This window comes from Lygodium microphyllum, chromosome 24, assembly GCF_053477565.2.
Source record: "Lygodium microphyllum isolate KBCC chromosome 24, Lygodium_microphyllum_v1.1.10, whole genome shotgun sequence".
In the NCBI taxonomy this organism is placed as follows: Eukaryota; Viridiplantae; Streptophyta; class Polypodiopsida; order Schizaeales; family Lygodiaceae; genus Lygodium; species Lygodium microphyllum.
Window position 1 is genome coordinate 65,314,109 of NC_141158.1, and position 576,716 is coordinate 65,890,824.

Sequence of the window (576,716 nt, forward strand, 5' to 3'; positions counted from 1 at the left end):
TTAGTCCTAAGTACTGATGTCGTTCGTGGCTGGGCTAGGCCTGCTTGCTCAATGGCGATTCAGTCCTAAGTACTGATGTCATTCTTGGCTGGGCTAGGCCCGCTTGCTCAAGGTCTATGGCTCCTACGTGTTCCAACCAAGCGCAATCACATTTCACGCGCATGACTCCTCACTCTACCCTAAAGGTCTGCCTTTTCTGCGGCTTGGAGTCTGCTCGTATCTGCTCAATTTCTTGTCCTTCAGTGTCGTATTCTACGGTATCTAATTCACCCTCACTCTCATCACTGAAGGATTGGCAGTCTTCGTATTTGTCGCTAGAATCTTTGTCATCTGACTACTCGTCGTCTCCTAAGGTTTGGTATGTCTTGTGTCGTTGGCCATGAACTAGGGCCCAGTTATACATGAGGTTTAAATCATACACCCTGGTCCATTGCCACCTGGATTCCTCTAAGAGATCCTAGAGTGGTTTGAAGTTTGCAGCTGGATTGCTAGCTGGCTTGTCCATTAGGTATTCCAGTATCCCTTGGAGTTCCCTTTTGTTGGATGGTACTTGGAAGGTGGCCGGCTTAGGCTTCCCATGGGGGCTTCTTACCATCATGCAGACTAGTATAGAGAGTGCTTCGTTAGACTTGCTGATCGTTTTGATGGCTTGCTCATATGCCTCATGATCTGAGAATGGCAGGTCGATTGTAGCGAGAACGTGCATCCAATCCCGCTCATCCTCTAGGCATGGGATATACTTGGTCAAGGGCCCATAAGACTTCTTGACCTGAGTGTTACCCTTGAGCATAGCAGAGATGGCGTCTAGGTCGACTGGTGAGGTCTTCCAAGTATCCATCTCTATCATTACGGCATTCGTTCTATTGCCAAGGAAGATCAAGCCGTTACCCCAATCTTCGATGACTCTAGCATTGCGCATCCAGGTTCAGACTAATAGGATATCGTAGTCCACTCCCTTCATGACTATAAAGTCAACAGAGAACTGGACACCTGCAATCTTCACTAGCCAATTCTTCAGTACCCCGAATGGCTTCACTCTCATACCGTTTGCTAACGTGACATTGAACCTAGCAGTTTTGACAGGCAGGTTTCCCCAAGTCTGAAGCACTGTGTGGCTAAGCACACTAACCCCAGCTCCCGTGTCTATGATTCCCTTTCTTGTTGTGTCGCCTAGGGCTAGGACAGGTAAGACTGCATACATCTCAGAGCCTTCCCAAAAGGCATTGACGTGTAAGGATCTAGGCACGGAGTGCAGCGTCAAACTTGGTAATTGCATTTCTGCATCATGGTCTTGAGGGTCTTCCGTGACCTGCTCTTGTGAGCCTTCGACCCACTGCTTAAGATCTTGCCATAGGATGCTGCCTAAGCAGATCTCCCAGGCTAAGTGTTATAGGGGTAGTCACTAGCGTGGTCAGGAGATCGTTGGATACTCATCCTTCCCTTAACCTAGATTGTCCAGGTCAATGGCCGTTGACTGATCTGCGGCTCTATCGCATCAAGGTTTGGTCTTAGCGGCACTGCTTGTGGCGCGGTTGCTTCTACCGACTTAGGTTTGAGGTGGTGGTATTGGTATGCTTACGCTGGAGAGATCATCGATCTCGTCCTCTATGATGGGCTCAGTGTCTTTGAGATGCTCTTGGGCCTCCTTCACCCATTCCTTCACCTTTTCTATGGCCTCTAACTGTCGCTTTGGATGCGGGTATTCCCCTACCTTAGCGCTTCCCTTTTTGACCGCGTCTTAGGGGCGGAAGTCTCTGTCTCTGCATCTGAAACCTTCTTTCCAACAGGCAAAGTCGTAGCACTCTCGGGTTTTAGTGCAACTTTAGCTTCCGATCTCTTCTTTTTCCGCCTGCGGCTTTTCTTCCCTATCGAGGTTGCATCAAGATTGCTAGGTCCTGGGAGAGAGATGCTGGCCTACTTTGTTTGGGCTCGGGTCATGACCCGCAATGGGATAGGTGTGGCCTCCCCATTGAGGTTTTTGACACCAAACAACCCCAATGGGACAGATGGCACGTTGGCTGAGAGGATGGCTTTCGCTTTGGGCAATCTATGAAAAGATGGGTGATTCCGCACTCTGCGCACCTTTGGTCAGCCTTGTCTCTGTTTTGCTGCTCTCTTTCAGGGCAGTGTGATGAGACATGGCCGGGGTGATCGCAAGTCCAACAGGTGATTGGATCCTGCGTCTGCCCTCCTAGGCCCCTACCTCATCCCCTTCGTAACGCCATCACCGACACGGGTCGATAATCCATGAGGACCGCGTTGCCCTCGTCATCATGAGAGACGTAAGGGTATATGTAGGTCTCTTTCTTATTTGGCTCCTCCGCGTAGTGGACTGGAGCGTTGCTCGGTGGATGGGTCATGTAAGGACCAGACAGTCTAGGAATGCCTGTAGGGTTTATGTCCATTCTAGGGACGACTGGTTTCATATCATTAGGCGCGGAAAGAGCCAATGGGGCTCCCCTTCCGAAGAATGGCTGCAGCCTGCTCGCTAGGTAAGGCTGGCCGTAGGGTTGCGAATACGAAAGTCTTCTGGGTAATCTGCATTGTGCGATGTCATGGCCAAACCTACCACAATTAGCACAAGGTCTTGACCTAGGGTCTTGACACTCAGCCGGTAAGTGGTTTCCACCACAGTATATGCATTGGATGTGCGGGCGCGTTGGTCGTCTCAACATGTCTTGCAACTTGTCTAACTCCATCTTGACATCAGCCAAGCCTTGGTCTGTTGTCTCGATGGCCTTCCCCTTATCTTGGGATGATGGGATTGATCGCTCACTAGAGGCTGACGTTCTCTCTGAGCTTCGTGAGTTGGTCTCCTCTAGATTCGAGCACCTAGAGCTCCGCTCTTTCAGCTGATCATCGACTCTGATGGCTTCCTCAAACACTCTAGCTACCGTGTCTCGCTACAAGCTTGAATTTCCTGCCAAAGCCTTATATAACTCCTCGTCTCGAATTCCGCTGATGAATACAGTCAAAACTCCTCTTTCAGTCGGTCGCTCGCCCAGAGGGATTCTCTTGAGGAGACTCCTCACATGGGTCACGTAGTCGCGGATGTCCTCCTTCTCTTTCTGCCTGACATTCATCAAGCGTACTAGCAGGTTATCAGAGTATCCGGGCTCGGCGAATCTCTTGATGAAGAGATCCTTGAGGTCATTGAAGTTGGCTCACTCCACAGCATCTAGGCTCGTGTACCACGTCCTACCCTTGCCACCTAGGCAAAGCCTAAACACTTGCGAGCGTTGAGTTAGGTCATTGAGGCCGTTGGCTTTGCAGACTTGCTCAAACTGCTCAACAAAGCTGTATGGGTCATCATGGGGTTGGTACTTGTCGAGTTTCTTGGCAACGATCGGTATATTGGACTGGCTCTTTGAGCCTTGGTTCGCCCCTAGTCCTGCGAGCAGCGACATTACTAGTGCGGTGGCACTCTGCTCTACTGTTGTATTATCAAGCAGCCGTTTCATGAGAAGCTTGCTCAATGTCAAGTCTCCCTCTAGTGCTCTCTCATGGTCCGTTCGGTTTCGGTGAGCTAAGTTCAGCACTCGCTGCACCTCATGCAGCTCCATGCTTTGCCTTTGGCTCCTAGCCTGCTGATCCCTACTATACTCGGCTATGCCCTGCAATGCTTTGCGGGCTAGCCTTCTCTTCTCTTCTAGATCTGCAATGATTGTGTCTACTGTCCTGCCGTGGTGCTCATATCGAGCATGCGTGTCGTAACTGCTCACCAGCTGCTGCTAAATAGCATCTGGGAATATGTTCAAATCGAGCTCCTCATTAGACCGATGGTCTGAGCTCTCTTCCGTCATGGTCGAGTTCTCGCGCTCCACTAAGCTGTCAATCAGGTTGAATAGACTTGACAGATCCACGTCATTGGCGCTCCTTGCTTGGTCCTACTCTGCGCTTTGATGGTTTGTCTATGTCTTGGTTCTCTCCTGATGGTGGGTTCCTTGAGTGGTTTTATCTGAGTGAGTTCCTTGACTTATTGAATACAGTCCTCAATTTATGATCACTCGGTGTGTGTCATTTCTCGTGCACTTGTGGTCAATCAAGCTTTCAGCTTTCTTATGTATACTTCAAGTGTGGAATTCAATGTAAGTGCGGCAATCAATCTCTATATGCTTATGCCCTCTTGTCTCGTCTCGGACCTGATAAGCTTCGTTGCTCAAGTCCTGGCCGTTCTAGCGGATTCTAAAGGTCTGCGCTGCTTCTTGCTGTTCACTCGGGGGTCAATCACAGGTCCTACAATTGGATTTCTGTTCTCAATGCGTCAGGTCACTGGGGAGTGCTATAGCACTGTCCCCCTGTCCCTTGGTCATGACTCCTACGTCGGGAACTGCCTCCAAGGCATTCGCTATGTTGTCCTGGAGCGGGTTGCACTTCCAGTCGGTCCTCGCGGGGGTCAATTTTTTATGTTTTCTTTTTTCTGCCTAAGGGTGTGTCCAATTCTCATAATCGGACGTCCGATTTACTAGTGGTCAGATTCTCAGAATCGGACCAGGTGGGTCCGATTTTGATCTGTCCAATTTTTAGCTGTCCGATTCTCAGAATCGGACAAGGGTCAAGTGTCCGATTTTCAAAAATCGGACAAGTGGTCCGATCGGACTAGGTGGGTGGTCCGATTGCTGACGTGTCCTAATCCGTGGGTCCGATTATACGAATTGGACAGGGGTGGGTCCGATTGCCTCGATCGGACAAGGTGTCTAATTGGACAAGTGGTTCGATTTTCTATGGTCCGATTTCCTAAATCGGACGGGTTGGTCCGAGTGGTCCGATCGGACGGTTGTCCGAGCTTCCGATTCTTAGAATCGGACGGCCGATTCTGGGAATCGGACACTGGATTGAGTGTCCGATTCCGCAGACCCGAACGCACTTTCGAGCATGAAATCGTAAAAAATCTTAAGGTATTGATTATTACAAGCTACAAGATTCAACAGGAATGATGCTGGAGTGATGGGAAAGAGATCTATATACCTGGGGATTGCCGATAGCAACGTAACTCCTCGCACTGATCAATCTAAATGGGTCACCCAAGCTCTCTCTCTCTCTCTCTCACTCTCAACTAGTTGCAAATGAGGATTTCCTTGCCCTCCCAGAGCTTATACCCCTGCTGGACATTACACGGATGCCACCGATCACTCTCCTTGCGATTCCTACACATTCAAATGAGCATTTCCTCCATTTTCCACTTGTTTTCCCCGATTTTCTCCATGTTTTACAACAGCAAACCCTATGCCTTCCGGGTGCGATTTCCTAATGTTAGCCTACTCTAAACGCAACAAGAATTGAAAGCAAAAAAATAAACTAATTTCTCTCTGTTTTCCAATCATCAAACAACCAAAATATCCCAAAATCCCAAAATACTTACTTGTTTTGAAGATAAAAAACACCTAAACTTCCTATCTATCTCAAGCTCCGTTTCGGGGATGAATCCCCTACTTCGATGCTCGATATGAGGCGCGCAAGTGCTCAAGCTTGAATCTGTTGGTCCCAGTAAATGGAACCCAAATGTGGGAGCTTTCGCTCAGCCACCAAGACCCACGGACTGCTTATTGCTTCAAGTGTTTCAAGTGAGCTCTAATGGCTGTCTCTCACCTAGCCGACGCGCCGTTGATCCTACGACTGTAGTGAGCTTACCTTGATGCTTGTTTGAGTACCCTCCTCTCTCTTGCACACCGGTAGCTCCATGATTCTCGATGCTAGCTCAAGCATCCTCAATCCTCCTCCATCTCCAAGCTCCATCTTCCATAGCCATGCGCGCAAGATAAGAGAAGAGAAGAAGAGAAGAGGAGATGGTGAAGAGCTTCACCCTCTTGATCCCTCACTCCCACACACTCACTCCCTCACACTCTCACACTCCCTCTCTCAAGAGCACACGCAAGCAAGAAGGAGAGAAGAAGAGAGGAAGAAGAAGACTCCTTTTGCCTCACACCCAAAGAATGAGCTTCTCATTCACTTTTCAACTTTATATACAAAACCCTAAATCCCTTTTGGGTGGTCATCCCCTTTTTCCCTTTTTTACATGGCCGAGGCCCTTTTTCCCATTTCCTACCATTCTAATTTATCCTATTCCCAACTAATGCGTACAATTTGCACAAGAGTGAGCTTGGCGCTCTTTTACAAGGATTCGGGAGCACTTCCACATTTAATGGTGCGCCTTTTACTCTTTTGTTGTCTCGAGGCGACACTGAGACTTTCTGAGGGTTGTGCCCGAACATTTAAAATTTTCAGGGTTTGGTTACCGGTCAAGGCGCATTTTTCTGCTTTTATCCTGCGCCTTTTTTGCTATTTTCTTTTTTCCATTTTCCCACTCCTTTGCTCCATTTTCCCACTCCTCTGTGCTACGGTAAACACGGTAAACACTTAGGTCTCCCAAGGGTATAGTGGGCATGCCATCGGTCGCGCCTATCATCTTGATGGCTTGCTCATGTGCTTCTTGGTCCGAGAACGATAGGTCGATTGTAGCAAGGACATGCATCCAATATCGCTCGTCTTCTGGATATGGGATATACTTGGTCAAGGGCCCATAAGACTTCTTGACCTGACTGTCGCCCTTGAGCATCGAGGAGATGGCATCCAAGTTGACTGGTGAGGTTTTCCAAGTGTCCATCTCCACCCTCACAGCTTCCATCCTGTTGCCTAAGAATATCAAGCCGTTACCCCAATCTTCAATAACTCTGGCATTGCACATCCAGGGCTAGCCTAACAGGACATTGTAGTCCACCCCCTTCATGACTATAAAGTCAACTGAGAACTGGACACCTGTTATTTTTACTGGCCAATTTTTGAAGTACCCTGAATGGCCTCATCCTCATGCCATTTGCTAATGTGATGTTAAACTGAGCGGTCTCAACACGTGGGTTTCCCTAGGTTTGCAGTACCGTATGGCTTAGCACACTAACCCCGACTCCCGTGTCTATGATCCCATTTCTTGTTGTGTCTCCTAAGGCTAGGACTGGTAACACAGCATGCATCTCGATGCCTTCCCAGAAAGCGTTAATGTGCAAGGATTTTGGCACAGAGTCTAGCATTAGACTCAGTATTTGTGTTTCTGTGTCCTGACCCTGCAGATCCGACGCCTGTTCTCGTGACTCCTGGACCCACTGCTTGAGGTTTTTCCATAGGGTGGGGTGTTGCTTAAGCAGGTCTCCTAGGCTTAACGTCACTGGGGTGGTCACTAGCATGGTGAGGAGGCTGTCGATTGCTCATCCCTCTCCTGTGCCGAATTGTCCTGGACAATGGCCGTGACTAATTTGTGGGCCTTCAGCATCAAGGCTTGCCCTAAGGGGTGTTGTCTGGGGTGCAGTTTCCCTTCCTGACTTTGGTTGAGGGGGTGAGTTTGTCGTGGTTATGCTGATGAGATCCTCGCTCCCGTCCTCTAAGATGGGCTCAGCGTCTCTTAAGTGCACTTCTACCTCTTTTACCCAATCCCTCACCTTCTCTATGGCCTCAAGTTGGCTCTTCGGATGCGGGTACTCCCCTACCTTAGCACTCCCCTTTTCGACCGTCTTGGGGGCCGAAGTTTTCGTCTCTGCATCCTCAACTTTCTTTTCAATAGGTAGAGTTGTAGCACTCTCAGCTTTCAATGCGATCTTAGCCTGTGGCCTCCTCTTCCTTCGCCTGCGGCTCTTTTTTCCCGTCGAGGTTGCATCGAGGTTGCTAGGCCCTGGTAGTGATATGCCGGCCTACTTTGTCTGGGCATGGGTCATGACCCGCAATGGGATAGGTGTGGCCTCCCCATCAAGGTTCTCGATGCCAAACACCCCCAAAGGGACAGATGGTACTTCGGTTGAATTTGTACAAGGTTTCCGCTTTGGGAAATTGACAAAGAGATGGGTGATTCCATACTCTACACACCTTAGGTCAGCTTTGTCTCTGTTCTGTTGCTCCCTCTCAAGGCAATGCAATGAGACATGGCCTGGGTGTCCACAGGTCCAATAGATTATTGGATCCTGCGTCTGCCCCCCTAGGCCTCTACATCGTCCTCTTCCTAACGCCATCACTGGTACTGGTCGATAGTCCATGAGGACGGCGTTACCCTCTTCATTGTGAGAGACATAAGGGTATAAATAAGTCTCTTCCTCATTTGGCTCTTCCACATAGTGGACTGGAGCGTCACTCGTTGGTGGATGGGTCACATAGGGACCGGGCGGCCTAGGTATACTTGTAGGGTTTATGTCCAACTTGGGGACAGTCGGCTTCATGTTGTTAGGCACAGGGAGGGCCAATGGGGCTCCCCTTCCAAAAAGTGGTTGTGGTCTATTTGCTAGGTAAGGCTGACCGTATGGTTGGGAGTACGGAAATCTCCTGGGAAATTTGCAGTGCATAGCGTCATGATCGAACCTGCTGTAGTTAGCGCAAGGTCTCAACCGAGGGTCTTGACACTCGGCTGGCAAATGATTTCCACCACAGTACACACATTGGATGTGTGGTCGCGTTGGTCATCTCCACAGGTCTTGCAGCTTGACTATCTCCATCTTGACATCAGCCAAGTCATGGTTCATCTCGGTGGCCTTCCCTTTATCTTGGGATGATGGTGCGGGTCGCTCACCAGAGGTTGGTGCTCTTTTCAAACCTCGTGAGCTGGTTTCTTCTGAATTGGAGTTCCTGGAGCTCCTCTCTTTCAGTTGGTCGTCAACTCTGATAGCGTCCTCAAAAACCCTAGCTAGCGTGTCTCGTTGCAAGCTCAAGTTGGTTGCCAAAGCCTTATACAGTTCCTCGTTTTGAATTCCACTGATGAACACAGTTAAAACTGCTCTTTCAGTCGGTCATTCACCTGTAGGGATTCTCTTGAAGAGGCTCCTTACGTGGGTTGTGTAATCGCAAATGTCCTCCTTCTCTTTCTGCTTGACATTCATCAATCGCACCAGCAGATTGTCGGAGTATCCAGGCTCGGCAAATCTCTTAATGAAGAGATCCTTGAGGTTATTGAAGTTTTTCCACTCTGCAGCGTCTAAACTTGTATACTAGGTCATGCCCTTGTCACCTAAGCAGAGTTCGAATGCTTGAGAATGCTGAGTCAGGTCACTGAGGCCGTTGGCTTCACAAACTTGCTCGAACTGCTCTACAAAGCTATATGGGTCATCATGGGGTTGGTACTTGTCGAGCTGCTTTGCGACTATTGGGATTTTAGACTCACTCTTAGAGACTTGGGTTGCTCCTAACCCTGCCAGCAGTGAGGTTGCTAACGTTGCAGCACTTTGCTCTGCTGCGGTGTTGTGTAACAATCGCTTCATAAGAAGTTCGCTCAGTATTAAGTCTCCTTCTAGGGCTCTCTCGTGATCCGTTTGGTTTCTATCGGCTAAGTTTAGCACTCGCTGTACCTCACGCAACTCCATGCTTTGCCTTTGGCTCCTGACCTACTGGTCTCTATTGTACGCGGCTATGCCTTGCAATGCCTTATGGGCTAGCTTCCTCTCTTCTTCCAAGTCTGCGATGATAGCCTCTGCTGTCCGACCACGGTGCTCATATCGGGTGTGCGCATCGTAGCTACTGACCAATTCCGGAATAGCCTCTGGGAAGATGCCCAAGTCGAGTTCCTCGTTAGACTTGAGGTCCGAGCTTTCCTATGCTATAGTCGAGTTCTCGTGCTTCACCAAGCTATCAATCGGATTGAGTGGGTTTTTCAAATCCCCTTCGTTTGCGCCGCTTGCTTGGTCCTACTTTGCATGTTGATGGTTTGTCTCCGTCCGTGGGTTCTCTCCTATTCGTGGGTTCCTTGAGTGGCTTATCTCAGTGAGTTCCTTGACTTATTAAATGCAGTTCTCAAGTTATCTCCACTCCGTGTGTGTGTTCTTTCTGGTGCATGTGTGTTCAACCAAGCTTTCAGTTTTTCTTAAGTGCCCTTCAAGTGTGGAAATTCAAGTGAGTGCGACAAACAGCCTCTAAGCTTCTCATGCACCCTTGGTCCTAATAGGCTTGGTAGATCGATTCTTTGGCAGTCTAGGAGGGATTTAGGGCCTCTCGGCTACATTGCCTTGCCGTTTCTTTTGGGCTCGATCAAGGTTTTATGGCTCGGCGGGTTACCTCTAGGTCTCTAGGTTTCTAGGTATCGCAACAGCCCACTCAAACTGTTAAGCGGCCATGCCTTACAATTTTGTCTACTCGGTGCGCCAGAATCAAGCTTTAAACGTCAGGAAGGCTTACGAGAGGTTGCGCCGCTGAGCTCCAGTTGGGTCAAGTCAAATCTCTGAGACTGAGTTGGGGTACACACTCGGCCCAATTGGTTTGAATTGCAGGGGCTGAGAGAGTGACTCGGACAGGCCGAATCTTGCATGTCCGAGTGCAAAAAGTTTTTTCATAGGTCGAGGTCCGAGTGGAGTAACTCGGACGGACCGAGCCAGATGTTGGGCCAAGGGTCGAGTATTGTGTCTTGGGCCGAGTGGACACTCGAGCTGAGTGGGCTTTGGGCCGAGTGTTAGTTTGGTCAAAGGGCCGAGTCGAGTAACTCGAATGGGAACCGAGTAACTCGAACGGGCCGAATCAAGTATCGGGTCCAAGGGCCAAGTAGGGTTTTCGGCTCGAGGTCCGAGTGGGCGGGTCCGAGGGCCAGTTTGGGACTCGGCCTAACAAGGGCCATTTGGAAGGGCCGAACGCGGTGCGACGAATGCCGTGCAATGACGATTTCGATCAAATCTCCCTAGTCAGGCAATCATCCCCTGCATAAACTTCCAGATCCTGGCTAAGGCACCAAGGGAAGTGATTGGTATACCTGGGGTGAGCGGTAGGCTCTTCGACGACGTGATCAAATCAAATCTTTGTAGGCTCTCTCTCTCTCTCTCTTTCTCTCTTTCTCACTGCAATGGTTGCAAATGAGCTCTCCCTTGGCCTCATGGCCCTTAAACCCCTTCCCGGGCAGGGCTTTGACACTCTCCCTTGGCCTCCTAGCCCTTAAAACCCTTCCCGGGCAGGGCTTTGACACTCTCAATCATTCACTTGCTGACATTAAGCATCCCAAGCTAGCTTTTTGACATTTTTTGCATGTTTTATGCCATGTTTTGCCCTGTTTGCAATAGTAAACCCTACCCTTTCCCGGTTCGATTTCCTAATGCTATCCTACACTAAATGCAACAAGAATCAAAAGCAACAAACTGACATGTTTTCTCCCTATTTTCCAATCATCAAACAAAAAAACTAACCCAAAATACTTACTTGTTTCGAAGATCAAAATACCCAACCTTCCTACCTACCTCAAGCTCCGTTTCGAGGGAGAATCCCTTACTTCGATGCTTGATATGGGGTGCGCAAGCGCTCAAGCTTGAATCCATTGGTCCCGGCAACAACGGAACCAAAATGTGGGAGCTTTTGCTCAACCGCCAAGACCCACAGACCGCTTATTGTTTCAAGAATTCCAAGCGAGCTCTAATGGCTACCTCTCACATAGCCGATGCGCCCTCAATCCTACGAGTGTAGTGAGATTACCTTGATGCCGATTTGAGTTGCCTCCTCTCTTCTGCACTCCGGTAGCTCCACGATCCTAGATGCTAGCTCAAGCATGCTCAAGCCTCCTTCTCCAAGCTCCAACCGCCATAGTCGTGCGCACAAAAGAAGGAAAGAGAAGAGAAGATGGTGAAGAGCTTCACCCCCTTGATCCCTCACTTCCACTCACTCCCTCCCTCACTCTCACAATCACTCCCTCTCTCAAGAGCACACACAAGCAAGGAGAGGAGAAGAAGAGAAGAAGAGAAGAGCTCTTGTTGGGCACACACCAAAGAATGAGCTTCCATTCACTTTTTGAACTTTATATATACAAACCCTAAAACCCCATGGGCACCCATCCTTTTTTACATGACCGGACATTGTGGCAAGGTCCCTTTTTCTAATTCCCTCTTTTTGCTTCATGCCCTAGGCCTATATTCGACTATTCTTTTACAGGTGGCACAAGAGGGAGCCTAGCGCTCGTTTACAAGAGTTTTTGGAGTTTTTGAGGCACCTTTTATTTAAAACTACGCTTTTGGCCCTGGCTTAGCTTTGGAGCCCGCCTGCGTGTCCTTGCTCCTTTTCCTTCTTCTTTCTGCTTTTTCATTCGTCCTTCCGCCTTCTCGGCTTGGGGTTAACATTGATGACCTTGGCCCTTTATCAAAAATAATTTGTGGCTCCTTTTTCTTCTCTTTTTCCTTCACTTGTGATCAGATCCATTTGGTAATTCGGGTAATAATTTTGTTAATAGAGGTCTAGTTTTATTATTTCTCTTACCTCTAAATTTCCTTCTCTAACATTTGAAAATCTATCTTGTGATTTGAGTGGTAGGTTTATCAATAGAGGACAGATTTTGGTTGCCAAACTTGTTCATAACATGCCATAACTCATGGTGTTTGTATGAATGCCTTATTTCATGCTAACATAAGTTATTATTCAATGTATTATAGGTGCCCATGTCATAATAATCCTCTTTAAAATCATTCCCTTGGATGTCTCAAACCTTAGGTTCCCTAAAGTTTTTGATTTGCTATTGTATATCCTCATTATCTTTGTTTTTACCCATGTTCCCTATCATTTTAGAGTATTCTCCTACAATACCTACAATCACTAAATCTACTATAACTTTTGCTAAAGAGCTATGATTTATAGATGTTTTAATCCAAATAGAAGCTTACTTTTCCATCTTTGAATAGAGCACTTAACACTAAAAACTTAAATAGGAAAAAAAGAGTCACAACAGCTCAAAGTTGTTTGATTGAAACTATCTAGGACCTGCCTTTATTTGAGTGACCTTATGGGAGATCTCTAAGTCCAAATTTAGCCTTATTTAACCTTATAGGTTTATTTTTTGAATTGAGTAGACACTATAGGATATTGAGGCACCTATGTATGACTTGTGGGAAGCAATATATGCATTGTGCCACTTACAGTTGGTCTTGAAAGTACCCCAAAATGATCCCTAATGCACTGGTTTACTGCAGCAACCTAGAATAAACCTATATTAAGCTTGGAATAACCTATAGTACCTATAAATGGTTGAAAATTAAGCCCAATATATACTCAAGTGCCCTATTACCCTTGCAAGAACTTGTATGATGCTTTTAATTGGTTGAATAGACTTGTAATCAATCTAGAATCTCTATAGACTGATTAAGAAATGCCATGTTTTTGTGCCCTTGAGCTGAAATAGTCAAATCTTCAATAGTAGCTCCACTCGTAGTACCTATGTGAGGGATGACACAATGGGAGGGGCACCCTACATGGGCTCTAAATCATCAGAGGTGGGCAAAGTCACCCTTGGGTGGCTGGTTGCACTCCTTCAGGATCTTAGATAGTGAGGGAGGGTCACCTCTCTTTTGTCTCACTATCCCCCCCATCGTCAACCTTTCTCCTCAGTGGGAATCTCAACATAGCACTGGAATTCTACTCTAATAAAGTGGAATAATGTGTATTGCTTGAAAGAACCATTCAACTCATTCCACGATATGCATTAGAATAGAATTGGAATCCACAAAATGAGTAGGAAGAGGGTTTTACCATGCAATGACTCACTGTTTGACTTACCCTTTACAATGGATTGTTATTTATTTTTTCCATAGATCTACAATAATAAGCAAGAAATTGGATTATATTCTTGGATTAGAGTAATGAATCCAAGTAATAATTTACTCTTGAACAAAGAGATTTAATGTAATGCCACTATTCTAAGCAAGACTTGCAATTCACTAGTTTAATTAAGAGAGTAATGCAATCACTGAATGGGCTGATTCAACCAATGAAGGACTGAAATTTAATGGGAAATTTTCAAATTTTTAATCTCTCTAACAAGTGGATGAAGCTTAGAAAAAGGGTGAATATAAGAGACCAAGAATTGATGAGAAGTGCCTCTTTTATAAGATTGAATGCTTCCGATGCTTGATGGTGGCTCCCAATGATGATCAATGTTGCTAAAATAATCTTCAATCCTTGCTCCTTGGAGCTTGAAGCCTTGAATCCATTTTCCCCAAATCTTTACTCCATGCAATCTCTTATGGTTGAATGTTGACAAATCTTGCTCAACATCTTCAATTTCTCTCAAGGATGAGTCTCCGCAGGCTAAAACGATGGATAATCTTCGAGAAATTTGAGAGAAACTAAAGCCTTAACTCAAGCTTTCATGGCTACCATGGACTACACTGTTAGGGTTTCAAGAGAGTGGAAGAATAAGCAAAGAGCACAAATCTTGATGATTTCTTGATGATTCAGCTTGCTAATGACTAGAGCAATCAGAAGACCCACACAACAAGAGAAGTGAGATATTTGAGCAATAATCAGCTCAAAAATTGTGATGCAATTTTCGGGACTATTTTCCTTGTCTAAGACAACAAGCAAACCTCCACAATGGTAATGAACTTGAAGCATATCAAGTGGACCAATCGATTCTTTGGTTAAATGAAGCATGAATGCTAGGATTTGAGAGAAGTAAAGAGATCTTCGTTGAAGACTCCATGAAACCTACAAGAGAGCTTGAGGTAAGGGAAAAGAGAACCCTCAATTTGAAAAATAGTCATGACTTATTGCTTCTCTAACCCCAATTAGCCAACTTTCTCCAAAATGCTCTTCAAAATAGTTGAAAATTAGTTGATAACCTATCATTTTAGCCACAGTGTTGCCAAATTTTCTCCAAATCTCTTGTCAAAGGTCCAAGATAGTCCCTAATTCAAGTAGAAAGACTACAAGTACTACCATGTGGCTCTTCTACTTGCTACATGAGATTTAATAGTGGAAAATAGAAAAAGTATATATGGAAATTGAGAAAATAAAATGGATCAAGAGGCTATGCAAAAAAGAGAGGAAAATATTACAAAGGACAGGGAAAGACTAGTCGAGAAGAGAGAAAGACTTGAAGCAAAGAGAGAGAAAAGCCATGGAAGCTAAGAGAAAGAAGTAAATAAAGATACTTTTGTATTAATTTTAATGGTGAAAAATTAAGATCTCTTATGCTTTATATACCATCCACTGTAGCTGGTATTTTTCCATATTATTATTCCTAGTCTCTTATAGTGGTAGTCTTATTATGCATAGGACATATGTTATTAGAATTGGGAGATGGATATAACACTAGGTGAGTCAAAATACCCTAGGTACATCCCCACTCCTGAGACCCAATCTATGTTTTGATTGTAGTCCAATTAATATGTGAGTGCATATGCTTACATAGCTAATGCATAGATATAAGATGGATTCTTTGGTGGATCCTTTTTCACCTTGCTATTGCAAGTTCCTTCCTTAACACTCAGGTGGGTGAATAGAATTGTAAGGAAAGAAATGTGCAAGTGGATTAGGGAGTCATGTCAAACACTAAGCAATTGTTAACCCTAACAAGAGAAACACTATTGAAGGTGAGTTGAAGTGGAAGAAAGAAGGATTGGAGACTAAAGAGTACTAGAGTAAAAATTATTCAGACCATGATCATTGAGTCCAATGTGTTAATCTAGGCATTGTTGAGATTTAGGAAATTACACCTAGTGTAGCCTCTTTGTATGGTGCAGTTTGGGTAAAGGATATGCAGGCTATCCAAAATCCCATAAGCACAAAGTAGAAAAGTGGACATATCCTGGAGCTATAAAGTAGTGTACTTTCCTTTCATTTTGAATGAAATATGATGGTACTTTTGTTCTTTTAGTCAAGTGTCTCACAGTCATTGTCCAACCACACAAGACTGTGCTTATGAGTTGTAGCATCCCCCCCGTGCATTAGAACCCCCCCTTTTTAAATTTAAAAAAAAAATAACTCAATTTTTTTTTCTCTCTCTCTCCCCGTCGACAGCATGTCGGGGAGAGAGAGAGAGAGAGGGAGTAAAAGAGGGAGAGGGGGCATGCACCCCTAGGTGTGTGGTGGCGGCCGTTAAACGGCCATCTCCCCCCTCATAAATCACCCCTTCCACACTATTTAAGGGGAGCCCACCCCCCCTATGGTCTAGGAGCAACGCCGCCCCCCCTTCGCCTAACAACAGTGCCACCCCCCTCCGCTTGACAGCACCCCCTGCCCCGCCTGAAATCACCACCTCCTCCTCATCATCATCATCATCTTCGTCTTCCTCCCCATCCTCAGCTTGATGACATCAGGGTCCCTTTGTCAAAAAATAGGAAATAAAAGAAAAAAAAATCTTCCAAGAAGCTTCCACAAAAAAAAGCTTCCTAGGGAGTGTTTCACTCGCGCAGACCGCGGAAGGGCACAACTCACTTGCGAAGGGAGTTCTCTTATGGGAAGGAAGGACTGCCAGTTTTCTAAGAATTTCAGCACACCCCCCCCAACCTTCCCGACTTATTCCCAAGTCCCGATTGCAATGGACCCCAAGCACCACACAAGAGGATCACATGCAGAACTAAGAGGAGCACATGTAGGAGTCGTCACCCAAAGCGCAAGAGTCGATAATACCCCTCCTGTGGATGTTCAGGTTCCATCAAATTCACCCTTTTTCATTTCTGCATGATATGGGTGCATTAAGTTAATTGCATTATTAGAACACTTTGTTTTTAAAAAGATCATAGGAATGTTTGGAAAGGTCTTAAATTGAATGACAAGGTACTTATAATTCTCACACCATCATGATGAAAGGTTGTTGCATTTTTGAGTTTACGGTTCAGGTGTTAAAAGATGCACTTATGCAATAATGTCCTAGTTGCATCGCGCACATAGGTTAAATATATATTGCGATGCTCATGTGAATTGGAAGGTTTGCATTGGGTAACTTACGTTGGCAAGAATGAGTTACGTTGTACACAATGCATTTGTTCAATAAAAAAATCCCTCGTGACGACTGTAAATAGGTTGATTCATAGAAGGATGAATAGGTAATTGCTATGGAGAGGAACAAAAGGGTTATATTTTCGCATAAGCAATTGCATTCTATTTCGCGTGACTTACATGGGAAAGGAAAAGATTATGTTTGTATTTTAATATCATTGTAACTGTACATAGCATAACCTGCACGCATAAGCAACTCGCATGCATAAGTAAATGTATGAAAAGGAAAAGGGTTATATTTCATTTGATGAAAAGCATATAATACACATGAAATGACAGTCACATTCAATATGAAAGATAGGTTAAGTTAAGTTAAAATGTTGCTTAGTATTGCGCTTGCAGAGTTAATCCAACATTCTCGTACTTAGATGTTCTATGTTGCGAGTATGTTGAGTGTTGAAATGACCTATTTTTTGGCTGATTTTTGTTGTTTTTGAGAGCTGAATGGTTGATTTTATGACATTATTGATTGGTTTGGAAGTGGTTTGAGAGTGTTTTGGATAGGTTGTAATGGTTTTATTAAGCTCATGATGTTTATTAGTAGAGATGTGAAGTTCTGTTGATGTTCTGATATGTTCTGTTTAGTCCTGATAGCTTCTGTTGAGCTTCTGTTTTGTTCTGTTTTCTCTCTGTATGGAAGGATGGAGTATTGATTGATAGGGTTTGAGATTGTTTGAAAGCTTATTGAGTGATTTTTGATGGTTTGGAATGGTTTTGGTATGAGTTATGTGGTTCTGATGCTTTCTGTTGACCTTCTGTAACTCTCTGTGGAGCTTCTGTGAGCCTCTGTAGACCTTCTGTATGCCTCTGTATGTGTTCTGTTGGATGAGAGTGTAGCTTGGAAAAGTTTTCTAGCCTTGGAAAGAGGTGAATACAAGTGAAAAAGAGCTAAAAGAAGTCAAAGAAGTAGCTGCTGAAGACTCAAGTAAAGATTGGAGTGAAGTGACAGTGGTGAGCTATGAAAAGACACTGTAGTGGCTCTGGTGCCTCTTCATATCAGACATACCTCTTGGGAGGTGCATCCAAGACCTAAGAAGGATCATTGAGGGTTATTATGAGATTATTGTAGTGAGGATATGATGTACTATTGATGGAGAGAGAGAGAGAGAGCTAGAGATAGTCAAATCTATGAAAATAGTGTAACTGTATGTGAGAGATTGAGAGAGAGAACTATGAAGACATTGAAGATGAATAATATGTGATTGATTTCCATTCAAAGATGGTGTATTCCTTTGTGTTCTTTGTTCTATTGATGGATTTTGTGAAGATGTTGGAGAATATGGTTGATTCTATCAAATCCGTGGGAGAAATCTATTATGATGTTGCGTGAAGAATTGTTGTTTTCTTTGTTTTGATGATCAAAAGAATGAAATAAAAGCTTGTTGATGTTACAAGATAGATTTTCTTGCAAGATAATTCCCTTTTCCTTGGTGTTCCTCTTGGGGCTCCATGTTTTTGGTGCGCAGCCGGGGAAACTTGCCATCAACAAGCACCAGAAGAGGCTAAAAATGAAGGAAATGGCATTGCCAAGAAGAGGAGAATTCAATGGATGTTTGTAAAGTTCCTTCTTCCACTAAAGAGTTAGAATTTTCTCATAATCAAAGCCACTTTCCACAAGAAGTTCATCCCACAATGGCGGAAACATATCACTATCATGATGCATGCTCTATGTGGTGGATAGTTTCCTCTTCCTGTTGAAGCAACAGAAACTTGCATCTTGGTGGCAAACTGTTTGGGAACAAACTGAAGAGCAAAAACAGAGAGAATGACCATCCATGGAAGATTTGGCGTTCATTGAGAAGTTTCCATACATCATCAAGTGGGAAATAGTCAAGAAGCTTCAGGAGTCGTGGTCTGTGGAGGTTCACAAAAATAAGAAGGAACAAAGCTGGGACTTGTTCGTAGACGCTCAACAGCAAGATACATGGGATGCTTGCTGTTCTGATAATCTTCTGTTTGTTCAATTAGCAACCCACTGGAAGTTGGTAGACAGAGTGTTCTTTACAACATACACTGTTGAAACCATCAGAAGCTGGCATTACTATGATGATGGCACCACCTGTTGAGATATCGAGCTCCACTCGTGATACGCCAGGGTGACCGTTGTGTATTTATGTCACCGACTTGTCAGTTGCAGATGCGGTTGGTACACCGCCCATGAATAATAGCTACATGATAGCTATCCTTATCTACTCTAGTTCGTGGCTCAGTTAGTATGCCACCTTAGTTAGTTGAGTTTGGTTTGAGACTCATATATAGGGTTCTTCTATTTCTTTGTAAGAGAGTTCTTTTGGCTTACACAACTAAGAAGAGGAAAACAGTTTTCAGCCTCCACCCTTGTGTGTATTCCCCCATTGTGCAAGCAAGAAAGCTACAAGTGAGACTCCTTCCTTCTCTTCCACAATCGTGACATGGTATCAGAGCCTTATTCGTGGTAAGGAGCTCAAGAAAGCAAGCCAAGCTCGCGGTGTTCTGGTAAGAGGAGCAGTGTTGCTTTCATTTTCTGTTTTGGGAGCAGATCTCTGTAGGTAGCACAGCCGGAAATTGCAAGAGTGCATTGTCTCAAGTTGAGACGCCCTTCGCGGTGAAGCAAGAGAGCAATATATATTGCGGGAGAAGGCTTTAGCCCTCGCCGACCTTGTTTTTTTGATTTGAGGCCATTTCGGGGCCTGTTTTGGAGGCGGAAGTTTTCTGCACGCACTCAGGAAAAGGCTCAGTTTTATGCTGTGCAGCCACTGTTCTACAGGTAGGTGAAAAGTTACTGTAGAAATTGCATCGTATGCTTGTGCACAAAGACATTGGGAGTTTCAGAATCATCCTTGGTTCCTGTTTATGCAAAATCGTCACTAGGAAGTGACTGTGTGGTCAAATACCACTTTCTCCAGTTTTGCACATTTGCGCTTGTGAGGGTGAAGCTGTGTTTTTTGCAGTGACAGAATTTTTTGCAGTATTCTGTAATGGCGTCTGATTCTCTTTCACAGATTGTCACTGAAAAGCTTGACAAGAACAACTTCCAGGCATGGAAGTTTAGAATGACGAATTTTCTTATGGGAAAAGGATATTGGGATATTTGTTGCAGGAAATGAAGAAGAACCAGTTCTTCCTGATGTTCCCAATCAACAGCAAATGCAGGCATTCAAAGCATGGCATGAGAGAGCCAGAAAAGTTATGTACTGGCTGTCTATCAGCATTTCAGACTCTATGATTGTGCATATTCAGGATGCAAGTACGCCAAAGGAGGCATGGGATACTCTGTCAAAGATGTATAGCACAAATACGCAAGCCAGGAAAATGCAGCTTAAGCAAGAGTTGCACAATGTGCAAAGAGAAAATATGAGCATCAATGACTACCACATGAAGGTGAATAAGATTGCAGATGCACTTGCTTCCATTGGGTCGCCAGTGGAAGATGATGATTTAGTTTCTGTGACCTTGAATGGTCTAGGAAAGGATTATGCACAGTTTCGGACATCCATTTCAGTTCGTGAAAGATTTCCTGATTTTGAGGAGTTGATTGCTCTTCTAATTTCTGAGGAGCAGAGAAATGGTGGTGCATCTTCTTCAGGAGGAACTTCAAAAGAAGCTGTCTTCTACTCAAATGCTGGAAGAAGTAGAGGCAGAGGTAGAGGAGGCCGTGGTAGAAATCAGAATATGCAGCAAACTCAAGAAAACCAGTCCTATGGAGGAGGACGTGGTAACTCTAGAGGCAGGGGGAGCCAAAGAGGTCGTGGTGGATGGCAAAGAGGTCAAAATGCAAATAGTAATGTTGAATGCTACTACTGTGGTAAAATGGGTCATATGGCTAAAGACTGCTATAAAAAGCAGAATGACATTATGAATGGAAAACTGCAACAAGGGAATTATGCATCTTCTAGTAGACAGGGTGATGATAGAAATGAGCATTTGTTCATGGTGCAGCACATGAACAATTCTGTGACAAGTGTAGAAGAAAGCAATGATGTATGGTATGTTGACTCAGGTGCATCAAACCACATGACAGGTCATGCAGAATGGATGGAGGATGCAAGGAAAATGGAAAAACCAGGATTTGTGGAGACTGGTGATGATACTGCACATCCTATTGTGCAGATTGGAAAAATTCCTTTGTCTATGCAGGATGGGAAAAAGAAATACCTGTCAGATGTATTTCATGTCCCGAATATCACCAAGAATCTGGTTTCTGTTGGTCAAATGGTTGAACAGGGCTTGCAGGTCAGATTTAATCCTCATGGATGCTTTGTTGAGGATATGAAAAATAAAGGTCGCTTGATAGCAAAAGGAAAGAAGAAGGGCAGAATGTTTACGTTGGATGCAGACATGTCTGAATTGAGTGCAGCAATGTTTGCACATGGGACCGGTGTAGTTGCAGATATTGATATCTGGCATAAACGCATTGGTCATGTTAATGTACAGCGACTTAAATCAATGCAAGCCCAAAATATTATTGCAGGATTGCCCAAATTCAAGGTTGCAGAAATGCATAAGATATGTGAAGCCTGTCAATTTGGAAAACAGGCAAGGAAACCATTTCCTAGACATGTTCAAGAGAGTGAGAAGCCATTGGAATTAATCCACTCTGATGTGTGGACTACTAAAGCTGCATCTCTTGGAGGCTGTCATTATTTTGTTACTTTTATTGATGACTATAGCAGAAAAGTTTGGGTGTATTTTATGAAAAAGAAAAGTGAAGTTTTTGGGCATTTCAAAACTTTTAAAGCTATGGTTGAAAAAGAAACATGCCTGCAAATAAAATGCCTAAGGTCAGATGGAGGGGGAGAGTACCTCTCAAATGAGTTTGCAAGGTTCTTGCAGGAGCATGGCATAAAGCAGCAATATTCATGCAGTCATACCCCACAGCAAAATGGAATTGCAGAAAGAAAAAACAGACATATTGGAGAGGTGTCTCGTGCCATGCTCAATGAAAAAGACCTGCCAGATTTTTATTGGGCTGAAGCAGTTGCTACAGCAGTCTACATAATGAACAGGACTCCCACTGCAGCAATACATGGAATGACTCCAGAGGAGAGGTATACTGGTAGGAAACCAGACATTTCTTATTTGAAAATTTTTGGTTGCATTGCCTATGTACATGTGCCAGATGAGTTGAGATCCAAGTTGGATCCAAAAGCTGAGAAGTGCATCTTTATTGGTTACTCTCTGCAGCAAAAAGGGTATAGATGCTATAACCCTTCTACTCGTAAGTTTACAGTGAGCAGAGATGTTGTTTTTGATGAGATGAGTAGCTGGTATAAACTAGTAAATGTGATTGATGATGTAGATGCACAAAATGGTAATGCTGCACAGAATTCACAACAGCAGTCACAAAATATTAGTGGACCTGGAGCGTCCTCTAGCAGTGGTTCACATTCTTCGCCATGGACAGGCAGATTGAGATCAGGAGAATCTTCTCAAAGTAATGCAGATAGTGGTATGCAGGTATCACGAAAAGGAAAAGAGAAGGTTGATCAGCCCATGTTTGATGTGAATGCAGGTCACTCTTATGTGGATGGTGAATCCAGTGGCTCAGAACAGAGCATTGATGATGAGTTGGGTATTCCTTCTATTGTTACACCTGGAGTAAGGAAGACCAGGGATGTTTTGAGAGCACCTGGGAGTGAACCCACTTTGCGCAGGTCTACCAGAGTTAGGTATCCTGTGGATAGGCTGAAATATGATGGATTTACAGCCATTCACTATGCATATATGGTCAAGGTGATACAGGAACCAGAACCCACTTCTTTTGAGCAAGCCATGGGAAAAGAAAAATGGGAGAAAGCCATGGATGAAGAAATGGATGCCTTGGAAGCAAATGCTACATGGGTATTGGTACCTTTGCCTAAAGGTAAGAATGCAATTGGCTGTAAGTGGGTTTATAAGGTGAAGCACAATGCAGATGGTTCTGTGAACAGATACAAGGCAAGATTAGTAGTCAAGGGGTATGCACAAACATATGGCATTGACTATGAAGAAACATTCAGTCCGGTTGCAAGGATGGCAACCGTAAGAGCAGTCATTGCTATGGCTGCATCAAAGGGATGGTCTTTACATCAGATGGATGTAAAGAATGCCTTCTTGCATGGTGATTTGCAAGAAGAGGTATATATGGAGCAGCCACCAGGTTATGTGCATGCTGTTCATCCTGAGTTTGTTTGCAGGTTGAAGAAAGCCTTGTATGGCTTGAAGCAAGCACCTAGAGCATGGTCTGACAAGATAGGACAGTATCTTGTCACTATTGGCTTTCAGATTTCCAAGGCAGATTTCTCACTTTATGTGAGAAAAACAGAGAAAGGTATTATGCTACTTGTAATTTATGTTGATGATTTGATTATGACAGGTGACAGTGATGAAGATATCCTTCGTGTGAAAATGCTATTGAAGCAGAAGTTTGAGATGAAGGATTTGGGAGAGCTGCGTTATTTCTTGGGCATTGAGGTGATTAGATCACCAAGTGGGATACAGCTCTTGCAGAGGCAATATGGATTGGACATGCTGTCCAAATATGGGATGACAGGCTGTAAGCCTATTTCAGTTCCTTTGGAGCAGAATGTGAAGCTGAGCACAGATGCAGGTGAGCTTCTGGAAGACCCTACTATGTACAGACGCATAGTAGGAAGTTTGATTTATATGACTATTACCAGGCCAGATTTGAGTTATGCTATTGGATTGGTAAGTCAGTTTATGCAGGCTCCAAGGAAATCGCATTTGGATGCGGCTAGACGCATACTCAGGTATGTGAAGTCCACATTGCAGTATGGACTATTTTATGAGACTGGGGTTCAGATATAGTTGCATGGATACACTAATGCTGATTGGGCTGGTAGCATTTCTGATAGACGATCTACCAGTGGATATGTGTTCTCTTTTGGGAGTGCTGCAGTCACTTGGAGCAGCAAGAAACAGCCTACAGTTGCCTTGTCGAGTACAGAGGCTGAGTACAGGGGTGCAGCAATGGCTGCATGTGAGGTAGCTTGGTTGGATAAGCTACTTTATGATATGCATCAGTTTACAGATGGGCTAGTTGTCATTTATTGTGACAACATGAGTAGTATACACTTGGCAAATAACCCAGTCTATCATGCTAGAACAAAGCACATTGAGGTGCATTATCACTATGTGCGAGAGAGGGTTTTACTAGGTCTTATTGATCTAGTTTATGTCAGCACAGAGGATCAAGTAGCTGACATATTCACGAAGGCATTGGGCGCAGAGAAGCTGCGCAAGTTCAGAGACATGCTTGGTGTGCAGGAATTGGGATTGAGCTCGAGGGGGAGTGTTGAGATATCGAGCTCCACTCGTGATACGCCAGGGTGACCGTTGTGTATTTATGTCACCGACTTGTCAGTTGCAGATGCGGTTGGTACACCGCCCATGAATAATAGCTACATGATAGCTATCCTTATCTACTCTAGTTCGTGGCTCAGTTAGTATGCCATCTTAGTTAGTTGAGTTTGGTTTGAGACTCATATATAGGGTTCTTCTATTTCTTTGTAAGAGAGTTCTTTTGGCTTACATAACTAAGAAGAGGAAAACTGTTTTCAGCCTCCACCCTTGTGTGTATTCCCCCATTGTGCAAGCAAGAAAGCTACAAGTGAGACTCCTTCCTTCTCTTCCACAATCGTGACACCACCACAATGCTTAGACGTATGCATTTTGACACCTTTAGAACCGAATACCTTCCTCTGTGTAGTGGCATGAAAGCAGAATTCAGAGACGTTGAAAAGGAAGAAGTAGAAGAAATGTTGGCAAGAGATTCGTCTAGAGACTGAAGCCTTCTGTTATCCCTCTATGGAGCACTAACAACAGAGTGGAGCCAATCCCCTGATGAATGACGCAATAAAGAGGCAAGCATTAGAACGAATCCAGAGGTACGTGAGAAGAGAGAAAGCAAAAATCAAAGCCGAGAACGAGCTCGCAGGAGAAGCCGCCTTTGACGCCCTTGTGGAACTCTTTACAGAAGTCCCAATGGCACATCAAGCCCTTCCTCCTCCTGCTGGAGGTCCACTTCCAAGCCAGGTCCGTCCTAGAAATATTGATTAGGCCAGCGAATGTAGTCCCATTGCCAATTTTTAAGGGAGAGTACAATGAAGACCCCGATCTTCATGTAGCAGAGTTTATGGTAGCATGTGTGGCTAACAATACCAGAACCCCTGAGCATTGGTTAGCAATATTCCCCGCCACTTTCAATGGTGCAACATTTTAGTGGTATGAGAGACAAGCAGTAGGAACTTTTGGCACATGGGACGACCTGAAGTTAGCCTTCCTCACTAAATTCAGGCGTGAAGGTTTTGAAGAGCGGATGCGAGAGGAATTTATGAATTTTAGTCAGTCCTCTGGAGAAAGAGTAGAAGCTTATGTCTCACGAATGGAATCCATCCTGAAGAGATGGACTAACCATAATCTAGATGATGGCATTCAGAAGGGAGTGTTTCTCAAAGGATTACAACCAGAAGTCCGTAAGTTCGTGGAGCTGCAAAGACCAGCCACATTCCAAGCTGCAACAGAAGGTGCAAGACCATACGATGAAGCGGAAGCTATATTGGCGATGAATCCAGGAAGAGGAGTCTTGCCTCCTCTGATGCAAGGAATGATGTACCCACCAAATACAGTCCTAGGGACAGTCCCCTACCCCTACCAACAGATGCCCCCAGTATCACAGTACAGTGCACAAAATCCACAGTGGCCACAATCAATGCCTCAAATGATGGTTCAACCACAATAACAATGGTCCCAACCAATTTTCCCAATGCCAAATCAGCAGCAACAGTGGAACCCTACCAACTGGAGCCAACAGCCAATAGTTCAAACAGGAGCTCTGAATCAGAATCAGAACAGAGACCCCTCTGCACCAGCCCAACCTGTTTATGCAGTGATTACAGAGACTCCTCAAAACCCTACTGCCAGTACCTCAGGAGGAGAAAGCTTGAAGGATTATTTATCCAACTTGCAAATATCAAAAAGGAGTTGATGGATGTGATTACAGAGCAGCTACAGACACTGAAAGTGAATACCGCTAGCATATCCAACGTTGCAGGAGCAGGAAGAGATGTGATGCGGTCAAATACTTGGTGTGGTAAGTGTCATCAAGCAGGCCATTTAGCCACTGAATGTACACGAAAGCCAACAGTCCCTGGAGCTTTCTGTTCCTACTGTTTGCGGAAGAACCATACAGAGGATATTTGCTCTCTGAAGGAGATGTATGATAGGAGAAGGAAGGAAGAATACGCAAGATTCAACTTGTTGGAATCCAAAATGACAACACAGGATATTGGACCCAAGCCTAGAGAGTTTGGTCCTAATTTCGGTCCAAGGAGGTTTCCCTCTCAAAGTTACAGAGGAAGACAGTCTGGCGGTGGTCAGAGATCAGAAGTGGAGTGTTACAAATGCAGAGAAAAGGGACACATTTCACCAAATTGTCCAAATCCCAGAAGGTCAGTGGATTACAAGCCCTTATGCAGTCGATGCAAAGGAGAATGCCACACTGCAAAAGACTGTCCAAGCCCAGCCCCAGTGAAAAATAGTGCTACTGATAATCCGACCAAGGCCCAAGAGCCTACCTCTAATTTAGTGGAATTGGAAGTTGTTGCCATTACGCGTGCAAAGAAAAAGGAACCACCTATCCAGAAAGAAAATAATCCTCCTGCCAAAATAGTAAAGTTCAATCTTTCAACAGAAGAACAGAACATAACAGAGCCTGACAGTACCGTATAGAGCACCACAGTGCCACAGAGAGTCACAGAGACAATTCCAAAGAAAGGACTAGAGGTCCGGGAGATAGAAGAGGAGGAAGTGCCACAAGTGGCAGAAGAAGTCCCCATGATGCCCCTGTTGGAAGAAAAAAGGAAAATGAAAATGGGTGTTGCCCCATTCCCTAACCGGTTAGAGAAGCCAGTGGATCCTATTAAGGAATACGATCTGGTCAGAGATCTAGATACCTTTAAACCAAACCTCACATTCCGACAATTATTGATGTTGTCTCCCAGTTGCCGAAAAAGGTTCAAAAGTATACTGACAAGAAGATGTGGCTTAAGGATTGCTCCCTCAACAGCAACAAAGTCCAACAAAGCTCTAAAGCCTGTAAAAGAAGTGGACGTAGCTAACACCTTCCTAGATCCGGGTACCCCAGAGACTGGCGTGTGGATAGAAGGCTGTTTTATTGCAAATGCACTGATTGATGGTGGCTCATCAGTGAACATTATGACGGATGTGACAATGAAGGATCTAGGTCTACAAGATGTGCAACCCACCCAATGGCTCATCAGACTGGCGGATCAGAGTAGAATCAAGCCTTTGGGCCTTCTTCCGTATGTAAAGACAACAGTGGCTGGAAAAGATTATTGGCTAACCTATCTGGTGGTGAAGCCAAACTCTTATGGTACATCCTACCCCCTATTACTGGGCAGACCATAGCTTTTTGAAGCCAGAGCAAGGACGGATTGGTTCAAAGGAACCTTGACCTTGGGAAGAGGACCCAATAAAGTGGTGCTGAAGCTATATGGTGCTCAAAAAGGACATGGATCCACCTCCTTGGAATTATCTTCTGACTCCCCCAATGAGGCTACAGATGGAACATCAGCAGAAGAAGATGCTGTCAAACAGATCCTTCCCAAGAAAATAGAGGCACGTACCTTAACAGTGGATACTGTAAGCCAACTCCCAAAAGATGCAAAGTCCCTGTCAATGGGTGAATACTTCCTGCCTAAACCAGGAACGATTTCCAAAATCACTTCTGACAGTGAGATAGAAGCATGGATGTACTGTCTCCCTGTTACATGGCTATAGCAGAGCCAGAGACAGAGGCAGAAGATGAAACAGAGAACCTGTTCTTCTCTTACAGAGCTCCTACAGAGACAGTGACAGAGACAAATATAGAGACAGAGTCTAAAGAGGACGGAGACGATACGGAAGAAGAAGGTTATGAAAGCGAGATGGAAGAACCTATCCCACCCGAAGAGGATATATATGAAGAAGAAGTTCCAAAAGCATCAGAAGCAGACGAGCTCATGCTGTGGGATAGAATGGTGATGGTACCATTTGGTCTAGTAAATGGATCTTCTCATATGCAAAATCTTTATAAGAAATGGATTAAGACGAACAAGCCGTCTTTCAGCAGTGGCTCTTGCCGTCCTCAACCATCCTTGCCAAAGAAAGATGATGATGATGCACCGTGTAAACAAGCACTAGCAGTCCCACAAGCCCAATAGAAATTAGAGGGTCCCTGTTATGTGACATTCTTGGACGCGTCATCAGAAGATGAGTCTTCAAGCCAAGAGGTAACTAATCTTGAAACCAAACCCAAAACGACTCTAATCCCATTTCAACATCTCAAGGAGCAACTTGAGTCTCCACCAAGAGAAGAAGGCAGTCAAAGTGGAACATCAGAAGAGGACACCACCCCCTTTAAGGAGTCGGATCTATATCCAGAAGCAGTCCGTGGGACCTTCATCCGTGAAGTAGAAGGTGAAAGGCAGTTAACTTTTGTGGATGTAGATGGCACTGAACGCCACTTGAAGGTGGGTAGTAGCCTACCAGAAGAGGAGTTTTCAACCTTGTACAACTTGTTGAAAGAAAATTTGGACGTGTTTGCATGGTCCTACAAAGACCTAAAGGGGATTGATTCCACAATATATCAGCATCATATCGACTTGGAGCCTGATGCCAAGCTAGTACGGCAACGACAGAGGCGAATGAACCCGAATTATTCCACATTGGTGAAAGCAGAGCTGTTGAAGCTTCTGGAAGCCGAATTTAGCTATCCAGTGGCAAATAGTGAATGGGTCTCACCCATCGTAGTAGTACCCAAGAAGAATGGCAAATTGCGAATCTGTGTGGATTTTCGCAAGTTGAATTCCAAGACGAAGAAGGATCACTTTCCTATCCCTTTCACAGACCAGCTGTTGGACACAGTGGCAGGACATGAGCTTTATTCCCTTCTGGATGGATTCAATGGATATAACCAAGTGCAGATAGAAGAAGAAGATCAGTCCAAAATAACCTTCACCACAGAATGGGGGACCTACGCTTATCGAGTGATGCCGTTTGGACTCTGCAATGCCCCTGCTACTTTCCAGCAAGTGATGATGGCGACATTCCAAAATTATCTACACGAATTTATTGAGGTATATTTGGATGACTTCTGTGTCTATAGTTTGATTCGAGAACACTGGGGACATGTGGAACAATGCTTTGACCGATGCCGGGAGTATGGGATTTCCCTCAACCCCGACAAATGCATCTTTGGGGTCTCTTCTGGAGTTTTGCTGGGCCACATTGTCTCTGCACAAGGGATATCAACAGACCCTGCAAAGATCGAAAAGATTGCAGCTCTGACAGCACCCACCAACCTCAAACAGTTGAGGGGATTCCTAGGCCATGTGGGTTACTACAGAAGGTTCATAGCCCATTTTGCAACAAAGGCAACCTCCTTGCACAAGCTTCTGAGGAAAGATGCAGAGTTTATTTGGACGAAAGAATGTGACAAAGCCTTCAACACTCTGAAGCAGTGTCTGATTGAGGCACCCATTCTGCAACCTCCTGATTGGACGAAGGAGTTTCATGTACACACTGATGCATTAGTTGAAGGGCTAGGTGCTATCCTATGTCAAAAGGGCCCCTCGAAATTAGATCAATCGATCTATTATGCAAGCCGAAAAGTCACTGATAGAGAGCGGAACTACACAGTGACAGAGCTAGAGTGCTTGGCAATGGTGTTTGCCCTAGAGAAGTTTCGCCACTACCTATTGTCTACCCACTTTAAATTTTATGTAGATCATGAGGCCCTGTCCTTCCTGACGAACAAAGCAGATGTGAAAGGACGAATGATGAGATGGCTCCTTCTATTCCAGGAGTTTGACTTTGAGGTAATTACCAAACCTGGTCGTTCCCATGTTCTGGCTGATCATCTGTCACGTATCCCACAGACTACAGACGAGGAGCAGGATGATCCAGACCTCCCTGATGCTTCCCTATTCCTGGTAGAAACTGTAACCCCTTGGTATGCAGACATTGCCAATCTGCTGGCAACCCAACAGTACCCTCCTGGCATTTCTAGTCGGGAAAGGAATAAGCTCATGTTAGAATCAGCCCCCTACACCCTATTAGGCTATGCACTATACAAGAAAGGCAAAGATAAAGTGCTTAGAAGATGTGTTGCATGAGATGAGATTGGGATTGTTCTGAAGGCTTGCCATGATGAGCCGTGTGGAGGCCACTTTGTAGGAGAAGCTACAGCCAGGAAAGCTCGGTACTGGTGGTGGCTGACCCTCCATAAGGATGCCTATGATTACTGCAAGCGATGTGATGCCTATCAGAGAATGGGGAAACCTACCAAGATCAGTGCCATGTCACTGCAACCTATCCTTCCTTTGAAGCCATTCGAGAAGTGGGGCATCGACTTCGTTGGCCCAATCGATCCACCCACTAGAAGGAAACAGAACAGATACATCTTGGTATGTACGGATTATGTCACAAAGTGGTGTGAAGCTAAAGCCCTAAAGCGGGACGATGGTAACAGCGTGGCCCTGTTCATGTACGAGAATATCATCACCATTTTGGTAGTCCCCTAGAGCTGAGGCCCTCTGGGCGTACAGAACCTCCCATAAAGCAGCCACACGACAGACACCCTTCCAGCTGGTATATGGTACAGAAGCTATTTTCCTTGTTGAACTGGAATTACCCTCTTTGAGAGTGGCTATCAAAGAGCGTTTGGGGGACGATGATTCACTGCAACGCCGTCTCCTGCACTTGGAATGTTTGGACGAAACTCGCAGGATGGCTCTACAGTGCATGGAAGCCACGCAAGCTCGACGTAAGGCTTACCATGACAGCTTCATCAAGCACAAGGAGTTCAAAGAAGGTGATTTGGTCCTAGCCTATAATTCACGATTTGGCAAGTTTCCTGGCAAGCTCCAATAGCGGTGGATGGGCCCATATAAGGTACTTGCTGTCAACCCTAATGGCTCTGTTCAAGTGCAGACCGTTGATGCCTCTGATGATCCCTTCCTGATCAATGGATATCGCCTGAAGAAGTACTTCCCTCCTTGGGGATCTTGACAATCACGGTCACCTGATCCTTTCCCCCATTGGCGTGGCACTGTAACTCTTATGATGCTACTTCTGATAGCCGTTCTTCAGCCACTCCTGATGAGGTGGACACAACCCTCTGTCCCCTCAGCCCCACCTCCCACCCCTGATCTCTTATCCTCTATTTTCCACCAGCGGCAGTGGCGAGGATGGTTCTGACACATGGTATTTCTACCATTCTCCTTGTTACTTGAAAGAAAAAAAAAGAGATATACATATCGGTCATGGGAGAAAAGGACTTCGGTCCCTGTCATGCCGACCTATTCTTTGAGAAAAGGTGGAGACACCCTCGGGAATAGAAGGAAAAAAAACAACAACAAAACACGAAAAAAAAAGGAAAAATAAAAAGAAAATTTTAAAAAAAGGTTATGGGAGAAAAGGAAGAAATTCCCTGTTATAGCAGGCCTCGTTCCAAGAAAAGGTGGTCAACACCCTTGGGCGAGAAGCTGGCTATAGAAAAGGTGGCAACACCTAGCAGTCCAGAAAGTGGATTCATCAATTGACATCCCCAGGATCCAGTTCCGAAGCTAACTCCCTTGGTACGCTATGTCCTGTGCCTTTCTGCAGAGCATTTGACAGTCCTCTAGCAGACGCCATGTTCCTATCTAACCCCACGTTCGACCTGATGGCTACCTCCCTGGGTACGCCTCTTCAACAACTGACGACGCGATCTTCATCGACAAACAATCGAGTGACGCGAGCTTTCATCCTAACCGGATGGGGAAGTGAGTATGGTTGCCCTCTGTAACTATCAACAGAGAGCGAGACAGAGGGTGGGGCGAGTGACCAGTCCTTCCCTTTCAAATCAAATGAGAGGTACGCTGTGTGAATGGAGTGTTGCACGCACGAGACGGGCCTCTCAATGCACAAAGCACGATCTGTTTTTGTGCACTGCACTATAAGATTCCCTGGCCTTCCTTCTCGCACCGTATGCTGGCACAGGGCGGGATGCACAATTGCACCATCAAATGCGCACAAGGCATACAACCTATGCACAAGTGACCGTGAGGATTACATCAATGGGTTTCAGGAAAGGGTTGCCCTTTTGTATCTATCAACAGAGCGTGAGACAGAGGGTGGGCTGAGTGTGACTGGAGTTTCTTCAATCAATTACCGAGAGGTGAGGATAGAGGGACGTTACGACACTTGGAGTCAGGTACGTTCCCGTTTCCCTATGCACCCACGGGGTGGGTCTCTACCGTCATCACAGGACACGCCACCTATTCTGTACACTGCACTGTAAGGCTCCCTTGCCTTCCTCCTTGCACCTATGCCAGACGGGTTGGACGCACTGATGCACCATCAACTGTGCACCCTGGCATACTCCCTTTGCACCATCCCCCTTTTCAATTCCTAAACTGGGGTGTGATACATGGGTTTTTATCTTGCTTTCCTCGAGTGATATTAGTCATGGGGCGAGTGACTGCTCTTCATTCCATATGAGTGATTGTGCGTTGAGTGCAACATTCCTCATCATCGACGAATTTTCTGCGGTTCCTTCAACTAGCTACCTCCCTGGGTGCTGCCGTGTGGTCCCTGCCTCGAAGGACGTGTGCTGGAGCGAACCTTGGTACCTCCTGCAGCAGCCGGCAACGACAGTGGACGTGCCATCGACAGCCAGCCTTGATTCTCGACAACATGGGCCAAGTTTTTCTAACCCTACACTTTGTGTTGTCAGTGACAATCATGTTTTAAGTGTGGGGACGTTAGTTGTTGGTCTGTTGAGTGGTCCTAGGTCCCTGTTGCTCGGTTAACCCTGTCCGTTAAGGTCTTAAGTGTGGGGATGCGTCCCTGCGCGTCTACATTGCATACCCCTCTGTATATGCCTCAGCCTGCTAATGCCTCTATGCCATGACTTTCTTTTACCCTGATGGGGTCCCTTCCCCACCTACCCGTTCATTTTTCACCCACCCTCGGGGCTGTTCCCTTGCAGTTTTCCTTCATTCCCTGCTTTTGTTGTCGTGCCATGTGCACGTACCCTACGATCACCGAAATCCACATCCAACCTTATAGCCATGTTTGTCCCTTTGAACTGTCCAATTTTCCTCTTTACCTACCCCTATTCCGATGCACGGTTTTTGAGTTATTAATTTTTGACGGATTTTGCGTAAGTTGGTCAGTTTTCCATGTGAACTGTCTTTATTATTTCAGAACCGTGATCTGACATCATAGCCCTGACAACCACTTTCTCTCTACCATTTTTCCTTTTTACTCTGTGTCATTCCGATGCACGGTTGGTCCAATATTAATTTTTGCGGTCTTTCGGGACTTTTTCGTGCGTCTTTTTGATATTTTTCCATGTGAACTTGCCCTGTTTGCATCGGAATTCCAATTTGATTTGACAGTCTTGTCCAACGCGCCTTTCCCCACCTTTTTCCTTTTTTCTCCACCCTCTTTCGACTTTTGGATTTTTAATTATTAAATTTTAAATGTGTTTTCGGGTGTATTTTTGGTGTTTTTTGCATGTGAACCCCTCCTAATTCTACGGAAACTGTGTTCTAATATGACAACCCTATGCCACCCCTTCCTGCGGACATTTTTCCTTTTTACTGCATGTCCTTCTGGCAAACGGTTGGTCCAATATTAATTTTCGATTCTATTTTCGAGTCTGTTTTTTGGGTTTCTCCCATGTGAATGCGTCTTATCTCAGTCGGAACTATGTTTTGACGTGATAGGATTGTAACGTACGTCTTTTTGCACATTTTTCCTTCTTCATGCACCTCATTCCGATGCATGGATCTTTCGATATTAATTTTCGTTTGCGTTTTTTGACACGTTTTTTGCATGTGAATGCCCTTTACCCCCCCGGAACCCCCGTTGCACGTTTCCTTTGTCTTCCCCGTGCCGTCCTGCACAATTTTTGTTTTTACGACATTTCGTTTCGATGTCCAGATTGTGAGATATTAATTTTTCCTTGTTTTTAAGTGTTTCGCGCGACTCGTCCCGCGCATGAACGCGCATGTTTTCGATTTTACGCGTTTCCACATGCCCCCTCGCGTCTGCGTGCCCCGTACCGACATCCCGACGCCATTTCGATCCCGTCACGGTAAATTTTTTTACCCCGCCCTGCGCACGCGCGCGGGACGGGGGCACGCCTTTCTTTTATTTTAATTAATTTATTTATTTTTTAAAAATTACTTAATTAACTTTTTTTCTCCATCCCTGCCCCCCACGGGCACCCTCCCCTCTCCCAACCACCCCCTTTTCTCTCTCCCCGACACCCTCCTCCCCAGCCACCTTTCCCCCCATTCTCCTACTTCTCCCTCCCTCCATTCTCCCTTCTTCTCCCTCCCTCCTCCCTCCCACCACCACTCTCTCCCTCCTCTTCTCCTCCCTCCCTCCTTCCCCCCGCCCTGGACGCTGACGCCATTCGCCGCCCGCCACCTGCTGGGGTCGCCTTTCGCCCGCCACGCTTGCTCCCTGGTCGCCTGCCGTTTGCCTGCCCCTGTCGGGCCTCCGCCCCTCAGCCACACCACCCCCACCAGTCCTACCCACCCCACCACCCCCCACAAAGCCCCCATTCCCCCCTCAATCCCCATCCACCCCACACGCCCCCATTTCCCCCACCACTCCCAACCCCCAACCACCCACACCCCCCCCCTTTTTGGCCCCCCATTCACACCTTCCCCCATTCCCACCCCAGCACACACATTTCTCCCCCTCCAAGCCCCCGTTCCCATACCCATTCCCCCATCCTCACAATCCCCCCCATAAGCCCCCCTTCACACCCACCTACACCCCTCCCCTTCCTAAGCCCTTTTCCCACCCAACCCCCCAACGCGCAAACCCCATCACCATCATTGACTAAACCACAAGCACAACCATTCCCCCTTCTCGGTCCCCTATCCCACGAACGGGTGTGTGCGCGCGGAGTTGTTCGTGCGTGTTTGTGATCGCGGGTTCGTGCGCGCTTAGCGGCCGTTCACGTGTGGGGACGTGCGTTAGCTTGTCCGTGCGGTGGTGTGCACCAGCCAGCTGTTCACACGCAGTTGACACGCAATCCATTCCTGGGTATATATTCCCGAATTTTTAATTTCCAAACCCGAAAAAATCCTAAAAATACATTTAAAAAATTCAAAAATTCATTAAAAATCAATTAAAATCCAAAAAATTTACAGAAAATTCTTAAAAAATTTCCCAATATTTATGCAATCAATTGAAATATTTTTCCAAACTGAAAATCTCAGAAAAAACTTTCAGAAAATTTTAAAAGAAAAAATTCTTTTAAAAATACATACAAAATGGGTAAAAATTCATTAAAATGGGTAAAAATACCAATTTAATTGCAAAAAAATTCCTGAAATTTCTATCAACTTCTTCTCTTATTTTTGGAATATTTCCTAAGTTGAAAATGCTGTGCCAATTTATTCCATTATTATTTTATGGCAAAAATGCTTCATTAAATGCTTAAATTCATGAAAAATCCTTTGTAATTCCAAACACAAGCTGAAAAATCTAGAAAGATCCAGATACCTCGGTCACACGTGGTGGATTGATGCTGAAAATCTTCAACATTTTTATATGTGTTTCATTGTCAAAATTTTGCCACAAAGATCAACGAAAACACGGAAAAAAACATTACAACAAACAAAAACACATAAAAACCAAAATACACAATCAACAATACACAACATTTTTTAAAAAAAAACAACAACAACATATAAGCCATCAGTCATCCAAACAAATTCATATACACTAATCTTGCTATGTCGTGTGTCCAATTATTTTCAGTCCGTGGTTTTTCTTTTTGGATTGCTGACCTACATTTGGGGATTGAGACGTTCGCATTCATTGCATACACATACACCCACTTTTAGGTATTTTTCCTTTTATATATATATATATATATATTTTGCTACCCCAAAATTCACGCTTAATTTTTAACATGAATCCTAAACAACACCATGGCACGCGCACTCGCGCCAAACACACCTTTTTCTAATTAAAATCAACCTGCCATTTACTTAGCACGCGCTACGTGCGCTTCAGAGGCACCTTAATATTTTTAATAAAAATGACCCAGCCGTCACAAGAGCACGCGCTGGCAAAAAAGCGCTCCACATCACCTTAATTTTTAATAAATGAATTTGCATTTAGAGACCTCAGTCTGGTATCGAAGTCCAGGATTCGGATTAAAGCACCGTTTCAACTTAATAATTTGTAATTAAAATTTTAAGAAGAAACCGCCGTTTTCTTGTTAAGGTTTAACACTTAATTAAAAATTCACCCATTTCTTAATAATTCATAAAATGAACCCTTCATTAAAATAATTTCCCCCTCATTGCACTTATTTCCCCTTTTTAATGAACTCGCTTCGTGGGATGGGCGCGTACAAATCTATTAGTTGCCACTGATGGTCAAGTTATGGTCCAATCTTGATGTCCGTTTTTTTTTGTAGTCTAATTTGTCCATGTGTTACGATTACGGGTATGGTGTGTAGTTTTTTTTCTTTATTGCCTAATACGGGGATTTGGGTGTTTGCATGTTCCATCACATGAAGCTTTCGGTCACATATGTGTAGAGGTCATGTCGAATTTTTTCTAGGCTGTGGTTTGCTTGGGGATAGTTGGTCGAGTCACGTTTTATCACCTTGGTTGATATCTTATCCTTGGTTTTCGTCTGTTGTTTTGCAAGCATTCTCTTTGTTTGTCTGTGTTTGTGGTGTGTGTGTGTAACCATTCGAATGGCGCCCTCTCGTACTCCTCCCCCGATCCAGTATGTTCCTTTGGCTTTATATGATTATTCTTTGTTACTGGATTCGAACGTTGTCGCTAAAGCGGGCTTGTCCAAGTTCGTGAGCCTTTCTTTCCCACTGGTTCCCGATGATCCTACCATTTTTGACGAGTTTTTAACCTCTTACAGTAAGAGGTCTGGTCCAGTCCGTGGCACTACTGTTTTTCTGACACCGAAGAGTCTAGGCAAGGCTCTTGGTCTGCCGTATCATGGGGAGTCTATCCCTGCTGCCAGAAAGTTGTTCGCCAATGACGATATTTTGAAGCTGTTGCAGAAGCAGACTCAAGATGTTCTTGATCTGAAGAAGGTCATTACCACGTCAGGAGTCAGTGTCTCCATGATTTCCAATCCCTTATGGAAATAGCTATGCCAATTCCTCCAGGACAGGTTCATGCCTGCAAAATCCCCATCTCATTATCTTTCCAAGGAGTTGTTTACAGCTTCACGAATGATTTTGAAAGACATAACTATTGATTGGAGTACCTACCTCCTCTTCAAGATGGATCACCACTTTATCCGAGCTACTCGAGGAAATGTGACTAATGTTACATTTGGGTCCTTCCTTTATGTCTTCTTGCTACGTGCTGCCCCTGCAAAGGAAGTTCCTTTACCTCCAATTGATCCTCCAGAAGTTCCTCCTCTGCCTCATAATGAAGATGATGATGTGATAATTGAGGATGATGATTCTCCTCCTCCCCTTGTCATTTAGAGAAAACGCCTCAAGAGGGTGCCTGAGTCAGTGCCTATTCCTCCTCCTCCAGTTCCAGTGACAGTTCCTGCCCAGTCTTGCAGCACTTTGCCTGCATTCCTTCAGACGCCAAATCTTTTCAAAGCCCATAGAGACGGGATGCTCGAACTTACTATTCCTTTTGTTCACCGCCTGGTAATAGGAGATGCTATTCCATTCCTGTGCAAGGATATCCAGAGTTCTATTGAACTTTCGATGACTGCCTGTATCCAGCAATTATATTCTTCATTTTATGATGAAGTTTAACAGTCTAAGGAGGAACTGAATAAGACCAATATTGAGATAGCCTCTGCTCAGGAGAAATTCTCTGACCTTTGTACGCAAATGGAGCAGCAGAGTAAGCTCATGGATACTCAGAAAGCTGAAATCTCTAAGTTGAAAGCTGAGTTGGCAGAAGCTAGGTCTCAAGTGGTTGCTGTAACAGAGGAGAGGGATAAGTTACAGAAGGAGAGTCAAGAGATGAAGGAGGTGATAGCTGCCCAAGCAGAGAAGTTTAAATCCACCACAGCTATCTTAGACCAGAGCAATGCTCAAATCTAGCAACTCAAAGATCAGTTGGCTCAGTATCAGTCTAATACACAGTCCTATGCAACTAGTTTCTCTTTTATCCCCTGCAGACTTGGCAGCTCTTCAGAGACAGGCTACATTATGTCCCTTATTTCAGGCCAAGGTGGAAAGATTGCAATCTCGCATGGATTTATTATGGTCTTCTTTTGAGCAGTATCAAGAATATGTTCCACCAGATCATTCTTTTTTGGTCCATTATCAACAATAGAAGTTGGCCTTCTATATAAAACTTTCCACGATGGATTTACCTATTCCAGAGGATGGATGGAGTGGGGCTTGGTCATCGGATTTGCTGATAGAAGTAGTGAGGATGGTTTTTGAAGACTCTGTTACTCCAGATACGATGCTTCTATCCTATATGTATTTGAGGGGTGATTTACTGATTCCAGATGATGAAGATGTGGCTTGGTATGTTGGAGATGTGGTATTGCAAGCTTCTTTGTATGTCTGACATTTGGAGTTGAGGATTGATGAGATGTTCTAGGGATATTCTTCAAAGGTGGCTGAGTGTCCTGAGTTTTCATGGCACACTATGGTTGATGCTGTCATTTTGAATCACCGTCAGGTCAAAGCTTCAGCTCATTCCCAGAACATTAACCAACTGAGGGTGGATCTTTTAGCCTATCTCTCCAACCAACCCCCATTTGATACTTCTTTCTTTGAAGCCTATCATCGTAGATCAGCTTTAGGTCCGTCCTTACCATGCCTAACTCATTATCAACAAATGGCCCATAGGTATGATGCTTATATTTCCCTTTTTCAATCTAACCCAAAGGTCATTTTACCCCTTCTTTTCCAACCTCAAGGATCTCCTCAAATTCCTATATTTACCCATTGTTCTTTTATTGAAGATCGAGTTTTCCTACCCCACCTTCCTCCTCTTTGTTAAAGATGCGGGATCTAGAGCATGACACAGGCGATAGCTATGGAGGATGGAAGATAAAGACACAACTCATGTTGACATGACAATGTAGAGAACTGTTACACAACTGAATTAGGTTTCAAGATTGAGACTTAAACTCATAAACACAATCTTGTGTATGGAAAACAATGACATAGACACTTGACATAAGAGACAAGTACTATTGCATTATCATCATATGAAAGTGATAGTTCAAGTACATCATTATATAGAGTTCTTTGGTAGCACTTAACATCCACTGTGCATATGGGATTTTGTCTCTCTTCCTAGAATGGACTGCATCTTCCTAGTCTAGCTGTCCTATACAAAGGGACTAGAGTAGGTGTGATTGCAAGTATCTCCACACCCCTCCTCAATCACAACCAAAAGTACAAAGTGTGTAGAGGCTTCAGTAAAAGCAACACATGCAAAGTGTGGGCACACCATAAACATGGCAAAACACTAGAGGTTGTCACAGAAAAGGCTAAGTGTGGGTACCACAAACATGATGGGCATCCAGAGGCTGTAACATGGGCTTTACAAAGTGTAGAGAGGCTGTAGTACAATGATAACTGAGGAGTTTTACAAGTTTATGTTTGAGACATTAGGACTAGGAAACACAAAACTAAAAAAGTCAATGTTTGAGACATTAGGACTAGGAAACACAAAACTAAAAAAGTCTATCTGAATAGAAGGACTGATGAGGTTTGTCCTTCTCCTGGTGGTCTTCTTCTTCTTCTTCCTTTGCTCATTTTCTTCTTCTTCTTGGACTGCAACTAGATATGCCTTTTGGGACCTCTTTCTTGCGTGGCAGAACTTCTTGGTGTGTCCGGTCCTTTTGCAGAAGTCATAAAAGAGCTGATCCTTCTTGCCTTTGTACCTGTTGCCAACATATAATGCATGCTCATCATCTCTAGAGGTACTTGGTTCTTCCTTAGTTTTTAGCTTCTTTTCCTCTTCTAACAGTGATGCCTGGATATCAACAAGTTCAGGATTTGGCATGTTGATTAAGGTTGTTGATACATTATTATATTTTGGAGGAAAACTCTTAAGTAGAACACCAATGCAAACATATTCTTCCATTTTAATGTTGATTCCTACAAGTTGGGTTAGAAGTCCTTCCATGTAATTTAGATGTGTGGCAAGTGATGTGCTGGACTTCATTTCAAGCCTGAAAAACTCAATCAGGAGACCATATTTTGATGATTTAGACTGTGCACCGAACAAGGTGTCAAGTCTCTTCCATGTATCTTGTGAGGTCTCACAGTTATCCACATGGTGGATATAGCTGTCGTCTAGCTCCAGTTTGATAATGGTCTGGGCTCTATCATCATTCTTTTGCCAAGTAGTTGCAAGGTCCGCATCCTGAGGTTTCTTCTCTTTGCCATTTGTGATGGCCCAGAGACCCTTCTTCATCAAGATGAGCTTGATGCGGGTTTGCCAGGTGTAAAACCCAACTCCCTTGAACCGAGTTGTCGGTGAGTCTTTTCCCATGCTGGAGAGCTGGAGCAGCAGCAAATCCGTTCCAAGATTCTCAAATTTTACAAGTGAAAGAGCAGATTACAATGTGTCAAGAGACACAAGTAATGGTAGTGTGAAAACACACTATGTTCGACTTGATATTAAGCTTGAATCTTCCTGTTCGGGTCTTTGATCCTTTGTCGATCTTTTCTGGGTCCTTCCCCTCCTTGATTTGATGCTAGGACAATAGATCTGAGTAACAAATGCTTCGATTGATTGATAAGAAGCAAGAGCTTGAAGTGGAGAAGCTTGAACTAAAGTGGCTATGGTGGCTTCGTCTTTAATTCTTCCAAATGTTCAAGATCTCCTCTCCTTAATGATTTGATGGGAAGGTTGATCTAGGAGTAAAATTTTTAAGAGCCCTCTTAGCTGGAGTTGGCCCACTATATCCTCTACTAAAGCCCCATAAAAACCCCTTTAATGGCTGCCCCTATGCCAAGCTACAGCAGGTCATTTAGGCAGCTGCGAAAAACTGTGCCAGTTTGGGGAGATCTGCAATGGCGAGCCGTACGACGCACAATGTTGATGTTTTTCGTGCTCAGCAGTTGCATCTAGGAATGTAGAGGATATTCTTAGAAGAAAGTGTGAGGAGATAAGGACTGTAGAGGAAGATATGGAGGCTCCAAGTACTGCAGGTCTAGTTTGGCTATGGCAGACACAGGGCAGAGATTGAGAAAATTATTAATGCTGGGCTCCAGGTGTGTAATGCTTAGGTGTGAGGTGCCAGGGAGGAGCTCTGGAAGTAGAGGAACATTTTCCCAGAAGGAATTGCAGTGAGATATGACTTGTGGAGAGAGATCCAAGAGCTTGAAGCAGGCACAGTGCACGCTGGCTATGGCTGCCAGGAAGGTCAAGTAGAGATGAAGGTGAGAAATGGAACCATGAGTTGGTCTTGAGTTGACTTGAGGTTAAGATGAGCTGAGAGAGAGTAGAGGAGAGCTAAGCCATGCTCAGCTGAGCTCTGATACCATGTTAAAGATGCATGATCTAGAGCATGACATAGGCGGTAGCTATGGAGGATGGAAGATAAAGACACAACTCATGTTGACATAACAATGTAGAGAATTGTTACACAAGTGAAATAGGTTTCAAGATTGAGACTTGAACTCATAAACACAATCTTGTGTATGGACAACAATGACACAGACACTTGACATAAGAGACAAGTACTATTGCATTATCATAATATGAAAGTGATAGTTCAAGTACATCATTATATAGAGTTCTTTGGTAGCACTTAACATCCACTATGCATATGGGATTTTGTCTCTCTTCCTAGAATGGACTGCATCTTCCTAGCCTAGCTGTCCTATACAAAGGGACTAGAGTAGGTGTGATTGCAAGTATCTCAACACTCTTTGTTGCCTCCCTCTTCGCCTCCTCCTCCTCCTCCCTCGTCGCCATCTCCCCCCCGGGCCACTGTTCTCCTTGCCCCTCCCGTGGGTGCCATCTTTGACCCCCCCCTAAATTTGACCCACCCCCCCTACATTTGACCCCACCCCCTAATTTGACCCCTCCCCCCCCTTCTAAACGCCTGTTCTTGTACCCCTTCTAAGCCCCCCTTCTAAACCCCTGTTCCTGTATCCCTTCTAAGCCCCCCTTCCTACCCCCTTCCTATGCCCCTAAGCCCCCCGAACCCTCGATCTCCCCCAGTTGCCCCATAGCCCCCGTTCCCACCCTGCTCCATTTACGGGCCCTACACGCGAACCACAAGGTCATCATGTGCGGGCGCAATGGTGTGCTCATGTATTCGTGAGCTGCCAATGAGCGTTCACGCGCAAGGGCGCACGTCCGGACTTGTTTGTGCGGTGGTGCGTGCCGTCCGAGCACACACAACTGTTCACACGCAACCCGGGTACTTATTTTTAATTTCAAAACCCGATTAAAAACTCGAGAAAACACCTAAAATCTTAAAAATTCCTTTTAAAAACATAAAATTTAATTAAAAATAAAAAATAGTTGAAAAATCCTTTACCAAATTGGAAAATTTTCTAGTTTATTTTCCTAGTTGAAATGCAAGAAAATCAATTGCAAAAAAATACAAATATTAAAAATCCTTCAAAATCCATTGAAAATGGAACAAAATTCATTAAAAATCAATAAAAATAAAAAATAATTTAAAAAAATTTAAAAATTTCACCAACTCATTTGAATATTTCTAGAATGTTCCATATGGTGAAAATGCTTTGCCAAATGGTCCAACTATTATTTTGAGGTAAAAATGCTAAATTCAATACCTAAATTCATAGAAAAATTATTTTCAATTCTGAAAATAAGCTGAAAAATACTGGTTAAATCCAAAAACATTGTTGAAACTTGATGGTCTAGTTTTCACTCATGGTGGACTGCTAAAACCTCACCATAAAAATTTACAACATATTCATGTGTCTCATTTATCTCATTTTAATCATATTTAAAAACAAACAAACATCGGATATCACTTTTAAAATGTTTTTTTAAAAGAATAACCTAACAACACAATCAACAAAAACAAAACAAAATAAATCATGCACACCAAACAAATATACTTCCACTAACCTTGCCTTGATGTGTCACATCACTTTCAGTTCGTGGTTTTTTTCCTTTTTGGACTGTTGACTTGCATCTTGGGATTGAGATGTGTGCATTCCATTTCATTGCATACACACATACCCACTTCCATGTACTTTTATTTTTTCCTTGCTATTTTTTCTTTTTCGCTATCCCAAAATTTACGATTAATTATTAAAATGAATCCTAAACATCACCATGGCACACGCGCTCGCGCCAAACACACATTTTTCTAATAAAATAAATCCGTCGTTCACTTAGCACACGCTTCGTGCGCTACAGAAACATCTAAGTTTAATAAAAATAAACCCATCGTCATAAATGCGCGCACTACACAAAAAGCGCTAAACATACACTTAATTTTTAATCAATGAATATGCATTTAGAGATCTGAGTTTGGGTATCGAAGTCCGAGATTTGTTAAAAGCACCATTTCACATTAATAAATTGTAACTAACAATTTAAAAATGATCTGCTATTTTCTTATTAAGGTTTACAACCTAATAAAATTTCAACTATTGTTAATAATTTATTAAAACAAACCCTTCACTAAAATCATTCTCTAGTGCATTTTTTTCCCTTTTCAATAAATACGCTTCGTAGGATGGGCACGTACAGTCTTTCAAGTTGTCATTGCTTACCGAAGTTCTGGTTATGTCTTGAGAGGGTTATGTCCTGAGAGGGTTATTGAGGTATTATGGTTTGATTGTACGATGCGATTATGGGTGCGGTCTGTAGTTTTCTTTTCTGCCTGATACTGGGTCTCGTGTGCATGTTTGTTGCATAGCATGAACCTTTCGATCGCATATGTGTAGAGGTCATGCCGAATTTTTTCTAGGATGTGTATTGTTTGGAGTGGTCAGTCGATTAGTCATGTATGTGTGTGCTTAAAGAAATGCGTTAAGCACGATAACTTTCATGGAAAGGAAGCACTTATGCATGTTCTAATTCACCTAGCCTAGTTAAAATGCATTTGTGGGAAAATTGCCTACTCGAATGATTTACTAAAATTAATGCATGTCATGCAATTGGTTTATTTGCATTTCCAATGTTAGGAATGTAAATTACCTATCCATTTTACGAGCTTAGTAGCTTGTTGCCTTGTCATGCATTTCAAAGTGACAAGCCTAAAATTCATATTGCCTAGCATTAAAAAGATGAAAATTGTTAAGTGCATCTTTGTTTGGCCATGAAAGAACAAGCGTATCTTGTTATGACTCGCATGGAAAGAATTGTTAACATCTGTTGCATAGGATGGAAATGGGACCATAAACTTGTATGATGCATGCAAAGTTGTTTGCTGAAGGGATTAAAGGTTGCATGTCACATGAACTTCATTAACCATATCTAGAAAAGGGTTGCATGCTACATATTCATCATGTGGAAAATTCATTTCATCAAGAGTTGCATTTAGAAAAGATTGCGTGGCTTATCAAAGCATGAAATTCTAATGCTTAGACAAAGGGGTTGTAGGAATAGTTCCTTGATGTAAATCCCCGTAGGTTTCATACAAGTTATTCTCCAAATTATCATGTGTAATGACTTTAGAAAGAAAAGTTAGGGTTATTGCAAACCTTTTGGTGCGTAAAAGTAATGAATTGCATTTTTACATGTATTGTGACGTCTTGAAACTATTTACATCTTTAGAACAAGTTTAGCATCTCTAGGAAAGGATCGTCCTTGTTGCAAGACAAGTAGATCAATTTTACCTAAACCACTTGTAATATTATAACCGTTAGGGATTCGTATAGACATAACTAGTCGATACAATAAACACCTCAAGTACTAGCTAGGGCTTGGCATGTTATAAGTGCAGCCTAGTATCGTACTTGGATGCCAAGTCAAAACCCTCAAACCCAAAGGTCCTACCCACATTCACGGAATGTTTGGGTCAATTGGACGCCCATGCAAACAACGATCTAGGGTTCTACCCTAAGGATCGATCCACCTAATGCTAAAACTCAGATTGAGTTTGAAAACCCTAGGACTGAACGTTGTCGGCCTAGTACAATTAGGGTTGGGTTGGATAAGAAGACACCCTAAACCCTGCATCTTGTCTAAACAAAATTCCTTGACCAGGAAACGTCGTTCAATGGGTGAAATGATCCCACGAGTTAGATGCAACACTTGTGCAACAAGTTGCAACAACGCATGGCCTTGTAGTTTAATCACAAGATAGATTTGCCATTCCTTGGAATGAGGTTGGCAGGTTCTAGCGCAAGTCTAACTTGCAAGAGGATGAGTAGACATCCTGTTACATCACCTTTCTTGGGTTGACTTACCAGGTTAAGGGAAGTTATGTTTTGCCTAGTAAGAAAATGATCAAATAAGTTAAGAGTGACGTGGTCGCCACGATTCAATGTCTTAACTTAAGAAACCTAAGGTGTTGGTTAATTTGGGTTGACAGGGTATGACCCTAACCCAAGGACAAAAGGGTAAACAAACAGACCCTTGGGGATCTTGCCAAGTCACAATTGATCCCGGATCGAATGCTGGATGCATTTGGAGGAAAGGATTCACTCCTTAGCAATTGGCCAAATAAAATGACCACTGGATTGATTTTGTTTGTAACAGTTTAGGAGCAGTGTTTGCATTGTTTGCTCAAGGAACTAAATATGGAAAGATAATTAATGCTTCAGGTTGAAGGCTTGAGGGGAGAGGCAGTATCAGTTACCTCCGACTGTCTGCCTGACCCTAACTAAGGAGGTTGTTAGCCGCACTGGGAATGTGGACCGAACCCACCACGAGAGGTCTCTCCATTGGGCGCTACTTGGAGCAGGAGGACTCTTGGGTTCCAGGGGGGCTCTGGCCGGAAATCCCTTGCCTTCCGGGTCCTACACAAGAGACCAACGTGACTCGGGATTGGATCTTGAGGCCCGCATACTAGTCTACAGGCGGAATCTTGGATTAGTAATCCCTGTGGATTGCTGGATAGCCTTTGGGTGGATTATGGATTATATGGATGTATTCCAAAGATAAATAAGATCAATTGATTTAAAGGAACTTGTTTGAAATTGTTTTTCTATGTCAAGTGCTAAGATTACGTGAAGGAACCAATGACTAACTAGCTAATTAAGGGAACTGTTTTTGCATGTCCAACTAAATGTGGTAGGTAATTAGACAACTAAAGCAACCTTGAGGAAAGTGCGGTGGATGTGGTCATGGGTCCGTCCTACGGTTGGGTGGTCGCGGTTGGCCGAGAACTTTTCTCAAATGAAATGGATAGTGGGAACTTTTCTCAAACGAAATGGACAGCAATGAACTTTTCTCGAAGGGAATGAACAGCATGAAATGCTGACCTAGAGTTTAGGTTACTAGAATCCCGATTTATGCTATTTTAGGGGAACAGAATGGGACTATGCCTTATGGGCAGAGAGGTCAAGCTTTGCATCCCTCTCGTTTCCCATTCTCCTTGAACCAAGTGCAGCATGAATCCTCTTTGACCCTGACATTTCTGCGTAAAGTAGTTCGGGGTCGACGCTAGCTGCCATTCTAGGAATTTGACCATTAGGGAAACCCTGATTCAGGTTGATCCTAAGTGGGAATGGCCGGATTACTTCCGCTACGTGGCAGACTCAAAAAGACCTAGATCGCAAACCCCGTAACATTCCATGGGAGTGCCGGGTGGAGCTTTCTATACTCTCTTCCTGATGGGCTGCTAAGACGTGTCCTGCAACAAGTGAACAAGTGGACACATTACAATTGGTATCAGAGCCAACCAACGAAGGATCTATCTTTATAAGAAAACTTAATAAGGTGAAGTAAAGCAAATGTTACTGTAAAGAACATTTTCTTACTTATCAATGCTGACTTGCAGAGTTGGGAAGCATGGAACATATTCTTGGTGTTCCAAGTCATGTTTATGTCCGCGATGCATGCTTCAGATTATCGATGAAGGCTCGATATGATAAATATCCTAGACCGCATCTACAATCCATCATCCTTGTACATGGAACGGAGATGGATGGGTGTTTTAGGGATCTATTACATAGCTGCCCACCGACTTGCGTACCTTCGAATTAACTTGAAGAGAATCAAGTGGATGGAGGACATAAAGATCGTGAAGTTGTTCGTCTTTGTTGAGGCTCACACAAATGCGACCCTACATGTCGGAGGTCGAAAGAGTCAAGAAGAATGCGTATGTGTACAAGGAAGTGATTCGAGTAATCCCTGTCGACAGGATCAAGGTGTTGGGATGCTACGAGAAGAATGGGTACGAAAGGAAAGGATACCCTAATCTTCCAATGACTTATCGATTCCTAAAGATCCATGACCCAAATCCATACTATTACCCAGTTCCCATAGCTGAATGTAACACAACCTTATTCTCCCCGAATTAATGTATCACCTTGTTCCATCTCCCCAAGAATGATTGTATTCAAAAGGGCTATGCCCATATGAATGGAATAAGACTTTTTTTAATCAACGATTGACTTGACTATGAGTATTGATAAAGAAGTTAAGTGATTTGGTCACTTGGCTAAAAGCTGAAGTGGACATGTAATGTAATGTGGAATTCGACTTCGATTAGATTCAGGATCATGTCATTCGGGCTGATAAATACACCTGCCACCTTCAATAGGTTAATGCAAGATATCTTTAGGCCATTTCTTGATGACTTCGTACTCGTCTTCTTCAACGATACCTTACTCTACTCCAAACAGGAAGAATATCATGAACCCCAGCTTCACATTGTCCTTGAGACGATGAGGGCACACAAGCTTTATGCCAAGATGAAGAAGTGTGCATTCTTCAAATGTCAGATTGAATATCTGGGATTCATCGTGTCAGCGGAAGGAATCTCAGTGGATCCGGCCAAAGTCAGAGATGTTCTGGAATGGCCAATACCAACAACTGTCAAGGAAATACGTAGTTTTCTTGGATTGACAGGATGGTACAGGGTCTTTATCAAAAACTATGCTTTGATTGCAGCACCTTTGATGGATCTACTGAAGAAGTAAACATCAATTGTATGGTCAACTGCTAAACAATCTAGCGTTGATAGACTAAAGCAAAATTTGGTATCAGCACCTATCCTAAAACTTTCAGTCCTCAGTAAGGAGTTCGAAGTAGTAACTGATGCTAGCACACTTGCCTTAGGGTGTGTGCTTATGCAAGAAGGTCATCCTATAGCATACTCTTCACGAAAGCTGAAGAGCCATGAGAGGAATTATGCTACCCACGATTTGGAGTTGTTAGCTATCATCCATGCTCTCAAGCTTTGGAGACACTACTTACTAGGTAACAAGTTTACCCTAGTGACGGATCATAAAAGTCTCAAGTGGATCTTTACCCAGAACGAGCTCAACATGAGGCTACATTGATGGATTGAAGTGTTGGAGGATTATGATTTTGAAATCAAATACCGGCCTGGAAAGGAGAATGTAGTTGCTGATGCACTTAGTCGCAAGGCATCCCTTAATTCTCTAATCTTGCAAGATCCATCAATAGCTAGATCTCTAGCCACAAAGGTATCTATGCCAAACAACCCAATACTTGAGCTAGCTAGAGAAGAAGCATGCCATGATCTAACCTATCAAAAGTTGCTAAGGGAGATCCCTATCAAGGATCAAGACCCGAAGCTACAGTCTAAGTATCAAGAATTCTCTATCAATAGTGGACTTGTCTACTATAGAGAACGAGATTATGTATACCAGCAAGCCAGTCACTCAAGCAAAAGATACTTTGGGAAGCTCATGATTCCCCTTTTTAGGACATCTTGGCTATGCCAAGACCCTCAATGCAGTCAGAAAGAGTTACTATTGGGAGAGGCTTGAAGGTGACGTTCTCAAATATGTCACTGAGTGTTTTTCTTGTCAACATATTAAGGCCGAACATGTCAAAATGCCAGGAAGGTTGCAACCACTTGACATTCCCCAAATCAAATGGGAATTCATCAGTATGGACTTTGTTGTTGGCCTACCCCAAATTCAAGGGGGATACAACTCCATTATGGTTGTGGTTGATATGCTCACTAAGGTTGCACACCTTATTCCTGTTAAGACAAACTATAAAGCCTCAGACATTGCAAGGTTTTCATCAAGGAGATATTCAAACTGCATGGGTTGCCTAGAAGAATCATTAGTGATCGTGATTCTCTCTTCACATCACACTTCTGGAGAGCTATCTTCGAAGCCATTAGGACTCAACTCTGTTTTAGTAGAGCTTACCATCCCCAAACCGATGGTCAAACGAAGCGAGTCAACCAAGTCATTGAGGATATGCTAAGGGCACACTGCTGCCGTGAACCAAAAAGGTGGATTCAGTACTTGCCACTGGTTGAGTTTTCCTACAATGCTTCTTATCAACAAAGCATTCAGATGACCCCTTTTCAAGCATTGTATGGGCACGACTGTCGAAGTCCTTTAAACTTCTCAGATCCAACCCTAAGAGTTGAATCTTCAAGGAAGATGCTAGAAGATATGGATGACCAAATGAAGTCAATAAGATAGGACATCCAAGCTGCCAAGGATAGACAGAAAGCATATGCGGATTTGAAACGTCTAGATAGTGCCTTCGCTGAAGGAGACATAATCTTCATTTGCATACACCCAGAGAAGAGTTCCCTATCCTTAGGAGAATGCAAGAAGCTAATTCCAAGGTATTGTGGACCCTACAAGATCCTCAACTGCCTAGGACCCAATGCTTATAGACTGCAACTCCCGGAGAACCTAAGGGTTCATAATGTATTCCACATCAGTCTACTGAAGAAGTACGTACCTAATCCTAGCCATATACTTGATGATCAACAAGTTGTTATGCCTAGCCAAGGAGTCCTTGAGCTATGGCCTAAAAGGATCTTAGATGTTAGGGAGAGACAATTGAGATCCAGAACCTTGAGAGAATGTCTCATCCAATGGAAAGGTTATCCCGAGAAGGATGCCACTTGGATGGATGAAAGTACTCTCAACCAACAATATCCCCAATTCTTCTCGAGATGAGGACATCTCGATTCCTCTAAGGGGGAGAGAATGTAATATTTCCACTCAGAATATTTAAGAGCTTGGGTCACCGCACACCCACGCAAAAGGCCGTGCAAAGTCATCTCCCGCGTTGACTAAATATTGGCAGCTAAATCCTTATCCTGCATGTGCAACAATGAGGCCATCCGCATTGTGCAAGTGAGGCCAGGGTTTTAGACCCCAAAGCTGTGGAAGAAAACCCTTTTTGAAGGGGGCAATTGGGATAATGATGAAATTTAGGCAATTTTTTTATTACTAATTATCCCTTCCCCCAGCCGATGCATGGCTGGAGGAGAGGGAGTATGGGAAGAGTAAGTAGGTGTGTAGGGAGCTTGTAGAGGTGGAGTGCATGGGGAGAAGGGAGGAGCATGAGAACTCCACGTGTGTGGAGTCTCTCTCCCCCCCTTAGCCTACATAACCTCCCCCTTAGGCATTGGGGGGAGGCACGATCAGAAAGAGAGGACGTAAAGGACATGCTGCTGCCCGTTGCCTATCCACCTGCCGGCGTGCTGCCTAGGACTACCGCCTGCCTCTCAAAATCGCCGCCCTACCACGCCCAGTCCACCGTGCCACTGCCATACCACCGCCGCCATATCTCCATCAATCTCCCCCTGTCGTCGTTAATTTCCTCCCCTCAATCATTACCTTTTTCCCCACATGGTTCTAGGAGACAGAACCTCTTTAGAAGCTTCTTAGAAGGTTCTCAAGAAAAGGCCCTTAAGCCTTGTGCACGCGGTCCTTACCCAGGTCTTAAAAAACCCACACCTTGTAAAGGGTAATCTTGCATAAGGAAGAAGCGAACAGTTTTTGAGGCTGTTTACCAAGCTCAGAGAGGATTCGTAGATCGCATAAGGGCGAAGGCAACCCGGAGTCCATAATCACACTACGATGGCCCCCAAGAAGATGTAAGGCATGCTCGCTTCCCCAAACATACATGTGGACATCCCCACAAGCCCACAAGCCCAAGTTCTACGATTTTAATTCCATGTAAAAGAAATGTGTTAAGCACGATAACTTTCATGAAAAGGAAGCACTTATGCATGTTCTAATTCACCTAGCCTAGTTAAAATGCATTTGGGGGAAAATTGCCTACTCGAACGATTTACCAAAATTAATGCATGTCACGCAATTGGTTTATTTGCATTTCCAATGTTATGAATGTAAATTACCTATCCATTTTACGAGCTTAGTAGCTTGTTGCCTTGCCAGGCATTTCAAAGTGACAAGCCTAAAACGCATATTGCCTAGCGTTAAAAAGATGAAAATTGTTAAGTGCATCTTTGTTTGGCCGTGAAAGAACAAGTGTATCTTTCTATGACTCACATGGAAAGAATTGTTAACGTCCGTTGCATAGGATGGAAATGGGACCATAAACTTGCACGATGTATGAAAAGTTGCTTGCCAAATGGATTAAAGGTTGCATGTCACATGAACTTCATTAACCATATCTAGAAAAGGGTTGCATGCTACATATTTGTCATGCGGAAAATTCATTTCATCAAGAGTTGCATTTAGAAAAGATTGCGTGGCTTATGAAAGCATGAAATTCTAATGCTTAGACAAAAGGGTTGTAGGCATAGTTCCTTGATGTAAATCCCCGTAGGTTTCATACAAGTTATTCTCCAAATTATCAGGCATAATGACTTTAGCAAGAAAATTTAGGGTTATTGCAAACCTTTTGGTGCATAAAAGTAATGAATCGCATGTTTACATATATTGTGACGTCTTGAAACTATTTACATCTTTAGAACAAGTTTAGCATCTCTAGGAAAGGATCGTCCTTGTCGCAAGACAAGTAGATCAATTTTACCTAAACCACTTGTAACATTATAACCGTTAGGAATTCATACAGGCATAACTAGTCGATACGATAAACACCTCAAGTACTAGCTAGGGCTTGGCACGTTAGAAGTGCAGCCTAGTATCGTACTTGGATGCCAAGTCAAAACCCTCAAACCCAAAGGTCCTACCCACATTCACAGAATGTTTGGGTCAATTGGATGCCCATGCAAACAATGATCTAGGGTTCTATCCTAAGGATTGATCGACCTAATGCTAAAACTCGGATTGAGTTTGGAAACACTAGGACCGAACATTGTCGGCCTAGTACATTTAGGGTTGGGTTGGGTAAAAAGACACCCTAAACCCTGCATCTTGCCTAAACAAAATTCCTTGACCAGGAAACGCCGTTCAATGGGTAAAATGATCCCATGAGTTAGGTGCGACACTTATGCAACAAGTTGCAACATCACATGGCCTTGTGGTTTAATCACAAGATAGATTTTCCATTCCTTGGAATGAGGTTGGTAGGTTCTAGCGCAAGTCTAACTTGCAAGAGGATGAGTAGACATCCTGTTACGTCACCTTTATTGGGCCGACTTGCCAAGTTAAGGGAAGTTATTTTTTGCCTAGTAAGAAAAGGATCAAACAAGTTAAGAGTGACGTGGTCGCCAGGATTCAATGTCTTAACTTAAGAAACCTAAGGTGTTGGTTAATTTGGGTTGACAGGGTATGACCCTAACCCAAGGACAAAAGGGTAAACAAACAAACCCTTGGGGATCTTGCCAAGTCGCAATTGATCCTGGATCAAATGTTGGATGCATTTGGAGGAAAGGATTCACTCCTTAGCAGTTGGCCAAATAAAACAACCACTGGATTGATTGTGTTTGTAACAGTTTAGGAGCGTTGTTTGCATTGTTTGCTCAAGGAACTAAAGATGGAAAGATAATTAATGCTTCAGGTTGAAGGCCTGAAGGGAGAGGTAGCACCAGTTACCCCCGATTGTCTACATGACCCTAACCAAGGGGGTTGTTATCTGCGCCGGGAACGTGGACGGAACCCGCCGCGAGAGGTCTCTCCATTGGGCGCTACTTGGAGCAGGAGGATGCTTGGGTGCCACGGGGGCTTTGGTGGTAAATCCCTTGCCTTCCGGGCCCTGTACAAGAGGCCAACGTGACTTGGGATTTGATCTCGAGGCCCACATACTAGTCTACGAGCAGAATCTTGGATTAGTAATCCCTGTGGATTGCTGGATAGCCTTTGGGTGGATTATGGATTATATGGATGTATTCCAAAGATAAATAAGATCAATTGATGTAAAGGAACTTGTTTGAAACTGTTTTTCTATGTCAAGTGCTAAGATTACGTGAAGGAACGAGTGACTAATTGGCTAATTAAGGAAGCTACTTTTGCATGTCCAACTAAATGTGGTAGGTAACTAGACAACTAAAGCAACATTGAGGAAAGTGCGGTGGTTGTGGCCATGGGTCCCCATCCTACGGTTGGGTGGTCCCGGTTGGCCGAGAACTTTTCTCAAACGAAATGGACAGTGGGAACTTTTCTCAAGCGAAATGGACAGCAAGGAACTTTTCTCGAAGGGAATGAATAGCAAGAAATGCTAACCTAGAGTTTAGGTAACTAGAATCCCGATTTATGTTGTTTTAGGGGAACGGAATGGGACTACGCCTTATGGGCAGAGAGGTCGAGCTTTGCATCCCTTTCGTTTCCCATTCTCCTTGAACCAAGTGCAGCATGAATCCGCTTCGACCTTGATGTTTCTGTGTTCGTTTGGGGGTCGACACTAGCTACCATTCTAGGAATTTGACCATTAGGGAAACCCTGATTCAGGTCGATCCCAAGTGGGAACGGCCAGATTACTTCTGCTACATGGCAAAATCGGAAAGACCTAGATCGCAAACCCCGTAACATTCCATGGGAGTGTTGGGCGGAGCTTTTTAGACTCTCTTCCCGATGGGCTACTAAGACATGTCCTGCAAGTGAACAGGTGGACACGTTACAAAACATGAGAGCACGGGTGAATAAGGCTTAAGGAGGCCTTTAATGGAAGCTTCCAAAAAGAAGCTTCTAAGATTTTGAGATAGAAAACGACATGGAGAGAGAAGACGAGGATGATTTGGGAGAGGACGATGATGAGGATGGTGATGATGATATTGTTGATGATGGGGGTGGTGAGGCGGCAGCAGGCCAGGTGGCGGCAGCGGGCGGCGTGAAGGCGGGGTGGCCTGGGGCAGCACGACGTCTTCTTCTCCCTCCTGCAGCAGTACAGATCCACGACCTCTCTTCCCTCTTGTGGAGGGGGGTCATATATAATAAAGGGGGGGGAATAGCCACCCACGTGGCTTAGGTTGCATGCCTCCTCCCTCCCCCATGCTCTCCACCACTCAAGGTCCTCTCACACTCCCTCTCCCCGCCATGCATTAGCTGGGGGGAAGGGGGTTATTATAAAAAAAATTGTCAAAATTTAACCATTATCCCCTTTTTTCCCCCTTGAAAGGGGTGTTCTCGTGGGAGCTACGGGTCTTCAAGCCATGACTCTTGTGCACCATGTGGGCTAGAGATCGTTGATGCATGCTGAGTAAGCACTTAGCCAAGGGTCTTTTGTTGCGGGTAGATTATTTTAAACTGCTTTTTGCGCGGGGTGTGCAGGATCTAGGGATGATTAATATTTCATTGCGGAAATATTACATTCTCTCCTTAGAGAAATCGAGATGTCCTCATCTCGAGAAGAACTGGGGGTATTGCTGGTTGAGAGTACTTTCATACATCCAAGTGGCATCCTCTTCGGGATAATCTTTCCACTGGACGAGGTATTCTCTCAAGGTTCTAGATCTCAAATGCCCCTCCCTAACATCTAAGATCCTATCAGGCCGTAGCTGAAGGACTCCTTGACTAGGCATTACAACTTGTTGATAATCAAGCATGTGACTAGGGTTAGGCACATATTTCTTCAATAGACTGATATGGAATACATTATGAACTTTTAGGTTCTCAGGGAGTTGTAGTCAGTAAGCATTAGGCCCTAGGCACTTGAGAATCTTGTAGGGTCCACAATACCTTGGATTTAGCTTTTTACATTCCACCAAGGATAGGGAACTCTTCTTTGGACGTACGCGAATGAAGACCATATCACCTTCAACGAAAGATCTGTCTTGACATTTTAAGTCCGCGTAAGCCTTCTGTCTGTCCTTGGCGACTTGGATGTCATGTCTTATTGACTTGATTTGGTCATCCATGTCTTCCAACATCTGCTTTGAGGCTTCAACCCTCAGGGTTGGATCCAAAAAGTTTAAAGGACTACGACAATCGTGCCCATACAATGCTTGGAAAGGGGTCATCTGAATGCTTTGTTGGTAGGAAGCATTGTAGGCAAACTCAACCAGTGGCAAATATTGAATCCACTTTTTGGGTTCACAATAACAATGTGCCCTTAGCATATCCTCAATAACTTGGTTGACTCGCTCCGTTTGACCATCGGTTTGGGGATGGTAAGCTGTACTAAAACAGAGTTGAGTCCCAATGGCCTCGAAGATAGCCCTCCAGAAGTGTGATGTGAAGAGAGAGTCACAATCACTAATGATTCTTCTGGGCAACCCATGCAGTTTGAATATTTCCTTGATGAATAACCTTGCAATGTCTGAGGCTTTATAGTTTGTCTTAACAGGAATAAGATGTGCAACCTTGGTGAGTATATCCACCACAACCATAATGGATTTGTATCCTCCCTGAACTTGGGGTAGGCCAACAACAAAATCCATACTAATGAATTCCCATTTCATTTGGGGAATTTCAAGTGGTTGCAACTTCCTTGGCATTTTGACATGTTTGGCCTTAATGCGTTGACAAGACAAACATTCCATGACATATTTGAGAACGTCACCTTTAAGCTTCTCCCAATAATAGCTCCTTTTGACCGCATTGAGGGTCTTGGCATAGCCAGAATGTCGTGAGAAAGGGGAGTCATGGGGTTCCCAAAGTATCTTCTGCTTGAGTGACTGACTTGCCGGTATACATAATCTCGTTCTATAGTAGACAAGTCCACTCTTGATAGAGAATTCTTGATACTTTGGTTGTATCTTTGGGTCTTGATCTTTGATAGGAATCTCCCTTAGCAATTTCTGGTAAGTTGGATCATGGCATGCCTCTTCTCTAGCTAGCTCAAGAATTGGGTTGTTTGGCATGGATACCTTTGTGGCTAGATATCTGGCCGTTGATGGATCTTGCAAAATCAAAGAATTCAAAAATGCCTTGCGAGTGAGTGCATCGGCAACTACCTTCTCCTTTCTAGGCCAGTATTTGATTTCAAAATCATATTCTTCCAACACTTCAATCCATCGACGTTGCCTCATATTGAGCTCATTCTGGGTAAAAATCCATTTGAGACTTTTATGATCCGTCACTAGGGTAAACTTGTTACCCAGCAAGTAATGTCTCCAAATTTTGAGAACATGGATGACAGCTAATATCTCCAGATCGTGGGTAGCATAGTTCCTTTCATCGCTCTTCAGTTTCTTCAAAGAGTATGCTACAAGACGACCTTCTTGCATAAGCACACATCCTAAGGCAAGTGCGCTAGCATCGGTTATCACTTCAAACTCCTTACTAAGGTCCAAAAGTTTCAGGATCGGTGCTGATACCAAGCTTTGCTTTAGTTTGTCAAAGCTGGACTGTTCAGCAGCAGCAGATGACCATACAATTGATACTTGCATCTTTAGTAGATCAATCAGAGGTGCTGCTATCAAGGCATAGTTTTTTATAAATACCCTGTACCATCCTGTCAATCCAAGAAAACTGTGTATTTCTTTGATAGTTGTTGGTGTTGCCACTCTAGAACGTCTCTGACCTTGGCCGGATCTACTGAAATTCCTTCCGCTGATACAATGAATCCTAGATATTCAATCTGTCGCTTGAAAAATGCACACTTCTTCTTCTTGGCATAAAGCTTGTGTGCCCTCATTGTCTCAAGGACGATGCGAAGCTGGGGTTCATGATCTTCTTCCTGCTTGGAGTAGACTAGGGTATTGTCAAAGAAGATGAGTACAAAGTCATCAAGATAGGGCCTAAAGATATCCTGCATTAACCTGTTGAAGGTAGCAGGAGCATTTGTCAGTCCGAATGACATGACCAGGAACTCAAGGTGTCCATACCTTGTGCTGAATGTCGTCTTTGGGATATCTTCTTCCTTGATCCTTATCTGATAATATCTAGACCTAATATCAATCTTAGAGAAGATATTCGCACCTTGAAGATGGTCAAGAAGTTCATCTATTCTTGGAATGGGGTATTTGTTCTTAATGGTTAATTGATTCAACCCTCTGTAGTCAATGCATAGCCGAAGTGTTCCATCTTTCTTCTTCTGGAACATCACTGGAGCTCCCCATGGTAAATTGCTAGGATGGATGTAGCCTTGGTCTAACAGTTGCTTGAGTTGCTCCTTCAGCTCAATCGCTTCCGGGATGGACATCCTATATGGTCTCTTTGCGATTGGTGCAGGTCCTGGCGCTAGCTTGATTTCGTGATCGACTTCCTTTGAGGAGGAAGTTTTGTCAGCTCTTCAAGAAATACGTTTATGTACTCCTTTAACCATGAAGGTTCTTCTCTAGACTCCTGATTCTGATCTAGCTTATTTAGCTTAATCAAATAGACAGGTAGCCCCTTTTTAACTCCTTTTATTATCTGAGATGCTTTGGCTAGTTGAATTTTCGGCTTCCCAACCTCTCCTTGAGTTGTGAAAGGAAACTTGGCCCTTTCCATAGTGAATGTGGGCATCATTAGGTTTAAGCCAATCTATTCCGAGAAAACGCTCATGGATACCTAGGTTCATAACCCTGAATTTGACCGAAGTCAACTTTCCTCCCAGTAGGAATTTCACCTTAGTAGTTTACTTGGTACAAGTGACCTCACGACCATTTGCTAATTCCACAAGTAAGGTAGGTGCATCTTTTGTGGCTATTCCTAATCTTCTTGCACAAACTGGTGAAATGAAAGAATGTGTGCTGCCACAATCAATCAAGGTTTTGAAGCTTTTACCTTGATAATCCGATGGTGTTTGAATCACCGAGAATTGGTGATTCGGGCCTTTCTTGTGAAGAGCGGCATGAACCGTTGCCCTCTCAATGTCTGCTTCCATGGATGGGTCTTCTTCATCACACAGCTCCTTGTTGGCAACACTAGAGGTTCTCCCTCTGGCCATGATGGTGGTTCCTTGTTCCTTGGGATGGCCCTTGATGTTGTCCTCCGCTAAGCTTGGGACACTGCCTTTTAAAATGATCGGGCTCGTTGCAATGGAAGCAACGGAGATTGCGGCCATTACCTTGGGTAGGAACGAAATTATTGAGAGTGTTGGTCCTAGCTTTCTTCATTTGTCCCTGACTTTGTCCCTGCGTTCTCTTGGCTTGGAACCTATACACTCCCTTGTTCTGATCCTTGTATGACCAAGTCCTATTATTCCTCGGCTTGGTCTGCACCTCCTGTATTATCGGTGCAGCTCGAATGAGTGCATCCTGTAGATCTGTTGGGCGCATTGATTCTAGGCAGGTGTTTAGAGGTGGGTTTAATCCAGCACAAAACTTTGACACCTATTGTGTCATATCCATTTGTGGCGCGTACTTCAAAAGAGAGACGAACTTTGAATAGTATGCATCAAGGGATAGACCAAGCTGCTTCAGTTTGTAGAATTCGTTCATCTTCTGTGTGCGGTAGGCAGGTGGTAGATATCTCCCACGCACAACACTTTTAAGCTTTTCCCACGTAGCTGACCCTTCCGGTATCCCTTGGTCTCTGCACCATTGCTTCCACCAAAGTCTTGCTTTGCCGGTAAGCTTCAGTTTGGCGAGCATCGCTTGGTTAGCAGGTGCAGTACTTGCTGCTTCAAAATAATCCTCCATGGATTTGATCCAGATCTCAGAATCAGTTTGGACGGTCTTTCCCTTACCATAAAATTCTAGTGGCTTGATTTGTTTGAGAAGAAACTTCTTCTCCTGAATTACAGCCGTACTTGGCATAGGGGTCAGACAAGGAATCTGCACTTGAGGTTGCGCCTGAGCATTTAAAATTCTTTACGTTAAAAACTTGCTAAGCATTTCTCACATTACATTACATGCCCAGTTCAGCTTTTAGCCAAGTGACCTAATCACTTAACTCCGTTACCAACACTTACAGCCAAGACAGTCATTGAAAAAAAGTCTATTTCATTCATATGGGCATAGCCCTTCTGAGTACAATTATTCTTGGGAAGGTAGAGCAAGATGATACATTAATTCGGGGAGAATAAGATTATGTTACATTTAGCTACGAGAACTGAGTAATAATATGGATTGGGGTCATAGATTTTCAGGAATCGATAGGTCATAGGAAGCTTGGGATATCCTTCCCTTTGATACCCGTTCTTCTCATAACATCCCAACACCTTGATTCTGTCTCAGCGGGGATTATTCGAGTCACTTCCTCGTACACATACTTGTTCTGCTTGCCCTTTCGACTGCCGACATGTAGGGTTGCATTTGTGTGAGCTTCAACAAAGATGAACAGCTTCATGATCTTTAAGTCCTCCATCCATTTGATTCTCTTCAGGTTGGTCCGAAGGTACGCATGTCGGTGGGCAGCTATGTAATAAATTCCTGAATCACCCATCCATCTCTGTTCCACGTACAGGGGTGAAGGATTGTAGATACGGTCTAGGAAATTCATCATACCTAGCCTCCGTCGGCAATCCGAGGCATGCATTGTAGTCATAAACATAACCTGGAACACCAAGAATTTGTTCCATGCTTCGCGACTCTGCAGGCCAACATCCTTAAGTAAGTAAGAAAATGTTCTTAGCAGCAACATTTGCTCTACTTCTCCTCATTAAGTTTCCTTGAAAATATTAGATATCGTTGGTTCGCTTTAATACCAATTGTAACGTGTCCCCCTATCCACTTGTAGGACACGTCTTAGCAGCCCATCGGAAAGAGAGTCTACAAAGTGCCACCCGACACTCCCATGGAATGTCACGGGGTTTGCGATCTAGGTCTTTTCGAGTCTGCCACGAAGTGGAAGCATTCCGGCCATTCCCACTTAGGATCGACCTGAGTCAGGGTTCCCTAATGGTCAAGTTCTTCGGAAGTAACTAGCGCCGAGCCCCAGAGAACTACTTTACGCAAAAACATTAGGTCGAAGTGAATTTATACTGCACTTGGTTCAAGGAGAATGGAAAACGAGAGGGATGCAAAGCTCGATCTCTCTGCCCATAAGGCATAGTCCCATTCCGTTCCCCTAAAAAAGTATAAATCGAGACTTTAGCTCTATAGATTCTAGGCCATCGTTACCTTGCTGTCGATTCCTTTTGAGAAAAAGTCCCGGCCAACGGGGACCACCCTTTCGTAGGACAGACCCATGGTCACATCCACTGCACTTTCCTCAGGTTGCTTTAGTTATCTAATTACCTACCACATTTAGTTTGACAAGCAAAAATAGCTTCCTTAATTAGCCAATTATTCACTGGTTCCTTCATGTAACTTAGGCACTGACAAAGAAAAATAATGTCAAACAAGTTCCTTTTCAACAATTGATCTTATTTATTAGTCTTTGGAATACATCATATAATCTAGCCCGAAGGCTATTCCATAATCCACCCGAAGGCAATTCCATAATCCGCCTGAAGGCAATTCCATAATTCGCCCGAAGGCAATTCCAACAATCCTCAGGGATCGCTATTCCAAGTTTCCACCTGTAGACTAGTATGCGGGCCTCGAGATCCCATCTCGAGTCATGTCGACCTCTTGTGCAAGACCCCGAGGCAAGGGATATACGGCCAGAGCCCCCTAGCACCCAAGCGTCCTCCTACTCCAAATAGCACCCACGGAGAGACCTCTCGCGGGGCGGGTTCGGTCCATGTACCCGGTGCGGCTAACAACCCCCTTGGATAGGGTCAGGCAGACAGTTGGGGGTAACTGATGTTGCCTCTCCCTCCAGGCTTTCAACCTGAAGCATTAGTTATTTTCCAGCATTAGTTCCTTGAGCAAAGAAGTACAAACAATGCTCTTAAGTGTACAAACACGAGCATTCCAGTGGTCGTTTGTACGGCCAACTGCTAAGGTGTGAATCCTTCCTTCCGAATACATCCAATATTCGATCCGGGATCAATTGCGACTTGGCAAGATCCCAAGGTTTGTAAGCTGTGTTGCTAGTTTACCCTTTTTCCTTGGGTTAGGGTTTATGCCCTGTAAACCCAATTTATCAATACCTTAGATTTCCTTACATTAAGGTCAATAAACCCTGGACAATCCCCTTGTCCTCACTTGATTGGTCCATTGCTTGCTAGGCAATTCATAATTACCCTAACTTGGCAAATCAGCCTCAAAGAAGGGTGATGAAGCAGGATGACTACTCATCCTCTTGCAAATGTAACTTGTACTTAGAACCTGCCAAACTTGTTCTAAGGAGTAGCAATACCATTTTGTGATTTAGACACAAAACCATGCAACGTTGCAACTTGTTGCACGAGACAAGTGTCGCACCTAACTTGTGGGATTATTTCTCCCGACACATGGTATTCCTGGGCCAAGAATACTTTGGTCAAGATGTAGGGTTTGGGAGTCCTCATGACCCAATCCAAACCTTAACCTTGCTAGGTCGATAGTCGTTTTGGCCTAAGGGTTTCTAAATTCATATGGAAGTCTAGTATTTGGCTAGTATTTGGCAATTGATCCTTAGGGTAAGAACCCTTGATCATTCTTGCATGGGCGTTTAACTAACCCTAACATTCCATGAATGTGGGTAAGACCTTTGAGGTCGAGAATATTAAGTCGATTTCTCGAGTGCGATACTAGGCAGAATTTTATCGCGGCTTAACTCTACCTAGTGCATTGAAGTGATCATCATTTGAGTTACACCATTACAAGAGATTTACCTAATTGATCTAATTGTCTTGCGACAAGAGGTGATCTTTCCTTAGAGATACAAATACGTTTTCTAAAATATGTAAATAATTTGCAAGATATATGCGATGTATCATTTCATGCAAATTTGTGATCTCAAGACTATAAACCTTTCCCTTCAGTGCAACTAAAAGATTTCAATGATCATTTCTTTTCCCTCGCCCTAAACTATAATGGTGCAACGAAACCAAAGCTTTAATATTTTTAATGAAGATGCATTCAAACTTGACAAGAGATCTCCATGCATGAGCGAATGCCATAAGACCATTATTGATTTAATCTCTCGTTTTATTACTTAACCCGACCTAAAATGTAACCATCCTCGCATGAAATTTGCAAGTTCATAATTCCTTTCCATGCATTGCGATGATTTGGACATCATTCAACGGGCGTCTAAGATTATCCTCTATATGAATGACGACCATGAATTTTATTCATAAGTGCATCATGCGACATAAGCTCTATCCTTCTTAGCACGATATCATCTTCTAAGTTATGCATTATACGTTCAAGAAGATTGCAACTTGACCATGAAAGTGCAAACAATTTCAAATGCACGACATGCAGCTAAATCTTGTAAATCGGGCAAGGAAATAAATTTCCCAATGTATTTTAACTTGACTACGGGAATTAAAGACATGCTTAAATGCATTCTTTTCATGCGAGACTATTAAGGGAACCTGGGCATTAGGACTCGGAGTGTTGTCTATGCGTGAACTTGGGTTGGAAGCTCGCGTGTGTGCTCCTCTCGCCATTTTCTTGGGAGCCATTGACGAATTAAATCTTGTTTCAGCAACTTCCTCTTGGCTCTCTTTACGCGTTACGAAGCTCTTTCTGCCCAGGGTTCTCTTCTTCTCTGTAGGAATGGGCCTTACAGTCGCGGTTTTTGAAAAACCCAAGAGCACGGGTGAATAAGGCTTAAGGAGGCCTTTAATGGAAGCTTCCAAAAAGAAGCTTCTAAGCTTCTGAGACAAAAAATGACGTGGGGAGAGAAGAGGAGGATGATTTGGGAGAGGACGATGACGAGGATGGTGATGATGATGTTGTTGATGATGGGGGTGGTGAGGCGGAAATGGGCCAGGCGGTGGCAATGGGCGGCGTGAAGGCGGATGGCGCCGGCCTGGGGCACCACGACATCTTCTTCTCCCTCCTACAGCAGCACGGCTCCACGACCTCTCTTCCCTCTTGTGGAGGGGGGGTCATATAGAATAAAGGGGGGGGGGGGATAGCCACCCACGTGGCTTACTTGCATGCCTCCTCCCTCCCCCATGCTCTCCACCACTCAAGGTCCTCTCACACTCCCTCTCCCCGCCATGCATCGGCTGGGGGGAAGGGGGTTATTATAAAAAAATTTGTCAAAATTTAACCATTATCTCCTTTTATTCCCCCTGAAAGAGGTGTTCTCATGGGAGCTACGGGTCTTCAAGCCACGACTCTTGTGCACCATGTGGGCTAGAGTTCATTGATGCACGCGGAGTAAGCACTTAGCCAAGGGTCTTTTGTCGCAGCGAGATTATTTTAAACTACTTTTTGCACGGGGTGTGCAAGGTCTAGGGCCGATTAATATTTCATTGCAAAAATATTACAATTATCTTATCTATACATTGTGTGTATTGTATTTTATAAAAACGAAGAACTAAAAACTAGCAAAAAAATGTTTTGGCCTTCATCTATCTTCTTGTGTTCTTGATCGAGCTTCCTCTCTTGTATGTTTGGTGTGTGTTTAGCTTAGTAACTCAAGCAAGTCCCCCACCACATGATTTTGATAGTTTGGGCAAGGAATACAAGAAGTTTCAAACCTCCATCAATACAAGATACACCATCCCTAATTCTGCAAATCTAATATCCATATTGATATTAAAAGAGAAAAACTTGGATCCTATTGCATCTTCATCACAAAGCAAGAATAGTTTGAACACGTGCTTTACTCTAACACATTGCAAACTTTATATCAATATTGACATTAAAAGAGAAAATTTTGGATCTTATTGTATCTTCATCACAAAGCAAGAACAATTTAGAACATGGGTTTTACTTTAACACAAGTAGAGGTTGAGGCCATGGTGGTGGTCATTATGGGCAAAATCAAGGGTAGTCTCATGACTCAGAGGAGTAGTCACATATAGGTGGTAGAGACCATTCTTGAGGCAAGGGGAGCCATAGAGAATATGGTAGATAGAATACAAGGTATGATAATAGAGAATGCTATAATTGTGGTCAAAAAGGTCATATTTCATATGCCTATCCAAAAAAGAGAAGAGGTGGAAATAATAGAAATGGGAGAAGACATCATAACAATTATGCATCGACCAATAATCAAGTTTATAATGAGAATATGTTTGTTATGTAATACATGATGAATGTAGTAACTATAGATACATCAATGGTAATGACTAATGATGTATGGTATGCGGATTCAAGTACCTCTAACCATATGATATCTTATGAAGAATGATTTAAAGAAATGAAAAATCTTGAAATGACAAGTTTTGTTGAAATAGGTGACAATATAGTGCATCCTATTGCTCATCTTGGGAGGGTCCCATTGTCTATACAAGATGGAAAAGTTAAGCATTCGGTTGATGTGTTGCATGTGCCTAACATCACAAAGAACTTAGTTTCTATTGGACAAAAGGTGAAGTAGAGATTGTAAGTAAAGTTCAATCAAAATGCTTTCTCTATAGAAGATTTTAAAAATGGATGTGAATTTGTTGCAAAAAGCAAGCATGTAGGAAGGACGTTTACCTTAGATATAAATGTACTCGAGCTAAAGGTTGCTATATTTGTGCAAGGTACCAAATTTGTAATAGATATTGAAATTCAGCATAAACATATTGTCCATGTAAATGTCCAATGGTTCAAAAATATATAGTCATATGAAATTGTGGCAGGCTTGCTTGAGTTGAAAGTGGCTAATATGCAAAAAGTATGTGAAGCATGACAATTTAGTAAATAAGAAAGGCATGCATTACCTCATGATAGACATACAAGCAATCATTTACTTGACATTAACATTCATATGTATGGGTTGTACAAATATTCCATCAATGGCTAGATGTAGGTATTATGTAATCTTTATTTTGATATTCATACAAGGAAGGTATGGATGTGACACAATAGGACTTACTAGCAAGAAATCAGATTTGTCACATGTTAAGGTATTTGGATGCATTGCATATGTACATTTTCCTATGATGAGCTAAGAAAGAATTTAGATTCAAAAGCTAATAAGTGCATATTTGTGGGCTATTCCCTTGACCAAAAGGATTACATGTGTTATAATCCAATTACATGCAAGTTATAAGTGAGTAGAGATGTTATGTTTGATGAGATAAGTAGTTGGTATGGTACTGAAAAATAGGTCATTGGTAGATGATGCAAAAGAAAAGTTGATTGCAGAAATGTGGGTCCACACTCACACACATTGAGTGGGCCAAAAGAGTCCTCTTCTAGTAGGTCTATTGAGAGACCATGGAGTTGTAGGTTGTGTGTGAATAGTAAGTCTCCTACAAGTGCAAAAAATATATTACATAAGAGAAAAGAAAAAGTGGTTGAGTCACTTGGTGTGTGAAATGTTTATGCATGCTATTCATATGTAGATGGTGAGTCTAATGGGGATGAGTAGTTTGGTATTCTAGCTATTTGTATTCTTGGTATAAGGAAAACCAAGGTTGATACAAAAGGGTCACAAAATACTCCACAGATATAGAGGTCAACAAGAGTAAAGTATTCCGTAAATAATAATGTTGTTCGCTATTATGCATATATGATGAAGGTTATAAAATCAATTGAGCTCACTTGTTTTGAGAAATTTATTGGTCATGTGCATTGGAAGAAAGTCATGGATGAGAAAATAGATGTACTAGATGTAAATCACACTTGGGATTTTGTGCCACTACATGAGGGGAAGAAAGCTATTGACTAGAAGTGGTTTTACAAAGTAAACATAATGCAAAATATTGTAGTATGAGTAGATATAAGGAAATATTGGTTGCCAAAAGTTATGCACAAACTTATGGGATTGATTATGAGGAGACATTTTCTCCACTAGCAAAGATGGCAACTGTAAGAGTTATCATTGTAGCAACTATAAAGGTTGGGTTTTGCATCAAATGGATTTAAAGAATGCATTCTTGCATAGTGAGTTTCAAGAAGAAGTGTACATGGAGGAGCCATAGGATTATAAGAGTATGACTCACCCTCGTTACGTGTGTATGCTATACCAAGCATTATATGGGCTGAAACAAGCACCAAAAGTATGGCATGACAAGATATCACAGTATCATGTATTTATTGGTACCCATGTTGGAAATGCAAATCACTTGATTTATGGCCATCAGAGTGATAGGGGCATTGTTGTGATTACTATATATGTGGATGATTTGATTGTTGGGGGGTATAATGTGCAAGAGGTGGAGCATGTGAAGAGTCTTATTGAGCAGAAATTTGACATGAAATATTTGAAAGAGCTTAAGTGCTTTCTTAGCATTGAGGTGATTCAAACATATAAAGGGATATGGCTCTCACAAAGATAGTATTTCTTGGATACATTGATGAACTATGGTATGCATGATTGTAAGCCAATCTCAGTGCTATTGGATTAGAATGTAAAACTAAGTGCTAATGTGGGTGAGATATTGGAAGATCTCACAATGTGTAGGAAGATAGTGAAAAGTTTAATCTTCACTACTATTACCAAGTCAAATTGTAACTACACAATTGGCTTAGAGAGTCACTTTATGTAGGTGCCTTGTAAGCCTCATTTGGATAGTGCGAGATGTATCTTATGGTAGCTTAAGGCCACATTGGATTATGGTATCTTTTATGAGGTTGATTTGGTGGTGTATTTATTTAGTTATATTGATAAAGATTGGAAAGGCAGTCTATCTAATAGGAAGTCCACCAGTGGTGGCTATGTATTTTTCTTTGGGAGCGGGGCTATGACTTGGAGTAGTAAGAAACAATCCACTATTGCATTAGTGAGTATAGAAGTAGAGTATTGGGATGTTGCTATGGCAACATGTGAGGTATCTTGGAAGAAAAAGCTACTTGATTATTTGGGAATACATATAGATAGGAGAGTTATCACTTATTATGACAATATAAATAGTATATAGCTAGCTAGAAACCCAATGTTTCATACACACATGAAGCACATTGAGGTTCATTACCATTTCATTAGAGAGTAGGGTCCTGGCAAGTGACATAGATCTTATATATGTGATCATAAAGGATCAGGTTGCACGTATTTTTGCGAAGGCCCTAGGAGCAGAAAAGCTTTGATGTTTTCAAAGCTTACTAGGAGCATAGGTCATGGAGTTGAGCTTGAGGGGAAGTGTTGAGGTGTGAAGCTCAACACAAGTTGACACTCATGTACCTAGATGGCCCTTTTTGCATTCATCTTAGTGATGTGGTTGGTACCTGCATCGACATATCATTCCATTGATATTTTATAGAGCTAAACATCAATTCCATCTACTTGAGCTATGGGATATCTATCTAGTCAACTTTCTACTTAGTATGTTTACACCATGGACCACTTGTATATTATTCATGGTGTGCTCTCTCTTATTTCAGATAGACTCATATAGTGAAAAAGAAGAAGAAGAAGAAAGACTAAGGTTTTCAACTTCCTATCTTGTGTGCATTCTCTTTTTGTGTTTTGTGTCTTGCAAGAGCTCAAGCTCCCTCTCTCTCCCTCCATCTTTTTAGTCTGGAAGTTACAAAATGCTCATGTGCAAATCTAGTAAGGTACACAAACTTTGTAAACCTCATGACTTCACAAATAGGTTGTAGGTATTGGGTGTGGAAAATAGTATTTGGATGCTCTCAAACATTACAAGTGTTTCTAAGGTTATGCTTATGTAATGAGTATGGTACAGGTGACCGTTTATCTAAATTAGTAGGTTATTGATAAAAGCATATTTGTGATTTTTTGTTGCACTATCCAAGGGATTCAATTAAATTGTTAGTGACAAGCTTGAAAACATAATTTCCATGCTTGAAAGTTCAAATTGAATAATTTTCTTATGGATAAAGGTTATTGAGACTACATTGAAGGAGATAATATTGAGACTTTAGATTTACCAAAGGAAAATACCATGCTTGAGTAGGCAAGGCATTTAAGGAATAGAACCAAGGTACTCAAAAATTTATGTATTGGCTTTCCATGAGTGTTTCAAAAAATATAATTGGGCATATATGGGATGGAAACAATCATTTAGAAGCATGGAATAACCTAGTCAAATTTTATGATATAGATACCAATGCTAGAAAGTTATAGTTGAAGTCTGAGTTAAATAATGTTAAGCATATAAATCTATCCATTAAATGACTATGCATTAAATATTAATAGAATTTTTGAATCTCTTGGATCTATTAAAGTGTAGGTTGATGATGATGATATAGTGGCAACATGTTTGGATGGCTTGGCCAAAAAGTGCAAGTAGTTCCAAACCTCCATGAACACAAGAGACACTATCCTAATTTTATAGATCAAATATCTATATTGATATTAGAAGACAAAAACTTGGGCATTGTTGTATCTTTGTCACAAAGCAAGAATAGTTCAGAATAGGTGCTCTACTCTAATAGAAGTAGACATAGAGGTTGTAGTGGTAGATGCCACGACGATGAACTCCATATTAGATAATTTTGAAATTTTACAAGTCCCAATCTCAAATAAGTGATAAATATTTGACCACATGACTAAATATTAATCCATATTTGAAAGTTGAATTTGGAAAAAGGTAGCTTATATAGCATTTAGGGTAGACTCCACCTTTAAGTAAGACAACAAGATTTGACCATGTGGTCAAATAATATAGGTATTGGGGATTCCCAAAGTGCATGGAAATTTCCAATTTTCCTAATAAAGTGTTGATGGGGATGTTATGGACAAAATCAAGGGCAATCTCATGACTCACAAAAGTAGTAACATACAAGTGGTAGAGGCCAATCTCAAGGCAATGGGAGCCATGGAGGATGTGGCAAACAAAATACAAGTTATGATAATAGAGAATGCTATGATTGTGGATTTTGGAAATAGAAGTAAGCTAGTTGCAAAACGCAAGAATGTGGAAAGAATATTACTGTACCCAAGCTGAAGTCTACTATGTTTGCACAAGGTGTTGGATTTGTGGCTGATATTGACATTTGGCATAAGCATATTGGCCACATAAATGTGGAGTGATTAAAGACTATGAGATAGGCTTGTCTAAGTTTAAAGTTGGCTAATATAATAAAAAGTGTATAAAGCATGCTAACTTGGAAAAAAAAAAGGGTATTTATTTCCTCGTGACAAACATATAAGCATGAGTTTACTTGATGTTGTACATTTGGATATATGGGGTCCTACAAATACTACATCAATGGCTGGATGTAAATCTTATGTAACTTTCTTTTAGGATCATACAAGGTATGGGTGTACTTCATGAAGGAGAAAAGTGAGGTCTTCTCTCACTTTCAAGATTTTAAATATATTATTGAGAAACAAATAGGTACATAGATTAAGTATCTAAGATCAAATGGAGGGGGAGAGTATCTCTCCAATAAAGTCAGTAATTTTTTGAAATTGCATGAAGCTCATAGGTAATTTACATATAGGTACAATCCCAAATAGAATGACGTTGCTAAAAAAGAAAGAATAGGCACATAACAAAAATTGTATGAGCCTTGATGGCTAAAAAGAGCATGCATCATTATTATTGGATTGAAGTTGTCTCTACAGTTGTGTATATTATAAATAGGACCTCCACTATTGCAATGTATGATGTGACACCAAAGGAGAAATTTACTAGCAAGAAAGCAAATTTGTTACATGTTAAAGTATTTGGATGCATTGCATATATACATATTCCTGATGAGCTAAGAAAGAAGTCAGATCCGAAAGCTTAAAGATATGTATTTTTTGGCTATTATCTTCTTGAGAAAAAGGGTTACAGGTTGTATGATCTAGTTACTTGTAAGTTATAAGTAAGTAGAGATATTGTGTTTGATGAGATGAGAAATTGGTATGCTACTAAAAAATAGATTATTGCAAATGATGTAAAAGAAAATATAATTGCAAAAAATGTGGATCTACAGTCATAGACATTGAGTGGGCCAAAAGTGTCCTTTGCTAATAGGCCTAGTGAGAGACCATGGAGTGAAAGGTTGCATGCGATTAGCACTCTTACAAGTGCAAAATATGTATCATACTAGGGAAAAGAAAAGGAAGTTGATTCACTTGGTATGCTAGGTGTTTCTCTCACTATTCACAAGTAGATGGTTAGTTTGATGGCTTAGACTAGAGTATGGATGAGGAGTTTAGGGAGCTTACGCTCAACTTCCAAGACCCATGGACCACCTATTTTTTCAAGTGTTTCAAGCCGAGTGTTAATGGCTACCTCTCACCTAGCCATGCGCGCTCTTTCCAACACTTCGGTAGCACCACGATCCAAGTGCAAGATTCAAACAAGATCGATCCACAAGCTCCAAGATCCATGCTCCATTGTCGCATGCATGAGACAAGAGAAGAGAAGAGAATAAGAGAGGAGAAGATGGAGAGCTTCTCTACTATAGTCCCTCACCCTCACGCGCTCACTCCCTCACACTCTCTCTCAAGCAGAAGCACAATCAAGCCAAAGTAAGAAGAAGAAGAAGAAGAGGAGAGCTACTCTTGGCCACACACAAGAATGAGCTTCTCTATTCGTATTTTGGCTTTTATACATGCCCTAATCCCTTTTGGGTCCCCCACCTCTTTTTTTAATGATTTGCCATTTTAGCCTAGGTTCTATTTTCCTATTTCCTTCTATTTACATTGTGGCTTCACCCATGCCTGTCTACTCTTTTACAAATTGCACAAGAGGGAGCTTGGTGCTCTTTTACAAGGATTTAGGAGTGCCTTTGCATTTTAAAATGTGTCTCTTTCATTTTTGCACTCGCCTTAGATTTTTAATATGTCTTTGAGCTTTTGACCCTTTTCCCTTTTATTTGTGATGTCGAGTCACTTTTTTCCACTTTGCCTTATATTTTAAAAATTTTCTTTTCTTCCTTCTTTTTATTTTTTGCCTTTCTTGCATTGGGTTAACATTACCCCCTCCTAATCTAGTGCGAGTCCCGTGGCACTTGTGGGCTTTGTTGATGAGGGCTCGGGTGATTGAAGGGTTGTCATCGAGGTCAATGATGGGGCCTTGCGAGGATTGGACATGGAGAAGAAGCATATCAAATTGTCTGAGGTTGTGGAGGCTGAGAGTGGATTGAGTGGGTGATAGGGCCTCCGAGGTCAATGGGTTGTCGTGGTTGGTTGAATTCACGTGAAAAGGAAAAGAAGGTGCACTGCCTAGAGAGTGTGTCTACCTTGATATGTAGTGCATTGTGTGTCAGTGCCAGTGGGACTAGAAGTTGGGTCAAAACTGCAGGTAAAGCCTGGAGCGTTGTCCCACACTTGAGGACCCAATTCATATAAAGGGAGGTGTGGTGGGTGTAGCTTAGGGAGACATGTCTAATCATACGCAAGTGTGACCTCCCTAGGTGTGTCATGTCCCTTAATGAGCCTTAAGTATGAAGTGGGGGAACAAAATGGCTAGGGGGTTAGGCACGGAGCTGCCTATCCGGGCCATCAAATGCACATAACTTGAGAGCCCCTAGGTGCAGTGGATGTGGCACTCTGATGCTATAGTGGATTTTATTCATTCTTTCCCTTTTTCTTCATTTTCTCTTTTTTTTTTCCTTTTTCTTTTCTTTTCTTCTTCCCCTTTTTTATTTTTTTGATTTTTTTCATTTCCATTATTTTTCTTTTTCTTTTTAGTACAAGTAGGAGGAGACAAGCTAGATATCATCCTCATGCTCTTTAGGCGAAGGGAGACCAAAGCGGACTGGTCTAGGAAAGGGATATCCTCTCCCCATTTGGACATAATGAAGGACCAAAAATGTTTTAAGGAATGCATGGTTTAACATGTAGCCCTTCTGATTAATCCTTATATTGAGTGAGGTAGTACAAAGGAAAAGATGGTTACATTTTGAGAACCTACTATCACTCATATATTCTAAGAGACTCATGAAAAATGCGGGTAAGAGAGTGGCTCTTAACATTAGGGGGTCATGCACAACATCTGTCTATCCCTACATTGATGTCAAAATAGAGCGGTGGCAGGCACTCTTCTTATGGTATTGGTTCCTGTTTTAATGGGACTCACAAGAGACGGAGGTAATTATTGGTGATAAAGAAAGGTAGGGTTAGGGCATGCTATGAGCTCATTTAGAAAATGAGTGATGGAAGGCCGGAGGTCTTGAGCTCCAAAAATGAGGCACTCTTTAGGGCTAGAGGTGTTGACATTATAGATAAAAAACATGGCACCTTGGGTAAGCCATGTAGGTGGGGTCATCCCTTTCATACAGTAGCATATTGCAAAAAGCCATCCATGCCTCAATTTTTTTGTTCTTGATTCTTTGGTGCCATTTAGATTGGGCTTCATAGCCTCTCACCTTTCTAGGCTCTTTCGTGACCTTGTCTTCCTAGTACCACATAGGCTCTGTTCTCCATAATGTGGGTTTTCTTGCCCTCTCATCCAACCCCACCACTTTCCTAGCCTCTTCACAACTTGGATGGCTCCTTCAACCATTGGAGGGGGTAACACTTGATTTAGGGCAACAAGGTAGAGGAAGTAAAATTCAAATGGTGTGCCCTTCTTCTCCCACTACTCCCAATGGTTTAATTTCAATGCCCAATCGATTGGCAATTGTTCCTTGGTTTGTTGTATCTAGACCTTGGGCATATCTTGTGGCCTGTCATTAATTTTTCTCATTGTGAAGTTAGCCAGCTCTGCGTTTTCTTTTGGGCTTGATGATTATTTTTGCAGTGGTTGTATCTTCTTAGCCTTCGACTTCTATTGATGGAGGCAGGGGTGGGCTTTGTTCAACAAACTGATTTTTAGGGTCGTCTACAGCTCCAAATTTGGGTCTTCCTCAGTTGATGGTTCTACTTGGGTGGTCATGGTCAACTATTCCTATAGTTGTGGGCCTCCAACTCCCACAACTGGGCTAAGTCTTCTCTAGAGAGCCCTGCCTATACCAAAATCTGCCTTTGTGGCCCTAGGCTTGGGCTTGATTTGGTTTTGGGGGTGTGTTCTTGGAGCCTATATTTTATGGCACTTCTTGTGATTTCTAGCTTCTTCCTTAGGCCTTCTTGGTTGTCCTCATCTCTTCCCTAAGTTACATGAAGCACAATATTTTAAAAAGGCATGTTGTTGGACCTCTAACCCTGCCTCTACTACTTCGACCCTTTCCTCTACCATGATCCATCCACTTTTCACTAGAGCAAGACATTCGACCAGGTCTCTGACCCTTCCAATATTTCTCTCTTCCCAAGCTTCGGCCTTCTCCTCCATTTTTCCTTGATTGTTGCCTAGCTCTCTTGATAACATTGCCATCACTTCTTCTTGTCCTTCCTAGGTGTCAAGCATTTTTTCTTTGTCTTGTTTATGGCAAGCCAACTCTTTTTGTAGCCTTTCGTGTCTTGAGGAGTTAGTTCTCCAGCTTTAATAACTTTTTGGTTAACTCATACTTTTGGGCCTCAACCTCCTACAACTCCTTGAGCAGTAGCTCCTTTTTCCTTTTCTCCTTGCGGTATTGCGCATGAGCTTGAGTCTTCACTCTTTTCAGCTCCTCTATGAGCTCATCTCTACGATCACCTTCAGTTGTTCAAGGACCTCTTCCATGTCCTTTTGTCCCTGCATGAGGCTTGCAAAATTTGTTCTCAAGCTGGTTTCTTCATCTACCTTTTCCAACGGGAGCTTCTTGGCCTACCTTAATCGGAGTTCTTATGTGCCTTCTTCTTCTTTTCTTAGCTCCACCTCAATCTTTGCTTCTAACTCCTTCAAGTCGTTCAAATGCTTCTAACTCCTTCAAGTCGTTCAAATTCCTCTAATATATTGTCACTTATTTTGTCTCCTTGAGCTGATAAGCAATGAAATGCCTCTTTTTCAATCTTGAGCTCTACTATGGTGGCCTTTCTTTCATATTTCATCTTCTCCAATAGTCCTTGGAGCTCCTATACATATTCAACATACTGAGTTATTGGTGGCAAGGCTAGCGGCATGGATGCCATTGATGTTTCTACATTGGGTTGCTTGGGGTACTTCTTTGATTCAGCATCCCCTTGCAGCCAGCTTCTTTGTCCCTAACACAAGACCTCCACCACCAGGCACTAGGCCTAGTTTCTTTGAGCTTAGCAAGTAATGTTCCCATCTAACCACGTTGCTTTGGTCCACTTGGACTCTTAAGGTCTCTTGAGTGGCGATGAAAGGTGTGATAGTCAAGGTTGGAGATGGTGGGTGCAATGGGGCCTTTCCCTTGCCCACTAGGATGGGTTCTCGAGTCCTCTCTTCTGTGGCAATGCTTGATCCTAGTTCTTCTATTATGCTTTTCTCTGTTGGCTCTCAAGGGTGGGAGGCCTCCTCAATTGAAAACCTCGTGGCTAGGGCCACTTGCTCATCATCCTCTTGTTTCAACCTCTCCTCCTCCTCTAGCTACTTCTTCTTTATTTTCTCCTCTACTTTTCACGATTCTTCTTCAATATTCTTTAGTCACTCGTTCTCTCCCTTCTACTTCTTTGACTCTCCTAGCTACTTCCTCTTCCTTGTAGCTTGCTCAGCCTCTTCTCTTTGCACCCTTGCTACTCCCTCGTCGGTAGGTTTCCTGTGGAGAAGGAGACTAGAGTATGCACGTGTAGTGGTGCATGGGCTAGTGATTCATGGGCACGAGAGTGCTTTGGAGTCTCTTCCACTACTTCAGGCCTTTCTAAGTCTCCAATGGCCTCCTAAATAATTGCAATGAGCACACCTCCAAATCCTATGCTGCTGGATACCTTACCCAATGGTTTCTTCTATGCTTTCCTTGCTGTGGAAGCTATGACTCCCTACATACTAGTCTTGCATTTGTGGCTAGTGCCTTTGTTGATGCTTCAATGGTTTTCTACGCATAGCAATTCCAATTCACCTCGTCTAAGGACCAGGCTGCGAGGCTTTCCAACAATGGTACTCCAACCTGGCTCATCAAATCATTGTATCTTTGACTATAGAATAGAGCATGGATTACCTTTGCCTGCAGCCTAACCTTGCAGTCCAAGATGTCCGCTAGGCTGACTTTTTTGTTGGTGCGGACTAGGCCTTGTCCATTCCTAGCATGTTGTAGACGTCCCTTTTAGGCCGCCTCTCAATTTTGTTGACCAAGCCTAGCGCTCTGTCCACCAAGTCAGGACTCAGTTCAACTTTGACCCTACGTCTTTCTTCTCCTTATCTCATCATTATGGTGGCACGGTTCCTATTAGCATTAAAATTTCATAGAAATTCTGTACACTTATTGTAATCCATAGATTTTTGGACCTTCTCTACATAGTTGCTCAAATTGCATTAGTCGACAATCCGCTTCACAACCTGTTCTTCTATGACCATGTCTTCCATGTTCATGATGTTCCTAAACTTGAATTGGTTGAAGGCCCTTATTTTAGTTGTTAGGCCGTACTTTTCCTACTCTTCTTTTGTCAATGGAAGCTTGCTGCCTTTGTCTTGACCTACCATGTTGGATTCTTATCATGACATTACATCTCATCATCAGTTTTCTTGAGACAACGCTTTGCGACAAGATAAGTAGATAATGAATGCAAGCTATGAAAATGTGAAATTCTTAAGTCTAGAATGAAAAATTTTGCTTCAAGCAGTCCACACATTCCAACCAACATTCTTGAATCTTTTCTTGATCGTAAGTTGACCTTCATCCATCTTTTCAACTTTTAAAATTAGGTTGATATTTTAAGACATGTCTTCTTTTCCACCTTACCCTCTCCCCCCCAATAATGATGTAAATCCTTCCTAGGATTGGAGGATGTAAGTGTTAAGGGCAGTAAGTGCATGTTGCAGTGCTTCACTTTTGCATGAGCCAAGTGTAAAAGTGTGGGTTATATTCCAAATGAGCATGTAGGTCCATGTCATGAGGTCGAAAGCCTACATGGATAATGTAGGTCATGACATCAGTTAGGAAGTCACTAGAGTTGATCTTGCTAGCAATGTGTAGCTCTTCCTTGGTAAGGATTCAATCTGTCAATATTCTAAAGGAGGTAGGAGCTACATAAGTGGGGTCATACTTAGAGGTTTTGATGGCATACCTCTACTTGCAGCATTGGTCATAATTGGGTAGCCTTCTTGTTCCCATTGAACATGGAGAGCATACCATTTATGTAAAAAGGAAGAGTTAGTGATGGTGAGCTTTTTAAGTTCTTCTAGCTCTTGGCTTATGGTAGAGACATTGCTCTAAACTTGCTATAGGAGGTGATTAGCCTTCGTTTATGAGCTTGCTCTCGAGAAAAATCTCAGTGGTGATCATTTCCTTGGCTACCATGGGGACTTTAATGAACATGAATTCAAATTCTTCCCAAGTGCATGAATGTGTTCATACATTAATTTTGCTAAGGTGTTTGCCCCACTGTCTTCTTGTCAGCTTTCCCATAGGCCCATAGTGTTGCCATGAGCTTGTTATCCCAATCGCTATGCGAGGGATAGACCACTTTAGTCAGGGACATTCACTAGGATTTTGTTCATGGATTCCACTTGACTATTGGCTTGAGGATAGTAAGGTGATGATTTCCTATGGATGATCAGGAATGTACATAGCAAATGAGCAATCACCTCATTAATGAAGTACATGCCTTGGTCACTAGCTAGCTCAATGAGGCAGCCGAATCGTGGGATCACATGCTCCCAAAGGAACTTAGCTATAGTCCTGGCATCGTTCTTCCTTGTGGGTCCAACTTTCAGCCCATTTTGTGAGATAGTCAATGGCTACTATAATGCACTTGGCCTCAGAGTACTGTGCCACCCCAATAAAGTCGATTTCTCACTTTTCAAAGGGTTTTTGTGCTATGATTGGGATCAACTCCATCTTATCTTTATGAATAAGGACCTTGGTCCTTTGACACTTGTCACAGTGCTTTACAAATTTGGTAGCATCACAGAATAGAGTGGGCCACCACAGTTGAGATGCTAGCACCTTGCGGGCCGCCATGGTATCACTGTTGAAGTGTCCTTTAGCAATTCGAGCATGTGCTTCAGTCAACACATCATGCATTTCATGCTCTCACACACATCATCGCAATGAGCCATCCTGCCCCAATCTATAGAGCTGGCCACTAATTAAAATATAGGGTTGAATCTTAAGGATAAGGTACTTTAGCTTGGCATTTTTGATAAGTCTTGCAGGTAATCCATGCTCTAAGATCTGGACTATGTCATATGCCCAATATGGCATTAAGTCTGCCTTAAACAAGTCTTTTTTGCTGGACATGCTAAACAAGTGGGCATCGAGTAGGTCGTTTATAATCCTTGGTCCAGCGGCTTCTCCTGTGGGTATGTGGGATGACATGTGATCAGCCATGTAATGTTTCTTTCCCTTGCATACTACCACAGAGAAGTCAAACTCTAAAAGTAGAAGCAACCATCTAGCTATGCATCCTATAGCACAGGGTGGTTTGTTTACAAGATAAAGAAAAGCTTGATGGTCAAAGAAGGTGAAAGGCATAAACAAAAGATAATGCTAAAAATTCTTTACAACAAATACCATGGCTAGGCCTTTCCTCTGTATCATGAAGTAGTTCGTCTCTTTATCCATGAGGCTTTTGCTAGCAAAGCTCACTAGATAATCAAGATTTTGTTCACCAAGCTAGCACAAAATAGCTCCCACGGAAAACTTTGATGCATGAATATGGACATGGAATACTATGCTCCAATCCGGGGCTCGCAGAATAGGTGTGGTAAGGAGATCCTTTTTTAGTTCCTTATATGTGCATTGGCACTCTTCAGTCCACTCGAATACGATGAGCAACTAAAGTGGTCTAGCAATCAATGCATAGTTTGAAGTGTCGATAGTACCCTATGTGTCCCATGAGGCATTGAACTCCCTTATAATTCGTTGGTGGTGGCAAGCTAACAATAATCGTGATTTTGGAGAATTCAATGGCAATGCCCTTCTTGTTTAGGTAAGTTACTCATGAATATATGTTTGCATCACGTGGGTTCAAAATAAGCTATTTTTAAAATAGCATTTTTATTTTTTTACATACAAAAGGCTATAATATAATGGGGTTATTTACATATTGAATACAAAAGGGTCATGTTTTATTCAAAAAAATTTCACAGATAAGGATATTTATAAATAGGCCTTGAATGCACGTGATTTAGAGGATATAATATAGTAACTTCCCCGAGTCTTCTTAGATACCACTACCCTAGGATACATCCATGCTTTACCTAGAACTAGCACTTTAGGGGGTTTAAAGGGAGACTATAGAGTGTACACCATTTAAAGACTACGCGAAGCTTATCTAGGCGTACCACCCAACTAGAGTGTACGCATAGGCCATCACCAAATACCTCTAGTTCTCGCCTAATCATGTCCGTGAAGATGGTGCACATTAGATGCAAGAAGGTGGCATGTGCGTTAGTAAATCCAAATGGCATGACTATGTAGGCAAACACGCCCCACTCTGTGGCGAACGCCATATTTTGTCTATCGTTAGGGTGCACTTGAACTTGGTTATAGCCCGAGCAATCATCCAAGAAATTGTGGGTTTCTTTTTCCACTACTCTCTCAAGCATGTGCTCAGTTTAGGGAAATGGATAATTGTCTCTCTTAGTTGCAACATTGAATTTTTGGTAGTTTACACACAGTCAAATTTTTCCATTCTTCTTCAAGACAATCACGATGGATGATACCCAGTCCATGTGCTCAATCTCATAGATGAATCTGGCCCTCAATAGTTTATCAATCTCTTTCTTGACAATGTGAGCATGCTTTAGATTCATCGAGTAAGGTCATTGTTTTACTGGTGTTGCATCTGGGGTCATAGGAATGTTATGTGTTACAAATCTCGGATCGACTCCAAGCAAACATGTCTTTGTACTTGCGCAAGAGAGCAACGAGATCAACCTCCTCTTGCTTGGTCAGGTCATTGGCTACTAACAGGGATCGAGGCTTCTCCCCTTTCCCTACTAAATTGACTTCCTTGACTTTGGCAAGCCCTTCAGTTTGCTTGCATGTCCCTGTCTCTGTCTCTTCACTCCTAACAAAAGAGCAACAAGATCAACCTCCTCTTGCTCGGTCAGGTCATCAGCTACTACTAACACGGATAGAGGCTTCTCCCCTTCCCCTACTAAGTTGCCTTCCTTGACTTTGGTGGGCCCTTCATTTTGCTTGCCTGTCCCTGCCTCTTCACTCCCAACAAGATCACTACCCTATCTCCCTTCTTGAATTTAGTGAAGCACTTTGGTAGGGCATGGGGTTTCCTTTGTTGCTCGATTTTTTGCCCCTTTGGTCATTCTCTATTTTCCTCCTTCATCCATCTATTGTTGAGATGACAAGCTCAACACATGTGGACATTGATGATGGACCACCTAGTTAGATGGGTCCACACATCTACACTTAGCACATTGGTGGTCATTATGACTCTCACATGGCCACTGACTCATTACTTATCATATTGAGGTTATTACGCCTATTTAAAGCTAGCATAGTTATAGCACCAGTCGACTAGTGTAGTCGGTTATGCATTGTTTAACTTAGTAAGCCACTTTCCTTTATGTTGTATCTTATCTATACTTTGTATACATTGTAAAGTGTGTGGAAGAAGAAGAAAAAACCCAGCAAGAAAACGTTTTGGCCTCCATCTCTCTTCTTGTCTCTTGAGTGAGCTTCTCCTTATGCATTCTGTGTGTGTTCGGCATAGCATCTTGAGCAAGTCTCCCCACCAAGCGATTCTTGACATGGTATCAGAGCCGCGCCACTGAGAGAGGCTGATTTCGAAGGCTGAAGTGAAGGAGAAGAAGCAAGGTCCGAGCAAGCAAGCCATGGGTAAGAAGCTCTCCCATCCTTCCACTCTCTCTCTTGCATAGTGCCTATGGAGGTACCAGAAGTAGGGCAGAGCAAAAATCTCAGATTGCAGTGAGATTTGGTGTGCGCGAAGAGCACTATATATTCTGCAAATATGCCCTTTAGGGCTTTGCCGCAGTTATTTTGGGCATCTGAGGCCGTTTCAGGCCCCGTTTTAGAGCCGCAAGGTTGTGGACAGCAGTTCGAGATACCCTGCAATTTTAGTTGTGTCTACTGTATATAGGTGCACAGGTTACAAATTTTAGATCTGTAAGCTCAAAGATGTTTACCAGTGAATAAACACAAGGTTTATCTGCAAACTGGTTATTGCAGATTGTATGTATTGTTGAGCAGACAGTGAAAAAGGTTGTCTGGTGTATTGCTGTGTACTACAGGTCGAGGGTTGCAGAAGATTTGCTTGCTGTTTGGTATTAGTTTTGTGATCATGGCACAGAATAGTGGAAACCCCATCATTGAGAAGCTCGACAAGAACAACTACCCTTCATGGAAGTTCCGTGTCAGGAACTTCCTTATTGGAAAAGGCCTCTACGAGTTTGTTTCAGGTGAAGAAAAGGAGCCGAAGGTGAGTGATCCTCCAACTGTAGAAGAGACAAAGGCACGAAAGGAATGAAATGCAAAAGACAAAAAGGTAATGTATTGGCTGTCTGCAGTAATTGACAATAATATACTCGGACATATTAGAAATGTAGAGAATTCATATGCAGCTTGTACCATACTTGAAAGTATGTTTTCCATAAATACAAAGGCATGAAAGATTCAACTCAAGCAAGAGTTGAATACATTGAAGAAAGGGAAGATGTCTATCAATGAGTATGCACTGAAGATAAGGCGCATTGCAGATGCCTTGGCAGCGATTGATGCAATGCCCGATGATGATGATTTGGTGTCGTCTACCTTGGGTGGACTTAATAATGAAAAGGCTTGAAAGTCTTTTGTAACTTTCGTATATGTCAGAAAGCCATTCCAGATTTCGATGAGTTGGTCTCCCTTATGATCACTGAAAAGATCAACATGCAGAGTGAGACATCTGAAAGAAGTGGTGAACGGGTCCAAGCTTTCTACTCCAGTTCAGGAAGGGAACGTGGCAGGTTCTCTTCAAGAGGCCGTGGTACAGGACGTGGTAGTGACAACCAGCAAAATCGATTGAATCAGCAATTTGGCGATATGCAGGTTTTAGGAGGTCGTGGTAACTTTAGAGGCCGGGGGAGCTTTAGAGGAAGAGGTGGATGGCAAAACAGAGGTTCTAACAACTCTGGTATTGTGTGTCACTACTGTGGCAAAACAGGTCATATTGCAGCCCAATCTTATGCTAAGAAAGATGATATTTACAGTAGTAAAGTTGCAGCAAGGAAACTATGCATCGTCTTCACGATAGAATGAAGACAAAAACAAACGTCTGTTTGTTATGCAGCATATGCTGAATGCTGTTATAGGAAAGGGAACACATGATGATGTTTGGTATATTGATTCAGGTGCATCCAATCATATGACCAGCCATGCAGAATGGTTTGGAGAGATGCAGGATTTGCAAAATGCAAGTTATGTGCAGACAGGTGATGATTCATGCCACCCAATTTCACATATTGGAAAAGCTCCCTTGTCCTTGCCTGATGGTAAGACAAAGAGTCTTTCAGATGTATTACAAGTGCCATCTATTACAAAGAACTTGGTGTCAGTCGGCGGTCAAATGGTAGAGCAAGAGCTGCAAGTCAAATTTAATGCAAAGGGCTGCTTTGTAGTAGACTTCAATGACAAGTGCAGGTTGGTAGCAAAGGGAAGTAGAGTTGGATGTATGTTTACTGTGGATGTTGGAATTCCTACTATGAATGCTGCTATGCATGCTAAAGGAAAAGGTGTTGTGCAGATATTGAAATTTGGCACAAACGCATTGGATATGCAAATGTACAAAGGCTGAAATTAATGCAATCCAAAGGGTTGATGCCTACATTTAGAATTGCAGAATTTCATAAGGTATGTGAAGCATGTCAGTTTGGTAAGCAGGCAAGACAACCCTTAGGCTGTTCATACTGTTGTTTATATTATGAACAGAACTCTCACAGCTGCAGTTCATGGGATGACTCCTGAAGAATGCTTTACTGGCAAGAAGCCTGATGTATTGCACTTGAAGGTATTTGGCTATGTTGCATATGTTCATGTGCCAGATGAGCTACGGAAGAAGTTTGATCCAAAGGCAGAAAAATGTGTCTTTATTGGATACTCTTTAGAGTAGAAAGGGTATCGCTGTTATAACCCTGTCATATGTAAGTTCAGAGTGAGCAGGGATGTCATCTTTGATGAAATGAGCAGTTGGTATGCATCTAGTGGTGATGCATTGGATGATGATGATGATCATGACACTCATATGCAGGCTGAAAAGCAAGAATCACGGACTCTTAGTGGACCAGAGACATCATCTGGTAATCCATGGTCTGGGAGACTAAGGAGTAGCTCTACATCTTCAGGTGCATCTAGTAGCACTACATGTAAAGACAAAGGAAAGAATAAATTGTCAGATGGCATTGATGCAGTTCTTGATGGAGACTCCAGTAGCTCAGAGAGCTTAGATGATGAGCTTGGTATTCCTTCTGGCAGGACACCAGGTGTACAGACAGCTCATAATAATGTAAAGGCTCCATTGAGTGATCCGGTGGTACGCAAATCTAGCAGGGTCAAATACCCTATTAAAAGATTTGGTTTTGAAGGTTATGTAGCTCACCATTATGTTTATATGGTGAAACTAGTTGAGGATGTTGAGCCCACTTGTTTTGAGAATGCTATTGGTCATACTCATTGGGATGCAGCAATGGATGAGAAGATGGCTGCATTAGAGGCCAATAAGACTTGGGACCTAGTATCATTGCCGAAGGGCAAGAAAGCTATTGGATGTAAGTGGGTTTATAAGATTAAGCACAATGCATATGGTTCTATTAGTAGGTACAAAGCTAGGCTAGTTGCAAAAGGCTATGCCGAGACATATGGCATAGATTATGAAGAAACCTTCAGTCCAGTTGCTAGGATGGAAACTATCAGATGTGTGATTGCTTTGGCAGTAGCCAAAGGTTGGAGGTTGCAGCAAATGGATGTGAAGAATGCCTTCTTGCATGGTGATTTGCAAGAAGAAGTGTATATGGATCAGCCAACAGGTTATGAAGATTTAGAGCATCCCATGTATGTCTGCAGGTTGAAGAAGGCGCTCTATGGGCTCAAGCAAGCACCTAGAGCATGGTCTGACAAGATTAGAGAGTATCTTGTCAATATTGGCTTTTATGTTTCTGATGGTGATCACTCACTTTATGTGAGAAAGGGAGATGCAGGTTTCGTTATCATAGTCATCTATGTGGATGACTTGATTATTACAGGTGATAGTGATAATGGGATTGCTGAAGTCAAGGACTTTTTGAAGAAGAAGTTTGAGATGAAGGATTTAGGTGAGCTAAGGTACTTCCTTGGCATTGAGGTGATCAGATGTGATGATGGTATATGGCTGTCCCAAAGACAATATGGCTTGGATAAGTTGTCCAAGTATGGTATGACAGCATGCAAACCACTTTCAGTCCCATTGGAGCATAATGTAAAGTTGAGTGCTGATGTTGGGGATGAGATAGAAGACCCTACTATGTTCGGGAGGATAGTGGGGAGTTTGATCTACATGACCATTACAAGGCCAGTCTTGAGCTATGTTGTTGGTCTTGTGAGTCGTTTTATGCAAGTACGTAGAAAGCCACATTTGGATGCAGTCTGACGCATATTGAGATATGTGAAGTCCACATTACATTATGGACTTTTCTATGAGGCAGGTACAGATGTACAGGTGTTTGGATACACAGATGCAGATTGGGCTGGTAGTATGTTTGATAGAAGATCTACCAGCGGATACATGTTCTCTGTTGGTAGTGCAGTAGTTACTTGGAGCAGCAAAAAGCAACCTACAGTTGCTTTTTCGAGTACAGAGGCTGAGTATAGAGGTGCTGCTGTAGCAGCATGTGAGGTATTATGGCTACAAAAGTTATTGGTTGATTTAGATGTGTAGGTGGAAGGTTCAGTTGTCATTTATTGTGACAACATGAGCAGTATACAGTTGGCTAGGAAACCTGTGTTCCATGCCAGGACAAAACATATTGAGGTACACTACCAGTTTGTGAGAAAGAAGGTACTAGTAGGTGAGATTGACTTGGTGTATGTCAGCACAAAGGATCAGATAACTGACATCTTCACGAAGGCATTGGGTAGAGAGAAGCTTCAAAAGTTTCGAAGCTTACTTGGAGTTGCAGAGATGCAATTGAGCTTGAGAGGGAGTGTTGAGATGACAAGCTCAACACATGCGGACATTGATGATGGACCGCCTAGTTAGATGGATCCACATGTCTACACTTAGCACGTTGGTGGTCATTATGACTCTCACATGGCCACTGACTCATTACTTATTATATTCAAGTTGTTACACCTATTTACAGCTGGCATAGTTATAGTGCCAATCGACTAGTGTAGTCGGTTATGCATTGTTTGACTTAGTAGGCCACTTTCCTTTATGTTGTATCTTATCTATACTTTGTGTACATTGTAAAGTGTGTGGAAAAAGAAGAAAAAACTAGCAAGAAAACATTTTGGTCTCCATCTCTCTTCTTGTCTCTTGAGTGAGCTTCTCCTTGTGCATTCTGTGTGTATTCGGCATAGCATCTTGAGCAAGTCCCCCCACCAAGTGATTCTTGACATCTATGCCTTAGATGGTGGACTAGAAAGTCCCCCTTGGTGTGTCTGGTTTTAGGTGGTCTAGGTATCTTTAGCTCACTCCCAGATATTACTTCTGATTCTGAGTTAAACTTACAACCCTAGCTAGAGGAGGGGGTCTACCTTGGGTGGTTGCAGCTCTAAGGCTGATTCCATTCTGAAGAGAGGTGCAGCACTAGGCTGGACTTAGTGATCAAATTTGGGAATTTCCCATAAGTTTGGGACATGTGGTCAAATATTTGGATTTGTCATAACTTAAATAGTATAACTCCAAATTGAGCGCTCTATAGCTCAATAGATTCTATTTTTCAAGTGTTTTCCAATGATAGGTCACATCATATGGTTTTGAGAAACTTATGGGCATGCTATCCAGGAGCCACCTTTTTAGTATTCAGAAAATGGAAATTGGGAGGTTCCCAAACTCACTAATGTTGTGTTCTACTTGCTCATAGTCCATCACGTCTAAGTGATCCAACCAAGTGAGATCACATTCAATTATGAGAAGACTCCTCTTTCAATTCTAAAAGCGGTGGCTTAGTGTGGCTTGGATTCTAGTCTTATTTGTTTGATATGTTGGCCATCTATGTCATACTCTATAGTCTTGGCCTCTTCTTCGATTTCCTCATTCATGGAGAAGCAGTCCTCATACTCGTCATCCGAATCACTACATTTTGACTACTCATCGTTGTCTAGGTCTCTATTCTTAGTTCTTTTTTAAATTCATGATCAGTGCCCCATTGTACATAAGATTTAGGCCGTGCACCTTGGTCCATTTCCATTTTGGCTCATCCATGAGGTCTTAGAGTGGCTTGAGATTTAACTAGGCTCAATTGGAGCTGAAGTTGAGGATGATGATTTGGTAGCTACTACCCTCCATGGACTTGGACAGGAATATAAGCAATTTGATACTTCCATTTCAGTGCGTCAGGAGTAGCCTGACTTTGATGAACTTGTAGCACTTCTATTGCATGAAGAAGTGAAACTTGGACTCAATACAAGTTCTAGTGGGTCTAAAAACAGTAGGGACAGTGTCTTCTACTCCAAAGCTGAAGTTGAGGATGATGATTTGGTAGCTACTACCCTCCATGGACTTGGACAAGAATATAAGCAGTTTGATAATTCCATTTCAGTGCGTCAGGAGTAGCCTGACTTTGATTAACTTGTAGCACTTCTATTGCATGAAGAAGTGAAACTTGGACTCAATACAAGTTCTAGGGTCTAAAAACAGTAGGGACAGTGTCTTCTACTCCAATCAAAGGGGTAGAGGTGGAAGAGGAAGATCAAATTTTCGAGGAAGAGGTGCTAGAAATTCATATGCAGCCCGTGGTGGACAGCAAGCTATTGGATGGAAAAATAGGCAACCTCAAGCAAATAGAGGTGCCTCAAATGCACGTGGGAGAGGAGGTTATTCACCTAGAGGAAGAGGCACTTGGCAGCAGCCTCAAATGAGTCATGGACAGCAATCAAATGCAAATAAGGATTGCCATTATTGTGGCAAATACGGGCACATAGCTAAGGATTGCTACAAAAAGAAAAATTATCAGAGAGCAAGAGGGAAGCAACATGGTAATTATGCTTCTTCTAGTGGTATGCAGGAGGATGACTGGTTGTTTGGAATGCAACATGTGAAGAAAGGGTTGCCTGTACACGGCAAAGCAAATGATGTATGGTATATAGACTCAGGGGCATCTAACCACATGACTCTTCATGGAGAGTGGTTTGACACATTGGTAGAAGGTGCTTATGGATATGTTTGCACAGGGGATGATACGCAACATGACATTATGCATACAGGTACTGTTCCCTTGATGATGCATGGTGATAGGAAAAAGAGTCTCTATGATGTATTACATGTACCCTCCATAACCAAAAACTTGCTTTCTGTGGGACAAATGGCTGAACAAAATCTACAAGTTAGATTCAATAGAGATGGATGCTACATTGAAGACTATGGTCAAGGATGCAAACTCATTGCTAAAGGCAAAAGAAATGGCAGGATGTTTACATTGGATACAAAAATTCTAGCATTGAATGTTGTTATGTACTCACATGAAAATGCTACAATAAGGGACATTGAGATATGGCATAAAAGGATTGGACATGTAAATGTTCAAAAGATGAAGAATATGCAGCATAAGCAAGTTGTACTTGAACTTCCTGAGTTCAAGCATGCGGAATTGGGACATGTATGTCAGTCTTGTCAATTTGGAAAGCAATCAAGGATTCCATTTATGAGGCATGTAAGCACTACTACTAGACCATTACAGCTTGTACATTCTGATGTATGGGGACCCCCACATAATGCATCGCCTGGGGGACCATGTTACCATGTGTCATTCATAGATGACTATAGTAGATACACATGATTGTATCTGCTAAAGCACAAGAGTGATGTCATGGATGCTTTTCAGGATTTTAAGAGACATGTGGAGAAAGAATTGGCTTGCTACATCTCATGCTTGAGATCTGATAGTGGTGGAGAATATGTTTCTAAAGACTTTGATCACTTCTTGGCAGCTCATGGAATTAAAAGGCAATTGACATGCAAATACACACCACAACAAAATGGTGTGGCAGAGACGAAAAACAGGGTGATCATGGAATCGGCTAGAGCCATGTTGAATGAGCAAAGCCTACCAAATGCATATTGGGCAGAGACTGTAATGACTGCTGTGTATGTCATGAATCGTACACCAACAGTAGGTATACGTGAGGTGACTCCTTATGAGAGGCTTTATGGATAAAGCCAGACATCAGCCATCTTAAGGTTTTTGGATGCTTGGCATATGTACATGTTCCAGATGAAAAGAGGAAGAAGCTCGATCCAAAGGCAGAAAAGGCCATCTTTATTGGGTATGCACAAGATAGGAAAGCGTACAAATGCTATAATCCTTCTACTCATGAGACATTGGTCTCAAGAGATGTGGTATTTGATGAACTGAAATCATGGCACGAGAAGAAGATCACTTTGATGAATGATGATTATGGTTGTCAGGAGCCTTATGTACATGCAGGTACAAATGAAAGTGCAAAAATTTTTGGGCCTTCTAAAGATGCTACTACATCAGTTAGTCCTTGTACAGGTAGATTGAGGACTTCAGCATCTTTGTCCACTGACACGGGTATGTCAGTGAGGGGGAGAGATGTGGATAAAGGAAAAGGAAAACTTGATGATGTTACAGGGCCACTCACTTGTGGTTATGATTCACCTAGTACTGACAGCTTGGATAGTGAGTTTGGTATTCCATCAGTTGTGACTCCTGGTGTGAGACATAGATATATACCACCTCATGAGAGAGGAGATTCTCATATTGCACCTCAGTTGAGGAGATCAGAAAGATTCAAGAAGCATGTGGATAGGCTTACATATAGTGGCTACACAGTGAGGCGCTATGCATATATGGCAAAAGTCACTAGCTTCAAGGAACCCACAAAGTTTTTTGAAGTTATTTTGGATGATCATTGGTGTAAGGCAATGGATGAGGAATATTCAGCATTGGCTGAAAATGACACTTGGGATTTGGTTGATTTGCTTGAAGGAAAAATGGCTATTGGTTCCAAATGGGTATACAAAGTGAAATGCAAATAAGATGGCACATTGGAAAGGTACAAGGCAAGACTTGTGGCAAAAGAGTATGCACAACAATATGGTCTTGATTATGAGGAAACATTCAACCCTGTTGCTAAAATGGCAACCGTGAGGACAGCGATTGCTTTGGCAGCATTTAAAGGATGGAGTATGTATCAAATGGATGTGAAGAATGCTTTTCTCAATGGTGATTTGGTTGAGGAAGTATACGTGGATCAGCCCGAGGGCTGCCTGAGGGCTATGCACATCTAGATTTTCCTACATATGTGTGTAGATTGAAGAAAGCATTATATGGGCTGAAGCAAGCACCTAGAGCTTGGAATGCCAAGATAAGTGCATGCTTACAAAAACTTGGTTTTACTATGGGCAAGGCTGATCATAGCCTATTCACAAAGAAGACAAGAACTGGTTATGTGGTATTAGTCATCTATGTGGATGACTTGATCATTAAAGGTGATGATGTCACAGGAATTGGAGAGATCAAGGAAATGTTACATGCTGAATTTCAGGTCAAAGATTTGGGAGATCTGAAGTATTTCCTTGGGATTGAGGTTTTCTCTACACCTCATGGTACTTGGTTGTTGCAGAAGCAGTATGCACAGGATATGTTAACCAAGTATGGTATGTTGGATTGCAAAGCATTGAGCACTCCATTGGAACAAAATGTTAAGCTACTTGCAAGTGTTGAACATGAGATTGAGAATGTCACTATGTATAGATAAATGGTGGGTAGCCTGATTTACCTTACCATTACTAGACCGGATCTTAGCTATTCAGTTGGACTGATTAGTCAATTCATGCAGAAACCTATGAAGCCACACTTGGATGCAGTGAGGAGGATCTTGAGATATGTAAAGGCTACATCAAATTATGGTCTATTCTATGAGCATAGTAAGCCTTTGGAGCTTACAGGACATACAGATGCTGACTGGGCAGAAAGTACCTATGACAGGAGATCTACTAGTGGGTATGCATTTTCCCTTGGTAGTAGTATGGTCAGCTGGAGCAGTAAGAAGCAACCTACAGTTTCACTCTCTAGTATTGAGGCAGAGTATAGAGGTGTTGCACTAGTTGCATGTGAGGCAGCATGACTCATGAAGCTTCTTGATGATTTGGGCATGCAGGAAGTCAGGCCTGTCATACTCTATTTTGACAACATGAGTAGTGTGCTCCTAGCCAGTAATCTTTTCTATCATGCTAGGACTAAGCACATTGAGGTACACTATCACTTCATCAGGGAAAAAGTGATTGCAGGGCATTGATTTGGTCTATGTGAGGACAAAAGACCAAGTTGCAGATATCTTTACCAAGTCATTGGGTAAAGATAAGTTTGTGCATTTCAAAGAGTTACTTGGAGTGAAGTATCCTACTTGAGCTTGAGGGGGAGTGTTGAGACTCAAGCTCATTAGTCTTCTGTCAATTGTTTACCTTAGTGAATAAGGTTAAGTCACACTGACTTAACCATGATTAGATCTAGGTCAGTTGACCTTTGTATGTGTGTTGTACATGCAATTGACTTTAGTATGACTGTGTGTAAAATAGAAATGGATTACAGGGAGCATGACTGCTACCCTTGGAGCCTGTGCCTTTGTCTCCATCTCTTTCTCTCTGAACTGTAATAAGTATGCCAATGTGCACAATTGATAGTGCATCTGGGCGTTCCACCCATCAGGCATAGGTGTGAGGAGGAAGGCCAGGGAGCCTTGTGGTGCAGTGCACAGAACATGGTGACGTGTCCTGTGCTAATGATAGAGACTTGTCCCATATGTGCATAGGAAAACAGAAACGTACCTGACTCCAATTGTCATAATGTCCCTCAATCTCACCTCTCAGAATTGATTGAGGAGAAACACTAGTCACACTCAGCCCATCCTCTGTCTCACACTCTGCTGAAAGATACAGAGGGTAGCCCATTCCTGAAACCCATTGATGTAATCCTCACATTCACTTGTGCAGAGGTTATATGCCTTGTGCACATTTGATGGTGCAACAGTGTATCCCGCCCTATGCTGGCATACAGTGCAAGAAGGAATGCCAAGGAGTCTTATGGTGCAGTGCACATGAACAGATCACGCGTTCTGCATTAAGAGGCCCAACCCGTGTGTGCAACATTCCATTCAGACATCTCACCTCTCAATTGATTTGAAGGGAAAGACTAGTCACTCACCCCACCCTTTGTCTCACACTCTTTTGATAGATACAAAGGGCAGCCCATACTCACGTCCCCATCCTGTTAGGATGAAAGCTCGCATCACTCAAGGGTTCGTGATGAAGATTGCCTCGGCTATTGTTGTCACCAGAATGTTGAAGATGATGCGTACCCAGGGAGGTAGCTGACACATCTGGTACTTCAATGATTTGTATGGAAGGTCGTCTGTTAAGGAGGGCAGACAGACTAATATTGCAGAGATAGCACACCAAGGGAGGTGGCTTCAAATTGCTTGCGGAAAGGTTTTGCTAGTAAATCAGCTATCCTAAACTGTGGGGTGTTACCACCTTTTCCATATCAGCTTCTCACCCAAGGATGTTTCCACTTTTCTTGGAACAAGGCTTGCTATGATAGGGAATTTCTTTATTTTCTCCCATAACAGTTTTCTTTTCTCTTTTTTTTTTGTTTTTTTCTAGAAGGGATGTGGCAAAAACACCATTTGCCAAAACCATCCTCTCCACCACGGCTGATCTAAAATAGAGGATAAGAAATCAAGGGTAGGAGGTGGGTCGGAGGGGACAGAGGGTTGCATGCACCTCTTCAAGAGGAGTGGCAAAATAATGGCTATCAGAAGTAACATCAGAAGAATTACAGTGCCACGCCAATGGGGGAAAGGATGGGGTGACTGTGATTGTCAAGATCCCCAAGGAGAGAAGTACTTCTTCAGGCGATAGCCATTAAGAAGGGATCATCAGAGGCATCAACGGTCTGCACTTGAAAATAACCATTAGGGTTGACAGTAAGTATCTTGTATGGGCCCATCCACTGTTATTGAAGCTTACCAGGAAACTTGCCAAATCTCGAATCATAGGCCAAGACAAGATCACCTTCTTTGAACTCCTTGTGCTTGATGAAACTATCATGATAGGCCTTTCATCATGCTGTTGCAGTGCGTAGGTTTGAAGGTCACCACAGGGGTTTGGCAAGAGAAGAATGTATGGGGGTTCAAGAGCTTAGACTTTGGAGATAGTAGAGATAAGAGAAGGGTTGAAGCTTTCAAGCCAAGTTCTTGAAGATAAGAGACAGCAGGGTGTAGGTAGATTCAAGGAGAGGAGTAGATGGAAGAGAAGGGGTTCGAAGAGATTGAAGATGTAGAAGAATACTCCCAAAAAGAATTAGAAAATATAGAAGAATACTAATAACAGAGATGAAGCGTGTCAGTTTCTTTCAGCATTATGAGAAAATATAACTCTAATAGATTAAAACGTATACAAAATAATACCTTCCTCTATGTTGCTCAGATCGCCAATCTAATGCTTCCAATGGCTCCGAAAGGGGGGTTAAATACCAGGACACTTGCACAGAATCCTGCCAGATCACTCCTTCTTCATCTCCCACTTTCGGAGTGCTATTCACTGCCTAAAAACAGCAATCGCACTTCACGCGATTTTGCTAATCTCTTTTTTTTACATAAATCCTCTCAGATTGGCTAAAAGCTACATGCTTTCTTTTACATGTCCTCCTAATCTAGAAGTTATCTATAGTTTTATGGATTTTTACAAGAGATAATATTTAGAATATCAAAAATTGACTAAAAACTTGTCCAAAAAAATCTAATATTTTGAACCATGGACACTAATACTAATGTCTAAAGTGGCATTGTCTCTCTAAATCTAAAAGGAAGCCACACTCTAGATTTTTTTACAAGGTATGCGTGTAGCGGCACAACATTCATCCCCTCCTAACCTGCACATCCTCTGGCATGTGCCAAAGTCTTACGGATTTGCAGTGTCAGAAGAAGTATCTTCTGCCATGTCAATGTCTTCATCTTTTGCCTCTTCTTCTTCCTCTATGTCTTCATGCTCTTGAATTATATTCAAGTCTTCTAGCTCATATGTTGAACTTTCTCTTCGTTTGAAGAGCTTGATTCTTTTTCTAGCTATGGGTTTCTTCATGCTTGTTCCATCCAATTCAGCCAATGAATATTTGGCATCGTCATAACGACCTTTACTACATATGGGCCAAATCAAAATGCTTTACCATCTTCCTAGAAGCATTGTATTGATTGTCTAGGTTGCTGTCATAGACAAGCACCCAATCATTTTCTTGCATTGCTCTTTATCAAATCTTCTTTTGTTCTTTAGTCTTGCTGTCTTTAGCTTCTCAATAGCTGCTTGAATATCTTCAAGCCTTCTTTCTAGCTCCCATATGTGCAAAGTCATCAACTCTTCTCTACTGATGCCTTTCTTCCAAGGTAGAAGACTCCATGTGAGAATAGATTCTTCAATTGGCATAATTGGTTGTTATCCATGCATAAGTTTAGCTGGCATATAGCCAGTCACTGAACTGTGAGAGGTCTGGTCAACCCATAATGCAAAAGGTAGCATTTTAGGCCATTCTTTGATTTTTCCTCTACAAGACTTTGCTAGAGCTTTGAGAATAGGTTGATGACCTCTCTCACTCTTTCCATTGCCTTTAGGGTTGTAGGATGAAGTTAAAGCCAAATTAATACTCAATTGAGCAAATAAGTTGTGTCAACATCCAACTCTCCTCTATCTGCAAGTTACTTTACCCACACAACCATATCTACAAAACACTTCTTCAAGCAAAAAAAGACAAACAGCTTGAGTGGATTTGGTTGTTAAGGCTTTGCCTTCAACTTGATTGGTTAGATCCTCTCTTGCAAGAACTAAATACCACATATTCCATGTTCCTTTAGGCATGGTTACAAGATCAATAACCCATTTATAATGTATAGACAAAGGATAAGTTGGTTGTAACCCATCTCGATGCTTGACCATAGAATACATTTTACATACATAATAGGTTTCGACAAAATGTGCTATGTCCCGATACATGTTTTGCCACCAATATTTTTCTTTGACTTTACTAAAGGTTCCCCATATGCCTCTATGGCCAGCCCATAGGCTTTCATGAAATTCCTTCATTACCTGTTGTTGCAATCTTTTGTTACCTAAAACTCGAACAAGCACTCATTTCTTCTTCTTTGCATGCTTCCATAGATTTCCTTCTTTAAGAAAAAAGCCATAAGCTTTCCTCTTGATATGTTTGAACTCCTCATTAGTCCAAGTCTCCTTCTTCTTCATTGTGCTCAAATATTGGCCGCGATCTTTAGCCAATCTTCTTCAAGGAAATGAACTAGAACTTGAGCAATGCAATGAGCATGCTGGCTTTTAGTTGATCATCCTGTTGTTTTCAGCTTTGGACCAGTATATGCAGTAACTGAAAAGGTATTTTCAGAAGCCATGGAATGAAATTCAGCAAGTATAGATTCTTCAACTTCATCTTCTTCCATCAACTCTTCTTCATTGTCATATCTTGCATGTGATAGCATGTCAGCACTGGATTCGCCTTTCCTGCAATATGCTTTAATTCGGGGTTGAGTGACTTAATATATGCAATCCATCTTAGCATAGCAATGTCGGGTGTAGAGCAGTTGGCAATCATGCCCAAGAGTGGAAGACAATCAGTTTCTACCACTACGGAAGCACCTATAAAGTATTCATGATCACACTTTAATGCTATTACAACTCCCCACAATTTCCTTTTTACTTGTCCATACCTTCTTTGACGTTCATTGAGAACTTTTGCTCCAAAACGAATTGCATACCTGTTACCTTCAAGATCCTCTTGGCCAACAGCCCATCCTATCCCAATGGGACTTGTATCCACATTAAGGATGATGGGTTGACCATTTGAATAGTCAGCCCTTTTGAGAGTGGGGGCTGAAATTAATAGCTTCTTTAATTTACGCATAGTGAGAGTATGCTCTTTATTTCAAGAGAATCTTTGGCCTTTTCTTAATGATTGATAAAGATTTTCGACTACATGAGAAAAATGTGGTATCCATATGAGATAGAATACACATGCACCAAGAAATCTTCTCACCTCTGAAACATTTGTGCATTTTTCTTGCATTCTGCTGATGGCATCTATCTTGATTGGAGAAAGTTTGCATCCATAGGGGCCACATAGATGACCAACCACTAGGACTTCTTCTACTCCAAAAATCGACTTAGCTCCGGAAAGGGTAAGATGTACCTCTTCTAGCCTTGTCAAAATCCAGTCACAATCTTGAATATGGTTAACTACAAATGTCATGCAACCATCTTTGTCAAGCTCCTCATTCTTTTCATTGACTTCACATCCCTTGATAGGTACATCATCAAGAAATGGAAGAGTAAGTTGTGGAATAAAGTCCCTTAAGACTTTGTGCATGGCATTCATCATATGGGCTATGAAGTTTGTTGCACCTTGTGGTAGAGTGCACATGCGGACCAATCCAAGAGGTGTCTTCATTGTGGTAATGTCTCAGCTTTCTAATGAAAGTTGAAATTGGTCATATCTTGAATATAGGTCGCCCATAGAATAAATTGCTCTACCTGCAAAAGCTTCAGCCAACTCATCAACAATTGGACCCGAACCAACATTTTGGATTGTGACACGATTGATAGGCTGTAGATCTTGAATGAATCATAAAGATCCATTTTTCTTAGGCACAGTAAATCATCGGTTTGAGTAAGGTGCTGAAGAAGGTTCTAAAATCTTCATTCTGATCTTCTCATTTAGAAGTTCCAATAATTTGGGCAGATGTGCCCTTGGAACGGGAATGGGCTTGAGGTTCCAAGGAACATGTGGGACCGTAAAAATGACCATAGGAGCCACAATATTTGGATCCACATAGCCTATTTCACTTGGTTGAAATGCAAAAGCTTTTCCATGTTTCATTAGCATTCGCATAAAAGAGTGTTTTTCAACCACCGGCAAAAGGAAATAATTTTCACCTATTTTGAGCTCTTTTATACTTTCAAATGTGAACTTGTGACCAAAGTTGGAAGGATCACGAAGACTTGGCTGATTTGCTTACCTATCAGCGAGCCCTTCACTTTCAGAAGGCAATGGGACTGCCACAGGTTTGACTTTCTTGTCCACTATCTTGTATTTTGTCTCCACTTGTGCTTCAACCTTGTTGAGTAAACCATTGTCTTCCTGTTCAACAAATTCTTGAATTGTTTGATAAAAATCCAATGTACATACTTCTATGGAATGATTTTCTGCATGATTTTCTACATGAGCAGCTACATATATTTCAGTCAATGTGTCAGTAGTAATCAGTCCAAAAAAAATGCCCGAAATATCTTCATTTTCAGTCATCATATCATAAGTTTTCACTTGCCTTTTTACATGGCTGTACATACATATAAATTTGCTAAAGACACAATTTCTGTTGCATGAGGAGGTTCAATCTTTTTACATGATGCACTACCATAGCCTCCCTTTATAGTAGTGCAGCCCAAAAATCCTTGAATTCTCAGGCATTAGGAGGCACAGGATAATTACATAGTGGATCTCTGTTTCGATGATGGTTAACACACATAGTAAGAAATCGGACAGCTCGTTCATTATCCCTGCTTTGGATTCGAGCATAGGAAAAACCATCATCAAGAGTTTTTGTTTCCAAGCGAGCTTCAGAAATGTAAGGTTGCCCAAGAATGATAGGGTAACTACAAGAGTCTTGAACAAAAAAGTGAAAATTGTCTTTTATGTCTCCAATAGTTACCTACACATTAGGACATGCAACATATAACTCTCCAGAAGAGTTGTTTGTAGCTCTCATTCGCCAACTTGCATCAACATCTATGGGCCATCCACCACTTTCATAGAGACTCCTTACCATGACGTTTATCTCTGAGCCATGGTCTAAGAGTGCAATACATGGTGTTTCTCTTTCTCCAATTTTGATGACTATCTCCATTGTTGCTCTTGCCCAATGCGTACGGGAATAGTGACTACTTGGAATGAATCGAGCCTCTTCTTCCTCATGCATGTGTTGTAGACGGCCTTCTTTTTGAGAGGTGGGCTGCCCAATTGGTTTGGACCAGCCGACCATTACATTTTCAGCTTTCACTTCTTTAATTTTTGCATTCATGTTTTCTTTATCTTTAGCTTCAATTGCTACAATTAAATCTTTAACTGCTTCAAGTTGAATTCCTTGTGAAGTCAGCTTCTCTTCATCCTGCACAAAAACTCGAAGAAGAACTTGCAAAAAAGCATGCACTGTTTCTTCATCACCAACATATTGTCTTTTCCTTTTGATTACATTAATAATTACATAATGGAATTTACGTTTGGCAATTCCAAGAATTTTGCCTAAGGTAAATTCAATTTTGCTTCCTAGAATTCGTTCTTCTAGGACTCGTTTGAGATCGGTTGTTGCAGATTCTATGTCAGACTGCAATTTGTAGCCTGGCTGCTTGCCTTTCTTCTTTTCTTTGGTCTTCTTTGTTTGTGGTGCATCTTCTATATCTTGATCTGGGGTTATATTTTCAGAAAGCTTTGGTTGTTCAGGTGTTCTTCTAGTTACCCCTTTTGGAGGGCCAGAAGAGGAAGGCCCTGGTTCATCTTCTCTTCTTCTCTTTTCTTTAATCAAGACTTCTTTATGATTGACATCATCCAAATGTGCAAAGGCAGAAAAAGAATCTACCGGTTCTTTCCAACCATACCAAATCTTCTTTGGCTGCTTTACCACGTTCCATTTGATCTAGTGCCTGCATCCATACTTTAGATTGCAAATTAGCTTTATATGCATTCAAACTTGATTTAATTGGCTCAATTTGCAGCCCATAGGTAGCTGCATCAATTGCTACATAGGCATTCTTTACAGCTAAATCTTCTAATCTTTTCTTCATTCCACCATTGCCAAAATTTGGCTCCAGTGGAAGACCAGTTTTAGTCGCATGAATTTTTTCGTCTTTCCACAAGACGAGCTTCTGTGCTTCAGCCTCACGGAAGGTAGAACACTCCCTCTTGTCATGTTGTTGGCTGTCACACCAAATACAACACCTCTTAAAGCCTTCTCTCATGGGTCTTTGAGTTGATGCTCCTCCTCACTCTTCGACTTTGACATCCGGCTTCTCTACTTTGGAACTAATTTCTATAAGATTCAGATGAAGGTCACGCATGCTTTTAATAAGTTCATCCATTACATCATTTTTAGAAGGAACAGAAGAAGAAAGAGCTGGTTGATTAGTCAAAGGAATAGGGGATTTTGAAGGTGGAACAAGCTCCATCAATGGAGTTGTTGAAGTTGAAGTAGAGCCCAATCTTAGTCGCATCCGCTCTCTTCGAGCAATCATGTTAATTGCATCAGTAACATCTGTCCATGCAGTCTTGACTCCTGATTCGGAGGTAGCATCTTCTAGGCAATCAGCAAGCTTCTCTTGCAGAATGGGATGTGCAGCCTTAAGGAATAATTCAATCTTCTGACCTTCCATACTTTTTTGGTCTTCAGCATCAAGTTGTCCAAATTTACTTTCAAACTCATGGTATAGAGTTGTTGTTGGGTTTTTCAACCCATTCAGTGAAACTTTTCTTCATCATTAGTCCAGAGTCTTCTAAGAATAATTCTTCGTGTAGGACTTTTTTGAATGCATCCCAATCCACATCTTGTTGAAAAAGACCATGGATTCTTTCTTGAAGACCATGCTTGGCTAGTCTGGCAAAATAACGGTTCCATGCATGTTGTGGTACACCAAAGAAGAGCATTTTTTCAACATATAAGCGAATAAAAACAGAGACATTTTGACCATTTTTTTTAAATTCATGCCCAACTTCCTCTTGGGCCTTGATAGCTGTGGATTCAATCTTCTCTTCATTTTGCCTTTGTTGTTGTTGTTGTAACATTCGGATTTGTTGTTGCCGAGTCTGCTGCAGTATGCACACCAATTGTTGTAGAGTATCTCCTGAAGAATCCCCCATCTTGGAGTTCTCTTGCACCGACCTTCACGTTGGGTTCACCAATGTCGCAGTGTGTAGGGTTGAAGGTCACCATAGGGGTTTGGCAAGAGAAGAATGTATGGGGATTCAAAAGCTTAGACTTCGGAGATTGTAGAGATAAGAGAAGGGTTGAAGGTTTCAAGCCAAGTTCTTGAAGATAAGAGACAGCAGGGTGTAGGTAGATTCAAGGAAAGGAGTAGATGGAAGAGAAGGGGTTCGAAGAGATTGAAGATGTAGAAGAATACTCCCAAAAAAGAATTAGAAAATATAGAAGAATACTAACAGAGATGAAGCCTGTCAGTTTCTTTCAGCATTATGAGAAAATATAACTCTAATAGATAAAAACGTGTGCAAAATAATACCTTCCTCTATGTTTCTCAAATTGCCAATTTGATGCTTCCAATGGCTCCGAAAGGGGGGTTAAATACCAGGACACCTGGCCAGAATCTTGCCAAATCACTCCTTCTTCATCTCCCACTTTCGGAGTGCTGTCCACTACGTGAAAACAGCGATCGCTCGTCGCATGATTTCGCTAATCTCTTTTTTTACATAAAATCCTCTCAAATTGGTTGAAAGCTACATGCTTTCTTTTACATGTCCTCCTAATCTAGAAGTTATCTATAGTTTTATGGACTTTTACAAGAGATAATATCTAGAATATCAAAATTTGACTAAAAACTTGTCCAAAAAAATCTAATATTTTGAACCATGGACACTAATACTAATGTCTAAAGTGGTATTGGCTCTCTAAATCTAAAAGAAAGCCACACTCTAGATTTTTTTACACGGTGTGCGCATAGCGGCATGACAATGCTTGAGTGGTTTCCATGCACTGTAGGGCCATCCGCTGAATCTCATCTAAACATTCCAAGTGTAAGAGGTAGCATTGCAGTGACTCATCATCTCCCAAGCGCTCTTTAACTGCCACTCGCAAAGGGAAATTCCAATTCAATCAAAAAACAGCTTCTGTACCATACACCAATTGGAAAGGAGTTTGTCCTGTAACATTCTTATGGGAGGTTTTATATGCCCAGAGGGCCTCTGTAAGTGGATCGTCCCAATCACAACGATGTGCAACAATCGTTCTTATCAAGATCGAGCAGAGGATGCTGTTGATGACTTCAACTTGGCCATTGGCTTTGGGTTAGTAAGGAGTGGACTTGCCATGGCAGATCTTGTACAGTTCCATCAACTCTTCCATGATCTTGTTAAGGAAATTAGTACCTTTGCCACTTACCATCTTGAGGGGACTGCCAAAACGGGTGATAATATTCTTGTACATGAACAAGGCTACGCTGTTACCATCATCCGATTTAGAGCTTTAGCTTCATACCACTTTGTGACATAATCCGTACATACTAGGATGAATCTGTTCTTCTTCCGTCTGGTAGGCGGATCAATGGGACCCATGAAATCAGACCCCCACTTCTCGAATGGATTTAGGGGAAGAATAGGTTTCAGTGGCATGGCATTTGTTTTGGTGGGTTTCCCCATTCACTGACAAGTATCACATCTCTTGCAGTAGTCATATGCATCCTTGTGGAGGGTCGGCCACCACCAATATCCCACTAGCAGAGCCTTTCTAGCTATTGCTTCTCCTGCGAAGTGTCTACCACATGGTTCATCATGGCATGCTTTCAATACTATGCCGATTTCGTCTCTTGCAATGTATCTTCACAATACTTCATATTTGCCTCTCTTATACAATGCACCGTCTAGCAATGTGTAGGGGGCTAATTCTAATAGAAACTTCTTCTTCTCACAGCTTGAGATGCCAGGAGGATACTATTGAGTTGCCAGGAGGTTGGCTATGTCTGCATACCAAGGAGTAACTGTTTTGACTAGAAATAAGGAAGCATCAGGAAGATCTAGATCATCCTGTTCATCTTCTACAGTTTGAGGGATCCGTGATAGATGATCAGCTAGGACATGGGAACGGCTAGGCTTAGTGACCACTTCAAAATCGAACTCCTGGAATAAGAGCAACCATCTCTTTAGTCATCCTTTGACATTTGCGTTTCTCATCAAGAAGGATAGGGCTTCATGATCTACGTAGAACTTGAAAGGCATTGACAGTAGATAGTGTCAAAATTTCTCCAGTGCAAACACCATTGCTAAGCACTCAAGCTCTGTCACTGTGTAGTTTTGCTCTCGGTCGGTTACTTTTTAACTTGCATAATAGATTGGTTGATCTAATTTAGAGGGGCCCTTTTGATATAAGACAGCACCTAGCCCTTCAACTGATGCATCTGTGTGCACATTGAACTCCTTTGTCCAACCAGGAGGCTACAGGATGGGTGCTTTGATGAGGCACTATTTTAGGGTATTAAAGGCTTCTTCGCAATCATCAATCTAAAGGAAATCCGCATCTTTCCTTAGTAGCTTGTGCAGAGGGGCTGCCTTGGTTGCAAAATGTGCAATAAATCTTCTGTAGTAGTCCACATGGCCAAGAAATCCTCTCAGTTGCTTGAGGTTTGTTGGTGGTGTCAAGGCAGCAATCTTCTCAATCTTCACTAGGTCTGTTGCGATCCCTTGTGTAGAGACAAAATGGCCCAAAAGAACTCCTGATGAGACACCAAATACACATTTGTTGGGGTTGAGAGAAATCCCATACTCTCAGCATCTGTCAAAACACTGCTCTAGGTTTCCCCAATGCTCATAGATTAAGCTATAGACACAGAAGTCATCGAGATACACCTCAATGAAATCATGTAGATGATTCTAGAAGGCAGCCATCATTACTCATTGGAAGGTGGGAGGGGTATTACAGAGCCCAAACGGCATCACTCTATAGGCAAAGGTCCCCCATTCTGTGGTGAAGGTTGTTTTGGATTGGTCCTCTTCTACAATTTGGACTTGGTTATATCTGTTGAATCCATCCAAGAGAGAATAGAGCTCATGGCCTGCCACTATGTCCAACAGTTGGTCTGTGAAAGGGATAGGCAAATGATCCTTCTTTGTCTGCTTTGAGTTCAGCTTACGAAAGTCCACAAATATTCGAAGTTTCCCATTCTTCTTGGGTACTACCATAATGGGCGAAACCCATTCACTACTAGCCACAGGATAAATGAACTCAGCTTCAAGAAGCTTCAATAATTTAGCCTTTACCAAAGGTGAATAATTAGGATTCATACTCCTTTGTCTCTGCCTCACAAGTTTGGCATCAGGCTCTAGGTCAATGTGATATTAGCATACTGTGGGATCAATCCCCTTTAGATCTTTATATGACCAAGCAAACACATCTAAGTTCTCCTTTAGTAAGTCTCGCAAAACCACTAGTTCTTCTTCTAGAAGATTGAGACCCACTTTCACATGACATTCAGTACCGCCAGTATCCAAGAATGTCACTTGACTTTCACATTCCATTTCACGGATAAATGTCCCACGAATAGCTTTTGGATAGAGTTCTGACTCCTTCAAGGGAGTAGTGTCATCGTCTGATGTTCCACTAGAACCAGTGTCCTCCTTCTGAACAGATGACTCATTTGTCTATTGAGATTGCTGGAAGGGTACCAGAGCTTTGTTTTCTGTATGAGTGGTGATTTCTTTTGGTCTTAGGGATTCATCTTCAGAGGATGCATCTAGAAAGGTCACATAGCATGTACCTTCTATAAGCTGTGGCTCTGATGGCTCTAGCTTTTGTTGACAAGGGGCATCATTATCATCTTTTCTCCAGAATGAATGGTCAGGGCGATAGGAGCCACTGGAGAACTTAATTTTTATACCTTTGATCCATTGCTTATGCAAATTCTGCATACTTTATGGTCCATTGGTCAACCCAAATGGAACCATGGTCATTCCATCCAACACCCCAAGATCTTCGGCCTCTAAGGTCTCTGTAGGGACATCAAAAAGATTGTACGCTATCAAACGAACGTCTTTATCTGCACTTTCATAACTTGTTTCGTTTTCTTCCTCATCATTTTCATCCTCTTCCTCTAGAGGCTCCTTCTCTGCTTTTGTAGAGGCTCTATAGGAGAAGAACAGATCCTCTGCCTTTGCACCTGCTTCTGCTTCTGCTTTTGTCTCTGGCTCTGTCTTTGTGCGACTGCCATGTAACAGGGAGAACAGTACATCTATGCTTTTATCTCATTGTGAGAGGTGTTTTCAGAAATCAATTTGAGTTGAGGCAAGAGGTATTCTCCCATGGACAAAGACTTTGCTTCCTTCAGTAGTTGGCTTACAGTGTCCACTGTTAGGGATAGTGCCTCTGTTTTCATGGGAAAGATCTGTTTAAGAGCCTCTTCGTCTTCTGATGTACCATCTGCTACTTCATTGGAGGAGTTTGTTATGACTTCGATGGATGTGGATCCATTGCATTTTTGCGATCCATACAATTTCAACACCACTTTATGGGATCCTCTACCTAGGGTTAGGGTTCCTTTTAACCAATCCATCCTGGCTCTTGCTTCAAAAATCCAAGGTCTTCCCAAGAGCAGAGGGTATGATGTCCCATAAGAATTTGGTTTGACCACCAAATATGTCACCCAGTAGTCTCTTCCTGCAAGGGTTTTTTTAACGTATGGGAGGATGCCCAATGGTTTAATTCTGCTTTGGTCTGCCAATCTGATAAGCCACTATGTAGGTTGAATTCCTTGCAAACCTAGAACCTTCATTGTCACATCCATCATTATGTTTACTGATGAGCCTCCATCAATCAATGCATCTGAAATAAAGCATCCTTCTATCCATACACTATTCTCTGGGGTTCCAGGATCTAGGAAGGCGTTAGCCACATCTACTTCCTTCATAGGTTCCGAGGCTCTGTTGGACTTTGTTGTTGTTGGGGGAGCAATCCTTAGGCCACGTCTTCTTGTCAAGGTGCTTTTGAATCTTTTTTGGCAACTGGGAGATAGCATCAGCAACAACTGTTGGAATGTTAGGTTTGGTTTAAAGGTGTCTAGGTCTTTGACCAAGTCATAATCTTTGATAGGATCCAGAGGCTTCTCCAACCTACTAGGGAATGGGACTACACCCATTTTCATCTTTCCTTTTTCTTTTAGCAATGGCAACATTGGCACTTCCTCTATTTTTGGAGGTGCTTCTGTATCGTCTATCTCCTAGACCTTTAGTCTTGTTTTTAGGACTGTCTCTATGACTCTCTGTAGCACTACAGTGCTCTGTACTGCACTGTTCTATCCTGTACTGCTCTATCCCTCTGTTGGCAGGTTGAACTTCACAGTCTTGGTAGGGGGGTTGTTCTCTTTCTAGACAACTGGTTCCTTCTTCTTAGCACGTGTGATAGCGGCAACTTCCAACTCTACCAAATTGGAGGAAGGCTCTTGTGCCTTTTGCTAGCTATTAGTGGCATTGACCTTGATAGGGGCTAGAATTGGATAGTCCTTTGCAATGTGGCCTTCTCCTTTGCATCGGCTACATAAGGGCTTGTAATCCATAGATCTTCTAGGTCTTGGACAATTCGGGGAGATATGAACCGTTTCTCCACATTTGTAACATTCCACTTGTGATCTCTGACCACTACCAGACTGTCATCCTCTATAAATTTGAGAGGAAAACCTCCTTGGACCAAAATTAGGACCAAACTCCCTAGGCTTTGGTCCAATGTCCTGCGTTGTCATTTTAGATTCTAGTAAGTTGAATCTTACATTTTCATCTTTCTGTCTTTGTTCATGCATCTCTTTCAGAGAGCAGATATCCTTTGTTTGGTTCTTTCTCAAACAATATGAACATTCAAATTTCTTCAAAATGCTTCAATGTTAGTTATAGATGCTTGCCTTTGACCTTTGGAAGCTAAAAGGCATCAACAAGAAGCCAATTCTTCAAGAAATTGAAAGACTCTTCATGCTATCCACAAACTCCATAACTAGGGTTTCATGTAAGCTTCAAGAACTCAAATGTTAGTGAAGAAGAAGATGTTTAAGGCCAAGATCTTCAAGATAATGCTCCAAATAGTCCCTGTCATAATCCATAGTTCATATGCTTGATGCATAAGCTTCCATTTCAGAGGACAAGAGTCTGAAAATCTGTGCAAGTTGCACTGATTTCCAGCATGATTACGTGGCATGAAATCTCTCCAAAATGGTTGTCTACTGTAAGCCTTGGGCAAGGAGAATCAAATGAAGGATGCTTTGAAGCTTGGGAGAAGAGATAGGAGAATATTTCAGCCATGGAAGCTCAATGAAAGCTTTGGAAGAGAGAGAAAACCATGTCTCTTCAAAAATTAGTGAAACTTTTAGTCTCTTCCAACTCCCTGTAGCCCATTTTTGAACCAAGGACCTCCAAAATACCATGCCAAATGGTCACGACCTACTAAACTTGGGAGATCTCCACCATTTTTCCCTGGATCTTGATCAAATGCTTCAAAATAACCATGGTTTGCTGAAGAAGAACCTATTTAGTCACAGTTATGGTATAACCAAACCCTATAACTAATTCTTTAACTACAATTCCTTGTCTTTAATGTCTGAAACTAGATAGTACATGAAATTGACCTTGCTCATGGATCAAAGAAAAGCTCTAATACCAATGTAATAAGGCTAAATTCCACAGTAAGCTTTTAAACTGAAAATACAAGAAATAGACATAAAATGCTAGAAAGCCATAGCCAAGGTAGCTTGGCAAGAAATTGTATTACCAATATTGGTTGAGAATCAAATGATGAGAGGCTGCAGCAAGGTATGCACCCCAAGCTATGCTGGCCAAAAGTATTCACCCTCTTAGATGGTGGGAGGTTGAGACCTCAAACAAGATATGTTTATAAAATGACAAATAGATCCTACCCATGTTACATCTCCACCTTTTATACTTAACCTTAGCCTACTCTAAACTAAGGCGACTTATGCTTTATTACAAGAGCTCTAATACCAATGTAATAAATCTAAATTCCACAGTAAGATTTTAAACTAAAAATACAAGAAATAGACATAAAATTCCAAGAAGCCATAGCCAAGGTAGCTTGGCAAGAAATGGTATTACCAATATTGGTTGAGAATCAAATGATGAGAGGCTGCAGCAAGGTATGCACCCTAAGCTATGGTGGCTAAGAGTATTCACCCTCTTAGATGGTGGGAGGTTGAGACCTCAAACAATATATGTTTGTAAAATGGAAAAAAGACCATATATATGTTACATCTCCACCTTTTATACTTAACCTTAGCCTACTCTAAACTAAGATAACTTATGCTTTTTTACAACAGGAAGAGGAAATAGTCCACCACATAGAGCTTGCATCATGATGGTAATATGTTTCCACCATTGTGGGATGAAATTATTGTAGAAAGTGGATTTTGCAATAAGAATCTCCAACTCTTTAGTGGAAGAAGGAACTTTGCAAGCATCCATTGAATTTTCCTCTTCTTGGCAATGCCATTTCCTTCATTTTCAGCCTCTTCTGATGCTTGTTGATGGCAAGTTTCCCCAGCTGCGCACCAAAAACATGGAGCCCCAAGAGAGACCCAAGGAAAAGGGGATTCTACTACAAGAAAATATATCTTGTAACATCAACAAGATTTTATTTTATTCTTTTGATGATCAAAACAAGGAAAACAACAAATCTTGACACAACATCATAGTAGATATCTCCCACGAATTTGATAGAATCAACCATAATCTTCAACATCTTCACAAAATCTGTCTCATAACAAACAAGAACACAAAGGAATACACCACTTTTGAATCGAAATCAAATCACATAGTATTCATTTTCAATGTCTTCATAGTTCTTTCTCTATCTCTCATAGTAGATACATTGTTTTTATAGATTTGGCTATCTCTGGCTCTCTCTCTCTCTCTCTCTCTCTCTCTCTCTCTCTCTCTCTCTCTCTCTCTCTCTCTCTCTCTCTCTCTCTCTCTCTCTCTCTCTCTCACAATCAATCAATAGTACATCCTCTCCTCACTACAATACTCAAGAATGGCACTTAATAATCCTTCTTAGGTCGTGGATGCACCTCCCAAGAGGTATGGGAGGTATGAAAGGGCACCAGAGCCACTGCAATGTCTCTTCATAGCTCACTACTGTCACTATCACTCTAGTCTTCTCTTCAGTCTTCAATAGCTACTTCTTGCATTTGTTTTAGCTATTTTGAACTTAGATTCATCATTTTCAAAATTTAGAAAACTTTTCCAAAGTCACACATACATTCTACAGAAGATCTACAGAACAAAACAGAATAGGAATAGAGTAGAGACAAAAACTCTATAGAAGGTCTACAGAGGGTTATTGAAGGTCATCAGAGAACAGCAGATCCTCATAACTCATACTAAAACCATTCCAAACTATCAAAAACTATTCAATAAGATTTCAAAAGGCCTCAACCCACTACAAGATATAGGCCTTATACTAACGTTCAAAGCGACGAAAATGCAAATAACAAAATTTTCCCCCGCCGTCGCAAAAAGTGTCGTTATTGGCGACGCCATAGAACAATCAGTATTACCATCGCTATCAGCACCGCATTTGCGATGCTGATAGCGGCGCCAATATCGATGCTGATAGCGACAGTTTGCGACGCCTATAACGACGCTAATAGCAACGCGAGCAGTAAAATTTGAGACACTAATAGCAATGGTAACAGGGAAAAAAAAATTTGTGGCACTGCCCTGCCACATATAGCACTGCATGCTATATGAGAGCCATACAAAATAGTTTCTGCACTACTGTGTACAATGCCCTTGCAAATAAAAAAAATCTATACTAAAATCATAAAACTGATACATAATTGCATAAAAAACGATTGGTACAATCATGACAGGATATCATTAATACATAGAAAATGTTTACATAGATCAGGCGACTCAAAAATAAAGGTGTGTGAGCTCCTGGGATCCAAGGGCGAGCTACAAATCCTCGTCCCCCGAAAGCTCGTCCTGCTGCAAAGGAGCATCGAATGGACTCTGTAGAAAAAGAAACAACACATCAGTCCACCATACAATAATGCATTCAAATATCTCATGGTAACTACGGACAAGAAATATGAGTGACTTACAGGGCCGCCGCGTCTATACAATCGGTCGATCAATGCAGTGAGACCGTGCTTCTCTATATATCGAGTCTCAAAGCCAGTCGGATCGTGATTTGTAATGGAGTGCTGCAAAGAAAACAAAATGCTAACTGTTTGAAACATGATTATCAGTACAAAGAGTATTTTAAAAAAAATAAACAAGCAAAACAATAGAAAAACTTACAAAGTCCTCCAAATATATCCTGTGGCCGCCACTCCCAAGATGATGGACCACTCCAGCCTCGAGTCGTGCCCTCACCACCTCGCACTGCTGACTCCAACGTCTTGGAGAATCTGTAGCCTCCTCCCTCAGTCAGTGCTAGTCCTCTGCATCTAACCACTCGGGCTTTGCAGCCCCACTCTTGATTGCCTTGAGTGCGTCGGATCGTCTATGTGACATGTATGCACGCATACAATCCATCATCCAGCCCGTAGAGATTCTATCTACTGCGGCTGGCACAAGAAACTCCTCGTGCAAGGATGCTACTATGTAGTCCTTGCTCCCCTCCGGTATGCTCTTCCAATGATCCAAGACGTTGTGCCAAAAAACTTGTTGGCACAACTCTCTCATGCGAGCCATCACCCTCCTCCCCTCATCATTCATGATGATGGCTCCTGACCTACTATCGACTAGATATCTATAACCCCTTGGAGTCTGCCTAAGATGGGTCCTCTCCCATCTGCATCCACGCTCCTGGGCATATCCAGGAGACCCTTGTGCATCCAATGTACCGATGGGGGTAATATCTCTCGGAGTGGTATCCACAGGGGTGCCACCTGCTGCTGAAGGCTGCACAAAAGCCGGAGTAACTGGAGTAGACGTCCCCACAGGTGTGACAAATCCGTGAGGTGACGCAGCTCCAGCTGAACGATGAGACAGAGACACCGCGTCCACGTCTCCACAGCATCCATCTGAGCTTGAGGCACACTCCCTGGAAGGGCCACAAGAGCAAGGAGTCGCACCTGTATCCTGTGTTGACCGCGGGCTCACTGCCTCTGTATCTCTGCAGCATCCCCCTGATCCCGATGCACTCCCTTCCTCTGGCCAAGTCATGAGCGTCGAGCTCGTCTGCTCGAAGCCAAAGCATCCGATCGCGCTGAAACAGATCTAGCAGAGCACCTGACGAAGACCTATACAGCTCCTGGTCTTCCATCTCTCTGAATCTAGCGATCTGGTCTGGAGACATGCATGCGAAGATGCCCTGTAACTCCTCATCGCTCATCCCTCGACTCATCCTTAAAATGTCACCTGCACAGACAAAAAATGATGTTAGAATAATCAATTTAAATCATACAAAGCACAGTAATATAAATCATTAAAAAAAATTCTCACTTAAAATGCATATATTATGTACCCTTATAAGCAATTGGTCAACGAATTGAATAAGTGGATGCCCCAAGTATGAAGTATCCTATGGTCCCATGTTAATCTTCTGACACAACTCTGCATACACTGGAAGGTCGATAGACATGTCACCACAAAATAATGAGTCCACCTTGTTCTCAAAGAATTCTTGGACTCCTATATTTCCATCATTGTTAGCCGATGCTGGCTCCAAGCTTTCGACGACCTCCACCCCTTGCAATATCGACCCCTCTATTTGCATATTATCTTCATCTATGCTCAGAACATCGCTTTGATCATATACTCTCGCACTTCGGGGAGTTGAAGGTATAACATACCACCATCAAGATTGTCGGGGGTTTAGATAGAAGATTACCTGTTCACAAACACGTACAAGAGAGTTCAAAGTATTGTGACATAAACCATGTCATAATACAATTAGCAAGCAAATGAGTCCATGCACCTGTTCACAATTGGCTGGCAACACAAAGGTGTCGCGCAAATCCGTCCTTTTTTTAAAAAAAATCTATTTCGAGAAATCCAGATGGACCTCGTCGATTATTGCTCCAACTCCTCCAAGTACCACTTTGAACCACTGCACATCGAATAGTATCATGGAGAAGCTACAGTAATCCACCGTAACAATACTTTGCAAGTTTCCAAAATACTCCATCTCATCCACAACGGTGTTTGGATCCATTGCTCGTCGCCGGCTCTCTTGCTCGAACCTTGCCATGATACCACAGTGCATTGTGGGGCGCATTTTGTCAATACGCTCCATGCAAAAAATGCCATCCGTGCGACCACGATGCACTATATATTTTGTATTGTACATTGAAACACTCAAATTAGATGTCGCATAAAAAATTTAGATACGACAGATTCTAAACCCCTCATCACCTTTGGACTACATCCCCTCGAGAATTCCCACTCCTCCATTGAGACCTCTGTCCCTTTGCGAGATGCTGCGCTCAAAGCTCCATGCAACCATCGCGTTGATATAAACTGTGGCATCTCCTCCATGCCTTCGGAATATCGAATCGGTCGATGATGCGTACTACGTCGGAATTCAGCTCACGCTTCCTCTCGATCTTGCCTAGCGATCTGGTACTTGGCGAGCCACGTCTCCATAGAGGCATGGTGCAATATACAAAAGCGATTCACCTTCTCTTCCATTGAGGCATCCATTCTTTTTTCTATCCCATTTCCAACCACCACATCTCCAGTCAGTCTATCATCGTCCTTCAGTGACCATAGCATTTCATTGTCTGGTTCCACCGTTGGTAGCCATTGTGAAATATGCACTAGCGCCTCAGACACCAACCAACCTTCGGCCATGCTACCTTCTGGCCAAGCTCGTTATCGCACAAAGCCTTTCAGGGTTTTCATGAAGCGCTCCAAGAAGAATATCCATTGCGTATGGACAGGTCCAGCAATCTCCACTTCATCCACAAGATGCACAAGAAGGTGGATTTGTATCGTGAGCATGCTGGTGGGCAAGTATTTCTCAAAGAGATAGACCGTCTCCACTACTCCCCGCCTCGCGGATTCAATAGAGGACGTCTTAATCTCCTTTTGTGAGATCCATTGCACCAAAGTCGACAACCTGTAAATGGCCCCGTGTATTTCTAAAGTAAGGCATCCTGCGATCGCGATTGGTAGTACAAACTACCACAAATGAGAAGGCATTATGAATAATGGCTACATTCCAAATAGAAAAATGCCCACACTAATTACAATCCATTCGTAGTACAACCCTGACATATCTTATGCCAGTCATGGGATTTTAGCCCTGATAATTGGTCGTCTTTAGAAAATGCGGACCTGAGAGAACGCATCATACCCGTCGGAATGCAGATAGACTTGATTACTTGCTTCACAATGAGCTCTTCTTTAGTGAACAAAACCCAAGGAGCACGAGGAAACTTCACGCGACCATCAGCACTCGGTTGTGGCCAAAGAACCTCCATCTTACCTACATTCTTCAGATCCATTCGTGCCCCTATAGTGTCTCTCTTTCCTGTGATGTGGTCCCATAACAAGCTGCCCACATTCTTGAAAATATGCATGGGATCCAACAAGTGGTTGACCTGTAAGTGGGTCCAATATGGCAACTCGTAGAAAACTGAGAACCGCCACATTCCATTTGGATGTGATTCCATGTGGACCATTTTCAGCTCGTACCAGATTGCGGCGTTCATACGTGTTGGAGGTCGTCCAAGGAAACCTTCCCTGAGTTCATGATCCTCTGGCAAGAAATCAACGTGTCCTTGATATACCATCTTCTTCATGGTTCGTGACCTTCAGGAGTCTAGCTGTGGCCCACACAATGGACATGCATGATAACCTGAGGTAACCAGACTTGTTCCAACACCATGACCTAGTGAATACTTGGTTGAATGAGATAAAATATAGATATTACCAGCGAGAACGGAGGCCTTCTCACCTGAGCACTCTCCCAATCTCGGAAAGTCATGCATCGTCCACATGAGAATGGCTCGAATATTAGCTAACCGCTGACCATTGAGCCTGCTCATATCTTGCACGGTGACCCCCTCCTCCCACAAAATCTTAAGCTCATTGACTAATGGACGAAGATACACGTCCATATTTTTTACTTTGTAGTGGCCTCGGACGAGCAAGCTAAGGATGAGATGTCATTTCTTCGTAGAAAGCTATGGAGGAATATTGTAGTTGACAAGAACTATAGGCCACACACTGTAAGAAGTTAAGTGCAGACCGAATGGGTTCACGCCATCCATTGCAAGACTGAGCCGAAGATTCCTTGGCTCTCGGGCAAAGCCTGGGAAGGTTGAGTCAATGTGGCTCCATGCGCGTGAATCCATTGATATTCATTGAACTCCATCCGTGGACCTATTCTGCACATGCCACATTATCAAGCTCGCCATACCAAACATACGAAACATGTGGTTTATGCAGGGGATGAGCGGAAAGTGTCTGAGAACTTTTTGAGGGATGGTTTGCCCTTGCAAGTCCTATCAATACCTGTGAGCACCACACTTTGGACATGTCTCCATAGTCTCGTATTCTCCTCGAAACAGTATGCAATTGTTGATACATGCATGGATGTTATTGTAGTCCATGCCAAGCTTCCATAAAACGTGTCGTGCATCATCACGAGACTCAGGCATGGTATTTGCAGGTGGTAATATATGATATTTCAATAACCTGAAAAAAATCATAGAATACCTTGAAAAAGCACAAATGTTTGTAATAATAGTGCCGAAAAAAAATTCAATGAAGCGTATGTACAAGATACCTGAACAACTCGGTCACACTCGTATCGCTCCATCTGTATTTTTCTTGCACACTTAAGATTGCAAGCAGTGTCTTCAGCCGAGATACTCGGCACCCATCATATTATGGTATGGATGCTTCCTCTCTAAGCGGATCAGAAGTCTCGACATCCATGGGAATCAAAGCATCGATCATTGCCTCCATCTCAAGCTCCAAGATTGTAGGTAGGTCTAGAAGGTTGCCTGTCTCCTCTGGCATTGATGGTATAGATTGGCCTTGCAAGTGGTGGATTGGCTCCTGCACTCCATCCATCACATGTCCACGTACTCTTCTAATTGGCCACAAAGGGTGCATTCCCCCTTGGGACGAGACATCACCTCCCTGGATAGAAAATTTACCAGCGAGACCCAATCTTATTGTATATGGTATTCAATTAGCTTGCGAGTACAATGCATGATTGATATTAACTTCAAATTACTGTTTGCTGAAAATCCGTAATCGTCTGATCAATTATCTCAGATTGAAACTCACCAAATCGTCGTACGTATTCTATAGATAATCGATGTTTTCGTCTAATTGCCAACTTGCATTGAGAGCAAGGACATGGGACACACTAATTAAGATACATCTCGCGATCTTGAACAATAGGACCTTCTTCGTTTTCCATTTTGTCTACGTTACAACAAACAATTTGTTTTTGTTATCATTCTTTTCTTTTCTTAGATTGTTATCCTCTCCTTCCATCTCTCTCTTTTTCTATGACCTAGCATATAGTATCATAGAACACTAGTATTTAGTACCTAATACTTAGTACCTAACACATAATATTTCGCTTTCTCTCTTCCTCTCCCTCTCTCATTTCCTCTCCCTCTCTCACCCTCACCCTCTCTTTCTCTCTTTCCCTATTAGGTTTAATGATATTCCTCTTTTTATCTCTCCTCTCTCTCTCTCTCATTTTCTTTTCTCTCTCCTCTCTCTCTCTCATTCATTTTTCTCTCTCCTCTCCCTCTCTCATTTTCTCTCCCTCCCTCGCCCTCACCCTCTCTTTTTCTCTTTCCCTATTAGGTATAATGATATTTCTCTTTTTCTCTCTCCTCTCTCTCTCGTTTCCTTTTCTCTCTCTACTCTCCCTCTCATTCCTCTCCCTCCCTCTCTCTTTTTCTCTCTCCTCTCTCTCATTCCTCTCCCTCCCTTGCCCTCTCTCATTCCTTTTTCTCTCTCCTCTCCCTCTCTCATTTCCTTTTCTCTCTCCTCTCCCTCTCATTCCTCTCCCTCCCTCTCTCTTTTTCTCTATCCTCTCTCTCTCCTTCCTCTCCCTCCCTTGGCCTCTCTCATTCCTTTTTCTCTCTCCTCTCTCTCTCATTCCTTTTTCTCTCTCCTCTCCCTCTCTCATTTCCTTTCCCTCCCTCGCCCTCACCCTCTCTTTCTCTCTTTCTCTATTAGGTTTAATGGTTTTTCTCTCTTTTTCTCTCTCCTCTCCCTCTCTCATTTCCTCTCCCTCACCCTCTCTTTCTATCTCTCTTTCCCTATTAGGTTTAATGATTTTTCTCTCTCCTCTCTCTCTCTCATTTTTCTTCTCTCTTCTCTCCCTTCTCATTTACCTTTCTCTCCCTCTCTCATTTCCTATCCCTTCTTCACCCTGACCCTCTCTTTTTCTCTTTCTCTATTATTTTTAATAATTTTTTCTCTTTTTCTCTCTCCTCTCCCTCTCTCATTTTTTTCTCTTCCTCTCCCTCTCTCATTTCCTCTCCCTCCCTCACCCTCACCCTCACCCATACCCTCTCTTGCTCTATTTGCCTATTATGTTTAACATCTTATCTCTTTTTCTCTCTCCTCTCATTCTCTCTTTTTTTCTCTCTCCTCTCCCTCTCTCATTTCCTTTTGCTCTCTTCCTCCCCTTCTCTCATTTGTTCTCCCTCCCTCTCCCTCTCTCATTTTCCTATTATGTTTTTGTCTCTCCCCCCTCTCCCTCTCCCTCTCTCATTCTCTCTCCCTCTCCCTCTCCCTCTCCCTCTCTCATTTTCTCTCTCTTCCTTCCCCTCCCTCTCTCCCTCTCTTTAATTTCCCTCTCTTTCTCCCTCTCCCTCTCTCATTACATACAAATTATACAAAAAATAAATAAAAAAGAGAGAGAATACACTCTCCTTCTCTCATTCCCTCTCTCCCTCTCTCATTCCCTCTCTCTATTTCTCTCTTTCTCTCTCATTTCCTCCCCCTCCCTCTCCCATTTCCTCCCTCTCCCTCTCTTTAATTTCACTCTCTTTCTCCCTCTCCCTCTCCCTCATTTCTTCTCCCTCTCACATAATATACAAATTATACAAATATTAAATAAATAAGAGAGAGAATACACTCTCCCTCTCTCTCGTTCTCTCGATCATTTCATCCCCCTCCCTCTTCCATTTCCTCCCTCTCACTCTCCATTCCTCCCACTCTCCCTCCCTCCCCCATTTCCTCCCTCTCTCTCTCTTTCTCTCTCATTTCCTCTCCCTCTCTCAATATATATACACAAATTATAAAAGCAAAAGGGAGAGGGAGAGAGAGAGAATGCTTTCTCCCTCCCTCTCCCAGTCTCATTTCCTCCCCATCCCTCTCCCTCTCCCTCTCTTTCTCTTTCTCTCCCTCTCTCGTTTCCTCCCCCTCCCTCTCCCTCTCTTTCTCTTTCTCTTTCTCTCTCTCCCTTTCTCTCGTTCTCTCATTTCATCCCCCTCCCTCTTCCATTTCCTCCCTCTCCCTCCCTCTCCCTCTCCCTCCCTCCCTCCCCCTCCCTCTCCCTCTCCCTCTCTTTCTCTCTCATTTCCTCGCCCTCTCTCAATATATATACACAAATTATAAAAGCAAAAGGGAGAGGGAGAGAGAGAATGCACTCTCCCTCCCTCTCCCTCTCTCATTTCCTCCCTCTCCCTCTCCCTCTCCCTCTCCCTCTCTTTCTCTTTCTCTTTCACTCCCTCTCTCATTTCCTCCCCCTCCCTCTCCCTCTCTTTCTCTTTCTCTTTCTCTTTCTCTTTCTCTTTCTCTCCCTCTCTCTTTCTCTTTCTCTCCCTCCCTCTCCCTCTCCCTCTCCCTCTCTTTCTCTCTTATTTCCTCTCCTAAACAAGCAAAAGAGAAAGAGAATTAAACCCTAAACAAGAAAAAGAAGGAGAGAATGGACTCATGGATGAGATATGGCGAGGGTTTGGCGGCTCCTCTTCGCGATGAAGGCTCCTCCTCTCCTTCGCGAACGATGGTGGCGGCGGTGACGGCAAGCCTTATTCCTCTCCCTCTCTCACGACGGTCGCTCTCTCTCTCTCATTCTCCCTCTCAAAACGATCGACGAAAATGCGAGAAATGAACCCGCACTCGGTTTCGGCCTGTTTTTTCCCCCTGTGGGGCGTCGCTATTTGCATTGCAAATGCGACGCAGATAGCAATGCAAATAGCGATGCAAATAGCAACGCCGCTACCTGTGTCGCTACCTGTGTCGCTACCTGCCGTCGCTATAGGTTTAAATCCTTGTAGTGACCTTCATCAATCATCAATCCATGCTTCATACAAAAGAAAATCAGAACAAAACAGAAGGTATCAAAACCAATCATAACCTCAACAGAACCTACCAGAATATCACAGAGCTTCATATTTTCACTAAGAATCATCATGAGCTTCCAAAACGTAATCAATATCATCCAAAACACTCTCAAACACTTCCAAAAACAACCAAACATCACTCAAAGTCCATCCAAAATCAACCATTCACACCTCAAAAACAACAAAAATCAATCAGCCTTTTTCCACTCTCAACATGTAACCTCTACACACTACAACCTCTACACACTTAGTGAGGCCTTGTAATAGCCTCTAGCTTTGTATGGTTGGGGTTCTTTCCATGTCTACACTTAGCAAGGTTCTACTCATTACAGCCTCTATATACTCGGTGTCTTTCTTGGTTGTGATTGAGGAGGGGTGTTGAGAAATGTGCAATCACATCCACCATAGCCTCTTTGTAAGGAACCAACAAGGCAAAGAAACACATTGCAAATAAAGCCTTAGACTAGGTCATGTATGCATGATTTATTAAAACCACAATTGGTGAATACCACAGTCACTTTCCACCTTTCCTCACCTACCAATACCACCTATTATAATCCTATAAAAGGCACTCATCCCCACACTCATTTCATCAGTTATCATTCAGTTGTACTTGCATTATGATTGGATAATATCAATTGTTCTTCTTTGTCAATGCTTATGCCTCATTATGATTGTCTATTTTCTCATCAGTGATCCTCCTTAGCATTCATTCTCAATATTTTAACAAATACTATTCCAGGTCATTTCATTGTTCAACCTAAAGAAATTCAGTCAATTTTCATTGCTATAAATTTTCAAGCTTATTGCATGTATGAGCAGTTTTCAGGATAGTAGCAATTCCGTTGTCTGCCAATTTTAGGATAGCAAATGAACAATTTTCAGCAAGATAAAGATTTACAACAACATGCTGAAAGTCAAGAATTGCAGAAATCAGTCCATTTCATGTGGTTTTCATGAAGATTTACATGAGTTATGTCCTATGACTCAATATTCAACTGAGATGATTCAATGTCTTTCTTTTGAGTTGGAAAAGGAGAGGAATGTAGCTGAAATTGCAGCAGTTGAAGCTTTACCTGTCATTAATCGGCTTCAAGAAGAGAAAGCATGGCTTCAACAAGAGGTTTTTCATGTCAAGACTGCAATGGATTTGAAATTTTCTTGTTATTCTGAGGTCATTAATGCTCTTGGGGAAGTTGTTTTTCAAAAGGATAATGTAATTGATGATTTGCAAACTCGGTTGGCTTGTTCTCATATTCCAAATCAAGATATTATTCTTGAGAATCTATATGCACAAAGAATTGATATGGTAGATGAAGTAGATGGTGATATCGAAGAATTATTTCTTCAAGAAAATGTTTCAATGGTACAAGTGTTCAAAATAGATGTGACGAGCATCATTCAAGGATATCATGAATAGCCTATCAGTGCTGGGAATGCAGTTTTGGAACAGTAAACTATTCAATTTGCAGACTGAAATCTATCAAGACAACATTTAGGCAGTTATCCTGAAGATTAGGAGCAACCAAAATTTCAAGAGAGATTAAGGAATGAGGAGAATAAATTAAATTAGGACTCAAGAACATGTTATCTTGAAAATAAACTCAAAGGGATGCCCGAAAATCAACAAATTGGTCCGATTGCAGTTTATGACTATTCAGGATAGCATCCTGAAGACTTTTTGGCAAGGAAGGAGGAGTCTAAACTTCAGGAAAGTGCAAGGACTAAATTGGATAAATTATTTCAGAATTCTAGAGCTATGTATCCTAATCCTAAGCAACAGAAAAATTTCGAAAATCAAGATACTGAAGAATTTGAGCCTGTAGTGGACAATGAAGATGTGGATATCAAGTTGTTAATGTTTTAGTTCAGCCTAATATTTCGGAAGTTTTTAAGTATTCTAATCAATTTGGAAATGAAGCTGAAGCCAATAGAATTATGCAAGTACTTGCAATAGTGGATATCTATGCAGTTGATGTTTTGGCAGGAATAATCAATACTGTTCAGGATCAGCACTTTTTGAGAATAGCAATGATGATTCTTGATGAGTTGGACGACATTTCCAAAAGTATATTGCAGCTTTCTCTATCATGAAGTGTTTAAGCTTTTTACTTGCAAGATGATTTTTCAGGTTTGCTGGAATTTTCAAGTTTTTAGCATTTCAGGAGTATTTAGGTTTGGTGGTAATGTCAGAATTACAGTATGGATTGTAGCAACTTGAATCCTTGCAAACCAAATTCTTGCAACTTGAAATCTTACAACAACAATCTAATTTCCTACTGCAAGAAATGGTATGGAAATAGCCTAAAAAGCACGAGAAATGCAGCAAGAAGTACTGCAACAAGCTAAAAAACAACAAGTACATCACCGACCTGAAGATCAGGAGTTTTTGAAACTTGAAAATAGACTGGAAAGTCAGCATATACAAGTTTTATCAATTTGGATTGATGCAAAGTAATATTTTTCATGTGATATAGTGAGATTGAAGCTATGGATGAGTATGATGTAGATGCAGATGTCATTTTTTATTGTTTTTTTAATAGGTTTTCTTGGATTATCTTGCATATTTCTTTGGAGACACAGTTTCATGTTTGACATTTAAGTGGTATGGTATATTGCCATATATTTCTTATGATGCAGATGTTGGAGCGTCATTGGCATATTTCCTTATCAAAGTTTCTACTCTTTGCCATTGGAGTAGTGATTTATTGATTCAGTCGTGATTCTATATCTTTGTTCTCTATGATATAGTATGGATGTCATTGTACTTGATTGGTTTTCCAGTACTGGTGTGTTGCCTTGAAATGGTTGTAGGGTATTTCACTTTTCATTAAGGGATTAGTTACTAGTTTCACTTTACTGACACTTAGGGTTGGCTATGCAACTACAACAGAGAGCTTTGAGTATCCTAGAGGGGCTCTACTCACTATTGTTGAGATGACAAGCTTAACACTTGAGGACATTGATGATGGACCGCCTGGCTACATGAGTCCGCATGTCTACACTTAGCATGTTGGTGGTCATTATGGTACTTACATGGCCACTGACTCATCACTTATTATATTTAGTTTGTTACACCTACCTACAGCTGGCAAAGATATAGCACAAGTCGATTAGTGTAGTCGGTTATGCACGGTTTGACTTAGAAGGCCACTTTCCTTTATGTTGTATCTTATCTATACTTTATGTACATTGTATAGTGTGTGGAAGAAGAAGAAGAAACCAGCAAGAAAACGTTTTGGCCTCCATCTCTCTTCTTGTGTTCTTGAGTGAGCTTTCTCTTGTGTATACAATGTGTGTTTGGTATAGCACCTCAAGCAAGTTTCCCCACCACGTGATTCTTGACATGGTATCAGAGCTGCGCCATTGAGAGAGGCTGATTTTGAAGGCTGAAGTGAAGGAGAAGAAGCAAGGTTTGAGCAAGCAAGTAACAGGTAAGAAGCTCTCCCATTCTTTCACTCTCTCTCTTTGATAGTGCATGTGGAGGCATCGCAAGCAGGGTCGAGCAAAAATCTCAGATTGCTGTGAGATTTGGTGTGCAAGCAGATCACTGTATATTTTGCAAATTAGCCCTTTAGGGATGGCTTGTAGTGATTTTGGGCGTTTCAAGCCGTTTCAGGCCCCATTTTAGAGCCGCAAGGTTGCAAACAGCAGTTTCAAGGTACACTGTGATTTCAGCTATTTTGACCGAAAGTGGGTGCACAGGTTACATATTTTGAATTTGTAAAATTTTAGGTGTTTGTAGGAAGAAAACATAAGGTTTATCTGCAAACAGGTTGTAGATTACATGTACTATTGAGCAATCAGTGAAAAAGATTGCTTGATGTAGTGATGTGCACATGTTGTGAAAGATTGCAGAAGACTAGCTTGCTGTGTTGTATCCTTGTTTGTGATAATGGCAGAGAACAGTGAAAATCCCATTATTGAGAAGCTTGACAAGAACAACTATCCTTCATGGAAGTTTCGTGTGACGAACTTCCTCATTGGAAAGGGCCTTTATGAGTTTGTTTTAGGTGAAGAAAAGGAGCCAGAGCTGCCGACTGTAGATGAGTTAAAAGCATGAAAAGAGTGGAATGCAAAAGACAAAAAGGTAATGTATTGGCTATCTGCAGTCATTGATAATACTATGCTTGGACATATCAGGAATGCAAAAACTTCACATGTAGCTTGGACAATTTTTGAGAGTATGTTTTCAGTAAATACAAAGGCACAAAAGATTCAACTCAAGCAAGAGTTGAATGCCTTGAAGAAACGAAAAATGTATGTCAATGAGTATGTGTTGAAGGTGAGGAGCATTGTAGATGCTTTAGCAGCAATTGATGCAATGCCGGATGATGATGATTTGGTTTCATCCACTTTGAGTGGCCTTAACAATGAGAAGGCATGGAAATCATTTGTTACTTCAATATATGTACGGAAGCCAATTCCAGATTTTGATGAGTTGATCTCTCATGATTATTGAAGAGATCAATATGCAGGGTGATTCGTCTGAAAGAAATGGTGAACAGGTCCAAGAATTTTACTCGAGTTCAGGAAGGGGACGTGGTAGATCCTCTTCGAGAGGCCATGGTATGGGACATGCTGGCGATAACTAGCAAAACAGGTTCAATCAACAGTTTGGTTAAATGCAGGTTTCTGGAGGCAGAGGAAACTTTAGAGGCAGGGGAAGCTCTAGAGGAAGAGGTGGATGGCAGAATAGAGGTTCTGAAAATTCTGCTATTGTTTGCCATTATTGTGGAAAAATAGGCCATATTGCAGCCCATTGCTATGCAAAGAAGGATGATATTCGTAGTAGTACCAAACTGTCATGTTTCGCATACCTTATGAAATTTTGCAACTCTAAATATAGGCAAACCTGTAACCAACCCTTTGTACTGCATTAATTTCAGCCTTTGTACATTTGCATGTCCAATGTGTTTGTGCCAAATTTCAATATCTACAACAACAACTTTTCCTTTAGCATTCATAGTAGGAATTCCAGCATCCAGAGTAAACATACGTCCAACTCTACTTTCCTTTGCTACCAACTTGCACTTGTCATTGAAGTCTTCTACAAAGTAGCCCTTTGCATTAAATTTGACTTGCAGCCCTTGCTCCCGACTGACACCAAGTTCTTTGTAATAGATGGCACATGTAATACATCTGAAAGACTCTTTGTCTTACCATCATGCAAGGACAAGGGAACTTTTCCAATGTGTAAAATTGGATGGCATGAATCATCACTCGTCTGCACATGACCTACATTTTGCAAATCTTGCATCTCTCCAAACCATTCTGCATGGCTGGTCATATGATTAGATGCACCTGAATCAACATACCAAACATCATCATGTGTTCCCTTTCCTATAACAACATTCAATATATATTGCATAACAAACATACGTTCATTTTTGTCTTCATTCTATCATGAAGACGATGCATAGTTTCCTTGCTGCAACTTACCACTGCGAATATCATCTTTCTTAGCATAACATTGGGTTGCAATATGACCTATTTTGCCACAGTAGTGACACACAATACCAGAGTTTTTAGAACCTTTGTTCTGCCATCCACCTCTTCCTCTAAAGCTTCCCCTGCCTCTAAAGTTATCATGACCTCCTGAAACCTGCATATCGCCAAATTGTTGATTCAATCTATTTTGCTGGTTGTCACTACCACGTCCTGTACCACGGCCTCTTGAAGAGAACCTACCACGTCCCCTTCCTAAACTGGAGTAGAAAGCTTGGACCTATTCACCACTTCTTTCAGATGTCTCACTCTGCATGTTTTTCTCTTTAGTGATCATAAGGGAGACCAACTCATCGAAATCTGGAAATGGCTTCCTGACATATACAGAAGTTACAAAAGACTTCCAAGCCTTTTCATTATTAAGTCCACCCAAGGTAGACGACACCAAATCATCATCATCGGGCATTGTATCAATCGCTGCCAATGCATCTGCAATGCTCCTTACCTTCAGTGCATACTCATTGATAGACATCTTCCCTTTCTTCAATGTATTCAACTCTTGATTGAGTTGAATCTTTCGTGCCTTTGTATTTACGAAAAACATAATTTCAAGTATGGTCCAAGCTGCATATGAATTCTCTGCATTTCTAATATGTCCCAGCATATTATTGTCGATTACTACAGACAGCCAATATATGACCTTTTTTTCTTTTGCATTCCATTCCTTCCGTGCCTTTGTCTCTTCTATAGTTGGAGGATCACTCACCTCCAACCTCCTTTTCTTCACCTGAAACAAACTTGTAGAGGCCTTTTCCAATAAGGAAGTTCGTGACACGGAACTTCCATGAAGGGTAGTTGTTCTTGTCGAGCTTCTCAATGATGGGGCTTCCACTGTTCTCTGCCATTATCACAAAACTAATAACAAATAGCAAGCAAATCTTTTGCAACCCTTGACTTGTAGTGCACAACAATACACCAGATAGCCTTTTTCACTGTCTGCTCAATAATACATACAATCTGCAACCAGTTTGTAGATAAACCTTGTGTTTATTTGCTGGTAAACACATTTGAACTTACAGATCTGAAATCTGTAACCTGTGCATCCACTTTCGATCACTACAGCCGAAGTCACAATGTACCCTGAAACTGCTGTCCGCAACCTTGAGGCTCTAAAATGGGGCCTGAAACGAACTTGGATGGCAAAAATAGCAGCGGGAAAACCCTAAAGGTCCTATCTGTAGAATACACAACGCTCTTTGCGCACACCAAATCTCACTGCAATCTGAGATTTTTGCTCTGCCTTGCTTTCGGTGCCTCCACAAGCACTATCCAAGAGAAAGAGTGGAAGGATGGGAGAGCTTCTTATCCGTGGCTTGCTTGCTCGAACCTTGCTTCTTCTCCTTCACTTCAGCCTTTGAAATCAGCCTCTCTTAGTGGTACGGCTCTGATACCATGTCAAGAATCACGTGGTGGGGGGACTTGCTCAAGATGCTGCACCGAACACACACAGAATGCACAAGGAGAAGCTCACTCAAGAGATAAGAAGAGAGATGGAGGCCAAAACGTTTTCTTGCTGATTTCTTCTTCTTCTTCCACACTCTTTACAATGTACAAAAAATAAAGAATAAGATACAACATAAAGGAAAGTGGCCGCGCCAGCTGTAAATAGGTGTAACAACCTGAATATAATAAGTAATGAGTGAGTGGCCATGTGAGAGCCATAATGACCACTGACGTGCTAAGTGTAGACGTGTGGATCCATCTAACCAGGCGGTCCATCATCAATGTATGCATGTGTTGAGCTTGTCATCTCAACAATGTGCAAATGAGTGATGATTCATGCCACCCAATTTCACACATTGAAAAGGTTCCCTTGTCCTTGTATGATGGCCAGACAAAGAATCTGACTGATGTATTACATGTGCCATCAATTACAAAGAATCTAGTGTCTGTTGGCCAAATGGTAGAGCAAGGGTTGCAGGTTTGATTCAATGCAAAATGTTGTTTTGTAGAAGACTTTAATAATAAGTGCAGGTTGGTCGCAAAAGGAAGTAGAGTTGGCCGAATGTTCACTTTAGATGATGGAATTCCTGCAATGGATGCTGCTACATATATAAAGAAAAAGGAGTAGTTGCAGATATTGAAATATGGCATAAACGTATTGGACATGCAAATGTGCAAAGGCTGCAATTAATGTAGTCTAGAGGATTAGTTACAGGGTTGCCTTCTTTTAGAGTTTCAGAATTGCATAAAGTTTGTGAAGCATGCTGGTTTGGTAAGCAGGCAAGACAACCCTTCTCACATGATAGAGAAGTGAGTAGAAAAATACTTGATGTAGTGCATACAGATGTTTGGGGGCCTACACAGAATGTATCTCTTGGTGGCACCAAATACTTTGTCACATTTATTGATGATTGTTCAAGGAAGCTATGGATATACTTCATGAAGGAAAGGAGTGATGTGTCTGAGCACTTCAAATATTTTAAGGCAGCTATTGAAATAGAAACATGCTTAAAAGTGAAGTGCTTGAGATCAGATGGAGGGGGAGAGTACCTCTCTAATGAGTTCTATGGTTTCTTAAGAACTTGTGGGATAAAGAGGCAATTTACTTGCTGGTATACCCCACAGCAAAATGGTGTTGCAGAAAGAAAAAATGCATATTGCAGAAGTTGCACAGGCATTAATGGCTTAAAAGAGTATGCCCAAACATTTTTGGTCTGAGGCTATCCATACTGTTGTTTACATTATGAACAGAACTCCCACAGCTACAGTTCATGGGATGACTCCTGAAGAATGCTTTACTGGAAAGAAGCCTAATGTATCGCACTTGAAGGTATTTGGATGTATTGCATATGTTCATGTGCCAGATGAGCTACAGAAGAAGCTTGATCCAAAGGCTGAAAAATGTAATTTTATTGGATACTCTTTAGAGCAGAAAGGGTATCGCTGTTATAACCTTGTAGGTGAGTTTAGTGTGAGCAGGGATGTTATCTTTGATGAGATGGGCAGCTGGTATGCACCTACTGGTGATGTTTTGGATGATGATAATGATCATGATAGCTATGTGTAGAAAGATAAACAATAATCACGGAGTCTTAGTGGACTAGAAACATCATCTGGTACTACACCTATAGTGAGTCCTTGGTCTGGGAGACTAAGGAGTAGCCCCACATCTTTAGGTGGATCTATAAGTGTTGCAGGGAAAGACAAAGGAAAGAAGAAAGTGCTGGATGGAAATGATGCATCTACTAGCCATTTGGGATTTGATGGAGATTCTAGTGGTTCGGAGAGTTTGGATGATGAGCTTGGCATTCCTTCAATCAAGACACCAGGTGTACAGAGAGCTCATAGTAATGTAAAGGCTCCATTGAGTGATCCGGTGGTACACAGATCTAGCAGGGTCAGATACCCTGTTAAAAGATTTGGTTTTGAAGGCTATTCATCTCACCATTATGCTTATATGGTGAAACTAGTTGAGGATGTTGAGCCCACTTGTTTTGAGGATGATGTTGGTCATGCTCATTGGATGCAGCAATGGATGAGGAGATGGTTGCATTAGAAGCCAATAAGACTTGGAATTTGGTACCCTTACCTAAGAGTAAGAAAGCTATTGGCTGTAAATGGGTTTACAAAGTCAAGCATAATGTAGATGATTTAGTTAGCATGTATAAGGCTAGGCTGGTTGCAATAGGCTATGCTCAAACATATGGCATAGATTATGAAGAGACATTCAGTCCAGTTGCTAGGATGGTAACTGTTAGGTGTGTGATTGCCTTGGCAGCAGCCAAAGGTTAGATTTTGCAGCAGATGGATGTTAAGAATGTCTTCTTGCATGGTGAATTGCAAGAAGAAGTGTATATGGAGCAGCTAGCAGGTTATGAGGATTTAGAGCATCCCACATATGTGTGTAGGTTAAAGAAGGCGCTCTATGGGCTAAAGCAAGCATCTTGACAAGATTGGAGAGTATCTTGTCAATATTGGATTTGTATTTCTGATGCTGATCACTCACTTTATGTGAGAAAGGGTGATGCAAGTTTGGTCATCATAGTCATCTATGTGGATGACTTGATTATTACAGGTGACAGTGACAATGGGATTGCTAAAGTTAAGGACTTCTTGAAGAAGAAGTTTGAGATAAAAGATTTGGGTGAGCTGAGATACTTTCTTGGTATTGAGGTGATCAAATGTGATGATGGTATATGGCTATCCCAAAGGCAGTATGGCTTGGATATGTTATCCAAGTATGGTATGACAGCATGTAAGCCTCTTTCAGTACCATTGGAGAAAAATGTGAAGTTGAGTGCTGATGTTGGGGATGAGATAGAAGACCCTATTATGTTCAGGAGGATAGTAGGGAGTTTGATTTACATGACTATCACAAGGCCAAACTTGAGCTATGCTATTGGCCTTGTCAGTCAGTTTATGCAAATGCCTAGAAAGCCTCACTTGGATGCAGTTAGATGTATATTGAGGTACATGAAGTCCACTTTACATTACGGACTTTTTTATGAGGCAGGTAAGGATGTACAAGTCTTTGGATACATAGATGCAAATTGGGCTGGTAGCATGTCAGACAGAAGATCTACAAGTGGATTCATGTTTTCCCTTGGTAGTGCAGCAGTTACATGGAGCAACAAAAAGCAACCTACAGTTTCTTTATCGAGTTGTACAGAGGCTGAGTACAAAGGTGCTGCTATGGCAGCGTGTGAGATGGTATGGTTGCAAAAGTTATTAGGTGATTTGGACATGTAGGGAGATGGTCCAGTTGTCATTCATTGTGACAACATGAGCAGCATACAACTAGCTAGGAATCTAGTGTTCCATGCTAGGAAAAAACACATTGAGGTTTCCGAAGCTTACTTGGAGTTGCAGAGATAGAGTTGAGCTTGAGGGGGAGTGTTGAGATGGCAAGCTCAACACGTGCGGACATTGATGATGGACTGTCTGGCTAGATAAGTTTGCACATCTACACTTAGCATGTTGGTGGTCATTATGATACTCACATGGCCTCTGACTCATCATTTATTATATTTAGTTTGTTACACCTACCTATAGCTGGCAAAGATATAGCGCCAGTCAATTAGTGTAGTCGGTTATGCACGGTTTGACTTAGAAGGCCACTTTCCTTTATGCTGTATCTTATCTATACTTTGTGTACATTGTATAATGTGTGGAAGAAGAAGAAGAAACCAGCAAGAAAACGTTTTGGCCTCCATCTCTCTTCTTGTGTTCTTGAGTGAGCTTCCTCTTGTGTATACAGTGTGTGTTTGGCGCAGCACCTCAAGCAAGTCCCCCCACCACACGATTCTTGACAACTATTGCTCAATGTGGCTTGTCAAGGGGTGCAAGGCCTTTGTAAGGTATAACTATGTTCTTTGGGTTATTTTACATATCATTTAGTTGCATGCTTGTGGGTTCTAGTCATGACTATCCCAGTCATCCATCGGGATGTGCTAGGTGTTAGGGCTTGGATTTTATCATCTATTTAGTACTATTTCATACCTTAGTACTTGTATGCATTTAGATTTATGGGATTAGCATATGTAAAGTGACTTTATCTTTCATATGATGTTTCACCTGAAAGGTAGGTGCAGGTCAAAAAAAATAAGGAAGTTGTATTCCTTGAGATCCTGTATATCAAGAATGAGAGATTCTTCAGGGAAAGTGTGTATATGATTGCTGATTCTATCTATCTGTGTCTGTAGCTTGAATATTAATGTTGTCTACTTCAAGTTATTTCATCAGGAATGGTCATGATGGCAGTAAACTGTGTGATATCTTTCTGGACAACAATTCTGCATTTGTGAATATGATATGTGTTTCATGTCTCATTATGTTTCCTGAATATTTTATGCATATAATGGCTGTAAATTCGTTCAAGAAGTTTCCTACAGTATTAGGGTTATTTCAGCCATATCGGTGTGTCCTGTGTTTCTATGTTCTGGTCTTGAGAGGCCAAAACACGTCCAAATTCATATGCAAGTGGTATAAATTGTGCTTGTCATGGCCCAAGAGGGATACCAAATCATGACTAATGCGGAGCAAAGGTGCGCCATCAAGACTTCTGAGTACAACTTGACCTATGTAGCCCCCACCTCATTTAGAGCGTTGGCCATAACCAAGAATCACCATTAGATGACAATTTCGTGCTTCACCCATGCTTGGATAAGATTCTAATGGAGGAAGAATCCCACATTTCAAGTCAGCTCAACTTAGGTGACCTCTTGACTAATGTATTGACTTACATCATGCAAGTAGGCATTCATCCATGTTATGCAACTCTTGGATATAACCCCAAGTTTTACAACAAGTTTTTGAGAAAGTAAGGCACACCACGGATGTGTTGAATACCCATACACTTTGATTTACACAATCCTAGGAATGATTTTCATCCTTCCTAAGGGAAGGCGAGTAATGGATGAAATAGGAATTGAATTCTAAAAGAAAAGAGTAAATTTGTGGATTGGTTGGTATACGAATTCTTAACTTCTAGGTTTTTGTGGATTATATTCCTCGTTGTATAAGAGTTCTTATTTTCAAACACTAGTCTTTCTAGTTAGCTTACTTTCCACGCAAGAGATGCCCCTTAAAAAGAACTAATTGTGGGATGTTGTGTGGTGATGGGAACCTAAATGGCAAGATAGTAGGATAAAGCCAATAGGCTTCCATTCTCGGAGAAAGAGCATAGAAGATATGGACTAGCCATGGAAATCTAGGCATTCAACCAATTGAAATATTGCAGCATCCACAATCTCAAAGGAGTGGTGATGACAACCGAAGAGGCGATGGCACAGATTCTGGAACAACACAACCTTACTAAGTACCTCGAAAAGGTGGGACAAGATATATACCATAGTAAATGCATTGAATTCTTGAGGACCTTTGGCATCGAAAGGAACATTGGCACGATGATAGTTAGGCATGGCAAGACCTCTAGAAGTGTGGTGGTTCCCTTTAGTCCAAAAATTGTAGAGAAGGCACTGGGCTAGCAAAGAATCTGAAAAAGAGACCCAATAGGGATTTGTATGGAATGCTAGGGATAGTCAAAAGAAGGGTCTACACCAATGAGGGAATTAGCCTAGCCGATATCCCATATCCCACCATTCCATTACAAGCTAAAATGATCCATATACTTTTTTCAAGCTAGAAATACAATGCCCTTATGAGTAGAATCAGCCATATCCTTGTTGGAAAGCCTTACAGCCACCGCCCCTTTGGACGAGGTCAATTGGAACACCTACATCCAAAAAAAAATGCAAGCCTCGACAAAGGTACTAGCTGCAGCACCAAGGGTGGTAGGAGGAGAGTCCCCAACTACCATTTTAGAGTCTGAAAGGAAAAGACTTGCCTCCAAGGCCTCAACCATAGATTTTGAGTATTGATAGCCATTATCCAGGAAGTTCTAGAGGAGGAGGAGAAATAAGCGATAGAGGAAATATTAGAGCCATCATCAATTCACTAGGAGCCACCAATCCATGAGGAGCATCACTCTCCAACAAGACCGACCAACTCAATTTCAGGAGGAGATCGGGAGGGAGAAGAAACCCATAAAGAGCAGTAGGGACAACACATCAAAAATCACTAATGAAAATGAGAATGACCAACCACCTCAACTACAAGAAGCCTCAAGCGAGAGGACAGTTAGTGAGAAGCAAGGCTCAGAACTCTCGATCCAAGGGGGAAGAAGGAAGATTACTCTCAAAATCCCCATACAGAAGGCCCTCTCCACCATTGAGGAAAACAAAGAGCTGCAAAGGGTGGAGGAGGAGTCAAAGAGGCTAGATGAAGAGTACAAAAAGAGGCAAGAAGAGGAGAAAGAAAGGCTGAGAAGACAAGAAGAAGAGGTGATCTCCCTTATTATCATTCGAAGATCAATGGAGCAACCCTCCTAATCTCAAGAATTGGAAATGATGAGCCCAATATAAGGGAGGCTATGCCAAGCATGAGCATAGCAGCGAAGGAAGCTAGACCAAGACTAGTGGTGGAAGGCAAGGGAAAAGCCCCATTACAACCAATCCCACTAGTCTTGGCCACACCTAAAATCACCCCAACATAGGGTACTACAGAGGGGGTGGTCAATGAAAGCAATCTCATGGCCTGGGTGTAGTACCTAGCTAGCAAAGTGCAAGAAATTACGCCTGCACCTAGCGAAGGATCCCCTCTTGTTGCAAGAGCCAAGAGACTAGCACTAGCTGCTCTATTGACACAGAGTCACGACAAGGGCCAAAGGTACCCTACTTAGAAGTTTTAACCACTTCAATACCTTTGGCCATGCACCATAACAAAGATCAAGACAAATTGGTGAATGAATTTCAAAGCCAACTTCACAAGGCAACCCAAAGACAAAAAGGCCGCACTTGTAGAGCTCGAAAAATAAAAGGTTGTGTTCATAGACTACAAAAGGGAGCAAGCAAGTGTAATGACTATAATTAATAGGAAAATGATCTCATTAAAAGAGGCCTTGAAGGTAAGAGAGGTAGAGGAGAGTCTCAAGGAGTTGTATGATGAAGAGAGGGATACATGCATCTCCTTGGAAAATATGTGCCTTCAACTCCCGCAAAAATAAATGCTTAGAGTTGGAAATAAAAGAGATGAAGAGGAAAAAAGAACATGCTATGAAGAATCTACAAGAGGCAAGGAACCAATGGGATGAGGAGAACAAGAGGAAATTTATGGAGTTACACAACCAGTTGTAATCTATTCTCCAGGAACAAGACATACTTAAAGATCAAGTGAAAAGGAAAACCCATGAACAAGAGCAAATGCATACGTTGTGGTAGGAGCAAGAGCAGGTAATTGCCACTCTATCCCAGTACCAAAACCAAGGGTTGGAGTAGATGAAGGAGAAAGCAGAAGAATGGGTAGCCAAGAATGAAGATTGAATCAAAAACTTAGCTTACAAAGCTAGCCCATGCCAAGGGTGAGCGCCTCCTAGCAGAAAGCAAAGATGCAGATGTTGAGATAGGAATGCTGGAGCTACAATGTGCATTCTTAAAAACAATGTTGAATATCATGCACCCAAGACAAGAAGAGATAGTGGAGCAGCTCAAGAGAGAGCTAGAATTGACAAGGAGGGCTCTGCAGAACCGAACTCCATGACAAGGCTTAACAGCACAAGAACTCGCTCTACAGGGCTTGGGAAGCCAAAATGGAAAATGCAATCACTGCCATAGGAGCCATTAGAGCTGAGTCCAAGAAGAATGACCTGATTTCAAGCCGAACCATAAAGAGGAGGAACAAATGCAGGAATCAAGCCCCCCTATGAAACCATAAGTGCAAATAGAAAAGCAAGGGGAGGAAGCATGGCCACCCAAACAAATGGTGGAGGCAAGGCACAAGTATAGGGAGCAAGTGGAATGTGCCCGCAAAAATTTTCAATCTAGGGCATTGCAAGTCCCTCAAGTGGCCATCCCTCAAGATGAGGATTGTGATCCTATAACTGGGGCCTTAAACTTCTGGTGTGGGAGCAATGGGAGAACCGCAGCCCCTTCAAGTTCTCTTTCACCTTCCCTCACTCGTTGGACATAACTCTATCTCCTAGGGTGGTGGAGGATGTCATCAAAATTTCAATTAGTCTAGGAAGGAGATGGCTAGAGGAACAAAGGAGGCACCCCATAAGGTGACGGCAGGAACCTACAAACTATTCAGAAGATAAAATGGCAGAGGCAGAAGGTAAAGTGATATGAGGCACAACCAAGGTGGTGCATGAACATCTAGGACTCTAGCCTGGAGGCCTAGATCACTTATTGCAATACCCTGCCTTATGAGTGGGATGATCCTATCTACATGCCCTACCTAAGAAGATTTGGAGTTGATTTCAACCCAGAGGTGCATGCTAGATACGAATTTTGTTTGATCTATAATATAGACACCTCAATCCTTGAAGAGCTTGATTTTTACTAAAAGAGAACTCCGCCCATCTATAGAAAGTTTCCTGACGGACGTCTCCTCATGCCCTGACCCCACTTTCATCACCACATGCTATTACCTCTACTACCTATTGCGAGTACTATTAAAACAAAAACCTATTGCAGAGGAAGAGCGGCTCTACTGCCCCTCTTTTTTGACCTCAATGCTAGGATTGATAGTTGTGCAATGGTGCGCCTCATGATGAGAGCCACTCTCTTGCTAACATTTTTCATGAACCTCTTAAAGGACATGAGTGATAGTTGATTCACCAAGTGTAACCACCTGTTTTTGTCATCTACTCCACTCAATGTAATAACTAGCTTAAAGGGATATGTGCAAAGTAGGGCATTCCTCAACAAAGCCCTCAAGCCACCATGTATCTTGGCCCCTGCTTCGCAAGGGGATGCCTCTTAGCATATTCCCTTATTAAATTTATTCATTTAACGAAGAAGAATAAGAAGAAGAAGAAGAAAAAGAAGAAGAGAGAAGAAAGAGAAAAACAAAAATTAAAAAAAAGGATGAGGACAAGAAGGAAGGAAGTAGAAAGCAAATAAGCATAGCAAAGAAATCAACCATCTATGCTCTACAAGTGTCACAAGCACTACACCTAGGAACCACCCTAGCCCATGCCCCAGTTCACATACTTAGGGCATCTTAAAGGCATGACATACCTCGGGAGCCCCCACTCGCCTATGGTTAACCCGTCTCCCTAAGTCACACCCACAGCACCTCCCTTTGTACAAGAATTGGGTTCTCAAGTGTGGGACAACACCTCGGCCTTGTGCCTATGTTTAACCCAACTCCCAGTTCCACTACCACCAAACACCATGCACCGCATTGTGAGAGAGGCACACCCCTAGGTAGTGCACTCTCTTTTCTTTTCAAGTACATTTGGCAACTTGCAATCCACCACTAGCATCAGAGGCCCCCATCATCCACTCAATCCTTCCTTAGCATCCACACAACTCTCCATCCATTTTGATGTGTCTTTCCTCCATAGCCAACCTCCTGAAATCCCATCATCAATCCACAAGGAAAACTTTCAGTCACTTGAGTAATATTTTTGAGATGGATTATTTGTGTGCTTAGTTTTGGATCAAATGGACAATTCAATATACAATAATTGGAGTAGAGAGTGAGAGTGAGAGTAGACACACAAAGAAACATGCAAGAGTAACTTCACTAAAAGGAGCATGGATAATATTTTTGAGATGGATTATTTGTGTATTGTCTTGGATGAAATGAACAATATACAAGAACTGGAGTATAGAATGAGAGTGAGACACACAAAGAAACATGCAAGAGTAACTTCACTAAAATGAATCACAAGAATGAGAGTATAACGTAAAACCCTAATGTTATATGTTTACATAGGGAAAAAAATCCTTCAAAGCAAGAGCTATAGATAGGGTGTGTTTACACTAGAATGACATAGAGGAAAGTACAAGGTATATTTAGCAAATACCCCTCAAGGAAATGATGTGAATGAAATAAGGATGTCACAAATCAATCCCTCAATTGAAGTAAGCCTAAAGCTTTGTGAAAACCTTCAAAATTTTCTCTAGATAGAGCCTTGTTGCATATGTCTACTATGTTGCCTTACATTTGCACATAGACCAAATCAATCTCCCCTGCATGGAGTCTTTCTCTAATATAGTGATAATGCACCTCAATGTGCTTTGTTCATGCATGAAATAGTGGATTTCATGCAACTGTCAATGCAATCTGATTATCAATGTAGATACATGTAGCTAACACAAGTGCAATATGTAGGTTTGATAATTGAGCCAAATACCCTCAATAGTAGGTGTAAAAGCTACCTTTATTTAGCTTCACAACTCAATGTGGCCATTCTATGTTTTTTTCTTCCTAAGACAAAAGATGCAAGTATCACCAAGTAAGAAAAAATTTCTACTAGTGGACACTCTTGTGTCAAAGTGTCCTTGCTAAACACATGCAAGGAAGTAGAGGTGTTGCATGGCTATGGGTGCCATATGGAAATTGCAGCTTGTGCATAATGATGTATGTGGTCCTATGTGCACTTTCTTTTTTATTGGATGCATCTTAATTTGTTACTTTCATTGATGATTGCCTACATCACACTTCGAAGGCCAAGTCAAAGGTATTCTCATGATTTTAACATTTTTCTCTCATGGATGAAAACTCCAATGACTATAAATTAGTTACTCTCCACAATACTGATAGTTAGAGAAGGGGAGTATATGTCAAACCTTTGGCAAAAATTCATTTGCATGATTGCACAAATTATCCAACTATTGGCCCCAAACTTGTGTTTCATTCAGATCATTGATGGCATTATTTAGATCATTGCCAGAGATTTTTGAGCATGCAGTTGCTCAATCTCATGCACCATTGTAGAAAATTTAGCAACTACCTACATTAATTTTCCATCTAATTCTCCCTCCATTGAGGCATGATGATGAAGAGATCACAAAGACGATTACTATTTGGGAAGAAAAGATAGTGCATGGATTGCTATTGGATACCTTACTTTCCCCTCTTCCTAGATGTACTAGAGCAACTTCTTGTCAAGAATCATGGAACTTCATGGATTGTGCTTTATTGGCCATTGCTTATGGTGAAGAGCCTTTTTATGTTGAGGATGCTTTGGAGGACACACATTGGATGATGGATTCTATGAAATTAGAGTTGCATAGAATTGAAGATAACAATAGTTGGGAGTTATGTGACTTACTTGAAGGCAATCATGCCATTGGCACTATATCGGTCTTTAAGCTTAAACACCATGAATCATGGAAACAATAACACCGATACCTACAAAGGTATAAGGGTTATACTTAGAGACGATGCATTGATTAAGAGGATACCTTTGCATCCATGTCTTTGATGACAACCATATGTACAATCATTGCTCTGGCTATATATCAACTTGACATTAAGATTTTCTTCTTATAAGGTGACTTGAATGAGCAAGTCTATGTTAGCTAGCCACTAGGTTTTGTAAGGAGGGTATGGAAATAGAAGCTACCACTTGTGGAAAGCATTGTATGGGCTAAAGTAGGCACCATATGAATGGTATGAGAAGATTCATTCTTACTTGATTAGCCTATGTTTTCAAAACATCATGACTGAGAGCATCCCTTACATTAAATAGAAGGTATATGCTCTTCTCATTTTGATCTTGTATCTTGAAGTCATGCTCTTGACTTGGGGTGATAACTAGAAAATTTCACCATTTAAGGCTGATTTACAAAACAAGCATTTTCTATGTCAGATATTGGCAACTTGCACTACTATGTTGGTATCTAGTTTGATATTGTCAAGGGGGGATGTTGTTTTGAGGTAGTCCAAGTACATTGGATAGTTACTGTAGCATTTTTAGTTTGAGGATTGCAAACTTGTCTCTACTCCGTTGAGTCACTTCCATTTTTCACTTGAGGATCCATGTGACCCTTTTAACACTTCTCTTTATTAGTAGACTAATGTATTTATGTAATACATAGTGTGAACATTTAGTACGACATCTCCTAATTGAGAATATTTACACATAGCCCAAGTGCGACTTCACATACCTCAATATACATCTAACTGCATCCAAATGAGGCTTTCTAGGCATCTACATAAAATGACTAACAAGGCCAACATCGTAGCTCAAGTCTTGCCTTGTGATAGTCATGTAAATCAAACTCCCTACTATCCTCTTGAAAATATTAGGGTCTTCTATCTCATCCCCAACGTCAGCACTCAACTTCACATTTTGCTCCAATGGTACTGAAAGAGGCTTACATGCTCTCATACCATACTTGGATAACATATCCAAGCCATATTGCCTTTGGGATATCCATATACCATCATCACATCTAATCACATCAATACCAAGAACGTATCTCACCTCACCCAAATCCTTCATCTCAAACTTCTTCTTCAAGAAGTCCTTAACTTCAGTATTCCCATTGTCATTGTCACCTATAATAATCAAGTCATCCACATAAATGACTATGATGACCAAACCTATATCTCCCCTTATCACATAAAGTGAGTGATCAGCATCAAAAACACAAAATCCAATATTGAAAAGATACTCTCTGATCTTGTCAGACCATGCTCTAGGTGCTTACTTCAGCCCATAGAGTGCCTTCTTTGACCTGCATACATATGTGGGATGCTCTAAATCCTCATAACCTACTGGCTACTCCATGTACACTTCTTCTTGCAATTCACCATGCAAGAAGGCATTCTTAACATCCATTTGTTGCAAACTTCAACCTTTGGCTACTGCCAACGCAATCATGCATCTAATAGTTGCCATCCTAGCAATTGGACTTAATGACTCTTCATAATATATGCCATATGTTTGAGCATTGCCTTTTGCAACCAACCTAGCCTTATACCTCGTAACGAAACCTTCACCATATAAGCATAATGGTGAGTTGCATAACCTTCAAAACCAAATATTTTAACAGGGTATCTGACCCTGCTAGACTTGCAAACTGGATCACTCAATGGAGCCTTTACATTACTATGTGCTCTCTAGACACCTAGTGTCCTAATTCAAGGAATACCAAGCTTATCATTCAAACTCTCTGAACCACTAGAATCTCCATCAAATCCCAAATGACTAGTAGATGCATCATTACCATCTAGCACTTTCTTTTTTCATTTTTATTTGCCTACAACACTTATAGATCCACCTGAATATGTGGGGCTACTCCTTAGTCTCCCAAACCAAGGGATCACTATAGGTATAGTACCAAATGATGTTTCGGGTCCACTAAGACTCTATGATTCTTGATTTTCTTTTTGCACATAGCTATCATCATCATTATCATCATCTAATACATCACCAACAGGTGCATACCAACTACTGATCTCATAAAAAATAACATCCCTGCTCACTCTAAACTCACCTGTGACAAGGTTATAACAACAGTACTCTTTCTGCTCTAAAGAGTATCCAATAAAAATACATTTTTTAACCTTTGGATCAAGCTTCTTTCATAGCTCATCTGGCGCATGAACATATGCAACATAGCGTAATACCTTCAAGTGTGATACGTCGGGCTTCTTGCCAGTAAAGCATTCTTCGGGAGTCATCCCATGAACTGCAGCTGCGGGAGTCCTATTCATAATATAGACAACAGTATGGACAGCTTCAGACCAAAAATGTTTTGTCATATTCTTTTTAGCCATTAATGCTCGTGCAACTTCTGCAATATGCCTATTTTATCTTTCTGCAAACCCATTTTGTTGTGGGGTATACCTGCAAGTAAATTGTCTCTTTATCCCATGAGTCCTCAAGAAGCCACTAAACTCATTAGAGAGGTACTCTCTCCCTCTACAAGCACTTAACTTTCAAGGTTGTTTTTGTTTCAATAGCTGCCTTGAAAGATTTGAAGTGCTCAAATACATCACTCTTTTCCTTCATGAAATATACCCATAGCTTCCTTGAGGAGTAATCAATAAATGTGACAAAGTATTTATTGCCACCAAGAGATACATTCTGTGTAAGCCCCCAAATATCTGTATGCACAACATAAAGTATATTTTTTCTCACTTCTCTATCATGCGAGAAGGGTTGTCTCGCATGCTTACCAAAAACTCGCATGCTTCACAGACTTTATGAAATTCTGCAACTCTAAAAGAAGGCAACCTTGTAACTAATCCTCTAGACTGCATTAATTTTAGCCTTTGCACATTTGCATATCCAATACGTTTCTGCCATATTTCAATGTCTGCAAACTACTCATTTTCCTTTAGCATACATAACATCATCCATTGCAGGAATTCTAGCATCTAAAGTGAACATGCAATCAAACCTACTTTCCTTTGTGACCAACCTGCACTTATCATTAAAGTCTTCTACAAAATAACATTTTGCATTGAATCAAACTTGCAACCCTTGCTCTACCATCTGGCCAATAGACACTAGATTCTTTGTGATTGATGGCATATGTAATACATATGTCAGACTCTTTGTTTGGCCATCATGCAAGGACAAGGGAACCTTTTCAATGTGTAAAATTGGGTGGCATTGAGAGTGGATTTTTGAGCTCGGGATGTGCCTAAAATTTGCCAAAAAATCTGAAATTCAAAGGAAAAATATTCAACATCGAAGGCGACGGCTCCAGCTAGGACGAATTTAAGCACAAAGTGAAATACGACTTTGAAAAGGCGCCCGAGTGACACTTGTTGATTTTTGATAATTTTTCACACTGCCATGTGGGTTCTCAAGAGTTTCCAGGCAGTGCGAGATGTCAAGCCGGACGCCCGAGATTTTTTAGAGCTCGAATCAGAGCCAAGACGGGGAAATGGCCACAAAACGATCAAGATATGAAAAGGTGGACCAAAGTTTGGCCAAATTGGGCATGCCTTTTGGAGTTTGGACCCTCCCCCCCCAAAAAATTTTATACACCTCTTGATAAAAAAATGTGGAGAGAGAAGGAAGACATGGCGTGATAAAAAAACGGCGCATTTTTCGCTCTCTCTCCTCTCTCATCATGATTGTGGGCTGTGATGAGTACCCCATGGAACAGACATTGGGGCTGATCTTCTCCTTCTTGGCCGATCTTATCGCCGCCCTTCGCCCATAGAATGGTGGACTGAATGAAGAGAACTAGATCTAGTCTTTCTCTCTCCTCCCTCTCTCTCCCCTAAGGGGCTGTTCTTGTGTGCAAGAGGAAAATGAAGAATGGTGAAGGAAAGCTTGTTCGGTTGAGACCAGATTGCTTTCGGATTGATGTAGACATGAAGATTGCTGATTGTGAAGATGTTGGACATTTAATGAGGGCTGACTCGTAGTCCCATAGCAAAATTGAGATTCCAAGACATGAAGTCTAAGCGGTAATTCAATTTTTATGAAGAAAAAATGAGTTTTTATACTATTTGATTGATGAAACATTGTTCCCATGGGCTGATTATGCATCATGATGTTGTTTTCTATGAGTTTCAATAGTTTATGATCTAAAAATCAGAAAATCATAAGTGATATGACTGAAATTAATGTTATAAAACCTGTAAAACACATGTTTAAGGGGTAAAATGGAGTTTTTTGCAAAATAAATGGGAAATATGAGACATAATATCTACAAAACCCTAAAATTTTGCTATCAAAGAACCTACAGGCCACAACCCACAATCAATCTCAATTTCTAATCATTTTTTATTGAAGAAAATAGAGGAAAATTATCAAAAATTGTGGAAAATAGGTTTTAAATGGGAGAAAATTAGGAAACGATAAAAGAAAAATTCTAGAAAATTACATGTGTGTTTGTGCAATGTATAATGAAGGTAGAGCATGAGGTTAGCCTCGGTTTACCCTCGTTTCTATGTTTTCAACCATATTTATCGCTTTCTTTATAAAGAAATACACATAAAATCACTCTTTCACCTATCAACGAAAGCAAAACATTAAACGGTAGGGTGAGAGGGGAGGTTGAGCGTCAAAGTATGAATAAAAATCTGATTTATGTATTGCATCATGCCTATAGGATGTTGTTTTAAAATAAAGGGAAAGGCAGCATGAGCGTAAGGCTTGGTGTGTTTTCTCTTTGCAGTACATAAACGTTAGTATGGAAATCATGAAAAGATTGGTTTTGCACGATGCACAATGTTGATTTTCTTTTGTTTGTGCACTAAACCATTCACATTATGCACTATGCATAGTTCATGGTATCAACGGAAAAGCTCTTGGACTGCATAGCAATTGTTTTCTTAGGAATTTGACCCACGATTGAGAGTGTGAGGTTATGAATCTTCTCAAAGCAATGCAGATAGTGGTATGCAGGTATCACGAAAAGGAAAAGAGAAGGTTGATCAGCCCATGTTTGATGTGAATGCAGGTCACTCTTATGTGGATGGTGAATCCAGTGGCTCAGAACAGAGCATTGATGATGAGTTGGGTATTCCTTCTATTGTTACACCTGGAGTAAGGAAGACCAGGGATGTTTTGAGAGCACCTGGGAGTGAACCTACTTTGCGCAGGTCTACGAGAGCTAGGTATCCTGTGGATAGGCTGAAATATGATGGATTTACAGCCATTCACTATGCATATATGGTTAAAGTAATACAGGAACCAGAACCCACTTCTTTTGAGGAAGCCATGGGAAAAGAAAAATGGGAGAAAGCCATGGATGAAGAAATAGATACCTTGGAAGCAAATGCTACATGGGAATTGGTACCTTTGCCTAAAGGTAAAAATGCAATTGGCTGTAAGTGGGTTTATAAGGTGAAGCACAATGCAGATGGTTTTGTGAACAGATACAAGGCAAGATTAGTAGTCAAGGGGTATGCACAAACATATGGCATTGACTATGAAGAAACATTCAGTCCGGTTGCAAGGATGGCAACCGTAAGAGCAGTCATTGCTATGGCTGCATCAAAGGGATGGTCTTTACATCAGATGGATGTAAAGAATGCCTTCTTGCATGTTGATTTGCAAGAAGAGGTCTATATGGAGCAGCCACCAGGTTATGTGCATGCTGTTTATCCTGAGTTTGTTTGCAGGTTGAAGAAAGCCTTGTATGGCTTGAAGCAAGCACCTAGAGCATGGTCTGACAAGATAGGACAGTATCTTGTCACTATTGGCTTTCAGATTTCCAAGGCAGATTTCTCACTTTATGTGAGAAAAACAGAGAAAGGTATTATGCTACTTGTCATTTATGTTGATGATTTGATTATGACAGGTGACAGTGATGAAGATATCCTTCATGTGAAAATGCTATTGAAGCAGAAGTTTGAGATGAAGGATTTGGGAGAGCTGCGTTATTTCTTGGGCATTGAGGTGATTAGATCACCAAGTGGGATACAGCTCTTGCGGAGGCAGTATGGATTGGACATGCTGTCCAAATATGGGATGACAGACTGTAAGCCTATTTCAGTTCCTTTGGAGCAGAATGTGAAGCTGAGCACAAATACAGGTGAGCTTCTGGAAGACCCTACTATGTACAGACGCATAGTAGGAAGTTTGATTTATATGACTATTACCAGGCTAGATTTGAGCTATGTTGTTGGATTGGTAAGTCAGTTTATGCAGGCTCCAAGAAAACCGCATTTGGATGCGGCTAGACACATACTCAAGTATGTGAAGTCCACATTGCAGTATAGACTATTTTATGAGACTGGGGTTCAGATACATCTGCATGGATACACCGATGCTGATTGGGCTGGTAGTATTTCTGATAGACGATCTACCAGTGGATATGTGTTCCCTTTTGGGAGTGATGCAGTCACTTGGAGCAGCAAGAAACAGCCTACAGTTGCCTTGTCGAGCACAGAGGCCGAGTACAGGGGTGCAGCAATGGCTGCATGTGAGGTAGCTTGGTTGCATAAGCTACTTTATGATATGCATCAGCCTACAGATGGGCCAGTTGTCATTTATTGTGACAACATGAGTAGTATACACTTGGCAAATAACCCAGTCTATCATGCTAGAACAAAGCACATTGAGGTGCATGATCACTATGTGCGAGAGAGGGTTTTACTAGGTCTTATTGATCTAGTTTATGTCAGCACAGAGGATCAGGTAGTTGACATATTCACGAAGGCATTGGGCGCAGAGAAGCTGCGCAAGTTCAGAGACCTGCTTGGTGTGCAGGAATTGGGATTGAGCTCGAGGGGGAGTGTTGAGATATCGAGCTCCACTCGTGATACGCCAGGGTGACCGTTGTATATTTATGTCACCGACTTGTCAGTTGCAGATGCGGTTGGTACACCGCCCATGAATAATAGCTACATGACAACTATCCTTATCTACTCTAGTTCGTGGCTCAGTTAGTATGCCACCTTAGTTATTTGAGTTTGGTTTGAGACCCATATATAGGGTTCTTCTATTTCTTTGTATAAGAGTTCTTTTGGCTTACACAACTAAGAAGAGAAAAAACTGTTTTCAGCCTCCACCCTTGTGTGTATTCCCCCATTGTGCAAGCAAGAAAGCTACAAGTGAGACTCCTTCCTTCTCTCCCACAATCTTGACAAACATTGGGGCTGATCTTCTCCTTCTTGGCCGATCTTATCGCCGCCCTTCGCCTGTAGAATGGTGGACTGAATGAAGAGAACCAAATCTAGTCTTTCTCTCTCCTCCCTCTCTCTCCCCTAAGGGACTGTTCTTGTGTGCAAGAGGAAAATGAAGAATAGTGAAGGAAAGCTTGTCCGGTTGAGATCGGATTGCTTCCGAATCGATGTAGACATGAAGATTGCTGATTGTAAAGATGCTAGACATTGAATGAGGGCTGACCCGCAGTCCCGTAGCAAAACCAAGATCCCGAGACATGAAGCCTAAGCGGTAATTCAATTTTTATGAAGAAAAAATGAGTTTTTATGCTATTTGATTGATGAAACATTGTTCCCATGGGCTGATTATGCATCATGATGTTGTTTTCTATGAGTTTCAACAGTTTATGATCTAAAAATCAGAAAATCATAAGTGATATGGCTGAAATTAATGTTACAAAACCCGTAAAACACTCGTTTAAGGGGTAAAATGGGGTTTTTTGCAAAATAAATGGGAAATATGAGACATATTATCTACAAAACCCTGAAATTTTGCTGTCAAAGAACCTAAGGGCCACAGCCCACAATCAATCTCAATTTTTAGTCATTTTTTATTGAAGAAAATAGAGGAAAAATACCAAAAATGGTGGAAAATAGGTTTTAAATGGGAGAAATTAGGAAACGATAAAAAGAAAATTCTAGAAAATTACATGTGTGTTTATGCAATGTATAATGAAGGTAGAGCATGAGGTTAGCCTCGGTTTACCCTCGTTTCTATGTTTTCGTCCATGTTTATCGCTTTCTTTATAAAAAAATACACATAAAATCACTCTTTCACCTATCAACAAATGCAAAACATTAAACGGTAGGGTGAGAGGGAAGGTTGAGTGTCAAAGTATGAATAAAAATCTGATTTATGTGTTGCATCATGCTATAGGACGTTGTTTTAAAATAAAGGGAAAGGCAGCATGAGCGTAAAGCTCGGTGTCTTTTCTCTTTCCAGGACATAAATGTTAGTATGGAAATCATGAAAAGATTGGTTTTGCACGATGCACAATGCTGATTTTCTTTTGTTTGTGCACTAAACCATTCACATTATGCACTATGCATAGTTCATGGTATCAATGGAAAAGCTCTTGGACTGCATAACAATTGTTTTCTTAGGAATTTGACCCACGATTGAGAGTGTGAGGTTATCCCTTGCCGTAGGATAGAGGGTCAGTTTCCTAAGGGACTGTTAAGTGAGGAAACATGGTATATCTCCTGGAAATACGAGAAATATAAAAGAGAGGAGTTTGTGTTCGATTGTTCTATATGTTTAACAGTGCATCAAAGGGCTAATCCGTGCGATGTAGGAGAGTTGGAGTGGGGCCGCGGTGTTTCCACTGAGAGGTTGCCTCCATATGTGTGTGATCGTGGCATTGCCAATGTGTATGGGTTCTCCCTCTAAGGAGCTTATGGGAAGGGAAACGTTGGACTATAAACTATAAATGCATGAATTAGGCTTTAGGACAGTCTGTCCTTTAGCATTAGATTGACACTCCTGGTCCGTGAGGCTGTGAGGGTATGTTTGTCTGTTATGAGCATGAGGTCCAGCTAGTGCTATAGCCAGTGCCAACCCATTTCAGGTCTCATTAGGTATGAATCAACACCCATCTATCTACACATAACCTAGATTTTGTAAGTCTTGCATATCTCCAAACCATTCAACATGACTGATCATATGATTAGATGCACCTTAATCGACATACCATACATCATCATGCGCTCCCTTTCATGTAATTGCATTCATCATATGTTGCTGTAGAGGTGTGCTGAAGCTTTAACTGCCAAGACCCACGGACCGCTTATTGTTCAAGTGTTTCAAGTGAGCACTAATGGCTACCTCTCACATAGCTAATGTGCTATCCCTCTCTATGAGTGTAGTGAGCTTACCTTGATACCCGATTGAGTTGCTTCCTCCCTTGAGCACTCCAATAGCTCCATGATTCATAATGCAAGCTCAAGCATCCTCAAGCCTCTTCCTCTAAGCTCCATCCTCCATAGCCATACGCAAGACGAGACAGGAGAAGAGAAGAAGAAGAAGAGAGGAGATGGTGGAGAGCTTCACCTCCAAGATCCCTCACTCTCACATGCTCACTCCCTCACTCACTCATACTCCCTCCCTCAAGCACTCACAAGCAAGCAAGAGAAGAGAAGAAGAGAAGAAAAAGAGTCCACTTTGCCACACACCAAAGAATGAGCTCTCATTCACTTTCTGAACTTTATATACAAAACCCTAAATCCAATTTGGGCGGTCATCCCCTTATCCACTTTTTACATGGCCCTTGCATTGGATTTATGGACCTATGAGGCCCTTGCATTGGATATGATCCATGGTGTTGGAGGGATTTATGGACCCATTAGAGGGATTTATGGAATTGAAAGGCCCTTGAGTTTGGAATGAGCCCTGGTCTTGGAGGGATTTATGGACTTGAAAGGTCCTTGAGTTCGGAATGAGCCCTGGTCTTAGAGGGATCTATGACTTTGGAATTGAAGATAAAGTTGGATGAATCCCTGCATTGAGAGAGTCTGATGGGCGGATCTAGCTTTAAAATTGAATATGGTATTAGATGGATCTGTCGGCTGGCCCCTTGTGATTGTCTTCTCATGTTCCAAATGAGCTTCTTCATTCACTTTCATTGGGGTTGCCTCAGAGTGCCCATGCTTTGTTTCGCTTGCACATGGGGGCATTGCCACATAAGATAGGGAGTGCATTGCATGGATGATGGGGTCTAGGGAGCTGGTCATTGGGGCCTTTGTTTGTACCTAAAAAGAAAAGAAGGTGCACTACCTGGGGGTGTTCTCTATTGTCGTGTGGTGCATTGTTCTTAGGCTAGTGGGACTTGGGGTAAGCCTAGGCATTGTCCCTCACTTGAGGACTTAGTTTGTGCATAAGGGAGGTGCAATGCATGTAGCTTAGGGTGACTAGTCTAACCATAGGCGAGTGCTACCTCCCTAGGTGTGTCCTGCCCTTGATGTGCCCTAAGCGTGAAGTGGGGAGTCAAAATGAGGCTAGGGGGTTAGGGTCAGAGCTGACTGACCAAATCCACAAAACACACCTAACTTGAGAAGTGACTAGTAGCTCTGTGTAATTAGCGGTTTTTGTGTGGTGTGTCTTTCCACTTGTTATCCTTTTTTATTTTTGGAATAAATAGTTTCTTGACTTGGGTGGTGTAGTACAAGATAGGGGGTTTATTCTGTGGGTTCTTGAGCACGGGATGGGGAGGTAGGGGGTTTTAATGAATTACTAAGGAAGTACCTACTACTGAGCATGTACCCTTTTTGGCCTAGTCTAACATGGAGAGGGGTGGTGGACAAAAATGGATGGCTACAGTTGGTGAATTGGTTGTCGTTCATGTCCTCAAGGAGGGCCATGCAAAATGATGGGAGTAAAGATGACAACACCTAAAAACATGCCATTTATTGCAACAATTTTTTGGCAAAACTGTATACAATTGACACCTTATTACTAAATTTTTACATGAATTCAATGCAGATGCGGTGTTCGTTGTTGCTGTCTTTGGAGGCCGTGTCCTTGCAGTCTAGCCAAGAGATGTGGTACAAGGAAGTTCTTGTACGGGAGGAAGGTGGAGTTTTAGACAAAATTTGATAGGTTTACTTAGTGAATCTCAGCTATGACTATTTAAAATTTTCCTGTAGGGATTATTATCACTTAGAGGAGATAAGACCTTGTTATAAATTAGGAGTCTTCGGGAGAATTTTAGACTTGGCAAGGTCTTGACAAGTTGATAGGATATTCTTAGTATTAATCTAAGGGATGGAGGATTTCATTAGTTACGCTACCTTCTACCTCTTAATGATGAAATTCTTTATGGAAAATGCATAGCATTATGATTGTGATTATTGTCTGCAGTAATACTGTAGTGATGATCAAAGGGGTGATCATTAAATCATTGATGATTATTATGGGGATTTCTTTGGGGAGGTGTTGAATATCAGATTCAAGAGAATAGACTCTTGGCAAGGACGAAGTAATCCTAAGGGGACTGCTTTGCTACTAGGCAATTCCCTATGGAGGCCAACATGGGTGTTATCAAGGTAATATGAAAATCACCCATGTGCATCAAGGTAACCATTAGCAGCCTTTGACCATGTTGAATATGTCTTATAAGCTTTTTGTCAGGGCTTTGGCACTCAAAATTAAGTGATTACTAGCTTAAGTCATCCACTCCGAGCATTATGGCTTCATTTTCTTTATCAAAAGATAGAAAATGCCATTCCTAGCCTTGCAACAGCTATTGACTAAGCAGTGATTGGTGGACAGGACTACCTCTTAGTGGATGGATTTTGAAAAGGCATGTAATCATATTCCTTAGGATTTCATCTGCCTTTACCTCGAAGCAATGGTCCTTGGAAGGAAGTTGTCTAAGATGACTATGACACTCCTTTCAAATGTAGAAGTTAAGAGTATCCATTAATGGGGCGCTCTCCAAATCCTTTGAACTCAAAAGGTCTATGTTCCTCATAGTATAAGTCTTGTTGCGAAGACACAATTGACAGAAATTTTCGGCAGCTTTTGTGCTTGTGGATCCAAAGTGAGTCCATGCATGACATTCGATCACCTCTCCATGAACAAGTTCATGTTATGTTATTATGACTATGCTGCTCCCTTTATGTAAATCAAATCATACGATCGTGATTATTCCAAATTCTCAATTCTCATATGTTTTATAGGATTGTGATTTGAGACATATTAAACGTTTTTTTAAAAAAAAGGAAAAAAAAAACGGTTATGAAGGGGGAGAGCGTGAATGAATGATGGAGAGAGAGAGCACTCAGCACACCCGTTCCCTGCGCTTGCATCAAGTACGTCGTTACCAGCAGCATCAAGCCCCTTCAACACTCTCTCCGTATCTGTCTGGGCGCATCCATTTTGTTTCTACATACAGCAGCAGCAGGCGATGATACGTTCTTCTCCTCCTCCACTTGATTCAGTAATATCATCATCATCAGCAGCCGCCGCAATGACAACTTACAGCAGAGTTTCGTAATCTTTCATTCTTCCCTTCCGCACGCAAAACCCGTTCTTCTCTGGCAAAATGTTAAATAAAGGAAGCGCAACTTGTAGATTCCATGGCTGATACCTAACCGCGATCTCTGCGATGATGCGATCGAGTCAGAAACAACTTGCGTGCAACCTTTCGCATGTAAGTCTAAACATCCAAAAGCATGGAAAGATCCTGCCTTACAAATTATGGACACATACAACACGGTTTTGGATTGAAGGATCTAGAATAGGGAAAGTTTCCGGGTGAAGATCAGCCCATCCAAGATTCAGAATAAACCTTCAACAAACGTTTCTAAATATTACAACGCGATTAATCTCTGTAAGAATGTTGGATTATACAAAGACGCCGAGTGACCTTCCCAGCTTTGCTACAGAGGGAGAATGCCTCCCCAGATTAGCCTGAATGGCCTACAAAAATTATATCTAGGACAAGTACAAACAAAGCACATCGTTAGGGAGCCCAGGACAGCATTACAGACTCCATACACGACTCCGCTTGAGAGACTTGGCGTTGTGAGGCTCCATTGAGAACGTTAGGTTCCTGCCCAGGCATCTGCTGGTGAGACTGATATGGATGCTGCTGGTGCTGAGGGAGGTTAGAGCTCTGGCTCTGGCTGGAGCAGCGAGAGAAGTCGAACATACTGAGAGCGTGCGTCTCGTAACTGCAGAGGGCACCAGCGCCGGCACAGGCGAGGCCTGCAAAAGAGCCGAAGGCGGCCATGGAAATATGCGTGAGAGGAGGAGGAGGGGGGAGGAAGCCTTCAACACAGACAATGAGAGAGAGAGAGAGAGAGAGAGAGAGAGAGAGAAGTTTCTCTAAAACAAGATCACAATCAAGAAGAGGAGGAAAGAATGAATTGCTCCATCAATGCCTTCATCACACGACGCCATATCTCCCTATGAGAATTCGGAGTTTCCATATACTTATCTAATCTGAAGTGATAAGATCTCTCAAGAGACGAGGAATGTTGAGTTTGCGATGCACAATGGCTGGATAGTGGCTAGACAGAAAGAGGACACGGTCTCCAAGGACGTGACGACGACCTGCGGGTTTTACAAGTAAGTGTCTAATTGGTTTATCTAAACTAAATGATATGGCATGATAATTTCTTTAGTTTAATATTTTTAAAACATGTCTTTTAATATGTTTTCTTATGCTACATGGTTGTTTGTATTTATCTAAACTGGTTTTTATTTATTAAAAATCAAAAACAGTCGAAAACACTAAAAAAATGACTCAAAATTATCATAAATAAAATTTTATAAAATTACTGATTGAAAATTTATAAGTTCTGATATTTTTCTTATAAAGCTTATGAGTCAGGGAATTTACTGAATTTCTATTAAGATTTTTAAAGATGTTTTGTTATATTTAAAAATTAGAAAAGAGTTATATTTAGGAAAAGGCATAGTTTTCCTTTATGTAAAATGTGTTATTTATTGATATAAACTATGGATTCTTAGTGAAGTATTGGAAACAAAATCTTTGATTTGTTAGTGCATTTATGTTGTAAGGGTTAAAGTAAAGAAATAATGATTTAATAATATTTCACTTAAGAAATGCTCGTATAAAGATATGGTGTTTTGGGTTTGAAAGGAGAAATTATACACGGTGTGGACATTTATGAAACATGGGAAATTACAAATAAAAAGTTTGACAACACTTTATAATGATTTATAATGTTAGGTTGCAGTTATAAAATTTAGTTTAAATTAAAACCAAAATAAAATCAAACAAATTGATGATTGGATGGCATGGGAGAAAAGAAAAGCCTCAGCATCTATATTAAATTTTTACATGTTATTCATTTTAAAACCAACTTCTTAAATATATGGAGTGGAGGGCTACTAGGACTCATTGATAAATTAAAAGGGTGCTATGGGAATTTAAAATAAATTATGAATGTGAACCATAAGAGTATGGAAGAACTTGTTTTATTCTGGTTGATGTTTAATAATAGAAAAGAAGGAAAGGACGTTATATTTGCAAAATGAATTAAGTATTTAAAAACTAATAAGCAACGACGAAATTTATATACGGAGTGGGAAATGTCTACCAAGGGAGATTAAAATTTAGGGGTTTATGATATGTCAGAAAATTTGATTTGAATGTTTGTTTAAAATTAATTAAATAAAAAGAATTAATTTTAATTAGGTGGAGAGAAACATAAAAAGGAATTTTAAACGGAGATATACAAATAGATCTAAGAGATCTATATCCTTGAAACAACCCTTCCAAAGTCAAACATTAAAAACATTTCCTGGATAAACCGCCACTAGCATGGCAGGAGTACATTATGAGGAGCTGCCTCTGAGAGATGGGGAGAAACCATAGTTATCTTAGGTTTAGCAATTTAGTGCCTAGTATAATTTACTAAAGTTTAGAATCTTTGCAGTTGGACTACTACAAACAACGTTGTAGATTTTAGGGAAGGTTAAGTTGAGTCAAATTAAAACAATTAGTGAAATAATCACTTGTTTAGTGCAACAACTCTTAGGAGTTGGCTTGTTAACCTGGGTAAAAGTGGCTTGGTCTTTGGCCAGTCATTTTTTGGTGCGTTTGCCGGGAGACAAGTGCGCTTGAACGAGTGATAAATCTTCCGAGGGTATTTTAGATCCTAAGTGTTATTTATGAGTGAATACGCAGTCTCTTTTCTAAGGGACTATTTTCCTAATTTGCCCCAGGAGTGTCAAAGAAAAGTGCTAGACTGGGCGAGAGATACAGAGTTAGTAGAGGGAGGCACATATTTTGGGCCACAATTAACTGTGGACGTTGAACAATTATCCTCTTGGAGCTGGGGTTATAATGACTGTGCGCAAACTATAGTTATACTAGCGACACACTTTGGGTTAATAGACGCGGTAGAGATAAATACAATCAGTGTATCGTACCACTTTGATTGGTATCACCGCACAGCTTATCGGACGTTTAGAAGAGTAGTGTGGGATGATGTGTTGCCTTGGATACGTGTATCCAGAGGTTTAAGAATTGCTTTCGACACGAAAGACGTTAGAGAGGTTGCTGAAATTCTAGGTTTAATCCCCGAGCAAGAAGAAAAGTTACCTTTTGGGGAGATAGACCCAGAGCTGCCGACTATTTTGAACCTTCTAAGTGTGCATACAAGCGACAACCTAATTTTATAGCTTCAAATAGAACGAGTGTAATTTTGGAGTATGACAGTAACAGCTAGTTTTGTACTCGTGGATGAATTCAGAAGAGAGACGGAAGCAGTAAAACGAAGCTAGGGATCAGCGAGTTAGAGAACGAGCAGTGCGACAAGAGGCTTGGCTATTAGAAAGGCTAGAGAGGGTCAACGCATTGCTGAATTTGGGAGTAGACGATGTGTCTAACTCAACGGTAGAACCTCTTCAACCTAGCTTATCAACTGGTAGAACACCATTGAAAGAAAGTGAAGCAGCTTCATATCAATGGGATCAAGTTGTCTCCAGTACTAGCAGTGTCACTGGGGAAAGAGGTAGGAAAAATAGTGAAAATAGGGAGAGTGAAGCTCATGCTACAGTCGGGAGTATTGAACTGCTCTTTGACTGGGATTTAGAGTCAAATTTCGGATTGCGTCAATTATTTAAGGAACCTCAGGAACCTCAGGAACCTCCGTGGTTTGATACTATCAACGATTTAGGGTTAGGGCTACTATTTAGAGAAACAATGGCTCGCAACCCAGTTAGATTAGCTGATTTCACGCAATTCGGGGGATTATGGGACGAAGATCCCGATGCCCATTCGCAAAGATTTGAGGTGACTTGCGTCGCCAATGAGATAATAGATGACGACCAAAAGCTTCATATCTTCCCTGCAACATTAAAAGATGAAGCAGCAAAATGGTATGGGAATTTAGATGCTCAACATAAAGGGACCTATGATGCCTTATCAAGAGCTTTTCTAGAAAAATTTAGACGACAAGGTTTTCAAGATAGATTGGCTCTTCAATTGGATTATCTGTCCCAAGGAGCAACTGAAAGTGTTGAACATTATATTGAGCGCATGGAGACAATCATTCGTAAGATGAATCCTGCTCCTGACGATCCCACGCAAAAACGTAAGTTTATTGATGGACTTAATCCTGAAGTTCATCAGCATGTTAGTTTACAACGACCAGCTACGTTGGCAGATGCTAAAACACATGCTAGATGGTGGGAAGAAGTGCAGCTTAGTCAACAACGACGGAGAGATCTATTCAAAGAATCTCGGACAGAATATCCAAGCACTTCAGGTGGGGTACCTAAGAACGTGTCTTATGTGACCGTTCCTTTAAATCCCTTGGTAACCGCAAGCTCAAACATGTCAAGTGTACCCTTAAATCCGTACACTTCAATTCCAGCCTATATGATGCAGACAGGAATGCCTTCTATGCCGCAATCTCAATCTCCTCTGGATGAAGCAAAAGTAGCAGATATTATTGCGAAATCTCTAGGAAAATTAAAGGAGGAAATTATGACTGCAGTACAAGCACCTTTGAAGGAAATTTATTCGATAACGACACAAGGATCTAGTGCTCAACAATCGTCAGGAAATTCGACTTCAAACCCACCTCGATCTAATATCTGGTGTGGTAAGTGTCATGGTTACGGCCATGTGGCTACAGAGTGTCCGACACCTTCAAGGTTAATGCCCGATCATCCACCGTTTTGCTCTTTTTGCCATAAGACTGGTCATTTAGATACAAATTGTTGGCATAAATTAGGTCAAGAGCAACAACAAGCTCGTTCAATGCAAACGAATTACAATTACATGGATCGTAATAATAGGACTTATGAGATTGGACCACCCAATCAACCTTTTAGGCCACGAGGATTGCCCACCCAGGGTAGACCCCCAGTGCCTCAAAACAATTACAATAGTGATGGCAATCGAGGGAGAAATTCTCCTTTTAGAAGAAATAATGGAAATTTTCGTAATCCAATGGGACAAGGTGGTCAACAAAGACCTAGGGGACCAGTAATTTGTTATCGATGCCAACAAGAAGGTCACATAGCCACATATTGTCCAAATGCGCGTAAAAATCAAGACTATACTCCTCTTTGTAGGAGGTGCAGTGGTGAAGGACACTATGAAGAGAATTGTCCTAAGCGAGAGGATAATAAAATGACTGACAAAGGGAAACAAACCCCTAACGAACCTTCAACGTCTGCTGCAAATTTAGTTGAAGTAGACACAATAAGGAAAGATATTGGAGTTAAATCAAAATTTATACCTCGTAAGGTGGTGCGCAGATCGGACGCAGGTAGCTCACGTAGTGAATTCCCAAAGGTCCCCAAGAACAAAGCACTCTACTTTTTAGCACAAAGACCAATGTAAAAGCAAGCACGACATGAGACAAGAGACAAATTGGGTTGAATCTCCCCCATGCCTTGTGTGAGCGCTTCACAAAGCATGTATTTAATATATATTTTCAATCTTTTTGCTCAAAAATAGCCCAATTACAAAAATATGACAAGCTTTTAGCTTTTGAGTTTGCTTTCTACCAAAAATAGGAAAATAAAGCTAATGGACGGTGCCCAAAGAGTCTGGCACGCCCAATCTCAATGTCCAAATAAAAATAACATATCCAGGCGCATAAGCGCATACAAAATAATAATAAATAATCGATGTCTCTATAGACATAATAAAATATAGGCGTGGCGCCTATCAAAATATAGTCCAAAGGTCGAAAACCCGCTAGACTCCAATGCTTTCCTCTGCCACTGCTGCTATCTCTACACATCAACTGAAGCATTCACAATCGTTAGTAAAATAACACAATTAAACCGACAAAAGTGAATACCTAGCAGTCTTCAGCTACATAAATAAATCAACTGGTTAGAAATAAATCCTAACCTTAATTTATTACGAGTGCGCACTCTAAACTCATAAACGTTTATTAATTTAATATGCATTTTGCGGAATCACCCGCTATGGAATCACCCATGTACACACTAAATTAATGAAACGCCCGAAAAGGACAGGCGTCCCCATCAACTTCTCGCACAAAGAATCCTCTTTGCGTATGAGCCCCGGTCATCTAAGTTTACGGAATCCACCGTAAAACCTCACGGAATCCACCGTGGAATATGCCTCCTGGCATCATACCCCCGGGGTGGGATAGCAATTGACCTCAATTGCTATTAGCTCAATGTGGAGCTAACAGAGTGGGGAAAGCATTTAGGTCTCTAGCGTGCATCCATTGTGCTTCTTCTACAGGATGGTTCTTAAATTTTACTAGATATCTAGAATACCTTCGGCCAGTTCTAGTGGTCATGTAGTCAGTGTCTATAATGGCTTCTGGTTCAAGGATTTCAGTTTCTTCTTCTAGTAAAGGTGGGTTTTCATATACAGGGTGGATAGGTAATTGTCCTCTAAATGGTCTCAATAAACTAATATGAAATGTATTATGAATTTTCCAATGGGATGGCAGTTCTAACTTGAATGCATTGTCATTAATCTTATGAATGATTCTAAATGGTCCGTAGAATCTAGGGGCTAATTTAACAACTGGATGTCTATCTACACTTTGCAGTCTACGCTTTTCTATTCTAAGCCAAACATAATCATCAACTTTGAAATTCATGGCTTGTCTTTTCTTGTTGGCTTGTTTGGTATATGATTGTTGGGCTTTAGCAATCATATCCTTTACCTCATCAAAAATAGTGTTATGCATAACAGCAATATCATCGGCACTTTGTATTCTATTAGACAAAGATGCAACAGGTGTAGATAATCTATGTCCATAAATAACTTCAAAAGGTGCTTTCTTTGTAGATGTGTGCGGTGTATTATTGTAAGCAAACTGTAATAAATGTAAATGAGTATCCCATGTCTGAGGTTTAGAGATAGTGTATGCACGTAAAAGATCTAAAATAGTGCTATTTGTGGCTTCTGTTTGTCCATTTGTTTCTGGATGAAATGCAGATGAAAAATCAATCTTTGTGCCTAGATTTGAAAACAGTGTAATCCAGAAATTATTACAAAATCTAGAATCTCTATCTGAAATAATCACTTTCGGCAATCCATGGTTAGTAAAAACAGTTTTCAAAAATAACTGTGCTGCTTGTGATGCTGTTAAAGTTTTCTTACATGCAATGAAATATGCTTGCTTACTAAATCTATCTACAATTGTCCAAATCATGTCATGGTTAGATTTAGTATTTGGTAAGCCAGTAATGAAATCCATAGATATATGTTCCCAAGGTTTAGATGGAATAGATAAAGGCATTAATAACCCATACTGTTTACCATGATGTCTTTTTATTCTTTGACAAATCAAACATTCAGAAACAAAATTAGACACATCTGCATCCATATGCGACCAATAAAAATCTTCAGTTAACATGCGTAATGTAGAAATGATACCTCTATGACCTTGATATGGGGGACAATGAATTTCATTTAAAACAAAAGATCGGAATGGAATAGTAACACACAGTCTCTTTTCAAAGAACATGAATCCATCATTATATGACAATGAATCAACAGGAATGAAATTATTTTGAACTAATTTTTGCCAATCAGAATGAAAAGTAATATCCTGGTGATATGTGTCTTTCATAGCAATTAAAGAATCAAAAGATATGATAGAAATGTTATGAATTGCAGGTCTTCTACTCAATGCATCAGCAACTACATTTTCTTTTCCAGGTTGGTATTGAATGATAGGATGGAAACTTTGAATGAATGAAGCCCATTTGATATGACGGTCAGAAATTTGGGGTTGGCTAAGTAGATGTCTAATGCTTTACTGGTCGGTCTTTATCATGAATTCTGAACCCATTAAATAATGCTTCCATTGTTTCAATGCTTGAACAACTGCTAAGAGTTCCTTGTCATAAGTGGAATATTTGAGCTCAGAGGGTTTCAGGATGGTTGTCTTGCATTAGCACGGCTCCTATTCCTGATCCGCTAGCATCAGTCACAACTAAAAAGAATAGTCTGTTAAAGTCAGGCAATTGTAGGACAGGGGCATTGGTCAATGCACGTTTAAGTAAATCAAAGGATTTCTGCTGGTTTTCAGTCCATTGATAAACAATGCCTTTCTTAAGAAGTTTGGTCAGCGGTAAAGCAAGTAATGAGAAATTACGTACAAACTTCCTATAGAAACTAGCAAGACCAAGGAATGAGCGTAATTCATGTACATTTTTAGGAATAGGCCAATGCAATATTGCGTCAATTTTCTTAGGATCAACTTTTATTCCTTCTTTTGATACAATATGACCTAGATATTCTATTTCTGTCTTAAAGAATTCACTCTTGTCAGGATTTGTAAACAATTGATTTTCTTTCAGTAATTGAAAAACTAATGATAAATGCTCATAATGCTCTTTTTCACTTTGACTGAATACTAAAATATCATCAAAGAAAACAATCACACAATATTGATATTTTAGAAAAATACGATTCATCATTCTACTGAAAGTAGCAGGTGCATTAGTTAATCCGAATGGCATAACTAAGAATTCGTAATGGCCAAACTGTGTCCTGAATGCAGTCTTAAATATGTCGGATCTATCTAGCCTCACCTGATGATATCCAGATTTAAGGTCAATTTTACTAAATATAGAAGATCCTTGCAGTTTGTCCATAAGGTCATCAACTCTAGGTATAGGATACCTATTCTTTACAGTGATCTTGTTTAATGCTCGGTAGTCAATACACATCCGATAAGTATTATTCTTTTTTTTGACTAAGAGCACAGGTGCACCGAATGGAGAACTGCTAGGTCGAATTAAACCTCTATTTAGTAATTCTTCTACTTGAGTCTGAATTTCTTTTTGCTCTATTTGATTGTGCCTATATGGGGCTTTGCAAGGTGGTTGTGTGCCAGGTATTAGGTCAATCTTATGGTCTTCTGGACGTGATGGAGGTAAACCTGGTGGTAGGTCTTCTGCAAAACAATCCTTAAAATATGCAAGAAATTCCTTATGCCTAGGGTGCATATGAGTTTCTTTTGCGTGCAATTCATTCACCCAAATGAGATATGATTTAGTATTCTTGCGTAGTGCACGTTTTGCTTGAGTATGCGAAAGCAGTGGAAACATATGAGATGCATGCATACCAAATAATGTAATAGATTTTCCTTGAAAATTGATATTCATTGTGTGTGTGGAATAATCTATATTGGGATTATGTTGGTGTCTCCATGGCATTCCTAAAATAATGTCGCTAGATTGTAATGGGACAACTAAGAAATTTCTTCTTTCAATATATGGACCAATTTGAATTTCTAAATTTTGAACTTCTTGTGTGCCATTGTACCTAGTGCCTAAAAATGCAGCTTTTATGCGATAATGCGTAGGTACTGTATGCAATTTCAATTCCTTTACCAATTTTGCTGAAATAAAATCATGCGTACTACCGTCATCATGTAATAAAGTTCTTTCTTTTCCATGCACCATACATTTCATAGTCAACAATGAATGTAAAGTAGGCATACCTGGTAATGTGTCGGAAGTAGTAGTAGGATCATCTTCTTCTTCAGTGAAGTCCGACATATCCTCATGCTCGTCCTCGTCCATAGCTCCAAGGTAGTTGATATGTGCTGATGGCTTCTTTGAATGACAATTTGCTGCGAGATGGCCTGGCTGGTGACACTTGTAACATACAATGGGCTTGGCTTTGGTCACATTATTTGCAATGGCTGGGAGTCTAGGTATATTTGGATTTGCTTGTTGGATAGGCTTAGGATTTGGATTGACAGTGGATGGTAATGCAGGTGGTTTAGGCCAATTCTTGCGGAAAGATGGAGATGAAAAACGACCTGGATTAAACCTTCTGAAATTTGAATTGAATTGTTTAGATCCATAATTACCGTTTGCTTGGAATGACTGTGGTCGTCGATCTCTTCCACGTAACTTATCTTCAGTGTCGTGAGCTAAGGAGATAGCATCTTCAAGGGTAGCAGGCTTAAACATATTCACCTCAGCGTAGTAATGTCCAAGAAGTCCAGACATGTACTTCCGCTTATGTGTCGTCTCTGGTACATCTTCAAGCATGCGTAGCTGTAAGAGTGCATTCCAAAAACGCTCTGTATACTGTGGAATAGGCTCACGGTCGCGTTGTTGAAGTAAATCCCATTGCTTGATTGCCTTCTCATGAAATTGCGGTGGTAGAAAATTTTGCATAAACTTCTTCTTGAAATCTTCCCATGTAGCAGGACATTCTATGCTCTTGCGGACGACAGTCCACCAAAGTGATGCTCTATCTATCAGATGATTAATAACACACTTGATTTTATCTTTCTCAGGATAAGTTTCCTCATGGAAATAGTCATCAAACTGGCTAATGAATGATAAAACAGTCTTTCCTTCTCTTATGCCATTGAAAGTGCGAAACTTGAAACTTCGTTTACTTATCTTGGATTCCTTGCGAATGGTTTGTGCTTCAAGAGTGGCGTCGATGGTACGGTGTATCAAATCTTCAGCTTGAGGTTCTTCTTTATCAGTGGACGCTCCTTGTAGCTTTGTCAATTGCGCTTGCAAGGCTTGCCTAGCTCTTCGCTCTTCGTCCAATTGTAACATGATAAGATCCAGCTTTTGTTCCATGGTAGGCTCGGGTAGATCGTCTTCAGCCATAGGATCATCCATATGTGGGGAAGTCATCCTGTAAAACTCAACAAACCTTTCTCACTCAAAATCAGTTAGCGGGATGAGCGTAGCTCAAATTTGGGGTTACAAGGCTATGTATTTTGGGTATTTTCTTCTTCAATTTTCAGAAATTCTGAAATATTTCTGTCTCCGTTTGCTGAAAGTACTTCAACGAACTTGCAGATAGGTAGAACAGCTTGCTGCAAACAACTTTCCAGTTCTGAGTTTTTGCAAACGAACAAGTCTTCTAGGAGTTTCGAGCGTTAGTCAGTTCTGATTTAGTCTGACTTGCAGAGTTGCAGACTTATGTGACTTGCAGAGTTCCAGACTTGCAGAACTTATTCGACTTACGAGACTTGAAGAACTTGATCAGAAAATACTTGCAGAACTTGACTTCTGTGGTGTGACCTGGAGTTTATAGTTTGCAGAGGTGACTTGCCTTAGATGACTTAGGGGAGTAAGTAGCTTAGTGCTTCTCAGGAAGCGTCGTTTTTTTTAGGACAAGAGGATGTCCACGGCGGAATTCGCGGCCTTCAGAACAGCCCGCCGTCACGATTTGATTCGTTTTTTTTTTCTTTTTTTTTAAATAGACTTTAAGTCAATTAACTAAGCCTTTGAAACTTTGAGGTTTAAGCTTATTTAGCTATGGAAGATATGAGCTTATCTCTGATTGTCCACGACTTGATGAAGGAGTTGAAGAAGTGGTCCTCCGCCGACAGAGAGTGGTCCTTCGCGATCTGAGAGTGGAAACAGGGGTTCTTGATCGCCAGAAGTCTGCCTGTATCGACGGTTCGCGACGAGATTGACTGTAGAGGTCGTTTGTTCCTGGAGCTCCGCCTTCGCCCGAGATTGGTAGCGATTGGAAGCCCTTGATCTCTGCTCCGCTCTGATACCACTGGTGCGCAGATCGGACGCAGGTAGCTCACGTAGTGAATTCCCAAAGGTCCCCAAGAACAAAGCACTCTACTTTTTAGCACAAAGACCAATGTAAAAGCAAGCACGACATGAGACAAGAGACAAATTGGGTTGAATCTCCCCCATGCCTTGTGTGAACGCTTCACAAAGCATGTATTTAATATATATTTTCAATCTTTTTGCTCAAAAATAGCCCAATTACAAAAATATGACAAGCTTTTAGCTTTTGAGTTTGCTTTCTACCAAAAATAGGAAAATAAAGCTAATGGACGGTGCCCAAAGAGTCTGGCACGCCCAATCTCAATGTCCAAATAAAAATAACATATCCAGGCGCATAAGCGCATACAAAATAATAATAAATAATCGATGTCTCTATAGACATAATAAAATATAGGCGTGGCGCCTATCAAAATATAGTCCAAAGGTCGAAAACCCACTAGACTCCAATGCTTTCCTCTGCCACTGCTGCTATCTCTACACATCAACTGAAGCATTCACAATCGTTAGTAAAATAACACAATTAAACCGACAAAAGTGAATACCTAGCAGTCTTCAGCTACATAAATAAATCAACTGGTTAGAAATAAATCCTAACCTTAATTTATTACGAGTGCGCACTCTAAACTCATAAACGTTTATTAATTTAATATGCATTTTGCGGAATCACCCGCTATGGAATCACCCATGTACACACTAAATTAATGAAACGCCCGAAAAGGACAGGCGTCCCCATCAACTTCTCGCACAAAGAATCCTCTTTGCGTATGAGCCCCGGTCATCTAAGTTTACGGAATCCACCGTGGAATATGCCTCCTGGCATCATAAGGTGACCTTTAGAGCTGACCCTATGATTGGTGTTATTACTCGGGCACAAAAGCAACAACAGAAGGAGCAAGGTTTAGAGGAAGAGAGTCCACAATTAAACGGAGCAGTGAAGGATAAGTCTAAGGACATAGATCCTAATATAGAACTACCTGAATCGGATTCTCCGCAGCATTCCTCTGACCATCCATTATTACCTGTGCCTTTAGTAAATCCTAAGATTCAAGTGGGAGTAGCTCCTTTTCCCGAAAGATTGGTTCCTCCTAAGGAAAGGAGTAAAGATTATGTAGAATCCGTAAATAAGACCTATGATCTTTGGGCTGCATTAGAAGAAATATCATTGACTATTAACCTTCGGCAATTGCTAGAAATAGCGCCTGTTTGTCGGAAACAACTTTACCATAAATTAGTTCGGCGTCGAAGGAAGAGGAGTAAGATAAACGTTTCTAAAATCCGTGAAAATTCTTCCAAAGGAAAAACAACTAAGGATGTAAAAATAGTAGATTTATTTGTGGACCCAGGAGCTCCAGTTATAGATACTACTATTAATGGCCACTTGCTACATGAAGTGCAGTTAGATGGTGGCTCAGCAGTTAATTTGATGACAGAACAAGCTATGCAAGAATTAGGGTTGAAGGATCTAGAACCTACTCATATTGTTTTACGTGTGGCTGATCAAAGGAAAGTAACTCCTTTGGGGTTACTGCGAAATGTGAAATCTGTAGTAGCCGGATTAGAATTTCATGTGAACTATTTGATCGTTCGTTCGCAAACAAATATTTCATCATATTCTGTTCTGTTGGGAAGACCTTGGTTATACCAAGCAAGATGCATTCAGGACTGGTATAAAGGTTCAATTGTGATTGGTCCTCGAAATGATAGGGTTAAGATACAAGTTATTTCAAAAGGATTTTTGAAAGATTCAGGAGATGAGGCAGTTAGTGAAATGGATGAGAAATCCAACAGTGAGTTTTATGATTCAGAAATGGAGGGGACTGATCATGAAGGGCCTTATGCCTGGTTATTTAAAACACTACACCCAACAGGAGCAGAGAAAGTGGAGGTCAATATAGTACATCAGCCTCACAAGGTAGAACAGATGGGTATTGGTGAGTATGCTGTAGCGTTTTCATCTGACAATGATTCGGATAGCGATATTCCTCAGTGGTTATCTACATCCGAAGATACAACTCTCGACTGCTTAATGCTTTCAGCAGAAGAAGCAGAATATCTTGATGATTCGCTTGAAACATGTTTTCAATTATCTACGGATCAAGAAGGAAAAGATCAAGAAGATGTATTTTCTGCTTACAACAGGTCGGAAGTGATTTCTATGGATGAATTAGAGGAGGAAGAAATGCCTGAGTTAATGATATCTGATGTGGTTGACATTTCAATAACCTCTTCGGAAGGTATGGGAGAAGATGATGTTACTGATAATCATAATAGTATGCTTGAGAGTAGGATTTTAGAAGCTCTTCCTTATGGGGAAAATGCTTTACCCTTTGGATTTAGACAATTGCCAGATAGAGCTAAAAGGATTTATTACTACCAGTTAAAAGCGAAGGAAAGAGAAAGGAGAAGTAGGCATAGGTGCAAACCCTTACAAAGACCACTATCTCGTGAGGATGAGGATGATTCAGCTTCGGCTTTTAACAGGTTTTCACAGACTTCTTGTGAACATCATGGTAATTACGTTAGGATTATTAGAGAATTGGAAGAGGCATTGGAAGTAGAGCGTGAGGCAGCGTTGACTGCTGTAAATGAAGCAATGAAGAAGATTACTGAGTTGCAAAAGGAAAAGGCAGAGTTTCAATTTAGAGAAAGGCGATATCTAGATGAAATCTCGCTTTTAGAATTTTATTTAGAAGAAGAGAAATCTAAATTCAGTAGGGGTGAGTTACAGATGGACCAAGCGTTATCTATGGATACAAATTATTGGGAAGAACATGAAAACACTGATAGGTTTTTGGAAAAAAATAAATCTAAGAATACTTTTGAACCAGAGACTCAAGAGAAAAACCCTACAAATGTTCCCTGGTTGTGTCATTCTTTTAGGCGTTCGACCGGAATTGCGCAGAAGATTTATCGTTGTTCTAGGGGACCGATAATTGGTTATCAACGAGTCCAATCTGAACCTACTAAGGTTAAATTGCACAATATGCAAGTGGTGGTGTTGCCTCATCCAAAAGAAAGAGTAATGGATTTTACTATTTATGGGGATGGGCAAGAGCCACAACTTAGATGGTTTGAACCTGCAGCACCTAGGAATTTTGTGGAACTGAAACAAGTTATACATTATTTGGGCTGTCGAATTCAGGGCGAGGAGGATGAGAATCTACATTCATTGATTCTCAAGCTTAAAGATAATCAATGGTTTTGGAGTTTAGATGATCAGGAATGTCTAGAAAAGAATAACGACATTTTACGTCGATATCGCCGTAGGTTACATGCTCAATATCCATGTACTTCAGAGCAGATACCTAGCGTAATTGACTCTGTAAGAACCTCATTTACCATGAAATCTCGTAAAAATGTAAATGTCAATAATGGCGATTTAGATAAATACGGGAAGAGATATACTGAAAAATCCTTTCCTGAGTTAGTAAATGTCTATGGAGTAGAAGTTGATGGTGCTACGCAAGTTAATCTGGCTATTATTCCTTATAGGGCTTTACCTTTAGTAAATTCTGTGAATGTGGGAGAAGAAGCACTGGAATCAAGTACTAAGAATAACCTGCTTGAAAATGTATTGATGCAGTTATCCGAAGATGTGCCCACAATTAAGCCACGAAGAATAGACTCTCTATTTATTGAAGAGCCTGAAATTGAAGTAGTTAAGCTTAAAATGGCAGAAGGAAAATATTTAAATTTAGGAGACCAGTTGGAATCGCCATATCGTGAAAGATTCGAAGAAGTCTTACGATTGCATGTTGACGCTTTTGCTTGGTCGTATAGGGACCTTAAGGGTATCAAAGCTGAATTATGTCAGCATTTTGTTGATCTAGAACCAGGCACAAAACCTGTATGTCAACGTCAACGACGAACGAACCCTGTGTATGCAGAGTTAGTGAAAGCTGAAATTACTAAGCTTTTAGATGCTGGATTTATTTATCCTGTTGCATACAGTGAATGGGTATCTCCTATTGTGGTAGTACCCAAGAAGAATAGTAAGAAGATTCGCATTTGTGTCGATTATAGAAAGCTGAATAGCAAAACACGTAAAGATCATTTTCCTTTGCCATTTACTGATCAGGTACTTGATAAGGTTGCTGGTCATGAGCTGTATTCTTTCATGGATGGATTTAGCGGTTACAACCAAGTACTAATTCATCCTGAGGATCAATCTAAAACTACATTTACTACTGAATGGGGTACATTTGCTTATAGAGTAATGCCTTTTGGTTTGTGCAATGCACCCGCAACATTTCAGAGAGTTATGATTGCAGCTTATCAAGATTTTCTACGTCAATGGATGGAAGTTTTCTTAGATGACTTTTGTGTCTATGGTACGGCAAAAGAAATGCCTGAGCTACTGACGCAAGTATTTGAACGTAGTGATGAAGTAGGTATATCCTTGAATCCTGATAAATGTGTTTTTGGAGTACCAAAAGGAACCTTATTGGGGCATATCGTTTCTAAAGAAGGTATTGCCATGGATCCAGCTAAAATTATTAAGATTTCTGCACTTCCACCTCCAACAAATCTTAAGCAATTGCGTGGATTTTTAGGACATCTAAATTATTATCGGAGATTTATTTCCGATTTTGCAAAGGTGGCATCACCTTTGACAAATCTACTACGAAAGGATACTCCTTTTATTTGGGATAATGTTTGCCAGAAAGCATTTGAATTTCTTAAACATAAGTTAATTGAAGGACCAGTACTCGCACCCCCAGATTGGACAAAAGAATTCCATATTCATGCTGATGCATCTATGTATGCTGTAGGAGCTGTTCTGTGCCAAGCAGATGATAATAAGGTGGATCATCCAATTTATTATGCGAGTCGAAATTTAAGTGATGCAGAAAGGAATTATACCACCACTGAGAAAGAATGCCTATCAATGGTATTTGCGGTGGAGAAATTTCGTCATTATTTATTAGGGAATAAGTTTACTATATATGTTGATCATGAGGCGTTAAAGTATTTGCTTAATAAAGCAGAACTTTCAGGACGTGTGATTCGTTGGATGTTGTTATTCCAAGAGTTTGATTTTCAAATAGTTACTCGTCCTGGTAGAGCTCATGTGCTAGTAGATCATCTATCACGATTATTAACATCAGACAAAGAGGAAGGTGTGGAAGATGATTTGCCGGATGCATCACTTTTTACTGTGGAGACACAAGTTCCATGGTATGCTGATATTGCGAATTTTCTTAGTACTGCTCGATATCCACCTGGTGCTGATAAACGCAGGAAATGTCAGATATTAATGCAAGCACGCTCCTATGGACTATTAGGGGGTTACCTTTATAAATTTTTTCCACGCGAAGGTATCTATCGACGTTGTGTAAGGGAAGATGAAGTACCAGTGGTTCTTAAGGCATTGCATGATGAGCCGTGTGGTGGCCATTTTGCCGGTGAATTGACTGCAAGAAAAGTTCTATTAGCTGGTTATTGGTGGCCTACTCTATTTAAAGATACTTATTATTATTGTCGCAAATGCGATGTATGTCAAAGGACTGGTCGTCCTTCTAAGAGTTTTGCTACGCCTTTGACACCTATATTAGCATTAGCACCTTTTGAGAAATGGGGAATTGATTTTGTAGGCCCAATCGATCCGCCTACTAGATATCGATCGAATCGTTATATCTTAGTCTGTACTGACTATATTACAAAGTGGGTGGAAGCGAAAGCGCTTAAAACGGATAAAGCCATTGATGTAGCTAAGTTTATGTATGAGAATATTATTACACGTTTTGGTTGCCCACTGGAATTAGTAAGTGACCGAGGTTCCCATTTCTTGAATGGTCTTATTAGCGAGTTAATGGAAATCTATAAAATTAAACATCGCAAATCAACACCTTATTATCCCAGAGCTAACGGTCAGGTTGAAGTAACCAATCGCATTATATGTGGGATTTTAACTAAAACGGTTGCTTCCCACAGGCGAGATTGGGATGAACGTTTATATGAAGCGTTATGGGCCTATAGAACTACTTATAAGGTGACAGTGCAAAATACACCCTTCAATTTAGTTTATGGCACTAATGCTATATTCCCTATTGAGCAAGAGTTGCCCACTTTACGAGTAGCTCTATCATTACGACTAGGTGAGGTTGAATCTTTGAAACAACGGATTTTACAATTGGTAAAGTTGGATGAGGAAAGATTATTAGCCCTGCAAAGTCTAGAAGCAATGCAAAAACGTCGTAAAGCATGGCACGACCAGAATATTAAAGTACGGGAGTTTAAAGAAGGCGATTTAGTTTTACTTTATGACAGTCGTTATTATAAATTTCCTGGGAAGCTTAAAATTCGTTGGTTGGGACCTTTTAAGGTGATTAATGTTTATGATAATGGTTCTCTTGATGTGCAGGATATTAATGCTGAAAATGAGATATTTAGTGTTAATGGCCTGCACCTTAAACATTTTGTGACTTAGGCTAGCTAGGTATAGTTAGGTTAGTAGTTAAAATAATATTTTGTCTAATCCACTCTTGGATGTCTTTTCTTTCTTGGGGGGGTTTTTTAAATGGGATGCAGGTATGGCCTTTTTGTGGATGGATGCGCTTTACCCTCGTATTGATGCCGATAGTACTGATCCTGTTCATGCTGGACCTTACGATATTCCGCGTTTTCAGACGCATGACAGGTTTTTATATGCACCGAGAGGGGAGGCCTGTTGTGGTTCTTCCTTTGTGATTATTTTTTGTTTACAGTATCATCCACCTTTTGGTTGTAGGTCCTGTCAGCGGCATTTATTTGTGCGTACTCAGCTCTTGTGTTGGCAGTGTCGCACATACTTTCGACGCTATGGTACCACTGCCATGCAGGAAATGATTGGTTATACCTAACAGCGTCATGATTATAATAGTGTTTTTTCTCCTGAGCGCGGCGCTGGTCAGTCTAGGGTAGGTAGAGAGCAAGCAGAATTTGCGAGATATCGTTCCACTGTCTACCGCCTTACTCCATCTTACCATGATTTGCAGACTAGTGTTCCCTGCCCATGCTGGGATTATATTTGTTGGTACATGGATGCGACCGAGGGGCATTCCTTAGATGCTTTACCAGTGGCCCCTATGCCCTACTATGATGATGCAGCTTCGGCTTCGCTCCATGATGTGATGGAGGTTCTTAGCGATGCACCTGATAGCGGATCTGTGACTTCTGATATGTCTACGCTAGAGGCTATTCTTGAGCATCCTATAGATGATAGTTCAGTTAATAGGTTTGACTTAGATGGAGTTGATGATTTCGGATTAGGATTATTGTTTTCACTAGAAGATCTCAGAGGCTTTGAAGATTTTAGTCTAGATATTTTGTTTTCTTAGTCTTTTATGTTTTTCTTTTATTCTACATTTTGAAAAAACCCAAACAAACAAACAAAAATATATATCGTTTAAAAAAAACATACAATGCTTTGAGTTATTGATATCCTGTAGGTTTTCATGCACTTTAGTTTTATTTTCCACGTAGTTAGGTAGTTAGTTGCACGCACGGTCAGGATATTCCTTTCAGTGCTGGAGTTTGGGATATTTAAGTTAGTAAGAAGGACAGTTCTATATGTAAGAATGGTTATCAAGTGGAGAAATATACTGCTTCTTAAACAACCAAGCAGTGGGAGTGTTATGACAGTCTAGTTGATCGAGATTGTGACATGAGTATTTGATAATTCTTTGGTACATGAAGAAGTTTTATTATTTATCTAACCCTTTAACATTGTACTGGCTAGTGTATGTTTCATGTGCAGATTTGACTATGATTTTGCGTTACACTGTTGTATGTTTTTGATTGATTCTTGGAGTTGCAATATCCACGAACATACAAGGTTGTTTCATACCTAAACTTTTTATTTCATATTCATTTTGAAAAATACATGAATAAAAAAATTGATGGAATGGAATTAGAGATGTCGAAAAAGAAGAAAATAAAAGGAAAAAACACTTAAGTAAATTTCAGAGGAATTATAAATAGATATTTTAAACAAATATGAATGATATATATACATACAATTGTATATGAAGTCCACTCACAAGGAATGGGACTTAGCATTAGGGAGTGATTAAAAAGGGGTGACATGTGTGCATAACATAGTGAATTTCATTGTATGGGTGTCCGATTAGGAATCGTATAGAGTTTTCCCCTATCTTTTGGTCGCTTTTCTAGCGATAAGTGGGATAGCTGAATAACAAGGTTCTCTCCACGAAATTTTGACTAGGAGTAGCGTGGAAGAAAGATGCTGAGCTGGTGAGTATTCTTTGCTTATCATTTGCCTAGGCAAAGTGGCTAGTATTATGCGTTAGATTAGATTCCTCGAGCAAAGTTGTTGGGCTGAAATGTTTGACCGTTCAATTAAGTGATGTCTTCTTAGCTTCTTAGTTGATCCTTTTAAAAAAAATAACAACAAAACAATCCTTAAAATCCAATCCACATATTAAAAGTTCGGAAGAGTCTATATATTTATTCTTTTAAAGAAAGAAAGTAAGAAGAAGAAAAAAAGAAAGAAAAAAAACACCCTGAGACTGCAGGGTTTGAAAAAAAAAATCAACCAAAAGAAGATAACCATCGCCTCTGAGGTCCTGGTAGGCTGTAGGGATTTCCTTGACGGGTGCCCTGCGTCCGATGCCTTGTATCTCTTTGGGGTGGGACCTTTTGGGAAAGAGAATCAATGTATATACTCTTTTGACATCAAACAAAAAAAAAATTAAAAAAAATGCCAATTAAACATAAACTTAAAAGAAGAGCCTTGGACAATTAGAAGTTACGAACCATTGGCTGGTTGTTCTAATAGAACATGGAGGGTTAGCAGCTAAACCCTAGGAGTCCTATTTAGTGTTGTAGTATTAGTTTACCTTGTTTGGGTTCTTTGTTAAGTAACGACCTTATCAGTGATGCTATTTCAGAAGCAATATTTTTAGTAGGATAGTAGTGTGGCAATTTATTGCCTAGAGGGATTATTGTTGTTTAGCGGCTCTAGACAGTTTCCTAGTTGGTATATTCTATGCACTGGATGAAGCTCTGTTATGCATTTTAGTGGGGAGAGTGAGTAAGGGAGAATGTTAGTTTGCATAAGTTTTTATACAATTTACTTGGAATGTTTGTATGGTTTGTGTTTTAATATGACACAAATAAGTATTCTTTCTACTTTTCCAGTGTCTACTAGTTGTCCATGTGCGGTTTTGCAGATCTTGTAGTTGTGCTCGCGAGGACGCTTCGCAATTAAGTGGAGGAGAGTATATTTTTCTTTCAAAGTTGCGTAGCAGTGCTCGTGGTAGCAGCGTTCGTGATGCTGAATGTTCGTGATGTAGCTGTGCTCGCGAGGACGCTTCGCATTTAAGTGGGGGAGAATGACAACACCTAAAAACATGCCATTTATTGCAACAATTTTTTGGCAAAACTGTATACAATTGACACCTTATTACTAAATTTTTACATGAATTCAATGCAGATGCGGTGTTCGTTGTTGCTGTCTTTGGAGGCCGTGTCCTTGCAGTCTAGCCAAGAGATGTGGTACAAGGAAGTTCTTGTACGGGAGGAAGGTGGAGTTTTAGACAAAATTTGATAGGTTTACTTAGTGAATCTCAGCTATGACTATTTAAAATTTTCCTGTAGGGATTATTATCACTTAGAGGAGATAAGACCTTGTTATAAATTAGGAGTCTTCGGGGGAATTTTAGACTTGGCAAGGTCTTGACAAGTTGATAGGATATTCTTAGTATTAATCTAAGGGATGGAGGATTTCATTAGTTACGCTACCTTCTACCTCTTAATGATGAAATTCTTTATGGAAAATGCATAGCATTATGATTGTGATTATTGTCTGCAGTAATACTGTAGTGATGATCAAAGGGGTGATCATTAAATCATTGATGATTATTATGGGGATTTCTTTGGGGAGGTGTTGAATATCAGATTCAAGAGAATAGACTCTTGGCAAGGACGAAGTAATCCTAAGGGGACTGCTTTGCTACTAGGCAATTCCCTATGGAGGCCAACATGGGTGTTATCAAGGTAATATGAAAATCACCCATGTGCATCAAGGTAACCATTAGCAGCCTTTGACCATGTTGAATATGTCTTATAAGCTTTTTGTCAGGGCTTTGGCACTCAAAATTAAGTGATTACTAGCTTAAGTCATCCACTCCGAGCATTATGGCTTCATTTTCTTTATCAGAAGATAGAAAATGCCATTCCTAGCCTTGCAACAGCTATTGACTAAGCAGTGATTGGTGGACAGGACTACCTCTTAGTGGATGGATTTTGAAAAGGCATGTAATCATATTCCTTAGGATTTCATCTGCCTTTACCTCGAAGCAATGGTCCTTGGAAGGAAGTTGTCTAAGATGACTATGACACTCCTTTCAAATGTAGAAGTTAAGAGTATCCATTAATGGGGCGCTCTCCAAATCCTTTGAACTCAAAAGGTCTATGTTCCTCATAGTATAAGTCTTGTTGCGAAGACACAATTGACAGAAATTTTCGGCAGCTTTTGTGCTTGTGGATCCAAAGTGAGTCCATGCATGACATTCGATCACCTCTCCATGAACAAGTTCATGTTATGTTATTATGACTATGCTGCTCCCTTTATGTAAATCAAATCATACGATCGTGATTATTCCAAATTCTCAATTCTCATATGTTTTATAGGATTGTGATTTGAGACATATTAAACGTTTTTTAAAAAAAAAGGAAAAAAAAAACGGTTATGAAGGGGGAGAGCGTGAATGAATGATGGAGAGAGAGAGCACTCAGCACACCCGTTCCCTGCGCTTGCATCAAGTACGTCGTTACCAGCAGCATCAAGCCCCTTCAACACTCTCTCCGTATCTGTCTGGGCGCATCCATTTTGTTTCTACATACAGCAGCAGCAGGCGATGATACGTTCTTCTCCTCCTCCACTTGATTCAGTAATATCATCATCATCAGCAGCCGCCGCAATGACAACTTACAGCAGAGTTTCGTAATCTTTCATTCTTCCCTTCCGTACGCAAAACCCGTTCTTCTCTGGCAAAATGTTAAATAAAGGAAGCGCAACTTGTAGATTCCATGGCTGATACCTAACCGCGATCTCTGCGATGATGCGATCGAGTCAGAAACAACTTGCGTGCAACCTTTCGCATGTAAGTCTAAACATCCAAAAGCATGGAAAGATCCTGCCTTACAAATTATGGACACATACAACACGGTTTTGGATTGAAGGATCTGGAATAGGGAAAGTTTCCGGGTGAAGATCAGCCCATCCAAGATTCAGAATAAACCTTCAACAAACGTTTCTAAATATTACAACGCGATTAATCTCTGTAAGAATGTTGGATTATACAAAGACGCCGAGTGACCTTCCCAGCTTTGCTACAGAGGGAGAATGCCTCCCCAGATTAGCCTGAATGGCCTACAAAAATTATATCTAGGACAAGTACAAACAAAGCACATCGTTAGGGAGCCCAGGACAGCATTACAGACTCCATACACGACTCCGCTTGAGAGACTTGGCGTTGTGAGGCTCCATTGAGAACGTTAGGTTCCTGCCCAGGCATCTGCTGGTGAGACTGATATGGATGCTGCTGGTGCTGAGGGAGGTTAGAGCTCTGGCTCTGGCTGGAGCAGCGAGAGAAGTCGAACATACTGAGAGCGTGCGTCTCGTAACTGCAGAGGGCACCAGCGCCGGCACAGGCGAGGCCTGCAAAAGAGCCGAAGGCGGCCATGGAAATATGTGTGAGAGGAGGAGGAGGGGGGAGGAAGCCTTCAACACAGACAATGAGAGAGAGAGAGAGAGAGAGAGAGAGAAGTTTCTCTAAAACAAGATCACAATCAAGAAGAGGAGGAAAGAATGAATTGCTCCATCAATGCCTTCATCACACGACGCCATATCTCCCTATGAGAATTCGGAGTTTCCATATACTTATCTAATCTGAAGTGATAAGATCTCTCAAGAGACGAGGAATGTTGAGTTTGCGATGCACAATGGCTGGATAGTGGCTAGACAGAAAGAGGACACGGTCTCCAAGGACGTGACGACGACCTGCGGGTTTTACAAGTAAGTGTCTAATTGGTTTATCTAAACTAAATGATATGGCATGATAATTTCTTTAGTTTAATATTTTTAAAACATGTCTTTTAATATGTTTTCTTATGCTACATGGTTGTTTGTATTTATCTAAACTGGTTTTTATTTATTAAAAATCAAAAACAGTCGAAAACACTAAAAAAATGACTCAAAATTATCATAAATAAAATTTTATAAAATTACTGATTGAAAATTTATAAGTTCTGATATTTTTCTTATAAAGCTTATGAGTCAGGGAATTTACTGAATTTCTATTAAGATTTTTAAAGATGTTTTGTTATATTTAAAAATTAGAAAAGAGTTATATTTAGGAAAAGGCATAGTTTTCCTTTATGTAAAATGTGTTATTTATTGATATAAACTATGGATTCTTAGTGAAGTATTGGAAACAAAATCTTTGATTTGTTAGTGCATTTATGTTGTAAGGGTTAAAGTAAAGAAATAATGATTTAATAATATTTCACTTAAGAAATGCTCGTATAAAGATATGGTGTTTTGGGTTTGAAAGGAGAAATTATACACGGTGTGGACATTTATGAAACATGGGAAATTACAAATAAAAAGTTTGACAACACTTTATAATGATTTATAATGTTAGGTTGCAGTTATAAAATTTAGTTTAAATTAAAACCAAAATAAAATCAAACAAATTGATGATTGGATGGCATGGGAGAAAAGAAAAGCCTCAGCATCTATATTAAATTTTTACATGTTATTCATTTTAAAACCAACTTCTTAAATATATGGAGTGGAGGGCTACTAGGACTCATTGATAAATTAAAAGGGTGCTATGGGAATTTAAAATAAATTATGAATGTGAACCATAAGAGTATGGAAGAACTTGTTTTATTCTGGTTGATGTTTAATAATAGAAAAGAAGGAAAGGACGTTATATTTGCAAAATGAATTAAGTATTTAAAAACTAATAAGCAACGACGAAATTTATATACGGAGTGGGAAATGTCTACCAAGGGAGATTAAAATTTAGGGGTTTATGATATGTCAGAAAATTTGATTTGAATGTTTGTTTAAAATTAATTAAATAAAAAGAATTAATTTTAATTAGGTGGAGAGAAACATAAAAAGGAATTTTAAACGGAGATATACAAATAGATCTAAGAGATCTATATCCTTGAAACAACCCTTCCAAAGTCAAACATTAAAAACATTTCCTGGATAAACCGCCACTAGCATGGCAGGAGTACATTATGAGGAGCTGCCTCTGAGAGATGGGGAGAAACCATAGTTATCTTAGGTTTAGCAATTTAGTGCCTAGTATAATTTACTAAAGTTTAGAATCTTTGCAGTTGGACTACTACAAACAACATTGTAGATTTTAGGGAAGGTTAAGTTGAGTCAAATTAAAACAATTAGTGAAATAATCACTTGTTTAGTGCAACAACTCTTAGGAGTTGGCTTGTTAACCTGGGTAAAAGTGGCTTGGTTTTTGGCCAGTCAAAAGAGCACACAGCATTAGCTGAGTCATGGCACATCCATCTATTCTCACGTTAATGTCAAAAAAGAGAGGTAAGAGATGTTACTTTGCTGGTGTGGGGGGGTTTCCTGAGGAGAGTCCTAAGTAATCTAAAATAATTGCATGTTGTTACAAAGGTGGGGTCTGGGCAAGAGGAGAATTCCATCAGGAAATGGGCCATGGAGTCCCATAGATCTTGTTTCGAGAAAGTGAGTGCTTCCTCTAGTTTTGTGGCATTGATGTTGTAGATCTTCAGGAAGTTGTATCGGTTGTGGATGTCAGGGTCAAAATCTACTCCCACCCTCTGAGGATATGGTAGATAGGTCGGGTCATTTTGTTTGAAGGTTAAGGAGCCACAAAATGACATCCATGCATCCACATTGCTTTTCCAAACTCTTCTCCTCCACTTAGGTTGGGATTCATAGCCTTTCACTGTGTGGGGCACCTCCTCAACCTTGCTCTCCCAGTAATCCAGGGATTCTGTCCCCCAAGATATTGGATTTCTCTCTCTTTTAGCAATCCATCGGTCACCAAGCCACTTTCCCATGGCAATTACTTCCTTTACCACTTCGGTGGATAGCACTTTGCTCAAGGCCGCTAGGTATCAGAAGGTAAAATCGAAGGGTTTGCAATGATTTTCCGAGTGCTCCCAAACATATAGCTTCATATTCTAGTTCATGGGTGAGTAATCTCTTTTTATTGGGATGGGAGGCTGTGGAACTGTAGAAGGCTGTGCTTTCACCCTTTTGCATGCTTGATCTAGCATAATGGCTCTCTTCTTTTTCACTTCTGCCCTCCTATCTACTGTAGCATCCTATTCTTGATGGGGCTCTGGTCGTGGTGAGGAAGGTGGTGGGAGCCACTCCTTATCTCATTGTGCTTCTTCATGGCATGACCTTGCTCCTTCCTCTTGTGGTTGTTCTTTTTCAATGAACTCGAGTGCATCCACTTCCTACGAAGTTAGGCTTGCCAAGTGGAGATAGTGGCATTGTTCTTCCAAGGTTGGGCCTACTCCATGTTGTGGTGGCATTTGCAGTCGTGATTTCAGTGCTCTACGAGCCATTCCTATTTTCCTTTTGATGGCCTTGATGGATTCTCCCTCCTCTTCCTAGGTGACATCCATAAGAGTATCCAAGAAGGCACGTTTGCTGCATTTGGAAACTCACTTGGGCAGCCTCAGCTACTCTACTTTCAACAATTATTTTTTCCTTTTCTTTTTGAGTGAGACGATGTACCAAGGCTTCAATTCTTTCTTCATTGTGGATTTCCCACTCCTCTGTTTTCTCCATCATCTTCTCGGAGCTCTCCCCCTGCCTACATGTTAGGGATGTTATGATGGATTCCTGCTCTTTCTCCTTGTGGGAGAGCTTTTCCTTTTCCTTTTCCAAGTGTTGAATTTCTCTCTCTAGCCTTTTCTGCTCATCGATTTCCAGGAATACCCTGATTGAGATGTCTTTGACCTCTCGCTGATGCTCTTCTTGTTCCTATTTTCTTTCTTGTTCTTTCTCTACCAGGTCTTTCATGCCTGATTGGACTCTTTGTAGTTGAGCTTCCAAGTCCTGGTGTTGTAGTATTAAGGCCTTATATTCATGTTGTAGTCTCACATGTTCTTGGGCTTTGTCTTCAAGCTACTGCCTCCAGGTTTCCTTCTCATCCTCCTTAGGGATGAGAGTGGCCCCCTTCGCTTGCTAATCTCTTTTTGGTATGTGGTGACATGTTGAGTTTTTTATAGGTGGAAGGCCGCCACCACCACTACCTCTTTCTCGGCTTCCAACTCAGCCACCGCTATTCTTTTCTCCTCCTTGGCTTTCTCTACTTGAGAGAGAAGCTCCTTGACATATTCATCGTGCTCTACGGGTGGCCTCTCGGTTGCAAGGATGGAGGTTGTGGAGCCTGCCACCCTTCGTCTCTTTGGGTCCTGCCTCAACTCGGTGTTCGCTGCAACTGGTCTTTTGGTTCCTACCAAGAGGGTTCCTTCTATTTCTCCTTGGCCCACTTCTTTATTCATGAAGTAATCAAACCAAGCCATTAAGTTGTTGGCATCCACCTGGTTCATAGAGCTTGGAGTGGAGATGGCATTGGTGGTGAAGAGCATCTTGAGTGGGGGGTGGGGGTGATTGGGGTTTTGCCCTTGCTTTCTTCTATTGCAGGTGGTACAAAATCTGTCACATGGGTGCTTGGCCCGGCCCTTTGTCACGCTGATGGGGCTCAGGAGATCAGACTCGTCCTACCTGAACTGTTGCTCATGGACCTACGTATGGCAAGGGCCATGTCCTCCTCCTCTTTTTTTCTAAACTCCTCCTCCTCCTCTTCTTGCTTCCTCTTTCTTTCCTCCTCGGCCTTTTTGGACTCCATTCAAGCATTTTGTAGGTCCACTTTCTCTTTTTTCCTACTCTCCTCTTCCTCTTATTCTTGTGCAATTTTCTTCTTCCTCTTGTTGGCCTTTCTTTGACGACTAGTTTTCTCTTCTTGTTCCCTGCTTTCTTCTTCTTCACTCAGCGTCCTTTTGTTGGATTGTACCTCTTATTGTTGGTGAGGTGGCGATGTGTTCAGCATTTCATCCACTCCCTCTTTGATTTCCTCCTACCCTTGCCCCAAGGCTTGTCAAGAATCGCATGGTGGGGGGACTTTCTCAAGATACTGCACGCCGAACACACACATAATGCACAAGGAGAAGCTCACTCAAGAGACAAGAAGAGAGATGGAGGCCAAAACGTTTTCTTGCCGATTTCTTCTTCTTCTTCCACACACTTTACAATATACACAAAGTATAGATAAGATAGAACATAAAGGAAAGTGGCCTACTAAGTCAAACAATGCATAACCGACTACACTAGTCGACTGGCGCTATAAATATGCCAGCTGTAAATAGGTGTAACAACCTGAATATAATAAGTAATGATTCAGTGGCCATGTTTGAGTCATAATGACCCCACCGACGTACTAAGTGTAGACGTGTAGACCCATCTAACCAGGCGGTCCATCATCAATGTCCGCATGTGTTGAGCTTGTCATCTCAAAACTTCCCCTCAAGCTCAACTGCATCTCTGCGACTCCAAGTAAGCTTCAAAACTTTTGAAGCTTCCTTGTACCCAATGCCTTCGTGAAGATGTCAGCTATCCAATCCTGTGTGCTGACATACACCAAGTCAATCTCACCTGCTAGTACCTTCTCTCTCACAAAGTGGTAGTGTACCTCAATATGTTTTGTCCTGGCATGACACAGGGTTCCTAGCCAACTGTATACTGCTCATGTTGTCACAATAAATGACAACTGGACCTTCCACCTACACATCCAAATCAGCCATTAACTTTTGTAGCCATACTACCTCACATGCTGCAACAGCAGCACCTCTATACTTGGCCTCTGTACTCGACAAAGCAACTGTAGATTGCTTTTTGTTGCTCCAAGCAATTGTTGCACTACCAAGAGAGAACATGTATCCACTGGTAGATCTTCTATCAGACATACTACCAGCCCAATCTGCATCTGTGTGTCCAAACACCTGTACATCTGTACCTGCCTTATAGAAAAGTCCATAATGTAATGTGGACTTCACATATCTCAATATGCGTCTGACTGCATCTAAATGTGGCTTTCTAGGTACTTGCATAAACTGACTCACAAGACCAACAGCATAGCTCAAGTCTGGCCTTGTAATGGTCATGTAGGTCAAACTCCCCACTATCCTCCTGAACATAGTAGGGTCTTCTATCTCATCCCCAACATCAGCACTCAACTTTACATTCTACTCCAATGGGACTGAAAGTGGTTTGCATGCTGTCATACCATACTTGGACAACATATCCAAGCCATACTGTCTTTGGGACAGCCATATACCATCATCACATCTAATCACCTCAATGAGAAGGAAGTACCTTAGCTCACCTAAATCCTTCATCTCAAACTTCTTCTTCAAAAATCCTTGACTTCAGCAATCCCACTATCACTATCACATGTAATAATTATGTCATCCACATAGATGACTATGATGACCAAACCTGCATCTCCCTTTGTCACATAAAGTGAGTGATCAACATCAGAAACATAAAAGCCAATATTGACAAGATACTCTGTGATCTTGTCAGACCATGCTCTAGGTGCTTGCTTGAGCCCATAGAGCGCCTTTTTCAACCTGCACACATACATGGGATGCTCTAAATCTTCATAACCTGCTGGCTGATCCATATACACTTCTTCCTGCAAATCACCATGCAAGAAGGCATTCTTCACATCCATTTTCTATAACCTCCAACCTTTGGCTGCTGCCAAAGCAATCACACATCTGACAGTTGCCATCCTAGCAACTGGACTGAAGGTTTCATCATAATCTATGCCATATGTCTAGGCATAGCCTTTTGCAACCAGCCTAGCTTTGTACCTACTAATAGAACCATCTGCATTGTGCTTAATCTTATAAACCCACTTACATCCAATAGCTTTCTTGCCCTTCGGCAATGATACTAGTTCCCAAGTCTTATTGGCCTCTAATGCAGCCATCTCCTCATCCATTGCTGCATCCCAATGAGTATAACCAACAGCATCCTCAAAACAAGTGGGCTCAACATCCTCAACTAGTTTCACAATATAAGCATAATGGTGAGCTGCATAACCTTCAAAACCAAATCTTTTAACAGGGTATCTGACCCTGCTAGATCTGCGTACCACCGGATCACTCAATGGAGCCTTTACATTATTATGAGCTCTATGTACACCTGGTGTCTTGATAGAAGGAATACCAAGCTCATCATCTAAGCTCTTTGAGCCACTGGAGTCTCCATCAAGAACTGCATCAATGCCATATGACACCTTATTCTTTCCTTTGTCTTTACCTGTAGTGCTACTAGATGCACCTGAAGATGTAGAGGTACTCCTTAGTCTCCTAGACCAAGGACTACCAGATGATGTCTCTGGTCCACTAAGAGTCTGTGATTCTTGCTTTTCAGCCTGCACATGAGTGTCATGATCATCATCATCATCCAATGCATCACCACTAGATACATACCAACTGCTTATTTCATCAAAGATGACATCCCTGCTCACTCTGAACTTACATGTGATAGGGTTATAATAGCGATACCCTTTTTGCTCTAAAGAGTATCCAATAAAGACACACTTTTCAGCCTTTGGATCCAGTTTCTTCCGCAACTCATCTGGCACATGAACATACGCAATGCAGCCAAACACTTTCAAGTGTGAGACATCAGGCTTCTTACCTGTAAAACATTCTTCGGGGGTCATACCATGAACTGCAGCTGTGGGAGTTCTGTTCATAATATAAACAGCAGTATGAACAGCCTCAAACCAAAAATGCTTAGGCATATTCTTTTCAGCCATCAAGGCGCGTGCAACTTCTGCAATATGCCTATTTTTCCTTTCTACAACCCCATTTTGCTGTGGGGTATACCTGCATGTGAACTGTCTCTTTATCCCATGAGACCTCAGAAAATCATTGAACTCATTTGAGAGGTACTCTCCCCCTCCATCTGACCTCAAGCACTTTACTTTCAAGCTTGTTTCTCTTTCAACTGCAGCCTTGAAAGGTCTAAAGTGCTCAAACGCTTCTCTCTTTTCCTTCATAAAATATACCCACAGCTTTCTAGAACAATCATCAATGAATGTGACAAAGTATGAACTGCCTCCAAGAGATACATTTTGTGTAGGCCCCCAAATGTCTGTATGCACAACATCAAGGATATTTCTGCTTACATCTCTGTCATATGAAAAGGGTTGTCTTGCCTGCTTACCAAACTGACATGCTTCGCATACCTTATGAAATTCTGCAACTCTAAAAGTAGGCAAACCTGTATAACCAACCCTTTGGATTGCATTAATTTCAACCTTTGAACATTTGCATGTCCAATGCGTTTGTGCCAAATTTCAATGTCTGCAACAACGCCTTTTCCTTTAGCATACATAGCAGCATTCATAGTAGGAATTCCAGCATCCAGAGTAAACATACGTCCAACTCTACTTCCCTTTGCAACTAACCTGCACTTGTCATTGAAGTCTTCTACAAAGCAGCCCTTTGCATTAAATCTGACTTGCAGTCCTTGCTCTACCATCTGACCCACTGACACCAAGTTCTTTGTAATAGATGGCACATGTAATACATCTGAAAGAATCTTTGTCTTACCATCATGCAAGGACAAGGGAACTTTTCCAATGTGTGAAATTGGGTGGCATGAATCATCACCCGTCTGCACATAACCTGCATTTTGCAAATCCTGCATCTCTCCAAACCATTCTGCATGGCTGGTCATATGATTGGATACACCTGAATCAACATACCAAACATCATCATGTGTTCCCTCTCCTATAACAGCATTCAGCATATGTTGCATAACAAACAGACGTTCATTTTTGTCTTCATTCTGTCATGAAGACGATGCATAGTTCCTTGCTGCAACTTACCACTGCGGATATCATCTTTCTTAGCATAACATTGGGCTGCCATATGACCTGTTTTGCCACAGTAGTGACACACAATACTAGAGTTTTTAGAACCTCTGTTCTTCCATCCACCTCTTCCTCTAAAGCTCCCCCGCCTCTAAAGTTACCACGACCTCCTGAAACCTGCATATTGCCAAATTGCTGATTCAATCTGTTTTGCTGGTTATCACTACCACATCTTGTACCACGGCCTCTTGAAGAGAACCTACCACGTACCCTTCTTGAATTGGAGTAGAAAGCTTGGACCTGTTCACCACTTCTTTCAGATGTCTCACTCTGAATGTTGATCTCTTCAGTGATCATAAGGGAGACCAACTCATCGAAATCTGGAAATGGCTTTCTGACATATACGGAAGCTACAAAAGACTTCCAAGCCTTTTCATTGTTAAGTCCATCCAAGGTAGACGACACCAAATCATCATCATCGGGCATTGCATCAATCACTGCCAAGGCATCTGCAATGCTCCTTACCTTCAGTGCATACTCATTGATAGACATCTTCCCTTTCTTCAATGTATTCAACTCTTGCTTGAGTTGAATCTTTCGTGCCTTTGTATTTACGGAAAACATACTTTCAAGTATGTTCCAAGCTGCAAATGAATTCTCTGCATTTCTAATATGTCCCAGCATATTATTGTCAATTACTGCAGACAGCCAATACATGACCTTCTTATCTTTTTCATTCCATTCCTTCCGTGCCTTTGTCTCTTCTGCAGTTGGAGGATCACTCACCTCCGGCTCCTTTTCTTCACCTGAAATAAACTCATAGAGGCCTTTTCCAATAAGAAAGTTCGTGACACGGAACTTCCATGAAGGGTAGTTGTTCTTGTCGAGCTTCTCAATGATGGGGCTTCCACTTTTCTCTACCATTATCACAAAATTAATACCAAACAGCAAGCAAATCTTCTGCAACCCTCGACCTATAGTGCACAGCAATACACCAGACAGCCTTTTTCACTGTCTGTTCAACAATACATGCAATCTGAAACTAGTTTGCAGATAAACCTTGTGTTTACTCACTGATAAACACCTTTGAACTTATAGATCTGAAATTTGTAATCTGCGCACCCACTTTCGGTCAATACAATTGAAGTCATAGTGTACCCTGAAACTGCTGTCCGCAACCTTGCAGCTCTAAAACAGGGCCTGAAATGGCCTCAGATGCCCAAAATAACTGTGGGCAAGCACTAAAGGGCTTATTTGCAGAATACACAGCGCTCTTCACGCACACCAAATCTCATTGCAATCTGAGATTTTTGCTCTGCCCTGCTTCCAGTGCCTCCACAGGCACTATCCAAGAGAAAGAGTGGAAGGATGTGAGAGCTTCTTACCCGTGGCTTGCTTCCTCAAACCTTGCTTCTTCTCCTTCGCTTCAGCCTTCGAAATCAGCCTCTGTCAGTGGTGTGGCTCTGATACCATGTCAAGAATCGCGTGGTGGGGGGACTTGCTCAAGATGCTGTGCCGAACACATACAGAATGCACAAGGAGAAGCTCACTCAAGAGACAAGAAGAGAGATGGAGGCCAAAACGTTTTCTTGCTGATTTCTTCTTCTTCTTCCACACACTTTCCAATATACACAAAGTATAGATAAGATACAACATAAAGGAAAGTGACCTACTAAGTCAAACAATGCATAACCGACTACACTAGTCGACTGGCGCTATAACTATGCCAGTTGTAAATAGGTGTAACAACCTGAATATAATAAGTAATGAGTCAGTGGCCATGTTTGAGTCATAATGACTACCGACGTGCTAAGTGTAGACATGTGGACCCATCTAACCAGGTGGTCCATCATCAATGTCCGCATGTGTTGAGCTTGTCATCTCAACAAGGCTTCCCTGATCGCGGTGAGGACCCCACCGAATCCAATGTTTGCAACCTTTTATGATGAGGCTTTCCTTTTAGCTTTGGTGGTAGGGGATTCCCCCATGGTGGGCTGTCCTCCCATTGCCAGAGCTTTTGCCGAGGTCTCAATGGTCTTCCTCACAAAACCGTTGAGGTTCACCTCATCCAATGCCCTTGCTGCAATGCTCTCTAGCAAGGGGACATTGATGTGGCTCATGATGGTGTTGTATATTTGACTAGAGAACAATATGTGCACCATCTTAAATTTGAGTTGGGTTTCAGGGTCAAGAATATCAGCCAAGCTGATGGTGTCATTGTGTGGGCCCTTACCTTGTCCATTCCTAGCAATGCATAAATGTCTCTCTTTGGATTCCTCTCTACTTTTTTCACCAAGCCCAAGGCCTTTTCCACCAACTCTGGGGTCAACTCAATGTGCACCTGACAAATTTTCTCTCCCTCATGCATAGTTATTGTTCTGCGGGTCCTGTGGAAGGTTCTCAAAAATTCCACATAGCTTGAATGGCAACGTCTTTTAGGTTGCGGAACTTGAATGGTTGAAGGTGTGTGTCTCCACTGAAAGGCCATACTTTGCATGTTCCTTGTCTAAAAAGGGCAATTTGCTAGCCCTGCCATGATGGGTGCCTATAATGAAACCATATTCACCATTAGTGTTATTCAGAATAATCATACACAGATGGGAATGATTACATATTTGCTCTATTGACTTACGCGAGTGCAGGAACTGAATTTTCTTCCAATTAATCTATTGATTTCAAATTTTATTGGGCTTTCATTCACAAGTTGTTTTCCCCTATTAATGTGTGCCTTTCCTTTACTATTTTCTTTGTGTGTTTGGTTTGATTTATCTCACCCTGATTGTTGCCTTACTTTTGCCTTACCCGTTCCCTTTGGGATCCTTCCTAGGATTGGAAGCTAGAGGATTGAGGCTATTCTGCACATGGGTATAGTATTTTACTTTTTCATGAGCCAAGGATAAAAGTTTGGATTACATCCCATGTGAGCATACTGGTCCATGTCGAAATGTCAAATGCCGAGGTGGGTGATATAGGTAAGGACATCAAGCAAGAAGTCATCGGAGCCCATGCAGCTAGCGATGTGGAGTTCTTCCCCAGTGAGGATGCGATCTAAGTAAGGGTGTCCCTGAATATGTTCTTCCATGAGTTAGTCACGAATGTTCGTTAATACCCTATAAGAGGTTGGATCAACTATTAATCTCAATACGAGATGGCAGAAATATGAAGCAAAGAGAGAAAAAAGGACAAAAAAAGAGCAAAGGTGCAAGGGAGGCCCCTAAAGCTAAGCTGAGGTAAAAAGTGCAATTCTAAATGGAAGGCACCTCAAAAAACTCTAAAAGCTCTTGTAAAAGAGCATTTGGGCTCCCTCCTATGCCATTTGTAAAAGAATAGACGGGCGTAGGCTTAATGCATGAGGCAAGAAGAGGGAAATAGAAAAAGGACCTTGCCACAACAGCTGGTCATGTAAAAAGGGATGGATGCCCATGGGATTTCAAGGCTTGTATATAAAGTTCAAAAAGTGAATGGAAACCCATTCTTTGGTGTGTGGCTAAAAATAATCCTCTCTTCTTCTCTCCTTCTCTTCACCTTGCTTGTGTGTGTGCTCTTGAGAGAGGGAGTGTGAGAGTGTGAGGGAGTGAGTGTGTGGGAGTGAGGGATCAAGAGGGTGAAGCTCTTCACCATCTCCTCTTCTCTTCTTCTCTTCTCTTCTCTTCTCTCCCAAGCACGTGGCCATGGCAGATGGAGCTCAAGGGAGGAGGTGTAAGGATGCTTGAGCTAGCATCTAGGATCGTGGAGCTACTGGTGTGTGCAAGGGAGGAGGTGACTCATTTTGACATTAAGGTAAGCTCACTACACTCGTAGGTTTGAAGGTGCATTGGCTATGTGAGAGGTAGCCATTAGAGCTTGCTTGAAACGCTTAAACCAATAAGCGGTCTGTGGGTCTTGATGATAGAGAGCATGAGTACCCTCAACATTTTGGTTCAATTGTCAGGACCAACGGGTTAAAGCTTGAGCACTTGCATGCCTCATATCGAGCAATCGAAGTAAGGGATTTATCCCCAAAATGGATCTTAAGATAGATAGGAAGTTTGGGTTTTTTTATCTTTGATACAAGTAAGTATTTTGGTTATCTTGGTTGTTTGATGATTGAAAAAGAAGGGGAAATCAGATTGGAAAAGTGTAGGTTAGGATTAAGAAATCATATTGGAAAAGAGTAGGGTTTGCTGCTAAAACAGGGCAAAACAGGGCACAAATCCTAGTAAATGGAAAATAGAGTGGTTGAAATGATTAATGTTGGCAAGTGAGGGATTGGGGATAGCAAGACCTTGCCCGGGAAGGGGTTTAAGGGCTAGGAGACCATAGAAGAGCTCATTTTTCACCCGAGCATTGAGAGAGAGAGAGAGAGAACTTCCATTGGTGATCTAATTCAATCTTTCCATCGAGGAGTTCTTCGCACGTGTCAAGTATATCAAACTCTTCCTACTATATTCTTGTTGTGATCTGGAAGTTTGTGTGCATGGTGATTACTTGGATCACTAGATTTAGCGAAATTATCCTCCGCGCTACCATCATCGTGCGAGACTCAGCCCGTCTGAGTGGCTTGGTTCTGGGCCAAGTTCCAAAATCAGCCCTCGGCCCTCCTACATGTGGCCAATTTGGCCCGTCCGAATGGACAACTCAGCCAACACCCTTAATTTCAGCCCTTGCCCTTGCGCCTCGACCCACCATCCGAACATACCATTCAGCCTTGTATTTGTGCCCCTATTTTTCTATTTCAGCCTGTTATACAGCAACTGAAAACCCTACTGTTTTCCTTCTTTTTTCCTATCATAACCTTAACCTAATGCAACAAAAATCAAAACCAGAGATGGAGATGGATGGTCCTACTCTAATATTCAACAACAAATCAAAAACCTACTTGCTAAGAAGATCGAATACCTCTTCAAACTCCCTCGCTTCCTACCTATCTACCTCAAGCACCGGTTCAGGGAAAACCCTACTTCAATGCTCAATTCGAAGTGCCAAGCGCTCAAGGCTTGAATTCGTATGTCTCGGCAACAAAACCAAAATGTGGTAGCTTTCACTCAACCGCCAAGACCCTCGTTTCAAGCTGAGCACTAATGGTTACCTCTCACATAGCCGACGCGCCATCCATATCTACGGGTGTAGTGAGCTTACCTCCATGCCGATCGAGTTACCTCCTCCCTCGCGCACTCCGGTAGCTCCACGATCCAAGTGCAAGCTTCAAGCAAGCTCCACGCTCCAAGCTCCATCGCTGCGAGCAAGAGAAGAGAAGAGAAGAGAAGAGAAGAGAAGAGAAGAAGAGAGGAGAAGATGGAGAGCTTCTCCTCCCCAATCCCTCACCCTCACACACTCACTCCCTCACACTCTCACACTCCCTCTCTCAAGCACAAGCTCAAGCAAGCAAGAAGAAGAAGAAGAAGAAGAGGAGAGCCACTTTTGGCCACACACAAGAATGAGCTTCTCATTCACTTTTCAACTTTATATACAAAACCCTAAATCCCTTTTGGGCGGTCATCCCCTTATCCCCTTTTTTGCATGGCTGGCCGTGGCCTAGGCCCTTTTTCCCATTGTCCTTCTATCTTCCTAGCTTCCTTTCCACTACCCTTCTACATTTACAAATGGCACGGGTGAGAGCCCGCCGCTCCTTGAATTAAACCATGATGCGCTTGCGCTCTTTTACAAAAGTATTGACTTGCACTTTTCCTTGTGCGCCTTGTTCCCTTATTTAGGACTTTTCTGCGCTTCTTGTGTTTCTAGATTTTTCTTGGCGCGTGTTTGTCTTCCGTTTCACTTTGCCTTTGCCTTTGTCTTCTCCTTTAGCTTTTCCAAAATTTCCACCTTGTTCATCTGAGGGTTAACAAATATGTATTGAAAGAACCTAGAATCTTTGCACTACTCAAAAGCAATCTCCAGGCATTAGTTCTTCTGGAGCTCGTTCGTAGACCAAAAATGTGGATCTGAAAAATCAGCTCTTTCTCTGCTGCCCGGAACCCAAATCTGCAGTTTTCAGCCTGTTTACCACGATCGCGACACGCGCGATCTTGTCAATCTGTCTTTTTTATGAAAAATCTCCTAATTGGCTGAAAAAGAAACCTGCTTTTTGCATGCCATCCTAATCTAGAAGCTTTTTCTAACTTTTTCTTATTTTTACAATAAATAATATCAAAAATAGGTTAAAATTATCCAAAAATCTAGTATTTTCGGATAATCCATGCAACTCACACTAGTACTAATGGCTCAGATCACATTGACTCTCTAAATCAATAGAGAAGTCGAATAATGATGCATTCCATACTTTTTCACACTGTGTCCTCATAACATCACGACACTACCACTGCACACTACAGGTGGCAGGTGCCCGTCACAGTCACTTATTCTTTATTCTTTTAGTGACAGTTTGAATAAAGGAAGACCCGGCCACACATTGTGGTTGTTGGAGTTCCCACTTTTGAGTCTCTCTCTCTCTTAGCTCTTGCTCTCCATCCACCATAGCTCTCACCAGCAAGCTTCTTCCTCCTGGTTTTCACTTCCCTTTCAAAGTGCACACAAGTGCACTAGGGTGCAGGGTCTATTTGTTGATTTACTATGAGTGGTGGGATGGCAGATAGGCACTACAAGGAGGTGCCTCATTCCTTACTCCTTTTTCCCATCGGCCCTCCCTTGCAAACAGGGTGGAGACTTGGCCAAATAGAGAAAAGGAAGGAGGAATCTGATTGAGAGCCCAATTTGTCTCATGAGTGCCTAATATCATGTGTGGTCATGGTAGTGTGTGCCTAGAGTTTTCCAAGTCCACCTTGCAACAGAATATCCACGGCCGAACCCACTAGGAATGCCCTAAAATATGGGTTCCTAGGGCCAAGGTCTCCTAACAGCCTTCGAGCATCGGGTTTTGGACATCCTACTTGATGTAGAGATACCCAATCCGAAGCAAATCCATACCGCACTTGGTTCAAAGAGAATGGGAAACAAGAGAGATGCACCGCTCAACCTCTCTGCCCGTAGGGCATAGTCCCATTCCAGTCCCCTAAAACGGCATGAATTGGGTTCTAACTAAACAATACCTAAATTTGAACGGCGATAAATCCTTGTGAGAAGCCTCCCAGTTCTTTGGGACCACCCTGCCATAGAACGGACCTGTCGAAGATTCCGCCCATCCACTTTCGTTGATAGCTTTAGTTTTCTAATTAGGTCTTACCACATTTATGTGCGACATTTAAAATCAACTTCATTAATTAGGCCTTTTAGGGAACAGGGTTCATTCGCATAATTTACAACACATACATGAAAACAAAACAAGTAGTCCTTTTGACAAACAAGTTACTTAACTTATCTTCAAGTTAATCTTTGTCTATTGCCCATACAGGAGAATTATGTATCCCTTCTGTCCAACAGAAGTACCTAGTCCAAATCACATGGCACCATAATATCCATCCTTTGACTAGAATAGTATCTTCCAATGTCCTTGACGTTGGGCTCACGACAGTCTACAACTCCGTTCCGGACTCGGCAAGCCCAAGTGACCTAAGAGTGAGACACACTTTCCGTGGTTAGCCTTTTCACCACTCGACCTTTGGCCTGTGAATCGAATAGTGCCCTCTCACGGTAATCCACAGTGCGATCTTGGAGATGATCCACACGTGCAAATATCCTTCCTTAATTAACCAATTAAAAATCAAGCATAATCAAGGCAATCAGCCCTAATATCATCTTCTAAGAAAACATTTATTTATTCCCATGGTAACTTGTCATTACAAACCCCTACTATGCATTTGCCATCAATATAAGCCTTGGAATATTTATCCCAAATACAATGCAACAATTAGTTGATTGAAAGAAAAACATTTAGGGTGTTGTTCAATCAACCAACAAAACTAATTGTATTTTTCACAAACAATACAAGAATAGACGCGATAATAATTCCATCACATATTCGCTCTCCCCCTTGGGATCAAAGAGTGATTCTATGCAAATTTTACTTAATACTTTTATGCACAATTCCTAATGTTATTCTTTTTACGATTATGCTATTCATAACCCCTAACCGATTGCTCTATCAATGAATAAGCCATACACAACTAAGTGTAATTAACTTCCCTTAATACATGCACTTTGCAAACTCCACTTTCAAATATGTGAGAAAAGGCCTATCCCTTCCCATGACCTATTCTCGTACATCATAGTATGGAGCCTAATGTATCTCATATGAGAATCAAAGCAAGCATCTATCAATTTAGAAATACATTGCTTACGATCGGAACCGCAGTTGGATTGATAGTGATGCCTTTGCCCGAAGCTTTGTTGCTAGTTGTAGGATTTCCATCTGCACGCGACATTCTTCGCTTGGAGGCCATCGTTCGCAAGTAGACTCAAGAGATTAAGAAGGCGAAATAGATTCGAGATGGAAGAGTGTAAGAGAAGATGGTTAAGTCGAGGATTGAGATAGAGAGAATTGTGAAGCCTCTCAATGTAACTCTTCTCTCTTTCTCTCTCTCTCTCTCCCTCTCTCTCTCTCTCTCTTTCTCTCTCTCTGTCTCCTTCTCTCTCTCAAGCTCTCTCTCATAATCTCTTGGAGGGGTATCCTTCTTTCTACCTCTCTCTCGCAGCCTCTCAGGGTCTCCTTATGCTCACTTGTGCCCCCCCATGTCTCATATTTATAATGAATTAGAGAGGAGGGGATGAGACTGAGAACAAGAGTGTAGGGGCTCTTGGAAGAATCAATTATATGATGCTCAAATTATAAATCTGATGGTTGCATTGGCTCCAAAAGGGGGGTAAAACCCCAAAACACTTGCCAAGACACTTGGTTAGAAAGCTTTTAGATCACTCCTTTCTCTCCATGTTCGAAGTGCTGTCTATTGCTTGTAGACTGCGATCGCGGCATGCGTGATTTCGCCAATCACTTTTCTTTATTTTTTCTTTTTATAAAATCTCCAAAACTAATTAAAACATCACTTGTCTTTTTTTTTAAATGACATCTAGTTCTATCTTTTTAGGATAATATCTAAAATATACTTTTTTTTTCCCAAAAATCTAATATTTTTGGACCATCTAAACTATACACATTAATATTAGTGATTAATATGGCTCATAAGTCTCGTTCACGTTGTAACTTCCGTGAAAGGTGGCTACAGTCCTTGTCAATCCGAAAAAAATGTCGAATTACGACTCTCGGTTTATTTTTAAAATATATTTTTAATTAAATAAAAATGGTTAGCTATTAACGTTACTTAGTTTTTACCTCAGTTAGTAATCTTACTAACTTATTAATTGACTAACTAACTTTCTAACTAACCAACTAGCTTTTATTGCATGGAAATATTACAATGTCATGATAGGTCCCAATAGAAATTTTGAACAAAATCTAATGTAAATAGCTCATGATTGCTTAAGAACGAGCACCATTCTAACCTTTCATTCTTACAAATGCCAACAATATAGTTATGCAACTTAGTTGATAATATTGAAGTATATGCAAGAAGTTTCAAATTTGGCTCATCTATAATAAGCGGCCTTTGAAATGAGTTTTTAGTACAAGAGGCGCACTTGATAGTGAAATAAGAGCTTATGCTATTCCATAATAAAGCTTTGAGGTGTCATGGACCACTTGTTTCAGTTATAGATAATTGGATGGATAAGATTAGCCAACATAAACATTATATATACCAGATGTCACAGCAAGTATGATCAAGTATGGGGGCAAGGATAGAGATGGATGATCAATAAGATCCTTGATAATGTCATCTCACATGCAATAGATGTGGGTCATAATGTGACTCTTCTCAAAATGAGTCCTTTGTGATTGAAAAAAGATCTACATGTTTTGAAATTGACCTATTATGTGTAACACCTTACACACAAGGTAGTTGACCTATCCATTTAATGTTTAGGAAAGGCAACATTTTTAAATCACGGCTGTACCGATGCCATTGAAGAAGCTAGACTTTGTTTGTTTGAAACTTGAAGGGCTCATTGTAATTGTTGATAATTTCATAACATTCTATTGAGAGCTTTGAAGACTAGCTTGTTGAAGAAGGTAGACTTTGCTTCTTTGAAATTTGAAGGGTTCATTGTAAGTGTTGATAATTTCATAACTTTCTACTGAGAGCTTTGAAGATTAGCTTGTTGATTGTTAGCAATTAATTTGCAACGTACATGGAAAATTCCCCTGATTGAAATTGGAAAGTATTTTTGCGTTATTTTCTCATTTCATATGAGAAGCTTGCAAAGGTTCACAATCCAAGATTTGTTTTAACTAGATTGGAAAAAATGTTGTGAACAAAGATGCCAACCTTTTAAAGATTGCAAATTGGAAAGAGCATTACGATCCAACCTTATGTAAGGTAGCAATACTATGTAAGAACATCAGCTACGAGAACTGTCTGGTATACCTATGAGGCCTTTTGAAAATAATTGCAAAGAGCATGGATTTCAAGAATGTGCAGAAAGTCCAACACAGTGCTGTCATGTACATCCAACATGGAGGGGATGGGTTGCCAAAGGTATCATCCAACCTTTTGAAGGTTTGCAAAATTTGTGCAAGCACATCATCATCTATGAGACCTATCTATTAGGCCTAGTAGGTCTTTTTGAAGGCAATTGCGATTGAGTATGAAATTCAAGCCCCTACGAAAGTCCAAAACACAAATTGCTATCATGTACATCCAACTTGAGGAGGGGGTGGGCTGCTAGAAAGTTAAAAAACAGCCCAGGGACATGCCTTGTTTTGTAGTGGAGGTAGATACTAGGCTCCAGAGCAATACCAAGGGGGGAGGGGGAGGAGGTATAATACACATATATAAGAGGCTCAAGCAATAGGCCAAGGTGGGGGCATATAAAAGACTGGGGAGACTGTCAACCCACAAAACAATAGTTTCTTTTCACGTGCAATCTCGTGCTCTTTGTTTGGATCCAATCACCCCCACCATCTCCCAAAAAGCTTACCCTGAGGCAGCCCCCACCCATGATCTCTCTCTCTCTCTCTCTCTCTCTCTCTCTCCCTCCTACATATACATATAAAACTGTACCCGCCCATCCTTACCATGTTTTTCTTTTCTGATAGCTTTCCCGCAACGTGTTCACCCTCTGCTTAAACAAGTACATTTCCATCAGTCCCATTTTTCCTTTTCTTTTCTTTGCTTTTCTTTTTTCCCCTGACCAGTTTCCCTTGCTTTCAGTACTTCCGCCCGGCCAAATTTCAGGAAATTCTGATACATTTTTCTTTATATTTGCAGGTACTTCTGATGACCCAATAATCCTCATGAATCTGCTAAAGTTTTCCCTCATCTGCCAACGCTATTGACCCACCATAATTGATCGATATAATCCAGCTCTTCATTCTCTTAGTGGGTCTCTAAATTTATCAGGATTCTCAGGAATCACCTTCAAAATTCCCGACAATTATTGAGGAAAATTCCAGAATTATCAGCAATTTGAGGGTAATTCCTGAAAACAATTAGAAATTCACCCTCAAAACTGACATTGTTCAATCCTTCATTTTGTCAGTGGGTCTTTTGAATTGCTTACCAAAAGTTATCGGGATTTTCAGGAATTTTGGGAGCATTAAGTAAGCCAGCAGCATTCTGCACAGATAATTATTTTCTTCATTTCCTTACTGCCAACCAACTGGCCTCTAAAAAAATTTCTTACAGAAGTTGAGGAATTTTGTATGCAGGAAAGTGCCAATTATCTTGTTAAATCTACTGCGGGCTTACGGCAATCCTTGCCCAATAATAGCGACGATAACAGTCCTGATAGCAAAGGTTATATGTTATACCACCCATTATAGAACAGTTCTGAATCCTGATAGCAAGGGTTACATGCTATATTATCCCCTACCTAAGCTTAATTTGGTCAATCATCATGTTCCAAAGGAAATGTTTTAGAATGGATTCAAAGGATAAAGCAATCTTGATGATTGGCAACTACTATTGAGTATAAAGTAATCTGCATTGGCAACTAGCGAGTACAAACTAATCTGCTGAGAGGGAAAAGAGGCTGTGTTGGGAGCAGTATAATGCCAAAGAGGGGTGAGGAAATGTATCAATTAGTTACCCTTGATGATTGGCAAGTACTGATGGGTATTTTGTAATCTGGTTAGATGGGGGAGATAAAGTTTTTAGTGTTGACAGTTGGACTAATAGAGTTACAGAGAGGAGGGGGGAAAAGGTGGGTTGTTACCTGCTTTCCGTGCAGACTTTCCTATTATGTTTTTATGACCCATGAGCCATTCCCTGTCACAGGCCCTTTGGCTTTCAAGGCTTTCCACGTGAGCCCCTCTGCATAACAGGAATCTCCACCACTTTCTGTTTGTCTTAACACATCAGTTTACAGAACCATTTCTATTGTTTAATCACAGTTGTTAAGTTTGTTGCTCCCACTGCAAAAAAAGAAACTTGACAGATCCCCCAACTAACATATTGGTGACCCAATGTGGGGATTACAAACGGCCGCGCGGTAATGCTTTGGCTCGGATAGGCAGCCCGCCCGCCCACGAGTGTTGCTCATAGAAAGCATTTTTGGGAGCCAATTTAGCTCCTGAATCTGTAGGTTTAAACCATGGTCAAAATTAGGGGCGAATTTTAGCCCAATGGCTGTCTTTTTGGATGGCCAGGCTAATATTTTGAGCTTAAAAAGGTTTTAAAATAGCCCATATATACAAGAGAATTATATATTTTGACTCCCTACATTGCTTAAAAATAAGAGTCTTCCCATTTTCTAAACTCTTAACCTCTCCTCAACAAAGATTTCTCCGTCTATGTATACTCATGACATCATGGGGGTCCTTTATTTTTTACCCTGGTTTACACTAGTAGTTTGTTTTGTAACTGAAACTTTTTAGGTTTTCAAGCTCCCATTCAGAGTCTTTTCTGAAAATTTGCCATTCACCTAACATTAAGTGCCCACCAAAGTCCCATGTGTGCGTGGGTCAAGCCCGCCCGAGCGCATGTTGGTAGTTTTGATTTTTCTTAAAAAAATTCAAGGCAGATTCACTAATGAGAAAAGGATTGAGTGCTTTCCTTGAAGGAGGGTTATCTTTCACAACTTCAAAAATAACAGCAGGACATGATGTGAATACTTTACCCCTTCTTAAAGAATCTCACCACCCTTATCATGTGCATGCTATATTATCTAAGGCAAATCTTGTGCCTTTAAAAACACCTGCACAGGTTTTCCCATTCTTCCTTTATGCCCATGATTTGGGTTTGTAGCATAAATTGGCACTCAGCAATTCTTTGCATGTTTCCACCTTCAGATCACTCCTTCCACAAACACACACACACACACACACACACACAATCACATTCATTTTTTTGCTTATGTCCTACCATGCCTTCACCCTTGTTTGTGGGGGCCTTTCAATCCTTCATAACTCCTCTTCTTTTTCTTCCTCTTCCTCAGACTTCTTCTGTTCTTCAACCTTTTGCTAACAACCTCTGACATGCTCCTTACCTTGTTTCCCTAAAAGCTATGCTTCTCTTTACTGCTAGAGCAAACTTACATCACTCCAATGGTCATGCATAGTCATTCTACAGTAGGAACATCCTATAAGCTCCCATATCTATGCACCTGCTGCATGATTTTCTCCTCAATTTTGCTCCAGTCCCCCTGCTTTCTTGGCGTAATCACTGCTCTCTCTCTCTCTCTCTCTCTCTCTCTCTCTCTCTCTCTCTCTCTCATACACATTCATCGGCCCAACTCTTCCATGTCCTATTTTCCATCACTGACCATACTTTTCTTCATTAAGCCGTTTCCATTCAGGCTTTGGTCTATGCATCTCATCTACCCCTCTTGAATCCCATTAGTGCCCTCCCTCCAAAATTGCCATGCGTCTGATGTGACGACCTATATGTGAGATATAGCGAGCAGGTAAATGAAGTAGGGTCAGGAAGCAGGTGATCTTGCAAACCCCCAACAAAGCACAGGGAAGAGCAACCAGAAAGGATGCAAGAGGCCGTTACTTTTCCTACCTCTCCCTACCACAGGTATGGTCCTTCTCAGGCATGCTATACTGATTCCTCAAAAATGACCCATAATGGCTTGTCACAAGGATGCCATACTTCTACTGCCTTGAATGAGAGCACACTTGGTGATTTACCTCAAGCATGCTACCGTGATTTCGGAGAGAACAGACACTGCGGGGGCTTCTCCTCTCAAGCTTACTATAACAATGGCTGTAGTACTGACAACACACATAGCAGTGGTCTCTCCCACGCATGTTACACTCATTTCAATGAGGCATCACAAAGTGGGTACTCTCAAGTATGCTTTGCTGATGGCAGCACTGCTTCAACTCCTTTTGTGAGTGCACCATCAAGCCCAGGAAGGATGTTTGGTCCCCCAGGCTTTTATTTCAGCGCGCCCACCAGCCCAAATTGGGCACACAGAATGCAAATGCATGATGACAATGCCTACATGCGGAGAGACTATCCATCAGTCATACCTTTCTCATGGGAGGAGAAGCCAGGCACACCCAAGAGAAGCTATGATGGCAAAGGCAAAGATGACCCTAATTCCTTCCTGTGCAATTCAGACTTCGAGTTCAGCGCTCGGTTCTCGGAGCTCGACGACCCATCCATGTCCCCTACCCCTATGTCATCAGCCCATGAGCTCTTCTTCAATGGGCAAATCAGGCCTCTGCGGATACCCCCGCGCTTGGAGCCTGTGACAGCGAGGCATGGCACCCATGATGGGGCTTTTGGCTTTCAAGGAAGGGCATATGAATTGAACAGGGGTGTAATGCCCTGCAGCTCCTCTCTCTCTGCACCTCAGTCTCCGAGGTCAGCTCTCAACTGCGCGAGAGGGGCTCTAGCCTGCGGGGGGTTTTCTGATGTGTTTGACATCAACAGAGCCTCTCCTGCTCCATCTGTATCAGCACCGCAGTCTCCTCGATCTCCACTCAAGACAGAGCTGTCAATGAAGGATCCCAGTCCTTCAAATAAGAGCTTCAACCAGTCCTTAGATGGAGGCAGCAGCGGCAACACTGCGGGCTCGGCCGGACATAGGCGGGCGCGCTCGTTCTCTCCCCTGCGCATGTTCCAGCGGGAGGAGCGCATGCCCAAGTCTGCTCTGATGGAGGAGCCGGCGGTACTATCTCGGGATTCATCCATGGGGGAGAAGGAGCAAGGCAGCGAGGAGCAAAACTCTGCGCAGAAGGTTTTCCGGAAGTGGACATTGAAAGACCTCTTGCACCGAAGGAGCGGTGGAGAGAACAGATCCACCACCAGCAGGGCAAGCTCCAGGAGGTCCAGCACCTCCTCCATGGAGTCCTCATCAAGAGGAAGTGGGAGAAGTGAAGCTTCACAGTACTCTTCCTCTTTCATGGAACCAAACATGAAAGAAAATGGTGGAAAGACCAGCCATGGCAGCAGTAAGGGAAAGGCCTCCTCTATCAATAGGCCCCACAGAGTACCCTCCCAGAAGTCCAACAAGGGCTCTGTTTCGCCTCATGAGCTGCACTACATGATGCATAAAGCCCAAGCAGAAGAGCTCAGGAAAAAGACATTTCTTCCATACAGGCAAGGGCTTTTGGGATGCCTGGGATTCACTTCCAGGAGCTACAAAGCCGTGTCAACCATATCCAAGACCTTGCAGTCTGTTTCTGGATGAACTTGGCATACAAAGTAATGAGGCCATGCATCGGATCTTCTAGCCATGAAAGGTGATAAGATTGATAATTCATGCATGGGCTCACATGACTTGGACTTCCATGGCCTTTAGATAATTAGAACCCTTGGAAGCTTATGGTTTCAGTAAGCAAAGAATGCAAGGCTTGACATACAAAGTAATCCGGAACATGGTTTCTTCAATGAGCTCTAGAGCATAAAGCTGTCAATAGCTTTCTTATCATGTGATGCTCAATTTATTCTTTTGTGATTTGGAGGCAAGGAGCTTGCAAAGATAGATCAAGCTTGCTTAGCAATAACACCTTTACCAAATTACTCCATAAGGATGTGGTCATCTTTACAACCCTTGTATCTAGTTGGTTGACAATGGATGCTCATTTGTAATCTTGGGTCCTATTATATTATAACATCTTCCAATGGATCACATTCTATTGTGGCATACTAGCAAGGTTGTAGATTAGACATCGTAAAGGTAATGCAAGCACAAGATACTCTGCATTGAAATAAAGTAGAACATGATTAATGCATGGCTCAAAGCAATCATTAGGGTTCTCAATTTTCAATGCAAGACAAGATGTAGAATGTAATAACCACTTGTATTGTTGATAAGCCGAATATTGGCTATGATATGATGTGAATATAAAAGAATCTAAACCAATTTAAGCCTTATAGTTACTATATACATGATGTGAATATAGAAGTTTCTAGGCCCTTGTAGTGATTATGTAAATATACAAGATTCTAATCCCTTGAATGCCTTCATCTACACAAGTTTCTCTCTACCTCTTTAACACGTAGTGCTAGATAGAATATTGTCTTCTTATATATACAACACAACATGCCAACTTTATGACTGTTTGACTTGAGCTTGATGACATTGCAAAGCCAAATAGCAAATGCCAAAAGATCACCACACTCAAATGCTCGCTTGATTTTTCAAAGGCTTTCAAGCCACTTAATATTTACCTGTATGGCATCAATTCATGTTAAGGTTTCTAAAGAAAAGTTTCCCACCCTCTTTGGAACCAATCTTTCTTGCAATTTGTGTGGGCATTTCTATCTAGAAGTCATTGCATGGTTGATGGGAAATGTTTCAAGCCCTAACCATAAAGTTTTCCTAGTGCTATGGTAGTAATTATGATAACATTACATTTATATGAGAAGAGATTATGGAAAAAAGGTCATGTGAGACCTCCCTGCACTAGCACAATTAGAGAGGTGACATTGATAGTTGCTCAAACACCATTCCCAAGCAACACTATTTGAATCCATGGAATGCATGGACTTAGATTGTTAGGCATGAGATGTATGTGCCCTAGCATGGCTAGAGAGGTGACATTTGATAGTCACTCAAACACTCTTCCTAGCACTATCTAAATCCCATAGAGTACACGTACTTAGTTGGTTAGGCAGTCTTCAAGTCTATGTAGTGAAGCATGATGGCTTCAACCCATGAGGATGGTCGTGAAGTTTCTCTACCGTCACTTAACAACAATCTAGCACTTGTTCAAGAACAGTCACTACGTAATCAATCTAGATTAAGAGGATGGACATGAAGTTCCTTAATCTCTACAGTCATTTAACAACAATCTAGCACTTGATCAAGAAGAGTCACTACACAATCAATCTAAATCGAGAGAAAGCTAACAATGTACTTGGCTCAAAGAGTGTGAGATGATGGAGAGTTGAGTAGCAACCCCTTTGCCACAACTCACACTCTAGCCCACTAAAATAGTGTTAGTCAATTCCATGACAAAACCATAGATATCCAAATTGTTTAGCTCTATCCTAATACTTTGGCTAGGAAGCCACCAACTAAGCAAGTCCAACAAGCCATAAAGTGCCCTTGTCGAGGGGAGATGCTTATTCACCACTACCCACATACACACCCAATTAGCTAATTAGCCCTACCACACTATTTGCACATATTAAAACAAATTTCTTAATTAATCCTCTACAAAGGCTTCATTCATAAGAATCAAGGCATTGATACAAAGACAATGAAAAGTAGTCCTTTATAAAACAACCTTTAAAAACAATAGTGTTGATTGCACAATATTGTTCTCTTTAGGACAAATATCCATCAAATCAATATCCCAACCCTCTTAGGAGCTATAATCTAGTCCATCCTAGACTCACAATCCGATTTCTTTTTTGGACTCACAATCCAATCCTTTTTGTACTCACGTCCTCATCTAGAACTAGGTCTTCCAACATCTCCAAAAGTTGGGCCCACAGAGAATTCTATCCATCATAGGTCTAATGTCTAGAGCCTCTCTAATTCTCAAGATGCCATAGGAGTGAAACTTGCTCCATGATGGCCTTCACATCACTCAATCGTTGGCCAATGTATCAACTACTACCCTTTTGAGTCCATCACCTTACTAGTGATCTAGTGTGGGAGCCTGGAGGTGGTCCTTACCCATGAAACATCCCCTCATCTAGGCCAATCATCATAGACCTTAGAGCAAGCACAAATCCTTCCCTCAAATAGTCCTTATGATTCAACCACAAACAAAGAAATCAAGTTTGACTCATCTAGAAAAGCAATCCTTTCAAGAAAAGCCCAAAACAACTCTTTAAGGCATTACTTAATTGTCCATAAATAATAATCTATTCCTCATCCCATAAAGGAGAGTTCATATCATACCTATTAAATTCAATAGTTAGAGTATGTGCACAAGAGCTTTTATTTCACCTTTCTCATTGTTGCAACTAACAACAATAACTAAACTAAGGGCAAAACTAGTCCTCACCAAATGTCTAATTTATATTAAACAAACCATTATACAAGTGACTCACAAGCTTCTAAATATAACACAATTTTAGTTACAATGAATGAATACACTTTCTTTTAGTCATTCCTTTACTCTAACCCTTTAAATAGCTCTTGAATATTCCTAAGAGCATTTGTATACTCTAAGGTATATTTTTAAGTAATGCACATTTTCTAGAAGAGAATCAATGTCAAGGACTACTCATGAGCTATATAAGGTACTCATCTTGTGTGTTGAAGATCCCCTTAAGTTAGAGAAACCCAATTATTGTTGAGATGGCAAGTTCAACACGTGCAGACATTGATGATGGACCGCTTGGCTAGAAGGGGTCCGCACATCTACACTTAGCATGTTGGTGGTCATTATGACACTCACATGGCCACTGACTTATCACTTATTATATTTAGTTTGTTACACCTACCTACAACAGGCAAAGATATAGCACCAGTCGATTTGTGTAGTTTGTTATACACTGTTTGACTTAGTAGGTCACTTTCCTTTATGTTATATATTATCTATACTTTGTGTACATTGTATAATGTGTGGAAGAAAAAGAAGAAATTAGCAAGAAAACGTTTTGGCCTCCATCTCTCTTCTTGTGTTTTTAAGTGAGCTTCCTCTTGTGTATACAGTGTGTGTTTGGCGCAACAGCTCAAGCAAGTCCCCCCACCACATGATTCTTGACATGGTATCAGAGCAACGCCACTGAGAGAGGCTAATTTTGAAGGCTAAAGTGAAGACAAAGAACTAAGGTTCGAGCAAGCAAGCAACGGGTAAGAAGCTCTCCCATTTTCCACTCTTTCTCTTGGATAGTGCATGTGGAGGCACCAGAAGCAGGGTAGAGTAAAAATCTCACATTGCTGTGAGATTTGGTGTGCGAGCAGAGCATTGTGTATTCTATAGATAAGCACTTTAAGGCTTACCCAAAGTTTTTTTGGGCATATGAGGCTGTTTCAGGTCCCGTTTTAGAGCTGCAAGGGTACGAACAACAGTTTCAGGGTATATTGTGATTTCAATTGTATTGATTGAAAGTGGGTGTGTTAGAATATCAAGCTCCCATTACTCTTCAGTCACCCTATCTTTATGTGTGTGACCAACATTAACTAGATACGGTTGTACATGTGTGTGACATTCAATAAGTCGGTGTAGTCAGTGACTTAACCACAGTTAGTCTTGGTTAGTCGTACCTATGTGTGTAAGTCTCTTTCAGTTAGTATGATGGAAGAATAATTGAAGAAGAACAACAATGAGCTGAGACTCATCTTCTGCTCCACTCTGTCTCTCTCCCTGTCTTCCAACACGGTATCGGAGCTTGAATGCCCGAAGCCTGAAGGCTTGGCAGTCGCCATTTGACATCAAGACATCAGATATGAAGAAAACATCATCAAAGGAGACTGTGCCTGTAGCCCATTTTGTTGCATAAGCTATATCTTGCTATAGAAATGGTTTTTGGAGAAATAGCCCACGAATACTGACCATTTCAACGTGGTCTACAACTTTGCAAAAGAAAGTTTTTTCAAATTCCTCACACATTTTGAGATATTCAGCACATACCTGTGCAAACTGGTTGTTTACTATAGTAAAGAGCAGGTGATTCCAGGGCACTGGTGGCTTTCATCCTAACAATGTATATGCCCTTATTATCATGCATTTGAGCATGATATTGAAGTGTTAAATGCTTAGTTTTGGAGCTTATTTGCAGGTTGAAAACAGTGAACTGGTTGCTGTCCTGAATTTAGAAACAATATACATATAGGGTTGAAGTATCTATGATTCTTATTTTCTACTGACAAATGCTTAGATCATACCACTTGAGTGGTAGATGATTTTTGGGATATTGTGAGTGCTGAAAGTCCAAATTTTGGACTCATTTGTTGCTGGTTATACTAGGGTATTGACTGGTTATTGTCTATAGGAAAGATACCTATCATCTTCACTTGACATACATGAAATATATTATGATTGGTTGGACATGTATCAACTCTTGCATAGAGTGGCAACTGAATGAGATGTTTTGGGGCTGTTTTGAGGTCTGAATACTCTTGTTTTAATAGAGAAAATACTGCTGGTTATAGCAATGGGCTGGCTGTATTTGGTACTGCTACTTGCATACAATACAAACATTGATATTTGTATGGACATAGTTTGTTGTTGGGATGTTTTTCCACTACCATAGAATGTTTTGAACTGATTTGAGCTTGGTTTATGCTCAGTTGACTGTGTTTTTTCATTGTTGGATTATAGTTTACATCAAGCAGGTTGTTAGGAAAGCTGTCCTAAATTGCAGGAAATTGTCCTGAATAGCAGGAAACTAGTCCTAAACTGTAGGAAAAGGAGTCAGATACTTACGTGTTGTATACATCACTGAATACCTAAGGTGCAACTATGGCAAATGCTCAAGGCCCTAACAATATTACTCAAATTGTGGGAGAAAAGCTGGACAACAAAAATTTTGCTTTATGGAAGTTCCCTATGAAGAATTTTTTGGTTGGTAAAGGTTATTGGGACTTATATACAAGTGATGAGGCTGAACCTGAAATGCATAAAAGGAATCAGACAAATGTTCAAAAAAGGGCTCATAAGCTATGGACTGAGAGTGCATGCAAGGTGTTACATTGGTTTTCCTTATGTATATCAGATGCTAGATTACTGGATGCAATTCTCCAAAGGATGCATGGGACATACTCATGAAGAATTATGGAAATGTAACACATGCAAGAAAGATTCAGCTAAAGCAATAGTTCAATAACATGTCTAGGAATGGCACAAGCATTCAAGACTACATTGCAGAGATCAAGAACATAGTGGATCAGCTTGCCACCATTGGATCTTCAGTGTCTGAGGATGATATGATTGCAGTGACATTGAATGGACTTGGCAAAGAGTATAAAGCATTTGATACATCTATTTCTATGAGAGATGAATCCCCTGATTGGGATGAGCTAATTGCTTTGTTGCTGCATGAGGAAGTTAAGCTTAGTCTGAATACAGGTTCTAGTACGTCTCAAAGCAGAGACACTATTCTTTACTCTAGCCAGCGTGGTAGAGGCGGCAGAGGTCATGGCTCTTTCGAGGTTGAGGAGACACTCAAAACACTTATGGACAACATCAGCAGAATGCCTTGCATGGCATGAAAACACAGGGCCAGCGTGGATCTGGTGGTTTTAGAGACAGGGGAAGATCACCCCATGTTAGAGGTGGTGGATCTGGTTCATGGCAATCAAACGATCAGTCAAATAGAGATAACGACTGTCATTACTGTGGCAGATATGGACACATTGCAAATGATTGTTACAAGAAGCAGAGAGATATAAAGGAAAATGGCAAACAACATGGGCACTATGCATCTTCTAGCGGTGCTCATGATGAGTAAGTTGACAGTTATTTGCCATGCAACATGTGTCTAAGAATGCATCTAGGCAGAACAAAGATGAGAGATGGTACATTGATTCAGGGGCTTCAAATCATATGACACCCCATGGAGAATAGTTTGATGAGATAGTTGTAGGTTCACATAGTTATGTGTGTATTGGGGATGACACCCAACATGGCTTTCAGCACACAAGAATTGTTTCATTGTTGATGCCTGATGGCAAGAAAAAAACCCTGCATGATGTACTACATGTACCTACAATAACCAAGAATATTTTGTCAATTAGACAAATGGCAGAAAAAAATCTGCAGGTGAGATTTAATAGAGATGGATGCTTTGTTGAAGAATATGGTAATGGTTGCAAATTGATTGCTAGAGGCCGAAGAGATGGCATAATTTTTACTCTTGATGCGTCAATTCCAGAATTGAAAGTAGCCATTGATGGGACCTGAAATGGGCCGGCACTGGCTATAGCACTAGCCGGACCTCATGCTCATAACACACAAACACCCTCACGGCCTCGCGGACTAGGAGTGTCAATCTAATGCTAAAGGACAAACTGCCCTAAAGCTTAATTCATGCGTTTATAGTTTATAGTCCAGAGGGTAGGCAAGGGCCATTGTCAATTAGGTAGGTTGTGTACAGGCTTATGATCACATCATCAACATGGGGTGCAATTTTCGGCCATCTCCACGATTTGATGCATGCTTGATCCCCAAACTTTCATGTGACATTTAAATTTTGGGCACCCAAAGGTCACTTGCCCATTTTGCCCAAATTTTGTCCACCTCTTTGCATCTTGACCGTTTCCTTGGCCATTTCCCCATTCGGTGTCCAAATCGAGTGCTATAAATTTCTACGCGTCCAGCTTGACATCCCACATTGGCCAGCAACTCCTGACAACTTGCACGGCAGTCTGAAAAATTATCAAAAATCAACAAGTGTCGCTCGCGCGCCTTTTAAGAGTCGTATTTCACTTGGTTCTTAAAATCGTCCTAGCTGGAGCCGCCGCCTTCGACGTTGAATATTTTTCCCTTGATATTCGTAATTTTTAGCTATTTTTAAGCACTTCTCGGGGCGTCTTTTAAGAGTCGTATTTCACTTGGTGCTTAAAATCGTCCTAGCTGGAGCCGCCGCCTTTGACGTTGAATATTTTTCCCTTGATATTCGCAATTTTTAGCTATTTTTAAGCACTTCTCGGCATCAAAACTCCGCTCTCATTGGCGACCACGGGATAGGGCGGCTCAGCCCGTCGAATCCCACAATAGATCTGCACAAAACAACCAAAGGAAGCATCAAGCTGATACAAAATAGATACATACTAAACACATCACAACGCTCACTCTACCCCCTGACAAAACCAAGGCATGACATCCGCAAGGAGTAGGCCTATTATAATCCGATAGAAGGTCCGAAGCTAGTCACTAACCGACTGCTCCAACATGGCCAAAAACTAAAAAGAACTATCAAAGAGATCACCCTAAGTGGTGGTCCGAACTACCTACCTAACTAAGGACAACACAATCAGGAGCTCCTACTAGGCGAGGACTCCTATAGCCTAATCAAAAAGTATTTTCTTTCAGCACATTTCTTTAGGTTTTTATTTTTCCCACTCGGGTATGTAAAAAGGAGGGAGCTGAGCGTAGTGACCCAAGGAGAACAAGGCATCGGCCTCAGGACCTGTCTCGGTACCCAAGAACCTACCAAGCCCTCGCAAGGCGACACTGAATCCTTTTTTGCCCTCACTTTTATTTTCGCTCCAACCTTCCTCAATTTCTTCTTTTCTAGCAAGACGCCAACCCTGGGAAGACAAGGCATCGGCCCCGGGTCTGTCTCGTCCCCAGGAACCTACCAGGGCTTCACAAGGCGATGCTTAACTACTTATAAAATTTCATTTCTTTTCTTTTCTATTTTTATAGGGGTTAGAACCCCTTTTTACACACCTTTTGTATATATTTATTTTCTTTCAGATATTCAAGGTTTCTTTTCTCTTATCATCATTATTCTTTCTTCTTATGGCAGGCTTCTCTAACTGCCTCACAACTAACAAGAGTTCCTAGAATGGCTGCCTAGCAGGCTAGCAGAACAGGGTCACTAGGACTCTCGTCTAAAACAGGTCTTTCAATGCTTGGCAATGTCCTTACAGGAGGCAACGACTACTCAGACCTCCCTCAAACGTACTGAACCTAAACCTGGGACTTCATGCCTTGGACGCTGGTCCCCTACAAGAAAAGAAAACCCCCTTAACAAGTACACAAACACATATAGCATAAAAACCACAGTACTCATAAAGGAAAGATATCACCTGGATAGGGCCACGAGAAGCTCCCATGCAAAAAAAGGCTCCTTCCAAGCTCTTCTTCGAACCTGTCTAGTATAGAACTAAAACAAGAAACCATTAACCGCACCTGCACTAAACAGACAATTGGCCCTCTTGGCCTAACGAGATAAAGCTTTTCACTACGAAAACGGATCGGCCCTCTTGGCCTAATGAAATAAAACATTTAAAACCTCGCAAACTGGCCCTCTTGGCCTAATGAAATAAATCACTGCACTACAAAAACTGATCGGTCCTCTTGGGCTAACGAAATCGGGACGTAATATCCAAAGCAGCTAGCCTTCCTAGCTTAAAACTAGATAGGTCATTTTAGTCCATGTAATACTGATGTCCTTGGCATATACATCACACCCTAACAGAGTACCTAGGGTGCTGAGGATAGCATATCATAGGTCGACTAACCCCATGCTATTCATGCAAGTTAGGTAAAAGCTTGATCTTGTATTTTTTGATCTTAGGTTTTTTTTTTTTGTAGCGCTACAAGTCCAAGCCTTTCCACAAATAACTCATCAATAAGGTCGATCCCTTCTTGGGCACTATGAGCTGAATGAACGGCCTCAATGGGCTCGCATGTCCTACATTTATTATCATCTGAATAAACCGGTCGTTCAAGCGGATGAGTGGCTCCTTTGGGGGAGAAAGAATCATAGCTTTATACTCATTCGAACCTCCCCTATTTTGGTTTTCACACAAATCCATGCTACGACCCAAACTAGATAGAGCTTCAAGCCTAGGCACATCACATGGGTGTATCTCAAGGCAGTGTATATTGTCAGATGTATATCCAATCTTATCCTCTTGGGGGTTCGACAAAATATATCCAGATGGGATCCTTGGCCTTGCATCCGACACTCCTGCCACACTTTTGGAGATTTTGGGTCTCCAAACCCATCCCACATTTCCCTTAATATTGTTGCACTCCCTCAATTTGCTGCACTGGTCTAACGAACTCAATGCAATCTTATCCCTATGGCCAAATGGCCTCACATCCTTATGACCTTTGTGAAGCACAGGTGAACTTTTAGCATTTTTCATCCTCTTTACAAAAGATGCCTTTACTTGTTTACATCCATACTGCAAATTTTTCACCTTAAGAACCATGCTTTCACTGAAGGGAACAACATCCACCCGGAAGCATGTTTCCAACACCAAAGGTCTCTCAAGAGCCTTACTAGCAACAAAATTAGAACCACACACAGAATGCTTATCAACACTCATGGGCCCATTGATTCTATCCATGTTGCCATCACAACTACCTCTCGTGGAAGTGTTGCAAGCCCTAATGGGACTTACATGGCTTGGCACCTGTTCACTGAGAGGCATGTCATTACTACTCATAGGATGGCCATTTTCTGCTTTGAGATTTTGGCCACCAAGGTTCCCCTCATAGGCTGCATTGGTATCAACAAGTGAGCTGTCTCCTTGCAGAAATGATTGGAAGCTAGGATGCACTTATACTGAGCGGGGAAAACTCCAAAAGTTTTCCCAACATCTCTGAATATGCCCCTCATAATCAATGGCATGCAGTTTTGCTTCCCTTAATGACTTAGGATTCCGCAGTTCCACTTGGAATTGCGTATTAATCTCTAAGCCATTCAGAAAGAGCTCACATAGCACATCATCCGGTAGTGCATTGGCTCTTCTTGGCCAAAGCCTAAGAGTAGTATCAAAGCTCTAGCATACTCTTTAACAGAAAGATAAGACTCCTGTCTAAACTGCATAAGCTGCCCTAAAACCTGAATCATAGGGAGCTGCTTTTCATACTCATCTAGAAATCTATCACAAGTCTCCTCAAATGATCTGATCGACCCTCTTGGGAGGCTCCAGTACCATTTCCTTGCCTCTCCCTTTAGGGTACTTGGGAATACAAGCATCCGATGTATATAGTCAAACCCACTTGCAATGCAAGTTAGGTCATATTCTCTTAAATGAATCATCGGATCCTCATTTGGCAACCCATAAAACACTGGGAGATCCCTATAAAGAGGAGGACATTTAGTCCTCCCTTCTGGGATCAAGATTGGGTCATCAAAATCTTCGTATTCCTTTTGACCTAATACGAGTGTGTTAGGATTTTTAATCTCTTCCATTTCCACCTTTACTGGTGTGGAAGAGTCACTAATTCCATGAACTTCCCTTTCCGCCAACTCACAAAGTGGTTTAGGGAGTCCAACACTATGCAATAGGGAATCTACCCCATCATCTGCTAGTGGTGTTCTAGTAAGCCTATTCTCATCTGCCACCACTTTGCTAGAACTTAGGATAGGTCCTAATGAAGTCTTTCTTACTAACAATGGTTTCCCACACACATGGACATCATGCAATGCTTTATGGATCTTGGCAATCACACTACGGTACCCAACTGTGTCGGGCACTAGCATCGGATGTATCTTTAGATCATAATCATCATGTCCTCCTATGTGCATATTAACCATCATTGTCATAGTCTTTTCTATGACATTATCATCATGAATGATCATAGATGAATGTGTCATCTTAGCACTACTTTCACTTTCCCTTTTCTCCAATCTCCATGGGCTGTTAATCTTAGAGGTAGCTTCATGGGTGTTTTCCCATAGTGACCCAAACTCAAGCATGGTATCACTTTCAGGGCAAAGGGTAAAATAGTCAATCACCCGACGTGTCAAAGATCCCACTAGACTGTTCAATACAGACAAAGTATCCTTTGGGTGTTGGGGATTTCTTGGATTGACCGTCATACTGATGACCAAGGTTTTTATCAGACTAACTTGATATCCACCGCTTCAAGGCGGCTATCGACCAATAGAATAAAACTAACAGGTCCCTTATGAGACCAAGATTCGGAGACCGCCACTTATCGGTAGCTCCCGGCAGACGCACCACTGATGGGACCTGAAATGGGCCGGCACTGGCTATAGCACTAGCCGAACCTTATGCTCATAACACACAAACACCCTCACGACCTCGCGAACCAAGAGCTTCAATCTAATGCTAAAGGAAAACTGCCCTAAAGCTTAATTCATGCGTTTATATTTTATAGTCCAGAGGGTAGGCAAGGGCCATTGTCAATTAGGTAGGTTGTGTATAGGTTGATGATCACCATCATCAACATGGGGCGCAATTTTCGGGCGCAAACAGGCACCTCCATCTCCACGATTTGATACATGCTTGATCCCCAAACTTTCATGTGACATTTAAATTTTGGTCTCCCAAAGGTCATTTGCCCATTTTGCCCAAATTTTGTCCACCCCTTCGCATCTTGACTGTTTCCTTGGCCATTTCCCTGTCTGGTGTCCAAATTGAGTGCTGTAAATTTTTGCGCATCCGGCTTGACATCCCGCATTGGCCAACAACTCCTGAAAACCCGTAGGGTAGTCTGAAAAATTATCAAAAATCAACAAGTGTCGCTCGGGCGCCTTTTAAGAGTCGTATTTCACTTGGTGCTTAAAATCGTCCTAGCTGGAGCCGCCGCCTTCGATGTTGAATATTTTTTCCTTGATATTCGTAATTTTTAGCTATTTTTAAGCACTTCTCGGGGCACCTTTTAGGAGTCATATTTCACTTGGTGCTTAAAATCGTCCTAGCTGGAGCCGCCGCCTTCGACGTTGAATAATTTTCCCTTGATATTCGCAATTTTTAGCTATTTTTAAGCACTTCTCGGCATCAAAACTCCGCTCTCAGCCATGTTTGCACATGGTAAGATATGACATAAGCGGATTGACCATGTGAATGTACAAAAGTTGAAATCTATGCAACAGAAGGAGATTGTGCTTGGACTACCTAAGTTCAAGTATCATGACTTTGGACATGTATGTGATGCATGTCAATTTGGAAAGCAAACATGATTTCCATTTATGAGACATGTACAGAATAGCTCACGACCCTTGCAATTGGTACATTCAGATATATGGGGTTCGTCTCATAATGCTTCTTTTGGTGGTGCTCGTTACTATGTATCCTTCATTGATGATTTCAAGAGGTACACTTGGATTTACATATTGAAACATAAGGATGATGTGTTTGATGCATTCAAGGACTTTAAGAAGCATGCTGAAAATGAGTTGAGCTATAAAATTTCATGTCTTAGATCAGATGGAGGTGGAGAATATATCTCTAATTGCTTTAACAAGTTCCTTGCTAAATATGGGATCAGAAGACAGTTAACTTGCAGCTATACACCACATCAAAATGGTGTAGTACAAAGAAAAAATTGTAAAAATTACACGGCTCAGCGAACAGAATCTGAGAAAGAGATAGAGAGTACACAACAGATAAGAGGAGAATAAGTAAATTCTTTAGCTCCAAACAACTGATACAAAGATGGCTCTATCCACCCGTGCGCTTCCACTGTGTGAAGCTTACATGGCGATCTAGATAGAAGATAGGTGAAGAGCTTAAGGCTAGCTGGAACAACAACTCTGACTAGGTGAAAGATGAGTATCGATGGCTTTGAAGGGGTTTAGCTTTTATAGCCTGCAAAGGCCGTTAGGTTGGCTTGACAGACCTACCATATAAGCCTCCACTAGTCTGCCAGGGAATATTCCAAGGAATATTCCCTTTACCATCCCCCCGGACCCCAAAATAGGGGCCCCTTTTAACTCCCTTACCCCGCAACTCAATGCAATGCGCCTCGAGTTGCTACTAGCTTAACCACTCCATCTAACCCAAAGATTAGACCCACAACTGTCACCTTTTTGCCATCCGGTCACATAGACCTCATCTGATATACAAGTCAGGACTCAAACAATGTCCAACCAATGTCCGGGATCACGTTTGGCTTCTCCTCATAATGGGGGCCTTACAACTTTGAGCACCATGGATCATTGGTGGCACCTAATGAGGGTGGGGCATTGATCATATCTAACAAAAATAGGATACTGACTGAATTGGTAAGAGCTAGCTGAATGAGAAGATTTTTTCAAATGGTTATTGGGCTAAAGCAGTAGTGACTCCTGTCTATGTGCTGAAAAGAACTCCTACAGCAGGGATTCATGATGTAACTCCATATGAGAGGTTGTATGGTTATAAACCTGACATTTCACATTTGAAGGTATTTGGTAGCATTGCATATGTGCATGTTCCTGATGAAAAGAGGAAGAAATTGGATTCTAAAGTTGTCAAGAGTGTGTTCCTTGGTTATGCACAAGATTGGAAAGCTTACAAGTGTTATGTGCCATCTACACATGAGACATTGATTATCAGAGATGTTGTTTTTTATGAGCTGGCATCGTGGTATAGCAAGAATGCTTTCTTCAACGGTGATTTGGTTGAGGAAGTATATACGGATTAGCCTGAAGGCTATGTTACAGGCTAATTTACTGCCTGCGATTTACTCCCGGAAAAACTACTCTACCTGACATTTCTGAATCCAACTGACTTACTTTCTGACTGCACTGACTTCATATAACTTTCATACACACATTCCATCATTACAATACACCTTTACAGAACCATCTAACTTCATTTCAGCAATAAATAACATGAATACTGAAAACAGTTTACCACAGGGAAACAATATCTGACTCTGAACTGTTCTTCATAACTTCAGTTTTTGCTTAAAAACAGACACGCAGACATGATCTACACCCGCATATGCGCTCTGACTTGAACAGTTACATTCGGGGATTGATAACTCCTCACATCCCTTACTTATGACTATTCATTCCAAAAACTTACACCCCTTCATATCTGACTTACCCTAAGGCTTAACTTGACTTCTAAACTCCTAATACATAACTCTAAAGTGTGATGTCAACTCAGTCTTAACACTGGCACACCCGGTGGATACTATTTTCCCAAAATAGTGGACCTGAGCCCACAACATCCCTTGATCAGTTATCAACTAGAAAATACTGATTCAAGTAGTCAGGAATATTTCCTTGTAAAGTGCAGTGGTTGTCAGTTTGGAGTAGGATCATCATCATGTCCTCCCCCTTCTTGCTTTGATCTAACATCCTCTGTTTCTGAAGCTGGTTGCTCTTCCTCATCAGTCCTAGCAGAGACTGTTGCTGCTATGCATCCCACTTGAACTCCTTCTTCAATGGCAACATCCCTGACTGTGCCTAAAGGCACAATTGCCCAACATTGATTTATCACTCCTTCTGGGAACTCCTGATTTTTCTCGTGCAAAAATAGTTTTAACCTGAAACCATTCACAGGTTTCTTTAACAGTGTGCCTTGCAAATCCATCAACTGAAATGTCCCTTGTCCCAAATCCTTGTAAATTCTATATGGTCCAACATATCTGAGTTTCAGTTTCCCTGGATGCTTTCCCAACTTTGAGTTGTACATCAGGACCAAATTTCCTTCCTTAAATCGTTTCTTCTTCAAATACTGATTCACCCATGCAGCTCTCCTGTTTTGAATCACAGTTGCGACATAAGCACTCTGAAATCTGTCTTCTTCCAGAGACAGTAAGTGTTCCAATCTGTGTTTCAGAGAATCCTCCTGTGTTAGCCTGTGTTGTATTGCTATCCTCAAAGATGGTACAACAAACTCCATAGGCACTACAGCCTCAAGGCCATACACTAGTCTAAAGGGTGTGAGACCTATACTGACTTTGTAAGCTGTTCTGAATGCCCATAGTGCTGAATTCAACTTCAAGTCCCAATCCTTTCTGTTTTCTGAAACTGTTTTCTTCAAAATTTTAACCAACACCTTATTACTACTCTCAGCTAATCCATTTGCTTGTGGATGATATACAGAAGACATTTTGTGACTAATCATATGTGTTTCTGCAAGCACTTTGATAACTTTATTCAGGAAATGAACACCTTGATCAGATACAAGCTCAATAGGACAACCAAATCTGGTCATAATATTGTTGTAGACAAAAAAGGCTACACTCCTGGCTTTATTATCCTTCAAAGCAACTGCTTCTACCCACTTGGTACAATAATCAGTAGCCACTAGAATATATCTGTTTCCTGAATGTTCTGCTGCAGGTTTGAACGGACCCATAAAATCCATACCCCACTTCTCAAATGGCCCTAAAGGCAGCACTGGATTTTGAATCATCCTGTCCTGATTCCTGGGATATCCATCTCTCTGACACTGTTCACAGGTTTTTGCAAACAGGTATGAGTCCTTAATAACAGTTGGCCACCAAAGTCCACTCTGAAATATTTTCCTGCTTGTAATGTCCCCTGAATAGTGACCACCTGAAATTCCTGTATGAGCTTCAAACAAAACTGTCTTTTTCTGACTTTCAGGAACACACCTTCTAAGTATCTGATCAACTCCTTTCTTGTATAAATGTCCTCCAATAACTGAAAATGTTGCACTTCTGAGTGCCAACTTTCTTCTGTGATCACTGTTCATATTTTTAGGAAAAACTCCTTCAGTAAGATAGTTCAGCATTTGTCCATACCAGTCTGTTGACTGAGTTGGTTGAATCTGAAAAAGATCCGCATCAGGAAGATCATCTGCTATTCCTTCAGCTGGGTCTCCTGATTCCAGTCTGCTCAAGTAGTCAGCAATTATATGATCTTTACCAGGTCTGTGTATGATGCTGTAGTCAAATTCCTGCATCTGCAATATCCATCTGGCAATCCTTCCTGTTGGATTTGGTTTATTCACAAGATATACCAAAGCTTGATGATCAACATGTATGACAATAGGGTTTCCCAACAAATAGTGTCTGAATTTTTTCAGAGCAAAAATCACTCCCAAACACTCTCTTTCTGTAACTGAATAATTCCTTTCAGCTCCTGTCATTACTTTGCTTGCATAATAAACAGGCCTGAACCATCCTTTCTGCTTCTCTTGCATCAAAACTGCTCCCACAGCTACATCTGATGCATCTCCAAAAACATGGAAAGGTAAATTCCAGTCAGGTGGTTGCATTATAGGTGCCACCTGTAACATCTTCTTCAGTACCCTGAATGCTTTTTCCTGTTTTTCTGTCCATTCATACTTCACATCCTTCTTTGTGAGCTTAGTTAATGGAACACAAACATGGGATAGGTATTTCAAAAATTTGCTGTGCCATTTTATCTGACCAACAAATCTACTGAGTTCCTTCAGATTGACTGGTGCTTTAGCCTTCTGAATGGCTTGAACTTTTCTTGGATCCACCTGCATTCCATCTTCTGAAATAATATGGCCTAGTAAAATCCCTCTTCTTACTGCAAATGCACACTTGGCTGGATTCAGACTTAACCTAGCCATTCTGCATCTTTCAAAACAGAGTTTCAACTGAGTTAAATGATCATCTGTCTTCCCAAACACACTAAAATCATCCAAGAATACTCTCATAAATGTGGTAAGATATGGAGCAAAGACTTCCTGGACCCACTTTTGAAAAGTAGGTGGAGCATTCTTTAATCCAAACACCATGACAGTGCTCGCATATACTCCCCATTCTGTAATAAAGGCAGTTTTATCTCTGTCCTCCTCTGCCATCAGAATCTGATTATAACCACTGAACCCATCAAGGAAGCTGTACATTTGATGACCTGCAACTGCATCCAGCAATGTGTCTTGAAAAGGTAGGGGAAAAGGATCAGTGATAGTGGCTGCATTTAACTTTCTGTAATCTACACATATTCTTAATTTCCCATTCTTCTTTGGAACCACCACAATAGGTGATAGCCAAGTCACCTTCTCTACAGGATAGATGAAACCAACCTTAAGTAGTTTATCCAACTCCTCCTTAACAGCTCTAGCATAATTAGGATTCATCCTGTATCTTTGGGAAATGACAGGTACTGCATCCTTTTTGAGATTAATCCTGTGCATACAGAATTGTGGATCCACTCCCTTCATGTCAGTATAACTCCATGCAAATATGTCCTTAAATTCCTGTAACAGCTCCTCCAAATCTGACTTAAACTGTCCTGTCACATGAATACTGACTTTTACCATTTTGGGATTCTGTTCAGTCCCTAAATTCAGATCCTGAAGATCATCCTCTTGCACCCTAGCTGTTCTGGCCATCTGTTCTTCAAAGGCTTTTTCAGCTTGGATTATTTGCTGAATGTGCATTTTCTCCTCCCGTTCAGTCAGAATTTTGTTTACATCCTCTCCTTCTGGTACATCCTGTAATGCTTCCTCCTGTTGTAATAGATTACCAGAAAGTTTATTCTCCTTAAACTGCTGCACAATTTTAACCACATCAATATCAAAGACAGGAATCACTGACTCATTGGCTTTAAGAAAAGCATCTTCCTCATCATCATCTACTTCTTCTAACATATTCAGTCCCTGTGCATACAGTGCTCTAGCCTCTCTGGGTAGAGTTGCAGTAGGAACCATACTCAGGTGTACTTTCTTCTTTCCTCTTCTGAGTGTTATTTGAGCTGCCCCCCAATCCTGTCTAACCTTGGCCTGTTTTAACCATGGTCTTCCCAACAGAATAGGATATGGACTGTCTCCCTCATCCATTTTCAGGACTACAAAATTCACTGAAAAAGTGAGCCCTGCAACTGTAATCTGTTGATTCCTGAGAATTCCCATAGGTTGGATTCTTCTCTGATCAGCCATTTTTAACTGAAATGGAGCTTCCTCAAGATCCGGCAATTTCAGCTTAGTATACAGGAATTCAGGTAAAATATTTACCCCTGATCCTCCATCCAGAAGTGCTCCCTGTATATCCTGTTGCTGAAAAGTCACAGTAATCTTGGGAACTTTGTAATCCACATCTTCAGGTTCAATCTGACAAGCTTCAAGTTCAACTTGTTGAACTTCTTCACAGTAAAAGGTTCTCAATACCTGTCTTTTAAACTCAGGTACCAGACTGAGAATTTGATCCATTGTGACAGTGGTTGCCTTTAGCACTTCTTCTGTCATATCAGCTTCCTTCAATTCTTGCTGATGGATCTCCTCTTCTATACTGGGTAGTACAACAGGTAATGTTTGATGCATCTGTGTCCCCAACTTATCTGTCTTCTGACTTTTCTGAATTTCTTTCACACAACCCAATCTGACCTGTCTCTGTGTATCCCAAAACTTAGGATTCTTCATCTCCTTATGGGAAATAACTGGGTCAGCAACATATTGTGCACCTGATCTTGTAATCACCAAAACAGGAGCAACTTTGTCAGTAGTCACCTATTCCTGTAAACAGTTAGAACAGTCACATTGTACATGCATAGCATCCAGATCCTCATAATGAACATTATGGCTCACAACTCCATGAATCTCTTTAGCCTGTTCTACAATTACTACATTTGCCTGTGGAGGTCTATTTTGTTGCTGTTGCACTGGTGGCCTTTGATTGTTGTATCTGACAATGGGTATGCCTCTTTCCTCTCTGTGTTTACACCATAAAGGACAGTTTGGACCCTGTCTATGACCCACCTCTGCACAGTAAGTACAAGGATCAGTAGGTCCTTGTTGATTGGGTGGTACCCAATTATTTCTTCCTCCAAATCTATTTTGTTGGCCATCCCCTGCTCTGCTCCTGTCAGGTTGTACTGCATTAGCAGCAGGTACATTGGCTCTCTGTGTTTGTTGGTTGGGATTTGCCCTGTTATTAGGGTTGTACCAACAGTTAGCATCACTATGACCATGTTTCTAGCAAGTATTACAGTAGGGCTTTTCCTTCTTTGCTGAAGTGGAGATCCCCATACTTTTAAGAGTGGCAGAAATCTGTTTAGTCAGGTCTTGAACCTTCCTTTTGGATTTTCTGTGTTCTTTCCTGTCTCTAGAGTCCTTATTCCTGCTTTTCAGTTTGTGTTTCCTTTTCTTCTTCTTTGTTTTAGTTTTTCTTCCATCTTCATCTGAATCAGTATCCTCTGAATCTGAATCATATGCTTCTGACTCTGAATCTGTGTCAGAATCTGTATCTGTACCTGAATCTGAATCCTCCTTTGAGTCAGAGTCAGTATCATGTTTTTTCTTCCTGGATCTGGTAGAACCTAGTCTCTTCTCTGCTCTCCTTGCAGCTGCCACTAGTTCATTAAAGCCTCCAACACCTCCAGGTATTTCAGTACTTGCTACTGCTGTCCTTAAAGTTCCTCTGAGTCCATTGCAGAAATATTCCCCCAACATCTCATTGGTAGGTCTTTCTGCAGGTGCTAATCTCCCATTCAGATCTAGAAACTGTTGTGCATAATCTTCAACAAGAAGTCGCTTCTGTTTCATTGTTTTAAGCTGTTTCAAAATATCAGTTGGTGTCTTCCATTTTCTGAATCTAGACAGGAATGCTGTCTGTAATGCCACTGTGTCAGGAAAATGAGCTGCCCCATACTGAGTAAACCAATTCATGGCTTTTCCCTCCAATGTGGCAGCAAATTGCTGCTTTTTCACATCATCCCCATACACTCCTGCTAAGCCACTTGCCTCCCATTTAGTGCTGAACTGTGCTACATGGGCATCAGGATCCTCTTTTTTTGAGTGACCCTTGAAGTGAGCAAATCTGACTCTCAGGTCTGCTGGGTTAGGGGGTTGTGCCATTATGACTGGTGGTACTTTTGGTGCAGTCTTCTTCCTCCCTGACAATTTAGGTAATGGTTGGAATTTCAAACTCCTTTTAGACTGTCTTTGAAGTTGGGACCATGCCAAACTTCCTAGAAACCTGTTCCTGTTTCTCTGTTCTTCATCTGGTGTAAGTGGTGTAAATGAAATAGGTGCAACATCAGGGATACTCTGGCTTGGACCAACTTCTTCAGTTTGTATCTCCTGATCACTCAGATAGCCCAGATCCAAACTGTCTACCTGATTTCCACTGCTGGACCTGTAATGTCCCTTTCCTTTCTGTTCTAGTTTCTGCTTTTCCTCTTGCTCTAGCCTTGCCTGTAATCTTGTATAATACTTGCCAAAGCCTTCCCCTCTATACTTCTCTGCTGACATAAAACAGGGATTTCTCTGTCATTAGCCTGTCTTAGTGCTGTTCTCCTGTAATGCAGCAGTGACAATGATGACAAGTCAAACACAAGTTAGAAGTTCTCCCCCGTCTGTATCTGGATGATATGGAATTAAAGCCATATGCATGGTGGAACTGCCATTTCTCATTATTAACCCATATCCTCCTGATCTCTGCAGTTGTCCGACTTCTGGCTATTGGGCAAACCTTGCTCAACTGAAATTTCTAGACCCTATCCCTGACTAATCTGACCACGTCCACAGGTAAGTCAGGAAAATAATCAGTCAGGAAATTTTGGCCATACACCTCAAATTCCTCTTCTGGTATAGTCCAATTGTAAAATTCCCTGCAAAGAGATTGCGCGAAGGCTTCTTGCTCCTCTGCTTCTGTTGTCCAATGTTTAAAATCCTCCAACCAAGACAGTAGGACCTCTTCCATTCTGAAAGCAAGAATTAGACAATTCTGCCATTCGCATGCATAAGACCTGTGCCGTCTGAACAATTCGCAGGATCGCCAAGTGTTACAGGCTAATTTACTGCCTGCGATTTACTCCCTGAAAAACTACTCTACCTGACATTTCTGAATCCAACTGACTTACTTTCTGACTGCACTGACTTCATATAACTTTCATACACACATTCCATCATTACAGTACACCTTTACAGAACCATCTGACTTCATTTCAGCAATAAATAACATGAATACTGAAAACAATTTACCACAGGGAAACAATATCTGACTCTGAACTGTTCTTCATAACTTCAGTTTCTGCTTAAAAACAGACACGCAGACATGATCTACACCCGCATATGCGCTCTGACTTGAACAGTTACATTCGGGGATTGATAACTCCTCACATCCCTTACTTATGACTATTCATTCCAAAAACTTACACCCCTTCATATCTGACTTACCCTAATGCTTAACTTGACTTCTAAACTCCTAATACATAACTCTAAAGTGTGATGTCAACTCAGTCTTAACAGGCTATGTTCACCGGGGACTTTTCTACACATGTATGTAAGCTGAAAAAGGCTTTATATGGATTGAAACAAGCACCTAAAGCATGGAATGCTCAGATCAATAGTTGTTTAAAACAACATGGATTTAAATTGGGTGATGTAGATCACAGTCTGTTCACGAAGAAGACATATCATGGATATGTGTTTCTAATGGTTTATGTAGATGATCTTATCATCATTGGAGATGATGAAGAGGACATTGCTGAAATTAAATCATGTTTATAGGCTGAATTTAGAATTAAAGACCTTGGTGAGCTAACGTATTTTCTTGGGATTGAGGTAGTCTCTACACCTCAAGGTATATGGCTGGTACATAAGCAGTATGCTCATGACATGTTACAGAAGTATGGTATGGTTGAATGTAAGCCTATAGAGACACCTCTTGATTAGAATGTCAAGCTACAAATTGATGCTGGGAATGACATAGAGAATGTGGCCAAGTATCGACAGATGGTGGGCAACTTGATATACTTGACTATTACCCATCCTGACTTATGTTACACAGTGGGGCTGATTAGTCAGTTCATGCAAAAGCCTCTCAATGCAGTCAGGAGGATTATGAGATATGTAAAGGGTACTACAGATTATGGGTTGTTTTATGCATATGGAAAATCTATTGACTTGACAAGGTTTACTGATATTGATTGGGCTGGTTGTGCATATGATAGGAGGTCAACCAATGGTTATGCATTTGGATTGAGCAACAATATGATTATTTGGTAGAGTAAGAAACAACCTATAGTTGCATTGTCTAGTACAGAAGCTGAGTATAGAGGAGCTGCCTTAGCGGCTTGCGAAGCAGTTTGGTTGATGAAACAATTGAAAGACTTGGGAACACAGCTGGAAAGTAGAGTGAGATTGCATTGTGATAACCTCAATAGTGTTATGTTGGCTAGCAATCCTGTCTACCATGCTAGTTCCAAACATATTGAGGTTCACTACCATTTCATCAAAGAAATGGTTCTTACAGGGCAGATTAACTTGATTCATGTGAAGACTGAAGACCAGGTAGCAGATATATTTACCAAATCTCTTGGTAAAGAAAAGTTCATATACTTCAGACAGCTACTTGGAGTTTATCAGATGGTTTGAGCTTGAGGGGGAGTGTTAGAATATCAAGCTCCCATTACTCTTCAGTCAGTCTATCTTTATGTGTGTGTACACGTGTGTAACATTCAATAAGTTGGTGCAGTCAGTGACTTAACCATAGTTAGTCTTGGTTAGTCATACCTATGTGTGTAAGTCGCTTTCAGTTAGTATGATGGAAGTATAATGGAATAAGAAAAACAATGAGCTGAGACTTATCTTCCGCTCCACTCTGTCTCTCTCCCTCTCTTCCAACAGGGTGCATAGATTACAAATTTCGAATCTGTAATTTTTGAGGTGTTTTCCAAGAAGCAAACATAAGGTTTATCTGCAAAGAGGTTGCAGATTACATGTATTATTGAGCAATCAGTGAAAAAGGTTGCTTGGTGTATTGCTGTGCACTTGTTGTGAAAGGTTGTAGAAGACTAGCTTGCTATATTGTATCCTTTTTTTGTGATAATGGTAGAGAATAGTGGGAATCCCATTATTGAGAAGCTCGACAAGAACAACTACCCTTCATAGAAGTTCTGTGTGATGAACTTCCTCATCGGAAAGGGCCTTTATGAGTTTGTTTCAGGTGAAGAAAAGGAGCCAGAGCTAGGGTATCCTTTCGACTGCAGATTAATTAAAGGCATGGAAAGAATGTATTGCAAAAGACAAAAAGGTGATGTATTGGCTATTTGCAGAGTCATTGATAATACTATACTGGGACATATCAAGAATTTTTGAGAACATGTTTTTAGGAAATACAAAGGCACGAAAGATTCAACTCAAGCAAGAGCTGAATACCTTGAAGAAAGGAAAAATGCCTGTCAATGAGTATGTTTTGAAGGTGAGGAGCATTGCAGATGCTTTAACAGTGATTGATGCAATGCATGATGATGATGATTTGGTTTCATCCACTTTGAGTGGCCTTAATAATGAAAAGGCATGGAAATTATTTGTTACTTCAGTATATGTATGGAAGCCATTTCCAGATTTTGATGTATGGCCTCTCTCATGATTAATGAAGAGATCAATATGCAAAGTGACTCGTCCGAAAGAAATGGTGAACATATCCAAGTATTTTACTCAAGTTTAGGAAGGGGACATGGTAGATCCTCTTTGATAGGCTGTGGTATGGGGCATGCTAGCAATAATCAGCAAAACAAGCTCAATCAATAATTTGGTGAAATGGAGGTTTCAGGAGGCCAAGGAAACTTTAGAGACAAGGGGAGCTCTAGAGGAAGAGGTGGAATATGGTAGAATAGAGGTTCTAGGAATTCTGCTATTGTTTGCCATTATTGTGGCAAAATAGGTCATATTGCAGCCCATTGTTATGCTAAGAATGATTATATTCGCAATGGTAAATTGCAGCAAGAAAACTATGCATTGTCTTCATGATAGAATGAAGACAAAAATGAGCGTTTGTTTGTTATGCAGCTGTTAACGAACAAGGTGGATAAGTGGAAAATCCAAAAAATCTAAATCAAAAGGCAAGGACAAGGAAAAAGTGGAATGGAAGACAAAGCCGTGTCAAGAAAAAATTGAGAAACACAATAAGTGTGAAAAAACCCTAAAACAAGGAGAGAGGCGCACAAGAAAAAGCACAAGTCAATACTTTTGTAAAAGAGCACAACTTGCAAGGAGCACCATGATTTATATTAAGAGCGCTAGGCTCTCACCCGTGCAAATTGTAAAGGTAGATGGGTGATAGGTGAAGGAAGCTAGGAAGATAGGAGGACAATGGGAAAAAGAACCTAGGCCAGGGTTGGCCATGTAAAAAGGGGATAAGGAGATGACTGCCCAAAAGGGATTTAGGGTTTTGTATATAAAGTTCAAAAAGTGAAGGAGAGCTCATTCTTTGGTGTGTGGCAAAGTGGACTCTTCTTTTTCTTCTCATATTCTCTTCTCTTGCTTGCTTGTGAGTGCTTAAGGGAGGGAGTGTGAGTGAGTGAGGGAGTGAGTGTGTGAGAGTGAGGGATCTTGGAGGTGAAGCTCTCCACCATCTCCTCTATTATTATTCTTCTCTTCTCTTCTCTTGTTTGGCATATTGCTATGGAGGATGGAGCTTGGAGGAAGAGGCTTGAGGATGCTTGAGCTTGCATCACGAATCGTGGAGCTATAGCAGTGCTTGAGGGAGGAAGCAACTCAATTGGGCATCAATGTAAGCTCACTACACTCATAGAGAGGGATAGCATGTCGGCTATGTGAGAGGTAGGCATTAGTACTCACTTGAAACGCTTGAACAATAAGCAGTCCGTAGGTCTTGGCGGTTCACCTCTACATTTTGGTTCCATTGCCAGGACCAATGGATTCAAGATAGAGTACTTGCACGCTTCAAATCGAGCATCGAAGTAAGGGTTTCATCCTCGAACAATCGGAGCTTGAGATAGGTAGGAGGTTTTGGGTTTTAATCCATGCTACAATTAATTATTTTTGTTTTTTTATGATTGGTTGAGGAGGAGAATTCAATTCAATACCTTGCTTGATATGAAGGAGAAATTAGAGTGAGAAGCTTACAGTTTACTGCTGTAGAATAGTCCTGCACAGGGCAATAACAGGGAAAATGGGAAAAAGAGAGGGATCAGATGTCTTGGAGTCATAGGTGGAGTGATTGGGAGGGCTGAGGTGCTGACCAGCTAGGATTTAAGGTCCTAGGTGACCAGGGAAAACCTCATTTGCACTCCTGGTTTTGAGAGAGAGAGAGAGAGAGAGAGAGAGAGAGAGAGAGAGAGAGAGAGAGAGAGAGAGAGAGAGAGAGAGAGAGAGAGAGAGAGAGAGAGAGAGAGAGCGAGAGAGAGAGAGCTTGCAGGGCACAGGACTATGTCGAATTGATCCAGAGCTTTCGGTGAGATTTAGGTATACAATGCTTTTGGCCTACACTTCTCCTTGATTCCTGGAACTCTTGGTGGCTGTTAGCAACGTGTAAGGGAAGATTTTTTGCAAAAACATGATCGACACGTGCTTCGGCCGATGGAATCGGACGTCACCACTGTGTTCGATTCCCAAAATTGGACCTAGTGACTAGTCCGATTCCTAGAATCGTCGGACTCAAACAAGCCCATTTTGTCTGATTGACCCGTCTAATTGACACAATCGGACTCATCACTTCTAACTGATTTCAAGAATCAGACTAGAAGGAATCAGACCAACTCCAAATTGGACACACTACCCCGTCCGATCGGACGCTTGACTCATCCGATCGCCACAATCGAACCAACTCCAAATCGGACACACTACCCCATCCAATCGAACACTCGACTCGTTCAATCGCCACACTCACACCATAAAATCAAACCAAGCGGCCTGTATGATCGAACATATCTTCAAATAGGATCTAACCCTGCTGTCTGATTCTTACAATTAGAATATCCCAATTGGACCAACTCAGGCCATCTGATCAGACACACCTATCTAATTGTGACAATCGGATCCAACCCTATCCAATTCCTAGAATCAGACACTAGTAAATAGAACGTTCAATTCTCAAAATCGTACATTGGTAAATCGGACACAACTTGAAAAAGAAAATCTGGGAATTTGACAAAACCTTGACGAATGAGGAGAGTGGCATGTGCCGGAAGAACCCACCAAACACCTCACGGGTAGTTATAAACCTAGAAATTGTGGCCAAATAGTCTCGAATTGTGTCTGGTGCTATGGGCTGATTGCAAAACCCCAACTCGACCCTGAACGGGATAGCGCAACAAAAAACCCAAGAAGCCGGTGAGAACAGCTAGGAACCAAACATGCGACCCTATCAAGTCAACCCGTAGACTAGAGAGTCAGAGCTGCACACACTTTGTTTTCTCACTCACCCTGGTTTTCATCACTTGAAGCACGCTTGAAAAGAGCTAAAAGCCTGATTTTTGCATAGTGCACGGAAAGGAACACACACACGCACACGCACACACATCCACAGAGTCAGCGTAAGTTGAGAACTGGTTGCAATTAACAAGGAACTCACTCAGACATAAAACTTTGAAGGAACCCACCAGTAAGAGAAGACCAAAAGAGATAGAGGGGTGATCAAATCCCCAAAGATAGGCCCAAGTGAAGGAACCCACCAGTAAGAGAAGACCCAAAGAGATAGAGGGGTGATCAAATCCCCAAACTTAGGCCCAAGTGAAGAACATAGCCAAAAGCCGGGTGCAACAAGGATTGGCACTATTGTGGAAGTGGATCTACCTAGCCTTATCAACTTGATCAACAACTTGGAAGAGCAGGAAGCTTGGGACATGGAAGAGGGAAGCTTAGGCCATAGAAGCAATGAAGAGCTGAACCTAGGCAATTTTTCGAAGGTTGTCCAATAGTTAGTGCATAAATACGATGTTCAAACCTAATTAGAACACCACAGTAGACCTATAGAGGATGTCATAGCAGACCTTGAGGAAGAGAGGAAGCTGGCTCACAGGGCTTTGCAAGGCCTAGTTGCATACAACCAGGACTAGCAAATTAGGAGCTTGCGCCAGAGTTTGGAAATGCAAGAGATCTAGAGAGTGCTAGCCCTAGCAGGCAAAAATCGACCGGATGGTGAGAGAGCACTAGAGGGAGACCTCACACTAAGCGATCTTCTAATGAAGCGACTACTAGATAACATGGCAACAGAGCAAAGTGCGGCACCATTAGCAACATCATTGCTAGCAGGATTAGGGGTTAACTAAGGCTCTAAGAGCCAATCAAAAATCCCCATGGTGGCGAAGCAGCTGGACAACTACGAAGGAAACGACAATCTATATAGCTTTGTGGAACAGTTCAAGTAGGTCAGCGAGGCCAATGACCTTACCGACCTTGCTCGATGCTCCCAAGCTTTCAGACTGTGCTTAGGTGACAAAGGCCGGACTTGGTACAGGAGTTTGGATGTCGCAAAGCTTATCAATTTCAATAGCTTGAAAAATCTCTTCATTAAGATATTTTCCAAACCTGGGTACTATGACAACCTGCTAGTGTGACTCATGAATGTCAAGCAGAGAGAGAAAGAGGATATTCGAGATTATGTGACCCATGTGAGGAGCCTCTTTAAGATAAATCCCAATGGGCGAGAGACCAACTGAAAGAGCAGTGTCCATGGTATTCATCAACGGAATACAAAGTGAAGAGCTCTACAAAGCCTTGTTCGGCAACTCGAGCTTGCACCGAGACACACTAGCAAGGGTCTTTGAGGAAGCTATTAGAGTGGATGACCAGCTCAAGGAAAGGAGCTCCAAAGGATCAAATAAAAAAGAGTCCAGTACCAGGAGTTTCGAGAGGGCCTCAATGCCGAGTAAGAGAGCAAGCCCAAGCACGCATGACAAAGGGAAGGGCACTGGCTTGGGACAGGAACTAGGAGAGATTAGGACGGACATAACCAAACTACAGGAGATGATGAGATGACCAACGCAACCACATGTCCAATGCATGCGTTGTGGCGGGAACCACTTGCCAACTGAGTGCCAGGACTCTAGGTAACCACCTTGCATTATTTGTGGTAGGTTCGGCCATGATACCATGTGTTGTAAACTACCTCTGAGACTCCCGTACCCACAGCCTTACGGTCAAACCCTACCTTGAGAACAGGCCACCGAACTTTCTTGGAAGGGGAGCTTCACTGGCTCTCCCGACACCTAATGATGCTAGGCCATCCATTCTTAGGATGGAAATAAATCCTACCGGTATCCTTAGACTACATGGACCCTACGTGCCCCACCTAGCAAGTGATACTCCAATCCACTATGTGGATGAGCCTAGCAATGACGAGTCTTACATAAACACATACGTGTCCTATGATGAGGAAGGCAATGCAATCCTTATGGACTATCAACTAGTTCCTGTAATGGCATTAGGATAGGGGGAGAGGTAGAGGCCTAGGAGCACCAAGCCAAGAGCCAATTGTGTGCTTGGACTTGCGGTCACCTAGGACACATTTCTTCAGGCTGCCCCAAGAGGGAGCAAGCAAATAGAGATAAGGCGGACCTGAGATGTGCTGAGAGTGGAATTACTCATCTATTTGTCGATTTCCCTAGGAAAAGGCCATTTTCTGATTGGACAAACGAGCCATCAGTTCCATTGGGGTTGTTTGGCATCAAGACACTTGGTGGGGAGGCTAGGTCAATCCCATTGCATGTCATGACCCAAGCAGGCCGGCATATCATTGCCATAGCCTAGAAACCTTGATGCAACCTCAATTAGAAAGAAGAGTCAGAGACGAAGGAAGAAAAGACCAGATGCTAAGGTCACCCTCAAAATCAAAAGTTTCACAACATTACCTGTGGGGAGGAAAGTCATTGACGTAGAGGAAGAAATGTCAGCTCCATGACACGGTTGAAAAGAGAAGTGCTAACGTCACAGAATACCCCAACCAAAAGTGCCAACTTGAAGCCATCGAGAAGGTGAAAGAATGGGTGAAGGAGGCCTAGGAGCACCTAAAAGATGATGAGCCCATACTAGAAGATGAGATCAATGATCTCTCAAGCATGAGTGTGCCAATCTCTCTTCCACAATCGAACTCAAGGGAGGCGATGAGACCACAAGCAGAGCCACCTAGACAAAGGCTAAATGCTTCGCGCCAGCAAAAAAGTCAAGGCCATTGGCCAAGAACCACAGACTTAGGAGAGAGGCAAGTCACTAGCAACCTCCTCAATATATTGGTGACCACCCTTGTAACTCTAAGCTTAAGTGACTTGCTTAGGTAGCATCCAACTCTATGGCTAGAGCTGAAACAGTGGGTCAAAGACCCAAATGAGCCAATTACCATAGACTTGCCTGAGCACGATACAAAAACTCAAATACCGAGTTTAACATTGCACTCTATGCCTAAATCCTTGTATGTCAATGCTTTTTGAGAAGGCATGAAAATGCATGCAATCCTGCTAGTCCTAGCTCTGGGGGATGTCACAAGAAAGGGAATCATAGACACAGGGGCAGGAGTGAGTGTGCTAAGCCATGCAATACTCTAGATGTGGGGTAACCCACTGGTCGAGATTGCTAGGTTCAACATCACGTTGGCTAACGAAATGAAGGTGAAACTGTTTGGAGTGTTGAAAATTTGGCTAGTGAAGTTGAATCCAATTCTCGGTTGACTTCATAGTCATGAAGGGAGTGGACTATGACATCCTGCTAGGCCAACCGTGGATGCTGACCCTAAATGCACAATGCGAGAATCGTAGAAGATTGGGGCAACGGTGTTATCTTCTTAGAAAATCAAACATAGGATATAAGAGTAGAGATGGACACTTGGAAGACTACACAAGTCAACCTAGATGCCATCTCCACTATGCTGAAGGGTGACAGACAACAAACTAGGGGATCATATGGGGCCCTTACCAAGTATATCCTGTGCCATAAGGATGAGCGAAACTGGATGCATGTTCTTGCTACCATCGACCTACCGTTCTCATACAATGAGTATGAACAAGCCATCAAGGCAACTAGCAAGCTCAAGAAACACTTTCAGTGTAGTTTGCATGATGATCGAAAGCCTACGCAGAAGACCCAACCTTGTTGCATTCCAAATCCCAAACAATAGACAAGAGCTCTTAGAGATCTTAGGGTACTTGACCGATGAGTTGGGTGGAAATCCAGCAACAAATCTTAAGCCACTTCATGACCTCTGGGATGAGCTTGAATGGCAATGGTCCAAAGTGCAACCAAACAAAGTCAATTCTGACAATGAATATGAGGACTATTGTTCCTTTAGTGACGAGAGCGAAAGGGGAATCGATGTCCACGCACGAGTAGCCACTATCACTGAGATAGATGGCAAGGATGAGGAAGCAGTAGCACCAACTTACTTGAGCATGACGGTCACTGCTAAGCACACATCAAGGCATTGATTAATGAGGAAGTAGTAGCACCAGCTTTCTTGAGCATGATGGTCACTGCTAAGCACACATCAAGTAAGCAGTAGCGCCAGCTTACTTGAGCATGACGGTCACATGCACCATCAAGGCATTGATTAATGAGGGCACCAATTTTAATATATTAACCCATGACCATTGGGCCAGCAAGCCGCAGTTGCAGTCCACTAATGCTAAGCTTAGCCCTTATGGCGGCCAACCATATGCACTTTTGGGAAAGTGCAGGGTTGCAGTTTCTATCAAGTCAAAAAGAATGCCGATAATATTCTATGTGTTTCCCAACACTAAAGATGCAAGCACAAAGTCACTGTTAGGACGAACTTTTAAGAAGCAAGCTGGTTGCAATGTCGACTACCGATTGTAGCGCATCCACCTAGCCATGGGTAATTTCCGCATAGTTTCAACTTTTAGTAAGGATGATGTGACTCCTTCCAAGTCCACAAAGCCACTAGTAGAGAAACCCACCGTCAAGACTAAGAAGGGGGCTCGTGACTCATCACAACCTGCCAAGCCTCAATGCCCGCAACCCACTAAACCCAACGCTGAAGCCCATGAATCCCGGTTCAAATGGATACCTAAGTAGCAAGGACTGCCACCTAGGAATAGAAACCCACGGCCTCGTAAGGCTAATGGCCCACACTCGAAACCTAGGAGGCCAGGATGAGCCTATAAAAAAGAATGCACAATCAAGTAGCAATGGGTCCCCAGGACCTTATTGTAAGTGCAAGGCTACTACAAGGGCAATCCCTGGATTTGGTTACCTAAAGGAAAATCAAACCAAAATCATGCTCAAACACCACCCTTGAGCTTCGCCACATGAAGAAATGAGTTAGAGATACTCAGGCAATGAAAGAATCGGGCTGCCAAATCTGTGGAACCGCCAAAACCTAGCTCAACAATGCCTAAACCAATCTATCACCCACAAGCATAGTCTACTACAAACCAAACACCCAAATCTAGCGCTGATGATACCCTCAAATTTTTGATGCATCTACTAGCACGAAACTTGCAACTACAACCCAACCCATTGAGCTTAATGCCCAACTACAACCTAAGGAGCGAACCAAGCCGTGGCCAGTAACTACTCTCAAGTTCTGTCAAGCCTCAACCACTTACCGGGCTTAGACCCTCTTATGAGCGGTGTTCAATTCTAACCCTTCACTGACTTAGCTAAAAATACTGGGGATGACTTGGTTGCTTGCCTCCAACGCTTGGTCATTACTTTCATGACATTGGCTAAAAGCTATGATCGACTAGACTTAGGCCTCTTGGATGAACCTTTGGCAATGGGAATACGGACACTCCCTTATTCTTGGGAAGAATCGAAATTTGTGTTTGTCAAAGCTTATGAAGAAACTGTGGAGCTGATGGCCACCAAGGTCTCATGCGAAGAACAAGTGCAACAACAATGCCTCATCACTATATGTAGAGGGAGCTCACGCTCAACCGCCAAGACCCACATACCGCTTATTGCTTCAAGTGTTTCAAGTGAGCTCTAATGGCTACCTCTCGCATAACTAATGCGCCTTCAAACCTATGAGTGTAGTGAGCTTACCTCAATGCTGAAATGAGTTGCCTCCTCCCTTGCACACACCGGTAGCTCCACGATCCTAGATGCTAGGTCAAGCATCATCAAGCCTCCTCCCTCGAGGTCCACCCTCCATGGCCGCGTGCATGCGAGAGAAGAGAATTAGAGAAGAGGAGATGGTGAAGAGCTTCACCCTCTTGATCCCTCACTCCCGCACACTCATTCCCTCACACTCTCACACTCCCTCTCTCAAGAGCACACACACAAGCAAGGTGAAGAGAAGGAGAGAAGAAGAGAGGATTCTTGTTAGCCACACACCAAAGAATGAGCTTCCATTCACTTTTTGAACTTTATATACAAGCCCTGAAATCCCAAGGGCACCCATCCCTTTTTACATGACCGACCATTGTGGCAAGGTCCTTTTTCTATTTCCCTCTTCTTGCCTCATGCCTTAAACCTACACCCATCTATTCTTTTACAAATGGCACAGGAGGGAGCCTGGCGCTCTTTTACAAGAGTTTTTTGAGATGCCTTCGTATGTGAGCGCTTGAGTCGGGTTTGTCCTCCCTAGGCGGACTTAAAGCCCTTAGGCCATTGAGTCGGCTTTGTTGTTCTATGGACCGGCAAGTTGCTTCGGCCATGTCTTTCTTCTCCTGTCTCCTCAACTCCGCCTCCTTTTCCATAGCTCTTCTTTATCTCTCTTTCTCTATTTTCCTTGATTCTTTTGCCAACTTTTCAACTTCTTCCTTCTCCTTTTTTTTCCTCTCTGTCGCCTCTCTTAGGGATTCCCTTTTGGCTCTCTCTAGATCTTCTTTTTCCTTTTTCCTGCCCCCATTCTTTTTCTTCTTTTGAGCTGTCTTTCCAGTGGGCTTCTTTGTTTTTTTTCTTTCGGATTGAGCCTCCTGCTCCTCTGTCTCAGATTCTATCTTGTCGCTCGATGGCTCTTTCCCTTGGTGGGTTAGCGACCTATCTGGGGTCTCATCCACTCCTTTCTTTCCTTGTTGGGCTTCTTTTATAGCCTCCTGGATGATGGCCGCCATCACACTTCTATACCCGATGAAGGAGGCTTTCGAGGAAGGTTCCTTCCTGTATTTTCAGAGGTTGGGGATTCTCCACCTACCTGTTTGCTGCCCAGGGCTAGTGCTTTGGCTGCTTGGTCTATCGTCTTGCACATGTAGCCATTCCAGTCCACCTCATCCAGGGTGTTGGCTACCACATTCTCTAGCACAAGCACATTGATTTGGTGCATGAGGGAGTTATAGCGTTGGCTGGAGAAAAGTGAGTGCACCAACTTTGCCTACATGTGGATCTCAGCATCTGGGATATCCTATATGCTAATGTCGATGTTTGTCAAAACATAGTCCATCTTCATCTTTCGCATAGCATACACATCTCTCTTACATTTTTTCTCCACCTTAGGTTCTAGCCCCAATGCCTTCTCCACCAAGGCCTAGTTTAATGGCACCTGCACCTGTCGAGCATTGTCCTCTCTTCCCACAGTCACTGTTCTGTATTCTTGGTCGGGGTTGTATTTTCTCAGAAATTCCACACATTTCATGTAGTCAGGTTCCTATGCAAACTTCTCTAGGTACTTGGAGAGGTTACACTATTCCATTACTCTCCTTGCGGCTTGCTTCTTGGCTACCACCTTCTCAAAGTTGTGAATGTTGTAGAATTTTAGCTGATTATGAGCACGATTTTCTAAGATGATGCGGTTCTGCATTCTCTCCTCCTCCGTAAAAGGGAGTCAGTGAGTGTGATCTTGCTGCGATATCTTTCATTCCTATCATGAACCATCATTCCCATTAGTGCTTGCGAAAGAGTTATTTATTGAAAAGAAAGGCTTCGTGTTTGCTAAATGAAAACATTTAAGCTCCAACATAAACTTTCCTTTCAGACTTTTCCACCCTTTAATTCAACATTTTTGTGACATTTTTCCTCACTCGCAAATTAATGTGTTTTTTTTTTCCTACATTTAAATGTCGACTAAGATTTTCACAGCGGTGTGTTTTTCCTTACGTGTTTATGCATTTGGTTGATTTTGATTGGTTTCGATTTGACTCACCCACCTTACCTTATCCCCTCCCCTTCTGGATTTGGGGAGAATCCTTCCTAGGATTGAAAGTTAGTAGGCCCAGGGCTGTCAGCTTTTGGCTGAATGTTTACTTTCGCATGTGCCAATCATAGAAGTCTGGATTGTACTCCAACTGAGTGTCACGATCCAGATCGAAGGGTTGGCTACCTACGTGTGTGATGTAAGTAAGGACATTTGTCAGGACATCACTAGAGTCGATGTGACTAGCAATATGTAACTTTTCCTCTATAAGGAGGTGGTCAAGGTAAGGGTGTCCTTTGATGTGCTCTTCTAGGGGTCGATGACAAATGATTTTTGATACCGAGAATTGCTTAAAAATAACGAAAAATTACGAATATCAAGGAAAAAATAGACATCGTCAAAGGCGGCGGTGGCAATCAGTACGATTTTAAGCGGCAAGTCCCAAAAGCGCTAGTGCTAATTTTCATGGAAAATCAAATGATGGCGGATGGCCGAGCTAGAGTTTTCTTAGATGCAAAACGACGTCAGGAGTCCAACGCAAGTCTCAGATCTCAAATCCGAGGTCGTTTGATTCCCCATTTAATCCCTGCAAGGTTCGGGGTTGTGAAGCGGCTACTGGATCTAGAAGTCGAGAAGAGGTTGATGGGGCCCAACTTTGTAGATTTCGATGCCATAGAACCACCCATCCATATGAATCTCGAATCTGATGTCATTTGCCCCTCCAAAAGCGAAAAAACCACTTGCCGAATGTGTGAAAGCAAAAGTCATGAACTAGATAATTTGGTTTGACTTCGACTTTCCTTTCTGGAGTTGGATCTTACTATGGAACTTCCTGTTGTGCTTCTAATTGTGGAGGGCTTGGTTGTGGAACGTGTTCTTCTTCTTGTTGGCCCTCCTCAAAATCTAGCCCTCCTTCAGTAGGTGGCTCCTATTGCCTTCTCCTCTCACGGGCTCTAGTGATCTTTGTTCCTCGTTGTATCCTAGTAATTCTATTTCTTGACGTGTCAACCTTGCCCTTAGCAAGTATTCTATTTGCTCTTGCTAGCTTAGACTAGTTTTTGCTTCTTTGGTTTAGGCACACAAGCCATGTCTTATAGCTCTATGGGAAATCTCTAACCTCTTCTTCAAAATTTCCATGGCCTCCTACTCTTCTGGTTGTGAGAGCTTAAAAGAAGCTCATGAAATGAAACGTTGTTGGGGGCCGGGGGGGGGGGGGGGGGGGGGGGGAGGGGCGTTAGTTTTTGGCGACCCATTTTTTTCTCATTTTTTATCATTTTCTGATCGGTCTGAGGTAGGAGGAATCCTCTTGGCCTTGAGATGCTTCTATCCTTTGCCCTGCATCGCCATAAATGGATCAAGGAATGACGCACTGAGCAAAGAGATAAAAAACCAGTCTTTCTCTCTCCTGCTTAGAGGCAATTCATGTGCAAGAAATTAAGAAGAAGAGGGGCTGAAGAATGCTTGTCCCGACTGTGATCGGATTGCTCCAAGATGAAGAGGAGGCTGAGGAAAAAGGTTCAGCACTGAAGAATGGTTGCTGGTGGGTCTGTGGACTGCCTAGAATAATTATTAAAAAATCCGCAACACGCAAGACACGCGGTATGCTCCAATTTTATGAAGAAATTTGCTTGTTTTGTTGTTTCATGGTCCAAATGTTGTTCATATGCGATGAATTTTTTTAAAATCTTGTTTGCATCATGTTTGAGGGCTGCAACTACAAAAATGCAGAACGGGTGATGATTTAAAGCTGTTGTTAATTCTTTAAAACCTGCAAAATGTCATTTTTAATGGAAATTAGTGGTTTTTTTAATTTTGAGTTGGGAAAAAGGAGTGGAAATGGGATAAAATTAGAGAAAATATTAAGTTTTAGTCAAAATAATAAGCCAACACAAATAAATCAGAAAATACCTATTTTCCATGAATAATAAATAGAAAAAATAGCGAAAAATAGATAAAATCGGGGTTTTCGCGCTAAAAAAATATGAAAAAATAAGATTTATGTGCGTGAATGTTTGGCGAGGTTAAAGCATGAGGTAAAGCCTTAGTTTGTCCTCATCCTTTGTGTTATAGTACGTGTTTATTATTTTTTACATACAAAAATGACACAAAACAACCATTTACACCTATGCACCATAGCAACACCTAAACGGTGAGGGGGGGATGAAGTTTGTGTGACGATCTAATTGCTGAAAAGATACAAATTCTGATTTCCCTCTTTGTGCATAGAATTTAGGGATTATCCCATAATTAAATATAGGCAACTAGTAGCACGGAAGTTCCGGTGCTAGTCCCTAAAGCAGTGCAGCATGTAACGCTTAGTTAAAATTCATGAAAGGGTTGTTTTTTGCACCTCACATGGCTGGTTTTTTTAATCATAAAATGGTTGTGCACAATCTTCATACACCTTACATCAAGTATGCCACATGATATCTCCTGGAATGCATTGCAATTGATTGATAAACATTGACCAATGTTGAGAAGACAAGAAACCTAAGTCGTCGGTTAGACGAGCGCTTCCGTTGGGGAAAGTTTTGTGAGGCAAACCAAAATCTCCTGGAACGCTGAATTATGAAAGAGTGGAGCTTGTGCAAATGTTATATGTGTTAGCGACACATCTTGGGGCCAATCCCCGAGGTGTAGGAGAGTCGCAATGGAGCCGTGGCAATCAGCCGAGAGGTGCTTCCCTATGTGTGTATTACGAGGCATTATTCCGATATGTTATGGGATCTCCCTCTGAGGAGAAGGGAAGGTAAATGTTGGACTACATATTGGATTCAAACGCAAAATTCTCATAAGCATTTAGTGTAAAGTGAGTTTTAGACACTCCTGGCCCGCGAGGCCGTGTGGTGGGGTTGTCTGTCGTATGCATGAGGTTCGGCTAGTGCCATAGCCAATGCCGGCCCATTTTAGGTCCCATCAGTGGTGCATCTTCCAAGAGCCGTCAACAAGTGGTGGTTCTCAAATCGAGGGTTTTTAGGGACCAAATAGATGGTTTATGTCCTCTGACAAGGACCGTCAAGCCGAAATACAAAAAGCAGAACATGCTGAGAGGGCTAGATGGCGGTTGGAGATTATAAGACGCTATTCTCCTCAAAGGAGTAGCCCCTTATGCATACATGGCAGTGGTTCTAGTAACCTAGGTGTTACGAGTAGCTCTTCGAGTGCAAGTGGAAGTCTTGGTACTTTCCCATTTCCAGTTAATCAACCCACAAGAAGTGGGGATGTAGTGTTGCCTACACAAACTCCTGTTGTCAATCCGGTTGTAGCCATGGCACAACCTATCGCAATTCCAGCAGGTACACCGGATTTACTGGTGTTAGGAGCATCGTAGCCCATTTTCCATGGGTTAGCAGAAGAAGATGGAGAACTCCACATTAAGGAGTTTCAAACACTCATGTTCAACTATCGAATCCAAGATGAAGGACACCTAATGATGTTTTTCAACATGATGTTAAAAGGAAGAGTGGCAGTGTGGTATCATGGTCTAGAAGCCAGAACCATAACTAGCAATGCCCACGGCTTTCCGTAGGGAGTTTTCCCCTGAGAAGGATGGACAATATTGGTTCTGTGTTCTGAATGTAACACACCAAGAGCCAAATGAGAATGTCCAAGCATATGCCAAGAAACTAAAGCAAGTTCTTTGCAAACTTAATGCTTATATTCCTATTCCAGTAGCATAGTTGCAATATTTCCTACATGGATTGGATTTTAATATCCAGGTGCAACTGAGTAGTGTTGCTTTGGTCGATATTGACACTGCCATTACCCAAGCAGAAGGAGTAGAGTCACGCTTGCAAGCAGCTTATGCAGCAAGGATAAATTGGAATGGTAATAATTTGGCCTTGACCAATGGGAGTCAAGGGAACCCCATGTTAAATACGAGTGGCAGAGGGAGTATCATGTCTGTAACAAGCGGGATACACATCGACTAGGGTTTAGACACCCCGTCACACTGACCAGGGTATTCAAGGTGTAAGAGCTCCAGATTAGGGCAACCAGTTATTATCAAGATCACACTCTTCACCTTCATCTCTAGCTTCCATGGCTTCCTTCTCCTTTCTCTCCTCTTTCCTCTCTTTATCTCTCCTCTTCTAGTCTTCTTCCTTCTTCTTCTTGTTCTCTTTCTCTCTCCTCAGCTCTCTTTCTCTCTCCCCTCAGCTTCTTTCATTACAAGTGGTATCAGAGCTTCAGGCTTTGGTCCTTTTCCTCTTTCCCCTTTCTCCCTTTTCAAATCCCAAAAACCCTAGTTACTCAGCTTACAGGTACATGTACAGCAAGAAGGACTGCAGTTAACTCCAGCTTTTTGGAGCAAGCAGGAGCTATGGCTGGAGACTCAAACATATCTGGAGGTAAAATGGTTAACATAGCAGGTCGTCACTTCTTTTCATGAAAATTTTAAGGGTTTCAGGCCAAGTTTAGGGTCCCAGGAGTTAGAAGAGGGCAAAACCCCAGTTACTTTCTGCTCTAGCCCCTTTCTCTCTCCTCCCAGGCAAGCTGCCATAGCCACATAGCAGAGAGAACTCATCTTTTTCCCTGGAGCAACCATGAGAGGGCAAGATTGAAGCCATAGGATCCTTTCCCACTTGCCCCTGACCACAGTCCATACCCTTGACAAGGGTCACAGGCTAGAAGAGACCCCCCCAAGGAACAACCCGCAATTTGCGGCGCATTTTGCACTGTTGTTCCCTGCTCCTCTTGCCTCCCCCCTCTGTCGCAGCCCTCCTTCCCTGTTCCCCTCTTCCATTCCAGGCCCTAAATCCACACATTGATCTCCTCCTCCTTGACACTCTTGCTCCGGGGATTCAGCCACAAGGTGGACAGCAGTTGGACTATTTGGAACAGTTTGGGGCAGCCATGGATTCTTCAAGCTAAACCATCTCTGACCCTGAGAGCTCATACCCCACAAGTCCTTCAGCCCATGAATGATTTCTTTTGCCTAGATGAAGATATTGAACTCAGCATGCATGGAAGCTTTGCGGACAGCCATGAAAGCTTAACTTGAAGCTTCTCGTCCTTGAAGCTCAAGCTCGGGGATAAGCTTGGAAACTGTCTTCATTAGCAAAAGCACTCAAAGGCTGAAGCACTCTTCCACAAATGCCCAACCAACAACCGGACTTCATCAATGGAGCAAGCGGCATCATGACGATTCGAGCTTCAACGGTCATCACAAGCATTAAAGAGGTATGCCACTCTGATCTTAATCTCTCAATTTAGCCACTTGCTGAGCTTAATCCATTGTTGGAGAGATTCAAGATTACATACAAGCATCATATCTCTTCTCGGGATTTCATTGTAATGGCTGACATTAACCCCTACCTTGTCTTATGATCTTGGAAGAATATTAGCCATTGTAAAGTGGGTAAGTAGCAGCCAGTGGATTGCCAAGGTAACCCCTACCCCAACCCTCATCATTCCTTGCATCTCATGAAAAGGCCCAATGTCTCCTTTCCAATGCATCTCATGCTGATTGCTAATTAAAAATGTCTGCCATGTATACTCCGGTTGAGGAAAAAGGCCGATGCCAGGCAAGGTGGTAAGACAAAAGAGAGGCGACCCTCCCTTACCACTTAAGACCCTGAAGGGGTGCACAACCCCGGCCCGGGGGAAACTTTGCCCACCTCCCAGTGATTCGGAGCCCAATAATTTTTTGCAGGTGCATGTAATTCCATAATCCACACTTCCCTACCCCAATGATCCCTCTTGAATACCCCGCAATGATAATGGAACCCATGTATGCTACTTGAGGTACATGCAGTCTATGGAGATGTATGGCAGTGAATGTACTTATGCATGAATGGAAATGTTGATGGGTATGCAATGATGTTCATGATTATGTTCAGTATGCTCAAGATTCTATTGAGATGTCAGATCAGGCCCCTTGATCTATGCTCTATCCATGTTAGACATTGGCACTAAGGGATAGACAGTGAGTGTTTTTGGTCACAGTCTTGCAGGACTATCACAAAGATTCAATTGCAGACAATTTTGTCCTAAATCTAGGGGTAAACCCTATAGCTTATCTCAAAGAGGGATTTTTACCCTCCAGTTTGAATAAAAAATATCCCCAATTGGAGTTACGGTGTGAAAGTTATGCTCATTTTTGTGCACTAGGGTCACTGTGGACAGGTTGCAGACTGCTCCAGGATAGCCACTGTAAAACCCTTATACAAAATTCTGATCATTTTCTATCATATAGGATAATAGCTCATCTCTAAGAGGCCAGTGTCCTCTTTGACTTGAGCCCAAAACCTCAGCAATCGGAGTTTCCTACTAAGAGTTATGTCCTTTTTACTGACAGCAGGTCCTGTGGACTGCATCCAGATGGCTGGCCAGAAAGGCAAAAGCAAGGCCCAAGAGGAACTCTAGAGGGAGATTAGAGACTCCCAGACCTCCATGAATGAGGAACCAAGCTCAATGCAAGATTACCATGGTGATATACAGGAGGGCATGCCTGAAACAGACCCGTATACCCTTTTTAATCACACCCTCTGTCAACATGAGCTCCATCATATGGAACGCCACAATGATATGGTCACCAACCACCGCAAGATGATGTCTAAGTTTGATGAAGCAATCAAGCACATGGACATCTCAAACTCAAAGACCCAACAGACCTTGGAATAGCTCACTGCTCTTGTTGCTCAGTTAGCGATTGCTTCATCCCAAGAGAAGACCAATGACTCTAGACGCCCTCCACATCAGGAACTGTCGCATGGACCACAGGGTATACTTGGCACTAAGGGAATTTCCCCTTCTACTTATGAGATCAGGGAACCCTCTCACATGCATGATGAGCCCCTATTGAATTCCCCTGTCCACCATGCCGGCAACATTCACTTGAGGCCTTCCCCTATCTTGGGTCAAATTTCACCCGCTCTACTTAAGAGCCCCCATGCATCACATATGAATCAACCCCATCAATGACAATATGGTACAAAAGGCTAGCCTTGCAATCATGGACAACATGGCTATAATGGACAACATGGGCTAAGTGCACCACAAGGGATGTATGGATAGCAGGGCATGTATGGCCACCACGGGATGCATGGACAACAAGGATTTCATGGGCAGGATGGCCCCTATGATTTGTGTGACAAAGTCATTCTCACAAAGTATAATGGGCAATCTCCCTCACCATCTGACGTGGAAGAATGGACGTCCAAGTTGGAGTCCTACTTCAACATCTACCCCCACACTGATGAGTAGAAAATACTTTTTGCTTCTCTCCACTTGGAAGGTTTTACCCACACTTGGTGGCACTATATCAATTGGGAGAATCAACAGTTCATTGATTGGGAAGATTTCAAAATGCATATGGTCCAAGTTTTTGTGTTCCCTGTGGAAAAAGAACGGTTGGCAAGAAGATGGTACACTCTTGACCAACGTAACCTCACTATACGTGACTACACAATCAATTCATGAACTTGACCATGTATGTGGAAAGCATCAGTGAGACGATGCTAAACTACACAAGTACATCTATGGGTTGGAACCGAGTCTATCAGCAGAGCAGAGCTGATGTCATGGCCTAAAAACCCACTACACTATTTGATGCAATCGAATTGGCTAAAAGATATGCAAGAAAGTACAGTAAGAATGAGCATTTTCAGCAAGATGTTGGACCTCCCCGCATCCCTTCACGATCAGCCCCATACGAAGGTGGTTTTTGAGGCTCTTCTATGCCTAATAACAGTCCCAAAGTACCCACTTACCCCGCCTTCCATGATGAAAGGAAAATGGGCACTTTTGGGACAACATCGGGCTCTATGGCTGAAAATCGGTATGCTGAAAATAAACAGTCCACTGCATCACCTTTCCATGGATCCAGTAGTCAATGGTTCATCTCCCCAGATGATGGCCTATGCTTTAAATATGGAGATAAGTACACTGCTGATCATGCCTCCAAATGCCCCTACAAGTCAGCTAAGGTCAAAGTTCATAGCATGTATGTCATGGAAGATTGGCACAATGAGGAGGATGACCTAGCCATTGACCAGACTAAGCCCATAGAGGATGTTGATCATGAGCAGTTCTATGACTTGGAGGATGGGTTTCCCTTTGACCCAGGCTGTGCGCTCTCACAGATACTTGATTTAACATCCCACCCACCTCCCACTTCCCTTTGCTCGATCTCCTTGGATGCTTGGACATGTTCGCATAGCCCCAGTACCCTTCGCATTCAAGGCAGTATCAATGGGAAGCATGTTTTTATCCTTGTGGATAGCGGAAGCACACACAGTTTTGTCAATAAATCAGCCATTGATAGGTTGAAATGTATTCCTATGGCATTACACCACCCCTTGAAGGCCCAAGTAGCAAACAGAGAAGAAGAAATCAGCACGCATGTATATCCTGCAGTTCCCTTATGCTTGGCTAAAAATTATGTGGCATTGGTTGATCAGATTGCCCTCGATATGGGCCCCATTGATGTTGTCTTGGGCTGCGATTGGTTGAAACAATTGGCGAAAATTGTTGTGGACTTCTCTCAGCTTTACATGGAGTTTATGATGCATGGACAGCCTATCCACTTAGAGGGAGTTCGAGACCATGCTGATTTTAAGCTCATTACAGCAAAGAAACTCAAACGGGAGTTTAAGAAATGCTCACAGATCTTTGTTTTGCAATTAAATAAGGACAATTCTGATCAGCCCTCCATAGTATCATATGACTCTACCTTGCAAGCCTTATTTGAGGAATGCAATGACTTATTTCAGATGCCTACATCCCTCCCTCCCAAGAGACAAGTGGACCACCCACTTGACTTAGAGCCCCATTCCAAGCCAGTGAACAAACCCCCCTATAGACTCTCTAAGTGTGAGCATGAAGAGGTTGCAAAGAAAATCAAGAAGTTGCTAGAGATGGGTTTCATCGAACCGAGTTCTTCCCCTTATGCATCCCCTATTCTCTTAGTCAAAAAGAAAGATGCTCCTTCCGCATGTGTATTGACTATAGAGATTTGAACAAGATTACAGTGAAGAACCACTACCCCATCCCACGGATTGATGAATTGCTGGACGAGTTAATGTCAAGAATCACGTGGCGGGGGGAGTTGCTCAAGATGCTGCGCCGAACACACACAGAATGCACAAGGAGAAGCTCACTCAAGAGACAAGAAGAGAGATGGAGGCCAAAACGTTTTCTTGCTGATTTCTTCTTCTTCTTCCACACTTTTTACAATGTACACAAAGTATAGATAAGATACAACATAAAAGAAAAGTGGCCTACTAAGTCAAACAATGCATAACCGACTACACTAGTCGACTGGCTCTATAACTATGCCAGCTATAAATAGGTATAATAACCTGAATATAATAAGTAATGAGTCAATGGCCATGTGAGAGTCATAATGACCACTGACATGCTAAGTGTAGACGTGTGGACCCATCTAACCAGGCGGTCCATCATCAATGTCCGCATGTGTTGAGCTTGTCATCTCAACACTCCCCCTCAAGCTCGACTGCATCTTTGCAACTCCAAGTAAGCTTCGAAACTTTTGAAGCTTCTCTGTACCCAATGCCTTCATGAAGATGCTAGCTATCTGATCCTGTGTGCTAACATACACCAAGTCAATCTCACATGCTAGTACCTTCTCTCTCACAAAGTGATAGTGTACCTCAATATGTTTTGTCCTGGCATGGAACACAGGGTTCCTAGCCAACTGTATACTGCTCATGTTGTCACAATAAATGACAACTAGACCTTCCACCTGCACATTCAAATCCGCCAATAGCTTTTGCAGCCATACTACCTCACATGCTGCAACAGCAACACCTCTATACTCAGCCTCTGTACTCGACAAAGCAACTATAGATTGCTTTTTGCTGCTCCATGCAACTGTTGCACTACCAATAGAGAACATGTATCCGCTAGTAGATCTTCTATAAGACATACTACCAACCCAATCTGCATTTGTGTATCCAAACACCTATACATCTATACCTACCTCATAGAAAAGTCCATAATGTAATGTGGACTTCACATATCTCAATATGCGTATGACTTCATCCAAATGTGGCTTTCTAGGTACTTGCATAAACTGACTCACAAGACCAACAGCGTAGCTCAAGTCTGGCCTTGTAATGGTCATGTAGATCAAACTCCCCACTATCCTCCTGAACATAGTAGGGTCTTCTATCTCATCCCCAACATCAGCACTCAGCTTTACATTCTGCTCCAACGGGATTGAAAGTGGTTTGCATGCAGTCATACCATACTTGGACAACATATCCAAGCCATACTATCTTTGGGACAGCCATATACCATCATCACATCTGATCACCTCAATACCAAGGAAGTACCTTAGCTCACCTAAATCCTTCATCTCAAACTTCTTCTTCAAACAACCCTTGATTTCAGCAATCCCACTATCACTATCACCTGTAATAATCAAGTCATCCACATAGATGACTATGATGACCAAACCTGCATCTCCCTTTCTCACATAAAGTGAGTGATTAGCATCAGAAACATAAAAGCCAATATTGACAAGATACTCTCTGATCTTGTCAAACCATTCTCTAGGTGCTTGCTTGAGCCCATAGAGTGCCTTCTTCAACCCACACACATATGTGGGATGCTCTAAATCTTCATAACCTGTTGGCTGATCCATATACACTTCTTCCTGCAAATCACCATGCAAGAAGGCATTCTTTACATCCATTTGCTGCAACCTCCAACCTTTGGCTGCTGCCAAAGCAATCACACATCTGACAGTTGCCATCCTAGCAACTGGACTGAAGGTTTCATCATAATCTATGCCATATGTTTGGGCATAGCCTTTTGCAACCAGCCTAGCTTTGTACCTGCTAATAAAACCATCTGCATTGTGCTTAATCTCATAAACCCACTTACATCCAATAGCTTTCTTTCCCTTCGGCAATGATATTAGATCCCAAGTCTTATTGGCCTCTAATGCAGCCATCTCCTCATCCATTGCTGCATCCCAATGAGCATGACCAACAGCCTCCTCAAAACATGTGGGCTCAACATCCTCAACTAGTTCACCATATAAGCATAATGGTGAGCTGCATAACCTTCAAAACCAAATCTTTTAACAGGGTATCTCACCCTGCTAGACCTGTGTACCACTGGATTACTCAATGGAGTCTTTGCATTAACACGTGCTCTCTGCACACCTGGAGTCCTCATTGAAGGAATGCCAAGCTCATCATCCAAGATCTCTGAGCCACTGGAGTCTCCATTAAGAACTGCATCAATGCCTTCTGACACTTTATTCTTTCCTTTGTCTTTACCTGTAGTGCTACTAGATGCACCCGAAGATGTAGAGGTACTCCTTAGTCTCCTAGACCAAGGACTACGAGATGATGTCTCTGGTCCACTAAGAGTTTGTGATTCTTGCTTTTCAGCCTGTACATGAGTGTCATGATCATCATCATCATCCAATGCATCACCACTAGATGCATACCAATTGCTCATTTCATCAAAGATGACATCCCTGCTCACTCTGAACTTACATGTGACAGGATTGTAACAGCGATACCCTTTTTGCTCTAAAGAGTATTCAATAAAGACACACTTTTCAGCCTTTGGATCCAGTTTCTTCCGCAACTCATCTGGCACATGAACATACGCAATGTAGCCAAATACTTTCAAGTGTGAAACATCAGGCTTCTTACCTGTAAAACATTCTTCAGGGGTCATACCATGAACTGCAGCTATGGGAGTTCTGTTCATAATATAAACAGCAGTATGAACAGCCTCAGACCAAAAATGCTTAGGCATATTCTTTTCAGCCATCAAGGCACGTGCAACTTCTGCAATATGCATGTTTTTCCTTTCTACAACCCCATTTTGCTGTGGGGTATACCTGCATGTGAACTGTCTCTTTATCCCATGAGACCTCAGAAAATCACTGAACTCATTTGAGAGGTACTCTCCCCCTCCATCTGACCTCAAGCACTTTACTTTCAAGGATGTTTCTCTTTCAACTGCAGCCTTGAAAGTTCTAAAGTGCTCAAAAGCTTCACTCTTTTCCTTCATAAAATATACCCACAGCTTTCTAGAACAATCATCAATGAATGTGACAAAGTATGAACTACCTCCAAGAGATACATTTTGTGTAGGCCCCCAAATGTCTGTATGCACAACATCAAGGATATTTCTGCTTACATCTCTGTCATGTGAAAAGGGTTGTCTTGCTTGCTTACCAAACTGACATGCTTCACATACCTTCTGAAATTCTGCAATTCTAAATGTAGGCAAACCTGTAACCAACCCTTTGGATTGCATTAATTTCAGCCTCTGTACATTTGCATGTCCAATGCCTTTGTGCCAAATTTCAATGTCTGCAACAACACCTTTTCCTTTGGCATACATAGTAGCATTCATAGTAGGAATTCCAGCATCCAGAGTAAACATATGTCCAACTCTACTTCCCTTTGCTACCAGCCTGCACTTATCATTGAAGCCTTCTACAAAGCATCCCTTTGCATTAAATCTGACTTGCAGCCCTTGCTCTACCATTTGACCGACTGACACCAAGTTCTTTGTAATAGATGGCACATGTAATACATCTGAAAGACTCTTTGTCTTACCATCATGCAAGGACAAGGGAACTTTTCCAATGTGTGAAATTGGGTGGCATGAATCATCACCCGTCTACACATAACCTGCATTTTGCAAATCCTGCATCTCTCCAAACCATTCTGCATGGCTGGTCATATGATTGGATGCACCTGAATCAACATACCAAACATCTTCATGTGTTCCCTTTCTTGTAACAGCATTCAGCATATGCTGCATAACAAACAAATGTTCATTTTTGTCTTCATTTTGTCGTGAAGACGATGCATAGTTTCCTTGTTACAACTTACCACTCCGAATATCATCTTTCTTAGCATAACATTGGGATGCAATATGACCTGTTTTGCCACAGTAGTGACACACAATACCAGAATTGTTAGAGCCTCTATTTTTCCATCCACCTCTTCCTGGAAAGCTCCCCCTGCCTCTAAAGTTACCACGACCTCCTGAAACCTACATATCGCCAAATTGCTGATTCAATCTGTTTCGCTGGTTGTCACTACCACGTCCTGTACCACGGCCTCTTGAAGAGAACCTGCCACGTCCCCTTCCTGAACTGGAGTAGAAAGCCTGGACCTGTTCACCACTTCTTTCAGATGTCTCACTCTGCATGTTGATCTCTTCAGTGATCATAAGGGATACCAACTCATCGAAATTTGGAAATGGCTTTCTAACATATACGGAAGTTACAGAAGACTTCCAGGCCTTTTCATTGTTAAGTCCACCCAAGGTAGACGACACCAAATCATCATCATCGGGCATTGCATCAATCGCTGCCAATGCATCTGCAATGCTTCTTACCTTCAGTGCATACTCATTGATAGACATCTTCCCTTTCTTCAATGTATTCAACTCTTGCTTGAGTTGAATCTTTCGTGCCTTTGTATTTACAGAAAACTTACTTTCAAGTATGGTCCAAGTTGCATATGAATTCTCTGCATTTCTAATGTGTCCTAGCATATTATTGTCAATTAATGCAGACAACCAATACATTACCTTCTTGTCTTTTGCATTCCATTCCTTCCGTGCCTTTGTCTCTTATGCAGTTGGAGGATCACTCATCTCCGGCCCCTTTTCTTCACCTGAAACAAACTCGTAGAGGCCTTTTCCAATAAGGAAATTCGTGACACGGAACTTCCATGAAGGGTAGTTGTTCTTGTCGAGCTTCTCAATGATGGGGCTTCCACTGTTCTCTGCCATTATCACAAAACTAATACCAAACAACAAGCAAATCTTCTGCAACCCTCGACCTGTAGTGCACAGCAATACACCAGACAGCCTTTTTTACTGTCTGCTCAATAATACATGCAATCTGCAACCAGTTTGCAGATAAACCTTGTGTTTACTCACTGGTAAACACCTTTGAACTTATAGATCTGAAATCTATAACCTACGCACCCACTTTCGGTCAATACAATCGAAGTCACAGCGTATCCTGAAACTGTTGTCCGCAACCTTGCGGCTCTAAAACAGGCCCTGAAATGGCCTCTTCGCGCACACCAAATCTCACTGCAATCTGAGATTTTTGCTCTGCCCTGCTTCCGGTGCCTCCCCTGGCACTATCCAAGAGAAAGAGTGGAAGGATGGGAGAGCTTCTTACCCGTGGCTTTCTTGCTCGAACCTTGCTTCTTCACCTTTGCTTCAACCTTCGAAATCAACCTCTCTCAGTGGTGCGGCTCTGATACCATGTCAAGAATCGCGTGGTGGGGGGAGTTGCTCAAGATGCTATGCCGAACACACATAGAATGCACAAGGAGAAGCTCACTCAAGAGACAAGAAGAGAGATGGAGGCCAAAACGTTTTCTTGCTGATTTCTTCTTCTTCTTCCACACTTTTTACAATGTGCACAAAGTATAGGTAAGATACAACATAAAAGGAAAGTGGCCTACTAAGTCAAACAATGCATAACCGACTACACTAATCGACTGGCACTATAACTATGCCAGCTGTAAATAGGTGTAACAACCTGAATATAATAAGTAATGAGTCAGTGGCCATGTGAGAGTCATAATGACCACTGACGTGCTAAGTGTAGACGTGTGGACCCATCTAACTAGGCGGTCCATCATCAATGTCCGCATGTGTTGAGCTTGTCATCTCAACAGTTAAAAGGGGCATGCTTTTTCACTAAGATTCACTTGCGCTCTGGCTACCATCAGATTCGTATGCGGGCAGGAGATGAGGTCAAAACGGCCTTTCGGACTGATCGTGGACTTTACCATTTTCTGTTGGGGGTAAAGGCGCCTCCGCCGTGCCGCCCCGTGTATTACTACACTGACAGTACCCGCCACTGCACACTGCAGGTGGCGGGCGTCTGTCACGTCACTTTATTCTTTATTCTTTTAGTGACAGTTTGAATAAAGGAAGGCCCGGTCACACATTGTGACTGTTGGAGTTCCATTTCTTGTCTCTCTCTTTCTTGCTCTTGCTCTCTCGCCATAGCTCGCGTGCAAGCTTCGATCCTTCTCACCTTTCAACTGGTATCAGAGCTTGGCATTCTCTTGCTCGAGCTCGACTCGGTGCTTCCCGACCTTCGCATCGACTCACTTCACGCATTGGGTCTCCATCCCGGCAGCCATAGCCGACCTCTCGAGCTCCGGACTCTCCCCGGCTCCCCGAGCTCCATCCCGGCCTTCTTGAGCTTCATCAGGGCCTTGCCCTTGAGGTATTGCTTCAGCATTTGCAGGCATTTGAGTGTATTCTCAGTTTGAAACAGGGCAGGAACAAAGGACAGCCACTCTTCTTGAGCTCCATAGCTCATATCTTCCCTCCCCTTTGCATTGGGCCTTCATGGCTTGGTATGTGCCTACCTTGGGCCATCATTGAGCCCCCCCAACCATCATAACTCCACGTGATTGGTAGCAGCACTCCAGGCCTCAGCATGCTGAATATGGCACCAATTTTTCAGACTTTGACCTCCACGTTTTACAGCTGAATGCTTTGTTGCTCATGGAGCACTCATCATTGGCCTATTTGGAGGGCATTTGAGCCATTTTTGGATGCCATTTTGATGCTTTGGCTTGACATTGAGGTTGGGAGCCGATCATTCTCAGTTTTGAAACTGTCATTCACTGCATAACAGTGCTGGAAACAGGGCAGCACCCCTGACACTGACATTTGTTGCTTATGCCTCATTCCATTGGAGCTATTTGATGCCCGTATGCGGTCTACTTCCTACCCGGATGTATTGGGGATGTATGCATTTGCTTTGACCATGATTTTGGCTTGAATTCGGGGCTGAAATCTACTGTTTAGAACAGTAAATACATGCTGGAATAACAGTGGGCTGAAGGTACATTACATGCTTTGGCACTTACCTACCGATATAGGATGTATGCTTTGAGCTTTGGCATGATGTCTTTGACATTTGGGGACGACTTGGAGCGATTTTGGCTTGAATACAGGGCTGAAATCTATTGTTTAGAACAGTAAATACATGTTGGAATAACAGTGGGCTGAAGGTACTTTACATGCTTTGGCACTTACCTACCGATACCGGATGTATGCTTTGAGCTTTGGCATGATGTCTCTGACATTTGGGGACGACTTGGAGCATATGTATGAGATTATGGGATGCTTTTGAGCTTCGCATTAGCTCCGTCTTCACTGGCATTTGGACCGACTTGGCATGCTCTGGACCACCTATGCCTCATGTCTCTGCTTGACAGTTAGGCTTTTGCATTACATGCTTTGGTTCGGGACATATGCTATTTGGTTCGTGTATGCCATACCGACACCTTTGGATGTATTTGAGCATTCCCGGCTTACTTGATCACTGATCTTGGTTGCTATTTGGATGTCATTGAGTTGACCGAGAGCTTATTTGGGCTTATGTATTGCTTCATGGTTAATACGACCGGTGCTTCATGTATGTCATGCTCTCTTGGATGCGCTTGATGCATTGACAGGGTCACTTATCACTGGTGCTTTCTCTTGGGTTGTTTGAGCTTCTGAGCTCGCTTTGTACGCCTTTTGTGCCAGTGGGAGCATTCTACATGCTTGCTTGACCTTTGACAGTTGCATGCTATTGGAGCACTTACATGTATTTGGAGCAGTTTATGTCTTGAGCAGCTACATACGCATTTTGACTTTGGGATCATACTCCGATCTTTATGGATATGCATTGATGTACTCTTGGTTCACAGGATGCTTATGAGCTGAGTCTCATATTTGGATCTTTCTCTTTGAGTAGACACCTATTTGTGTCAGGTTTTGGCAGTTACAGGAACACTTTGCCTAGAGTGTCTGGGGGTGTGCCTTTCACTGGCAGATGTTAATTTGACATGCTTCGGTGTTGAGCTCATGTTCTTTTCACTGTCATTGGCCTTGTTTATGTCCGTTTCATGCCGGCTTTGGACCTAGCATTGTTTGCTTGACATTGGATCCTATTTTGGGACAGTTTGCTCTCTAGACTGCATACCTGCAATTTATTACAGCAAGCAGTTATTGGTGGACTGAGGTGTACTTTTCATGCTGAAATATCCTGATTTGGTGTACCGCACCTAGTACTAAGTGGGCAGCAACTTTTGGCACACTTTGCTCGCCCTTTGGACCCCATTTTGGTCATTTTTGGGCAGTTTTTGCAGTAAAACAGCAAGCAGTTTTGGACTGTTTGGGCATTTCTAGCCTGCATAATGGCATCATCTTCGTATGATAGTGCCATCTTTAACATTACAAAGTTGGATGGTACCAACTACTCTTATTGGAAGAGTCAAATTTGGCAGGTCTTGGTGCAGAAATCTCAGATTAAGCCACTTCGGTTGAGTGGGGAGCAGCCTGAAACTATGGACAATGACGACTGGCTTGAACTTGATGAGCTATGCAAGTCCACGATTGTATTGTCTCTCACTGAACAGGTACATTATAATGTATTTGAGGAAGCACAGAGTGCATGGGATCTATGGAATAAGATCAAGAATCTTTATGATAAGAAAAGTCCGGCGAGTCAGATGTACTGGTTGAAGCAGCTTATGGATCTGGCATGAAGGATAATGCGACTATGTCTGCTCACTTGAGCCAGTTCCATGCTATACTGAAGAACTTGACTTCGCAGGATATCACCTTTGGAGAGGAAGTAACTCCTCTTTTCTTGCTTGGGACTCTGAATGAGTCATGGGATGTATTCCGCACTGCTCTTTGTGCCTCTAGTGCTACTCTAAAATTGGCAGATGTTGAGAGTGCTCTTCTTCAGGAAGAGGTGAATCGCAAAAACTTGGATGCCTCTCGTGGTAGTCATGCTTTGACAGTTAGAGGCAGGAATGACAGGAATGATCGTGGTAATAACCGTGGCCGTGACTCGCAGAAGGGTCGGTCTAAATCTCGTGGCAAGTCGCGTAGCCGGCATACAAGGCTAGATTGGTAGCAAAGGGTTTTAAGCAAGAACATGGTGTGGACTTTGATGAGGTCTTCTCTCCTGTGGTTAAGATGACCACCCTGTGCTTAGTCTTGGCTTTGGTTGCACAGCTTGACTTAGATCTATATCAGATGGATGTCAAGACGGCTTTTCTACATGGGGACTTGCATGATGAGATCTATATGGATCAGCCTAAGGGCTTTGCAGAACCTGGCAGGGAGCACCTAGTGTGCAAGTTAAAGAAGAGCTTGTATGGCTTGAAGCAGGCACCTAGGGAATGGTATCATAAGTTTGATGCCTTTATGGAGTCACAGGGCTACAGCAGGAGTGCTATGGATCCGTGTCTTTACATGAAGAAAGCCCGTGATGGCAGTTTGCTTATCTTGGTACTCTATGTTGATGAGATGCTGGAGGGGCTGTCTCTTGGATGTCCAGGGTTCAGAAGTATACGACTTTGTCTACCACTGAGGCCGAGTATGGCTATGTGGCTAGGCCATCTAGTTGCTGACCTTGGGATTGATGCTATACCTACACTGCATTCGGATTCTATGAGTGCCATTCAGTTGGCTAAGAATCCAGTCTTCCATGTGAAGACAAAATACATTGAGGTGAGGTATCACTTCATATGTGGTGTTGTGGAGGACAAGTCTGTTGACCTTGTCAAGATCTCCACTGACGAGAATCCTGCAAATCTGCTCACGAAAAGCCTCACTACTGAGCGCTTTGCCTTCCTCAGGAGATTGATGGGCATTGGATGAGATGTTGCCTTTCCTCATCCCTTGTACCTATGTACATTTGTACTGTCTTTTCTTTTTTCTTTTCTCTCTCACTAGGGTAGATTCGCCTTTAAGTGGGAGGTTGTTGGGGGTAAAGGCGCCTCCGCCGTGCCGCCCTGTGTATTACTACACTGACAGTACCCGCCACTGCACACTGCAGGTGGCGGGCGCCCGTCACGTCACTTTATTCTTTATTCTTTTAGTGATAGTTTGAATAAAGGAAGGCCCGGTCACACATTGTGACTGTTGGAGTTCCATTTCTTGTCTCTCTCTTTCTTGCTCTTGCTCTCTCGCCATAGCTTGCATGCAAGCTTCGATCCTTCTCACCTTTCATTTTCTTATGATGCCTTTTGGGTTGACTAACGCCCTTGCCACCTTTCAAAGCCTCATGAACAAAATCCTACAGCCCTTTTTGTTCAAGTTCATGCTTGTTTTCTTTGATGACATCCTCATTTACAACAAGTCATCTATGGAGCACTTGACATATGTTCAAAGGGTGTTTGACATATTGAGAGAGCATCGACTCTTTCCTTAGGAGAGCAAATGTATATTCATGTAGACATCTGTGGAGTACTTGGGACACATTGTGAGCAAAAATGGTATACAGGCTGACCCCAAAAAAGGTGCAATGTGTTAAGGATTGGCCCACTCCTTCCACTACCACCTCCTTGCGTGGCTTCTTTGGTCTCTCTTCATTCTACAGACGCTTCATTAAGCACTATGCCACCATTGCAGCACCTTTGACTGATCGCTTGAAAAAAGAGTCATTCTTTTGGGATGCCATTGTAGATCATAGCTTCAAATAGTTAAAGGATGCGCTTACTTCAGCCCCCATCCTTGTTTTCCCTAACTTCTCTAAGCTCTTTACCATTTATTGCGATGCCAGTGGCTGTGGTATTGGTGTATTATTGTTGCAAGAGCATGGTGTGGTTGCATTTGAAAGCCGCAAGCTTGATGAGAAGGAGTTGCAAATGAATGCATACGACCAAGAGATGTTGGCCATACTCCATGCCATCAAGAAATGGCACCACTATTTGTATGGCAGCCGCTTCCAAGTGAAAAGCGATCACCGAGTCCTCCAATACTTCTTGACTCAGTCTACTTTGACTCCTAAGCAAAGGCGATGGGTGGCAACCTTACAGAACTATGACTTTGACATTTCACACATGCGGGGCAAGGATAATATTGTGGCTGATTCTCTCTCTCGAATGTGGGCATGTAGAGTGTCATCTATCTCAGAATTGTGGGTTGAAGAGCTCCAGGAGGCTTACTTGTTAGATGACCATTTCAGCCACATATTTTAGAAATTACAGCATGGGGTTATGCCTGAAAACTCCCAATATCAGCTCAAGCATGGCCTTATTTGGTCCCATGGCAAGATTGTCATCCCACATACTTTTCCCTTCATGCAAAAGATCATGGAAGAAATGCATTCTTGCCCCACTGCCGATCACTTGGGTGTTTTCAAAACATATGACAGGATTGCCAAGAGCTTTCATTGGAAAGGCTCATGGAGGGATGTCAAGGACTTTGTGACCAAATGTGTTCCATGCCAATAGAACAAGGATAGTACGCTCAAGCCCACTGGCCTCTTGCAGCCTCTCCCCATCCCTAACGGGAAATGGACTCACATCACAATGGACTTTATCACCGGCCTTCCTGTGACTAAGAAAGGATGGAACAGTATCTATGTGGTAGTTGATAGCCTCACCAAAGCTGCCCACTTTATCCCCACTAAGGTCCAATATACTGCCTCTGAGGTGGCCACTCAGTTCATGGAAAATGTCTTCAAGTTGCATGGCCTACCACAAGTCATAGTACATGATTGGGATGCAAAGTTTATGAGAAACTTCTGGCATGCACTTTTCACCTTCATGGGGACCAATCTTGCTCCATCCACTGCATACCACCCTCAGACTGATGGCCAAACTGAGAGAGTGAACAAATGGCTTGAGACATACTTGAGACACTTTTGCCATGATGTATAACACAGTTGGGATACGTGGCTTCACTTGGCTGAGTTTGCATATAATAACTCCACACACTCTAGCATTGGAGTTTTCCCTTTTGAGGCCTTATATGGGTATAAGGTTCCCTTTCCTATAGTCTTGTTTATTGATAAGATCAATCCTTAGAGTCAAGCTGAATTGGATCGCATGCAAGCTTTACTTCAACAATGCAAAATGAATCTACAGAAGGCCCAAACACACATGAAACTATATGATGATGAAAGACGCAGGAATTTGGAATTCCAAAAAGGGGAATTGGTCCTTTTGAAAGTGCCTAAGTCCCGCTACTCCACTCTCAAAGAAGGCAGTAGTAACAAGCTAGCCCACTGCTTCGATGGTCCATACCGCATCCTGAAGAGAGTTGGCGACTTGGCCTACCACTTGGAACTTTCCCCTACCACCAAAATCCATAATGTGTTTCATGTCAGCTGAAACCCTTTGTAGGCTCCTTAGTGGACTATGTGGAAGAACTTCCCCCCATAGATGAAGAGGGCATCACTCAATATGTTCCTGAAGCAATCATCGGGCAATGAGATAAGCACTTACGATCCCAATCCATCAAAGAATACCTCATAAAATGGCAAGGCCTACCCTTGGAAGAAGCCTCTTGGCTCCCAACAACCATCCTCGATGAATTTCCCTACCTCCGTGAACCCCAACGGCTGGAAGACTAGCCGGTCATGACCCAAATTACCCACTTCCCGCCCGCAGAGACTGCACACTGTAATAGAACCCTTTTTTACTTAATCAAATCCAATGCATGTGCATTCTACATAGCCTGAAAGTACTTGTCATAAGCTCCATTTCGACATATAGTATGCCCCATTTGGAGCTACCTATCAAAAGTTATGACCAGTTTACTTCAGCCGACCAATCCAGGACTGCATGCTATCCCTAATCTCTCCACACCTACTCTTCATTGTCAAAGGGCTCTGAGTAGTACTTGGCAACCCTCTCTTACCCATCACTCCCCTCTATTTCTCCTTGTTTTTGAGGGCCAAAACCTTTCGAGTGGGGATGGATTGCAACAAGCGGGATACACACAGACTAGGGTTTAAACACCCCGTCACACTAACCGGGGTATTTAAGGTGTAAGAGCCCCAGATTAGGGCAACCAGTTATTATCAAGATCACACTCTTCACCTTCATCTCTAGCTTCCATGGCTTTCTTCTCCTTTCTCTCCTCTTTCCTCTCTTTCTCTCTCCTCAGCTCTCTTTCTCTCTCCCCTTAGCTTCTTTCATTACAATGTCGAATTTGACTATGTTACCAGCTCCTCCTAGCATGACTATGCCTATGGCTAGTTAGGCGGCCTCGCTAAATAGTGTTGGAAACCAAACAATGAATCCTAATGTTGTCCCAGTTGGTCAGCAGCAGATTCCTAATCAAGTGGTTAGGCCCATGGGACAGCAGACTGACGATCGCGGCTATAAGTCAAGTGCTTCTAATGTCCTTGGTGAAGTTAAGGACATGATGAAGCACTACACCGATATGATCTCTGAATAGTATCGACAAATAGCTATGGATGTCAATTTTCTTAAGAAGCAACAGAATTTGATAGGGAGCCGACGCCCTGAAGAGGGTGTCCCTTAAAGATTCAGTTGTAAGTGTCTTGGGGGCCAACATTTCCTTAGGAATTACTCGAATGTCAAATGTGACATTTGTGGGAAGTCTGGCCACTTAGCTGCTACCTATTGGAGTAATATTAGTTCTCTCCAACAAGGGAGTAAACAACGAGGTCCAGTTAACCATCGTGCACAAGGGAATAATCTCCAGCAAGACGATGGACCAAGGCAAATACTGCAAAGAGGAAAGGCTATTGTAGAGGAGGTACCTCATGGCAGTGGAGTCAGCCTTATTGTGGCTATACGTGTCAATGATGCTGAAACTTCTAATCTACGAGCCGTAACAAGAGGTCAAAAGATTAAAGAGGGTGACAAAGGAATTGTCAAACCGGTCGAGGGAAGCCCTAAGCAAGATGCTGGGGAAAAAAAGGCACCAAAGCCGATGGAAAGACCAAAGGAGAGAATGGTTTGGTGCGAGAAGAGAACTTTGGCTAACTATCACGACTTTGATCTAGCAAGTTTCCTTTGCAAAGTCAAACTAGTCATGAATCTCTTGCAATTGATTAAACTTTCTCCAGGAGTATGCAATGAATTCAAGAAAATCCTGCTTATAGGGTATATAGTAGAACCTTTGGGCATAGCTAGAGTGGGGGAAGATTGGTTCGATCATGCTGAAAAGCATTACCCTAGGGTTCGAGCATATGTGGATGGAATATTAGTGGAGCACGCTATCGTGGAAACTGGATCCTCCATCAATATCATAAGTTTAGACTTGATGGAGAGGTTAGGTCTAGAGATCCAAAAAGACGGCTCCACACTTCTTAGGATGGCTGATGATAGTCTAAGACAACCAGAAGGTTGCATTACTAAGGTCCACGTTACAGTTTTGAGCATGGAATGCTATCTAGACTTTAGGATGATAAGGTTTGTAGGGCATCCTAGCTATCGAGTTTTTCTAGGCAGGCCATGGATTCTACGGACAGGCTGTCAAGTCGATATACCCGTTGGTCGAGTGATTCTAGGTTGAGGTGCCCATCGAGTAATAGTGGATGCTTACCCTGAGTCTTCTCAGAGTGAGAGAGCTCCACTATCCTCCACTGAACTAGAAATAGTAGATGATCCATCTGGTAGTGAGACGTCATCGAGTGATGGATCTAAGGAAGGGTCCACTACAGAGGATATTTATCAGATAACCTTGAATGAGCCGATAGAGCCTCATGATCGAATAAGAGACGCGGACGTTATTGAGCTAGATCTTGGTACGCTAAATGATTCGCGGCCAATTAAATTAGGATCCATGCTCAATTCGGAAGAAAGAGAGGATTATGTGTCCTTAATTTGAGAGTTTCGTGATATTTTTGCTTGGAGCTACAACGAACTTCGGGGTATTCCTCCCAGTCTAGCTGTGCATACTATTCCTGTAAAGGAAGGTACCCACCTTGTACGTCAGAAAGTAAGGCATATGCCTTTTGAATTAAGGGATAGCTTGTATGAGAAATTATAGAAGTTGCAGAAAGCGGGTTTGAACTTCCCTGTTCAGATACTGAATGGTGCTCACTAGTTGTGATCAGGAAGAAGAAGAATAATCAAATCCGTCTTTGTGTATACTTTAGAGATATGAATAAACAGGATGTTAAAGATTACTACCCATTGCCGTTTATTGACCAAATTTTGGATCAACTAGCGGGTAGGGAAATATATTCGTTCATGGACTGCTTTGCAAGGTATAACCAAATGGCGATCGCTAAGCAAGACAAGCTAAAAATGATGTTTATTACAGTCTTCGGTACCTTTGCGTACCATGTGATGGCATTTGGGTTGTGTAATGCACCTGGTTCATGGCAAAGAACAATGGACAAGACCTTTGGTGACATCTCCCTAGAGGAGCTGAAAGTATTCATTGATGATCTGGGGGCAGCCACCGTAAGGGATAGATAGTTGATCATTTTGCGGAAGTGTTTTGAGCGTTGCAAACAATTTTGCATAGCTCTTAACTCACGGAAGATCTTCGGAGTTCCTTATGGGCTCTTGTTATGCCATGTGGTTACTTCCATAGGGATTGCGAATGATCCTGAAGAGATCAAGGTCATAGTCGCCATGAGTCTGCCACGTACTCCAAAGGAAGTGCATAGCTTTCTGTCATCAGTAGGGTATTATCAGAGGTTTATCAATGCCTTGGCAGAAAGAACGTTGCCGCTGACAAACCTATTGTCCTTTAACTGTTAGTCTACATGGAGTGATGCTTGCAAAGTGTCTTTTGATGATGTGAAGCAGGAGCTTTGCCAAAGCACCTGTTTTAAAAGCACTAAAAAGGGGCGAAATGTTATATAAATTTTCAACAACAACCATGTATAGTATTAGCTGTTGTTTGGCCCAAATTTCGGAGGAAATGTGGTACCATCCGATAGCTTTTGCTAGTCGAAAGTTGGGCATATCAGAAATTAACTACACCTATATGGAGAAGTTGTGCCTTGCGATGGTATTTGCGACCAAAAAGTTCAGGCACTACATTCTTTATGAGAGGGTGGTTTTTTATACGAAGGCAGAAGGGCTTCGATTGTTATTGAATAAGTTACAACCGCCTAACCGTTTAGCAAAGTGGTTAATCACTTTGCAGGAATTTGATTATGAGATTAAGAGCAAGCCACCGAAGCTTCACGGCATTGTAGAGTGTCTTGTGGATTTCGGAGAGCCAAAAGAAGTCGTGGTTGAAGGAAGTGACATGGAGACTTTGTTCAAGATTGATACGACATCTATTCCCTCCTGGTATGTTTCTATAACACACCATCTTTCTACAAGAGAGACTGGAGCTACTTTATCAAAATCAAAGAAGAGGAAAATTAAACAGTAGGCATTGAAATTTTCCTTAATCCTTCAACCTTATGGTTGCCCCTCTTGCAACCATCTACTCAAGATTTAGATTTTATGCCCCTTTCTCCCAGTTTTCAGCTTGTTTTCAGTAGTAGAATACCCTTCTGTTTTCCCTGTTTCCTTGATCCTAATCCTACCCTAGTATAACAAAAATAAAAAACAATGTCTGAGGTTGATTTAATCAACAACAAACCAAAATACTTGTTCTGAAGATCAAACTACCTAAATCTCCTATCTATCTCAAGCACTAGTTCAGGCTGAAAACACTGGCTGGAAGAGTGTGAGGAACTAACCTCTGAGGTCATAGCAGGTTGGGATGGGGCAATAAGAGGCCCAGGGAACCAGGAGATGCCACATTTGACATCCTGCCCTCTGAGAAGAGAGTGAGATTGAGAGACAGGGAGAGAGAGAGAGAGAGAGAGAGAGAGCTACGGGGAGATCGTTGATGTACTGATCGATTCGAGCGCCACACTGTTTTAAGGTACGCCAGGCGTTTCCCTCTGTTGCTTTGTATCTAATTAGATGGCATGGCACGATTCAGTGAAGTAGACGTTAGCCTAGAGGCGTCATGTGCAACTCGCGGGCCGTCGACCGCGCAGTCGGACCAGTTCATTTGAGTTCCAGAATAGGATTGCCCTATCTCTGGAGTCGGACCGTCTGACTCCGAAAATCAGACCTCTCCAAAAACCGTCCGATTCTGAAAATCGGACCAGCCTTCCGATCCGAATCCCAGAATCGGACCAATCCCAGAATGGGACCACCTTTGCCTGTCGGATCAGACACTCGACCGTCCGATTTTGAAAATCGGACACTCAGACCTTGGAAATCGGACACAAGGAATTGGACCACTCAGAATCGGACACCTATCAAAATCAAATGTTCGATTCCAGAAATCAAACGTGACCAAAATCGGACCACTAGGCCGATCGGACCAACCAAAATTGGACATCCGATTCCGATAATTGGACTCCTGAAAATCGGACATCTGAGAATCGGACAGAAAACTGTCAAAATTGGACAGGCATCTAGAACACAAATTTTGACACATCTAAACCCCGAGATTGATCCCAAAGGCTATGTAGAGCTAAAGGCACATCACAGACCCATCACTGGGCTGAAATTTAGAGCAAGTAGTTCAAAATTTGGCTATAAATGGTCCTCCAAATTGTGTATGGCATTTGCCATAATGGCCCTGCGGGCCGGGGGGATTGCCCCCCCCACCCCCCCCTCAAATCCCCGCAAATGGGGCTCTGCCCCCTCCGCACCTCCCCCAAGTAGATTGGAGAGAAAATGCATGCCGTGACAGGTCCTCTAAATTGGACCCTAGTGTAGTAATGGCTCTACACGAGCATGGATTCTCACTCTCAAAAGAGCAACCAAAAGCCCATACCCGAACAAAGAGAAATAGAGACCCTAGAACATCAATGGGCCAATCTAGCCAACAAGGGCAAAAAGGCCACACTACAAAAACACATATGTGTTGCATTCGGACTGCATCTAGTCAAAGCGGAAAGCAACAACATCAAGCTACAACACTGAGAATGACTAGATGTGACAATCCTAACGATAGAGGCTCCTTGAATAGGACTGCACTGACGATCCAAGACATCAGTGGAGAATCCAGATGTGGTCGTGCAGTTGGGGACTCAAGGGCATTTGTCAGAAAGAAGGCTTAAATTTACAAGCCAAGACCCGGAAGACGAAGACATAGTACCACCTGCTTATCTTAGGGTCAAAATCATTGCGAAAAGAGAGCATACTATCGATGCTCTGATTGATGAAAACAAAGTCATTTTTCATAGAGCTAGAGTTTTAGAATAACAATTGCAGGACTGCCTAAGTGGTGTCGCAGTCCCTAATCTATGAGGAATGCATATTGGGAGTGCAATGGCTCATATAAGAATACAAAAAACTCAAGTGTGGGATGACACTTTAAGCTTGCTTGGAGTTCATGAAACCATCTCTCCCAAACCACTATGTCCGATGCACAAATTAAAGACCAGCACTCCCCCCTAGGAAGGGAATACATGAGAGGTTGTACTTTGCATGTAAAAATATTTGTGGAGACTCATGATGATTACTGCCTTCTACATCCATGATCAAATCTCCCATCCATCTACCATAGTTCCAACACCATCATCTATATCACCTACAGTGGGGATGTCATCATCTTCATTTGGAGTTCTTCATCAATAGGCCTATCATTCTTATCATATGGGATTCTTCATTAGCAGTATTCATTTTTTTCATCAAGACTGTTCCCAACATGGAATGTCTACCTTCGACTAAGTGCCATGGGCCTAACACTTTTCTTAGAGGGGGATAATGTTAATAGTTGTCTCTTGTGAGCACACCGCCAAGACCCACAGACTGCTTATTTCCGCCATTCACACTCTCTCATACACAAGGGTAGTTAGCTTATCTCATACGCAAGTGTAGAGAGTGTGAATGGCTACCTCTCACATAGCCATTCACATTCTCTCATACACAAGTGTAGTGAGGTTATCTTTGAATCCGATTGAGTTGCCTCCTCCCACGAATCCGCTAGTAGCTCCACAATCCAAGGTGCACTTTCAAGCAAGCTCCATCTCCAAGCTCCATAGCCACATGCATGAGAAAAGAGAAGAGAAAAAAGAGAAGATGAAGAGAGGAGGAGAATATATTCTCCACGGTCCCTCACTCTCTCATATACACACTCTCCCTCTCTCACACTTCCTCTCTCCCTCTCTCATACACAAGAATGAAGCAAGAAGCAAGAAACAAGAAGAGAGCAAGTTTGGCCACACACCAAGAATGAACTTTTTCATTCACTTTTAACTTTTATAGATGCCCTATCTCCTCCTTTGGTGGTCATCCCCTTTTTGGTCCATCCATCCACTCTTTTTCCTCTTCCTTCCTATTAGCATTGGCCTTAACCTTTACCTCTTATACTTTACAACTTGCACAAGAGAGAGCCTAACATTCTTTTACAAAATAAATTACAATGTGTCTGGTGCTCTTTTTCCAAAAATATTAAGTGCACTTATTCTTTGCATCTCCCTCTTACATTTAGAATTTTTTCCTACGCTTTGTGTCTTCAAATTTTCCTTAGTGTGCCTTTTTTCTCAGTCTTCATCTTGCCTTGGGACTATCTTTCGCTTCTAATTTTTTGGATTTTTCTTCTTGGCCTTCTAAGGGTTAACGTCACCCCTCTCCTAGCTGAGTGCTAATCCCATAACACTTGATGGTATGAGAACTGAAAATGTTGCGGGTTGGTGTGGAATGGTTCTTGGTGCTTTTGGAGAGATCAGTCATATTGGAGACACTCTGTGCAACATGTTTTAAGGTTGCTGATATCAAAGATAGATTGGTGGTTAAAGAAGGCCTCTATAGTTATTGGCTTGCCATGACGCTATACAATGTACCTAAAAAGAAGAAGATTGTACTTCCTAGAGGGGTGTATCTAACTTACCATGCAGTGCAATGTGCAAGTGATAGTGGAATTGGGAGATAGGTCTAAGCCTAAGGTGTTGTCCCACACTTAAGGACCTAGTTCATGTAAAGGGAGGTGTTGTGTGTGACTTAGGGAGATAGTGTAATATTCCACACGAAATATTAATGACCCTAGACCCTGCACACCCCGCGCAAGAGAAATTTCAACTGATCTCCCCCAACAAAAGACTTTGGGCTAAGTGCTCCCTCTACGTGCATCGATAAACACCAACCCCGCATCATGTGTAGAAAGCCATGGCTCGAAACCCGTAGCCCACGCGGGAACACCCCCTCAAGGGGAAAAAGGGATAAGGGATGATTTTTGCAAATTTTTTTATGGACAAACTCCCTTCCCTTCAGCCGTTGCATGGCAGAGAGAGGGAGTATGAGTTAAGTGGTGGAGAGGCATGAGGGAGGGGAGCATGCTGATTGCCACTTGTGTGGCTATCCCCCCCTTTCTACCCATAAGAACACCCCCTCCCCAAGATTGAGGGAGATAGAGGAGGACTGGACCGTGCTACTGCAGCCTGCCGTGGAGATTGTGCTACCCGCCACACTGCCACGCCGCCTGGGAGCCTGCCGCCATCGCCACGCTACTGCCGCCTCCACCTTCCCCATCATTATCAACATCATCATCAGCATCGTCATCATCATCTTCATCTCCCTAATCGTTGTCTTCATCCTCCCAATCATTTTCTCTCTCCATGTCATCTGCCTGACAGAAGCTAGGAAGCTTCTAATTTGGAGGCTTCCATAAGCCTTGTTCACCCGTGCCTTCCCCGGTTTTTAAAAACCGGTCTTGTAAGGCCCAATTTCTGCGCGGGGGAAGAAATATCAGCCTAGTAGGCAGTTTTGGAAACTGAAAAAAGGGCAAGGCGAGTTCGTGGAGTCCAAGTCCACTGCGCCAATGGCTCCTAAGCAAAAGGCAAGAGGAGCACACGCGGGAGCTTCCACCCCGAGTACGTGAGTGGACAACGCCCCAATTCCTAATGCCCAGGTTCCTAAAATTAATTCCGCATGAAAAGATGCACTAGGCATGTTTAATTCTTGTAGGCAAGTTTAAATACATTGGGAAATGTATTTACTCATTCGATCTACAAGTTAGTTGCATGTCGAGTATTTGCAATTGCTTGCATTTCCATGGTCAAGGGTAACTGCAAATTCTAATTGCATGATGCATAAGTAAAAAGACGGAATTGTGCAAAGGCATCTTTGTTGCATCGTGCATAGGAAAGGGCATATAACACATAATGCATAGTTGTGATTCACATATAAAATAATCGTAGACACCCATTAAATGATGCTTGAATAGTTGCAATGCATGGGAATGATTTATGTACTTTGCGAACTGCATGCGATGATAATTACATTCTAGGTTGGGTTAAGTGCTAAAGGAAGGATTAAGTCAATGATGGACTCATGGCATTCCCTCAAGCGTGGAGTCCTTTATCAAAGTTTGGATGCATCTTTGATAAAAATATTAAAGCTTTGACTTCGTTGCATCAACGTAGGGTTTATATGAGTTAGCTCTGAATGTCAAATCATTATAGTATAGGGCAAGGAAAAGAATGATCTCTAAGTTGCATAAAAGCAGAAGGTCTATGGTTTGAAGTTGCATACTCACATGGAATGATGCATCTCACCTATCTTCAAATTACTTACATCTTTTAGGGGAAACTACTTGCAAATTTAGAAGAATGTATTTGCATCCTTAAAAGAAAGATCATCTTAAATCATGGGTTGGTTGGATCAACTAAGTAATCCACATATAGTTGAGTAGCTTACATGAAAATCATAAAGGTACGATTAGATTGCATATGACGATCACCTCAAAGTGCTAGGTAGGGTTAACTTACGTTAAAATTCTGCCTAGTATTGCACTTAGGATGCCAACCTAATATTTTTGATCCCAAAGATCCTACCCACATTCTCGAAAATGTCACTTAGGATGCCTATCATTATCTATCAATTTGTGAAATAATAGTACACTTACCAGAGATCAACGTAATATGAATCTAGATCCAAGAAATTGTTTTGTATTGTAAATATGAGAGAGAGAGAGAGAGAGAGCGAGAGAGAGAGAGAGAGAGAGAGAGAGAGAGAGAGAACTATTTACAAGTAAAAAATGAACTATTTCTTGCGACACATGTCATAATCCAATGTAAAACAACTTCTATCAAACCTACAGTACTCGCAGAAATACTTTTGTATTGCAAATGAGAGAGAGAGAGAGAGAGAGAGAGAGAGAGAGAGAGAGAGAGAGAGAGAGAGAGAGAGAGAGAGAGAGAGAGAGAGAGAGAGAGAGAGAGAGAGAGAGTGTGTGTGTGTGTGTGTGTGAGTGAGTAAGCTATATATAGGTAAAGAGAGAATTGTTCATTGGAACACATGTCACAATCCAATAATGTAATATGCGTTCTATCGATTTGGAGTGCTTGCACAAATGTTTCTAGATTGCAAACATGAGAGAGAGAGAGAGAGAGAGAGAGAGAGAGAGAACTATTTGTTAAAACACCTTTCATAATATAATATAATACAGAATCTATCAATCCATAGTACTAGCACAAATTATTTTTGGGTTGCAAAAGAGAGAGAGAGAGGGAGGGAGGGAGGTAGTGGTGATGGTGAGATAGGTGACATAATGAGAGAGAGAGAGAGAGAGAGAGAGAGAGAGAGAGAGAGAGAGAGAGAGTGTGTGTGTGTGTGTGTGTATGAGTGAGTGAGTGAGTGAATGTGGTGGCAGAGGTAGTGATGGTGGTGGTGGTGGTGGTAGAGCTAGCGATGGTGGTGGTGGTGGTGGTGGTGGAAGTGGATACATCTAGAGCTCAAATAAGTGAACTATGTGGAATAAGAATAGAGGGGTTGCCAAAAAAAACTCGCTCAAAATCTCACTAAAAAAACTCGCTTCTTGCCCTTCCCCCTCAAATGGTTGATTAGCCACCTCTTGATCAAATGGTACTTCAACATGCACTCACTCTACTTGCACCAAAAATGCAAGTGTTGTACTACTCGTGATTAAGAGTATTTTGAGCTCTTGTAGCTCATCTCAAGCTTCTTTACGTTGGCCAGGAAAAGAGGACCTTTCAATCATCTTTAATCTCTCCCTTTTCAATCCTATTACTGAGCTAATCCAATTGATGGAAGAGGGATTAAAATGATTTATAATTCCAATCATTTTCTCAAATGCATTTCATAAATAATCCATAGAGCTACCTTAGTGATTAATCACTACTTGATCACTTTCATTCACTGAAATAATCACTCTCAATGCCTCTAATTCTCATCCATTTTGCCCTAACCTTGACATTGAATTGTTTGCCTCTTGTTTCATTGCCATGAATGAAAATTTTACCCAATGGTAAGTGAAATAAAAATTGTAAAGTAGTGAGTCACTGTTGTAGGTATTCCTTACCTATCCCCATTTCATTTTCATGCATATAATGAAATGGCAATCAAATTCCTTTCAATACATACATTTCATGCTGTCTTCTTAGCATAGCATTGAGCTGCCATGTCTATACCCATGAGGAAAAGTGGATATACCCATGAGAATTTTTTGTACTCAACCATTTTCAATACTTGATAGCTCATTTGAAAGGGAACATCCTAAGATTTAAACAGAGCCAAAAAGTTAGTCATTTGGATCACTAGGGCTCAAGATATTTGAGTTTTTCTTCTGTTGTACATCTAGGATAGGACGTCACCTATGGCTAAAAATAAAATAAAGGACCCCATTATGGATACCATTAGTGAAGGTTTAAGGGACTCTCATCTATATAAGAGTATGAAGCTTCACAAGAGGCTATTTACCATGAGAACCATGATAATGAGGAGCTAGAGATTAGTTCAACACATGTTGTAGTAAACAATCAAGTGAATGGGGTTGGCACTACTCATGTCTCTACTGATTCTAAAAATTTTCAACAACTCTCCAATGACATTAAGGACATGAAGTTGGGCATTGACAAGCTTATGGCTCTCTTGAGTGAGAGGATATTACCTACAACAATTCCAAATGCTCCAAGTCTTCCCATTATTGAAGAGCAATCAAAGACCACAACTCCCAAGGTTGTCGGGCATTATGAAGTCGGAGAGCCATCAAGAGCTTAGCCCTCTCATTTTTAGCCTCAGTTACAACCCCTTTATCAACCCAAGACCTACACTATCCCTCATGGGCAGTATTTGGAAGATAAGATTCATGCCCACTCAAGGCTTGATGATGACACATGGATGCCATCCTTTTTACAAGTCTTTTTATGGACATCCATCTACTATCCCTAAATCTGCACATGAAGAGAAAGCTGAAAAACAAAGGTCTTATCATGGTCAAGCAAGTGGAGGTAATAATTATCATGGGCAGCACCCTTACAATGGACATGGTCATGTAAATTCAGCTCCAAATTCTTTTGGACAGCAACATCAAGTCAACAATAATCATGTATATAATCAACCCTCTAAACAAGGCCCTCATTCAAACTAGTTTTGGCCTCATCAAATGAGTGGACGGCAACCACCAATGAATTCCACAACAAATATACACTCTCCAATGTACGGACATCAAGTCTATGGACACCCTCATGTTGTTGGCAACTCTTTCTTTCCGCCACAAGGACAATTTAATCAGCCAAATGGGTTTGCAAATATTCATGGATAGCAACAGCCATATGTTCATGGAACATGGAGTAACGATGTTCAAAGGAAAAATTCTTTTGGTCCAAACTTTTATGGACATCAACACAATAATGGCCAATCTCATCAATATGATCAAGAATGTAAGGAGAAAATAACCATTTCTAATTTCAAGGGTGAAAATCCATCCCCTACCGAATTAGAAGAATGGTTTAACAAGCTTGAGATGTATTTGTATCCTAGATTGGAGAATGCCAATGTAAATTTTTACAGCCCTACATTTGGAGGGATATGCGTACACTTGGTGGCAGTACATATCAAGGATTGGTAATGAGTTCTTGACATGGGATGCATTAAAGAGGGCAATGATTGAATTTTTCATGTCTCCTATTGAAAAAGAGAAGTTAGAGAAGAAGTGGTATGCTCTTGAGCAAAGGGGATTATTGGTTAGAGATTATTCTAATCGATTCCTTAACCTCTCCATGTATGTGGATGGAGTATTTGACAATGCCAAGCTGAATAAGTATATATTTGGGCTTGAATCTTCTCTATCTTCAAAAGTGGGAGCTATGAAACCATCCTCTTTAGAAGCTGCCATACAATTGGCTGAAAGGTATGGTAAAAGATACAAGAGTTTTCAGCAAAGAATAGGGCAACATTTTCAACCAAACCAGTCCACTAGAACAATTGTAAATTATGGGCAAACAAAGGCTGAATTTCAGCAAGCCAACAAATACCTACAGCAAGATTCCTACATTTCCTATTGTTTATGGATCAAAGTAGGTAGTAATTTTAGATTTAATGCTAAAAATAGATCAGATGAAAAGAGGACTAAAATAGGTGGCAAAAACTCAGCTCCTATGGTGCAAGGAAAGCATGTGTCTAATGACAAGCTGAAGGACATGTATGCGAAAGGTCTATGCTTCAAATGTGGGGAGAAATGGTCTCCTTATCACAAGACAAAATGCAAAGCCCAGAATGTCAAAGTGAGCATGATCTTTGAAGAGGAATTGGATGTTGAGGCAAACGAAAGCAATCTACTCAGGTTGAGTGCTTACCTACTCTTGGAGGAGACGCATGACCATGATGATGATTGTCATGAAGAATTTTATGACCTATGGATGGTTTTCCATTCAACCCAGGTGGTTACTACATGGATGATCCTTGGACAAATTTGGATTCATTGAAGTTTTGTTCTATCTCCCATGATGCATGGAACAGTTCCAAAGGGGACAATACATTACACCTTAAAGGCTACATTAATGGAAGAATTGCTCATATTCTTATCAACACCGGGACTGCACATAGCTTTGCTAATACACTGTCTCTTGATGGGTTGAAGTTGTACACTAAAGAAATGCATTCATCACTAAGAATTCAAGTGGCAGAGATGAAGGGTGGTAGGCTCCATAACCTCCATCTCGGCAACCAAGAGGCCACCCATAGAGCATGATGAATATGTCAAGGATCTTCTCTCTCAACTAGAGAAAGCCAAGGAGGAGAAAAGAATAGCGGTGGCCAAGTTGGAAGCCGAGAAAGAGGTGGTGGCGGTGGCGGCCTTCCACTTGGAAAAAACTCAATAGGTCACCACATACCAAAAAGAGATTAGCGAGCTAAGGGCCACCCTCAGCCCTAAGGAGGACGAGAAGAAAACCTGGAGGCAATAGCTTGAAGACAAAGCCCAAGAACATGTGACACTACAACACAAATATAAGGCCTTAATATTGCAACACCAGGACTTGGAAGCTCAACTACAAAGAGTCCAATCAGGCATGAAAGACTTGGAAGAGAAAGAAATAGAAAGGAAATAGGAACATGAAGAGCATTAGCGAGAGGTCAAAGACCTCTCAATCAGGGTATTCCTGGAAATCGATGATCAGGAAAGGCTAGAGAGAGACCAATGCAAAGGCCTTTCAGTTCCATCAATCCCTCCAACAGGTCCATAAATCCCTCGAGCACTAGAGATCATATCCAATGAAAGGGCCTTTCAATTCCATAAATCCCTCCAACAAGTCCATAAATCCCTCCAACACCCGAGCTCATTCCCAACTCAATGGCATTTCAGTTCCATAAATCCCTCCAACAGGTCCATAGATCCCTCCAACACCCAGGCTCATTCCCAACTCAAGGGCCTTTCAATTCCATAAATCCCTCCAACACACCTCTGAATACAGCTACCCCAGCAACACTGTCTGACTCACCACCCAACAAGTGCCATGGGACTCTGGCACTCAACCAAGAATGGGGTAATGTTAACCCTCAGACGAACAAGGTGGAAAAGTGGAAAATCTAAAAAGTCTAAAGCAAAAGACAAGGCCAAGGCAAAAGTGGAATGGAATACAAAGACACGTCAAGAAAAAATTGAGAAAAAAAAGAAGTGTGAAAAAGTCCTAAATCAAGGAGAGAGGCGCACAAGAAAAAGCGCAAGTCAATACTTTTGTAAAAGAAGAGCGCAAGGTGCACCATGTTTTATTTTAAAAGTGTTGGGCTCTCACCCCGTGCAAATTGTAAAGGTAGATGGGTGATAGGAAGGAAGCTATGAAGATAGGAGGACAACGAGAAAAGGGCCTAGGCCATGTAAAAAGGAGATAAGGGGATGACCACCCAAAAGGGATTTAGAGTTTTATATATAAAGTTCAAAAAGTGAATGAGATCTCATTCTTTGGTGTGTGGCAAGGTGGACTCTTCTTTTTCTTCTTCTTCTCTTCTTCTCTTCTCTTGCTTGCTTGTGAATTGCTTGAGGGAGGGAGTATGAGTGAGTGAGGAAGTGAGCATGTGAGAGTGAGGGATCTTGGAGGTGAAGCTCTCCACCATCTCCTCTCTTCTTCTTCTTCCCTTCTCTTGTCTCGTCTCACATGTGGCTATGGAGGATGGAGCTGAGAGCAGAGTTTTGAGCCTGGGATGTGCCTAAAATTTGCCAAAAAATCCAGAATTTAGGGGAAAAATATTTAATATCGAAGGCGGCGGCTGCAGCTAGGGTGATTTTAAGCACCAAGTGAAAGACGACTTTTAAAAGGCGCCCGAGCGACGCTTGTGGATTTTTGTGCGGAATGCCAGGAGCTGCTAGTCAGTGCGGGATGTCAAGCCGGACGCCTAGGATTTTTCAAAGCTCGAATCGGATGCAGGACGGGGAAAAGTCCACAAATGGGCCAAGATTTAAAAGGGTGGCCATAACTTGGTCCAAAGGGGGAATGCCCTTTGGAATTTTAACCCCCCCAAATTTTATGAAGCAAAATCATGGAGAGAGATGGAAGAAAGCATGATCAGAAAACGGTGCATTTTTTGCCATGATTCCTCATGAGGATGATATGGAGGCTGTGAAGACCCCATAGGACCGACAATGGGGCTGAACTTCTCTCTCTTTACTGGTTCTATCGCCGCCCTTCATGCGTGGAATGGCTATGTGGATGAAGAGAATAGATTCTAATCTTTCCCTCTCCTCCCTCTCTCTCTTCTCTATGGGCTGTTCATGTGTACCATCTTGATGAAGGAATCGGGGAAGGAGAATGAAGGAAACGGTGATGAAGATTGATGGAGATGCTGAAGACTGATGAGCAACATTGGATTGAGAGCAATGGAGGCTCCGTCTGCTGGTTATGAAATCATTCAAGGCGTCTTGGGTTACGTAAAAACACGGTATGACCATTTTTATGAAGAAAATGAAGGATTTTTTATAGTTTATGATGATAATTATGTTTTTATTGGATGAAAATTTGTGTGAGCACTGTTTGCATCATGATTAATTGTTGTGTATTAGAAAATTTTGGTTTTGCAATGATTTACATGCTTTATTTAATTCCCAAAAACCCAAAATGCGGTTTTTAAGTAGCAAAATGGTAGTTTTTCCGTTTCGGGTGGGTATAAGATGTTCCCATGGGGGGAATATGGAAGATAAATTGAATGATAGTATGTGAAGTGATTGGAATAAGAAAAACCAAAAGATAGTATATTTTATTGCTAAATAAATCAAGAAAATGGGAAAAATAAGTAAAAAATAGAAATACGGCTTGGAAAAATAAGAAAAAATATAAAGATTATTTGTGGATGTGTGGTAATGGCAAAGCATGAGGTTTGGCCTCAGTTTTCCCTATCTCTTTGTTAAATTTTGTGATTTATTGCTTTTTCTACATCAAAACATGCTAAAATGAACCTCTACACCTATGCAACGAAAGCAATACCTAAACGTAGGGGGTTGGGATGTTTGAATGGTGTGATTTGCGTGCTGATTGTTGTTGATTTTCTGATGCACATCATGTCATAGAGTTCGTGGCATGTGAATAAAGAGGATAGTAGTACGAGTGTTATCTCGATGCTATCCTTTTATCGTTGCAATGCGTTAGGGAATAAGCTTAAAATCCTGATTGTGCACAAGCACGTTGCTGATTTGAAAATGATGTTTGAGCACTTTAGAATCGTTCACCTTTGCATGTGCATGATGATCATGGTATCGAAATAAAAACCCTAGATGCATAACACCTGTTTTCAATGACAATGACCCACGCTTGAGTGTGGAAAGGCATCCTAAGCTGTAGGATAGACGTTCATTTCTTGGGGGATTAATTAGTAAGGAAGCATAGTATATCTCCTGGATTACTTGCAAAATAAAGAGTGGAGTTTGTTCATTTGTTCTATATGTTGAGCAGCGCATCAAGGGGCTAATCCCTGCGATGTAGGAGAGCTGCAGTGGGGCCACGGTGATTCCACTGAGAGGTTTCCTCCCATGTATGTGATTATCGTGGTATTTATTGCCAATATGTATGGATTCTCCCTCTGTGGAGTTTATAGAAAGAGAAATGTTGGACTATAAAACTATAAACGCATAGATTAAGCTTAAGGCCGGTTCGTCCTTTAGCGGCAGATAGACGCTCCTGGTCCGCGAGGCTGTGAGGGTGTGTTTGTCTATTATGAGCATGAGGTCCAGCTAGTGCATTAGCCATTGCTGGTCCATTTCAGGTCCCATCAGTGGTGCATCTGTCGGGAGCTGCCAACAAGTGGTGGTTCTCAAATCTAGGGGCTTTTAGGGACCAAAACGTTGGTTTATGTCCTCTAACAAGTACCGTCAAGCCGAAATACAAAAAGCAGAACGTGCTGAGAGGGCTAGACGGCGGTTGGAGATTGTAAGTCGCTATTCTCCTCACAGGAGTAGCTCGATACACAAAAGAGGCAGTGGTCTTAGTAACCCAACTGCTGCACATAGTCCTTTAGGTGCAGGAGAAAGTTTAAGTTCTTCCTGTCTTCCACCAAGTCAACCCACTTCAAGTGGGGGTGTAATCTCATCAATTCAAACTCCTATTGTCAATTCGATTGTCGTCATGGCACAACCCATTGCAATTCTTGCAGGACGCCGGATTTGCCAGCTTTAGGAGTGCCTTTGCCCATTTTTAATGGGTTAGCTGAAGAAGATGTGGAGTTTCACATTTGTAAATTCCAAAGACTAATATTTAATTACCGTATCCAAGATGAGGGACATCTTATGATGTTCTTTAACATGACATTAAAAGGAAGGGCTTCAGTATGGTATCATAGCATAGAAACTGAAACCATAACCACAATCGATCAATTTTATGCGGCTTTCCAAGGAGAATATGCCCCTGAAAGAGGTGGCCAATACTGGTTGCATGTGTTGAATATAACATGCCAAGACCCCCATGAGAATGTGAAAGCCTATGCCAATAAGCTTAAGGAAGTGTTTTGTAAGTTACAAACTTACATCCCTATTCCGCCGGTTTCCCAATTGCAATACTTCTTGCATGGATTGGATTTCAATATTCAGGTACAATTGAGTAGTGTGGCTTTGGCTGATATTGACACCACCATCACATGGGCAGAAGGAGTAGAAGCATGATTACAAGCGGCCTACTCCTCTTGAATAAATCTTAATGCGGGTTTAGTACCTGGAGGCAATTTACCATTGACAAATGGAAGTCAAGGGATGCCTATGAATAACCCTAATGGGAGAGGAAGTATGGTTCAAAATGTACCTTTGCTTCCTACTCCTCCCAGTGTGACTATGCCTATGGCTAGTTAGTTGGCTCCACCAAATGTTGGAGGCCAAGTTTTGAGCCCTCATGTTGTTCCTGTGAGTCAACAACCAATGCCCAATCAAATTGTTAGGCCAATGGAATGACGGATAGATGATCAAGGCTATGAGTTGAGTTCCTCTAATGTCCTTGGCGAAGTTAAGGATATGATGAAGCACTACACTAACATGATTTCTGAACAATATCGACAAATAGCTGTTGACATCAATTTCTTGAAGAAGCAGCAGAATCTGATAGGGAGTCGACACCCTGAAGAGGGTGGTCCCTCAAGATTCAGCTGTGAGTGACATGGTGGACAACATTCCCTAGAAACTATCCAAATGTTAAATGTGATATTTGTGGGAAGTTGGGCCACTTAGCCGCTACCTGTTGGAGTAAGATTAGTTCCCTCCAACAAGGGAGTAAACAGCCAAGTCCAGTTAATCATAGAGCGCAAGGTAATAACCTCTAGCAAAATGATGGACCAAGACAAATATTGCAAAGGGGAAAGACCACTATAGAAGAGTTGCCACAAGGCAATGGAGTCAGCCTTATTGAGGCTACACGCGTCAATGACGCTGAAACCTCTAACCTACGAGCCATGACAAGAGGCCAAAATACTAAAGAGGGTGGTAAAGATAATGCATAACCGGTCGAGGGAAACCCTAAGCAAGGGGATAAGGGGACGCAAGTCCTGAATCCTCGCATGGAAGGTGGACCTCTAAGGCCTGTTGACAAAAAAGTCGATCCTAAGAAGGATGAGGAAGTGCCAAGAAAGAAGGAAAGAGCTTAAAAAAATAGCAAGTTCTCTCTGCGAAGTCAAACCAGCTGTAGACCTCTTACAGTTGATTAAATTATCCCCAGGAGTACGCAAGGAATTCAAGAAGATCCTGCGTATTGGGTATATTGTAGAACCTTTGGATATAGCACGAGTAGGGGAAGATTGGTTTGACCATGCTGAAAAGAATTGCCCTAGGGTTCCAGCATACGTGGATGGAATATTAGTGGAGCATGCTATTGTAGACACTAGGTCCTCCGTCAATATCATGAGTTCAGAGTTGATGGAGAGGTTGGGTCTAGGCATCCAAAAAGATGGCTCCACCCTTCTTAGAACGGCTGATGATAGTCTAAGACAACCAGAAGGTTGCGTTACTAGAGTCCATGTTACAGTTGCAAGTGTAGAATGCTTCTTGGACTTTAGGGTGATAAGATTTACAGGACGTCCTAGCTATCGAGTCTTGCTAGGCAGGCCTTGGATCTTACGAATAGACTGTCAAGTCGATATACCCACCGATTGAGTGGTTCTAGGTAGAGGTGCTAATCGAGTAATAGTCGATGCTTACCCTGAGTCTCCTCAGAGTGAGAGAGCTTCTTTATCCTCTACTGAATTAGAAACAGCAGATGATCCATCTGGTAGTGAGACATCATCCAATGATGAATCTAAAGAGGCATCCACTACAGAGGATATTTATCAGATAACTCTAAATTAGCCAATAGAGCCACAAGATAGGATAAGAGATGCGGATGCGAATGATTCGTGGCCAATTAAATTAGGTTCCATGCTCAGTTCAATAGAAAGGGAGGACTATGTGTCCTTGATTCAAGAATTCCGCGACATCTTTCCTTGGAGTTATGACAAGCTGAGAGGCATTCCTCCCAGCCTGGCTATTCAGACTATTCCTGTAAAAGAAGGCAATCATCCTGTGCGTCAGAAAGTAAGGCATATGCCTTTTGAATTGAGGGACGGGCTACTTGAGGAGTTACAGAAGTTAAGAAAAGCTGGTTTAATCTTCCTTGTACAGCACACAGAATGGTGTTCACTAGTTGTCATCAGGAAGAAGAAAAACAACTAGATCCGACTATGTATAGATTTTAGAGAGCTGAATAAGCAGACGGTTAAGGATTACTACCCGTTGCCGTTTATTGACCAGATTTTGGATCAATTAGTGGGTAGGAAACTATATTCGTTTATGGATTGCTTTGCGGGTTATAACCAGATGGCAATTGCAGAAGAGGACAAGTTGAAAACAACTTTTATTTCTGTCTTTGGTACTTTTGCGTATCATGTGATGGCCTTTGGATTGTGCAATGCACCTGGATCATGGCAACGAGCAGCAGACAAGACCTTTGATGACATCTCCCCAGATGAGTTGAAAGTATTTATTGATGACCTAGGGGCAGCCATTGTAAGGGAAAGGATGTTGATTATTTTAAGAAAGTGCTTTGAGTGCTGCAGACAATTTTCTATCGCTCTTAACCCATGGAAGTGTGTTTTTGGAGTGCCTTATGGGCTATTGCTAGGCCATGTGGTCAGCTCAGTAGGGATTGCAACTGACCCTGAAAAGATTAAGGTCATAGTCGCTATGAGTCCACCACGCACTCCGAAAGAGGTACATAGCTTTCTGTTCATCGATAGGGTACTATCAGAGGTTTATAAATGCCTTGGCAGAAAGGACGTTGCCATTAATGAACTTATTATCCTTTAGTTGTCTATTTGTATGGAGCGACCCTTGTAAGATAGCTTTCGAGGATGTGAAACAGAAGCTAGTAAAAGCACCAGTTTTAAAAGCACCTAAAAGAGGTGAGGTATTTTACATATTTTCAGCAGCCACCATGCATAGTATCAGCTCTGCTGCTTGGCCCAAATCTAGGAGGAAAAGTGGTATCATCTGATAGCTTTTGCTAGTCGGAAATTGGGCATATCCGAAATTAATTACACCTACATGGAGAAGTTGTGCCTTGCGATGGTCTTTGCGACTAAAAAATTCAAGCACTACATCCTCTATGACAAGGTAATTTTCTATACGAAGGCGGAAGGGCTTAGATTGCTTATGAACAAGCTACAATCCCCAGATTGTCTAGCAAAGTGGTTAATCACTTTGCAGGAGTTCGATTATGAGATTAAGAGTAAGCCACTGAGGTTGCATGGGATTGTGGAATGCCTTGTGGATTTCGGGGAGTCGAAAGAGACTTTGGCTAAAGGAAGTGATATTGAAGAAATGTTTAAAATTGATACAACTTCTATCCCATCTTGATATGCTGCTATTACACATTATCTATCAACAGGAGAGACTAGAGCTGGTTTATCAAAATCAGAAAAGAGGAAAATCACACAATAAGCTTTAAAGTTTTCCTTGATCATAGGAACACTATATTGGCAGGGTGTTGATGATATCTATCACCGATGTGTGATGCCTGACGAGGTTCCTTTCATCTTGGAAGAGTGTCATGACTCTGTATGTGGAGGGCACTTCGCTAGACGGTTGATGGCACAGAAAGCTTTAAGAGCTGGATATTGGTGGCCATCCATCTTCCAAGATTCCTTTGAGTATGTTAAGAGATGTGATACCTGTCAAAGACATGACAGCAGAGAGAATAGGAAACACCCACTTATGCCTATTATGGCTATCCTTCCATTTGAGAAGTGGGGCATTGACTTTGTGGGTCCTATCACCCTGTCATCTACTACTCGGAAGAGGTACATTATAGTAGCAACTGATTATTTTACAAAATGATCAGAAGCGCGGGCGATGAGGCAGCACAATGCAAAAGAGACTGCAAGTTTTCTTTTAGAGTAGATTATCTGCCGTTTCGGTCCACCGAAGGAACTAGTGTCAGACCGTGGAACCCACTTTTTGAATAAAGTGATTAAAAGCTTGACTGAAGCTTGGAAAATCAAGCACAATAAAATGACCCCCTATAATTCGCAAGCCAACGGACAAGTCGAGAGTACTAATAAGCAGCTTGTGGGTATCTTGTCTAAAATAGTCTCTGAGAAGAAACGAGACTAGGACAGGAAGTTGTATGTGGTAGTATGGGCATACAATACAACGTTCAAGCGAGCTACCGGCCATACTCCATTTAAATTAGTTTATGGGGAAGAATGTGTGTTACCCCTCGAAATCGAGTTGCCAACCATACGGTTTGCAATTAACCACTCTCTAGGAGATGAGGATACACTCTTTGAACGTTTCATGACCATAGCCCACCTGGATGAACTGAAGTTGCAAAGCTTATTATACCAGGAGGTAGCTAAACGTCGGATGAAGCAATTGCACGACCTTAAAGCAAAGAAGTATACCTTTAAAAAAGGGCTATTAGTTCTGTACTACGATGCACGTAGGGAGCTGTTTCCAGGGAAACTGGAACTTAGATGGGATGGTCCCTACAAGATTGTCAGGATATGAAAAAATAGGTCTACGGCTCTACTAGCTGATCTGCAGGGAGTAGAATTTAAAAATAAGGTTAATCTTAATAAGATTAAACCTTATTATTTCTAAGTATGCTAATATACGAGAAATGCATTGCAGGTCCATGCTGGGCTGATTTGAGACCTCCAAAAGAGCTTAAATCTGGGCGGTTAATTCCTTATTTGGAGCACCCATATCTGGAGCAGAGATACCATCAGGGGAAAGTTATCTGGTGGAGAAAAGGATATAAAGTGATTGAGTAGGAAGACAGAACCTTTGTGTGGGAGATCAAAGTCTTCTGCCATCATTGCTTACGAATGTTGACAAGTATCCCTGTTGAGTTCAATGAAGAAGGTGGGATGGAGCCGTCAGTTCATCCTCTAAACATGTTAAATTTTGACTATCATAATTACGAATAGAGGAGTTCGTGATGGCAGGCTGTGTAAACCCATTGTGGATGTACACACTATATTTTGACGGAGCATCCAAGGGCCCTAATAAAAAGGGGAGTGTTGGAGTAGTAATCTGAGATCCCCGACATAGAGTTACGATGAAGTTAGCTGCTTATCTCGGGGTAGGATTCACTAACAATATGGTGGAGTATAAAGCCTTGATTATGGGACTGCATATTGCCAAAAAAGGTGGTATTTGGTGACTGTTAGTAAAAGGGGATTCCCAGTTGATCTTGAATCAGCTAGATGGGATATACACAGTGCGGAATCCCATTCTTTGTATGTATCATTGAACTGCGATGACCCTACTTGAGGAGTTTGAGAGAGTGTCTCTTCAGCTGATTCCATGTTATTGGAATCAGTTTGCGGATTCACTGGAAAATCTTGCTTATGAAGAAGTCATTTTCTTCAACTGTGGTCCTAGTTTGGATATTGCTATCAATAATGAGATGAGAGACAAGCAGTAGGAACTTTTGGCACATGGGACGAAGTTGGCCTTCCTCACAGATGTGAAGGTTTCGAAGAGCGGATGTGAGAGGAGTTCATGAACCTAAGTCAGTCCTCTGGAGAAAGAGTAGAATCTTATGTCTCGCGAATGGAATCCATCCTGAAGAGATGGACTAACCATCATTTGGACAAAGGAATCCAAAAAGGAGTGTTCCTTAGAGGCCTACAACTAGAAGTTCACAAGTTCATGGAATTGAGAAGACAAGTCAATCTGCAAGTTGCAGTGGAAGGTGCAAGATTGTATGATGAAGTTGAAGCAAGGTTGTCAATGGCTCCAGGAAGAGGAGTCTTACCTCCTCCCATGCCAGTGTTGAGATGACAAGCTCAACACATGCGGACATTGATGATGGACCGCCTGGTTAGATGGATCCACACATCTACACCTAGCACGTCAGTGGTCATTATGACTCTCACATGGCCACTGACTCATTACTTATTATATTCAAGTTGTTACACCTATATATAGCTGCCATAGTTATAGCGCCAGTCGACTAGTGTAGTCGGTTATGTATTGTTTGACTTAGTAAGCCACTTTCCTTTATGTTGTATCTTATCTATACTTTGTGTATATTGTAAAGGGTGTGGAAGAAGAAGAAGAAACCAGCAAGAAAACGTTTTGGCTTCCATCTCTCTTCTTGTCTCTTGAGTGAGCTTCTCCTTGTGCATTCTGTGCGTGTTCGACATAGCATCTTGAGCAAGTCTCCCCACCACGCAATTCTTGACATGGTTACAGAGCCGCGCCACTGAGAGAGGCTGATTTCGAAGGCTGAAGTGAAGGAGAAGAAGCAAGGTTCAAGCAAGCAAGCCACGGGTAAGAAGCTCTCCCATCCTTCCACTCTTTCTCTTGGATAGTGCCTGTGGAGGCACCGAAAGCAGAGCAGAGTAAAAATCTCAGATTGCAGTGAGATTTGGTGTACGCGAAGAGTGTTGTGTATTCTGCAAATTGGCCCTTTAGGACTTTCCCGTAGTTATTTTGGGCATCTGAGGCCGTTTCAGGCCCCGTTTTAGAGCCGCAAGGTTGCGAACAACAGTTTCAGGGTACACTGTGATTTCGGCTGTTTTGACCGAAAGTGGGTGCGCAGGTTACAGATTGCGAATCTATAATTCTTGAGGTGTTTGTAGGAAGAAAACATAAGGTTTATTTGCAAACAGGTTGCAGATTGCATGTATTGTTGGGCAGACAGTGAAAAAGGCTGTTTGCTGTATTGTTGTGCACTACAAGTCGAGGGTTGCAGAAGATTTGCTTGCTGTTTGGCATTAGTTTTGTGATAATGGCGGAGAACAGTGGAAGCCCCATCATTGAGAAGCTCGACAAGAATAACTACCCTTCATGGAAGTTCCGTGTCACGAACTTCCTTATTGGAAAAGGCCTCTACGAGTTTGTTTCAGGTAAAGAAAAGGAGCCGGAGGTGAGTGATCCTCCAACTGCAGAAGAGACAAAGGCATGGAATGAATGGAATGCAAAAGACAAGAAGGTCATGTATTGGCTGTCTGCAGTAATTGACAATAATATGCTAGGACATATTAGAAATGCAGAGAATTCATATGTAGCTTGGACCATACTTGAAAGTATGTTTCCGTAAATACAAAGACCTAAAAGATTTAACTCAAGCAAGAGTTGAATACATTGAAGAAAGGGAAGATGTCTATCAATGAGTATGCACTGAAGGTAAGGAGCATTGCAGATGCATTGGCAGCGATTGATGCAATGCCCGATGATGATGATTTGGTGTCGTCTACCTTGGGTGGACTTAACAATGAAAAGGCTTGGAAGTCTTTTGTAACTTTCGTGTATGTCAGAAAGCCATTTCCAGATTTCGATGAGTTGGTCTCTCTTATGATCACTGAAGAGATCAACATGCAGAGTGAGACATCTGAAAGAAGTGATGAACAGGTCCAAGCTTTCTACTCCAGTTCAGGAAGGGGACGTGGCAAGTTCTCTTCAAGAGGCCGTGGTATAGGACGTGGTAGTGACAACCAACAAAACAGATTGAATCAGCAATTTGGCGATATGCAGGTTTCAGGAGGTCGTGGTAACTTTAGAGGCAGGGGGAGCTTTAGAGGAAGAGGTGGATGGAAGAACAGAGGTTTTAACATTTCATGGATTGTGTGTTACTACTGTGGCAAAATAGGTCATATTGCAGCCCAATGTTATGCTAAGAAAGATGATATTGGTAGTGGTAAGTTGCAGCAAGGAAACTATACATCGTCTTCATGACAAAATAAAGACAAAAATGAATGTCTGTTTGTTATGTAGCATATGCTGAATGCTGTTATAAGAAAGGGAACACATGATGATGTTTGGTATGTTGATTTAGGTGCATCCAATCATATGACCAGCCATGCAGAATGGTTTGGAGAGATGCAGGACTTGCAAAATGCAGGTTATGTGCAGACGGGTGATGATTCATGCCACCCAATTTCCCACATTGGAAAAGTTCCCTTTTTCTTGCATGATGGTAAGACAAAGAGTCTTTCAGATGTATTACATGTGCCATCTATTACAAAGAACTTTGTGTCAGTCAGTCAAATGGTAGAGCAAGGGCTGCAAGTCAAATTTAATGCAAAGGGCTGCTTTGTAGAAGACTTCAATGACAAGTGTAGGTTGGTAGCAAAGGGAAGTAGAGTTGGACGTATATTTACTCTGGATGCTGGAATTCCTACTATGAATGCTGCTATGTATGCTAAAGAAAAAGGTGTTGTTGCAGATATTGAAATTTGGCACAAACGCATTGGACATGCGAATATACAAAGGCTAAAATTAATGAAGTTCAAAGGGTTGGTTACAGGTTTGCCTACATTTAGAGTTACAGAATTTCATAAGATATGTGAAGCATGTCAGTTTGGTAAGCAGGCAAGACAACCCTTTTCACATGAGAGAGATGTAAGTAGAAATATCCTTGATGTTGTGGATACAGACATTTGGGGGCCTACACAAAATGTATCTCTTGGAGGCAGTTCATACTTTGTCACATTCATTGATGATTGTTCTAGAAAGCTGTGGGTATATTTTATGAAGGAAAAGAGTGAAGTGTTTGAGCACTTTAGAACTTTCAAGGCTGCAGTTGAAAGAGAAATAGTCTTGAAAGTAAAGTGCTTGAGGTCAGATGGAGGGGGAGAGTACCTCTCGAATGAGTTCAGTGATTTTCTGAGGTCTCATGGGATAAAGAGAGAGTTCACATGCAGATATACCCCACAGCAAAATGGGATTGCAGAAAGGAAAAACATGCATATTGCAGAAGTTGCACGCGCCTTGATGGTTGAAAAGAATATGCCTAAGCATTTTTGGTCTGAGTCTGTTCATATTGCTGTTTATATTATGAACAAAACTCCCACAGCTGCAGTTCATGGGATGACTCCTGAAGAATGCTTTACTGGCAAGAAGCGTGATGTATCGCACTTGAATTTATTTGGCTGTGTTGCATACGTTCATGTGCCAGATGAGTACGGAAGAAGCTTGATCCAAAGGCAGAAAAATGTGTCTTTATTGGATACTCTTTAGAGCAGAAAGGATATCGCTATTATAACCCTGTCACATGTAAGTTCAGAGTGAGCAGGGATGTCATCTTTGATGAAATGAGCAGTTGGTATGCATCTAGTGGTGATGCATTGGATGATGATGATGATCATGACATTCATGTGCAGGCTGAAAAGCAAGAATCACTGACTCTTAGTGGACCAGAGACATCATCTGGTAGTCCATGGTCTGGGAGACTAAGGAGTATCTCTACATCTTCAGGTGCATCTAGTAGCACTATAGGTAAAGACAAACGAAAGAATAAAGTGTCAAATGGCATTGATGCAGTTCTTGATGGAGACTCCAGTGGCTCAAAGAGCTTAGATGATGAGCTTGGTATTCCTTGTGTCAGGACACCAGGTGTACAGAGAGCTCATAGTAATGTAAAGGCTACATTGAGTGACCCGGTGGTACGCAGATCTAGCAAGGTCAGATATCCTGTTAAAAGATTTGGTTTTGAAGGTTATGCAGCTCACCATTATGCTTATATGGTGATGTTGAGCCCACATGTTTTGAGGAGGCTGTTGGTCATGCTTATTGGGATGCAGCAATGGATGAGGAGATGGCTACATTAGAGGCCAATAAGACTTGGGATCTAGTATCATTGCCGAAGTGCAAGAAAGCTATGGGATGTAAGTGGGTTTATAAGATTAAGCACAATGCAGATGGTTCTATTAGTAGGTACAAAGCTAGGCTGGTTGCAAAAGGCTATGCCCAGACATATGGCATAGATTATGAAGAAACCTTTAGTCCAGTTGCTAGGATGGCAACTGTCAGATGTGTGATTTCTTTGGCAGCAGCCAAAGGTTAGAGGTTGCAGCAAATGGATGTGAAGAATGCCTTCTTGCATGGTGATTTGCAAGAAGAAGTGTATATGGATCAACTGGCAGGTTATGAAGATTTAGAGCATCCCACGTATGTGTGCAGGTTGAAGAAGGCACTCTATGGGCTCAAGCAAGCACCTAGAGCATGGTTTGATAAGATCCGAGAGTATCTTGTCAATATTGGCTTTTATGTTTCTGATGCTGATCACTCACTTTATGTGAGAAAGGGAGATGAGAGTTTGGTCATCATAGTCATCTATGTGGATGACTTGATTATTACGGTGATAGTGATAGTGGGATTGCTGAAGTCAAGGATTTTTTGAAGAAGAAGTTTGAGATGAAGGATTTAGGTGAGCTAAGGTACATCCTTGGCATTGAGGTGATCAGATGTGATGATGGTATATGGCTATCCCAAAGACAGTATGGCTTGGATATGCTGTCCAAGTATGGTATGACAGCATGCAAACCACTTTCAGTCCCGTTGGAGCAGAATGTAAAGTTGAGTGCTGATGTTGGGGATGAGATAGAAGACCCTACTATGTTCAAGAGGATAGTGGGGAGTTTGATCTACATGACCATTACAAGGCCAGACTTGAGCTACGTTGTTGGTCTTGTGAGTCAATTTATGCAAGTACCTAGAAAGCCACATTTGGATGCAGTCAGACGCATATTGAGATATGTGAAGTCCACATTACATTATGGACTTTTCTATGAGGCAGGTACAGATATACATGTGTTTGGATACATAGATGCAGATTGGGCTGGTAGTATGTCTGATAGAAGATCTACCAGCCGATACATGTTCTCTCTTGGTAGTGCAGCAGTTGCTTGGAGTAGCAAAAAGCAATCTACAGTTGCTTTGTCGAGTACCAAAGGCTGAGTATAGAGGTGCTGTTGTTGCAGCATGTGAGGTAGTATGGCTACAAAAGTTAATGGCTGATTTGGATGTGTAGGTGGAAGGTCCAATTGTCATTTATTGTGACAACATGAGCAGTATACAGTTGGCTAGGAACCCTGTGTTCCATGCCAGGACAAAACATATTGAGGTACACTACCACTTCGTGAGAGAGAAGGTACTAGCAGGTGAGATTGACTTGGTGTATGTCAGCACACAGGATCAAATAGTTGACATCTTCGCGAAGGCATTGGGTACAGAGAAGCTTCAAAAGTTTCGAAGCTTACTTGGAGTTACAGAGATGTAGTTGAGCTTGAGGGGGAGTGTTGAGATGACAAGCTCAACACATGCAGACATTGATGATGGACCGCCTGGTTAGATAGATCCACACGTCTACACTTAGCATATCGGTGGTCATTATGACTCTCACATGGCCACTAACTCATTACTTATTATATTCATGTTGTTACACCTATATACAGCTGGCATAGTTATAGTGCCAGTCGACTAGTGTAGTCGGTTATGCATTGTTTGACTTAGTAGGCCACTTTCCTTTATGTTGTATCTTATCTATACTTTGTGTACATTGTAAAGGGTGTGGAAGAAGAAAACGTTTTGGCCTCCATCTCTCTTCTTATCTCTTGAGTGAACTTCTCCTTGTGCATTCTGTGTGTGTTCGGCGCAGCATCTTGAGCAAGCCTCCCCACCACGCGATTCTTGACAGCCAGGAATGGTATACCCACCAAATGCAGTCCGAGGGACAGTTCCCTACCCCTATCCCCAGATGCAAATAGTGCCGCGGTATAATGCACCTAATCCACTATGGTCGCCATAGACGACAGTGCCTCAAATGATGGTTCAACCACAACAATAGTGGCCTCAAACAGTTCCTCCAATGGAAACTCAACAACAGTGGAATCCTACCAACTGGAATCAACAACCCCAAGTCTCAATAGGAGCTCTGAATCAGAACCAGATTAGAGGACCCTCTGGATCAACCCAACCAGTGTATGCAGTAATTACAGAAGCTTCCCTAAACCCTACTATAAGCACTTCAGGAGGTCAAATCTGAAGGACTACTTATCCAACTCAGTTGCAAGTATCAAGAAAGAGCTTCTGGATATGATTACAGGAGCAGCTACAGATGCTGAAGGTGAATACTGCTAATATATTCACTCTTGCAGGAGCTGGAAGAGATGTGATGCGTTCTAATACATGGTGCGAAAAGTGTCATCAAGCAGGACATTTAGCCACTGAATGTACTTGAAAACCAACCATTCCTAGAGCCTTCTGTTCCTACTATTTGCAGAAGAACCATATTACTGAGGATATTTGCTCTCTGAAAGAGATGCATGTACGAAGACAGAAGGATGAAAATACAAGATTTAACTTGCTGGAATCCAAAATGACAACACAGGATATTGGACCAAAGCCTAGGGAATTTGGTCCTAATTTTGATCTAAGGAGTTTTCCCTCTCAAAGTTATAGAGGGAACGACAGTCTGGTGGTGGTCAGAGATCAGAGATGGAATGTTACAGGTGTGAAGGCCATACTACAAAGGACTGTCCAAGTCCAGCCCCTGTAAAGGCCAATGGCATTGATAGCCAACAGAAGGTACAAGAGCCTGCCTCCAATTTGGTAGAGTTGGAAGTTTCCATTGTCGCGCACACTAAGAAGAAGGAACTAGTTGTTCAAAACAAAAATAACTCTCCTGCCAAGACCGTGAAGTTCAATCTGCCAATAGAGGGACAGAGCAGTACAAGACAGAACAGTGCAGTACAGAGCACTGTAGTGCCACAGAGAGTTACAGAGGCAGTCCCAGAAACAGAACCAGAGGCCCAAGAGATAGATGATATAGAAGCACTCTTAGAAACAGAGGAAGTGCCAATGCTACAATTATTAGAAGAAAAAGAAAAGATGAAAATGGATGTAGCCCTATTTCCCAGCCGGTTGGAGAAGCTTGTGGATCCTATCAAAGATTATGACTTGGTCAAGGACCTAGACACCTTTAAACCAAACCTAACATTCTGACAGTTACTGATATAGTCTCACAGCTGCTGAAAGAAATTCAAAAGTATCTTGATAAGAAGACGTGGACTAAGGATCACTCCTTCAACAGTGACCAAGACCAATAAGGCCCCGGAGCCTGTAAAGGAAGTAGATGTGGCTAACACCTTCCTAGATCCTGGAACCCCGAAGATTAGTGTGTGGATAGAAGGATGCTTTATTTCAGATGCATTGATTGATGGAGGCTCATCAGTAAACATAATGACAGATGTGACAATGAAGGACTTAGGGTTGCAAGGGATTCAACCTACACAGTGGCTTATCAAATTGGCAGACCAAAGCAGAATTAAACCATTGGGCATCCTCCCATACGTAAAAACAACCCTTGCAAGAAGAGACTATTGGTTGACATATCTGGTGGTCAAACCAAATTCTTATGGGATCTCATACCCTCTACTGTTGGAAAGACCTTGACTTTTTGAAGCGAGAGCTAGGACGGACTGGTTCAAAGGAACCCTGACCCTAGGTAGAGGACCCAACAAAGTGGTGTTAAAGCTATATGGATTGCAAAAAGGTAATGGATCCACCTCCATTGAAGTCATAACTGACTTCTCCAACAAGGTAATAGATGGTACATCAGGAGATGAAGAGGCTGTCAGACAGATTTTTCCTAAGAAAACAGAGGCACAATCCCTAACAGTGGGCATTGTAAGCCAACCGCCAAGGGAAGCAAAATCCTTGTCCATGGGAGAATACCTCCTACCTCAACTAGAATTAACTTCTGAAATCACCTCTGACAATGAAATAGAAGCATGGATGTACTGTTCTCCCTGTTACATGACAGTCACAGAGATAGAGCAGAGGCAGAACAGATACAGAGCAGTAACAGATACAAAGACAGAGTAGAGGCAGAATAGAGATAGAGCGAATACAGAGACAGTCACAGAGACAGTAACAGACACAGAGCCAGAGACAGGCAGAAGCAGAGTCAGAAGCTGTGACAGAAGTAGAAGAAGATGCAGAGGTAGAATATCTATTCTTCTCTTACAGAGCCTCTACAGAAGCAGAGATAGAGCCTCCAGAAGAAGAGGATGAAAATGATGAGGAAGAAAATGAAGCAGGTTATGAAAGTGCAGATAAAGAATTTCCTCTGATAGCGGATAATCTTGTTGATGTCCCTACAGAGACCTCAAAGGTCAAAGATCTCAGGGTGCTATATGGAATGACTATGGTTCCATTTGGGTTGGCCAATGGACCACAAAGTATGCAGAATCTGTATAAGCAATGGATGAAAAGCATAAAAATTAAGCTCACCAGTGGCTCCTGTCGCCCTAACCGTTCAGTCCAAAGAAAAGATGATGATGATGCCCCCTGCCAACACAAGCCAGAGCTATCAGAGCCACGGCCTCTAGAAGGTCCGTGCTATGTGACATTCCTAGACGCATCCTCAAAAGATGAATACCTAAGTCCAAAAGAAATTACCACTCACACAGAAGCAAACAAAGCTCTGATACCCTTCCAGTAATCTCAATAGACAAATGAGTCATTTGTTCAGAAGGACGACACTGGTTCTAGTGGAACATCAGACGAGGATACTACTCTCTTGAAAGAGTCAGACCTCTTTCCAAAAGCAATCCGTGGGACATTCATCCGCGAAGTGGAAGGTGAAAGACAAAGTGACGTTTTTGGATACTAACGGTACTGAACTTCACCTAAAAGTGGGTCTCAATCTTCCAGAAGAAGAACTAGTGGTCCTACGAGACCTACTCAAAGAGAACTTAAACATGTTTTCTTGGTCGTACAAAGACCTAAAGGGGATTGATCCCATAGTATGCTAGTATCATATGGACCTAGAGCCCGATGCCAAACCTATAAGGCAAAGACAAAGGCATATGAATCCTAATTACTTTGCTCTGGTGAAGGTTGAATTATTGAAACTTCTTGAAGCAGAGTTCATTTATCCCATGGCTAACAGTGAATGGGTTTCACCCATTATGGTTGTATCTAAGAAGAACGGGAAACTTTGAATATGTGTGGACTTTTGAAAGCTCAATTCAAAGACAAAGAAGGATCATTTCCCGATCCCTTTTATAGGCCAACTATTGGACACATTGGCAGGCCATGAACTGTATTCCCTCTTAGATGGATTCAATGGATATAACCAAGTCCAAATCCCAGAAGAGGACCAATCTAAAACAACCTTCACCATAGAATGGGGGACCTATGCCTATAGAGTGATGCCATTTTAGCTCTGTAATGCTCGTGCCACCTTCCAACGAGTAATGATGGCTGCCCTCCAGAATCATTTTCATGATTTCATTGAGGTGTATCTTGATGAATTTTGTGTCTATAGCTTAATCCGCAAGCATTCGGGACACCTAGAGCAATGTTTTGACAGATGTCGAGAGTATGGGATTCCTCGGGAGTTCTTTTGGATCATATTGTCTCTACACAAGGGATTGCAACAGACCCGACAAAGATTGAAAAGATTGCCGCCTTGATTATGCAAGCCAAAAGGTCACTGATAGGGAATGAAACTACACAGTGACAGAGCTTGAGTGCTTGGCAATGGTGTTTGCACTAGAAAAGTCTCGACACTATCTACTGTCAACACATTTCAAGTTCTACGTGGATCATGAAGCCCTCTCCTTCCTAATGAACAAAGCAGATATTAAAGGACGACTGATGAGATGGTTGCTCCTATTCCAGGAGTTTGACTTTGAAGTAGTCACTAAGCCTGGCCATTCCCATGTCCTAGCCGATCATCTATCACGGATCCCTCAAACTGCAGAAGAGGAACAAGATGATCCTGACCTTCCTGATGCTTCTTTGTTTTTATTTGAAACAGTTACTCCTTGGTATGTAGACATAGCCAACCTCTTGGCAACTCAACAGTATCCTCCTGGCATCTCAAGCCATGAGAAGAAAAAGCTTCTGTTAGAATCAACCCCCTACACCTTGCTAGGCGGTGCATTGTACAAGAGAGGCAAAGAAGAAGTGCTACGAAGATGTGTTGCAGGGGATGAAATCAGCATAGTATTGAAAGCATGCCATGACGAACCATGTGGTGGACACTTCGCAGGAGAAGTGACATCCAGGAAGGCTCTGTTAGCAGGATATTGGTGCCCGACCCTCCACAAGGATGCATATGACACTATTGTAAGAGATGTGATGCTTGTTTGCGAATGGGGAAGCCCACCAAAACAAGTGTCATGCCACTACAACCCATTCTTCCCCTAAAGCCATTCGAGAAGTGGGCGATTGATTTTGTGGATCTCATTGATCCACCTACGAGATGGAAGCAGAATAGATACATCCTAGTATGTACGGATTATATCACAAAGTGATGTGAAGCTAAAGCTCTGAAGCGGGATGATGGTAACAACATAGCCCTATTCATATACGAGAATATTATCACCCATTTTGGCAGTCCCCTCAAGCTGGTAAGTGACAAAGGTACTCATTTCCTTAACAAAATTATGGAGGAGCTGACGGAACTGTATAAGATCTGCCATCGCAAGTCCACTCCTTATTACCCCAGAGCAAATGGCCAAGTTGAAATCACCAATCGCATCCTTTGCTCGATTCTGACAAGAACGATTGCCGCACATCATCGCGACTGGGACGATCGACTTATAGAGGCCCTCTGGGCGTACAGAACCTCCCATAAGGTAGCTACATGATAGACCCCTTTCCAGTTAGTGTATGGTACAAAAGCCATCTTCTCTGTTGAGCTAGAATTGCCCTCTTTCTGAGCGGCAGTTAAAGAACGCTTGGGAGATGATGAGTCACTGCAACGTCATCTCTTGCACTTGGAATGCTTGGATGAGATACGACTAATGGCCCTACAGTGCATCGAAACCACTCAAGCACGATGCAAAGCCTATCATGACAGTTTCATCAAGCACAAGGAGTTCAAAGAAGGTGATCTTGTCCTGGCCTATGATTCAAGATTTGGCAAGTTTCCTGTCAAGCTTCAACAATGGTGGATGGGCCGGTACAAGGTACTTGCTGTCAATCCTAACGGCTCTATTCAGGTGTAGACTGTTGATGTCTCTGATGACCCCTTCCTGATCAATGGCTATCATCTGAAGAAGTACTTCCCTCCCTAGGGATATTGACAATCACAGTCAACCTACCCTTTCCTTTTTGGGCGTTGCACTGTCCTTCTCATCTGCTTCTGATAGCCCTTATGATTCTCCTCATGAGGTGGTCTCGTTCTGCTAACCCCTCACAAATACCTCTTCACCCGACATTGTTCTCTTCTCGTCCGATCCAACAACGGTGGCGAGGTTGGTCTTGACACATGGTATTTCTACCATTTTATTTCTTAACGAAAAAAAAACAAAAAGGAAAACAAAAAAAGAGGAAATAAAAAGAGAGAAAAAAAAAACAAACAAACTGTTATGGGAGAAAAGGAAGAAATTCCTTGTCATAATAGGCCTCGTTCCAAGAAAAGGTGGTAACACCCCGCAGTTCAGGATAGCTGACTCATCACCAGCATAACCTTTTCAGCAAGTAATTCGAAGCCATCTCCCTTGGTGCGTTGTCTCTGCAATATCAGACTGTCTGCCCTTCTTAATAGATGACCTTTCTTACAAATCATTGAAGTACCAGATTTGTAGGCTGCCTCCCTGGGTACGCCTCCTCTTCAAGATCCTGATGACAACAACAACCGTCATGATCTTCATCACCAACCCCTTGAGTGATGCGAGCTTTCATCTTAATAGGATGGGGATGTGAGTATGGGATTCCCTCTGTATCTATCAGAGCCTGAGACAGAGGGTGGGGTGAGTGACCAATCTTTTCCTTTAAATCAAATGAGAGGTGAGATGTGTGAATGGATTGTTGCATGCATGGGATGGGCCTCTCAATGCACAAAGCACGATCTGTTCATGTGCACTGCACCATAAGGATCCCTGGCCTTCCTTCTTGCACTGTATGCCAGCACAGGGCGGGATGCACAGTTGCACCATCAATTGTGCATAAGGCATACAACATCTGTGACGGTAAGGATTACATCAATGGGTTTCAGGAATGGGTTGCCCTCTGTATCTTTCAAAAGAGCGTGAGATAGAGGGTGGGCCAAGTGTGACTAGTGTTTCTTCAATCAATTATCGAGAGGTGAGGATTGAGGGATGTTACGACCATTGGAGTTAGGTACGTTTCTGTTCCCTATGCACCCACGGGGATGGGTCTCTGCCATCAGCACAGGACACATCACTCTGTTATGTACACTGCACTACAAGGCTCCCTGGCCTTCCTGCTTGCACCTATGCCAAACGGGGTTGGACGCACTGATGCACCATCAACTGTGCACCATGGCATACTCCCTCTGCACCATTCCCTTGTTGATTCCTAAACTGGGTGTGAGCTTTGGGTTTCATCATTATTCACTCGAGTGATGTTAGTAATGGGGCGAGTGTCTGTTCTTTCATTCCATTTGCGTGATCGTGAGTTGAGTGCAATATCCCTCATCATCGACGAATTTCTTGCGATTCCTTCACCCAGCTACCTCCTTGGGAGCTGCCGTGTTGTCCTTGCCATGAAGGACACGTGCTGTGAAGACATCTGGGTACAGCTGACAATGATACAAGACACAACCTCGATAGTCGACATTACTCCGTGGCAATTTGGGCCAAGTTTTTCTAACCCTACACCTTCCGTTTCTCAGTGACGGTTATGTCTTAAGTGTGGGGACATTCGTGGTTGATCTAATGTGTGGTACTAGGTCCTTCTTGTTCGGTTTACCCTTCTTGCTAAGGTTTTAAGTGTGGGGGCGCGTCCCTGCACGTCTATGATGCATACCCCCATGCATATACCTTGCTATGATCATGCATCTACGCCATGATTTCATTTTACCTTGATGGGATTCCTTCCCCACTCTTCCATTCTATTTCACCCTGTCCCCAAGGTTGTTCCTTGACCGTTTACCTTTATTTTTTATTTTTACGCTTTTTCATGCGAACACACCCTACGTTCACTGCAACTTACATCCAACCTTATAGCCGTGTTTGTCCCTTTGAATTGCCCATTTCTCCTTTTTACCAACCCCTGTTCTGACAGAAGGTTCTAAAGCTATTAATTTTTGAAGTAATTCCCTTAAATTGGATGGTTTCCCATGTGAATGCACCTTTATTACTTCGGAACCCTAATCTCATGTGCCAGTTCTGCCCTACCCATTCCTCCTAACATTTTTCCTTCTTCTCATGTGCCAAACCTGCCCTACCCATTCTTCCTGACATGTTTCCTTCTTACTCCGTGTCATTTCGATGCACGGTTCATCCGTTATTAATTTGTACAGGTTTTCGGGCCCTTTTCGTGTCTATTTTTTACATTTTTCCATGTGAACATGCCCTATTTTCACCGTTTCCAGTTTAACTTGATAGCTATGTTTTGCCAGCCTTTTTTCCACTTTTTCCTTTTTCCTCCTCCCTCTTTTGACTGCCGGATTTTTAGTTATTAATTTTTTCGAGTGTTTTCGGGTGTGATTTTTGCGTTTTTCCCATGTGAACCCCTCCTAATTTCCCCCAACTTGAGTTTCAATGCGCTCGCCCTATGAATCCCTTTCTTTTGGACATTTTTCCTTTTTACTGTCCTCTATTCCGGTGCATGGTTCTTCTCGTATTGATTTCCGAGTCCATTTTCGGGTCTATTTTTTGGGTTTTTCCCATGTGAACACATCCTATCTTGATCAAAACTATGTTTTTCCATGATAGGGTTGTTGGAAACCTTATTTTGCACAATTTTCCTTCTTTCCTCACTTCGTTCCGATGTGCGGATTTTCAGATATTAATACACGTATGTGTTTTCGAGTCTTTTTTTGTGTTTTTTCCATGTGAACATCCTGATTTTTCCCTGAACCCGGTGTCGCATGTTTCCATCATTTTCCTCTCATCTCCCGGCACCTTTTTGCTTTTTACGGATTTTCGATCCGACTTACGGTTTTCATTTTATTAAATATTCTTCTTTTTTACCATGTGACCGTGTTTCTTGTGTCGCGCGTGAATGCGCCTATTTTTGGTTTTACGCACCTCAAGAGGCCCCCGTGGCATCTGTGGTTCGTGCATCGCCGTCCCTGCCTCGTTTTCTCCCGTCATTGCAATTTTTTTTTAACTCCCACCCCGCGCATGCGCGCGGGACGGGGATGCATTTCTTTTGCACACCCATACCCAATTTATTTTAATTTATTTTAAAAAAACCAAAAATCAAACACATACAAACCAAACAACCCAAATTCAAAAAAAAAACACTAATAATAATAATAAATTAAAAACCAAAAACACACACACACACACAGAAAAAACAAAAGGCAAAGAAAAAAACAAAAATAAACAAATACCCCACCCACTTTATTTAAAAAAAAAACCAAAAATAATAATCCAATAACTTAAACAAAAAGAAACAAATAATAAAACACATAACCTTTTTCCCATTCAAACAAAAAAAAACCCAAACAATTAAATTAAATTAAAATACAAAAAACCAACGGTTAAACACAAACAAACAAATTAAATTATTTAAAAAAACCAATAAATTCAATTAAAGACCAAAAAACAAAAAAATAAAAATTAACAAAAATAATTAACAAAAAAAAACGGCTTACTTGCCTTTTCGTGTGACCCTCCCCTGCTCCTCATGCTCCTCGTCGCTGCCCTACCCTGCATCGTGACCTCCCCTCGCTCCTCCTCCATCTCCCTCTCCAGCTGCAACCTCCTTCTCCTCCTCTCCTCCTCGTCGCTAGCCCCACCCGTGCCACGTCGTCTCCCTCCTCGCTGCTCCAACCTCCCTCTCTTCCGTGTTGCCTCCAACCTCCCTCGCTCTCCTCCCCTCTCCTTCATCTCCGCCCGCCTCGCCATCCGCCTTCTCTTCCCCTCTCCTTCATCTCCGCCTGCCCGGCCATCTGCTGCCCTCTCTTCCCCCACCACCTCGCCGCCTCCTCCTCCTCTCCTCTTTTGCCGCGCCACCCCCATCCCACCACGCCTCCTTTTCTGGTTAGTTTTTACTAACCTTACTTCATTGCTTTAATAGACTAACCTTAATTGCTTTACCAAACTAACCTAACCTAATTGATTTAACCAACTAAACTAACTTAATTAACTTAATAAACTAACCTAACTTAATTAACTTCACAGACTAACCTAACCTAATCAACTTAACAGACTCAACTAACTTAATCAACTTCCTAGTCTCACCTAACTTACTCAACTTAGCAAACCCCACTAAACTAACCTAATTGACTACAGCCCCCATTTCTGCCCCTTCTCCCTTCTTCCTCCGTTGTTCCCATGTTGTGCGGCCGCTCTCGGCGTACGGGTGTGGTTAGCAGGCGTTCACGCACGAGGACACACTTCTGATTCGTCCGTGCGGTGGAGTGTTGCAGTCAGCCATTCACACGCAGTCATCCTCCATTGTTCACACGCAACGCGGGTATCGCCTTTTATTCTCAAACCCGAAAAATATATAAAAGTGCACAAAAATAAACATAAAACACCAAAAAACTTCAAAAATTCATTAACATTCATTTAAAAGTTAAATAAATTATTTAAAAATCATATTTATTTAAATATTACTGAAATAATTTGAAATATTTTTTTCAAGTGGAATTTCAAAAAAATAAATTGCAATTTTTTTTTGAAAATTCCTTCAAAAATACATGTAAAATGAGTAAAAATCATTAAAAATTGGTAAAAGTTCAGAAATATTTCCAAAAAAATTCCAAAAATTTTCACAAATCTCCTTTTCCATTTTGCCACTAATTTCTCAATTAGAAATGCTTCCATACATGGCTAAAGTATTATTTGAAGCCAAAATCCTAAATTTAATACTTCACTCTATGAAAATTCATTTTAAATTCCAAAAATCAGTTGAAAAATCATGGATAAATTCAAACACATTGTCAACACTTGTTGGATTGCCGAAATTCCACCCTTACACTTCACAACATGTTCATGTGTCCTATATCTCGTTTTAATCATTAAAAAAAACAAAAACAAAAAAGAGCAGAAAAGAAAAAAAAACACACACATCTAATATACACAATACAAACACACCTAAAATTCGAATATGAAAAAAAAACACAAATAAAAAAATAAAAAATAACAATAAAATAAAAATAAAACAAAAACACTAAGGTGCTTTATTTTTTCCAGTCAGTGGCGTTTGTTTTTTTTGACTGGATTCCTTGCATTTGGGGACTACTCGATGCACCTTCAGTCTATTGCATACACACCCCTACCATGTATTTATTTTTGAGCTTTATTCATTTTAATTATCCCTTAATCACAATTAATTGCTAAAATCAATTATATTCAAACACTTTTTCATGTGCACTCACGCAAAACACACAATTTTCTAATAATTTAAAATCAATCAGTTGTTCACTTTGCATGCGCTACATGCGCTTCAGATGCACCTTAATTTTTAATAAACATGAACTAGCTGTCACAAAAAAAGCACGCGTTGGCAAAAAAGCGCTCCACATCACCATTAATTTTTAATTAATGAATTTGCATTTAGAGACCCCAATCTAGATCGTAGTTCGGGTTTCGTTAAAGCACAGTTTCACCCTAATAAATTGTAATTAAAATTTTAAGAAAGAACTGTTGTTTTCTTATTAAGGTTTATAACTTAATAAAATGTCACCCATTGTTAATAATTTCTTAAAATGAACCCTTCATTAAAACTATTTTCCCTCGCTACACTTTTTTCCCTCACTACATTTTTTTTCCCTTTTTAATAAACACGCTTCGTGGGATGGGCGCGTAAAGTCCTCTAAGTTGAAATTGTTGGTCAAAGTTATGGTCAGGTCCTTATTAGATTTTTATGGTATTATGGTTTGCTTATGTGCTACGATTACGGGTGCGGTTTGAGGTTTTTCTTTTTTTTGCCTGATACAGGGTTTTGGGTGCTTGTTTGTTGCATCACATGAAGTTTTCGATCGCATATGTGTAGAGGTCATGCCGAATTTTTTCTAGGATGTGGGTTGTTTGGGGTGGTAAATTGGTTAGTTACGACTATGTGTGTGTCCTTCTTTTGATTGATTTCTTTTTTATAGCTATTTTGGTTGTTTTGCAGGCATTCTTTGTGATTGTCTGTGTTTGTGGTGTGTGTGTTTTCCATCTGAATATGGCGCCTCAAGCTCCTCCTCCAAATCCAGTATGTCCTGTTGATCAGTAGGGATTATTCTTCCCTACTAGCTTTTGAGCCTATCGCGAAAGCAGGACTTGCGACTTTCATGGCTACTTCATTCCCATTGATTCCAGATGATCCATCCATGTGTGATGAATTTCTTGCATCATACAACATGAATTCGGGCCTGGTTCATGGTGCTTCCATGGTGTTGACACCCCGAGGTTTAGGGAAGGCTTTGTCTCTTCCCTACAAAGGAGAGCCCTTTGTTACATCCAGACAATTATTCTCCAATGTTGAGATTTTCAAGCTATTACAGAAGCAGATCAAGGAGATTTTGGATGTCAAGAAAGTGATAAACACTTCAAGAGTATCTTTTTCCATGATCACTGATCCTCTTTGGAAGTTAATCTGCTAGTTCCTCCAAGACAGGTTTATGCCTGCCAAAACACCATCCCATTATTTGTCCAAAGAACTCTTCATAGCTTCCAAGATGGTGTTAAAAGGGATGGCTATTGATTGGAGTACTTACTTGCTTACAAAGATGGACTAACATTTTATCAAAGTAACTAGAGGAAATGTCACAAATGTCACTTATGGCTCCTACTTATATGCTTTCTTGACGTACTCAGGCCTTAAGAAGGGTGTGCTACCACCTCCTCCATCTGATCCAGTACCTCCCCCTCCACCTTCAGAAGAGTCAGAACCTATTGACATAGAGGATCTTGATTGGTCATTCAGCGGAAGCGCTTGAAGTGTGTGGCAAATAAAAATCCCTCAGTTCTTCCTTCAGTCACAATTCCCGCTACATCTGGTAGTGACCTCCCTACTTACCTCACATGTAACAATTTGTTCACGGCACATAGAGAGGGTTCTTTGAAAATATCAGTCCCTTCAGTGAACAGTTTAGTGTCAGGAGATGCTATTCCATTCCTTTGTAATGACATCCAGAGTTCGATTGAACTTTCAGTGTGACAGCTTGTGCTCAACAGCTGTATGCTTCTTTCTATGAAAAACTAATGCAATCCAAAGACCAGTTGCATAAGGAAACCTTAGAGTTAGCCTCTGCTAAAGACACACTTGCAGATCTTTTTAAGCAGATGGAGCAGTAGACCCAAATGATTGAGACCTAGAGAGAAGAAATATCTTATTTGAAGATTCAGTTAACAGAAGCTCAGTTCAGAGGTCACTAGAATCTCGGAGGAGAAAGAGAGAATGTCCAAAGAAGCTCAAGAGTTTCAGACTCTTTTAGATGCAAAACTGTCAGCCTCACAGACTGCTCATAATACAGTGGAATCACAAGCTTCCCAGATTAAGCAGTTGCAAGACCAACTGGCACAGTCATGGTTCGTTCCTCCAAGCCCCAATGTTCCTATTATTCCTTCTATCTCTAAGCAGGACTTGGTAGTTCTCCAGAGACAAGCCTTCTATATTTGATCACTTTCAGGAGCATGTTCCTCCAGACCATTCTTTCTTTGTCCACTATCAGTTGCAGAAGTTGGCCTTCTATATGAAGCTTTCAACGATGGATCTTCCTCTTCCAGAGGATGGTTGGAGTGGGGCTTGGTCTTCTGATTTGCTGACAGAAGTTGTCCATATGGTTTTTGAAGATTCTGTGATGACGGATACCATGTTGCTATCTTACATGTATCTACGAGGTGGTCTGTTGATTTCAGATGATGTAGATTTGGCTTGGTATGTGGGGGATGTGGTTTTACAAGCTATCTTGTATGTCAACTATTTGGAACGCGGATAGATGACATGTTCCAGTGTTATTCCTCAAAAGTGGCTACTTGCCCTGACAATTCATGGAATTTAATGATTGATTCTCTGGTCCTGAATCAATGTCAGAATACAGCTTCTACTTATGTGCAGAGCACTAACCAACTGAGGGTGGATCTCCTAGCTCATCTTTCCAAAAACCATCTATTTGATTCATCATTTTTTAATGCCTATCAGAGAAGATCTGTCCTAGTTTCCTCTGTTCCTACCCTATTGTACTATCAACAAATGGCTCATTGCTATGATACTTATCTTTGCCTTTATCAAACCAACTCAGCAATCTTACCTCTTCTTTTCTAACCTCAAGGTTTTCCTCAAATTCCTATATTTACCTATTGTTCTTTCATCAAAGATCGAGTTTTTTCCCCTTCTCCACCATGTCCTTCTCCATCTATCCATATACCTTCTACTTTTCGTATTTATCAATTGACACCTTTCCTAATTGATTCACTTAAATTTTCAGCCACTCCTTTATCTTATTCCTCCTTTTATGATTTTGCCTACCCATCTCGTCATCCTCTTTTACTTATTCCACTTCCATCTCCTGCCACTTCTATTTTCCAACCCCCTTAGTTGGTTAGTGAATACGATGGATTTGATCAGCAGATTCCAAGATGAAGAGGATGGAGCTTGACTGATTCTCTCATGAGACCACAGATAAACTGGCCAATAATTCCAGGGGACTAGATAACTGCTAGTCAAGCATACCAGAATTACATCCATTTTGCTCACCAATATTCACAATCCCTAGATCCTTCAGTGAGATTGATAGCTCATTTTGCTTGGTATCTAGTATACATGCATAGGCATTCCCATAATGATCAAAAGGAAATTCCAAAGCTTTGTATGAATATCAATGTGAACATTGATTTCCAACAGTTGGATGTCCTATATTTTCATGCCCTATGTCTACCTAACAGATACCTTGTTTTGCTAGAAAGGATGTGCTGCCTACAATTCTTTCAAAATCCTCCAAAGACATTTGTGGATGAGTCCTTCTCCATGGATTGTTTTTGAAACCACTAAGCCTTCAAAAGGAATCACCTTCATTGATTCCTTTGCGATGTATTTTGGATGATTTTTAATGATATATATATCTCTCTTTTTGGATGTGTCATTCAGATGGTTGTGTTAGTGTTTGTGTGTGTGTTGTAATAATTGTATGTGATGAGTTCGTGCTGATTGAGAATAATTTGTTCGAGTGCTCTTTTCAAACTAGATGGAAATCCTATGGTGAAAAGCTGAAGAAGAACCTCTTATATCCTTTACAAATTTGTTATGACTTTTTTATTGATTAATCAAATGTGTTAATGAATATAGAAGTTTTCCTTTAGAAGTATTTTTCTATCAGATATAGGTGATAAGTTGGGGTCGTGGTTTAGCGAGATTATTGAAGATCCTACAGAAGATAAAATTGAGCTCTTTAGTGAACTTATATTCTTCTTTTCATTAGGTCGTGAGGATGCTTCCTTTTTAAGTGTGGAGATATGTTGAGAGTGGAAAAAGACTAAATTTTTGATTGATTTTTGTTGTTTTTGAGGACTGAATGTTTGATTTTTGATGGATTTAGAGTGATGTATGGTTGTTAATGGAAGTTTTTGAGAGTATTTTGGATGATATTGATTATGTTTTGGAAGTTCATGATGACGTACAGATATGAAGCTTTGTGATGTTTTGATAGGTTCTGTTGAGGTTCTGATTGGTTCTGTATACCTTCTGGATAGCTTCTGTTTTGTTCTGATTTTCTTTTGTATGAAGCATGGATTGATGATTGATGAAGATTGAAATATTTTGGAAGCCTATTGAATAGTTTTTGATAGTTTGGAATGGTTTTGGTATGATTTATGAGGTTCTAATGACCTTCTGTAACCCTCTGTAAACCTTCTGTAGAGCCTCTGTCTCTGCTCTGTAACTATTCTGTTAGCTGTTCTGGTCCAGTACTGTACTGTTCTGTAGACCTTCTGTAAGTGTTCTGTAGAAAGCATGTGTGACTTTGGGAAAGTTTTTTAACTTTTGGAAAGGATGAATCTAAGTTTAAAAGAGCTAAAACAAATGGAAGAAGCAGTTGCTGAAGACTGAAGTGACAGTGATAGTGAGTTGTGAAGGGACACTGTAGTGGCTCTGGTGCCTCTTCACATCAGACATACCTCTTGGGAGGTGCATCCACGACCTAAGAATGATTATTGAGTGTTATTATGAGAGTATTGTAGTGAGGATATGATGTACTATTGATAGAGAGAGAGAGAGAGAGAGCCAAAGATAGTCAATTCTATCAAAACAGTGTAAATGGATATGAGAAGTTGAGAGAGAAAACTATGAAGACATTGAAGATGAATAATATGTGATTGATTTCCATTCAAAGATGGTGAATTCTTTTGTGTTCATTGTTATATTCAAGAATTCTATGAAGATGTTGAAGATTATGGTTGATTCTATCAAATTCGTGGGAGATATCTACTATGATGCTGCATGAAGAATTGTTGTTTTCTTTGTTTTGGTCATCAGGAGAATGAAATAAAAGCTTTTTGATGTTACAAGATAGATTTTCTTACAGTAGAATCCTCTTTTCCTTGGTGTTCCTCTTGGGGCTCCAATGTGGATGACTTGATTATTACAGGTGACAATGACAATGGGATTACTGAAGTTAAGGACTTATTGAAGAAGAAGTTTGAGATGAAGGATTTGGGTGAGGTGAGATACTTTCTTGGCATTGAGGTGATTAAATGTGATGATGGTATATGGATATCCCAAAGGCAATATGGCTTGGATATGTTATCCAAGTATGGTATGACATCATGTAATCCTCTTTCAGTACCATTGGAGCAAAATGTGAAGTTGAGTGTTGACATTGGGGATGAGATAGAAGACCCTACTATTTTCAGGAGGATAGTAGGGAGTTTGATTTACATGAATATCACAAGGCCAGACTTGAGCTATGATGTTGGCCTTATTAGTCAGTTTATGTAGATGCCTAGAAAGCCTCATATGGATGCAATTAGATGTATATTGAGATATGTGTAGTCCACTTTACATTATGGAATTTTTTATGAGACAAGTAAGGATGTACATGTCTTTGGATACACAGATGCAGATTGGGTTGGTAGCATGTCAGACATAAGATCTACTAGTGGATTCATGTTTTCCCTTGGCAGTGCAGCAATTACATGGAGCATCAAAAAGCAACCTATAGTTGCTTTATTGAGTACAGAGGCTAAGTATAAAGGTCCTGCTATGGCAGCATGTGAAGTGGTATGATTGCAAAAGTTATTAGGTGATTTGGATGTGCAAGGATATGGTCTAGTTGTCATTCATTGTGACAACATGAGCAGCATACAACTAGCTAGGAATCCAATGTTCCATGCTAGGACAAAACTCATCGAGGTGCACTACCACTTTGTGAGAGAGAAGGTACTCATAGGAGAGATTGTTTTGGTATATGTCAGCACACATGATCAGATAGGTGACATTTTCACAAAGGCATTGGGTGTAGATAAGCTTCGAAAGTTTCGAAGCTTACTTGGAGTTGCAGAGATAGAGTTGAGCTTGAGGGGAAGTGTTGAGTTGGCAAGCTTAACACGTGTGGACATTGATGATGGATCGCTTGGCTAGATGGGTCTGCACGTCGATAATTAGCACATTGGTGGTCAATATGATACTCACATGGCCATTGACTTATCACTTATTATATTTAGTTTGTTACGCCTACCTATAGCTGGCAAAGATATAGTGCCAACCGATTAGTGTAGTCTGTTATACACTGTTTGCCAGGTTCCTTTATGTTGTATCTTATCTATACTTTGTGTACATTGTATAGTGTGTGGAAGAAGAAGAAGAAATCTACAAGAAATTTTTTTTGCCTCCATCTCTCTTCTTGTGTTGTTGAGTGAGCTTTCTCTTGTCTATACAATGTGTGTTTGGTGCAACAACTTAAGCAAGTCTCCCCATCACACGATTCTTGACAATTATTCTAAAATAGAACTCATGAGCTATACAAGTTTCTCATCTTATGTGTTTAAGACACCCTTAACTTAGAGGAACCTAGGTATTCTAAATAGAACATTCTAATCACTTTGCTTTATCAATCATTCCCAAGTTCCTCTTTAGGAGACTTCCATTGGCCTTTGGTGGCTATTATTGCCACTAGAGCTAGAGTTTAGCTTTCCTTTTCTAACCCTCCAATAATTTCTTGATTTAAGGATTCTATCATAAGGTGTCTCACTACTAGAGGGTTCTAAAATAATCATTTTATCATAAATCCTCCAAGTAATTTCCCTTTCTATCTAAGTAACAATGTGGGTACATTAGATCCACTTCCCCTTGAAAAAATCAAGATATCCTCATCTTGAAAAAAACTAAGGGTGTTAATTTTGATGTATAGGTTTATTGCAATACACTTGCACATGTCCATTATACTACTACATAATATTAAGATACTTTCTATGAGCTCATGTATCTTGAAAAGTTATGTCATTTTGTTGGGGGTTAAAGGCACATGTGCCTACGTTGCCCTATATTTACTACACATACCCTGACTGCACATCTATACACTATAGGTGGTAAGCCTCATCACTGTCACTTTATTCTTTATTTTTTTCAATGACTATTGAATAAAGGAAGGCCGGCCACACATTGTGACTATTGGATTTCACACATGCAGTGTCTGTCTCTCTTGCTCTCTTGCTCCATCGACCATAGCTCTTACTTTGGTCTTGCTTACCTTGTGTACTTCCACTCAGGCTCTACCTTTCAATTGGCTCTTCTTCATTCTTTTCTTTAGTTGAGATTCAAAGCTTCAAGTTAAGATTTCATGGCAACCAATGTTTCTTTCTCCCAAGGTATACAGTGAGTCTTCCCTTCTCTTGGCTTATTCTAGCTTGCTCCTGCCTTATCAAGGAGCTTCCCAGGTCTTAGCTAAGCCTTTTTGAGTGCTTACTAAGCTGAGAAGCAACAATTCTATCCATTTTTAGTGGATACAAAGCATGCTACAAAAGCCATGGATAGCTACGACAGCTTGACAACACTTTCGCATTTGGCTATAAATTTTTCATATAATATCAGGTTCAGTTGTTCTATTGCTAAAAACAAAGAGTGCAACAAGAGCTGTAGGTTTAAGCACTCATATACTTGATTATGTGCAGTTTTGAGTTCTCTATTTTATACTACAAAAAAAGACTTCTGGTTTGGACAATCAGTATTTGATTGGTTAATGTTCTATTGATGCCTATGGGGAGTGCTTGCAATGCATGGATGATGCATTGATGCTTCAAGAAATCTATTGGACTAATTAGAGGTTGATTAGATTAGTCATTGAAGTATTTATTATTGTAATAACAGTTTGGGCAGTAAGCATACAATAGTGAACTTCATGCTTTGAATGCCTATTGTGTCTACGTGGTATTTCGTGTTGAGATATCGAGCTCCACTCGTGATATGCCAGGGTGACCGTTGTGTATTTATATCACCGACTTGTCAGTTGCAGACGCGGTTGGTACACCGCCCATGAATAATAGCTACATGATAGCTATCCTTATCTACTCTAGTACGTGGCTCAGTTAGTATGCCACCTTAGTTAGTTGAGTTTGGTTTGAGACCCATATATAGGGTTCTTCTATTTCTTTTGTACTTGAGTTCTTTTGGCTTACACAACTAAGAAGAGGAAAACTGTTTTCAGCCTCCACCCTTGTGTGTCTTCCCCCATTGTGCAAGCAAGAAAGCTACAAGTGAGACTCCTTCCTTCTCTCCCACAATCTTGACATGGTATCAGAGCCTTGTTCGTGGTAAGGAGCTCAAGAAAGCAAGCCAAGCTCGCGGTGTTCTGGTAAGAGGAGCAGCGTTGCTTTCATTTTCTGTTTTGGGAGCAGATCTCTGCAGGTAGCACAGCCGGAAAGTACAGGAGTGCATTGTCTCAGGTTGAGACGCCCTTCGCGGTGAAGCAAGAGGGCAGTATATGCTGCGGGGCCTGTTTTGGAGGCGGAAGTTTTCTGCACGCACTCAGGAAAAGGCCCAGTTTTATGCTTTGCAGCCACTGTTCTACAGGTCGGTGAATAGTTACTGTAAAAATTGCATTGTATGCTTGTGCGCAGAGACATTGGGAGTTAAGAATCATCCCTGTTGCCTGTTGATGCAAAATCGTCACTAGGAAGTGACTGTGTGGTCAAATACCACTTTCGCCAGTTTTGCAGATTTTCCCTTGTGAGGGTGAAGCTGTGGTTTTTGCAGTGACAGAATTTTTTGCAGTCTTCTGTAATGGCATCTGATTCTCTTTCACAGATTGTCACTGAAAAGCTTGACAAGAACAACTTCCAAGCATGGAAGTTTAGAATGACGAATTTCCTTATGGGAAAAGGATATTGGGAATTTGTTGCAGGAAATGAAGAAGAACCAGTTCTTCCTGATGTTCCCAATCAACAGCAAATGCAGGCATTTAAAGCATGGCATGAGAGAGCCAGGAAAGTTATGTATTGGCTGTCTATCAGCATCTCAGACTCTATGATTGTGCATATTCAGGATGCAAGTATGCCAAAGGAGGCATGCGATACTTTGTCAAAAATGTATAGCACAAATACGCAAGCCAGGAAAATGCAGCTCAAGCAAGAGTTGCACAATGTGCAAAGAGAAAATATGAGCATCAACGACTACCATATGAAGGTGAAGAAGATTGCAGATGCACTTGCTTCCATTGGGTCACCAGTGGAAGATGATGATTTAGTTTCTGTGACCTTGAATGGTTTAGGAAAGGATTATGCACAGTTTCGGACATCCATTTCAGTTCGTGAAAGATTTCTTGATTTTGAGGAGTTGATTGCTCTTCTAATTTCTGAGGAACAGAGAAATGGTGGTGCATCTTCTTCAGGAGGAACTTCAAAAGAAGCTGTCTTCTACTCAAATGCTGGAAGAGGTAGAGGCAGAGGTACAGGAGGCCGATTTGGAGGCCGTGGTAGAAATCAAAATATGCAGCAAACTCAAGAAAACCAGTCCTATGGAGGAGGACGTGGTAACTCTAGAGGCAGGGGGAGCCAAAGAGGTCGTGGTGGATGGCAAAGAGGCCAAAATGCAAACAGTAATGTTGAATGCTACTACTGCGGTAAAATGGGTCATATGGCTAAAGACTGCTATAAAAAGCAGAATGACATCATGAATGGAAAACTGCAACAAGGAAATTATGCATCTTCTAGTAGACAGGGTGATGACAGAAATGAGCATTTGTTCATGGTGTAGCACATGAACAATTCTGTGACAAGTGCAGAAGAAAGCAATGATGTATGGTATGTTGACTCAGGTGTATCAAACCACATGACAGGTCATGCAGAATGGATGGAGGATGCAAGAAAAATGGAAAAACCAGGATTTGTGGAGACTGGTGATGATACTGCACATCCTATTGTGCAGATTGGAAAAATTCCTTTGTCTATGCAGGATGGGAAAAAGAAATACCTGTCCGATGTATTTCATGTCCCAAATATCACCAAGAATCTGGTTTCTGTTGGTCAAATGGTTGAGCAGGGCTTGCAGGTCAGATTTAATCCTCATGGATGCTTTGTTGAGGATATGAAAAATAAAGGTCGCTTGATAGCAAAAGGAAAGAAGAAGGGCAGAATGTTTACATTGGATGCAGACATGTCTGAATTGAGTGCAGCAATGTTTGCACATGGGACCGGTGTAGTTGCAGATATTGATATCTGGCATAAACGCATTGGTCATGTTAATGTACAGTGACTTAAATCAATGCAGGCCCAAAATATTGTTGCAGGTTTGCCTAAATTCAAGGTTGCAGAAATGCATAAGGTATGTGAAGCCTGTCAGTTTGGAAAACAGGCAAGGAAACCATTTCCTAGACATGTTCAAGAGAGTAAGAAGCCATTGGAATTAATCCACTCTGATGTGTGGACAACTAAAGCTGCATCTCTTGGAGGCTGTCATTATTTTGTCAGTTTTATTGATGACTATAGCAGAAAAGTTTGGGTGTATTTTATGAAAAAGAAAAGTGAAGTTTTTGGGCATTTCAAAACTCTTAAAGCGATGGTTGAAAAAGAAACAGGCCTGCAGATAAAATGCCTAAGGTCAGATGGAGGGGGAGAGTACCTCTCAAATGAGTTTGCAAGGTTCCTGCAGGAGCATGGCATAAAGCAGCATATTCATGCAGTCATACTCCACAACAAAATGGAATTGCAGAAAGGAAAAACAGGCATATTGGAGAGGTATCTCGTGCCATGCTCAATGAAAAAGACCTGCTAGTTTTTTTTATTGGGCTGAAGCAGTTGCTACAGCAGTCTACATAATGAACAGGACTCCCACTGCAACAATACATGGAATGACTCCAGAGGAGAGGTATACTGGTAGGAAACCAGATATTTCTCATTTGAAAATTTTTGGTTGCATTGCCTATGTACATGTGCCAGATGAGTTGAGATCCAAGTTGGATCCAAAAGCTGAGAAGTGCATCTTTATTGGTTACTCTCTGCAGCAAAAAGGGTATAGATGTTATAACCCTTCTACTCGTAAGTTTATAGTGAGCAGAGATGTTGTCTTTGATGAGATGAGTAGTTGGTATAAACCAGTAAATGTGATTGATGATGTAGATGCACAAAATGGTAATGCTGCACAGAATTCACAGCAGCAGTCACAAAATATTAGTGGACCTGGAGCGTCCTCTAGCAGTGGTTCACATTCTTCGCCATGGACAGGCAGATTGAGATCAGGAGAATCTTCTCAAAGTAATGCAGATAGTGGTATGCAGGTATCACGAAAAGGAAAAGAGAAGGTTGATCAGCCCATGCTTGATATGAATACAGGTCACTCTTATGTGGATGGTGAATCCAATGGCTTAGAACAGAGCATTGATGATGAGTTGGGTATTCCTTCTATTGTTACACCTGGAGTAAGGAAGACCAGGGATGTTTTGAGAGCACCTGGGAGTGAACCCACTTTGCGCAGGTCTACCAGAGTTAGGTATCCTGTGGATAGGTTGAAATATGATGGATTTACAGCCATTCACTATGCATATATGGTCAAGGTGATACAGGAACCAGAACCCACTTCTTTTGAGCAAGCCATGGGAAAAGAAAAATGGGAGAAAGCCATGGATGAAGAAATGGATGCCTTGGAAGCAAACGCTACATGGGAATTGGTATCTTTGCCTAAAGGTAAGAATGCAATTGGCTGTAAATGGGTTTATAAGGTGAAGCACAATGCAGATGGTTCTGTGAACAGATACAAGGCAAGATTAGTAGTCAAGGGGTATGCACAAACATATGGCATTGACTATGAAGAAACATTTAGTCCGGTTGCAAGGATGGCAACCGTAAGAGCAGTCATTGCTATGGCTGCATCAAAGGGATGGTCTTTACATCAGACGGATGTAAAGAATGCCTTCTTGCATGGTGATTTGCAAGAAGAGGTCTATATGGAGAAGCCACCAGGTTATGTGCATGCTGTTCATCCTGAGTTTGTTTGCAGGTTGAAGAAAGGCTTGTATGGCTTGAAGCAAGCACCTAGAGCATGGTCTGACAAGATAGGACAGTATCTTGTCACTATTGGCTTTCAGATTTCCAAGGCAGATTTCTCACTTTATGTGAGAAAAACAGAGAAAGGTATTATGCTACTTGTCATTTATGTTGATGATTTGATTATGACAGGTGACAGTGATGAAGATATCCTTCATGTGAAAATGCTATTGAAGCAGAAGTTTGAGATGAAGAATTTGGGAGAGCTGCGTTATTTCTTGGGTATTGAGGTGATTAGATCCCCAAGTGGGATACAGCTCTTGCAGAGGCAGTATGGATTGGACATGCTGTCCAAATATGGGATGACAGGCTGTAAGCCTATTTCAGTTCCTTTAGAGCAGAATGTGAAGCTGAGCACAGATGCAGGTGAGCTTCTAGAAGACCCTACTATGTACAAACGCATAGTAGGAAGTTTGATTTATATGACTATTACCAGGCCAGATTTGAGCTATGCTGTTGGATTGGTAAGTCAGTTTATGTAGGTTCCAAGGAAACCACATTTGGATGCGGCTAGACGCTGTCTTCTACTCAAATGCTGGAAGAGGTAGAGGCAGAGGTACAGGAGGCCGATTTGGAGGCCGTGGTAGAAATCAAAATATGCAGCAAACTCAAGAAAACCAGTCCTATGGAGGAGGACGTGGTATTTCTAGAGGCAGGGGGAGCCAAAGAGGTCGTGGTGGATGGCAAAGAGGCCAAAATGCAAACAGTAATGTTGAATGCTACTACTGCGGTAAAATGGGTCATATGGCTAAAGACTGCTATAAAAAGCAGAATGACATCATGAATGGAAAACTGCAACAAGGAAATTATGCATCTTCTAGTAGACAAGGTGATGACAGAAATGAGCATTTGTTCATGGTGTAGCACATGAACAATTCTGTGACAAGTGCAGAAGAAAGCAATGATGTATGGTATGTTGACTCAGGTGCATCAAACCACATGACAGGTCATGCAGAATGGATGGAGGATGCAAGGAAAATGGAAAAACCAGGATTTGTGGAGACTGGTGATGATACTGCACATCCGATTGTGCAGATTGGAAAAATTCCTTTGTCTATGCAGGATGGGAAAAAGAAATACCTGTCCGATGTATTTCATGTCCCCAATATCACCAAGAATCTGGTTTTTGTTGGTCAAATGGTTGAGCAGGGCTTGCAGGTCAGATTTAATCCTCATGGATGCTTTGTTGAGGATATGAAAAATAAAGGTCGCTTGATAGCAAAAGGAAATAAGAAGGGCAGAATGTTTACATTGGATGCAGACATGCCTGAATTGAGTGCAGCAATGTTTGCACATGGGACCGGTGTAGTTGCAGATATTGATATCTGGCATAAACGCATTGGTCATGTTAATGTACAGCGACTTAAATCAATGCAGGCCCAAAACATTGTTGCAGGATTGCCTAAATTCAAGGTTGCAGAAATGCAAAAGGTATGTGAAGCCTGTCAGTTTGGAAAACAGGCAAGGAAACCATTTCCTAGACATGTTCAAGAGAGTAAGAAGCCATTGGAATTAATCCACTTTGATGTGTGGACTACTAAAGCTGCATCTCTTGGAGGCTGTCATTATTTTGTCAGTTTTATTGATGACTATAGCAGAAAAGTTTGGGTGTATTTTATGAAAAAGAAAAGTGAAGTTTTTGGGCATTTCAAAACTCTTAAAGCTATGGTTGAAAATGAAACAGGTCTGCAAATAAAATGCCTAAGGTCAGATGGAGGGGGAGAGTACCTCTCAAATGAGTTTGCAAGGTTCTTGCAGGAGCATGGCATAAAGCAGCAATATTCATGCAGTCATACCCCACAACAAAATGGAATTGCAGAAAGGAAAAACAGGCATATTGGAGAGGTATCTCGTGCCATGCTTAATGAAAAAGACCTGCCAGATTTTTATTGGGCTGAAGCAGTTGCTACAGTAGTCTACATAATGAACAGGACTCCCACTGCAGCAATACATGGAATGACTCCAGAGGAGAGGTATACTGGTAGGAAACCAGATATTTCTCATTTGAAAATTTTTGGTTGCATTGCCTATGTACATGTGCCAGATGAGCTGAGATCCAAGTTGGATCCAAAAGCTGAGAAGTGCATCTTTATTGGTTACTCTCTGCAGCAAAAAGGGTATAGATGCTATAACCCTTCTACTCGTAAGTTTATAGTGAGCAGAGATGTTGTTTTTGATGAGATGAGTAGCTGGTATAAACCAGTAAATGTGATTGATGATGTAGATACACAAAATGGTAATGCTGCACAGAATTCACAGCAGCAGTCACAAAATATTAGTGGACCTGGAGCGTCCTCTAGCAGTGGTTTACATTCTTCGCCATGGACAGGCAGATTGAGATCAGGAGAATCTTCTCAAAGTAATGCAGATAGTGGTATGCAGGTATCACGAAAAGGAAAAGAGAAGGTTGATCAGCCCATGTTTGATGTGAATGCAGGTCACTCTTATGTGGATGGTGAATCCAGTGGCTCAGAACAGAGCATTGATGATGAGTTGGGTATTCCCTCTATTGTTACACCTGGAGTAAGGAAGACCAGGGATGTTTTGAGAGCACCTGGGAGTGAACCCACTTTGCACAGGTCTACCAGAGTTAAGTATCCTGTGGATAGGCTGAAATATGATGGATTTACAGCCATTCACTATGCATATATGGTCAAGGTGATACAGGAACCAGAACCCACTTCTTTTGAGCAAGCCATGGGAAAAGAAAAATGGGAGAAAGCCATGGATGAAGAAATGGATGCCTTGGAAGCAAATGCTACATGGGAATTGGTACCTTTGCCTAAAGGTAAGAATGCAATTGGCTGTAAGTGGGTTTATAAGGTGAAGCACAATGCTGATGGTTCTGTGAACAGATACAAGGCAAGATTAGTAGTCAAGGGGTATGCACAAACATATGGCATTGACTATGAAGAAACATTCAGTCCGGTTGCAAGGATGGCAACTGTAAGAGCAATCATTGCTATGGCTGCATCAAAGGGATGGTCTTTACATCAGATGGATGTAAAGAATGCCTTCTTGCATGGTGATTTGCAAGAAGAGGTCTATATGGAGCAGCCACCAGGTTATGTGCATGCTGTTCATCCCGAGTTTGTTTGCAGGTTGAAGAAAGCCTTGTATGGCTTGAAGCAAGCACCTAGAGCATGGTCTGACAAGATAGGGCAGTATCTTGTCACTATTGGCTTTCAGATTTCCAAGGCAGATTTCTCACTTTATGTGAGAAAAACAGAGAAAGGTATTATGCTACTTGTCATTTATGTTGATGATTTGATTATGACAGGTGACAGTGATGAAGATATCCTTCATGTGAAAATGCTATTGAAGCAGAAGTTTGAGATGAAGGATTTGGGAGAGCTGCGTTATTTCTTGGGCATTGAGGTGATTAGATCACCAAGTGGGATACAGCTCTTGTAGAGGCAGTATGGATTGGACATGCTGTCCAAATATGGGATGACAGGCTGTAAGCCTATTTCAGTTCCTTTGGAGCAGAATGTGAAGCTGAGCGCAGATGCAGGTGAGCTTCTGGAAGACCCTACTATGTACAGACGCATAGTAGGAAGCTTGATTTATATGACTATTACCAGGCCAGATTTGAGCTATGCTGTTGGATTGGTAAGTCAGTTTATGCAGGCTCCAAGGAAACCACATTTGGATGCGGCTAGACGCATACTCAGGTATGTGAAGTCCACATTGCAGTATGGACTATTTTATGAGACTGGGGTTCAGATACAGTTGCATGGATACACTGATGCTGATTGGGCTGGTAGTATTTCTGATAGACGATCTACCAGTGGATATGTGTTCTCTTTTGGGAGTGCTGCAGTCACTTGGAGCAGCAAGAAACAGCCTACAGTTGCCTTGTCGAGCACAGAGGCTGAGTATAGGGGTGCAGCAATGGCTGCATGTGAGGTAGCTTGGTTGCATAAGCTACTTTATGATATGCATCAGTCTACAGATGGGCCAGTTGTCATTTATTGTGACAACATGAGTAGTATACACTTGGCAAATAACCCAGTCTATCATGCTAGAACAAAGCACATTGAGGTGCATTATCACTATGTGCGAGAGAGGGTTTTACTAGGTCTTATTGATCTAGTTTATGTCAGCACAGAGGATCAGGTAGTTGACATATTGACGAAGGCATTGGGCGCAGAGAAACTGCGCAAGTTCAGAGACCTGCTTGGTGTGCAGGAATTGGGATTGAGCTCGAGGGGGAGTGTTGAGATATCGAGCTCCACTCGTGATACGCCAGGGTGACCGTTGTGTATTTATGTCACCGACTTGTCAGTTGTAGACGCGGTTGGTACACCGCCCATGAATAATAGCTACATGATAGCTATCCTTATCTACTCTAGTTCGTGGCTCAGTTAGTATGCCACCTTAGTTAGTTGAGTTTGGTTTGAGACCCATATCTAGGGTTCTTCTATTTCTTTGTACTAGAGTTCTTTTGGCTTACACAACTAAGAAGAGAAAAACTGTTTTCAGCCTCCATCCTTGTGTGTCTTCCCCCATTGTGCAAGCAAGAAAGCTACAAGTGAGACTCCTTCCTTCTCTCCCACAATCTTGACAATGGATATTAGGCATCAATTGACCACCCTATATATCCCACCCAAAATAGTGTTGTAGAGTGCATGAACATGACCATTCATGAAAGATTCCACAATATGGTTTGCCAAGTAGGATTATTGTATCATTTTTGGGCTGAGGTAGTTACTACTACCATACATTTAATAAATGGATTCCCATGCATTGCTATTGGTTTTCAAGTTACAGAGGAGGTATGGTTTGGAAGACCTCCCTTATGTGCATATCTTAGAGTCTTTAGATGTGAGGCCTTTTGCCATGTACCAAAGGACAAACACAATAAGCTAGATCCAATGCATCTTTCTTGGTCATGGAGATGCAAATGAGAGGGACTATCACTTATGGGATCTATAGGCTCGAAAGGTTATCCGCAGAAAATTAATAAGCATCATGAGTAGGTAGTTGAGGCACACAAGGTGATCTTTCAAGAGGAGCCTCCTATTACCATACATCTACCTAGACAACTTATAGTTGACGGTCCAATGGCCCATGATCATGATGTTGGATAAGAATTTACAAGCTCCATAGCATATCTACTAGAGATAGACGCTATCTTGATTGATTTGTACCCTCCATGGACTATGTAAGGGTAACAAATTTTGGTGAACCCCTTACTTATGGGGAGGCCATGCACACAGGTGATAGTCACTCTTGGGAGAGGGCCATGCAGCCTAAGTTTGATTCATTGCAAGAAAATCATACATGGGATTTGGTTCCTTTACCTACTAGGAAACATGCATTGCCATGCAAGTGGATGTACAAGTTGAAAAGTGTCCCTAGACACCCTAAGCCAATGTATAAGGCTAGATTGGTTGGTAAAGGTTTTAAGTAGGAGCATGGTATTGACTTTGATAAAGTATTTTCTCCTATAGTTAACATGAATACCTTGTGATTGGTTTTGGACTTGGTTGCATAGTTAGATCTTGACCTTTATGAGATGGAAGTGAAAAGAACTTTTCTGTATAGGGACTTGCATGATGATATTTATATACAATAGCCTAAGGGCTTTATGGAAAAGGGCAAGGAACATCTAGTATGCAAGTTGAGAAAGAGCATTTATGGCCTTAACTAGGCACCTAGGGAATGGTAACATAAGCCTGATGATTTCATGCATTCATGGGAATATACTCCTAGTGATACGGATCTATATCTTTACACAAAGAATGCTTGTGGTAGTAGCTTTATTATCTTGGTACTTTATGTCGACTAGGAGAGTTGGCCATGAGCTTGATGATTTGAAGACTCAACTTAAAAAGAGATTTGTGATGAAAGAGTTTGGGAAGGCCTCACATATTCTTGGCATGCACATCATGCACAATCACTCTAAGGGCTCATTAACTTGTTACAACAAGAGTACAAATAGAAGGTGCTTGAGCAATTCTATATGCAGGATGTTAAGTCTAGTTTCTATCCTTTACCTTCCCATGTGAAGGTTATTTAGGTAGATTTTCCCCAACGTCCCCAGTCAAATGAGCAAAAGGTTGAGATGGCCAAGATCCCTTATGTATCCATAGTGGGCAATTTGATGTATACCATGATAGCCAATTGCCCTAACATAGCATTTGCAATGAGAGTTGTGGCATGATATATGGCTGCACTTGGCCAATGACATTGGGCCACCATGCAATGAGTATCATGAGCTACCTAAAAGGTACTATAGATATGTGCATTTACTATGGGGTGGCTAGGATACTACAGTCATGGGTTACACTAACTTTAGCTATGTAGAACATATAGCAGTAGGAAATCCATCTTTGGGTATATCTTCACTTTTTATGGAGGTGATACTTCTTGGATATCCAAGGTGCCAAAATGCATGGCCTTATCTACTACTATGATAGAGTATATTGCTGCCATTGAGGCTTGTAAGATATTGTATTTCACCATCTATTTCACTTTGATCTTCATCTTTCTAGGTATTGTAGTTCTCCTTGCCATCTCGCATATGATGGTTATTTTTATCTAGTTGGATCCCATTGGGCCATATCAAAGCATTAACTAGTATACAAGAGTATCACACATTCAAGGGTGCATTTGGTTCATGATAGAACCTAGCAACTTGTTGATCAACATCCACCTTGGGAGCAAACTTCTTGAGGGTTACAAACTAGGAATGCTAAACTTCTCAACTAGTTTAGGAAAAATAACTCATTCATCTTGATGGAAGAATAGGAGGGTATCAAGTATCTCCCTCCTATAGCTTCCTTAATTTCTTCCCAATTGGAGGACTCAGCACGTGATCTCTGCACCATTGTTTCTAACATAAGTGTGCCTCACCAACTATCTGTAACTTAGCAATCATGGCTTGGCTAGTTAGACTGTTCCTATCACATTGAAATAATCTTCTAAGGTCTCGAGCCATACATCCACATCCATCTTTTTTTTCCTTCCCCGGCAAATTCAAGTTTCTAGTTTTTTAATCACATATTTAAGATTTAAACATTACATAGTACATCTTCATAAGGTATCACTATCTTTTTCTTTGGTTCCATGTGACATGTACCAACCCTAGCTTGAAATAATCTTCTAAGGTCTCGAGCCATACATCCACATCCATCTTTTTTTTCCTTCCTCGGCAAATTCAAGTTTCTAGTTTTTTAATCACATATTTAAGATTTAAACATTACATAGTACATCTTCATAAGGTATCACTATCTTTTTCTTTGGTTCCATGTGACATGTACCAACCCTAGCATAGCTAGAGAAGTGACATTTGATAAATCACTCGAACATCCTTCCCAAGTAGTACAATCTAGATCCCATGGAATGTAGGGACTTAGTTGGTTAGTATGAGACATACCTGCCCTAGCATGATTAGAGAGATGATGTGACATTTGATAATAACTCGACTCTTTCCAATTACCATCTAGATCCCATGGAATGCAAGAACTTAGATGATTAGATAGAAGGCATAAATACCCTAGCATAGTTAAAGAGGTGATATATTTGACATTTGCTCTCAAAACACCCTTCTTAAGCATCATTGTTTGAATCTTATGAAATGTATATACTTACCTAAATAGGTATTCTCTAAGGTTACTTGAATTGGATACTACCACTTTCAGCTCTTAAGGAGTTATTGCTACTACTCCTCCTACTCTTGATCAAGTATGTTGGGATATGCATGATGCTCAATGACACTCTTTGATTGCTCTTTCAATCAAGAGGCTCATTATTCCATACACTTGCTCATGTTTGATTGTGAAGAGTGCTTGGGATAGGTTCACATGTCTTTATTAGATCAGGAATGAGGCACGTACTACCTATTTGAGGAAGCAATTAGATTCCAAGAATATGAATGAGTGGGATATCATGCACATCTATCTCACATGGATTACAAATTAGCATGAGTAGTTGGTGCACAATGATAAGGAGATATCTAAGAGCTATCTTGTCTCTATTGTGCCTAGCAAAGTTCCATAGTCCTATCATACATTTTCTACCACCTTGTGACTATTCTCTTTGGACAATGGGCATAAGAACTCTCTTGATGAGTTGAACATACTTCTATTGGAGGAGGATGAGAGTTGTCTCAACCACTCTGTTATTGCTGAGATGATCAACACTTTGTCTTTTCTCATGATAAATAAAATGGAAAGTCATCAAATTTTTCATCAAGACATTAGAAGCGCAATGGTAACTCATCATCTTCTTCTTCACATAAAGAAGAGGACAAGTAGAAAAGGAAGAGATGATGTAACTATTGCTATAAGATAGGGCATGAGAACCTTAAGTGTTGCAAGTGTAAGGTTGCAAACAAGAAGAAGAAACAACCATAATTGGCTACTACAACTACCATGTCTAGTGCTTGAAACTAGGAAAGATAAGATAGCTCATCTTGTAGAAACTCTCAATTCATATGCTTTTGTAATGTCTTACTTTTATGAACTTGCCATACATGATGTGGGCCTTTCAGTAGAGAATAGTGAGAAGCATTTGTATTTTGATGGTGGTGCTAGCAAGCACATCACCTCATGCTTGCACATTTTGATTTCTTTGGTTGATGCTACATAGGGGGTCATTGTCACATGTGCCAACAATGCTACCTATATAGTCCAAGGCATTAGGAAAATCCTTATCACTGTAGTGAATGGGGATGTTGTCACCTTAAAGGATGTTTTTATGTATTTGCTATTCAGAAGAACATGCTATCAATGTCAATCATTGCTACTATGTCTTTGAAATTGGCTTGCTTGGGGACCACAATGTGTGGTTAAAGACACACATCATGATAATGTGATTGTCATCCTTATGATACACAGCCTTATAATGTGATTTTCATCCACGATGTGTACTTTATGTAATGGCTTGTAAAGACTTGAAGTTTATGATATGTACCCTTGTTGGGATGCTATGGCTATGGATGCTTCCACCTTATCTACTCTTGAGTCATGGCATGCTCAGTTTGAACACTTGAATTTTAAGAGCTTGTCATGCTTGTATAGAGATGATATGGTGCATGATTTCCTCAAAATGTGTACGCCTCATAAGCACATATGTGAGGGGTGCTTTCTTGAAAAAAAGCATAGATTGAGTCTTCCCAAGGATGGGAGTATGGGTGCCACATGGAAATTGCTGCTTGTGCATAATGATGTATGTGGTCCTATGTGCACTTTCTTTTTTAGTGGATGCATCTTACTTTGTTACCTTCATTGATGATTGCCTACATCACACTTCGAAGGCCAAGTCAAAGGTATTATCATGATTTTAACATTTTTCTCTCATGGATGAAAATTCCAATGACTATAAATTAGTTACTCTCCACAACACTGATAGTTAGAGAAGGGGAGTATATGTCAAACCTTTGCTGAAAATTTCATAAATGCCTTTGCATGATTACACAAATTATCCAACTATTGGCCCCAAACATGTGTTTCATTCAGATCATTGATGGCACTATTTAGATCATTGCCAGAGATTTTTGAGCATGCAGTTGCTCAATCTCATGCACCATTGTAGAAAATTTAGCAACTACCTACATTGATTTTCCATTTAATTCTCCCTCCATTGAGGCATGATGATGAAGAGATCACAAAGAGGATTGCTATTTGGGAAGAAAAGATAGTGCATGGATTGCTGATACCTTACTTGCCCCTCTTCCTAGATGTACTAGAGCAACTTCTTGTCAAGAATCATGGAACTTCATGGATTGTGCTTTATTGGCCATTGCTTATGGTGAAGAGCCTTTTTATGTTGAGGATGCTTTGGAGGACACACATTGGATGATGGATTCTATGCAATTAGAGTTGCATAGAATTGAAGATAACAATAGTTGGGAGTTATGTGACTTACTTGAAGGCCAAGGTGGGGGAATACCTTCATCCTAGGCAACAACTCGAGGCTATCACCAAGGTAAAGGAGTGGGTCAAGGATGCCCAAGAACACCTTAAGGATGTAGAAACCATATTGGAGGATCCGATGGAGGATCTTTCTAGTGCAAGCACACCCGATTTGCCATCGTGACCTCAATCGGGGAATGCTCTAACACCATGAGAGTGTCAAGATTGTGGGAGAGAAGGAAGGAGTCTCACTTGTAGCTTTCTCACTTACACAATGGGGGAATACACACAAAGGTGGAGGCTGAAAACAATTTTCCTCTTCTTAGTTGTGTAAGCCAAAAGAACTCTCATACAAAGAAATAGAAGAACCCTATATATGAGTCTCAAACCAAACTCAACTAACTAAGGTGGCATACTAACTGAACCACGAACTAGAGTAGATAAGGATAGCTGTCATCTAGCTATTATTCATGGGCGGTGTACCAATCGCATCTACAACTAACAAGTCGGTGACATAAATGCACAACGGTCACCCTGGCATATCATGAGTGGAGCTCGATATCTCAACACTCCCCCTCGAGCTCACTCCCAATTCCTACACACCAAGCAGGTCTTTGAACTTGCATAGCTTCTCTACGCCCAATGCCTTCGTAAAAATGTCAGCTACCTGATCCTCTGTGCTGACATAAACTAGATCAATAAGACCTAGTAAAACCCTCTCCCGCACATAGTGATAATGCACCTCAATGTGCTTTGTTCTAGCATGATATACTGGGTTATTTGCCAAGTGTATACTACTCATGTTGTCACAATAAATGACAACTGGTCCATCTGTAGGCTGATGCATATCATAAAGTAGCTTATGCAACCAAGCTACCTCACATGTAGCCATTGCTGCACCCCTGTACTCAGCCTCTATGCTCGACAAGGCAACTGTAGGCTGTTTCTTGCTGCTCCAAGTGACTGCAGCACTCCCAAAAGAGAACACATATCCACTAGTAGATCATCTATAAGAAATACTACCAGCCTAATCAGCATCAGTGTATCCATGCAACTGTATCTGAACCCCAGTCTGATAAAATAGTCCATACTGCAATGTGGACTTCACATACTTGAGTATGCGTCTAGCCGCATCCAAATGCGGTTTCCTTGGATCCTGCATAAAGTGACTTACCAATCCAACATCATAGCTCAAATCTGGCCTGGTAATAGTCATATAAATCAAACTTTCTACTATGCGTCTGTACATAGTAGGGTCTTCGAAAAGCTCACCTGCATCTACGCTCAACTTCACATTCTGCTCCAAAGGAACTGAAATAGGCTTACAGCCTGTCATCCCATATTTGGACAGCATGTCCAATCCATACTACCTTTGTAAGAGCTATATCCCACTTGGTGATCTTATCACCTCAATGCCCAAGAAATAACGCAGCTCTCCCAAATCCTTCATCTCAAACTTATGCTTCAATAGCATTTTCACATGAAGGAGATCTTCATCACTATCACCTCTTATAATCAAATCATCAACATAAATGACAAGCAACATAATACCTTTCTCTGTTTTTCTCACATAAAGTGAGAAATCTGCCTTGGAAATCTGAAAGCCAATAGTGACAAGATACTGTCCTATCTTGTCAGACCATGCTCTAGGTGCTTGTTTCAAGCCATACAAGGCTTTCTTCAACCTACAAACAAACTTAGGATGAACAACATGCACATAACCTGGTGGCTGCTCCATATAAACCTCTTCTTGCAAATCACCATGCAAGAAGGCATTCTTTACATCCATCTGATGTAAAGACCATCCCTTTGATGCAGCCATAGCAATGACTACTCTTACGGTTGTCATCCTTGCAACCGGACTGAATGTTTCTTCATAGTTAATGCCATATGTTTGTGCATACCCCTTGACTACTAATCTTGCCTTGTATCTGTTCACAGAACCATCAGCATTGTGCTTCACCTTATAAACCCACTTACAGCCAATTGCATTCTTACCTTTAGGCAAAGGTACCAATTCCCATGTAGCATTTGCTTCCAAGGCATCCATTTCTTCATCCATGGCTTTCTCCCATTTTTCTTTTCCCATGGCTTGCTCAAAAGAAGTGGGTTCTGGTTCTTGTATCACCTTGACCATATATGCATAGTGAATGGCTGTAAATCCATCATATTTCAGCCTATCCACAGGATACCTAACTCTGGTAGACCTGCGCAAAGTGGGTTCACTCCCAGGTGCCCTCAAAACATCCCTGGTCTTCCTTACTCCAGGTGTAACAATAGAAGGAATACCCAACTCATCATCAATGCTCTATTCTGAGCCACTCGATTCACCATCCACATAAGAGTGACCTACATTCACATCAAACATGGGCTGATCAACCTTCTCTTTTCCTTTTCGTGATACCTGCATACCACTATTTGCATTACTTTGAGAAGATTCTCCTGATCTCAATCTGCCTGTCCATGGCGAAGAATGTGAACCACTGCTAGAGGACGCTCCAGGTCCACTAATATTTTGTGACTGCTGCTGTGAATTCTGTGCAGTATTACCATTTTGTGCATCTACATCATCAATCACATTTACTGGTTTATACCAGCTACTCATCTCATCAAAAACAACATCTCTGCTCACTGTAAACTTACGAGTAGAAGGGTTATAGCATCTATACCCTTTCTGCTCTGCAGAGAGTAACCAATAAAGATGCACTTCTCAGCTTTTGGATCCAACTTGGATCTCAACTCATCTGGCACATGAACATAGGCAATGCAACCAAAAATTTTCAAATGAGAAATATCTGGTTTCCTACCAGTATACCTCTCCTCTGGAGTCATGCCATGTATTGCTGCAGTGGGAGTCCTGACCATTATGTAGACTAATGTAGCAACTGCCTCAGCCCAGTAAAAATCTGGTAGGTCTTTTTCATTGAGCATGGCACGAGATACCTCTCCAATATGCTTGTTTTTTATTTCTGCAATTCCATTTTGATGTGGGGTCTGATTACATGAATATTGCTGCTTTATGCCATGCTCCTGCAAGAACCTTGCAAACTCATTTGAGAGGTACTCTCCCCCTCCATCTGACCTTAGGCATTTTATTTGCAGGCCTGTTTCTTTTTCAACCATAGCTTTAAGAGTTTTGAAATGTCCAAAAACTTCACTTTTCTTTTTCATAAAATACACCCAAACTTTTCTGCTATAGTCATCAATAAAAGTGACAAAATAATGATAGCCTCCAATAGATGCAGCTTCAGTAGTCCACACATTAGAGTGGATTAATTCCAATGGCTTCTTACTCTCTTGAACATGTCTAGGAAATGGTTTCCTTGTCTGTTTTCCAATTTGACAGGCTTCACATACCTTATGCATTTCTGCAACCTTGAATTTAGGCAATCCTGCAACAATATTTTGGGCCTGCATTGATTTAAGTCACTGTACATTAACATGACCAATGTGTTTATGTCAGATATCAATATCTGCAACTACACCGGTCCCATGTGCAAACATTGCTGCACTCAATTCAGGCATGTCTGCATCCAATGCAAACATTCTACCCTTCTTCTTTCCTTTTGCTATCAAGCGACCTTTATTTTTCATATCCTCAACAAAGCATCCATGAGGATTAAATCTGACTTGCAAGCCCTGCTCAACCATTTGACCAACAGAAACCAGATTCTTGGTGATATTCGGGATATGAAATACATCTGATAGGTATTTTTTTTTCCCATCCTGCATAGACAAAGGAAATTTTCCAATCAGCACAATAGGATGTGTAGTATCATCACCAGTCTCCACAAATCCTGGTTTTTCCATTTTCCTTGCATCCTGCATCCATTCTGCATGACTTGTCATGTGGTTTGATGCACTTGAGTCAACATACCACACATCGTTGCTTTCTTCTGCACTTGTCATAGAGTTGGTCATGTGCTGCACCATCAACAAATGCTCATTTCTGTCATCACCTTGTCTACTAGAAGATGCATAATTCCCTTGTTGCAATTTTCCATTCATGATGTCATTCTGCTTTTTATAGCAGTCTTTAGCCATATGACCCATTTTACCATAGTAGTAGCATTCAACATTGATGTTTGCATTTTGGCCTCTTTGCCATCCACCACGACCTCTTTGGCTCCCCCTGCCTCTAGAGTTACCACGTCCTCCTCCATAGGACTGGTTTTCTTGAGTTTGCTGCATATTCTGATTTCTACCACGGCCTCCAGATCGGCCTCCTCTACCTTTGCCTCTACCTCTTCCAGCATTTGAGTAGAAGACAGTTTCTTTTAAAGTTCCTCCTGAAGAAGATGCACCACCATTTCTTTGCTCCTCAGAAATTAGAAGAGCAATCAACTCCTCAAAATCAGAAAATCTTTCACGGACGGAAATGGATGTTCGGAAATGTGCATAATCCTTTCCTAGACCATTCAAGGTCACGGAAACTAAATCATCATCTTCCACTGGTGACCCAATGGAAGCAAGTGCATCTGCAATCTTCTTCACCTTCATGTGGTAGTCATTGATGCTCATACTTTCTCTTTGCATATTGTGCAACTCTTGCTTGAGCTGTATTTTCCTTGCTTGCGTATTTGTGCTATACATTTTTGACAAAGTATCCCATGCCTCCTTTGGCATACTTGCATCCTGAATATGCACAATCATAGAGTCTGAAATACTGATAGACAGTCAGTACATAACTTTTATGGCTCTCTCATGCGATCCTTTAAATGCCTGCATTTGCTGTTGATTGGGAACATCAGGAAGAACTGCTTCTTCTTCATTGACTGCAACAAATTTCCAATATCCTTTTCCCATAAGGAAATTCGTCATTCTAAACTTCCATGCTTGGAAGTTGTTCTTGTCAAGCTTTTCAGTGACAATCTGTGAAAGAGAATCAGACGCCATTACAGAACACTGCAAAAAATTTGGTCACTGTAAAAAAAACATAGCTTCAGCATCACAAGGGCAAATCTGCAAAACTAATGAAAGTGGTATTTGACTACCCAGTCACTTCCTAGTGACAATTTTGCACCAACAGGCAACAAGGATGATTCTGTAACTCCCAATGTCTCTGTGCACAGGCATACGATGCAATTTCTACGGTAACTTTTCACCGACTTGTAGAATAGTGGTCGCACAACATAAATGGGGTCTTTTTCTGAGTGCGTGCGGAAAACTTCCGCCTCCAAAATATGCCCCGAAATGGCCTCGAATCAAAAAAACAGGGCAACCAAGGGCTAAAGCCTGCTCCCACAGCATATACTGCCCTCTTGCTATACCGCGAAGAGCGTCTCAATCTGAGACAATGCACTCTTGCACTTTCCAGCTGTGCTACCTGTAGAGACTTGCTCCCAAAACAGAAAAATGAAAGCAACACTGGTCCTCTTACCAGAACACCGCGAACTTGTTTTGCTTTCTTGAGCTCCTTACCACGAACAAGGCTCTGATACCATGTTAAGATTGTGGGAGAGAAGGAAGGAGTCTCACTTGTAGCTTTCTCACTTACACAATGGGGGAATACACACAAAGGTGGAGGCTGAAAATAGTTTTCCTCTTCTTAGTTGTGTAAGCCAAAAGAACTCTCATACAAAGAAATAGAAAAACCCTATATATGGGTCTCAAACCAAACTCAACTAACTAAGGTGGCATACTAACTGAACCACGAACTAGAGTAGATAAGGATAGTTGTCATCTAGCTATTATTCATCGGCGGTGTACCAACCGCATCTGCAACTAACAAGTCGGTAACATAAATGCACAACGGTCACCCTGGCATATCACAAGTGGAGCTCGATATCTCAACAGAGAGGTGCCACAAAGGCAAGACCAGGAAGAAGCTTATCAACAAGCTAGTCACGACATGTGGCCGAAGAGTGGTGACCGAGGAGAAGGCCAACTACCCAGCAGCCTCCTCACCACTGTAGTAACCCACCCTAGTGTGACTGTTAAATTGGGAGACCTGCTTCGGCAACACCCTCCATTGTGGCAGGAATTGAGGCACTAGGTGGAGAGGGAGGGGGAGCATGCTACCGATGACTTGTATGAGCAAGATGCAGTCATGCAAATTCTAAGCCTAATGCTGCACTCGGCTCCAAGGTCACTGCACATCAACGCCTTCTGGGAAGGCACAGAGATGCATGCAATCCTACTTGTCTTAGCCTTAGGGGACGCAATACAGAAAGGAATTGTGGAAATCGGCGCACGGGTCAGTGTCTTAAGCCATGCAGTTCTACAGGATTGGGGAAACCCACCTGTGGAAGCAGCTAGGTTCAATGTTACGTTGGCCAACGGGATGAAGGTGAGACCATTCAGGGTCTTAAAAAACTGGCCAGTAAAGATCACAGGTGTGCAGTTCTCCATAAATTTCATTGTCATGAAGGGGGTGGACTACGACATACTGCTAGGCGGGCCATGGATGACGAATGCACGAGTGGTTGAAGACTGGGGAAACAACCTCATATTCTTGGGGAATAGGACAGAAGCGGTAAGGGTTGAGATGGACACATGGAAAACTATCCCAGTTGACCTCGATGCTATCTCGACCATGCTAAAAAGCGATACCCCTTGAAGTGCCAGTTTTGGGTGAAGTAGGATGTATCCTAGGGCATGTAGTTGTCATGGAATGGCATTGCCAGTAACTTTTCAAAAGTTAGGGCCATTACCGACCTCCCACTACCCACCAATTACAAGGGCATTCAGTGCTTCTTAGGCCACACCGGATACTACCGACGCTTTGTACTAAACTATGCACTGATTGCTAGACCATTATACAAGCTATTGATTGTATTCGAGTGGATGGAGGAAGGCCAACGTGCGTATGAGTAGTTAAAGAAGGCCCTCACCACTATGCCCATCTTACGAGCCCCAGACTGGAGTGTAGCATTCCATGTACATATAGATGCCTCCAAATTTTCCATTGGAGCCATTCTTTGCGAACCTAGTGAACATAGTCTTGATTACCCCGTGAGCTTTGCTAGGCAGCTCACCGAAACAGAAATGAACTAATCCACTACAGAAAGGGAAGAGCTAGCCATGGTGTTCGCCGTGAAGAAATTTAGGCATTACCTGTTGGCCACACCCTTCGTCTTTTACGTGGACCATCAAGCCCTACTATATCTCGTAAACAAGCCATGCGCCACAGGCTGCATAGCAAGGTGGTTACTTCTCTTATTGGAGTTCGATTTCTTAGTGATTTTGCGTAAAGGGAAGCAGCACTACATGGCGGATCACATGTCCCGCATACCCACTGGGGAAGCTACTGGCCAAGGCATCCTTGATGATTTACCGAAAGTGCACCTCTTTGGTGTTGAGATGACAAGCTCAACACATGTGGACATTGATGATGGACCGCCTGGTTAGATGGGTCCACACGTCTACACTTAGCATGTCGGTAGTCATTATGACTCTCACATGGTCACTGACTCATTACTTATTATATTCAGGTTGTTACACCTATTCATAGCTGGCATAGTTATAGCGCCAGTCGAGTAGTGTAGTCGGTTATGCATTGTTTGACTTAGTAGGCCACTTTCCTTTATATTGTATCTTATCTATACTTTTTGTACATTGAAAAGAGTGTGGAAGAAGAAGAAGAAACCAGCAAGAAAACGTTTTGGCCTCCATCTCTCTTCTTGTCTCTTGAGTGAGCTTCTCCTTGTGCATTTTGTGTGTGTTCGGCGCATCATCTTGAGCAAGTCCCCCCACCACGCGATTCTTGACATGGTATTAGAGCCGCGCCACTGAGAGAGGCTGATTTCAAAGGCTAAATCAAAGGAGAAGAATCAAGGTTCGAGCAAGCAAGCCATGGGTAAGAAGCTCTCTCATTTTTCCACTCTCTCTCTTGGATAGTGCCTGTGGAGGCACCGGAAGCAGGGTCAAGCGAAAATCTCAGATTACAGTGAGATTTGGTGTGCATGAAGAGCGCTGTGTATTCTGCAAATTGGCCCTTTAGGGCTTTCCTGCAATTATTTTGGGCATCAGAGGCCGTTTCAGGCCCCGTTTTAGAGCCACAAGGTTGCGGATAACAGTTTCAGGGTACACTATGACTTCGACTGTATTGACCGAAAGTGGGTGCACAGGTTACAGATTTCAAATCTGTAAGTTCAAAGGTGTTTACTAGCAAGTAAACACAAGGTTTATCTACAAACTAATTGTGCAGATTGCATGTATTGTTGAGCAGACAATGAAAAAGGTTATCTGGTGTATTGCTGTGCACTACAGGTCGAGGGTTGCAAAAAATTTGCTTGCTGTTGGTATTAACTTTGTGATAATGGCAGAGAACAGTGGAAGCCCCATCATTGAGAAGCTCGACAAGAACAACTACCCTTCATGGAAGTTCTGTGTCACGAACTTCCTTATTGGAAAAGGCCTCTACAAGTTTGTTTCAGGTGAAGAAAAGGAGCCGAAAGTGAGTGATCCTCCAACTGCAGAAGAGACAAAGGCACGGAAGGAATGGAATGCAAAAGATAAAAATTTCATGTATTGGTTGTCTGCAGTAATTGACAATAATATGCCGGGACATATTAGAAATGCAGAGAATTTGTCAAGATTGTGGGAGAGAAGGAAGGAGTCTCACTTGTAGCTTTCTTGCTTGCACAATGGGGGAATACACACAAGGGTGGAGGCTGAAAACAATTCTCCTCTTCTTAGTTGTGGAAGCCAAAAGAACTCTCATACAAAGAAATAGAAGAACCCTATATATGGGTCTCAAACCAAACTCAACTAACTAAGGTGGCATACTAACCAAGCCACGAACTAGAGTAGATAAGGATAGCTATCATGTAGCTATTATTCAGGGGCGGTGTACCAACCGCGTCTGCAACTGACAAGTCGGTGACATAAATACACAACGGTCACCCTGGCGTATCACGAGTGGAGCTCGATATCTCAACACTCCCCCTCGAGCTCAATCCCAATTCCTGCACACCAAGCAGGTCTCTGAACTTGCGCAGCTTCTCTGCGCCCAATGCCTTTGTGAATATGTCAGCTACCTGATCCTCTGTGCTGACATAAACTAGATCAATAAGACCTAGTAAAACCCTCTCTCGCACATAGTGATAATGCACCTCAATGTGCTTTGTTCTAGCATGATAGACTGGGTTATTTGCCAAGTGTATACTACTCATGTTGTCACAATAAATGACAACTGGCCCATCTGTAGACTGATGCATATCATAAAGTAGCTTATGCAACCAAGCTACCTCACATGCAGCCATTGCTGCACCCCTGTACTCAGCCTCTGTGCTCGACAAGGCAACTGTAGGCTGTTTCTTGCTGCTCCAAGTGACTGCAGCACTCCCAAAAGAGAACACATATCCACTGGTAGATCGTCTATCAGAAATACTACCAGCCCAATCAGCATCAGTGTATCCATGCAACTGTATCTGAACCCCAGTCTCATAAAATAGTCCATACTGCAATGTGGACTTCACATACCTAAGTATGCGTCTAGCCGCATCCAAATGTGGTTTCCTTGGAGCCTGCATAAACTGACTTACCAATCCAACAACATCGCTCAAATCTGGCCTGGTAATAGTCATATAAATCAAACTTCCTACTATGCGTTTGTACATAGTAGGGTCTTCTAGAAGCTCACCTGCATCTGTGCTCAGCTTCACATTCTGCTCCAAAGGAACTGAAATAGGCTTACAGCCTGTCATCCCATATTTGGACAGCATGTCCAATCCATATTGCCTCTGCAAGAGCTGTATCCCACTTGGTGATCTAATCACCTCAATGCCCAAGAAATAACGCAGCTCTCCCAAATCCTTCATCTCAAACTTCTGCTTCAATAGCATTTTCACATGAAGGATATCTTCATCACTGTCACCTGTCATAATCAAATCATCAACATAAATGACAAGTAGCATAATACCTTTCTCTGTTTTTCTCACATAAAGTGAGAAATCTGCCTTGGAAATCTGAAAGCCAATAGTGACAAGATACTGTCCTATCTTGTCAGACCATGCTCTAGGTGCTTGCTTCAAGCCATACAAAGCTTTCTTCAACCTGCAAACAAACTCAGGATGAACATCATGCACATAACCTGGTGGCTGCTCCATATAGACCTCTTCTTGCAAATCACCATGCAAGAAGGCATTCTTTACATCCATCTGATGTAAAGACCATCTCTTTGACGCAGCCATAGCAATGACTGCTCTTACGGTTGCCATCCTTGCAACCGGACTGAATGTTTCTTCATAGTCAATGCCATATGTTTGTGCATACCCCTTGACTACTAATCTTGCCTTGTATCTGTTCACAGAACCATCAGCATTGTGCTTCACCTTATAAACCCACTTACAGCCAATTGCATTCTTACCTTTAGGCAAAGGTACCAATTCCCATGTAGCATTTGCTTCCAAGGCATCCATTTCTTCATCCATGGCTTTCTCCCATTTTTCTTTTCCCATGGCTTGCTCAAAAGAAGTGGGTTCTGGTTCTTGTATCACCTTGACCATATATGCATAGTGAATGGCTGTAAATCCATCATATTTCAGCCTATCCACAGGATACCTAACTCTGGTAGACCTGCGCAAAGTGGGCTCACTCCCAGGTGCCCTCAAAACATCCCTGGTCTTCCTTACTCCAGGTGTAACAATAGAAGGAATACCCAACTCATCATCAATGCTCTGTTCTGAGCCACTGGATTCACCATCCACATAAGAGTGACCTGCATTCCCATCAAACATGGGCTGATCAACCTTCTCTTTTCCTTTTCGTGATACCTGCATACCACTATGTGCATTACTTTGAGAAGATTCTCCTGATCTCAATCTGCCTGTCCATGGCGAAGAATGTGAACCACTGCTAGAGGACGCTCCAGGTCCACTAATATTTTGTGACTGCTGCTGTGAATTCTGTGCAGTATTACCATTTTGTGCATCTACATCATCAATCACATTTACTGGTTTATACCAGCTACTCATCTCATCAAAAACAACATCTCTGCTCACTGTAAACTTACGAGTAGAAGGGTTATAGCATCTATACCCTTTTTGCTACAGAGAGTAACCAATAAAGATGCACTTCTCAGCTTTTGGATCCAACTTGGATCTCAACTCATCTGGCACATGTACATAGGCAATGCAACCAAAATTTTTCAAATGAGAAATATCTAGTTTCCTACCAGTATACCTCTCCTCTGGAGTCATCCCATGTATTGCTGCAGTGGGAGTCCTGTTCATTATATAGACTGCTGTAGCAACTGCTTCAGCCCAATAAAAATCTGGCAAGTCTTTTTCATTGAGCATGGCACGAGACACCTCTCCAATATGTCTGTTTTTTCTTTCTGCAATTCCATTTTGCTGTGGGGTATGACTGCATGAATATTGCTGCTTTATGCCATGCTCCTGCAGGAACCTTGCAAACTCATTTGAGAGGTACTCTCCCCCTCCATCTGACCTTGGGCATTTTACTTGCAGGCCTGTTTCTTTTTCAACCATAGCTTTAAGAGTTTTGAAATGCCCAAAAACTTCACTTTTCTTTTTCATAAAATACACCCAAACTTTTCTGCTATAGTCATCAATAAAACTGACAAAATAATGACAGCCTCCAAGAGATGCAGCTTTAGTAGTCCACACATCAGAGTGGATTAATTCCAATGGCTTCTTACTCTCTTGAACATGTCTAGGAAATGGTTTCCTTGCCTGTTTTCCAAACTGACAGCCTTCACATACCTTATGCATTTCTGCAACCTTGAATTTAGGCAATCCTGCAACAATGTTTTGGGCCTGCATTGATTTAAGTCGTTGTACATTAACATGACCAATGCGTTTATGCCAGATATCAATATCTGCAACTACACTGGTCCCATGTGCAAACATTGCTGCACTCAATTCAGGCATGTCTGCATCCAATGTAAACATTCTGCCCTTCTTCTTTCCTTTTGCTATCAAGCGACCTTTATTTTTCATATCCTCAACAAAGCATCCATGAGGATTAAATCTGACCTGCAAGCCCTGTTCAACCATTTGACCAACAGAAACCAGATTCTTGGTGATATTCGGGACATGAAATACATCGGACAGGTATTTCTTTTTCCCATCCTGCATAGACAAAGGAATTTTCCCAATCTGCACAATCGGATGTGCAGTATCATCACCAGTCTCCACAAATCCTGGTTTTTCCATTTTCCTTGCATCCTCCATCCATTCTGCATGACCTGTCATGTGGTTTGATGCACCTGAGTCAACATACCATACGTCGTTGCTTTCTTCTGCACTTGTCACAGAATTGTTCATGTGCTGCACCATGAACAAATGCTCATTTCTGTCATCACCCTGTCTACTAGAAGATGCATAATTTCCTTGTTGCAGTTTTCCATTCATGATGTCATTCTGCTTTTCATAGCAGTCTTTAGCCATATGACCCATTTTACCACAGTAGTAGCATTCAACATTACTGTTTGCATTTTGGCCTCTCTGCCATCCACCACGACCTCTTTGGCTCCCCCTGCCTCTAGAGTTACCACGTCCTCCTCCATAGGACTGGTTTTCTTGAGTTTGCTACATATTCTGATTTCTACCACGGCCTCCAAATCGGCCTCCTCTACCTCTGCCTCTACCTCTTCCAGCATTTGAGTAGAAGACAACTTCTTTTGAAGTTCCTCCTGAAGAAGATGCACCACCATTTCTTTGCTCCTCAGAAATTAGAAGAGCAATCAACTCCTCAAAATCAGGAAATCTTTCATGAACTGAAATGGATGTTCGAAACTGCGCATAATCCTTTCCTAGACCATTCAAGGTCACAGAAACTAAATCATCATCTTCCACTGGCGACCCAATGGAAGCAAGTGCATCTGCAATCTTCTTCACCTTCATGTGGTAGTCATTGATGCTCATACTTTCTCTTTGCACATTATGCAACTCTTGCTTGAGCTCCATTTTCCTGGCTTGCGTATTTGTGCTATACATTTTTGACAAAGTATCCCATGCCTCCTTTGGCGTACTTGCATCCTGAATATGCACAATCATAGAGTCTGAAATACTGATAGATAGCCAGTACATAACTTTCCTGGCTCTCTCATGCCATGCTTTGAATGCCTGCATTTGCTGTTGATTGGGAACATCAGGAAGAACTGGTTCTTCTTCATTTCCTGCAATAAATTCCCAATATCCTTTTCCCATAAGGAAATTCGTCATTCTAAACTTCCATGCCTGGAAGTTGTTCTTGTCAAGCTTTTCAGTTACAATCTGTGAAAGAGAATCAGACGCCATTACAGAACACTGCAAAGAATTCTGTCACTGCAAAAACTTAGCTTCACCCTCACAAGGGCAAATCTGCAAAACTGGCGAAAGTGGTATTTGACCACACAGTCACTTCCTAGTGACGATTTTGCATAAACAGGAACCAAGGATGATTCTGAAACTCCCAATGTCTCTGCGCACAAGCATACGATGCAATTTCTACAGTAACTTTTCACCGACCTGTAGAACAGTGGCTGCACAGCATAAAACTGAGCCTTTTCCTGAGTGCGTGCAGAAAACTTCCGTCTGCAAAATAGGCCCCGAAATGGCCTCAAATAAAAAAAACAAGGTCGCTAAGGGCTAAAGCCCTCATCCGCAGCATATACTGCCCTCTTGCTTCACCGCGAAGGGCGTCTCAACCTGAGACAATGCACTCTTGCAATTTCCGGCTGTGCTACCTGCAGAGATCTGCTCCCAAAACAGAAAATGAAAGCAACACTGCTCCTCTTACCAGAACACCGCGAGCTTTGGCTTGCTTTCTTGAGCTCCTTACCACGAACAAGGCTCTGATACCATGTCAAGATTGTGGGAGAGAAGGAAGGAGTCTCACTTGTAGCTTTCTTGCTTGCACAATGGGGGAATACACACAAGGGTGGAGGCTGAAAACAGTTTTCCTCTTCTTAGTTGTGGAAGCCAAAAGAACTCTCATACAAAGAAATAGAAGAACCCTATATATGGGTCTCAAACCAAACTCAACTAACTAAGGTGGCATACTAACCAAGCCACGAACTAGAGTAGATAAGGATAGCTATCATGTAGCTATTATTCAGGGGCGGTGTACCAACCGCGTCTGCAACTGACAAGTCGGTGACATAAATACACAACGGTCACCCTGGCGTATCACGAGTGGAGCTCGATATCTCAACAGAATTCATATGTTGCTTGGACCATACTTGAAAGTATGTTTTCTGTAAATACAATGGCACGAAAGATTCAACTCAAGCAAGAGTTGAATATATTAAAGAAAGGGAAGATGTCTATCAATGAGTATGCACTAAAGGTAAGGAGCATTGCAGATGCCTTGGCAATGATTGTTGCAATGCCCGATGATGATGATTTGGTGTCGTCTACCTTGGGTGGACTTAATAATGAAAAGGCTTGGAAGTCTTTTGTAACTTCCGTATATGTTAGAAAGCCATTTCCAGATTTTGATGAGTTGGTCTCCCTTATGATCACTGAAGAGATCAACATGCAGAGTGAGACATTTGAAAAAAGTGGTGAACAGGTCCAAGCTTTCTACTCCAGTTCAGGAAGGGGACGTGGCAGGTTCTCTTCAAGAGACTGTGGTACAGGACGTGGTAGTGACAACAAGCAAAATAGATTGAATCAGCAATTTGGTGATATGCAGGTTTCAGGAGGTCGTGGTAACTTTAGAGACAGGGGGAGCTTTAGAGAAAGAGGTGGATGGCAGAACAGAGGTTCTAACAACTCTGGTATTGTGTGTCACTACTACTGTGGCAAAACAGGTCATATTGTAGCCCAATTTATGCTAAGAAAGATGATATCCGTAGTGGTAAGTTGTAGCAAGGAAACTATGCATCATCTTCACGACAAAATGAAGACAAAAATGAACGTCTGTTTGTTATGCAGCATATGCTGAATGTTGTTATAGGAAAGGAAACATATGACGATGTTTGGTATGTTGATTCAGGTGCATCCAATCATATGACCAGCCATGTAGAATGGTTTGAAGAGATGCAAGATTTGCAAAATGCAAGTTATGTGCAGATGGGTGATGATTCATGCCACCCAATTTCACATGTTGGAAAAGTTTCCTTTTCCTTGCATGATGGTAAGACAAAGAGTCTTCCAAATGTATTACATGTGCCATCTATTACAAAGAACTTGGTGTTAGTCGGTCAGATGGTAGAGGAAGGGCTGCAAGTCAGATTTAATGCAAAGGGCTGTTTTGTAGAAGACTTCAATGACAAGTGCAGGTTGGTAGCAAAGGGAAGTAGAGTTGGACCTATGTTTACTCTGGATGCTAGAATTCCTACTATGAATGCTGCTATGTATGCTAAAGGAAAAGGTGTTGTAGCAGATATTGAAATTTGGCACAAACGCATTGAACATGCAAATGTACAAAGGCTGAAATTAATTCAGTCCAAAGGGTTGGTTACAGGTTTGCCTACATTTAGAGTTACAGAATTTCATAAGATATGCGAAGCATGTCAGTTTGGTAAGCAGGAAAGACAACCCTTTTCACATGACAGATATGTAAGCAAAAATATCCTTGATGTTGTGCATACAAACATTTGGGGGCCTACACAAAATGTATCTCTTGGAGGCAGTTCATACTTTGTCACATTCATTGATGATTGTTTTAGAAAGCTGTGGGTATATTTTATGAAGGAAAAGAGTGAATCGTTTGAGCACTTTAGAACTTTCAAGACGGCAGTTGAAAGAGAAACATGCTTGAAAGTAAAGTGCTTGAGGTCAGATGGAGGGGGAGAGTACCTCTCGAATGAGTTCAGTGATTTTCTGAGGTCTCATGGAATAAAGAGACAGTTCACATGCAGGTATACCCCACAGCAAAATGGGGTTACAGAAAGGAAAAACATGCATATTGCAGAAGTTGCACGTGCCTTGATGGCTAAAAAGAATATGCCTAAGCATTTTTGGTCTGAGGTTGTTCATACTGCTGTTTATATTATGAACAGAACTCCCACAGCTGCAGTTCATGGGATGACTCCTAAAGAATGCTTTACAGGCAAGAAGCCTTATGTATTGCACTTGAAGGTATTTGGCTGTGTTGCATACGTTCATGTGCTAGATGAGCTACGAAAGAAGCTTGATCCAAAGGCAGAAAAATGTGTTTTTATTGGATACTCTTTAGAGCAGAAGGGGTATCGCTGTTATAACCCTGTCACATGTAAGTTCAGAGTGAGCAAGGATGTCATCTTTGATGAAATCAACAGTTGGTATGCATCTAGTGGTGATGCATTGGATGATGATGATGATCATGACACTCGTGTGCAGGCTGAAAAGCAAGAATCACGGACTCTTAGTGGACCAGAGACATCATCTAGTAGTCCTTGGTCTGGGAGACTAAGGAGTAGCTCTACATCTTTAGGTGCATCTGGTAGCACTACATGTAAAGACAAAGGAAAGAATAAAGTGTCAGATGGCATTGATGCAGTTCTTGATGGAGACTCCAGTGGCTCAGAGAGCTTGGATGATGAGCTTGACATTCCTTCAGTGAGGACTCCAGGTGTGCAAAGATCACACATCAATGCAAAGACTCCATTGAGTGATCCAGTGGTACGCAGGTCTAGCAGGGTGAGATACCCTGTTAAAAGATTTGGTTTTGAAGGTTATGCAGCTCACCATTATGCTTATATGGTGAAACTAGTTAAGGATGTTGAGCCCACTTGTTTTGAGGATGCTGTTGATCATACTCATTGGGATGCAGTAATGGATGAGGAGATGGCTGCATTAGAGGCCAATAAGACTTGGGATCTAGTATCATTGCCAAAGGGAAAGAAAGCTATTGGATGTAAGTGGGTTTATAAGATTAAGCACAATGCAGATGGTTCTATTAGTAGGTACAAAGCTAGGCTGGTTGCAAAAGGCTATGCCCAGACATATGGCATAGATTATGATGAAACCTTCAGTCCAATTGCTAGGATGGCAACTGTCAGATATGTGATTGCTTTGGCAGCAGCCAAAGGTTAGAGGTTGTAGAAAATGGATGTGAAGAATGTTAGAAATGCGGGATCTAGAGCATGGCAAAGGCGTAAGCTATGGAGGATGGAAGATGAAGATACTACTCATGTTGACATTGACAAAGAAGACAATTGTTACACAAGTGAATTAGGTTTCAAGATTGAGACTTGAACTCATAAACACAATCTTGTGTAGGACTGACACTGACACAGTGACTTGACAGAAAGAAACAAGTACTATTGCATTATCATGATATGAAAGTGATAGTCAAGTACATCATTTTATAGGATTGCTTGGTAGCACATTTCATCCACTGTGCATATGGGATTCTGTCTCTCTTCCTAGAATAAACTGCATCTTCCTAACCTAGCTGTTCCATACAAAGGGGCATACACAAGGTGTGATTGACAGATTCTCAACACCCCTCCTCAATCACAACCTGAAAGTACAAAGTGTGTAGAGGCTTTAGTGAGAGCAGTACCTGCAAAGTGTGGGCATACCACAAACATGGCAAAAACACCAGAGGCTGTCGCAGAAAAAAGGCTAAGTGTGGGTACCATAAACATGGTGGACATCCAGAGGCTGTAACAGGGGCCTCACAAAGTGTACAGAGGCTGTAGTACACGGCTACATGAGGAGTTTACAAAGCTTATGAAAGGAACATTAAGCCAGGTACAATGCTTTTAAAACAGAAAATGAGAGACAAGAACCGATAAGCCCTTGTGGTCTTTTTCAGCATATGCTATTTCTTTGTCAGCATCATGGAAAATCTTCTTATCTTTCTTCTCTTCTTCATGATCTTCTTGGTCTGCTCCTTTATTGACTTTGCTTGTAGCATTCTTGAGTTTGCTCTTCCAGTTGTCCCCCTCAAGCAAAGTGGTAGACATGTCTTCAGAATCTTCAAATGGATTCATTGATTTCTCTTTGGTGTAGGTAGCTCCATTTCCTTCTGCAAGTAGAGTAAGAACATCTTCTATGTCATGTAAATAAGCAACACAAGTCATGTTACTCTTCATGAAGTGTATCCACATAGAAATTTTCCTAATTTTCATTGATATGACCAGGAATCAGCTTCAAATCTGATATAAATCAGTAAGAGTGTTGTACTCAAGTGTATCAAAGGATACAAGAAGAATAGTGTTAAATAACACTTGATAAGTATCAATAGATACTGTTCTTGATGAGCCTGATGTTGATGCTGGATCTTCTTGAACCTTCTTCTTGTTGATTTTGATGTTTTGATTTCTTGCTGAAGACTGAGTTTTGGAGTAGATCAGAGTAGCAAAACTTTCAGTTGATTGAAAAGCTACTGTTACTCAAGTCTATGAGAGGTCTTCAAATCTTCAATGGTCTTTAAGTGCTTCAATGCTTCAGAGATCTCCCCTCCTTGATTTGATGGACAAATGTTGTTGGAGACTAATCAAATCAGTGAATCAAAGTGGCAGGATTTAGCTTGACTCAAGCCAATAAGGAAAATCAAGTGAAATGGAAGCTTGGAAAAAAAATGGCTATGATTTCTCACTTCCCTTGCTGATTTGAATGAGGCACTGAGCTTTGGTTCAAGGGCTATGGCTTCCCTTTAGGGTTTGCAGGGTGCAGCCTGGTTTTTCAGCTCGTGCAGTTCGTAGACGTAACCATTTTGCACAAGACTTGATGGGAAGGAAGCTTGGGTAATGAGCTTCAATTGCCCTATGGACACGGACCAGATCACAGCACGCAAAGGCAGCGCGAACTGTACGACCAGAATATGGCGCAGAATGGACAGCAATCTCGAATTTCCGCAATGCTGCCGTCTGATGTGCGTAATGTTGAACTGTGATGTGATAGGAAGCTGCGCCACGAGTAGAGGAACGTTTTTCTAGAAGGAATCGTGGGATGAAATGGCTTGTAGTGTGAGATACAGGGGCTCAATCAGAGCTATGTGCTGTTTGGCTATGGCTGCCACAAGCTTGGTTGAAGATGAAGTTGAGAGAAGAAGTCATACACTTGAGCTGAGCTGGATAGAGATTATGAGAGACTGAGGGAGCAGAGAGAGGACCTGAAACATGCTAAGCCATGCTCAGCTGCGCTCTGATACCATGTTAGAAATGCGGGATCTAGAGCATGGCAAAGGCGTAAGCTATGGAGGATGGAAGATGAAGATACTACTCATGTTGACATTGACAAAGAAGACAATTGTTACACAAGTGAATTAGGTTTCAAGATTGAGACTTGAACTCATAAACACAATCTTGTGTAGGACTGACACTGACACAGTGACTTGACAGAAAGAAACAAGTACTATTGCATTATCATGATATGAAAGTGATAGTCAAGTACATCATTTTATAGGATTGCTTGGTAGCACATTTCATCCACTGTGCATATGGGATTCTGTCTCTCTTCCTAGAATAAACTGCATCTTCCTAACCTAGCTGTTCCATACAAAGGGGCATACACAAGGTGTGATTGACAGATTCTCAACAAAGAATGCCTTCTTGCATGGTGATTTGTAGGAAGAAGTGTATATGGATCAACCAGCAAGTTATGAAGATTTAAAGCATCCCACGTATGTGTGCAGGTTGAACAAGGCACTCTATGGGCTCAAGCAAACATTTAGAGCATGGTCTGACAAGATCAGAGAGTATCTTTTCAATATTGGCTTCTATGTTTCTGATGTTGATCACTCACTTTATGTGAGAAAGGGAGATGCAGGTTTTGCCATCATAGTCATCTATGTGGATGACTTGATTATTACAGGTGATAGTGATAGTGGGATTGCTGAAGTCAAGGATTTTTTGAAGAAGAAGTTTGAGATGAAGGATTTAGGTGAGCTAAGATACTTCCTTGGCATTGAGGTGATCAGATGTGATGATGGTATATGGCTCTCCCAAAGACAGTAGGGCTTGGATATGTTGTCCAAGTATGGTATGATAGCATGCAAACCACTTTCAATCCCGTTGGAGCAGAATGTAAAGTTGAGTGCTGATGTTGGGGATGAGATAGAAGACCCTACTATGTTCAGGAGGATAGTGGGGAGTTTGATCTACATGGCCATTACAAGGCCAGACTTGAGCTACGCTATTGGTCTTGTGAGTCAGTTTATGCAAGTACCTAGAAAGCCACATTTGGATGTAGTCAGATGCATATTGAGATATGTGAAGTCCAAATTACATTATGGACTTTTGTATGAGGCAGGTAGTACAGATGTACAGGTGTTTGGATACATAGATGCAGATTGGGCTAGTTCTATGCCTGATAGAAGATCTACCAGTGGATACATGTTCTCTCTTGGTAGTGCAACAGTTGCTTGAAGCAGCAAAAAGCAATCTACAGTTGCTTTGTTGAGTATAGAGGTGCTGCTGTTGCAGCATGTGAGGTAATATGGCTACAAAAGTTAATGGCTGATTTGGATGTGCAGGTGGAAGGTCTAATTGTCATTTATTGTGACAACATGAGCAGTATATAGTTGGCTAGGAACCCTCTGTTCCATGCTAGGACAAAACATATTGAGGTACACTACCACTTTGTGAGAGAGAAGGTACTAGCAGGTGAGATTGACTTGGTGTATGTCAGCACACAAGATCAGATAGCTAACATCTTCACGAAGGCATTGGGTACAAAGAAGCTTCAAAATTTTCGAAGCTTACTTGGAGTTGCAGAGATGCAGTTGAGCTTGAGGGGAGTGTTGAGATGACAAGCTCAACACATGTGGACATTGATGATGGACCACCTGGTTAGATGGGTCCACACGTCTACACTTAGCACGTCGGTGGTCATTATGACTCTCACATAGCCACTGACTCATTACTTATTATATTCAGGTTGTTACACCTATTCACAACTGGCATAGTTATAGCACCAGTTGACTAGTGTAGTTGGTTATACATTGTTTGACTTAGTAGGTGACTTTCCTTTATGTTGTATCTTATCTATACTTTGTGTACATTGAAAAGAGTGTGGAAGAAGAAGAACAAACCAGCAAGAAAATGTTTTGGCCTCCATCTCTCTTCTTCTTGAGTGAGCTTCTCCTTGTGCATTCTGTGTGTGTTCGGCGCATCATCTTGAGCAAGTCCCCCCATCACGCGATTCTTGACATTTGGCCTGTCTAGCGAAGGAGACTTGTTTAGAGCTGATTTGACACCCTACTGGGCAGACGATGTTGTCCAAGTGTTAGAAAACGGCCTGCCAAAGAGACCTATTGAGAAAGCGAGGCTAAGGAGACTTTGTTGAGATATCGAGCTCCACTCGTGATATGCCAAGGTGACCGTTGTGTATTTATGTCACCGACTTGTCAGTTGCAGACGCGGTTGGTACACCGCCCATGAATAATAGCTACATGATAGCTATCCTTATCTACTCTAGTTCGTGGCTCAGTTAGTATGCCACCTTAGTTAGTTGAGTTTGGTTTGAGACCCATATATAGGGTTCTTCTATTTCTTTGTATGAGAGTTCTTTTGGCTTACACAACTAAGAAGAGGAAAACTGTTTTCAGCCTCCACCCTTGTGTGTATTCCCCCATTGTGCAAGCAAGAAAGCTTCAAGTGAGACTCCTTCCTTCTCTCCCACAATCTTGACATGGTATCAGAGCCTTGTTCGTGGTAAGGAGCTCAAGAAAGCAAGCCAAGCTCGCGGTGTTCTGGTAAGAGGAGCAGTGTTGCTTTCATTTTCTGTTTTGGGAGCAGATCTCTGCAGGTAGCACAGCCGGAAATTGCAGGAAGCTGTATGATTTACGAGATAGCTGAACTAAAGATAAGCTAACGTCAATTATCATGTAATAATGTTAAGAAAACTTTTATCCAGGCACAAACCCAGGCACAACCCCAGGTACAGGTTCCAAATTCGCCCCCTACATCAAGTACTGCTGTGATCCAGGAGAAGAAGTTCCTCCTCAAGCAGATAAAGCCACCCGAGTTTGACGGGAGAGGCAGATTCGTCCAGTCTGATGCTGAAATTTGGATTGAATCTATGGAAGATTACTTTGAAGCAGCTGGTACTGCGCCTACCGATCAGGCCATGCTCGCCAAATTAAAACTCACCGGCGAAGCTAGACTATGGTGATTGTCTCAGGTTGAGACGCCCTTCGCGCTGAAGCAAGAGGGCAATATATGCTGCAGGCAAGAGCTTTAGCTCTCGGCGACCCTGTTTTTTTGATTTGAGGCCATTTCGGGGCCTGTTTTGGAGGCGGAAGTTTTCTGCACGCACTCAGGAAAAAGCCCTGTTTTATGCTGTGCGACCACTGTTCTATAGGTCGGTGAAAATTTACCACAGAAATTGCATCGTATGCTTGTGCGCAGAGACATTGGGAGTTACAGAATCATCCTTGGTTTCTGTTTATGCAAAATCGTCACTAGGAAGTGACTGTGTGGTCAAATACCACTTTCGCCAGTTTTGCAGATTTGCCCTTGTGAGGCTGAAGCCGTGTTCTTTGCAGTGACAGAACTTTTTGCAGTATTCTGTAATGGCGTCTGATTCTCTCTCACAGATTGTCACTGAAAACCTTGACAAGAACAACTTCCAAGCATGGAAGTTTAGAATGACGAATTTCCTTATGGGAAAAGGATATTGGGAATTTGTTGCAGGAAATGAAGAAGAACCAGTTCTTCCTGATGTTCCCAATCAACAGCAAATGCAGGCATTCAAATCATGGCATGAGAGAGCCAGGAAAGTTATGTACTGGCTGTCTATCAGTATTTCAGACTCTATGATTGTGCATATTCAGGATGCAAGTACGCCAAAGGAGGCATGGGATACTTTGTCAAAAATGTATAGCACAAATACGCAAGCCAGGAAAATGCAGCTCAAGCAAGAGTTGCATAATGTGCAAAGAGAAAGTATGAGCATCAATGACTACCACATGAAGGTGAAGAAGATTGCAGATGCACTTGCTTCCATTGGGTCGCCAGTGGAAGATGATGATTTAGTTTCTGTGACCTTGAATGGTCTAGGAAAGGATTATGCGCAGTTTCGAACATCCATTTCAGTTCGTGAAAGATTTCCTGATTTTGAGGAGTTGATTGCTCTTCTAATTTCTGAGGAGCAAAGAAATGGTGGTGCATCTTCTTCAGGAGGAACTTCAAAAGAAGTTGTCTTCTACTCAAATGCTGGAAGAGGTAGAGGCAGAGGTAGAGGAGGCCGATTTGGAGGCCATGGTAGAAATCAGAATATGTAGCAAACTCAAGAAAACCAGTCCTATGGAGGAGGACGTGGTAACTCTAGAGGCAGGGGGAGCCAAAGAGGTCGTGGTGGATGGCAGAGAGGCCAAAATGCAAATAGTAATGTTGAATGCTACTACTGTGGTAAAATGGGTCATATGGCTAAAGACTGCTATGAAAAGCAGAATGACATCATGAATGGAAAACTGCAACAAGGGAATTATGCATCTTCTAGTAGACAGGGTGATGACAGAAATGAGCATTTGTTCATGGTGCAGCACATGAACAATTCTGTGACAAGTGCAGAAGAAAGCAACGATGTATGGTATGTTGACTCAGGTGCATCAAACCACATGACAGGTCATGCAGAATGGATGGAGGATGCAAGGAAAATGGAAAAACTAGGATTTGTGGAGACTGGTGATGATACTGCACATCCTATTGTGCAGATTGGAAAAATTCCCTTGTCTATGCAGGATGGGAAAAAGAAATACCTGTCCGATGTATTTCATGTCCCGAATATCACCAAGAATCTGGTTTCTGTTGGTCAAATGGTTGAGCAGGGCTTGCAGGTCAGATTTAATCCTCATGGATGCTTTGTTGAGGATATGAAAAATAAAGGTCGCTTGATAGCAAAAGGAAAGAAGAAGGGCAGAATGTTTACATTGGATGCAGACATGTCTGAATTGAGTGCAGCAATGTTTGCACATGGGACCGGTGTAGTTGCAGATATTGATATCTGGCATAAACGCATTGGTCATGTTAATGTACATCGACTTAAATCAATGCAGGCCCAAAACATTGTTGCAGGATTGCCTAAATTCAAGGTTGCAGAAATGCATAAGGTATGTGAAGCCTGTCAGTTTGGAAAACAGGCAAGGAAACCATTTCCTAGACATGTTCAAGAGAGTAAGAAGCCATTGGAATTAATCCACTCTGATGTGTGGACTACTAAAGCTGCATCTCTTGGAGGCTGTCATTATTTTGTCACTTTTATTGATGACTATAGCAAAAAAGTTTGGGTGTATTTTATGAAAAAGAAAAGTGAAGTTTTTGGGCATTTTAAAACTCTTAAAGCTATGGTTGAAAAAGAAACAGGCCTGCAAGTAAAATGCCTAAGGTCAGATGGAGGGGGAGAGTACCTCTCAAATGAGTTTGCAAGGTTCCTGCAGGAGCATGGCATAAAGTAGCAATATTCATGCAGTCATACCCCACAGCAAAATGGAATTGCAGAAAGAAAAAACAGGCATATTGGAGAGGTATCTCGTGCCATGCTTAATGAAAAAGACCTGCCAGATTTTTATTGGGCTGAAGCAGTTGCTACAGCAGTCTACATAATGAACTTTTACCTCTAGAATTCTTTGTCCCTAGATTGAGAATAGCAGTGCAAGAGCGTTGGGAGGGGAGAGAGGCTTGGGCTAACCGCTTAGAGGAACTGGAGCGTCTCACAGAAACTCGGCTTTTAGCCACCCACGCTCTAATCTGTGAAAAGGCACGACGAAAGCTGTGGTATGAAAAGCATGTCAACCAGCGCAACTTTGATCATGGGGACCTCGTATTAATCTACTCCGTGAAAGGGCACAAATAGAAAATGAAATTTCGAGAGCTGGGGCCTTTCCGGGTGCGTGCAATTAGCAGAACGGGCAATGTCGAGTTGGAGATGCTCGAAGGGGAAGGAATGGGCTTCTTCAATGGCAGTCACATGAAAAAGTACTATTCCCCTACCCATCCGTTGCACGAACCACTAATATGCGAACCCCCCATCGATGTCTGCGTGGCCACAATCACCGAACTAACCGATCATGAGGAAGAAGCAGTGGCACCCACCTACCTTTGAATCACGGTCGCTACAAAGCAGACGCATTCTTTTGATGCTCTGATCGACGAAGGGGCCGACCGTAATATCTTGACACATGACCATTGGACACGCATTGGTCAGCCCAAATTACAGCCCACAAATGCAAAACTTAGCCCATTTGGGGGCAACACTTACCCTCTCTTAGGGAAATGCCAAGCGACTATCTCCGTCAAGTCTGAGAGTATCCCAGTCATCTTTTATGTGTTACCAAACACTAAATGGGCCGGTGATAAATCACTACTAGGGCACACTTTCAAAAAGCAGACAAGCTGCAATGTGGACTACAACCTAGACTGCATTCACCTGACCATGGGCAGTGTGCATATAGTAACTACTTTCAGCAAGGGCTATCTTGCGCCTTCTACAACTGCAGAGCCACCGATGGAGACCCCCGCAGCCAAGCCTAAGGAAAAGGGTAGGGATGCCTTACCCCGTATCCTAACTGCCAGAAGCAAACCCACCCAAGCCATCCACATGGCCAGGGAGCCCATGCGCATACGGGTGCCGAAATGGCAAGCGTCGCCTCCTGGTAGACCACAGAAACACGCTCCTAAATGCAAAACTTATTAGTCGTGGCCTAAGAGGCAGCCCAGGTGCCATCGACATGGGTGCACTACCATGCCACGATGGATGCCGAAAGATCTCCAACGAGAGTGCATGGATACTATGAGGGCAACTCTTGGATATGGGTGCCTAAGGTCAAACACCCAAAAGAGTCGGCTTTGGGCAACCCCACTCCAACTAGACAGACCAACACATGCAAAGAACAAGTCGCATGGAACGTCAAACCAATAACGGTGATGATTAAGGCTACCCAACACCTTCAGTGTCCCAAACCGGATGATCCAGCACCGTCCAGGTCGGAGGAGGTGCACACCCCCATGCCCGCTCAGATGAATTGCAGCACGCTCCCTAGGGCACGGGAGCTCATCGCAGCATTTCCAAATGATCCAAAGTGCACAATTCCATTAACGACCCCTGCAAGGGAGCCACTACTGTCCAGCCCAACTGCTTCATCGCCACCAACGGGTCTGAAACCTTCGTACGAAAGATGATCCTTCCTATCAGGCCAAGGATCTCGTTGAGACATCCGAGAATGACTTAGTGACATGCATCAAGGAGTTGAACAACACCTTCACTACATTTACTAGAAGCTACGAGAGACTTGACCTAGGACTTCTCGACAAACCCCTCGCTTTCGATGTTTGTTTGCTGCCATGCACATGGGAGGACTATGAGTTCATAACCATCAAGTTTCCCAGAATTGCGGTCGAGCAAATAGCTAATGGAGAGATCTCGAAGGAACAAGTTGTTCTCAGACAACTAGTCACCTCATACCGCAAAAAGCCCACTCGCTCTCTGTCGAAACATGAACTGGAGGAGCTTGTGCAGCTTGCTAGCTCTGCTTCTCCATTCCTGCAACAACTGTGGTATGCCTTACGACTCCAATGGGAGAAAAAAGGCCGTCGGATCATGACTAATGCTGAGCAAAGGAGGGCAATCAAAACAATTGAACACGACCCTACGTACATGGTACCTCTCTCATTCAGAGTTCTAGTCATTACACGCGACCTGCACTTAGATAATCAGATACTAGCCCATCCATACATTGACCAATTCCTCACAGAGGAGGAGTTGCTAGTCACCTCAACTCGGGAGACATCTTTCATGACATCTTAACCTACATCACTCAAGCTTCCCTACAACCAGGTGAGCTTGATCGCCATGCCCAATTTGAGTACAACCCAACCTGTATACCTAGCTTATGGCCAAGTAGCTCACCCCACACAGCCCATGCAAGCCTTCCCTCCCCCGTGCCACTTAGAAAAGAGGGGGGAAGAGCCAGTGACAACTAAGGGACTGACCAAGTGAGGTAGCAAAAGGATGAAGGCTAACAATGCTCTACTAAATTCAAATAGGAAAGAAAGCAAGGAGGAAAAGATGTTGGTTGTTAATTATTTCTGAAAAAGTTTCGTCTTCTTAAATCTGCCCGGTAAACTGGCACACATATTTTTTCTTGGGATATGCTAGGAATGAATCAAATTGTAACTCTAACATTGGCTGGGGTAATGACAGGCACATACCATGGTAGAACAGGGCAGACTTCCATTCACGGAATTAGAGATGACAAAATATGGAATCAGCATTGAAACACTAGGATTCAGCCAATTTACTTTCAAGCATACCATGAACCTGGATGAGGCTATCTCGGAGGACCCAGCCATAAGAGAGTTCGTGAAAAAATGCAGCCTCCAAAATTACGTAGAGAAAGTCGGGCAGGCTGTCGACTATAGCATGTGCACAGAGTTCTTGAGAAATTTCAATGAAGGACAAAGTTGCAACACAGTCACGATAAGGGAAGGTAATCAAGAAAGACGGGTACAGGTGCCCCTTGACGCTGCCACTGTCGAAAAATCCCTGGGACTTATGCCCAAAAAGGAAAGACGCCCAAAAAGGGACGTATACGCCATGCTAGGAGTTAAAAAGGAAGTTGTATACACAGTTGATGGAATTAGTCTAGCCGACATTCCAGACCCGGTGATAAGGATGCATGCTAAAATGATCCATTCTCTCTTCTCCAGCCACAGGTGCAATGCCCTCATGAACAGGATCAGCGTACCACTGCTAGAGAGCATTGTGGCAGGAGTCCCAAAGAAGGTGGACTGGAACAGTTTTGTCCAGAATACTATAAAGAGTTCTGCCATCCTTCTAACTCCAGTGGCAATGCCAGCTGATGGAGAATCCCCAGCCTCCACCTGCCATCAAGGCCTCCACGATCAAGTAGTACAGAGGTATACTGACAGCAATCATTGACAAGGCCATCAAGGGTGCTGGCATGGAGGGAGATCAGATTGAGCACCAAGACTCACCACATCGGGAGGAGGAAGTCTCAAGTGAAAGGACGGCTAGCGATGCAGGGGACCATAAAGTACCACCCCCGCAAAAGACCGGGCCTCAAACGCAAATGAAGGATGGCAAGGGCCAAAAGAAGGCGAAGACACTGAGCAAAAGGGAGCGAGCCAAGGTGAAGAGGGCTTGAAAAGAGTCATGTGGGTTGGAAGAAAAATTGCAGAAGGAGGAGGAGGAAGAACTCGCAAGTGTTAAAGAGGAGTCAAAAAGGGCAGAAGAGGAACAACAGAGAAGGGCGGAAGAGGAAGCCTACGAACTGAGCATGAAGGGACTGGCCGAGTTGGTTGAGGCCACTCACAAGTCTGTTGAAGAAGCCCACATACTAGGAGAAATCAACCCCTATGGTCCTCACCATGAAGCCAAAGCGAGTGGCAGCATGAGGGCAGCCCTTATGACCGCAGGCAAGGGAAAGTCACCGTTACACCCCCTGCCTCCCTCCTTCGTGTCGACGCCAATGGACACCCCGAATGCCCCACAGCCCGTGCCTTCTCTGGACATGGCCCAACTGATGAGCATGATGCAGATGCTCTTCAGTAAGGTGGCATAGATTGTCCCAGAACCTTGCGCGAAAAGACCTGCCACCGCTGATGTTGAATCCAGGAAAGACCCTAAATGGAAAAAACCCGAAGCATCAACCACCACAGCTCCCATCCCACTGTCACCGAGAGTAGACTACGACACCTACGTGGCAGAGCTCTTAGCCCAGCTGGAAGTGGCAAAGGAGGAAAAGAAGGTGGCCATACTAGAGCTAGAGAAAGAAAGGGAAACCTCGGCGGCCCTGAAGCTCGAAGTTTCAAAGCAAGAGGCTAACCGGCGAAGGGAGGTCAAGGCATTACAAGACCAGCTGGAGGCAAAAAAGAAGGAGGCCCAAGACAATGAGAACCACCTACGACAGCGGTTGGAGGATGAAGAATAGAACCTGGTGGCCGAACAATGGAGTTTAAAATTGCTGGTGCAGCAATATGCCGACCTAGAGCAAAGAACGACTAGACTAGAGGGGTACGGCCTATTGGCAACTCACGAAGGTGAACTGAGCGTGGGGCAGGGGGACACCATGGCAAAGCTTCAGTATGAGCTCGAGGAGCAAAATAGGCTAGAAAGAGAGATAGAATTAATGGCATAAGGTCGGGGTCCACAATCCTCGCAACGGAAGTGCAAGAACAACAACAGGAGATACAATAGCTGCAAGGGGCGTTGGAGGTTGCCAATGAAGATACTGAGGCACTCATGGCCATGGCTTTCATGCAACGGGGAATGCACCTTGCAGAAATCCAAGCCATGAGCATCTGGCATAGGAGAGGTTAGAATGAATTAATGAGGCAGAGCATAAATTCAGTATCGCAACTCAAGCAAAGGAAATCGCCAAAGTGCAGCTGGCTTGAAAGTCCAGGGAGTGGCATCAACTCTGGGCTTTAACGAATGGACAACAACAGATGATGACCACACTGGCGAGTGCGATGGAAGAGAAAAGACAAAAGATGGAGGAAAGGGCCAACGCTTGGGAAGCAAATAACTTTGACAGAATCAGGCAATTAACGGAACGCTTGGTGGTGGGCAGAGTGCGAGAGAGTGCTTGCCCAATCTAGAGCTGAAGCAACCAATGTATGTACCCACGCACAAAGGCAAGCCTTCCTCATCACCGTGCTACACGTCACCCAAGCATAGGGCGATGATTCAGTGGAAAGGGTGAGAAGAAAATTGGAATTGACTACACGGGCGCTAAGGTACGGTCTTCAGGAACGGGAGCTCCCCGCCAGCACGAGACTCACCAAGGAACAACAATTCAGCTACCTGTGCAATGCCAGCCTTTCCACTGTTGAGATCAAGGACCTGGGATTCGAAGAGCAAAAGCCGCCCGCACCATCATCGCAAACAATCCAAGCCGTGGTCGAACAAGATACCAAGGAAGTCCCGGATTCAGACCAAGAGGCCGACGAAGGACTACACAAAGTGCCCAGTCCCCCTCTACCAGACCTCCCACCAGACGAGATTGAAGATGCCCACATGCCAGAGTGCATTGTGGCAACCACAAGAGGGAGATAGGAGCTGGCAAAGGATGCACAACACAGAGACCGGTCACTACCAAGACAATTCTCTGACGAGCCAGTACCACTACGAAGGGACCCCGACCCCATTGATTGCCGCAAAAATTGGTCATCTGGTGTGATCGAGAGTTTGAGACGAGGCCTTTTGAGATGTCCTTCTCCTACCCACGCTCGCTGGACCGGGTGCTGCCGCTCAGTATCCTATCCAAAATCAAAGAGCTAGCCACTGACCTAGCGAATCGTTGGGTGGAAGAAAGGAGCCTAATTATGACCCGGTGGAGGCAGGAGCCTGCAGACTACTGGCAGGAAAAGGTGAACCACATTCCCAAATCCGTCCAAGGCTATGAGGTGCAGCCAAAGTGGCGGCGGAAGAGGATTTGGGACACCAATTTTGACGCTTGGACCACCTTCTCCAGCTCACTCCCCAATGTTGAGATATCGAGCTCCACTCGTGATACGCCAGGGTGACCGTTGTATATTTATGTCACCGACTTGTCAGTTGCAGACGCGGTTGGTACACCGCCCATGAATAATAGCTACATGATAGCTATCCTTATCTACTCTAGTTCGTGGCTCAGTTAGTATGCCACCTTAGTTAGTTGAGTTTGGCTTACACAACTAAGAAGAGGAAAAACTGTTTTCAGCCTCCACCCTTGTGTGTCTTCCCCCATTGTGCAAGCAAGAAAGCTTCAAGTGAGACTCCTTCCTTCTCTCCCACAATCTTGACATGGTATCAGAGCCTTGTTCGTGGTAAGGAGCTCAAGAAAGCAAGCCAAGCTCGCGGTGGTCTGGTAAGAGGAGCAGTGTTGCTTTCATTTCCTGTTTTGGGAGCAGATCTCTGCAGGTAGCACAGCCGGAAATTGCAGGAGTGCATTGTCTCAGGTTGAGACGCCCTTCGCGGTGAAGCAAGAGGGCAGTATATGCTGCGGGCGAGGGCTTTAGCCCTCGGCGACCTTATTTTTTTGATTTGAGGCCATTTCGGGGCCTGTTTTGGAGACGGAAGTTTTCTGCACGCACTCAAGAAAAGGCTCAGTTTTATGCTGTGCGACCACTGTTCTACAGGTCGGTGAAAAGTTACTGTAGAAATTGCATCGTATGCTTGTGCGCAGAGACATTGGGAGTTTCAGAATCATCCTTGGTTCCTGTTTATGCAAAATCGTCACTAGGAAGTGACTGTGTGGTCAAATACCACTTTCGCCAGTTTTGCAGATTTGCCCTTGTGAGGGTGAAGCTGTGTTTTTTGCAGTGACAGAATTTCTTGCAGTATTCTGTAATGGCGTCTGATTCTCTTTCACAGATTGTCACTGAAAAGCTTGACAAGAACAACTTCCAGGCATGGAAGTTTAGAATGACGAATTTCCTTATGGGAAAAGGATATTGGGAATTTGTTGCAGGAAATGAAGAAGAACCAGTTCTTCCTGATGTTCCCAATCAACAACAAATGCAGGCATTTAAAACATGGCATGAGAGAGCCAGGAAAGTTATGTATTGGCTGTCTATCAGTATTTCAGACTCTATGATTGTGCATATTCAGGATGCAAGTACGCCAAAGGAGGCATGGGATACTTTGTCAAAAATGTATAGCACAAATACGCAAGCCAGGAAAATGCAGCTCAAGCAAGAGTTGCATAATGTGCAAAGAGAAAGTATGAGCATCAACGACTACCACATGAAGGTGAAGAAGATTGCAGATGCACTTGCTTCCATTGGGTCGCCAGTGGAAGATGATGATTTAGTTTCCGTGACCTTGAATGGTCTAGGAAAGGATTATGCACAGTTTCGGACATCCATTTCAGTTCGTGAAAGATTTCCTGATTTTGAGGAGTTGATTGCTCTTCTAATTTCTGAGGAACAGAGAAATGGTGGTGCATCTTCTTCAGGAGGAACTTCAAAAGAAGCTGTCTTCTACTCAAATGCTGGAAGAGGTAGAGGCAGAGGTAGAGGAGGCCGATTTGGAGGCCGTGGCAGAAATCAGAATATGCAGCAAACTCAAGAAAACCAGTCCTATGGAGGAGGACGTGGTAACTCTAGAGGCAGGGGGAGCCAAAGAGGTCGTGGTGGATGGCAAAGAGGCCAAAATGCAAACAGTAATGTTGAATGCTACTACTGTGGTAAAATGGGTCATATGGCTAAAGACTGCTATAAAAAGCAGAATGACATCATGAATGGAAAACTGCAACAAGGGAATTATGCATCTTCTAGTAGACAGGGTGATGACAGAAATGAGCATTTGTTCATGGTGCAGCACATGAACAATTCTATGACAAGTGCAGAAGAAAGCAATGATGTATGGTATGTTGACTCAGGTGCATCAAACCACATGACAGGTCATGCAGAATGGATGGAGGATGCAAGGAAAATGGAAAAACCAGGATTTGTGGAGACTGGTGATGATACTGCACATCCTATTGTGCAGATTGGAAAAATTCCCTTGTCTATGCAGGGTGGGAAAAAGAAATACCTGTCCGATGTATTTCATGTCCCGAATATCACCAAGAATCTGGTTTCAGTTGGTCAAATGGTTGAACAGGGCTTGCAGGTCAGATTTAATCCTCATGGATGCTTTGTTGAGGATATGAAAAATAAAGGTCGCTTGATAGCAAAAGGAAAGAAGAAGGGCAGAATGTTTACATTGGATGCAGACATGTCTGAATTGAGTGCAGCAATGTTTGCACATGGGACCGGTGTAGTTGCAGATATTGATATCTGGCATAAACGCATTGGTCATGTTAATGTACAGCGACTTAAATCAATGCAGGCCCAAAATATTGTTGCAGGATTGCCAAAATTCAAGGTTGCAGAAATGCATAAGGTATGTGAAGCCTGTCAGTTTGGAAAACAGGCAAGGAAACCATTTCCTAGACATGTTCAAGAGAGTGAGAAGCCATTGGAATTAATTCACTCTGATGTGTGGACAACTAAAGCTGCATCTCTTGGAGGCTGTCATTATTTTGTCAGTTTTATTGATGACTATAGCAGAAAAGTTTGGGTGTATTTTATGAAAAAGAAAAGTGAAGTTTTTGGGCATTTCAAAACTCTTAAAGCTATGGTTGAAAAAGAAACAGGCTTGCAGATAAAATGCCTAAGGTCAGATGGAGGGGGAGAGTACCTCTCAAATGAGTTTGCAAAGTTCTTGCAGGAGCATGGCATAAAGCAGCAATATTCATGCAGTTATACCCCACAACAAAATGGAATTGCAGAAAGGAAAAACAGGCATATTGGAGAGGTATCTCGTGCCATGCTCAATGAAAAAGACTTGCCAGATTTTTATTGGGCTGAAGCAGTTGCTACAGCAGTCTACATAATGAACAGGACGCCCACTGCAGCAATACATGGAATGACTCCAGAGGAGAGGTATACTGGTAGGAAACCAGATATTTCTCATTTGAAAATTTTTGGTTGCATTGCCTATGTACATGTGCCAGATGAGCTGAGATCCAAGTTGGATCCAAAAGCTGAGAAGTGCATCTTTATTGGTTACTCTCTGCAGCAAAAAGGGTATAGATGCTATAACCCTTCTACTCGTAAGTTTACAGTGAGCAGAGATGTTGTTTTTGATGAGATGAGTAGCTGGTATAAACCAGTAAATGTGATTGATGATGAAGATGCACAAAATGGTAATGCTACACAGAATTCACAGCAGCAGTCACAAAATATTAGTGGACCTGGAGCGTCCTCTAGCAGTGGTTCACATTCTTCGCCATGGACAGGCAGATTGAGATCAGGAGAATCTTCTCAAAGCAATGCAGATAGTGGTATGCAGGTATCACGAAAAGGAAAAGAGAAGGTTGATCAGCCCATGTTTGATGTGAATGCAGGTCACTCTTATGTGGATGGTGAATCCAGTGGCTCAGAACAGAGCATTGATGATGAGTTGGGTATTCCTTCTATTGTTACACCTGGAGTAAGGAAGACCAGGGATGTTTTGAGAGCACCTGGGAGTGAACCTACTTTGCGCAGGTCTACAAGAGCTAGGTATCCTGTGGATAGGCTGAAATATGATGGATTTACAGCCATTCACTATGCATATATGGTCAAAGTGATACAGGAACCAGAACCCACATCTTTTGAGCAAGCCATGGGAAAAGAAAAATGGGAGAAAGCCATGGATGAAGAAATGGATGCCTTGGAAGCAAATGCTACATGGGAGTTAGTACCTTTGCCTAAAGGTAAGAATGCAATTGGCTGTAAGTGGGTTTATAAGGTGAAGCACAATGCTGATGGTTCTGTGAACAGATACAAGGCAAGATTAGTAGTCAAGGGGTATGCACAAACATATGGCATTGACTATGAAGAAACATTTAGTCCGGTTGCAAGGATGGCAACCGTAAGAGCAGTCATTGCTATGGCTGCATCAAAGGGATGGTCTTTACATCAGATGGATGTAAAGAATGCCTTCTTGCATGGTGATTTGCAAGAAGAGGTCTATATGGAGCAGCCACCAGGTTATGTGCATGCTGTTCATCCTGAGTTTGTTTGCAGGTTGAAGAAAGCCTTGTATGGCTTGAAGCAAGCACCTAGAGCATGGTCTGACAAGATAGGACAGTATCTTGTCACTATTGGCTTTCAGATTTCCAAGGCAGATTTCTCACTTTATGTGAGAAAAACAGAGAAAGGTATTATGCTGCTTGTCATTTATGTTGATGATTTGATTATGACAGGTGACAGTGATGAAGATATCCTTCATGTGAAAATGCTATTGAAGCAGAAGTTTGAGATGAAGGATTTGGGAGAGCTGCGTTATTTCTTGGGCATTGAGGTGATTAGATCACCAAGTGGGATACAGCTCTTGCAGAGGCAGTATGGATTGGACATGCTGTCCAAATATGGGATGACAGGCTGTAAGCCTATTTCAGTTCCTTTGGAGCAAAATGTGAAGCTGAGCACAGATGCAGGTGAGCTTCTAGAAGACCCTACTATGTACAGACGCATAGTAGGAAGTTTGATTTATATGACTATTACCAGGCCAGATTTGAGCTATGCTGTTGGATTGGTAAGTCAGTTTATGCAGGCTCCAAGGAAACCACATTTGGATGCGGCTAGACGCATACTTAGGTATGTGAAGTCCACATTGCAGTATGGACTATTTTATGAGACTGGGGTTCAGATACAGTTGCACGGATACACTGATGCTGATTGGGCTGGTAGTATTTCTGATAGACGATCTACCAGTGGATATGTATTCTCTTTTGGGAGTGCTGCAGTCACTTGGAGCAGCAAGAAACAGCCTACAGTTGCCTTGTCGAGCACAGAGGCTGAGTACAGGGGTGCAGCAATGGCTGCATGTGAGGTAGCTTGGTTGCATAAGCTACTTTATGATATGCATCAGTCTACAGATGGGCCAGTTGTCATTTATTGTGACAACATGAGTAGTATACACTTGGCAAATAACCCAGTCTATCATGCTAGAACAAAGCACATTGAGGTGCATTATCACTATGTGCGAGAGAGGGTTTTACTAGGTCTTATTGATCTAGTTTATGTCAGCACAGAGGATCAGGTAGCTGACATATTCACGAAGGGATTGGGCGCAGAGAAGCTGCGCAAGTTCAGAGACCTGCTTGGTGTGCAGGAATTGGGATTGAGCTCGAGGGGGAGTGTTGAGATATCGAGCTCCACTCGTGATACGCCAGGGTGACCGTTGTATATTTATGTCACCGACTTGTCAGTTGCAGACGCGGTTGGTACACCGCCCATGAATAATAGCTACATGATAGCTATCCTTATCTACTCTAGTTCGTGGCTCAGTTAGTATGCCACCTTAGTTAGTTGAGTTTGGTTTGAGACCCATATATAGGGTTCTTCTATTTCTTTGTACTTGAGTTCTTTTGGCTTACACAACTAAGAAGAGGAAAAACTGTTTTCAGCCTCCACCCTTGTGTGTCTTCCCCCATTGTGCAAGCAAGAAAGCTTCAAGCGAGACTCCTTCCTTCTCTCCCACAATCTTGACACCCAAGGAGCGAAATGACCCCTCCCACATGCCCTACCCCCGCTGGCATGGAGTGGACTATGACCGTGCCATTCACAGGGATTTTGACTTCCCTAAAATATATAATACAAATGCCCAAACTCCTGAGGAATGCTTAGTCTTTAGACAACAGGATATTCTTCCATCCATCACCCGCTTCCTCGCGGACTTCTGCTCCTGCCCGGATCCTGCCTTCCTAACCACCTGCAACTATCTTAGGTTGCTCAAATTCCTATTACTACAAAATCCTACCGCTGAAGAAGCTCACCTTCCCCCCCTCTTTTTTGACATCAATCTAGGCATCGATAGTAGAGCCATGACTCGATTAATGATGAGGGCATTCCTCCTCCCCTCCTTTTGCATGGAGCTCTTAGAAAACATGAATGACACCTGCTTCACAAGGTGTAACCACCCATTTTTGTCATCCACCCCTCTGAAGGCCCGATCTGCAATTAAAGAATATCTCCAAAGCCACGCCTTTCTATCCCAAGGCCTGCAACCTCCCTACGCTTCAACTGACGGTGATCGGCACTAGCCAAACGCCTTCCAAAAAAAAAAAAAGGCACACACTTTGCTCATGGCACCTAGGGATCACCCCTAGCACCTCTCCCCACTCCACGCTTAGGGCACATCAAGGGCAGGACTCTCAAACCTGTCACCCTAAGCTCTGCACTGCACTACACCTCCAACAATGCACGACCTGGGTCCTCAAGTGTGAGACATTATCAAGGGCTTGCCCAAGGTTAGACCCACCTCCCAGCTCCACTGCACATGCACTTACACCTCACCGTGAGATAGATACCCCTTTAGGGAGTGCACAACTTTCTCTTGCAGGTTGTTCGTAACTGAGTCGAGCCACCATTGGCTACATCTTGGCACCATGTGTTCTTCAACTGATAACGGAGCCCCAGTTTTGGGATTAATCGCCAACGACAAATTCCAACTGTGTAAACAAGGTAGAGCATCTTCATGCACATCAAAGCAAGTCGGAACCTCTCCAAATCACTAGGAACCACCACCCCACCATCTCTCATCGCAGCGCTGCCTTTTTGACAGTGGCCACCTATCCACCATTTCCACTTAGCACCAATCCCAACTACCCTGCTGCTCCCCACCCCAGTTCCATGGGACTGGCACTCCGCTAGGAGGGGGTAATGTTTACCGCAACACAGAGGAATGAAAAATGGAGCAAAAGTGTGGGAGAAATGGAAGAAGGAGACAACCAAGAAGGCACATGACAAAGAAAGGAAAAGACGTCCTGGATGGAGGTCAGACCCTGAAAATCTGAATGACGGTGTCATCTCCAGAAAAAAAGAGAGTAAAAGCGCTCCATTAAATATGAAGCCGCTCCCGAATTCCTGTAAAAAGAGCATCGGGCTCACTCTCGTGCCAATTGTATGCATTAGTGGGAACATGATAAGTTAGAATGGTGGAAAATAGGAAAAGAAGGCCTAGGCTAATGGCCGGCCATGTAAAAAGTGGGGATGACCACCTAAAAAGTGGGGCATGTATATAAAGTTCAAAAGTGAATGAGAAGTTCATTCTTGGGTGTGGCTAAAGCTTCTTCTTCTTCTTCTCTTACTTCTCACCTTCTTTCTTGTGCTTGAGTGAGGGATTGAGGGAGTGTGAGGGAGTTAGGGAGTGAGTGTGTGTGAGTGAGGGATCGTGGAGAAGAAGCTCCCCATCTTCTCTCTTCATCTTTCCTTCCCTTCTTCTCTTCTCTCGTCTCGCACTGCTATGGAGGATGGAGCTTGACGGAGAGGGATTGAGGTTGCTTGAGCTTGACACAAGGACCATGGAGCTATCGGAGTGTGAGAGAGTGAAGGGAACTCAATCGAGCATCAAGGTAAGCTCACTACACCCACAAGGTAGGTATTGCGCGTCGACTATGTGAGAAGTAGCCATGGCCACTCGGCTTGAAACGCTTGATCAATAAGTGGTCCGTAGGTCTCAGGGTAAAGCTCCGTAGATCCCCTACAATAAGAAAACAACATTCATTACCCCATGGGGATGCTTCTGTTATAAAGTGATGCCTTTTGCTTTGATGAATGCATATGCCAGCTTTTCAAAATGGGTTAGTTGGGTATTTGCCCCTTTCATTGGGGAATCTTTGCAGGTGTTTATGGATGAATTTTGTGTGTGCAGCTCAAGGGCATTACACCCTAAAAAACTTGATGAATTTTTTCCCAAACTTGATGAGGATGGTGGTTAGTTGTGAACCTTGATAAATGCAAACTAGCAAGAACTAGAGTAATACTCTTGGGTCATGAAGTGTCTGCTAATGGTATTTCACCTGAGCCTAGTGAAGTTGAGGCTTTACTTCTTATGGATTCTCCAAAAACTCTAAAAGAACTAATGAGCTTTGTTCAAAAGTTAAGGTATCTATCAAGGTCATTCCATATGCTAGTTGAATATGTATATCCTTTATAGAAAGCAACTCAAAGGGATCCTTTAGTTTTGACACAAGTTGAAGAGGATGCATTTTTGCAGATTAAAGAAAAGTTAAGGACTTTGCCAGTTCTTATGTCTCCAAAGTGGGATGAAACTTTCTTCATTAGTCTTAGTGTTGGGAAAAATGCAGTGGGAGCCATTTTAATGCAGAAGGAAAAGGGGATGTCTTATATGAGGCGTGTGTTTTATATAAGTAGATCCATTGGAGCGACTGAAAAAGCTTGGATGGAAGAAGAATTGTTGGTATGGGGGATGGTATATGTAGTTAAAAGATGGAAATCATACTTGATTCAAAAACCATTTGTACTATTTACTGGTTTCCAGTTGCTTCCATAGGTTTTGCGATCTTCTGAAAATGTTCCAAGAGTTACTAAGTGGTTGTTGGCTTTGTAAGAATTTGAATTTACATGTTTGAAGGAGGATATTGTAAGAGCTAGCTTGGCTGATATCTTGACTCATGAAGAACCTGTTGAAAGTGTAGTTGTTATAAGATGGAAACTGATTCCGCAATCGCAAATTCATGAGGAGATGAAGGATAAAGATGCTACCTTGTTTTTTGATGGCAGTTACAGAAGAGTGCTGAAAAAGGGAGGATTGGGTTTTGTCATTATGGACGCTAAAAATCGAGAAGTTTTTTTTGGAAGTCAAGAGAGTAAAGAGATACAAAGTAACAATGAAGCTGAATATGCGTGTTTATATGCCGGTCTAAAATAGTGTATTCAGTTGGGATACAAGGAGATAGTTGCAAAAGGAGATGCTATGTTGGTGGTCAGACATGTTCAAAATGTTTGGAAAGGCAATAAATATATTTTGAAGGACTGGTTGTTTAAGATAAAAGACCTCATGAGGCAACTGCAAAATTTTGAAATTTGGCATGTTGGTAGGGAGAAAAACTGTAGCGCTCATGAATTGGCTAAAAATGCTCTTTCACAATAATGTTGCAGCAATGAGGGTGGATAATCCTAGATATGAGGGCAGGGAGAGCCTTCACCTGATTGAAGAGTTTCTAAAGACTGGGAAGCTAAAGTCATTGGCTGATAAATACAAAAGATATGCCATTATCAAAAAGGCCACGGCATATGCACTCATAAATGATCAGTTGTACATGAAGGGGATTGATAATGTACTAAGAAGGGTGCTGGATAGTTTTGAAATTTTTGCTTGTTTATCTTCTTTTCATGAGGAAGCATGTGGTGAGAATTTTGGTTTTGAGCTTACCAAAAGGAAAATTCTATTAGTAGGACTTACTTGGCCTAGTCTAGGTACTCATGTTGCTCATTGGAGTAAAAGTTATCATGCTTGCCAGTCATATTCAAAAAGGGTACTAATTCTAGAACCTGCTAAAGCCATTGTTGCCTATGGACCATTTGAGAAGTGGGGTTTGAATTTTATTGGACCTCTACCTGGTACAAAAATAGAAAAGTTTTACATCATTACTGCAGTTGATTATATGACCAAATGTCTAAAGCTAAGGCTACAAGGAATTGCAAGAAAGAGGATGTAACTCGATTCCTGATGGAGGACATATGCTGCAGATTCGGAATACCACTAGAAATAGTGATAGATCAAGGTCTTGGCTTCAAAAATAAGCTATTGAGAGAATTAATAGGGAAACTAGACTTGAAACACAGATTTGCTACTCCTTATTATCCTCAGTGCAACGGATTTGTGGAAGCATTCAATGGAACATTACAAAAGATTCTCTTTAAGATGGTGGAAGATCACCCTAAAGATTGGGACAATTATCTACATCAAGCTTTGTGGGCATGTAGAACAATGCAGAAGACAAGTACATGATTCACCCCTTTTCAATTAGTATATGGTCAAGATGCTTTATTACCTATGAATGTCATGTTCCCTATGATGGACTTTGTAAGAAAGCATCAGTTAGATTAAACAAAATTGGGAATTGAAAAAGAGGACTGAACTTGCATACCCTACAATGGGATAGGCATTAAGCAATGAATTGTTATGAAAAACAGATTGTGAAGAGAAGGGAATGGTTTAATACATAGTTGAAGAAGAAGAATCTTGCAGAGGGAATGCTGGTTATGGGATATGACAGTAGCTTGGACTCTACTTTTCAAACCAAGTTTTGAGTTAGATAGTGTGAAAATTGGATGTTGGCTACGTATGTAGTGAGTGCCAGAAGGTCCCCAAGAACAAAGAACTCTATTAAAACTCATAAAAAGCAAGAAGCGAGTTTGCATGACATGAGACAAAAAGACAATTTGGGTAGTTTCGAGTTAGATAGTGTGAAAATTGAATGTTGGCTGCGTATGTAGTGAGTGCCAGAAGGTCCCCAAGAACAAAGAACTCTACCAAAACTCATAAAAAGCAAGAAGCGAGTTTGCATGACATGAGACAAAAAGACAATTTGGGTACAATCTCCCCCCATGCCTTGTGTGAGTGCTTCATAAGGCATGTATTTATAAATTTATTTATCTCAAAGCTAAAAAATAGCCCAATTTTACAATTAGCGTGCTTTAGCTTTTGTGTTTGCTTTTTTTCAAATAAAGAATAAAGTGGTTGGGTGCCCCAAAAGTCGAGTTGTGCCCAAATATAATGTCCAATAATGAAATATTTAAATCGTGGGCCCATGTGCATACAAAATAATAAATATTTGACAAGCACTTCAATAAATAAGCGCACCTAAATAAATAAGCTCAATACCCAAGAAGTATCTCAACAAACCAAGGTCTTTTATATCAAACTCTTTATGTAACCCATGCTTGACTTCAGTAATATCCTTCTCAAGTGTACTTATAATAATGAGGTCATCAACATAGATGAAAACAACAACCATATCATCTTCTGTATGCCTCGCATAAAGTGAATAATCAGCTTTGCTCTGCTGAAATCCCATACTGCATAAGAAATAGCTGATTCTATCACACCATGCTCTTGGTGCTTGCTTCAATCCATATAAAGCCTTCTTCAACCTACATACATAATGTGGGTATTTTGGATCTACATAGTCCTTTGGCTGATCCATGTACACTTCTTCTTCTAAGTTGCCATTCAAAAATGCATTTTTCACATCCATTTGATAAAGCTTCCAACCATAGATAGAAGCCAAGTAATCACCGATCTCACTGTCATCATTTTAGCTACTAGAAAAAATGTTTCTTCATAGTCCAAACCATAAGTTTGTGCATATCCTTTTGCAAATAGCCTTGCTTTATACCTCTCAAGGGAACCATCTGAAATTTGGCCGTATAAACCCATTTACATCCAATGGATTTCTTGCCATGAGGTAATTTCACTGAATCCCAAGTCTTGTTTTTCCTTAGTGCATCCATCTCTTCATCCATTGCTTGTCTCCACTCTTTGCTCTCTACTACTTCTTCAAAGTAGGTAGGCTCCACATGTTGTACACAAGAAACCATGTATGCATAATGCATCTTCATGAACCCATTATAAGTCAATCTATCAACTGGATATCTTACCCTTTTTGACCTTCTCAATTGAGGTGCACTACCATGTGTCTCAACTGATCTAGCGTGTGGTGGAACATACTTTCCTGCACTTCTAGTGCCAGGTGTTTTAACATGCGGAATGCCATACTCATCACCTATATATTCTTCTTCTAAACTTTCAACCATAGGTCTCTTTCCTTTCGCAAGTTCTGCACTCCTTTGTGCATTTCTCAATCTACCCTCCATGAACTGTAACTACCACTGCTTTCCATATTCTCTTGAGATCGTCAAGCATCTTCCACATGTTGATTTTCAACCTTGTTGTTTGCTGAAATTTTCCTTCCATAGCCATCATCATCATTGCTTTCATAGGAATCAACATCCACTACAATTTTGGGCTTCTACCATGATTCATGTTCACTGAATGTGACATCCATGCTTATGTATACTTCCTTACTCACTAGATCATAGCATTTGTATCCCTTCTTCTCATCAGGATATCCACGGAAAATGCATTTTACAGCCTTTAGTTCCATCTTCTTTCTCAAATCATCCAGAACATGAACATAACAAACACATCCAAAGACTCTAAGGTATGCAACAGTGGGTGTTCTGCCATACAGTTTCTCATATGGTGACATATTATGAGTCAAGGCTATAGGTGTTTTGTTCATAATGTGAATTGTAGTATACACTACTTCTGCCCAATATGACAATGGCATGTTCATTTGGTTCATCATTGCCCTTGCAACCTCTGCAATAATCCGATTCTTCCTTTCAGCCACACCATTTTGCTTAGGTGTGTACCTACATGTCAAATGCATTTTGATACCATGATCTTTCAAGAAGTCGCAAAACTCATATGACACGTACTCTCCACCATTATCAGACCTCAAACATTTTATGTAGCATCCAAACTGCTTTTTAGCCATAACTTCCAAGAACTTTTCAAATGCTTCACTTTTATACTGCATAAAGTACACCCAAGTCATTCTGCTAAAATCATCAATGAAGGTGATATAGAATCTACATTTTCCGCTCATGGAAACATTTTGACATGGACCCCAAATATCTAAGTGTACCATTTCCAAAGGATAGCTGCTTATTCTCCCCCTCTTTGGAAATGGTAATCTGGACTACTTGCCAAATTGACAAGCCTCACATACATGATCAAAATTCACATATCCAAAATGCAGTAGACCACGAACTATCTGTCTTGATTGCATTTGCTTCAATCTTTGCAAATTGACATGACCAATCCTTCTATGCCATAGTTCCACATCCTTATCTTGCCCATGTCCTTTCTCAACATACATAGAGTTTTGAATTACTGGAGTACCTGCATCCAAAACAAATAATCTCCCTTTCTTTCTACCATGAGCAATCACCCTGCCAGGTCTTCCATTATGGAACTCCTCAATGAAACATCCAAACTTATTGAGTCTCACCTGCAATCCTTGATCTGTCATTTGACCAACCGATGCTAAGTTCTTAGTTATTGTGGGCACATAAAGTACCTCACCTAGCTTATTCTCAATCCCACCTTTAGTAACAAGTGGCAAACTACCAAAATGAGTAATTTTATGTAAAGTATCATCACCCGTGGCAACATATTCCTCGTTCTACATTTTCCCCTTGCTATCAAACCACTCAGCATGATGAATCATGTGGTTTGTAGCTCTTGAATCCAAAAACCAGTCATTCTCATGAAGAGGGTGAGTCATGCTCCCAAGCACATGCTCCATAGCAAATAGGTGACCTCTAGGTGATCCACCTCTAGGTCCATAACCTGTACCACCATAAGTGCTTGCATAGTGGCCATATTGGGTCCTTCCACGACCCCCAAATATGGCATTATGTTTATGATAACAATCCCTTTCAAAATGACCAATCTGCCCACAATAATGACTAGTGCCATCTCTCTATGAAGGACTAGACCATCCTCTACCTCTAGGGAAAGATCTCCCCCTGCCTCTATGCATGAAGTCACCACGACCAAATTTACATCTTCCACGAAAAAAACCATAATTACCATGACCAAGTGAAGAGCCTCTACCTCTAGATGAGCTACCACGACCTCTCTGGTGATAGAAAACACTATCTCCACCTACATTTTGGCCACTACTAGATGCATTCAATCCCAACTTGATTTCTTCTGTAAGGAACAATCCAACAAGCTCCTCAAAGTTAGGCATAGAGCCTCCTCTAACTGAAATAGAGGTATCCAAAGATTTGAAAGTTGGTCCAAGTCCATTTAGTGTCACTGACACTAAATCATCATCATCAACAGGTACATTAATGGATGCGAGGTCTTTTGCAATTTGCTTGATTTCTGCCACATAGTCACTGATACTGCTATTACCTCTCCATGCATCATGTAATCTTTGCTTGAGTTGTATCTTACGAGCCTCTATACATGTTCCATACATTTTTTCTATGATTTCCCATGCCTCCTTACAAGTACTTTTATTTTTGATATGAGGAATCAAGGCTTCTAAAATACATATGGAGATCCAATGCAAAACCTTCATGTTCTTCCATGTCCAATCCTTATATGCTTTCTTTTGCTCTTCAATTGGATGTTCAAGAATTTTTGGACATTCATCATCACCTGTTATGAGGTCCCATAGACCTCTACCTACTATCAAAAAATTCTCCATCCGGCCTATAAGACCAAACACTATAATTGTCTTTGGTCAATTTGTCTTCCACAATTTGAGTGATCTGTGCCGTGTCAGACATTATGGTTATTGCAAATTCAGAAAAATCAGCAATACAAACTGTCCACAAATGATATTCAGTAGCATGCCCCAATCCGGAACATCAATGGTCCAATTCGAGAGCAAAAGCATAAAAGATAGCCAAAAACGCATGTAAAAATAGCTTCCAGCAATATGACTATCATACATGTGTCCAAAAACTATCATATGAATCCATCCATGATGCCAACATGTCATACAATTAGTTCGCAACAAGAAACATCCAAATCGGATCCCACACGATGTCCGTATGACCCAAAATGCATCAAAACACGAGTCTCAAATTGACCACTTTTCTTGCAATTTTATGCATTTTTTTGTGCCAAGATGAAAGTACTTGTCAAGCTACATAAAATTTTCTAGAAATTTTTGAGCAAAAATCGGCCTCTAAATAGCCTTCTGTAAGTTGCATAGAAACTGCCCTTTTTCAGTCTTCAAACCAACTAGTTCTTATTCTCTACAATATGAACTGATTGACTGTGAACATTTTGGGCAATAACTAGTTCATGTCCTTCCTTCTAGTGTGAAAGCAGGTCAACGAAATAGCCAGTTTCTTCAAGTTCCAATGTGAACACAAAACAAGTGTGAGCTTAAAAGCCTCCCGTAAGTTGCATAGAAACTGCCCTTTTTCAGTCTTCAAACCAACTAGTTCTTCTTCTCGACAATATGAACTGATTAACTAGTTCATGTCCTTCCTTCTAGTGTGAAAGTAGGTCAACGAAATAGCCAGTTTCTTCAAGTTCCAATGTGAACACTAAACAAGTGTGAGCTTAGTATAAGCCTTAGTGTTTAAGGCTTAATAAGCCTTATCCAAACAAATTCAACGTGAGCTATCAGTGGCCACCCATGGCATCAATTTCCTAGCGTCGATTTCCTGCACCACCCCACGGCATGTCCTTGTGGCATTCGTCTTCACAAATGCAGCCTTATCAAAAATTTATGGATGTCTCTGAGTCTCTCGTCTGGGCAATCTCTATCTTCTGTCTATTGCGACTTTTGTGATATTACTTCCTCAAGGAGTTCCTACTTCTCAACCGCATTCTACGCAATGATGCCTCAGATTGGCAAAAAACCATAATGTTCTCTTTCCTCACTGTCTCCTGGCTGCACAACAAAAGCATATTCCTATTTACGTGCCTTCTGTTCTTGTTGCCTTCAAGTACTCTGTCTAGAGGGTTACTACCCACTCTTCCTAGTATTAAATCGCATACATGAGGATCCATATAGGGTCGAGGGTGATGATAATAATAATCCTAGTGCCAACACGGCTGATCCAGCTTTTCCCAGTCTCGTTGATCTTGCAAGAGTACTTGTAACTAAGACAGTAGCTTCTGGTGATCATCCATAGATTCCGACTTTTCATTCCCTTCTCTGTTCACCATCACACTCACCCAATTTTCCACATCCAATCCATAGACCTATTGATACATGTGATTTAGATAGGGATTTATACCTGATTTTAATGGCAAACACCAAGCATTCGAGTTGATGTAGACTTCGAATCGGTGTGCTCCTCACTCCAATCTTTTGCTCCCATGCTTCCACTCCGATACCAACTGAGAAAAGAGGAGAGATGAGCAACGGAGAGTAGACAGCATGGGATATGGAAGCTCCATCATTTTCCATGTTCATCTTCTTCTTCTCCTCCTCCTTTCATTGATCCTATCTACAACAAGTGGTATTCTCCAAAGATAGATACCCCCAACTTAAGGACACTTTACATATACTTCTACTTTAGATACATACATCCATAGGATATGGCTTAGGATATGTCGTATTTATCAATAGCCAGGAACATGCCGGTGTTGACGGTTTGTCACGAGACTCTGACTGTAGAGCTCGTTCGCTCTAGGAGCTTCGCCTTCATGCGAGATAGTAAGCGATTGGAAGCTCTTGATCTCATCTTTGCTCTGATACCACTGATGTGCAAATCGGATGTTGGGTACGTAAGTAGCAAGCACCGGAAGGTCCCTAAGAACAAAGAACTTTACTAAAACTCATAAAAATTAAGAAGAGAGTTTGCATGACATGAGGCAAAAAGACAAATTGGGTACAATCTCCCCCCATGCCTTGTGTGAATGCTTCACAAGGCATGTATTTATAAATTTATTTATCTCAAATCTCAAAAATAGCCCAATTTTACAATTAGCATTCTTTAACTTTTGTGTTTGCTTTTGGCCAAATAAAGAATAACGCGATTGGGCATCCCAAAAGTCGGACTGTGCCCAAATAAACTGTCCAATAATGAAATATTTAAACAGTGCGCCCATGTGCGTACAAAATAATAAATATTTGTCAAGTGCTTCAATAAATAAGCACGTCTAAATAAATATTGGTGCCACACCTTTAATGATAAGACGCATGCCCATCAAAAATGATAATTTCTTCTAGGTAATTTGAATACACACTATTGCCCAGTGCTTCCCAACGCCATTGTGCATGCTCTACACATCAATTAAAGCATTCATAATTGTTAGAAAAGAATAAAATTAAATCGACAAAAGTGAATACCTAGCAGTCTTCAACTACAAAATAAATAAATATGTTGGAACTCTGTCCTAACCTTAATTTAATACGAGTGCATTTTAAACTCATAAACGTTCATTAATTTAAATATGTATTTTGTGGAATCACCCATGTGCACATTAAATTAACATGACGCCCAAAAAGGACAGGCGTCCCCGTTAACTTCTCGCACAAGGAATCCACCTTGTGTACGAGCCCCGACAAATAAGTATAGTTTTACAAAACCCACCGCAAAATCTCACGGAATCCACCATGGAATAAAAAACTCACGGAATCCACCGTGGTCTCACGGAATCCACCGTGGAATATGCCTCCTAGCATCATTAGATGGGAAGGACCTTTTCTCCTAAAGTAAAAATTTGAAAATGGCACTTACTTGCTACAAGATTTAGATGGGATTGTTCACAACAGTAAAATTAATGGGTTCCATCTAAAGAAATATATCTGCAGAATCCGGTAACTCAAGGGGATGTAAGTAATGTACATATTATACATGAATTAGGTTACTTCTAGTTTATTGTTTGGAGTAGATTTAGTTTTCTAAAATCTGATGTTAATTAGATGGTTGTAAATGATGGTCTCTGTCAAGTTTGGTGTTTATCCGAGCAAGAATGTGAGAGTTATGGTCTTTGGAAGATCAATATTTGAAGTAGATTGCATAACAGGAATTTAAGATTGCAGACTGTGCACGGCTGTTTCAGTAGATCAAGGAATTTGACTCTGAATTGTTCCAAAGAGTTATAGACTGAAAAGAGAGCTACAACCTTCCTTTTTGAAGCTTGGCGATCCAAGATTTGGTTAGAAAGTTATGAGGCGTTATGTGTTGTGCTTTATGAAGTAGATTTTCAGGGAAAGGAGTTTGTCTTTGTCAGATGTCTTTGAAGCTTTTAATAAAGGTTTTTTCACACTTTTTGTTTCAAACTAGGGGGTGGCTAATCATGGTGAGTGAAAATGAGTGACAAGGGACATGATGCTTTGTGTAGTCAAGTGGGGTAACACATGCAAATATCATTTTTTTGTCTTTCTAACACTTACCCATAGCAGGAGTCGGGTTGAAAAATGGAAATCCCAAGTGGTATCATGCATGTTCGACACGTGATTGAGATATTTCAGTTTTGAGACATGCACTTCATGCAGGAAGAGAAGAAAATGTGTTCTCATTTTCGATTTTGAGTCCCCAAGTGGAATTTTACATGGCAAGGGGCATGTTTGCCATCTAGCAATTAAGGGAAAGCAAGGGGCAACTTGAAAAATTAAGGAAAAAATTAAAAACGAGAGTTTTTTTGTGAAAAAATAAGAGAATAGTGTTTGACACAACACAACAAGCATGAGAGAGAGAGAGAGAGAGAGAGAGAGAGAGAGAGAGAGAGAGAGAGAGAGAGAGAGAGAGAGAGAGAGAGAGAGAGAGAGAGAGAGAGAGAGAGAGAGAGAGAGACGGAGGGAGGAGGGAGGGAGAAGAAGAATCTTGCAGTCTGAAGAAGGGAGAAATCTTAAGCTCAGAAGAAGAAGAACAAACTATCATAAGAAAGAGACCGTGAGGCTGAAGTTATTGAAGCTGTGGAGCAGGATGGCAAGGTTGCTGAAGTCAATGGATTGATGCGAGTTCTTAGTTTTTGGATGATGGTAGTAAGAGTCTTTCTTTTGTCTTGTTTTCTTCTACTACTTTGTGGGGCAGAGAGTTTGCATATCAATTTTGGTGTATGGATATGAGTGAAAGATAGTAGAGAGATGTTCTTCTTCACGATGAGAGTGATGTTTGTTAGTTGTTGAGTGAGGCTTCCCATCAGCACAGAAGAATGGAAGTGAAGGGTCTCTACATCTAAAACTGGGTATGAGGCATGTAATATGTATTATGAGCAAGTGTTGAATGCATAGGTTCGAGCTAGTGGAAATCTGAAAGGATTTGTAGCCAAGAAAATAATAGATCAGAATTTGTAAAGTTCAAAGCTCCTGCGACTCTTCATCAATGCAAGATTGTACTTTTGGAACAAAGTAGTTGTATTTGCTGTATAGAGTATGTAGGATATTATGACTGCAGACTGTGCAGAGCTGTTTTGAGGTAGCAGATCAAGGAATTTGACTTTGGGTTGTTTTGAAGAATTATAGATTGGAAAGAGGGCTACAACTTTTCTTTTTTAAGCTTGGTAATCAGAGGTTTGGTTAGAAAGTTATGAATTGTTCTATGTAATGCTCCATGAGGCAATTTCTCTGCTCTATGAAAAAATAGGTGAATTCAACAACATCTGCGTCACCAACTTGGTTTCCCATGGAAGTTAGCATGATTGTCCATTGATATATCAGTGCAAAATCTATTTTGATGCAGTAATGGAATGTCTACAGTAGTGAAATGCTTGTAGCAGTTGAATGGGCATGAAAATTTACCGTATAAAGCTTTGATTCCCTGTGTATTCGATTTGGACGGTCTAGAACTGATTTTGTACTGGTTGAAGCAATCACACTTTGTGGGACAGTTTGCTACGTGTGGGGTTGCCATCCCTAAAAAATAGGAGTTGTGTGAATTTAAAATCTCGTGTTGTCAGAGTCTATGCCATGGTTGTATCAGCATTAGATCTTCTCTAAAAGTGGTAAAATCTGAGCTTGAAAGTTTGAATTGTTTGAGTGTTGGGTTGAAGTTTCAGTGAGGAGTAAGTGATCAGAGATTTTGGATCATGTGTTTAGTGGTGCTGTCTCATGGGTTTTGTTAAGGTGAGATCCTCGGTCTTTATCCTATGTGGTGTTGTCTTCTTGGGGGTTGTTAGAGGCCGGCTACCCAATTCACCTACCAACGTGAGTTTATGCCTTTAGGTGCAAGTGTGCTATATGTAGTCGTGAAGTGATGGGGTGAAGCCTCATGGGGGGATCACCTTATAGAACATGCAATATACCACATGAGTTCAAAAGAAAATGTATTTTTATTATGTTGATAGTTTTTCAAAAACAGAAGGGGTTTATAAATGCACCTCATGTAAAATTTACATTAGGGGTCTTTTTATTCAAAAAAATTCAGAAGCACACTTTTTTAGGTAGGTGGGGGGGTGTGGGGTGGAGAGGTGGGGGGTGGGGAGGGGCTGGGTAGGGTGGGGAATCAATACTTAAAGGCATATATGTTCTCATGAGACAAATATTTACAGCTAGCATGGGGGATGGGGGGTGGATTCTATCATAGCTTTTCATGAATATGAATTTACCTTGTGTTCACATTAAAATATAGACAACTTCCAAGTTTGAGGATTATAAGCAACATAGGTGCTTTTGTCGGGTGAGGAAAAGCATCCATATTTATTTCTCTCCTTGCAATTTTATTAGCATTTCCCATTAGGGCATATGCTAGTAAACCAAAAATTTATCCACGCTTTACTCAAGTTAAGTGGCTCACAATCTTGAGTAAAGTGGCCCACTTAATGAGTTAAGAGTTGTGAATCTTGGAAAAAAATGAGTCCTTAAAATTAGGCATTGGCTACATCAAGGCAAATTAGAAGTTTTGAAGGAGGGAAATCAAGAGGTTGCTCAAGTCACTCAACCTTGTAAACTATCTTGGATAGTGGTCAAAATAGAAGTGGTACAATGGTGTAGTAGTAAATCGCATCTTAGTATGGATAGCACCCCCCCCCCTGCATAGAAGGCAAGAAGATCAGCCAATCATTGTCTTCCACTCATGTTAGTAAGCTATTGTTAAGGTCCAAACTTGACTTTAGCCACATTTGCAGAATCTGGGCTCAAGGATTATGGTTTTTGCAATGAAGATGTCATTGTGCATGATTTTCTTGGTTCTCTTGTTGATGTTAAGGAAGATAATGCAGCTACTAAGTTGGATTTTCATTGCTTTAGACGTCAGTATATTGCCTATATCTTCTAGTGGAGCATCACCTAAAGATCGAATCAAATTCATAATTTTATTCTTCATAGTCATCATCTTCCCCCAAGCGTATTGTCTCTAGTACATTCCAAATTGACAAGTAGGAAAAGGAGACAAGTACAATACAACTCAACTTTATCCATTGGGCCTACTTTAGAAACAAGGCAATTAATGGTTTTTGTGAAATTTTTCTTAGTGAAATTTCTTGAATCCCTGCTCAAAACAAATGCTAGGGCTTCCATATGGGGGAAGAAGTAGACCAAAAACTATAGCTCGAGGAGTGTTCACCAAAAATCCAAGATTTAATGTAAAGTGAATTGCAAAATGTTCAAAAAGACCCTCAAAATTTAAAGAAGGTTTTAAACCTCGAACCCTTGAAAATTTTTAGCTAGAAAAATGAAAAAATACATGTAATTTGATTCAAAAATCCTTCCAAAATTATAAGTTAAAGGTTTTTGTATTTGCTACCAAAAGTATTTTTCATGAACAATGAGGCCGAGATATTTTGCTACTTGTGACATTTCATGAATAGAACCAACGAAAATTCTTTCATAATTTAAATAATTTTGCTAGTTAAAATGTGATTGCATTAATGTTGAGTGTTACAAATAATGTAACCTTAGAACTACAAGGGTATAAGCAAAGTATCAAAATTTGCTTGTTTGACATCAGTTTGTTGAGTTGATGTTGAGAGAGAGAGAGAGAGAGAGAAAGCGAGCAAGCCGTCATGGACGATCGCTTGACAAGCTCGTCCTGGATCTTCATGACGTGGAGGTAGTCAAATTCGGGAGCTTCAAGGTCAAGAGTGGCATCACCTCCCCCATATACATTGACCTCCGTGTCATCGCCTCCTTCCCTGCCCTGCTCACGCAAGCCGCATAGGCCATCTGGTCCACCATCTCCTCCCTCTACTTCCATATCATCTGTAGCGTCCCCTACACCGTGCTCCCCATCGCCATCGCGATCTCCCTTGCTCAGGCCATTCCCATGGTCATGTGCCACAATGAGGTCAAGGACTATGGAAAATGTAAGGCCATCGAGCGTGTCTTCCACCCTCGTTAGTCTTGTCTTGTCCCTGAGGACCTCATTATCAGTGGTGCCTCTATCCTCAAGATTGTCACTTTGCTCACTGATGTTGGGCTCACAGTCACAGATTATGTTGTGTTGATCGACAGACAGTAGGGGGGCCGTGCAAACCTACACCATGAAGCTTCATGTTGCACTTGAGCTGACTCAAATGGTGGAGGTGCTCGTGCTGCATGGGAAGCTAATTGAAGATGTGGTTGCCTCTGTGTGGTGGGGCAGTTCTTGGCAGAGAATCAGACTTCCTTGGCAGGTCCAAAACAAGGGCAGGTTCCCCATCCTCCTAAGAGCAAGATGTCTTACAACCATCATACTCTTCTTGCACATAACGCAACAGCAAAGAGACTTTTTGAGCTCATGGAAAGGAAGAATAGCAACTTGTCATTGTTGTAGATGTGAACACAACAAAAGAGCTATTGGCTATTGTTGAAAAGGTATGTATAATCTTTTTGTTTCAGTTAGAACAACAGTGAGATCTTATCGTATAACTTAACCAATAACACAAGCAATTGATCAGTGTGAGCTTTTCTGTCCTTTACATTGATTTCAAGTTACATCATTGGAAAACACAGGAGTTCAAGGAAAAACAAAATGTATGCCTTTTAATTGTTCCTTACAACTTAAATACACCAACACTTCAAGTCCACAGACCTTCTTGATGTAGTAATTTGCTCCACATGAGTACAATCATCTAGCCAAGGAGGAGCATTTCTTCAAGGAGCTGTTTGATTGGACCTGAGAGTGCGGTATAATTGAAGCCATCTTTAGATGTCTCAGTTGTATATATCTATTTGGTGGATTTTGTAATGTACAGGTTATGTGATTTTATTATTGTTAAGGCTTTGGTTAGGAACAACATCACAATATTTGATCAAGGCAGTTGTAGTATGAGTTATGAGAGACTCGGGTATTGACCATCACTTTCCAAATATGTAATCAATAGGCCCACCTCTTAACTATGGGTAACAAAAGACCACAGCTAGGCTATGTGCAGTTAGTTGTCAGTGCATTAGTTAGTCAAGTGCATCTATGTCTAGTAGATGCATTTTTTTCATCTAGAAAAGATGAGGTTGTCTAATAGGTTGCTTACTTTTCTAGATGCAAAAAATGCACCTACTATAGTGGTTGTACTTTTTGCATCTATGTCTAGTAGGCTGCTCAATGGAGTAGTTGCCAAAGCAGTAATTGGAAAAATTCCAGAGTTAAAATATTATGTCAAAGGGATATTGAGAATGTCAAATTCTTCATAGTGTTGTTTGGTATGATAGAACACCAAGAAAGCATAGGTTCAAAGGCATGTTGAAGGGGGAGTCTCAAAGTATTGTGATTATCCATCATTCTTATGTGGATTACTGAACTTGTTTTCCTCTTTGTGGTGTCCTGGACTTGAGATGTGAGCATTGCTTGACTTATTTCAGCTTGTGCAAGGCTAGGATTTTGGCACAATCTAGACAAACTTGTACTTAGAACCATCTCCTTAACTTGGATCACAACTCAATTGTTATGTTTGGGGTCTTTTAGATGCTAAATATTTTACCCACAAAGTCTATTTGGATTCTTGAGTAGAAGGTTCAAAAGAATATCAATCTTGTTGTGAGAAGGGTCACTTGTAAGAAATGCTAGGGCAAATTGAGAAGGCACAATTTGTATGAGGCATATGGCAATACAATCTAATTGAGCACTCAATGAGAGAAGAGTGTATCAAAATGAAGTATGTACAAGGAGGCCTTTGGTCTTCATGTCTCGAGGGCTAGGATTGGAGGTGAGTTGATGGAGTTAGAGATGTTGGAAATAGCTCCAAGAGGATGTTGCATTGAGGTGAATCCCAAATGTAGTAGCAACAATTAGACAATGATGACGTGGCAACTTGCATAGGCTAGAAATGGTGACATTTGAGAAAGTGTAGTAGTGGATGACTTGAAAAGGGAAATGATGAGCAACATGTTTTGTTGCTCGTCATTTGAGAAAGTGTAGTAGTGGATGACTTGAAAAGGGAAATGATGAGCAACATGTTTTGTTGAAAAGCATCATAAGATGTACGTAGCCAAATTGTTGTGAGAGTGAACAATGGAAAGGAAAGTGAACTCGAAGAGAATAAAGGAGGAGGATTGAAAGAAACATAAGAGATAGAAGTAATAAATTGACAAAAATTTGAATGACAAGGTTGCAATAGTTAGCCCCAACATGCAACTCGAAGTGTTTGTGTGGGTGCTAGAGGGGGATGAGATAGAATGAGGAGGGCTAGTTGAATGAAGAGTGGATGATGGATCAGTGGAGTGAGGGGGAAAGCTACCTATAAATGGGCAAGTTGTAGTCTCAACTGGTATACCAATTGGCTAGGCCCAAAATATTGGCACCTAGGTGAGCTTGCCCATTGACAAAGTGGCCTTCACAATAGAAATGAAATGTATTGGTGTAGCTTCCAATAAAGTTTTTGGGACACAAAAGATGATAGACAAACACAATTCTAGAGCTTCAAATATCCTTGTTTGACTTAAGCTCAGGCTCATAGGTAAGAGATGACAAGACATGATTGCTAATATCCCCTCCTAGATCCTTGATGTGGTGGGAGGCCAAAGAAGATGGAATAGATCCAAGGGTGGTAGGAGTGCCATTATCAATGAAGTCCATCAATGATGAATGCAACCAAGGAGTAAAAGAACAATAGGGACAAAGGGCCATGGAATAGGCATGTAAGAAGTACAGGATGGTATGTCGGTGATGAAGGAAAGAGATCGTCACATGAAGAAAAGGCTTGTGGAAGATTGTAATCCTTGAAGAATCTCCTCACAATCTTAGGTATCCCTCTCTAAAACACAAAGGCTAGGGAATCTAGAGTTGCATATTTGATATTGTTGCCCTTTGAAAGGGATGGGGGGTATGAGAAAATGACCAAAAGATATGGTGGGGGTGGGTTAGAACCTATGGATGGATGGCACACAAATGAGAATGAAGGGGGCAACGGGAAACTACCTCAGAGGGCCCTTTACAAGAAGGGGCATGGAGTCTATACAACTACAAATGCTATCAACTTGTCATAAGAATGGTCCTTGAAGAAGAATCCACAATGAGTACTACTTGGTGAATACAACTTAAGTACCTAGTCTAGTAAGGCCATGGATTGAGAGAAGATGAAAGCCTAAGTTGAAAACATGTAGGATTTTCAAAATGGAGCTTGAAGATAGATGGTTGGTGGGCAAAGGTGAGGGTATTTTTTGCAACCCTTCTTTTGAAGGTGTGAGGTTTTCCCATAGTGTGGATACTTTGAATATCAGTTGTGTTTCCCCTTTTTATTTATATCAAAGTCAAAAGATGACTTCAATTTCTTGGACCTCTTCTTCCCTTCCTTTTGCTTGCCTTGTCCTTGTTAAGAAAAATGATGGGATGGCATGCACTTAGACCATATCAGGGAGATAGTAGGGATCGCAGGGAGAAACATAGAGTGTATGGAAAGCACTAAGATTTAAATCGAAAGGTCAATAAAGGTTGAGGAGTACTCCAAGTTGCAAATGGCCGAGGCAAGCTAATTATGGATGGGCACATTTAATTTTGGGTAGGGTTAGAAGGGACGAATTTAATTTTCAGAATGATTTAAATGTGAAATTTAAATAGTGGTTGGATAATGCTGGAAAATGGGTTTAGAAGGCTGCCACTTGGCAAAAATGCCCATGCAAACTGAAGAAACATTTTTGGGGGGGATGGAGAGATGGATTTAGTTCACTTAGCCTACAAGAGAGAGGAAGGACATGTTGTTGGTCTGATCTGCAGCCATTAGAGGACCATCTTATGCAGCTAGGAGCAAAGGAAGATCGATCTAGTGCAAATGACATCAAGAAAGCATCAACCAAGAGTTGGCGACAATAGATTGGGACTGGTGACTGCAATTTGGGGCATGTTGAGCAGGTGGTGATAGCATTAAATGCTATCTAGTATAGGCAACAATCAAATTCCAAGCTTTCCCATGTGAAAATAAAAAATTTATCTCTTTTAGCATTCTTTTACCTTCTCCATCTTGTGCTCAACAATTCACAGTATCTCTCAACCATTCTTGGTGGATGGCAGAAAGATTTCTGATGTAAAGCCTAAATTTTTGCAAAAATTAGGGTTTGACAACCACCTTAGGACCCATTGCCAACATGAACAGGTATCGTACATTAAAATTAGTACTTGAAATTCATGGAATTGATAGGGATTTTAGATGTTGGGCCATCCAGCGTGAATTAGGGAAACATTTGGCTAGTTGGTGGTTTCATTTGTGCAATTCTTGGGTGAAAATCAAGGGGCAATGATGCCAGGAGGCATATTTCACTGTGGATTCCATGCAACGGTGGATTCCGTGAGGTTTTACGGTGGATTCCGTAAACTTTGGTGACCGGGGCTCATACACAAAGTGGATTCTTTGTGCGAGAAGTTGATGGGGATGCCTGTCCTTTTCGAGCGTTTCATTAATTTAGTGTGTACATGGGTGATTCCACAAAATGCATATTAAATTAATAAACGTTTATGAGTTTAGAGTGCGCACTCGTAATAAATTAAGGTTAGGATTTATTTCTAATTAATTGATTTATTTATGTAGCTGAAGACTGCTAGGTATTCACTTTTGTTGGTTTAATTGTATTATTCTACTAACGATTGTGAATGCTTCAGTTGATGTGTAGAGATAGCAGCAGTGACGGAGGAAAGCATGGGAGGATAGCGAGTATTCGATTTATCATTTATATTTTGATGGGCGCCACGTCTATATTTTGTCACGCCTATTTATTGAGGCGTCGGATATTTATTATTATTTTGTATGGGCATGGGTGCATGATTATGTTATTTCTATTTGGACATTGTATTGGGCGTGCCAGACTCTTTGGGCACCGTCCATTAGCTTTATTTCTATTTTGTGTTAAAGCAAACTCAAAAGCTAAAAGCTTGCTATTTTGTAATTTGGGCTATTATTTGAGCTGGAAGATGAATAATACATAAAATACATGCTTTGTGTAGTGCTCACAAAAGGCATGGGGGGAGATTGCACCCAATTGGTCTCTTGCTCTTGTCGTTCATGCTTTTTACCTTGTAATTTGTGCAAAAAGTAGAGTTCTATTGTTCTTGGGGACCTTTCGGCATTCACTACGCGAGCGTACAGCATCCGATCTGCGCACCAGTGGTATCAGAGCGAAGCTGAGATTAAGAGCTTCCAATCCTTACCCATCTCGTGCGAAGGCGGAGCTCCTGGAACGATCGGACTCTACGGTCAATCTCATCGCGAACGGTTGATACAGGCAGATTTCTGGCGATCAAGAACCCCTGTTTCCATCATCGGATTGCGAAGGACCAGTCTGTAGAGGCGAAGGACCACTCCTACATCTTCTTCATCAAGTCGTGAAGAACAGAGAGATAAGTCACCATTTTCATATCTTCAAGCTTTACAAATTAAAGCTTAGGAAGCTTTAAAAAGCTTAAAAGTTTCAAATCCTCATCACGTTGTCGTGCTGCTGCGCATCTGAGTCGTATACACCTCCATTTCTTTTGTTGTGCATTTGTGTTAATTTCTGCGTGTGATTCATTGTTTGTGTGACACATTTTGATAATCCGCATCCAGTGTACATATTCCCTTAGTGCATGTGTATGATTTTGTTTGGATGAATGATGTGTGTGTATTAGAAAAATATGAAAAACTGATGCCAAAGGATCATTGTCCTGATGCTATTTGTTCTAGCTCTATGTGCAATGACAGTCTTTAAGATCACCACATGCTATACATCTCGGTATGAAGGTCAAAAACCAGGAACTTCAGGGTTGAGGAAAAAGATATGCTTCAAGAAGGACATTTAAAGGAGGAAGCAGAGTTGCTGCAAGATATGCCTCTTGCAAATAATCTTGTTGCTTGGATGTCAATGTTAAATTAATGCAAAAGGCATGGTGACATATTGCTAGCACAACAATGCTTTGACAAAATTGTCTCATTGAACTCACATGATGCCTTAGCTTATATGCTCATGTCAGACCTTTATACAAGGGCCGGAATGAGGGAAAAAGCTAAGAAAAGAGGGATATTTTTTTGAAATGCTATCAATGGCGGGCTTGCAGAAAAGTCAGGAAAAAGAAGGACGCTTTCGAAACGAAAAGAGAGGGGACTGGTCAGGAGTCGCCTGTGCAGGATACGAAGGGGGAAGAATTCGAATGGGGAGCCCTTCCTTTCTCTCTCATTTGTTGTTTTGCCGATTCATCGGTCGATCATCGACGCGTTGTCAATCACACCTTCCGTCTCTGTGATCGCGTGCGGAGAATTGGTCGCCTGCATCCGATCAACCATCGCCATGTTCAGAAGTAAACAACAGCCTCAAGGTCAACCAAATTTATCACACATTCCCACACAATCTTGGTATCTCTCTCCCCTCCCTGTGCCTCGCTCCATCGGAGGTTATTGGCTCTGCCTACGTATGTAACAACACGGAATCTTTGTCCCTCCCTCCCTCAGAGGTTATTGGCTCTGCTCATGTATGTAACAACAAGGAGTAGTTGGCCTCTTCTTCATGCTCGCCTGATGAGGTTTATGATTGATTCTATGCCCAGAATGTAGAGGCTTTTGGTCTAATGTATCTCGAATCATAAGAACAAGGAGAACTTAAGCAGAACCTTAACTGAGTCAACTATCTTGTACCAATTTATACTAGCAAGCAATCCGCCCTCCGTTGTATCACGTTGTCTCTTGGTACTTCAAAGGCTTTCATTTGAAACAGAACTTGATGACATCGGAGCAGAGGGCTTAGTGCTAAGGAAGGTCACGTAGGGCTTAAAGACATTGGAGCAGAAGGCTCTGGGAAGAAGGGTCACACATGCGTGATGCAGGAATTGAGAACTCTGGTGGACCAATCGGTGATAACAAATATGCAGCCAAGACAGGGTCATAGAGTCTGCTTAATACCGTCATTTTGAAGATTTTGTGTCCATGATACCTGTTACTCCTCTTGCCTTACCCTGATCGGCATGCAACATGGGCATTACATTTGGCTGCACTCGTGTGCAGGATACGAAGGGGAAATCTACCGCGCAACACATGTTGGAGAGGCATCAACTGGTTGATCTCCTTCTTAATGATGTTACTGCTCTCCAGGAGGGTGGGATTTTGAATGAAGACATTACCACGAATTTTTGGAACTAGAATAGAGGACGTTTGAAAATGGTCACTATTGATTAGCCTTTACTTTTCCGGATGGTGTTATACAAGAGGAGATCTGCTGGTTGTTGCTGATGGTATACTGAGTGAAAGGCTCCAAAATCCAAATATGAGATCTTTGAAGCATGGGAGAAAGCATGTCTCTATAGAGCAATCCTAACTGATGTGGTGGTTTCTATCTGGAGGCTTGAAAAATATTCTTTCAGGTTGTAATACAATCTATCAAAGGGTCCTTTGTTAGACATTCCTTTTTGTGGAAAACCCATGACTCCTTTGTTGAGTATATTGGGTTCAAATCATACAGCTGAAGTGTTTCTATGCTCGGCTGTTCACTGCTATTGTCTTCTCTTGTGGCAATATCTTGCTGAAATCTGAATGCTGAAAACAGCCTTGAACTGGTGCTGAATGTTGGGCTGATTTATGGGTTGATTGCTCAATGTTTAAAGCGAGAAAAAGCTCAGAATTGCTGCCCAGCAGAACTCTTCAAGTCTCCTCAAGCCTATGTACCAAAGACTTAACTGTCTTCAAAAACCTGAATGTAAACAGTTTATGAGAAACTTCAGATTATTCTGAACATGAACTTCTTGTAACTCATTTGACAAGGAATATAGTGAACTTTGGCATCAACAATTCAATTTTCTTCTTGTTAGTCTCTTCCATTGCTGTACCTTGAACTCCGTGTTCAGCAGCCCTTACACGAAATCTACGACATTTCTGGTGAACCCGACGTGAAAGTGCTGCGTCATCAGCAAGATGGGAGACTCGCAAGAAAAGATGACAGATGATAATGTCATGAAGAACCTGTTTCAGTCATTTACCATGTATATGCAGCAGCAAGCTCATGCAAAACGTGACAGTGATGCTATGGATGCTTTGAAAGCTGTCCAACAGGAGATGAAGCAGTTTAATGGCCAGCAAGTGTCAACTTACCTGCATTTGTATGAAGAAAAGATGAAGTTTTTTGGGGTTTCTCAAGATGTTTGGAGCCGCTACTTCTTGCGGATCGTGGTGCGCGCTCTTGAAGGTCGAATTGCAGAAATTCAAGAGGCACATGCAGGTTGGGCTGAATTTAAAAATGCATTAAAAGATGAATATTTCCTGGAGGATACAGGTCTTATGAATAGCAGGAATTTTTTAGCATGGGTTTCTATGCCTAATAAGGGACTTTCTGTTACCGCTCTTCTGCGAGAGTTTGAAAGTCGTTATGATCAGTTGGATGGGACTGAACAGCAAGCTTTGGAGATGCAGAAAGTGGAGTTATTTTTGCAAGCTGCAGATGCTGATTTACAGGAAAAGTTGGATGATCTTTTGGAAGATCAAGCTACTGATTCAGGTTTAAAGACTGAGTGGAGACATGTCATTGATGCTGTGAATGCTCTTGTCAAGAAGCAGCACAGGAGAGTCAGATTGCATCGAAATACAGGATCAGTTCCTGAGAAATCTTTGGAGACTTCTTCTTCTACCCCTGCTGCAACTTCTTTGCCTAAGCCTACTCCTCCTGTTGTGAATCCACCAGTTCCTGCTGCTCTAGTGCCCTTATCTGTAGATGATGTTATTAAAGGCTTGGCGGATTTGACGATTGAAGCAGTCAAAGTTGAAGTTGGTAAGTTAAAGGAACAACTTATGTCAGTACCTGTTGTAGCACCTGCTCCAGTGACTGCTTTTCCAACTGGTCAAAGAAAAGGACGACGATGTATTTGGTGTGATAGTACAGAGCACCAACACTGTAGAGATTGTGATGCTTTTCAGGAAGCACGTAAGAAGAATGTAGTGTTCTGGGGACAAGATGGGAAGATATGGCTGACAGAGACTGGCGCTCCTCTTGACACGAACTTTGATAAGGGAGGTATGAAGAAGCTTGTTGATGATATGGCTGCGCGATCAGCTTATGTGAGTGTTAGAGGAGATGCTTCAGCTTTTGGAGTCCAGCTTGAGCAGAAATCTGATGGAGACTCTGCTTTATGGTCTTCTGCCTTGGAGATAGCGAGAAGAGGGAAAGTTCAAACTTCTACTATGACTTGTGTGGGCTCTAGCATCCGAGGAGAAACAGGATGGGATTCTCCTGTTGACAGGTATTCTATTTTTGCTTATATGGCTAAAATGCAGGGTTTAGATGCCATGGTTGAGGAGAAGAGAAGAAGAGATGAGGAGGGTCCTAGCTCCTCCAAAAACACTAGAGGGGGTGACTTTGTTTCACCACCTGTTACAGCTCCACCTATGTCAAATTCTCCAGCTCAAACAGGTTCTGATCAACCAATGGGAGACAAGCAGAAGGAAAAGAGGCAACCAAGAAAAGAGCCAGGATTCAAGCTCTTGTCAGACCTTGATATGCAAACGGATATGAGTAAGATTTTTCATGAAAGAATTTTGAATACTGAAGTCACTTTTACTGTTGGAGAGGCTCTTGGGATTGCTAGAAGAGAAATACAGGATCAGATGCAGGATCTTTTGCAGAGGAAACGACATGCGATGGAAGGACTTTCTTTACAGGGATTGTGGCATGGAGCTCTTGGGGAAGAGCATGATGATGCAGTGATGGTTGAGAATGCTTCTGTTAATCTGCAATTGGAGAAAATAGTGCAGCCTATGCAGTATGAAGATGATGAGACCCCTATTCTCATTCCTCGCAGCCATTTTTCACGAAGTCATTGGGCTAGAGCAACCACTGAGACAGTGGTAAGGATTGGAGAGAAACAAATTCCCTTGATCGCTTTAGTTGATCATGGTTCTGAGATTAATCTTATTGCTCGAGGTGTTTATGAGAGTGGCAAGTGGCCTATGGATGCAGAGCATGGCTGGCGCATGAGAGCCGCCAATAATACTTCTGGTGATATGTATGCTGCTTGTCCGAGTATTAGAATTTCTATTGGTAATGTTGAAGAGGATTATCATTGCTTTGTTCAGGATTCATGCTCCTATCCGATTATTCTTGGACAGCCTTTCATTACAGAAGCAAGAATGGAAACAAAAGTGATGGATGATGGGTCAGCTTATGCGCGGATATGCAGTAAAGATGGTATGCGAGCTGTTCAGTTTATGACTGTTGGTGTAAATCATCCGAGAAACAGGGACTCCTTGCGTGAGGCACCACTACCTGCGAAGGAGTTGGATTTTCATTAAGTACCGCTGTCTTGCGAGACGCCAGTGGTACGGAGCAGAGAAAAGAGGAGATCTCGCCTCCTGGCAGCCAGTCTTTCTCCAATAACTTTGTTGGGTTTACTTCAGATAGTTCAGTAAGTTATCAGAAAATTTCAGATTTGCCTAGAGCTGCCAGGTAGTACATTGGTCGTAAGGAGAAAGAGTTGAAGAATGCAGGTATTTTACAAGCAGAAGAGCATGTGGATGGATTGTATGAAGGGATGTCTTATGCAGATACATTGTTTGAGATGAGAGCAATGCTGAAAACTGATGTATGCAAGGGTTCAAAGATCATACCTGTGCAAACCTTGGATATGTTTCAGGAAATTTCTGGTTTTATGCTGCAAACAGAGTTAGAGGCTGAGAAAACTCAGCAAACTGAATTTATGGCTGATCTTGATCAGCTAATAGAATTGCAGAGGGCTGAATCCATTCAGCTAACAGAGTTGAATGCAGAAAAATTTCTACATACAGAGTTTCAGGATGCATCTATGCAGTCCATAGAGCCGAGGGCTGAATTCATTCAGCCAACAGAGTTGAATGCAGAAAAATTTCTGCATACAGAGTTTCAGGCTGCACCCATGCAGTCCATAGAGCTAAAGGCTGAAATTTTTCAGCCAACAGAGTTGAAAGTTGCTGAAAATTTGTAGAAATTGCAGCAAAGAAGAGAGTGCTTGAATGATGCCAAGGTTGACACAAAATATAAAACAGTTGATAAGAAGGTTAAGCCAGTTGCAGGCCCGCTTCCTTCTGATAGTGATGAACAGATTGAAAAAGCTATGAAGCAGCCTATGTTGAGGGACCCTGCAAATATTGAACATAAGTTTACTGCTGAAACTCTTGCAGAATTGAAGATTGGAAATGATGATTTTTTGCTTCCAGTGGAAAAAGAATGTTTTAGAGAGATGCTTGGACGTCATGGTAAGGCATTTGCTTTCTTTCCACATGAAATTGGCTGCATTAGCCCCGAATTGGTTGCACCTATGGTCATCTTCACTGTTCCTCATGTACCATGGAATATACGTCCTATACCTGTGCCTAAAGCACACTTGCCAAAGATGATAGAGTTGCTGAATGAGAAGATTAAAATGGGGATTTTGGAACCCTCTTCTGCACCTTATTCTAATAGGTGGTTTACTGTACCAAAGAAGAATGGTACTTTGAGATTTATTCAGGATATGCAGCCCGTGAACAAAGTGACAATCAGGAATGTGGGAACAGGTCCAGTTGTGGATGAATTTGCTGAGGCTTTTGCAGGACGAGCCATCTACTCTCTAGGAGACTTGTATTCAGGTTATGATCAGTTTCAGCTTGCCTTGGAAAGCAGGGATATTACTACTATGCGGACACCTATTGGTCTTGTGAGGATGTGTACCTTGCCTCAAGGTGCTACAAACTCAGTTGCTCATATGATGAATGCTATGCATAGAGTTCTTCGAGACTATATTCCGCAGTATACCATGCCTTTTCTAGATGATGTGCCTATTAAGGGTTGTGCAGAAGAAGAAAAGAATGAAAGTCTTGATTTGCGTGGATGTAGACAGTTTGTGGCTGACCACTTGATTGCTTGTGAGCAAATATTGACACGATTAGAGGAGGTAAATTTGACACTTTCAGGGCTGAAATCTGTCTTTGGTGTTAATGAAGTCATCATAGTTGGGCATATGGTTGGATATTATGGCAGAAAGCCTTCTCCTGCAAAGGTGGATGCCATAAACAGGATTGCAGAGTATTGCTCAACTACTTCAGAGGTGCGGAGATTTGTGGGAGCTTGTGTATTTTACATGATTTGGATTCCTCATTTTGCTCATATTGCAGATGTTCTCTATCAGCTGCTTCGAAAGGGGCATAAATTTCATTGGGATGAGAAGCATTCAAAAGCCATGCGTAAGCTCAAGAAGCTGTTGCAATAAGCTCCTACTCTACGCAAGGCGGATTATCAGTGTGGACGGCCGATCATGTTGACAGTTGATACTAGCCCTATTGGCATAGGTTGGGCTGTGGGACAGGACGATGCTGATGGAAATAGGTATGCAATCCGCTTTGGAGCTAAAGTTCTTAATGAGCGACAAAGGAGATACCCGCAGATCAAAAGAGAGTTGTGGGGAGTAGTCACTGCACTGAAGTGTGACAAAGGGTATTTTATTGGAGCTTCAGTTATTGTGGAAACAAATTGTTTGCCTTTGCTTGGCATGATTACTAGTTGCTCGACTCCAGATATAGCGATGCTTCGGTGGATTGCCTATATCAAATCATTGAATCCAGAATTTCGACACATAGCAGGGAAAGATAATCCAGTTGCTGACATGCTTTCTAGAGTGAGATATGAGGATGAGGAGTCAATGCTTGCAGAAGATGATGAGACAGAGTTTGCTGCTTCTGTCCTTATTCATGATTGTCATGTATCTACTGTTGAAGCCTTTATTGAAGAACTTTATGTTGATGAATGGCTGCAAATTGGACAGTATCTAAGTTCATTGACTCGAAGAGCTGATTGGACAGATGATGAATTCAAGAAAATCAGAAGGAAGGCTTATGGGTATTTCTTGAAAGATGGTTTTCTTTGGAAGCATCCAAGAAAGAGAGGAGGCTTGCCCTTGAGAGTAGTTTGTGATGTAGCGATGCAGATACAGATTATGCGAGAGTTTCATGAGAGCTCATGGGCTGGACATAGAGGTGTGTGGGCTACCTATGAGAAAATCAAAGAAAGATACTGGTGGAAAGGGATGTATAAAGATGTTTCTCACTTTGTGGAGACTTGCAAGGATTGCCAGCTTTACTCTTTAGTGCGACATCGTGATGAGTTGCATCCGACTTATCCACTATGTATGCATTACAAGTGGGTGGTAGACTTGGTTACTTTGCCAGTGGGACTTTGGCAGATGAGATATCTTGTCTTGGCTAGGGAGGATCTTACAAACTATGTTGAAGGTAGACCGTTGCGGACGAAGACCACCACTACAGTATGTAAATTCTTGTTGGAAGAAATATTTTGCAGGTATGGATGTATAGGCAAGATTATAGCTGATCGTGGAGAGCTAGATGCTGATGAAGCTAGAGAATTCTTCTCACGGCTTGGGATTAAATTGGCTCTTACTACTGCCTATAATCCAGAGGGAAATGGCAAAAGTGAAAGAGGACATCCGCCAATAGTTAAAGCATTGGCAAAAGCTTGTAGAGGTCGGATTGGAGATTGGCCGAGATTACTACCTTTTGCATTGTGGGCTGATCACTCTACACATAGTGTGACTACTGGATACATGCCTGCGGAGTTGATGTATGGGCAAAAACCTGTCATGCCTACTGAAATTTGTGCTCTCACTTGGAGTGTTCTTCCGTGGCATGAGAATTTATCAAGGGAAGAGTTGTTAGCCCTTCGGATTCGTCAACTAGAGAGAAGGACAGAAGATGTGCAGCTAGCCGTTGATAGTTTGAAGGCAGCCCGTCTCAAAAATAAAGACAGGTTTGATTTAAGGCATCGCTTGAGGCCTAGAGCCATAAAAGAAGGAGATTGGGTTCTAGTCTATGACAGTAGTCTAGAAAATCAGCATAGTAGCATGAGAAAAATGGTTCAAAGATGGTTTGGACCGTATGAAGTGAAACAGGTTTTTGACAATGGTACCTATGAGCTGGCTGAATTAGATGGAACAATATTGAGGGTGCCTATTGCTGGAAAACGAGTCAAGATTTTCAAGAAAAGAGAAGATGAAGAATATGCACTTGAAGCATTGACAGAAGAAGAGCAGGTAGGAGAAAGACAAGCAGAAGAGACAAAAAACATAGATGATGAAGCCGATGGAGAAACAGGTCTACTAGAATCAGAAGATGGACTCGACCTGTTTGTGGAGTTGAATGATCCTGGTTAGTTGGCACATCCGGAGGATGCGCAGGTTTAGAGGGGGTGGATGTCGTGCTGCTGCGCATCCGAGTCGTATACACCTCCATTTCTTTTGTTGTGCATTTGTGTTAATTTCTGCGTGTGATTCATTGTTTGTGTGACGCATTTTGATAATCCGCATCCAGTGTACATATTCCCTTAGTGCATATGTATGATTTTGTTTGGATGAATGATGTGTGTGTATTAGAAAAATATGAAAAACTGATGCCAAAGGATCATTGTCCTGATGCTATTTGTTCTAGCTCTATGTGCAATGACAGTCTTTAAGATCACCACATGCTATACATCTCGGTATGAAGGTCAAAAACCAGGAACTTCAGGGTTGAGGAAAAAGATATGCTTCAAGAAGGACATTTAAAGGAGGAAGCAGAGTTGCTGCAAGATATGCCTCTTGCAAATAATCTTGTTGCTTGGATGTCAATGTTAAATTAATGCAAAAGGCATGGTGACATATTGCTAGCACAGCAATGCTTTGACAAAATTGTCTCATTGAACTCACATGATGCCTCAGCTTATATGCTCATGTCAGACCTTTATACAAGGGCCGGAATGAGGGAAAAAGCTAAGAAAAGAGGGATATTTTTTTGAAATGCTATCAATGGCGGGCTTGCAGAAAAGTCAGGAAAAAGAAGGACGCTTTCGGAACGAAAAGAGAGGGGACTGGTCAGGAGTCGCCTGTGCAGGATACGAAGGGGGAAGAATTCGAATGGGGAGCCCTTCCTTTCTCTCTCATTTGTTGTTTTTCCGATTCATCGGTCGATCATCGACGCGTTGTCAATCACACCTTCCGTCTCTGTGATCGCGTGCGGAGAATTGGTCGCTTGCATCCGATCAACCATCGCCATGTTCAGAAGTGAACAACAGCCTCAAGGTCAACCAAATTTATCACACATTCCCACACAATCTTGGTATCTCTCTCCCCTCCCTGTCCCTCGCTCCATCGGAGGTTATTGGCTCTGCCTACGTATGTAAAAACAGGGAATCTTTGTCCCTCCCTCCCTCAGAGGTTATTGGCTCTGCTCATGTATGTAACAACAAGGAGTAGTTGGCCTCTTCTTCATGCTCGCCTGATGAGGTTTATGATTGATTCTATGCCCAGAATGTAGAGGCTTTTGGTCTAATGTATCTCGAATCATAAGAACAAGGAGAACTTAAGCAGAACCTTAACTGAGTCAACTATCTTGTACCAATTTACACTAGCAAGCAATCCGCCCTCCGTTGTATCACGTTGTCTCTTGATACTTCAAAGGCTTTCATTTGAAACAGAACTTGATGACATCGGAGCAGAGGGCTTAGTGCTAAGGAAGGTCACGTAGGGCTTAAAGACATTGGAGCAGAAGGCTCTGGGAAGAAGGGCCACACATGCGTGATGCAGGAATTGAGAACTCTGGTGGACCAATCGGTGATAACAAATGTGCAGCCAAGACAGGGTCATAGAGTCTGCTTAATACCGTCATTTTGAAGATTCTGTGTCCATGATACCTGCTACTTCTCTTGCCTTACCCTGATCGGCCTGCAACATGGGCATTACATTCGGCTGCACTCGTGTGCAGGATACGAAGGGGAAATCTACCGCGCAACACATGTTGGAGAGGCATCAACTGGTTGATCTCCTTCTTAATGATGTTACTGCTCTCCAGGAGGGTGGGATTTTGAATGAAGACATTACCACGAATTTTTGGAACTAGAATAGAGGATGTTTGAAAATGGTCACTATTGATTAGCCTTTACTTTTCCGGATGGTGTTATACAAGAGGAGATCTGCTAGTTGTTGCTGATGGTATACTGAGTGAAAGGCTCCAAAATCCAAATATGAGATCTTTGAAGCATGGGAGAAAGCATGTCTCTATAGAGCAATCCTAACTGATGTGGTGGTTTCTATCTGGAGGCTTGAAAAACATTCTTTCAGGTTGTAATACAATCTATCAAAGGGTCCTTTGTTAGACATTCCTTTTTGTGGAAAACCCATGACTCCTTTGTTGAGTATATTGTGTTCAAATCATACAGCTGAAGTGTTTCTATGCTCGGCTGTTCACTGCTACTGTCTTCTCTTGTGGCAATATCTTGCTGAAATCTGAATGCTGAAAACAGCCTTGAACTGGTGCTGAATGTTGGGCTGATTTATGGGTTGATTGCTCAATGTTTAAAGCAAGAAAAAGCTCAGAATTGCTGCCCAGCAGAACTCTTCAAGTCTCCTCAAGCCTATGTACCAAAGACTTAACTGTCTTAAAAAACCTGAATGTAAACAGTTTATGAGAAACTTCAGATTATTCTGAACATGAACTTCTTGTAACTCATTTGACAAGGAATATAGTGAACTTTGGCATCAACAATTCAATTTTCTTCTTGTTAGTCTCTTCCATTGCTGTACCTTGAACTCCGTGTTCAGCAGCCCTTACACGAAATCTACGACAACGTGGTAACAGAGAGGACCTCCGATTTTTGCACCGGCTGCAAAACAGCTGCCCCCCCCCCACGATTTTCACCGTTGTTTGTTGATCAAGCTCCAAGCTTAATCACTTAAGCAATAAGTCACTTAAGCTCCTCAATCTTGCAAGTCATAACAAACTTTAGGTCACACACAATCAATCAGATTCAGCAAGTCTATTAAGTTGAAGTTCTACAAGTTCCGTAAAGCAACCAAGTTCTGCAAGTCAACAAACTCTGCAAGTCACATTAGTCTGGTACTCTGCAAGTCAGACAAGTCAACTGGAGTCAAAACTGACTTCTCTCCAAAACTCATAGAAGGGCTGTTCCTGCGCAGAAACTCTGAACCGCAAAGTTGTTCATTGGAAGGTACTCTTCGCATACGTAGGTTTGCTGAAGCATTTTCAGCATACGAAGAAGGATAAAACGCAGATTCTTCGAAGATTGTGAAAGCTACATCCAAAAATACATAAGCCTTGTATTCTGGAACTTGAGCTACGCTCATCCCGCTAACTTGATTTTGAGTGAGAAAGGTCTTTTGAGTTTTGCAGGATGACGGAACCACATATGGATGATCTTATGGCTAAAGACGACCTACCTGAACCTACGATGGAGCAAAAGCTGGACTTAATTATGATGCAATTGGATGAAGAACGACGGGCTAGGCAAGCATTGCAAGTTCAATTGGCAAATTTACAAAGATTGTCTACCGACAAAGAAGAACCTCAATCTGAAGATCTTATCCGACGTACCATCGATGCAACTCTCGAAGCTCAAACCATCCGCAAGGAATCAAAGATAAGTAAAAGAAGTTTCAAATTCCGTACTTTTAATGGCACTCGAGAGGCAAAAACTGTTCTTGCATTCATTAGTCAGTTTGACGACTACTTTCATGAGAAAACCTATGCAGAAAAAGATAAAATCAAGTGTCACTAATCATTTAGTGGACAGAGCATCTCTTTGGTGGACTGTAGTACGCAAGAGTATAGATTGTCTTGCTACCTGGGAGAATTTCAAGAAGAAGTTTATGCAGAATTTCCTTCCTCCACAATTTCATGAGAAAGCTATAAAGCAATGGGATCTTCTTCAGCAACGGGATCGTGAGCCTATTCCTCAGTACACAGAGCGTTTTTGGAATGCACTACTCCAGCTACGCATACTTGAAGACGTACCTGAAACGACACACAAGCGCAAGTATATGTCTGGACTCCTTGGGCATTACTACGCTAAAGTTAACATGTTCAAGCCTGCTACTCTTGAAGACACAATTTCATAGCTCACGACACTGAAGACAAGCTGCAAGGTAGAGACAGACGTCCACAGCAATTCCAAGCCAATGGTAACTATGGATCTAAACAATTCAACTTAAATTTTAGAAGATTTAATCCAGGTCGTTTCTCTTCATCATCTTTCCGTAAAAATTGGGAAAAACCACCTGCTTTACCATCCAATGTCAATCAAAATCCTAAGCCTATTCCATAGCCAAATCCTAATGTCCCTAGACTTCCTGCCATTGCAAACAATGTAACCAAAGCCAAGCCAATAGTATGCTATAAATGCTACCAGCCTGGACATTTAGCAGCAAATTGCCATTCAAAAAAGCCACCTGCCCATATCAACTACCTTGGAGCAATGAAAGAAGACGAACATGAAGATATGCCTGATTTCACTGAAGATGAGGACGACACTACTACTCCTTCGGATACTTTACCAGGTATGCCAACTCCACATTCTTTATTGACTATGAAATGTTTGGTGCATGGAAAGGAAAATATTATTTTGCATGATGACGGTATCACTCATGATTTTATTTCAGCAAAACTAGTAAAAGAATTGAAGTTACAGACTGTACCTACGCATTATCGCATTAAAGCAGCATTCTTAGGCACTAGGTATAATGGTACACAGGAAGTGCATGACTTAGAGATTCAAATTGGTCAATACACTGAAAGAAGAAATTTCCTAGTTGTTCCATTACAGTCGAGTGACATTATTTTAGGTATGCCTTGGCGTTATCAGCATAACCCAGATATAGACTATTCCACACATTCAATGAATATTAATTTTCTGCAAGGAAAACATATTACATTGTATGGTATGTATGCATCTAATGTTTTTCCACTGCTTTCGCATACTCAAGCTAAACGTGCAATATGCAAGAGTAGTAAATCCTATCTCATTTGGGTGAATGAACTGCAAGTAAAAGAAAATCATATGCATCCTAGGCATAAAGAATTTCTTGCACATTTTAAGGACTGTTTTGCCGAAGACCTACCACCTGGTTTACCTCCTTCATGTCCAAAAGACCATAAAATAGATTTGATTCCTGGCACACAACCACCTTGCAAAGCACCATATAGGCATAACCAGATAGAGCAAAAAGAAATTCAGAGTCAAGTTGAGGAATTACTAAATAGAGGATTGATTAGATCTAGTAGTTCTCCATTCGGTGCACCTGTTCTGTTAGTCAAGAAAAAGAATAATACCTATCGTATGTGCATTGACTATCGAGCTTTAAATAAGATCACTGTAAAGAATAGGTATCCCATTGCTGGAGTTGATGACCTTATGGACAAACTACAAGGATCTGCTATATTTAGTAAAATGGACCTTAAGTCTGGTTATCATCAGGTGAGACTAGATAAGTCAGATATATTCAAGACTGCATTTAGGACACAGTTTGGTCATTATGAATTTTTAGTGATGCCATTTGGATTGACTAATGCACCTGCTACATTTAGTAGAATGATGAACCGTATATTTTTGAAATATCAGTATTGTGTAATTGTCTTCTTTGATGATATTTTGGTGTTTAGTCAAAATGAGAAAGAACATTATGAGCATTTGTCATTGGTTTTCCAGTTACTAAAAGAAAATCAACTGTATGCAAATCCTGAAAAGAGTGAATTCTTTAAAACAGAAATTGAGTATTTAGGTCATATTGTATCGTCTGATGGAATTAAAGTTGATCCTAAGAAAATAGATGCAATATTGAATTGGCCTGTACCTAAAAATGTGCATGAGTTACGCTCATTCCTTGGTCTTGATAGTTTTTATAGGAAGTTTGTACGTAATTTTTCCTTACTTGCTTTACCATTAACCAAACTTCTGAAGAAAGGTATTGTTTATCATTGGTCCGAAAATCAACAGAAATCCTTTGACTTATTGAAACATACATTAACCCATGCCCCTGTCCTACAGTTGCCTGCTTTTAATAGACCATTCTTTCTAGTAGTGACCGATGCTAGTGGATCAGGAATAGGAGCTGTAGTTATGCAGGATAATCATCCTATAGCCTATTCTAGTTGTAAGCTGAAACCCTCTGAACTGAAATATTCCACATATGACAAAGAACTATTAGCTGTTGTACAAGCATTAAGACAGTGGAAACACTACTTAATGGGTTCAGAATTTATGATTAAGATCGATCAGCAAAGTATATTTACTTAGCCAACCCCAAATATCTGACCGACATATCAAATGGGCATCCTTTATTCAAAGTTTTCATCCTATCATTCAATACCAACCCGGAAAAGAAAATATAGTGGCTGATGCATTAAGTAGAAGACCTGCCATTCATAATATTTCTGTTATATCTTTTGATTCTTTGATTGCTATGAAAGATACTTATCATCGGGATATTACTTTTCATGCTGATTGGAATAAATTAGTTCAAAATAACTTGATTCCTATTGATTCACTGTTATATAATGATGGATTTATGTTTTATGAAAAGAGATTGTGTGTTACAATTCCATTCCGATCTTTTATTTTGAATGAGATTCATTGTCTCCCATATCAAGGTCATAGAGGTATTATATCTACTTTACATACAATTAACTGAAGATTTTTATTGGCCGCATATGGACATTGATGTATCTAACTTTGTTTTTGAATGTTTGATTTGTTAAAGAGTTAAGAGACATCATGGTAAACAGTATGGATTACTTATGCCTTTATCTATTCCATCTAGACCATGGGAACAAATTTCTATGGATTTTATTACTAGTTTACCTAATACTAAATCTAACCATGATATGATTTGGACAATAGTAGATAGATTTAGTAAACAAGCATATTTCATTCCATGTAAGAAAACTTTAACAGCATCACAAGCAGCACAATTGTTTTTGAAAATTGTTTTCACTAACCATGGATTGCTAAAAGTTATTATTTCAGATCGTGATTCTAGATTTTGTAACAACTTTTGGATTACTCTGTTTGCTAACCTAGGCACAAAGATTGATTTCACATCTGCATTTCATCTTGAAACTAATGGACAAACAGAAGCCACTAATAGCACTATTCTAGATCTCTTACGTGCATATACTATTTCTAAACCTCAGACATGGGACACACATTTGCATTTATTACAGTTTGCATATAACAATACACCACACACATCTACAAAGAAAACACCGTTTGAAGTGATTTATGGTTATAGATTATCTACACCTATTGCATCTTTGTCAAATAGAATTCAGATTGCTGATGATATTGCTAGTATGTATAACACTATTTTTTATGAGGTTAAAGACATGATTGCCAAAGCCCAGCAATCATATACCAAACAAGCCAATAAGAAAAGACAAGCAATGAATTTCAAAATTGATGACTATGGTTGAGAATAGAAAAATGTAGACTACAAAGTGTAGATAGACACCCAGTTGTTAAATTAGCCCCTAGATTCTATGGACCATTTAGGATCATTCACAAAATTAATGACAATGCATTCAAGTTAGAATTACCACCTCACTGGAAAATTCACAACACATTTCACATTATTTTATTAAGACCCTTTAGAGGCCACTTACCTGTACACCCTGTTTATGAAAACCCACCTTTGTTAGAGGAAGAGACTGAAAAACTTGAACCTGAAGCTATCATAGACACTGATTTTATGACCACTAGAACTGGCCGAAGATATTCTAGATATCTAGTTAAATTTAAGAACCATCCTGTAGAGGAAGCACAATGGATGCACGCTAGACTCTTAAATGCTTTCCCCACTCTATTAGCTCCACATTGAGCTAATAGCAATTGAGGTCAATTGCTATCCCACCTCGGGGGTATGATGCCAGGAGGCATATTTCACGGTGAATTCCGTGCCACGGTGGATTTCGTAAGGTTTTACGGTGGATTCCTAAACTTTGGTGACCGGGGCTCATACACAAAGTGGATTCTTAATGCATATTAAATGAATAAACGTTTATGAGTTTAGAGTACGCACTCGTAATAAATTAAGGTTAGGATTTATTTCTAACCAGTTGATTTATTTATGTAGCTGAAGACTGCTAGGTATTTACTTTTGTCGGTTTAATTGTATTATTCTACTAACGATTGTGAATGCTTTAGTTGATGTGTAGAGATAGCAGCAGTGGCAGAGGAAAGCATTGGAGGATAGCGAGTATTCGATTTATCATTTATATTTTGATGGGCACCACGTCTATATTTTGTCATGCCTATTTATTGAGGCGTCGGATATTTATTATTATTTTGTATGCGCATGGGCGCATGATTATGTTATTTCTATTTGGACATTGTATTGGGCGTGCCAGAATCTTTGGGCACCGTCCATTAGCTTTATTTCTATTTTGTGTTAAAGCAAACTCAAAAGCTAAAAGCTTGCTATTTTGTAATTTGGGCTATTATTTGAGCTGGAAGATGAATAATACATAAAATACATGCTTTGTGGAGCGCTCACACAAGGCATGGGGGGAGATTGCATCCAATTGGTCTCTTGCTCTTGTCGTTCATGCTTTTTACCTTGTAATTTGTGCAAAAAGTAGAGTTCTATTGTTCTTGGGGACCTTCCAGCATTCACTACGCAAGTGTACAGCATCCGATCTGCGCACCAGGAAATTGGCCTAAATTGCTTGCTAATTGTATGTACAGTGAGGGTCTTTTGGATTAGCAAAGGAGATTGTGGAATCTCTACTTATATACTGTCCATTAGCAATTAAAGTTAAAGAAATGCCAACAGGGGCTCCTGTTTGGGGCCAACCAGGTGCCTACTGTCCAAGGTTGTTAAGGTAATGTGTGCATTTCAGTTTATGCTCAATTATTAATTGCTATAATTAAGTGCTTGATCAAGTTTTTCCACCTTGTGCGAGAAGGAAGGCTGGTTATAGTTGCGAGAGATTGGCGTGAGCCCCTTGCCACATGTATCTTGCATTCGTGGCAAGTAGCATAGAGATGCTATTCTCAACAAGGCTTGACAATGGGCTAAGGAGCCCCTGGAGCTTGTTTTGATGGACTTAATGTGGATCCATGTGGATGGAGTCCCTTAAGGGGAGTTTGTATTTTATACTAATTGTTGATGATTTTAACAGGATGATATGGACGTATTTCTTGGCCTTGAAGTTTGAAGCATTCTCATATTTTAAGGATTGGTTTATCTTTGAAGAGAATAGATTTGGCAGGACATCCCCCAAGACCATGCGTTTTGACAAGGGAGGGGTGTTTGTCCTCATGAGTTGACTTGTTTTTGTGTAGATTTTGGCATTCATTAGGATTTTGCCAACACAAATACCCCTTAGGAGAATGGCATATTGAAGCATGGTGCTGACTATGATGGAGCATCGGTAGATACCTCAATGTTTTTAGGAAGAAGGAGTGGCCACCGTTGTCTATATCCTTAATCGATCCCCTAGTTTGGCCATGGTTGGTATGATCCCTTTCGAGGATTACTTTGGATAGAAGTCGGATGTCTCTTATTTTAGGGTGTTTGGGTGTGATTCCCATCTTCACATCTTGAAGAAGAAGAGGGACAAGTTTGAGCTAGCTTCCAAGAAACAAGTGTTCATAGGATATAGCTTGTAGTCCCAAGGATATAGCTGACTTCACCCTCAGTGTGGAGGAGGAGATTGCTTCACTATTGGATTCACTTGTTGAGTCAACCGCTAGGTGGATCTTCTAGAGACTTTGGTGGAAGGAGAGCTGTGAGGATAGTATCAACCTCCTCCTCGTTGGATATGTGATACGCTATGTGATTTAGGGATTGAGGGAGTCCTTGAGGAGTGGCACCCGTAGGATGGCCCATGGTGTTTTTGGAGGATCTTAGCACATTCCACCAAGCTTGATTGTATTAACTCCTATTTAATGACCCGTGCCATGTAGGATAGGGAGTCCACCTTTATGAAGGAGGTTTTGCAGTCAGCATTGGAAGAAGGCTATGGTGTAGGAGTTGGATGTTATTGAGTGGAATGGCACTTGAGACCTTGTGCCTAGGCATGTTCATGGGAAGGTGATTGGTGTTAAATGGGTCTTTAAGACCAAATACCAAAGTGGTGGCACTTTGGATAAGCACAAAGCGTAGCACGTTGTAAAGGGCTTTGCATAGCAGCTAGGAGTGGATTTTCACAACACCTTTGCACCTATACCTAGGATGGCTACCATTAGGGCGGTTCTTGCCTTAGCTAGCCATAGTAGATGGCCAATTTATCAGCTTGATGTGAAGTGTACCCGTCTCAATGGTGATTTGAAGGAGGAGATCTATGTTGAGCAGTCTTTAGGCTTTTCCATCATCAGATGGATATGTGTATAGGTTTAAGGCCCTTTACGGCCTCAAATAGGCTCTATGTGCTTGGAATGAGAAGATATACTTGTTTCTCTAAGGGAAGTTTGGGTATAGACATTCCTCTTTCGATCCCCAGTTGTATATCCACACCTTAGTTGGAGAGCATGTGTTACTCATTCTTTATGTGGATTATTTTATCTTGACATGTCACTATGTCCAAGAAGGTCACGTAGACTAAGGAGGCACTACATGAGGTGTTCGAGATGATGGATATCGGCCTCCATTTCTTTTAGGACATAATATTTGCTAGACTCCAAGGGGGTTTTCATCTCCTAGTAGCTGTATGTGTAAGAGCTTTTGGCCACATTTGAGATAGATGGATGTAAGGCCATTTCTACTCCTATGGATCCAAACTAGAAAGCTATGGCCTTTGCAAATTCACTAACGGTGGATGTTTCCCTCTATAGGCACTTGATTGGATCCTTGATTTGGCTTCTTAACACTTTGGTTGATTTATGCTTTCTTGTAGGTTTGTTGGCTAGGTTAATCATTGAACCCAAGGTGGTTCATTGGAAGCTTGCTATGAGGATTTTGTAGTTCGCGAGGGGGGCGTTTGATCTTGTACTCATTATGCAATGGGTATTGGAGATTCACCTTTGGTTCTTACAAGTTAGATGGATTCAAATTGGGTTGGAGATGTTGACCAATAGAGGTCAACCAAGTGTTATCTCTTAGAGTGGCAAAAAGCAGCCACAGTTGCCCTTTCTTGGAGATTCACCTTTGGTTCTTACAAGTTAGATGGATTCAAATTGGGAGAAACATAGTGTGTGTACAACAAACATTGAGAGAGAAGAGAAACTCAAAAGTACAAGAAGAACATGGTGATGATGCACTAGATCATGCTATGAGAAGAAAAGTTGATACAACGGAGCGGAAGCAATGAAGTCAACATACTTATGTATTATTATTTTTTATAGTGTATAACCTTTATCATACTACACAATCCAAATGTATAAGACATGCTTTGGACATGTGGATCTTGGAGTCTTTTGTGTATAGCTCTATGTTATAGTGCTATTGTAAAAGTTTCATAATATTAACATCATGTTTGGATATCCATCTTGGATCATTGTGAGAATCCCATGGCTAAAATACTGTAGTATTATGTTTTAATTTGAATTGTACAGAAGGGGCCATGAAAATGCATAAAAGGGGTATAACTATTGCCTTTAAAATTTTATGAATGTGCATTAAAAATTTACGAAGGGGATATAACTGTTCCCTTTAAAATTCAAAAAATGGATATATAAAAAAAGGGATTTTAAAAGTATCCTTTGAACGTACATTATATAGAGGGCTTCTATAAGGTGACCCCCCCGAGGGTGAAGCTCCTATTGGAAATTGTAAATGTGTCTAGCTTTGCTTCTTAGGATGCAAGGGAAATTGGCTAAACCCCCTCCCTCCAAACCCTCTTTTCCTTGAACTTAATGCTCCAATATAAAATTGCATGTCTCTATTTGTCTTGTCTTCGAAAAGATTGGGATACCAAGCTCCTAACAACACATTGGGCGTATCGCAGTTCATTCAAAGTGGCTATCAACCTCACTCCATAAAAGCTTGCCTTTTTCCCATAGAGCCCATTATGCCTTTGGAATTTGTAATCTAGAGTCTCTAGATCACTATCAAAGATTGCCTTCTTCCTCAGAAATCCATGCACTCTTGTTTTGGTACTAGTCTTGAAGGGACTCAATTAAATCTAGCTGGGCTTCACAATAGGGATGGAGGCACTATTGTTGCTTGTGAAACTCCACCTACTCCTATTGAACATGGGCCAGAGAGTCTCATTGCATTTTTGCAAATGCTACACTTCACCATGGAGGGACCGTACATGTTACTACAGTAACTAGTGGTGTTGAAGAAAATTTGCCATATACTTGACGAAACATAGGGCGCTCTCCGGGAAGAACTCTACCAAAATGATGAGATCCTATGGGAGCCAAGGTGGCTGTGAAAACTATCAAGATAGCACTTGTAGTGCTAGTATCAATGGAGTGGCTGGTGGTCTACATGTCCTCCTCTCTCAGGTGCTTTTGGGCTTGGGCAATCTGCTTGAGAAAAGTAATACAAGGCTTCAAGCCCATCTTACTATGGTCAAAATTGGAGGGGCTTGCTTTTGATATGGTGTGGGTAGGGGTATCCATAGTTCCCTTGATATTTGGCATGCCTTCTACAATGATTGGTTGGGACTTTTATATAGAAGTGAAAGCTACCTTCTCCTTTATTGCATTCAACTATCCATTGATGAGAGCCTTTGGAGAAGTTTATCATGATGAATGGGAGAGGTGTAGTACCCCAATAGTGTGAAGAGAGCAAGCAAGGCCGCAGTGGAGGGAGGGGAAAATAGGAGAGTGAAATGCTGGCCGCACATCACCCACAAGGACTTGGCATTGTTTTAGTGTTAGGCTATGCATTTACATTCAATCTAGAGGTGCTCTAGGAAGATGCTGGCCCATTCTATGGCAAGGATGTTAAGGAGAAAAAAGAGGGAGGCCAGCTTGCATGATACATTGAAGGCTTTGGCATGTAGGTAAAGAGCCTCAAGGAAAAACTTAAGTCCCTCAATCTTTGGTTAATAGTGTTCTATGATGGAGTTGAGGTGGTACTCACCTTTGTAGATTGAGCTAAAAGAGGTTATCCATCTCATCGTTGGAAACCACAATGGGAGCATTAGGTGCACTATCATAGGGAGGTGAAGCTTCTTCTGCACGTGATAAGGGGTAAGCTCATAGTCCTGGTAAACAAGGTGTATATGGGGGACCGTTTTGCAACTGAAGCAAGGTGACCTCAACATCAAGATGAAATGGAATATTCTCCCATGAAAGGGTAAGAAAGGCATCGAGGCATAGGCTATTCACCCCCGTGGATGGACAGGCTCCTTGTTCTTAGAATGAGATAGGGAACTTTCTTTAGATTACTATATTAGGGAATTTGGGAATTTCCATGCACTTTGGGAATCCCCAATACCTTTATTATTTGACCACATGGTCAAATCTTGTTTTCTTACGTAAAGTTGGAGTCTATCCTAAATGCTATATAAGCTATCTTCCCAAATCCACGTTCAAATATGGATCAATATTTAGCCACATAGTTAAATATTTATCACTCATTTGCAATTGGGACTTGGGGATTTCCCAAATTCTCTAATATGATGTTTTAGAGGAAGGATCGAGAGAGATGCCATGGATGGTAAGAAGTGAACTAAGGCAAGGAAATGACAAGTGTTAGAGGGTGTTGAGATTACAAAGAGTTGAGAATAGAAATCACAATGAATGGAAAGGCAAAGAGAAATTGGCTTATGAGGGAGGTGAATGCATGGCATGTGGGTGGTTTGAATGTGTCCAATTCATGTTTGTCACATTAGTAGATAAAGCCATAAGGAATAATGAGCAGGGTTCCATTCTTGATACATCGTACCATCACATGCAATGAGGGTCATATAATTGTATGGTGAGGGTGATTAATAGTAGCCACATCACAAAAAAAGGGATCCGATTCACTTTTATTCTAGATTCAGACAATCATGGGGAATTCAAAAATAGGTGAAGAACTTGTGGAGGGATGTGTAGAATGAGGTGTGATAGTGTTAGCAAGGCACTCTAGAGTAAGTGGGAAGGGGCACACTAGTCCATCCCCATGGTAGTACCACAAGCAGAATCCATTGATGGATTGCACAAAAAGATTACCCTACAAATTAGTGAGGTAAAAAGAATTAGTGGATATGACATGGAATATCCAAAATAGACCACTCCACAACATTTTCAATTTTTTGGAAACCTTGCCCATGTGAGTGCAGAAGACTAGGAAAGCTTATCCATTCCCAAAAGCCACTTCTTGAAGAGGCGATCCGCTTGATGCTTTTGTCTAGATTGAAGTTCAAATGGGAGGTAGAAACTCCAAATCCAGTTCTTGTCTAGTTGTGCCAAAATTTCTATGCAGGATGGGAGTAGACAGAATGCCTAAATAGGACAACCTATGCAAAAGTTATGGCCAAAATAGCATAAAGATATCAAAGTTTTTATACCATTGTCTAGGGGCATGTTTCAGTCCATATAAGCTGTGTTTTAGCTTACAAACTAAATGCTCTTTCCTTGGAATAACAAAATGTTCGGGCTATTTCATGTACAGCTCTTCATCCACGTCACCATGAAGAAAAGTAGTCTTCATATCCATCTAATCGAACTCTAAAACCAAGGATGCAATGAGAGCAAACAAAACATGGAGCATAGTCATCTTCACCACCAGTGAAAAAACCTCTTGGAAGTCTATGCCTTCCTTTTGTATGTATAGCCCTTAGCAACCAAACATGCATTGTATTTGGGCTTCCCATCACATATAGAGACTTCATTTCTTCCTGCATAGCAAGCTCCCACTTTCTCTTGTTTTCACATGATAGTGTCTCTTTTAACGTCAAAGACTCACCTTTATCAATCAATAAAATGCAATCCAAAGATGGATGAAATCTTTGTGGGGCTGCCTTCTAACCTGTGTTTACCTTACCCAATGATCTCTATTGATAGGCAATGGGCCTACATCCTCAGGTATGTGCACAGCATCCCTTGGTGTGGCTGATTTTCAACATTTTCTTTTTGTTGTAACCTATTTTTAGCATGTTCTTCTTGTTGTCCTATTCCATCATGTGCATCAATTTGGTGTCCATTATGTTTTGGCTGTAGCACAACAGGTTGCTACTCATTTTCAACATCAAAAGGGACAGAATCTTCAGATAATGGTTGCTGAATGGTTGGATGTTCATGCTGAAGCTAGACCTTTTTCTTGTCAATGTCACCATGTGTAGAATTTTTCAACAACTTTTTCTCATTAAATACTACGTCTCAGCTTTGTACTATCTGAGGAAGCCAAACTCTATATCCCATCTCTCCCTCATCTCCATATCTCATGAAGATGCCTTGATGGATTTCATGTCTAGTTTAGTTCTATGATTTACAGGAATATGCACAAAAGCATCACAACCAAAAACACGCAAATGGTCATATGACGCAGGTTTGCCAAACCAAACCTCTTTAGGAATGTCATTTTTCAATGCTCGATTGGGAGAGAGATTGCACACATGAACTACAGTTTTAAGAGCCTCTCCCCAAAACTACTGCGAGAGATTAACTATGGATAGAATACATCTAACTCTCTCACAAAGTGTGAGATTATATATTTTAGCCACTCCATTTGATGCAGGGTTGCAAGGGACTATCAACTCCCTCTTAATGCCATGCATCTCACCAAATCTTTTGAAATCATTAGAGATATACTTGGCTCCATTATCTGTTCTTATAGCTTTTAACTTAAGCCCTTTCTGTGTGGTAACAAAGGCATGAAACCTTTTAAAAACATCAAACACTTTCTTTTTGCTCTTTAATACATACACCGATGACTTTCTAATGAAATCATCAATAAAAGTGACAAAGTATTGTGCACCCCCATGTGAGTTAACAGGCATAGTGCACACATCTGAATGTACTAAGTCAAGAGCATTGGACTTCTTAACAACACCAGAGTAATAAGGAGAATTCACATGTTTTCCATAAATGCAATCATTACAAAATTCAAGACTAGAACTTTTTACATCAAAGCGCCCTAAGAGCCACAGCCAAGAACTTGCTAGGTAATGCTTTACAATGCAGATAATACAAAGTCCCCTTTTTTATGCCTTCAACAATCAGCATGGAGTCCTTGTGGACCTTCCAAGATCCACCACCAAAGGTAGTAAAATACCCTCTTGCATGAAGTTGCCCAACTGATAGTAGACTTTTCTTTATGTAGTACATATCTGCCGTCATGCAAAATCAGCTCTTGACCATTTTCAAGGGCCAAGTGAATGGTACCTACACCCTCTATTTCACATGCATTATTGTTGCCCAAGTAAACCTTGCCTAAGCAACCTGAAGTGTTTTCAGAAAATGACTCCAAAGAGGGAGTGACATGAAAAGAGGCACTATTGTCTACTATCCATGATTGAGATAGCCCATCATGTGCTAAAGTAAGTCATCAATCATGCCCTTTTTAGTGATGTGCATATCATCTACTGCAGCCATAATATCTGCATCATTACATGAGGCAGTAACAAGAATCTCTCCAGTGTTAGAGAGCTATTCAATAACCACACTAGATGCAACATTTTCTTTTGCAACTTCTTTTGAGGGAGAGATGTCATAATCTTTCTTGTTATCCTTCTTTTTCTTTCCTTGATGTTTATTTCTTTCTTGCTCTTTCTTGTAGTAGCAACAATCGAGCTTTTTATGCTCTTTATGTCCACATTTATAGCAAATGACATCCTGTTGTTTGCCCTTGCTTTTACTCGTGCTTTTGCCTTTATTTCTTGCATTACCCCTCTTTTCTGACCTATCTCTAAGATGATAAGCTAAACCACTGCTTTCTCCACTCGCTAATCTCCTCATTAAGAGTAGAGCCCTTAACACCATCCAAGGTTAAAGTAGGATTGTTGCTCAATGAAAGAACCAAAGAGTCTCTGCTATCAGAAAAAGTCATCAACAAAAAAATGGCCTTCAATTTATCATTGAAATCATTGAAGGGCTACAAACCAGAGTCATGTGGCTCAAAATCCCTGTGAAGGCACTCAAATGCTCCGATGCAGGCTTAGACTCATCCAACTCCATGTTTATAAGCTTGCACATAAGGTGGAATTGATTTACTGGAGTTGTATTTTCATAAGTATCCATCAACTTTTTCCATATGGCATAAGCTATATCAAGATGCTTAATGTCTGTAAGTACATCATCAGATACAGCCATTTTAATGTATGCAATGGCCTTCTTGTTGAGTTTAGCCCAATCCTCATCTGTCATAGCTACATGCTTGACTTCCAAAAGAGCATCATTACAATCCTTGAGAAATAAAATTCCTTGCATCATGTCCTTCTACAAGTCAAAACCAATGCCATCAAATCTCTTGATTTCAAGAAGGGATTTAGTGTCACTGCTACTTGAAGCATTTGTAGCCATTGTTTAATAATGTAACAAAAAATAATACTGCAATTTATAATAGCAAGCAATGATCTAAATGTTCAATTAATATCAGCCCAAATTTTTAGGCAATGAGAGCAAGGTCTAATCCAAGTACATGTACAACAATAGAACTGATGACTTTTTGCAGTATAATTGAAATTTCAGCATATACTCAAATCATACATCACTGTCAAGTGACTCCCACTTCAGCAGAATCACCAAAAGTACATATCACCTGCGATAATCAAATCATCAACATAAATGACAAGCAACATAATACCTTTCTCTGTTTTTCTCACATAAAGTGAGAAATCTGCCTTGGAAATCTGAAAGCCAATAGTGACAAGATACTGTCCTATCTTGTCGGACCATGCTCTAGGTACTTTTTTCAAGCCATACAAGGCTTTCTTCAACCTGCAAACAAACTCAGGATGAACATTATGTACATAACCTGGTGGCTGCTCCATATAGACCTCTTCTTGCAAATCACCATGCAAGAAGGCATTCTTTACATCCATCTGATGTAAAGACCATCCCTTTGATGCAGCCATAGCAATGACTGCTCTTACGGTTGCCAACCTTGCAACTGGACTGAATGTTTCTTCATAATCAATGCCATATGTTTGTGCATACCCCTTGACTACTAATCTTGCCTTGTATCTATTCACAGAACCATCTGCATTGTGTTTCACCTTATAAACCCACTTACAAACCAATTGCATTCTTATCTTTAGGCAAAGGTACCAATTCCCATGTAGCATTTGCTTCCAAGGCATCCATTTCTTCATCCATGGCTTTCTCCCATTTTTCTTTTCCCATGGCTTGCTCAAAAGAAGTGGGTTCTAGTTCCTGTATCACTTTGACCATATAGGCATAGTGAATGGCTGTAAATCCATCATATTTCAGCCTATCCATAGGATACCTAGCTCTGGTAGACCTGCGCAAAGTAGGTTCACGCCCAGGTGCTCTCAAAACATCCCTGGTCTTCCTTACTCCAGGTGTAACAATAGAAGGAATACCCAACTCATCATCAACGCTCTGTTCTGATCCGCTGGATTCACCATCCACATAAGAGTGACCTGCATTCACATCATCCATGGGCTGATCTGCCTTCTCTTTTTCTTTTCGTGAAACTTGCATACCACTATCTGCATTGTTTTGAGGAGATTCTCCTGATCTCAATTTGCCTATCCATGGCGAAGAATTTTGCAATAATCTCAGATCTATAAGTGATCAATAAGACTGTTGCAAAATGACGATTAAGCCAATACATCAACTCAATGGAAGCTACTCAACATATGTACTGCTGCTTGTGTGACCAAGTACTTCTGATACACAAAAGAAACCTAGATTCTCTCCAATTTCTTCAATAATTCACAAGTGGGGAATGAATCTCACTGCTTACAGCACCAATATTGCATCAACAATGTTTCCAATGTACATTTCAAACATCATTTTTGCCAAAATTCTCAAATTTTAGCAAAACTCCCAAAATTTTACTAACATATTTGAGCTAATTGCATCAGTACATCTTCTGAAGCATCAAGTGCGGGCACATGTTACAGACATTTTGCAAATTTTGCAAAAGTCTCAAATTTCGAGGTCCAAGGGTGTACAAATTTCCAAGAAATTGGCTCAACCAAGCAAAAATTTCACTTGCATATGAAAATCCCCAAAATTTTTGAGACCCGTGCCCTCAATGTCTGCAATTTATGGGTCAGAAATCACTAAAGCATGTGTCGAGCACCAAATTTGGAAGAAGCCTCAAATTTTGAGGAGCAGATTTGCATAGATGTGTGCTTTTGCTTGCTCGCGCGAACACTCGAAAGAGAAGGAATAAAACAAACTGATTTTTTTTTGTTTTTTTAAGGTCGTTGACATGAGTGTCTGACAAAGCTTGTCACCTGTCGCCCATCGCAAGCAGTTTGCTTACGACTGTCGCGTCGTTGACCTGGAGCCCCACGGCGCCCCTCAGCACTATCTCCCACGGGGTCTTTATGACCTCGGGGAGTTGGGATCAACGGCTCCTCTTGACCCCGAAAAAAGGCTCGCATCTGAGCCGCTACTTTATGTAGAAGTAAACCCAACCAGCTTAACAAAACCCAACCAGCAAATAGAAACCCAACCAGCCGGAAACTTGGATCTGACGGAGCAACGGCGTCTCGAAATTCGGGGATGTTCACTGCCACATACAAAAGTAAACCCATCCAGGACTATAAATGCACCGCCAGTCGTTGAAATTGATTGCATGGGCTGGCAGTAAGAAGATAGTAGATTCTGCGGGGCCCACTATCTCTAATACGTATTTTTGAATCGTGGACTACAAGTAAACCCAGCCATTGAAGTAAACTGTGTTGACCTGGTACCGAAAGCCGAAAAGCTCTCGGTATTACCCACAGGAAAATCCTGCACGTAGGGCGCATTCGTGTGCTGTTGTGAACGGAGGTTGGATGCCCATATTCCAAGCGCATACAAGCTCACGAGATCATTGGAACAAAGGTTTGAGGTTCATATTACGATTTCTTGGTCATGACTTCCACTACAAGGTGTATATCTCTCTCTCTTTCTTCCTCTCATATTTGCATTGGATGCATTGTGACATTGGAATGATGTTTTGGTGATATATACGTATGTAGTCAACATGCATGGATTATGGAAAGCGACATTGAGATCGATGATCTCGACACGGATGAAGAGACATTAGATGGATCATCAAGCAATGAGGTTGAGATGCTTGATTTCTTAAGTGGAGACAATGATTCGACACCACAAGAAATCACTATCAATGCACCAAGCCCAACTACCTATACCTCATCGAAGTACTTCTCTTTTAATAGAGAGACTTACAGCTTGATGGTCAGTGATTTGAGCGGGCAGAAGGCCATCACATTGGAGGTGCTCAAGCAACTCCACAAGAGGGAGTTACTCGACTTGAAGAAGTGGAGAAGAATCAGAGAAGGTCTTTGCATTGGTAGAAATGGCGATGGACACATTACATTGGCCTTGAAATCGGAGCCATCATTGTGCATTGCATGTATAGAGGAGTGGGAGAGCATATTCCTTGAAAATCACATAAACAAGGTTACAGGTGCTCACGAGGGTATCAATGTCACAATTGATTCCATCAAATCCACGTAGTGTACTGACTTGAGAAGGCATGGCATTCCTCTTGCGTATGTGAGAGATATCATCAGTGGGTGTACTTGCAAGGTGTTCACAAGGCCCCATGGTTATAAAGGCCCATTGTTCGTTCATGGGAAGGTTCAAGAAAGAAGAGCACCCATCTTGGAGTTTACTGTAGATAGATCTCTTGTTGAGCGGAGGCTTCAAGAAATCATGCTTGAACACAATGTTAGGTTGGGCAAGGTCCGCTCAACCAAAAAGCATGGTTTAAGGAAGACAATAGTGGAATATGCATGTCATCGCAGTGGTAGAGCAACTCGAAAGGGCTCCCAAATCCGCAGGTTGCGAACGTCGAAGAAATGTGGTTGCCCTTTCAAGGTGCAAATCGAGTACAAAGACGATCTCCATGATGTCACTATACGAGTCCATGGACCACACGAGGGTCATGTACCTGGATCTCGTGCTGACTTGTATCACTTGCCGGTGCATCCAACTGTGATTGATTGTTGCAAGGATGACCTGTTTGACGTTGGGACATGTCGGCACGTCGCGAAGATGAGCCTTAGCAAAGAGCGGTTTCATTTGAAAAATGCCTCTCCATTGGATCGTGTCATTTATAGGTTCTTCATGATACCAAGGGAGGTACAGACACTATCATATCAAATTCGAACTGAAGGTATGTTACCTTCTAAGCCTTTGTCTATGGTATTAGGTTGCTTTGAGCGTCAATGTTCTACGTGTCATCTTGCTGCAGGCAAACTTTCGAAGGATGATTGGATGGCAATGTATTTGGAGGCTCTCCGTCTACGAGATCAAAACAAGGTATTTGACATATTCTCATAAATGTTTATAAGTTGTGAAAATTAGTACATCTATTTGATACTATCATCTACATGGTCTTTTAGGTACTCTATTGCCAACCATACAATCCTCATGCCATAGAGGACAAGGACAAACCATTCGTACTGATAGTCCAGGACGAATGGATGTTGCAAATGAGTAAGAGGTTCTCAAAGAACAATGCTTGGGCAATCGACAGCACATTCAAGACCAATGTGTTTGGTCTTCCGCTTTATGCAGCGGTTTTACCAAACCAACATGGGGTGGGTATCCCTATTTGGTTTATGCTATGCACTAGTGACAATGGGTCAAACCAAGAGACTATGGCTTTGCAAATCACCATGAGACTAGTCCTCTCTAGGATGGGAGATATTCGCCCTACTGCCCTGGTGATTGATAAGTCCCAGCCAGAGCTGGAGGCGCTCTCGAAGGTTGTTCTGGAAGACCCTCATTGTTGGACCACTGACTACCTTGGTGGAAACAAACGTCAACGAGCATGCCATATTATTCTATGCTGGTTCCACACAAAGAAAGCATGGGTTGAAAATCTCTTTCCACAAGTACACCTTTTCAATACCATTTTACTTTTAAGCATTGCCTTTTTGTGAGTTCCATGAGCTTGACAATGAGTACTTTACATGTTCTTGCGTGAATCAAGGTCCCTACAGATGAGCGCGATCATGTGTATGCCTCTTTGTCCAATCTTATGCATTGCCCTACAGAGTCGCAATTTGATGATACGTTTGAGCAATTGCTTCATCATTATTCCGCTCATCCAAACGTGGTCCGATACGTTACCAATGGATGGTGTGGGAAAGATTGTATTTGGCGTGCAAGATGGCCCAAGTTTGGTCGCATGTTTCCACATGGCAATGTCGACACAACAAACCTCATCGAGAGACTTTGGCAATATATCAAGTACACTCTACTTGATGCTAGGATCAACAGGTCCATTTTGGATCTGCTGCACGCCCTTGTTGGTGACTCATCGTCGGGTTCTAGAATGGGTGGATCGGCTTTGGAGTTTTTCAAGCAAAAGCAAGAGATAGGTAATGTGGTCAATTTCCTTTCTATTTGCACATTTGACCTTTCCTTGAAACGCATTGTTGTCTTATACATGCTTTTTATGCCAGCTGATTCTGAGCGCTTCAAAGTCTATGGGTCAAGCAAGAGTCATACGGCTAGATTGGCAGCAGGGGAGAAGATTCTTCAGTGGTATGAGCAAGATCCCTCCTCTCTTCAAGTCATTAACGAGGGGACCATGTTGTTTAAAATAGCGAGCACCACCCAACATGCAAAATGGTATCATCTAAGTGTACAATCAAACTACTGTGATTGCCCTGATTGGTCGACTGACTGTAAACATCTTCATGGTTTGAGACTCATCTTGAAGAGCTATTTTCCTCACCTTCATGAGGTTCTCCCCATCATTGATAGTGCGCATGTCTTTGATGACATAAAGGAAAGACTAGGTGGTGATGAAATCACAAGATTGGAGAGATCAGCTTCCGATGGTGGCGTGCAGGAAGGGGAACTCGTGTCCTCCATCGCAGACTTTAGAGGCCTCCTTCAAAGGATCGAGGATGGGATTCCATCCTACACAGCGGCACAGATGGATGCTTGTATGCGCCAACTGGAAAGTGCTAAAGAGTCTCTTGTTCACATGTTCACACCACAGGAGATTGACATGCCTAAAAAGGGCGGGATCTATCAGATCCAGGAAAATGTCACACAGACGCGCCTAGGGCATGGCAAGGATCATCGTCATCGTCCAAATGAGAGGGGGGAGTCCTCATCACAACCCAAACGTCCATCTATTACAGGCGTGTTAAGGCGCAAGCATCAACGAGGGAGGGGTCGTGTAAGGTTTAGCCCAAAACTGCGGATATATTGTCCTCATTGCTGCACCAAAACATTTTTGGTGGACCCTCTCGCAGTGTATTCATGCAATACTTGCCATGCACTGCTCCCTCTATCCCTGTGGTATGCTTCTCGTCCAGCGGATTCTATCTTGATCGGCAGGGCGGTGCGATTGTATGGTGAGTCTTACATTGGCACTTGTCGTATTTTGTATTGCACCTACAACAGTGAGAATGAGGAGCGTCAATTTTCTCTCTCGTTCCCTGATGGGTCCACGATCACAGAAGTCTTGGCATCTAGGTTTAGAATGTTTGTAGTGTACACATGATTGTCCATCTAATGGATAACGTTCTCCTGGATTTTATCTTGCTCTATTTGCAGGAATTAGCTAGTTTTAATGGTGGTGTCTTGGATTTTATGGTAGTGTCGTATTGGATAATTATCTAATTTTATTATTTAGAAATTAGTGTGTATATTTGGCAACACATCCAACAGGTTATTTCTTATCACTACATGTTCATGTAATCCAAATGTGACATGCTTTCATATTTAAAGAGTTGCGCAAATATTGATAGCTTAAGTTAGTAATGATGGGTGCATTGTTGGGAAGCATAGTTGACACATGTGATAAAGCAAGTTGAAGCTATGTTATATTTTATTATTCATGTGTGTAGCACCAACTAAGAGAGAGGGGGGTGTGTGTGTGTGTGTGTGTAGTAACTCTATTGAAAGGGCTACTATGAATTAATGAGATGAAACACTTACTGGATATTAGTGACTTCGTTTTCTAGTCATGTATGCCAAAAAGATGCACTCCAAAATGAAAAGTATCTAGATGGAACACACTTTAACAAATTGACTCATGTGATAAAGCAAGAAGTAGCTACATCTAATTTTCTAAACCATTCCAAAGGTCAATTCATGTTCCAAAGGTAAATTTGAGAGAGAGAGAGATAAGATCAATTAATGATTTCTAAATCACAGATCCTATGGAATAATGTAATGAAGTACTATGGTGCAATGAAATCGTGAGATTAGTAACATTAAATCGTGAGATTAGTAACATTGAATCATTGGTGACTACACAATCAAAGAAGCAAATGTTTATGAGTTCAATTCATGTTCCAAAGGTCAATTTGAGAGAGAGAGAGATAAGATCAATTAATGATTTCTAAACCACACATCCGATGGAATAATGTAACGAAGTACTATGGTGCAAGCAAATCGTGAGATTAGCAACATTAAATCGTGAGATTAGTAACATTGAATCATTGGTGACTACACAACCAAAGAAGCAAATGTTTATGAGTTCAATTCATGTTCCAAAGGTCAATTTGAGAGAGAGAGAGAGATAAGATCAATTAATGATTTCTAAACCACACATCCTATGGAATAATGTAACGAAGTACTATGGTGCAAGCAAATTGTGAGATTAGTAACATTAAATCGTGAGATCAATTAATGATTTCAAAGATGCATGAGTTCAAAAAGATGCATGAGTTCAATTCTTAGTACATGTCTGCCGCAAACCAAGTACATGACCATAAGTGAGACCATAAGTCCATGACTGCCACAATCTAGCTAAATGTCACAAACCAAGTAAAACCACACAAGATCACCTCTCCAACACTCCAAGTGCCCACTGGTAAAGGTCCTCCTTCAAAGTGGTAACGTAGGTGGCATTGAACCATTTTCTAGTTAACTGCAATACAAAAAGTTGATTATGGATTGACGTATGCACACAAGACCATTCAAAGTCGCATAGCAAAAGCACTTATACCAGTATAGGCTCACCCAGTTTTTGGTTGGTTTCCCAAGCACACCACCCTCGATGAGTAGTCTTATGAAAGCCATCACATAAAATCCACAATCCACCGCATTTGTCTGTTGAGGGGCCTGCGAAAAGGGATTATAGTTATCTTTATGTTAACTTCTCTGTGTTACATCTCTAAGTGACAGTATTACTGTCACATTCTTAGTACATACCTTAATGTGGATGAGCTTCATTTTCTCCACGTCTGATAGAAACCTTGTGCATACTGGGTCAATACAAAGCCTCGATAGTGCAAACACGGCCCTGAAACATAGACACAAAAGAGATGAACATAATACATATGTGACACAACGTAAAGCATGGATGCATATAGAATGTTAGGATACCTGTGCACATAAGGTAGACATGCCATGAAATCAGTGCATTCCAAGGAGTCAAGGCATAGGATGGCTCCATGATCACTAGGTAATTTTTCAACCCTTCTTAGCAAAGGGTTGAAGACCACAAAAAGACACCAATGTGACCTGCACATCAAAGAATGCTATTAAAACTAGCGCATCAAAGGGCTATGATAAAGCATTTACAATAAGATGCATAAAGGGACTACAAACCTCACAAGCACAGGCAGAAAGATAAATGTGGACATCGTGGGATCACAACTATCAAAGTAATTCCTCAACGAAACACTATCGTCTTGTGGCTCAACCATATTGATGTATGGAAACCACAGACTATCCACAAAGCATACATCATGGACGTGCTCTCTCGGCATCAAATACTCCATCCAACTATGAATAAAAGCACAAATTAGTTCAGTAGAATAACAAAACCCCTAGTCCTAATCATCAGGCAACAACCAATAGAGCTATAACTAGTTTAACAAACTTACATGGCGAACAAATTCATAGTATGGGTGGATGCCTCCTCCACGCACCGCAATGCATCCAACAAAGCCCGGTCGACATCCACACGGAGTTTTGAGCACCAACAGGATGATGAGCATGTTGTGCGCCAATGGGACGGCCGGTCTTTCGACATGGAATATCATAATGGATACCATGCTCATCCTTCAGATGCTGTATCATCCTTGCCCGTCTCTTTATGTTGACATGTCTTTTCGGACAAAGAATGTCAACATGGCACTGACGGGCAAGAGACCCATCAGCTAGTGTGATCTCAATGTATGGTGGGTTTTCCTATGTAAGGTGACATTCTATTTATAAGTATCACATCTTAGGAGTATGCTTACTAACAATGGAAAGTAGGATAAACACTTACCTGAGAGTAGCTCGGCACTTCTCCTTCGATGGATGTCTGAGACGCGCCTGCCGCCCGAGCCCCTCTACGAGTACGTCGAGGAGATGATGCAACCTAAAAAAAAAGAAACGAAACTACACAATATGTGAGAAATCAATAATGAACGTCAAGAAAACCCTAAACAAATATTAAAAAGGGCATCTTACTCTGGTATTTTTTCGCGAATGGACATCTGACGAAGGATGGCTGCGAGTGCGTGGAGCCATTTGCCAGAGGTGAAAGCGTGCGCACCTACTCATAACCATTGGATAATGCATGCCACAAAACAACAAAAAGTGAGAAGTTGATAACCATTGGATAATCCATAAAAAAATATAGAATATGCTCGATGAAAAAATATAGAAGTTGATAACCTACTAAACTTTTGTGGACATGCTTGATGAAAGACCAAATGTAGAATATGTCATGATTTATGACCAATGGTGGATGCCACATCCAATCTAACGATTAGATGTGTTCAATTTAGTAACAATAAAAAAGCTCTATTCAAAAAATCGGTAGGCTAAATGGTGCTTTCTTTGTAGCTGTATGTGGTGTGTTATTATATGCAAACTGAAGTAAATGTAGATGTGTATCCCATGTGTGTGGTTTTGAAATGGTGTAGGTACACAAAAGATCTAAAATAGTACTATTAGTAGCTTCTGTTTGACCATTTCTTTCAGGATGAAATACAGATGAAAAATCAATCTTTGTTCCTAAGTTAGCAAACAAAGTAATCCAAAAATTATTACAGAATCTAGAATCATGATAAAAAATAATGACTTTTGGTAAACCATGGTTAGTGAAAACAATTTTCAAAAACATTTGAGCAGCTTGAGATGCAGTTAAAGTTTTCTTACATGGAATATAATATGCTTGTTTGCTAAACCTGTCTACAACAGTCTAAATCATATCATGATTAGCTTTAGTGTTAGGTAAACCAGTGATAAAATCCATTGAAATCTGTTCCCATGGTCGTGATGGAATAGATAATGGCATTAGTAAACTATATTGTTTACCATGGTGTCTTTTAACTCGTTGACAAACTAAGCATTCAGATACAAAGTTAGATACATCAGTGTTTATATGTGGCAAATAAAAATCTTCAGTCAATGTACGCAAAGTAGATATAATTCCTCTATGACCTTGATATGGAGGACAATGAATTTCATGCAAAACAAATGATCGAAATGGAACTGTCACACATAATCTTTTTTTATAAAACATGAATCCATTATTGTAAGATAATGAATCAATAGGAATCCAATTATTTGCAACTAATTTATTCCAATCAGCTTGAAAAGTAGGATTCTGATGATATGTATTTTTCATAGGAATAAGGGAATCAAATGATATCACAGAAATATTGTGAATTGTCGGTCTTCTTCTCAGAGCATCACCTACAACATTCTCTTTTCTAGGTTGATATTGTATAAGGGGATGAAAACTTTGAATAAAAGCGGCCCATTTAATGTGTCGGTCAGATATTTGTGATTGACTAAGGAGATGTCTAATGCTTTGTTGGTCAGTTTTGATCATAAATTCAGATCCCATTAAATAATGTTTCCATTGACGTAAGGCTTGTACTACGGCTAACAATTCTTTGTCATAGGTAGAATATTTAAGTTTAGATGGTTTGAGTTTGCAACTAGAGTAGGCTATGGGATGATTATCTTGCATAAGGACGGCTCCTATTCCAGATCCACTAGCATCAGTAACTACTAAGAAGAACAGTCTATTGAAGTCAGGTAGTTGTAATACAGGAGCATGAGTTAAAGCATGTTTCAATAAATCAAAGGATTTTGGTTGATTGTCAGACCAGTTATACACAATACCCTTCTTTAGAAATTTTATCAAAGGTAATGCAAGTAATGAGAAATTCCTTACAAACTTTCTGTAAAAACTAGCAAGACCTAGAAAAGAACGTAATTCATGCACATTTTTGGGTATGGGTCAATTTAAAATTGCTTCTATCTTTTTAGAGTCGACTTTAATACCTTCTAATAAAATAATATGTCCTAGATATTCAATTTTTATTTGGAAGAATTCACTCTTTTCTGGATTAGCATATAATTGATTATCTTTTAACAACTTAAAAACTAAAGACAAATGTTCATAATGCTCATTCTCATTTTTATTGAATACTAATATGTCATCAAAGAAAACTATGACACAATGCTGATATTTCAAAAATATGCGATTCATCATACGACTAAATGTGGCTGGTGCATTAGTTAAACCGAAAGGCATAACTAGAAATTCATAGTGTCCAAATTGTGTTCTAAATGCAGTTTTGAATATATCAGATTTATCCAATCTTACTTGATGATATCCAGATTTAAGATCTATCTTACTGAATATGGTAGATCCTTGTAGTTTATCCATAAGATCATCTACCCTAGGAATCGGATATCTATTCTTAACAGTAATTTTATTTAGGGCACGATAATCAATGCACATGTGATAAGTATTATTTTTCTTCTTCACTAATAAAACAGGTGGCCTTCTCAATGAAATATTTTGGAGTAGCTGAACACATTTTGGGCATGCACATTAAAAGTGATAGAGGAAAGCACTTGTTGTTTCTCTTACAAGACAAGTACATCAACAAAGTACTTGACAGATTTAATATGGCTAATGCTAAGTCTCTTGGTGTGCCTTTACCACCATATACAAAGCTTAGCAAAATTGACTTCCCAAAAGATGATGCAGTTGCTATTGCGATGAAAGGCATATCTTATGCATCTACTTGTGGTTATTTGATGTATATCATGGTTGCAGCTCATCCAGACATTGCCCATGCAGTGGGAGTTGTTAGTAGATTCATGTCTAACCTTGGCAAACCACATTGGGAAGTAGTGAAATGTATCTTTAGATACTTAAAAGGTACACGAGACAAATGTATATGCTATGGAAAGGGTACACTACAGTTGCAGGGGTTTTGTGATTCAGACATGGTAGGAGATCTTGACACTAGAAATCTACAAGTGGGTATGTCTTTACTTTGGCTGGTGGAGCTATTTCTTGGTATTCAAGGTTGTAGAAAATTGTAGCACTGAGTACTACAGATGCTAAATATATTTCAGTCATAGAAGCTTCTAAGGAAGCTATTTGGCTTGGCGGTTTGGTCAAGGATTTTGGCCTTTCTTTCCGTACTCTAGTGCTTGATTGTGATAGCCAGAGTGTAGTATGTTGGCTAAAAATGCAATGTTTCATGGCCATACCAACAAACACATAGATGTTTAGTATCATTTCATTTGACAGGTTTTGGATGATGGCCTTGTCACACTGACTAAGGTCAAAAACCAAGATAACCCTGCAAATGTTCTCAATAAAAGCCTTGTAAAGGTTCAGCATGAGCATTGCATTTGACTAGTGGGAGTTGGATAGCTTACATGCACCACTTGGGGCCTTTAAGTGGGAGGTTTGTGTGTAGAGCGGCCTCTTTGGGTGTAAACTCTATTGCACATGTATAAACTTACGAGTGTGAACATACCCTTTACTTGTACCCTAACATATAAATACATTTTTATTCTTTGAGTATCATACAAAACACTGGTACACTCTTACTTGATGCTCTTAGCTCTCAGCTCTATCTCTGCTCATTCCAAGCTTGCATTCTAGCAATCACTCTAGCTCAATAGGTTTCATGGAAACCATTGTTTCTTTCTATCGAGGCATGCATTGAGTCTTTTCTTCTTCTGACTTATCTTAGCTTACTTTATGCTTGTCGAGGAGCTTCCCAAGGCTTACCTCAAACCTTTTGAGTGCTTATTGAGTTGAGGACCTTCCATTTTGTCCATTTTGAATTGATACAAAGAGCTCGACAGGTTTCATGGAAACCATTGTTTCTTTCTCTTGAGGTATGCATTGAGTCTTTTCTTCTTCTGACTTATCTTAGCTTACTCCGCAGTGGATACAAAGTGTATTGTAGAAGTCATGGACAACTATGGTGGTAGCTTGATAGCATTGTCATATTTTGGCCATAACTTTTGCATAGGGTATCCTATTTAGGCATTCTGTCTACTCCCATCGTGCATAGAAAATTTGGTACAACCAGACAAGAACTAGATTTGGAGTTCCTACCTCCCATTTGAACTTCAATCTAGACAAAAGCATCAAGCGGATCACCTCTTCAACAAGTGGCTTTTGGGAATGGACAAGCTTTCCTAGTCTTCTGTACTCACATGGGCAAGCTTTCCAAAAAATTGAAAATGTTGTGGAGCGGTCTATTTTGGATATTCCATGCCATATCCACTAATTCTTTTTACCTCACTAATTTGTAGGGTAATCTTTTTGTGCAATCCATCAATGGATTCTGCTTGTGGTGCTAGCATGGGGATGGACTAGTGTGCCCCTTTCCACTTACTCTAGAGTGCCTTGCTAACACTATCACACCTCATTCTACACATCCCTCCACAAGTTCTTCACCTATTTTTGAATTCCCCATGATTGTCTGAATCTAGAATAAAAGTGAATCGGATCCCTTTTTTTGTGATGTGGCTACTATTAATCACCCTCACCATACAATTATATGACCCTCATTGCAGGTGATGGTACGATGTATCAAGAATGGAACCTTGCTCATTATTCCTTATGGCTTTATCTACTAATGTGGCAAACATGGATTGGACACATTCAAACCACCCACATGCCATGCATTCACCTCCCTCATAAGCAAATTTCTCTTTGCCTTTCCATTCATTGTGATTTCTATTCTCAACTCTTTGTAATCTCAACACCCTCTAACACTTGTCATTTCCTTGCCTTAGTTCACTTCTTACCATCCATGGCATCTCTCTCGATCCTTCCTCTAAAACATCATATTAGAGAATTTGGGAATTCCCCAAGTCCCAATTGCAAATGAGTGATAAATATTTGATCATGTGGCTAAATATTGATCCATATTTGAATGTGAATTTGGGAAGATAGCTTATATATCATTTAGGGTAGACTCCAACTTTACGTAAGACAACAAGATTTGACCATGTGGTCAAATAATAAACGTATTGGGGATTCCCAAAGTGCATGGAAATTCCCAAATTCCCTAATATAGTAATCTAAAGAAAGTTTCCTATCTCATCCTAAGAACAAGGATCCTGTCCATCCATGGGGGTGCATAGCCTATGCCTCGATTCCTTTCTTGCCCTTTCATGGGAGAATATTCCATTTCATCTTGATGTTGAGGTCGCCTTGCTTCAGTTGCAAAATAGTCCCCCATATACACCTTGTTTACCAGGACTATGAGCTTACCCCTTATCGCATGCAGAAGAAGCTTCATCTCCCTGCACCTAATGCTCCCATTGTGGTTTCCAATGATGAGATGGATAACCTCTTTTAGCTCAATCTACAAAGGTGAGTACCACCTCAACTCCATCATAGAACACTATAAACCAAAGCTTGAGGTACTTAAGTTTTTCCTTGAGGCTCTTTACCAACATGCCAAAAACTTCAATGTATCATGCAAGGTGGCCTCCCTATTTTTTCTCCTTAACACCCTTGCCATAGCGTGGGCCAACATCTTCCTAGAGCACCTCTAGATTGAATGTAAATGCATAGCCCAACACTAAAACAATGCCAAGTCCTTATGGGTGATGTGTGGCCAGTATTTCATTCTCATATTTTCCCCTCCCTCCATTGTGGCCTTGCTTGCTCTCTTCACACTATTGAGGTAGTACACCTCTCCCATTCATCATGATAAACTTCCCCAAAGGCTCTCATCAATGGATAGTTGAATGCAATATAGGAGAAGGTAGCTTGCACTTCTATATAAAAGTCCCAACCAATCATTGCAGAAGGCATGCCAAATATCAAGGGAACTATGGATGCCACTACCCACACCATATCAAAAGCAAGCCCCTCCAATTTTGACCATAGTAAGATGGGCTTGAAGTCTTGTATTACTTTTCTTAAGTAGATTGCCCAAGCCCAAAAGCACCTGAGAGAGGAGGACATGTAGACCACTAGCCACTCCACCGATACTAGCACTACGACTACTATCTTGATAGTTTTCATAGCCACCTTGGCTCCCATGGGATCTCATCATTTCGGTAGAGTTCTTCCTAGAGAGCGCCCTATGTTTCCTCAAGTATGTGACAAAATTTCTTCGACACCACTAGTTACTATATTAACATGTATGGTCCCTCCAAGGTGAAGTGTAGCATTTGCAAAAAGGCAATGAGACTCTTTGGCCCATGTTCAATAGGAGTAGGTGGAGCTTCACAAGCAACCATAGTGCCTCCATCCCTATTGTGAAGCCCAGCTAGTTTGATTGAGTCCCTTCAAGACTAGTACCAAAACAAGAGTGCAAGGATTTCTGAGGAAGAAGGTGATCTTTGATAGTGATCTAGAGACTCTAGATTACAAATTCCAAAGGCATAATGGCCTCTATGAGGAAAAGGAAAGCTTTTATGGAGTGAGGTTGATAACCACTTTGAATAAAGTGCGATACGCCCAATGTGTTGTTAGGAGCTTGGTATCCCAATCTTTTTGAAGACGAAAAATAGAGACCTGCAATTTTATATTGGAGCATTAAGTTCAAGGAAAAGAGGGTTTGGAGGGAGGGGGTTTAGCCATTTTCCCTTGCATCCTAAGAAGCAAAGCTAGACACATTTACAATTTCCTCAATAGGAGCTTCACCCTCGTAGGGGTCACCTTATAGAAGCCCTCTATATAACATCATTCAAAGGATACTTTAAAAACCCATTTTTAAAAATCTTTCACCATTTTATATACCCCTTTTTTGAATTTTAAATGCAATAGTTATATCCCCTCTGTAAAATTTAAATGCACATTCATAAAATGTTAAAGGAAATAGTTATACCCCTTTTATGCATTTTCATGGCCTCTTCTGTACAATTCAAATTAAAACATAATACTACAGTATTTTAGCCATGGTATTCTCACAATGATCCAATATGGATATCCAGACATGATGTTAATATTATGAAACTTTTACAATAGCACTGTAACATAGAGCTATATGCAAAAGTCTGCAAGGTCCACATGTCCAAAGCATGTCTTATACATTTGAATTGTGTAGTATGATAAAGGTTATACACTATAAAAATAATAATACATAAGTTTGTTGACTTCATTGCTTCCACGACTAGCCATCTTTAGAGCTTCCGTTTCGTTGTATCAACTTTTCTTCTCATAGCATGATTTAGTGCATCATCACTGTGTCCTTCTTGTAATTCTGAGTTTCTATTCTATCTCAGTGTTTGCTTTACACACACTATGTTTCTCCCCGCAAACCCTACTCTCTCTCTGCATCGTCACACAACTTGACATTGAATAACATGTGGTAGAAGACTTCTCTATACTCCACCTTTGTGAAAGAAAGGGCAATTGTGGGTTGCTTTTTGCCACTCCAAGAGATAACACTTGGTTGAACTCTGTTGGTCAACATCTCCAACCCAATTTGAATCCATCTGACTTGTAAGAACCAAAGGCAAATCTCCATGGATAATGAGCACAAAATCAAATGCCCCCCTCTGAAACTACAAAATCCTCATAGCAAGCTTCTAATGAACCACCTTGGGTTCACTGATTAACCTAGCCAACAAACCTACAAGAAAGCATAAATCAAACCAAGTGTTAAGAAGCCAAATCAAGGACCCAATCAAGTGCCTGTAGAGCGAAGCATCCACCATTAGTGAATTTGCAAAGGCCATAGCTTTCTAGTTTGGATCCATAGGAGTAGAAATGGACTTACGTCCATCTATCTCAAATGTGGCCAAAAGCTCTTACACATACAACTACTAGGAGATGAAAACCCCCTTAGAGTCTAGTAAATATTATGACCTAAAAGAAATGGACAACACCGATATCCATCATCTCGAACACCTCATGTAGTGCCTCCTTAGTCTACATGACCTTCTTGGACATAGTCACCTATCAAGATAAAATCATCCACATAAAGCACGAGTAACGCATGCTCTCCAACTAAGGTGTGGATATACAACTAGGGATCAGAAGAGGAATGTCTATACCCCAAATTCCCTTAGAGAAACAAGTATATCTTCTCATTCCAAGCACATGGAGCCTATTTGAGGCCATAAAGGGCCTTAAACCTATACACCTATCCATCTGATGATGGAAAAGCTTAAAGACTACTCAACATAGATCTCCTCCTTCAAATCACCATTGAGAAGGGTAGACTTCACATCAAGGTGATAAATCAGCCATCTACTGTGGCTAGCTAAGGCAAGAACCACCCTAATGGTAGCCATCCTAGGTATAGGTGCAAAGGTGTTATGAAAATCCACTCCTAGACACTCTGCAAAGCCCTTTACATCGAGCCACACTTTGTGCTTATCCAAAGTGCCACCACTTTGATATTTGGTCTTAAAGACCCATTTAACACCAATCACCTTCCCATGAACATGCCTAGGCACAATGTCCCAATTGCCATTCCACTCAATAACATCCAACTCCTACTCCATAGCCTTCTTCCAATGCTGACTGCAGAACCTCCTTCACAAAGGTGGACTCACTATCCTACATGGCACGGGTCATTAAATAGGATTTAATACAATCAAGCTTGGTGGAATGTGCTAGGATCCTCTAAAAACACCATGGGCCATCTTATGGCCGCCACTCCTCAAGGACTCCCTCAATCCCTAAATCGCAGAGTGTATCACATATCCAACAAGGAGGAGGCTGATACTATCCTCACTGCTCTCCTTCCACCAAAGTCTCTAGAAGATCCACCAGAGGGCTGACTCAATGAGTGAAAACAATAGTGAAGCAATCTCCTCCTCCACACTGAGGGTGAAGCCTCCATAGGTAGCTACTTAAAAGTTATTGGAGTAGGTGCCCAATTGTCACCTGGATCTCCAAGAACAAGATGCTTAACACCCCCCTGTGCAATTGGAAACTCCACATATTGAACATCTTGACTCATGTGCGCCTCTCGGGAAGCAAGATCATAAAGCTTGTATCCTTGGGACTGCAAGCTATATCTCATGAACACTTGTTTCTTGGAAGCAAGCTCAAACTTGTCCCTCCTCTTCTTTAGGATGTGAAGATGGGAATCACACCCAAACACCCTAAAATAAGAGACATCGGACTTCTATCCAAAGTAATCCTCGAAAGGGATCATACCAACCATGGCCGAACTAGGGGATCGATTAAGGATATGGACAACGGTGGCCACTCCTTCTTCCCAAAGACATTGAGGTATCTACCGATGCTCCATCATAGTCAGCACCATCTCAATTACATTGTGATTCTTTTGCTTCAATATGCCATTCTCCAAAGGGATATTCGTGTTGGAAAAATCCTAATGAATGCCACAATCTACACAAAAACAAGTCAACTCATCAAGACAAACACCCCTCCCTCGTCAAAATGCATGGTCTTGGGTGTCCTGCCAAATCTATTCTCTTCAAAGATCAACCAATCCTTAAAATATGAGAATGTTTCAAACTTCAAGGCCAAGAAATACGCCCATATCATCCTGTTAAAATCATCAACAATTAGTATAAAATACAAACTCCCCTTAAGGGACTCCATCCACATGGATCCACATTAAGTCCATCGAAACAAGCTCCAAGGGCTCCTTAGCCCATTGTCAAGCCTTGTTGAGAATAGCATATCTATGCTACTTCCCACGAATGCAAGATACATGTGGCAAGGGGCTCACCCCAATCTTTGGCAATTGTAACCAGCCTTCCTTCTTGTACAAGGTGACAAAACTTGATCAAGCACTTAATTATAGCAATTAATAATTGAGCATAAACTGAAATGCACACAAACTCAACAACCTTGGACAATAGGCACCTGGGTGGCCCCAAACAAGAGCCCCTTTCGGCATTTATTTAACTTTAATTGCTAATGGAAAGTATATAAGTTGAGATTCCACAATCTCCTTTGCTAATCCAAAAGACCCTTACTGTACATACAATCAGCAAGCAATTTAGGCTAATCGCCCCTTGATTCTCACCCAAGAATTGCATAAATGAAACCACCAACTAGCCAAATGCTGCCCTAATTCACAGTGGATGGCCCAACTTCTAAAATCCCTATCAATTCCATGAATTTCAAGTACTAATTTCAATGTATGATATCTATTCATGTTGGCAATGGGTCCTAAGGCGGTTGTCAAACCCTAATTTTTGCAAAAATTTAGGCTTTACATCACAAATCCTTCTGCCATCCACCAGGAATGGTTGAGAGATATTGCGAATTGCTGAGCACAAGATGGAGAAGGTAAAAGAATGCTAAAAGAGATAAATTTTTTATTTTCACATGGGAAAGCCTGGAATCTAATTGTTGCCTATACTAGATAGCATTTAATGCTATCACCACTTGCTCAACAGGCCCCAAATTGCAGTCACCAGTCCCAATCTATTGTCACCAACTCTTGGTTGATGCTTTCTTGCTATCATTTGCACTAGATCAATCTTCCTTTGCTCCTAGCTGCCTGAGATGGTCTTGTCAAGATTGTGGGAGAGAAGGAAGGAGTCTCACTTGTAGCTTTCTTGCTTGCACAATGGGGGAATACACACAAGGGTGGAGGCTGAAAAATAGTTTTCCTCTTCTTAGTTGTGTAAGCCAAAAAGAAGTCAAGTACATAGAAATAGAAGAACCCTATATATGGGTCTCAACCCAAACTCAACTAACTAAGGTGACATACTAATTGAGCCATGAACTAGAGTAGATAAGGATAGCTGTCGTCTAGCTATTATTCATGGGCGGTGTACCAACCGCATCTGCAAACAACTGATAAGTCAGTGACATAATGCACAAAGGTCACCCTGGCATATCACGAGTGGAGCTCGATATCTCAACACTCCCCCTCGAGCTCAATCCCAATTCTTGCACACCAAGCAGGTCTCTGAACTTGCGCAGCTTCTCTGTGCCCAATGCCTTCATGAATATGTCAGCTACCTGATCCTCTGTGCTGACATAAACTAGATCAATAAGACCTAGTAAAACCCTCTCCCGCACATAGTGATAATGCACCTCAATGTGCTTTGTTCTAGCATGATAGATTGGGTTATTTGCCAAGTGTATACTGCTCATGTTTTCACAATAAATGACAACTGGCCCATCTGTAGACTGATGCATATCATAAAGTAGCTTATGCAACCAAGCTACCTCACATGCAGCCATTGCTGCACCCCTGTACTCAGCCTCTGTGCTCGACAAGGCAACTATAGGCTGTTTCTTGCTGCTCCAAGTGAGTGCAGCACTCCCAAAAGAGAACACATATCCAGTGGTAGATCTTCTATCAGAAATACTACCAACCCAATTAGCATTAGTGTATCCATGCAACTGTATCTGAACCCCAGTCTCATAAAGTAGTCCATACTGCAATGTGGACTTCACATACCTGAGTATGCGTCTAGCCGCATCCAAATGTGGTTTCCTTGGAGCCTGCATAAACTGACTTACCAATCCAACACCATAGCTCAAATCTGGCCTAGTAATAGTCATATAAATCAAACTTTCTACTATGCGTCTGTACATAGTAGGGTCTTCCAGAAGCTCACCTGCATCTGTGCTCAGCTTCACATTCTGCTCCAAAGGAACTGAAATTGGCTTACAACCTGTCATCCCATATTTGGACAGCATGTCCAATCCATACTGCCTCTGCAAGAGCTGTATCCCACTTGGTGATCTAATCACCTCAATGCCTAAGAAATAACGCAGCTCTCCCAAATCCTTCATCTCATACTTCTGCTTCAATAGCATTTTCACATGAAGGATATCTTTATCACTGTCACCTGTCATAATCAAATCATCAACATAAATGACAAGTAGCATAATACCTTTCTCTGTTTTTCTCACATAAAGTGAGAAATCTGCCTTGGAAATCTGAAAGCCAATAGTGACAAGATACTGTCCTATCTTGTCAGACCATGCTCTAGGTGCTTGCTTCAAGCCATACAAGGCTTTCTTCAACCCAAAACAAACTCAGGATGAACAGCATGCACATAACCTGGTGGTTGCTCCATATAGATCTCTTCTTGCAAATCACCATGCAAGAAGGCATTCTTTACATCCATCTGATGTAAAGACCATCCCTTTGATGCAGCCATAGCAATGACTGCTCTTACGGTTGCCATCCTTGCAACCGGACTGGATGTTTCTTCATAATCAATGCCATATGTTTGTGCATACCCCTTGACTACTAATCTTGTCTTGTATCTATTCACAGAACCATCTGCATTGTGTTTCACCTTATAGACCCACTTACAACCAATTGCATTCTTATTTTTAGGCAAAGGTACCGATTCCCATGTAGCATTTGCTTCCAAGGCATCCATTTCTTCATCCATGGCTTTCTCCCATTTTTCTTTTCCCATGGCTTGCTCAAAAGAAGTGGGTTCTGGTTCCTGTATCACTTTGACCATATGCATAGTGAATGGTTGTAAATCCATCATATTTCAGCCTATCCACAGGATACCAAGGGCTAAAGGCCTTTCCCGCAGCATATACTGCCCTCTTGCTTCACCGCGAAGGGCGTCTCAACTTGAGACAATGCACTCTTGCAATTTCCGGCTGTGCTACCTGCAGAGATCTGCTCCCAAAACAGAAAATGAAAGCAACACTGCTCCTCTTACCAGAACACCGCGAGCTTGGCTTGCTTTCTTGAGCTCCTTACCACGAACAAGGCTCTGATACCATGTCAAGATTGTGGGAGAGAAGGAAGGAGTCTCACTTGTAGCTTTCTTGCTTGCACAATGGGGGAATACACATAAGGGTGGAGGCTGAAAAACAGTTTTCCTCTTCTTAGTTGTGTAAGCCAAAAAGAAGTCAAGTACATAGAAATAGAAGAACCCTATATATGGGTCTCAACCCAAACTCAACTAACTAAGGTGGCATACTAACTGAGCCACGAACTAGAGTAGATAAGGATAGCTGTCGTCTAGCTATTATTCATGGGCAGTGTATTTTTTTTTGCATCTGCAACTGACAAGTCGGTGACATAAATGCACAACGGTCACCCTGGCATATCACGAGTGGTGCTCGATATCTCAACAGTTCCTCTAATGGCTACAAATCAGACCAACAACATCTCCTTCCTCTCTCTTGCAGGAGGCTGAGTGAACTAAATCCATCTCTTTAGCCCCCAAAAATGTTTCTTCAGTTTGCATGGGCATTTTCGCCAAGTGGTAGCCTTCTAAACCCATTTTCCAGCATTATCCAACCACTATTTAAATTTCAAATTTGAATCATTCTGAAAATTAAATTTAGCCCTTCTAGACCTGCCCAAAATTAAACGTGCCCATCCATAATTAGCTTGCCTAGGCCATTTGCAACTTGGAGTAATCCCCAACCTTTATTGACCTTTAGATTTAAATCTTAATGCTTTCCATACACTCTATGTTTCTCCCCACGATTCCTACTATTTCCCTGATATGGTCTAAGTGCATGCCATCCCATCATTTTTCTTAACAAGGACAAGGCAAGCAAAAGGAAGGGAAGAAGAGGTCCAAGAAATCGAAGTCATCTTTTGACTCTGATACAAATACAAAGGGGAAACACAACGGATATTCAAAGTATCCACACTATGGGAAGACCTCACACCTTCAAAAGAAGGGTTGGAAACAATACCCTCACCTTTGCCCACCAACCATCTATCTTCAAGCTCCATTTTGAAAATCCTACATGTTTTCAACTTAGGCTTTCATCTTCTCTCAATCCATGGCCTTACTAGACTAGGTACTTAAGTTGTATTCACCAAGCAAGTAGTGCTCATTGCGAGTTCTTCTTCAATGACCATTCTTATGACAAGTTGATAGCATTTGTAGTTGTATAGGCTCCATGCCACTTCTTGTAAAGGGTCCTCCGATCCCGTTGCCCCCTTCATTCCCATTCGTGTACCATCCATCCATAGGTTTTAACCCCCCCACCATATCTTTTGGTCATTTTCTCATACCCCCCATCCCTTTCAAAGGGCAACAATATCAAATATGCAACTCTAGATTCCCTAGCCTTTGTGTTTTAGAGAGGGATACCTAAGATTGTGAGGAGCTTCTTCAAGGATTACAATCTTCCACAAGCCTTTTCTTCATGTGACAATCTCTTTCTTTCATCATCGACATACCATCCCATACTTCTTACATGCCTATTCCATGGCCCTTTGTCCCTATTGTTCTTTTACTCCTTGGTTGGCATTCATCATTGATGGACTTCATCGATAGTGGCACTCCTACCACCCTTGGATCTATTCCATCTTCTTTGGCCTCCCACCACATCAAGGATCTAAGAGGGGATATTAGCAATCATGTCTTGTCATCTCTTACCTATGAGCCTAAGCTTAAGTTAAACAAGGATATTTGAAGCTCTGGAATTTTTTTTGTTTATCTTTGTGCCCCAAAAACTTTATTGGAAGCTACACCAATACATTTCATTTCTATCGTGATGGCCACTTTGTCAATAGGCAAGCTCACCTAGGTGCCAATATTTTGGGCCTAGCCGATTGGTATTCCAGTTGAGACTACAACTTGCCCATTTATAGGTAGCTTTCCCCCTCACTCAACTGATCCATCATCCACTGTCCATTCAACCCGCCCTCCTCATTCTATCTCATCCCCCTCTAGCACCCACACAAACACTTTGAGTTGCATGTTGGGGGTAATTTTTGCAACCTTGTCATTCAAATTTTTGTCAATTTATTACTTATATCTCTTACGTTTCTTTCAAGCCTCCTCCTTTATTCTCTTCGAGTTCACTTTCCTTTCCACTATGCACTCTCACAAAAATTTGGCTACCTACATCCTATGATGCTTTTCAACAAAACATGTTGCTCATCATTTCCCTTTTCAAGTCATCCACTACTACACTTTCTCAAATGTCACCATTTCTAGCCTATGCAAGTTGCCCCATCATCATTGTCTAATTGTTGCTACTACATTTGGGATTCGTCTCAATGCAACATCCTCTTGGAGCTATTTCCAACATCTCTAACTCCATCAACTCGCCTCCAATCCTAGCCCTCGAGACATGAAGACCAAAGGCCTCCTTGTACATACTTCATTTTGATACACTCTTCTCTCATTGAGTGCTCAATTAGATCGTATTGCCATATGCCTCGTACAAATTGTGCCTTCTCTATTTGCCCTAGTATTTCCTTACAAGTGACCCTTCTCACAACAAGATTGATATTCTTTTGAACCTTCTATTCAAGAATCCAAATAGACTTTGCAGGTAAAATATTTAGCATCTAAAAGATCCCAAACATAACAATTGAGTTGTGATCCAAGTTAAGGAGATGGTTCTAAGTACAAGTTTGTCTAGATTGTGCTAAAATCCTATCCTTGCACAAGCTGAAATAAGTCAAGCAATGTTCACATATCAAGTCTAGGACACCACAAAGAGGAAAACAAGTTTAGTAATCCACATAAGAATGATGGATAATCACAATACTTTGAGACTCCCCCTTCAACACGCCTTTGAACCTATGTTTTCTTGGTGTTCTGTAATACCAAACAACACTATGAAGAATTTGACATTCTCCAATATCCCTTTGACATAATATTTTAACTTTGGAGTTTGTCCAATGGCTGCTTTGGCAACTACTCCATTGAGCAGCCTACTAGACATAGATGCAAAAAGTGCAACCACTATAGTAGGTGCATTTTTTGCATCTAGAAAAGTGAGCAACCTATTAGACAACCTCATCTTTTCTAGATGCAAAAAATTCATCTACTAGACATAGATGCACTTGACTAACTAATGCACTGACAACTAACTACACATAGCCTAGCTGTGGTCTTTTGTTGCCCATAGTTAAGAGGTGGGCCCATTGATTACATATTTGGCAAGTGATGGTCAACACACGAGTCTCTCATAATTCGTACTACAACTGCCTTGATCAAATATTGTGGTGTTGTTCCTAACCAAAGCCTTAACAATAATAAACTCACATAACCTGTACATTACAACATCCACTAGATAGATATATACAACTGAGACATCTAAAGATGGCTTTAATTATACCACACTCTCAAGTCCAATCAAACAGCTCCTTGAAGAAATGCTCCTCCTTGGCTAGATGATTGTACTCATGTGGAGGAGATTACTGCATCAAGGTCTCTGGACTTGAAGTGTTGGTGTATTTAAGTTGCAAGGAACAATTAAAAGGCATACATTTTGTTTTTCCTTGAACTCATGTTTTTTCCAATGATGTAACTTGAAATCAATGTAAAGGACAGAAAAGCTCAAACTGATTGATTGCTTGTGTTATTGGTTAAGTTATATGATCAGATCTCACTGTTGTTCTAACTGAAACAAAAAGATTATACATACCTTTTCAACAATAGCCAATTGCTCTTTTGTTGTGTTCACATCTACACCAATGACAAGTTGCTATTCTTCCTCTCCATGAGCTCAAAAAGTCTCTATGTTGTTGCGTTTTGTGCAAGAAGAGTATGATGGCTATAAGACATCTTGCTCTTAGGAGGATGGGGAACCTGCCCTTGTGTTGGACCTCCTAAGGAAGTCCGATTCTCTGCCAAGAACTACCCCACCACAAAGGCAACCACATCTTCAGTTAGCTTCCCATGCAGCACGAGCACCTCTAGCATTTGAGTCAGCTCGAGTGCAGCATGAAGCTTCACACCGTTCTGGTGTAGGTTTGCACGGCCCCCCTGCTGTCCAACAATCAACACAACAACATCGGTGACCGTGAGCCCAACATCAATGAGTGGAGTGAAAATCTTGAGGACAAAGGTGCCACTGGTGATGAGTCCTCAAGAACAAGATAGGACTGGCCAGGGTGGAAGACGCGCTCGATGGCCTTGCGTTTTCCATAGTCCTTGACCTCCTTGTGGCACATGACCATGGGAACGGACCGAGCAAGGGAGATAGCGGTGGTGATGGGGAGTGCGGTGTAGGGGACGCCATAGATGACATCGAAGTAGAGGGAGGAGATGGTGGACCAGATGGCCTATGCGACTTGCGTGAGAAAGGCAAGGAAGGAGACGATGACACAGACGTCAATGTATATGGGGAAGGTGATGCCACTCTTGAGCTTGAAGCTCCTAAATTTGACTGCCTCCCCATCATGAAGAGCCACGACAAGCTTGTTGAGCTCGGAGAGATCGTCCATGGTGGCTTGCTCACTCGCTCTCTCTCTCTCTCTCTCTCTCTCTCTTAGCATCAACTCAACAAACTGATGTCAAACAAGCAGATTTGGATACTTTGCTTATACCCTTGTAGCTCTAAGGTTACGTTATTTGTAACACACAACATTAATGTAACCACATTTTAAATAGCAAAATTATTTAAATTATGAAAGAGTTTTCATTGGTTCTATTCATGAAATGTCAGAAGTAGCAAAATATCTCGGCCTCAGTGTTCATGAAAACCTTTTGGTAGCAAATACAAAAACCTTTAACTTATAATTTTGGAAGGATTTTTGAATCAAATTACATGTATTTTTTCATTTTTTAAGCTAAAATTTTTCAAGGGTTCAAGTTTTAAAACCTTCTTTAAAATTTGAGGGTCTTTTTGAACATTTTGCAATTCACTTTACATTAAATCTTGGATTTTTGGTGAACACTCCTCGAGCTATAGTTTTTGGTCTACTTCTTCCCCCATGTGGAAGCCCTAGCATTTGTTTTGAGTAGGGATTCAAGAAATTTCACTAAGAAAAAATTCACAAAAAACATTAATTGCCTTGTTTCTAAAGCAGGCCCAATGGATAAAGTTGAGTTGTATTGTATTTGTCTCCTTTTCCTACTTGTCAATTTGGAATGTACTAGAGACAACACGCTTGGGGGAAGATGATGACTGTGAAGAAGAAAATTATGAATTTGATCCTATCTTTAGGTGATGCTCCACTACAAGATATAGGCAATATACCGACGTCTAAAGCAATGAAAATCCAACTTAGTAGCTACATTATCTTCCTTAGCATCAATAAGAGAACCAAGAAAATCATGCACAATGACATCTTCATTGCAAAAACCATAATCCTTGAGCCCAGATTCTGCAAATGTGGCTAAAGTCAAGTTTGGACCTTAACAATAGCTTACTAACATGAGTGGAAGACAATGATTGGCTAATCTTCTTGCCTTCTATAGAGAGAGGGGGGGTGCTATCCATACTAAGATGCGATTTACTACTACACCATTGTACCACTTCTATTTTGACCACTATCCAAGATGGTTTACAAGGTTGAGTGAGTTGAGCAACCTCTTGATTGCCTTCCTCCAAAACTTCTAATTTGCCTTGATGTAGCCAATGCCTAATTTTAAGGACTCATTTTTTTCCAAGATTCACAACTAAGACTCATAAAGTGGGCCACTTTACTCAAGATAGTGAGCCACTTAACTTAAGTAGAGTGTGGGTAAATTTTTGGAGCCATGCACTGCCTTGCCATGTACCATTTTACTAGAATATGCCGCCCTAAAGGGCAATGCTAATAAAATTGCAAGGAGAGAGATAAATATGGATGCTTTTCCTCACCCAACAAAAGCACCTATGTTGCCTATAATTCTCAAACTCGGAAGTTGTCTAGATTTTAATGTGAACACAAGGTAAATTCATATTCATAAAAAGCTATGATAGAATCCACCCCCCGTCCCCCTTACTAGTTGTAAATATTTGTCTCATGGGAACATCTATGCCTTTAAGTATTGATTCCCCACCCCAACCCACCCCACCCATCCCCTTCCCACCCCACTTGCCTTAAAAAGTGTGCTTCTCAAAATTTTTTAATAAAAAGACCCCTAATATAAATTTTACATGAGGTGTATTTATAAAACCCTTCTTTTTTTGGAAAACTATCAACATAATAAAAATAACCTTTCTTTTGAACTCATGTGGTATATTGCATGTTCTATAAGGTGACCCCCCCTCCCCCTGAGGCTTCACCCCATCACTTCATGACTATATATAACACACTTGCACCTAAAGGCATAAACTCACGTTGGTAGGTGAATTGGGTAGCTGGCCTCTAACAATCCCCAAGACAACACCACAGGATAAAGACCGAGGATCTCATCTCAACAAAACCCATGAGACGGCACCACTAAACACATGATCCAAAATATCTGATCACTTACTCCTCACTGAGACTTCAACTCAACACTTAAACAATTCAAACTTTCAAGCTCAGATTTTAGAGAAGATCTGATGCTGAAACGACCATAGCATAGACTCTGACAACACGAGCTCTCAGATTCGCACAACTCCTATTTTTTAGGGATGGCAACCCCACACGCAGCAAATTGCCCCACAAAGCGTGATTGCTTCAATCAGTACAAAATCAGTTGTAGACCCTCCAAACCAAATACACAAGGAATCAAAGGTTTATACAGTACATTCTCATGTCCATTCAACTGCTACAAGCATTTCACTGCTGTAGACATTCCATTACTGCATCAAAATAGAGTTTTCACTTATATATCAATGGATAATCATGCTAACTTCCATGGGAAACCAAGTTGGTGACGCAGATGATGTTGAATTCACCTGTTTTTTCATAGAGCACAGAAATTGCCTCATGGAGCATTACATAGAATAGTTCATAACTTTCTAACCAGACCTTTGATTACCAAGCTTAAAAAAGTGAAGTTGTAGCCCTCTTTCCAATCTATAATTATTCAAAACAACCCAAAGTCAAATTCCTTGATTTGCTGCCTCAAAATAGCTTTGCACAATCTACAGTAAGCATACTCTATACAACAAATACAACTACTTTTTTCCAAAAGTGAAATCCTGCATTGATGAAGAGTCGAGGGAGCTTCGAACTTTATAAACTCTGATGTATTATTTTCTTGGCTACAAATCCTTTCAAATTTCCACTAACTTGAACCCGTGCATTCAACACTTGCTCATAATACATATTCCGTGCCTCATACCCAGTTTTAGATGTAGAGACCCTTCACTTTCATTCTTCTCTGCTGATGGGAAGCCTCACTCAACAACTAACAAATATCACTCTCATCGTGAAGAAGAATATCTCTCTACTATATTTCGCTCATATCCATACACCAGAACTGATCTGCAAACTCTCTGCCCCACAAAGCAGTAGGTAGATGAAAACAAGACAAAAGCAAGACTCTTACTACCATCATCTGAAAAGTGAGAACTCGCATTAGTCCATTGACTTTAGTAGCCTTGCCATCCTGCTCCACAGCTTCAATAACTTCAACTTCACGGTCTCTTTCTTATGAAAATTTGTTCTTCTTCTTCTGAGCTTAAGATTTCTCCCTCCCTCCCTCCCTCCCTCCCTCCCTCCCTCTCTCTCTCTCTCTCTCTCTCTCTCTCTCTCTCTCTCTCTCTCTCTATGTCTCTCCCCCCCTCTCTGTCTCTCTCTCTCACTTATTGTGTTGTGTCGAACACTGCTCTTCTCTTATTTTTTCACAAAAAAACTCTCATTTTTGCTTTTTCCCTTAATTTTTCAAGTTGCCCCTTACTTTCCCTTAATTGCTAGATGGCAAACATGCCCCTTGCCACGTAAAAGTCCACTCGCGGACTCAAAATTGAAAATGAGAACACATTTTCTTCTCTTCTTGCATGAAATGCGTGTCTCAAAACTGAAATATCTCAACCACGTGTCGAACATGCATGATACCACTTGGGATTTCCATTTATCAACCCGACACCTGCTACAGGTAAGTGTTAGAAGAAGACAAAAAAATGATATTTGCATGTGTTACCCCACTTGACTTCACGAAACATCATGTCCTTGGTCGCTCATTTTCACTCACCATGATTAGCCACCCCCTAGTTTGGAACACAAAGTGTGAAAAAACCTTTTTTAAAAGCTTCAAAGACATGTGACAAAGACAAACTTCTTTCCCTAAAAATCTACTTCATAAAGCATAGACATAACAGCTCATAACTTTCTAACCGGATCTCGGATTGCCAAGCTTCAAAAAGGAAAGTTGTAGCTCTCTTTCCAATTTATAACTCTTTGGAACAATTCAGAGTCAAATTCCTTGATCTACTATCTTGAAACATCTATGCACAGTCTGCAGTCTTAAATTCCTACATGCAGTCTACTTCAAATATCGACCTTCCAAAGACCATAGCTCTCACATTCTTGCTCGGATCAACACCAAACTTGACAGAGACCTTTATGGGTGTCAAAGCACACTTTGAATATGTTGTCCATCATTTACAACCATCTAATTAATAACAAATTTCAAAAAACTGAATCTGCCCCAAACAGTAAATTGAAAGTAACCTAATTTATGTATAGTATGTACATTACTTACATCCCCTTGAGTTACCGGATTCTACAGATATATTTCTTTAGATGGAACCTATTGATTCTACTATTGTGAACAGTCTCATCTAAATCTTGTAGCAAGTAAGTGCCATTTTCAAATTTTTTCTTTATGAGGAAAGGTCCTTTCCATCTAATGATGCCAGGAGGCATATTCCATGGTGGATTCCGTGAGACCACGGTGGATTCCATGAGTTTTTAATTCCATGATGGATTCCATGAGATTTTATGGTGGATTCTGTAAAACTATACTTATTTGCTGGGGCTCGTACACAAGGTGGATTCCTTGTGCAAGAAGTTGACAGGGATGCTTGTCCTTTTTGGGCATCATGTTAATTTAATGTGCACATGGGTGATTCCATAGCGGGTGATTCTGCAAAATACATATTTAAATTAATGAACGTTTATGAGTTTAGAGTGCACTTGTATTAAATTAAGGTTACGACATATTTCCAACCTATTTATTTATTTTAAAGCTGAAGACTGCTACGTATTCACTTTTGTCAGTTTAATTTTATTATTTTCTAACAATTGTGAATGCTTTAGTTGATGTGTAGAGCAGGCAACAATGGCACTGAAAAGCGCTGGGCGATAGTGTGTATTCAAATTACCTAGAAGAAATTATCATTTTTGATGGACGCGCGTCTAATCATTAAAGACGTGGCGCTAATATTTATTTAGGCGTGCTTATTTTTTGAAGCACTTGACAAATATTTATTATTTTGTATGCACATGGATGCACTGTTTAAATATTTCATTATTGGACATTGTATTTGGGCACAATCCGACTTTTGGGGTGCCCAACTGCTTTATTCTTTATTTGGACAAAAGCAAACACAAAAGCTAAAGCATGCTAATTGTAAAATTGGGCTATTTTTGAGCTTTGAGATAAATACATTTATAAATACATGCCTTGTAAAGTGCTCACACAAGGCATAGGGGGAGATTATACCCAATTTGTCTTTTTGCCTCATGTCGTGCAAACTCTCTTCTTGCTTTTTATGGGTTTTAGTACAGTTCTTTGTTCTTAGGGACCTTCCGGTGCTCGCTACGTATGTATCCAACATCCGATTTGTGCACTAGTGGTATCGGAGCGAAGCTGAGATTAAGAGCTTCCAATTGTTTACCATCTCGCGCAAAGGTGAAGCTCCTAGAACGAAGGGGCTCTACAATCAGAGTCTCATGACAAACCGTCAATACCAGCATGTTCCTGGCTATTGATAAATATGACATGTCCTAAGCCATATCCTATGGATGTATGTATCTAAAGTAGAAGCATATGTAAAGTGTCCTTAAGTTGGGGGTATCTATCTTTGGAGAATACCACTTGTTGTAGATAGGATCAATGAAAGGAGGAGGAGAAGAAGAAGATGAACATGGAAAATGATTGAGCTTCCATATCCCATGCCATCTACTCTCTGTTGCACATCTCTCCCCCTCTTTTCTCAGTTAGTATCAAAGCGGAAGCATGGGAGCGAAAGATTGGAGTGAGGAGCACACCGATTCGAAGTCTACATCGACTCAAATGCTTGCTGTTTGCCATTAAAATTAGGTACAAATCCCTATCTAAATCACCTGCAGCAATAGGTCTATGGATTGGATGTGGCAAATTGGGTGAGTGTGATGGTGAACAGAGAAGGGAATGAAAAGTCGGAATTTATGGCTGATCGCTAGAAGCTATTGTCTTAGTCACATGTGCTCTCGCAAGATCAACGAGACTGGAGAAGCTAGATCAGCCGTGTTGGCACCAGGATTATTATTATCATCACCCTCCACCCTATATGGATCCTCATGTATGCGATTTAATACTAGGAAGAGTGGGTAGTAACCCTCTAGACGGAGTACTTGAAGGCAGCAAGAACAGAAGGCACGTAAACAGGAATATGCTTTTGTTGTACAGCCAGGAGACAGTGAGGAAAGAGAACATTATGGTTTTTTGCCAATCTGAGGCATCATTGCGTAGAACGCGGTTGAGAAGTAGGAACTCCTTGAGGAAGTAATATCATAGAAGTCGCAATAGACAGAAGATAGAGATTGTGCAGACGAGAGGCTTAGAGACATCCATAAATTTTTGATAAGGCTGCGTTTGTGAAGACGAATGCCACGAGGACATGCCGTGGGGTGGTGCAGGAAATCGACGCCAGGAAATTGACGCCATGGATGGCCACTAATAGCTCACGTTGAGTTTGTTTGGATAAGGCTTATTAAGCCTTAAACACTAAGGCTTATACTAAGCTTACACTTGTTTAGTGTTCACATTGGAACTTGAAGAAACTGGGTATTTCGTTGAGCTTCTTTCACATTGGAAGGAAGGACATGAACTGGTTATTGCCCAAACCGGTTCATAGTCAATCAATTCATACTGCAGAGAAGAAGAACTAGTTGATTTGAAGACCGAAAAAAGGCAGTTTCTATGCAACTTACGGGAGGCTATTTGGAGGCCGATTTTTTCTCAAAAAATTCTGGAAAATTTTTTGTAGCTTCAACTTGACAAGTACTTTCAGGCTGGGATAAAAAATTGCAAGAAAAGTGGTCAATTTTAGACCCGTGTTTTGATGCATTTTGGGTAATACCGACATTGTGTGGGATCCGATTTGGATGTTTCTTGTTGCAAACTAGTTGTATGACATGTTGGCATCATGGATGGATTCATATGATAGTTTTTGGATACATGTATGATAGTCATATTTCTAGAAGCTATTTTTACATGCGTTTTTGGGCTATTTTTTATGCTTTTTGGTCTCGGATTGGACTATTGATGTTCCGAATCGAGGCATGTTGCTGATTATCATTTGTGGAAAGTTTGTATTGTTGGTTTTTCTGAATTTGCAATAACCATAATGTCTGACACGGCACAGATCACTCAAATTGTGGAAGACAAATTGACCAAAGACAATTATAGTGTTTGGTCTTATAGAATGGAGAATTTTTTTATGGGGGTAGAGGTCTATGGGACCTCATAACAAGTGATGATGAATGTCCAAAAGTTCCTGAACATCCAACTAAAGAGCAAAAGAAAGCTTATAAAGATTGGACATGGAAGAACATGAAGGTTTTGCATTGGATCTCCATATGTATTTCTGAAGCCTTGACTCCTCATATAAAAAAGGAAAGTACTTGTAAGGAGGCATGGGAAATCATAGAAAAAATGTATGGAACATGTATAGAGGCTTGTAAGATACAACTCAAGCAGAGATTACATGGTGCATGGAGAGGTAATCGTAGTATCAGTGCTATGTAGCAGAAATCAAGCAAATTGCAAAAGACCTCGCATCCATTAATGCACCTGTTGATGATGATGATTTAGTGTCAGTGACACTAAATGGACTTGGACCAACTTTCAAATATTTGGACACCTCTATTTCAATTAGAGGAGGCTCTATGCCTGACTTTGAGGAGCTTGTTGGATTGCTCCTTATAGAAGAAATCAAGTTGGGATTGAATGCATCTAATAGTGGCCAAAATGCAGGTGGAGACAATGTTTTCTATCACCAGAGAGGTCGTGGCAGCTCATCTAGAGCTAGAGGCTCTTCACTTGGTCATGGTAATTTTGGTTTTTCTCGTGGAAGAGGTAACTTTGGTTGTGGTGACTCCATGCATAGAGGTAGGGGGAGATCTTTCCCTAGAGGTAGAGGACAGTCTTGTCCTTCACAGAGAGATGGCACTTGTCATTATTGTGGGCAGTTTGGTCATTTGAAAAGGGATTGTTATCATAAATAGAATGCCATGTCTAGGGGTCATGGAAGGACCCAATATGGCCACTATGCAAGCACTTATGGTGGTACAGATTATGGACCTAGAGGTCACCTATTTGCTATGGAGCATGTGCTTGGGAGCATGACTCACCCTCTTCGTGAGAATGGCTGGTTTTTGGATATAGGACCTACAAACCACATGACTCATTATGCTGAGTGGTTTAATAGTAAGGAGCAGATGCACAATGATGAATATGTTGCCATTAATGATGATACTTTACATAAAAGTACTCATATTGGTAGTGTCCCACTTGTTACTAAAGGTGGGATTAAGAATAAGCTAGGTGAGGTACTTTATGTGTCCACAATAACTAAGAACTTAGCATCAGTTGGTCAAATGACAAATCGAGGATTGCAAGTGAGAAGTTTGGATGTTTCATTGAGGAGTTTCATAATGGAAGACCTAGCAGGGTGATTGCTCATGGTAGAAAGAAAGGGAGATTATTTGCTTTGGATGCAAGTACTCTAGTAATTCAAAACTCTATGTATGTTGAGAAAGGACATGGGCAAGATAAGGATGTGGAACTATGGCATAGAAGGATTGGTCATGTCAATTTGCAAAGATTGAAGGAAATGCAATCAAGACAGATAGTTCGTGGTCTACCGCATTTTGGATATATGAATTTTGATCATGTATGTGAGACTTGTCAATTTGGCAGAAGCAGTCCAGATTACCATTCCCAAAGAGAGGGAGAATAAGTAGCTATCCTTTGGAAATGGTACACTCAGATATTTGGGGTCCATGTCAAAATGTTTCTATGAGTGGAAAATGTAGATTCTATATCACCTTCATTGATGATTTTAGCATAATGACTTGGATGTACTTTATGCAACATAAAAGTGAAGCATTTGAAAAGTTCTTGGAATTTATGGTTGAAAAGATATTTGGATGCTACATAAAATGTTTGAGGTCAAATAATGGTGGAGAGTACATGTCATATGAGTTTTGTGACTTCTTTTGAGAGATCATGGTATCAAAAGGCAATTGACATGCAAGTACACACCTAAGCAAAATGGTGTGGCTGAAAGGAAGAATTGGATTATTGCAGAGGTTACAAGGGCAATGATGAACCAAATGAACATGCCCTCATATTGGGTAGAAGCAGTGCATATTGCAGTTCACATTATGAACAGAACACCTACATCCTTGACTCATAATATGCCACCATATGAGAAATTGTATGGCAGGACACCCACTGTTGCATACCTTAGAGTCTTTGGATGTGTTTGTTATGTTCATGTTCTGGATGATTTGAGAAAGAAGATGGAACCAAAGGCTCTAAAATGAATTTTCCTTGGATATCCTAATGAGAAGAAGGGATACAAATGCTATGATCCAGTGAGTAAGGAAGTATACATAAGTAGGGATGTCACATTTAGTGAATATGAATCATGGTACAAGCCCAAAATTGTAGTGGATGTTGATTCCTATGAAAGCAATGATGATGATGGCTATGGAAGGAAAATTTCAGCAAACAACGAGGCTGAAAATCAGCATGTGGAAGATGCTTGAGGACCTCAAGAGAATGTGGAAAGCAGTGGCAATTACAGTCCATGGAGTGATAGATTGAGAAATGCACAAAGGAGTGCAAAAGTTGTGAAAGGAAAGAGGCCTATGGTTGAAAGTTCAAAAGATGAATGATCTATAGATGATGAGTATGACATTCTGCATGTTAAAACACCTGGCACTAGAAGTGCAGGAAAGTATGTTCCACCACACGCTAAATCAGTTGAGACACATGGTAGTGCACCTCAATTCAGAAGTTTAGAAAGGGTAAGGTATCTGATTGATAGATTGACTTATAATGGGTTCATGAAGATGCATTATGCATACATGGTTTCTTATGTACAACATGTGGAGCCTAGCTACTTTAAAGAAGTAGTAGAGAGCAAAGAGTGGAGACAAGCAATGGATGAAGAGATGGATGCACTAAGGAAAAACAAGACTTGGGATTTGGTAAAATTACCTCATGGCAAGAAATCCATTGGATGTAAATGGGTTTATAAGGCAAAATTTTGGATGGTTCCCTTGAGAGGTATAAAGCAAGGCTGGTTGCAAAAGATACGCACAAACTTATGGTTTGGACTATGAAGAAACATTCAGTCCAGTAGCTAAAATGATGACGGTGAGATCGGTGATTGCTTTGTCTTCTATCTATGGTTGGAAGCTTTATCAAATGGATGTGAAAAATGCATTTTTGAATGGCAACTTAGAAGAAGAAGTGTACCTGGATCAGCCAAAGGACTATGTAGATCCAAAATACCCACATTATGTATGTAGGTTGAAGAAGGCTTTATATGGATTGAAGCAAGCACCAAGAGCATGGTGTGATAGAACCAACAAATTCTTATGCAGTATGGGATTTCAACAGAGCAAAGACGATTATTCACTTTATGTGAGGCATATAGAAGATGGTATGGTTGTTGTTGTCATCTATGTTGATGACCTCATTATTACAGGTACACTTGAGAAGGACATTATTGAAGTCAAGCATGGGTTACATAAAGAGTTTGATATAAAGGACCTTGGTTTGTTGAGATACTTCTTGCGTATTGAGGTTATTGACACACCTCATGTTATATGGCTGATACAAAGGCAATATGCATTGGATATGTTGGAAAAATATGGCATGACAGGATGCAAACCGGTTGATACACCATTGGATCAAAATGTTAAGTTGATGGATGATGGATCTTATGTTGAGGATGTCACCATGTTCAGAAAGATGGTTGGTAGTCTTATCTAATTGACCATTACAAGACTAGACTTGAGTTATGATGTTGGATTGATAAGTCAGTTTATGTAGAAATTATGCAAATCACATTTGGATGTAGTGAGAAGAGTTCTTAGGTATGTGAAGAAGACAGCTGGATATGGCTTGTTTTATGAAAAAGGAATCAAGCCTACATTGTTTGGATACTCAGATGCAGATTGGGCAGGTAGCTCTATGGATAGAAGATCTGCTAGCGGCTGTGCATTTTCATTTGGTTCAAGACATGATAAGTTGGAGCAGTAAGAAGCAACCTACAGTTTCTCTATCAAGCACTGAAGTAGAGTATAGAGGCATTGCATTGGCAGGATGTGAGCAGACATGGCTGAGATTGCTCCTATATGACATGGGGATAGAGATTGATGGTGTATTGTGACAATGTTAGTAGCATTATGTTGGCAAAGAACCCAGTCTACCATGAAAGGAAAAAACACATAGAAGTGCACTATCACTTCATTAGAGAAAGTGTCATTGATGGAGAGATTGACTTGATCCATGTGAAAACAAATGACCAAGTTGTTGATATCTTTACCAAAGCATTAGGTAAAGATAAGTTTGAGTACTTCAGGAGTGCACTTGGAGTCTTATGTGTGCAAGCTCATTCTGAGCTTGAGGGGAAGTGTTGATAAATATGACATATCCTAAGCCATATCTTATGGATGTATGTATCTAAAGTAGAAGCATATGTAAAGTGTCCTTAAGTTGGGGGTATCTATCTGTGGAGAATACCACTTGTTGTAGATAGGATCAATGAAAGGAGGAGGAGAAGAAGAAGATGAACATGGAAAATGATTGAGCTTCCATAACCCATGCTGTCTACTCTCCGTTGCACATCTCTCCCCCTATTTTCTCACTGGCGATGAAGAACCCCTTGTTATGCTATTAGATCGCGAAGGACCACTCTCTATGGTGGTGAACGGAGGACCACTCGAGAAGCTCTTTTGTAATATGTTTTCTTCTCAAAGAAAAAGATAAGAGAATTTCAATTAGTTTGAACTTATAAGCTTAATAAAATCTTAAGAAGGAGCTAAGGTTCCAAAATTCAATCGTCTGCAGTGGGCGGCAGAAGGATGTATTGCACATCGTCAACGTCATCTAGGATATGCCATCATCTTGTCGCAAAAATTTAGAATGGTTCAAAGCTTTTTCTTTAAAGCTTAAGATTATTAAGCTTTCCAAAAGCTTTAAAATCTCAATCTTTAATCTCCTCCATAGTGGTTGTTCACATTGAACTAATCCCGAACCCGCTTTTGTAACTCCAACAAGCCCATGCACTCTGACAGAGACAGTTTCCAACAAGAAAAGTGACATGCACAGTCTATTTCCCACTTGAAAGAAGAACTTTATCAATTTCCATACCCGTAAAAAGAAGGAATATCACAAAAAGCCATTATTAAAAAAGAAGAAGAAGAAAGCCTTGTAGACCCAACCTTGAGCTACGCTCATCTTGCTCACAAGATTTCGAGTGTGTGAGGTTATTTGAAATTTTGCAAGGTGTCTGATCAAAATATGGAAGATTTTATGGCCAAAGGTGATTATGATGTAGCTTGAAGAGGAACGAAAAGCACATCAAACTTTGCAAGCTCAACTGGCTACTCTTCAACGATCTACTGTCGATCACAAGATGGATCGCTGTCAAAGAGTTTACTGTCCATGATATAAACCATGGGATTCTTATAAGCACAGAAGAGATTCACTGGAAGTTGTATGAGATATTTGCATACAAAATTCAGGCATTATTATCCAATATCTACCTTAGTTATACAAGTTCTTTTATATTTAGCATATAATTTGTAGATATACTATATACATTTATGAAAAATAAGTCTATGGGAACCTATAACTTGGACATCTGGAAGTAATTGACAGTCTGTTGGATAAATCACATTAATTCAGTCACAAAAATATGGACAAAACCCAAAAATATTGCCAAAAACTGTCAAAAAGTCCACTAGGTCCACACGGGACCAAAAGTAACTGACTAAGGTGACCAGCAGGTGACCTAGGCTAGTCAAAAAGTGACCAAGGTTGGAGCAGAGAGCAGCCCGCGTTTTTCGGCGCAAAATGTGGGCTGCTCTGCTTGAGGGAAATTGGGAGGAAGATGGAGCTGAGATGCATGGAATGGAATGGAGCCGTCTTGTGCCCAAGTACTTGATGACTTTGGGGCAAGCAAAGGGTGAGGATGTTGAAGACTTATAGACTTTTACGGGCTAGAATAACCAGTCATAAACAGGGCAGCCCACTATTTTGATCCATTTTTATGAGCAAACATGGGTTTTTTATGGTTATTATAGAAGAAAATGACCTCTTTTCTTCAGGACATTGTTCATAGATGATCAAGAGTGCTTCTTCTTGAGTTTATGCACTCATTTTGAATTTGTTTATGGGCTGGAATTTTCTATTTTAAAACAAGACTGAAGCTAAAAATATTCTTTTCTCATTCATTTCATGTATCTTTGGCCCAAATCTTGGATGTATTTGATTCTAGCTTCAATATACTTGACCCAAAGGATTGAAATCCATCTTTGTACATGAAATAAATGCCATTAGAGCTTGCTTTTGACATTCATAAATGAATTGAAAATCTAAAAATATCCTTTATGAAATGATGTATGCATCCTGAAGTATTTGATGTAATCAAGTTAGTCTTATTCCTTCTGTCATGAATGCTAAATACAATGTGAGAAGGCTTGAATTCCTCTTCCGTACCTAAATTGTTTCTAATCCCTGAATCTTATTTAAACCCAATCCATTATTCCATTCTGAATATTGTATCCCAAACTCTTCTTCTACACAAAAAGCCCCAGTGGTAGACCTTCAACTCCTAATGCGACGACAATGGTGAACCCGACGTGAAGGTCCGCTGCAGAAGAAGAAGTCCAATGGGAGAATCATCAAGCTCGGGAGGAGATGCTTTGCAACAGTTGGTTCGTCTAATGCAAGAGAGCCAAGAACAACATTTCCAATTTCGATAGCAGTTGCAATTGCAACAACAACGGAGACAAGAAGAAGAACGGATTGATGCTACTGCCATTAAGGCCTTAGAAGTAGTTGGGCATGAGCTCAAGCAATTTAATGGGCAAAATGTGTCCTCTTTTATCCATCTCTACACTGACAAGATGATCTTCTTTGGAGTTCCTCAACATGCCTGGAGCCGTTACTTTGCCCGCCTGGCTGTGCATGGCCTCTAGGACCGAATTCATGGTCTTTCCCAAAAAGATACTGGATGGACTGTGTTCAAAAAGGCTATTCGAGAAGAATTTTTCCTTGAAGATTCTGGCCTTATGACAAAGAAAATCTTCACCGAATGGGTTGAGAGGCCCAATAAGGGTCTAACTACTACTGCTCTTCATCGAGAGTTTGAAAGCAAATTTTCCCAACTAGATCCTGATGACCAACAAGGTATGGAAAGTCAAAAGATTGAGTTATTTTTAAAAGCTGCAGATTCTTCTCTTCAGGAGAAATTGACTGACCGACTTGAAGATCCAACTTTCAGGTCTATTTTATGGGCTGAATTATAATGATACAATGGATGAAATTTATACAGCCGTTCATGCAGAAAATCAAGCTGAAAATCAGTCCATACAGGTATGTACATTGGATATGTATGACATAATTCAAGAATTTGCAGATTATAAAGCCTTTAGACAGCCAAACAAGGATGAAGCAAGAGTAGAAACAAAATATAAAACAGTTGATAAGAAGGTCAAGTCGGTAGCTACTCCTCTACCACCTAAAAGCGAAGGATTGGCAGAAAGGGTATCCAAACAACCAAAGCTTCGTGATCCTAAAGATATTGGCCATCAATTTACAACTGAAAGTCTACAAAAGCTGAAAATTGGTGAAGACTCTTTCCTCTTGCCGGCTGAAAAACAAATTTTCATGCAGATATTAAAGAACCATGATAAAGCCTTTTCATTTTAGCCGCATGAAATCGGCTGTGTGGATCCAAGCATTGTGGCTCCAATGGTAATTTTTACGGTCCCACATGTGCCTTGGAATCTTAAACCAATCCCGGTTCCAAGGGCTCATTTGCCTAAGTTATTGGAACTTTTAAATGAAAAGATAAAAATGCGAATATTGGAGCCATCTTTAGCTCCATATTCCAACCGATGGTTTATCGTACCTAAGAAGAATGGATCTTTATGATTCATTCAAGATTTGCAACCCGTTAATAAAGTCACTATTAGAAATGTTGGATCAGGACTAATTGTGGATGAGTTTGCTGAAGCTTTTTCAGGAAGGGCAATCTATTCCATGGGAGACTTATATTCAGGCTACAACCAATTTCAGCTTGCTTTGGAAAGCCGTGACATTACTACAATGAAGATGCCTCTTGGCCTAGTCCGCATGTGTACTCTACCTCAAGGGGCTACAAATTCAGTAGCTCACATGATGAATGCCATGCATAAAGTATTGAGGGATTATATTCCTCAATTGACTCTTCCTTTCCTTGATGATGTTCCAATTAAAGGATGTGAAGTTCATGAGAAAAATGAAGAACTCAATGAACTTGGATGTCGAAAGTTTATTTTTGATCATATTAATGATTGTGCTCAAATCCTGTCTAAATTAGAAGAAGCTCATCTTACTCTTTCAGGAGCTAAATCTATTTTTGGAGTTGAAGAAGTCCTTGTGGTCGGTCATATGTGTGGTCCATATGGCCGAAAGCCTTCTCCATCTAAAATAAATGCAATCAGCAAGATGCAAGAAGAATGTACAAATGTTTCAGAAGTGAGAACATTTCTTGGTGCATGTGTCTTCTACCTTATTTGGATACCACATTTTTCTCATGTTGCTGAAAGTCTTTATCAGTTCCTAAGAAAGGGCCAAAGGTTTCTATGGAAAAAAGAACACACTCAGGCTATTCGGAAACTCAAGAAAATTCTGACTTCAGCTCCCACCTTAAAGAAAGCCAACTACTCTAATGGACAACCCATTATACTCACAGTGGACACAAGTCCTATTGGAATAGGATGGGCAGTTGGTCAAGACAACCTTGAAGGCAACATATATGTGATCCGCTTTGGAGCAAAGGTTCTTAATGAACGACTAAGAAGGTATGCTCAAATTAAAAGAGAGCTTTGGGGAGTAGTAACTGCATTAAAATGTGACAGGGAGTACTTCATGGGTGCACATGTTATAGTTGAGACAGATTGCCTACCATTCTTGGGCATGATAGCCAATTGTTCCACTCCTGACATAGCCATGCTAAGATGGATAGCCTATATTAAATCCTTAAATCCTGATTTGAAACATATTGCAGGTAAAGATAATCTAGTTGCTGACATGATTTCACGTGCCAGATATATGGATGAAGAAGAATCAGAGTTTATAAATGAAGTTGTTAATGCAGGTACAATAAAAATTACAGCAAGAACAACAGGTTCAGCTGCAAATACAACTTTTACATCAGCAAGTATGGATGAATCAACTAAAGAAGGACAATGGACAGCTAGAAAACAACATATACCATGCTTTATTATGGTTTATTCACACTTTAAAGAAGAATATTATGCAGATGATTGGTTAAAAATTGGCCAATTTTTGAGTACTATGACAAAGAAGGAAGAATGGACTCATGAAGAGTTCAAGAGGATTAAGAGAAAAGCCTATGGTTTTTTTCTTAAAGATGGCTACCTTTGGAGGCATGCAAAAAAGAAAGGAAGAGCGCCTGTTCGTGTCCTAGGTGACAAAAAGACACAAAAATAGGTTATGCAAGAATTCCATGAAAGCCTATTGGCTGGTCATAGAGGCATATGGGGTACTTTTGCCAAAATAAAAGAAAAATTTCGGTGGCAAGACATGTATAAAGACATTGAGCAATTTGTTGAGTCTTGTCATGCTTGTCAAATGTATTCTATGGTAAAGCATAGAGATGGGATTCAGCCTACCTATCCTTTATCTATTCACTATAGATGGGTTATTGATTTAGTAACCATGCCTACAGGAATTTGGAACATGAGATATCTAGTACTTGCTAGAGAAGATCTCACAAATCAAGTGGAAGAAAAGGCCTTGACAATAAAGTCCACACATGCTGTTTGTAGATTTTTACTTGAAGAAGTATTTTGCAGGTATGGATGTGTTGCTAAAGTAACTGCAGATAGAGGAGAATTGGATGCCGATGAAGCTCGCCATTTCTTTGCTCAATTGGGGATTAAGCTATCTCTTACTTCAGGCTACAACCCTGAAGGCAATGGTAAGAGTGAAAGAGGTCATCAACCAATTCTTAAAGCTTTAGCTAAATCATGCAAAGGAAAGTTGAGGGAATGGCCTAAAATGCTACCATTCGCATTATGGGCTGATAGAACAACCGATAGTGCAGTAACAGGATATATGCCAGCTGAACTCATGTATGGACAGCCACCTATTATGCCTATTGAGGAATCCATTGTGACATGGAGTATCTTGCTTGGGGATGAAGGCTCTCCAGTCAGTCTATCATCGTCCTTCAGCGACCATAGCATTTCATTGTTTGGTTCCACCATTGGTAGCCATTATGAAATATGCACTAGCGCCTCAGACACCAACCAACCTTCAGCCATGCTACCTTCTAGCCGAGCTTGTTCTCGCATAAAGCCTTTCAAGGTTTTCATGAAGCACTCCAAGAAGAACATCCATCGCATATGGACAGGTCCAGCAATCTCCACTTCATCCACAAGATGCACAAGAAGGTGTATTTGTATCGTGAGCATGCTGGTGGGTAGGTATTTCTCAAAGAGACACACCGTCTCCACTGCTCCCTGCCTCACGGATTCAATAGAGGATGTCTTAATCTCCTTCTGTGAGATCCATTGCACCAAAGACGACAACCTGTAAATGGCCCTGCGTATTTTTGGAGTAAGACATCTAGTGATCGCGATCGGTAGTACAAACTACCACAAATGAGAAAGCATTATGAATAATGGCTACATTCCAAATAGCAAAATGCCCACGCTAATTACAATCCATTCGCAGTACAAACCTGACATATCTTATGCCAGTCATGGGATTTTAGCCCTGATAATTGGTTGTCTTTAGAAAATGCGGACTTGAGAGAACGCATCATACCCGTCGGAGTGCAGATAGACTTGATTACTTACTTCACAATGCGCTCTTCTTTAGTGAACAAAACCCAAGGAGTGCGAGGAAGCTACACACGACCATCAGCACTCGACTGCGGCCAAAGCGCCTCCATCTTACCTACCTCCTTCAAATCCATTCGTGCCCCTATAGTGTCTCTCTTTCCTGTGATGTGGTCCCATAACAAGCTACCCACATTCTTGAAAATATGCATGGGATCCAACAAGTGGTTGACCTGTAAGTGGGTCCAATTTGGCAACTCGTAGAAAACTGAGAACCGCCGCATTCCATTTGGATGTGATTCCACGTGGACCATTTTCAGCTCGTACTAGCTTGCGGCGTTCGTACGTGTTGGAGGTCGTCCAAGGAAACATTCCCTAAGTTCATGATCCTCCGGCAAGAAAGCAGCGTGTCCTTGATATACCATCTTCTTCATGGTTCGTGACCTTTGGGAGTCTAACTGTGGCCCGCACAATGGACATGCATGATAACGTGAGGTAACCAGACCTGTTCCAGCACCACGACCTAGTGAATACTTGGTTGAATGAGATAAAATATAGATATTACTAGCGAAGAGAACGGAGGCTTGCTCACCTGAGCACTCTCCCAATCCCGGAAAGTCATGCATCGTCCACATGAGAATGGCTCGAATATTGGCTGACCACCAACCATCGCACCTGCTCATATCTTGCACAGTGACCCCCTCCTCCCACAAAATCTTAAGCTCATCGACTAATGGATGAAGATACATGTTCATATTTTTTACTTTATAGCGGCGTGGGACGAGCAAGCTAAGGATGAGATGTCCTTTCTTCGTAGAAAGCCATGGAGGGATATTGTAGTTGACAAGGACTATAGGCCACACACTGTAAGAAGTTGAGTGCAGACCGAATGGGTTCATGGCATCCATTGCAAGACCGAGTCAAAGATTCCTTGGCTCTCAGGCAAAGCTTGGGAAGGTTGAGTCAATGTGGCTCCATGTGCGCGAATCCGCTGATATTCGTTGAACTCCATCCGTGGACCTATTCTACGCATGCCACATTGTCAAGCTTGCCATGCCGAACATACAAAACATGTGGTTTATGCGGGGGATGAGCGGAAAGTGTCTGAGAACTTTTTGAGGGATGGTTTTTCCTTGCAAGTCCTGTCGATACCTGTGAGCACCACACTTTGGACATATCTCCATAGTCTCGTATTCTCCTCGAAACAGTATGCAATCGTTGATACATGCATGGATGTTATTGTAGTCCATGCCAAGCTTCCGTAAAACATGTCGTGCATCATCACGAGACTCAGGCATGGTATTTGTAGATGGTAATATATGATATTTCAATAACCTGAAAAAAATCATAAAACACCTTGAAAAAGCACGAATATTTGTAATAATAGTGCCGAAAAAAAAAATCAATGAAGCGTATGTACAAGGTACTTGAACAACTCGGTCACACTCATATCGCTTCACCCGTATTTTGCTTGCACACTTAAGAGTGCAAGCAGTGTCTTCAGTCGAGATACTTGGCACCCATCATATAATGGTATGGATGCCTTCTCTCTAAGAGGATCAGAAGTCTTGATATCCATGGGAATCAATGCATCGATCATTGCCTCCATCTCAGGCTCTAAAATTGTAGGTAGGTCTGAAAGGTTTCCTGTCTCCTCTCGCATTGACGGTATAGATTGGCCTTGCGAGTGGTGGATTGGCTCCTGCACTCCATCCATTGCACGCCCACGTACTCTTCTAATTGGCTACAAAGGGTGCACTCCCCCTTGGGACGAGACATCACCTCCCTGGATAGAAAATTTGCCAGCAAGACCCAATCTTATTGTATATGGTATTCAATTAGCTTGCAAGTACAATGCATGATTGATATTAACTTCAAATTACCGTTTGCTGAAAATCCGCAATCGCTTGATCAATGATCTCAGATTTAAACTCGCCAAATCATCGTACGTATTCTATAGACAATTGGTGTTTTCATCTAATTGCCAACTTGCATTGAGAGCAAGGACATGGGACACGCTGATTAAGATACGCCTCGCAATCTTGAACAACAGGACCTTCTTCGTTTTCCATTTTGTCTACGTTACAATAAACAATTTGTTTTTGTTATCATTCTTTTCTTTTCTTAGATTGTTATCCTCTCCTTCCATCTCTCTCTTTTTCTATGACCTAGCATATAGTATCATAGAACACTAGTATTTAGTACCTAGTACTTAGTACCTAGCACATAATATTTCGTTTTCTCTCTTCCTCTCCCTCTCTGACATAATATTTCGTTTTCTCTCTTCCTCTCTCTCTCTCATTTCATTTTTCTCTCTCCTCTCCCTCTCTCATTTCCTCTCCCTCCCTCCTCCTCGTCCTCACCCTCTCTTTCTCTCTTTCCCTATTAGGTTTAATGATAATTCTCTTTCTCTCTCTCCTCTCTCTCTCTCTCTCTCATTTCTTTTTCTCTCTCCTCTCCCTCTCATTCCTCTCCCTCCCTCTCTCTTTTTCTCTCTTCTCTCTCTCTCATTCCTCTCCCTCCCTTGCCCTCTCTCATTTCCTTTTTCTCTCTCCTCTCCCTCTCTCATTTTCTCTCCCTCCCTCGCCCTCACCCTCTCTTTCTCTCTTTCCCTATTAGGTATAATGGTTTTTCTCTCTTTTTCTCTCTCCTCTCTCTCTCTCTCTCTCTCTCTTTTTCTCTCTCCTCTCTCTCTCTCTCTTTCTCTCTCCTCTTCCTCTCTCATTTTGTTTTCTCTCTTCCTCTCCCTCTCTCATTTCCTCTCCTTCCCTCGCCCTCACCCTCTCTTTCTATCTCTCTTTCCCTATTAGGTTTAATAATTTTTATCTATTTTTCTCTCTCCTCTCTCTCTCTCTCTTATTTTTTCTTCTCTCTCCTCTTCCTCTCTCATTTACCTTTCTCTCTTTCTCTCCCTCTCTCATTTCCTGTCCCTTCTTCACCCTGACCCTCTCTTTTTCTCTTTCTCTATTATTTTTAATAATTTTTTCTCTTTTTCTCTCTCCTCTCCCTCTCTCATTTTTTTCTCTCTTCCTCTCCCTCTCTCATTTTCTTTCCCTCCCTTGCCCTCGCCCTCACCCTCACCCATACCCTCTCTTGCTCTATTTGCCTATTATGTTTAATATCTTATCTCTTTTTCTCTCTCCTCTCATTCTCTCTTTTTTTCTCTCTCCTCTCCCTCTTATTTCCTTTTGCTCTCTTCCTCTCCTTCTCTCATTTCTTCTCCATCCCTCTCCCTCTCTCATTTCCCTACGATGTTTTCATCTCTCCCCCCTCTCCCTCTCCCTCTCTCTCTCCCTCTCCCTCTCTCCCTCTCTCATTCCCTCTCTCTCTCTCTCTCTCTCTCTCCCTCTCTCATTTTCTCTCTCTTCCTCCCTCTCCCTCTCTCATTTCCTCTTCCCCTCCCTCTCCCTCTCTTTAATTTCCCTCTCTTTTTCCCTCTCCCTCTTCCTCATTTCTTCTCCCTTTCTCATTACATACAAATTATACAAAAAATAAATAAAAAAGAGAGAGAATACACTCTCCCTCTCTCATTCCCTCTCTCTCTTCCTCTCTTTCTCTCTCATTTCCTCCTCCTCCCTCTCCCTCTCTTTAATTTCACTCTCTTTCTCCCTCTCCCTCTCCCTCATTTCTTCTCCCTCTCACATTATATACAAATTATACAAAAATTAAATAAATAAGAGAGAGAATACACTCTCACTCTCTCTCATTCTCTCATTTCATCCCCCTCCCTCTTTCATTTCCTCCCTCTCACTCTCCCTTCCTCTCCCTCTCCCTCCCTCTCCCTCCCTCCCCCTCTCTTTCTCTCTCATTTCCTCTCCCTCTCTCAATATATATACACAAATTATAAAAGCAAAAGGGAGAGGGAGAGAGAGAATGCACTCTCCCTCCCTCTCCCTCTCTCATTTCCTCCCCATCCCTCTCCCTCTCCCTCTCCCTCTCTTTCTCTTTCTCTTTTCCTCCCCTCTCCCTCTCCCTCTCCCTCTCTTTCTCTTTATCTTTCTCTCCCTCTCTCTCCCTCTCTCTCATTCTCTCATTTCATCCCCCTCCCTCTTCCATTTCCTCCCTCTCCCTCCCTCTCGCTCTCCCTCTCCCTCTCCCTCTCCCTCTCTTTCTCTCTCATTTCCTCTCCCTCTCTCAATATATATACACAAATTATAAAAGCAAAAGGGAGAGGGAGAGAGAGAATGCACTCTCCCTCCCTCTCCCTCTCTCATTTCCTCCCTCTCCCTCTCCCTCTCCCTCTCTTTCTCTTTCTCTCCCTCTCTTATTTCCTCCCCCTCCCTCTCCCTCTCTTTCTCTTTCTCTTTCTCTTTCTCTTTCTCTTTCTCTCCCTCTCTCTTTCTCTTTCTCTCCCTCCCTCTCCCTCAAGGGTTTGGCGGCTCCTCTTCGCAATGAAGGCTCCTCCTCTCCTTCGCGAACGACAGCGGTGGCCGTGGCAAGCCTTCTTCCTCTCCCTCTCTCACAACGGTCGCTCTCTCTCTCTCTCTCGCTCTCCCTCTCAAAACGATTGACGAAAATGCGCAAAATGAATCCGCGCTCGGTTTCGGCCTGTTTTTTTTCCCTGTGGGGCGTCGCTATTTGCGTCGCAAATGCGACGCAGATAGTGACACAAATAGCGATGCAAATAGCGACGCCGCTACCTGCGTACCTACCCGCCATCACTATAGGTTTAAATCCTTGTAGTGCATGGAATGCACACCTTTGATAATTTTCCATTTCTTAGTCACACATAGGCTAAATGTGCATTAAGAAAAGGTAGCAAATCATACTTAGTATGGGTGAATGAAATTGAAGCTAAGGAAAATCAAATGCATCCTAGGCACGCACAATTTCTTTCACAATTTAAAGATTTTTTTGCTGCTGACTTACCATTTGGTTTACCACCTAAGATCATAAAATAGATTTAATTCATGGTTCTCAACCACCATGTAAAGTATCATATAGACACAATCAAATCGAACAGAAAGAAATCCAAGCCCAAGTTGAAGAATTGTTAACGTGAGGACTCATTAGGCCTAGTAGTTCTTCTTTTGATGCACCTATCTTGTTAGTCAATAAGAAAAATACTACCTATAGGATGTGCATTGATTATCATGCCCTAAACAAGATCACTATCAAGAATAGATATCTAATCCCTAGAGTAGACGACCTCATGGATAAAATACAAGGGGCCACGATATTTAGCAAGATAGATCTCAAATCTGGATTTCATCAAGTACAATTGGATACACCTGATATTTTCAAAATTGCATTTAGAACTCAATTTGGTCATTATGAATTCCTTGGTATGCCTTTTGGTTTAACTAATGCACCAGCTACATTCAGTCATATGATGAAGTACATATTTTTGAAGCATCAGCATTGTGTAATTGTTTTCTTTGATGGCATATTGGTTTTTAGTAAGAATGCGAACGACCATTATGAACATTTATCTTTGGTTTTCAAATTGTTGAAAGAGAATCAATTACATGTTAACCCTGAAAAGAGTGAATTTTTTCAAACCCACATTGAATACTTAGGACATATTATTTCTTCTAATGGTATTCAAGTTGATCTTAAAAAGATAGAAGCAATTTTGAATTAGCCAATCCCTAGAAATGTGCATGAATTACGTTCTTTCTTAGGTCTTGCTAGCTTTTATAGAAAATTTGTGAGAAAATTTTCATTGCTTATATTACCTTCAACAAAATTATTAAAGAAAGGTATTGTATATCACTGGTTTGATAATCAACAAAAGTTTTTTAATTTACCGAAACATGCTTTAACACATGCAACTGTTTTGCAACTACCTGACTTTAATCGACAATTCTTCATAGTAGTCTGATGCTAGCGGATGTGGAATAGAAGCTGTCCTTGTGCAAGATTCACATCCCATAGCCTATTCTAGCTGCAAACTTAAACTCTCTGAACTCAAGTATTCTACCTATTATAAGGAATTGACAGCTGTAGTACAAGCATTACATTAATGAAAACACTATTTAATGGGTCTGAATTCATGATCAAAACTGACCAACAAAGTATCAAACATCTCCTTAGTCAGCCACAAATCTCTGACTATCATATTAAATAAGCTACTTTTATTCAAATTTTTCATCCACTTATCCAATATTAACCCGAAAAAGAGAATGTTATTGTCGATGCCTTAAGTAGAAGACCAAGTATCCATAATATCTCCCTTATATCTTTTGATTTCCTTATCCCTATGAAAGATACCTATGACCAAGACCCCAATTTTCAAGCTTATTGGACTAAATTAGTTGCTAATAACTAGATTCCAATAGATTCATTGTCTTATTTTTATGGATTTATGTTTTATGAGAAAGTGTTGTATGTAACTATTCCATTTAGATCATTTGTGTTGCATGAAATTCATTGTCCCCCATATCAAGGCCATAAAGGTATTATTTCTACTTTACATACATTGGTTGAAGATTTTTACTGGCCACAAATAGAATTTTATATTTTTAACTTTGAAAATGAGTGTTTAATTTTTCAAAGAGTTAAAGGACACCATGGTAAGCAATATGGTTTGTTAATGCCTACCAATTCCTAAACAACCATAGGAACATATTTCAATGGATTTTATAACTAGTTTGCCTAACACCCAAGCTAATCATGATATGATTTGGACTATTGTAGATCGATTTTGCAAACAAGCATATTTCATTCCATGCAAGAAAACATTAACTGCATCTCAAGTTACGTAATTGTTTTTGAAAACGGTTCTCACTAACCATGGTCTACCAAAAGGTATTATTTCAGATCGTGATTCTATATTTTAAAATAATTTTTAGACTAATTTGTTTGCTAATTTAGGTACAAAGATTGATTTCTCATCTGCATTTCATCCTGAAACAAATGGGAAAACAGAAGCTACTAACAGTACAATTTTAGATCTTTTACGTGCATACACAATTTCAAAACCACAAATATGGGATACACACTTGCATTTACTTCAATTTGCATACAATAATACACCGCACACAGCTACACAAAAAGCACATTTTGAAATCATTTATGAACATAGATTGCCTACACCTGTTACATCATTATCAAAGTTAAAGCTGTTGATGATATTGCCAATATGCATGCTACTATTTTTTCTAAAGTCAAAGACATGATTGCAAAAGCCTAGCAATCCTATACTCAACAAGCTAATAAGAAAAGAAAAGCTGATGATTATGTTTGAAAAGAGAAGATTACAAAGTGTTGACAAACACCCTGTTGTTAAGTTAGCCCCTAGATTTTATGGACCTTTCAAGATCATTCACAAAATCAATTATAATTCTTTTAAGGTAGAACTACCCCAACACTTGAAAATCCACAATACTTTTCATATAAGTTTGTTATGACCTTTTAGAGGCCAATTACCTGTTTACCCTATCTATAAAAACCCTCTGTTAGAAGAAGAAACTAAAATCCTTGAACATGAAACTATTCTAGATACTGACTTTATGACCACTAGAATTGGTTGTAGATACTCTAGATATTTGGTTAAGTTTAAAAATCATCTTGTTAAAGAGGCCCAATGGATGCATGTACGTGACCTAAGTGCTTACCTCTCACTGCTCGCTCCACATTGAGCTAATAGCAATTGAGGACAATTGCAATCCCACCCCGGCGGTATGATGCCAGGAAGCATATTCCACAGTGGATTCCGTGAGATTTTGCGATGGATTCTGTAAAACTATATCATACACAAGGTGGATTCCTTGTGCAAGAAGTTGATGGGAACGCCTGTCCTTTTCGGGCGTCATGTTAATTTAATGTGCATGTGGGTGATTCCATATAGTGGGTAATTCTGTAAAAAATATATTTAAATTAATGGATGTTTATGAGTTTAGAGTGTACTCGTATTAAATTAAGGTTAGGACAGAGTTCCAACCTATTTATTTCTTTTGTAGCTGAAGACTGCAAGGGATTCACTTTTGTCAGTTTCTAACAATTATGAATGCTTCACTTAATGTGTAGAGCAGGCAACGGTGGTGTTAGAAAGCACTGGGTGATAGCGTGTATTCAAATTACTTAGAAAAAATTATCATTTTTTATGGACGCGTGTCTTATCATTAGAGGCATAGCACTGATATTTATTTAGGTGCACTTATTTATTGAAGTGCTTGATAAATATTTATTATTTTGTATGCGCATGGGTGCATGGTTTAAATATTTCATTATTGGACATTGTATTTGGGCACAACTCGACTTTTGGGGCACGTTTATTTTTTATTTGGAAAAAAGAAAACACAAAAGCTAAAGCATGCTAATTGTAAAATTGGGCTATTTTTGAGCTTTGAGATAAATAGATTTATAAATGCATGCCTTGTGAAGCGCTCACACAAGGCATGGGGGAGATTGTACCCAATTTGTCTTTTTGCCTCATGTCGTGCAAACTCACTTCTTGCTTTTTATGAGTTTTAGTAGAGTTCTTTGTTCTTGGGAACCTTCTGGCGCTCGCTACGTACGCATCCAACATCCAATTTTCACACTATCCAACCCAAAACTTGGTTTGAAAAGTAGAGTCCAAGCTACTGTTGTATCCCATCACCAGCATTCCCTCTACAAGATTCTTCTTCTTCAACTATATATTAAACCATTCCCTTCTCTTCACAATTTGTTTTTCATAACAATTCATTGCTTGTTGCCTATCCAATTGTAGGGTATGCAAGTTCAGTCCTCTTTCAATTCCCAATTTTGTTTAATCTAACTGATGCTTTCTTACAAACTCCATCATAAGGAACATGACATTCATAGGTAATAAAGCATCTTGACCATATACTAACTCAAAAGGGGTGAATCATGTACTTGTCTTCTGCATTGTTCTACAAGCCCACAAAGATTGTAGATAATTGTCCCAATCTTTAGGATGATCTTCCACCATCTTAAAGAGAATCTTTTGTAACGTTCCATTGAATGCTTCCACAAATCCGTTGCACTGAGGATAATAAGGAGTAGAAAAATTGTGTTTCAAGTCTAGTTTCCTTGTTAATTCTCTCAATAGCTTATTTTTGAAGCCAGGACCTTGATCTGTCACTATTTCTAGTGGTATTTCAAATATGCAACATATGTCCTCCATCAGGAATTGACTTACATCCTCTTTCTTGCAATTCCTTGTAGCCTTAGCTTTAGGCCATTTGGTCATATAATCAACTGCAGTAATGATGTAAGACTTTCTATTTTTGTACTAGGCAAAGGTCTAATAAAATTCAAACCCCACTTCTCAAATGGTCCATAGGCAACAATGGCTTTAGCAAGTTCTAGAATTAGTACCCTTTTTGCATATGACTGGCAAGCATGACAACTTTTACTCCAATGAGCAACATCAGTACTTAGACTAGGCCAAGTAAGTCCTGCTAATAGAATTTTCCTTTTGGTAAGCTCAAAACCAAAATGCCCACCACATGCTTCCTCATGACAAGAAGATAAACAAGTAGAAATTTCAGAACTATCCAGCACCCTTCTTAGTACATTATCAATCCCCTTCATGTACAACTGATCATTTATGAGTACATATGCCCTGGCCTTTCTGATAATGGCATACCTTTTGTATTTATCAGCCAATGACTTTAGCTTCATAGTTTTTAGAAACTCTTCAATCAAGTGAAGGCTCTCCTTGCCCTCATATCTAGGATTATCCACCCTCATTGCTACAACATATTACGAAAGAGCACTTTTAGCCAATTCATGAGCTCTATGGTTGTTCTCCCTACCAACATGCTAAATTTCAAATTTCTGCAACTGCCTCATGAGGTCTTTTATCTTAAACAACCAGTCCTTCAAAATATCTTTATTGCCTTTCCAAACATTTTGAACATGTCTGACCACCAACATAGCATCTCCTTTTACAACTATCTCCTTGTATCCCAACTGAATACATTGTTTTAGACCAGCATGTAAACTCACATATTCAGCTTCATTGTTACTTTGTATCTCTTTACTCTCTTGACTTCCAAAAAAGACACCTCCATTTTTGGCGTCCATAATGACAAAACCCAATCCTCCCTTTTTCAGCACTCTTCTGTAACTGCCATTAAAAAACAAGGTAGCATCTTTATCCTTCATCTCCTCATGAATTTGCGGATGCGGAATCAGTTTCCCTTTTATAACAAATGCACTTTCAATAGGTTCTTTATAAGTCAAGATATCAGCCAAGCTAGCTCTTACAATATCCTCCTTCAAACATGTAAATTCAAATTCTTGCAAAGCAAACAACCACTTAGTAACTCTTGGAGCATTTTCAAAAGATCGCGAAACCTGTGGAAGCAACTGGGAACCAGTAAGTAGTACAAATGGTTTTTGAATCAAGTATGATTTCCATATTTTAACGGCATATACCAACCCCCATATCAACAATTCTTCTTCCATCCAAGCTTTTTCAGTCGCTCCAATGGATCTACTTATATAAAACACACGCCTCATATTAGACATCCACTTTCCCTTCTGCATTAAAATGGCTCCCACTGCATTTTTCCCAACACTGATACTAATGAAGAAAGGTTCATCCCAGTTTGGAGACATAAGAACTGGCAAAGTGATTAACTTTTCTTTAATATGCAAAAATGCATCCTCTTCAACTTGTGTCAAAACTAAAGGATCCCTTTTGTATTTATCAGCCAATGACTTTAGCTTCATAGTTTTTAGAAACTCTTCAATCAAGTGAAGGCTCTCCTTGCCCTCATATCTAGGATTATCCACCCTCATTGCTACAACATATTACGAAAGAGCACTTTTAGCCAATTCATGAGCTCTATGGTTGTTCTCCCTACCAACATGCTAAATTTCAAATTTCTGCAACTGCCTCATGAGGTCTTTTATCTTAAACAACCACTCCTTCAAAATATCTTTATTGCCTTTCCAAACATTTTGAACATGTCTGACCACCAACATAGCATCTCCTTTTACAACTATCTCCTTGTATCCCAACTGAATACATTGTTTTAGACCAGCATGTAAACTCACATATTCAGCTTCATTGTTACTTTGTATCTCTTTACTCTCTTGACTTCCAAAAAAGACACCTCCATTTTTGGCGTCCATAATGACAAAACCCAATCCTCCCTTTTTCAGCACTCTTCTGTAATTGCCATTAAAAAACAAGGTAGCATCTTTATCCTTCATCTCCTCATGAATTTGCGGATGCGGAATCAGTTTCCCTTTTATAACAAATGCACTTTCAATAGGTTCTTTATAAGTCAAGATATCAGCCAAGCTAGCTCTTACAATATCCTCCTTCAAACATGTAAATTCAAATTCTTGCAAAGCAAACAACCACTTAGTAACTCTTGGAGCATTTTCAAAAGATCGCGAAACCTGTGGAAGCAACTGGGAACCAGTAAGTAGTACAAATGGTTTTTGAATCAAGTATGATTTCCATATTTTAACGGCATATACCAACCCCCATATCAACAATTCTTCTTCCATCCAAGCTTTTTCAGTCGCTCCAATGGATCTACTTATATAAAACACACGCCTCATATTAGACATCCACTTTCCCTTCTGCATTAAAATGGCTCCCACTGCATTTTTCCCAACACTGATACTAATGAAGAAAGGTTCATCCCAGTTTGGAGACATAAGAACTGGCAAAGTGATTAACTTTTCTTTAATATGCAAAAATGCATCCTCTTCAACTTGTGTCAAAACTAAAGGATCCCTTTGAGTTGCTTTCTGTAAAGGATATCTATCCCTTTGTGTCAAAACTAAAGGATCCCTTTGGATGTAAATAATGGTGTTAGTACCCCTCAGTTGATGATATTTTGTAGCAAACATTTTTTGGTATTTTTGAAAAATGGCTAAATATTCATCTCTTGCATCATTAGTCAAGTCATTTCCCAGCATATTCATAAGCTTATGCAGTCCAACATTCATTTCAGATTGCTGATCACATGTTTCTTGCATGAAGTTTATACTTCTTGCAACAATATTTACAACCTTTTCCTCTCTTTTTGAACCCTGGATTGACAACCCAAAGAGGTCAATGTCCCTAGAGAGTAGGCTAGCTTCCCATTGGCTATCTTCCTCATTAAGGTTGGAATTTTTTGAATCACTACTTTCATCACCTCTAACATCACTTTCATGTCCATTTTGAATTACAGACCCTATTTTCATGTCAAAGATCACCCTCTTATGAGTTGGCTTCTCTAGATAGAGTTCCAATTGACCCCTATACCAGCCTTGTCTGGATCTCATACCAATCAACCATGGTCGTCCCAAAATGAGAGGATACGCCCCAAGTTTTACAGGCATAACATGGAAATCCAAACATGCTATTTGGCCTTCAATGTTGATCTCCAAGTTCTCAATGACTCCCAAATATTTCACTTTTGAGCTATTTTCCATTTTAACCTTAAACAGTGACTTCCCTATCATTTTAAGATGCATTTGCAACATTGCTTCTTCAGTGATTACACAAACTTGTGCACCAAGATCAACATGATCAATTTTGCTTCCGTGTATCCATGCATCTATGATAGGTATAATGTCTTTCACATCTGATAGATATACCACTCCAACATGCCTCGTTTGGGTTTTTCCTTTCCTGATGCTAACCAAACCATGCCATTGCCTCCTCAAATATGAGTTTATCTATAGTAGCTAACCATGTGTAACATCAGCCTTTTTACCTTTTAAATCCTCAAGCAGGTTGTAAGGAACTTGATTGACTCCCAAAGCAAAGTCCCCCATTTGAATCTTCCTTCGTGATCTAGCTTTCCTGCTGGTTTCTGGATCTTCTGCAACCTGTTTTCCCTTTTTAATCCTTGTTGACCTTTGAGTTTTAGTTTCAGTATCCCTCTCTCTAACTCTTATTAGCAAAAACATTTACATTTTCCCCATCATTAGACATGTTGGTTTCGATCAGATTCATACCTGATGTGCCTTCATTAGGTCAACTTTCCAACTATTGCCTAGCTGGTTCAAGTGGCCTTTGTTCCTATCTTCATCTAGCATCTTGCCTAGCATTCCCTTGTGGCATGGGATACATCTCCCCTCCTGTTCTTCTTGGATAAGGGAAATCAAGAGCAATATGACCTTCTCTCTACAATTAAAGCATTCAAAGTTTTCCCATCTATTTCTTGGAGGTCCTCTAAATCTAGGTTGTATTTGAGGCTGCCTTGCCTGCAATAGGATCATATTCAAATTTAGATTTACCAATTGTTCCTGCAATTTACTAATCACATCATCATCAAGTTTTCTATGACCCTGTTGAGCTCCATTCTCCGCTCTTTCAAATGCCCCATGAAGATTCACAGCTTGTTGTTCTGCATTTCCTACAGCAGTGTCAACTTGATTAGGCCGTAAAAATGCATGCACAAAAATACCTCTTGATTTATCTGACCTCAATTGTATTTTCCTTTGCTTTTATTTGGCTATTTTGACTGCATCTTCATATGTATCAGGTCTTTGATCAGAATATTTTCTCTAATTTCAAGTTTGAGCAATGAAACAAACTGGTCCTTTTTCCAGAACATCATGGGAGGTTGCTCCATACTCTGTGCAATTTCTATCCATTTTGCTTCAAATCTCGCAGCAAATTTAGAAACTTCCTCATTTTCTCCCAGAAACATCCTTTCCAAAGATTTCCACAAACTTTCAAGAGTTTGCTTGGTTGCAAACCTTGTAAGGAACTCATTTTTAACTTCAATCCAATTTGCTCTTGTCTCTTCATTCAATAAGTTCCACCATAATCTTGCAGAGTCCTCAAGCAACATATTGATCATTCAAAGCTTATTTGCATGAGTGTCCCTTCGATCTTGGTAGGCTATCCACTCGAATCTCTTGATAAACTAATTAGCATCCTCATTTTTGTTGCCAAAGAAGGGTTCATATCCAAAATCCGCCATGCTTGAGTTTGTATACAAGTTGGTTTCCAAACCTTACACTTCCCAACTAATAAGATCAACAAGATCTTCAATACCGGAGATTCTCAGTGGGGGCACCAATCTATGGTAGATGAACTAGGTAGTTGACCTCTAACAACCCTCAAGACAACACCACATGATAAAGACCGAGGATCTCACCTCAATAAAACCCACGAGACGACACCACTAAACACATGATCCAAAATCCCTGATCACTTACTCATCACTGAGACTTCAACTCAGCACTTAAATAGTTCAAAATTTCAAGCTCAGGTTTAACCACTTTTAGAGAAGATCTCATGCTGAAACAACCATGGCGTAGACTCTAACAACACCAGCTTTCATATTCACACAAATCCTATTTTTTAGGGATGGCAACCCCATGCAGCAAAGTGCCCCACAAAGCGTGATTGCTTCAAGCAATACAAAATCAGTTCTAGACCCTCTCTATTCTTCTTTCCTCAGAGTAGACATAAATACAAACGAAATACACATGGAATCAAAGCTTTATACAGAAAATTTTCATGCCCATTCAACTACTACAAACATTTCAGTGCTATAGACATTCCATTACTGCATCAAAATAGATTTTGCACTAATATATCAATGGATAATCATGATGACTTCCATGGTAAACCAAGTTGGTGACATAGATGCTGCTGAGCTCACCTATTTCCTAATAGAGCACATAAATTGCCTCATGGAGTATTACACAGAACAGTTCATAACTTTCTAATCAGACCTCGGATTCTCAAGCTTCAAAAAGGAAAGTTGTAGCCCTCTTTTCAATTTATAATTCTTGAAAACAACCCAAAGTCAAATTCCTTGATTTGCTGACCTGAAATAACTTTGCACAATCTACAGTCATAAATTCTTGCATGCTCTATACAGCAAACACAACTACTCTATTCCAAAAGTACAATCTTGCATTGATGAAGAGTCACGGGAGCTTCAAACTTTACAAACTCTAATCTATTATTTTCTTGGCTGCAAATCCTTTCGGATTTCCACTAACTCAAACCCTGCATTCAACACTTGCTCATAATACATATTCCATGCCTCATACCCAATTTTAGATGTAGAGACCCTTCACTTACATTCTTCTCTACTAAGACGGGAAGCCTCACCCAACAACTAACAAGCATCACTCTCATCATGAAGAAGAACAACCCTCTACTGTCTTTCACTCATATCCATACACGAGATTTGATCTACAAACTCTCTCCCCCACAAGTCAGTAGAAGAGAACAAGACAAAAGGAAGACTCTTACTATCTTCATTTGAAAATTGAGAATTTGCATCAGCCCATTGACTTCAGCAGCCCTGCCATCTTGCTCCACAACTTCAATAACTTCAGCTTCACAGTCTCTTTCTTCTGATAATTTTTTCTTCTTCTTCTGAGCTTTAGATTTCTCCCTTCTTCAACCTACAAGATTCTTCTCCCTCTCCCTCTCCCTCTCCCTCTCCCTCTCCCTCTCCCTCTCCCTCTCTCTCTCTCTCTCTCTCTCTCTCTCTCTCTCTCTCTCTCTCTCTCTCTCTCTCTCTCTCTCTCTCTCTCTCTCTCTCTCTCTCTCTCTCTCTCTCTCGCTTGTTGTGTTGTGTTGAACACTTCTCTTCTCTTCTTTTTTCACAAAAAAACTCACGTTTTTGCTTTTTTCCTTAATTTTTCAAGTTGCCTTTTGCTTCCCCTTAATTGCTAGATGGCAAACCTACCCCTTGCCATGTAAAATTCCACTTTGGGACTCAAAATTGGAAATGAGAATAAATTTTCTTCTCTTCCTGCATGAAGCGCGTGTCTTAAAACTGAAATATCTCAACCACGTGTCAAACATGCATAATATCACTTGGGATTTCCATTTATCAACCCGACTCCCACTACGGGTAAGTGTTAGAAAGACAAAAGAATGATATTTGCATGTGTTACCCTACTTGGCTTCATGAAGCATCATGTCCCCAGTCGCTCATTTTCACTCATCAATGCGTGTATAGTAGGAATAAGAACCCTCCAGCAAATGAGGTTGCAAGAAAGAACTTGCATGCTTTAAGAAAATCTCTGAACCTTTTTCTAAAGAGGCTTACTTTGAAATCTTGATGCTTTGGAGACAACCACTAAGAGCCATTTCACTTCATGTGAACAATTGTTGAGAATAATTATGAAGTGAAAAATGACTATCCAATTACAACCAAAGAACCCAAGAGACCACATACAAGTGAAAGTAATAATGGGCATTAAATGAAGGATAATGACCATAATACATAGCATTGAATATTGGTTTGTTCATAATGCAATATTGATTAAAAAATACAAAGCCTAATTGAACATGAGTTGCACTTGCAACATTTGAACTATAAATTAATATATTTATTAAGAAAAGTGGTGAAAGATAGCGCCTAAGTGGAAGCACAAAAGTACAAGCAAGAGAAAAGTAAGAGCTATGGCAAATTGAGCAAGAGAGCAAGAGAGAGAGACGTCATATGTGGAAACTCCAACACTCACAATGTGTGATCGACCTTCCCTTATTCAAATGTTTCTAAATGAATAAAGAATGAAGTGTTAGTGATGGGCACCAACCTCCTATGGTATGCAAGTGTATAGGTATTGTTAGGGTAATGAATACCTCATGAATACACAAGTAGTTAGTCACATGCACCTTTATCCCTAACAACCTCCCACTTAAAGGTAAATATAACCCTACTGAGGAGAGAATAAGAAAAAAGTGACAAAGTATAAATGAACATAAAGTATAATAGGATGAGAAATAGATGCCATCTCATCCTACACCCATCATCTTCCTAAGGAAGGCAAAAAATTCCGTTGAGAGACTTTTAATAGGTATATATACAAGATTGTTGTTAGTTTGACAAGCTCAAATGACTTATCCTCTACCATATCCTTGATAAAGTGATAGTATACCTCAATTGTTGGTCAAACTAAATGGCACTCATAGAATGTGAATGTAGAGTATGGACCACATCAATAATACCAAGGTCTACAATTAGAGAGTCTAGCTAGAGAGACTCCCTACAAGCCTTAATGGCCACAATATACTCTGCATCTATAGTAGATAGGGCTGTGTATTTTACACCCTAGACGTCCAACAAATAATGCCTCCAACAAAGATCTACATAGTTAGAGAGGTGGACTTCTTCCTACTATCTATATGTCTTGTATAATTAAAGTCAATGTACCCCATGACTCCTGTATCTTGGCCACCACAATATATGCACGTATCTGTAGTTCCCTTAAGGTACCTTATGATATCCTTCACGGCATCCCGATGTTGCTTGCTAGGTGTAGCCATATAGTGTACCACAACTCCCTGTCAAGATTGTGGGAGAGAAGGAAGGAGTCTCACTTGTAGCTTTCTTGCTTGCACAATGGGCGAATACACACAAAGCTGGAGGCTGAAAACAGTTTTCCTCTTCTTAGTTGTGTAAGCCAAAAGAACTCAAGTACAAAGAAATAGAAGAACCCTATATATGGGTCTCAAACCAAACTCAACTAACTAAGGTGGCATACTAACTGAGCCACGAACTAGAGTAGATAAGGATAGCTGTCATCTAGCTATTATTCATGGGCGGTGTACCAACCGCATCTGCAACTAACAAGCCGGTGACATAAATGCATAACGGTCACCCTGGTATATCACGAGTGGAGGTCAATATCTCAACACTCCCCCTCGAGCTCAATTCCAATTCCTGCACATCAAGCAGGTCTCTGAACTTGCGCAACTTCTCTGCGCCCAATGCCTTCGTGAATATGTCAGCTACCTGATCCTCTGTGCTGACATAAACTAGATCAATAAGACCTAGTAAAACCCTCTCCCACACATAGTGATAATGCACCTCAATGTGCTTTGTTCTAGCATGATAGACTGGGTTATTTACCAAGTGTATACTACTCATGTTGTCACAATAAATGACAACTGGCCCATCTGTAGGCTGATGCATATCATAAAGTAGCTTATGCAACCAAGCTACCTCACATGCAGCCATTGTTGCACCCCTGTACTCAGCCTCTGTGCTCGACAAGGCAACTGTAGGCTATTTCTTGCTGCTCCAAGTGACTGCAGCACTCCCAAAAGAGAACACATATCCACTAGTAGATCGTCTATCAGAAATACTACCAGCCCAATCAGCATCAGTGTATCCATGCAACTGTATTTGAACCCCAATCTCATAAAGTAGTCCATACTGCAATGTGGACTTCACATACTTGAGTATGCGTCTAGCCGCATCCAAATGTGGTTTCCTTGGAGCCTGCATAAACTGACTTACCAATCCAATAGCATAGCTCAAATCTGCCCTAGTAATAATCATATAAATCAAACTTCACTACAAGGGAATGGGACAATAGCGACGCCGATTAGCGACGGCGGATGTCGGCGTCGCTATATGCGTCGCAATTGGCGTCGCTATATGCGTCGCTATTTGCGTCGAAAATGCGACGCAAATAGCGACGCATATAGCGACGCCAATTGCGACGCCGTTCGACGCAAATAGCGACGCATATAGCGACGCCAATTGCGACGCCGCAGGGAAAAAAAGCGCGGCCGAAACCAGAGCGCCGTTTTCATTTTGTTTTCTTCGCCTTTTGAGAGCGAGAGCGAGGGAGAGAGCGAGGGAGAGAGCCAAGGCTTTGTGGGAGAAGAGGAGGAAGAGACTTGCCGCCGTCGCCGCCGCCGCCGCCACCGCCACCGTCGTTGTTCGTGAAGGAGAGGAGGAGCCCTTGTTGCAAAGAGAAGCCGCCCACGCTCGCCATATCTCATTGGTGAGTCTCCCTCTCTCTTTCTTTTACTTGTTGAAGGTTTAAATCGTTCTCTTTTGTTTGTTTAGGAGAGGAAATGAAAGAGAAGGAGAGGGAGAGGGAGAGAGAGGGAGAGAAAGAGAGGGAGAGAAAGAGAGGGAGAGTGCATTCTCTCTCTCCCTTTTGCTTGTTTAATGTTTAAATTACTTTCTTCTTTGCTTGTTTAGGAGAGGAAACGAGAGAGTAAGAGAGAGGGAGAGGGAGAGGGAAAGAAAGAGAAAGAGAAATAGAGGGAGAGGGAGAGGGAGGGGGAGGAAATAGGAGAGGGAGAGAAAGAGAAAGAGAGGGAGAAGGAGGGAGAGTGCATTCTCTCTCTCCCTCCCTCATGATTTTGCTTGTTTAATGTTTGAATCACTTTATTTTTTACTTGTTTAGGAGAGGAAATGAGAGAGAAAGAGAGTGAGAGGGAGAGGAAGGGAAAGGAAATGAGAGAGGGATAGAAAGAGAAAGAGAGGGAGAGTGCATTGTATCTCTCTCTCTCTCCCTTTTGCTTGGAGGATGTTTAAATCACTTTATTTTTTGCTTGTTTAGGAAATGAGAGAGAAAGAGAGATAGAGAGGGAGAGGGAAAAAAAGAGAAAGAGAGGGAGAGGGAGAGGAAGAGGGAGAGGGAGGGGGAGGGGGAGGGGAAGGAAATGAGGGAGGGAGAGGGAGAGGGAGAGGGAGAGGGAGAGGGAGGGAGAGGGAGAGGGAGAGGGAGGGGGAGGGAGGAAATGAGAGAGGGAGAGAAAGAGAACGAGAGGGAGAGGGAGAGGGTGAGGGTGAGAGAAAGAGAGGAAGAAAGGGAGAGGGAGAGAAAGAGAGGGAGAGGGAGAGAAAGAGAGGGAGAGGGAAGGGAAGAAAATTTAAGATAATATACGTATTGATAATGGTATGCAATGTGCTTTGCATACGGCCACGTACTTCATCAAAATGAACCCAAAATTATTGTTATAGAAAAAGAATCCCTTAAATTGAGTATAGGATAATTTCTCTCAGGTCTTATGACTATGAGTAGAATTGTTTGAAATAAATTTTATTACTATAGTTATAAAATTTCATAGATGGCGCGCATTAATTTTAAAATGGATTACTTATACTCAAAGCCGAGATATAACAAAAAATTATCTACCGGGACCAACAAATCGTTGAGCATGATACAAGGCCGAGATATAACATCGGAAAATCTCTCGACTACTATATACAATGCAAGGTTTATGGTCAACTTGCAACTTGACGTACATCTCCATAAAGCTATCCATTTAAGCCTTGTTTGCTGTAATGTAGATAAGATGGCAAACGAAGAAGGTCCTATTGTTCAAGACCGCGAGTCGTATCTTAATCAGCGTGTCCCATGTCCTTGCTCTCAATGCAAGTTGGCAATTAGACGAAAACGCCGATTGTCTATAGAACACGTACGACGATTTGGCGAGTTTCAATCTGAGATCATTGATCAGGCGATTGCAGACTTTCAGCAAACGGTAATTTGAAGTTAGCATTTTTCATGCATTGTACTCTCAAGCTAATTGAAAACCATACACAATAAGATTGGGTCTTGTTGGTAAATTTTGTATCCAGGGGGGTGATGTCTCGAACCAAGGGGGAGTGCACCCTTTGCGGCCAATTAGAAGAGTTCGTGGACGTGCGATGGATGGATTGCAGGAGCCAATCGACCACTCGCAAGGCCCATCTATACCATCAATGCCAGAGGAGACAGACAACCTTCCCGACTTGCCTACAATCTTGGAGCCTGAGATGGAGGCAATGATCGATGCATTGATTCCCATGGATGTTGAGACATCTGACCCGCTTAGAGAGGAAGCATCCATACCATTATATGATGGGTGCCGAGTATCTTGGTTGAAGACATTTCTTGCACTCTTAAGTGTGCAAGCAAAATACGGTTGGAGCGATACGAGTGTGACTGAGTTATTCAGGTACCTTGCACACAGACTTCATTGTTTTTTTTTTTAAACAGTATTATTGCAAACATGGATAGATTTTTCAAGGTGTTTTATGATTTTTTTAGGTTATTGAAATATCATATATTGCCACCTGCAAACACCATGCCTGAGTCTCGTGATGATGCGCGACATGTTTTACGGAAGCTTAGCATGGACTACAATAACATCCATGCATGTATCAACGACTGCATATTGTTTCGAGATGAATACGAGAATATGGAGACATGTCCAAAGTGTGGTGCTCACAGGTATCGACAGGACTTGCAAGGGCAAACCATCCCTCAAAAAGTCCTCAGACACTTTCCGCTCATCCCCCGCATAAACCACATGTTTCGCACGTCTGCCATGGCAAGCTTGACAACGTGGCATGTGCAGAATAGGTCCACGGATGGAGTTCAACGAATATCAGCAGATTCGCGCGCATGGAGCCACATTGACTCTACCTTCCCAGGCTTTGCGCGAGAGCCAAGGAATCTTCGGCTCGGTCTCGCCATGGATGGTGTGAACCCATTCGGTCTACGCTCGACTTCTTACAGTGTGTGGCCTATAGTGCTTGTCAACTACAACATTCCTCCATGGCTTTCTACGAAGAAAGGACATCTCATCCTTAGCTTGCTCGTCCCGGGCCGCTACAAAGTAAAAAATATGGACGTGTATCTTCGTCCATTAGTCGATGAGCTTAAGATTTTGTGGGAGGAGGGGGTCACGGTGCAAGATATGAGCAAGCGCGATGGTCGGCGGTCAGCCAACATTCGAGCCATTCTCATGTGGACGATGCATGACTTTCCGGGATTGGGAGAGTGCTCAGGTGAGCAGACCTTTGTTCTCGCCGGTAATATCTATATTTTATTTCATTCAATCAAGTATTCACTAGGTCGTGGATCGCCTTGCAGGTCTCGTTACCTCAGGTTATCATGCATGTCCATTGTGTGGGCCACAGTTAGACTCCCGAAGGTCACGAACCATGAAGAAGATGGTATACCAAGGACACGCCGCTTTCTTGCCAGAGGATCATGAACTCAGGGAAGGTTTTCTTGGATGACCTCCAGCACATATGAACGCTGCAAGCTGGTACGAGCTGAAAATGGTAAACCCGGATTCACATCCAAATGGAATGCGGCGGTTCTCAGTTTTCTACGAGTTGCCATATTGGACCCACTTACAGGTCAACCACTTGTTGGATCCCATGCATATTTTCAAAAATGTGGGCAGCTTGCTATGGGACCACATCACAGGAAAGAGAGACACTATAGGGGCACGAATGGATTTAAAGGAGGTAGGTAAGATGGAGGCGCTCTGGCCGCAGTCGAGGGCTGAAGGGGGAGTGCAGCTTCCTCGCGCTCCCTGGGTTTTGTCTACCAAAGAAGAGCGCATTGTGAAGCAAGTAATCAAGTCTATCCGCACTCCGACGGGTATGATGCGTTCTCTCAGGTCCGCATTTTCTAAAGATGACCAGATTTCTGGGCTAAAATCCCATGATTGGCATAAGATATGTCAGGTTTGTGAACAGAATGGATTTTAATTAGCATGGACATTTTGAAATTTGAAAAGTGACCATTATTCTTAATGCTTTCTCATTTTTGGCAGTTTGTCCTACCGATCGCGATCGCGGGATGCCTAACTCCAGAAATTCGCGGGGCCATTTACAAGCTGTCGACTTTGGTGCAATGGATCTCACAGAAAGAGATTAAGACGTCCTCTATTGAATCCGCAAGGCGGGGAGCAGTTGAGACGGTCTGTCTCTTTGAGAAATACCTGCCCACTAGCATGCTCACGATACAAGTTCACCTTCTTGTGCATCTTGTGGATGAAGTGGAGATTGCTGGACCTGTCCATACGCGATGGATGTTCTTCCTGGAGCGCTTCATGAAAACCCTGAAAGGCTTTGTGCGACAACGAGCTCGTCCGGAAGGTAGCATGGTGGAAGGTTGGTTGGTGTCAGAGGCGTTAGTGGATATCTCACAATGGCTACCAACGGTGGAACCAGACAATGAAATGCTATGGACGCTGAAGGACGATGACAGGCTGACTGGAGATGTGGTGGTTGGAAATGGGGTAGAAAAAAGAATGGATGCCTCAATGGAAGAGAAGGTGAATCGCTTTTGTATGTTGCACCATGCCTCCATGGAGACGTGGCTCGCCAAGTACCAGATTGCAAGGCAAGATCGAGAGGAAGCACGAGCCGAATTCCAACGCAGTACGCGTCACCGACCGATTTGATATCCCGAAGGCATGGAGGAGATGCCGCGGTTTATGTCAACACGATGGTTGCATGGAGCCTTGACCGCAGCATCCAGCGAAGGGACAGAGGTCTCAATGGAGGAGTGGGAGTTCTCGAGGGGATGTAGTCCAAAGGTAATGAGGGGTTTAGAATGTGTCGTATCTAAATTTGCTTGCTACATCTAATTTGAGTGTTTCAATGCGCAGTACAAAATATATAGTGTAGCGTGGTCGCGCGGACGGCATTTTCGGGTGGAGCGTATTGACAAAATGCGCTCCACAATGGACCGTGGTGTCATGGCAAGGTTTGAGCAAGAGAGCCGGCGACGAGCAACGGATCCGAACACGGTTGTGGATGAGATGGAGTATTTTGGGAATTTGCAAAGTATTATTACGGTGGATTACCGTAGCTTCTCCATGATAATATTCGACGTGTAGTGGTTGAAAGTGGTACTTGGAGGAGCTGGCGCAACAGTTCGACGAGGTCCATCTGGATTTCTCAAAATAGATTCCGAAAAAAAATGGATGGATTTGCGCGACACCTTTGTGTTGCCGGACCATTGTGAACAGGTGCAACTAGGCATTTGCTTGCTAATTGTAATACGACATGGTTTATGTCACAATGGTTTGAAGACGGTTTGTAAGTGTTTGTGAACAGGTAATCTTCTATCCAAATCCCCGACAACCTCGATGGTGGTATGTTATACCTTCAACTCCTCGAGGTGCGAGAGTATACGATCAAAGCGATGTTCCAGGCATAGATGATGAAAATATGCAAATAGAGGGATCGAAATTACAAGGGGTGGAGGCCACCGCAAGCTTGGAGCCTGCATCGGCTAACAATGATGGAAATACAGAAGTTGTAGAATTTTTTGAGAACGAGACAGACTCGTTGTTTTGTGGTGACATGTCTATCGACCTTCCAGTGTATGCAGAGTTGTGTCAGGAGATTAACATGGGACCATAGAATACTTCATTCTTGGAGAATTGTATTACTCAATTCGTTGTTTAGATCTTCCATAAAGGTAGATAAGATATGCATTTTAAGAGGGATTTTTCAAAAATGATTTTATTAATGTGCTTTGTATAGTTTAAATTGATTATTCTAACATTATTTTTTATCTGTGCAGGTATCGACATTTTCAGGATGAGTCGAGGGATGAGCGATGAGGAGTTTCAGGAGATGATGGCACGTATGTCTCCAGATCTGCTCGCGAGATTCAGAGAGATAGCAGATCAGGAGCTGTCTCGTTCTTCGTCAGGACGCTCTGCTAGATCAGCTTCGGCGCGATCAGATGCTTCAGCTTCGAGTAGACGATCTCGACGCTCGCGACTTGGGCCAGAGGGAGGGACTGCGACTGCAGGAGGATCAGGGAGGTGCTGCTGTGGAGACACGGACGCGGTGTCTCCGTCTCGTCGTTCAGCTGGAGCTCGGTCACCGCCAGGATTTGTCACACCTGTGGGGACGTCCACTCCAGTTACTCCGGCTTTTGTGCAGCCGTCGGCAGATGTCACGCCTTTTGGTGGCACTCCTTTTGGTGGCACCCCCTCTGGTGGCACTCCTTTTGGTGGCACACCCTCTGGAGGCACCCCTTTGTGTGGCACTCCGGGAGAGGGTACCCACGTCGGTACACCGGATGTTCAGGGATCTCCTGGATATGCCCAGGAGCGTGGACGGAGATGGGAGAGGGCCCATACACGGCACACTTCTAGGGATTATGGATACCTAGTGGATGGCAGGTCAGGAGCCATTATCATGAATGATGAGGGGAGGAGGGTGATGGCTCGCATGAGGGAGTTGTGCCAACAAGTTTTTCGGCACAACGTCCTGGATCATTGGAGGAACATACCGGAGGGGAGCAAGGAGTACATAGTAGCATCCTTGCACGAGGAGTTCCCGGTGCTAGCCGCAGTGGATAGATTCTCTACGGGCTGGATGATGGATTGCATGCGTGCATACATGTCACATAGACGATCCGACGCACGCAAGGCAGTCAAGAGTGGGGCTCCAAAGCCCGAGTGGTTAGATGCAGACGACTGGCACCGACTGAGGGAGGAGGCTACAAATTCGCCAGGACGTTGGAGTCAGCAGCGGGAGGCGGCAAGGGCACGAATCGAGGCCGGATCGGTACATCATCTTGGGAGTGGCGGCCACAGGACATATTTGGAGGACTTTGTAAGATTCTCTTTTGTTTTGCTTATTTGTTTTTTTGAGATATTCTTTGTACTGACAATCATGTTTCTAACAGTTAGCATTTTGTTTTCTTTGCAGCACTCCATTACAAATCGCTATCCGCAAGGCCTTGAGACTCGATATGCGGAGAGGCACGGTCTCACATCATTGATCGACCGATTGTATAGACGCGGCGGCCCAGTAAGTCACTCATCTTTCTTGTCCGTAGTTACCATGAGATATTTGAATGCATTATTGTATGGTGGATTGATATGTTGTTTCTTTTTCTGCAGAATCCGTTTGATGCTCCTTTACAGCGGGAAGAGCTTTCGGGGGACGACGATTTGTAGCTCGCCCTTGGATCCTTAGAGCTCACATACCTTTAGTTTTTAGTCGCCCGATCTATGTAGACATTTTCTATGTATTAGTGATATTGTTTTATGATTGTACCAATCGCATTTTGTGCGATATCATGTATTTATTTCATCCATCAGTTTTATGATTTCAGTATACATTCTTTTTGTTTGCAAACGCTTTGTATGAAGCAGTGCAGAAACTATTTTGTATGGCTCTCATACAGCACACAATGCTATATGTGGCAGGGCAGCTTGCTGCCCTGCCACAAAATTTTTTTTTTCTCTGTTACCGTCGCTATTTGCGTCGCAAATTTACTGCACACGTCGCTATTGCCGTCGCTATCAGCGTCGCAAATTTACTGTAACCGTCGCTATATGTGTCGCTATATAGCGACGGCTATAGCGACGATTCTATGGCGTCGTTAATAACGACGCTTTTTGCGACGACGGGGGCAAATTTTGTTGTTTGTATTTTCGTCGCTTTAAACGTCGCTATAAGGTCTATATCTTGTAGTGCTTCCTACTATGCGTCTGTACATAGTAGGGTCTTCCAGAAGCTCACCTGCATCTGCGCATAGCTTCACATTTTGCTCCAAAGGAACTGAAATAGGCTTACAGCCTGTCATCCCATATTTGGACAGCATGTCCAATCCATATTGCCTCTGCAAGAGCTGTATCCCACTTGGTGATCTAATCACCTCAATGCCCAAGAAATAATGCAGCTCTCCCAAAACCTTCATCTCAAACTTCTGCTTCAATAGCATTTTCACATGAAGGATATCTTCATCACTGTCACCTGTCATAATCAAATCATCAACATAAATGACAAGCAGCATAATACCTTTCTCTGTTTTTCTCACATAAAGTGAGAAGTCTGCCTTGGAAATCTGAAAGCCAATAGTGACAAGATATTGTCCTATCTTGTCAGACCATGCTCTAGGTGCTTACTTCAAGCCATACAATGCTTTCTTCAACTTGCAAACAAACTCAGGATGAACAGCATGCACATAACCTGGTGGCTGCTCCATATAGACCTCTTCTTGCAAATCACCATGCAAAAAGGCATTCTTTACATCCATCTGATGTGAAGACCATCCCTTTGATGCAGCCATAGCAATGACTGCTCTTACGGTTGCCATCCTTGCAACCGGACTGAATGTTTCTTCATAGTCAATGCCATATGTTTGTGCATACCCCTTGACTACTAATCTTGCCTTGTATCTGTTCACAGAACCATTTGCATTGTGCTTCACCTTATAAACCCACTTACAGCCAATTGCATTTTTACCTTTAGGCAAAGATACCAACTCCCATGTAGAATTTTCTTCCAAGGCATCCATTTCTTCATCCATGGCTTTCTCTCATTTTTCTTTTCCCATGGCTTGCTCAAAAGAAGTGGGTTCTGGTTCCTGTATCACTTTGACCATATAGGCATAGTGAATGGATGTAAATCCATCATATTTTAGCCTATCCACAGGATACCTAGCTCTGGTAGACCTGCGCAAAGTAGGTTCACTCCCAGGTGCTCTCAAAACATCCCTGGTCTTCCTTACTCTAGGTGTAACAATAGAAGGGATACCCAACTCATCATCAATGCTCTGTTTTGAGCCACTGGATTCACCATCCACATAAGAGTGACCTGCATTCACATCAAACATGGGCTGATCTACCTTCTCTTTTCCTTTTTGTGATACCTGCATACCACTATCTGCATTGCTTTGAGAAGATTCTCCTGATCTCAATCTGCCTGTCCATGGTGAAGAATGTGAACCACTGCTAGAGGACGCTCCAGGTCCACTAATATCTTGTGATTGCTGCTGTGAATTCTGTGCAGCATTACCATTTTGTGCATCTACATTATCAATCACATTTACTGGTTTATACCAGCTACTCATCTCATCAAAAATAACATCTCTGCTCACTGTAAACTTACGAGTAGAAGGGTTATAGCATCTATACCCTTTGTGCTGCAGAGAATAACCAATAAAGATGCACTTCTCAGCTTTTGGATCCAACTTGGATCTCAACTCATCTGGCACATGAACATAGGCAATGCAACCAAAAATCTTCAAATGAGAAATATCTGGTTTCCTACCAGTATACCTCTCCTCTGGAGTCATCCCATGTATTGCTGCAGTGGGAGTCCTGTTCATTATGTAGACTGCTGTAGCAACTGCTTCAGCCCAGTAAAAATCTGGCAAGTCATTTTCGTTGAGCATGGCACGAGATACCTCTCCAATATGCCTGTTTTTCCTTTCTGCAATTCCATTTTGTTGTGGGGTATGACTGCATGAATATTTCTGCTTTATGCCATGCTCCTGCAGGAACCTTGCAAACTCATTTGAGAGGTACTCTCCCCCTCCATCTGACCTTAGGCATTTTATTTGCAGGCCTGTTTCTTTTTCAACCATAGCTTTAAGAGTTTTGAAATGCCCAAAAACTTCACTTTTCTTTTTCATAAAATACACCCAAACTTTTCTGCTATAGTCATCAATAAAAGTGACAAAATAATGACAGCCTCCAAGAGATGTAGCTTTAGTAGTCCACACATCAGAGTGGATTAATTCCAATGGCTTCTTACTCTCTTGAACATGTCTAGGAAATGGTTTCCTTACCTGTTTTCCAAACTGACAGGCTTCACATACCTTATGCATTTCTGCAACCTTGAATTTAGGCAATCCTGCAACAATATTTTGGGCCTGCATTGATTTAAGTTGTTGTACATTAACATGACCAATGCATTTATGCCAGATATCAATATCTGCAACTACACCAGTCCCATGTGCAAACATTGATGCACTCAATTCAGACATGTCTGCATCCAATGTAAACATTCTGCCCTTCTTCTTTCCTTTTGCTATCAAGCGACTTTTATTTTTCATATCCTCAACAAAGCATCCATGAGGATTAAATCTGACCTGCAAGCCCTGCTCGACCATTTGACCAACAGAAACCAGATTCTTGGTGATATTCGGGACATGAAATACATCGGACAGGTATTTCTTTTTCCCATCCTGCATAGACAAAGGAATTTTTCCAATCTGCATAATAGGATGTGCAGTATTATCACTAGTCTCCACAAATCCTGGTTTTTCCATTTTCCTTGCATCCTCCATCCATTCTGCATGATCTGTCATGTGGTTTGATGCACCTGAGTCAACATACCATACATCGTTGCTTTTTTCTGCACTTGTCACAAAATTATTCATGTGCTGCACCATAAACAAATGCTCATTTCTGTCATCACCCTGTCTACTAGAAGATGCATAATTCCCTTGTTGCAGTTTTCCATTCATGATGCCATTCTGCTTTTTATAGCAGTCTTTAGCCATATGACCCATTTTACCACAGTAGTAGCATTCAACATTACTGTTTGCATTTTGGCCTCTTTGCCATCCACCACGACCTCTTTGGCTCCCCTTGCCTCTAGAGTTACCACGTCCTCCTCCATAGGACTGGTTTTCTTGAGTTTGCTGCATATTCTGATTTCTACCACGGCCTCCAAATCGGCCTCCTCTACCTCTGCCTCTACCTCTTCCAGCATTTGAGTAGAAGACAGCTTCTTTTGAAGTTCCTCCTGAAGAAGATGCACCACCATTTCTCTGCTCCTCAGAAATTAGAAGAGCAATCAACTCCTCAAAATCAGGAAATCTTTCACGGACGGAAATGGATGTTCGGAATTGTGCATAATCCTTTCCTAGACCATTCAAGGTCACAGAAACTAAATCATCATCTTCCACTGGCGACCCAATGGAAGCAAGTGCATCTGCAATCTTCTTCACCTTCATGTGGTAGTCATTGATGCTCATATTTTCTCTTTGCACATTATGCAACTCTTGCTTGAGCTGCATTTTCCTGGCTTGCGTATTTGTGCTATACATTTTTGACAAAGTATTCCATGCCTCCTTTGGCGTACTTGCATCCTGAATATGCACAATCATAGAGTGTGAAATGCTAATAGACATCCAATACATAACTTTCCTGGCTCTCTCATGCCATGCTTTAAATGCCTGTATTTGCTGTTGATTGGGAACATCAGGAAGAACTGGTTCTTCTTCATTTCTTGCAACAAATTTCCAATATCCTTTTCCCATAAGGAAATTCGTCATTCTAAACTTCCATGCTTGGAAGTTGTTCTTGTCAAGCTTTTCAGTTACAATCTGTGAAAGAAAATCAGACGCCATCACAGAACACTGCAAAAAATTCTGTCACTGCAAAAAACACAGCTTCACCCTCACAAGGGCAAATCTGCAAAACTGGTGAAAGTGGTATTTGACCACACAGTCACTTTCTAGTGACGATTTTGCATAAATAGGAACCAAGGATGATTCTGTAACTCCCGATGTCTCTGCACACAAGCATACGATGCAATTTATGTGGTAACTTTTCACCGACCTGTAGAACAGTGGTTGCACAGCATAAAACAGGGCCTTTTCCTGAGTGCGTGCAGAAAACTTGTGCCTCCAAAATAGGCCCCGAAATGGCCTCAAATAAAAAAAACAGGGTTGCCGAGAGGCTAAAGGCCTCTCACGCAGCATATACTGGCCTCTTGCTTCACCGTGAAGGGCGTCTCAACCTGAGACAATGCTCTCCTGCACTTTCCGGCTGTGCTGCCTGCAGAGACTTGCTCCCAAAACAGAAAATGAAAGCAACACTGCTCCTCTTACTAGAACACCGCAAGCTTGGCTTGCTTTCTTGAGCTCCTTACCACGAAAAAGGCTCTGATACCATGTCAAGATTGTGGGAGAGAAGGAAGGAGTCTCACTTGTAGCTTTCTTGCTTGCACAATGGGGGAATATACACAAAGGTGGAGGTTGAAAACAGTTTTCCTCTTCTTAGTTGTGTAAGCCAAAAGAACTCAAGTACAAAGAAATAGAAGAACCCTATATTGGGTCTCAAACCAAACTCAACTAACTAAGGTGGCATACTAACTGAGCCACAAAATAGAGTAGATAAGGATAGCTGTCATCTAGCTATTATTCATGGGCGGTGTACCAACCGCATCTGCAACTAACAAGTCGGTGACATAAATGCATAACGGTCACCCTGGTATATCACGAGTGGAGCTCGATATCTCAACACTCCCAGTACAAACGCTATGTTAAGATGAGTGGCTATCATGGCATACATCAAACCATCCACTATAGATCTAGAAGGGATCTTTTCCATCTTGGCCTTTTTCTCATCAGATATTGTGGACAATCCACCTACCTAACCCTGACATAAGAAGTTAAAGAATAGCCAATAGGCTTAATGAAAGATAATAATCAAGTGGAAGAACACAATAAGAAGTAAGAGCAAAGCAAGAGCTATGGAAAATGGAGCAAGAGAAATAGATATTATATGTGGGAACTTGAATAGTCACAATGTATGACTAGCCTTCCTTTATTCATATATCACTAAAAGAATAAATAATAAAGTGACAGTGATGGATGTCTACCACTTGCACTGTACAAGTGTGTGGGCACTATCTATGTAATGAATATGCATGCGGTTAGGTAGAGGTGCCTTTACCCCCAACAACCTTTCACTTAAAGGTGAATATGCCTCTAGTAAGGAGAGAATTTAAAAAAAGTAACCATGTACAAATGTATATAAAGTAAAATAGGATGAGAAATATGTCATCTCATCCTATGCCCATCATCTTCCTGAGAAAGATAAAATTTTATACTGAGAGAATTTTAGTAAGTAGAATTACATGATTCTCGTTAGTCAAGTTAAGCTCAATAGACTTGTCCCATACCACCTGCGTGATGAAGTGATAGCGCAACTCAATGTACTTTGTATTTGCATGAAAGACCGGATTCTTGGCTAACTAAATGGTACTCATAGGGACCACATTAGTACTCTAAGGTCTACGACCATACGGCCTAACCAATGATCCTCTTTATAAGCTTCAATGGATGCAACATACTTGGTCTCTAGAGTAGATAGGGCTATGTATTTCTACACCATGGACATCCAAGAAATAGTACCTCGAACAAAGATGAAGACATAGCTAGAGGTAGACTTTCTACTATCTATATTCCTACATAATCAAAGTCAATGTACCCCATGACTCCTATATCTTGGCCACCATAACATATGCACATACATGTAGTGTTCTTAAGGTACCTCATGATACCCTTCATGGCATACCAATGCTGCCTGCCATGTTGAGAGTTGATTTTAAGTCAAAATTTTAAAGTGCAAAAGTGGCCCGAGAACCATAAAAGAGGAGTTCTTTGTGAAAAATGTGATGATCATAGATCAAGGAGCTGGAGTTTCCCTAGATACATTCCAATGTTAGGGATCTAATGAGTGTTTGTTTGTCAATTGGAGTCCATTTGACCCCTGATTTAATGGCCATAAGGTTTAGGGTTATGAAGTAGCTATCTATCTGAAAGCTGAAAAGCAAGTGACAGAGGCTAAGGTAATAGATTTTGATGCCAGAGGGCTGGTCATCTAGCCGAATCACAAATTTGAGGTTGTTTGCTCCTCTATTCGGCTTAAAACCACCTGCAAGATAATGTGAACACAAGAAAGTGAACTAGTTTTTTTAAGTTTAAATTATTAATGAAGATTAAAAGAGCATGAAACTCAAGAAAAACTATTGAGATGGGGAGGGAAAACACAATTTTTTTTGCACCCCATATTTTTTTGCTAATTTTAAAAATTCACAATTGTTCAAATAATTCTCGCACATTCGGGGCTAAGATGCTTTAGTTCTTCACTTTGATTTGCTCCAGACCACACAAGATTTGACACATTAAAAGAAAAGTTCATATTTTAGTCTTTCTCTCTCGTCATAATCATTATTCATATGGGCAAAGAGGATGAGAAGGAATGGGTGGCAGTTTTGTGATGATGAGATATGAGGGATGGCTCAAGAAAGCACAAAGGAGGCATCAATGGCTGTAAAAGAGCATCAATGACTTTTCATTTTCAAAATACAATACGTGTATATGGAGATTATAACGTGTCATTTATTGAATTTTTATGATAAATCTTTCATTCTTGTAATGGAAAATGATTGAAAATGGTTGAATATGCTTGAATATATCTGAAATTATAAAATAATCAATAATTTTTAATAATTCATGTAATAAAAATCGAAATTGTAAAATTTGCAATGTGAGATTTTTTAGAAAAATGATGATTTTAGGAGCTTTTTGGTTCAAATGGTATTCCTATGGAGTTATATTGAATGTAATATTGAATCACAATCCACATAAGCTTCATAAATTTGAAAATAAAAAAATATAATAATTAAGATAATAAATAATATTTATTATTAAAATATATTTTTAAATTAAAAAATTAAGTTTAAGAAAGAAAATTTATTGAAAATTAGGGAAAGGTTCATGAGTGTATAATGGCTATAGAGTATGAGGTTGGTTGTGTATTAAAGTGGTTATTTAGAGGGTGTTTTTATGGGAAAAATATTGTGGAACATAGAAAAAACTATATATAATAAATGAATACATAAAGAAGTTGGAATATCCAGAATTTTACATAGAAATAAAAGTGCTTGTGTATTGAAATGAAGCATATAGAGTTCATTTAATATATTCAAAGAGAGAATAGCATGGATTAGTCCAGTGTTGTTTCTTTACAATATAACACTTTGTTATATTAGAAATAAAATAATTGAAAGAATGTTTTTCACATGACATGTTGGTCAAATTGTGGTTAATTTTTTTGAGCATTATATGGCATTACACCTTGCATTTGCATTCTTATACATGGTATCAAGAAAGAGAAAGTGCCTTAGATGCATTGTAATTAGTTACTTAAACTATTGACAAACTATGAGAGTGTGAGGATCCCTGAGTTGTAGAATAGCATGATTGACTTTTATGTAAGTACATAATCTCGACGAATTACTTGCGAATTGAGCCATGTTACGCAAGAACTAGAGCATTTCATAGAATCAAATGAAATCTCATTTTTTTTTCATTGATTGATTTGGAGTATCAGCAATATGGTTAGAGTTGAATTCTTTCAAGTCTCTGTGGCAATTAGTTAGAATTTTCTCTCCTAGACTTCGCTTGAATTACAAAGCATAGTCAGAAATATTTTCAATATACAACACTCATATTGAAAAGAGTTTCGTTAGTACATGCTCTTATTTCTCAAGTAGGATTGCGTTTTATGTTTGAGAGATGCATCTTAGGGCCAATCCTCTTGGTGTAGGAGAGTCGTAGGAGCCATAGAGTGATCAGTTGGGGGATGCTTTGTATGTGTATGCAACGAGGCATTAATCACCCATATGTGTAGGATACTCTCTCTTTTGGAGTTGGAATGGAAAAAATCATTGAACTACAAACCGATACAAACGCCACTACAAGATATAGATCTTATAGCGACGTTTAAAGCGACGAAAATACAAACAACAAAATTTGCCCCCGTTGTCGCAAAAAGCGTCGTTATTGACGACGCCATAGAACCGTCGCTATATGCGTCGCATATAGCGACGTATATAGCGACGGTTACAGGGAATTTGCGACGCTTATAGCGACGCCAATAGCGACGTGAGCAGTAAATTTGCGACGCAAATAGCGACGGCAACAGAGAAAAAAAAAATTGTGGCAGGGCAGACATATAGCACTGTGTGCTATATGAGAGCCATACAAAATAGTTTCTGCACTACTGCATACAAAGCGTTTGCAAACAAAAATAATGTATACTGAAATCATAAAACTGATACATTAAATAAATACATGATCGCATAAAATGTGATTGGTACAATCATGAAACGATATCACTAATACATAGAAAATGTTTACATAGATCAGGCGACTAAAAACTAAAGGTGTGTGAGCTCTAAGGATCCAAGGGCGAGCTACAAATCCTCGTCCCCCGAAAGCTCGTCCCGCTGCAAAGGAGCATCAAACGGATTTTGCAGAAAAAGAAACAACATATCAATCCACCATACAATAATGCGTTCAAATATCTCATGGTAACTACGGACAAGAAAGATGAGTGACTTAGAGGGCCGCCGCGTCTATACAATCGGTCGATCAATGCCCTGAGACCGTGCCTCTCTGCATATCGAGTCTCAAGGCCTTGCGGATCGCGATTTGTAACGGAGTGCTGCAAAGAAAACAAAATGCTAACTGTTAGAAACATGATTGTCAGTACAAAGAATATCTCAAAAAAACAAATAAGCAAAACAAAAGAGAAACTTACAAAGTCCTCCAAATATGTCCTGTGGCCGCCACTCCCAAGATGATGCACCGATCCGGCCTCGATTCGTGCCCTCGCCACCTCCTGCTGCTAACTCCAACGTCCTAGAAAATTTGTAGCCTCCTCCCTCAGTCGGCGCCAGTCGTCTGCATCTAACCACTCGGGATTTGGAGCCCCACTCTTGATTGCCTTGCGTGCGTCGGATCGTCTATGTGACATGTATGCACGCATGCAATCCATCATCCAGCCCGTAGAGAATCTATCTACTGCGGCTGGCACTGGGAACTCCTCATGCAAGGGTGCTACTATGTAGTCCTTGCTCCCCTCCGGTATGTTCCTCCAATGATCCAGGACGTTGTGCCGAAAAACTTGTTGGCACAACTCCCTCATGTGAGCCATCGCCCTCCTCCCCTCATCATTCATGATGATGGCTCCTGACCTGCCATCCACTAGGTATCCATAACCCCTAGGAGTCTGCCTAAGATGGGCCCTCTCCCATCTCCGTCCACGCTCTTGGGCATATCCAGGAGACCCCTGTACATCCGGTGTACCGACGGGGGTACCCTCTCCCGGAGTGCCACTCAAAGGGGTGCCACCAAAGGGGATGCCACCAAAAGGAGTGCCATCTGCCGACGGCTGCGCAAAAGCCGGAGTAAGTGGAGTGGACGTCCCCACAGGTGTGACAAATCCTGGAGGTGATGCAGCTCCAGCTGAACGACGAGACGGAGACACCACGTCCGTGTCTCCACAGCAGCACCCCCTGATCCTCCTACAGTCGCAGTCCCTCCCTCTGGCCCAAGTCGCGAGCGTCGAGATCGTCTGCTCGAAGCTGAAGCATCCGATCGCGCTGAAGCTGATCTAGCTGAAGCTGATTTAGCAGAGCGCCCTGACGAAGAACGAGACAGCTCCTGATCTGCCATCTCTCTGAATCTCGCGAGCTGATCTGGAGACATACGTGCCATCATGTCCTGAAACTCCTCGTCGCTCATCCCTCGACTCATCCTGAAAATGTCGATACCTGCACAGATAAAAAATGATGTTAGAATAATCAATTTAAACTATACAAAGCACATTAATATAAATCATTTTTGAAAAATCCCTCTTAAAATGCATATCTTATCTACCTTTATGGAAGATCTAAACAACGAATTGAGTAATACAATTCTCCAAGAATGAAGTATTCTATGGTCCCATGTTAATCTCCTGACACAACTCTGCATACACTGGAAGGTCGATAGACATGTCACCACAAAAGAACGAGTCTGCCTCGTTCTCAAAAAATTCTACGACTTCTGTATTTCTATCATTGTTAGCCGATGCGGGCTCCAAGCTTGCGGTGGCCTCCACCCCTTGTAATATCGATCCCTCTATTTGCATATTTTCTTCATCTATGCCTGGAACATAGCTTTGATCATATACTCTCGCACCTCGAGGAGTTGAAGGTATAACATACCACCATCGAGGTTGTCGAGGGTTTGGATAGAAGATTACCTGTTCACAAACACTTACAAAGCGAGTTCAAACCATTGTGACATAAACCATGTCTTATTACAATTAGCAAGCAAATGACTATTTGTACCTGTTCACAATGGGCCGGCAACACAAAGGTGTTACGCAAATCCGCCCATTTTTTTTCGGAATCTATTTTGAGAAATCTAGATGGACCTCGTCGAACTGTTGCTCCAGCTTCTCCAAGTACCACTTTGAACAACTACACATCGAATAGTATCATGGAGAAGCTACGGTAATCTACCGTAATAATACTTTGCAAGTTCCCAAAATACTCCATCTCATCCACAACCGTGTTCGGATCTGTTGCTCGTCGCCGGCTCTCTTGCTCAAACCTTGCCATGACACCACAGTCCATTGTGGAGCACATTTTGTCAATACGCTCTACTCGAAAATGCCGTTCGCGCGACCACGCTGCACTATATATTTTGTACTGCACATTGAAACACTCAAATTAGATGTAGCAAGCAAATTTAGATACGACACATTCTAAACCCCTCATTACCTTTGGACTACATCCCCTCGAGAACTCCCACTCCTCCATTGAGACCTCTGTCCCTTCGCTGGATGCTGCGGTCAAGGCTCCATGCAACCATCGTGTTGACATAAACCGCGGCATCTCCTCCATGCCTTCGGGATATCAAATCGGTCGGTGACGCGTACTGCGTTGGAATTCAGCTCGTGCTTCGTCTCGATCTTGCCTTGCAATCTGGTACTTGGCAAGCCACGTCTCCATGGAGGCATGGTGCAACATACAAAAGTGATTCACCTTCTCTTCCATTGAGGCATCCATTCTTTTTTCTATCCCATTTCCAACCACCACATCTCCAGTCAGCCTATCATCGTCCTTCAGCGTCCATAGCATTTCATTGTCTGGTTCCACTGTTGGTAGCCATTGTGAGATATGCACTAACACCTCTGACATCAACCAACCTTCCGCCATGCTACCTTCTGGACGAGCTCGTTGTCACACAAAGCCTTTCAGGGTTTTCATGAAGCGCTCCAGGAAGAACATCATTCGCGTATGGACAGGTCCAATAATCCCCACTTCATCCACAAGATGCACAAGAAGGTGAACTTGTATCGTGAGTATGCTAGTGGGCAGGTATTTCTCAAAGAGATAGACCGTCTCAACTGCTCCCCGCCTTGCGGATTCAATAGAGGATGTCTTAATCTCTTTCTATGAGATCCATTGCACCAAAGTCGACAACTTGTAAATGGCCCCGCGAATTTCTGGAGTAAGGCATCCTGCGATCGCGATCGGTAGGACAAACTGCCACAAATGAGAAAGCATTATGAATAATGGCCACTTTTCAAATTGCAAAATGCCCACGCTAATTACAATCCATCCTGTTCACAAACCTGACATATCTTATGCCCATCATGGGATTTTAGCCCAGACATTTGGTCATCTTTAGAAAATGCGGACCTGAGAGAACGCATCATACCCATCGGAGTGCGGATAGACTTGATTACTTGCTTCACAATGCGCTCTTCTTTGGTAGACAAAACCCAGGGAGCGCGAGGAAGCTGCACTCCCCCTTCAGCACTCGACTGTGGCCAAAGCGCCTCCATCTTACCTACCTCCTTTAAATCCATTCGTGACCCTATAGTGTCTCTCTTTCCTGTGTGGTCCCATAGCAAGCTGCCCACATTTTTGAAAATATGCATGGGATCCAACAAGTGGTTGACCTGTAAGTGGGTCTAATATGGCAACTCGTAGAAAACTGAGAACCGTCGCATTCCATTTGGATGTGATTCCGGGTTTACCATTTTCAGCTCATACCAGCTTGCAGCGTTCATACGTGCTGGAGGTCGTCCAAGAAAACCTTCCCTGAGTTCATGATCCTCCGGCAAGAAAGCGGCGTGTCCTTGATATACCATCTTCTTCATGGTTCGTGACCTTCGCGAGTCTAACTGTGGCCCACACAATGGACATGCATGATAACCTGAGGTAACTAGACCTGTAAGGCGATCCACGACCTAGTGAATAATTGATTGAATGAAATAGAATATAGATATTACCAGCGAGAACAAAGGTCTGCTCACCTGAGCACTCTCCCAATCCCGAAAAGTCATGCATCGTCCACATGAGAATGGCTTGAATGTTGGCTGACCGTCAACCATCGCGCCTGCTCATATCTTGCACCGTGACCCCCTTCTCCCACAAAATCTTAAGCTCATCGACTAATGGACGAAGATACACGTCCATATTTTTTACTTTGTAGCGGCCCGGGACGAGCAAGCTAAGGATGAGATGTCCTTTCTTCGTAGAAAGCCATGGAGGGATGTTGTAGTTGACAAGCACTATAGGCCACACACTGTAAGAAGTCGAGCGCAGACCGAATGGGTTTACACCATCCATGGCGAGACCGAGCCGAAGATTCCTTGGCTCTCGCGCAAAGCTTGGGAAGGTAGAGTCAATGTGGCTCCATGCGCGCGAATCCGCTGATATTCGTTGAACTCCATCCGTGGACCTATTCTGCACATGCCACGTTGTCAAGCTTGCCATGGCAGATGTGCGAAACATGTGGTTTATGCGGGGGATGAGCGGAAAGTGTCTGAGAACTTTTTGAGGGATGGTTTGCCCTTGCAAGTCCTATCGATACTTGTGAGCACCACACTTTGGACATGTCTCCATAGTCTCGTATTCATCTCGAAACAATATGCAGTCGTTGATACATGCATGGATGCTATTGTAGTCCATGCCAAGCTTCCGTAAAACATGTCGTGCATCATCACGAGACTCAGGCATGGTATTTGCAGGTGGCAATATATGATATTTCAATAACCTGAAAAAAATCATAACACACCTTGAAAAAGCACAAATGTTTGCAATAATACTGTTTTAAAAAAAAAACAATGAAGCCTGTGTGCAAGGTACCTGAATAACTCAGTCACACTCGTATCGCTCCAACCGTATTTTGCTTGCACACTTAAGAGTGCAAGCAATGTCTTCAACCGAGATACTCGGCACCCATCATATAATGGTATGGATGCTTCCTCTCTAAGCGGGTCAGATGTCTCAACATCCATGGGAATCAATGCATCGATCATTGCCTCCATCTCAGGCTCCAAGATTGTAGGCAGGTCGGGAAGGTTGTCTGTCTCCTCTGGCATTGACGGTATAGATGGGCCTTGCGAGTAGTCGATTGGCTCCTGCAATCCATCCATCGCACGTCCATGAACTCTTCTAATTGGCCGCAAAGGGTGCACTCCCCCTTGGGTCGAGACATCACCCCCCTGGATAGAAAATTTGCCAACAAGACCCAATCTTATTGTGTATGGTTTTCAATTAGCTTGAGAGTACAATGCATGATTAATATTAACTTCAAATTACCGTTTGCTGAAAATCCGCAATCGCCTGATCAATGATCTCAGATTGAAACTCGCCAAATCGTCGTACGTGTTCTATAGACAATCGGCATTTTTGTCTAATTGCCAACTTACATTGAGAGCAAGGACATGGGACACATTGATTAAGATACGTCTCGCGGTCTTGAACAATAAGACCTTCTTCGTTTTCCATCTTATCTACATTACAGCAAACGAGGCTTAAATGGATAGCTTTATGGAGATGTACGTCAAGTTGCAAGTTGACCATAAATCTTGCATTGTATATAGTAGTTGAGAGATATTCCGATGCTATATCTCGGCCTTGTATCATGCTCAAGGATTTGTTTGTCCCGGTAGATAATTATTTGTTATATCTCGGCTTTGAGTATAAGTAATCCATTTTAAAATTAATGCGCGCCATCTATGAAATTTAATAACTATAGTAATAAAATTTATTTCAATCAATTCTACTCATAGTCATAAGACCTAAGAGAAATTATCCTATACTCAATTTAAGGGTTTCTTCTTCTATAACAATACTTTTGGGTTCATTTTGATGAAGTACCTTAATGACCATTAGCTAGGGTATCATTTTCTTTTAGTCCTTCCGTTGACTAGTTGGCATGATTTCTAATTTGGCATGCTTATAAAGTTAATACAAAAACAATGAATTATGCATATCATAATTAGATTCCCTACTTGGACATTATGAAGGAATTGACCATTTTTAAGCCATCTTAAAGAGTTACCAATGTACGTGGCCCATGGAAAAGCACATTGCATACCATTATCAATAAGTCTATTATCTTAAATTTCCTTTCCCTCCCTCTCCCTCTCTTTCTCTCCCTCTCTCTCCCTCTCCCTCTCTTTCTCTCTTTCTCTCACCCTCTCCCTCTCCCTCTCGTTCTCTTTCTCTCCCTCTCTCATTTCCTTCCTCTCCCTCTCCCTCTCCCTCTCTTTCTCTTTTTCTCCCTCTCCCTCTCTATCTCTCTTTCTCTCTCATTTCCTAAACAAGTAAAAAATAAAGTGAATTAAACATCCTCCAAGCAAAAGGGAGAGGGAGAGATACAATGCACTCTCCCTCTCTTTCTCTTTCTATCCCTCTCTCATTTCCTTCCCCTCCCTCTCCCTCTCGCTCTCTTTCTCACTCATTTCCTCTCCTAAAAAAGCAAAAAATAAAGTGATTTAAATATTAAACAAGCAAAAGGGAGAGGGAGAGAGAGAATGCACTCTTCCTCCTCCCTCTCTTTCTCTTTCTCTCCCTCTCTCATTTCCTCCCCCTCCCTCTCCCTCTCCCTCTCTTTCTCTTTCTCTTTCTCTTTCTCTTTCTCTTTCTCTTTCGCTCTTACTCTCTCATTTCATTCCCCTCCCTCTCCCTCTCTCCTAAACAAGCAAAAAAGAAAGTGATTCAAACAACAAACAACCAAACCCGTCGTGAGAGAGAGAATGCACACTCTCTCTCTCACCCTCTCCCTCTCCCTCTCCCTCTCGTTCTCTTTCTCTCCCTCTCTCATTTCCTTCCCCTCCCTCTCCCTCTCCCTCTCTTTCTCTTTTTCTCCCTCTCCCTCTCTATCTCTCTTTCTCTCTCATTTCCTAAACAATCAAAAAATAAAATGATTTAAACATCCTCCAAGCAAAAGGGAGAGGGAGAGATACAATGCACTCTCCCTCTCTTTCTCTTTCTATCCCTCTCTCATTTCCTTCCCCTCCCTCTCCCTCTCCCTCTCTTTCTCTCTCATTTCCTCTCCTAAACAAGCAAAAAAATAAAGTGATTTAACCATTAAATAAGCAAAAGGGAGAGGGAGAGAGAGAATGCACTCTCCCTCCTTCTCCCTCTCTTTCTCTTTCTCTCCCTCTCTCATTTCCTCCCCCTTCCTCTCCCTCTCCCTCTATTTCTCTTTCTCTTTCTCTTTCTCTTTCTCTTTCTCTCCCTCTCCCTCTCTTTCTCTCTTACTCTCTCGTTTCCTCTCCTAAACAAGCAAAAAAGAAAGTAATTTATACATTAAACAAGCAAAAGGGAGAGAGAGAGAGAATGCACTCTCCCTCTCTTTCTCTTTCTCTCCCTCTCCCTCTCCCTCTCTTTCTCTCCCTCTCTCTCCCTCTCCCTCTCCTTCTCTTTCATTTCCTCTCCTAAACAAGAAAAAGAGAACGATTTAAACCTTCAACAAGCAAAAGAAAGAGAGAGGGAGACTCACCAATGAGATATGGCGAGCGTGGAGCGGCTTCTCTTTGCAATGAGGGCTCCTCCTCTCCTTCGCGAACAACGGCGGCGGCAGCAAGTCTTCTTCCTCTCATTCCTTCTCACAAAGCCTTTGTTCTCTCCCTCGCTCTCGCTCTCAAAAGTCGAAGCAAAAGAAATGAAAACGGCGCTCTGGTTTCGGCCGCGTTTTTTTTCCTGCGGCGTCGCTATTGGTGTCACTATTTGCGTCGCAAATGCGACGCAAATAGCGATGCCAATAGTGATGCCGATATCCGCCGTCGCTAATCGGCGTCGCTAATTGCCCAATTCCTTGTAGTGCGCATGATTTATCTAGAGCAGTGTGTAACCTCTAGACACTCCTAGTTTTGGCCACAAGACCGTGAGAGTGATTTGGTGAGCATAGAAGCCTGGCTAAAGCTGTAGAGCTAGTGTCAGGCCCATTTTAGGTCCCAACACATGTGTAGCTATATAGTATACCACAACTCCCATTGAAAATTCTATGTTAAGATAAGTGACTATCGTGGTATATATCAAATTGCCCACTGCAGATACATAAGGGATCTTGGCCATCTTAGTCTTCTAATCATTAGATGAAAAAAAAACAGCCTAACTAACATTCATATGAGAAGGTAAAGGACATCCAATAGACTTAACATCATGCATATGAAACCTCTGAAGGAATTTTTGGATGTACTCCTTTTATGGAAAATAAAGGAGTCTCTTAGAGTGATGGTGCATAATACACATCCCAATAATATATGAGGCTTGTTCAATGTCCTTCATCTAAAAGTTCTTCTTGAGTTGCTTTTTCAAGGCATCCAACTCATCATGAGTGCCCTTAGCAATCAACATATCGTCAACATAGAGTACCAAAATTGTAAGGCTGCCATCATGAGCCTTCTTCGAATATAAACATAGATCCATATCACTATGGGTATATTCCAAGAAATGCATAAAATCATAAAACTTGTGGTACCATTCCCTAAGCACGTGGTTAAGGCCATAATAGCTCTTTTGCAACTTGCACACTAGGTATTCCCTGCCTTTTTCCTCAAAGACCTTAGGTTGTTGCATATAAATCTCATCATGTAAGTCTCCATGTGAGAAAGTCGTCTTTATATCCATCTGAAAGAGGTCTAGATCGAGCTATGCAACCAAATCCAAAACCAAGTGTAGGATACTCATCTTGAGGATACATAAAAGAATTTATCAAAGTCAACACCATGCTCCTACTTAAAACCCTTAGCAACCAATCTGGCCTTATATGCTAGCTTGGGACATTTAGGGATACTCATTAACTTGTATACCCACTTGCATGGCAAAGCATGTTTTTCACTAGGAAAAGGAACCAAATCCCATGTATAATTTTTCAGTAATGAGTCATACTCTAACTACATGGCCCTCTCCTAAGAGTGACTATCATCTTTATACATAGCATTATCATAGGTTTGAGACTCACCAATATCTATCACCATAACATAATCTATATTGGGTGCAAACCAATCAAGGCTCTTGTTTATGTCTAGTAGACTACTGCAAAAGAGGCTATGGGGCCTCTAGATCCTATCTAACATCATCTCTACATGAGTATTAGTTGTTTACTACAAGCTATCTAGTTGGCTATATAATAATAGGAAGCTTCTCGTGAAATATCACCTTAAATATCTCAATAACGTGGTTAGGCTACTTATGCATTTTCTCCTCATGGAAAACAACATTATAGCTACAAATGACCTTCCAAGCCTATGGATCCCATAGGCAATATTCCATCTCACTTGCATCTCCATAACCAAAAAAGATACACTTCACAAACTTAGGATCTAGCTTATTGCACTTGTCCTTGTGGATATGGCAGAAAACCTCACAAACAAATATACACAAACGAGCATATGATGGAGGTTTTCCAAATGATACCTTCTCTACAACTTAATAGTCAAGATCAATACATGGAGATCAATTAATAAAATGTATGGTATAAGTAATTGTCTCATTCCAAAAGTTCTACGATAAGCATACCTAGTTAAGTATACTATGAAGTCTATCCTAAGTTTTCCTATTCATGCACTTAGCCATATCATTCTAGGGTGGGGTGTATGGGGTGGTCAACTAATGCCTAATACCCATCTTATCATAAAACTACTCAAAGCTTTAAAGGCATACTCTCCTCCATTGTCAGAATGTAGGTATTCATAGACTGATTCTCAATAAAAGCAAGCCAACAATGAAATGTAGCCAAGACTTCTGATTTTTGCTTTATGGAGGAGTATACCCATACCTTATGCAAGTAATCATCAATTAAAGTAATGTGATACTTAGACCCACCTAAAGACTTACAAGGCATAGGTCCACAAACATCAGAATGAACAAGAGCCTCATGCTCACCCATGCGCGTATTAGTAGATTGCTTATATGAGTTATGACTCTTCTTGCCATAAAGTCGATGATCACAAGAATCAAGACACTTATAGTCAAGGGGCAAAAGATACGACAAAAAGATAAGAATTTTCATTTCCTTTAATGACATGTGCCCAAGGCAACGATGCCATAATCATACATGTGATATTGCAACTACTATCAAAATAAGGTCAATAGACCCAGATACAAGTATGGGTTAAAGAGTGCAGACTTGGCACCACATGCCAAGACAAGTTTTTCAATGGGTAAGATTCCATGAGGAATCACCAAAAGAGACAACATAACATATACCATCCAAGTATCCATCTAAAAGTAGGATTTTAGTGAAAGTCAAAATATGTTATACATCATGGAAAGTAAACATACTATCTAAACAAAACTGTAGCTAGGACATCTCCAATACCAACAATATCAAATGCTTGTAGGTCATTACCCAATCTGATAGATCCTATCATGATGTGATAGCTGTGGAACCACTCTCAATGAGGGGTGATATGAAATGAAGCCCCTGAATCAAGTAGACAAAATTGAGTAGCATAGGTAGACAAGGCATCACTCAACTATGAACATCAAGAGATGAAGCTCCAAGTATGGAGTGATCATTAGAATTAGTCTACACGATATTAATCTCTTAAATCTTGACATTGGACTTGCTAGGGACAATACTACAATCATCATTCTTCTCTTGCACTTTATCCTTTCTCTTTTCTTGGTGCTTCTCATCGTGTATTTTATGGCACTATGGTTGAATATGACTCTACTTCCCATAATAGTGACAAGGTAATAGGTACTTATAACCATGAGACTTGTTGCAAGACTATCCATATGACAATGAGACTTCTGAGAGTTTCTCCCATGGTGGTCATTACCACACCTACCATTATTACCTCTGATTTTCAAAGCATGAGAGATGAGGGAAGCACCCATAATCTTTCTATTAAGGTCTTGAACATTCAATAGTACACCTCTACATCTTGCAATTTCAGCCCATCAATAGGCATTTTTGCATACATAGCAGAATGGAATGTGTCCCATGACTTAAGCAATGTAACCAATAAGAACAAGAGAGGAAGATTGTCATTATTTTCAATTCTCTACAGAGAAAAGTGACTAAAAATGGAATGAAACTCATTCAAGTGGGTATACATTGTTAAAGATGTAGGATCTAGAGCATGGCAAAGGCAGAAGCTATGGGGGATGGAAGATAAAGATACAACTCATGTTGACATGACAATGTAGACAACTATTACACAAGTGAATTAGGTTTCAAGATTGAGACTTGAACTCATAAACACAATCTTGTGTATGGACAACAATGACACAGACACTTGACAGAAAGAGACAAGTACTATTGTATTATCATCATATGAAAGTGATAGTTTAAGTACATCATTATATAGAGTTCTTTGGTAGCACTTAACATCCATTGTGCATATGGGATTTTGTCTCTCTTCCTAGAATGGATTGCATCTTCCTAGCCTAGCTGTTCCATACAAAGGGACTAAAGTAGGTGTGATTGCAAATATCTCAACACCCCTCCTCAATCACACCAAAAGTACAAAGTGTGTAGAGGCTTTAGTAAAAGCAACACCTGCAAAGTGTGGGCACACCATAAACATGGAAAAACACTAGAGGTTGTCGTAGAAAAGGCTAAATGTGGGTATCACAAACATGATGGACATCCAGAGGCTGTAGTAGAGGCCTCACAAAGTATACAGAGGCTATAGTACAAGGATAACTGAGGAGTTTACAAGTTTATGTTTAAGACATTAGGGCTAGGAAATACAAAACTAAAAAATTCTATCTGAATAGAAGGACTAATGAGGTTTGTCCTTCTCCTGGTGGTCTTCTTCTTCTTCTTCTTCCTTTGCTCCATTTTCTTCTTCTTCTTTGACTACAACTAGATAGGCCTTTTGGGACCTCTTTCTTGCGTGGCAGAACTTCTCGGTGTGTCTAGTCCTTTTGCAAAAGTCACAAAAGAGTTGATCCTTCTTGCTTTTGTACCTGTTGCCAACATATAATGCATGCTCATCTCTAGAGGTACTTGGTTCTTCCTTAGTTTTTAGCTTATTTTCCTCTTCTAACAGTGATGCCTAGATATCAACAAGTTCAGGATTTGGCATGTTGATTAAAGTTGTTGATACATTATTATATTCAGGAGGAAAACTCTTAAGTAGAACACCGATGCAAACATCTTCTTCCATTTTAATGTTGATTCCTGCAAGTTGGGTTAGAAGTCCTTCAATGTAATTTAGATGTGTGGCAAGTGATGTACTGGACTTCATTTCAAGCCTGAAAAACTCAATCAGGAGACCATACTTTGATGATTTAGACCGTGCACCAAACAAGGTATCAAGTCTCTTCCATGTATCCTATGAGGTCTCACAGTTGTCCACATGGTGGATATAGCTGTCATCTAGCTCCAGTTTGATAATGGCCTGGGCCTTATCATCGTTCTTTTGCCAAGTTATAGCAAGATCCGCATCACGAGTCTTCTTTTCTTTTCCAGTGGTAATGGCCCAGAGGCCCTTCTCTTCATCAGGATGAGTTTGATGCGGTTCTGCCAGGTGTGAAACCCAACTCCTTTGAAACGAGCAGTTGGAGAGTCTTTGCCCATTTTAGAATTAGGGGAACAGTAGCAAATCAACTTCAGACTTTTGATATTTATCAGTGGAAGAGCAGATTACAATGCGTCAAGAGACACAAGTAATGACAGTGTGAAAACACACTATGCGGAGACTATGTTTGTGTTGATGTTGAGCTTGAATCTTCTTTGTTTGGGGTCGTCAATCCTTCTTCAATATTTCCAGGTTCTTACCCTCCTTGATTTGATGCTGGGAAAATAGATTAGAGTGGCAATGTGTTGCTCCAGGTGGTAGGAGAGAGAAAATAATGAGATTTTTGAGCTTGAGTGAAAATTGGCTATGGTGGATTTTAGGGTTTCATGATAGGGGCCTGGTTTTTTGCTGATTGCACAAGTTATGGTTGATCATTTTTAAAACTTTTTTAATGGAAATGTAGCTTTTTCAAGGCCTATCAAAGCTCTATGATCATCATCCAGATCGCGGCCTGTAGCGATGGCGGCAACAGCTCGAACGTCAGCAGGCGTAGTTCAGCCAGATTCTTGTGATTTCATGAATGCTGGAGTAGATGATGATCAATGTCACGCTATGTTGTGCCATGATGAAGCGCCCTGATGTAAGGAATGATTCCTTAGAAGGAAGCAAGAGGAGATATGCTCTTTGTTGGGAGATCCAAGGACTCTAATCAAGGTATGTCATGCAGGTCAAAGATTTAGGCTATGGTAGTGACTGACAATTTGAGCAATGCTGAGCTATGGAGTGGCCAATGTCAAGCTCTTAAGTGATAGGAGAAGCCTTGGGAGTCAAGGAACAAATATCGAGAAGAGAGCAGGTTCAGATATGACCTGTGGAGAGAGATCCAAGAGCTTCAAGTTGACAGGGTGCTGGTGGCTATGGCTGCCAACGAAGATCAAGTAGAGATGGAGGTGAGAAACGGAACCATGAGCTGAACTTGAGCTGACCTGAGGTTAAGAGGGATTGAGAGAGCAGAGAAGGGAGTTATGCCATGCCCGACTGGGCTTTGATACCATGTTAAAGATGCGCGATCTAGAGCATGGCAAAGGCAGAAGCTATGGAGGATGGAAGATAAAGATACAACTCATGTTGACATGACAATGTAGACAACTGTTACACAAGTGAATTAGGTTTCAAGATTGAAACTTGAGCTTATAAACACAATCTTGTGTATGGACAATAATGACACAGACACTTGACAGAAAGAGACAAGTACTATTGCATTATCATCATATGAAAGTGATAGTTCAAGTACATCATTATATAGAGTTCTTTGGTAGGACTTAACATCCATTGTGCATATGGGATTTTGTCTCTCTTCCTAGAATGGACTGCATCTTCCTAGCCTAGTTGTTCCATACAAAGGGACTAAAGTAGGTGTGATTGCAAATATCTCAACATCATAGAGGTCCCCTCCTTCATATGAAGGTCCATGAGTTGCTTCAATCAATACATTTGAGAGGCAAGGCTTTGCTTGTCATAAATATTGCAAAATTTATTCCATAACTACCAGAGACAACATTATAGGAGACCTACTTAGAGAGTAACAAAATGATTGTAGATTTGCATAACTCATCTAGTTCAGCCCAATCCTCTACATCAAAGTATTTAAACTTTACCCCCTCATGTCTTAATGTCTCAATCTACAATTTTTATACTAGAACCTATCATATTCTTGTCTTCTAATAGCAATAATTTGTGCCATCCAACTTCTCAATATTAAAGATAACACTATCATTCAACCCAATAGCCATAATGGAAGAGATGAAAGCATAATCCAAGAGATAAACTATTGTAGATGCCAACAAAATAACCCCAAATCATAGCCAACTAAAGGGTTGAGTAAGAGAAATTGCCAAAGAGATGAGCTACCCATTAATTGTAATTAAGTAATTGTCAAATCCAAGTGATTGCCCTTAGATAGAATGCATAAATCTAAAATAATAGGTGGATGCTTGATTTCACTTTGCTCATATTTTTATCCATGGTTCGCTAGTAACTCCTTATCATTTTCACATTGAGTCTTAACTCTTGAGTTTTTAGATTGCCTTTTTTGAATGTATGATGTATCTACTCTAATCTAGTGCTGCTTGCATTGTCATGCCTCTCATGAACTTGACTTTTAAGTTTTGAAGTATGATTCTTGGATGACATATGTTATGATGTTACACTGTTCATTCAGGTTTTATGTGATATGTTACATGTGGACTATTTTGTTTCAAAATATTATAAACAAATAGTGATCCTCTTGATGTGCAAGTTGCATTGCTAATATGATCGGTAATTGTTGTTCATAAATCTATTTGTTATATGATTGATGATTGTAAAATTGGTTTGATTAAATAATTATCTACTACATTGGAAACACAATATTAGTGAGTTTGGGAATCTCCCAATTCCCATTTTTTGAATACTAAAAAGGTGCCATTCGGATAACATGCCCGTAAGTTTCTCAAAACCATATGATGTGACCTATCATTGGAAAGCACTTGAAAAGTTGAATCTATTGAGCTATAGAGCACTCAATTTGAAGTTATAGTGTTCAAGTTATGACAAATCCAAAGATTTGATCACATGTCCCAAATGTATGGGAAATTTCCATATTCCCCAATATGGTGTTTGGAATATTTCTGTGTTGATTGTGTTGCATTTATTCTCAAAATTTTTCATATATTGTCTGTCATGTATATACTGTCACACTCTCCCCTACAATAAGTATCTGTCAATAAACCCCATTATGGGGTTTCAAAGCGCAAAAGAGAAGAAGTGGCTAAGAAAATGAAGAATTTGTTGGAGTTGGGATTCATAAAGGCTAGTTCTTCCCCATATGCTTCACTAGTGCAATTGGTTAAGGAGAAATATGGTACTTTCTGTATGTGCATTGACTATAGGCATTTGAATAAGATTACCACCATCAAGAACACGCATCCCATCCCACAATTTAATGATATCTTGGATGAGCTTAAGGGGGCAAAAATCCTCACAAAGATAGATTTGAAGTCAAATTATCATCACATCAAGATGAGAGAGGGTGATGAGCTAAAGATAGATTTTAGAATAGATATAGGGCTTTATCTTTTCTTGGTAATTCCATTTTGATTAACGAATGCCCTAGCCACCTTTCAAAGTTTGATGAGCAAGATACTTCAGCCCTTTCTTTTCAAATTTGTATTAGTCTTCTTAAATGATATTCTCACTTATAGCAAATCATTAGAGAACCATTTAGTCCACATGAGAAAGGTGTTTGATGTCTTGAGGCAATATAGACTATTTACTAAGGAGAAAAAATTTTCCTTCACTCATATTGAAGTAGAGTACTTGGGACAATAAGTATGCGGTGGTGGTTAGGTTGAGAAAAATAGCTAAATTTATCCCTTACAAAGACATAGTTTTCAACATCTCAAATGGCAGGTCAATTTATGGAATATGTGCTTCGATTGCATGGCATATCTCAGTTCATTCTACATTATCATGAATCCTAATTTATAAACAATTTTTTCCATGCTAGTTTCGGTTCTATGGTGATGTGCAACAAGCATGGGATGTCTAGATACATCTAGGTGATGAGTTTTCTTACAATAATACCACTCATGCAAGCATAGGAGTTCCCCCTTTTGAGGATTTGTATGCTTACAAGGTGCCTACAACTATGTTGAATGAAAGGATTAATCCCTAAGGAAAATAGGATTTGGAAAGAATGCATAACCTACTTCATCGATGCAAAATTAACCTCAAGAAGGCAGAAGTACAGATGGAACTCTATGTAGATGAGATACAAATATCTCTAGAGATTCAAGAAGGAGAATTAGTGCTTCTATGAGGGTGCCCAAGTCTAGGTATGCCTTATTGAAGGACAGTTCTAGCAACAAATCAGCTCATCGCTATTGTGGACCATACAAGATCCTTAAGAGGATTCGAGACTTGGCTTATAGGTTGTAGCTTCCTTCTACTACCTACGTCTATAATGTTTTCCATGTGAGTTAGTTGAAAATTTTCATTGGTTTAGAAGTGGATTATCTTGAGTAGTTTCCACCCATAGATGAAGAGGGACTTATCTAGTATATTCGAGAGATGAGCATTGGCCAATGAGAAGGAAGCATTACACTAGATCTATAATGGAATATCTTACTATGTGGCAAGATTTACCTTCAGAAGCTGCTTCTTGGATACCAATATCTATTATGGAGGAGTTTTCTTATCTTAAAGAGGCACTTTTGGCTAGATAAATGGCTGAAGAATGAGTATATTTGATCACGATTTCCCTTCAAATAGCCGGCAAATATCTCACTGTTTTTGAACTATATTTATTCTAATAAATTTTCAAATATATATATTTATATTATGAGCTAAAAGGAAATGTTTGGGCTTTCTTTTGACCTATTACATGCTCAAATCAAATAATTATATCAAAATTTGTTTCATTTTTATGCTAGCAAGAACTATTGTGGAGAGCATGCTATTTATTATTTGCAAGAGGATTTTCATGAATATATTTTGACCAAGATTTCACTTTTATGGCCCAACATGGAAGTATATATACTTTACTTGATTTTCTTCTTGGATTTCAACTTGTTTCATGGTCATTCTTTAGTTTGTGCCCATTTTTGTATACCACATTGTCAAAGGGGTTTTAGTCAAAAGGTCATATACACCAGGGATCAAAGAAAGAGGGAAGTAGAGAATAGGAGATAGAAGAGAAGAAAAAAAATGGGTAGGAGATTCAAATGAATCCCAAGAATGCTAGACAGAAATTTCTCTTCAAGGCATGTCCATACATCATGAATCAATCATAAAACCTTCTGTCAAGTCTGCCAAAGCCTTTACACAATATAAAGACAAAGATCCATGATTCAAACTCTACATGTATTACATGTAAACTCTATTGTGCATCCAAGATAAAGAGTTCAAACAATCCAAATGTCAATAGGCTTAGATTATTTATTGGTAGGAGAAGCCCAAGTACCATTGGGAGTACTATGTATTCATAAAACTTGAAAAGGAAAACAAAAGCCATGTAAGGAACTCCAAACACACTTCAACCATGTGTATTCTTGGTTATTAGAATAGTCATAACCTGATCATTCGATGGCTAAATTCTAAGACAAATGGTTCTTAGATTACCTAGACAATGTCTACTACTACTTGGAAGCAATTGCCCACACTCTCTCAAGAATACACTCATTATCATTGTGTATTCAAAATGAGAAGAGGAGCCCTCCTTTATATGTGTATATATATAGATGGGAGAGTTGTGGGGGGGGGGGAGTAAGTGGGGGGTGGTGGAAGGGTTAGTGTTTGTGCAATCTAGGGGGAAGAATGGGGCACTCGCAAGTGGGTGGCCCCTTTCCCTTTAAGACCTCCTTTCTTAAGGTTTTAAGCCTTATGTTTTTTCTAATTTTTAATTTTTTTTCTTTTATATTCATACATATAAACCAAAAGTAATGATTCTTTATAGTATTTAATATTTAAAAGTAAAAAATTTAACTAATCAAAATTTAAGATAAAAACTAGGTTATGTTGATGGAGATTATGGCTTTAAAAAATTTGTGAAACTATCAATAAATTCAAAGTAATTTAAATAATTTGAATTTATTTATTTTTAAAATATTAACGTGTATTTATAAATCTAATATTTAATCAACAATTTTAGAAAGTTAATATTAGATAAAAATTCAAAAATAAATTGCAAAAGTATTTAAAATAATGTATTTTAATTTATAAAAATTATAAATAATACGCAAAAAATAATTTTCTAATCAAGCATTAATTAACTTACTTAATCTATTCCCAACAAAAATTAATAGTAAATAAGACCAAATTGAGTGTATTTGATTGAGGAAATTTAGGTATACTATATTCTCTTCTCCTTAAAGAAATCAAGATGTCTTTATCTTGAGAGAAACTCAAGATGCTCTTTTTGGAGGATGGATTGCTCAAATTAGGTTACATCCTCTTCTAGAAAGTATTTCCATTGGATCAGATGTTCTTGTAAGATACGGTTTCCCAAAGTTTTTTCCTTGATTTCTAGGATTCTCTTAGATTGGACTTCAAGGATACCTTGGGTTGGTATTATAAATTATTCTTCATCAAGGATATGTTATAGTTTAGGAACATAAGACTCTAGTAAGCTTATATGGAATACATTGTGGACCTTTAGATTAGAAGGTAAGGCTAGCTTGTATGCATGTGTTCCAAGGAATTTTATGATTTTGTATGGCCCACAATACCAAGGACGAAGCTTTTTGAACTTCCCAAGAGACATAAAGACCATATCACCTTTCTAAAAAAATTGATTAGTCTTCAAGTTTCAATTAGTATAGGCCTTTTGCCGATCCTATGTTGCTTTTATATCTTGCCATACTACCTTGACCTAATCTTGTATGTCATACAATATTTTCTTAGAGGCTTTCACCTTTATGGTTGGATCAAAGAAGATTAGGAGAGATAACCACTCTTTCCCAAATAACGCTTGGAAATGGAATCTACTTCTTAAGAAATGGCAATAGGAACATATTCCTTGATGAAAATATGATATCATCCTGTGAGTCCTGGGAATCCTCAAATTTCTCAGATAGTCTAGGGAGGTGTCCACTCCTAGACATCCCTCACCTTAGTTGGGTCAACCAAGATTTCCTCAATTGAAACAATGAGTCCTAAGTACTCAATCTTCTTTTTGAAGAAGATATATTTGCTCAACTTTGCATAAAGCTAATTTTTCCTCAAAGTTTTCATGACGATTTAGAGATGGTTTGGATGGTCTTCGTCTTCTCTATATAGGCCAAGATATTATCAAAGATTACAATGACTAATTCATCAAGGTAGGGCCTGAAGATATCCTAAAGTAATCTATTGAAAGTAGCCATTACATAAGTCAACCTAAAGGACATTACAATTAATTCAAAATGGGCATACCTCATGTTAAAAGTAGCCTTTGGGATATCCTTATCCTTAATCTGAATTTGATAACAGCCTAACCTTAGGCCAACTTTAAAAAATAATTTCCCTCCTTGGAGTCCATCAAGAAACTCATCAATCTATAGGATGGGGTACCTATTGTTAATGGTTACTTGATTCAATCCACAATAGTGGATGAAAATCCTTAAAGTTTCAAACATTTTATTTTGGAAAAGCATGGGAGTACCCCATGGTGAGTTGGTAGGTCAAAGACCCTTGAGCTATTTTTTTAAATTCAATTGTCTCTAGAATGATAGGCATTTTATAGGGCCTCTTTACCACTATTCAACCCTTGTTGTTAATTTAAGTTCACGATCTACATCTCGAAAATTCAATTAGATCTTCAAAAAACATGTCAGCAACTTTGCTAAGCCATTTTGGTTCTTTAGTGTTTGGAAGTGGATTTTCCTTATTTAATTTGATTAAATAAATGGATAGTCCTTTCCTTGGACCCTTAATTAGTTGACTTGGTTTTGCTAGTTGTAATCTGGGTTTCCCTACCTTTCCCTGAACTTGTAGTAAAGTTCCCTCAACATTGTTGAAGGTAATTGTTCCTTGCCCAAAGTGGATACTTGCCTAATTAGGACCTAGACAATCCATATATAAGAGATAATCACATGTTCCCAAGGATAAAACCCTAAATTTGGCATTTGTGTATTGATTTCTTAAGTGAGGTTCAAAGTCTTTTATATTTTGATTTGAGTACACTTCTTTCTCATTCACTAGTCCACCAACTACAAGTTTCTTAGTTGGTTCATGATCCAATTGTAATTTATGAATGCATTTAGGAGACATTAATCAATGAATAGTACACAATCAATAATATTTTGAAAAGATTTACCTTGGTGCTCTACAAACACTTAAACAACAATGAATTGGCATTCGGTCCCTTGATTATTGATGGCCACATGGATAGGGCCTCTCTCTAACTCCTTGTAGATGACCAGATCCTCTTCTTCTTCCTATTTAGCAAGGAAGAAAAGGCCACCTGTCTCTCATCCCAATCCCTATCCTTGCCCTCAATTTTTAAAATTTACCTTGGTTGGATGGTTACAAGCTAGGTTAGTGCTATTTGTTTGAATAGGACATTGGGCCCTAAAGTGGATTGGCTAGTTGCATCTAAAGCAAGGAGGTTGGATCCCTTAAGTAGCATTTATAAATTCATAAGTATTGTTGTTGGGTTGGAAATTAGGGCTATTATTAACAAGGTTTAAGAGATTCCAATTCCAATTTTCCATTTGACTCTCTCTTCGGATACAAAAATCCATGGTTCAAGAAGTAAGGGATAGCCCAAAAAAAAGGGAATCCATCAAGGGTTGACCCAGCAACATTGCAACTTTGAGATCAAAGGGTTTCATAGCTTTTAGTTACCCATTCAGGGGTGGTTTTAGGCCTTGATCGAAGTGAGCTACTTGTTGTGACATTGTCAATTTTGGGGCATATTTTAGGAGGGAAACAAAATGGGAGTAGTATCTCTCTATGATTAGGCATTGTTACCTTAAGCTAAAGAATTTGTCCATTCTACAAATTTGGCATATTGGGGATAGATATCTTCCTTCGATAGCTACATTGATCTATTCTTAGGTTTGGGATGTCTTAGTAAGCGGGCCTTACCATCATCACATCATCATCATCAGCATCGTCATCATTATCATCATCATCATCATCATCATCATCATCACCATCGTCATCATTTTTATCACCATCCTCGTCGCCATCTTTATCACCAAAATTGGTGTCGATAGCCTCATGAACCCCCTTTAAAAAAGAAATTAAAAAAATAAAATAATAAAAGAGAAAGAAACTCCCACTCTGAGTGAAGTAGCTGTCTTAACATAAAGAGAGAAGAAAGAGAGGGGAAGGGAGAGGCAACATGCACTCCCTTTTGCCTATATAAAGGCATGCCCTCTACTCAATTGAAGGCAGAAGGAGACCCCAAGAGGCTACGAGAGAGAGAGAGAGAGAGAGAGAGAGAGAGAGAGAGAGAGAGAGAGAGAGAGAGAGAGGGTTACCCCGAGAGGCTGCGCGAGAGAGTTAGAGAAAGAGAGAGAGAGAGAGAGTTACCTCTAGAGGCTACAATAGACAAAATTAGAGAGAGGGTTAGAGATGGAAAGAATTAACTCACCCCCCCAAGTTGGTCTTCAAATAAGCCAATTAAGCAATATTCTCTTACGCTCTCCCATCCCCAATTCATTCCTCCCTCTTTATCTCTCAAACCGCTCATGAACAATGACTCCAAAGCAATGAGGTGCAAAGTCCATGAGATCTAGTGCAAGTGGTTAAAGAACGGGAATCGCCAAAGATAGGAGAGTGCCCAAGATTGCTAGAGTTTCCACTACCTATGGAACATCGGGTGTGGCAAATGCAAGTGTGACAGATGATTTTTAACGTCAAGAAGTGCTTAAAAATAGCCAAAATTTTTGAATTTCAGGGGAAAGATAGACTTTATCGAAGGTGGCAGCTACAATCAGTACAATTTTAAGCGACAATGCCCAACAGTGCTTTAAAGACCCACTGGACGGGGGTTGGTGAAATTTCATAATTTTTTGGCATGTCAAATGGGAATTCTGGAGATGCCCAATAGTGGGGGACTTTGAGACGCACGCCTAGGAATTTTCGGAGGTCGATTTTGATGTCGGACGTGGGAGGAGTGCCAAAAATTTGCCAACCACTTGAGAGTTGAGGGGGTGCCACCCTTTGGGGGTCTTGGGCACCCCCTAAATTTGATTTCATGGGGCGGAGGGGGGGGGGGGGGGGGGCATTTTTTCAGCCGAAAAAAATGGGATGATGGCGCCTCCTTGTGCAGGCGACGATTTGTGGATGGAAGGGCTATGGTGGCTATAAGCAACCACCCCAATCGATCTTATGCCTGAGATACCCTTGATCTTCACTCTCCATCACTCCACACTGCACGTCAAATGGCTACCTAGTTATGGAGATTAGATTTTAGTCTTTCTCTCTTCTCCCTCTCTCTCGTACAAGGGGTAGTTCCTGCGTGTGAAGAAGAATGAAGCCCGGTTGGTGAATGCTCATCCGGCGCGGTACCATATCGCTTCCAAACTGAAGGTGGGCTGAAGATGGCAGTGTGGAGGTGGGCTGAGCATCAAACCGGGTCTGGTTTGCAGACCCGCAACAAGTTTCAAAACCCAAAATAATAAAAAAATACACAGTAATGGCATTTTTACAAAGAAAATGGCTATTTTTCCGTATTTGATGAGGTTAACAATGTTCTTATGGGCTGAAAATTGATGGAGATGTTGTTTGCTCTTGGTTTCTTGTTTGAATAATAAAAAACTCAAAAAACATACACTTAAAGTGTGAGAAAAAAATGGGAAAAACCCTACTGCTTATTTAGTGCGAAATACACATGAAATCACCCCTTTACCTATGCAACGAGGAAAAACCTTAAACGATAGGGAAGGAGGGAAGTTTGAGTGATATAAAATCTGATGCATTTGCTACATTATTCATATAGGATGAGGTTAAGTTAAATAAAGGGAAGTACAACACGAGTGTAAGGCTCCGTGTCTTCTCTCATTGCAACAATTACACATTAGTATATGGAAACATGAAAAGAATGTATTTGTATAATGCACGAGGCTGTTTTTCAATTGTTTGAGCACTTAATAATATACACATTTGCATAAAGGATCGTTAAATGGTATCAATTACAAGCTCTTGGATGCATAGCACTTGGTTTCTTTAGGACTTGACCCACATAGAGAGAGTGAGCAACCCGGCTGTAGGTCTAGATGGTGGGTCCAAGGGGACAGGTAAGTGAGGATCGATACATTCCTGAACAATAAATATATTGGCACTAAGAGGGGAGTGTGTTTCGAATGTGTCTATATGTGGAAGTAGCACATTGAGGGGCCAATCCCCAAGATGTAGGAGAGCTGCAGTAGGACCATGGCAATCAACAGATGGGGTGCCTTGTGTCTGTGATATGTGGCATTTATTACCGATATATGTATAATCTCCCTCTGAGGAGACGGGAAAGGGAACATTCATTGGATTACAGACTATAAACGCATAGTGATTAGTATTTAGGATAGTGTATCCCTCGACAGACGCTCCTGGCCTACAAGGCCATGTGGTGGGGTTGTCTATTGAGTGCATGAGGTCTGTCTAGTGCCTTAGCTAGTGCCAGACCATTTTAGGTCCCATCAGGTGGTGCATTTGCCGGGAACCGCCAACGAGTGGTGGTTCTCGAATCTAGGTTTTCTAGGGACCAAATAGTTGGTTTATGTCCTCTGACAAGGACCGTCAAGCTGAAATACAAAAAGCAAAATGTGCTGGGAGGGCTAGACGGTGGTTGGAGATTGTAAGTCGTTATTCTCCTCAAAGGAGCAGCCTGTTGCGCATAAGTGGAAATGGTTCTAGTAACCTAAGTGTTACGAGTAGCTCTTCGAGTGAAAGTGGAAGTCTTAGTACTTCCCTACTTCCAGTTAATCAACCCACAACAAGTAGGGGTGTAGTTTTACCTACACAAATTCTTGTTGTCAATCCGGTTGTAGCCATGGCATAACCTATTGCAATTCTAGCAGGGACACTGGATTTGCCGACATTAGGAGCATCGTTGCCCATTTTCCATGGGTTAGCAGAAGAAGATAGAGAACTCCACATTAAGGAGTTTCAGTGTGGTATCACGGTCTAGAAGTTGGAACCATAACTAGCAGTGCCCAATTCTTTATTGCTTTCTGTAGAGAGTTTGCTCCTAAGAAGGGTGGACAATATTGGTTGCATGTCTTGAATGTAACACGCCAAGAACCAAATGAGAATGTCCATGCCTATGCCAAGAAGTTAAAGCAAGTTCTTCGTAAACTAAATATTTATATCCCCATTCCAGTGGCTACCCGATTACAATATTTCCTACATGGATTGGATTTTAATATCCAGGTGCAGCTGAGTAGTGTTTCTTTGGCCGACATTGACACTGCTATTACCCAAGTAGAAGGAGTAGAGTCACTCTTGCAAGTGGCTTATGCAGCAATGATAAATTGAATGGTAATAACTTGGCCTTGACCAATGGGAGTCAAGGGGATCCCATGTTAAACACCAATGGGAGAGGAGGTATCATGCTGAATTTGCCTATGTTACCAGCTCCTCCTAGCATGACTATGCCCATGGCTAGTTAGGTGGCCTCACTAAATAGTGGGGGCCAAAAAATGAATCCTAATGTTGTCCCAGTAGGTCAATGGCCAATCCTCCCTGATCAAGTGGTTAGGCCCATGGAACGACAAATTGATGATTGCGGCTACAATTCGAGTGCCTCTAATGTCCTTGGTGAAGTTAAGGACATGATGAAGCACTACACTGATATGATCTCTAAACAGTATCAAAAAATAGCTGTGGATGTCAATTTCCTTAAGAAGCAATAGAATTTGATAGGGAGTTGACGCCCTGAAGAGGGTGGCCCCTCAAGATTCAGCTGTAAGTGGTGTGATGGCCAACATTTCCCTAGGAATTTCCCGAATGTCAAATGTGATATTTGCGGAAAGTCTGGCCACTTAGCTGCTACCTATTGGAATAAGATTAGTTCTCTCCAACAAGGAAGTAAACAACCTGGTCCAGTTAATCATCGTACAGAAGGGAATAATCTCCAACATGATGAGGGACCAAGACAAATACTGCAACGAGGAAAGGCTATTGTAGAGGAGTTGCCTCATGGCAGTGGAGTCAGCCTTATTGAGGCTGTATGTGTCAATGATGTTGAAACTTCTAATCTACGAGCCGTAACAAGAGGGAAAAAGATTAAAGAGGGTAATAAAGGAATTGTAAAACCTATCAAGGGAAACCCTAAGTAGGATGCTAGGGAAAAGCGAGTCCTGAATTCGGATATAGAAGGTGGATCTCTAAGGCTTGTTGACGGTAAAGTGGATCACGAGAAGGATAGAGAGGTGCCAAGAAAGAAGACAAAAGTCAAAATAGAGGCACTAAAGCTAGTGGTCCAATGACCAAAGGAGAGAATGGTTTGGCGCGAGAAGAGAACTTTGGCTAACTACCATGACTTTGACCTAGCAAGTTCTCTTTGTGAAGTCAAACCAGATGTGAGTCTCTTGCAATTGATTAAACTTTCTCCAGGAGTATGCAAGGAATTCGAGAAAATCCTGCGTATCGGGTATATAGTAGAACCTTTGGGCATAGCTAGAGTGGGAGAATATTGGTTTAATCATGCTAAAAAGCATTGCCCTAGGATTCCACGTATGTGGATGGAATATTAGTGGAGCACGCTATCGTTGACAATGGATCCTTCGTTAATATCGTAAGTTCAGACTTGATGGAGCGGCTAGGTCTCCAAAATTCAAAAAGACGGCTCCACACTTATTAGGATGGTGGATGATAGTCTAAGACAACCAGAAGGTTGCATCACTAAAGTCCACATTACTATTGCAAGCGTGGAATGCTATCTGGACTTTACGATTATAAGGTTTGTAGGACTTCCTAGCTATCGAGTTTTGCTAGGAAGGCCCTGGATTTTACGAACAGACTGTCAAGTCGATATACCCGCGGTCGAGTGATTCTAGGTCGAGGTGCCCATCATGTAATAGTGGATGCTTATCCTGAGTCTCCTCAGAGTGAGAGAGCTCCTTTATCCCCCATTGAACTAGAAACAGAAGATGATCCATCCAATAGTGAGACGCCATCGAGCGATGGATCTAAGAAAGGGTCCACTATAGAGGATATTTATTAGATAACATTGAATGAGCCGATAGAGCCTCATGATCGAATAAGAGACGTGGATGTTATTGAGCTGGACCTTGGTATGCCTAATGATTCGTGGCTAATCAAATTGGATTCTATGCTCAGTTCGAAGAAAGAGAGAGAGGACTATGTGTCCATGATTCAAGAGTTCCGCAACATCTTTGCTTGGAGCTATGACAGAACTTAGGGCTATTCCTCCCAGTCTAGCTATGCATACTATTCCTGTAAAGGAAGGTACCCATCCTGTACGTCAGAAAGTAAGGCGTATGACTTTTGAATTAAGGGACGGGTTGTTCAAGGAACTATAGAAGTTGCAGAAAGCGGGTTTGATCTTCCTTGTTTAGCATACTGAATGGTGCTCACCAGTTGTGATTAGGAAGAAGAAGAATAATCAGATCCGGCTTTGCATAGATTTTAGAGAGTTGAATAAGAAGATTGTTAAAGATTACTACCCATTGCCGTTTATTGATCAAATTTTGGATCAACTAGCAAGTAGGGAAATCTATTCGTTTATGGACTACTTTATAGGGTATAACCAAATGGCGATTGTTGAGCAAGACAAGCTAAAAACAACATTTATTACTGTCTTCGATACCTTTGCATACCATGTGATGGCATTTGGGTTATATAATGCACCAGGTTCATGGCAGAGAACATTCGACAAGACCTTTGGTGAAATTTCTCCCGAGAAATTGAAAGTATTCATTGAGTATTTGGGGGCGATAGACAGTTAATGGTGTGCAGATCGGATGCTGTACGCTCGCGTAGTGAATGCCGGAAGGTCCCCAAGAACAATAGAACTCTACTTTTTGCACAAATTACAAGGTAAAAAGCATGAACGACAAGAGCAAAAGACCAATTGGGTGCAATCTCCCCCCATGCCTTGTGTGAGCGCTCCACAAAGCATGTATTTTATGTATTATTCATCTTCAAGCTCAAAAAATAGCCCAAATTACAAAATAGCAAGCTTTTAGCTTTTGAGTTTGCTTTAACACAAAATAGGAATAAAGCTAATGGACGGTGCCCAAATAGTTTGGCACGCCCAATACAATATCCAAGTAGAAATAACATAATCATGTGCCCATGCGCATACAAAATAATAATAAATATCCAACACCTCAATAAATAGGCGTGACAAAATATAGCGCCATGCCTAAGGTATGCGCCCATCAAAATATAATCCATAAATCGAATACTCGCTATCCTCCAATGCTTTCCTCCGCCACTGCTGCTATCTCTACACATCAACTGAAGCATTCACAATCGTTACTAAAATAATACAATTAAACCGACAAAAGTGAATAGCTAGCAGTCTTCAGCTACATAAATAAATCAACTGGTTAGAAATAAATCCTAACCTTAATTTATTACGAGTGCGCACTCTAAACTCATAAACGTTTATTAATTTAATATGCATTTTGCGGAATCACCCGCTATGGAATCACCCATGTACACACTAAATTAATGAAACGCCCGAAAAGGACAGGCGTCCCCATCAACTTCTCGCACAAAGAATCCACTTTGTGTATGAGCCCCGGTCATCAAAGTTTACGGAATCCACCGTAAAACCTCACGGAATCCACCGTGGCACGGAATCCACTGTGAAATATGCCTAAATTAATGAAACGCCCAAAAAGGACAGGCGTCCCCATCAACTTCTCGCACAAAGAATCCACTTGGTGTATGAGCCCCGGTCATCAAAGTTTACGGAATCCACCGTAAAACCTCACGGAATCCACCGTGAAATATGCCTCCTGGCATCACTTAATTATCTTATGGAAGTGTTTTGAGCATTGCAAACAATTCTGCATAGCTCTCAACCCATGGAACTGCATCTTCAGAGTCCCCTATGGGCTCTTGTTAGGGCATGTGGTTAGTTTTGTAGGGATTGTGTGACTGATCCTGAAAAGATCAAGGTCATAGTTGCCATGAGTCCACTGCATACTCCAAAGGAAGCGCATAGCTTTCTGTATCAGTAGGGTATTATTGGAGGTTTATTAATGCATTGGCAGAAAGAATGTTGCCACTGACGAACCTATTGTCCTTTAATTGTCAGTTTTCATGGAGTGATGCTTGCAAAGTATTTTTTGACGATGTAAAGCAGAAGCTTGCCAAAACGCCTATTTTAAAAGCACCTAAAAGGGGTGAAATGTTCTATATATTTTCAGTAGCAACTATGCATAGTATCATTTGTTGTGGCCCAAATTTGGGAGGAAAAGTGGTACCATCCGATAGTTTTTGCTAGTCAAAAGTTGGGCATATCAGAAATTAACTACACCTATATGGAGAAGTTGTGCCTTGCGATGGTATTTGCGACCAAGAAGTTCTGGGATTACATTCTTTATGAGAGGGTGGTTTTTTATATGAAGGCAGAAGGGCTTCGATTGTTATTGAATAAGTTACAGCCGTTTGATCGCTTAGCAATGTGGTCAATCATTTTGCAGGAGTTTGATTACGAGATTAAGAGCAAGCTGTCGAAGCTTTAGGGAATTGTCGAGTGTCTGGTGGATTTCAGAGAGCCAAAAGAGGTCGTGGCTGAAGGAAGTGACATGGAAACATTGTTTAAGATTGATATGGCATCTATTCCCTCCTGGTTGTTGAGATGACAAGCTCAACACATGCGGACATTGATGATGGACCGCCTGGTTAGATGGGTCCATACGTCTACAATAAGCATGTTGGTGGTCATTATGTCTCTCACATGGCCACACACTGACTCATTACTTATTATATTCAGGTTGTTACACCTATTTACAGTTGACATAGTTATAGCACGAGTCGACTAGTGTAGTCGGTTATGCATTGTTTGACTTAGTAGGCCACTTTCCTTTATGTTGTATCTTATCTATACTTTGTGAACATTGTAAAGAGTGTGGAAGAAGAAGAAGAAACCAGCAAAAAAACGTTTTGGCCTCCATCTCTCTTCTTGTCTCTTGAGTGAGCTTCTCCTTGTGCATTCTGTTTGTGTTCGGCGCAGCATCTTGAGCAAGTCCCCCCACCACGCGATTCTTGACATGGTATCAGAGCCGTGCCATTGAGAGAGGCTGATTTCAAAGGCTGAAGCGAAGAAGAAGAAGCAAGGTTCGAGTAAGCAAGCCATGGGTAAGAAGCTCTCCCATTCTTCCACTCTCTCTCTTGGATAGTGCCTGTGGAGGCACCGGAACCAGGGTCGAGCAAAAATCTCAGATTACAGTGAGATTTGGTGTGCGCAAAGAGTGCTGCGTATTCTGCAAATTAGCCCATATGGGCTGGTCGCAGTTTTTTTGGGCAATCTGAGGCCGTTTCAGGCGTCGTTTTAGAGCTGCAAGGTTGCGGACAGCAGTTTCAGGGTATACTGTGACTTCGACTGTATTGACCGAAAGTGGGTGCACAGGTTATAGATTTCAGATTTGTAAGTTCAAAGGTGTTTATCAGTGAGTAAACACAAGGTTTATCTACAAATTGGTTCAGATTGCACGTATTGTTGAGTAGACAATCAAAAAGGCTTTCTGGTGTATTGCTGTGCACTACAGGTCGAGAGTTGCAGAAGATTTGCTTGCTGTTGGTATTAATTTTGTGATAATGGTAGAGAACAGTGGAAGCCCCATCATTGAGAAGCTCGACAAAAACAACTACCCTTCATGGAAGTTCCATGTCACGAACTTCCTTATTGGAAAAGGCCTCTACGAGTTTGTTTCAGGTGAAGAAAAGGAGCCAGAGGTGAGTGATCCTCCAACTGCAGAAGAGACAAAGGCACGAAAGGAATGGAATGCAAAAGACAAGAAGGTCATGTATTGGTTGTCTACAGTAATTGACAATAATATGCTGGGACACATTAGAAATGTAGAGAATTCATATGTAGCTTGGACCATACTTGAAAGTATATTTTCTGTAAATACAAAGGCATGAAGGATTCAACTCAAGCAAGAGTTGAATACATTGAAGAAAGGGAAGATGTCTATCAATGAGTATGCACTGAAGGTAAGGAGCATTGCAGATGCCTTGGCAGCGATTGATGCAATGCCTGATGATGATGATTTGGTGTCGTCTACCTTGGGTGGACTTAACAATGAAAAGGCTTGGAAGTCTTTTGTAACTTCCGTATATGTTAGAAAGCCATTTCTAGATTTCGATGAGTTGGTCTCCCTTATGATCACTGAAGAGATCAACATGCAGAGTGAGACATCTGAAAAAAGTGGCGAACAGGTCCAAGCTTTCTACTCTAGTTTAGGAAGGGGACGTGGCAGGTTCTCTTCAAGAGGCCGTGGTACAGGACATGGTAGTGACAACCAGCAAAACAGATTGAATCAGCAATTTGGCGATATGCAGGTTTTAGGAGGTCGTGGTAACTTTAGAGGCAGGGGGAGCTTTAGAGGAAGAGGTGGATGGCAGAACAGAGGTTCTAAAAACTCTAGTATTGTGTGCCACTAGTGTGGAAAAATAGGTCATATAGCAGCCCAATGTTATGCTAAGAAAGATGATATCCGCAGTGGTAAGTTGCAACAAGGAAACTATGCATCGTCTTCACAACAGAATGAAGATAAAAATGAACGTCTGTTTGTTATGCAGCATATACTGAATGCTGTTACAGGAAAGGGAACACATGATGATGTTTGGTATGTTGATTTAGGTGCATCCAATCATATGACCAACCATGCAGAATGGTTTGGAGAGATGCAGGATTTGCAAAATGCAGGTTATGTGCAGATGGGTGATTATTCATGCCACCCGATTTCACACATTGGAAAAGTTCCCTTGTCCTTGCATGATGGTAAGAGAAAGAGTCTTTCAGATGTATTACATGTACCATCTATTACAAAGAACTTGGTGTCAGTCGGTCAGATGGTAGAGCAAGGGCTGTAAGTCACATTTAATGCAAAGGGCTGCTTTGTAGAAGACTTCATTGACAAGTGCAGGTTAGTTTCAAAGGGAAGTAGAGTTGGACTAATTCCTACTATGAATGCTACTATGTATGCTAAAGGAAAAGGTGTTGTTGCAGATATTGAAATTTGGCACAAATGCATTGGACATGCAAATGTACAAAGGCTGAATTTAATGTAGTCCAAAGGGTTGGTTACAGGTTTACCTACATTTAGAGTTGCAGAATTTCATAAGGTATGCAAAGCATGTCAGTTTGGTAAAAGCAGGCAAGACAACCCTTTTCACATGACAGAGATGTAAGCAGAAATATCCTTGATGTTGTACATACAGACATTTGGGGGCCTACACAAAATGTATCTTTTGGAGGCAGTTAATACTTTGTCACATTCATTGATGATTGTTCTAGAAAGCTGTGGGTATATTTTATGAAGGAAAAGAGTGAAGCATTTGAGCACTTTAGAACTTTCAAGGCTGTAGTTGAAAGAGAAACAGGCTTGAAAGTAAAGTGCTTGAGGTTAGATGGAGGGGGAGAGTACCTCTTGAATGAGTTTAGTGATTTTCTGAGGTCTCATGGGATAACGAGACAGTTCACATGCAGGTATACCCCACAGCAGAATGGTGTTGCAGAAAGGAAAAGCATGCATATTGCAGAAGCTGCACGCACCTTGATGGCTGAAAAGAATATCCCTAAGAATTTTTTGTCTGAGGCTGTTCATATTATGAACAAAACTCCCACAGCTGCAGTTCATGGGATGACTCCTAAAGAATGTTTTACTGGCAAGAAGCCTGATGTATCGCACTTTAAGGTATTTGACTGTGTTCCATACGTTCATGTGCCAGATGAGTTGCGGAAGAAACTGGATCCAAAGGCTAAAAAGTGTGTATTTATTGGATACTCTTTAGAGCAGAAAGGGTATCATTGTTATAACCCTGTCACATGTAAGTTCAGAGTGAGCAGGGATGTCATATTTGATGAAATGAGCAGTTGGTATGCATCTAGTGGTGATGCATTGGATGATGATGATGATCATGACACTCATGTACATGCTGAAAAGCAAGAATCACGAACTCTTAGTGGACTAGAGACATCATCTGGTAGTTCTTGGTCTGGGAGACTAAGGAGTAGCTCTACATCTTCAGGTGCATCTAGTAGCACTACAGGTAAAGACAAAGGAAAGAATAAAGTGTTAGAAGGCATTAATGCAGTTCTTGATGGAGACTCCAGTGGCTCAGAGAGCTTGGATGATGAGCTTGGCATTCCTTCAGTGAGGACACCAGGTGTACAGAGAGCTCATAATAATGTAAAGGCTCCATTAAGTGATCCAGTGGTACGCAGATCTAGCAGGGTCAGATACCATGTTAAAAGATTTGGTTTTGAAGGTTATGCAGCTCACCATTATGCTTATATGGTGAAACTAGTTGAGGATGTTGAGCCCACTTGTTTTGAGGATGTTGTTGGTCATACTCATTGGGATGCAGCAATGGATGAGGAGATGGCTGCATTAGAGGCCAATAAGACTTGGGAGCTAGTATCATTGCCAAAGGGCAAGAAAGCTATTGGATGTAAGTGGGTTTATAAGATTAAGCACAATGCAGATGGTTCTATTAGTAGGTACAAAGCTAGGCTGGTTGCAAAAGGCTATGCCCAGACATATGGCATAGATTATGATGAAACCTTCAGTCCAGTTGCTAGGATGACAACTGTCAGATGTGCGATTGCTTTGGCAGCAGCCAAAGGTTGGAGGTTGCAGAAAATGGATGTGAAGAATGCCTTCTTGCATGGTGATTTGCATGAAGAAGTGTATATGGATCAGCCAGCAGGTTATGAAGATTTAGAGCATCCCACGTATGTGTGCAGGTTGAAGAAGGCACTCTATGGGCTCAAGCAAGCACCTAGAGCATGGTCTGACAAGATCAGAGAGTATCTTGTCAATATTGGCTTTTATGTTTCAGATGTTGATCACTCACTTTATGTGAGAAAGAGAGATGCAGGTTTGGTCATCATAGTCATCTATGTGGATGACTTGATTATTACAGGTGATAGTGATAGTGGGATTGCTGAAGTCAAGGACTTTTTGAAGAAGAAGTTTGAGATGAAGGATTTAGGTGAGCTAAGGTACTTCTTTGGCATTGAGTTGATCAGATGTGATGATGGTATATGGCTGTCCCAAAGACACTATGGGTTGGATATGTTGTCAAGTATGGTATGACAGCATGCAAACCACTTTCAGTCTCATTGGAGCAGAATGTAAAGTTGAGTGCTGATGTTGGAGATGAGATAGAAGACCCTACTATGTTCAGGAGGATAGTGGGGACTTTGATCTACATGACCATTACAAGGCCAGACTTGAGCTATGATGTTGGTCTTGTGAGTCAGTTTATGCAAGTACCTAGAAAGCCACATTTGGATGCAGTCAGACGCATATTGAGATATGTGAAGTCCACATTACATTATGGAATTTTCTATGAGGTAGGTACAGATGTACAGGTGTTTGGATACACAGCTGTAGATTGGGCTGGTAGTATGTTTGATAGAAGATCTACCAGTGGATACATGTTCTCTCTTGGTAGTGCAGCAGTTGCTTGGAGCAGCAAAAAGAAATCTACAGTTGCTTTGTCAAGTACAGAGGCTGAGTATAGAGGTGCTGTTGTTGCAGCATGTGAGGTAGTATGGCTACAAAAGTTAATGGCTGATTTGGATGTGCAGGTGGAAGGTCCACTTGTCATTTATTGTGACAACAAGAGCAGTATACAATTGGCTAGGAAGGTTGTGTTCCATGCCAAGACAAAACATATTGAGATACACTACCATTTTGTGAGAGAGAAGGTACTAGCAGGTGAGATTGACTTGGTGTATATCAACACACAGGATCAGATAGCTCACATCTTCATGAAGGCTTGGGTACAGAGAAGCTTCAAAAGTTTTGAAGCTTACTTGGAGTTGCAGAGATGCAATTGAGCTTGAGGGGGAGTGTTGAGATGACAAGCTCAACACATGCGGACATTGATGATGGACCACCTGGTTAGATGGGTCCACACGTCTACACTTAGCACGTCGGTGGTCATTATGACTCTCACATGGCCACTGACTCATTACTTATTATATTCAGGTTGTTACACCTATTTCCAGCTGGCATAGTTATAGTGCCAGTCGACTAGCATAGTCGGTTATGCATTGTTTGACTTAGTAGGCCACTTTCCTTTATGTTGTATCTTATCTATACTTTGTTTACATTGTAAAGAGTGTGGAAGAATAAGAAGAAACCAGCAAGAAAACGTTTTGGCCTCCATCTCTCTTCTTGTCTCTTGAGTGAGCTTCTCCTTGTGCATTCTGTGTGTGTTCGGCGCATCATCTTGAGCAAGTCCCCCCACCACGCGATTCTTGACACTCGTATGCTGCTATAACGCATTATCTTTCTATGGGAGAGATTGGAGCTACTCTATCAAAACCCGAGAAGAGGAAGATTAAACAGCAGGCATTCAAATTCTCCTTGATCACAGGGACATTATATCGGCAAGGTGTTGATGATATCTATCGCCGATGTGTGATGCCTAACGAGGTTTCCTTTATTTTGGAAGGGCGCCATGACTCCACTTGTGGAGGGCACTTTGCTGGTTAGTTGATGGTACAAAAGGCTTTATGAGCTAGTTATTGGTGGTCGTCCATCTTCCAGGATTCATTTGACTATGTTAAGAGATGTGATACATGTCAAAGACATGATAGTCGAGAGAATAGGAAGCATCCACATACGTCTATTATGGCTATCCTTCCATTTGAGAAGTGGGGCATTGGTTTTGTGGGACCTATTATCCCATCATCTACTACTCAGAAAAGATACATTATACTAGCAATTGATTACTTTACAAAGTGGTAAAAAGCACGGGGGACGAGGCAGGACAATGCAAAAGAGACTGCTAGTTTCCTACTTGAGCAGATCATCGGCCGTTTTGGTCCCCCAAAGGAAATAGTATCAGACCGTTGAACTCACTTTTTGAATAAGGTAATTAGAAGCCTAACTGAAGCATGGAGCATTAAGCATAACAAGATGATCCACTATAATCCACAAGCCAATGGACAGGTTGAAAGTACCAATAAGCAGCTTGTGGGTATCCTATCCAAGATAGTCTCTGAAAAGAAATGGGACTGGGATACAAAATTATATGTGGCAGTTTGGGCATATAATACAACGTTTAAACGAGCCAATGACTACACCCCATTTAAATTATTTTACGGGGAGGAATGTGTCTTGACCTTAGAAATTGAGTTTTTGACCATAAGATTCACAATCAATCATTCTTTGGATGATGAAGATGCCTTATTTGAGCGGTTTATGACTATAGCCCACTTGGACGAGCTCAAATTACAGATTTTGTTGCACCAGGAGGTAGCTAAATGTTGGATGAAGCAGTTGCATGATTTAAAGGCAAAGAAGTATACCTTTAAAAAAGGGCAATTAGTTCTATATTACGATGCACGTAGGGAGCTATTTCCAAGAAAGCTGGAACCTAGATGGGATGGCCCTTACAAGATAGTTCGGATAGGTAAAAATAAGTCCACGGTTTTATTAGCTAATCTACAAGGAGTGGAATTTAAGAATACGATTAATCTTAATAAGATTAAACCTTATTATTTCTAAATATGCTAACATGCTAAATGCATTGCAGGTCCATGCTAGGGCTAATTTGAGACCTGTCGGAGAGCTTAAACTGGTCGATGGGGCGGTTAATCCCTTATTTGGAGCACCTATATCTAGAGCAAAGATATCATCAAGGGAGGATTATCTAGTGGAGCAAGGGATACAAAGTGGTTGAGCAAGAAGATGGTACCTTTGTGTGGGAGATTAAAGTTTTCTGCCATCACTATTTACAAATCTTCACAAGCATCCCTGTTGAGTTTAATGAAGAAGGTGGGATAGAGCTGTCAGTTCATCCTCTAAATATGTTGAATTTTGATTATCATAATTATGAATAGAGAATTTCCTAATGGTTGGCTGTGTAAACCCATTGTGGACGTACATGTTATACTTTGATGGAGCGTGGGCCTAATAGAAAAGGGAGTGTTGGAGTAGTTATCCGAGATTCCCAACGTAGAGTTACAATGAAATTAGCTGCTTATCTCGAGGTGGGATTCACTAACAACATGGCGAAGTATAAATCCCTGATTATGGGATTGAATATTTTCAAGAAAGGTGGAATTAGGCGGTTGTTAGTAAAAGGGGATTCCCATCTGATCTTAAATCAACTTAATGGGACATATACAGTCTCAAATCCTATCCTTCGTATGTATCTTCGAACTGCTATAACCCTACTTGACGAATTTGAGAGTATATCTCTTCAACTCATTCCACGTTATTGAAATCAGTTTGCAGATTCATTAGCCAATTCTACTTATGAGGAGGACCTCTTTTTCAACTGTGGTCCTAGTCTGGATGTTGTTATTGATAATGAGACGAGACCTGGCCGCTTGTGAGGAATGTTATCAGACCACGCGTTATATGGCAGGAAATGGTTGATATGGGTAATGAGAAGAGTAGCCCAGTCCCATCTACCACTATTGTCTTGGACCCATAGGTTGATTCGACGACATGCTATGTGTACGCCTCAGGCTGTATATGCAGGAGGTATGGGTCATAAATTGATGCATTTAGTTTAAGGTTGAGCACCTTGTCTTTTCCCTTGGAGTGGAGCGTGTGTTTGTATACCTGCCTTCTTCTAAGAAGGGATCTATATGAGTAGGTTTGCTTAATTTCCTTAGGTCAAGAGGGCCAATTGTTTTTAGGTTTTAATGATCTATTTCCTTAGGCCAAGAGAGCTAGTTGCTTTAAAGTTGGTAATGTCTGCTTTCTTTAGGCCAAGAGGGCCATCTAGTTCACAGTGAAATGTGCTATTTCTTTAGGCGAAGAGGGCCATTCGTTTGTTTGGTGCGGGTACAGTTAATGGTCTTTTGTTGTAGTGATTGCATCATACAGGTTAACGAAGTCGCTGGAGGGAGCCTTTGCTACGAAGGAGCTTCTTGTGGCCATTCTAGGTGGTTTCATCCCCTCCGAGTCTTTTTCCTTAAGCAATTAATGATATATGTGCATGTAAGGGTTACCTTCTTTTGTTTGTTGGGGACCCCACTCGAGGCATGAAGTCCCATGTTTAGGCTTTGTATGTCTGGGGGAGGTTTGAGTAGTCATTGCGTCGTGCAAGGCATTGTAAGACCTATTTTAGATGGGAATTCTAGTGACCCTGCTCTACTGACCTGCTAGGCGGCCATTCTAGGAGTTCCTGTTAGTTGTGAGACAGCTAAAGAAGCCTACTAAAATAATGATGGAAAGAGACAAAACCCTAAATACTTAAAAGACAATATATGAATATACAAAGGTGTGTAAAAATGGGTTCTAACCCCTATAAAAATAGAAATGGAAAGAAATAAAAATCCTTGAGCTATTGTTTATCACCTTGCGAAGGCCTGGTAGGTTCTTGGGGACAAGACAAGACCCGGGGCCAATGCCTTGTCTTCCTAGGGGTGGCTTCTAGCTGAAAAAATAAGAATAAAAGAAGGTTGGAGAAAAAATAAAAGCGAGCATTAGAAAAGGATTTAGTGTCACCTTGCGAGGGCTTGGTAGGTTCTTGGGTACTGAGACAGGACCTAAGGCCGATGCCTTGTTCTCCTTGGGTCACTACGCTAAGCTCCCTCCTTTTTACACACCCGAGTATGGAAAATAAGAGGCTAAAGACCCAATGTGCTAAAAGAAACTATTTTTTGATCAGCCTATAGAAGTCCTCGCCTAGTAGGAGCTCCTAGTTGTATTGTTTTTAGTTAGGTAGGTAGTTCAGACCACCACTTAGAATGACCTCTTTGATAGATCTTTTTAGCTTGACTGTGTTGGAGCAGCAAGTTAGTGACTAGCTTTAGGCTTTCTATCAGATTATGCTAGGCCTACTCCTCATGGATTTCATGCCTTGGTTTTGACAAGGGGGTAGGGTGAGAGCTGTGATGTGTTATGTTGTGTATCTACTTTGTATCAATGTGATACTCTTTATGATTGTGTTTATGTGCAGATTTTTTCGTGGGATTCGACGGGCTGAGTCGCCCTATCCCATGGTCGCCAATGACAAATGATTTTTGACGCCGAGAAGTGCTTAACAATAGCCAAAAATTTCCGAATTTCAAGGGAAAAATAGACTTCGTCGAAGGCGGCAACTGCAATCAGTACGATTTTAAGCGGCAATGCCCAACAATGCTTTAAAGATCCACTAAACGGGGGTTGGTGAATTTTCATAATTTTTTGGCATGTCAAACCGGACTTCTAGAGATGCCTCGCACTAGGGGACTTCGAGACACACGCCCAAGAATTTTCGGAGGTCGATTTGGACACAGAACGTGGGAGGAGTGCCAAAAATTGGCCAACTACTTAAGTGTTGAGGGGGTGGCACCCTTTGGGAATCTTGGGCACCCCCTAAATTTGATTTCGTGGGCAGGGGCGGGGGGGGAGGGGGGTTGTTTTTTCAGCTGAAAAAAAATAGGATGATGGTGCCTCCTTGTGCAAGCGACGATTTGTGGATGGGGGGCTATGGTGGCTGTAAGCAAATCCCCCAATCGATCGTATGCCTGAGATACCCTTGATCTTCGCTCTTCATCGCTCCACACCATGCGTCAAATGGCTGCCCAATTGTGGAGATCAGATTTTAGTCTTTCTTTCTCCTCCCTCTCTCTCCTACAAGGGGCAGTTCCTACGTGTGAAGAAGAATGAATCCCGGTTGTTGGTGAATGCTCGTTCGGCGCGGTACCAGATCGCTTCCAAACCGAAGGTGGGCTAAAGATGGCAGTGTGGAGGCAGGTTGAGCATCAAAAGAGGCCTGGTTTGCAAACCTGCAACAACAAGTTTCAGAACCCGAAATAATTAAAAAAATACACAGTAATGGCATTTTTACAAAGGAAATGGCTCTTTTTTCACATTTGATGAGTTTAACAATGTTCTTATGGGCTGAAAATTGATGGACATGTTGTTTGCTCCTGGTTTCCTGTTTGAATAATAAAAAACTCAGAAAATATACACTTAAAGTGTGGAAAATAAGTGGGAAAAACCCGAAAAGCATGGTTTTTAGAGGCAAAATGGGGTTTTTTGGGATTAAAATCGAAAAAGCATGAAACAAAACACCAATAAAATCTACATTTTTGATGTTCAAAGAATCAAGAGCCATATCTCTAAAATAATGCTAATTTTCCTCCTTTTTTAATGACAATAAATAAGAAATAAATAGGGAAAAATGGAAAAAAAAAATTAAATGGGAAAAAATAGGGAATAAACGAGGAAAATTATGGATGTGTCTGTGAGTGTGTAATGAGGATAAATAATGAGGGTTTGTCTCAGGTTATCCCCATTCATATGTTTTTATGAGTATTTACTGCTTATTTAGTGCGAAATACACATGAAATCACCCCTTTACCTATGCAACGAGGCAAAACTGTAAACGGTAGGGGAGGAGGGACGTTTGAGTAGTGAAATATAATATAAAATCTAATGCATTTGCTACATTATCTATATAGGATGACGTTAAGTTAAATAAAGGGAAGTACAACATGAGTGTAAGGCTCGATGTCTTCTCTCATTGCAGCAATTACGCGTTCGTGTATGAAAACATGAAAAGAATGGATTTGCATAATGCATGAGGCTGTTTTTCAATTGTTTGAGCACTTAATCATATACACATTTGCATCAATCATCGTTAAATGGTATCAATCATAAGCTCCTGGATGCATGGCACTTGGTTTCTTTAGGACTTGACCCACGTAGAGAGAGTGAACAATCCGGCTGTAGGTCTAGACGGTGGGTCCAAGGGGATGGATAAGTGAGGATCGATGCATTCCTGGAACGATAAATATATTGGCACTAAGAGGGGAGTTTGAATATTATAACTCCAAATCCTATGCTCTATAGCTCAAAAGATTCCATTTTTCAAGTGCTTTCCAATGACAGGCCACATCATATGGTTTTGAGAAACTTATGGGCATGTTATCTGGGTGCCACCTTTTTAGTATTTAAAAAATGGGAATTGGGAGATTCCCAAACTCACTAATATTGTGTTGTTTGAGCACATTCACAATGTTGATTTCAATTTTTAAAAAAATTTGTGCACTCAAAGTCATCCACTTTGCACTACATTACATTGAGATGGTATAACGAGAATTATCTCCTAGATGCGTAACACTTGATTTCAAAATATTAACCCATGATGAGTGTGAGACTCCCTATGCTATAGGTTTAGTATAATAGTTTTCTTGGGAGATTGATTTGGTGAAGAATATACTATCTCCTAGAACGAATATCATGAAGAGTGAGCTCTATGCATATGTGTTATATGTTGAGACGACACATCCTAGGGCTAATCACTAAGATGTAGGAGAGTCGTAGTGGGGCCACAATGATAAGTTGGGGGGGTGGAAACTCCCTTCGTTTGTGTTATGAGGTGCTAACCATCAATATGTTTGGGAACTCCACCTTCTTGGAGTCCAGAAAGGCATCACATTGGACTACAATCTAGAGATGGTATCTACAAACACATTCTTTTGATAAATCAGTCCATAGTGTCTATATGCTCCTGTCCATGAGGCCATGGGTTTTTTCAAGTGAGTATAGGAGACTTAGCTAGAGCCCTAGAGCCAATGTGAGGCCCATTTTTGGTCCCGACAAAAATTAAGAAAATTTTGTTCAAGCCATTCAAGAGCTACCAATCTAGCAATGACTACAAGTGGTATTCTAATCAAAGAGCCACCTTGCAATTGGAGAGCTAGCAAGGCACTTTCACACTCATAAGATTGATCTAGTCTTGTTGAACCTTTACACATTCAAAACACCTAGACTTGGGATATGTTTCCTAGGCATTCCCAAAGGTATCTATGCTAGGGATCCATGCACAGTTTCAAGCATTCCATCATTTTCTTGCACACTTCAAATTTTTGCAAAGATTCTCATTACATGCATTCACAAATTAGCCACCATGCACTATGACCTAATGTGTAGTAGGACATATGGAACATACCGCCTTATTGTGTGTACAACACACATAGGTATTTGACACCATTCTCTTTCACATGTGCACACAAGTTTATCACGCATTCTTGCATATAAACACAAGTTAGGTCATGTAACACACTCACAAGGTCATTATATCACTACATACACTAATAACTCGACCCTACACTATGTCTCATGAGGTTTCTATTGACACATCACATAGCACTCATGCGCCCTAGTCACATACATGCAATAGTACTCACACATTAGACACAAGAGTTAGGATGTGCATCTCACTAAACAACACCTGCTCTAGTTGATTCACATATGTGCAATAATACTTCCACATTAGATATAGAAGTCAAAGCAACATCATTACTTAGCAACACCCATCCTAGTTGATTGACAAGTGCTCACATTCTCTAGTCCTCTACCCTAGGGATTGTTAGGGATTAAATGTTGCATGTGCCTAGCCACCTATAATTATCTTGTACTTAGTGCCCACACACATGCACACTATAGCTAGTGGCCACCCATCATTATTATGTTTTCCCTCTATTCTTTATCATGGAATAATAAAAGGAAGTACTAGATACGGCCTTTTAGTCACCACAAAAACTTGAGTAAGAGAGGCTATGAGTACCCTCACAAATTGAAAAAACCACCAAACAAGCATTCAAGAGCTCTCTTCGTACACACAAAACCGTGAAGCACTACGTATATATATTTCAACAAAAAATGCATCATCTCTCCCTCTCTCATAATATTAGGCATGAAGCATAGGAGAAGCGAAGGAGAATTGTGTAGAATTGAGAGAGGCCGAAGGAGACTTGTGAGATTGAATGATAAACAAGAGAGAAAGAGACACCTCTTTTAACCACGCATGCCCAATACTCTTCAAATCTCCTTTTTATTAATTATTTATCTAAAAAGAAAACACAAGCTCTTTTCTCAAAGACACCTCATAATTTGTACTACATATTGCAATATATAACATTGATTCTCGACAACTTTTGCACCAAATTAAGGGTTCATCATTCTCCTATAGAGGAGAGGTGAGCTCCCATCAACCAAGATTGGTGAAGACTTGCAACTTTTCATCACTTTGTTGCATCAAAAGGCCTCTTTGACCTTGGAATCTCTCCCACACTAATTATTCAAAGTCCACTTCCCTAGGAAACAACTTGTGAATCCTCCATCCACCTTTGATTCACAAAATCATAACTCCTACAACATGGTAAAAATAACTCCACCACCATAAAATTCTATCAAATAGAAGCCCCCTAAATCATCCTTACCTATGATTTTATCAATGTAGTTCTCCACCTATGGCCTCTTTGTGTCTTGGTGGGCATCACTTTCATAAAGTTTCAACTTGATCATTATCACTATTAGTTTGTTTGTGTGATAAACAAGAGATTGACAATTGCATGTTATAATATTCCCACCACAGTGCTTCATATCAAGAAACGAATTCGGGCTTGAGGAATTTTAAAAATTACTCATCAAGTTGTCGCATAAGTGATCGTATGTAATTTTCTTAATATCGAGTCTCGCATTAAATTAATTCTGCAATTTGACATGAGAAGACGCCTCAATGTTCCCAGCCAACAAAAAGCAAAGATACCTCATAAATAATATTATGATGGTTTGATCATATAAATTTTCCCATAGTATATTTGATTTGGCATTCTTGATTCCATTTAATGCATCGAGGATTGCATTGATTTCGTAACCACAAGAAAAATCGCCAAAGTCTCAATTGGTAGATGAAGAATGTGCAAGAACAAGTATGATATTGAGTATGTTAAGTATCAAAGAGTATGACATGACTTTATATACTAGATAAGTCATGAAGTAACTATGCCAAAAACCACTAGATGAAGTCATTTTGAAAAGAAAAAAATGCTTTTGAAAAAATAGGTTAAAAAACATGACGTTTTTGACACCTCAAGAATGGAAAAACATTAAATAATTATCCCTAGGCCACCACATTAGGGGAGTTTTGAGGTCCCAAAAATGCCTTTTAAGAGATAGAAAGAGAGTGCTCTAGACCAATAGGAGCAAAGCCTATGTAACAGAACTTCTATTTTAAAGAAGGTAAAATTTTATTTTATAAAAAGATACATATATAATAATATTACGAATTTGTATTATCAATATCTATTTTTAGCCTCGTATATTCATGATTATGGTATTCTTTGTATTAATGATATACAGTCCCGACTTCTTTTATTTAATGATATGTTTGAATTAATGATAATGATATGTTTACTCTAAATTCAAATTAGTAAAAAGCTTGGCACATATTTTTTTCCCTCCTTTCTTTTGTCCCTCTCGTGTTTTTCCCTCCTTTATTTTGTCCCCCTTGTGGTAGCCTATTCTTCTGTGTGTGTGTGTGTGTGTGTGTGTGCTATGGATACAAAAATTTGACCTTCAATAAGGTGTCTAAGCTCCCAAATCATATCCATATTAGTATTTAACTCATTCCAAAAAGATAGAAGATGGATTCCTACAATCATTAGCAAAGGCAGTTGGATCACCATGCAACAGGCAAAACGTGGGAAAAGGCAAAGATATGAGAGCTCATTCATCTTTGCTTGGAAGGGTAGAATCTGAGATTTCAAGCTTGGAGTAAATAAGAATAGCATAAAGGAGGTTCTGGTGCAATATGTGTTTATGCATAGACAGCTATATTTGGAACGTAGAAGTTCAAATCTTCCAATGCATAAACCAAATTGTAAGGATTTAATTTTTAAAGTCTTTCCTAGTTTAAGATTTTCCATTATAACATTTGTTCATTTGTTTTGTAGATGTCTATCCCTCTAATCTTGAGGAAAGGCAACTGGTCGAGTCTATTGTTAATGTGATTGATGTAATGCATGGCTTGATTAGAGAAGAGATGTACAAAGGTAGAAAGAAGACAGAGCTTGCAAAGAATAGAATATTCTTCTATGAGCATTCTCATATTGTCCCCATGCAGTGTAGCCAATGGGGATCAATATCCCCCCTTCCTTTGCCAGATTTTTAAAGCTTTGAGTGGCCTTCGCCAAGTCTAGCTACTAGTGAGAGCTATAGATGTAAAATATTTTCTGAGATACAGAGAGCATTAAAACCTAGTATCTCAAGTAGGCTAAGCAAAGCTACTTTGTTCATGCATATTAATATATTTGTTGACTTCTTTTCTAATGCTGAGATAAGAAAATCAAAGACTACGCTTTCAATAAAGAGACTAACATATGATCATGTTATACAATTTGTTGATGAGGGATGGAGCAGTAGGACAAAATGGAAAATTATATGTAAGATAGATCAAGACTCTATAGCTTGTAAATATATGATTGCTACTCAAAATTTCATCCTTAGCTTTTATTATAGTAGATGGCATTATGTTGGTAGTAGTTTGGTTGCTTTAGACCAAAATCTTGATAATTTTAGCAAAGATCCTATAGTGGATCTTGATGTTTGGTACAATGAGGACATTATTGCAATCCTAAAGTTTAGATCATCATGTACACTACATCAAGTGAGGATGAATTTACAGAATGAAGATATTGAAGTACCATACTCATTTGTGTTCCAACTTAATAACAAACGAGTAAGTTTTCAAATTTTCATATTATATTCATTTAGGTGTATATTTGATTTCACTTCATGATTAATAAACATTTGTAAATTTTTTTAAACCAGATATCAACGAGGAGAGAGAAGAATATACAATGCAAGGATATTGAAGAAAATATCTCTTTACTATCAATATAAAATACATGTACAAATTTTTATTAGCCATCTCCATGACTCATATACAATGGCTTACAATCTAAGGCAAAACTACTTTTTTTGAGAAGGAACATATTTTCTAGGAGTCATTTTTCCTATCTTTGATGCTTTGGTTGTTGAAGGCATAGCTTCACTTGTTGTAGCTACATACACCTCCTCTCCTTCAATGTCTAAGCCCCCACTTCTTGTCAGTTGTATACAATTGGTCATTACGTACTTTAAGAGCTTTGCTCTTATATACCAAACATGCTCACTTATATAGCAATCCCTTGTAAATTGTCATACATTTGTAAGAAAACATTTTTAGTTCATTGTTATTTTTTACAATGGAATATTTTGCAATAAAACTCTATCTTAAAGTTTAGTATGTTTCACATTACCTTTATAAGTTTATCATCATTAGATAAATAAACGAAACCAAACTTTTGGCATTTACAATTACTCTCAAGCCACAAGAGTAACTATCATCTTGATGAGGACACTGCAATCAACAAGAGTAACTTGTTTATGGTAGTTTTTAGAATAAATTTTCTTAGTATGTTCCAACCATATTAATCAAGAACTTACTGCAACTTGTCTATATTGCATTGTTGCAAGTAAGTCAGAAGGCATGGGAGGCCTTTTCTCTAGCACTTCAATTAGTCTTTTGCAAACTCTGTATCAAATAGGCAATAAAATTTAGAGTTATTACAAAAGAAAGATCAAATTATTTAGATTACCTACAACAAAAAGATCAAAATATCAAGGATACCCTAGATTATATAACTTACAACTTGGCATTTCCATGGCTTCCTTTTATAGAATTGACGAGGAAACATTGCCTCTCCACACAGTCTATTCCAATTAGGCTCCAATGAGAACCAAAAATAATAATGTTTCAATAATCTAGAAAAAAAAGCTCATAAAATCTTAAAAAATATCAAATTACTTGCTTTTCATTGTATGGAATTAGAAGAAGCTCCAAAGATTCAAAGTCAATTGAATTGAACCAATTGTTAAAGGCACTTGCATCAAGCTCACTCCTCATATAGTATGCGATGGATTGATCAAGAACCTCAATCTTTTATTGTATATCGAAGGGGAGCTCATGCATTATACACCTAGCAAAGGAATGGAGATAGTAAGCATTAACATGAAAGTCTATGGCTAGAAAACTTTGGTGAGTTTAAACAAATTTTGGTAAACTATACCTCATCCCAACAAGAAGAATCGAGTCATTTACTTCTCTCACTTTATTTTGGAGAATTTAACACAATCATGGTCCAAAAGTACTATATCAGATCTCTTGTTAATATCATCCCAGGTAAAAAGCAAGAAACATTGAAGCCCTTAGGGTCGATCCTTTCAAGAAGGGTAGATAACTCCCCTTCAGAAGATGGGAGTTTTTCTGCTTCATTTTCTTCTTCATTCTTTCTTTTAAACTCCATTTATCTGCCTGCTCTATTGTGGCCTTTTCCTCTTTCTCATGGCACATTTAAAATATTACAAGCGTTAACATCAAAAAGAGGGACTGGCTCAAGGACCTTTGAAAACCTGTATCTCAATGTCCTGAGAATAATCGTGTATTTATCCATAAGCGTAAGCCTATCTACATGAGCAGCACAGATATAACAATCTTGGAAAAACTCAATCAAAAAATCCTCTATAGCCTCCAAAATACAGTTGAGACCTACCCTAGTCCATCTAAAACTCTATAGACTATGCTTGTCACAAATTTCTCTAATAAGCCTCTGAAAAGACTACTTTGGAATTGCATTATTCAGAGCCTTCATTGCACTTCTAATCTCCTTAAGGCACCTCACATGCTGTGAGAACCTTCTTCTTGGCTTTGATTTCCTTGAAAGTTTGGAGGGCTTGGAGGACTGATGTATCTTTGAAGCAAGACCTCTAGGATCAACTTTCTACTTCCTTGCAGTGGACTTAGTTCTAGCCATCTAAAACATTAAAAAAAACAAATAATACTAACAAATTAGGAAAAAACTCCTAATCTCTCATATCAATATATCTACAATCACGAAGTAGCAGGCAAAAACTAATCACAAAGTCCAAATCCAATTTCAAAACAGTATGAAGACATATGAAACATGAGTAGGTCTTCAAGATGACAGAGGAAACTCAACACCATATCGCGTTTCATACGGCACAATGGGAATAATGCAGGGTCAAGTCAGATGAAACACGATATGGACTTACTAAGAAAAAATAACATAACACCGTTCGCATTTCATATGTTCTAGGAGAATCAACTCATCTTTTAGACTAATTTTTGAAAAATTTTATTTATCCTAAACATCTTTATCCTTCTTGATTGATAATTTTTTTAAATTTTGACTTTGTAGTATATGTTTTTTCAATAGACACAAATGTATTTGAAAGATTAAAAGAGATTCTTTCATTTCAACTTAGTTATTTACTTGAAGCTTGAAGTTCTATAATTTATGAAACTTAAAAGAGACTCAAAGTTCTATGACCTAGCACCCACGTTACAACAGAAACTTGCAGGCAGGCCTTAGTCATATGAAACGCGAGGAGGCCTCAGGTGGACAAGAGAAACCTAGCACCCATCGTGTTTCATATGTTGAGCATTTTTGGGGATGATTTAGTAGGAGTGTTCAAGTGATTTATAACTTACTCATATTTTAGAAAAAAACTTACATTCTTGAGTATTGAGCGTGTATGATGTCGATGAAACCTTCTTTAATACCCTTGCGTGGAAGAATAATTTTTTAATGAGATCAAATTAGCATTGTGTTGGTGTGGATGAGCATAGAGAGGGTTTTGTCTTTAAAAAAAACTCTTTGGCAGTTCAAAAATCAGATTTATAATGATGGTTTATACGTGTGGCTGCTGTAATGCATAGTTAATTTCACACATGCAATTGAAGACTATTTTGCCTCGGAAGTTGTGCCACATGTCACTTACTTTTTTGACATGATAGAGCTTTTATTGCTTCGATTTTCAATTTTTTTCCTTTTTCATTTTCATTTTAAGTGCACGCCCTCCGAATTAGTGCAGGATATGTTTTGATCAAACATGCGGTGACTGTTGACATATATATATATATATAAACACTCAGGTTCGGGTATTGGTTACTATTTCTTTCACCATTTATTCTCAAGAGCAAGACCTACAAATATTAGATATCACAATTTTTAAAATATTTTTCGTTGCAAGCATGAATTTCGAGGCATTGAAGATGTTAGTTGGTTTAAAAGGAGAAAGATACATCAGGGACTTAGAAATTCTGTAATGGCTTTACTTTGTTTTTCTAGCAATATTGGTCCGGCGGTGACTGTTGACATATATATATATATATATAAACACTCAGGTTCGGGTATTGGTTACTATTTCTTTTACCATTTATTCTCAAGAGCAAGACCTACAAATATTAGATATCACAATTTTTTAAATATTTTTCGTTGCAAGCATGAATTTCGAGGCATTGAAGATGTTAGTTGGTTTAAAAGGAGAAAGATACATCAGGGACTTAAAAATTCTGTAATGGCTTTACTTTGTTTTTCTAGCAATATTGGTCCGGCGGTGACTGTTGACATATATATATATATATATAAACACTCAGGTTCGGGTATTGGTTACTATTTCTTTCACCATTTATTCTCAAGAGCAAGACCTACAAATATTAGATATCACAATTTTTTAAATATTTTTCGTTACAAGCATGAATTTCGAGGCATTGAAGATGTTAGTTGGTTTAAAAGGAGAAAGATACATCAGGGACTTAGAAATTCTGTAATGGCTTTACTTTGTTTTTCTAGCAATATTGGTTCGGTAAACATGTAAAAATGATAGGGTTTTGATGTTCTTGAGACATTGTTTTGTTCAAAAATTTCGGATGTTTAAAATGCGAATTCGTCAAGTTTTTCTTATAAGTGACGTGTGAAATGTGATTTTGTGAACTGTGAGGCAGTCTGAATCATTGTTTTTGCACTATAAGGATATGAGGCTATAGCGACGGGCGTTAGTGACGACAAATAGCGGTGTCGCTATTTGCGTCGCAAATGCGACGCTAATAGTGACGCAAATAGCGATGGTACCCAGAGCAAAAAAACGCAGGCTGAAACCCAAGCGGGTCATTTTTTGCGCATTCACGAAACAGAGAGCGAGAGGGAGAGCGACCATCTTGCTGAGAGGGACAGAAAGAGAGAAAGAAGCCTTCTCACCGCCACCGCTGCCGCTGCCGCCGTTCGCGAAGAAGAGGAGGAGGTGTACAGAGGGCGAAAAGGAGCCGCCGTCGCGAAGAGGAGCTGCCAAACCCTTCTTCAAGTCTTCACGATGAGTGCATTGTCCATTCTTGCTTTGCTTTTGTGCTTTCTCTCTCTCTTTTACTTGTTTTTGGTACAATTTGTGTATATTGAGAGAGAGAGAGGAAATGAGAGAGAAAGAGAGGGAGAGGGAGAGGGAGGAAATGGGAGGGAGGGAGAGAGAAAGAGAGGGAGAGGGAGAGGGGGAGGGAGAGAAAATGAGAGAGGGAGAGGGAGTTTTCTCTCTCTCTTTTACTTGTTTTTGGTATAATCCGTGTGTATTGAGAGAGAGAGAGGAAATGAGAGAGAAAGAGAGGGAGACGGAGAGGGAGGGAGAGGAAATGAGAGAGGGAGAGGGGGAGGGAGAGGGATTTTTCTCTCTCTCTTTTACTTGTTTTTGGTATAATTCATGTGTATTGAGAGAGGGAGAGGAAATGAGAGAGAAAGAGAGGGAGAGGGAGAGGGAGAGGGAGGAAATGAGAGAGGGAAGAAATGGGAAAGGAAGAGGGAGGGAGAGGGAGAGGGAGGGAGAGAGAAAGAGAGGGGGAGGGAGAGGAGAAGAGAGAAAAAACATTAAACATAATAGGGAAAGAGAGAAAGAGAGGGTGAGGGTGAGGGAGGGAGAAGAAATGAGAGAGGGAGAGGAAAAGAGCAAAATGAAATGAGAGAGGGAGAGGAGAGAGAAAAAAATGAGAGAATGAGAGAAGAGAGAAAAAGAGAGAAAAGATGTTAAACATAATAGAGAAAGAGAGGGTGAGGGTGAGGGAGGGAGAGGAAATGAGAGAGGGAGAGAAAGAGAGAAAAGGGAGGAAGAGAAAATGAGAGAGGGAGAGAAAGAGAGAAAAGAAAATGAGAAAGGGAGAGGAGAGATTAAAAGAGAGAAAAATCAGAAAACCTAATAGGGAAAGAGAGAAAGAGAGGGTGAGGGTGAGGGAGGGAGAGGAAATGAGAGAGGGAAAGAAAGAGAGAAAGGGAAATAAGACCTTACAATAAGCTCATCCTCGACTCATAGGGGTTAGGCCGATCCTCAACAAACCTAAGGGATATATGGCTAGAGAACCCTAGCACACTTGCACCTCCTAGCATAATGTTCTTCCTACAAACAGACCTCTCATACATCGGGCTTATCCTAGCCTCCACCACGCTCAAACTATCCCCTTGGTGAAGGGATATAGCCACTAACCTTGGGGGAGGTTTAGTGTGTAACTAAATATCCACCTATGAGGGCCATGAACTTTTGTAGAAGTATACAATGAAGGCAATCAGCCTATCAGTTAGAAAAACATTCATTTTTCATAATGTAAATCCAAAAATAACTTTGGATATTCCATAAAAATCAATCTCTTCTTAAAAAGATAAATACAAAAAACTAAAACAACATCATTCATATGCTTCGCAAAAACTAAAACAGCATCACCACAAGATCTCTTAGAAAACTCATCTTCAACTATCAATTTTAATTAAAAAATATAATATAAAATCACTTGCAAGGAATGATACTCTTTTATCATTAACCCTCTTTCATCCTTAGAATAGTCTTATGAACAAATTTCTGCTCTAACAAGCATGTATTTGAGCATAATAACTATTTTAAGGTTTCTTCCATGAGTAGTAGTAGTATATATGCAACCATCAAGCTAGAGATCATGCTTTGGTATTTGTGGAGATCCCAATCTCATGCCCTCATAGAGATTGTAGTGTGCAATAGTGTGGAGAGAAGATGGGTGAGTTGTAAATGGTAAAGGGGAATTCTATTGATGATGGAGAGAAGATGAGGTGAATCACCAATGCTATTCTTAGTGAGTGCAACCTACCCATAGTATGGCATCCATGACCGATTGAAATCAGTAAAACTTTGAAATCCTACCTCTAGTATTATAACTATTGATTTGTGGTGGATTTTCTTGCCATAATTCAATGTCAATTTGTGCTTGTGTTCTCCACGGTGTACTGGCTATGGGTGTCAAATGCTCTAGTTGGATCTCTCTCTCTTTCTCCTCTCTCTTCTCTCAACCATTCTCTCTCCCTCAATCTTTCCTCTTTCTCTCTTCCTATACTCTCCCTAAATCCTTCTCTCTCCCCTATCTCTTTTCTCTCTCTATCTCTCTTTCTATTTCTACCTCTCTCACTTCTCTCCTCTTCTTCTCAAACTTTACTCTCTCCCTAACTCTTGTCTCTCTCTTCATCTCTATATAAGTAGTCGTGGTCGTGGTCGTGGTCATGGTCGTGGTCGTGGTCGTGGTCATAGTCATGGTCGTGGTGGTGGTCGTGGTCTTGGTCATAGTCATGGTCGTGGTTGTCATGGTCGTGGTCGTGGTCGTGGTCCTAGTTATAGTCGTAGTCGTAGTCATAGTCGTAGTCATAGTCGCAGTCGTGGTCGTGGTCATCGTAGTCATAGTCGTACTACCGATCGTGATCGCAGGATGCCTTACTCCAGAAATACGTGGGGCCATTTACAGGTTGTCAACTTTGGTGCAATGGATCTTACAAAAGGAGATTAAGCTATCCTCTATTGAAGCCGCGAGGCAGGGAGCAGTAGAGACGGTCTGTCTCTTTGAGAAATACCTGCCTATTAGCATGCTCACTATACAAATCCACCTTCTTGTGCATCTTGTAGATGAATTGAAGATTGTTGGACCTGTCTATACACGATGGATGCTGTTCTTGGAGTGCTTCATGAAAACCCTGAAAGGCTTTGTGCGACAACAAGCTTGGCCAGAAGGTAGCATGGCTGAAGGTTGGTTGGTGTTTGAGATGCTAGTGCATATTTCACAATGGCTACAAATGGTGGATCCAGACAACAAAATGCTATGGTCACTGAAGGACGATGATAGACTAACCAGAGATGTGGTGGTTGAAAATGGGGTAGAAAAAAGAATGGATGTTGCAATGGAGGAGAATGTGAATTGCTTTTGTATGTTGCACCATGCCTCTATGGAGACGTGGCTCGCTAAGTTGTTTACCGCAGCACAGAGGAGTGGGAAAATGGAAGAAGGAGATAACCGAAAGGGCATAGGACAAAGGCCATCTTGAAGCAATGCGTCCAACGGACTTGCAAGATGCATTACTTCGAGCAAAGTCAATCATCCAAGAACTTGGATAAGGCAAAGATGTTTCTCGAGATCAGGACAAGTGATGCCATATGTACGAAGAGATAGAGCACATCTGTAGGAGATGTCCCTACCATCAATGCTATCTCTACAATGAGCTAGGACACGTCCAAGCAGACTGCCTTGACCTAAGTCCAAAAGATATGGATCCCCCAAGGAAACGAAGCTACACAAGTGCAGTCTTCGGATATATAGAGGGATCAGATGAAGACGAAGACTTAGAGCCTACTACACCTCTTCAGGATGATTAGAAATCTCGAAAGTTCTATTAACATGTAACCCAACTTGTATTGGAATAAACTTTACTTTTGTAACTATAGTTAACCTGAGTAATATGAGTTGCATCTATTTTGAGCCTAGAACTTGCAAATGGCTAGAGATACTGTTGCAAGGAATTACAATTATAACTCACAATGAGTTTCTCTTAAGTCATTTCTTCTCAACTAATATGGATTGGGTCTTTCCAAAATGTCGAAGCTTGGAAGTATTCTTTACTTGGGGAAGTTACTATATGTATATCATCTACATCACGTGCATTCAAGGACTATTTATAAATATCCTTATTTGTGAATTTTTTGTGAATAAAACATAACCCTTTTCTATTCAATCTGTAAATAACCCCGTTATATTACACCCTTCTGTATGTAAAAAACGTATAAAAATGATATTTTAAAAATACCTTATTTTGAACCCACGTGATACACACATATATTCATGAGTAACTTACCCGAGATTCTTTAGTATTACGATAAAATTTGATTGTCCATGGAACCTAGTCCCAAACTAAGAAGAGGACAATCTGGGAACATAGTTTCTGAGATAAAGGACCACTTCGATCTGCTAAAAGGATCCTAAGACAATTTGGTCTAAAGAAGAAACTCCTGCCAAGGACAACTAAGAACCTTGCAACCCCAAGTGATAAAGCTTCGCGCTATTTCTATTGTTTCTATTGCAGGGAGTTAGGTCATTTCAAAAGGGAATGTCTAAAGCACCCTAAACATCGATTGGACATAACTACATCAATTTTCCCAACAGGACTCAAAGAGAACTTGAACTTACAAGGAATGAAATTATACAAGCTCCACTGTTCTAGAATATACCAGACACTTAGGAAAAACCTAGAGGATATCCATGAGATGTATCCACAATAAACTCTTCACTTGTAATCTAGACCGGATAGATCTAATACAATAAAAAGTTGTTATTCTAAAAGATTGCAGGCTTATGAGTGATCAGAGTGGTCCTAACCCACATGCCTTGAGCCCCATCAATGCTTGTCTTCCCCAATTCTTCCGAGATGAGGACATCTCGAGTTCTTTAAGGGGGAGAGGATGTAATGTCCCACCACTCCCTCATAGGACCTCCCCCCCCGCCCATTGTGAAAAGATAGAAATGAAGCCTTAGGGGAGGCCACCTTATTCCCCCCCCCCTTACTGTCAGGCCATAGGAAAGAGAGAGAGAGTGGAGAAGAAGACGAGGAGAAGAAGAAGAAGAGAAGGGAGAGAAAGAGAGGAGAAGAAGAAGAATAAGAAGAAGAGTGAGAGAGAGAGGGGAAGAAGAAGAGAAGAAGAAGAGAAGGGAGAGAGAGAGAGAGGAGAAGAAGAGGATAAGAAGAAGAAGAAGAAGAAGAGAAGGGAGAAGAAGAAGAAGAAGAAGAAGAAGAGAAGGGAGAAGAAGAAGAAGAAGAAGAAGAAGAGAAAGAGAGAGAGGAGAAGAAGAGGAGGAGAAGAAGAGAAGAACAAGAAGAAGAGAAGGGAGAGAGAGAGAGAGGAGAAGAAGACAATAAGAAGAAGAGAGAGGAGAAGAAGAGGAGGAGAATAAGAAGAGAGAAGAAGAAGAAGAGGGAGAGAGAGAGGGGAGAAGAAGAGGAAAGAAGAAGAGAGAGGAGAAGAATAAGAGAGAAGGGAAAGAGAGAGAGGAGAAGAAGAAGGAGAGAGAGAGAGAGAGAGAGAGAGAGAGAGGGTAAGTAAGAGGGAGGAAGAGAGAAAGAGAAAAAGGGTGACTGCACGTGTTTACCCCCCTATCTGCAAGGCTCCTAACCCCTCCCAATGCGGTAGCGGACCACACACCATCTCTCCAATGAGGGAAGGGGAGAAAGAGATTTACAAGCCAAAGTATGGCCCCATAGCGGAGGATGACACATACCAATGGAAATCCTGCATTTGGCGGTGGAGCCATCAGTCCAGGGGCGATATCGTCAACTCGAATGCAACATTGGGTATGGTTAAGCCATCTCCGAATACCCAGGTATTAATTGCCTTCTTTCCTATTCGTGAATCATAGACTATTTCACTTCCGTATGCATAAATAGCTTGAACCTATTCCTATCATTATAATTTTCTATTCTGATTTTTCCTTTTAGCCCAACTTAGTTGCATACGGCCTATTTGCTGATAGCGCTATTGCAAGGGGGAACTAGTCAAGGGTTATGGGCGCTATAGTCGCTAAAAGAGCAGTATTAGAAGATTGTGCATACAAGTGCTAGGTTAGGGCATAGTCAAGGATTACAACTAGCATAATTGCCAAATGAATATGACATTAATAATTGGGAATAGAAGGTTCTAGTTTTAAAATTTGGATACTTAAAAAATACTTAGCCTAAGAGCCCAAACATTAAGAAAACACTAGATTCTAGCTCAACACAAGGCATGTCAAAGTCTAGTTACCTGAAATCATCTTGCACTCTTATAAGGTATTTACACATCAGATATATAACATGTTGATATATCACTACAAGGATTTGAGCTAGTAACGACGCCGATTAGAGATGGCGGATAGCGGCGTCGCTATTGGCGTCGCTATTTGCGTCGCTAATAGCGACGCAAATAGCGACGGGCCGCAGGGAAAAAACACGGCCGAAACCAAGCGCGGTTTTCATTTCGCGTTTGCTCCATTGTGAGTTTTGAGAGCGAGAGCGAGGGAGAGAGCGACCGTCATGAGAGAAGGAGAGAAAGAAGACTTGCCGCTGCCGCCGCCACCGTTGTTCGCGAAGGAGAGGAGGAGCCTTCATCGCAAAGAGAAGCCGCCCCACGCTCGCCATATCTCATCGGTGAGTCTCCCTCTCTCTTTCTTTTGCTTGTTCAAGGTTTAAATCACTCTCTTTTGCTTGTTTAGGAGAGGAAATGAAAGAGAAAGAGAGGGAGAGGGAGAAAGAGGGAGAGAAAGAGAAAGAGAAAGAGAGGGAGAGGGAGAGGGAGAGGGAGAGGGAGAGAAAGAGAAAGAGAGGGAGAGGGAGGGAGAGTGCATTCTCTCTCTCCCTCTCCCTTTTGCTTGTTTAATGTTTAAATTACTTTCTTTTTTTCTTGTTTAGGAGAGGAAACGAGAGAGTAAGAGAGAAAGAGAAAGAGAGGGAGAGGGAGAGGGAGAGGGAGAGGGAGAGAGAGAAAGAGAAAGAGAAAGAGAAAGAGAGGGAGAGGGAGAGGGAGAGGGAGGGGGAGGAAATGAGAGAGGGAGAGAAAGAGAAAGAGAGGGAGAGGGAGGGAGAGTGCATTCTCTCTCTCCCTCTCCCTTTTGCTTGTTTAATGTTTAAATCACTTTATTTTTTGCTTGTTTAGGAGAGGAAATAAGAGAGAAAGAGAGGGAGAGAAAGAGAGGGAGAGGGAGAGGGAGGGGAAGGAAATGAGAGAGGGAGAGAAAGAGAAAGAGAGGGAGAGTGCATTGTCTCACTCCCTCTCCCTTTTTCTTGTTTAATGTTTAAATCACTTTATTTTTTGCTTGTTTAGGAAATGAGAGAGAAAGAGAGATAGAGAAGGAGAGAAAGAGAGGGAGAGGGAGAGGGAGGGGAAGGAAATGAGAGAGGGAGAGAAAGAGAAAGAGAGGGAGAGGGAGAGGGTGGGAGAGTGCATTCTCTCTCTCACTCTCCCTCTTCCTTGTTTAATGTTTGAATCACTTTCTTTTTTGCTTGTTTAGGAGAGGAAATGAGAGAGAAAGAGAGAAAGAGAGAAAGAGAGGGAGACAAAGAGAGGGAGAGGGAGGGGAAGGAAATTTAAGATAATAGACTTATCGATAATGGTATGCAATGTGCTTTGCCATGGGCCACGTACATTGGTGACTCTTTAAGATGGCTTAAAATTGGTCATGTCCTTCATAATGTCCAAGTAGGGGATCTAATTATGATATGCATAATTCATTGTTTTTGTATTAACTTTATAGGCATAAAAAATTAGAAATCATGCCAACTAGTCAACGGAAGGACTAAAAGAAAATGATACCCTAGCTAATGGTCATTATAGTACTTCATCAAAATGAACCCAAAAGTATTGTTATAGAAGAAGAATCCCTTAAATTGAGTATACGATATTTTCTCTCAGGTCTTATGACTATGAGTAGAATTGATTGAAATAAATTTTATTACTATAGTTGATAAATTTCATAGATGGCATTAATTTTAATACGCGATCCTAGGACAAAAAAACCACATTTCTAAGATGCTTTTTGTTGAGACTGATTTATTATTAGACTAAGAGATCCTCAATGATGCTCAAAATGGATTACTTATACTCAAAGCCCTCTAGTGCAGTTTTTTACAATAACGAATAATTATCTACCGGGACAAACAAATCCTTGAGCATGATACAAGGCTGAGATATAACATCGGAAAATCTCTCAACTACTATGTACAATGCAAGATTTATGGTCAACTTGCAACTTGACGTACATCTCCATAAAGCTATCCATTTAAGCCTCGTTTGCTGTAATGTAGATAAGATGGAAAACGAAGAAGGTCTTATTGTTCAAGACCGCGAGACGTATCTTAATCAGCGTGTCCCATGTCCTTGCTTTCAATGCAAGTTGGCAATTAGACGAAAACGCCGATTGTCTATAGAACACGTACGACGATTTGGCGAGTTTCAATCTGAGATCATTGATCAGGCGATTGCGGATTTTCAGCAAACGGTAATTTGAAGTTAATATTAATCATGCATTGTACTCGCAAGCTAATTGAAAACCATACACAATAAGATTGGGTCTTGTTGGAAAATTTTCTATCCAGGGGGGTGATGTCTCGACCCAAGGGGGAGTGCACCCTTTGCGGCCAATTAGAAGAGTTCGTGGATGTGCGATGGATGGATTGCAGGAGCCAATCCACCACTCGCAAGGCCCATCTATACCGTCAATGCCAGAGGAGACAGACAACCTTCACGACCTACCTACAATCCTGGAGCCTGAGATGGAGGCAATGATCGATGCATTAATTCCCATGGAGAGGAAGCATCCATACCATTATATGATGGGTGCCGAGTATCTCGGTTGAAGACAATGCTTGCACTCTTAAGTGTGCAAGCAAAATACGGTTGGAGCGATACGAGTCTGACTGAGTTATTCAGGTACCTTGCACATAGGCTTCATTGATTTTTTTTTAACAGTATTATTGCAAAAATTTGTGCTTTTTCAAGGTATTTTATGATTTTTTTCAGGTTATTGAAATATCATATATTACCACCTGCAAATACCATGCCTGAGTCTCGTGATGATGCATGACATGTTTTACGAAAGCTTGGCATGGACTACAATAACATCCATGCATGTATCAACGACTGCATATTGTTTCGAGATGAATACAAGACTATGGAGACATGTCCAAAGTGTGGTGCTCACAGGTATTGACAGGACTTGCAAGGGCAAACCATCCCTCAAAAAGTTCTCAGACACTTTCCGCTCATCCCCCGCATAAACCACATGTTTCGCACGTCTGGCATGGCAAGCTTGACAACGTGGCATGTGCAGAATAGGTCCACGGATGGAGTTCAACGAATATCAGCAGATTCGCGCGCATGGAGCCACATTGACTCTACCTTCCCAGGCTTTGCGCGAGAGCCAAGGAATCTTTGGCTCGTTCTCGCCATGGATGGTGTGAACCCATTCGGTCTGTGCTCGACTTCTTACAATGTGTGGCCTATAGTGCTTGTCAACTACAACATCCCTCCATGGCTTTCTACGAAGAAAGGACATCTCATCCTTAGCTTGCTCGTCTCGGGCCGCTACAAAGTAAAAAATATGGACGTGTATCTTCGTCCATTAGTCGATGAGCTTAAGATTTTGTGGGAGGAGAGGGTCACTGTGCAAGATATGAGCAAGCGCGATGGTCAGCGGTCAGCCAACATTCGAGCCATTCTCATGTGGACAATGCATGACTTTCCGGGATTGGGAGAGTGCTCAGGTGAGCAGACCTCCATTCTCGCTGGTAATATCTATATTTTATTTCATTCAATCAAGTATTCACTAGGTCGTGGCTCGACTTATAGGTCTGGTTACCTCAGGTTATCATGCATGTCCATTGTGTGGGCCACAGTTAGACTCCCGAAGGTCACAAACCATGAAGAAGATGGTATATCAAGGACACGCCGCTTTCTTGCCGGAGGATCATGAACTCAGGGAAGGTTTTCTTGGACGACCTCCAGCACGTATGAACGCTGCAAGCTGGTATGAGCTGAAAATGGTAAACCCAAAATTACATCCAAATGGAATGCGACGGTTCTCAGTTTTCTACGAGTTGCCATATTGGATCCACTTACAGGTCAACCACTTGTTGGATCCCATGCATATTTTCAATAATGTGGGCAGCTTGCTATGGGACCACATCACAGGAAAGAGAGACACTATAGGGTCACGAATGGATTTGAAGGAGGTAAGTAAGATGGAGGCGCTTTGGTCGCAGTCGAGTACTGAAGGGGGAGTGCAGCTTCCTCACGCTCCCTGGGTTTTGTCTACCAAAGAAGAGCGCATTGTGAAGCAAGTAATAAAGTCTATCTGCACTCCGACATGTATGATGCCTTCTCTCAGGTCCGCATTTTCTAAAGATGACCAATTGTCGGGGCTAAAATCCCATGATTGGCATAAGATATGTCAGGTTTGTGAACAGAATGGATTGTAATTAGCGTGGGCATTTTGCAATTTGAAAAGTGGCCATTATTCATAATGCTTTCTCATTTGTGGTAGTTTGTCCTACCGATCGCGATCGCAGGATGCCTTACTCCAGAAATTCGCGGGGCCATTTACAAGTTGTCGACTTTGGTGCAATGGATCTCACAGAAAGAGATTAAGACGTCCTCTATTGAATCCGCAAGGCGGGGAGCAGTTGAGACGGTCTGTCTCTTTGAGAAATACCTGCCCACTACCATGCTCATGATACAAGTTCACCTTCTTGTGCATCTTGTGGACGAAGTGGAAATTGCTAGACCTATCCATACGCGATGGATGTTCTTCCTGGAGCGCTTCATGAAAACCCTGAAAGGCTTTGTGCGACAACGAGCTCGTCTAGAAGGTAGCATGGCAGAAGGTTGGTTGGTGTCAGAGGCATTAGTGCATATCTCACAATGGCTACCAACGGTGGAACCAGACAATGAAATGCTATGGACGCTGAAGGACGATGATAGACTGACTGGAGATGTGGTTGTTGGAAATGGGGTAGAAAAAAGAATGGATGACTCAATGGAAGAGAAGGTGAATCGCTTTTGTATGTTATACCATGCCTCCATGGAGACGTGGCTCGCCAAGTACCAGATTGCAAGGCAAGATTGAGAGGAAGCGCGAGCTGAATTCTGACGCAGTACGCGTCACCGACCGATTCGATATCCCGAAGGCATGGAGGAGATGCCGCGGTTTATGTCAACACGATGGTTGCATGGAGCCTTGACCGCAGCATCCAGCGAAGGGACAGAGGTCTCAATGGAGGAGTGGGAGTTCTCGAGGGGATGTAGTCCAAAGGTGATGAGGGGTTTAGAATGTGTCGTATCTAAATTTGCTTGCTACATCTAATTTGAGTGTTTCAATGTACAGTACAAAATATATAGTGCAGCGTGGTGGCGCGGACGGCATTTTCGCGTGGAGCGTATTGACAAAATGCGCTCCACATTGGATTGTGGTGTCATGGCAAGGTTTGAGCAAGAGAGCCGGCGACGAGCAACGGATCCGAACACGATTGTGGATGAGATGGAGTATTTTGGGAACTTGCAAAGTATTATTACGGTGGATTACCGTAGCTTCTCCATGATACTATTTGATGTGCAGTGGTTCACAGTGGTACTTGGAGGAGCTGGAGCAACAGTTCGATGAGGTCCATCTGGATTTCTCGAAATAGATTCCGAAAAAAAATGGACGGATTTGCGCGACACCTTTGTGTTGCCGGCCCATTGTGAACAGGTGCAAAGAGTCATTTGCTTGCTAATTGTAATACAACATGGTTTATGTCACAATGGTTTGAACTCGCTTTGTACGTGTTTGTGAATAGGTAATCTTCTATCCAAACCCCCGATAACCTCGATGGTGGTATGTTATACCTTCAACTCCTCGAAGTGCAAGAGTATATGATCAAAGCGATGTTCCAGGCATAGATGAATAAAATATGCAAATAGAGGGGTCGATATTACAAGGGGTGGAGGCCACCGCAAGTTTGGAGCCCGCATCGGCTAACAATGATGGAAATACAGAAGTCCAAGAATGTTTTGAGAACGAGGCAGACTCGTTCTTTTGTGGTGACATGTCTATCGACCTTCCAGTGTATGCAGAGTTGTGTCAGGAGATTAACATGGGACCATAGAATACTTCATTCTTGGAGAATTGTATTACTCAATTCATTGTTTAGATCTTCCATAAAGGTACATAAGATATGCATTTTAAGAGGTATTTTTCAAAAATGATTTATATTACTGTGCTTTGTATAGTTTAAATTGATTATTCTAACACCATTTTTTATCTATGCAGGTGACATTTTCAGGATGAGTCGAGGGATGAGCGATGAGGAGTTTCAGGACATGATGGCACGCATGTCTCCAGATCAACTCGCGAGATTCAGAGAGATGGCAGACCAGGAGCTATCTCGTTCTTCATCAGGGCGTTCTGCTAGATCTGCTTCAGCGCGATCAGATGCTTCAGCTTCGAGTAGACGATCTCGATGCTCACAACTTGGGCCAGAGGGAGGGACTGCATCGGGATCAGGGGGTGCTACTGTGGAGACACGGACGTGGTGTCTCCGTCTCATCATTCAGCTGGAGCTGCGTCACCTCCAAGATTTGTCACACCTGTGGGGACGTCTACTCCAGTTACTCCAGCTTTTGCGCAGCCATCAGTAGGTGGCACCTCTTTTGATGGCACCCCCTTTGGTGGCACCCCTTTGAGTGGCACTCCGAGAGAGGGTACCCCCGTCGGTACACCGGATGTACAGGGGTCTCCTGGATATGCCTAGGAGCATGGACGGAGATGGGAGAGGACCCATCTTAGGCAGACTCCTAAGGGTTATGGATACCTAGTTGATAGTAGGTCAGGAGCCATCATCATGAATGATGAGGGGAGGAGGGTGATGGCTCGCATGAGGGAGTTGTGCCAACAAGTTTTTCGGCACAACGTCCTGGATCATTGGAAGAACATACCAGAGGGGATCAAGGACTACATAGTAGCATCCTTGCATGAGGAGTTTCCGATGCCAGCTGCAGTAGATAGATTCTCTACGGGCTGGATGATGGATTGCATGCGTGAATACATGTCACATAGACGATTCGACGCACGCAAGGCAATCAAGAGTGGGGCTGCAAAGCCCGAGTGGTTAGATGCAGACGACTGGCGCCGACTGAGGGAGGAGGCTACAGATTTGCCAGGATGTTGGAGTCAGCAGCGGGAGGCGGCGAGGGCACGACTCGAGGCCGGAGTGGTGCATCATCTTGGGAGTGGCGGCCACAGGACATATTTGGAGGAGTTTGTAAGTTTCTCTTTTGTTTTGCTTATTTGTTTTTTTGAAATATTCTTTGTACTGACAATCATGTTTCTAACAGTTAGCATTTTGTTTTCTTTGCAGCACTCCATTACAAATCGCGATCTGCAAGGCCTTGAGACTCGATATGCAGAGAGGCACGGTCTCAATGCATTGATTGACCGATTGTATAGACACGGCGGCCCTGTAAGTCACTCATCTTTCTTGTCCGTAGTTACCATGAGATATTTGAATGCATTATTATATGGTGGATTGATATGTTGTTTCTTTTTCTGCAGAATCCGTTCGATGCTCCTTTGCTACGGGACGAGCTTTCGGGGGACGAGGATTTCTAGCTCGCCCTTGGATCCTTGGAGCTCACACACCTTTAGTTTTTAGTCACCTGCTCTATGTAAACATTTTCTATGTATTAGTGATATCCTTTCATGATTGTACCAATTGCATTTTATGCGATCATGTATTTATTTCATGTATCAGTTTTATGATTTCAGATACATTCTTTTTGTTTGCAAGCGCTTTGTATGCAGTAGTGCATAAACTATTTTGTATGGCTCTCATACAGCACATAGTGCTATATGTGGCAGGGCAGCTTGCTACCCTATCACAAATTTTTTTTTTCCCTGTTCCCGTCGCTATTTGCGTCACAAATTTACTACTCGCGTCGCTATTGGCCTCGCTATGAGCGTCGCAAATTTACTGGTTGCATCGCTATATGCATTGCATTTGCGATGCATATAGCGACGTTTCTATGGCGTCGTCAATAACGACGCTTTTTGCGACGACGGGGGCAAATTTTGTTGTTTGTAATTTTGTCGCTTTAAACGTCGGTATAAGGTCTATATCTTGTAGTGTATGAGAATAATTTTTCGTTGCTTCATGGCTTGAATAGGGCCTAATACAAGAAATTAATCATAAGGATTGAAACTGAGATGTCCTAAGACCCGTTTGTTAACTGAAACATCCGTCAATCCAATTCGGGGTTGGATTATCAATAAATGTAAGCGATTAATAGAACCTATGTCTTGTACAGTGTTTGAAACCTTAACATATGCCGTAGTCAATAGAAGGGAGTGTTAAGTAAATCTTACATGGAATCGCTCTTGACTGCAAGGGGGAGAGCAAACACGCGATAGAAAGATTATCGCGACTATTCTCGCAATATTTGGAAAATGGATATCATTGTTTTTGTTGATTGATCAAATAACGTCCTAGATGCTTTTACATTAAATTGATTATGGAATGTGAATTGGATCATTATTCCGTGGTTATGTTTGATGGTAAATGCATGGCAGGGTCGATGATGATAAATTGCCATGAGGAGTAAAGGAATGTTTTCCTTGAAAATGATATTAGGCTGATTGCCTTGATTGTGCTTGGTTCTCAATTGGATTAATAAAGGAAGGATATTTTTTATGAGTGGATCATCTCTAAGGTCAGGCTGCATTTCAACCCGAGAGGGCACTGCTCGATTCACGGGCCGAAGGTCAAGTGGTGAAAAGGCCAACCATGGATGTTCTGTCTCACTCCTACGATACTTGGGGTCAATCGAGCTCTAGCTACCCCTTGCCGAGTCCACAACGAAATTATAGAATGCCGTGAGCCCAACGTCTGGGGCATTGGAAGATCCTATCTAAATACTAGATGAAAATTATAGTGCCATGTGATTTGGACCAAGTACTTCTATTAGATAGAAGGGATACATATTTTCTCATGTATGGGTAGGAGACAAAGGTTAACTGGAAAATAAGTTAAGGAACTTGTTTGTTAAAAGGATTTCTTGCACTGTTTTCGTGTATGTGGTGCTATAAGTTACGCGAACGAACCGTGTTCCCTAAAAGGATTAATTAATGAAGTTGATTTTAAATGTCACACTTAATTGTGATAAGACCTAATTAGAAAACTAAAGCTATCAAGGGAAATGCGTGGGCAGAACCCTAACAGGTATGTCCTACGACAGGGGGGTCTTAGAGAACTGGGAGGCTTCTCACAAAGTTTTATTGCCGTCCAAATTTAGGTATGGTTAAGTTAGAACTCGATTCATGCCATTTTAGGGGACCATAATGGGATTATGCCCCACGGGTAAAGAGGTTGAGTGACGCATCCCTCTCGTTTCCCATTCTCTTTGAACCAAGTGCAGTATAGATCTGCTTCAATTGGGTATCTATGTGTAAAGTAGGATATCCAAAACTCGACGCTAGAATGCTGTCAAGAGACCTTGACCACTAGGAACCTGGATTGCAGGTCGATCCTAGTGGGTTTGGCCACAAACATTTCATTGTGAGGCGGACTTGGAAAACCCTAGGCGACAAACCCCAGAACATTCCATGGGAGAGCACGGTGGCAACACTTATACTTGTTTCTCGATGGACTGCTAAAACATGCTTGGATAATCGATAGGCGAGCACGTTACATGCATGAATAAAATCAAAAAGCTTTTCATCACATGTGACCTTTAGATCCTCCTCCTCCATTCCCTCTAATGAAAACTTCATTTTAGTCATCCTGATTACTCACAAAAGAAAATCCAAAAAAAAGGGTCATAATATACAAATCCAAATTTTCTCATATGCAGTAGACTAAAGAAAGATTGCTAAGAAAATTTAGGAAATACAATATGAAAGAAATAAATTAAAACTTTATGTAGCAGAGAAAGCATGAAATTCCAAGTCTCATCGATCAAACTTTGTTTAACATTTTTGACTCATGAAACACAACCCTACAAGATATAGACCTTATACCAATGTTAAAAGCAACAAAAATGTAAATAATAAAATTTGCCCCCGTCATCACAAAAAGCATCGTTATTGGCGACATCATAGAACAGTCGGTATCAGCATCGTTATCAACGTCGCTATTTGTGTCGGTATCAACATTGCATAATGACATCGCTATTTGCAGCAATATCAGCATCGTTATCAACGTCACTATTTGCGTCGATATTAGCATCGCATAACGACGTCGCTGATACTGACGCAAATAGCAACGTCATTATGCGACACTGATAACGATGCTCTACGACCCAAATAACGATGCAAATAACAATGCATGCAGGTAAATTTGCAACGCTAGTAGCGACGGTAATAGGAAAAAAACAATTTGTGGTAGGGCAGCTGTGTGCTTTATTTGGGCCATACAAAATAGTTTCTGCACTATGTACAATGCTCATGTAAACAAAAACAAAGTATACTGAAATCATAACACTGATACATGAAATAAATACATGATCGCATAATGAAAGTGAGTAGTACAATCATGACAAGATATCACTACTACATAGAAAATGTCTACACAGATAGGGCGAACAAAAAAGAAGGGTGTGTGAGCTCCAGGGATCCAAGGGTGAGCTATATATCCTCGCCATCCAAAAGCTTATCCCGCCACAAAGGAGCATCGAACGGACTCTGCAAAAAAAGAAACAACAACACATCAGTCCACCATACAATAATGCATTCTAATTAAACATGGTAACTACGGACAAGAAAGATGAGTGACTTACAGGGCCGCCGCGTCTATACAATCAATGGATGAATGCAGTGAGACCGTGCCTCTCTGCATATCAAGTCTCAAGGTCAGTTAGATCACAATTTGTAATGGAGTGTTGCAAAGAAAACAAAATACTAACTGCTAGAAACATGATTGTCAGTACAAAGGATATTGCAAAAAAATAAGCAAGCAAAACAAAAGAAAAACTTACAAAGTCCTCCAGATATGTCCTGTGGTCGCCACTCCCAAGATGATGGACCACTTCGACCTCTAGTCGTGCCCTCATTACCTCGCGTTGCTGACTCCAATGTCTTGGAGAATTTGTAGTAGCCTCCTACCTCAATTGGTGCCAATCGTCCGTGTCTAGCCACTTGGGCTTTGCAGCCCCACTCTTGAGTGCCTTGTGTGCGTCCGATTCTATGTGTGACATATAGGCACTCATGCACTCCATCATCCAGCCCGTAGAAAATCTATCTGCTGTGGCTGGAATCGGAAACTCCTCATGCAAGGATGCTACCATGTAGTCCTTGCTCCCCTCTGGTATGTTTTTCCAATTATCTAAGACGTTGTGCCGAAAAACTTGTTAGCACAACTCTCTCATGCGAGCCATCACCCTCCTCCCCTCATCATTCATGATGATGGCTCCTGACCTATCATTGAAAAGATAGGCATATCCCTCTGGGTTATGCCTAAGATGGGTCCTCTCCCACCTACGTCCATGCTCCTCAGAATATCCAGGAGACCCCTGTAAATCCGGTGTATCGACCGGGGTAGTATCTATCGGAGTAGCACCCATAGGGTGCCACCTACACACGGTTGAGCAAAGAGTAACTAGAGTAGACGTCCCCACAAGTGTGACAAATCGTGGAGGTGATGCAACTCCAGCAGAACGATGAGATGGAGACACTGCGTCCGTGCCTCCACAGCATCCACCTGAGCCACGCTCCCTGGAAGTGCCATGAGAGCGAGGAGTCGCACCTGTATCCCATGCCAACTACGAGCTCACTGCCTCCGTATCTCTATAGCATCCCCCTGACCCTAAAGCACTCCCTCCCTCTGGCCCAATTTTGGAGCATTGACCTTGTCTGCTCGAAGCCGAAGCATTTGATCGTTCCGAAGTAGATCTAGTAGAGCGGCCTGTCGATGTCCGAGACAGCTCTGCTGGTCTGCCATATCTCTGAATCTCGCCATCTGATCTGGAGACATGCGCGTGAAGATATCCTGCAACTCCTCATCGCTCATCCCTTGACTCATCCTGAAAATGTCACCTGCACAAACAAAAAATGATGTTAGCATAATCAATTTAAATCATACAAAGCACGAAATATAAATCCTAAAAAAAATATCTCACTTAAAATGCATATCTTATGTACCCTTATAAGCGATTAGTCAACGAATTGAGTAAATGGATGCTCCAAGTATGAAGTATCCTATGGTCCCATGTCAATCTCCTGACACAACTCCACATACACTGGAAGGTCGATAGACATGTCACCACAAAAGGATGAGTTCACCTTGTTCTCAAAGAATTCTTAGACTCCTGTATTTCCATCATTGTTAGCCAATGCTGGTTCCTCTACATGCTCCAAGCTTTTGGTGGCCTCCACCCCTTGCAATATCGATCCCTCTATTTGCATATTGTCCTCATCTATGCTTGGAATATCGCTTTGATCATATACTCTCGCACTTCGGGGAGCTAAAGGTATAATATACCACCATCGAGGTTGTCGGGGAGTGTTTAGGCCATGGAAAAACTTGGATACTTACTGCACAATATCCATAGGTAGCACGTATTTTAGTAGGGTTACAAACTTTAAGTAGTAGGCTTCCAAGGTTAAATCTAGCTGCTTGAGCTTGAAGAATTCATTCATCTTCAAATTCTGGTAGGTTGGCGGAAGGTATGGTCTGCATACATCTTTTAGCTGAGCGGCTTCAAAAAAACTATGATCCCTGCACCATTGCTTCCACCATAACCGAGCCTGGCCAACTAACTTAAGTTTGGCTATCATTGCCTGATTGGTAGAGGCAGTTCTTGAAGCAGAGAAATAATCATCCATCAACTCAATCCATATCTCTGCCTCTGCTATGACGTCTATCACTTCTCCATCAAACTCGGGTGCCGTAATTTTATTGAGAATGAACTTTTTCTCTTGTATGTTAGCATTAGACATACCATATATGTTATTCTATTTAAGATATGTCCACGATTCATACATTAGACAATGGCATATGATTACAAATTTTTTCTCTAATACCAACTGTAACGTGCCCGCCTATCGATTATCCAAGCACATTTTAGCGGTCCATCGAGAAACAAGTCTAAGTGTCGCCACCCTGCACTTCCATGGAAGGTTTCGAGGTTTGTCACCTAGGTTTTCCTGAGTCTGCCTCGCAATGGCATGTTCATAACATGCACTAGGATAGACCTAGAATCTGTGTTCCTAGTGGTCAAGGTCTCCTAATAGCATTCTAGCGTCAGGTTTTGGACATCCTACTTTATGTAGATATACCCAATCCGAAGCAGATTCATGCTATACTTGGTTCAAAGAGAATGGGAAACGAGAGGGATGCGTCACTCAACTTGTCTGTCGGTAGGGCATAGTCCCATTTTGGTCCACTAAAACGGCATGAATCATGTTCTAACTTGACCATACCTAAAGTCAAACGGCGATAAAACTTTGTGAGAAGCCTCCCAACTCTCTGGGACCATTGTGCCATAGGACGACAGACCCGTCAAGGTTCTTCCCACCTACTTCCCTTGATAGCTTTAGTTTTCTAATTAGGTCCTATCACAATTAAGTGTGACATTTAAAATCAGCTTCACTAATTAAGCCTTTTAGGGAACACGCTTTGTTCGCGTAACTTATAGCACAGACACAAAAACAATGCTTTTGACAAACAAATTTCTTAACTTATTTTTCGGTTAATCTTTGTCTCCTACCCATACAGGAGAAATTATGTATCCCTTTTGTCCAACAGAAGTACCCGGTCCAAATCACATGGCACCATAATTTCCATCTAGTATCTAGAATAGGATCTTCCAACGCCCTAGACGTTGGGCTCATGGCAGTCTATAGCTTTGTTTCTGGACTCGACAAGGGGTGTCCGGAGCTCCACTGACCCCAAACATCCTAGGAGTGAGACAGTTAGTCCGTGGTTGGCCTTTTCACCACTTGAACTTCGGCCAGTGAATCGAGCGCAGTGCCCTCTCGGGTTGAAATGTGGCGTGACCTTGGAGATGATCCACCCACAAAAAATATCCTTCCTTAATTAATCCAATTAACAACCAACCACAATCAAGGCGAACAACCTAATATCATTTTGAAGAAAAACATTCATTTACTCCTCATGGAAATTTTTCATCACAAACCTTGCCATGCATTTAAAAATCAAACATAAGCACTTGGTATAATCATCCAATTCACATTCCATAATCAGTTTAATGTAAAAGCATCTAGGAGACATTATTTGATCAATCATAAAAAATAATGGTATCCTTTTGCAAACATTGCAAGAATACTCGTGATAATCTTTCCATCGCATGTTTGCTCTCTCCCTTGGGGTCAAGAGCGATTCCATGTAAAATTTAGTTAACACTCCCTTCTGTAGACTAAGGTATATGTTAAGGTTTCAAATACTATACAAGAAATAAGTTCTATTAATTACTTACATTGATCGATAATCCAACCCCAAATTGAATTGATGTAAGTTGTAGTTAAGAGATGAGTCTTAGGACATCTTAGTTTCAATCCTTATGATTAATTTCTTGTATAAGGCCCTAGACAAGCCATGAAGCAATGGAAAATTACTCTCATATATCAACATGTTATAGAGCTGACATGTAAATATGTGATAAGATAAGTGCGAGATGATTTTAGGTAACTAGACTCCGACATGCCTTACGTTGAGCTAGAATCTAGTGTTTTCTTAATGTTTGGGCTCTTAGGCTAAGTACTTTTAAAGTATCCAAACTTTAAAACTAGAACCTTCTATTCCCAATTCTTAATGTCTTATTCATTTGGTAATTATGCTAGTTGTAACCCTTGACTATGCCCTAACCTAGCAATTGTATGCACAATCTTCTAATGTTGTTCTTTTAGCGACTATACCGTTCATAACCCTTGACTAGTTCCTCCTTGCAATAGTGCTATCTACAAATAGGCCATATGCAACTAAGTTGGGTTAAAAGGAATAATTGGAATGCCAAATTATAATGATAGAAATAGGTTCAAGCTATTTGCGCATACCGAAGTGAAATAGTCTATGACTCACGAATAGGGAAGGAGGCAATTAATACCTAGGTATTCGAAGATGGCTTAACCATACCCAATGTTGCATTTGAGTTGATGGTATCGCCCAGACCGATGGCTCTAGTGCCAGATGCAAGTTTTCCATTGGTACATGTCATCCTCCATTTTGGGGTCATACTTTGGCTTGTAAATCTCTTTCTCCCCTTCCCTCATTGGAGAGATGGTGTGCAGGGCCGGCTTCCTTCAACTGCAATGGGAGGGGTTAGGCTTGTGGATAGGGGGGTAAACACATGCGGTCACCCTCTCTCTTTCTCTCTTCCTCCCTCTTACTCACCTTCTCTATCCTTCTCTCTCTCTCTCTCTCTCTCTCTCTCTCTCTCTCTCTCTCTCTCTCTCTCTCTCTCTCTCTCTCCTCCTTCTTCTTCTCTTCTTCTCCTCTCTCTCTTTCCCTTATCTTCTTCTTCTTCTCCTCTCTCTTCTTCTCCTCTTCTTCTCCCTCTCTCTATCCCTCTTCTTCTTCTTCTCCTCCTCTTCTTCTTTTCTCTCTCTCTCTCCCTTCTCTTCTTCTTCTTCTTCTTCTCTTCTTCTTCTCCTCTCCTTCTCATCTCTCTCACCCTCTTCTTCTTCTTGTTGCTGGGCTTCAAATCTATTAGATGATCAATTGATATTTTTGGAGGGAGGGTAGTGGGCACTTGAAATAAATCCTTGTACTCGTTCAATAGAGCTTTCAAGGCTTCATCCATTCTTGAATTTTTAGGCTAATTTGTGACCTCCTTATTGAGATGCAAGACAAAAATTTGGAACCACTTCTTAAACTCTTTCTTGAGTTGCTTAGCATTGATAAGCTAAAAATATAATGTATACTAAATCCCCTCTAAATGTACTAGTTGTCCATCACTCACAAACTCCATGTACAATTGAGAGAAGTCCAATACAATTTTACCCAATTGTTTTAGCCAATCACATCCTAGAACATGATCAATAGGGTCCATTTCTAGTGCAATTAAGTCCACTTGCTCTTCATGATTTTCAAGAAGACATAGATAAGCCTGTGAGTGTATTTGAGTACGAATTCCCTCATCCCCATTGGCTCCTTGTACTTTCATTTGATGCTATAATTCAAAGGTTAGACATTTCAAATGATCCATGGCTATGTTGAGAATAAGGAGTCTTTCTCTCATTATTATTGTGCTATAGAAGGAAGGCAACTTATAGTAAGATGGATTACATCTTTCGGTTGATATGTGACAATCTTTGCAATATTATCATATATATTGATTCCACACTGTGTTTGTCTAGTATATACTAAGTGGACCTTATCTTCAGATTTTTTTTTTTGAGACCACTCAAATTTTCCATCTATCTCTCTGTTTAGTTTAAAGTGAGACTCCTTGCATCTTTTACTACCTTTGGTAGTTTCTATATCTAATTATAATGTTTCACACTAGTTGTGTATCAACTATTTGAATATCTAATGTGTTTTGTCTTGCTAGAAAACATTATAATTGTTATTAATTTCTGACAACATCCACACAAGATCTTAGTTTTGCAAACATTTACCTTTTCCATAATCCTTATTTATACTATGCACCTTTGGTGCATGGGAGCCTCATCTAGGTCTATTAACCTTGTTGTGTCTTGTGACATGTTTTGCTGACCTACCTCACCTCTTCCATGGTCCTTTATACTATCCACCTTTGGTGCATGTGAGCCTCATCTAGGTCTATTAACCTTGTTGTATCTTATGGCATGTTGTGTTGACCTATCTTTGATTTTAATCCTTCAATAAGGAAAGCAATGTATTTGTTGATGAATGATCAAAATACCACCACTCAACGCAATAAAGGACATTCCATGGACTCAAGCTCACTTTCCCAAAGATTTATCTCTTACTTAGGTATATTATTCATAGGATCCTCTAACCACCATGGGCCCCGAGGGATCCACTAGGGTTTACCGTATGGTACCACGTGAGTGTAAGGGAGGGGATTTATTTAAGGGAAGAAAGGTACATTTTATAAGGTAAGGTCCAATAAATAGGGGGTAGATAAGGGGAATTTTCATATATTTCTTGCACGTAGGTGACGTCTCCTTATTACTACTAGTGAGTCCCTTGTGCCATGGGCACCTTAACACTCCTAGAGGGCCAAAAATGCTTTAAAAAATGCACTTTTGTTAATCATGAGATTAAGGAAAGGGCCAAAGAGATTTTTCCATACGTGCAAGAATATGGTATTCTTGTCTCCTCCTTTTTGGAGATAGTAGAGTCCACTTCATGATTCTGTTCTCTCTTTTAGCCAAAATCTCCGAAGTCTGACATGTTTTGGTAGTCCCAAAGTCCTTATTTACTTATAAAATTTGACAAAGGACATGAAAAAGATGTTGTCAGGTTAAGAATGATTTTTTTGGAAGTCGGGAGTTTTTGGTGCCCCCAATATATTTTCATTAGTCTTTTTAGCATTCCTTTTTAGTTCATTCGTCTTTCTCAGTGAGCTTCTTTCTTTTCTCATTTGCTTTTCCCAGTGAGCGCTTTTCTCTGCGAATTCAATCTCAGTATGGCATCCAAAAGGCACCCCTGTCATTTAATAAACTCTTACACTATCTATAGCCAAGGAGTAGATGGAAATTGAGATCCCTTGCATAAACGATTTGGTTATCATGTTGCCCTCTTGCAAGGCTCTCACAAGGTGAAAAGAAGAAAAATAGAGGATATAAAACATCAGTGGAAGGGGCATATCATTGCTTTCAAAATTACATATGAAGGGTGGTTGGTCAAAGTGCAACATGCTTGTCAAGATTGTGGGAGAGAAGGAAGGAGTCTCGCTTGAAGCTTTCTTGCTTGCACAATGGGGGAAGACACACAAGGGTGGAGGCTGAAAATAGTTTTCCTCTTCTTAGTTGTGTAAGCCAAAAGAACTCTAGTACAAAGAAATAGAAGAACCCTATATATGGGTCTCAAACCAAACTCAACTAACTAAGGTGGCATACTAACTGAGCCACGAACTAGAGTAGATAAGGATAGCTATCATGTAGCTATTATTCATGGGCGGTGTACCAACCGCGTCTACAACTGACAAGTCGGTGACATAAATATACAACGGTCACCCTGGCGTATCACGAGTGGAGCTCGATATCTCAACACTCCCCCTCGAGCTCAATCCCAATTCCTGCACACCAAGCAGGTCTCTGAACTTGCGCAGCTTCTCTGCGCCCAATGCCTTCGTGAATATGTCAGCTACCTGATCCTCTGTGCTGACATAAACTAGATCAATAAGACCTAGTAAAACCCTCTCTCGCACATAGTGATAATGCACCTCAATGTGCTTTGTTCTAGCATGATAGACTGGGTTATTTGCCAAGTGTATACTACTCATGTTGTCACAATAAATGACAACTGGCCCATCTGTAGACTGATGCATATCATAAAGTAGCTTATGCAACCAAGCTACCTCACATGCGGCCATTGCTGCACCCCTGTACTCAGCCTCTGTGCTCGACAAGGCAACTGTAGGCTGTTTCTTGCTGCTCCAAGTGACTGCAGCACTCCCAAAAGAGAATACATATCCACTGGTAGATCGTCTATCAGAAATACTACCAGCCCAATCAGCATCAGTGTATCCATGCAACTGTATCTGAACCCCAGTCTCATAAAATAGTCCATACTGCAATGTGGACTTCACATACCTAAGTATGCGTCTAGCCGCATCCAAATGTGGTTTCCTTGGAGCCTGCATAAACTGACTTACCAATCCAACAGCATAGCTCAAATCTGGCCTGGTAATAGTCATATAAATCAAACTTCCTACTATGCGTCTGTACATAGTAGGGTCTTCTAGAAGCTCACCTGCATCTGTGCTCAGCTTCACATTTTGCTCCAAAGGAACTGAAATAGGCTTACAGCCTGTCATCCCATATTTGGACAGCATGTCCAATCCATACTGCCTCTGCAAGAGCTGTATCCCACTTGGTGATCTAATCACTTCAATGCCCAAGAAATAACGCAGCTCTCCCAAATCCTTCATCTCAAACTTCTGCTTCAATAGCATTTTCACATGAAGGATATCTTCATCACTGTCACCTGTCATAATCAAATCATCAACATAAATGACAAGCAGCATAATACCTTTCTCTGTTTTTCTCACATAAAGTGAGAAATCTGCCTTGGAAATCTGAAAGCCAATAGTGACAAGATACTGTCCTATCTTGTCAGACCATGCTCTAGGTGCTTGCTTCAAGCCATACAAGGCTTTCTTCAACCTGCAAACAAACTCAGGATGAACAGCATGCACATAACCTGGTGGCTGCTCCATATAGACCTCTTCTTGCAAATCACCATGCAAGAAGGCATTCTTTACATCCATCTGATGTAAAGACCATCCCTTTGATGCAGCCATAGCAATGACTGCTCTTACGGTTGCCATCCTTGCAACCGGACTAAATGTTTCTTCATAGTCAATGCCATATGTTTGTGCATACCCCTTGACTACTAATCTTGCCTTGTATCTGTTCACAGAACCATCAGCATTGTGCTTCACCTTATAAACCCACTTACAGCCAATTGCATTCTTACCTTTAGGCAAAGGTACTAACTCCCATGTAGCATTTGCTTCCAAGGCATCCATTTCTTCATCCATGGCTTTCTCCCATTTTTCTTTTCCCATGGCTTGCTCAAAAGATGTGGGTTCTGGTTCCTGTATCACTTTGACCATATATGCATAGTGAATGGCTGTAAATCCATCATATTTCAGCCTATCCACAGGATACCTAGCTCTTGTAGACCTGCGCAAAGTAGGTTCACTCCCAGGTGCTCTCAAAACATCCCTGGTCTTCCTTACTCCAGGTGTAACAATAGAAGGAATACCCAACTCATCATCAATGCTCTGTTCTGAGCCACTGGATTCACCATCCACATAAGAGTGACCTGCATTCACATCAAACATGGGCTGATCTACCTTCTCTTTTCCTTTTCGTGATACCTGCATACCACTATCTGCATTGCTTTGAGAAGATTCTCCTGATCTCAATCTGCCTGTCCATGGCGAAGAATGTGAACCACTGCTAGAGGACGCTCCAGGTCCACTAATATTTTGTGACTGCTGCTGTGAATTCTGTGTAGCATTACCATTTTGTGCATCTTCATCATCAATCACATTTACTGGTCTATACCAGCTACTCATCTCATCAAAAACAACATCTCTGCTCACTGTAAACTTACGAGTAGAAGGGTTATAGCATCTATACCCTTTTTGCTGCAGAGAGTAACCAATAAAGATGCACTTCTTAGCTTTTGGATCCAACTTGGATCTCAGCTCATCTGGCACATGTACATAGGCAATGCAACCAAAAATTTTCAAATGAGAAATATCTGGTTTCCTACCAGTATACCTCTCCTCTGGAGTCATTCCATGTATTGCTGCAGTGGGAGTCCTGTTCATTATGTAGACTGCTGTAGCAACTGCTTCAGCCCAATAAAAATCTGGCAAGTCTTTTTCATTGAGCATGGCACGAGATACCTCTCCAATATGCCTGTTTTTCCTTTCTGCAATTCCATTTTGTTGTGGGGTATAACTGCATGAATATTGCTGCTTTATGCCATGCTCCTGCAAGAACTTTGCAAACTCATTTGAGAGGTACTCTCCCCCTCCATCTGACCTTAGGCATTTTATCTGCAAGCCTGTTTCTTTTTCAACCATAGCTTTAAGAGTTTTGAAATGCCCAAAAACTTCACTTTTCTTTTTCATAAAATACACCCAAACTTTTCTGCTATAGTCATCAATAAAACTGACAAAATAATGACAGCCTCCAAGAGATGCAGCTTTAGTTGTCCACACATCAGAGTGAATTAATTCCAATGGCTTCTCACTCTCTTGAACATGTCTAGGAAATGGTTTCCTTGCCTGTTTTCCAAACTGACAGGCTTCACATACCTTATGCATTTCTGCAACCTTGAATTTGGGCAATCCTGCAACAATATTTTGGGCCTGCATTGATTTAAGTCGCTGTACATTAACATGACCAATGCGTTTATGCCAGATATCAATATCTGCAACTACACCGGTCCCATGTGCAAACATTGCTGCACTCAATTCAGACATGTCTGCATCCAATGTAAACATTCTGCCCTTCTTCTTTCCTTTTGCTATCAAGCGACCTTTATTTTTCATATCCTCAACAAAGCATCCATGAGGATTAAATCTGACCTGCAAGCCCTGTTCAACCATTTGACCAACTGAAACCAGATTCTTGGTAATATTCGGGACATGAAATACATCGGACAGGTATTTCTTTTTCCCACCCTGCATAGACAAGGGAATTTTTCCAATCTGCACAATAGGATGTGCAGTATCATCACCAGTCTCCACAAATCCTGGTTTTTCCATTTTCCTTGCATCCTCCATCCATTCTGCATGACCTGTCATGTGGTTTGATGCACCTGAGTCAACATACCATACATCATTGCTTTCTTCTGCACTTGTCATAGAATTGTTCATGTGCTGCACCATGAACAAATGCTCATTTCTGTCATCACCCTGTCTACTAGAAGATGCATAATTCCCTTGTTGCAGTTTTCCATTCATGATGTCATTCTGCTTTTTATAGCAGTCTTTAGCCATATGACCCATTTTACCACAATAGTAGCATTCAACATTACTGTTTGCATTTTGGCCTCTTTGCCATCCACCACGACCTCTTTGGCTCCCCCTGCCTCTAGAGTTACCACGTCCTCCTCCATAGGACTGGTTTTCTTGAGTTTGCTGCATATTCTGATTTCTGCCACGGCCTCCAAATCGGCCTCCTCTACCTCTGCCTCTACCTCTTCCAGCATTTGAGTAGAAGACAGCTTCTTTTGAAGTTCCTCCTGAAGAAGATGCACCACCATTTCTCTACTCCTCAGAAATTAGAAGAGCAATCAACTCCTCAAAATCAGGAAATCTTTCACGAACTGAAATGGATGTCCGAAACTATGCATAATCCTTTCCTAGACCATTCAAGGTCACGGAAACTAAATCATCATCTTCCACTGGCGACCCAATGGAAGCAAGTGCATCTGCAATCTTCTTCACCTTCATGTGGTAGTCGTTGATGCTCATATTTTCTCTTTGTACATTGTGCAACTCTTGCTTGAGCTGCATTTTCCTGGCTTGCGTGTTTGTGCTATACATTTTTGACAAAGTATCCCATGCCTCCTTTGGCGTACTTGCATCCTGAATATGCACAATCATAGAGTCTGAAATGCTGATAGACAGCCAATACATAACTTTCCTGGCTCTCTCATGCCATGTTTTAAATGCCTGCATTTGTTGTTGATTGGGAACATCAGGAAGAACTGGTTCTTCTTCATTTCCTGCAACAAATTCCCAATATCCTTTTCCCATAAGGAAATTCGTCATTCTAAACTTCCATGCCTGGAAGTTGTTCTTGTCAAGCTTTTCAGTGACAATCTGTGAAAGAGAATCAGACGCCATTACAGAATACTGCAAGAAATTCTGTCACTGCAAAAAACACAGCTTCACCCTCACAAGGGCAAATCTGCAAAACTGGCGAAAGTGGTATTTGACCACACAGTCACTTCCTAGTGACGATTTTGCATAAACAGGAACCAAGGATGATTCTGAAACTCCCAATGTCTCTGCGCACAAGCATACGATGCAATTTCTACAGTAACTTTTCACCGACCTGTAGAACAGTGGTCGCACAGCATAAAACTGAGCCTTTTCCTGAGTGCGTGCAGAAAACTTCCGTCTGCAAAACAGGCCCCGAAATGGCCTCAAATCAAAAAAACAAGGTCGCCATGGGCTAAAGCCCTCTCCCGCAACATATACTGCCCTCTTGCTTCACCGCGAAGGGCGTCTCAACCTGAGACAATGCACTCCTGCAATTTCCGGCTGTGCTACCTGCAGAGATCTGCTCCCAAAACAGAAAATGAAAGCAACACTGCTCCTCTTACCAGAACACCGCGAGCTTGGCTTGCTTTCTTGAGCTCCTTACCACGAACAAGGCTCTGATACCATGTCAAGATTGTGGGAGAGAAGGAAGGAGTCTCGCTTGAAGCTTTCTTGCTTGCACAATGGGGGAAGACACACAAGGGTGGAGGCTGAAAACAGTTTTCCTCTTCTTAGTTGTGTAAGCCAAAAGAACTCTAGTACAAAGAAATAGAAGAACCCTATATATGGGTCTCAAACCAAACTCAACTAACTAAGGTGGCATACTAACTGAGCCACGAACTAGAGTAGATAAGGATAGCTATCATGTAGCTATTATTCATGGGCGGTGTACCAACCGCGTCTGCAACTGACAAGTCGGTGACATAAATATACAACGGTCACCCTGGCGTATCACGAGTGGAGCTCGATATCTCAACAATGCTTACATGGCCAAGGATATGCACTTGTCTCCTAATGAACGTGTTTTCCAGCAAACACATTGTAAGTCTTAAGTTGATAACTTATATGATATTTTTCAATTAATTAAGTATTAATATCTAATTCTTGGTTGTAGATATATTTCTGTCAGCAAGTATTGAATGGCAACTTATGGAGAGTTTGAGTGGAACTTTCAATGCAATTCATAAGGCATTTGTAGTCATTATCTGTACTGATGAGACCATTGGTTCTTTTAGTGAGAGAAGAACTTTTATATATTATGCACAGTATGTGGTTTTGTCTAGAGAGGGTACATATGGACATATCGAGGATTTTCCAGTGCCAAGTCTCTCATCTCTAATTTGGGAGATTCCTGATAAGGCAACGATGCATATTTTTAAATTTAAAATATGTCAAGATATTCAAAAGTCCATGACAGCTGGAAGGATCTCAAGAAGAATACGCCTATCATGGTTTATCCCCTTACATATCTTTGTGAGCTGCTTCAAAATAGCAAACTTGCAAAGAAAAAAAGTATCTTTGCTAAGTAGAAATTTTGTAGAAGTAGAACTAGATAGCATTATAGGAAGGCTTTGGAAATTTAGAGAGGTTGACCATAAGGGAGACACCATGAGGTGTATTTTATGCCCCCAATCATTGTCTCTATGTTATAATATAGCACGACAAACTCTTTCTTTGGGCTTTGATTATAGGAGATACAAACTTAAATTAGGCATGTGGATTCCCTTGGATTCTCATACTGATTACACGCCCTTCAAACTTAAGGTGCAAGTTATAGAAAAGGAGGTAAATATCACTTGCAATTGGAGTCTTAAAGATGTAGGGGATACCTTGGAGATGCTAGACTGTACATCCCCTGAATATAAGTTCAAAGTAAATGGTAAAATAGTTGTGAAAATAGCTAAATGCTCTTTCTCTTGTATGAGCTGCTTGCCTCCCACAATTCTAAGCTTCGAGCCATAAATATGAAAACATTAATGACAATTTACATTTGATAAAAATCTTTTAATTAAATCAAGAGTTACAAAATTGAAGTGTAAATATGCAAGGATCTTGCTTTGTTTGCATCTATTTGTCTTCTTTTAGCTTTATAACTTATCACTTTTTGCAAAGACATCTAATCTCCTTACAATAGCTTTTTTCTTTGGTTGCTTGAAGAATTGGACTTGGATAAGGGGCCTCTTCTCTTCAGGCTAATAAGGAGATGGATGAGAAAGTGTTGGCATTTCTTTCTTTTTGGACTTTACCTTACTTGTCTTTCCAAATGACTTGCCCTTCGCCTTACCCTTACTCTTAGTTGAGGATATTAGTGGAGGGGAGTTGGGGTCAACTGGCATGATTGCCCTAATATCCAAAATCAACTCAATACATCTCTCTCTTATCCACCATGTGTACGAATCGAGGTAATCTTGGCACTGCGAGGAAACTTGTAATAAGTTGGAAACTGTAGGGATAGTTCGTACTCATAGGGAGATAAAATAAAGAAATGGAATGATTATAAAATTTGATGATAATGCAGCAGTTATTGTGAAAACTCAAATACATGTTGCTCAAAAAAAAGTGAAAGATACTTACATTAACCCCATCTATCTTGAGAATCTTTGAATCTATTGTCCTACAAACATTTGAAATCACTCTCCATCCATAAGAATGTGCATCTTTTTGCAAGGGAAATTCTTGTTGGAGAAAGCGATATCGTTTTGAGGATCAGCAATATCCTCATATGCGGTGTCCAAAAAGGTAACCACCAAGCTGCCAGCATTGTAAATGGAAACATGTTACTAAAAAAGACAATAAAATAAAATAAACAATAAACCAAAAAGTAAGCATTATTCTATTCAACGCACATTTTTAATTGGCCGTGGATACCATTGAGAGAGTTCATAAGGATAAATTCTCTAGTGAGAATATCAATATATATTAGGCTCAAATGTCATTTGCAAAGTGAAATGTAAGTAAGAAATGCATGCAATAAAAAAGCATACATTAAGCCCTTTGCAAAATTGCATACCTTTCGACGTAAGGGAAAAAAAAATGGTAGTTTTTTATTGGGTCGAAGGTTTTGAAAAATATTTTTATGTTTGAACAAGATCTTGAAAACAATTCCATTGATAATAGTGGATCAACAATAAATATAGTTTTAGAGATTTCTTGGTTGAGAGAAGCAATCAACGCCCTAAAACCAATAGAAAAAACAAAGGAATGTCATTTGCAATTAACAACACCATCATTCCATATAGTAAAAATTTTGAGTCAAAATGCATTACCTTATGCAACAAAAGACTACAAAATTTGACAGTTGAATATCTTTCTCAACAAGCATGGATTTATCCTTAGGGGATATACTTAGATAGTCCTCTTCTGAAGAAGCGCAAGAGACATTCACAACCATTTGCCTATATACCTCCCCCATTCTTTTCAGATTGACAAGGCCAAGGATAGCGATTTTCCTCGTGCAAACTTCATCCTCCGACTCATTGACCTCTTGTGATCATTCTTGTTAGGCATACACTTGTTGGGACGTGGTCTTTGTTGGGTATTGAATGTGTCACCTCCTTGATCACTGGCCCTTTTTCTCTCCTAGACAATTTTGGAGGAATGTTAAGGATCTCAAAGGCTTTTTTATCAATAGTGAGCAAGGTCCTCAATAACCTATACTTGATTCTGCTGACCGTACTTAAGTCTTTGTTCATCAAAATAACTCTATGAGCATGAGTAGTAGAAATCTAAGCATTGTTCATAAAATTAGTAACAAAGTCTTCAACAGCCTCGTGAAGAAAAAGAATGGCTACAAGTTACCATTTCTTTTGCATGCCAACTTCAGTGGACACCCTTGATAATCTATAAGAAATGTCTTTGACAACTCTGATAAATGCTATCTTTGGAATCACATGTTGTGTAGCTCTTTGTGCCTTCCTTATCTCACTAAAACATTTCTAAACATAATAAAATCTAGACTTCCTCTTTCTCTTAAACTTGGAAGGCTATTCTCCATGGACATAATAGAGTCTAGGTTGCTATGTTTTTCGAATAGGGCTCTAGGGGAGGATTGAAACTTGGCAGTGTAGGGGAGGATTGTCCAGTAAGGTCACAGCACTAATTTTCAACATAATGAAGCTTACTATGGGCATGAGAAGGCATTGTCTCTGCACTTGATTGCATGGTAGGAGATTGAAGAAAACCAGGGGTAGGAGGGATCTCAGGAGGGAAAGATTGAGGAACCATTGATGGCCTTGTCTCTTCCTCATTATCTTTACTGTCCATATACACCTTCCTTGCAATCTGCTTTGTCTTGGCCATCACCTGCTAGAAAATGACACAAATTAGAATTTTTAAACTCAAATAAAAAACCTTAAACACAAATAAGAAACTTAAAACATAAAACATAAATTAGAAACCTTAAACACAAGTCAAAACCTTAAACCCTAAGCAAAAACTTCAAATATCAGATACGGTGTGAAGGGAGGGAAGCCCAAGATGGAAGGTGATTCATTTGCGACGTATCTGCGAAACAAATATTCCTACAGTGAATATGGCACGAAGGCAAACAAGTGTCAGATTGCAGACCATACATTTGCGTCGTATTTGCAGATGACAGATACAGCGTCACAAATGCACTCGAGTGGCATGAATAAGATTTTGTCAACTCACGTCCTATCTATAGAGTTCTAGAAGCTTGCATGGACATTTTTCTATGATCGATATGGCGCGAATGCATCGAGCACTATACTAAAATTTCGTTACTCGTGCCATATCTGCAAGTCAAATCTAACTTCAGCTTGACATATAGGCAAACAAAAAATATGATGCAAATGGACTTGAGCGCTACACTGAAATTCACTTACTCATGCCGTATCTGCAAGTTGGGCTAGACGTTTAGGCAATTGACAGATACGGCACGAAGCAACAATCGTTGGCTCAACGTTTCTAGGTATTCGCACCATATCTGTAGATTGAACGTCACTCATAAGGCACACCGAGATAATGCATCGAGTGTATTCGTGATGTGTCCCTTTTCCAAATCCTGAAAAGCACAGTTTTTAAAGCCAAGCTTGAAATGGGATTAATCGATACGGCACGATGTTTGAAGATGGTTGACAATGCAAGTGGTCACTCGCTCCGTATCGTCTTTCGTAGTCGTGGATGCGAAAAGGGAGCCATACAAGCCATCATTGGTTTTTTATACCTATGGGGTAGGCAACACGTGGCACTATATTATTGGTTAGGGTTTGCGAGGTCCGTCCATGTGGCTATCCATGTGGCAAATCACTGTCCTTGTCTATATATACACGTAATAAGATATTTATGTTTTTTTGGAAAATTATCAAGCCTAGCTAGATTTGAGCTCCTCTTGCAATTTTTCATCTATCAATTCGCGATGTTATCTACACTCCTTGATACGAAGCGAGAAGGCATTGTTTGTGAGGTCGGGTCCACAGTTTTGCACCGTATTGTGGATTCCCAAATAAGAAGTGAGGAGGCATTGTTCGTGAGCTCGGGTGAATACTTTTGCATCGTATCATGGATCCCCAAATAAGAAGCAAGGAGGCATTGTTCGTGAGGTCGAGTGCACACTTTTGCATTGTATCGTGGATCCCTAAATACAAAGCGATGAGGCATTGTTCGTGAGTTCGGGTGCACACTTTCATGCTATATCATGCTTTCACTCATGTCTGAAAGAACCAAAGGATGTTGCATGCTCCCAAGAGCAGGTCACCCCTAATAAGAAAATAAGAAGATTGTCATTAGGGTCAAGGGCTTCTAGTTGTCCTGCCTTCTCCCCTGAAATTTCCACTATTTCCTCCCCTTGTTCAGTAGCAGCAAGTGTGGGAATGCCTAGGATGTCTCCGATCAAAGGAAAGCCACCCTTGAGGGTTCTTGGATTGTCTCAGATCACAAATGTTTCTCCATCAGAAAGGCTCCTAGACTTTCTTCTTGAGAATGGCATGGAGTTATCTTACTAAGAAACTACAAAGGAGGATATTTTCAACCTTGACTGGGATATTGACCATGTCTTGAACTCATGCAAGAAGTTTTTTCCAAAGGAGTTTGATGAGTTTGAAAGTCTTGCATTTTTGGTAGTTAAAAAGGATGCAAATGAATATATTCACATACCTATTGGGAGCTCACCTTCAAAGTAGCTTTGTTTTCAAGAAAGTGCACATCTCATTCTCTTGACAGGTTTTGTACCTCAGATTTGTTTTGTTCTCCTCATTCTAGGAAATGCAAGCTAATCAAAACTAGCTACATTCATTGCATATACTCTTGTAAAATATATAGTTAAATCTGATGAACAACAATTAGAGAATCCAAAATGTTCCAGCTTTTGCCTTTTGGATGAGGTAGCAAATTACAAGGCTGTAGAGAAATGTTTGGACCCATAGTAAGAAGCATATATTGCTAGCAAACTAGATGTTTCCCAATTCAAAGATGAGACCATTATTGAAGAAAACCATGCAAATGCAGATCTTTTATGTGACTCTTCTTTCTATACTGTTGCTTCACTTCCAACTTTCCCTATCAAGGAAGGACAATGAATACTCTGCTATCAAACATCCAAAGGTTTATTGTTTAGTGATCATTGCAGAGGCTTATGATGCTGCAAATGGCATTGTTGACATCAAAAATGAATCGAAAGAAGAGTTACTTAAACTTGACATTGAAATTACGGACGACAAGTTTATTGAAGCAGGGAATGCCCTTTCTCTTTGTTTTAATAAGGCAAAGAATGCTAAGAAAGAGTACGGGATTACTGAAGCGGAGTTCCACAGCCTTCAAGATCAACTTAGAATTTCCACTTTTGGAAGAGAAGAGTCCCAATATGTTAAAGACTTGGAAGATACCAATGAGGCACAATAATCAATTAACAGATGGAATTCAACTAAGCTAGAGAATGATGAAAATCAGTTGGTACTATTATCTCAAATTCTATAAGATATACATTAATATGTTCAATTTCAATATTCATTTGACATTTATATTTTTTTATAGTTGAAGATTGAAGATTTTGATAACTTCTTGGGATAAGGTAAAGGGACAAGAGTTGTTATTACTTCACTGAAAGATGTTACACTTGGCCATTACTTAGCAAGGATTGATCTGCATGTTTTCTTGGTATTTCATAACATCTTCTCGAAGGAAGCAACATGGCCTATACTATGTATTAAGGCATTTACAAGGCTACTTGGTTTCTCTGGGTTACAGTACAATGTACATAAGGTGATGTTTTTGGAGAAGACTGTGGCAATTAGGATTTTTGGTTATGGTCCTGGTTTCTCTACTTCTAGAGCAGGATACTTTCTGGCCCTCTCATCTTATGCTTTGGCAGCAAACCAAACTGATATACAATCAATAGTTGGCTACAAGAGAAGAAAATTTCTAGATTATAGAGGAAATGTCCCAGAGGGGGAGGATGATGTAAAGGCTCCTAAGAGCTAGCTTTGTACTTTTCTCTCTTGAAAAATACTATGAATTCTCAAGTTTTATTGTCATCTTTAGTATTCATTCTTTGAAGCTATCGTCAAAAAAACCAATTGAATAGCTCCTCAAGATCATTGCTTTTTGTAACTCCTCCTCCATGTCTTGTGCTTCAAAAAAAACTTGTACATGCTTGATAGTGAGATTTTTCCATGCCTTGGCCGCTATAAGTTGCTAGGGGGACCTCACTCCTCCACAAAGTAAGGCCCATGGATATGAAGGATATGCTGCAAATTCAAAAGAGTAACAATCATTTTATCCCATTGGAAATTTTATCAAGAAAGCTTAGATTAAATATTCTCTCTTACCAAATAAAATGTGATATCCTTTTCTTCCCATGCCTCCTTTATTGCTTGAACAAGATTTGTAATCGAACATTTGAACTCTTCTAGATATGTGTAGGTTTTCGTTTGTTTCTTGATGAGCTTTAGGAAGACATTGAGGTGTCTCCAAACCTCCATCCTTAGAAATGCAAGTCGTGGTGTGCTTGCAATGTTTGTCATTATCCCATGCACAGCTCTCTCCAATGCTCCCAAGTAACCCGCATCTTTTTTCCTGTATGGTCTCCTAAAAAACATCTTTCCTTTGAGCCTCCCTTTGAGACATTAGCCAAGACATCTCTTGTTTTCCCTGAAAGTGTTGGATCTTTTCTTAAGTGAACTTGACCTCCATGAAAACCCATTTTGGAGAGTAATGCCTCACATTTGTCAATACACTTATCCAATAAAGACAAAGGCTTATTTGGGTATGCATAGTTGAGATGCAACCTGAGAAGTTTATCAATAATTCTAATCTCTGCATACAAAGTATATATATGAACATTTGTAAGAGGAATTGAACGAATTGGATCCTATGTATCTTCCTTGTTTTTATTTTTACTCAAATCTATAGAGTGTCTAGTTGGGGCTCTTCTTGCAGGGCACAAGTTGCTCCAATCTTTAGATCCAATACTTTCCATGCAATAAATACAAGGATATTTTGCATTTGCCCCATTACATATTCTAAGCAAACATTTGATAGTTTTCAAGTCAGCGCTCATGTGCCATTCCACATTAAAATTACCAACCCCATCAACAACAACATTTCTCCTTCACTTTGAGACTTAATAATTTTTGGAATACATGTATGAGTGAATAATCATTTTAGTGTTTAATGATTCTCAATTGGTACATGAGCTGCACCAACACACCAAATCTCCATCTCAGACTGGAACTTGTGCACTGATGCTTGACCCCCATCATTGTTGTATTCCAATACCCTGTTCATGACGCAAATGCTAACTCTTTTTATCTTTTGTTCTTTTTGAATATGTGCTTCATCTAACTTCAAGGAAAACTTCAAAACACCGTGACATTCCTCTAATGTGAATCTATACATATGAACCATTGCAGTTTACACTCTTCTTAATCAACCCATATATTGTTAAATGCATTGTATTCAAAATTGGATTTTCTTTTTGTCTTTTCATATGGCATAGATGCTTCAATATGAATGTATTCCCCAAAAACTTGTGGAATCTTATGATTCATAGCAGTCCTTGTAAGCGATACTGTAAGGGCTTGAGGTAATCCAAATGCAGTTCTTTTTTACATGTTAGATTTTTAAACCATAATCTTGGGATATCATGATAGCCTTTTTGACTAATGCCCATAGTATCAATTGTCTCTACATTTTTGTTTGGTTTTACTATGTCCTTTAAGCCCTTGACCAATTCTTTGAGAGTTGGGCCTCTCAAATCCATATTCTGAGGTGACTTGAAAATCCTCAAAATATCATTCTTATTCATGGTCTCTTTTAAAAGACTGATTCTCTCCTCACTCTCTTGAATATTAAAGCCTGACATGTTAGAGACATATTTCTTTGCAATATTCAATCTTCTTTTCTTTACTCTCTCATACAAGCTAGTTATATTTTTTAATGATCTCTTTCTCTCTTTGATTCCTATTGAAGTTTTCTTTAAGTGTGCTAGCTTGTTTTGTAATGACTTATTAGCATTTTCTAGAATGTCAATCTTATTTGTAAGCTTAGAAATTCTTGTCTGTGCACTAAATAATGCTTTTCTCATTTCATTCATTTGAGCCATGTATGTGTAAGATGTAGAGCATAACCTTCTACAATGGCCAAGTCTCCCATTATAACCTTCCCCCACATATCTCACATAGTCATGAATATTTAAAAAATTAGGAGTTTTACCTATTGAAGGATCCTTGAGATAAATATTTCCATCTACCCACAAATCTATATGTTTCTTTCCTTGAGTTCACAATATGTTGGCTCCATTTCATCAGTTAATACAAATGATGTATACTTCTCCAAGATGAATAAATTGGATCTAGTTGGATGGTAAGTTTGTACTTGCATGTGCTCGCATCTCTATTACTTGCAGAGCTATTGTTAAATATTTTAGCAGATCAATGACAAATGAATCTCACTATGATAAGAAAGTGAGCACAAAAAAGAGAACAACGAAAGAGCATGTGAAAAGAAGACACATGAGTAGACAAATGATCGGATATAGGTGGACATTTCTCAAAAATACAAATTCTCCCAAGTTCCAAGATAAAAACAACCAAAAAGGTGACCCTGACTTAAATTAAAGATGAGGGACAATTAATGGATAGCCTCTTCAATGAATTCAATATTCTCTCATTAATCACATCATATGAGTAACCAAATTTAGTAGTTTCATTCTTCCAAAATCTCAACTAATTAGCAACTTAATCATTTTCTTACAAGTGCCTTTTTTGAAGTGTTTTTGGCCCTGATGGGTCCACAATGTATTCCATATAAGCTTACTAGAATCTTATATTCCCAATCTATAACATATCCTTGATGATGAACAAATTATAATACCAACCCAAGGTATCCTTGAACTCCAACCTAAGAGAATCCTACAAATCAAGTTAAAACCCTTGAGAAATTGTACCTTACAAGAATATCTGATCCAATGGAAGGACTTTCTAGAAGAGGATGTAACCTAAATTAAGAATCCATCCTCCAAAAAGAGCATCTTGAGTTTCTCTCAAGATAAAGACATCGATTTCTTTAAGGAGAAGAGAATATAGTATACCTAAATTTCCTCAATCAAATACACTCAATTTGGTCTTATTTACTATTAAGTTTTATTGGGAATAGATTAAGTTAATTAATGATTAATTTTAAAAAAGTAATATTATTTATACTTTTTATAAATTAAAATAAATTATTTTAAATACTTTTGGAATTTATTTTGGAATTTTCATTAGTCTAATATTAATTTTCTAAATTATTTGAATAATTATTAGATTTTTAAATACAATTTATATTTTAAAATTATTTTAAATAATTTAATAAAAAATTCAAAGTATCCAAAGTAATTTTAATTTATTAATAGTTTCACAAATTTTTTAAAGCCATAACCTCATCAACATAACCTAGTTTTTATCTTAAATTTTGATCAATTTTAGTTAACTTTTTTAATGTTAAATATTAAAATATTAAATACTATAATGAATCATTAATTTTGGTTTATATGTATGAATATAAAAGAAATAAAATTACAAATGAAAAAAAATCATAAGGCTTAAAGCCTTAAGAAAAGAGGTCTTAAAGGGAAAGGGGCCACCCACTTTTTGCAGGTGCCACATTCTTCCCCTAGATTGCACATTGACCCCTCCACCACCCCCCTCTTACTCTCCCCCACCCCCCCAACTCTCCCACACACACACACACACACAAAGGAGGGCTCCTCTTCTCATTTTGAATACACAATGATAATGAGTGTATTCTTGAGAGAGTATGTGTGGCCGATTACTTCCAACTAGTGGTAAATATTGTCTAGATAATCCAAGAACCATTTGGCTTGGAGTTTAGCCATCGAATGATCAGCTTATGACTATTGTAATAACCAAGAATACACAAGGCTCAAGTGTGTTGGAGTCCTATACATGGCTTTTGTTTCCCTTTTCAAGTTTTATCAGTACATAATGTTTCCAGGAGAACTACTTGGGCTTCTCCTACTATGAAATAATCTAAGCCTATTGACATTTGGATTTCTTGGACTCTTTATCTTAGACGCACAACAAAGTTTACATGTAATACATGCAGAGTTTGAATCATGGAGCTTTGTCTTTATATTGTGTAAAGGCTTTGGCAGACTTGACAAAAGGTTTTATGATTGATTCATGATGTTGTCTAGCATTCTTGGGATTCATTTGAATCTCCTACCCATTCTTTTTCTTCTCTTCTATCTCCTATTCTCTACTTCCTTCTTTCTTTGATCCCCAGTGGATACGACCTCTTGACTAAAACCCCTTTGACAATCTGATATACAAAAATGGGCACAAATTAAAGAATGACCATGAAACAAGTTGAAATCCAAGAAGAAAAACAAGTAAACTATATATACTTCCATGTTGCACCATAAAAGTGAAATCTTGGTAAAAATATATTCATGAAAATCCTCTTGCAAATAATAAACATCATGCTCTCCATAATAGTTAATGCTAGCATAAAAATGAAATGAACTTTGATATAAGTATTTGATTTGAGCATGTAATAGGTTTGAAGAAAGCCCATGACATTTACTTTTAGCTCATAATATAAATGAATATATCTAAAAATTGATTAGAATAAATATAGTTCTAAAATAATGAGATATTTTTCGGCTAGCTAAAGGAAAATTGGGATCAAATATACTCATTCTTTAGCCATTTATCTAGCCAAAAGTGCCTCTTTAAGGTAAGGAAACTCCTCCATAATAGATGTTGGTCTCCAAGAAGCCTCTTCTAAAGGTAAACCTTGCCACATAATAAGATATTCCATTATAGCTCTAGTGTAATTATTCCTTCTCATTGGCCAATGCTCATCTCTCGAATATACTAGATAAGTCCCTCATCATCTATGGGTTGAAACTACTCAAGATAATCCACCTCTAAACCAATGAAATTTTCAACTAACTGACATGGAAAACATTATAGATGCAGGTAATAGAAGGAAGCTACAACCTATAAGCCAAGTCTCGAATCCTCTTAAGGATATTATATGGTCCACAATAGCAATGAGCTAATTTATTGCTAGAACCATCCGTCAATAAGGCATACCTAGACTTGGGCACCTTCATAGAAGCACTAATTCTCCTTCTTGAAGCTCTAGAGACCTTTGTCTCTCATCTACATAGAGTTCCATCTACACTTCTGCCTTCTTGAGGTTAATTTTGCATCGATGAAGTATGGTCTACATTCTTTCCAAATCCTATTTTCCTTAGGGAATAATCCTTTCGTTCAACATAGTGGTAGGGAGGGGCACCAACTAGGAGTCATGATCATGTAGATTTATACCATATAAGACCATTCTTGGATTGAAAATGGGAATTTACATCCATTAAGCATTGCTATAATTTTTGGAAGAGATGGCCAAATCCTTCATTCAAAAGATATGCCTCTATTATTCTTCAATCCAATCATGATGAAGTCCAATCATAGAAGATGCTCTACAAGCACACATCCTTGACAACGAATCTACCACAATATTATCCTTGCCTCTAGTGAGATGTAATATCAAAGTCATAATTTTGGAGAGTAGTACCCCATCTTCTTTGCTTGTTGGTGGCAAGATTAGATTGCATAAGAAAATACTTGAGTAACCTATGGTCACTCTTCACATGGAATCGGTTGCCATAAAGATAGTGGTGCCATTTATTGATAGCATGCAAAATAGCCAACATGTCCTAGTTGTATACATTCAATTCCATCTCCTTATCACTCAACTTTTGACTTTCAAAAGCAATGACCCCATGCTCTCAAAGTAGGATAGCACCAATACCCCATCTACTAGTATCACATTAAATGGTAAATTTCTTGGAAAAGTCAAGGAAAACTAGAGTAGGGACTGAAGTAGGTAACTCTTCAACTAATTGGAGCTACGATCAGCACAATGGATTTCCAAAAGAATACTTTCTTTTTTATTTTATCTATCATTGGTGCTGCAATAGTCACATAATCCCCAATAAAGCTACAATAGAAAGAAGATAGACCTAGGAATCCACAAAGAGAAGTGGTTTTAGTGGGTATTGGCCATGCACAAACACGCTACACTTTCTTTGGGTCAGCCTGAATCTCCTTTTCACTCCCAATGTGTCCCAAGTACTCTACTTTAGCTTGAGTGAAGGTAAATTTTTCTCCTTAGTAAATAGTCTATATTGCCTCAAGACATCAAAAATCTTACTCATGTGGACTAAATGGTTCTCCAATGATTTTTTGTAAGTGAGAATATCATTTAAGAAGACTAATACAAATTTGAAGAGAAAGGGCTGAAGTATCTTGCTCATCAAACTTTAAAAGTTGGCTAAGGCATTCGTTAATCAAAATGGCATCACCAAGAAATGATAAAGCCCTATTTCTATTCTAAAAGCTATCTTCAGCTCATCGCCCTCTCTCATGTTGATGTAATGATAATTTGACCTGAAATCTATCTTTGTGAAGAATTTTTCCCCATTAAGCTCATCCAAGTTATCATCAACCTATGGGATAGGATGCATGTTCTTGATGGTGGTAATCTTATTCAAATGCCTATAGTCAATGCACATACAGAAATTACCATTTTTCTCCTTAACCAATTGCACTAGTGAAGCATATGGGGAAGAACTAGGCTTTATGAATCCCAACTCCAACAAGTCCTTCATTTTCTTATCCACTTCTCTTTTGCCATTTGAAATCCCATAATGGGGTTTATTGACAACATTTGAGCTGTTGGGCTTCAAATCTATAAGATGATCAATTGCTATTTTTGGGGGGAGGGTAGTGGACACCTGAAATAGATCCTTATACTCCTTCAATAGAGCTTCAAGGGCTTCATCTCTTCATGAATTCTTAGGCTAATTTGTAACCTCCTTATTGAGATGCAAGACAAAAATTTGGAACCACTTCTTGAACTCTTTCTTGAATTGCTTATTACTAATAAGCTAAAAATCTAATGTATGCCAAATCCCCTCTAAATGTACTAGTTGTCCATCACTCACAAACTCCATGTACAACTGAGAGAAATCCAATACAATTTTACCCAATTATTTTAGCCAATCACATCCTAGAAAAACATCATTAGGGTCCATTTCTAGAGCAATTAAGTCCACTTGCACTTCATAATTTTCAAGAAGACATAGATGAACCTGTGAGCGTATTTGTGTACTAATTCCCTTATCCCCATTGGATCCTTGTACTTTCATTAGATGCTATAATTCAAAGGGTAGACATTTCAAATGATCCATGGCTATGTTGAGAATAAGAAGTCTTTCTCTTGTTATTATTGTGCTACAAAAGGAAGGCAACTTATAGTAAGATGGATTGCATCTTTCAATTGATATGTGACAATCTTCGTAATATTATCATATATATTGATTCCACATTGTGTTTGTTTAGTATATACTAAGTGGACCTTATCTTTGGCTTTTTTTTTTATACCACTCAAATTTTCCATCTATCTCTTTGTTTAGTTTAAAGTGAGACTCCTTGCATCTTTTACTACATTTGGTAGTTTCTATATCTAATTATAATGTTTCACACTAGTTGTGTATCTACTATTTGAATATCTAATGTGTTTCCTCTTGCTAGAAAAAATTATAATTGTTATTAATGCTGGACAACATCCACCTCTTATTTATTTTTTAAAATATCTTAGTTTTGCTAACATTCACATTTTCCACAATCCTTCTTTATACTATGCACCCTTTGTTGAGTGTTGAAATGACTTGTTTTTTGGCTGATTTTTGTTGTTTTTGAGAGCTGAATGGTTGATTTTATGGGATGATTGGTTGATTAGGAAGTGGATTGAGAGTGTTTTGGATGATATTGATTGTGTTTTGGAAGTTCATGATGTTTGTTGATGGTTTTGTGATGTTCTGATAGGTTCTGAATGGTTCTGTATACCTTCTGTTTTGTTCTGTTTTGGTCTGTTTTGTTCTGATTGTCTTCTGTAAGGAGGGATGAAGTATTCATTGATGAAGAATGAGATATTGTGAAAGTTTATTGAATGGTTTGTGAGAGTTTGGAATGATTTGAGAGTGAGTTATGAAGTTTTGATAACCTTCTGTAACCTTCTGTAGGTCTTCTGTAGAGCTTCTGCTTCTGTTCTGTCTCTGTTCTGTTCTGTACTGTAGCTGTTCTGTAGACTATTCTGTATGCTTCTGTAAGTGTTCTGTGGAATGTATGTGTGACTTTGGGAAAGTTTTCTAGCCTTGGAAAGAGGTGAATACAAGTGCAAAAGAGCTGAAGGAAGTGGAAGAAGTAGCTGTTAAAGACTCAAGAGAAGTCTAGAGTGAAGTGACAGTAGTGAGCTATGAAAGGACACTGTAGTGGCTCTGGTGACTCTTCATATCAGACATACCTCTTGGGAGGGGTATCCACGACCTAAGAGGATTATTGAGAGTGATTTTTTTGAGAGATTTTAGTAAGGATATGATGTATTATTGATGGAGAGAGAGAGAGAGAGAGAGTCAGAGATAGCCAATTCTACTAAAACAGAGTGATTGTATATGAGAGATTGAGAGAGAAGACTATGAAGATATTGAAGATGAATACTATGTGATGTATTTCCATTCAAAGATGGTGTATTCCTTTGCTTTCTTTGTTCTATTGATGGATTTTGTGAAGATATTGAAGAATATGGTTGATTCTATTAAAACCGTGGGAGATCTACATGATGCTGCATGAAGATTTGTTGTGCCTGGTGTTCTTTTCTTCATTGTGATCATATGAAACATGATAAACAAGCTTGTTGATGTTACAAGATAGATTTTCTTGCAAGAGAATTCCCTTTTTCTTGGTGTTCCTCTTGGGGCTCCATGTTTTTGGTGCGCAGCCGGGGAAACTTGCCATCAACAAGCACTAGAAGAGGCTGAAAATGAAGGAAATGGCATTGCCAAGAAGAGAAGAATTCAATGGATGTTTGTAAAATTCCTTCTTCCACTGAAGAGTTGGAATTTCTCATAATCAAAGCCACTTTCCACAAAAAGTTCATCCCACAATGGCGGAAACACATCACCATCATGATGCATGCTCTATGTGGTGGACAGTTTCCTCTTCCTATTGAAGCAGCAGAAACTTGCATCTTGGTGGCAAACTGTTTGGGAATAAACTGAAGAGCAGAAACAGAGAGAATGACCATCCATGGAAGATTTGGCATTCATTGAGAAGTTTCCAGACAACATCAAGTGGGAGATTGTGAAGAAGCTTCAGGAGTCTTGGTCTGTAGAGGTTCACAAAGACAAGAAGGAAAAAAGTTGGAATTTGTTCGTGGACGCTCAACAGCAAGATACATGGGATGCTTAGTGTACTGATAATCTTCTGTTTGTTCAATTAGCAACCCACTGGAAGTTGGTAGACAAAGTGTTTTTCACAACATACACTGTTGAAACCATCAGAAGCTGGCATTACTATGATGATGGCACCACCACCATGCTCAGACGTATGCATTTTGACACCTTCAGAACCGAATACCTTCCTTTGTGCAGTGGCATGAAAGCAGAATTCAGGGACGTTGAAAAGAAAGAAGTAGAAGAAATGTTGGCAAGAGAGTCCTCCAGAGACTGAAGTCTTCTGTTAACCCTCTGTGGAGCACTAACAACATAGTGGAGCCAACCCCCTGATGAATGACACAATAAAGAGGCAAGCGTTAGAACGAGTCCAGAGGTACGTGAGAAGAGAGAAAGCAAGAATCAGAGCCGAGAGCGAGCTCGCAGCAGAAGCCGCCTTTGACGCCCTTGCGGAACTCCTTACAGAAGTCCCAATGGCACATCAAGCCCTTCCTCCTCCTGCTGGAGGTCCACTTCCAAGCCAGATCCGTCCTGGAAATATTGATGACAGGCCAGCGAATATAGTCCCATTGCCAGTTTTTAAGGGAGAGTACAATGAAGACCCCGATCTTCATGTAGCAGAGTTTATGGTAGCGTGTGTGGCTAACAATGCCAGAACCCCTGAGCATTGGTTAGCGATATTCCCCGCCACTTTTAAGGGCGCGGCGTTTCAGTGGTATGAGAGACAAGTAGCAAGAACTTTTGGCACATGGGACGACCTGAAGTTGGCCTTCCTCACTAAATTCAGGCGTGAAGGTTTTGAAGAGCGGATGAGAGAGGAATTCATGAACCTAAGTCAGTCCTCTGGAGAAAGAGTAGAAGCCTATGTCTCACGAATGGAATCCATCCTGAAGAGATGGACTAACCATAATCTAGATGATGGCATTCAGAAGGGAGTGTTTCTCAGAGGATTACAACCAGAAGTCCGTAAGTTTGTGGAGCTACAAAGACCAGCCACCCTGCAAGCTGCAACAGAAGGTGCAAGACTGTACGATGAAGTGGAAGCTCGATTAGCAATGAATACAGGAAGAGGAGTCCTACCTCCTCTGATGCCAGGAATGATGTACCCACCTAATGCAGTCCCTGGGACTGTTCCCTACCCTTACCAACAGATGCCCCCAGTATCACAGTACAGTCCACCAAATCCACAGTGGCCACAATCCATGCCTCAAATGATGGCTCAACCACAACAACAATGGTCCCAATCAATTTCCTCAATGACAAATCAGCAGCAACAGTGGAACCCTACCAACTGGAGCCAACAGCCAACAGTTCAAACAGGAGCTCTAAATCAGAACCAGAACAGAGACCCCTCTGTACCAGCCCAACCAGTTTATGCAGTGATTACAGAAACTCCTCAAAACCCTCCTGCCAGTACGTCAGGAGGAGAAAGCTTGAAGGATTATTTATCCAACTCAGTTGCAAACATCAAAAAGGAGTTGATGGATGTGATTACAGAGCAACTACAGACGTTGAAAGTGAACACAGCGAGCATATCCAACGTTGCAGGAGCAGGAAGAGATGTGATGCGGTCAGATACTTGGTGTGGTAAGTGTCATCAAGCAGACCATTTAGCCACTGAATGTACACGAAAACCAACCATCCCTGGAGCCTTCTGTTCCTATTGTTTGCGGAAGAATCATACAGAGGACATTTGCTCTCTGAAAGAGATGCATGATAGGAGAAGGAAGGAAGAAGATGCAAGATTCAACTTGCTGGAATCCAAAATGACAACACAAGATATTGGACCCAAGCCTAGAGAGTTTGGTCCTAATTTCGGACCCAGAAGATTTCCTTCCCAAAGTTACAGAGGAAGACAGTCTGGCGGTGGTCAGAGATCAGAAGTGGAGTGTTACAGATGCGGAGAAAAGGGACACATCTCACCAAATTGTCCAAATCCTCGAAGGTTAGTGGATTACAAGCCCTTATGCAGTCGATGCAAAGGAGAAGGCCACACTGCAAAAGACTGTCCAAGCCCAGCCCCAGTGAAAAATAGTGCTACTGATAGTCCAGCCAAGGCCCAAGAGCCTACCTCTAATTTGGTGGAATTGGAAGTTGCTGCCATCACGCGTGCAAAGCAGAAGGAACCACCTATCCAGAAAGAAAATATCTTCCATCAGAAGAACAGAACAGAACAGAGCCTAACAGTGCCGTACAGAGCCCTACAGTGCCACAGAGAGTTACAGAGACAGTTACAGAGGTCCAGGATACAGAAGAGGAGGAAGTGCCACAAGTGGCAGAAGAAGCTCCTGTAATTCCTCTAATGGAAGAAAGAGGGAAAATGAAAATGGGTGTTGCCCCATTCCCTAACCGATTAGAAAAGCCAGCGGATCCTATTAAGGAATACGATCTAGTTAGAGATCTAGATACCTTTAGACCAAACCTCACATTCCGACAATTATTAATGTTGTCTCCCAGTTGCCAGAAAAGATTCAAAAGTATACTGACAAAAAGACGTGGTTTAAGGATTGCTTCCTCAACAGTGACAAAGTCCAACAAGGCTCCAGAGCCTGTAAAAGAAGTGGACGTGGCTAATGCTTTTCTAGATCCGGGTACTCCAGAGACTGACGTATGGATAGAAGGCTGCTTCATTGCAAATGCACTGATTGATGGAGGTTCATCAGTAAACATTATGACAGATGTTACAATGAAGGATCTAGGCTTACAAGGTGTGCAACCAACCCAATGGCTCATCAGACTGGCGGATCAGAGTAGAATCAAGCCTTTGGGCATTCTTCCCTATGTGAAGTCTACAGTGGCTGGAAAAGATTATTGGTTGACCTATTTGGTGGTGAAGCCAAACTCTTATGGTACATCCTATCCTCTGTTACTGGGTAGACCATGGCTTTTTGAAGCCAGAGCAAGGATGGATTGGTTTAAAGGAACTTTGACCTTGGGTAGAGGACCCAATAAAGTGGTGCTAAAACTGTATGGTTCTCAAAAAGGACATGGATCCACCTCCTTGGAATTATCTTCTGATTCCCCTAACGAGGCTACAGATGGAACATCAGCAGACGAAGATGCTGTCAAACATATCCTTCCCAAGAAACTAATGGCACATTCCTTAACAGTGGATACTGTAAGCCGACTTCCAAAAGATGCAAAGCCATTATCAATGGGTGAATACTTCCTGCCTGAATCAGGAATGCCTTCTGAAATCACTTCTGACAGTGAGATAGAAGCATGGATGTACTGCTCTCCCTGTTACACAGCCACAGCAGAAGCAGAAGCAGAAGCAGAGACAGAGGCAGGAGAGGAACCAGAGAATCTGTTCTTCTGTTGCAGAGCTCCTACAGAAGCAGAAGCAGAAGCAAAAGCAGAGACAGAGACAGAAGAGGATGGATATGATATAGACGAAGAGAATTATGAAAGTGAAATGGAAGAGTCTATCCCACCTGAAGAGGATACATTTGAGGATGAAGTTCCAGAAGCATCAGAAGTAGATGAGCTCATGCTATGGGACAGAATGGTGATGGTACCATTCGGTCTGGTAAATGGATCTTCTCATATGCAAAACCTTTATAAGAAATGGGTTAAGAAGAATAAGTCGTATTTCAGCAGTGGCTCCTGCCGTCCTAACCCATCCTTGCCAAAGAAAGATGATGATGATGCACCGTGCCAACAAGCACCAGTCCCACCAACCCAACAGGCATCAGAGGGTCCCTGTTATATGACGTTCCTGGATGTATCATCAGAAGATGAGTCTTCAAGCCAAGAGGTAATTAAGTTTGAAACCAAACCCGAAACGACGCTTATCCCATTCCAACGTCTTAAGGAGCAACCTAAGTCTCTACCAAAAGAAGAAGTGGGTTCTAGTGGGACATCAGAAGAGGACACCACCCCCTTGAAGGAGTCGGATCTTTACCCAGAATCAGTCCGTGGGACCTTCATCCGAGAAGTGGAAGGTGAAAGGCAGTTAACCTTTGTGGATTCAGAAGGCACTGAACGCCACTTGAAGGTGGGTAGCAGTCTCCCAGAAGAGGAGTTGTCAACCTTGTACAATTTGTTGAAAGAAAATTTGGACGTGTTTGCATGGTCTTACAAAGACCTAAAGGGGATTGATCCCACAAAATGTCAACATCATATTGACTTGGAGCCTAATGCCAAGCCAGTATGGCAACGACAGAGGCGAATGAACCCGAATTATTCCACATTGGTGAAAGCGGAGCTGCTGAAGCTTCTAGAAGCCGAGTTCATTTATCCAGTGGCAAATAGTGAATGGGTTTCACCCATCGTGGTTGTACCCAAGAAGAATGGCAAATTGCGAATATGTGTGGATTTCCGAAAGCTTAATTCCAGGACAAAGAAGGATCACTTTCCAATCCCTTTCACAGGCCAACTGTTGGACACAGTGGCAGGACATGAACTTTATTCTCTTCTGGATGGATTCAGCGGATACAACCAAGTCCAAATCGCAGAAGAAGACCAATCCAAAACAACCTTCACCACAGAATGGGGGACCTACGCTTACCGAGTGATGCCATTTGGGCTCTGCAATGCCCCTGCTACTTTCCAACGAGTCATGATGGCCGCATTTCAAAATCATCTGCACGACTTTATTGAGGTATATTTGGATGACTTCTGTGTCTATAGTTTGATCCGTGAACATTGGGAACACCTGGAACAATGCTTTGACCGATGCCGGGAGTATGGGATTTCCCTCAACCCCGACAAATGCATCTTTGGGGTCTCTTCTGGAGTCCTGTTGGGCCACATTGTCTCAGCACAAGGGATATCAACAGACCCTGCAAAGATTGAAAGGATCGCAGCTCTGGCAGCACCCACCAACCTCAAACAGTTGAGGGGATTCCTAGGCCATGTGGGTTATTATAGAAGGTTCATAGCTCACTTTGCAACAAAGGCAACTTCCTTGCACAAGCTTCTGAGGAAAGATGCAGAGTTTACTTGGACAGAAGAATGTGACAAAGCCTTTCACACTCTGAAGCAGTGTCTGATTGAGGCACCCATTCTGCAACCTCCTGATTGGACGAAAGAGTTCCATGTACACACTGATGCATCAATTGAAGGTTTAGGTGCTGTCCTCTGCCAGAAGGGCTCCTCGAAGCTGGATCAACCGATCTATTATGCAAGCCGAAAAGTCACTGATAGGGAACGGAACTATACAGTGACCGAGCTGGAGTGCTTGGCAATGGTGTTTGCCCTGGAGAAGTTTCGCCATTACCTCCTATCTACCCACTTTAAATTTTATGTGGATCATGAGGCCCTGTCCTTCTTGATGAACAAAGCAGATGTGAAAGGACGAATGATGAGATGGCTCCTTTTATTCCAGGAGTTCGACTTTGAGGTGATTACTAAGCCTGGTCGTTCCCATGTTCTGGCTGATCATCTGTCGCGTATCCCGCAAACTGCAGACGAGGAACGAGATGATCCAGACCTCCCTGATGCTTCCCTATTCTTGGTAGAAACTGTAACTCCCTGGTATGCAGACATTGCCAATCTGTTAGCAACCCAACAGTACCCTCCTGGTATTTCTAGTCGGGAAAGGAAGAAGCTCATGCTAGAATCAGCCCCCTACACCCTGCTAGGTGGTGCACTGTATAAGAAAGGCAAAGATGAAGTGCTCCGAAGATGTGTTGCAGGAGAAGAGATTGGGATTGTTCTGAAGGCTTGCCACGACGAGCCATGTGGAGGTCACTTTGCAGGAGAAGCTACAGCCAGGAAGGCTCTGCTAGCGGGATATTGGTGGCCTACCATCCACAAAGATTCCTATGATTACTGTAAAAGATGTGATGCTTGTCAAAGAATGGGGAAACCCACGAAGACAAGTGCCATGCCATTGCAACCTATCCTTCCGTTGAAGCCGTTTGAGAAGTGGGGCATTGACTTCGTAGGTCCGATCGACCCTCCCACCAGAAGGAAACAGAACCGATACATCCTCGTATGTACGGATTATGTCACAAAGTGGTGTGAAGCTAAAGCCCTAAAGCGGGACGATGGTAACAGCGTGGCCCTTTTCATGTACGAGAATATCATCACCCGTTTTGGCAGTCCCTTAGAGTTGGTAAGTGATAGAGGCACTCATTTCCTTAACAAAGTCATGGAAGAGTTGACAGAGTTGTATAAGATCCGCCATCGCAAGTCCACTCCTTATTACCCCAGAGCCAACAGCCAAGTCGAAGTCACCAATCGCATCCTCTACTCGATTCTGACAAGAACAATTGCTGCACATCGTCGTGATTGGGACAATCGACTTACAGAGGCCCTCTGGGCGTACAGAACCTCCCATAAAGCAGCAACGGGACAGACACCTTTCCAGTTGGTGTATGGAACAGAAGCTGTTTTTCCTGTTGAATTGGAACTACCCTCTTTGAGAGTGGCTATCAAAGAGCGTTTGGGGGATGATGATTCACTGCAACGCCGTCTCCTGCATTTGGAATGTTTGGATGAAATTCGTCGGATGGCTCTACAGTGCATGGAAGCCACACAAGCTCGACGTAAGGCTTACCATGACAATTTCATCAAGCACAAGGAGTTCAAAGAAGGTGATTTGGTCCTAGCCTATGATTCACGCTTTGGCAAGTTTCCTGGCAAGCTCCAACAGCGGTGGATGGGCCCCTATAAGGTACTTGCAGTCAACCCTAATGGCTCTGTCCAAGTACAGACCGTTGATGCCTCTGATGATCCCTTTTTGATCAATGGATATCGCCTGAAGAAGTACTTCCCTCCTTGGGGATCTTGACAATTACGGTCACTTGATCTTTTCCCTCGTTGGCGTGGCACTGTACTTGTTATGATGCTACTTCTGATAGCCGTTCTTCAATCACTCCTACTGAAGTGGACGCAACCCTCTGTCCCCTCAAAACCCCCTTCCAGCCTTGATTTCTTATCCTCTATTTTCCACCAGCGATAGTGGCGAGGTGGGTTTTGACAAATGGTCTTTCTACCATTCCCTTGCTCAATATTGAAAAGGAAAAAAAAACATATCAGTCATGGGAGAAAAGGACTAAGGTCCCTGTCATACCGACCTCTTCTTCGAGAAAAGGTGGAAACACCCTCGGGAATAGGGGAAAATAAGAAAAAGAAAAAAAGAAAACCAACGAAGAAAGAAAAAAAAACAAACAAACAAATCTGTTATGAGAGAAAAGGAAGCAATTCCCTGTCATAGCAGGCCTCGTTCCAAGAAAAGGTGATAAACACCCTTGGGCGAGAAGCTGGCTGTGGAAAAGGTGGTAACACCCAACAGTCCAGAAAGTGGATTCATTAATTGATATCCCTAGGATCCAATTCCGAAGCTGCCTCCCTTGGTACGCTGTGTCCTGGGTCTTTCTGCAAAGTGACTACCTGTCCTCTAGCGGACGACATATTCCTATCCAACACAATGTTCGATTTGATGGCTACCTCCCGGGGTACGCCTCTTCAACAACTGATGACGCGATCTTCATCGACAAACAATCGAGTGATTTGAGCTTTCATCCTAACCGGATGGGGAAGTGAGTATGGTTGCCCTCTGTATCTATCAACAACGAGTGAGACAGGGGGTGGGGCGAGAGACCAGTCTTTTTCCTTCAAATCGAATGAGAGGTGAGAAGTGTGAATGAAGAGTTGCACGCACGGGATGGGCCTCTCAAAGCACAAAGCACGATTTGTCCCTATGCACTGCACCATAAGGCTCCCTTGCCTTCCTTCTCGCACCGTATGCCGGCACAGGGCGGGATGCACAGTTGCACCATCAAATGTGCACAAGGCATACACCCTTTGCACAAGTGACTGTGAGGATTACATCAATGGGTTTCAGGAAAAGGCTGCCCTCCTGTATCTATCCACAGAGCGTGAGACAGAGGGTGGGTTGAGTGTGACTGGAGTTTCTTCAATCATTTACCGAGAGGTGAGATTGAGGGACGTTACGACACTTGGAGTCAGGTATGTTCCCGTTTCCCTGTGCACCCACGAGATGGGTTTTTGCCGTCATCACAAGACACATCACCCTATTCTGCACACTGCACTGTAAGGCTCCCTTGCCTTTCTTCTTGCACCTATGCCAGACGGGTTAGACGCACTAATGCACCATCAACTGTGCACCCTGGCATACTCCCTTTGCACCATTTCTCCCTTGATGATTCCTCAACCGGGTATGCGATATGGGTTTAATCATTCTTCCTCAAGTGATATTAGTCATGGGGCGAGTGACTGTTCTTTCATTCCAATTGAGTGATTGTGAGTTGAGTGTAGTATCCCTCATCATCGACGAATTTCCTGCGATTCCTTCCATCAGCTACCTCCCTGGGTGCTGCCACGTGGTCCCTGCCATGACGGTCGTGTGCCGAGAAGATGCCTTGGTCCCTCCAGCATCGACAACAACATTGGACGTACCATCGACACTCAACCTTGATTCTTGACGAAACGGGCCAAGTTTTTCTAACCCTACAACTTCTGTTTCTTAGTGATGGTCATGTTTTAAGTGTGGGGACGTTAGTGGATGGTCTATGGCGTGGTCCTAGGTCCCTGTTGCTCGGTTAACCCTATCCGTTAAGGTTCTAAGTGTGGGGACGCGTCCCTGCGCGTCTATGTTGCATACCCCTCTGCATATGCCTTATCTTGCTCATGCATGTATGCCATGACTTGCTTTTACCCTAATGGGATCCCTTTCCACCCTTCCGGTTATGTTCCACCCACCCTTGGGACTGTTCCCTTCCAGTTTTTCTTTATTCCTTGATTTTGAGGTCCTACTATGTGAATGCACCCTACGTTCACCAAAATCCCAATCCAACCTTATAGCCCTGTTCCCCCCGTTGAACTGACCATTTTTCCTTTTTACCTACCCCTGTTCCGGTGCACGGTTTTTGCGTTATTAATTTTTGAAGCATTTTCCGCAATTTAGCCGGTTTTCCATGTGAACGCGCTTTTCTTGCTTCGGAACCGTGATCTGATGTCATAGCCCTGACAACCACTTTTCCCCTGACATTTTCCCTTTTTACTCCGAGTCATTCTGATACACGGTTTGTCCAATATTAATTTTTCGGTTTTTTAAGACTTTTTCGTGTGTATTTTTGACATTTTTCCATGTGAACCTGCCCTATTTGCATCGGAATTCCAATTTGATTTGACAGCCGTGTCCCCTGTGCCTCCCCCCATCTTTTTCCTTTTTCTTCCACCCTCTTTCGACTTCTGGATTTTTTATTATTAATTTTTACATGTGTTTTCGGAGTATTTTTGGTGTTTTTCACATGTGAACCCCTCCTCCTTCCACCGGAACTGCAGTTTAACGTAATAACCCTGTGCCACCCCTTCCTGCGGACATTTTTCCTTCTTACTGCATGTCATTCCGGTGAACGGTTTGTCCGATATTAATTTCTGATCCCATTTTCGGGTTTATTTTTTGGATTTTTCCCATGTGAACGCGTCTTATCTCAGTCGGAATTATGTTTTGATGTGATAGGATTGTCGGGCACATCTTTCTGCATAGTTTTCCTTTTTTTTGCACTTCATTCTGATGCACGGATCTTTCGATATTAATTTTTTAAATTGCGTTTTTAGTTCGTTTTTTGTGTTTTTGCACGTGACCGCCCTTTACCCCTCCTGGAACCCCCGTCCCTTATTTTCCTTGTTTTCCCCCTGTCGTCCTGCCCACTTTTCGTTTTTACGCTATTTCGTTTTGACGTCCGGATTGGGAGTTATTAATTTTTCTTTCTTTTTACGTTTTTTCTCGCGCCCGTTTTGCGCATGAACGCGCGTTTTCGATTTTACGAGTCTCCACGCGCCCCGGTCGTGTCCGCGTAACCCGTACCGTCTTCCCCGCACCATTTCAATCCCGTCACGGTAAATTTTTTTACCCCGCCCCGCGCACGCGCGCGGGACGGGGGTATGCGCCCTTGCCCCCCACCCACTACAAGGGAATGGGGCAATAGCGACGCCGATTAGCGACGGCGGATGTCGGCGTCGCTATATGCGTCGCTATTTGCGTCGCAAATAGCGACGCATATAGCGACGCCGCAGGGAAAAAAAGCGCGGCCGAAACCAGAGCGCCGTTTTCATTTTGTTTTCTTCGCCTTTTGAGAGCGAGAGCGAGGGAGAGAGCGAGGGAGAGAGCCACAGCTTTGTGGGAGAAGAGGAGGAAGAGACTTGCCGCCGCCGCCGCCACCGTCGTTGTTCGTGAAGGAGAGGAGGAGCCCTCGTTGCAAAGAGAAGCCGCCCACGCTCGCCATATCTCATTGGTGAGTCTCCCTCTCTCTTTCTTTTACTTGTTGAAGGTTTAAATCATTCTCTTTTGTTCGTTTAGGAGAGGAAATGAAAGAGAAGGAGAGGGAGAGGGAGAGAGAGGAAGAGAAAGAGAGGGAGAGGGAGAGAAAGAGAGGGAGAGTGCATTCTCTCTCTCTCCCTTTTGCTTGTTTAATGTTTAAATTACTTTCTTCTTTGCTTGTTTAGGAGAGGAAACGAGAGAGTAAGAGAGAGGGAGAGGGAGAGGGAGAGGGAGAGGGAAAGAATGAGAAAGAGAAATAGAGGGAGAGGGAGAGGGAGGGGGAGGAAATAGGAGAGGGAGAGAAAGAGAAAGAGAGGGAGAAGGAGGGAGAGTGCATTCTCTCTCTCCCGCCCTCTCCCTTTTGCTTGTTTAATGTTTGAATCACTTTATTTTTTACTTGTTTAGGAGAGGAAATGAGAGAGAAAGAGAGTGAGAGGGAGAGGAAGGGAAAGGAAATGAGAGAGGGATAGAAAGAGAAAGAGAGGGAGAGTGCATTGTATCTCTCCCTCTCCCTTTTGCTTGGAGGATGTTTAAATCACTTTATTTTTTGCTTGTTTAGGAAATGAGAGAGAATGAGAGATAGAGAGGGAGAGGGAGAAAAAGAGAAAGAGAGGGAGAGGGAGAGGGAGAGGAAGAGGGAGAGGGAGGGGGAGGGGAAGGAAATGAGAGAGGGAGAGAAAGAGGGAGGGGGAGGGAGAGGGAGCGAGGGAGAGGGAGAGGGAGAGGGAGAAAGAGGGAGGGAGAGGGAGGGGGAGGGGGAGGGAGGAAATGAGAGAGGGAGAGAAAGAGACCGAGAGGGAGAGGGAGAGGGTGAGAGAAAGAGAGGAAGAGAGGGAGAGGGAGAGAAAGAGAGGGAGAGGGAAGGGAAGGAAATTTAAGATAATATACGTATTGATAATGGTATGCAATGTGCTTTGCATACGGCCACGTACTTCATCAAAATGAACCCAAAATTATTGTTATAGAAAAAGAAACCCTTAAATTGAGTATAGGATAATTTCTCTCAGGTCTTATGACTATGAGTAGAATTGATTGAAATAAATTTTATTACTATAGTTATAAAATTTCATAGATGGCGCGCATTAATTTTAAAATGGATTACTTATACTCAAAGCCGAGATATAACAAAAAATTATCTACCGGGACAAACAAATCGTTGAGCATGATACAAGGCCGAGATATAACATCGGAAAATCTCTCGACTACTATATACAATGCAAGGTTTATGGTCAACTTGCAACTTGACATACATCTCCATAAAGCTATCCATTTAAGCCTTGTTTGCTGTAATGTAGATAAGATGGCAAACGAAGAAGGTCCTATTGTTCAAGACCGCGAGTCGTATCTTAATCAGCGTGTCCCATGTCCTTGCTCTCAATGCAAGTTGGCAATTAGACGAAAACGCCGATTGTCTATAGAACACGTACGATGATTTGGCGAGTTTCAATCTGAGATCATTGATCAGGCGATTGCAGACTTTCAGCAAACGGTAATTTGAAGTTAGTATTTTTCATGCATTGTACTCTCAAGCTAATTGAAAACCATACACAATAAGATTGGGTCTTGTTGGTAAATTTTGTATCCAGGGGGGTGATGTCTCGACCCAAGGGGGAGTGCACCCTTTGCAGCCAATTAGAAGAGTTCGTGGACGTGCGATGGATGGATTGCAGGAGCCAATCGACCACTCGCAAGGCCCATCTATACCGTCAATGCCAGAGGAGACAGACAACCTTCCCGACTTGCCTACAATCTTGGAGCCTGAGATGGAGGCAATGATCGATGCATTGATTCCCATGGATGTTGAGACATCTGACCCGCTCAGAGAGGAAGCATCCATACCATTATATGATGGGTGCCGAGTATCTCGGTTGAAGACATTTCTTGCACTCTTAAGTATGCAAGCAAAATACGGTTGGAGCGATACGAGTGTGACTGAGTTATTCAGGTACCTTGCACACAGACTTCATTGTTTTTTTTAAAAAACAGTATTATTGCAAACATGGATAGATTTTTCAAGGTGTTTTATGATTTTTTCAGGTTATTGAAATATCATATATTGCCACCTGCAAACACCATGCCTGAGTCTCGTGATGATGCGCGACATGTTTTACGGAAGCTTGGCATGGACTACAATAACATCCATGCATGTATCAACGATTGCATATTGTTTCGAGATGAATATGAGACTATGGAGACATGCCCAAAGTGTGGTGCTCACAGGTATCGACAGGACTTGCAAGGGCAAACCATCCCTCAAAAAGTCCTCAGACACTTTCCGCTCATCCCCCGCATAAACCACATGTTTCGCACGTCTGCCATGGCAAGCTTGACAACGTGGCATGTGCAGAATAGGTCCACGGATGGAGTTCAACGAATATCAGCAGATTCGCGCGCATGGAGCCACATTGACTCTACCTTCCCAGGCTTTGCGCGAGAGCCAAGGAATCTTCGGCTCGGGCTCGCCATGGATGGTGTGAACCCATTCGGTCTGCGCTCGACTTCTTACAGTGTGTGGCCTATAGTGCTTGTCAACTACAACATTCCTCCATGGCTTTCTATGAAGAAATGACATCTCATCCTTAGCTTGCTCGTCCCGGGCCGCTACAAAGTAAAAAATATGCATTTTAAGAGGGATTTTTCAAAAATGAAGGTAGATAAGATATGCATTTTAAGAGGGATTTTTCAAAAATGATTTTATTAATGTGCTTTGTATAGTTTAAATTGATTATTCTAACATTATTTTTTATCTGTGCAGGTATCGACATTTTCAGGATGAGTCGAGGGATGAGCGATGAGGAGTTTCAGGAGATGATGGCACGTATGTCTCCAGATCAGCTCGCGAGATTCAGAGAGATAGCAGATCAGGAGCTGTCTCGTTCTTCGTCAGGGCGCTCTGCTAGATCAGCTTCGGCGCGATCAGATGCTTCAGCTTCGAGTAGACGATCTCGACGCTCGCGACTTGGGCCAGAGGGAGGGACTGCGA

At 41.4% G+C, this 576,716-nt stretch overlaps 2 protein-coding genes and 1 pseudogene across 2 annotated transcripts; 2 read left to right on the forward strand and 1 right to left on the reverse strand.

The window, feature by feature from the left end:
• The first annotated feature begins 187,605 nt into the window (after positions 1-187,605).
• LOC148015176 (uncharacterized) lies at positions 187,606-192,772 on the forward strand. The gene is made up of 3 exons (XM_087665316.1): positions 187,606-187,657; positions 187,795-187,998; positions 188,109-192,772. Exon 3 carries the CDS (start codon positions 190,505-190,507, stop codon positions 192,167-192,169), a length of 1,665 nt encoding a protein of 554 aa, XP_087521442.1. The 5' UTR covers positions 187,606-187,657; positions 187,795-187,998; positions 188,109-190,504; the 3' UTR covers positions 192,170-192,772.
• A 202,520-nt stretch (positions 192,773-395,292) lies between these two features.
• LOC148015177 (uncharacterized) lies at positions 395,293-398,122 on the forward strand. The gene is made up of 5 exons (XM_087665182.1): positions 395,293-395,770; positions 395,849-395,916; positions 396,000-396,494; positions 396,593-396,983; positions 397,068-398,122. Exons 1-5 carry the CDS (start codon positions 395,308-395,310, stop codon positions 398,120-398,122), a joined length of 2,472 nt encoding a protein of 823 aa, XP_087521308.1. The 5' UTR covers positions 395,293-395,307.
• Positions 398,123-417,091: 18,969 nt separating this feature from the next.
• LOC148015178 (uridine 5'-monophosphate synthase pseudogene) lies at positions 417,092-417,932 on the reverse strand (annotated as a pseudogene).
• Positions 417,933-576,716: the final 158,784 nt, after the last annotated feature.

Bases quoted from the DNA above. Each gene is read 5' to 3' on its own strand.
- LOC148015177 (XM_087665182.1), top strand. From the start codon at position 395,308: ATGCTTGAACACAATGTTAGGTTGGGCAAGGTCCGCTCAACCAAAAAG. The intron at 395,771-395,848 runs GTATGTTACCTT...ATCTTGCTGCAG, and splicing joins ATATCAAATTCGAACTGAAG to GCAAACTTTCGAAGGATGAT. The intron at 395,917-395,999 runs GTATTTGACATA...ATGGTCTTTTAG, and splicing joins GTCTACGAGATCAAAACAAG to GTACTCTATTGCCAACCATA.
- LOC148015176 (XM_087665316.1), top strand. From the start codon at position 190,505: ATGCAAGAGGCCGTTACTTTTCCTACCTCTCCCTACCACAGGTATGGT.